Source organism: Mastigoproctus giganteus, chromosome 1 (genome assembly GCF_048544385.1).
Source record: "Mastigoproctus giganteus isolate SK-2022 chromosome 1, ASM4854438v1, whole genome shotgun sequence".
Taxonomy (NCBI): domain Eukaryota; kingdom Metazoa; phylum Arthropoda; class Arachnida; order Uropygi; family Thelyphonidae; genus Mastigoproctus; species Mastigoproctus giganteus.
Window position 1 is genome coordinate 192,984,033 of NC_143575.1, and position 483,734 is coordinate 193,467,766.

The following is a 483,734-nucleotide window of genomic DNA, read 5'->3' on the forward strand; positions in this document are numbered from 1 at the left end:
ATTATAGTAATAGTAATAGTATTGGCCGTAAAGTGCAAGGAAGCCACAGGCTTTTGCTGTACGGGCAAAAAAAAATCCCCAACCAAGTAGATAAGAAAACACATTATATGCTTCACTCTTCACACAGGAGTATCCAGTTGAGCTTTAAATTTATTCAAACTGTCAGCCTCAACTACCTGTGAGGGCAACTTGTTCCAGCTATCAACGACTCGCTGGCCAAAAGAAAACTTCCTACAATCTGATCTAAACCCTGTGATTTGAATTTATGACCCCCAATTCTGGAATTCTTTAGAACAGTGAGAATTCCACCTTCATTCATTTTACTAATTCCTCCCATTGCGTTATAAATCTCAAGCAGGTGCCTGATTGCTTGGTAATATTTGTTAATGTTATTCCTTTATGAGCTCACCTTTTATTACTATAATGTTGTGATTAATTTAGATGGAAAAATAAGTTAAAGGAGAATTGTTCAAATTGTTTATTAATTGATAATGTGTAGTATATTGATAAACATGGCCTTTGTAATATATCAGGAACTTGATATTGAAATTTATATATTTTTCATTAGGAGGAAGTTACTAGTCTGCATATCACACTCATAGTTAATGTCAAGTTTTCAAGCTGGAAAACAATATAAGAAAATAAACAGGACAAGGCCAAAAAAAAGGAAAAAAAATAGCAGAACATTACCTAGAAGGGCTAATGTTCTAGAAGATTTGGATCAATTTTGAAAGTTAGGGTAAGTCATTTGCTAAAAATTTTATGTTTGATGTGAACTTTAAGACGTTGACAGTTCAGTTATTTTTTATTTTTATATTTATTTATTTAGGCAGAAACTCAGTGGTGATGATTTTGGAATAGTAAATGTTTTAGGGTATCTCCTGTTACTTCTTTGCTTCTAACTGAACTTTTGTGTAATTCGTATATTGCGATTAAATCCTGAATAAAAATAAATTGTAGTTCACTCAACTGCAATGTAAAAATGTTATTCTATATGTTTTGGTGCATATTTTTCCCAATTCTTATTTTATACATTAAATAGACATTGCATGTTATCCAATATCTGTTTATTAGCATTAGCATTAGTAGAGGCATTTGATGCAAGAAAGCAAGCTTATGCAGCATCAGACAAAAAAAAAAAAAAAAACCCACTTCCACTTCACCCCTCTGTTCGTTCAAAATACCTGTCCAGCTGAGCCTTAAACTTATTTAGGCTGTCAACCTCCACCACAAGGGATGGAAGTCTGTTCCACCAACCAACCACCCGCTGGCTAAAGGCAAATTTCCGCATGTCTATCCTACATCTGTCTTTCCTCAATTTGAATTTATGCCCTCTCACGTGATTTTTCTGAGCTAGAGGAAAAATCCCATCAGCATTGAGCATGCTTAAACCATTCAAGGCTTTATACACCTCTATCAGATCACCTCGCTGGTGCCTAGTCTCCAGACACTGTAATTTGCAAAACTTAAGCCTTTCTTCGTAAGAGCACCCCTTTGTTCCATTCACTAATCTTGTTGCCCTTCTCTGTACTCGTTCCAGCAGCTCTACATCCTTCTTGAAATGAGGCCTCCAGACCTGTATACAGTACTCTAGGTGTGGCCTGACCATCGCCTTATACAATGGAATAATCACCTCCTTATTGTGTTACAATCTATATAAATCAAGTAGCAAATTACAGTTTGTAGAAAATTGTAATTTGCTACTTGATTTATACAGATTGTAACATAATAAATAGACAGTGGATAACATGCAATGTCTATTTAATACATAAAATAAAAATTGGGAAAATTATGCATTAAAATATATGAAAATATGCACCAAAACGTATGGAATAACATTTTTACATTGCAGTTGATGAGTGAATTGCAATTTCTTTTTTTTTTTTTTTTTTTTTTTGGGTTTAAGAGTAACAAAACTGTTAATGAGAAGTTTTAGAATAAGGATAATTTTATAATTTGGATGTGGAATAACCTTTGTTGTATCTTGAAATAGTGTGATGTGATGCATCAAAAAAATGAGTAAAAATGTGAGTGAACAATTGCGTGCTCATATTGCTAATTGTGTGTCCTTTTCTTTACAACTGGATGAATCTACAGACAAGTCAACACGGTTCAATTGCTCGTTTTTATTTGTATGGTTTTCGATGATTCTGCCACTAGAGATGAACTGCTAGGTATGGTCTCGTTAAAAGAAGGAACTAGAGGTGTTGATACAGTATATTTAACACATTCAAAAATTTTATTGAAAAAATGAAATTACCACTATTTAAGCTCGTATCAGTAACAACAGATGGAACTAAAGCAATAACGGGGCATCTTAACAAATTCATCACATTGTGCCAAAAGGATAACGAATTCCCAGATTTTTTGAGTTACCACTGTATCATCCACCAACAAGTGTTAGCAAGCAAAAGATTAAATACTAAAAGTGTTGTGGACATGCTTTCAAAATCGTGAATTCCATCAGAGGACAATCTCTTCAAAGGAGACTTATCAGAATGCAACTCGATGAAAGTGAACCAGATCTGATAATTACACACAGACGTGAGGTAGCCGAGTCAGAGTAAGTTTCACAGAGATTTCGAAATTTGCTGAATGAAATTTAAAAAATTGTTGATCAAAGGGAAGATAATTATCAGCAGCTACAAGGTACAGAGTGGTTGTGTGATCTGGCTTTTTTGGCACATTTTACCAATAAATTAAGTGATCTGAATTTGGAATTACAAGGAAAAAATAAAAATGTGGGTGACATGATTAGTAGTATTTCTGCATATAAATATCAATTTTTGGTAATGGCTAAGAATCTCAAAGAAAACAAATTTCGATCGTTTTGCAAATATGCAAGATCATTTGCAAAAATATTATTTATTATTATTATTATAATAATAATAAATAATGTATGGTGCAAGGAAGCCTGAAGCTTATGCTGCACCAGCCAAAAAAATTTTCCGAGTTACCCAGAGAGAGAGAGAGAAGTAGAAGGAAGGAAATCACCAAGAAAGAGAAGAATGATGATATTCAGCTCAGAACCCTGGGTGTGCCAATACTCGTCAGATGTGATATCCTGTTTTTGAATTTAATAGTGAGAAATATGTTTCTGAAATTTAGAAAGTTGTGGATGATTTTGAAACCAGATTCGGTGATTTTAAAACAATTGAAGACATTGTTCAGCATATTTCTTATCCATTTAATGTCAACTTAGATACGAAACAAATTGCAGAAAAAAATCGCTGAGATTTTTCACATGGAGAAAATGTTACTTGAAAATGGAATTATTACATTGCGAAACGGTATCTTCCTAAAAGCTAGTTCATCAGAAAAAAGACTTTTGGAAATATGTTTGCTGAGAAAAGTGCCCAAATGTAAAAAAATGCAGTGAACTTTTAAATTCCTGTTTTTGTTCCACACATATACAGTGAAACTTCTCCTAACGGACACCTCTCGTTAACGGACATCTCTCTACAACGGACGTTTTCAAATTCCCCAACTCACCTCCATTGGTTTTAACGTGTTTGCAGCTTCTGTCTAGCGGACATTCTCTGTAACGGACGCAGACAGGCAATCTACACTGTTTCGTTTAGATTAGCACTTAATTAGATCTCCCCATAACGGACAGCGGGCGAGCTCACGGCCCTTTTTCTAGGAACGTTTCTTCCACATATTGCCTCAATCGTGTGTATGATTCTCTGAATTTTATCGAGGCTTACGTCGCGGTTCTAAACCCTTTTTTCAAGAATTTTAAGGCACATGTAAAACTTCTGATGAATTCGGTGTGTGCAGGGGGGGGGGGAATTTGGTCGGCCTTTCGTCTTTTGGGTTTCAGTTTTCAGTTTTGTTCAGTGTCGTGTGAAGTGCACAATGTCTTCTCGTAAACATTTAACTTTAAAAGATAAAGTCGAACTCATTAATGTGTATGATCGGCAAAAATATAGTGTTTGCAATCTCGCTGCAAAATTCAAAATCGGGAAGACGCAGGTAAGTGACATTCTAAAGAAAAAAAATGAACTGCTCAAACAATTTTGGCAACATGGAAATGATCAGGTTCAAAAATCATTCCCGAAAACTGTTGGACTTCAAATTTGTCGCGCACGTGCTAAAAAAATTCTCATGAATGGACCTATTATTAGGGAAAAAGCTTTGAAGGTTGTGAAATCTATGGGAGTAAATGAGTTCAAAGCTTCTGTGGGATGGCTAGACAAGTTCAAAACTCGGCATAAAATTTCTTGGAAAACCGTAAGTGGTGAAGGTGGATCTGTTGATACTGGGGTTGTAACAGAGTGGACCATCAAATTGGAAGATTTATGTCGTGATTTTGAAGCTAAGGATATTTACAACTATGACGAAACAGGGTTGTTTTTTTAAAGCTCTTCCTGAAAAAACAATGAGTCTAAAAAACGAAAAGTGCCAGGGCGGAAAAATTTCTAAGGAACGCTTGACTGTACTATTGCGTACAAATATGCTGGGAGACTTTGAACAACCTCTTGTTATAGGAAACCCACAAAATCCTCGTTGTTTCAAGGGCATAAAGTTGAATCTTTTAGATGTTGACTGGAAGTCTAATAAAAAAGCGTGGATGACACAAGATATCATGAGCGAATGGATAAGTCAATTTAACCAAAACATGATTCGTCAAAACAGAAAAATTATTCTTTTCGTGGATAATGCTGCATCTCACCCGCACGTTGAATTGTCCAACATTTAAATCATTTTTCTGCCACCAAACACATCTGCAGAGTGTCAGCCCCTGGATCAAGGGATAATAAAAAATTTTAAATTTCACTACAGAAAACGTGTTTTAAGACATCTCATTGCAAACGTGAACGATGTAACATGTGCGAGTAACCTTGCAAAGAAAATCAGCATCCTAGATGCGATTCAGTGGATTTCCTCTTCAGTAAACGCAATTAGAAAACAAACTGTCGTGAACTGTTTTGTAAAGTCTGGCTTCTCAAACACAAAAATTGAAGTTGTGAACAGCAGTGTGGAGCACCAAGAAGATCAAGAACTTCAACATCTATTGATAATGTACGATACTTCCGCTACAAGTGACCCTGGCTACAAAGATATAGACTCAAACCTCACTACAGAACATGGTGCTCTAGATATCAACGACATTATCATCGATATTTTTCAAGAAGTTCCTCATGAGGATGAAGAAATGGAAGAAGGTTATTCTGTCGAAGAACATATTAACGACGAACCACCAATGAAAATAGAAGAAGCGCTCGTACAAATCAATCGTTTAAAAATGTTTTTCACCGCTGAAGAAGATACTGAAGGACTTTCGATGGTTTCTTCACTCCAAACAAATGTTGAAAACAAAATTATCAGCCTGAAGAAGGTGCAGAAGAAAATAAGTGATTACTGTATGTATTTTTCTTCAGATAAAGTTATAATATGCATAGCACAATTGTATGTATATTATTTACAAAAATATTGTGCAAAATCTGTGTATAATTTAATTTAATTTTACATTAAACGTTTAACGATTTTTCTTTATCTCTTGTGTATGTAATTGTATATTATTTACAAAAATATTGTTCAAAATCTATATATATTTTAATTTAATTTTCCGTTAAACGTTTAACGATTTTTCTTTCTTTCTTTTTTTTTTTTTTCTCCCTCGGACTTCTTGTTAGCGGACACTTCTCTCTAACAGATACATTTTCGTTCCCCGTGGCTGTCCGTTAAAGGGAAGTTTCGCTGTATATGAATCAGCTTTTCGTATTTGAAACAAACAAATAGATGAAGAATCGCTCTACCCTTACGGACTTGCATACAGAAGATTCTTTACGGTTGGCCTTATCACAGTATAGCCTCGATTTTTAAAGCTTGGCAGATGACATTAAGACACAAACTTTACATAAATTAAAAATTTAATATGTATGAATTTAAAATAAGAATTCTGAATTATATTTAATTTTAAAATTTATAAACAGCATTTTTCAATATGTGTTGATTACCATTTTTAACCGTGTGCTATGAAATTCTTGAAATGATAAATCGCGGCACATTTTGAAGAAAAAAAAGTAGATCGCAACACAAATTAAGTCACCCTTGCTATAAAGCATCAGCCAAAAAATTAAAATAGTGGAATAAAAAAAAACTTGCACATCACCTGTCCATCCCCTCCAATAATTTGCCTAGTTCTTCCTCGAATTTGTTCAAACTACCCACTTCCACAACAGATGGAGGTTTGTTCCAACAATCAACTAGGCTGCAGGCAAACCTCTGCACATCTATCCTGCAACCATCCTTCTTATATCTCCAGAGATAGTTGAAATTTCTTCTGACTTAGTTCTATACCTCTTCAATTGCACTGCTCAAAGAAAATCCCCATGGCTCAGTTACAGAATTAGTTAACCAAGAAAAAATGAGTCTCAAAGAATAGTAAATGCTTTCTAACTAAAAAATTGGAAGTAATTTCTTTAGCAGTACTAGTTGCTGCAGTATCCAAAGCATTGACATCATCTTTTATAGAATCAAAATTTTTATCATAAAACAGTGCTGCAATTGACTCTTTATCCCACATTGTGAAAAATAAGCTTTAGAAAAGAGAGGGCCATGTAACATACCTCTATAAATAGTTATGCTTGTATGACAGATCTTCTTACAAGAAATGACATTAGCAAAATTCTCCCATATTGTTTCTGAAAACGTATGTAAGCAGTGGGCCATGCAAGGAATGTGTATCATGTTTGAGTAAAAAACTTGTAATTCAGAAGCTGCTTTTATCATATATGGAGCATTATTATTAACAATGTATACTTTTATTTTCACCATGGGTAGATTCTCCATCTGGCTATAAGAACTACAGTGCATCGATCACAAATTGACAATTGCAGAGTAACTCACATTTTCAAAAACTGCGGACAAGAAGGTTCTAATTTGTCACATACCAAATAGACAGTATTGTTACTGCCAAGCATCTGGCATTTCATCAGACCATATCCAGATGCATTTTCTTCAATATCTTGACAAATGTTTTGAATTATATCATCATAGATAATAGCAGTAAGATAATTCTTCCTTGTGGTAAATTTGCTTGGAATGTTTTGATTTATATATACAAAGGGTACTAGGAAAGTTTTGCAATACAGCTTTGTTTATTTAATTTTTTCAAAGTAATTTCCTCTACATTCAATACACCTCTCCATCCTCCGAAACCAATCTTTAAACCAGTTCTGCCAAGTTTCACTAGGGAGTAAAGCACACTCGTTGTCCCAAGCCCGTAGAAGGTCCTCATCACTGGAAAACCGCCTCCCTTTTAGCTTCATTTTCACATGCGGGAACAGTGCAAAGTCGCAGGCAGCAAGGTCTGGACTGTAGGGAGGGTGCTCGAGAAGTTTCAGTCCTGTCGTGGTCAAATATTCAGTGCAGGCTTTGGCACGGTGAGCTGCAGCGTTATCGTGATGGAGGTACCAGGTGTCCATTCTTGACTTTGGCCGCAGGTTCTTCATAGATCCAATGACTTTAGGCAGGCATTGTTCAGTATACCACTTAGCTGTGACTGTCTTCTGCGTGTCCAAAACGACACGTTCCACAATTCCACTCGATTTGAAAAATACAGCTATCATTTTCTTCTTTACAGATCGGTATTTTCTGACAATTACGGGTGTGTTGTCAACATCAAAGACCCAAACTTTGTTTTGAGCCTTGGTCGGCAGATCGTAATAGTACAGCCAAGTCTCGTCACCTGTCACGATGTTGTTCACATACCGAGATTGTCCCTTATCAAACTTTTTTAACATCTCCCGGCACCAAGTCACACGTCGTGTCATCTGCTCTTCAGTCAGTTGATGCGGCACCCAGAGAGAACAAAGTTTCTTCACGTGCAAATGATCTTGCAGAATCGAACGAATTGCTGGTGCATTTAGGCCCAAAGTATCCTCTATCTGTTGATAGGTCACTCGCCTGTTTTCGTCAAGCATTTTCCTCACAGCAGTAACGTTTTCCTCCGTAACTGACGTTCGTGGCCTTCCCGGCCTCTCAGAATCCTCCAGAGTGAAATTTCCCCTTTGGAATTCTCTATACCACCTGAATATCGTTGTACGATGTGGACAATCATCATCTAGTGCAAGAGTCATTTCTTCTAAGCACTGGTCTATGGTTAAACCACGCACGAAATTATACCGCAAAACTGTCCTTATCTCATTTCGTGACCACGATGCCATCGCAAGCACTTTACACTCTCACTACTAATGAATAACTGAGCCCATCGACTTGGCGCGGCGGTTACTATGCACGTATGAACATGTCTCAACATGCAGCAACAAGCAGCTTCCTGTGATTCATTGTTGCGTCATATTGCAAAACTTTCCTAGTACCCTTTGTTTGTATATATATATTATTATTATTTATTCATTTAATTATTATTATTATTTTTTAATAATTTTAAAACCGAATTGCTTAACTTGTTGAAAGGGATATTGCTACTTACCAAGGCAAAGCATAGATCCTTTGAAAAGTGACTGATCTGGCAATTTTTCTGTGCTTCACCCCTCGGTCATAGTGTGTGGCATTGGTTGATCCTAAATTTGTTTTCTGCATGGAACATTCTCTTCACAAACAACACAAGGGACAATACAGAGACATCTATATTAAAATTTTTTATATTATAATAAACTTTTCTATAAGAAAATTTTATTTTTAGCATTTTTATTGAAAGCTCCAATAACCTATTCTGTAAAGTTTTTATAACAAAACTGAACTGTATACACATGCAAATAATGTACTTTCATTTAGCATCACTGACAGCACGAGAATTAAAGCAAACCAAATCGACTTGTTTTCCATGGTAGCTGAAATATTTTTCAATGCTCACATTATTGTAATATTTTGATGTTTTAACTAACTTGGAAATCACATTCCCAAATTTAAATCTGAAAAAACTGATCAAATTAATGAAATATGCATTTCTTTAACTTGATCAGTGTGTCAGACAGTCATTCAACAAGAATTCCCATGGTGATATGGTGCATATTGATAGTTTAATATGCAGTATTGCTAGTAATAATCATGTTATAAGCATCTGCATGCCACTAGATAAAATTTTAATTTCTATCTAATGATATATGAGATGTGAGGTGCCTCCGTAGCCAGGTGGGCAGGAGCAGCAGTGCATAGCACACTCTTCTTGATTAGACCGGGGTTCGAGCCCGTGACCACCAAATACGGAGAGTGTGGAAAGGTAAGGGAATGACCACTGCATATCCCCGGAGCAATATGACCTTAGTTACTAATGCTCCTAAAAACCAAATAACAACAAGACGTGAGCACACACATACACACATGCACACACACGATTTAAACATCTATTTTTAAGCCAAGTTAGATGTGATTCTTTTATTTAATTTTTTTACTCTGGATTTCTATTTTTATAGCATAATAGAATTAACAGTATTATGTACTTTTTATTCCACATTACAAACATAACAAATTGAAAAGAATCAATTTTGCAAAAAAAAAAAAAAAAAACATTTCCAGTACTACTCAGTGTTATGAAGATATATAAAAATAGATATTTTGTAGATTAATTCTGTCTGGAGGAGCAGTGGAAAATGATGCAAGGGAGCAATTTTTGTCTGAAGGTTATATAGCAGGGGTGGCCAACGAGTCAATCACGACGAATTTTAAATATATATAAAAAATAGATTAGTCAAAATCTAACTGTTATTATTATTATTATTATTATTTGTAAAATAATAAGAGGAGTTTACTTCGATATAGTATGTAGAACACTTCTGTATGATACTCTCCAGAAATTAAAAATAAAAAATCGAAAACTTACATTAGAGTAAAAAATAAATAATTAAAAACCAATTTAACACAATTCAAATCAATTTAACACAATTAAAAATTAAAAAGAATCTAATGAAAATATTCAAAACAATTTTCCTTCCTGAAGCTGACAACGCTTTTCGACCGTATGTCATGATCACAGGAATGAAAATTAACGAATAGGGTTGAACCTAAAACTTAAACAGTGATTATTTGTCTTGGCACATGCGTGTAAAGGTCCACGCATCGGAGATCAAATATGGCCGCCGAACATTAACAGAATTCTCGCGTAATTTAATTTCCACGGTTTCTGCAATTAATAGTCACGTATAATTACGTTGAACATTAAGCATTTTGGCCTCGTTAAATAAAGTATTTTTTTCGTTAATGGCATGAAAGGCTAATTCTGACACTGCTGAACAAGAATCACGAACTGAGGCTTCATGTTGGTTTACAGGAATATTCAGAGAAAATCTGAATATTCTTGGTAAAATGAGTCGCAATCACCGCAAGAAATGTCGTATACCAGATCATTAATTTGTGTTGTGAACACGGAAAGAACCGAGTGATTGTTCAGTATAGTGTGTAATTTCTGTATTGGCCTGGATACAATTTTAAATTTGGCATCTTTAAAGAATCTATTAAGCTGTTTGTGCCACTGTCCAACATATGGGACAGAAATAAAGTATTTTTTGATATTACTGTTGTTTTTTGGTGTAGTATTTTGTATCCTATCCTTAGCCTGTACCCTAATTCGGTTTATTGTGACAAGGGGATAACCGCTGTTTAAGAACCTGCTAGTTAATATTTGTATATCTGAGTCCAAAGCAGATCCCGTTGTTGAATATTTATAGGCATTTAGAAATTGATTAAAGATAATCGATCTTTTGTAGGTGAACGGCTGATAGCTATTATAATGTAGAAGCATACCGGTGTTTGTAGGTTTTCGATAGATGCTAAATTGGATTTTATTCGAGTCCCGAGTAAGCGTGAAATTTTGAAAGTTTAATGACTTTGTATCCGTATCCTCCCTTTCCAATGTAAATTTCAGTCTAGAATGAATATTATTAAACAAATGTAAAATGTCTTGGATAGTAATACTATCAGTAATAACTATTCCGTCTAAATACCTCCCATAGTATGTGATACAAGGTCAGAAAGGTGTCAAATGTATATGCTCAATCGTTGAGAGATAGATCTCTGACATTAAGCCGCTGAGGCTCAAACCCACTGGCAATCCAAAAATTTGTTTAAACACCTTGTCTCGAAAGGTGATATAGTTGACCTCAACTAACAGTTTAATTAAGTGAAAAATTTCCTTAATAGGTAGCTTTGTATAATTAATCGGTGTCGAGTTTTTATTTAACATATCCCAAATAATATCTAATGTGTATTCAACATTTACATTCGTATATAACGAGGTAACATCTAGTGGGTTTTATAATTATTATTATTATTAGCCATAAGGTGCAAGGAAGCCTGAGGCTTATACTGCACCAGCAAAAAAAAAAAAAATTTGATTTACCCTGTGACCCAGAGAGAGAGAGAGGTAAAAGGAAATCACCAAGACAGAGAAGAATGATGATATCCGGCTCAAGACCCTGGGTGTGCCAGGCCCATACTCACCAGATGTGAGCCCCTGGTGTTAAATGCTATATACACGTGTGGCTAAGGATGAAAATGCCGAGTTCCTAGGAAACAATAGGTCGAATAGGAAATCCAGTCTTGTGTAATTTTATTTACCTGACCGAAAAGTGCAGGAATATTGTATGTTCTGGCCTTCAATTCCTTTAACTGGGCCATAGTAATGTAGTCGTTTTTTTCGATACGTGGTTAACGTTTTATTGTATTGATTGACCAAATTAGTAAACGGTGCCGGGTCTACTTCAAGATAAGTGGAGGTATCTGAAACAACTGAATCTAACTTATTATTATAATCAGTTTTATCTAGTATTACCACTGTATCTCCTTTATCTGCCCTCTGTATAATAATGTCCTTATTTCCCCGAAGTTCTCGTAAAGCTGAACTGTCATGTGTATTCAATTTAGGAAGTCGCGTTTCTTTTATGTATATAAAAATGTGGGTGACATATAAATTCGCATATAAAAATGTGGTTGACATGATTACTAGTATTTCTGCATATAAATATTAATTTTTGCTAATGGCTAAGAATCTCAAAGAAAAAAAATTTCGATCATTTTACAAATATGCAAGATCATTTGCAAAAACCTGTTTTTGAATTTGATAGCAAGAAATATGTTTCAGAAACCACATTCAGTGGTTTTAAAACAATTGAAGACATGGTTCAATATATTTCTTATCCATTTAATGTTGACCTAGATACAAAACAAATTGCAGAAAAAATCGCAGAGATTTTTCACATGAGGAAAATATTACTTGAAAATGAAATTATTACATTGCAAAGCGATACCTTCCTAAAAGCCAGATCATCAGAAAAAGACTTTTGGGAATATGTTTGCCGAGAAAAAGTACCCAAATGTAAAAAAATGCATTAGCATTAGCATTAGATGCAAGAAAGCAAGCTTATGCAGCATAAGCCAAAAAAAAATAATAATAAATAAATAAATAAATAAAAAAAAATAAATAAAAAAAAAATAACCACTTTCACTTCACCCCTCTGTTCGTTCGAAATACCTGTCCAGCTGAGCCTTAAACTTATTTAGGCTATCAACTTCCACGAGAAGGGATGGAAGTCTATTCCACCAACCAACCACCCGCTGGCTAAAGGCAAATTTCCTCACATCTATCCTACATCTGTCTTTTCTCAATTTGAATTTATGCCCTCTGAGGTGATTATTCTGAGCAAGAGGAAGAATCCCATCAGCATTGAGCATGCTCAAACCATTCAAGGCTTTATACACCTCTATCAAATCACCTCGCCGGTGCCTAGTCTCCAGACACAGGACCAGGGTATGTCTGCCAGGGGCAAAGGTTGATGACATTGTAGAGCGAATATCATCTTTTAAGGGCACAAAAGGTGATATAGTTGTACACGTTGGCACTAATGATATTAAGAGTAGGAGACCGGCAGAATTACTTAACAAGTACAGGTCACTGTTGAACAAAAGCCGAGAATTAGGGTTGAATTTGAAAGTGTCTGCAATTCTGCCCAGACACGATAGGAGGGAGTATATGATGAGAGCCTTGTTGATCAATTCGGCCCTGGAAAGATTGTGCAAGGCTCAAGGGGTAGAATTTTTTTCAGCCTGGACTGTACTTGTTAACAGGAGAGATTGCTTCTACAGGGATGGGATACACTTAAATAGAAAGGGTGCAAGAATATTTGCTGATGCTATCGAGGCAGTGTTAGGTGGGTTGGAAAACTGCTAGCTTGGGGGGAGACAAAGACCAATAGATTGACAGTAGCCACTGGCAGAGGTGAAAGAGATTCTTGCACTGCTTCTATTAGAATGAGCAGAAGCCTGGAAAACAAGATGCATGATATTTCAGAGACTGCTGGGAGCCATTGCGGTACAAGTAAACACATGGGTTGTGTTAGGGTAGCTAAGAATAGAAACAGGTGCAGGTATACTTGCGTGTACACCAATGCTAGGAGTTTAGTAAACAAATTTGATGAATTTGAGGTATTGCTCAAAACATCAAAGGCAGATATTGTTGGGATATCAGAGACGTGGTGTCACACAGATATAAGGAATGCAGAACTGGAATTTGGGGAGTACAATGTTTAGTAGAATTTTTTTCAGCCTGGACTGTACTTGTTAACAGGAGAGATTGCTTCTACAGGGATGGGATACACTTAAATAGAAAGGGTGCAAGAATATTTGCTGATGCTATCGAGGCAGTGTTAGGTGGGTTGGAAAACTGCTAGCTTGGGGGGAGACAAAGACCAATAGATTGACAGTAGCCACTGGCAGAGGTGAAAGAGATTCTTGCACTGCTTCTATTAGAATGAGCAGAAGCCTGGAAAACAAGATGCATGATATTTCAGAGACTGCTGGGAGCCATTGCGGTACAAGTAAACACATGGGTTGTGTTAGGGTAGCTAAGAATAGAAACAGGTGCAGGTATACTTGCGTGTACACCAATGCTAGGAGTTTAGTAAACAAATTTGATGAATTTGAGGTATTGCTCAAAACATCAAAGGCAGATATTGTTGGGATATCAGAGACGTGGTGTCACACAGATATAAGGAATGCAGAACTGGAATTTGGGGAGTACAATGTTTACAGAAAGGATAGACAGGATAGGAAGGGAGGAGGGGTTATGCTATTAGTTAAGAAACACATAAAATCCAAGGAAGTGAAGCCAGTCGATATCGCTGGACAGTGCAGTGTCTAGTCAGTTTGGTGTGACATAAGCATTGGGAGATCAAAATTGAGAGTAGGATTGTGCTATAGGCCTAATGACTCTGATGAGTATAATAAGAAACTGTAGAGGGAAATAGAGTGGGCCAGTAAATCAGAGAGTCTTATAATGGGAGATTTTAATTTCCCAGATATTGACTGGAATTTGGGGGCTGGTCACTCACACACTAGCAGGGCTTTTGTGGATTTATCGGATGATTGTTTTCTACATCAGCATGTTCGGGAGGCAACTAGAGGGAGTAATACTCTTGATTTGATTATCAGCAGTGATTCTTCATGCATTAAGAATCTGCAGATAAATGAACCACTAGGTGGCAGTGATCACAGTGTGCCGAAGTGGGATTTACTCAAAGAGGTAACTACCATTAGGGGTAAAGGGAAGGGTTATTGCTTCCGTAAAGGGGACTACGATGGACTGAGACAGTATTTAAATTCTATACAGTGGGACCAACTGATGATGTTACCAACAGCAAATTCAAAATGGGAAGCATTCAAAGAACTTATCTTGGAAGCTACTAGGCTTTACATACCAACTAAGAAATATTGTTCAAGGTTTAGGCCAAAATGGATGTCAGATGAACTAATGAGGCATATGGCAGAGAAGAAAAATGCATGGGATACTTACAAATTAACACATGACACAGAAGCCTATGATAGATACAAGTTGATCTGTAACCAAGTTACAAAGGAGGTTAGGCAGGCGAAGGCAGATTATGAGAAATCTTTGGCAAGGGATGCAAAGAAAAACAGCAAAGAGTTCTTTACTTATGTAAACTCTAGAAGGAAGGGGATGAATCAGATTGGTCCACTTGATATCGATGGGTCAACTGTTGATGATTCTGCTCAGGTAGCTAACAAACTAAATGAATATTTTGCATCGACATTCACACATGAGGAGTTATTCAGTGAGGGGAATGCCAGAGGTGTATTCTACTCTAGCAGTAAGCTACAGAATCTTGAAATAACTGGGAGTAAAGTGGAGGAGAAATTGTTGAAGATAAACACAAGAAAGGCACCCGGGGTGGATGGGATCTATCCAGTTATATTAAAGGAGGCAGCAAAGGAAGTAAGCAAACCCTTAGCCATAATTATGAGAGCTTCCTTGGACTCAGGGGAGGTACCCATAGACTGGAAATGTGCAAATGTGATCCCAATTCACAAAGGAGGATCAAAGGCTGACACAAGTAATTATAGACCTGTTAGCTTAACTTCTGTTCCAGGAAAATTAATGGAGGCACTGGTTAAAGAAGCACTGAAGGATCATTTAGACAAGACTTCAGTTATAGCTCGGACACAGCATGGTTTTGTTAAGGGGAAGTCTTGCCTGACCAATTTGATTGGATACTATGATGCAGTCACAAAAGAACTGGATGCAGGGAATAGCTTTGATATTATATACAGTCGGTCCTCGTATAACACGTGTTTGCATTACACGAATTCGATCATACACGATTTATAAATAGGGGAACGTTATCTTATATAACACGAACCGAATTCGCTTATACACGATTCGCCTTTGTGTTTACAAGAAATGTCAGTCGAATGCGGAATCACCCCAACTGAACGCAACACGATAGGAACGAAGAAGATTCTGAAAATGTATTTATGTGTTTTATATCAGTGAAGGGGAAACACATTTCACCATAATAACGTAAAAAGCAACACAATTCCAGCTATCGATATAATCGCAAATGCAATTAGATGGAGTTTACTACCAGTTTATAACAGATTCCACTAGCAGAAACGCAACTGGAAATTGTTTTTATTGTTTTATGGTAGTAACCCCCAGAAATGTGCTTTAGTAAAATGTGAGGTGTTAATAGTGTATCTCGGCCTTTACGGTGTTGTTTATTCAGTTGCTATACGCGCGCAGCTTTGTTTATGTGTATCAAGCGTGCCTCCTCGTTGTGTAATTGCGCTTTATTCCCTAAAAATGAGTAAAATTAAAAGGTGTGAAAAGGAAGCGTCCTGGCTAAGACACTGCAGATTCAGAGAGAAAAAAAGAAGAAGCAATATCGATAAACAGAGGCGGACTGGATCAAAAATTCTTACCCGGGAAAATTTGTAGTGGCCTCATACTACGGTTTATGGCCAAAATTACACCGGCCTCCGGCCCACCGTGGTTTCCCCCGTAAGGCTTATGGCCAGTCCGCTTCTGTCGATAGAGAAAAAATATGAAATTGTGAAACGCTTTGAGCGAAATGAAAGACCATGTGATATTGCACGTGCTACAGACCTAAATGAGGCAACGCCGAGAATTACAAAGAATGCAGAGAAAATAAAAACAATTTTCATAGCGGGAACAACTCAAAGTGTAATTAAAATCCATTAGATTAAGACACAAAGAATTGGAAGAGATGGAACGGCTGTCATCTCTTTGGATAGAAAATCAAACAAAAAGCAAGTTTGCTTACGATAGAAGCAAAAGCATTAGCAATATTTTATTACGACTTACGTATTATAATTTATACTTACGTATTATAAAATACGTAAGTATTTTATTACGACTATTTTATTTAATATAATAAATTTTTTACGAATAAAATACGTATTTTATCCGTAAAAAATACTTTTTTAGTATTAAAAAATACTAAAAATACTTTATTATAATATAATATTATTTTTATTACGTATTTTAATCGTTATAAAATACTTACGATTAAAATTACCTGATTATTTATTGTGTTTGGTAATGTTTTGGTTCCAAATGTGTGTTCAATCTTGGGTGGTCGGCACCTAACCCTACTTTTCCCATAGGGGCTGTTGTTTATATTGCACGATTTTGCATTGCACGAGGGTTTCTAGGAACGCAACTATCGTGCTATACGAGGACAGACTGTACTTGGATCTTAGAAAGGCTTTTGATACTGTTGCACATGGAAGACTGCTACACAAATTGGAGCAGTGTGACATTGGAGGCAAATTGCTGCTATGAATAAAGGGGTGGTTGAGGGGGAGAAGACAGAGAGTGGTAATCAATGGACACTGCTCATCGTGGACTAATGTTATTAGTGGAGTCCCTCAGGGCTCAGTGTTGGGTCCATTATTGTTTTCTGTATTTATAAATGATATTGATGATGGTATATCAAGCTTAATGTCCAAGTTTGCAGACGATACAAAGGTTGGCAGGGTTGTCAAGGACACTACTGACACTGTGCTGCTGCAACAGGATCTGGAAAGGTTGAGCAGATGGGCTGAGAGGTGGCAAATGAAGTTTAACATTGACAAATGTAAAGTACTACACATGGGAAACAGCAACCCCAGAGCAACGTATCAACTCTGTGGTACTACACTGACAGTGGTAGAGAATGAAAGGGACTTGGGGGTGGTTGTGCAGGCAGATATGAAGTTCTCTGAGCAGTGCAGACGGGCTGCAGAGTACCTCATGGAGTATTGTCAATGATATACAGGAATTTTTCCAGCAGGGATAAGGAGCTGATTATTCCCTTGTATAAGGCAATGGTTAGGCCACACCTAGAGTACTGTATACAGGTCTGGAGGCCTCATTTCAATAAGGATGTAGAGCTGCTGGAACGAGTACAGAGAAGGGCAACAAGATTAGTGAATGGAACAAAGGGGTGCTCTTACGAAGAAAGGCTTAAGTTTTGCAAATTACAGTGTCTGGAGACTAGGCACCAGCGAGGTGATCTGATAGAGGTGTATAAAGCCTTGAATGGTTTGAGCATGCTCAATGCTGATGGGATTCTTCCTCTACCTCAGAAAAATCACCTGAGAGGGCGTAAATTCAAATTGAGGAAAGACAGATGTAGGATAGACGTGCGGAAATTTGCCTTTAGCCAGCGGGTGGTTGGTTGGTGGGACAGACTTCCATCCCTTGTGGTGGAGGTTGACAGCCTAAATAAGTTTAAGGCTCAGCTGGACAGGTATTTTGAACGAACAGAGGGGTGAAGTGGAAGTGTTTTTTTTTTTTTTTTTGGCTGATGCTGCATAAGCTTGCTTTCTTGCATCAAATGCCTCTGCTAATTCTAATGCTAATGACACCATAGCAGCAGTTTGCCTCCAGTGCCACACTGCTCCAATTTGTGCAGCAGTCTTCCATGTGCAACAGTATCAAAAGCCTTTCTAAGATCCAAGAATATAATATCAAAATTATTCCCTGCATCCAGTTCTTTTGTGACTGCATCATAGTATCCAATCAAATTGGTCAGGCAAGACTTCCCCTTAACAAAACCATGCGGTGTCTGAGCTATGACTGAAGTCTTGTCTAGATGATCCTGCAGTGCTCCTTTAACCAGTGCCTCCATTAATTTTCCAGGAACAGAAGTTAAACTAACAGGTCTATAATTATTTGTGTCGCCCTTTGATCCTCCTTTGTGAATTGGGATCACATTTGCACATCTCCAGTCCATGGGTATTTCCCCTGTGTCCAAGGAAGCTCTCATAATTATGGCTAAGGGTTTGCTTACTTCCTTTGCTGCCTCCTTTAATATAAATAGATATATCCCATCCACCCCAGGTGCCTTTCTTGTGTTTATCTTCAACAATTTCTCCTCCACTTTGCTCTCAGTTATTACAAGATTCTCTAGCTTACTACCAGAGTTGAATATACCTCTGGCGTATAACTCTGGCGTATATTCCCCTCGCTGAATAACTTCTCATGTGTGAATGTCGATGCAAAATATTCATTTAGGTTGTTAGCTACCTGAGCAGGATCATCAACAGTTGACCCATCGATATCAAGTGGACCAATCTGATTCATCCCCTTCCTTCTAGAGTTTACATAAGTAAAGAACTCTTTGCTGTTTTTCTTTGCATCCCTTGCCAAAGATTTCTCATAATCTGCCTTTGCCTGCCTAACCTCCTTTGTAACTTGGTTACAGATCAACTTGTATCTATCATAGGCTTCTGTGTCACGTGTTAATTTGTATGTATCCCATGCATTTTTCTTCTCTGCCATATGTCTCATTAGTTCATCTGACATCCACTTAGGCCTAAACCTTGAACAATATTTTTTAGTTGGTATGTAAAGCCTAGTAGCTTCCGAGATAAGTTCTTTGAATGCTTCCCATTTTGAATTTGCTTTTGGTAACATCATCAGTTGGTCCCACTGTATAGAATTTAAATACTGTCTCAGTCCATCGTAGTCGCGTTTACAAAAGCAATAACCCTTCCCTTTACCCCTAATGGTAGTTACCTCTTTGAGTAAATCCCACTTCAGCACACTGTGATCACTGCCACATAGTGGTTCATTTACCTGCAGATTCTTAATGCATGAAGAATCACTAGTGATAATCAAATCAAGAGTATTACTCCCTCTAGTTGCCTCCCGAACATGCTGATGTAGAAAACAATCATCCAATAAATCCACAAAAACCTTACTAGTGTGTGAGTGACCAGCCCCAAATTCCAGTCAATATCTGGGAAATTAAAATCCCCCATTATAAGACTCTCTGATTTACTGGCCCACTCTATTTCCCCGTACAGTTTCTTATTATACTCATCAGAGTCATTAGGCCTATAGCACACTCCTACTCTCAATTTTGATCTCCCAGTGCTTATGTCACACCAAACTGACTCGACACTGCACTGTCCAGCAATGTCGACTGGCTTCACTTCCTTGGATTTTATGTATTTCTTAACTAATAGCATAACCCCTCCTCCCTTCCTACCCTGTCTATCCTTTCTGTAGACATTGTACTCCCCAAATTCCAGTTCTGCATTCCTTATATCTGTGTGACACCACGTCTCTGAAATCCCCACAATATCTGCCTTCGATGTTTTGAGCAATACCTCAAATTCATCAAATTATCAAATGCAATGAACTTTTAAATTCCTGTATTGGTTCTGCATATCTATGTGAATCGGCCTTTTTGTATTTGAAACAAACAAAGACGAAGAGTCGCTCTACTCTTATGGACTTGCATACTGAAGATTCTTTATAGTTGGCCTTATCACAGTATATCCCCAATTTTGAAAGCTTGGCAGATGACACGAGGACACAAACTTCACATAAATTAAAAATTTAAATACATATGAATTTAAAATAAGAATTCTGATTTGTATTTAATTTTCAAATTTATAAACATTTTTCAGTATGTGTTGATTTAACTTTTGTAACCATGTGCAATGAAATTCTTGAGATTGGTAGATCGCAGCACATTTTGAAAAAAAAAAAAAAAGTAGATCGCATCACAAATTAAGTTGGCCATCCCTGTTATATAGCATCAGCCAAAAACCACAGACACACACATACATCCATACCTCCAAGACTTTGTCTAGTTCTCCCTTGAATTTATTCAACCCATCCACTTTCACTACAACAGATGGAAACCTGTTCCATTTGCTGCAGATGATAATCAACCAAGTGAACAGAAAAATTGGATTCAGGTCTTTTCCCTGACTCAGTTTTGGAAATGCTCTTGATAGCCAAGTCTGAACATTAGTACTATTGTTATAAACAAAACTTTGACTCAACATTTTGGAAGAGCTGCACAAAGTTTACTATAGTGTCTCTCTTTAAGCAGTCGTAATCAGTTGATGTCTAAAAGACAATCCAAATAGCAGTCCACACAGAAAAATGTTAGTTAAGCAAATGCTTAAAGCATACTACTGGTAAACAAGCCTAAGGTGTTTTTTTTAAAAAAAATGTGTAATTTTTCAGTGAAATTTCTAGTGCAGTGCAGACTTTATAGTAAAAAAACTTTATAGAAAAATTAAAAAAATAATAATTAAAAAAAATAACCCTCTTGTGTTCCTCTACCAACAAATACCTAACCATCACTTTTTTTAAGCTGTGGACATATAAATAAAATGCCACATGGATAACATCAATAACTGTTTTAAAAAATAAAAAAATATATGTATATATATTGTCATCATACTCAATGATTTTTGGCCTCAACTTGCTGAAGAAAATACTGCCGTCAGTAGATTTTCATTGTATACATATCAGAAATATTTTTATTATTATTATTATTTAACCTTCATAATATAAGACAGTGTATAGAGTAGTTATATCCATTGTGTAGCCACTAGGGCTTACAATACCAGGATCCCGGTCATTTTTTTCCGGTATTGAAATATCGGTATTGATACAAAAAATGCCGGTTTTTCAGTACAAATTTTAAAAAATAATTGTTTATAATTTAATCACATAAAAGTTATAAAATCACCTTTACGTGATTATGACGTCCTTATCTCTACTAGCAAATGTTCGATAAATCATCGATAGGACACCATGCAACACGAACAACTTCATGTCTGACCGTATCGTAACCCCTAAGTCCCGTTCTTCCCCTACTGGCTTTAGTTCAACTCCACCAAGTGTATAATTTATTTTGGGGTTGCTGTTCCCCAGGTGTAAGACTCTGCATTTTGCTGAATTAAAACATAGCTGCCACTTTTCTGGCAATCCCAGAAGTCTATCTAGATCACTCTGAAGAAGCTGTGCTTGGCGGCGGTCATTAACTACCCTACTGATCTTTACATCATCTGCAAATTTAGACCTCATCCCCTCCATTCCTTCATAGATGTCATTTAAGATAATCAAAAACAATAATAGTCGCAATACTGATCCTTGGGGAACTCGTACTACTTACATTAACCCAATTTGAGGAATAACCATTTATCACTACCCTGTGATTCCAACCTGTTCCAGCTTATAAAGTAACTGCTCATGTGGGACTGAGTCAAATGCTTTGCTGAAATCCAAATAAACAATGTTGAAATTATTCCCTAAAGCCAGTTCACGAGTGACCTGTCAAAATGCCTAACCAGATTTGTTAAACATGATTTTCCCTTTACAAAACCATGCTGTGTATCCTACAGAATTCCATTTCCATCTAAATGATCCTGAATTCCACCCTTGATCATTGCCTCCATGATTTTCCCTACTACTGAAGTTAGACTGGCAGGTTGGTAATTTCCCATTACACTCCTAGAACCACCTTTATGTTCCAATTTACACCAATCCAACGGAATCTCTCCTGTCCAGTGATGCTCTCATAACTAGCCTTAATGGTTCAATGCACTCACTTGCTGTATCCTTTAAGATTATAGGGTATATGCCATCAACCACAGGAGCCTTACTCGCCTGTAGGCATGAAAGTTCTCATTAAATAATCATTTGAAATTTCAACATCATTAATTACATTTTTTTTTCAAGTTCACTTCCATAATATCTCATTGACACAATGGATTTTTTAATATAAATATCGATACAAAGTAACTGTTGAGTTCATCTGCAACTTCAGCTATGTAATTCTTCTAATACTACCCCACATCCATTACATAAAGGTCCAATCTGATTTGTCCTTCTGTTCTTTACATTTATATATGTGAAGAATTCCTTAACCTGCACTCTTTGCTCTCTTCTTTATTCCTTATCCCCACTCTTTGCTCTCTGCCAGACTCAGTAAAGATACTATAGTGAAAATTATACTTTGCTAAATAAAACGTCTTTCTCCTTCAGAAAATGATGAACATAATTCAACCACAGAAGACCAACGTGGAACAGAACATCAGTGTTCCACAAATTCTTTCCAAAATAAGAAATTGCCTGACTCCAGTGAGATTTTAAAAGATGAACTTGAGTCAGAAATTAATGAAATACTTTTAACTGTTTTTGCTAAAAGAGTTCAAAGCCTAGAAAATATGGACTGAGATCATCTACGATTATCTCAGTACCAGAATAAAATCCGAAAGGGCATTTTCTGCCGTTAATCAAATATGTACCAATATTAGATCCATTTTAAACGATCATACTATTGATTGCTTATGTTTCTTAAGAGCTCACTTTATTTGGACAGGTAGTGTGGATGCTTAAACATAACTAAACTTTGCAGTAACAATATGTATTTTTTGTTTTTAGAATAACTGTATTTTAACGATTTTTTTCAGAATATTTATCATTGCAATAAAGGTTAATTTAAAACATGAATTCGAGTAATTACAGTACTTGTTTTTTCCTTACTTTATTGCACCTAATTGTCATCAGAATTAATTGAGAAAAACATTTGTTTTTGGAATACCGGTATCCCTGTTTCATAAATTAAAATTACCGAAATACCGGTATTAAGATTTTGACCAGTATTGTAAACCCTAGTAGCCACATATGAAAATTATTCAATTTTTTTCTTATTGGTTAGTAATACCAGAGCACAACAAATCACAAGCACCAGGTCACTATGGTGGCCCAAAATTTCTATCACAGGGGCCTGGCATTTTCTGAAGTGTTGCTCTCAAGTTTTTCCATCTTTACATAAGAAACCCAATTCAAATTCTCATTTGCATTCTTTTTTTTTTATTTATTTTTTTTTTTCTTTCTTTCTTTCTTTCTTCCTTCCTTTTCTGTTTCTTTTTTGTGTGCCAATTTTGGGTTTTACTGAGGTCCACAAATATATATGTATATATATATATCTCAAAACTTCATGATGTCAGTTAACTTCCTTTTTGTTTAAGAATGTGGTGTGGTGTTTCATGTGTCATCTGATATTCACTGAGGATATCTGTGACTGTTCTCAAAGGGGACTAGGTGACTGAGCACAGAAATTTTACATGCGTATTTTATTCATGAGTTATTTCTGTTAGATGTTTTTTTTTTTTTTAAGAAGTTGTGTAATTAGCTTTTTATTTTAAGATTTATTAAAAATTGTTTTAGGGATGCCTTGTTTATTAACAGCTCTTCGTTGTTTTTTTTTTTTTTTTTTTTTTGTTTCTTGGTTCATTAGGCTTAGCACGCTTTCAATATGAAGGTATCAGGTTCATTAAATTGCCAACAGATTTACCTTGAAGACTCTTTGTCTTGGTTGACTCTTCATTTTTCCTGGTAAGTGCATTAAGTATATCATTCATTAGCATTATATAAATAATTTTCCATTACTCCAATAATTATATGGAGTTGGATATTTTTTAGAAGCAGGTCTCTATTCTTAAAAAGAGTGCAATTTGAAGAGATAACAAATTAATTACTTTTTTAAATAATTAATATGAAATATTTTGAAATTCATGCTTTATACAATGTTTTGACAAGTGTCAGATGCCAATTAACTGGACAACCATTACGAACATTAAATTATCAGTAGTACCCTGTTACTATGTGACTTCTTGTTGATTGAAGCAACTGTTGTGTATGATGAAGAGTAATAGCTCTTCCAGAAAACAGGAGTCTGTTTTGTGATTGGCATATATATCATTTAGCAAGGCACTCAATTTGATTTATCTACTTACGTTGTAGCACTGACACTTAGTATTATCCCGAGAAAGCAGCATATTCCATTGAAAACATCTAGTGGTTTGTATTTTGCAATTTTCACGTTATATATACAAATTTTTATTTACATGTTCAGCTGTGTAACCTGACTCTCACTAATTATTATGTTTTGATGTAAAAAGGTGGATGCAGTTAATGATAATGTTTTTGCTGAGCTGGGGTGAAATTCTGTAATGATAAATTATGAGTAAATATATGATGTTGATATATTCCTTCTGCATTACAAATTCATGATGAACAGAAGGAATATATCAACATCATAAATTTACTCATAAGTTGTCACTATAAAATTTCACCAGAATACAAAAGGATAAATTTTCTATGTAATCAGCGTTTTGTGATGTGATGTGTTATCCTGCTAGATGTAACCTTTATCAAATAGAAAGAAAATTTGGTAAGATATAATAGGTACTACCTGTAACTTCAAGGAATGTGCCTACAAGAAAACTTCAATGTTAAACAGTGTTTGTCAGGCTCCAGCCACATTAAGATCTGTTGTCTCTCAGAGACCCCCAACTTCCAGATACAGTAATAAGCAGCAGTATTAGACAACTGAATGCCACAAACAGCACCATTTCACCTCTTTTCCAAATAGACAATATTACTGGTGTTGTCACTGAAATTGTAAATAAATTTGATCTGAGTGATGAGTGAAGCATCATCTCTTTGATGATACCACAGTAATGCCATGTTTCAGAAAAGAAATGAATTTAAAACTCTAACCCCAAGAATTTTACTTTATCACCTTTAATGATATTAACATTTTAAATACAAATAATAAAAGCCATCGTTTTGGTTTGATAAATCAAAATTGACCTTTTTTTGCATATGTTGGGAGAGAAAACACGGATGTTCACTCAAAAATGGTACAAGAATATCTAAACAGTGCTGTAGACAGAGCCCCCATCTTGAAGAATATCAGCTTTCTTGCTACATAAAAAAAAAAAAATAAATAAATTAGACTTTAAGAGGTCAAAAAAGGATACATTAATTAAGTAAAATTGCTTTCAGTGGAATGTATATTTTTTTAAAAAATGATGTTTGAATCATTTTTGTTTTGCTATGCTTGATGAATCTGAGCTGTAAACTGATTTGGAAAGTAACGGTTGATCTACAACAATAACAGGAGGTTTCAGTTTGGTTCCAAAAAACTGGATTAAACAGAATAAGTTTTTATAGTAATTATTATTTTTTAATACTATTTCGGATACCGTCGGACCTCTCTTTAACAAACTTCCATATAGTGAATTTTTCTATGTAGCGAACTTTTTTTGATTTCCCTTTGGTCATTAAATTGAAAATAGTTTCCATATAACGAAGAAAATTTCCATGTAATGACCTGATTTCAAGAGACCTGGGTATACATTATTTGCACCTCTGGCCTTTAGGCAATAGAGCTTACACTGTAGAAAGCACAAATTAAGAGCTAAAAGGATTAAGAATTAATCACTTTAGCTTTTAATAGCTGAAGGGTTTAATTCTTAAGAGCATTCCACAATTTAGTGTTGCCTGTAAAGCATTTACTGTACCGAGAAGTTGCACTGGTCAACTGATATCTATGTGTCCACAGTCATTGGCAAAGATTAAGGAATGTTCCCAACAAGGACATTGGCTCTGGTCATCCTGTTTTCTATTGTAAGCACCCTATTAGAGAATTATGAGAGAGTGATTTTCCTTTATCCCAGAAATTCATCTGTTGTTTCGCAGAAATGAGTCATATACACTTTCACTAAATTTCACCTGTCACTGTATGGTAGGTACAAGTTGTCCCTAAATCAGTTTTGTTTTAGCTGCTGTGCAAGTAACCTTACAATGTCTAAGAGGAAATCCTTGAGTGTAGTGGAAAAAGTGGAAGTGCTTAATAGTGTAGATTGCTTTAAAATTTGTTGGCTCTGCCAGTAGTGTGTCAACCATTCTGAAAAACTGTTTCAATTATGAAACTGTTTGAGGAAATAGGAAATTATGCCTGTATGAAGGTGTAGATGAAGCTGTTTTTAAGTGAGTGAAGTTGATTCGAGACCAAAACATGCCGATATCAGGGCCATTAATAAAAGGAAAGGCTAGGAGTGCGCATCTTTTCTCAGGCATAAAACTTTCCAAGCCAGCTCTGATTGGCTGGACAAATTTAAAAAGCGGCATGGCTTACTCGAAAATATATTTCTGGTGAAAGTGGGGTTGTAATTGAAGAAAACTGTACCCATTGGAAAGAAACAGTTTTGAAAAAAAATTATGGAGGACTGCTAGCCCAAAGACATATTCAATGTGGATGAAACAGGTCTATTTTTTAAATGTTAACGAACAAGACACCGACTTTTAAAGGTGATAAATGTGTAGGTGGTAAAAATAGTAAGGAGAGAATTACAGTCTTGGTTGTTGCAAATATGGCTGGTAATGAAAAACTGAAGCTTTTGGTAATAGGCAAAAGTAAACAACCGCAAAATTTCAAAGAGGTAAAGTCGTAGAGTTGGACTACAACAAAAAAAACTTGGATGACAAGTGAAATTTTTGAACAGTGGATTTTAAAATTCGATAGAAAGATGACGAAAGAAAACAGAAGAATCATTTTGATTGTCGGCAACTGCCCTGCCCACCTTCACTTGGTAATTTCAAAACTTAAAAGTGTTTACTTCCCTCCGAATACTTCGTCTAAACTGCAGCCGATGAACCAAGGCATTAACAAGAATTTGAAAATGCATTACCAAAGGTGCATACTGAAAAAAATTATGCTGAGAACAGAAACCAACCAACCTATAGATTCTGTTATAGATTTGCGGGATGTGCATATCTGAGTTGCATATCCGCAAATTTTGGAGTCAGGATGTGATGGAAATAACAATTCAGAATTGTTTCACAAAAGCAGGTTTTGCTAAAATGCCAATTAATAGCAATGAGAGGGACAAGACATTGAGCAATCTTGGGAAGAACTCCAAGCAAGAGGTTTGATCAGTGGAGAAATTATTCTTGTAGAATTTTTAGGAGTTGATAGCAATGTCATAGTAGCTGAATATCCGAGTGATTCAAAACATTTTGGCGAGTATTCAAAGAACTAGTGAGAATATCGACAATGAGTTATATAAAATTGATGGCAACGAAGGCAATGAGGGCAATATTAAACCTTCCAAACATGAAATGTTGGCAACATTTGAAACTTTATATCGAGACCTTCAGTGTGAAGAAAATGTGCCAAAAAATATATTTGAGTACTTAAACAAATGCAAATATTTTTATGAACGATGTACAGTAAAATCCAGTATACAACAAAAAATAACCAAATATTTTACAACATAATTCTTAATATATTGTGTGCATCATGTAAGTAGTCATTTCTTAATATGTTTGTATTAATAAATTAATTTTGTTTTAAAATGTTAGAAAATTTTTTCATTCCTACTCTTTTCTGATATTACCCATATTTTGCTGTATTTCTGAGTTGAATTACAGTATTTTTCATTGTCGAAAAGGTCATATTTCTTTATAACGAAATTTCTGTATAATGAATTTTTTCAAGTGAATGATTGATTTCATTATATGGAGGTCCGACTATATTTACATCTGATTGTTCAGTGCCCTTAGAAGCCTTGGGAATTAGTGCCATCCTATATGAAGGATGGCACCAATTCCCAAAGAGTGGTTCAAGTTGCATAACCATTCAACCTGAACTACTCCTTCCTTCAGAATTCTCTGAAATAAGCATACTATGACTTACCAACAACAACAAAAAAAAAATAAATAAAATACTGCTTTAAAACCAAAATTGGAATTTCAGAAAACAGTAATGCTGATTGATTAGGGAGACTTCTTAATTACCTCTTTCACAATAATTCATTGACTGTTACATGCGTTGTGAAATAAATGTGGCATGTAGGTAGTCTGGAAAAACAAATCATTATTCACATTATATACAACATAATTATCATACACATGGCCTGTGGGGAAAAAAAAACACTTTCCCAAAAATTCCTTATGTTTAATAAATTGTTCTAATACAATTTATTTAACTTCATTAAAGTTAAAATGAGTTGAAACATACAATATTATGTAGTTTTTGCTTCAACATTAATTATTTTATTTTGTCCACCTGAGTTTTTACTAACTTGAAATACAACATACCTTTAACATTGTCTTCAGAGCAATCAGCCTAAGCCACCGCTGCAAACAATACCAAGCATCTAAAAATGGGAGAGAAGTAAAAACATTCCAGGGGAAAACTTGCATAAAATATAAATCTCTCTCTCTCTCTTTTGATCAATAAACTATGGACAAAAATCCTCTTATACTTCCTAATGCATTGAACATTTGTTTCAACACCAAAAATATCATCAAGCACCAATTGTTTTTGATTGGAAATAAAACAGCACTCTGAATGATCTTACTTGTATCTGTAAAATTAGAAAACATGCAGTCAAACATGGCTTCGCCCTTGTGATAATATGCCCGATTATACTATGAATATTCAGTGTCTTTGCAATTCGTGTAATTCACATTATAGATGATCGAAAGTTGAAGAATTATCTTTAACACTTAAATTAAAATTACATGCAGTAATCCTAGGGAACACAATATATTATAATTATTGAAAATGAATATTGAAATAAATTTAACCTTGTCTGGATACCCTTGAATTTAACACTGGTGAAAAACTCAAGTTTTTCCTTTTTTGGTTTGGCCAGTTCCCCAAGTACGTGAATCTGCTAGAGGGTAAGTGTTGTTTCTCACATAACTGCTCTGTAATAGAAATCGTGTCAAGATTGAGGCAAAGGCATGCTTTTGTAAGTATTCTGGATTGCAGTATGTAAAGGTATTGTTAATGCCATATGACAAGGTCTATAGTTCAGTTATGTGGAAAAGATTTCTCAAGAACAGCATGTTACCCAATTCAAGAAGGCGATCCTGGCGCATGTGCATGAAGGACCATGAATCTGAGATGCGGTAGGGATGACATACATTGACTGAATTTTGATGTAATTTAATTTCAAGTGTCTTTAAAATTAATACAGTAAAATCTCGTTAATACAAACTCGGTTTATACAAAGTACTCTTATATGAAGCACATACCATCCCCCTGCGAAAGGATAGGCTTTTCTATGTAAATATATTTGTTTATTACAAAATTCGGTTAATATGTATTACAAAGTTCTTTTTCACCCTGTGAGAAATAAATATTGTCATTTTGTATGTTTAATGCAAATCTTGGCAGAGTGATCCAATTATTGCCCCCAGCCACCTGGCTCCCTACTTCCCAAAGGATAGCACTGACTTGTTAGAAATTAGTTTTGTGTAAACAAAAGCAGTTTATGGTAGCTACAACGTCAAGTGCACTCTGAAAAACATCTTTCTGAAGGATGAGTTGTTAAATTAACAAAAGAATAAAAAGTTTTTCTAATTGGTTTGCATCCACTCCCTCGCTCTCCACGGGAATAAGGTCAGTTGCAATTGTTACCCCAGTTCAAAGAGTCTTTTGCTATCGTATACAGCAATCTATTTTTTGTGCCATTTTATCTGATCTGATGTTTTTTTTGGAACTTGTGTCTTTAAATTAATTTAAAATTTGTTTATATTAAATATCTAGCAGTTTTGTGGTGACAAAATGTAGACGGACAGGATTAAGCCTGGAAATTAAACTAAAAATTATACAAGAGGCTGATAGGATGGAAAGATGCAAAACGGACATTGCAAAGGAATACAACATCCCTTTACCTGCTTTATCTATAATACTGAAAAACTGAAAAAGACTTGAAGAAAAACATGAAACAAATTCGTGGTGCAAAACACGAGGCGCTTGAAACAAAACTTTTCGAGTGGTACCAACAAATATGTGTATCTAATTTGCCAATATCAGGTCTGAATTTGCAAGAAAAGGCAAATTATCTAGCTCAGCAACATGGGATTAGCGACTTCAAATGCAGCAGTGGCTGGCTCCAAAGATATAAAGAAAGGAATAACTTGGTTTGCGGTGAGTCTGGATTAGTCGACAAAGAAAAAGCTACAGACTGGTTGTGTTCTGTACGGTCCATCCTTGAAAAATATGAGGCAAAGGATATTTTTAATCTTATTAAATGGAGCAAATTATAAAATAAACAGGTTTATTTTATAATTTGCTGCCAAACAAAACATTTGCTGTTCGAGGAGCGTCTTGTCAACCACTGGATCAAGGCATTAAGTAAACAAAGACTCACTGTTCTGTAATGCTGCAATTCAGATGGCAGTACAAAACTACGCCCGCTTGTGATTGGTAAGTTTTCCAAAACAAGATGTTTTAAAGCAGTTAACCAACTTCCCTGTGATTATGAGACCAATGGAAGTGCTTGGCTTACGGTCAAAATTTTTCAGTCTTGGTTATCAAAATTGGACAGAAGAATGGCTTCAGAAAAAAGGAACATTCTGATGATTCTAGACCGTTGTACAGCACATTCTTACCCCCCAATACTACCAGTTTAATGCAACCACTGGATCAAGGCATTATTTATAACTTCAAGAGAGCATATAGAGCCCGCCTGATAAGGTACTTGATCTGCAACATAAAAGGAGGGAACAATTTTCAGCCAAATTGGAATGTCTTGGATGCTATCCGTAATCTTGTTATTGCTTGGGAAAGTATTACATCAAGTGTAATAATCAACTGCTTTAGAAAGAGTGGCTTTGGAGAGAACATCATTGAAAAACATGGTCCAGCAGACGAATGTGATAGCCACAGTGAGGAATGGAGGAATTTGAAGGAGCATATGGATTTTGTTGGCAAATTTGAAGAGTTTGTGAAAGTGGATGATGAAGTTGCTACCACTGCAATGCCAACACCAGAAGAGCTGCTGGGTACCGAACAAAACGATGATGTTTTTGTTACCAGCAACAGCGAAAGTGAAGAAGCGCACACACTGCCATCTAAAAAAGATGCCCAAAATAGGGGCTCACATCTGGTGAGTATGGGCTTGGCACACCCAGGGTCCTGAGCTAGATATCATCATTCTTCTCTTTCTTGGTGATTCCCTTCTCTCTCTCTCTCTCTCTCTCTCTCTCTCACTCTCACTCACTCACTCACTCACTCACACACACACACACACACACACACACACACACACACACACACACACACACACACACACACACACACACACACACACAGGGTAAATCAGAAATTTGTTTTGCCTGGTGCAGCAAAAACCTCAGGCTTCCTTGCACCATATGGCTGATAATGAGAATGTGTTGGCCTGCAGTAACGTTGATAAAGAAACAACTATTGCATTTGATAACGTCTGTGCTGTAGTTAATAATGCATATAGGATAAACACTGTGCAAACAACATTGGATTCTTTCTTTAAATTAGATTAATTTATTAAAAAGTTAATGGTTTGTATGTCTCTTTTTATATTAAGATTGTAATTCTTGTTACTGTAATACTAAAATATTGTATATATCAAAATATGTACTGTACAATATTTTCATTTCTGTTAATATTGCTTTTCTCTTAGTTTATCTTACAAATAAAATAAAATCTTTAAAAATATGTTATTTCTATTACTGTATTGTTATACAAGGCTTTTGTTTTTATTTTATTTTATTTTAGTAATTTATTTTTGATATTATTATTATTATTCTTAGATATACAGTATGTACAAAAAAAAAAAAAAAAACGATAAAATTTTGACACTTTTGGGGGACCTCATTATTACAAAATGTGAAAATTTAGGTCCCTTGAACTTTGTATTAACGAGATTCCACTATAGTTTGATGTAATCGTGTTGGATGCTGAGAATTTTTGCTTTGTTGAATAGAAAGGTGTGGCCTTCGTTGATCGCATGGAATGCGAGTTCCAGATCCGAGGAGCAGGATGAGAGGACAGATGTTGAACCTTGTCTCATTCTTGTATTGAGTGTATAACGAGTGGATCCCTGGTATGAGGAGTTATAATCCTTGCAAGATACATTGTAGACTAGGTCATTTAATTGGAATGTGGAAGAGGATTGGACTTCGTGGTTTTTTAGGGCAGCATGTAGTTTCGGATTGCAACTCCTCGTACCAGGGATCCCCTCATTGTACACTCAATACGAGAATGAGACAACATTCAAAATCTGCCCTCTCATCCCGCTCCTTGGCTTTGGAACTTACATTCCATGCGATCAATGAAGGCCACACCTTTCTATTCAATGAAACAAAAATTCTCAGCATCCAACTTGATTACACTAAACTATTAATTTCGGAGACACTTGAAATTAAATTACATCAAAATTCAGTCAATGTATGTTGTCTCTACCCCATCTCAGATTTATGGTCCTTTGTGCGCGTGCACCGTGATTGCAACTAATCTCCATGCTATAAAATTCCCCCACAATACCTGCGGTTTCACTTTCCTGTTATCATTACCCTGGTCAAAAAAGTCCCATCCACTTCAGGGAAGTACAAAATTCTTCAGTCTCTTAATGTTCTATAGGATTCTTAATTTTTTTATGTTTTTAATATTAGTTTTTAAAGTATCAAGAGTATGGATTCACTATGTATTTATTTGGTCTGAAATCATTTAAATTGGTTTTAAAATACGGACATATTGTATTCTCTCGCTCAAAGATTGGGGTGGTGATTTGATGTATTTTGGGGTCCACGGGTCTCCGATTCCGGGGTGCATTGGATCGCTGATCTTGTCTACAAGGGAGCAGAATACATGTAATCTATTTGTATAATTATTCAACTATGGAGAGTATCAGCACTGAAGGGTTCTACGAGAGGTAAATATTCCATTTCTAAACTAATTTACTTATAACGTAGAATGTATCGAGCCATTGCTGCTCTGTTAACTATTAATTAACTAATGTGAAAAATAATGGAAGCTGCCTTGCCAAGTTTAAGAAACTAAGCCAGCTATTTTACTAACTGGGTTTAAGAATATACTGACTTTGTTCTGGATAAAGATGACTGGGTTATAGAAATAAATGCATCACAATAAATTAGTTTTATGAAAAAAGTTAATTATGAAGTTGCAGCCTAAAATTTATCTGCTGAAACTAGAATATTATTTAATTTGCCAAAAAAAAAAAAAAATAGCAAACAAAGGAAAATTGCTAGTGACGAAAAGCCCTAATAAAGTTAATTCACAGGTAGTTATGGAATGTTTAAAGAGTCATTCTGAAAAAAAAAAAGACAAGGTAAAATTTCTAATTTTATAACAGCAACCACTGTTAGAAATGAAAAATCATTATTGTCAATGTTAAAGAACTAAAGCAGCGTGTAGAACCTATGTGTTGTTAGTAATGAAAATTATCAAAAGTTTCTTTATCGAAATATTTTATTTTTTTTTATTAGTAACTGAAAAGTGGACCACAAGGCAAACAAGTCTAACAATAAAAACTTAAGGAACAGAGATTAAAAAAGAATGATTTGCAACTTGATAATTTTTTGAGAAAAATGAGATTTATTTTAGGAACTTGCTGGTATTAAAAAAAATCTGCCAAAGTTTTAGCAATAAGAAAAAATATAGTTAACTACAGTGGCCTAAAACTTAAGATTTTATGCTCTAGACAAGAGTTTTGCATCATCATCATCATCAGCCATTTTCAATTCACTGCAGGATGAAGGCCTCTCCAGCAACTTTCCAGTTTCTTCTGTTTTGTGCAATGGCCCATCCATTTAGCATAAAACATTAGGAGTTTTGCATACTATAGATTATCTGGTAAATGAGAAACTGTGACTTATATTATTTTGTTTGAAAGGCAAAATATAAACTTTTTTCTGTTTTTTTATTTAATTTTTTTTTTTTTTTTTTAGACAAGTCATTTCTTTCAGATTTTTAAAATGTTCACTAATGCAGTCAGCACAGAACAGAAGTATCAGCTGTCTGGACTATGTTTCCAAGTCAGGAAACCTAACACTACTTTCTCCCCCCCCCTCCTACTTTTAGAAACAGTGATTGAGTTTGTGTAATTTTATTTTTTCTATAAATACTTCCTTCTGAGGATTCTCATCAAGGGAAAGGAGGAGTGTATTGGCAGAACCTATGATTTGTTTAGTTGATTCCTGGCTTCTCTCTTAGCATTTGGTTCACACCTTGAATCTTTCGATTATTAAATTATCTTTGGAATATTTGGACAAAATCTTATATTTGTGAGTATTGCTTTCTCTTGTTGCCTCGCTAATGCCTGTTATAGCAGTTATTCAGTAAATTCAGAATGCTACTGAGTGATTGACTTACCCACAAATTCTGTCAATATCTGGAAAGTTAAAATCTCCCATTATAAGACATTTTGATTTACTGGCATGATCTATGTTGTCAGCATAATTGTTCATTATCCTCATCACTGTCATTTAGCCTACAACATACTTCTGCTCTCATTTTTATTTTCTCAGGACTGTCACATGAGCGGTAATCAACATTACATTGGGTGTACTGCTTTAGATTGCTTTTTAACAAAGAGCATAATTCCCTCCCTCTCATGGTTATTTGTTATTTTTGGTTTTTAGGAGCATTAGCAACTAAGGCCATATTGCCCCTCTCATGTCTGTCCTTTCTGTGCACATACGAGGAGGCATGAAAACGTTTGTACCCTTACCTAGAAATAATAGCCCTAGAAAGGTGAAACTTCACAGGAACTTTAATCCTTTTCATAGTAACACATTTCTCCTATCAATGGATCAGTAGTTTAATGCCTTGATCATAGAAGTCTGCACTTTTGACCTGGAACCAAGATTTCACTTCATTGATGACTTCCTGAGACAAAACAAAGTAGCATCCATGCAACGGTTTCTGCGTTTCTCAAAACAAGAAGTCTGATGGTGCTAGGTCAGGAGAATAGGGTGGGTGCTGCAGTAGTTCGAAGCCGCACTGGGCAACAAAGTTTGATGGTGGTAACAGCCGTGTGAGCCGGTGCATTATCTGACAGAAGACAGACACCTTTGGTTAACATTCCACACCTTTTCACCTTCAAAGCATTGCATAACTTTTTCAAAAGATTTCTGTAGTATTCTCCGGTAAGCGTGGAACCACAAGGTAGATAATCTGTCAGGATAACCCCTTTTTTGCAGATGGGGTGGTCTTTGCCTTTTTGGGAGGTGGGAAGGAGGTGTTCTTCCACTGCTTTGACATGTCTTTAGTCTCCAGATCATACTGGTACCCCCAGCATTTGTCATTTGTCACCAACAGATCAAAAACGTTCTCAACATACGCATTAAACAAATGCAACAGTTGGTGAGAACATTGAATTCGACATTGCTTCTGCAAAAGCATCAGCAATCTTGGAACCCATCGAACCCACCTTAGACATGTGCAGATGGTCGTGTAAAATGCTGTGGCCAGACCCATAACTAATTCCCACTGCATTTGTGATGAAATGAATTGTCACACGTCTATTACTCAGCACCAGCTGCTCAACCTTTGCAACCGTCTCACTGTCTGTGGATGTTGATGGCATTCCTTCTCTTGTCTCATCAAAGATACTTGTACAACCACACTGGAACTCCTGTTTCCACTTTTTTACAGTGTCATAGGATGGACAATTCTGCCCATAGACAGCTTTCATTTCTTCATCAATTTCCTGAGCTTTCTTGCCCTGCAAATGCAAGAACTTGATCACTGCTCAATACTCCACTTTGTCAACGATAGCATCTTTCCCCAGATTCCAGGCTCCACCTCCGGTGTACGATCACGAAAATGAAATTTTACATGTTAGTTATTGAATATGTAGACAACTTATATTAAAAACAGCATCTTCCTACTGATGTTTTATCTAGGTCAGGGTACAAACTTTCTGATACACTCTCATATTCAAATTCCCTGTGCCAGATGTACACCATTGGTGTACATCTGGCACAGGGAATTTGAAGAACTTGATCACACAAGACTCCCCCCCCCCCACCAAGTATGTCAAATATAAATGATCTTGAAAATTCTTATAATTCTGCATTTGATGACTTAACTAATACTTCAAGTTCAACTACTTTATTTACAATGCTTCTTGTATTAATATATAAGCAAGTATATGTATGCCTGTTGTGGGTTGGAAGGAGTAGGCATTGATACAGAAATAAGCAACAAATAATGGAATTTGATAGGACTTTTTTAAAAATGCATAAATCTTAAAATTAGATGCACACAGTCAGTTGTGAATTACAAAAATCAAAAAAGAAAAAATATGATTATGATAAAAAACAGAAATGTACAGGCTACACAAAAAGAAAAAAAAAAAAAAAAGCAGCAGTAGTGCTCTTTGCAAATCATTTTCAAGCACTGTCTCAGTTTCTTTCTCTACTTTTTATTTATTTGAAAAATATTGGAAACAATAATACACAATTGGAGTAAATTTTACCAGTGCAGGCACTAAACAAACACATTTACAGAGAAGTTTTCAGGGCAACTCCCCCCCCCCACCAAGTATGTCAAATATAAATGATCTTGAAAAGTATTGAAGAGAGAGGAAGGCTGTGTGTGCATATTTCAAATTTGTGCTGTTTTCAGGATTCATTGGGTAATTGTTTTTTACCCAAATGTGTGCTCTTGGGTTAATAAAAAATACTTTTTAAATTTCAATACTGTGTATGTATGAACATGTCATTTCAGTTACTGTATATCATAAATACAGTAATAAATAAGTTTCAAACTCTATTGAAAAAGGTGAAAAGATTGGGTTTCTGTCACTTGATATAGTCTTGGTCCTATTCACATCAGATATTTGAAGTTCTACTGTATTTATTAAATTTAGTCTGTCTGTTGCATTATACAGATATACCTTAAATTTACATGATTAGTGCATTTCTGGAAATCTTTGAATAAGATAAAAACATGTGTCCCTGAAACAATTTTCCAGTAGAAAATAATGTTAACAAGACTAAATTATATTCTTTGTAAGGCTGTCAGGTCCCCCTCCCCAAATATGCACTTCTTAATATCAGTATTTTTTTTTTTTTTTTTTGTGAGCATTTTTAATTAGAATACAATTAAAATATAAAATAAATGCATATAAAACACTGATAGGAAGAAGTGCATATGACATTTTCTAACCTTTGTGTTATAGTTAAATTTAGCATTAGTAGAGGCATACGATGCAAGAAAGCAAGCTTATGCAGCATCAGCCAAAAAAACCTTCCCATTTCACCTCTCCATTCGTTCCAAATGCCTGTCCAGCTCAGCCTTAAATTTATTTAGGCTATCAACTTCTACATCAGATGAAAGTCTGTTCCAGCAATCAACTACCAGCTGGCTAAATGCAAAGTTCCGCACATCTATTCTACAACTGTCTTTTCTCAATTTGAATCTGTGCCTCCTCAGGTTCTTAATCTGAGCAAGAGGAAGAATCCCATCAGGTGCCTACTCTCCGGGCACTGAAATTTTCAGAACTTAAGCCTTTCTTGGTAGGAGCACCCTCTTTGTTCCCCTCACCAATCTTGTTGCCCTTCTTTGTACTCGTTCTAGCAACTCTACATCCTTCCTAAAATGTAGCCTGCAGACCTGTATGCAGTACTCTAGGATTGGCCTGACCATTGCCTTGTACAATGGGATAATCACCTCCCTGTCCCTGTTAGTAAAATTCCTATATAAAATTGACAAGACTCCATGACCCTGTCCTGGTAGCCCATCTGCACTGCTCAACAAACTTCATATTTGACTGCACTGCACAATTACCCCCAGATCTTTTTCACTTCCCTGAGTGCAGTACCACACAGTTAGTATGTTTCTCTTGGGTTATTGCTACCCATGTGCAGTACTTTGCATTTGTCAGTGTTAAACTTCAGTTGCCACTTCTCAGTCTATTTGCCCAACTTGTCTAGATCCAGTTGGAGTAGCATACCATCGTTAACAACCCTACTAACTTTTGTATCATCCGCAAACTTGGATATGAATCCTGATATACTTTCATCAGTATCATTGATGAATACACAAAACAAGAATGGGCCCACACCCGAACCCTGGGGAATTCCACTAATAACATTTTTATTTCTAGGAATAAATAAACTCATAACGCCGACCATTAAATAATTTTTTTTTTTTTTTTTACTGTAACTGAAGTTTATACAAATAATATCAAAAAAAAAAAAAAAAAAAACAACCAAATTATTTACAATAAACGGATGGTTGTATATTACGGAATGCTAAAAGCTAAAATAAAATAAAATCATTTACTATAAAATATGCTAAAATATAAAAGTTAAAAGTGCTAAAAAACCTGAAGCTTTCGAGAGCGTCAGCTCCCTTCCTCAACAGTAATAAGACTTCTTGCAACATCTCTTTATATAGCAGGCTCACGGTACATCCACACGTAGTTCTATCGGCACATGGGCAGAACCAGAAGTGGAAATGGTTTGGGTACGTTGCAAACAAAATCGTTCATCCAACCTTAATACAATTGCTTCGAAAATAGGATGAATACGCACACCTCTGTCTCTATCCATAGTATTCTTACTGGATGAGCCAATCCGTAAACCCTCGAGCCATTTACGCTCCCAGTATCCATGTGCATCATCCATAATAATAGTGTCCTCCTGGGGACACTATTATGATGAGCTTGCTATATAAAGAGATGTTGCAAGAAGTCTTATTACTGTTGAGGAAGGGAGCTGATGCTCTCGAAAGCTTCAGGTTTTTTAGCGCTTTTAACTTTTATATTTTAGCATATTTTAGAATTAGAATTAGCATTAGTAGAGGCATTTGATGCAAGAAAGCAAGCTTATGCAGCATCAGCCAAAAAAAAAACCCCACTTCCTCTTCACCCCTCTGTTCGTTCAAAATACCTGTCCAGCTGTGAGCCTTAAACTTATTTAGGCTATCAACCTCCACTACAACGGATGGAAGTCTGTTCCACCAACCAACCACCCGCTGGCTAAAGGCAAATTTCCGCACGTCTATCCTACATCTGTCTTTCCTCAATTTGAATTTATGCCCTCTCAGGTGATTTTTCTGAGCTAGAGGAAGAATCCCATCAGCATTGAGCATGCTCAAACCATTCAAGGCTTTATACACCTCTATCAGATCACCTCGCTGGTGCCTAGTCTCCAGACACTGTAATTTGCAAAACTTAAGCCTTTCTTTGTAAGAGCACCCCTTTGTTCCATTCACTAATCTTGTTGCCCTTCTCTGTACTCGTTCCAGCAGCTCTACATCATTCTTGAAATGAGGCCTCCAGACCTGTATACAGTACTCTAGGTGTGGCCTGACCATTGCCTTATACAAGGGAATAATCACTTCCTTATCCCTGCTGGAAAAATTCCTGTATATCATTGACAATACTCCATGAGCTACTCTTGCAGCCCGTCTGCACTGCTCAGAGAACTTCATATCTGCCTGCACAACCACCCCCAAGTCCCTTTCATTCTCTACCACTGTCAGTGTAGTACCACAGAGTTGATACGTTGCTCTGGGGTTGCTGTTTCCCATGTGTAGCACTTTACATTTGTCAATGTTAAACTTCATTTGCCACCTCTCAGCCCATCTGCTTAACCTTTCCAGATCCTGTTGCAGTAGCATAGTGTCAGTAGTGTCCTTGACAACCCTGCCAACCTTTGTATCGTCTGCAAACTTGGACATTAAGCTTGATATACCATCATCAATATCATTTATAAATACAGAAAACAATAATGGACCCAACACTGAGCCCTGAGGGATTCCACTAATAACATTAGTCCACGATGAGCAGTGTCCATTGATTACCACTCTCTGTCTTCTCCCCCTCAACCACCCCTTTATCCATAGCAGCAATTTGCCTCCAATGTCACACTGCTCCAATTTGTGTAGCAGTCTTCATTGTGCAACAGTATCAAAAGCCTTTCTAAGACCCAAGTATATAATATCAAAGCTATTCGTTGCATCCAGTTCTTTTGTGACTGCATCATAGTATCCAATCAAATTGGTCAGGCAAGACTTCCCCTTAACAAAACCATGCTGTGTCCGAGCTATAACTGAAGTCTTGTCTAAATGATCCTGCAGTGCTTCTTTAACCAATGCCTTCATTAATTTTCCTGGAACAGAAGTTAAGCTCACAGGTCTATAATTACTTGTGTCAGCCTTTGATCCTCCTTTGTGAATTGGGGTCACATTTGCACATTTCCAGTCTATGGTTACCTCCCCTGAGTCCAAGGAAGCTCTCATAATTATGGCTAAGGGTTTGCTTACTTCCTTTGCTGCCTCCTTTAATATAACTGGATAGATCCCATCCACCCCGGGTGCCTTTCTTGTATTTATCTTCAACAGTTTCTCCTCCACTTTACTCCCAGTTATTTCAAGATTCTGTAGCTTACTGCTAGAGTTGAATACACCTCTGGCATTCCCCTCGCTGAATAACTCCTCATGTGTGAATGTCGATGCAGAATATTCATTTAGTTTGTTAGCTACCTGAGCAGGATCATCAACAGTTGACCCATCAATACCAAGTGGACCAATCTGATTCATCCCCTTCCTTCTAGAGTTTACATAAGTAAAGAACGCTTTGCTGTTTTTCTTTGCATCCCTTGCCAAGGATTTCTCGTAATCTGCCTTCGCCTGCCTAACCTCCTTTGTAACTTGGTTGCATATCAACTTGTATCTATCATAGGCTTCTGTGTCATGTGTTAATTTGTAAGTATCCCATGCATTTTTCTTCCCTGCCATATCCCTCATTAGTTCATCTGACATCCATTTTGGCCTAAACCTTGAACAATATTTTTTGTTGGTATGTAAAGCCTAGTAGCTTCCAAGATAAGTTCTTTGAATGCTTCCCATTTTGAATTTGCTGTTGGTAACATCATCAGTTGGTCCCACTGTATAGAATTTAAATACTGTCTCAGTCCATCGTAGTCGCCTTTACGGAAGCAATAACCCTTCCCTTTACCCCTAATGGTAGTTACCTCTTTGAGTAAATCCCACTTCAGCACACTGTGATCACTGCCACCTAGTGGTTCATTTATCTGCAGATTCTTAATGCATGAAGAATCACTGCTGATAATCAAATCAAGAGTATTACTCCCTCTAGTTGCCTCCCGAACATGCTGATGTAGAAAACAATCATCCAATAAATCCACAAAAGCCTTGCTAGTGTGTGAGTGACCAACCCACAAATTCCAGTCAATATCTGGGAAATTAAAATCCTCCATTATAAGACTCTCTGATTTACTGGCCCACTCTATTTCCCTGTACAGTTTCTTATTATACTCATCAGAGTCATTAGGCCTATAGCACACTCCTTCTCCCAATGCTTATGTCACAGGGTGCCTCCGTAGCCAGGTGGGAAGGAACAGCAGTGCGTAGCACACGCTTCTTGATTAGACCGGGGTTCGAGCCCGTCACCACCAAATACGGAGGATGCGGAAAGGTCATTCAGGGAATGACCACCGTATATCCCGGAGCAATATGGCCTTAGTTGCTAATGCTCCTAAAAACCAAATAACAAACAAATAACAAGCTTATGTCACACCAAACTGACTCAACACTGCACTGTCCAGCGATGCCGACTGGCTTCACTTCCTTGGTTTTTATGTGTTTCTTAACTAATAGCATAACCCCTCCCCCCTTCCTATCCTGTCTATCCATTCTGTAGACTTTGTACTCCCCAAATTGCAGTTCTGCGTGATCCCTTATATCTGTGTGACACCACATCTCTGATATCCCAACAATATCTGCCTTTGATGTTTTGAGCAATACCTCAAATTCATCAAATTTATTTACTAAACTCCTAGCATTGGTGTACACGCAAGTATACCTGCACCTGTTTCTATTCTTAGCTACCCTAACACAACCCATGTGTTTACTTGTACCGCAATGGCTCCCAGCAGTCTCTGAAATATCATGCATCTTGTTTTTCAGGCTTCTGCTCATTCTAATAGAAGCAGCGGAAGAATCTCTTTCACCTCTGCCAGTGGCTACTGTCAATCTATTGGTCTTTGTCTCCCCCCAAGCTAGAATTTTATAGTAATCATTTTATAGTAAATGATTTTATTTTATTTTAGCTTTTAGCATTCCGTAATATACAACCATCAGTTTATTGTAAATAATTTTTTTTTTTTTTTTTTTTATATTATTTGTATAAACTTCAGTTACAGTAAAAATTTTATTTAATGGTCAGCGTATGAGTTTATTTATTCCTAGACATGAATTTTCCTCACCTCAGAGGCCTCTTTCAGTACATTTTTATTATTATTGTTGTTGTTGTTATTGTTACAATTAGCCATATGGTGCAAGGAAGCCTGGGACTTTTGCTGCACCAGCCAAAAAAAAAAATTCTGAGTTACCTGGGGGGGGGGGAGAATCACCAAGAAAGAGAAGAATGATGATATCCAGCTCAGGACCCTGGGCTGGATATCATCATTCACCATCAACCTTCAATGGTAGATGGTGAAACCATCTACCATTGAAGTGGTGAAACCCATGTTTAGTCTCTAGAGCAAAGTTTCCGGCAAATACCCCACCCCATACTTCTCTTTCAACCCATGCACAGTACTAAGTACTATAGGTTTTGATACCTTTCATGTTTGGGGTTTTCATTTAAAAAAAAAAAAAAGAAAAATTGTACAGCAGTCTTCCATGTGCAACAGTATCAAAAGCTTTCCTGAAATCCAAGTATATGATATCAGAATTGTTTTTGACATTCAGTTCCTTTCTGACCACATCATAGTATCCAATCAAATTGGTCAGACAAGACCTCCCTTTAAAAAACCTATGCTGTTTCTTAACTATTACTGCAGTCTTGTCTAGATGATCCTGCAATGCTTCTTTAACCAGTGACTCCATTATTTTCCCTGGAACACAAGTTAAACTAACAGTTCTATAGTTACTTGTGTCACTTTTTGAACCCTCTTTGTGAATTGGGGACCTCCCCTGAGTCCAAGGAAGCTCTCATAATCATGGCTGAGGGTTTGCTTACTTCCTTTCTTTATGTTTAACTTCAACAATTTCTCCTCCACTTTGCTCTCAGTTATTACAAAATCGCTTAGCTCCCTGTTAGAGTTTGATAAACTTCTGGCATTCCCCTCATTGAATAACTCCTCGTATGTGAATTTACAAGAGTAATGGTTAGAAAATGTCATTTGACTTAAAACTCCATGATTAATATGAAAATGCAGTATAAATTTTAACAAGTTTAATAATGTATGCATTCTGTTACATTTTAGACATGTTTGTTATCAAATAATATACCTCTGGGTTAAGAATTTTGATGGGGAGAACTGAGAGGATGGCTGTGGGATCACAGTTGGTCCTAAAACGTGTTACAAGTTGCAGCTCTGCTGAAAGAGAAGTTTTTTAGCCATATTTAGCCACTTTATTGACCAATTGTTACATCAAATTATTTTCTATAAGTAGCTTATAGACCTAGTCAGGATCCTTGGTTTATTCTGAATTGAGACAGCGAGATTTGGAAGTTAATTAATACTTAAGTGTCCGTAGATTTACCATTCGTAACTTGCCGCCATTATTATACGACAACATTATATCCCGAACTAGATAGCTTAAGCTTACTGTAGTACAGTATATAATATAATATTGTAAATAAATCAGCAAAATCTATTAATTTTGTTAAACTTCGTTGTCAATTAAATTGTACTTTTAACTAAATACATATAACGACTTAGATTACAAACGTAACATAATTAATACATAACTTTATACGGAAGTTATATAAACGGAACTTGTAGATAATACTAGATACTGAAAAATATATATAGTTTTATAACTGTGTTTGGTTACAAGTTTAGGGTTATAATTTTGTACTGAAATTGAAATTTTATTGGAATTAAATCGAAATCATAACTCAGACCAGAGCAGCAAAGCAAAAGGCTCAAGCTAATGGGAGTGCTGTGGCTCAAGGAAGAACTGAGGGGGGCAGTTGCCCTCTGAATCACAGCCTTTTAAAATGCACTGCTTGCATGATGTTTGAGGAGCAATCAGGTACGGGCATTATATTGCCATGGGGGATGTCCTTGTGGGTGCGCGATGCAAGGAGTGTAATAAAATCAGGCGACAACTCAGTGTTGTTATAGGCCTATATGAGAGCTTGAAGGACAGGGTGGATGCCCTCGAAGGATCTAAATTGAGGGGCCCCATCAAGCTCTCAGCTGCCCACATCAATGCCAGAGCATGCACTTGGTCATCACGCAACACAGCAGCAACCCCCAAGGCAGAATGCACTGGTCCCACAGGAACTAGTAGTTGTTGGTGACTCTATTGTCAGGGAAACGGGGTACATGCTTTGTAAAAAGGATAGGTGGAACAGGACCAGGGTATGTCTGCCAGGGGCAAAGGTTGATGACATTGTAGAGCGGATATCATCTTTTAAGGGCACAAAAGGTGATACAATTGTACACATTGGCACAAATGATATTAAGAGTAGGAGGCCGGCAGAATTACTTAACAAGTACAGGTCACTGTTGAAAAAAAAGCAGTGAATTAGGGTTGAATTTGAAAGTGTCTGCAATTCTGCCCAGACACGATAGGAGGGAGTATATAATGAGCGCCTTGTCGATCAATTCGGCCCTGGAAAGATTGTGCAAGGCTCAAGGAGTAGAATTTTTTTCCGCCTGGTCTGTACTTGTTAACAGGAGAGACTGCTTCTACAGGGATGGGATACACTTAAATAGAAAGGGTGCAAGAATATTTGCTGATGCTATCGAGGCAGTGTTAGGTGGGTCGGAAAACTGCTAGCTTGGGGGGATACAAGGACTAATAGATTAACAGTAGCCACTGGCAGAGGTGAAAGTGATTCTTGCACTGCTTCTATTGGAATGAGCAGAAGCCTGGAAAACAAGATGCAGGATATTTCAGAGACTGCTGGGAATCATTGCGGTACAAGTAAACACATGGGTTGTGTTAGGGTAGCTAAGAATAGGAACAGGTGCATGTATACTTGCGTGTACACCAATGCTAGGAGTTTGGTAAATAAATTTGACGAATTTGAGGTATTGCTCAAAGCATCAAACACGGATATTGTTGGGATATCAGAGACGTGGTGTCACACAGATATAAGGAATGCAGAACTGGAATTTGGGGAGTACAATGTTTACAGAAAGGATAGACAGGATAGGAAGAGAGGAGGGGTTATGCTATTAGTTAAGAAACACATAAAATCCAAGGAAGTGAAGCCAGTCGATATCGCTGGACAGTGCAGTGTCTAGTCAGTTTGGTGTGACTTAAGCATTTGGAGATCAAAATTGAGAGTAGGAGTGTGCTATACTCCTAATGACTCTGATGAGTATAATAAGAAACTGTACAGGGAAATAATGTGCCAGTAAATCAGAGAGTCTTATAATGGGGGATTTTAATTTCCCAGATATTGACTGGAATTTGTGGGTTGGTCACTCACATACTAGCAAGGCTTTTGTGAATTGATTGTATAATTGTTTTCTGGGGCTTAGAGGGGAACAGGTATCCTGTGTGTTATCAGACACTCAGCCTAAAACACTGATGGATCCAATATCTCTCTATTACAGAAGATTTAGAAGAAGTCCGGTTGGCCTGCCTCCCTAAAATCCACTCATGCACACCTTCTCGATGGTAAGCCCTGTTACGTCACTTAGGTGGCAACGAACGTGTAGAGTGGTTCTCTTCAAGACGCCTGGTCAGCGTGAAGAGGAAAAGACCAAACCCTCCAGCAATGAGAGCACAACAATACAAATGGCCCTCAGTCCCCAGCAGCTTTCACTCTCCCTCTTACGGCAGCGAGAGAATCAGAGTGGAAGCAGAGGGTGCTAAGAATCTCTGGGTACGACCAGGCTGCTATGCACGGAAATTGAACTTGGCCTGTTATAACGTACGATCACTCATCAGTGAAGACAGGATATTAGAGCTGGAAAAGGAATTAGAAAATGTGAATTGGAATATCATCGGTTTGGCTGAAACAAGAAGAAGAAATGAATCACTTATAAGTTTATCAAGTGGAAATCTGCTGTACACCAATGGAAACAGTGAAAGGAGTGAAGGTGGAGTTGGGTTTCTGGTCCATAAAGATTTTAAAAACAACATTTTGGAATTCAAAAGTACATCACCAAGGGTGTCAAGACTAATACTCAAGATTTCTAAGAGGTACAAGCTAAAGATTATAATGATTTATGCACCAACATCGAGCCATGATGATGAAGAGGTTGAAGAAATGTACACTGAAATTGAGAGTCTTCTAGATGAGCAGAAAACCCACTACACTATTATTATGGGGGACTTCAATGCTAAGGTTGGAAAAAGGCAAAACAGCGCAGAAAGAGGAACTATAGGAAATTTTGGAATTGGTGAAAGAAATAAAAGAGGTGAAAGACTTGTGGAATTTGCAGAATCTCAAGGAATGTCAGTAATGAACACTTTTTTCAAGAAAAGGGTGAACAGAAAGTGGACATGGAAGAGTCCAAATGGATTAACAACTAATGAAATCGACTTCATCCTCACTAACAGAAGATATATTGTGACTGATGTTACCGTCCTGAATAAGGTAAATGTTGGAAGTGATCACAGAATGGTAAGATGTACACTTGATATAGATGTAGGAAAGGAAAGGAAAAAACTGACTCGAGTAAATAATACAAAGCTCTTTGAGATAACAGAAGAGGAGAAAAAGCAGTATGTACTGGAACTTAAGAACAAGTATGAGCTTCTGCAGACTGCTGAGGACCAAGATATCGACGAGGAATATTACAACTTTTTGAAAGTGATAAAGCCCAAGAAACGTATAGGGAAACAGAAATCCAAAGAAGAAAAAATTAGTCAAGAAACACTTTACATGATGAACCAAAGACGACAAATGAAGAGCAAGAAAAACACTGACAGGGAGAAAATTGAGTATACTGAGTTATGCAAAGCCATTAGAAAGAGACTCAGAGAGGACATAAGAAGATTTAACACAAGAAAAGTAGAACAAGCATTAAGGGAAAACAAAGGATTTAAATCAGCAGCCATGAGCAGTAATACAGAAAGACAAATGATACTGAAACTGAAGAATAGCGATGGTGTACTTATAAACAGCAGAGAAGGCATAATTCAAATAGCAGAAAACTACTATAGAGAATTATACAAGGAGCGAGGGAATGATACCAGCAGTGGGGAAGATGGATTGCAAAGTAGCAACACATACAACATACCCGATATTCTTCCTAATGAGGTAGAACATGCATTGAAGAAAATGAAGAATCGGAAAGCCCCGGGGGAAGATGAAGTTACTGTAGAGTTGTTAAAATTGGGAGGAAGAGACATAACACAAATACTGGCAAGGCTCTTCACAAAGTTCATTAGAAACGGTGCGATGCCTAAGCAGTGGAATAATGCAATCATAGTTTTGCTGCATAAGAAAGGAGATAAATCAGAAATTGGAAATTATAGACCAATTAGCTTGTTATCCCATATCTACAAGTTGTTCACAAGGGTCATTACTAACAGATTAGAAAGAATACTTGATGAGAATCAACCGAAAGAGCAAGCTGGCTTTAGGACAGGATTCTCAACTATGGATCACCTTCACGTAATATCACAGCTAATGGAGAAAGCAAATGAATATAAAACACCATTATGCCTGGCATTTGTGGATTATGAAAAGGCATTTGACTCCATACAGCATAAGGCAATGTTTCGGGCACTGGAAAGACAAGGCATAGATACTCCATATATTATGATTTTGAAGAAAATATATGAGAGTGCTACATCCTTTATTAGACTAGACAAAGACAGTAGCAAATTTAAAATCGAGAAAGGAGTTCGACAAGGAGACACAATATCTCCGAAGCTGTTTACTGCTGCCCTTGAGGAAGCTTTCAGAAGATTAGACTGGTCGCAGAAAGGAGTCAATGTGAACGAAGAGTACCTAAACCATTTACGATTTGCAGATGACATTGTGGTCATAAGCCATGATCCCAAAGAATTAGAGGAAAATCTTAATCAGTTATGCACAGTTAGTAAGGATTTTGGACTAAAGATGAATATGGCTAAAACAAAAGTAATGATGAACAAGTATGCCACGGAAAGGGAAATAATGATTGAAGGAGCAGTAATTGAAAAGGTGGAGTCATATACTTATCTGGGACAAGTTATTAGCTGTAATAATGATAAATGGCTGGAAGTCAAGAGAAGAATAAATTTTGGATGGATAGCATTCAGGAAATATAGTCACATACTGAAGAGCAATATCCCAGTTTGTCTGAAACGTAAAATAATGAATCAATGTATACTCCCCACCATGACTTATGGAAGTGAAACTTGGGCACTCACCAAAAGAATGGAAGAGAAGCTAAGAACTACACAGCGAAGAATGGAACGAATTATATTGGGAATCAGACTGTTAGATAAGAAGAGAAACACATGGATTAGGCAGCAAACTCAAGTAAAGGACATTCTTATCAAAACTAAAGAACTAAAATGGTCTTGGGCAGGACACATAGCTCGAAGACATGATGACAGATGGACAAAGAAAATAACAGAATGGTACCCAAGAGGAGCTAGAAGAAAACCTGGAAGACAAAGGCGGAGATGGATAGATGAAATTCATGAGTTTTTGAGTAGTAAATGGATGACCAGTGCTCAAAACAGAAGGAACTGGAAAGTTGCTGGAGAGGCCTTCATCCTGCAGTGGATTGAAAATGGCTGATGATGATGATGAATTGTTTTCTATATCAGCATGTTTGGGAGGCAACTAGAGGGAGTAATACTCTTGATTTGATTATCAGTAGTGATTCTTCATGCATTAAGAATCCGCAGATAAAGGAATCACTAGGTGGCAGTGATCACAGTGTGCTGAAGTGGGATTTACTCAAAGAGGTAACTACCATCAGGGGTAAAGGGAAGGGTTTTTGCTTTCATAAAGGTGACTACGATGGTCTTAGAGAGTATTTAAATTCTACACAGTGGGACCAACTGATGATGTTACCAACAGCAAATTCAAAATGGGAAGCATTCAAAGAACTTATCTTGGAAGCTACTAGGCTTTACATACCAACTAAGAAATATTGTTCAAGGTTTAGGCTTAAATGGATGTCAGATGAACTAATGAGACATATGGAAGAGTAGAAAAATGCATGGGATACATATAAACTAACATGTGACACAGAAACCTATGATAGATATAAGTTGATCTGTAACCAAGTTACAAAGGAGGTTAGGCAGGCGAAGGCAGATTACGAGAAATCTTTGGCAAAGGATGCAAAGAAAAACAGCAAAGAGTTCTTTACTTATGTAAGCTCTAGAAGGAAGGGGATGAATCAGATTGGTCCACTTGATATCGATGGTTCAACTGTTGATGATCCTGCTCAGGTAGCTAACAAACCAAATGAATATTTTGCATCGACATTCACAGATCAGGAGTTATTCAGCGAGGGGAATGCCAGATGTGTATTCAACTCTGGCAGTAAGCTAGATAATCTTGTAATAACTGAGAGTAAAGTGGAGGAGAAATTGTTGAAGATAAACACAAGAAAGGCACTTGGGGTGGATGGGATCTATCCAGTTATATTAAAGGAGGCAACAAAGGAAGTAAGCAAACCCTTAGTCATAATTATGAGAGCTTCATTGGACTCGGGGGACGTACCCATAGACTGGAGATGTGCAAATGTGACCCCAATTCACAAAGGAGGATCAAAGGCTGACACAAGTAATTATAGACCTGTAAATTTAACTTCTGTTCCAGGAAAATTAATGGAGGCACTGGTTAAAGAAGCACTGCAGGATAATCTAGACAAGACTTCAGTTATAGCTCAGACACAGCATGGTTTTGTTAAGGGAAAGTCTTGCGTGACCAATTTGATTGGATACTATGATGCAGTCACAAAAGAACTGGATGCAGAGAATAACTTTGATATTATATACTTGGATCTTAGAAAGGCTTTTGATACTTTTGCACATGGAAGACTGCTGCACAAATTGGAGCAGTGTGGCATTGGAGGCAAATTGCTGCTATGTATAAAGGGGTGGTTGAGGGGGAGAAGACAGAGAGTGGTAATCAATGGACACTGCTCATCGTGGACTAATGTTATTAGTGGAGTCCCTCAGGGTTCAGTGTTTGGTCCATTGTTGTTTTCTGTATTTATAAATGACACTGATGATGGTATATCAAGCTTAATGTCCAAATTTGTTGACGATACAAAGGTTGGCAGGGTTGTTAAGGACCCCACTGATGCTTTGCTGCTGCAACAGGATCTGGAAAGGTTTAACAGATGGGCTGAGAGATGGCAAATGAAGTTTAACATTAACAAATGTAAAGTACTGCATATGGGAAACAGCAACCCCAGAGCAACATATCAACTCTGTGGTACTACACTGATTGTGCAGGCAGATATGAAGTTCTCTGAGCAGTGTGGACGGGCTGCAAGAGTAGCTTATGGTGTCTTGTCAATGATATACAGGAATTTTTCTAGCAGGGATAAGGAGGTGATTTTTCCCTTGTATAAGGCAATGGTCAGACCACACCTTGAGTACTGTATACAGGTCTGAAGGCCTCATTTCAAGAATGATGTAGAGCTGCTGGAACGAGTACAGAGAAGGGCAACAAGAGTAGAGAATGGAACAAAGGGTTGCTCTTACGAAGAAATGTTTAAGTTTTGCAAATTGCAGTGTCTGGAGACTAAGCACCGGCGAAGTGATCTGATAGAGGTGTATAAAGCCTTGAATGGTTTGAACATGCTCAATGCCGATGGGATTCTTCCTCTTGCTCAGGATAATCACCTGAGAGGGCATAAATTCAAATTGAGTAAAGACAGATGTAGGATAGATGTGCGGAAATTTGCCTTTAGCCAGCTGGTAGTTGGTTGGTGGAACAGACTTCCACCCCTTGTTGTGGAAGTTGATAACCTAAATAAACCTAAGGCTCAGTTGGACAGGTATTTCAATCGAAAAGAGGGGTGAAGTGGAAGTGTTTTTTTTTTTTTTTTTTTTTTTGGCTGGTGCTGCATAAGCTTGCTTTCTTGCATCATATGCCTCTACCAATGCTAGTGCTAATGCTAAAAAGCTTTCCAGGGACCAACAAAACATAAGGCTATTTATTTATTTTGTTTCTTCATCCCTTCATGAGATTCAGAGAGAGAGATTACAGCATTGTAATGGAAAAGTAGCACAATAATTTGAGGTATATGTTCAGATAGTGTGATTTACCTATACCGTCTGAACTGTTCACCATATATTATTTAGTGTATAGTTTGAAAGTAAAAACCATGCAATAAAAAATTGCCAACCATGCCATTGCCAACTCTCTGATGATGAAGCGTCTTGGTTTCTCTTTTGGTTCATCTTGAGCCTCATCAGCATTTTTTTTTTTTCACTATCGCTGCCTGAAAATCAATGAGTTCTTTGTTAGATAATTCCATCTTTTCTTCCTCTACTATCTCCTCCACGTCTTTGGCAACAACCTCCAACTGAAGTAGCTCTGCAACCTTTACAATCTTATCTGTAACCTCTTCATATGATTTGTCTTTTTCAAACCCTTCGAAGCCTTTTACGTGCCGTGGCCTTATTAATGTTTAAGATGGCGTGGTAAATATTGTAAGATTTCCAAAAGTCTCTGAACGTAAAATTTTTCTTGCCATCTACTGCAGACAATGCCTGACCAAATGTTGTGCTTAAATAGTATGCTTTTAAATTCGAAATAACAACCTGATCCATAGGTTGGATGGGTGAAGTTGTGTTTGGCAATAAAAATATGACTGTCATGTTCAAATTGAAATCATCTAGATGCATAGGATGTCCAGGAGCATTATCTAATAGAAGCAAAATCTTGAAAGGAACATCATTGTCTTTGCAATATTTTTCAACCTCGGGAATGAAGCAGCATTTAAACCAATCTTTAAAGAGAGATATTGTTATCCAAGCTCTCTGGTTTGATCGGTTAAATGCACGGATGGCTTTATTGACGCCCTTAAATGCACGAGGATTTCCAGAATGGTACACAAGCAGTGGTTTTAATCTGTAATCACCCGCTGCATTAGCCCCAAGCAAGAGCATGGCCCTATCTTTTGAAGCCTTGAAACCTGGCATTATCTTTTCCTCTTTGGCAATGTATGTTTGATCCGACATTTTTCCCCAATACAGAGCAGTCTCGTCAACGTTAAAAATTTGCTGCGTTGAATAGCCGCCTTCGTCAATAATTTTTTTCAACACATCACAAAATTTCTTCTGCAGCTGCAGAATCGGCACTGGCAACTTCACCACAGACTTTAATGTTTTGGAAACCAACACGATGCTTGAACCTATTAAACCACCCGTTGCTTGTCACGAACTTGGCTTGGAGTTCGCCGTACTTATCCTTAATATCTTCATAAATACTTTTTGCTTGAATAACCATTGGACTCAGGGGCACTTGCTTCTGAATCTGATTTTCTATCCATATTATTAATAGCTGTTCCATCTTTGATATAGCACCTGAACACTGTTTTGTGATCACTGTTGATCTTAAGTGTGTTGATCCTTTGACATGTTCTTTTATATGCGCACTGTCCTTTAAAATAGTATTCACTGTTGAAGCAGCAAGACCTAATTCCCCCGGCGCCTCCGTAGCCAGTTGGGCAGGAGCAGGAGTGCGTAGCACACGCTTCTTGATTAGACCGGGGTTCGAGCCAGTGACCACCGCATATCCCCATAGCAATATGTCCTTAGTTGCTAATGCTCCTAAAAACCAAATAACAAACAAACAAACAAAACCTAATTCCCTTGCAATAGATGATAAACTTTTTCCTGCTTCATACTTAATCATTTTTTTTTTTTCATCTTCATTTCTAAATCGATTTTGTTTCATTTCCTGGCACTGCCAGCACTTGCACTTTCCATTGGTCCCTTTCCCTTCATCATTGTAATATGTAAATAGGAATGAAGAGAAGTTTCTGAAAATTTGTTTTTTTCTGTGATTGTGATTTCAGTGAAGGGGAACTCATTTCACCATAATATTGTAGCGTAAAATCCTACAGAATTCCAATTATTGGTATTATCGCAAATGCAATAAGATCGAGTTTACTACGCGTTTATAATAGATTGCACTAACAGAAAAACTCAGTAAACTGGAAAGTGCTAATTGTTTTTTGGTAGTGACCTACAGAAATGTGTTTTATAAAAATATCACAAAGGCGTTCAAAATTGAATCATATAATGGAACATATGATAACAATGAAAGTGTGGTGCAATTTCCATTATAAATATGACCTTTTAGAGAGATAAATAGCTTAGTAATATAGTGAAATTTTCTACTTCCAAGGACTTGGAACAAATTACAAAAAAAAAAAAAAAAAAAAAAAACATTATTGGGTTTACATTATGATATTATTCACAATACCTCCATTTATCCCTATAGATGCAAAATACGTTTCCATATTTTTTTCAATATTTACTGGCCTGCAAAAACGTAAGTTGAATTTTCTTAAGGCGAGTATTACGAAGTCGGGGAGTTCCTGTATATTATTTTCTTCAATTTTAGGCTTACTTTTTTAATATTAATATTAATAGTGCCAAATGGTGCAAGAAAGCAAGTTTATACAGCAACAGGATTTAAAGAAAAAAAAAAAAAAAAGCTATCTCCTATGTTGAAATCTTTAAGCATATTGACATTTAGGTAACTCAATTCATTCAAAGCCTTAGACTCCAATCAGATCTCCTTACAGATGCTTAGTTTCCAAGTGCTGCAGTTTGCAGAACTGAAATGTTTTGTGCTAAGAGTACCCTTTTGTGTCCTTGACTAATCTTGTTGCTCTTCTGCACCCATTCCAACAGATCCTTATCATTTCTAAGATAACTTTGAGACCTGTATGTAGTACTCAAGATGCAGCCTAACCAGTGCCTTATACCATGGGATAATCACCTCCTTATCCTTGCTTGCAAAATTTCTGTATATCATTGACAGAACCACATAAGTTGGCCTCGAATCCTATCTGCACTGCTTAGAGAACTTCATGTTGGACTGTACAGTTATCCCTAGATCTCTTTCATTCTCCACTACTTTGGATGTGGTACCACCCAATTGGTATGTTATTCTGGGATTACTGCTGCTCGTATACAATACAGGTTGACCGTCACTAATCCGGCAGCGTTGGGACCTGTGGGGTTCCGGATTAGTGAGCTTGCAGATCACCGGTGGTTATTTTAGCACATACAGTTTACCCAACAGTTAACCACCTCATCCTACCTTTGACGTGTTGACTGCCAAGTTAGTTTAAGAAAAAAATTCCCTAGGGGCCAAAAAAATATTTAGCAAATAATTTGATTAGTAATTCTAAAATAAATATTGTAATGTCAGTGTTGTCGTTTTTTCACTTAAAATGTCAGAAAAAGTTTTTTTTTTTTATGTTGCATATATGTGACCCGGTAGGTTACTTTATTTATTGAGAAGCCGTGTCGTGTCGGCCACATACTTGTGACGCTATTGCGGCATACATATGAGGGTCGTTTGTGATTGGTTTGTGCACGTGTGGCGAGCGCTGCAATAAAACTAATTGCGATAAAATAAACTCAAACGTCACAATAAGTTTGTCAGTATTGTTAGAGATTTTGTGAAAACAAGTTCGTTAGTGCACTGTATTATCCATCATATTGTGTTGTGTTTTTCCGCAAGTTTGTACAAGTGTGTTGTAAAAAAAAAAAAATCTGAAAAGGAATGGCTAAAAGAAAATTATTAAAATAAGAGGAACTGAGAGAAATTGCTGGAATTTACAACTAAGCAGAGATAAACTTCTCACAGGCACACCACTATCAAGTTTTTCCAGAAGTTTGTACAAGTGTGTTGTAAAAAAAAAAAAATCTAAAAAGGAATGGCTAAAAGAAAATTATTAAAATAAGAACATTAAAAACATTAAACATTAATTTCATTAAAATGAAAACAAGTTCGTTAGCGCACTGTATTATCCATCATATTGTGTTGTGTTTTTCCGCAAGTTTGTACAAGTGTGTTGTAAAAAAAAAAAAAATCTAAAAAGGGATGGCTAAAAGAAAATTATTAAAATAAGAGGAACTGAGAGAAATTGCTGGAATTTACAACTAAGCAGAGTTCAACTTCTCACAGACACACCGCTGTCAAGTTTTTTCAGAAGTTCGACTTTATCTGTTATGGACAATGTACGGTGTTTGCACTTCCTTTATGAATTGGGACCATGGCTGGGGCCAAATGTGAGCAAGTTATAATAATAAATGCAGAAAAACAAGTAGAAATGGCATGCCAGTGTTTACGAGTTCGCGCCAACAGCTGATGCTGTAACCAACCACCAACAGTAGTGGCAGGTCGGTGCGCCAACCCAGGAAATTTGAAATTATGGAACCGGATTAGTGATGGTCGACCTGTACCTTCATTTATCAATCTTAAACTTTAATTGCTACTTCTCAGCCCTTCTGTCCTAATTTTTCTAAGTCTTGTTGCATTTGTATGCCTTGATTCCTGTCACTAACTGCCCTTCCAACCTCTGTATTGCCTATAAACTTAAAAAATAAGTTTGATGTCTTCATAAATTTGTTAATAAATATTCAAAACAGTAAAGGGCCTAGCACTGAATCCTGAGGGATACCACTAATAACATTGATCTAAGAAGAACAGTGCCCATTAATAATTACTCTGTCTTCTGCTACTCAACTGTTCCTTTATTCATATCAGTAACTTGCTCCTAATGCCACAGTGCTCAAGTTTATGTAGTAGTCTTTCATATGGAACAATATCAAAATGCTTTGCTGAATTCTGAGTATATGTTACCAAAATTATTTTTTGCATCCAGTTCCTTTGTTACTGCATCATAGTAGCTGATCAGACAAGGTCTTTCCCTTAATGGATTCACTGATTCCATTTATTACCTTGGAACACTGAAAAAGCAATCAGATACAGCTTCTACTACTAAATTCAAGTAATGCCTTTTATTTTATGGTGAAATTGCAGAGGCTTTTGTGGCAACATTGACAATGTTCAAGACTTAATTAATTACACTGGTGTGCAAAATTTAAGTGCCAGTCAGGTTTTCACCTGTAGCTTCTCATAGGAGTTGCCCAGATATGGGAAAAGCGTACCAAAGGAACCTCGTGAGGTACAGAAATGATGAAGGAAACAAAACGGTACAGAGGGACTTTATTCAAAAATGGCAACATAGCACTGGCTGCCATGATACAGATGCATCACTGCCAAAGATGGAACAAAGGGAAGAGGTGGTCCTCAGGAGATATGGCCACCCCTAATGTCGATGCAGGCTGTCGATGCACTGTCTGTCATTACTTAGAACAATGTTGTTAAGTTCTTGAGGTAACATTGTCCATTCCTCTGTGAGCTCCATCTTCAGCTGGTGAACATTTTCTAGTGCGTGTGCACGTGCCGCTAGGCATCTTCCCAGAGCATCCCATATGTGTTCGATGGGATTAAGATCAGTGGAACGGGCAGGCCAGTCCATACGAACAATGTCCTCACTTTCCAAAAGCATATCTACAGCTGCAGTGCAATGGGTAAATATGAACTCGGGACCAATGGCACCTCGGAACAGAGGCATATGGGGAAAGATTACCTCAATACAGTAGCGTGCACCGGTTACAGTACCGCCTTCCTGTATCTTATCTAGAGTTGTGTACGTCTATCCAAGATAACGCCTCCCCAGACAAGAACACCTCAACCACCATATCGATCCCTTTCAGTGATGTTTGCGGGGTGATACCATATGTTAACTCTTGCCAGATTAGCTGTCATCCAGAATCACTGCTGAGACAATCTACTCTCATCGGTAAAGAGTACCTTAGGTAAAGATTTTGCGGTTGTAACCTTTAGAAATAGTGTTGGTCCTTAAGTTTTGCACGCCAGTGTACTATTCTCCAGTTGGTTTCTGTCTGCAGGAAACCTATTTAACTTCTCAAATTTCTGCTTCCATAAGCAACTATCGACAAAATCGCAATACATTGGATGCCATCGTGGTCAACTCACAGATCCCAAGCAAGCAAATCGCTCTTCGAACTCAAATTGAAGCTATTGCTGTGCTTCTGATTACTCATATTGGGTTAACACTAGCTTTAGTCTATCTCCCACCAAATCATACCTACTCTTACAAAGATCTTGAAGAGCTTTTAAAGTGGCTACTTCCCCTGTCTTGTCTGCTACTTGATTTCAGTGGCCATTACTCCTTATTGGGATACCCTAAATTAGACATGTCCGACTGATTGAAACCTTTCTGGATACTCATGTGCAATTGCCAACTAGACAAACTTCTGCAATTGATCTCTCGGTTTGTTCCCCAATACTATTTCCAGCCATAGAATGGTATGTTATGGATGATCCTATGGCCAATGACCATTTTCCAATTGTTTGTAATCTGTAAAAAATGGAAATTCTCTCAAGCCAATTGGGCCAAATTTCCGTCACCTATCACACTGGATGAAAAAATTGTCTACAGCCCATAGATAAAGTCACGGGTTATATCATGTTGCATCTCTTATCTACAGCAAGATGCTGAATTCCATTATCGAATCCCCATGCCTGATGCATTTTGATTATTGGTGGAATGAAGAATGCACAAAAGCGAAGGAAGAAAAAAATAAAGCGTGGAATTTATTTTTTCAAAACACAGCTGTTATTGTTATGTTGTTATTTAGGAGCATTAGTAACTAAGGCCATATTGCTCTGGGGATATGCGGTGGTCATTCCCTGACCTTTCCGCATCCTCCATATTTGGTGGTCACGGGCTCGAACCCCGTTTAATCAAGAAGCGTGTGCTACGCACTGCCGCTCCTGCCCACCTGGCTACGGAGGCGCCCTTCAAAACACAGCCACAGTTAACCTTATTAACTACAAGAAGCTTAGGGCAAAATGTGTCTCATTCGAAGATAAGCCAAGAAGAAATCCTGGACTCAGTTTGTATCTACTGTTAATAGAAACACTGTCTCCAAATTGATATGGAGGAAAATTAAGCAGCATTCTGACAAGTGTCCAACCATCACTTCCCCAGTTCTTTCCTGGAATGGGCAAGCATTCTCTGCTCCTCTGGATATAGCATATGCCTTGGGTAAGACCTTTGCCCAAGTCTCAGCAGTATCGACTTACTTTTCGGCATTCCAGAAAATTAAGACCACCACTGAACAGCAAACTGTCAATTTTCGAACCGTTCTCCTCTTTCCATGTATAACCAGTCTTCAATATTCTGAACTTCTACAAGCTCACAAAAGGGCACACGATAGTGCTGCTGGGCTAGATGGAATATATTATGTCATGTTACAGCACCTTGATGACCAAAATTTACAACTGCTGCTGGCTTTTGTAATCCATTTATCCTGCTTCTCCGTATCATGCCAAGTCCTGGCCTTTTTTAAAGCCTGGAAAAGATCCCACAGGCCAATCTCTCTCTCTCTCTCTCTCTCTCTCTCTCTCTCATTGCTTTGGTAAAATCCTTGAAAAAATTTGGATCATTGAAACAGTGTCTAATGAATAATAGTTAGCATGACTTTTGCCAAAATGGGTCCTTAGATCTTGATCATGAGATCTAAGGACCCATAGAATGAATACAAGCAGGGTGTGAAGCACCCTGCTTGTATTCATTAAAAATTTCCTGTTTAGTTATTCTTTTCAGGTTTGCTATCAAAACTCCCTTTCTATGACATTCTTGCAGGAAGGAGTACTGCAATGCTGATCATCTCTTACACTGAGTGCACCCTTTTTTGCCTTTAGAATTGATTTTATAACAAAATAACTCCCAAATACTGTTGAGGCTTACCTTTATGCTGATCATCTCTTACCTTTGTGCTGATCATCTCTTTATTTCTTGCTATTCTCGGATATAACAGCCGCTGCAGATATCCTTGAATAAATTGCAAAAGTGGGCAGTGCTCAATGGTTATCATCTTTCACAGCAGAAAACTGTTGCAACCCACTTTTGCAGGCAGCATAAATTTCATGCAGATCATGAACTTCAAATGTCAAACCTTACCATCCCAATTGCCAACAACATCAGATTTTTGAAATTAATCCTTGACAGTGACTTAAACTTTTTTGAGCACGTTAAATTTGAAAGTACCACCTGTCTCAAAAAGCTGAACATACTAAGAGTGTATCTGTGCTGTCTTGGGGAGCAGATCATACCACTTTGCTGCTGCTCTTATGTAGAGCACAGATTAGATCCCGTTTGGATTATAGTGCTCCAATCTATGATTCTGCCCGAAGGTGTGTATTATGTTGACTCGATCCTATGAGAAAAGGAGCATTCCAACTCTGTGTTATTTCAGGTCTACGTCTTCCTGGAATAATGCAGAGTTGGAATGTTCCTATTCTCAATAAACAACAGTTAATGAATTACTTGCTCACCTTGGACTCTCCCTCAAATGATCTGTGTTACTTATTTTTGTCATTGAAATCTTCTATTGACACTCAGCGTGAAAGCTGTGTGTACGCCTTTTTCAGAACTGTGTTGATTTCTTGCCAATATATACGGATGGCTTCAATTCACATCTGTTGGAGCAGTGGCAGTATCTCCTTCTGCTATCACTTGGGCTTCCCTTCCACCTGAGTATACAGGCACTTCCCACTTACATAATAATCGACTTTACTTAAGTTTTTTGCTGGCTGGTGCAAACTTAAAAAAATCGTGGAAACATATTTCTCATCTCGTAGGAATAAATGGAGTACTGTAAAAATATCATAATGTGAACCCAATAACACATTGGGGCTTTTTTTTTTTTTTTTTTTTTTTTTGTAATTCGTTCCAAGACCTCAGAAGTTGAAATTTTCCCTATACATGTATAACTAAGCTATTTATCTCTCCAAAAAGGTCATTTTTATAATGGAGCACTACCCTTTCATCATTATGATATGTTCCATTATAAGAATCAATTTTGAATGCCTTCATTTTTCTAAAGAACATTTTTGGAGTTCACGACCATAAAACAATAAAACCAATTTGCACTTTCCGGTTTATTGGGCTTTTGTGTTAGTGCAATCTATTATAAATGGGTAGTAAACTCGACCTTATTTCATTTGCGATAATCCCGTTAATTGGAATTGTGTGGATTTTTATGTTATTATGTTATCACTGAAATCTTCAATCATATTTTAAAAAAAAAATAAATTTTTGGAATCTTGTCTTCATTCCTATTTGCTTATTACAATGATGAAGGGAAAGGGACCAACGGAAAATGCAAGTGGTGGCATTGCTAGGAAACGAAACAAAATTGATTTAGAAATGAAGATGATTAAGAAGCACGAAGCTGGACAAAGTTTGTCATCTATTGCATGGGAATTAGGTTTCGCTGCTTCAACAGTGAATACTATTTTGAAGGACAGTACACATATAAAAGTAAAAGATCATGTTAAAGAATCAACGCATTTAAGATCACCAGTGATCACAAAGCAGCTTTCAGGTGCTATATCGAAGATGGACAAGCTATTAATAATATTAATGGAAAATCAGATTCAGAAGCAAGTCCCCCTGAGTCTAATGGCCATTCCAGCAAAAGCAAAAAGCATTTATGACGATATTAAGGGTAAGTAGGCGAACCCCAAGTCAAATTCGTGGCAAGCAATGGGTGATTTAATAGGTTCCAAGCATCACGCTGGTTTCCACAATGTTAAAGTATGGAGTGAAGTTGCCAGTGCTGATTCTGCAGCAGCAGAGAAATTTTGTGATGCGTTTGAAAAAAACCCTTTTCTAAATTTCCATAGCGCTCAACCTCTGCAGTGATGTACTTATCAGCTAGAGACGTTGATTCTGGCAATGATGCTCGAAAGGTAAAACTTGCTGACGTTATGCCTGTCCCCTCCCTTTTTTTGTAATTGCAAACTTTTGTAATTTTAACTACACATGAGATAAAAAAAATTGAATAAATAATTCTATTTACATGTTTGTCAAACATTTCTTTTTTGCTTCAATCAAATTCAGCAAGCATAGCTGTGAGTGCTGCATAAGCATTTAGGGAAATTCCGACTTACATAGAGTTCCGCGGAACGCAACCCATACGTAAGTCGGGAAGTGCCTGTAGTGCTTTTCAGCAGAACTACATGCAATAAAATTAGCTTTAGAAAATCAGACTCTTTACCTATCTTCAAAATTTATGGCTTACACTGACTCTCTCAGCTCAATTATGGCAATTCAAAATTCTTCCTATAAAGTTCACCCTGTTTTTAAATCAAATCAGGAGCATGGTATTGCAAATTAAAGAACATCATCAGTTAGTGAGCTTTTGTTGGATCTCAGCATATTCAGGGATAAAGGGGAATGAACTAGCCAATAAAGCTGCTAAAAATCCATTAGCTAAAAATCCAACTAGATTTAACTTCTATCTCTATTGCAGTCTCTGAACTATAATCTCATTATACATGCAACATGCCTTGCACAGTGGAAAGAGCTATGACACATCCAAAGCAATAATAAACTTTATCAGTTAAAACAGAAACCAAAACTTTGGCCCTCTAGCATTCGGACAGTATGACAAGAATTCTTGTATGGACAAGAATAGGATATACTGATCTGACTCAACTCCATCTACTCACAGGCAATGATCCTCCTCAGTGGCCACATTCTTCAGTACATCTGACAATTAAATATATTCTGATTGACTGTCCTCTGTCAACAAGACAGAACTTCAGTCCATTCTGTGACTAATCTCTAAGAACTGATAATATTACAGCATATTATTGGCAATGAGGCAAACATTAACGAAATTTTCCTTTTCTGAAACAAATTAGAGTACATCATCAGTTCTGAAATGAAAATGAAGTGGTTACACTTCTTAAATATTTCCTAGCACATTCCCATGAATAGGTGCACTATAGCCACTGCAGCTTATGCACCACTAAACACCCATAACATACATACTTCTTTAGATGTAATTGAATAAATTCTATAACCCCCAGGTGCTTTATTTACTTTTAGCTTCAACAATTTCTCTTACACCTTCTCAGCTATCACAAAATCATTTAACTTCCAGGTATAATTTAGTATGCTTCTGATATTCCCATTCCTGAAAACTTCATGTGGGAACGTAGATGCAAAATATTTATTCAGTTTTTCAGAAATCTGAACAGGATCATCAATAGTTATGCCATTCATATCAGTGGGCCATTGTGGTTTATCCATTTTTTTTTTCTGGCATTAACATAAGCAGATAATGATAATTCTTTGCTACTTTTCTTTGCATTCTTAGCCCTTCATAACCTGTTTTGGCTTATCCAATCTCCTTAGTGACTTGGTTTTGCAGACTAGTTTGTAGAGGCACCTTTGTAGCCAGGCGGGCAGGAGCAGCAGTGCGTAGCACACGCTTCTTGATTAGACCGGGTTCGAGCCCGTGACCACCAAATATGGAGGATGCAGGAAGGTCAGGGAATGACCACTGCATATCCCCGGAGCAATATGGCCTTAGTTGCTAATGCTCCTAAAAACCAAATAACTAATTTGTACTTACTGTAGATTTTTGTGTCTCTTGATAACTTCTAATTATACTGTCCATTTTTCTTGCCTGTCACTAGTCTTGTGAATTCATCTGACGTCCATTTAAGACTAAACCTTGAACAGTGTTCCTTATTTAGAATAAAAAACTTAATATCATCTATGATTGCTTCCCTAAATGACTCTCATTTAAAATTGGCATTTGATAACGTCATCAGTTGGTCCTACTGAAAAATAATTTAAAAACTGTCTAAGGCCATTGTAGTCACCTTTACAAAAGAAAAATACTTTCCCTTTACCCTTGACAGTAGTTATATCTTTAAGTAAGTCGCATATCAGTATATTATGATTACTGCTGCGTAGCGGTTCCTTTATCTGGAGATTCTTAATGCATGAAGAGCCACTAGTAATAATGAAATCAAGCATATTGCCTTCTCCCATTCGGATCAATATGGCCTTAGTTGCTAATGCTCCTAAAAACCAAATAACAAACAAACAAACCTTCTCCCATTGCCTTTCTTACATGCTGATGCAGAAAACAGTCCACTACATTCAGAAAGGTCTGGAAACTTTGGGAGGGATAGGAGAAAGAAAAGCTACTAGTATGTGAATTTGCCTTACAGATTGCATCATCATCATCATCATCATCATGTCTGTCCACTCCACCACCACCACCACTCCTTTTGTGACAAGATTCCAGCGTGCGTACTACTGCATATCTGTGGGAGGATTGGATTTGCAGGTACTCATTCAAATAAGTGTCTGAAACATATAGAGGGTGTGAAGACACTGGATTCTTTTGCACATCTTTTAAAAGACTTTTTTTCCCCTAAGCATATCCTCTCATAGTCATATTTACAATATGGGGTACATAGTGTCATTCATAATTTTCATATAAAGTTTTATTTTGTTGTAAAAATGTATTTTAGTTATAGATATTTTAGTTTGATGAAAATAATTTGTTATACCGAATTTTTCACCAAAATTTTCATCCAAACATGGCTAACAAAGCACTGTTAATAAGTAAAGTCATCCATGACCTGGAAATATATTTTCATTAGAGTGAAATTTTCATTTAGATGGTATTCATTGCAGTGTGATTTTACTGCATCTGTTTGTTATACACTTTGCATTGATTTGGAAAGCACTGATGAAAAGGGAGAGAATTCAGGTTGAAAAACTCCAGAATAGGATTGAAAGGTCCCGTTTGAAATGGTTTGGACATGTCAAGAGGATAAATGTGAGGCGTTTGCCAAGAAAAAATGTTTGATTTACAATTAAGGGACAAAAGACCAAGAATGAGATGGCAGGACATGATAAAGACCAATGTCATTAAGAGAGGAGGAAATCAATGATGGAGAGAGGTACATGGACAGGGCATGGTGGCGAGGCTTCATACGTCAACCCATGGAATAACGGAATGATGATGATGATGAGAAGACACATAATATAACCTTGATGAGACCTATTCTTGTCTTCTCCACTACTTGCATGGTTGAGGAGTACAAAACTTTATAAAATGAAATGAAAAGTCATTATTAAAGAATATTTCAACTTCTCAAGGCATTCACCATTACCTTTATCACTCACTTAGGAACCCTTGATTAGTGTGAAAGCCAAAATCAATGTGTAATTAAACAAATTTCCAACTAACCATAAATTATACAAAGGTGTTTTCATCTACTGAGGCCACATCTTTTCAGAAGCCATAATTCTTTGGTGAACAAAGAATTATGGAATAAAGGATGTAACATTTCAATAACTTCCAAACCCTGCCATGGGGCTAGGTTTTGAGAGACTGAAAATATTAAATTGAAATATTTTTATTGTAGTTTTATTACAATTTTGTATTCCTTCAACTTCAAATTCATGTCATAATACAGTAACGATAATAATTGATAATGGTGTTTACCATTTATTTAATCTAATTCCTACAGGAAATTATTTTTACATTAATATTAATCATGTACAGACTTTTTTTTTAAAAAATTGCCCATATTTGAAATTTGTGTATGATGGTAATTTATTTAGTTTTTGTTTGTCTTTTGCAGGTGAATTATCACTATCAGTGAAATTATTCTTTACAACTTTAAATGTGTCTTCATGGGGCCATTTCAGTTCAGATATGGAAGTATTAATCCTGTTCTCAACAGGTTACTGCTCTTGCTGAATTAACTGTTGGGAACAGTGAAAATCAAGCATGGAAAATGATAGTACAGGTATACCCATATGTACAGATATTAAGTTGTTAATGGAAGAAACATTAAGTATACTCTGTAATTCTGGTGATCATAAGAGAGATAGTACTATTAAAATAGAAGCCCCTCACAGAACATCTGATGAAAATTTAGAAGCCTTACATAACACTACAAAAGACAGTTATATTCTGTTAAACAGTGCATTGTGTACAGAAAAATGCATAGAAACCATAACTGCTAATAATCTAAAGGAGAACAGTGCTCTTAATTCTGTAGATAATTTACAAAATATGCAGGATCATTCTGATTTTAAAAGAAGAAATGAATGTAAAACTCTTGATTTGCCTAGAAAAGATTTTACTAAAAAAGAATTATTAGAACATGACAAGAAACAAGCTTGTAATTTGAGTAAAGAAGTTTTGAAAGTATATCAAGAGAAATCTGCTGACGTAGTAGATCAAGAAAATAATAAGTTCTTAACGTCAGTTTTATCAAAAGATTCTCCAATGCCTACTTTAGAAAGAGCAGATTCATCCAAGGTACGGTTATGTAGTGTTTATATAACAGAAAATTTAAATAAAATACTTACAGTGATTCCACCAAGTATAGATGCCAATGATATGCCTATACTTGAAAGAGAAATGCCTAATTTGGAACCTTCAGATACATGTAGGAACCTAGGGAAATTAAAGAATAGGAGAAAACGTAAGATTCTTTCTGGAGGAAGCCGTAGAAAGCATTTTAAACCAAATATTACAAAAAACAAAACTTGCAGTGGATTGACAGACTTAAATAAAGAAATCTTACATGACAATTCACATCATAAAAAGCAAAAATCAGAAACAAGGTCTGCCAACAGATATTCCATAAAATCACATATTGAAATATCATCATCATATTTTGATAAGTTCACTGATGGAAAAATTGGTAAGGAATTGGTTACAATAAAACGACTACCTTCAGAGGTAATAAAACGTTATTTGAATGCGACTAGAAGAACTTTAAAATATGCCCCAAGTCCAGTTTTGGAACAGAAAGGAAAATGTATTAAGAAAAAGACTAAAAAGGAAAGTGCACCGGTTGTACTTGAGAATAATACAGAGCACAATCATTGTCTGCTTCTGCCATCCGAAACTACTTTACAGTTGAAAAAAGGAGTAAAACGAGGAAAGAAGCAGCCATTTCCTCATTCAAAAAAAAGAAAAACTGAGCTAAATGTGGACCATAAAAAAAGGGCGTTACCAAAAACTGGTTCCAAACACATTGCCACATTTAATGCTGATCAAAATAAAGATGCATCTGGTGTTGCTGTAAAATGCATGAATCCATCCATTCCTGCATGCACTGCTGAACAAGATAAAACTGCAGTGTCAAGTGTAAACTCAAGACACAGAGTTATATCTATTTCTAAATGCAGTGCTGATCAGAATAAAACTTTAGTATCTGATATAAGTGCACGTCGTGCTACCAGTTCTCTTTCCAAAGGTTCTAAGCGAAATAAAGTGTGTGTATCTAATACAAGATCAAAACACGTCAGGTCTGTTTCCAAATCTACTTCTGATAGATCTTTGATGCATGTTGTAAACTCTGAAAGTACCCTTAAAACAACTTTTAAAGTAAATAAAGAAATTGCTGATATAGAATCTAATATAAATACAAAGTCACTTGCCAGATCTGCTTTAGAATCTACAACTGATAACAGTAGACTTATATCTCCTGCAAACCAGAAACAGTTTTCTGATACAAATATTACTGAACAACCTAATGCACCTGTTTCATCTAATGCAAATTCAAAACCGACTTCTAGGTCTGTTTATAAAAATTTGACTGAGCAAAGTAAAGTTCTGTCTTCTAGTATAGGTACAAAGCAAACTAGATCTGTTTCTAAAAGTAGCACTGAATGTCCCAACAGAGAACCATCTACTGTATTCCCAAAACAAAAAGCTAAGTCTGCTTCTAAACCCAGCATTGAATGCAAAAAGACGGAATTGTGCAATGCATACCAAAAGCCAAGTGTTGGAAGTGGCTCTAAATCTAATACTCAGCATAGTAAATCTGTGGTGTCTAAATCACATACCAAAAAAAATACTAAATCTGTTTCTAAAACTAACACCCAGCATGATAAACCAGAACTGCTAAGTGCAAATCTGAAACAGAATGCCAAATTCCTTTCTAAAAATTGTACAGAGCAAAGCAATACAGTATTGCAAAGCACAATTTCAAAACAAACTCGAAGATCTATTTCCAGAATTCATGGTCAATGTATTAAATCAGCACTGTCTTGTACCAGTTCGAAACAGATTGATAATTTGAAGTCCACTAAATCACAATCAAACAATGCCAGAAAAAAAGGCCGCCACAGATCTAAAGCAAGTGCTGAACAAAATAAAACATTATCTAATACAAATTCTACATTGAATTTGTCGCTTAAAATAAAAATTAAGCAACCAAGTAAGTGGGCAACTGGTTCAGTGAAGAAGATATCTAGGACTATACCAAAACTGCCACCACGAAAAAATAAAAAAGATAATTTAGCATTATCTCGTTCAAAACGTAAAAATGTGAATTACAGACCAGATGCTTTCAAGCACTTATTTAAATATGATGATCCTCCAATCAAAAATTTACTGAAGAGGAGAATGCGTGAAAAAAAGAGGAGACAAATTCAGAATAGGCGCATGATTCTTGAGGAACAAATAAAAAATTGCAAAACTTGTGAAATTAGGATTGAAAGGCTAAATGTGAATGATTTAAATTGTGATCCTGCTGAATTAACTATGCATTTAAAAGAGGAAGAAAAATTTAACCAAACACCTTCCAGCTTAAAGGATGAAATTGAAAAGTCTGCAGAGCAGAATTTGAAAGAAGAAAACGATGACTTTGATAATGCTTCTAAACCAAATGAAATTCCAATAGTAACAGGAGATACTGTTTCAGAATACAATGAACCAGATAAAGCTTTAGAGGAATTTTCTGCTTATGTGACACAGTACAAGTCTCCCCAGTCTGAAATTCAAAAAGAAAATAATGAAAATGCTGATTATAGTGTAGAATTCCAGGAAATAAGTGAATGCAGTTTAGAATTGCAAAATATAAATAAAATATCTGACCATTGTATAGAAATTCAAGAACCAAATGACTGTACTGAATGTAGCACAGATATTCAGGAAATAAATAAACTTTTCGAGTGTGATGCAGAAGTTGAAGAAATAGACAAAATTTCACGTTGCAAAATAGAACTCTCAGAAATAGACAAAAGATCTGAAAATGTTGTAGAAACCCAGGAGCTTCTTAACAGTTTCAAGTGCAGCATGGAAATTCAAGAAATTAGTAAAAGTATTAAGTGTAGCACAGTTGTTCAAGGGGTATGTACTAGTTTCAATTGCAGTGCAGAACAGACTTTAAAGAGGAATTCTAGATCCAGCACAGAACAAATTGCTGAGGAATACAGTGCAGAAAATGAACACTCTGATTCTCTTAAAGTTAATGGCAAAAATGGCTCTTCAGATGTTTCTTCTCTTCTAGTATCAGATTTGGATGGGGACACATTTCAGGATAGCCATGATGTGATGTGGAAGATGTCTTACTTATCTCCAGCTCCTCATAAATCTCACGATATTGACTCACCTCCTAGTTCCTCATCTCCAGTCCCGCATAGAATTGAAGAAGAATCCACTTTTGATAAACCTGAAATAAGTGCCTCTCAGTGTGCCTTTGAGAACCTAGACTTCACTAGCACTTTTGATAATGCCTTTCAGTCAAATTCCTCTATACTGGAACCACACCATCAACAACCAGGAATTTCAGAAACTTCAGATTGCAGTGAAAGTATGCAGCAGCAGCTATTTAATAATAAGATCTGCAGTAATATAAAAGATAAGCCTCTATGTAGTGCAATGAAATTTCCTGAGGACTTCAACAGTATTACAGAAACAGAAAATAGAGATTGTAGTGGTGAAACTACTAGAATTCTTGAAGATTTTCCTTCTGATATGTGGTCTTTTGTGGAAAGGAACACTGAAGAACTGGATACTAGAAATGAAGACATTAATCCCTTTTGCACTTTCTCTGCTGGACCTTCTGAACCACCATATCTTCCATTTTCTGAAAATGGAGCTATTCACAATCATGTAGAATCGGGAATAATGCCAAATGTAGACTTATTATTAACACCTACTGAAAGTGAGAACGATAATTTGTTTGATTCGCTTGAATCTTACAAGCAGCAGCCCAGTCAGAGTACCTTAGACTGTTTTAAAACTACTAGTTGTCATGAACAAAATGCTTATAATGGCATGGATGAGGGACATTGTGTCTTTGAAACTGGAAGTATTTTGGAACATGGTCCTTTAAAAACATTACCAGATCCTGATACATTTTACTAAACAATTTGTGAAAATATTAGGTAATAAAGAACTGGAAAGGGGAAGCTCTTGCTGGAATATACCAGGTAAAATGTTCAGTCTCTTTCAAATGTTTATAATGAAAAATTCATTGTGTTCTTGGGAAGAACTAGAATATTATAACAAATCATTTGTCATACGTTCTTGAAGCATATGTTGTCCGACTGCCACAAGAAAATCTTCAGGGGGCGATACTGTTATCTCTATAACTGCTGAAGTGCTCACTTTTGTTGGTGAGAAAGTTATTCACCACTTTTTGCAGTTAACTTTAAATGCTATGATAATATTTAAAATGCTAGTCATATAACCTAAAGAATGTTTTAAGCAACGCGAGAGCGAGAGCAACTTTCCACTAATCTCTGCCATACCGAATGACTGTTTATATATACATGCACACATGTATGTGTGTGTGTGTGTGTGTGTGTGTATATATATATATATATATATATATATATATATATATATTTTTTTTTTTTGTGGGCCACAAAATGAAAATGTTTTTATGGAACATTACTACAATAACTAGTAGAACTCTTCCTCCTTCCCATTCTGTAAATATGTGATCATGTGAGCTGTCATTAAAAAAACTTCATTGATAGTTTCATTATTAACTGATGCTCAACTTAACATTTCTAAGCTGGATAGCAGTTTAATTATACAGTTAGAAAATTAATATTTAAGTATAGAAAACTGTTTTCTGATCAGCTGACAGTTTATTATATAAATATATTAATTCTGTTTAATTCTTTTGATTCGCTGTAATGAAACTTATTCACTGTTATCAAGTAAATTTTTATTTTAAGGAAAAGTGTAAAACTGTAGATAACAATATAGATTCCTATATCCAGAAATAATACTGAAACTGTTGATATACATTAAATTTAAGATAAACTTCCAGTGGTAGACAAAAGCGTATACACTACTTACATTTATTTGCTTTGATCATTTTTCTTATGTAATGACACTTATGAATTGAAGATTCTTCTTTCCAATTGCAAGTATCCACAATAGTTTTCTTTCCCACCACCTTACTAAGCAGCTTTTTAAAAATATAATAGCTACTGTGGTAAGTTAACTCAGCTTCCTGCTTTCAGTACATTATAGCTGTATTTCCATGTGATTGTGCCAGAGATTATGCTGATTCATGCATATATAAATATTTAATCGGGAGAATTAACATTATTCATTTTAAAATTGTATGTCATTTCTAAAATCCCAAAAAATATCAATTTTCCATTGATCACTTTATTACAAACAGTATAACTCAACTGATTTTCCTAGATAAGCCTCTAGCTCTTATCAAGCAGATTATAAAGAAAAGGACATACTTACTCTGAAAGTTTGTGCATTTTAGTCTCTTTAATAAAGGAAATTTGAAAAAAATGGAATGCCCTAATCACTCAATTAATCAGTAAATTATTCTGAGTCATGTTTAAATTACAGCATGAATACATGCTGTAATTTAAATATAAGAAAAGATGGGGAATACAATACATCACTTTTGCTTAAGATTAATTTAGCATTAGGATATTTAATTTGGAAAAAAAGAAGGAAAAAACAGGAAATATCAAAGGAATTGTGTATTGTTTTTAATAGTACTGAAACTGATTTTTAATGGATATATATATATATATATATATTAGTCCAGGAATGGTGCTGCTTCCCCAATTCTGTTTTGTTGTTTGCAATGGTTATTTGCAGTATCTTTTTTTTTTTTTTTTTTTTTTTTGGCGGGGGGGGGGGGTGATGATAAAATGTGACATGAACAGAAAATTGTAAATCAGGATTGCAACTAAAGTAAATACCAACGTTGTGGAATATTTTGATTGAAAACAGGCTGCATTGGTATATTATCATGAGTAACTAGACATACTTAGAATAATGTGAATAGATATTTTTAACTGAAATGGCAAAATACAGTTGATAATACAGCAATTTACAGGTTCAACAAAGTGCATCTCAAACTGTCTACAATGCAAGAAACTGAAACTGCATAGAGTTGCTTGGGAGAATTTTGATTACTGGTCATCTAGACCAGGCACCAAGGTACTTTCACTCCACAGGCAGAAATATAGTTGAATCCGGTTATTTGGGACACATCAGGACTAGTGCATTTTGGCCCGATTAAGTGGCTGCCCCAATTATGGCAAGTTTCACATAAATGGTTAAAAATACAGCTTTACGCTTGATGTTCTATACGATAAAATCACTACATTGGACTCACCATAGTAAAGTACAGTTCACTGTACGATATGTAGTAAGCACCAGTCATTGTGATCACATTTGTGAATTAAAGTTTAATTCTATTAAACAGCGATTCTAATTAGCAAAAATAGGAGGAATATTATCCACAGGCTATAAAAGTAAAGATATACTGTATTAAGTACAAATTTACACTTTATTACCAATTAAAAAATTAAATGATACATGAAAATCGGGAGAATATTTTCCACAGGTTAGCAAAATAAAAATAAATTTACACTTACGTGCATAGCTTCATTAATACGTACTGTAATATGTACATACTAGCTAGTTGACATTTCTGTTCACTGCCATTTGTGGATGGGGGTTAAAATTTAAAACAGTAAAAAAGATAAGCAATCAATAACAAAGAACACGGCACACACAAATTGCAAGTAACACGATACGTGCAAGTGAGAATGGAGTAACAAGTTACAAAGCTTAAAAAATAGGAATGAAGAACAGATTCTGAAAATTAATTTTTTTTATATGATTGAAGCACTAACAGAAAAGCCCAGTAAACAGGGGACTGCTTATTGTTTTATGGTTGTGATCTCCAGAAATCTGACTGAACCACTTGGTATGGTTGGAGACAATTATAGGGTAATCTCGAGTGCTGCGGTCTCCTGCCCCGATTAAACGGCATGTTGTCCCAATTAACCGAAGTAAACCCTTGCTATTTTCTCAATTGGGTTCTGTTCTTTAAGATTTGTCCCAAATAAACGGCTGCCCCGATTAACCGGTGGCCAAATAAGCGTAATCCATGTATGTATATATATATTATGATTTGTAAAATTTGGCGCCCCATTAAAGGATTCTGCCCCCCCCCTGGCAAGAGCCCTGCTAGCCCATACCTTAATCCTGCACTCATCTAGACTTATTTTGTACTAATTTGATTAGTAGTTTTAATCATAGTGCAGGATACCTACTATTGCAGTTAGTACTCACATCACTTATGTTTTTATGTTCATTCATTATTCACCTTAGAACCACACAACATGTTATTTCTGGCACAATATTACATATTTACATTTCCAAAAAAAAAAAAAAAAAAATTTTTTTTTTTTTAAAAAACAGGACACCTTTCTTTGCTTCAGGTCATGTCAAGAGGTATGTTACTGATTGGAAGTGTTTTTTGCTATACCCTTTTTTGCAGCATTCCATGTGAAATATTTGCAAAATTACTCAAGGAATCTTCTAAAACGTTGAATCAGGCACATCCACTCAGTACCTAACAGCACTTTTATTTGTCCTGATAGCATCGGTGTAATAAAGTATAGCCAGTTTGTGTCTCTGAAAAGCAACATAACCAATGCTGGTAGCAACCACGATGAAGTTCCTGTTGACTAAAATTTACGCACAACAGTTGAGATGCCATGCTTCTTCCAACAACTTGTGCAATTTTAATTCTCTTTGCTTTTTATTCTCTTGACTTTATAAGATACAATACGATACACCTTCTTGAACCTGGAACTTTAATACTTAATAAATAAAACTAACATATCTGAAGGTTGGTTGTTATGCATTGTTATTAAGTTTATTTTCATTATATTAAAAAAAAAAAGTTAAGAGTTGAAGTAGAAAGTTGTTCTTAGATGATAAATTCAATTGAAAAATACATATATATGTGTCTTTCTTTTTTTTTTCAGTATTTATATCTTGAACTGTATTGAATTGTATATTTCTCTTATTTTCATACATAAGGTATTCAGTACACATACATGCACACACAGTTGAATCCCTCTATAATGAAATACCTAAATTACTACAATAATTTTGCTGTAGAAAAACTTGATTTTCTGAACATTTATAGGACAAGGAGTACTGTTTTTTGAAAAATTATATGCATATCATCAGTGTCGTATTATTTATTTATTTTTTTTTAAGTTACATAGATACATTGTATGCTTACATAGCAGAATAAGACATTTAAAAATTGTCTTATTTTGCTGGATGGTATATAATAGAAAACTACTCTTGTTTTAGTAAACTTTTCACATTTATTTAAGTACTCACTGCTTAAACACTTCAAATTTTTGACAGTAGCCCAGTGGATTCCCCTTGTCTAGTAATATTAATAAAACAGTTCTGTGAAGTCTTGTATATGATATTCCTTTGGGGATCTTAGTAGGTATGAGTAAATGCAATTTATAATTGAGGACATTGATGAAGTGCTTTCCATTGGGCAGTATGACTAAGCAACAAACAGAATATCTGCATGACCATCTGTAGCTTTATATAAAATAAAGAAAAGCTCTGGTGGCAGATTAAATTTAGTTACTTTCAATAATTTACACATCCATTCGTGGCAGTGATTCATTCTTTCATTGGTAGATTGCATTCAGTTCTGTAGTGTGTAATCTGTCATGTCATATATCACTCAGTAAGATTAAAACCCAGCTGAGTTGACTGATTGGCAGATGGGCATAAAAGACTATAAAATCACAAATTAAACTAATTCACTGACATATGTGTTGTGGAAAGTGAATTTCCACTAGTTTTTTATATTCTCTTTCATAGCCTTTGCTGAATTTATTTCTAGTTGCAGATTTGTGTGGACTCGTTGAACAAAGGGACAGTACTCCCTGGACTTGACTGTACTTGGTTTATCTACTTGCTACAGTAATGAATGTACTATTAAAAACATTGAACAACACTCCTAGCCAAAACTTCATTATAGAGAGCTGTTATTTTGTTATGTGTAGGTAAAATTACAAGTAATTTTTTTCTGGAATTGAGAATTGTTTTACCAGAAAATTTTGTTATAGCAGAGTTCAACTGTATATGTATATTGCATCATGGGAAGAATTTTTTTCTGGTGTTTAGCAGGCAGATGAAACTATTCAAACAAAAGAACTATTTTCCTGGATATAAAATTTGATGTTTTTTGGCATGTTGCCAATTTTTTTTTTTTTTTTTTTTTTTTTAGATTAAATTAATAGCATATGGTAGTAGTCCCACTATTATTATAATAGTTGGACTGAAGTCCATCTCAACAACCTTGCCTAAATTTTTTCTTATTATTTTGGTTGTCTTACTTTTCTGATGAATAAAAGTGAAAAATTTGTTTTAATCATGCAGTTATGATCAAGTCAAGTTGTGGTCTATGAACAAACAATATTTGAAAGTGAAATGCTTCTCTTTTAAGCTTGCATTTTTAAAAATTAGTAGACTGATACTTATAATATTACCCTTTTTTTTTTTTTTTTTTTTTTTTGAAACTGCCAGATTTTTGAATCTGATAATAATCAAGTCAAAAAAATTCCTTAGTAAAACAGTTGGAGTGTAGTAGGTTTTTGTTGCATTATCTCCTAAAATTAAAATGAACAGTTGTTATTTCCAGAATAATAACTGTGCATACAAAGTTTTCCATTCAAAATAAGCACTCTAAATATTTTCATATAACTTGTGGGATTTGTTGTTTTTAATAAAACCTTGAAAAAACAGTTACATTATTTCATTATTAATTTATTTAGAGAATTTTAGACTGTGTGTAAAGCTTCATCTTAATAAAGGCAATTTTCTTTCAGTCTCATATAAATAAGAATACTTTTAATAAATTATGAAAATTGACTTATATAATAAAATTTGTAATTTTGGCTTACTTCGGTTCCAAGGAGTTGGAAGGTGGAAGAGTTTTATGATGTTTCAAATAGTTATCTTTTATTATCTCTTTTCCCCCCCCCACATTGGGATCAATCATGCAAACTTGTATGTAGCTCACTGTGTGTCACCCCTTCCCCCCTAGCTCTTAATAAAACTGAAGCAAAATTATTACTGGCTGTACAGGTCACATTCATAAAGTAATTTTCCTTTTTACAATGGCATAAATATGATACAGAACATTTTAATGGGTGCATATAATACAATATTTAAATAGGAGTTATTTTCTAGTCCATCTTATGTTTTCCTTAGGAACTTTATTTCTTATGTGAAAGTAATTTTAATATGGGAAATACAGGAATAATCCAATGTTTCAATTCCAGTACTAAAATTTTTATGGATCACTCAGTATATAAAACATCATAAATTCAAATTATACTAATTTGAGTAGTATAATGTGAAGAATTTAAGGATTACCATATGTCCATCATTTAACTATTGAAATTTGATTATAAAATTATTTTTACAGTATATTTTGGTTTTAAATATATACTGCCTCATTGGCATTTTGTTGTTATTACTGACATTGCTTCCTTGTAATTGATAGCAGTTGGAATGAAATTAAGAACTTTATTTATTGATGCATGTTGTTGCCTCATTGTAAACAAATATGTTTTAAAATCTTGATAATTTCAAAAGAACAAAATTTGTTGATTTCACTTCTTTTAGTTTATGTGGTGAATGATGTATTGATAATCTTTTCTCAAGGGCTCATTTCTATGTTAGAGTCACATGATACTATATATATATTGAACATTTTGTAAATCGCCATTGACTTACCATTTTAATTTTATATGTGTAATGTCCTTTCAGTATATACTAATCCTGATTCAAATGAATGAAGTATTGACAATTAGTATTAAAAAATCACCTAAAATTAATTTTAAAAAGTTTGGTTAATTTGTAAAATTTTCGATAGCTGTGAATGCAAATTAATAGTAAACCTACTGAATTATTGTCATTTGTTTACCTTTGAAAGAATGCTTAACCCTTTCAGGAGTATGTTCATGGTCTGTGTTTTAAACAATGTGTCCATTAATGTACGAATTGTCTTTAAATTTTTACAGTGTGCACTGCCATTTCCTTTGCTTACAGCTAAGTGTAGACAGTTTATAATACATTGCTTTGATCAGTTTTAAGTTTCATAAAATTCCAAAAACACTCCATGGCATGCTGCTATTGGAAATTCACCATAAGGATCCAGTCCATGCACAGTAATTCACTCATGAAAGGGTTAAGTAAAGAGTTGCTTAATAAAACAGTTCACATAATTTCAGCTAACTTTTAAAGAACAGTTTGTAATTTAAACTTTTCCTAATAAAATATATAGTGTATCTTGCATAAAAAATACTGTTTTTAACAAACATCTGGCCATTATGAAAGGAAGTTTGCATAGTAGATTTCAGTAGGATTCTATTTAATTCATTATTGTTATAATTTATAATAAAATATGCAAATTTATCCAATTTAATAAGTGTTTCAAAAATTATATAAGATAGAAAGTTTAGTTTTGTTTTGGTCACTTAAGCTAATTTTAATTTTTTTGAATTCTGCTTTTTATATTTTTATAAACAATTGGACATTTTTATCTAATTAATATGCACATATTAAAAATTAGTCTCATATTTAAACAAAGCCAGTTATCTCATGATACACTAGCTTTGTTTTATGCCCAAGAGTTCAGACTGCTTTGATACTTTTGGTCTTTCTTTTAAGGTTACAAATAACTGTTAACCATAATTGTTTAGCTGATATCGCAATATTTATGAAATTAAGATATGTTGCATTCAAAATTTATACTCTATACTGTGAAACTATAGATTTAATGGAATATTTATAATATTGTTTTGCTATCTTTGACTACCTTAAGACTTTAATTTTTGATAGTCATTGGCATCTCAGGTATTCCATATAAAGGATCATTAGATGGTATAGCTTTTATATATACAAAAAATTTGAAGTAAGGAATAGCCTTTAAAGTATACAAATGAAATACTTTTATTTTTTGTGTTGCTTTCAATATTTTAGTTATTAAGGGTATTGCTTTCATTAAGTATATCCATCCTGGTGAAATTTTGGTTTAATTCAATCAGATTGATTTTCTTCTGAATGAGTTGCTTTCGATTGAGTTTCTTTTTCAACCAATTGGTTTTCTTCCGAGCTTGAAAATTTCATTAAATGAGTCATGCCTTAAAATTGAGAAAACTGGCTGTTAATGAATTTTTTCAAGTTTTCAGATTCTTTTAGTTTTTTTTTTTTTTTTTTTAAATGATACAGGGATTGTTGGTCTTTCTTATTGTAAACAGTACTAATTATATTAGAAAGCTATTCAACTTCCCAGCAGGTATGCCAAATTGAAATTAAAAGAGTAGGCAATGCTGGTGTATTTTCTTCATCGATCAGTTTTTTGAGCAAAAAGGAAAGAAATAATTTAAAATGGAATAGCTCAAAGTTTTATTATTAATTCTGAACACTATATTGATAATATGAACAAATAATATCTTTAGTAACATCAGTTTTGTTATCAAAAAAAAAAAAAAAAAAAGTTTCCTGCCTATCAGTGGCCAAATCTTGGAGTAGTGATGTAAGCAAAATTGAAGCTGAAACAAAGCTCTGTTGAAATTTAATATGAGAATGAGTGTATGATGTACGTTTTGTACAAACACATAGCCATAAAGAATTTGTTTACTGCTGTATTTTCCCAATTTAAAAATAAAACCTAAGATCAAAAGTAAATATGATACTTGAGAAAAACTAAAATTCGCACTGGTGTAATTCTAATTAGACATTTAAATTTTTAAATGTTTCTATTTTGATATAAATGCACCGGGGTGACTGCTAGATAGTTAAGATTTTTTTTAATATAAGTTTTTTTAAAAGTAGTGCTGTCTTGGATTAAATATTGTAGTTAACTATTAGAGCAGTAAAAATACAAAAATAAACCTGAGTTTATATTAACCAATTCCTGAAGATGCGGTTATTTTATATGTGCAATTGTGATAAAATATGTTCTTAACTGGTAGATAATAACCAGTACATTTGATTAATGCAGTCATTGCAAGCGTGTTTTTTTGGGAGGGGTGAAGAAAAAAGAAAAAAAAGACAAATTACTTGATGGAATTTTATTATATTTGATTACCTGAGGTGTAAAGATACAAAAGGTTCATTGAAGTTTTGCAATAAAATTATCTAGAAAGCATAGTTGGAGCACATTGGGCCTTTCTATTCCATTTTCATTATTTGATTTTAATATGGGAGGTATTTTTGACTGTAGAAAATGCATTCTAGATGAACTAATGGATTTTATTATTTCTCCCATTAGATACTATTAATTGTTCCCATTTACAAATAGAAAGAATAACTACATAGCTGATGGCAGAAAGTTGTTAATGCCAAAATAGGATGACAGAATAACCTAGATAATTAATACAGTAACTACTATGTAAAGGTAATGGCTTATAACTGGATTCAAGACAAGATATCTAATGAATTATACTAAATAGCTGTTGAATTAGCTAAAGAAAAAGAAAGCTTGGGAAATGCATTTCAAAACAAGTGATCACATTATTCAGTGTGAAGTTATGTTGTAGTTATATCTAGGCAGGTCATATTTCATAATAGTAAAGAATTTCTGTGGGATTTCTAAAGAAGTTTTGCTGATAGTTGCAATTTTGGTGTGTATTGATAGGCACCATAAAATTTGTGGTGTGTGATGGTGATATTAATCACCATGATAATGCATTTTCATCAAGTATTAGCTAAGTTTCATCAGGAACAAACATTATATATGGAATGATTGGGGGTGGGCAGACTTCAGGACATACCAGTTAATCTCAAAACAAAGCTTTTTATATCATCAGGTATTGGTTTCCTCAAGATTTATTTCAGAAAGTATATATGTCTGGCTATTATGCTAATGTTTAGAAATGGAGTACAATATATCAGATTTGAATGAATCAATTCAGTTGGAATACCATCAGAATGATTTGATTAAGTAAATTGCTCCATTTACAAGGCAGCTGATGATGAAAATCAAAAATAAATATCATTAGCCATGGCCAGCAGTGCTAAAGATTTTTGTAACTGGAACAAAAATTAACATATATATATATATAATTATTTTAAATAATTATTTCCATGACAGCTACAAAAATTGTGCTTCTGAAATGAAGTAACTTACATGCATTGTTATATATTAATTCATACTTATTTATAGTAAAATCATAGTTTATATTTTCTATTTTTGTAAAAAAAAAAAAAAAAAAAAACTTTGTTTTGATAGAGTACACCACAGTTATAATGCAGGTGGTTGCATTTTCTGCTATATTATGTGGTGCTATCTAAAGAAAGCTTATGAAAATTGGATGGGGTAATTCTTTGATTGATAAATACCCTTAAAAAATCATATGTAGTTCAGTTTAATTTTCAAATTTAAAAATGTTTAGCAAAACTGCTATATCCCTTTAGATATTTTTGAGCTGAAGAAACTATTTTTAAAAATAAAAAAAGTGATTAGTGTTAAAGCTTATATATTCCTGTACAATAAAATAGCTGTATAAATTTTCAGAAATATATTCCTTTCTCTTCTGGTGTGTTTTTTTTTTTTTTTTTTTTTTCTTTCTTTCAAAATGTAAACAACTTTTTTTCTCATTTTTGTGAACTTCAAGTATCATGCTGTTATATGGTAATGCCATATTTTGTCCTTTTTTTTTTTTTTTTTTTTTTCAAATAATTCTTATACTTTAAATTAAACATTGCCATTTCTAGATAACAGGCCTTAAATCCAGAAAAATGTATTTTCTTTTATCCCATGGTATAAATGCCAGCACAGTATTTTAAAAGATGTAAAATATACTAAAAATAGAAATTAAAGTTTGTTTTTTTTAGGCTAATGTTCTGTTTGATGTGTGCATATATGCATGCATGCAGTTGTGCATATTTGTAAGATTATGCCGTTTTCAGAATAGCAAAAAATATATATATTTCATACAGTGGCCAAACTAATAGCTTTGAACATAGTATAGTAATTAGTAATAAAGTATTATTTCATGAATTTAAGTCGTTATACTTAAGAGAAACAAAATTTCACTGAAAGGGCAAGGACAAGATGATTAGGGGTGTGTGTGTGTGTGTGTGTGTGTGTGTGTGTGTGTGTGTGTGTGTGTGTTACACTTTAATTCATATTAAATAGACATGCAGTTTGGTGTAGTCTTCAAAAGTTTCTTTTAGATATTAATTAGTCTATTAGTTTAATTTACTGCTGTTCATACACATGTATACTACACCCATTACAAGACATGCATTTATATATATGTAGATAAATAGTGAGAGAAAGGTGGAAATATTTTAAGCTTTTTTCTTGTTGCATTCTTGTTAAATGATATATTTTGTGTAATGTTACAGGAATGCATTGGAAATAAGCACTGGAAAAACAGCTTTCTTGTATCATTCAGATGAAATAAATCACAGGGTAAAATATGCCATTTCACATAATTTATCCTAATTTGTTGCAGTTAAACATAGATAATTTATGTAATTTTAAGGGACATTTTCATTTTATAATATGATAATGACAAGACAGTTTCTTTTTCATTGTAGCTTGCCATTATATTTGCTAAGACATGAAACTGCAAATTTATTTTGGTAATAGTTGTCTGCTCTGTAATATGCATTTCTTGTGGTCTGTTGAGCACTGAAAAAGACAGTGAATTGTTCTTGGTGATATTTTGGCAACTTAACCATTGCTGTAACTATTATGCCATATCCATTTGAGAGAACAGAATATTATGTTGTTTAAATGTGTAAATAGTTGTAAGAAAATAAATATGTATTTAATAAATATTAATTATAAAATAATAGCATTGTAATTTTGGGTACAGTATTGTAACTGTGAATAATTTAAGAGTATTCACAACTTGTGGCTACTCATAATACTTTTTCAAATGTTGTAAGATATTCGTATACATAATTAAATATGAGCACTTTGGCAATAGTTTTGTTTCTTGTAATAACTTTTAAAAGTTAGTGGGTTCATTAATACTCAGTCATGTTGCACCAGTGATTGGAACAATATCCATTTATTCCAAATAATTTTTAAATCGACAGAGAGGATAGTTCCAAGGGAAACATGCAATAAATTAGAACAATAGTTTAATATTTCCTCAAGAGTACAAGATGTTGTTACACCTTTATATAATCAAATATTATTAATTACACTACAAGTTATCACTGCTGTAGTAATTTTTAGGTTAGTTCATTTTATTCCCATGTCCACATTAAATTAAAATTGCAATTGCTTGCCCTTTGGTTAGTTCTCTGCTTTCATTATGAAAGTTGATATACCAGTAGTAGTGATAAGTGAATCTTTAATTGTGGTGCAAACTTTTAATGATAGATAGATCTTGCTAGGGAAAGATAGACTTTTTGTATTAAATGGAAAAATAGCATGCTTCTAAAACTACTTTAAATTTATATAATAGCTACTGTTATTGTACCAAATTATGTAATAGTATCAGCTCTTACTTCTTTCTTTTAGTCACAAGTCTATATTCCATCTGGAAGAATTCCATGTATTCTTTACCTAGTTAAGTAGATAGGGTAAAAAAATTTTTTCCCTTTTATAATTTTAAATAAATTAATATAAAAACTTCTTTATGTTGTTCAAAGCATATCTTATTAATGATAAATTATGCATTCATGATTGTGTGCTGCATCTATCTAGTGCCTTATCAGACTGGACTTCATATTTATTTTCTTAACATTTTTGGCACACGTGTAGGGTCATTTTGGTCTCTCTCTTCCCCCCTTCTTTTGTTTGGTATTTCAAAACCACTTTATTTTTCTTGAAAGGTACTGTAGCTTGCAATACATTTCAAGAAGATATTTTTTTCTTTGGTTTCACCATTGAATAGGGCCAGTGACCTGACCCTTGTGCACCCATGAGTTTTTTGCATGAATTGTGATGAGTTAAAAGAATTAATGCATAGTTAAAAATAATGTTATGCAGTTTAATGCTATTTTGAATTGCATTGCATTATAAATTCATTGATCAGTTTGATGTTTTTAAGCATATTCAAGGGCTGGTAGGTTTTAAAAGATTTGGAATTAATTTTATATAATAAGTAAAACATGTATAAGCAACTTGTAGAAATAAATGGTAAATTATGGATTCATATTCTGCTCCTGTCAGATAAGATAACATTTTTTAAACATTGGAAAAAATAACACACTGAGAAAATTCAGATGTAGGTGGATATACTAAAATAAAGAAAACTAATAATAATAATAATAAAACATTATGCATATCAAATTCTATAATGTACCTATTTTGACTTCATGCTATAGACTAAATAAATACTGACTTTGTCAGTAGTGTCAGATAAGCACGGTACTAAGTACTATAGGTTCTAATACCTCTCGTGTTTGGGGTTCACATAAAAAATAAAAAAAAAAAAAGTGTACTGGACAACTGTTTAAAATTGCTTAGCTGTTGAGATTGGTGTATTTGGAAAACTCATCATGTTAAACCAGCTGCAGATGAATTCTTTCTTTTAATTCAGATGAATTTAAAGGGAGAAGTCCCATTACAGAGTAAGAATAAGATTGCAACAGGCATTTGTAATTTTTCTCTTTACAGTGTACTGCTTAAGCATATTGTTTACCTTGCTTTCCAGGCAACCCTTGATTTATGTTGCAAATATTCAGAAAATGAGGATGAGAAACTATAAAAATATAGAAGTTTTAAATGTTTTTAAGTAAGGCACATGAAAAGACTGTCTAGAATGAGATTCACATTTTGAGGTTGTTTTAAAACAACTAAAACTTTGGATTTAAAAAAATATATTAACATTTTTAGAAAAAATGTGAAAAAGAAGCACAGTGTATTGTTTTTAAAATATTCACACAAAACACTAATTCATCCATTTTATTGATTATTTTCCCCCTCTTTTCGAGTTTTTTTTTTTTTTTTTGTAATTGCAGTTCAGGAATAAATTACAATAATAATAAAATTAAAGTCAATAATTGTTTCCCTCCCTCACTGGAATGCACCTATTGTTTTATTTCATAAGTTTTTTTTTTTTTTTTTTTTGTTTTTTTGTTTTATAATGCTGATTTTGTCATGAAATTAATTTTTCTGCAAGCAGAATTCTCTGTCATTTGTTTCATTCTGTAAAATGGCATCTGTTAAATCTTTTGGTATTAGTTTGCTTACTTAATTTTTTTGTGTGTAGAATTAGAATCCACCATGCAGATTAATTCACTATAACTTTAAAGATGATGTATTTATTTTCTTTGTATAATATTTAAGGATAAATGCTCCCAAATTCTGTTCGACTTGTTTTATATAAGCTGTGCCATCAGCAGAATTTTTAATTACCTAAAAAGTTAGTTTCATTCATCTTTTAAAAATCAAATGGAATTCTGCAGAAATATTTTATTGTCATTTTATTCAGTATACAAGTTTAATATAGCTTTGTAGTTTAACTAGGAAATAGTTTTAACAATTTACTGTAATATATGCAGAAATTAAGAAGAGGTACTTACTTCACGTACAATTTGTAGAGACATGTCAACTGCTGTGAAATTTTTTTTTCAGAAGCAATAAAGAAAATGTTTCTAATTGTCACAGCAGATATCAGAAATTTGTACTATGCTATTTGAATTACTAACCAGCAGTGATATTTTTCAAACAGTTAATTTGCCAACTGTTTGTAATTCAGGTGTTGTAGTGTCATTCAAATGTAAATTGTTGAACGTAATTATAAAAATAATGATGTTACTCAGCATTCCAGCAAAAAAAAAAAAAAAATGAAAAAATGAAAAAAAATTTGTTTAAAAACTGGTATTGTTGATGAAATATCAAGTGGACTTATCCTACAATGTATTTTATAAAAACAAACAAAAAGGATTTCACTTGTACTAGAGTTTCATAATATCGATTTCAAATGTGTATATCATCAGCATTCATTATATATTTTTAAGACTATATTGGTCCTGAAATAAACGTTTTATGTGTTCTTTTCTTCCCTGGAAATAAATTTTTTTTCACTCTTTCTCCCTCCTATTTTTTTTCTTCTTAATTCTGTGCAGTTTTTAGGTTTATTTCACTATAATTACTTTTTTTTTTTTTTTTTTTTTTTCCATGAGGGAGAAAATAACTACAACAATACATTTCATTTAAGCTAGTTCATCATTAATTGAGTGTTTTATGTGCAACCAGCTTTCACAGTTTCTCTTGTAGAGTAAGCTGTGTAATTATTAGTCACAACATCTCCATGCACAACACATAATATCTAGTTCATTTTCATGTTCATTGTAGAATTCATGCACTTAAGTGCAATAGTTATGCAATGTTGAATGTAAGCCATTGTCATTGGATTTTATCATTAGTTGCCTTGAAATAAAGATGTTGATTGATAAGAATGTGAAGTCTTCATATTTGTCTTCTGGGATTAGTGTTTTATAAAATCATATGTATATATGTAAATAATATGTATATTCTTCACAAAGATAAAGGCATCTATTCCAGATTATTAGTAGCATTTCATTTCTTTGAAATGAATATCAGTGAACTTACGATTTATTAAACACTATGTATAGGAACACTAATAATTTGATTTTATTTCAAACAAGTTACATATTTGTATGAACAGTAACATATAGCTGCATTTTTTATTATGATTTTGTGGTGTTTAATATAATTTTTCATACTTCTATATTCAGTCACATTTGTGTTTATCCCATTGGAAGCTGCCAGCACTTGGAACTTTTGAGGGGGCCCTCTTTTTAGCAATTAATATTTATAATTTTGTTTGTAAAAAGCTCTCTGCTGTGTTAATATGTATGCATTTTTTTTATTTTCAGTAAAATATTATTGTTATTATAATAATAACAATAATACTAATTTGGATACTATTATTATTAGTACTATCTAATAATAATAGACATTAACTCTTATACATAACTTCAGGGTGTCCATAAAACTGTAAACTGCACTTTTTTGAGCAAGTGCTGGGTAGGCCCATGTGGAAAGATGGCTCTACGTCAATCACAGTCTTTCTCTTACTAATGGCTGTTGTTCCATTGTCATACTTATAACTAATAATCTAATAATAATTATAACTAATAACTATAATAATCTGCTCTGGAAGTGTCTTGCTACCTGGCTGTTGCAGAAAAAGTCGCTTCCTTACATCATTTGGCCTTACTAATATCTCACTTTAGATATGGTGTATCTAAAGCGGTGGGTTATGTGATTTTGTCACTTCTGCTTCCACATCACAGGAATTGGTGGCAGAACAAGTGAAATCATGGTAAGAGTGACAAATTATAGCATACAACAATCTACACAGTTACTTTCAGATCTGGGCTATCGGACATGGTAAGTTGCACTGTTGCTTGACCTCTTTTAGCTATTTTCCTGAATTCTTTTGACCTCTAAATTTCCTTACAGTGTTACATTAAAATTAACTTCAAAGGTTAAATAAATGGTGTTATAAATTATTAATATGTTTTAATCCTTTAATTTAAATATAAGTGATTCAATGAATATGTTAATATTGTATAAAACATTGTTCCTTCAAGCTATTGCATGGTTAGCTCTTGGCATGGTTATGTTTCCTCTGTCTTAAATTATCTAATATAAAAATTAAAATTTTAGAGTGAAGAGTATTGCAAAGTTGACCATTATGTGACCTTAGATTGTAATCTAGTAATAGTCCTGAATTAACATAGAGGAGCATATGATAGTATAGCAGTTTTACTACTTGTTACTGATTTGGGTTTGAATCATGTCAGAGCCTGCAGAATCCTTAAACGTCAAATCCTTTGGTCAGGTCAGCAGTAAGTCAAGCTCAGGGAGGATTCCCCTATGAGTTATTTTGAGTTTTTTGGCCTTCACAGTTTGCAGACCAGCCCATGAACACACCTTATAGACATAATACACTGTTGCAGTATGGCTTAAGATGCTGATGCATCATTAAACCAACCACAACAACATACAAAAAGTTTATATATTCACAGTGATGTATTAACGTTGAAGGAATGGCAAATTTTCAGAGCCACAGCAAGTGCAGTGACTTGTATTGTTGTTGCAGGGTATAAACTAAGAGCCTTGGTCTCCTTAATGTATATATTGCGTGACTGATTCTGTGTGCTGCCACAAAAATTGCCTTCCCTTTATTGTGACACTGGTTTATCAGCTGCCACATGCAGTTATAATGAACAACTCCTCCAGCTCCTTTATCAGACTATTAAAGCTTTTTTAATCTCAAGTTTTGGCCCTGTGTCATCCTTAGTATTGATAAAATAATTTATATGCTGTAAGACCTTGTTTGATGTATGGGGGGATATTCTTAAATTTTAAAAGAACATACAGTAATCAAAGAGTCTATAATGTTATTGATGAAGTGCTACGCAATGAAAATATTAAATGTTATAATACTGTGTTTTATTGGATTTACATTGTGTTGAATAGAATAGCTTGAAATTTTGCCTTATTATAGTGGCAGTGGAAACTGACTAATATTTAAGAGTCTGAAGAGCTCTCGAGTACCTTGCTGGGTGTTCATATGACATCCTGCTGATGTCTGATCCACTTAGCATGCTGGAGGAGATGATGGTGAGGAAAATCATGGCTCCCTGGAATTTTTAACTAATGGTAAGTACCATCAGCCTGAGACTGCAGGTCTCATAAAGATAAAAGATTAACCCTGATTCAATGGATCTTATTTCAGAGGTCATTAAAGTGATGATTTACTGTAATTCATAATGATATAAATCAAACAAATGTATATCTTTTTTGTTGGTCATATTTATATATTATCAAACAAGGAACACCTCTGACCTGCACACAAACCTTCCTGTGTAATAGCAGTCACAAAAATTGCACACCCCCCAAACTTGATTATTTTTCATTAGTAACTTTTATATGTGAATTTGTTAACCAGAAGCATTGTTTTACCATCCTCTAACGTTAGCAAGTTTTTCCATCACCTTGGGTATGAACACCTGCTAGCACATGTTCTCAGTTTCTATTTAGCAGCAATATGACATATGAACGGTGACGTACCCATGTGTTTTATCATCAATCACGAAATGTGCATCCAGTTGATATAGATGAACAGTGCACTGTCGATTCAGCTTGGTGCGACATAAGCACTGCTGCTGACCGGGCTAGCCAGGTGGGTAAAGTGCCTGCCTGGCAATCCAAAGGTCGCAGGTTCCAATCCCGCCCCGGGCTTGGATCAGAGTAGTGCAAAAACCTTGGGAGGTGCATTATGGCCACAGAAACCGATGCGTCAACAACTAAAAAAAATAAATAATAAGCACTGCGAAAGCAAAAATAAGAATAGAAGTGTGTTATAGGCCTAATGACTCGAATGATTACAATGAACAATTGTACAGAGAAATAGAGTAGGCTAGTAAATCAGAATGTCTTATAAAGGGGATTTTAACTTCCCAGATATTGACTGGAACTTGTTGAGTTAGTCACTCACACACTAGTAAGACTTTTGTGGATTTATTGGATGATTGTTTTCTGCAGCATGTTCGAGAGGCAACCAGAGAGGGTAATACTCTTGATCTGGTTATCAGCAGTGATCATTCGTGTATTAAGAATTTTCAGATAAAGGAACCACTAGGTGGCAGTGATCACAGTGTACTGATGTGGGATTTACTTAAAGATATAATTACCATCAGGAGTAAAGGAAAATGCTTTTGCTTCCGTTAAGGTTGTTAAGGTTAATTTAAAAACTGTCTGAGACAGTGGTCTCAGACAGTTTTTAAATTCTGTATAGTGGGATCAACTGATGATGTTACCAACAGCAAATTCTAAGTGGGAAGCATTCAAGGAATTAATCATGGAAGCTACTAAAAGTTTCATACCTATTAAGAAATATTGTTCAAGGCTTAGGCCTAAATGGTTATCAAATGAACTAATGAGACTCGTACCAGAGAAGAAAAATGCATGGGATGCATATAAATTATCAGGCGACACAGAAGCCTGTGGCAGATATAACCTAGTCTGTAATCAAGTCACAAAGGAGGTTAGGCAGGCGAAGGCAGATTATGAGAAATCTGTGGCAAAGGATGCTAAGAAAAACAGCAAGGATTTCTTTACTTATATAAACTCTAAAAAGAAGGGGAGGAATCTGATTGGTCCACTTGATATCGATGGTTTGACTGTTTATGAACCTGCTCAGATAGCAAACAAACTGAATGAGCATTTCATTTTTCATCTACATTCACACGAGTTATTGAGGTTTGAAAATGGGAGAAGGTTATCAAATTTTAGCAGGGCGCTTAATGATTTTTTAATAACCGAGAGCAAAGTAGAGGAGAATATGTTGAAATTAAACATAAGAAAGGGTGGATGGGATCTATCCAGTTATATTAAAGGAGGCGGCAAAGGAAGTAAGCAAACCCTTAGCCATAATTATGAGAGCATCCTTGGACTCAGGGGAGGTCCCCACGGACTGGAGATGTGCAAATGTATCACCAATTCACAAAGGGGAATTCAAAGGTGACATGAGTAATTAAAGACCAGTTAGTTTAAACATCTGTTTCGGGTAAAATAATGGTGTCACTGGTTAAAGATGCATTGCAGGCTCATCTAGACAAGACTGCAGCAATAATTCAGACACAGCATGGGTTTGTTAAGGGAAAGTCTTGTCTGACAAATTTGATTGGATATTATAATGTTGTTACAAAGGAACTGAGTGTAAAAAATAATTTTGATATCATATACTTGGATTTCAGAAAGCTTTTGACACTGTTGCGCATGGAAGACTACTGTACAAATTGGAGCAGAATGGTATTAAGGGTAAGTTTCTACAATGGATATGAGTGGAAGAAGACAGAGGGTGGTAATCAATGGGTGCTGCTCTTCGTGGACTAATGTTATTAGTGGAGTCCCACAGGGTTCGGTGTTGGGTCCACTTGTTTTGTAAAATCATTTTTGCTTTTCATTAATTTTATTTATCAATGATATTGATGAAGGTATATCAGGTTTAGTGTCGAAGTTTGCAGATGATACAAAGTTGGCAGGATTGTTAATGACAGTAATGACAGTGTGCTACTGCAACAGGATCTAGAAAATTTGGGCAAATGGGCTGAGAAGTGGCAACTGAAATTTAACATTGACAAATGCAAAGTACTACATATGGGTAGAAGTAACCCCAGCGAAACCAACTGTGTGGTACTACACTTAAGCTGGTAGAAAATGAAAAAGACCTGGAGGTAATTGTGCAATCAGATATGAAATTGTCTGAGCAATGCAGACATTCTGCCAGGGCAGGTCATGGGGTTTTGTCAACGATATACAGGAATTTTGCTAGCAGGAAAAAGGAGGTGATTGTCCCTCTGTATAAGGCAATGGTCAGGCCACACCTTGAGTAAATAAATAAATAAATTTTCTGTTTATACTCCAGGACGACCAAACGGTCAGAGAAGTTCCAAGATAGCCAGAATACAAGAAACAGCACCGTATTCAGCAGTCGTGGGCTAGAATCCCTGTCACTCAAGGCACGTGTACTTATGCACCCGCGCGCCTGACCACTAGGCTACGGCAGCCTCAAGAACTGCGTACAGGTCTGGAGGCCTAATTTTTGGAAGGATGTAGATTTACTTGAGCATGTACAGAGAAGGGTAACAAGTTGCTGAGGGGAATGAAGGGACCTCTTACCAAGAGAGGCTTGAGTTCTACAGGTTGCAGCAGCTAGAGACTAGGTACCTGCAAGGTGATCTGATTGAGGTGTATAAGGCCTTGAATGGATTGAGCACGCTGAATTCTGATGGGATTCTTCCACTTGTTCAGATTACAAACCTAACGGGGCATAAATTCAACTTCAGAAAAGACAGATGTAGAATAGATGTGCGGAAATTTGCCCTTAGCCAGCGGGTGGTTAATTGCTGGAACTAACTTCCATCTGTCATTGTGGAAGTTGATAGGTTAAATAAATTTAAGGAGGAACTGGACAAACATTTAGAGGGAATTGTTTTGTAATTTTTTTTTTTTTTTTGGCTGATGCATAAGCTCATACACTTGCTTTCTTGCATCACATGCCACTACTACTACTGTTAGAATGGTGCCTTTGCTTTTCATTAATTTTATTTAATTTTATTTTTATTTTATTTATTTTTTTTTGTCTAGATTCAGTAGTGATATGATTTAATTAAAATTAATATAATTAATATTCTTTCAATAAATTATTAGCATTAATGTTGGACGTTCCAGGAAAAGCAAGATTTTGTTGCTCCATCCAAGTAAAAGCATGATTCTTCTCTCCCTCCCCCTCCTCCCTTCATGCCAGATAATGACTGACTGGCCTTTGAATTTTCAAAGTTGTCTGCCTCAACTACAATACAATCTTTCTCCTTGGTACGAATATGTCTACTGGTTCTAGCATTATTTGCCGTGAAAATTTCACCATTTTACTATCTTCTCTCAGAGCTTTATACACTTAAATCACCCCAAGCAAATTGCCCGTCTTTGGACTTTTTTCAAGAAGTTCATCTTTTTTTTTGGTGTGTGGGTTTTATACCTGGACACAGTATTCCAAGTGCCTCATGTAGTTGAAAAAATCATCGGTAGGACGTAGTGATCTGTCCTTATTGCCTGTCTGTACTGCATAGAAATTCATGTCTTCCTGCAATGTAATTCCCAAATTCTTTTCTACTTCTTGTTTTTAATTCAGCTCCTCAGTTTATATATATTTATCTTGGAACTGTTATTTACCCAAGAGTAAAACCTTGCATTTTGCAGTACTGAAACATAGCTGCCACTTATCAACCCTAAAGCCTGTCAAGGAGTGCTGTCTGTCACTGATCACTATCCTCTCTCACAGTCTTCACATTGTCTAAGTTTAACATGCCCTGTGTTCCTTCACCAATGTTATTTAAGAAAATCAAACTCAGGAGCAGTTCACCACCAATCCCTGTGGAAGGAGCATTTCTATTACAATCCTTTTTCTTGTGTCATGTAGCTATCCTGTAATATTACTCATGATCCAAGTGTACCAGCTTATATAGTGATCCTTGTGTGAGACTGGATCAAAAGATTTGCTGAAGTCAAAATGATGCAGAGGACCAAACATCTGCATCTGCCATAAGAAAATAACTAATTTTGTCTTGAACTTTGTTAGACTACTTTATCTGGGGGCGCCTTCATGGCCAGGTGGGCAGGAGCAGCAGTATGTAGCATACGCTTGTTGATTAGACCGGGGTTCGAGCCCGTGAGCCACCAAATACGGAGGATGTGGAAAGGTCAGGGAATGACCACTGCATATCCCCGGAGCAATATGGCCTTAGTTGCTAATGCTCCTAAAAACCAAATAACAAACAAACTTTATCTGGGGGGGGGGGGTTGAGACTTACCAAACTGATATAAAACCGCCTTGTGTCTTTTTGGGAGATGAAGACTTTACCCTACAAACTTTTCTCATACCACCATTTCCTAGAAAGTAACTTAATGAAATGTCAGTTTTTAATTATTGCTTATCTATGGCTTGAATGTTTGTTTGGAATTGCTACTGCCAAATTCCACATTTTAAGCAAGGCAATTGAAACAAAAGTTGAAAATGCTGTGTATTTTGTTGCGATATCTTCTTTCATCTTTTCAACCTCCAACCCAAGCACGGTACTAAGTACTATAGGTTCTAATACCTCTCATGTTTTGGGTTTCATAAAAAAAAAATATATCGACCCTTCACAACACAAATGTGATTACTACGAAACTTACAGCCTTCTAGAAATAACTTCTTTCAATACAGCAGTAAACACTTGCAACAACTTTTATCGGTATTTTAATACAAAAAATTAAGCATTGTAAGCAAAATTAATGGGGAACAGTTTAATCCCGGTGTACTTGAAGAAGAATAAGAGAAATTTACCTCAAGATTAGCTCTGGTTTATACTATCAAATTCATATTTTAAACTCTTGTATACTATCAAATCCTGATGTACATACCTCAAGTGAACAGTACATATCGCTCACTGGCTGAAATAGTGGCATAACTCAAAAATCGTAATTCTTAGATAATCGAGAGAAAAATTGACTTTAAAAATTAGTTCCTTTAGAATTGAAGAAATTATATGATTGTTGAAATACATTGTGATTCATCTCATCATACCCAGTGGTACCCAAAATTAGGCTGGCTTGATCAACATTCCCTTATGGGTAACCAGAATTTCGAAAATTTAACTCCCCCTTTTGAGTTGTGCCACTATTGCACAACACTCAAAATTTGTGACTTGATTCTCCTAAAGATCGAAGGTAATTAGGATGAAGAACAAAAAAAAAAAAAAAAAACATTAAACATTACATTCACAAACTCAGGAACATATATGAACTACATTTTAATCTTTGAGAACATGTGGTAAAGCATAAATAAGAACAAGAAGTTAGTACGAAATTATTGATGTACAAACAAGCAAAAATTTGGAACCATTGTCATCCTTAGAAAAATTTAATCATTCCACAAATTATCTTTTAGACTTATAAAAACGGGCATGGCATTTGGGAATTGTATTATTGTTCAACAAACATTGGAGGTCACTGTGCTTCTTTTTCAAAATCGGAATGAACTCCTGTAGGCTTTTTTCAATTCGAAATCTGCAAATGACTCGAAAGGTTTTCTTGTATATTAACCGATTTATAATCGCCCCTGTTTGTATGATGTTTTATAAAAGAAAGAGTCTAAATACTGCTTTTCTACTTTAAAGATGTCAATGTCATTAAAGTTGAACTTCACTTCATCAGTATTTTCATTAAATTTCATAGAAGTTCATTGAGCTAACTCTTTCAGGTCGTAAAAATTGTAATGTCTCATCACTGTCACCTCAAAAGGGTTTCTTGTCCGTTAGGCAATTTTAGCTAATGTAATGTATTGTGACTGGGCGAATACAGGACCAGACTTTAGTGATCTTTTAATATTTTTCTTTCTTAATGAGTGTGCACAGTCACCCTCGTTTTGCGTATGATCTACAACAAGAAATTTGTGTGTAATGGTTTTATTATTATTATTATTATTAGCCATATTTATTATTAGCAAGGGAGCGTGAGGCTTATGCTGCACCAGCCAAAAAAAAAATTTGAGTTACCCAGAGAGAGAGAGAAAGAAAGGCAGAAGGGAATCGCCAAGAAAGGGAAGAATGATGATATCCAGCTCAGGATCCTCTTGATTCGCAAATTCGCCACGGCATACAAATCGGTTATTATAATAAATTTTGAGTACAATAGCGGCTCAACTAAAATAATGCCAACTGATATAAACAGAAAGGTTGCATTACACTTCAATACTGGCACAACTCAAAAAGGGTCACTGTTGCACAAAGACCCCTCTCCATACAGTCCCAAGGTTGGGGGGCACAATGAAGAAGTGCCACTGTTGATGCTTCTCGATGCAATAAAAACTCAAATGGCATAACGACACTTGTGCTAGCTAGGGAAAAAATATTGAACTAACTTTTTACTGTTATTGTGTAAATGTAGATTCCACTATCCCAATCTCATTAGTTGTATTAACTCAAAAAAATATTTATTCTGAAACCACATCAATTATATTCATGGTATCAACATAATAAATATTTTAAAGTAATAATATTTTCCTGAAACTTATTATGTTAACTCATATTTATTAAATTTAACTACACTCTTAAGTCATTTACAATATATTCTATACATTTTATATTATGCAGAAAATTAATATAATTCTAATTCACAATTGTACACATTTTTGTTGTTTTAAATTAATGATAACCTAGTATTTTCTGCTACAAGCATCCCAGTTTTTATCCAATTGATTCCTATATTATTTTATTACTTTTGTTCCAAAGAACTGGCCTATTTGTAATTCAGAACTGAGCTGTTCTATTGCACAAGATGCTGGGCCTATCTTAGGCCTAGGCAAACTAGGCATGCGTCAAGTGCCCGTACTTTGAGGGGATTAGTAAAATGGCAGTGGACACAGCCAAAATCTGCGATATCCAGTAGCATAACGACGACCATGAGTGCTTGTGTTCCTCATAAAATTTGCAAATAAAATATACTTTCAAATTGTAATGCAACTTCTAGTCAAAATGCATGTGTCACCGATATGTTCAGATTTATATATATTTCCTTAGAAATATATGCAGATTTACATTTTTATATTGATTGGTAGTTGTAGTAGCTGTACATCCCATTGGTCTGCATAAAAATTAATTAAAAATTACTATTAAAGTAGGGCTTAAAGTCCCGGAAAATATTTTGCCTAGGGACAAAATACTACAAAGATAGACTTGTTCATAATGAAATATTTACAGGGACCCCAAAAAAACTAGCCTAGATCCTGCATATCCTCAAATTAGGCCCTGATAAGATGCGGGCAATGGTCCTGTGCTCGCTACGCCCTCTCATTCCCGCTGGCATCTCGCAAAAAATCAAACTGATTTCATTTTCAAGCCAGTAAGGGTGGGTGAGCAACGGTCTCTTGCTTGCAACGCCTCACTCCCGCCACCTAGGCCACTGCCATATATATACATTGGTTTGTTAGTTCAACTTTCTCACCCATGTTTTCCGTCCACACAGGACGCACCTTTATATAGGCTCTTTGCTATCGTGTCAATAGTGAACACTTTGATCGGAGTGATCTTGTTCCATGCCCTCGTGAGTAGCACAGTTGGTAGAATCACCATCCTCCCCACGCCACGCAGAAAAGACCTGAATTTGAGTCCCGTCGGTGACGTGAGGAATTTTTATTGAACTTTTTCACAATGTGACTGAGTTAGTCAGTATCAGGCGAGGGTAGCATGGTTTTCTCTCCACGAAACTCGGATTTCTCATTCAACAAACAGAAAATCAACTTTGCAACATAATTTAAAGACAATGAACACAAAGCAACTTGTTCTTACTTGCCGATGCTCCTAAAAATTAATTAAAAAATTAGAATTTTGGCAGAGAAAATGAATGGGATGTATATAAATTATCAGGTGATGCAGTAGCCTATGGTAGATGTAGGAAGGCTAAGGAAAGTTCCTGGGACTGCAAAGGAAAGCAGCAAAGATTTATTTACTTAGCTTACCAGTAGAAGAAAGTGATCGAATCTCATTGGTCTGTGTCAATGGCATAATGTCAATGGTTTCACTGGACTATTCTGCTCAGGTTGCTGACAAACTGAATTTTGCATCTCAATTTACATGAGGATTTCTTTAGGGAAGGGGGATGAGTTTATCAAACTGTAACAGGGAGCTAAATGAATTTGTGATAACTGAGATGATAGTGGAAGAGAAATTTGGTATTAGTTGATGCAAGAAAGCAAGCTTTCTTGCATCAAAATTGGAGGGGCGTTCCCTCCAATAGTTTGTAGTTTTTTCTTCAATTTCTTTAAATTGTCCACTTCCACAACACAACACAAGATGGACATTTTCTCCAGGGTTCAACCCTAGCTAAAGGCAAATTGCTGCAACCGTCCTTCCTCAATTGGAATTTATGCCCACTCATGTGCATAGTCTGATCAAGAGGAAGAATCCCATCAGTATTGAGCTTGCTCAATCCATTCAAAGCCTTAAACGCCAATAAAATCACCTAGCAGGTATACAGTCTCCAGTTGCTGCAATTTGCAGAACTGAAGCCTTTCTTGTTAAGAGCAGCTTTGCCCCCCCCCCCCCAATCCCATTACTGTTCTCTGTACCCATTCCAGTACCTGTACATCCTTCCTGAAATGAGGACTTCAGATCTGTATGCAGTAGTCAAGGTGTGGCCTGCCCATTCCCTTTTACAATGGAAAAATCACCTCAGCCTGCTAGCAAAATACCTGAACATCATTCACAAAACACCATGAGCTGTCCTGGCAGCCGGTCAGCACTGCTCAGAGATCTTCATATCTGACTGAATAATTATTCCCCCCTTCCCCCAGTGGCTGGTGTTGTGGGTTTTTTTTTTTTTTGCAAGAAAGCAAGCTTTAAAAAAAACAATTCAGCTTGATGTACAATATCATCAATAAATATAGAAAACAACAGTGGGCCTAGGAGGAGTCTAGTTAAACTAATTGGTCTGTAATTGCTGTTGTCAACCTTTGATCCAGCTTTGTGAATTCGGGATACATATGCATATCTCCAATCTGCAGGAATTTCTCCTGAATCCAGAGAAGCTCTCATAATTATGGCTGATGGTGTTTATTTACCTCATTAGCTGTACCTCCCTTAATATAAGTGGCTAGATTCTATACACAACAGGTGCTTTTTTTTTTTTTTTTTTTTTCAGTTCTAACAATTTCTCTTCCACTTTCCTCTCAGTTATTACAGTCATTTAGCTTCCTGTTAGAGTTCAATAAACTTCTGGCACCACTTCCCTGAACAATTCCTCATGTGCAAATATAAATGCAGAATACTTATTCAGTCTGTCAGCAACCCGTGCAGGATCATTGACAGTTGAACCATCCACATCAACTGAAAGAACGTAATTCATCACTTCCCTTCTAGTCTTTCCACAAGTAAAGAATTCTTGCTGTTTTTCTTTGCTTCATTTGCCAATTCATAATCTGCCTTAGTGATTAACCTTCTTTGTGGCTTGATGTCACACTAGTTTACATCTACCAAAGGTTTCCATATCCCCTGATAATATTTATGCATCCTATGCATTTTTATTCTCTGTCAAATGCTTTTTAGTTCACCTGACATCCATTTAGGTCTAGGCCTTGAACAATGTTTCTTAGTCGGTATGAAAAGCCTAGTAGTTTCTGTGATTATTTCCTTGAATGCTTCCCATTTAGAATTTTCTGATGGTAACATCATCATCAGTTGGTCCCAGTGCATAGATTTTATAAACTGAGACCACTGTAGTCATATTTACAAAAGCAAAATTCCTTCCCTTTAGCCCCTGATGGTAGATACATCTTTGAGTAAATCCTATATCAATACACTGTGATCACTGCCAACTAGTGGTTCTTTATCTGCAGATTCTTAATGCTGTTGTTATTTGGTTTTAGGAGCATTAGCAACTAAGGCCATATTGCTCCGGGAATATGCGGTGGTCATTCCCTGACCTTTCCGCATCCTCCGTATTTGGTGGCGACGGGCTCGAACCCCGGTCTAATCAAGAAACGTGTGCTACGCACTGCTGCTCCTTCCCACCTGGCTCCGGAGGCGCCTATATTCTTAATGCATGAATAATCACTGCTCGTAATCAATCAAAAATATTCTTGTCTTGTTGCCTCTAACATGGTACTGTAGAACACAGTAATCTAAACAAAAGTTTGTCAGTTTGTGACTAACCCACAAATTCTAGTCGATACCTGGAAAGTTAACCCCCCTCCCCCCCGTTATAAGACATTCTGATTTACTGGCTCACTATTCTCTCTAGCTGTTCATTATAGTCATCAGGCATATGACACACTCTATTCTCGTTTTTGATTTCCCAGTGCTTATGTCACCAAATTGACTTAGCATTACATTGGTCTGCCTATGTCAATTGGATGCACTGCCTTAGCTTTTATGTGCTTCTTAACTAAGAGCATAACCCCTCCCTCTTCCTTCTGTCCTCTCTTTGCCTTGATACTTCATATTTAGGTGACATCTATGCCCTGTCTAGATGCATGATAAATGGAAGAGGGCAAATGTGTGACAGAGTGTAGCTCTATGTGTTGTAAATCTGTGTTCCCTAAACTTGTCGTAAAAAGGTGCATTTGTTTAAGCATGGCAGCTGTGCAGTGCTGAGTACATGTGTGTTATTGTGACAAGCTACCAATTAGATGTAGTGGGGAACATACCAGGAAACCCCCTATTGCCTTGCTGACATTACCACTGTTCTGAGTCATGCTATCTGGGCAATTTTAATGCATGGGCACACCTGCAAACACCAGGGGCCTCCGCCTACAGGAGCCTCACTTGTTGATCTTTAATAATTTTTTAAAGGATCCTCTGTCCCATATGTTATGTTGCAGTCTAAAGCACCACAAACACGGAACGTGATACACAAATAATGTTTTTCGCTTTCTTTAAATAGTTTGTGCCGAAAATATTAATATTTAAGAAAAATAATTAGCAAATTTAATTCTCACTTATGATTATAAATTAATAATATACAATGAGTGATCACTGAATTATGACCACCTACCTAATACTTCGTAGGTCCTCCTTTTGCCCTCAGTACAGCAGCTATCCGACATGGCATTGATTCAACGAGATGTCGGAAGTATTTGGGAGCTATGGCCAACCAAGCTGTGTGTAATGTGGGAATGGAGGTGATTGGTGTGTCCAGATGCCTTTTCCATATTGTCCCACAAGTGCCACAATTGTCCCACTATGGGATTGATATCGGGAGAGTTTGGAGGCCAATTGATATGCTGGAAGTCAGAACTGTGTTTCTCAAACCATCCCTGCACAACAAGTGCCTGATGGCTGGCGCATTGTCATCTTGGAAGACATCATTGCCATTCGGGAAAGAGTGTAACATAGCGGGGTGTACACAGTCAGCAAGCAGTTGACAATAGCAGAGACCACTGATACGTTCCACATGCACCAGGAGTCCAAATTCCTGCCAGTGAAACATGCCCCACACCATTCAGCCACCTCCACCGGTCTGCAAGTTTCTTACCATGCATGGTGGATGAAGAACCTCATGTTGTTGATGCCAAATCACAGATTTGGCAGGTTCTGGCACCTTAACCACTCGGCCACCCTGGTAGTAAATCCGTACACGACCACCCGTCGTGTGGAGTAAATAACGTCTTTATCTGACCAGCACACCTTACACTCTTCTCCCGTCCAACTTTCATGCACTGTGCACCAGGCGAGTCTTTTATGCCAATGAACCTTGGTGTTAGGAGAGGATGCTGTATGGGGTAGTCTGCTGGTGTTGCCCATGATGATAAATCTGGTCATGCCAGATATTGTTCTGGGTTGGCCCATGTTATATTGGGCAGTCAACTCTTCAACAGTGCTGCGCCTGTATGATCGTCAGACATGGCACTCACCTCTAACATCAATCTTGCACTGACTTTTGCCATTGGGTTCTTGTTTGGCCATTTTGATGCTAGTCCTGCTACACTTTAACTATGGCAGCTCTCGACCAGTTTGGCGGTTTAGGAAATTGAGGCACCAGCTCATCGAGCACTCACAAACTGTCCTTTATTAAAGTCCGATGGATCCTTTTACCCATCACGCTCGGAATTTTACTACATACTGAACCACTGACACCTTATCTATGCTACATAGATTGACTGACTCCTCACATCAACGGGTCACATCCAGTTTACATAGGGGTGGCATTAATTCAGTTATCACTCAGTGTATTAATTATATATATTATGTAATTATAATTTTGAAGTTTCCGCTACGCTCCATATGGAGCATAGTTTCCAGTAGCTCTTTTAATACATAGGGTTAGGAATGCGACTAAGAGAGACCCAGAAAAAAATTAAAACAAAATTTAAACTGAATAGGGGCCACATTTGGAAATTGGCCATGGGATCAGAGAGTTCTTAAAACGGCCCTGCATAGGATCTGCAGACACTAGCTTTAGCTGGCCTAGTGAGTGCAGGAACTGAAACAAGTATTGTATGCTGAGTGATCACTGAATTATGACCGCCTACCTAATACTTCATAGGTCCTTTTGCCTTCAGTACGACAGCTATCCGACCTGGCATTGATTCAACAAGATGTCGGAAGTGTTCAGGGGGTATGGTCAACCAAGCTGTGTAATGCGGCTAGCAATGCAGGTATAGAGGTGATTGGGGTATCCAGATGCCTGATATGCCTTTCCATATCAGGCAAGTCCGGAGGCCAATCAATATGCCAGAAGTCAGAACTGTGTTCCTCAAACCATTCTTGCACATCAAGTGTCTGATGGCTCGGTACATTGTCATCTTGGAACATTGACACCATTGCCATTCGGAAAAAGTAACAGTGGGGTGTACACAGCAAACAGTTGACAATAACGGAGACCACTGATACATTATTCTACGTGTAACAGGGACCCAAATTCCTGCCAGTAAAACACTACAACCGCCTGCACTTTTGATACCATGCATGATGGATCAAGAGCCTCATGTTGTTGACACTAAATTCAGCATTAGATCTGGGCAGTTCCCCTGCTGGATTGGCATGACCATCCACAGTGTGGAATAAATAACGTGACATCTGACCAGCACACCTTCCAGTCTTCTAACATCCAACTTGCATGCTCTTTGCAGCAGGCAAGTCTTTTATACCGATGAACCTTGTTTAGGAGAGGATGTCGTAGGGGTTGTCTGCTGGTATAGCCCATACGTGCAAGTGTACAATAGATGGTCATGCCAGATATTGTTCCGGGTTGGCCGATGTATTGGCTAGTCAACTCTTCAATAGCCCTCTGCCTGTTTGCTTACATAAGTTGTCAGACCCGGCACTAACCTCTAACATCAACATTTCACTGACCTTTGGAGATGTGCCCTCAGGTCGTTTGACCATTTTGATGCCAGTCCTGGTACACCAACAACGGTGGCTTTCGAACACCCCACCAGTTCGGCTATTTGTGAAATTGAGGCACCATCTCATCAAGTTCCCGCAATCTGTCCTTTATCAAATTCCAATACATCCTTATACCCATCACGCTTGGAACTTTACTACCTACTGAACCACTAACACCTTATCTATGCTATGTAGGTCAACTAACTCCGCACTCTTGTACCTCACATGGTCAACGGATCGCATTCAGTTTTCAGAGGGGTGGTCATAATTCAGTGAACACTCAGTGTATGTCTGCAGTGCATTTCCCTCTACATAGGGTGCCCTGGCCCTATAAATTTACCCTCTTTAATACCAGTTTCCTTATCCCACCCCCTTCATGGGTAGCACAGCCGAGAGTATGACATTCCTTCCCAAACCAAGTGGAAAAGACGAGTTCGGACCAAGTCGATAATGGGAGGGATTTTTAGGGCTTTTTCACAACGTGGCTGAGTTAGTTGATCTCGGTTGAAGGTAGCATGGTCTTTTTCTCCCGGAAACAGTCTTCGCCCAGCAAACGGAAATTCGACCTCAGAACACATACAATTTACGACAATATACACGAAGCTACACGGCCTTAGTCGCCATTGCTCCTAAGACCCAACAATCCCACCGCCCATCCAAACCTCTTTTTGCCTTGTGAACTCTGCCACTAGAAAACTTTCCTTCTCTTAACAGTGTTCCCACTGGAGATGGCGATGCCCCTCAGGTGTCCCTTTAACTTCCGTTTTCCAAGTGTGCTTGCCTCATTTGCTATTATGAATGCTAATACAGTAACTTGCTGTTGCTTGTCATGAATAGGATATCACTGAGCCCAGTTCCATTGCTGTCAGCAAAAAACAGCTTCATGTTACAGTTAGAACCATGTTTTTTTGTTAGATAAAGAGTATTCACACTGGATAGTAGAAGATTAGGCAGTTACCTTGTTTGACGAATCCAAGAACCAGCTGCTTCAGACTGATGGAGAATTAGAATATTCCGATAATAGTATCAGTCTGTGGGTTCTTCCTGCAGGTGGCAACAAAGCAGAGTGCTTTTATGGTACATATTGCTCCCACCAGAGGGTGTTCCTAGGCTATGTGGTGCCTGGGTGCCAATTGAAATTTGGTGACCTTTAAAATTTTCTTCGTATGTTTATGTGAGTTTTAGGTTTTCAGGCGCCCCTTGAACGTTGGCACCCGGATACAGTACACTTCCTGCACCTTCGGCACAGTGTGTCCCTTAATGCCAATGAAAACATTTTAACACCATAAAAAAAAAAACTAGTTATCTGAATATGCTTTACAACCAAGTGCATCCATTCTTTACAGTGTATTCCTCTACAAATGGATTCTGTCAACAGGACAATGCCCCATGTCAAGAACTGAATTGTACAGAAATGGTTTTTGGTACGTGAGTGAATTCGTCCTACTGTGATGACTTGAGCTCACCAGATCTCAATCTAATCTGGAAGTAGATGGAACTTACACTTCAGAACAGAGATCCACGACGATTAAGTTTATGATAGTCACTCACAAGCAGATGCGAATTTTATTCTTACACTGCTTGTCTTAGAAAGTGCAAGAGCCTCTAAAGCTAGGTCTGGGGGGATTACAAAGCCTTCTGGGGACCCTCATGGCACAAGCAAATATGTGTGTGCTGTGTTGGAGCAACTAAGCTAAATCAAGCATACACATACTTGAAAAATAATGTTAGGAGCATAGTTAATAAATTTTATGAATTCAAAGTATTGATTGTCATCAAATACAGACATGGGCTCCTCATAAATAGATGCAGTGTTTAAATATGGGGTGCATAGGCAGAAAGAAAATATTGGAGAGGAGTTATGCTCTTGTTTAAGATGCATATAGAATCTTAAGGATTGCAGCCAGTTTTCCTGGGTTTCCAGCATGATGAGTCAAATGAGTTTGGAGTGATATAAGCAGTATTGCTTATAACGAACAAGTATACAGAAAAATAGGGTTGGTTAGTAAATCAGATGTCTTATTTGGGTGGAATTTTCCCCTTCCAAATGTTGATTGGAACTTGTGGTTTAGTCACTCAGATAGCAGCTGAGCATTTTTGGATTTATTGGATAACTGTTCCATACTACTATGTTAGAGATGCAATAAGTGAATATAATAATTTTGATATGGTTATCATTGCTGACGCTTTATGAATTAAGAATTCTCATGTAATGGAACAACTTGGCGGCAGTGATCATAGTGTATTGATTTAATTAAAGATTTAGCTACTGTCAGAGGTAAAGGATTTTTTTATGTTTGTTTATATCCAAAACGGTGACTACAATTTTCTTAGACTCTATAGGATGGTATGCCACCAATATAAAAAACAACAGTACCAGAATTGCTCCCAAGTATGCTATCACTGCTAACTTCACAGTTAAAGGAGTTGGGCTAGATTAATTATATATGTGATATTTCTTTTTAAAAGAATCCTATTTTGAAACTTTTTGGTGAGACCTTTATTTAAAAAATGGCACATTTTTAGTGAAACTGAACCCTGGTTCCTGGGTCACTGCTGGTAACCATAATGATGACCGAGAAAAGATGCAAATAACGAAGTGTTTTTATTGTTCTTTTTTTTTTTTTTTTTTTTTTTTTTGTTTTGCTTCTACATATTTACTGTTCTCGGCATGAAACTCAATTGGCTATGTGTATGCATGCATGCATGTAGTCAGTACTGAGCAATATCACTTCCATAATCTAGGCTGATTTATTTATATAACCATATTTATGGGAGGAATAAGTAACTGATAACAGGGCAACAACAACTTGCATATATGTTAATGGTTAAATTTTTATTTGTGGCCTAGAATTTTAAAGTAACCAGTCTAAAGAAAAACATTAAGGTCATGTACACTGATGAGCCAAAACGTTATGACCAACGAATCGTTATGCAAATCGAAGCAACTGCAGGTGAACTACAAACTAAACTATTATTTTTAGGCCACCCGAATAATGAAATACATCTGCCATATTGTGTACTTATGTCTGTTAATTGCATGTGTTCTATGGTCGATTTGTCTGTTTTGCTGGACGAAAAACCCCAGTTTCTGGGGGGAAACCTTGCTATCTACGCCTGAGACCGACTAACTCAGCCACGGAGCGAAAAAAAAACCATTAAAGTTCCTCGCATCATCAACGGGATTCGAACCCGGGCCTTTTCCACCCGGTGTGAGGAGGATGGTGACGATACCACTGTGTTACCTGCGCAGACCGCAGGTGAACTACGGCTCGGGTTGGGACACGGTATAAAAAAAACTCCTGATACTGAGCTCTGTTAATCAATGTTACTCTTGTTCAGATGGGAAAGGCAGTGGACTTAAGCGAGTTTGACAAAGGCCAAATTGTAAAGACCAGACAACTAGGTCAGAGCATATCCGAAATGGCACAGATGGGATGATCACAGTCAGTCGTGGTTAGTACCTACCAAAAGTGGTCCGAGGAGGGGGAACCAACGAACTGCAGGCGATATGTGGACAACCATGGCTCATCGATGCTCGAGGTGAAGCTCTCCCATATGGTACATGGCAACAGAAGGGCGACTGTGGCGCAACTCGCCGGTAATTGGAATGCTGGTGACGGGAGTAATATGTCAACACACAGTACATTGAACCCTGCTGAAAATGCTGCGTAACTGCAGGCTGCTCCGAGTGCCCAAGCTAACCATGGTTCACTGGTGACAGCGCCTACAGTGAGCACGCGAACATGGAAATTGGACCTTGAATGGTTGGAAGAAGGTCATCTGGTCTGATGAATCACATTTCCTGTTGCACCATGTGGACAGCCGGGTACGTGTGCATCGTTTATCTGGAGAAGTGATGGCACCTGGATGCACCATGGGATGAAAATAAGCCGGTGGCAGTGGTGTCATGCTTTGGGCGATGTTCTGCTGGGATACCCTGGGTCCATTCATCCATGTGCCAGGCACTCTGATGTCTACCACCTACCTAAACAAGTGTATTTTGTGACAGGACATGGATCTTTTAATTATAAGCTGCATTATTTTGGGTTAAAACCTGACCTGTTTTGCTACTGTACGTGTGTTGGAACCTGGGATCATGTACTGTATGATTGCATTATTTATGAGTAGTACACACAAAATTTAAGAAATACTATTGTCGAGTTATGTCCTGGAAATGAAAAATTATACCTCGCAAATAGGAGGTATTTTAATGCCTTACAAGATTTTGCAAGATTGATCTTTAATAAGCAGAGACAGATGTTTTTCCTTGTAACATCAACTGGTCTTGCTGAGCAGTAAAAAAGTATATATTTATTTATTTATTTTTTTTTTTTTTTTTTGCTGGCCTGTAGTTTCAGGGTAACTGCAGGTGGGATATTATGTATCTCCAGTTTTGGATCTATATTCCAGGGGATGTGACTTTTTTTATTTTTTTACTATTTTTATTTTTATATATTTTTTTATTTTATTTTTTCTTTTGCTGGCTCTCAATTGCAATCTGCATGTTGGCTAATATGTGCACATTGCAATTGATGAACGGGATTGCTGTCATCTGATTTTTTTTTTTTTTTTTTATTTTAATTTTCCCCTCAGATGCAGAAATTTTTTTTTTTTTTTTTTTTTTTTTGTGCTGGCCCTCGGATGTGGGCGACCTGGGAGGGGGATTTTGCGGGCACCTGCCGGTTTCTCACGGCCACTGGTTGGTGCGGGATTTCTGGTGCTATGTTAGTACTGACAGGAGTAGACAGGTTAGCGCCTTGTGCTAGGGCGAGCAACGAGTGGTATTTGCCCATTGGTGGCTGCCACTTAGTGGCAGAAGCCTGGTAAATACACATTTACACTTCAGGCCGATGTGATTAAGGTTCTTTTGTTTTTTTCTCTACATGTTAATTGCTGGAGATGGACGAATAGTCCTGGTGCCACTGTGAGACAGATATACATATACCTAAACAACAAAAAATCGAATGACCCAAGAGGGTATAGACCAATTTCGTTATTGGCCAATCTTGGCAAAATTTTTGAAAGATTGTTATTTTTTAAGACTGAACCAAGTCATGGATAAAAATGGTTGGACCCTGCCTTATCAGTATGGTTTCAAGAGTGGGCATTCTACAGAGGATGCCATTAATGATCTCATGAATTTCACCAACCAGGCAGAGAATGTGTTAGCCGTCTTTATAGATTTTACTGGAGCTTTTGACATGGTGTGGCATGAGAGTATTCTGTCTGCATTAAGGAGTATGCAACGTCCAGAATTATTGTATAGAACGATACACAGTTATTTGTATGGTAGGAAAATTATACTTAAAGCATCTACAGTTTAATAGGAATCTTTCTAGAGGTTTTCTGTAATTCATCTGTTATCTAGTTTTTTCTAAAATATTTAAAACTTATCTAGTTTTTTCTAAAATATTTTAATTCTCCTAATTATTTTCTCTTGGAAAAAAAATTCTCCGATTTATACTGGTAAATCCAGGTCTGTGATGAGAGTGGAATAAGGTTGAAATAAGAGTGGCCCAGGTAATAGAAAGTCTAGTGTTATGGGCTGATCTGCATAAGTTATTGATATCTACTACTAAAACTGTTATGATGCTGCTTAAGCGGAAACTAAATTATGCGCGACCGCCAAAACCTTTAATTAAGGGGAGGCAGATTCCCCTAGAATCTGAGGTGAAATATCTAGGTATAAGAATTGACCATAGATTATCGTTTTATCCTCATTTAAATTACTTAAACGAAAAAGTTAAAAAATTTAGTGCAACAATAATTCGATTAACCGCCATCCTCCCCCTCCCCCATACTTCTCCTTCAACCCATGCACGGTACTATGGGTTTTGATACCTTTCGTGTTTGGGGTTTTCATAAAAAAAAAAAAAAAAAAAAACTAGGTCAGATTGGGGTTTGAAAAGGAGGGTTTTAAATTTATACTACAAGGCAGTCTTCTTACCCATAGCTGCGTACGGAGAGCATCAGCATGATAGTTCAGAGTTACTAACGTTAAATTTAGACAGAAATTTTTATCGATTCAGCGCTCAATGTTTTATGTTATTTCTAGTTTGTGCAGAACAGTCTCAACGAATGCTATGCAGGTTTTGGCCGGACATTTGCCTCTGGACTTGTATATTGTGATCGGGCCTTTTGTTATTAAATAAAAAGGGCATAGTTGTTTCTTTCATGAATATTACATCTGGTGTCACTATAGAGATATCTAAAGCTAAGAAAAATGTTCTAACACAGTTGATTGGTATGTGGCAACAGAGATAGGATCTTGGTTTAACTGGGGAGGTGACTAGATTGTTCATTCCAACGGTTAAATTTACTTATGATAGTAACAAAAATGGTGTTTTCCTTCTATGGTAACGTCGTTTATTTTAACTGGCCATGAGTAATTGAATTTTAAACTACAGTACATTACTTTGGTCTGGTCAGCTCTCCTTTATGTACTTGCTGTCAACCTGAGACTTGGAGTCATTTATTATATGAAATGTTTCTTATTGCTACTCAGGCTAAATTTCAAGTACTGCAAGAGTTTTATGTAACTGTTTTTCAACGGAGAAGAGATTGGAATAATTTAATGCTTACTAATTAAGATTTTGTTATATACATTTTGATTATCTATGTTTTTTTTTTATTATATATATATTTTTTTAATATTTATTATTTTTCTTTTATTATATACTGTATATATATACAGTATATTTTTATATATATGTTTTTTGCTAGCTCTCAAGTGTGGGCAGCCTGGGAGCGGGATCGCTGGCACCCACCTGCATAGCACTACTTCTGGTGGGTGCGGGATTTTGGTGCAGGAGGCACTGTTAAAATAGTAGACCAGGCCCAGTACTACATGACTAGGGTTAGCCATTAGGGAGCAGCTGTCCAGGTGCCAGCTGCTCCCTGGTGGCGAAGAGGCCTGCCATACAGGCCCTTTTCACAGAGGTTCTGCACAAATTCAGTTTATCAGGTGGAGATAGACGGGAGTCTCAGTGTCACCTTAGACATAATAATACCTAAACATCATTGCTGACCAGGTACACCCTTTCATGGCAACGGTCTATCCCTCTGGCTGTGCTGTCTTTCAGGAGGATAATGTGCCACGTCACACCTCCTGGATTGTTCGAGACTGGTTCACGAAACATGAGGAAGACTTCCAGTTATTGCCCTGGCCTTCAAATTTCCCAGACATCAATCCCATCGATCATCTGTGGTTTGTGTTGGAACAGCAACTCCGATCTGCAGCGTCTCATCCACGGACCTTAGAGGAGTTATAGAATCTGCTGATTACGTGTTGGTACCAGATACCTCAAGACGAATTTAGAAATCTTGTAGCGTCCATGCCTCGCTGGGTACGAGCTGTTTTGGCTGCACGCGGAGGACCAACATCATATGAGGTAGATGGTCATAATGTTTAGGCTCATCGGTGTATTTGACACACCAGGCCTTCACATCAAATTTTGACAAAACAATGGCGTGTAGCACAGTGGTATTGCCACTGTCCTCCCCACACCGGGTGGAAAAGGCCCGGGTTCGAATCGCGTCGACAGCGCGAGGAACTTTAGTGGGCCTTTTTCACTCTCTGGCTGAGTTAGTCGATCTCAGGTGTAGATCGCAAGGTTTTTTACCCAAGAAGCTGGGATTTTTTCGTCCAGCAAAAGAACCAGAGAACACTGCAATATAATAATTTGAATTTGAAAACAATATAATGGACAAAAAGCCATTCGAGAACACGTGAAACTGTATATGGTTATCCTGCACCTGAGCACCAGGCGAAATTTTGGTCTAAGCAGTTTGGGGTCGAGAATCAATAGAAAATTATCCCCACTCGGGATGACCAACAGAAGTGATAACCCCTAGAAATGTGTCAAAAAAAAAAAAAAAAACTGGCACGATTGACTTATCAAAATGTTTATGATTACTGTAGGTTGTAATGTTTTTAAGGGTCACTCGGTACTGACCATTCTCCATAAACACTTGAAAAAATGTTCGTGGAGAACTGTCAAAGGTCAAATGTCCATTTTTCCATTTTCGCTGGATGCCAACGTGGGTGCTCTCATCACTAGAAACAGCGCAGGGCTCAATTTTGTGTGGGAAATTTATTTACACATGCATGATGCAGGTCCACAAGGGATCTTTCAAGAAATGTAACTGGTATTGAAACTTTTATTCATCACCAAGATCTGAAAATAAAACAGGAGTTCATGCAATGTTTCCATTGCATTAGAACTCATGGTTTCTCATTCAATGTTTTCTCCATCATGGTTCTCACAACCCAAAACATTCAGAACTCCGGGGAGGAAATATCAGACGCTATTTTTGGAATATGGAAGGAAGACTTTTGATAGACCACTTGCTGAATAATAACGCAATCCTGGGGACGCCTATGCTGCTGTTATTAAAAAATTAAGAACAGCAGCATACTGCAACAGGATCTAGAAAAGTTGAGCAGATGGGCCGAAGTGGAAACTGAAATTCAATATTGACAAATGCAAAGAATTGCATATGGGTAGAAGTAATCCCAGAGAAACGTACCAACTGTGTGGTACGACTCTCAGGGTGGTAGAGAATGAAAAATATCTGAGGATAATTGGGCAGTCCGATGTGAAGTTTTCTGATCAGTGCAGACAGGCTGCCAGAGCAGGTCATGGGGTCCTGTCAATGATATACAGGAATTTTGCTAGTAGGGAGATTACCCTTTTGTATAAGGCAATGATCAGGCCGCACCTTGAGTACTGCGTACACGTCTGGAAGCCTCATTTTAGGAAGGATGTTGAGTTGCTGGAGCGAGTACAGAGAAGGGCAACAAGATTGGTTAGTGGAACGAAGGGATTCTCTTACCAAAAAAGGCTGGTAAATTCTCTTACCAATTTCGTTAAGTTTGAAAATTGCAGCACCTGAAGACTAGGCACCTGCAAGGTGATCAGACTGAGGTGTATAAGGCCTTGAATGGGTTGAGCAGGCTCAGTGCTGATGGGATTCTTCCTCTTGCTCAGATAACTAACCTGAGGGGGCAAAAATTCAAATTGAAGAAAGACAGTTGTAGAATAGATGTGCGGAAATTTGCCTTTAACCAGCGGGTAGTTGATTGCTTGAACAAACTTCCATCTGTCGTGGAAGTTGATAGCTTAAATAAATTCAGGGAAGAACAGGACAAACGTTTGGAGTGAATAGATGGGGTTGTTTTTTTTGTTGGCTAAGGCCAAAAAAAATCATGCTACGGCATCATGCCTTTCTTGCATTAGTCTCTGCTAAGTATTCATTGATACAATGAAACAATAAACGAATTACTATTTTTTAACGTATTTTCCTTTTAATTTTTCTTCACCTCAAAATGGAGGGCATTTATTGATATTTTAAGGGATATATCTATAATAGCTGACTTTTTTTCTTTATCATCAAAGTAGATAAATTTTTAAGTAAGCCTTGTATTTGCTAAAAAAAAAAAAAGAAAAGAAAATGGAAGTCTAGTTCTACAATTTATTCTAATAATAAGTTAAGATTATTGATATTGTTTTAATAAAAATGAAAGTATAAAAGATATTTTTGATCGCCATAAGATTTTTTTCAATTGAAAAGTTGCCTTATCAGCGCAAAAGTTAAGAATTACTGCTTCACAGTTGCATATACAGTAAAGCATCAGTTATCCGGAATAATTGATGTCAGATCTCTTCCGGATAATTTTTCTGGTAAGATTAAATAAATTTAAGGTAAGGTTTATTTAATCTATTTATTTAATCATAATTAATTTAATCGTAAAGTAAGATTAAATAAATTTAATCTTACCTTACGGTTAAATTAAATATAAAAAAATTATAAACCAATCTAGGAAAACAGAAATATTCATGCAGGCATTTGTGATTTTTATACAAAACAGGACAATTAGAAAGAAAGATTTTTAAATCTTCTCAGTTTTTTCGACTTACCGATAACGAGCCCGGCAATGTGTGTGTGTCCCAGTGGTATTTGCATACATAGCAATTGTAACTCGCTCTTTTCTCATCTTAAAACTTAGTGCAGGCATTTTTCTTTTAATGGCTAGGGCTTTTCTCGGTAATGATTTCCATAACAATCCCGTCTCATCTACATTATAAACGTTTTCTTTCTCGTAATTTGCTTAACTGACTGAAGCAAACTTACTTTTAAAGGACACCGCTGCCGATTCGTCTTCAGAAAGTTTCTCGCCTTAAATATCTAGTTCACGTGTCTAAATTCTTGAATATCTAGTATACCGTGTCTCAGTTTAAAGTTTTTCAGCCAACCTGTGCTTGCATTAAAATCTTCATTACCTATTAATTTTCGATTAAAATCCAACGCTTTTTCACACAACATTGGACCAGACACTGGTTCATCTTAATTTCGCTCTGAAGAAAACAAAAAATAAATAAAGTTAGGCCGTTTTCAGGTTTCGACATCGTCTTTTTCCTGCTACATCCTCCTCCACTGTCCATAATCTACAAAAATTCTGTTTTAGCATCGGAATTTTTCTTGATGTCGTAAATTGTTGAAGTCCCCACATTAAACTTTTCGGTGAGATTTCCTAAATTTTCGCCATTTCTAATTCTATTAATAATTTCCGTTTTTTTTTTTTTTATTTGCAATGTTAAAACTACACTTTCTCTTTTCGTACACATTTTACCTTAAAAATTTTTAGAAAATTAATAAATGACACAGATTCGGGCTGATATTATTCTTACCGAATCTGGAGTTAAACTAATCTGAAATTCACTCATGGATTCCGAGAAAACCGAGCCTCTGTGATATTTTTCTAAAGCACATTTCTGAAGGTCACGTAGAATTCTAAGGGGTTACAACCAGGTTAAGCATAGTGCTTTGTTTATAAAAGTTTATGACCACTCGTGTACAGAACCAGTAAAAATATTCAAATATATTGGCACATATCCGCTCCTGCTCTATAATATATTAAAATAAAACATTTTTAAAATTTTTTTGCAGTAGCCCTTAAAAGGATGAAAAGGCAACAGAGTTTGACAGATTTTTTTCAATAAGAAACCAAAATCAGAATTTGTTGTATTAGAATTGGCCTTGGATTCAGTTACATCACCAACAATTTTCGTTGAACTAGTTGAATTAGAAAAACAAGATGCAGAGACAATACGTTCTTCAGTTATGGAAAGTTTAAATAATGTTGGGCTTACTAAGAACTACCTAGAAAAAAATTTAATAGGATTTTGGTCCGATGGTGCCAGCGTTATGCTTGGAAGAAAATCTTGAGTGAGTACTAGGATTGCAAAAGAGTTTCCAAACATAATAATATGGCACTGTTTAAATCATCTCCTCCATCTTGTTTTAGATGATTCGATAAAGGAAACAAAGCAAGTAAATCATTTTAAAATATTTATTGTTAAGATATATACTATTTTTCATCAATCCAATAAGAACCAAACTGAACTTTCCAAAATATCCGAACAACTTGGAATTGAAATTATAAAGATTGGAAGAGTTTTGGGACCAAGATGGGCTGCCTGTGGTTTGTCAACCCTAGCTGTGTGGCCCGCTTATCCAGCGCTACATCACTATTTTTATTCAAATAAAAAGTACTTAGGTATGGCTACCCGTCTTGAAAATATATATTTTATAACTAATTTGGCATTGATGATTGATATTTTAAACGAAATTTCTCTTCTTTCAAATGCACTGCAAGCAAGAAATATAGACATAGTAAAGGCTGAAAAACTCGTGATAAGATCTACTAAAGCATTTCAAATGCTTGGAAAGGAAAAGGGTCCATACCAAAAAAAAAAAAAAGACTAATGGATTGTAAACATTTAAAAGCAAGTTGTAGCTAATTTCAAGATAGGAATAAATTACAATTTCTCAATTTTTTGGAGCCAGATTACTGGAATATTGAAGAAGTACTAGTTCCATGGAAAGCAGCTGAAGAACAATTGCTCGTATTTAATGACATTTTTAATTACCAAATTGATATTAATGATTATCGAGATTTCTTGGAAAACGTTTTAAAAAATTCCCAGAATTATGCAATTTCAGAATTATCCTGAAAGTGTTCAAAGAGCTAAAAATATTGTCAGAACAATTGCTGTAAGTTCAGCAGAAGCGGAAAGGGGTTTTTCAAAGATGAACATAATATGTTCAGAGAAGAGAAGTCGCCTAACTGTTTCTAATATATCAAACACAATGACTATTAGTCTAATCGATCTACCTCTAAAGGAATGGGACCCTACTCCTACAGTGGTTAAGGATAAATCACTCAGCCGATGATGCTCGGATAAAAGCGAAGAAAATTGCAAGCGAAGACGCCAATCAAGAAACAATATGGAAATATCTTAAATAACAGTTTTATTGTTTTTTGTCAGGTATTATTTAATATTTTTTCATTAATATTTTAAAACTCTTTCTTATAACATAAGAAACATAACATAATCTAGTTTTGTGGACCTCTTTTATTGTTCTTATTTAAGTATCAACTGCATGAAATAATAAACTACCTTTCGGTATATAGTTTTTTTATACTTAGAACGGTCATTAGGGCAGCGAACCGGTTGTTAAATTATTTGAATCCCACCACTGATTACAACCATAAAACAATGAAAACAATTTGCAGTTTTCGGCTTTTTGTTTGTACAATCTGTTACAAACAGGTAGTAAATTCGATCTTTTCTCTTATTATAATCAAAATTCAATTTTCAAATGTCACTACTCTAACCACAGCTTACTGTACTACCGTTAATAAAAAAAGAAGAAAGACCAAACTTTCAAATTATTCCAAATAACCGACGTTCTACTGTATTTTTATGCAGTCCTCGAATCTATTGAGTCTTATACTATATTAATTATTTATTGTGAAATGGCATGTTACTTACAGCTCCCTCTTGTAACAATCAAAGAATTATCTGAGTTAGTTGTTTGAGTAGTATGTTACTGCTCTGTGGTTTGAGTTGTATATTTATGACAAGTACCGAATATTAATTGGTATGTCGTGCGACAGGAAACCAAATTGTAAACGTACAAAGCATAATCATTATAGGCATAATTTAAACAGCCATTGCCATGAGAGAAATGTTTATCGCAAATGCCGTCGTGTGCGAGCTAATTCAGCTCAAACAAGTAATACCGACGATTCTTGTGACATTCCTGGATTTTATTATGATCCTGAAAAGAAACGGTATTATCGACTCCTTCCTGGCCATAATAATTATAATCCACTTACCAAAGAAACTCTTGAGTTGAAAGCAAAACTGGAAAAATGGAAATCACTGAATAAAGGTGACGTACTTTACATCCGCGGTACTACCAGAAAACGTTTGGGTTCAGAGTTCATGCCTAGTTATCTTTCATCACGCCAGTTAGGTAATGTGCCTTTGCTTCAGTTTTCAACATACACCCTAAAACAAAAAATGTCGCAATTGAAATGTGTTTTTAAAAAGTCTATTAGTAGTTCTTGTCTGAGTCATCATTATCAAGACTGCAAGTATTTAATTTCATCTACAGAATTACCTCATTTATTGGGTTCGTGGCAGTTGACAGAGCAGTTGGGTGCAGTAGTTCAGGCATTGTCATGTGAAAAAATTAGCAGCCTGTCACAAGATGCCGATTCCGTAGATCTAAATATCGCAGGTAGTAGTATTGTAAATATCCATCCACAACATACAGTGTCCGACATGTGTTGGGCCGAGGTATATCCTCAATTAAATTTTGCTTTGTATTCATGTAACAGTTCTGCGTTTACTAATACTGTGAGCAGCATAGTGCATCTTGCGCCCTGTAGAAGATTGTGTGACACAACTGCAGAAAACCAAGAACGGCTTGACAGGTTGACTCAAACCTATGAGTTTGCCAATACAACTGTTTGGAGTTGTGCATTTAACCAACAGGAAAAAAGTATAGCAATTGGTATGGAAGGCTGTGTCTACACACGAAGCATTGAGCACAATAATTTGTTAAATTTACAATTTGGCAAAGAAAATCCTTTTTCTCTTCTGTTTAATAAAGATGGATACATTATTTATTGTGGAACTAATACTGGTAATCTTAGGTGTCATGATTTAAGAACCAGTTCAAGGAATACATGTAAATATTTTGGGAGAGGTATTTCATCTTTACAACTTCTTACTGATGAAAACAGCATTCTCGTAAGTGCCTTTGATGATAATTTGCAAATGGTAAGTATTAATTAAGGATATATAGAAAGTTGCTGTTTGGCTACACATGTATTTCTATAGCTTTTTTTACATAAAACTGTAAGGTAGTATTTTTAAAAGTATTTAAAGTCATTATTACTAGTGTCTTATAGAATTTTTATGGTAATATTTGCAATTACAGTTTAATTTTATCTAGCAGTAAATATGGTTTCCAATAGAAAAGGTAAACATAAAAGTAGAAAAAGTAAATTTGAGGAAATTGCAACAGTACATTTTTTTTATTATTATTAAACAAAACAATATTAGTGATTATACTGCAGTCCCCTCCCCCAAAAAAACTAGCCATAAGTAGCTTAATTCGTTGTGTTTTTAATTTTATTATGGTACATTGTGATCTTCCAAGATATGTTTTGAGACTTCATCCTGGGGGGGGGGGTGGCACATCCTGATTGGGGATAAGGTGAAGCATTTCTGTGTGCTAGGTGTAGGGAATGTGGTTATCTTAAGTTGAAACTTGATGTACAGTTGAAGTACCTTGGGAAGGTAATAAGTCTGTTGGCTTACGAGTTCAGATGTTTAGTACTTTGCCAAGTGATGCCCTCCTGTAAGATTTAGCTTCCTGGGTGGATCATCAGGACTGATTGTTTTGGGTTGAAATGTTGTAACTTTTGTGCTAACAATTTTTGATGTAACAATTGCTGTGGAAACGAGGATTGTTTTTTTTTTTTTTTTTTTTTTGTAATAAAGACAGATGGAACAGAACCAGTTTAATCTGTCTGGTGCACAAATTGGCCTTTTTTTCTTTTTTTTTTTTTTTGTTGTTGTTGTTAATGTTATTGGAACCCATAGTACTCTAGCACTGTGAGTTGAACATCAAAAAGACAGAGGCACTTGTTGGCACTGGACTCCAATTTTTCTAGACTAATTTTCAGGAAATGCATGCTAAGGAAAGTCTCTCTGAAGAATAGAAGTAGAAAGGATAAATAAGCGAGAGGGAAACAAAGTTTCATGATTTTGAAGTTGAACTGTGAATGGATATTGGCTAATTGAGCCATTGTGATTTAAACTGGGTTGAAAGAAAGGTTAAATTGCAGGAAACACTGCCCACGGAATATTCACTGAAAAAGCTTACAGCAGAAACTGAGCATCTGATAGGAAGTAGAATGCTCATATTTGCTCATATCCAGCCAGTTCCTAAAAAGGGTGACAAATCCCTCCCATTGCAATTACTTCTATTTTTTCTAAAGTAATGGAGAAATAAATTAACCGCCAACTCTTAAACTACCTAGAAACCTTCTGTCTGATCAATGATCGCCAGTATGGATTCCGTCAGTGTCGATCCACTAGTGATGTTCTGGCTTATGTTATCCATTTATGGACTAATTCAATGGAGAGGTTTGGTGAAACACAAGTAGTTGCTCTTGACATCTCAAAGGCTTTCGATTGTGTTTGGCATAAAGGTCTTCTAAACAAGCTTCCATCTTGTGGTTTGCCAACTGTTTTTTGTAATTGGTTATCCAGTTTTCTCTCTAATCGTTCACTGAGGGTGATGGTAGATGGCTCTCTGTCTTCTAACTACTCCACTAATGCCAGTGTACCCCAAGGTTCAGTTCTTTCTCCCACTCTTTTTTTCTTGTATATTAATGACCTTCTTCCATTGACTGGAAATCCTATCCATAGTTTTGCCGATGATAGCGCATTGCATTCCACTTTACATTTTGAGAAACCTTGCCCTGTTCAATCAGCTTCAAATTCTCGAAAATATGCTACCAATTCCTTAAATGCCAATCTTCAGGTAATTCTCCAGTGGGACAAAGCCAACTTAGTTGATTTCAACCCTTCTAAAACTCAGTCTTGTCTTATATCTCGCAAAAAGGATTCTTCTGCTCCTATGCTTATCTTTAGTGACACTCCGATTTCTAGGCAAAATGATATATCTCTTTTGGGGATTACCCTGACTTCTAATCTCTCTTGGCACAAGCACATTACAAATATTGCTTCCTCTGCATCTAAAAAACTTGGTTTTCTCTTTCGCTCTTGGTGTTACTTTTCTTCCAAACAGCTGCTCACTCTGTATAAATCGCAAATCCGCCCTGCCATGGAATATTGTTCAAACATCTGGGGTGGTGCCCCCAAAACTTCTCTCAGGCTTCTTGATTCCATTCAGAAGAGGGCAGTTAGGTTAATTAATGATTCATCTCTAAAAGAGTCTCTACACTCGCTGTCTCATAGACGTACTGTTTCTGCTGCATGCCTCTTCTACAGATACTTCCATGGACATTGTTTTTCTGAATTGGCTTCTATAATTCCCACTCTCTCTCTCTCAAAACAGTCCGAATACGTGCCGCCACCAGTCCACATCCATTTATTGTCCAACTTCAAACTCACAGAACCAACTTTTCATCTTCCTCGTTTATTCATTCAACTGCCGTTTTCTGGAACAATCTTCCTTCATACGTATTTCCTGAAAATTACAGTCTACAGAAGTTCAAGTCCAATGTCAACAAATATCTTCTTTCGTCTTCTCAACCTCCAACCCAAGCACGGTACTAAGTACTATAGGTTCTAATACCTCTCGTGTTTGGGGTTTACATAAAAAAAAAAAAAAAATAATAATTGCACTGGAACAATAGTTGGATTGGAGGGATTTGTCACCCTTTTTAGGAACTGGCTGGATATGAGCAAATATCCAAAAAACATCTTTGGAACAAGAAAGGGAAAAAAAAGGCGGCAAAGAACAGGTGTAAGTTCAGGAGCACAGGTTTTGAGAACAAGTGGAGAAATGCCATCAGGACCTGGAGCTTTCTTAGCATCAATCGTCAAAATCCTTCTGACATCCTTTTGACGAAAGACCACAGGAGGCATTGAATGGAGCGTGTTGGGAATGGTGGGAGGTGTTTTACCAAGATTATTAATACATGAGTTGGAAGAAAAATGGGATGCTAGCAGGTAAGCTTTATCCTTGGCCAAAGTGACAACAGAACCATCTGATTTTGACAGAGGTGAGAGCAGAGATGGGGAAAAGTTGTGGCCAATAGCTTTGCCAAGAGACCAGAATGCTCGGCTACCATTAGGGCAAGAAGCAAGTTTTCTACTCTTAGCCTGTTCAAAATCTAGTTTGGACTGATTAATAACTGCTTTACAATTGTTGCGAGTTTTGGTGTAGGCAGAAAATGAAACTGAAGAATTGGAAATGAACCAATTACGATATGCAACATTCTTCTCCTGAATGGCCTTAGCACATTTATTGGAAAACCAAGGGTTAGATAAAGGATGAGATTTTAAAGTGGAATGTGAGATAAAGGATTCCATTCCTACAAGAATAATTTCACTGACACGATCTGAGCAAACATTGACATCAGAAATTTTGAAACAGTAGTCCAACAAAGGAAAAGAAGAAAAGAAATCTTGCAAGTCATTGCCTTTTGCATTCTTGTAATGCCAAACAACACAAGGTTGGGAATAGTCATGAGATAAAGGCTCCGTTGGAGAAAAGGCAATCACCAAGTTGTGATGAGATGCCTAAAGGACCACTCACTTTGACCATGTACTTAGAAGGGTTGTTTGTGAGAAAAAGATCAAGCGTGTTGGCTGTATGGTTAGGATTGTCCAGTATTCTTGTATGTAAATGAACAATCTGTGCAAGGTGATTAGAAATTGCAAAAGCCTCAGCATCTCAACCAGCTGGGTCGATGTGACTAGAAAACGGAAGCCACCTGGAATTGTGAACATTAAAATCACCAAGGAAAATTCTCACTGTTAGGAAAGTTGCAAAGAGAGGAAGTCGAAGAGCTCCAAGTGATTAGTGGAGTTGGGAGAACGGTAGAGACAAGAGATGAATTTGACAGAATGAGGTAAGAGATTTTAAGCCAGAGAAGATCGAAAAGAAGAGATTCCAAATTACCAGGTCTCTGACAGGAATATCAGAACAGACATATGCACATGTACCACCATTGAGGCAAAAGGAATCATACAGCGAATAATTTGGGCAACTGAGATGAGCAGTAGTTGAATCAACTGATAACTGAGATTCTGTCAGAAAAAGTACATGGAGTTTGGCAGACTGCAAGTGGAAATGGACATCATTAAGATTAGAATTGAGACCACATATATTTGTGAAATGAACTAGGAAGTGTTTGGGAGGTTAAGATCTTTTCACAAATAAGCTTACTCTATTAATTTGACAATTCATGGTGTATTCAATAGTAAGAAAAAGTGGGGGAGACATGCTGTATGAAGTAATGAAATTTTTGGATATGGTGTACACATGGTAAGAATATACCGAGATCCCTGACATAACGTGGCCTCGACAATGCCACCCACATACACGCTACTCGGACTCCCTCCAGTCACTATCTGGCAGAGTAGGGGTAGCAAGATTGTACACTAGCTGATCCTGAAGCCTTCTAAAGAGTTACCAATAGGTTTGATCCAGTGTACTAACTAGTGGCTGGCCTATGAACACCGTTTTAGAGCAGTACCCTCGAAATGTAAGGAAGATTGGATCTCGCCATGATGTCCACATAACCTCAAAAGTCATCAGTCATACTGCACGATGAAAGAGATGGGAAAGGGTTGACTGGAACTTAGCTCTGGAGACTAAACATGGGTTCCATCACTTCAAGCCTCCAATAAGCAAAGTGGTGGTATTACACCGGTTGATGAGAGTCGTCTACCACCTAGGAAATATGGTATATTCTATATTCTTATACTGCTATGCTATACAATACAATATGCTATATTCTTATCCTGACCAGTCTTAGCATAGTTTTTGCAAAACCACGGCAAATGAGAGTAGAGAGTGGAACAAGCAACAAAGCATTCAGTCCCTACAAGAGTAATTTCAGTAATATGCACAATCTGAAAAAGTATGGTACAAAACAGATAAGTATGGTACAAAACAGATTTAAAATATATAAAATTAAAGCTGAAAAAAAAATATATATATAAAATAAATAAAATTAAAACATAAAATATATGCGACAAGAAGCTTTCAAGGCAACGAGCCTCTTTCTCAACTTAGATGAGATTGATGACAGTGAACATAATGTACAATAGAGAGAAAAGCCAGACATATGTAAATAGCCAACTGTGAATTGGTTATGGCCAGTGGGTGGGGGGGGGGAATGATAATATAAGACATTCGTTCATGAAACCCTGGGAGTGTGTTGCGGTGCCTATATACCAAAAGGAGAGTTACTTAGTACAAAGAAGCGCTATCGAAGTGCAATAAAAAATTGTTTTTTTAATTTTAGCACAGAAAGTAAATGATAGATTTCAATTGGAATAGTTTTTGCTTGATAAGCATCGAATAATGCATAGCTAATGTGATTTTTTAATTTTTAGCTCCATTAGCAATGGAAATAGAGGGGGGGGGACACAAATTACATTTTCCTGTCTGGTGCCGCCAGTTTTAATTTAAAAAATATCTTAAAATTATATTTTAAACCTACTCCTTGAGCTCATTCCAACAGTGTATAATAACCTATAGGTTGTCAACAACATTTTTTTTTCCCCTCCCCCATTTCTCAGACAAATTTTTGTCAACAACGATCAATATGGCATTATGTTGGCTTACATCATGTACAAACCCATGCAAAATTTCAAGTCAATAGGAGGTTGAGTGGTTCCAGATATACAATGCTGTGACAGAGGGACAGATAGACAGACAACTGAGTAACATTATAAGGGTCCTTTGTTAGACTATGGACCCTAAAAACACACATGCTGGGGACAGTTCACAAATTATAAATCTTCACATGCCCCAGGGCACCTAGACAGTACGGCTGGAGCATTGTTCAACTGTGCACGCTTGCATTCTGACTATGCTATTGCCTGGGAAGTTGAGTTTTTCTGGACCAGGTCAGATTTGTCTAAATGTGGTTATCCTCCTCATGTTCTGGATAAATTTCGGCTACAGGATGACAGTTTTATTTCCCATCAAGATGAATCCCCACTACTGTATTCAGTCATTTCTGCACCTATTGCCAGGGTGTTGTCACTACCATATTGGTTGTTTGCAGCTTCCTGGCAAGAAGTTATAGTTGATGTTGCCTAGGTTGAAATTGATTGTTCCTAAATTACACTGTGTGAAAGTGGTATATTGTATTACTTGCCCATATTGTGGGGTTTGCTATATTGGTAAGTCTAAACAAGGAGAATATTTACTGTGCTGATTTTGATGACTCAGCTGTCGCCGAACATTATTATTGGGGTGACAGAATTTTAATTGTAACCCCCAATCTAATATTGAGATATTATATTATGTTCCAGACTCGAGCCATCTCATGTGGTGGGAGGCCTTCCATATAGCGGTAGCAGGTCCCATCATGATCGTAATGCTGGGGCCCACGTGCACCCTATTATGGAGGCCATTGTCTTACACCACAATGAAAGATGGTGAATCGATAATACAAGTAACAGGCACTGCAATATACTCCCACATCTGATGAATAAATGCTTCGTTGTCATTTCCTCCTCCTCCCTCCATTTTCCGTAACCGATTCACAGTTGGCTATTTATGCATTTGTGGGTTTTCTCTCTAGAGTACATTACGTTCACTGTCGTTCATCTCATCTAAGTTCAGAAAGAGGCTCGTTGCCTTGAAAGCTTCTTTTCGCATAATTTATTTTATGTTATCTTACATTTATCGCTTTTAATTGTGTATATTTTCAGTTTTTAAGGTATATTTTATTGTATTCTACTATTTTATGTTCTTAATTGTACATATTTTCAGTTTTAATTTTAGATATTTTACCATTTTAACATCCATGTAACTAGTCTGTTGTTTTAATAAACTGTCAAGTCAGTGGAAGCAGTATAATATTAATATAATACATGAGGAATTTCTTGATAGTTTCTTTAAGGATTGAGTCAAGGTCAGTTGCTTTAGATTTACTAAAGCAGTTTAGAGGCTGGTAGTTGAATGGATGGTTACGTATACATACAAAGGACGTTAAGTAAACACACCACATAGATAACATGAAAATTCCCTTAAAGAGCAGTTGTTACATGTTACAGGCTGTGTACATATGTATAAAGTAGCAATGGTTCAAGGATTAAATAGCAGTGTGACAGTGTGCAAAAAGTCAGAATCTATGAATATACTAGTAACGTGGTCCACTTTACTATAATAATAACAAAGCTATAATAATGCTTTGTCTAGTACTTTTTATACCAAGGAAGCTTGCTTTCATCTTAATGGAACCAATTGTCATTATAGCTACTGGAACCAAAGAAACTGCATTAGGTGGAAGATGCATTATGAGGATCAAGATTGAAGTGTACCAATACTATGAGCATTCAAAGATTGGAATGCATACTTGTGATCCATCAGTTGTTTATCAGATATGATGTCCTTACAAGTAGCTAGTGCAACTTTTATATAGTTCAACAAAATGAAAAATTTCATTGCCCCACTCCACTCCATTTTAATTATTTAACTGCAGTATGAAAAAGTTTATTAAATAAAAATAATTGTCGAGTTCAATTAAAAGCTGGCAATAGCTGCACACTAGAATACGTGTTTATGTAACATCCTTTGATGTTTCATTAAAAAAACTAACAATGTGGATAGAGTGTGAAATGATATAATAACACCATTCACACTTGAACATTCATTGTATATTTTGTGTAAATGTTATGTCAGAATGCTTAAGTGTGGACACAGCTTTATACTTTGTACTGAAGGAGTGCTGTCAAATTACATTTTCTTAGATGCTAGACAGAAGCCGTGGTTTCATTAAGATGGTGCATCTTCTCATTTTACAGATTCATTCTGAATATAGTTAAAGTGAGAACATTGTTCATAGATGGAAATAAGGTTCTGTATATTAGCATGAAACTGTGGTTTACTTACATTTTAGGTTTTTTTTTGGATGGGGGGGTAGAGATTAGAAGACCAAATATGACCTTAAATGATGAAGAAATGAGATTAGACATAGAAAAACAGATGAGAAAATAATATGCAAACAAGTTTATATGGAAACAGCTTAGTGGAATTATTTGTAGAATTTACTTTTTTAACTGTATTTTACAAAAAAAAAAAAAAAAAAAAAAAGTTTAATTGAAAGAGTCAACAGTGGTTATTAATTGAAAGTCACCAAGCAGTTGTGAATGATAATGTTTTTACTTTGATTGTCGTGAATAGCAACATGGATGAATTAATCATGTTTAATGCTTATATTGACTTTGAAGACTGAAAATGCATTACATTGTGTATTTCTTCCCCCATCCCTGAATGCATGGTGTATCTTCATGTCTTGCAAATTTAGTATGCAGTGAATGTTAAAACAGATTTTGGATCTCTGCTGCAGGTAAATAGCTGTTTTACCAATGTCTAGAAATAAGAACATTATAAAGCATTAATTGATTTGCAAATGTTAAATTGTGATACATGTGGTCTGTCTTTATTAATATTTTTATAAAATAATATTTATCTAAAGCCATTAAGAATAGTGTGTGCCAAATGATTTTGACCAGGGCTGTATTGTGGGTTTTATTTCTGTTACATATTTTTACAAAAAATGTTGTTGCAAAATTAATTATTCTTTTTTTTAGATTGATTTGAGAATGTGGAAGCCAGTTTTACATTATCCTGAACATTGTAATAAGCATATGAAGATTCCTTTTAGTTTTGATGAAAAGGCAAATGTCATCTGTTCGTGTGGTCAAGATCAAGTAACAAGGTTGTGGACACTTTCTGATGGAAAACTTATTGCATCAGTTCCCCCTCCTGTACAGTATTTTCAAAGTGCTTCAACTGATGTACCTCAGCCATGGGTATGGTATTGTGACTCTTGGTATTCAAAATCAAAAATTGGTCCTGGCTTGTACATGGCTCTTGGAAATGAGATTTTATATTATACCATAGATTTAGATTCCAAATCAGTATTTAAAATATGATTAGAAATAGAAAATTTTTCAATATTCTTTAAATAGCCACTACTGCTATTTTGTGTGTATGTGTGCACCTGCCTACATGCATATGTAGTTTTCAGAATGAAAGGGTTTAAGTTTTTATGAAACATAATTCTGGAGTTCAATAAATACTTCTTAAGAGAATTAAAATATTTGTTGCAGCCATAGGCATCATTTGCAAAACTTAAAATACTGGGAAGACTCTTCATAACAAACAGTGCTGGAAGTCATTAAAATAATTTCCATGTACCACGGCAATGTATGCTGCCAAAACCAACCAGGAGTAATAAGGCAGCTTGATTTTAAAGCAATTGTAAATTATGTAAAAATCCTGAAAACTTTCTATAACATCCCAAAGCAGCATTTCCTGATGTCAGTCAGAGACCAAGTGTTGTTTCACATTGTCCGACTCTGTATTATGTTTGTTGATTACAAATAGTGGCTTTTGTATGGTTTTAAACAGCTTCAAAGAATATGCAAGTGCAAATTTTAAAAAAATCTGTGTGTAGAGCCATGTATGACACTTATACACATAAAATGAATTTTAATAAAATCCAAGCAGAAGTAAATGTAAAACATGCCAGTAGCCTGTTTTGTCAAACAAACACCAAGTCTGCATATGCATTTCTTCATTGTGACAATCAGATTTTGGCATTTTTGTGATACCAAAAGCCTGTTCATTTTTGAAATTTCCCTAACCTAACATACTGAAACTTGTATTTGATTAGGATTGGAAAATTGGCTAAAGTAATGAATAAGATAAAACAGGGGCACAACATGACTTTACAGAGCATACTACTAATATGTTTGTCTTTGCTTTGGTTTTCCTCTGGAGAGAACAGTTGGGCTGATCTTTTGAGTTAGAAAGCTAATATTATATCTTGAGATAAATAGCTCCAAGAAATACACTTTGAATAAACAAATTGTCACTGGTTTGGTTCAAAGTGCTACATAGTGTTACATCTATTCAGTATGTTATCTGCTGTCAAAGCATGCTCCCAACAGCTCTGCTAGCAACAAGAAAGTCGGGCACCATATTTACAGCAGTTCCTCACAAGAACTCCAGTGATAAATAACATTACTTTTGGTGACAGCGTCTTCCAGGTTGATTGCCTCACTAAGTAAATTGTGCCAGTCAGGCATTTTTATATGGCTAGATAAATCCATTGGGACACATGCTACTTTGCCAAGTTTCCAGTGGTCATATTTAATGCATAATTGCTGGTTTTTTTTTTTTTTTTTTTTCTCTCCAATGTAATTTCAATTTTCAGATGTAATCAGACGGTCTTTTTGACCATGTACAAATTTCAGCATTTTATGCTCTTCAGCTGCTCCATTCATTTTGGATGGAGCAGTTGAAGTACTGGAAATTCCAGTACTTTTCAACAAAAGCGTTTTCTTTGATTGAAAATCTGTTATCACTTAAAATAGGAAAAATGTAGGATTGAGTATGAAGTGTTACTGGGCCTTTTAAGTTTATTATTACCTATGTATAAATTTAAGAGATTGGTATTAATGCCTTCCCTCCCAAGTATGTACTCATAACCATAAGTGACACTTCATGCATTGAGAATCTCTAAATAAAAGAACCAGTAGGTGGCAGTGATCATAATATATTTATGTGGGATTTACTTAAGAATGAAACTGCCGTCAAGAGTAAAGGAAAGGGATTTTCTCCCATAAGGTGACTACAATGGCCTTAGACAGTTTTCAGTGGGACAAAGCAGTGAAGTTATCAATTGCAAATTCTAAATGGAAAATGTTTGGTGAAGTAATCAAGAAGCTACTAAGCTTTTTATACCAACTAAAAGATATTGTTCAAGGTTTAGACCTAAATGTGGCAAACAAAAAAAAAAAATGGATGGGATAATTATAAATTATCAGGGGTAGAAACATACAGTAGGTACAAACTAGTCAGCAACAAAGTTACTAAGCAGGTTACACAAGCTAAGGCTGAATATGAGGTCTTTGGCTAAGAATATGAAAAAAGTAGCAAAGAATTCTTTTCTTATGTTAACACTAAAGGAAAGGGATGAACCACATTGACCCACTAGAATGGCACAACTATTGATTATCCTGTTCAGACTCTGACAAACTGAATAAATATTTTGCATTTACATTCAAGCACAAAGAATATTTTAGGGATGAGACTACCAGAAGTATGCTGAGTTATAACTGGGAACTAAATGATTTTGTTGTAAACAAGAAGAAAGTGAAAGAGAAATTTTTGAAGGTAAAAGAAAACAAGGCACTAGGGTTGACAGAATCTATCAATTGTATTAAAAGCAGTAGAAAAAGAGATGAGTAAACCTTTGGCCATAATTATGAGAGCATCCTTGGATTTAGAGGAAGTACATGTAAACTGGAGATGTGCAAATGTCTCTCCTATTCACAAGGAGTGAAGTGGGTCAACCTGATGTCTGTTTCAGGAAAAATAATGGAGTCATTGGGTAAAGAAGTATTGCAAGATCATCTTGACAGGATTCTTCAAATAGGCCTCTGAGGTTGGGTATATTCATACTGTGGATTTTAGTGTTTTGCACCAACCTTGCATAGAAATAAAAACAAAGGAAACTGGACTTTTAATAACTGTGTTTATAATAAATTATAATAACCTGTATTTACAATTAATTTAACTTTACGATAAACTATACATATAAAATATTAAAATCTGCTACATTATGAACAATAAAATGCATTAAAATATACTAAGTTAAAAGCGATAAAAAACCATAGCTTTCAAAGGCTCCAGCCTTCTTCTTCACCGCTGAAGAAGAAGGCTGGAACCTTTGAAAGCTATGGTTTTTTATCACTTTTAACTTAGTATATTTTAATGCATTTTATTGTTCATAATGTAGCAGATTTTAATATTTTATATGTATAGTTTATCGTAAAGTTAAATTAATTGTAAATACAGGTTATTATAATTTATTATAAACACAGTTATTAAAAGTCCAGTTTCCTTTGTTTTTATTTCTACGCAAGGTTGGTGCAAAACACTAAAATCCACAGTATCTTGACAGGAATTCAGTTATTGAAAATCGAGGTATGGATTTGGTAAGGGGAGATCTTGACTGATGAGCTACTATGACAGCAATAAAGGAACTAGAAACAACAAATAATATTGATATCATATACTTAGATTTCAGTAAAGCTTTTGACATTTTACCACCTGAAAGACTGCTGTGCAAATTGGAGCACACATTAGGGAGATGTTATTGCTTTGGATGAAGGGATGGCTGATTGGCAGAAGACAAAGGTGGTTATTAATGGATACTGCTCTTCTTGGACTAATGCTATCAGTGGTGGGCACTTTAATGTTTTCAATATTAATGACATTGATAAAGACAAAGTTTATTTTCAAGTTTTCAGATGAAACAAAGGTTGGAAAGGTGGTTCAAGGCATATAACTGCAAAAAGACTTAGAAAAATTGGACAGATGGACTGAGCTAGCATTTGAGGTGTAACATTGATAAATGCAAGTTACTGCATATGGACAGCAATAATCCCAGAATAACCTGCCACTTGGGTTGTACCACATTCGAGGTGTGGTAAAACCGTTGATGGCTTAAGGTGCTAAATGGCTTCTATCATCTGGGGAGATAGCTTACAGAGTGTGAATACAATAGAATTATGGTGTACCTTTAAATTATAATCACAGAAGCTTTGAATGTGTGTATCCTATTAAGGAAATGCAGCATGAGATGGATTCTAAGATGGACGAATAACGAACTAGCCAGTAAAGACAGTATGGTACCGCAACTGGATCTAGATAAGTTGGGCAAATGGGCTGAGAAGTGGCAACTGAAGTTTAACATTGACAAATGCGCAAAGTACTGCATATGGGTAGCAGTAACCCAAGAGAAACGTACCAACTGTGTGGTACTACACTCAGGGAAGTAGAGAGTGAAAAGGACCTGGAGGTAATTGTGCAGTCAGATATGAAGTTTGCTGAACAGTGCAAACGGGCTGCCATGGTATGTAGGAATATTGCTAGCAGGGACAAGGAGGTGATTATTCCATTGTACAAGGCAATGGTCAGGCTACACCTGGAGTATTGTGTACAGGTCTGGAGGCCTCATTTTAGGAAGGATGTAGAGTTGCTAGAATGAGTACAAAGAAGGGCAACAAGATTGGTGAGGGGAACAAAGGAGTGCTCTTACCAAGATAGGCTTAAGTTCTGCAAATTGCAGCACCTGGAGACTAGGCACATGCGAGGTGATCTGATTGAGGTGTATAAGGCCTTGAACGGGTTGAGCAAGCTCAGTGTTGATGGGATTCTTCCTCTTGCTTGGATTAAGAACCTGGGGAGGCATAGATTCAACCTGAGGAGACAGTTGTAGAATAAACGTGCAGAAATTGGCCTTTAGCCAGTGGGTAGTTGATTGCTGGAACCGACTTCCATTCTTCTTGTGGAAGTTGATAGCTTAAATAAATTTAAGGCTGGGCTGGACAAGCATTTGGAGTGAGTAGATAAGTGAAATGGGAGAGTTTTTTTTTTTTTTTTTTTGGCTGATGCTGCATAAGCTTGCTTTCTTGCATCATATGCCTCTGCTAATGCTAATAGAGCAGAAAAGATGGCACTTAAAAGTTAAGAGTGATAAAAAGTACTGAAGCACATAACAGCTACAAACTGGTCTGCAATAGTACCAAAAAAAGGAAGGTTCTCTGGTAGAGGCAAATTATGAGAATGCATTGACTAAGAGAGAAGACAAGGAATGAAAACAAAGAGAAGAATGAATCAAATTGCACCCTTATATAATGGGTGCAGGGAAAGTCTTAGATAACCCAGTTGATGTTTCAGATGAATTGAACAACAGGTACTTTGAACAATATTTACAAAAGAAAGACTTCATGGTGAGGAGAAATGTGTGAGTGTTGCTGGAAAGTGCGAAATTAGTGATATTGAAATTTCAGATTATTTATTAGAAAAACTTTTGAGCCTAAAGGCAAGTGAGGCTGCTGAAACTGAAGTCATATACCCTGTAAGTTTGACAGAGGCAGCAAGAGAGTGCATTGAACCATTAAAGTTAACTGCAATGGTGTCGGTGGTTTCAGAAGAAGTTCCCTTTGTTGGAGAAGTACCAGTGTTTTGCCAATATGTAATGGCACTTCTAAGAGAGAAGCTGCCAACCAGTCAGAGTCAGTCAGTCTGACTTCAGTGGTAGGGAAAATAATGGGGACAGCGATCACAAATACATTACAGGTTCTAGATAGAAATGGAATTTTGGAGAAAACAAACATGGTTTTGTATAGGAAAAATCATGTTTAACCAACTTGATTAGTTATTTTGATAGTCACTCATGAGCTGGATGTAGAAAATAATTTCTTGGAAAATAATTAAGTACTTTATAAGCTGGAATGTGTTGGAATCAGAGGGAAAATCCTTAGATGGACTGCAGGATGGCTGTTGAGCAGGAGACAGAGTTGTGATTAATGGTTATTCAGATTGGGGTAATTCAATGTAAGAAGTGGGGAAGTTCCCCAAGGATCATACTAGGACCACTGTTTTTGATTTTATGAAATGACATTGATGAAGGGATAGAGGGCATGATGTCAAAATTTGCAGATGATTTCTAGATCAGTAGAGTAGTTACTGATTGGCATCAAGCAGGATGACTTCGAACGATTTCAGGGATGATAAGAAAAGTTGCAGCTATGAGGTATGGCAATAAAGTTCCTGGACTGGTGCTGTTGTCACGTTTGATGAGTTTGAAAATAAACAGAAGTGGTATGTTGTTCACATTTCCTCCAACAGATGGTGGTACAAATTGCCCAAATTGCCCATTAGGCTAACAGGTTGAAAGTAACAATCAGTTTCGTTAGTAGCATTAATGTTCCATGTCACGATTTTGCAACAGAGCAGTGAATGAATATGAAATTTTGCTTTAAACTGGGTAGTAGTAGTAGGGTTTTAGGAGCATAAGCTGCTAAGTCCATGTTGCTCCGTATATATGGTCTGTAAATTGTGTGTTCTGTGGTCAATTTTCTGTTTTGCTGGACGAAAAACCTAAGTTTCCAGGAGAAAAAAACCACACTACACTTGCCTGAGACTAACTAACTCGGCCACATTGTGAAAAAGACCCATAAAAATTCCTCACATCGTTGACAGGACTCAAACTCAGGCCTTTTCTACCCGGTGTAATTCTACCAATTGTGCTACCCACAAGGGCACTTTAAACAGGGAAAATCTGCAACAGAAACATGAAATGTTAAAAACTGTTTATGGTGATGAAACATTAAGTCAGACCAGGACGTTTGTGATGACTCAAGAAGTGGGCATCCATAAACCTCTTGAAACATGGACAGGGTTGTAAAAGCTCAGGGAATTGTGACAAGAGATCGTTGTTTGACCTTCAGAATGATGGGATGGATATGAATAAGGAGGCAATCTTAAAATTCTGCATGATAATTTAGGGAATAGGAAGGTCTGTGCAAAATTTGTGCAGCTCAGTCTTATGGATGATCAGAACCAACCAAGTATTATCATGCAAAGACTTCATCCAGACTTGAAGACATTCCTAATTTCTTCAAGTGTATTGTCACTGGAAATGAGTGTTGGGTGTTTCAGTACGATCTAGAGACAAAGCATCAGAGCATTCAGTCGACTTCAAAATTATCGCTAGGCCCAAAAAGTTATGTTTGCAGAAGTCCAGGATCAAGACTATGCTGATAATATTTTTTGACAAACAGTGTGACTCACAAGGAATTTTTACCTGAAGGGAAGGGTGTCAATGCTGCATTTTATGTACAGTTACTTCAAAGACTATTGAAGTATCCCAGAATTTTTGAAAGAAAAGCGGCTGGTTCTTGTTGCAGACAGTGCTCCCACACATTCTGCACTTATGAAGACATTTCTGACAAACATACCATTATACAGATAAACCATCCATTCTACTCTCCCGATCTTTTACCAATAGACTTCTTCCCAGGGTGAAAATTTTCCTCAAAGGAAAGAGATTTCAGGATGTTGAGGATGAAGAAAAACGTAACTACCGAACTGAACATCATCTCTTTGGATGCCCTCACTGACTCTCCAGAAATTTTCAGAACAGTGTAATCAGTGCATTCAATCAGATGGTAATTACTTTGAATAAAAATAAAACCATTTTTGAGCTCCTTCACTTTGTTTTTTTATTGCACCAGTCCAGGAACTTTATTGCCACATCTTTTATGCAGCAAAGTGCTAGGTCTTGCTGCTGGGAAATAATAACTCCACACAACATACAGACTTGGCTAGGTCAAACTAAAAACAGTAGAGGGAGGAAAGAAGGAATTTTGGTGTTACGATACAATTGGACATGAAGTTTAACAAACATTTGCTTGTAAAGATAGGGTGACCATAATTTCACTGTATAAGGCAATTGTAAGACCATATTTGGAATAGTGTTTTGAAGTATGGAGACCGGCACCTAAAAAAAGACATTGAGCTTTTTGAAAATGTCCAAAAATGAGGAATGCACCTGGTGATATAGGCAAAAGGATGGCCATAAAATATGTCAATTACAGTGCATGGAAACCAAAGACCTTAGAAGAGACTTGATTGAGGCTAATGTGTATAAGGCTCTGAGAATTGAAAGTAAAATGAATGAGGGTGAAATTTTCACTGTTATAAATGATCCCAGAATTATTGTATCCAGGTATCGCGTAAGCGGGGACACATGACGACCAAGTTTTTGAGGTTTTTTTTAGATGGACCTAGGAACACATACATTTATACACATGGTATACATTAAGGGGAGACATATGCCTCTGATCCCAGAAAGAGAGGCTATAAATTCAAACTGAAGAGAAAGAGGTTGCAGATCGGATCTCAGAAAGTTTTGTTTTATCCAGTGAATTGTTAATTATTGGGATAGGTTAAGGGTGGTTGAGGCAGACAGCTTGGGGAAATTCAGAGGTCAGCTTGATAGATACCTACACAAGGAGGGAGTCAATTAGGTAGTTTATTTTATTTTTTAATGAATTAATTTTATTTTTTTCAGCTGGTGTAGCAAAAGTCTGACTTCCTAGCACCATATGACTAATAATAAATGTACAGTCCACACACACTGAGCATTGTAGATAGACTGCTAGTATACAGCTTATGGGGCATCATTGATAGGAATCTTTTCAGCAAGGAAAAATAAAGTATTGATTAGGCTGTTTCTTTAGCACTTATATATATGTCTGGAAGCCTCATTTTAAGAAGCATCTGGAACTGTTGGAATGGGTATAGAAAAGGGCTACAAGATAAGTCAAGGGCACAAAAAGGTACTCTTACCGACTTCAGTCTGCAACTTGTAGTGCGTACCTGTGAGGAGGTCTGATCGTAGTGTTTATGGCTTTGAATGGATTGAGTAAAATAAATGCTGATGGCATCATTCTTTCTCAGACAACACATATAAGGAAGATTTAAATTGAAAAGATGGTTGCAGATTAGATTTGTGAAAAAAAAAAAAAAATTTCAGCCAGAGATTAATTGATTGTTAGAACAACCTTCCATCTGCTCTTGTGAAAGTGAGCAGTGTGAATAAAATTTATTTATTATTATTTTTTTTTATTTCTAAAAATACAAGCTTGCTTCCTTGTATCATTTGTCATGACTAATATTGAGACATCAGGAAAGGTGCAGATTTAAAAATGATTCATTATGTAAAAACAAAAAAACTAGAACACTGCAGAAAATATATAGGTGACCTGGCTTTTGATATATATAGTGTCCTGCTTCATTATAACTTTATTTTTAGAAGTTCACTTTTAATCTAAACTGAGCAAATAGTTTTATTATCCATCAAAAGCAGATATCAGTTTATAACCAGACTTGAAGATCCCAGGTTGCTGTGGTGCCTGATATTACCATATGAATCTTGCAACAGAAGTTGAATGCTGAATTTGTTTCTGATTGCATCTTGCAAATGATGATACAACTTTCCACAAAGGTGCTATAAAATGGACTATTACAGATGTTAAACTATTGGCATCATTCTTTTACAACGTAAATACTTGTATTAGTTTGAGCTAAGTAAAGAATCCTGTGTGGTCAGGAAGAGGATATATATAAATTCTTTCAGCCACCAACTGATTTGTAATGAAATTTATTGTCATAAAATTAAAATAATGACAACTACATTGTAATTTTATTATTATTTTATGTAAATTTTATAAACTAAATTTCATTACAAATTTAGTTGGTTGTTTCTTTGGGTTTAAACAATGCAAGGGCAGATAGGCCTAATGCACCTAATCTCAAGTGAGAAATGGCATACAGTTTACTGTATGCCATTTCCACTTACAGTCTGCCAATAGCTAATACATTTGACATAGGTAAAAATGCTGGCTATGTCCAGTGTATCTGCTAACAGTCGGGCAAAGTAAGAGTTGTACTAATGGTAGTAAATGGGCCAAAGACATCCTGTCTGTCTCTGTTATATGAGGGACAATCTCTAAGTAATGTTGAACTGTTGGCTATGCATTACAGTTTGGAGATTCTGGAGGATCGGTGGCATTAAGCAAATGTTAGGTGGGTATGTCCTATTTATAGTTTAGTGAGTATAACTTCTTGTCTGTTATTTCTGATACTGAATTTCCATGCTTTCAGGTCCTTCTTTTGTATCGAATAACTTTTTAGGGTTTTTTTTTTTTTTTTTTGTTTGTTTGTTTTTTCCTAGATTTCTTGCACATTGCTGCTTAATGCTAGACTTGTAATCTGAGAATGGTATATTAAAGGAAGGATCGATAGTGTTAATTGCCATTTTGGCAGTTAAACCTGCACACTCATTTCCCAGGAAACCACTGTGACCAGGGATCCAGGATGCTCTGGGTGTTTCTGTTTAATTTGGTTAGAATATCCCAGATCTGTATGAGTAATGGATTGTCATGCTTTTTCTTCCACTGTATAGCTTGAATTGCACTGATTGAATCAGTGTATATGGTAGTGAGTGGTATGGTTGTTGCCCATGTGAAATTTAAAGCTATAATAATTACATAGAGTTCTGCAGTGAAGCTGCTACATTCAATTGGAAGTTTCTTAGCCTATGGTGATATTGGGAAAAACTGCAGATGCACCAACATGACTGTCACTTTTCGATCCATCCATGTACACTGGAGTGTGGTCCAGTGGTGTAATATATTCTGTCAGGAGTGGAAATTTTTTCCCATGTTAAGATTAATAAATTGCATGGTTGGGGCGTGGTACATCCAGGGGGATACTGTAGAAAGGACAGTAGGTTTTATATCATTTAAGTCAAGTTGCCACTCATAAGTGTAGACTGAAGACATATCTCTGTAAAGGTTTTCCCATTTTGGAGAGAAAAGTTTCCATGTTGGGTGATTTGGTTGTCTTTTGAGTTTTGCCACATAGCTTACTTGGAGCGTTTTTCTGCATAAATGTAAGGAAAGTTCATTGGCTTCAGCACAAAGGCTCTGGATTGGAGATGTATGGTACACACCAAGTGCAAGGCGAAGACCACTGTGATGTATAGGATCAAGCCATTGTAGTGTGCTTTCTCTGGCAGAGCTGTATGCTACAGGGCCAAAACCTAGTCGTGGTACGGATGCAGCAGCATAAACTTGTCGGCGCCCTGTGTTGTTGCAGATAGCACTCTTAAGATGTTTAGTTTTTTTTAGGCTTACTATCTGGAGGTTTTTAATATGGTCGAAGAAAGTTGCGTTTTTTTTTTTTTTGTTTGTTTTTTTTTAATCAAAAATTATACCTAGGAGGTGGACGCTAGAAATTCTAATCTCAGGTCTCAGTTGTAATCTCAACAATGTCCATTTCCACTTACAGTCTGCCAAACCCCATGTACTTTTTCTGACAAAATCTCAGTTATCGGTCGATTCAACCCTCTTCTCATTTTGGTTGCCCAAATTATTTGCTGTATGATTCCTTTCGCCTCAAAGGTAGTGCTTGTGCATATGTCCATTCTGATATTCCTTATCAGAGACTTGGTAATTTGGAATCTCCTCTTTTCTATCTTCTCTGGCTTAAAATCTCTCTACTTCATTCTGTCAAATTCATCTCTTGTCTCTACCATTCTCCCAATTCCACTAATCACTTGGGACTCTCTGACTTCCTCTCTTTGCAACTTGACTTTCTCCAGTCCAACTTTCCTAACAGTGAAGTAATTTTCCTTGGTGATTTTAATGTTCACAACTCCACGTGGTTTCCGTTTTCTGGGTCAAGATGCTTCCTCAGCATCTTGACCCAGCTGTTCAAGATGCTGAGGCTTTTCCAATTACTAATGACCTCACACAGATTGTTCATTTACCTACCAGCAGTGCTTTTTTTGGGACGGTATGCAATGGTACGGCATACTGGCACCTTTATTAACAGTGGCATGTGACATTTCGATGCAGTGCACTTCGAAATTTGTAATATTCCGTAATTTTTTTTCACATCTTTACCTACTATTCAAATAAGCTTAAAATTATTTAACTATATTTGCATTTTTCACTGTCTATTGTTAAGATATTTTCTGTATAAAACTGTATAACCATTTTTATAATTCTAAATTACTCAGTCAGACCTCTGTTTAACGAAGTCCTTTTATAGTGAATTATTTTGAATTTCCCTTGGAAATTACATTTAAAATAGTTTCCATTGAGTGAAGAAAATTTTCATATAGCGAATGGATTAGGAGCGAATTAACTCGGTACACACTGTTTGCAATTCTGGCCTTTAGGCAATTAGTGCCGCTGCACCAATTAAGAGAGCTGAAGCATTCTACAACTTAGTGGTACCTGGTAAAACCTATCTGACTACCTGTCCCACATGCGGAGTCGTCATGCTAGTTAAGAGTGAGCAGATCGAGGTGTGGGCCCTGGTCCACCTTCTACTGCAGTGGTGTCCAACCTTTTCCCTTACAGGGGCGATATTCAAAGTTAGATTTCTTTAGTGTGTTATATTTTCCATATCTTGTTGCATGTAAAAGTAAAATTGAAAATATTCGAAAATTTTAAGTACAATACACAATTACATCTACTGAACAAAACATTTAATTAGAAAATTTTTTAATAATTAACAAAATTTAAAATGCTGTTTTAAATTTTGGTTGGACACCTTTGTGAATCAACTGTAAGGGCCCCGTTCGAGAAATAGAAAAGCGATTTTCTTTTACCCCGACAAATAATCATCTGTTTCGTGGAAGTGCGTTATCCACATTTTTCTGTAAATTTTCCCTACCTCTGTTTACATGGTCACAGTACCTGAATATCCGAATGACACCGACATTTTGGACAGTTTCAAAAAAAAAGAAAAGAAAAAATTCAAATTTAAGAACCAGTGACAATACCGATGACGAGAGACGGAAAATGAGGACAACGAAGGTATTAATCCTTCTAAACATAAACTGTTGGCATTTGGTGAAAATTAAGTTAGAAAATTCTCAGTTAGGTTAAGTTAAATGAAAGAGATGCAATTCGTGGATACCTAATTGATAAGAAGGTTCGGAAGAATTGAGGAACGCTCTGAGTACAATACCAATTTCATCAAGTGAATGTGACGAGAATTTTTACAAATGAATCTGATCGCCAGCCCAACTAGCACTTTGTTGATGAGAAAAACAATTTCTAAAAATTGTAGGCCCACCACTGACCCGCTTCGATCCAGCAAAATATGTCAATTCATGGCTGCTTCGGAAACATCATTCAGCAACCGACACAAAGAGGAAGAAAAGAAGTTGGCATAGGACGGGGGGGGTGCCTCCATAGCCAGGAGCAGCAGTGCATAGCACACGCTTCTTGATTATAACGGGGTTCGAGCCCGTGCCCACCAAATACAGAGGATGCGGAAAGGTCAGGGAATGACCACAGCATATCCCCGGAGCAATATGGCCTTAGTTGCTAATGCTCCTAAAAATCAAATAAGAAACAAACAGGGGTCAGCAACCTGTGGCTCACGAGCCACATGCAGCTCTTTTAACATGTAACTGCGGTTCTTTAACTTTACAGCTCACGTGAAGCGCAATTTGAAATGGAGTTAGGGGACTTAAAAATCAAGGATGTGGAGTGCAAGACTAAAATGTCTTAAAACTGAAACTGAAGATTTGGGGAGGCAAAAGGCTGTCCTTGCAATTCTACACAAATGGATGGCGATAGATGAGTTTAAAATGCAGATCAAATTGTGTTCGATGCGATGCGTGGAGTAGCTTACTGGATCCATATATAAATTTGAAAATATTTACGTTTGGACTTCTCTCAGTTTCTGGTTCGACATATTTCTGCAAGCAAATATTTTTGAACATGAACTATATTAAAAATAAATCAAGAAACCATCATCTGAACAATGTGAGAATGTTTAAAGCTCAGCATGTTTAATTACGACATACTGGCATGATGTTTGAGAGAAGTTCATCACCAAAAGTCACATTAATTTGTACCTAACTAATGTTTGTTATGTTTTTTCAGTATTAATAAATAATATTTCAAAAAATATATATATATTTTTAATAAACACCTTCCCACTATTCCATTTCTTAAAAAAACTCTCACCTTCCCCTACTAGGGCTGCCAGATTTCAAATTAGGTCTCGCGGGACAAAAATGAAAAAAATTGCAGCATTTTTCTCAAGAAAATTTTTTCACAATTAATGATTTTGACATATCATTTTTAATTTCTAAACTTCATTTTGGCCATTTAAAAATGTATCTAATAAAAAAAAAATAATAATAGAGTGAAATTTTTATTTATACTATAATCCTAAAAATTATTCAATGTTTATCACTTGATTTTACTTCATTAAGAATGACTAAACCTTGATTTTTTTTAAAAAAAATTGGAATTCCGAACAATTCATTCCAAATTCTGTTTTATCATCAACTCGGCCTCCAAATTTTTTAGAATCAACCTATTTCTATCTTTACGCCAAGCACTCATCATTAGACTAAAAATCCTTTCAGATGTTGCATTTGCATGCAGAATAGAGAAAATGTATTCGATAATTTTTAAAAATTGTGGAGAATTTTTTTTAAAAAAACAAACCCATCTTTGATCACACAGTAATTGCCTTTCAGTATCTGTTATATTTTCCATAAATCTTTTTAAGAAGATATATTCTACAAACAGCAAATCTTGATCTACTTCTATTTTAAATGCGTTAGTGATTTCTACAATTTCATGAAATGCTGGTATGCTATGCAAAGATAAGTTAGAGAGAATTTTATATTTGTAGTCATTGAAATTAAACCATTTCTCTATATACAGTAAACCCCCGCTATTCGCGGTCGCTGATTTAACATAAAATGAAACCTAAAAAAATGTGAATTTTAAAGCGCCGTGAACATTTTCCGCCATAAAAAATATGGGCGTGGCTAAAATTATCTTTCCCGGTCAAAACAGCGCTGTGGGTGGGGAGAGAGGGGTGACAAAATTGCAAGCGTGGATGTTTCTGGCTAATCCTTGTTCAGTATGTGTTATGCGCTTGTCATGGAAGGTTTTGTTGTTTGCTTTTAATTTAATTGATATGCTTACAAAAGTGATAAATCTACTGTTTTGCAGTGTAAAACAGACTTTTTCGAGTGTGTTAACAGAAGAAAGTGACTTTATTACGGACAGGTTCTTTCTAACCCGTACAAAAATATGGCTACGAATAACAAGGGAAATGTGAAAAGATCAAAGAAGGTGATGACATTAGCGAATTAAAGTTGAGTTATTAGATAAAATTTCTAATGGTGAAAGTGTCTCCTCAGTGGCAAAACATAAAATCAATGAGTCAACGGTACGATCAATCAAGAAATCGGAAGAAAAAATCCACCGTAATGTCCGTGAAAATGTGCTAATTGCTTCAAAAATTTGCTCTGTAACTCGTGATGTTAAATTAGAAAAAATGGAAAAGGCTTTAAATCTGTGGATAGAAGACCGAACTCAAAATAAAATTCCATTAAGTTCACTCATCATTCGTGAAAAGGCAAAACTCCTTTATCAACACTTTAGCGAAACTGGTGATAGCACTGCGGGATAAGTGTTTTAGCTAGCAAAGGCGCTGGTTTGAAAGATTTATTTGAAATTTCTAATAAATATTATGTTTAATATTAAAGTGTTTCTTATTTTCATTTCAATGCCTTATGCTCACATTTCACTATGTACTGTCTATGTACATAGTCATATTATGAAGGTACATATAATACATACATAGACAAAATTTTAGACTAGTTTTTCTTATATATTTCATACTTTGGAACGGAACCCCTTTATTACTATGGGAGCCATAACAGTATTCGCATTTTCGGTATCCGCGGCATTTCTCAGGAACGTAACCCCCACTATTCGCGGGGGTTTACTGTATTTTATAGCCGTGTCAAATAAATTATTTGCTTCCATTTTAAACCGTTTTGAAGCATCTAGGTTATCACAATTTTGGATAATTTCATGAACATTTGCTCCATAATAACATTCATTCTTATGCTCAATCAAGGACTGCTTTACATTATTAGAGCTGGTTGAAATATTGAACATACATTCTTTACAAATTTTACATATGCCTCATGAAGCTCATGTTCAAAAAAATGTCTCAATATAGGTGCTATGTTATTCTTGCTCAAAAAATACAATTTAATAGGTGCAAAATTGGTCAATAGTCGCTCAATAGCCAGTAAGAGTCAGCCACCTTGTTGGTATATGCCGTAACATTTCATTCCATTCTGTTTCTGTCCATTCGAAAAAGTCTTTTAGTTCGGTCATCTTTTTTGTTGAAGAGCTAAATTCATTAAATTTTTTAATAACAATAGATTCTATATCAATACTCAAACAATTGCAAGCTCTCTTAGCAATGTTATGCAGAATGTGTGAATTGCAACCAGCAGGTAATATATTTTCATTAAATTTTTTTAATGCTACGAAAACACTATTTTTCTTGCCAAAATGAATATTGGCATTATCTGCTCCATATGTAGTAATGTTTTTCGGAGATAATTCATTAAATGTAAGCTGTTGGATGAGAGCATTTGAAATAGTTTCAGTATCTTCTGCTTCTAACCAAATGAATGATATCAAACCAGTTTTTACACCATGGTTTTGGTCAAAATATCTCACAACCAAAGGAAACGTTTTTACGTTTTCTTTATTAAAAGCGTCCGTGCTTATAGAAAAGGGCTTATTATTCTCCAGTTGTTTCAATATGTAATTTTTTGAGTGCTTTCCAAGAATTTTTGTAATAATGGTAGAAACTTGTTTTCCCACAAGAATATTTTGCTGCAATTCCAGAGTCGGGAAACATTTTTTTTTAAAATTGCGCTAGCACAACCAGCTGAGACATAACTATGAGAATGCATAACAGAATGGTAACAAAACGATACTCCTGCAAATGCGACATCTTCATGAGCCTTGCTTTGCTTTGGTATAAAAAACTTAGAAATTTTTGATGTAGTTGCTACTGCTTGAACATTTGCAATGTGGTTTTTAGATTGCAAATGTCTACTTATGTCGTTTTCACCACCGTGACTAACTGTGAAAATGAAATTGTTGCATGTAGAGCATTTTGCACTATGATCATCTCTTCCGTGACTAATCCAATTATACTTTTTTTTTCCAATCTGCATTACAGTGAACCAACCGTCTTCTTTTCTTTTCCGGAATTTTCAAACTACTTTCACCATCTGACATTTTGAAGGCTAGATAAATTGATATTTTAAATACAACCCGTTCGTTTTAACTTTTAATTTAATAAGACAAATTCAAACAAAAATTAAATGAAATTTACCTTAATTGTAGGTAACAATTCCTACAGCAGCTGAACTGATTAGACAGATGTCAAAATAATTTTTATTCTTTTTATAATGAAAGATAAACACACACTCGAGATACACCAGCTTAGACCACCAGACAGCACTGGTATCGTTGATCGCACTATTTATGCAGACTTTTACGCCTAAAAATCCCCGAAGGGCTTGAGGGGATTCCCGGACATCTAACGCGTCCCGTGAGCATTAGCGTGCAACTCACCCGCCAATGTCCAAAATTCATACATATTAGGAAAGGAATACATTTAATAACAGCATCCATCACTTTTTATGGCATTATTTTATTATTTTACAGTCAAAATCTGTTAATTTTTTACCTGCGGGGCACGGGACAAATCACTTTTGTAGGAGGCTGTCCCGTGCATTGCGGGACATCTGGCATCCCTGGTCCCTACCTCCCAGCTTGAGATGAGGTGCGGCTCTTCAGATTCTCTTTTTTAAAAAAATTAGATAAATAAATGGCTCTTCACTCAAAAAAGGTTGCCAACCCCTGGCATAGGGTGTCCGATGAGAACTTAATAAAAATTTGGAATATTCTACAAAACTTTATTATGAAGTTATTTTTAAATTTTCTGTTTATACTCAGGCACAACAACCAAGTCATTAGAGTTTACGATAAATCGTCAATGCAAATATTTATCATATTTAGTAGTCACGGGCTTGAAGGCCAGTCCACTCAAGGAACGTGTGCTATGCACTCTCGCTCCTGACCACTCGGCTACGTTACTTATTTTATTATTTTTTACTTATTTTACTCATTTTTTTATATACTTTAATAATAAATTTATGCTTAATAAACTGTGTTAATATACTTAATTTACTTGTTCTTATTCTAAAAACATTACTACTAAAGTAACAGTATCAGGGGGAAAAAAAATTTAAGAGTACTTTTCATATCCTTTTAATTTTCAATTTTTCCTGATAGCAAAGAATGAGCACTGGTGCCTATTTTTTTTTACAAAAAAAAAGCACTGCCTACTAGAATACTGGACAATCCTAACCATACAGTCAACACGTTTGATCTTTCTCTCACAAATAACCCTTCTAAGTACACGGTCGAAGTGAGTGGTCCTTTAGGCACCTCAGATCACAACTTGGTGATTGATTGTCTCTTCTTCAATGAGCCTTTATCTAATGGCTATTCCCAATCTCATGTTGTTTGGCATTACAAAAATGCAAAGTGGGATGACCTGCGAGATTTATTTTCCTTAGTCGGATTACTGTTTCAAAACTTCTGATGTCAACATTTGCTCAGATCATGTCAGTGAAATTATTCTTGTAGGAATGGAATCCTTTATTCCACATTCCACTTTAAAATCTCGTCCTTTATCTAAACCTTGGTTTTCCAATAAATGTGCTAAGGCTGTTCACGAGAAGAATGTTGCATATTGTAATTGGCTTGTTTCCAATTCTTCAGTTTCAATCTCTGCCTACACCAAAGCTTGCAACAATTGTAAAGCAGTTATTAATCAGTCCAAACTAGATTTTGAACTGGCTAAGAGTAGAAAACTTGCTTCCTGCCCTAATGGTAGCTGAGCATTCTGGTCTCTTGCCAAAGCTATTGGCCGCAACTTTTGCCCATCTCTGCTCCCGCCTCTGTCAAAACCAAATGGTTCTATTGTCACTTCACCAAGGGTAAAGCTGACCTGCTAACATCTCATTTTCCTTCCAACTCATATATTAATGATCTTCGTAAAACACCTCCCACCATTCCCAATACACTGCATTCAATGCCTCCTGTGGTCTTCCACCAAAAGAATGTCAGAAAGATTTAGACGAATCTTGATGCTAAGAAAGCTCCAGGTCCTGATGGTATTTCTCCACTTGTTCTCAAAACCTCTGCTCCTAAACTTACTCCTCTTCTTTGCCACCTTTTTTCACTTTCTTATTCCAAAGGTGTTTTTTGTAAATTTGCTCATATCCAGCCAGTTCCTAAAAAGGGTGACACATCCCTCCCATCCAATTATTGTCGCATTTCAATTACTTTTACTCTTTCTAAAGTAATGGAGAAATGAATTAACTGCCAACTCTTAAACTACCTAGAAACCTTCCGTCTGATCAACAATTTCCAGTATGGTTTCTGTCAGTGTTGATCCACTGGTGATAATTACCAGTGGATAAATCCCATCTATGGACAAATTCAATGGAAAAGTTCGGTGAAACACAAGCAGTTGCTCTTGACATCTCAAGGGCTTTCGATTGTGTTTACCATAAAGGTCTTCTAAACAAGCTTCCCTCTTATGGTTTGCCAACTGTTTTTTGTAATTGGTTATCCAGTTTTCTCTCTGACCGCTCACTGAGGGTGATGCTAGATGGCTCTGTCTTCTAACTTCTCCACTAATGCTGGTGTTCCCCAAGGTAATGACCTTCCATTGACTGGAAATCCTATCCATAGTTTTGCTGATGATAGCACATTGCATTTCACTTTCCAGTTTGAGAAACCTTGTCCTGCTCAATCAGCTACAACGTCTCGAATATCCACTACCAATTCCTTAAATGCCGATCTCCAGTGGCGCAAAGACACCCTAGTTGATTTCAATCCTTCTAAAACTCAGTCCTGTCTTATATCTCGCAAAAAGGATCCTTCTGCTGCTATGCTTATCTTTGGTGACACTCTGATTTCTAGGCAAAATGATATATCTGTTTTGGGGACCCTGACTTCTGATCTCTCTTGGCACAAGCACAATTACAAATATTGCTTCCTCTGCATCTAAAAACTTGGTTTTCTCTTTCACTCTCGGCGTTACTTTTCTTCCAAACACTGTTCACTCTGTACAAATCGCAAATCTGCCCTACCATGGAATATTGTTCCTACATCCAATTCTTCTGAATTGGCTTCTATAATTCTCGCTCTCTCTCTTAAAACAGTCCGAACACATGACGGTCACCAGCCAACGTCCATTTACTGTCCAACTTCAAACTCACAGAACCAACTTTTCATCTTCCTTGTTTATTCATTCAACTGCTGTTTTCTGGAACAACCTTCCTTCATACATATTTCCTGAAAATTACAGTCTACAGAAGTTCAAGTCCAATGTCAACAAATATCTTCTTTCATCTTCTCAACCTCCAACCCAAGCACGGTACTAAGTACTATAGGTTCTAATACCTCTTGTGTTTGGGGTTTTCATAAAAAAAAGTGTGGGAATGTACTTTCTTGTTTTCTCATGATTTGCCTTATTTTTATCACTCCCTGGCCTTGAAATTCTTGCTCAGTTCTCGTCTGATAGAGTGATCAGGTCCCACTCAGTAATGATGCCTTTTGATATATTAAGGGAGCAATGTGAGGAAACAGTGATAGATGTTCCATTGAAAATTGTGAGTTTTGTAATTTCTTAGATTGTCAAGAAGTGGTAACTTCGACTAGTAAGTCCCCTGATCTCATGCAACAAACTGTCTTTGGAGTTCCTATTGCATCTTTTAGCCATTTCTTCACTAGAAAAGAGGAAAGTTTTCCAATACATTTTGCTGAGACAGCCAGGCTCCTCATGTTTACAACCTGTTACATTTTGGCCTCTGAACCCAATGACTTTCTGGGGATTGGAATTTTTGCTCCGTTTTGCCCTGGGAGGGAGAACTTTTCCCCTCCATATTACTGGCCCTGCCGCATGGAGGCAGGAGCAGTGCCACTTTTGTGGCCGAGTGGTAATGAGTTAGTAATTATAATAGGAAAAGGTTACTTTCCTTCCTGATATAGTAAAGTACTTTCTTTACTATTGGCTATATAATTGAGTTTAGTGTAATGCTATAAATAAAGAAACAATTTAGCTTTTCAAGAAAGAGTGCAAATTCACAGGCAAAGACACTTGATCACAAAATCGCTTGGCAGCTGGGGCCATATTTCGTTGGAGCTACTAAACCTTTCACCATGGTATTGTTACTGTTGGTGCAACCATTTTGGGGCATTATAGAAATAATTTAAAAAATGTTTATACTGTAGGATAGCCTTATGAAAAGCAGGATATTTAAAACACTGGAAATCAGTTACTCAGAAATTTTATCAAGTTACATAAGTTTGTTTGGGGACACTGACTACTTTGGGCAGTATGATGGCTCATGTGATATATTATATTCATACAAATATATGTCTAGAACTGATTTGTACTTTGTTCTGACTGGAAAAAAAAAAAACCGAGAATAACCCATGTGAGAGGCCTTTAAACAGCAGCTGGCATGCCCCCAGGAGTGACAAAAAAGGGTGCAAGAAACATGACAAGTTCCCAAATTTGTTCTTTATTTAAGGAAAAACTTTATTTTTCCCATAAAATCTGTTTATATACCAATGCTGGACTTTGTGAATGGATTACATTATTATTAATTTATTTTTATTTTTTAATTAAAACCTTTTACATTTAAAAATCTTGGGATTTTTTTTTTCTTTTTTTTTGTACACATCATTATCAATGAAACAAAACTTTTATTAGTTCTGCTAAAAATAAATGAAAATCGTCATGAACAAAATATAAGCATGAAAGTGTTAATTACTTCCTTTTTCCAGTTTATAAAATTGTTAAGGGCATGAAATTTAACTTTTCAATTTTGCACCCTTATTTCTGCTTATATATTACATGTAGAAGTAGAAATATCCAGAAACTTTTATTAGTTTGCTCAAAATAAAAAAAATAACAGTATAAATATAAAACATAAATGTAAAACTATTATGCCCTTCCATTTTTAGAATTGACAACTTCATTAAATGCATGAAATTTCAAAATTACTCCCATGCACTCATTTCTACTTATATATGTATATAAGGAGAACAGTGAACAGTACATAATAAATGATTATGGAGATTGTCAAAAAACTACCACTGAAAGCCGTAGTCAGCCCTGACCGATTTTCTGTTTCTAATAAAAATCTGTAGTACATATATTATAGACCCCCTGGTACATATTTTCAATAAAATCATTGAAAGTGGAAAGATCCCAAAAGATCTGGAACACGTATTTTGTCCGTCCAGTCCCTAAATGCAGAGACCCCAAGCAGCCACGAGATTTCGGGCCTATAGCCACCAGCTGTGGATTCCTTAAGATATTTGAAAAAGCAATTCAGCCCTCCATTGCAGACCACTGTTTCAATCACCGGCCTCCATACTGTGATTAAGGGGAGATCTACAAATAGCAACCCCTTATCAGAATCCAGAAATCCCTCAATGACAGGACACAGCTTGATGTTATTTATTATTGTTATTTTTTTTTTTTTGATATATTAAAGTGGCCTATGATAAAGTAGATATAACAGCTCTAATCACCATTCTCCAGCATTACTTCAACATTACAGGAAATGCTCTCAAGCATAATTAAATCAATCCTGAAGCAGAGACATGTCATCATCCCACATCGTAGCTTCCAGACAACATGCACGACTAATAGGGGTATCCCACAAGAGGGGGGGGAGTCCTATCATCAACCCTGTTTGCTGCAGCCCTTCCTGGCATCCCAAACTAATTTCCAGTCATACACTGGTGACCTGAAATTTTACCTTATGTTTTCTAACAAAAAAGCAGATTCTTACAACTACTCTGCAGGCAAATAAAAAAATCCATCAACTTGAACAATTTCTGGCCTCGATTAGCTTCCAGATTAACCAAGCAAAGACAGCCCAAATGTCATTCACCTGGAAGAAGTCACACAATAATATCAACATTACCATCAATGGATCACCCATTAAAAAAGTTAAAATGCACAAGGATCGGTGGTTAGTATCGGATGAAGGTCTGACTTTCTAGACACACCTCCTGAAAACGAAAATGTATTCTGTTATGTTGGCCATCTGCCAGGAACTAACGGAGATACACTATGCTGAATTGGTCAAGAAATACATCTTTCAATGTCTCTACCCCATTCCTCTTTATGCAGCAACTATTTAGTCATTGGCCCCTACAACACACTTCAAGTTCCTCAGCCTGGAATACTGGCTCCTAAAATGGCTCAACTGGTGGACTGGCAACTAGTACACTATTTCTAGGGCCCAACTCTACATCAATCTTGAAGTCACACCATGGAAGAAACGAATTGTGGCAGCTAACCTTCTTGTACTGGCAAGACTAATCACAGGACGACTTGATGTCCCTGATATCAGTGACCTAATAAAAACTCCCCGTATTGCCGGAAGAAGTCAAGTGGACAGAAGGCTCCCGCTGAGTATCAGTTTCAGCAACCTCGAAGGCCTGAGACGCATGTTCCCAGGAAACATGGTTGATTTGATAAACAGTCTAACCATCAACCTGGATAAATTCTGCAGCACACCTACAGATGCCAGAAGCTAATAGACACATATATAAACCTACCATTATGACTCACAGGAATACCACCAGAAAGAAAATAAGGACTGCCTCAACCAAGGAAATACCTTTTTGTACATATTTCACATTTTTTGTCCAGCACTTTTGATCAAATATTGTCTTGCTTAGTTTTGGATACTATGGTATTCTACAATTTTCACTGTTCAAGTATGTACAGTGAAACTTCTCCTAACGGACATCTCTCTACAACGGACATTTTCAAATTCCCCAACTCACCTCCATTGGTTTTAACGTGTTTGCCACTTCTGTCTAGCGGACATTCTCTGTAATGGACGCGGACAGGCAATCTGCACTGTTTCGTTTAGATTAGCACTTAATTTGATCTCCCAATAACGGACAGCGGGCGAGCTCACGGCCATTTTTCTAGGAACGTTTCTTCCACGTATTGCCTCAATCGTGTGTTTATTTTCTATTTCCGATTCTCTGAATTTTATCAAGGTTTACGTCGCAGTTCTAAACCCTTTTTCAAGAATTTTAAGGCACGTGTAAAACTTCTGATGAATTCGGTGTGTGCAGGGGGGGGGGGGATTTGGTCGGCCTTTCATCTTTTGGGTTTCAGTTTTCAGTTTTGTTCAGTGTCGTGTGAAGTGCACAATGTCTTCTCGTAAACATTTAACTTTAAAAGATAAAGTCGAACTCATTAATGCGTATGATCGGCAAAAAAATAGCGTTCCCAATCTCGCTGCAAAATTCAAAATCAGGAAGACGCAGGTAAGTGACATTCTAAAGAAAAAAAATTAACTGCTCAAACAATTTTGGCAACACAGAAATGATCAGGTTCAAAAATCATTCCCGAAAACTGTGGGACTTCAAATTGACAATGTTACATATGAGTGGTTTTTGTCACGCTAAAAAAAATTCCCATTAATGGGCCTATTATTAGGGGAAAGGCTTTGGAAGTTGCGAAATCTATGGGAGTAAATGAGTTCAAAGCTTCTGTGGAATGGCTAGACAAGTGTTCAAAACTCGGCATAAAATTTCTTGGAAAACTGTAAGTGGCGAAGGTGGATCTGTTGAAACTGGGGTTGTAACAGAGTGGACCGTCAAATTGGAAGAGTTATGTTGTGATTTTGAAGCTAAGGATATTTACAACTGTGACGAAACAGGGTTGTTTTTTAAAGCTCTTCCTGAAAAAACAATGAGTCTAAAAAACGAAAAGTGCCAGGGCAGAAAAATTTCTAAGGAATGCTTGACTGTACTATTGTGTACAAATATGCTGGGAGACTTTGAACAACCTCTTGTTATAGGAGAACCACAAAATCCTCATTGTTTCAAGGGCATAAAGTTCAATCTTTTGAATGTTGACTGGAAGTCTAATAAAAAAGCGTGGATGACACAAGATATCATGAGCGAATGGATAAGTCACTTTAACCAAAACATGATTCGTCAAAACAGAAAAATTATTCTTTTCGTGGATAATGCTGCATCTCACCCGCACATTGAATTGTATCATTAAAATCGTTTTTCTGCCACCAAACACATCTGCAGTGTCAGCCCTTGGATCAAGGGATAATAAAAAATTTTAAACTTCACTACAGAAAACTTGTTTTAAGACATCTCATTGCAAACATGAACGATGTAACATGTGCAAGTGACCTTGCAAAGAAACTCAGCATCCTAGATGCAATTCAATGGGTTTCCTCTTCAGTACCTCTTCAGTAAACGCAATTAGAAAAACTGTCGTGAACTGTTTTGTAAAGTCTGGCTTCTCAAACGCAAAAATTGAAGTTGTGAACAGCAATGTGGTGCACCAAGAAGAACAAGAACTTCAACATCTATTGATAATATACGATACTTCCGCTACAAGTGACCCTGGCTACAAAGATATAGACTCGAACCTCACTACAGAAGATGGTGCTCTAGATATCAACGACATTATCATCGATATTTTTCAAGAAGTTCCTCATGAGGATGAAGAAATGGAAGGAGGTCATTCTGTCGAAGAACATATTAACAACGAACCACCAATGAAAATAGAAGAAGTGCTCATACAAATCAATCATTTAAAAATGTTTTTCGCCGCTGAAGAAGATACTGAAGGACTTTCGATGGTTTCTTCACTCCAAACAAATGTTGAAAACAAAATTATCAGCCGAAAGAAGGTGCAGAAGAAAATAAGTGATTACTGTATGTATTTTTCTTTAGATAAAGTCATAATATGCATAGCACAATTGTATGCATATTATTTACAAAAATATTGTTCAAAATCTGTATATATTTTAATTTAATTTTACATTAAATGTTTAACGATTTTTCTTTCTCTCTCCCTCAGACTTCTTGTTAGCGGACACTTCTCTCTAATGGACACATTCTCGTTCCCCATGGCTGTCCGTTAAAGGGAAGTTTCACTGTAATTAAAGAGTTCTGTAAATGCTGTTCCTTTCAGGTTAAGCACACGTGGCTCTATGTAACAACCCCAGACATATGTCCCTGCCTTAACCTTTGAATGTAATAATCACCCCCTTAGCTTAGTGCTGTCCAGAGGATGGCTCTAAAGCAGAGCAATAAACAGATATTAATAATAAATACCCTCATGTAGGGGCAGTCCTGGATTTTATGAAAGGAGAGACTAAAGCAGTTAAGGTAATATTTCAAGGAATAATTAAGGTTTAATTATTATGTAGCAATAAAAAAATCCACCTTATTTTGATCATATGGGGAGGGGACTGTAGCCTCTATTATTATCTTGGGATCACCCCTGTTCACATGCATTGTAAGAATCACCTGACTTTCAAAAGGACAGACAACATGTCACAGAAGAGGTATTAAAAAATCAATAAAACCAAAATTTAAGTAATAGCAAATATTCTCCCAAGGGATGTTAGGAGCATTCTATATATTTACAGCAGAACTGCATTTAAAAATATCACTATTTTATGGTCTCCCATTGTGGGAAGGGGGATCAGCCTTTATCAACTCTATCATTATTTTATTCAGCTTATAATGTGTATTTAACAATTAAGCAGATAACAAATTACAGGCAATTTTAAACAAATATTTAAACAACATTATACTAATAGGAAACAGCTTTGAACACCCATTCTCATTTAATATCATTTTTGAATATTTACAAACCAAAGCTTTGAGTTGCTGCTACATCTAATCTCACTTCACCTATTTGCAAAGGATATTACATAATTTACTTTCTACATCTCTATATGATAATTATTTTGTTGATGGCTTAGGATCCTTTATCCAAATTACCATGCTCCTTACTTGAAAGTAATTGTTCTCTTGTACCTAGAGTAGGAAAATATTTTTTTAATGCATGATATTTCTCTTTTCCTTCTTTCTCTTTTGGAAGGCGCAATTCAAAAGCACTAAAATGTTTTATTATTTGTTCAACAAGAACTATGTCCATTTTATAGTGGTCAGCAATTTTCTTTGTACCCCACGTTTCAGGAGAAATTTGGTGGTTAGTTATGAATTCCAAAGCTTGTCGCAGACTACATTTGCCTTCAGGTATTGAAGTTGGCTCAACATAACCATATTCTGGTTCGTCAGTAGACCTTGTTGATGTTGGTAAAGACCTCGAAGTAGTTACAGTATCTTCCTAAAAATGGTTAAAATTATTTAAATATATATATATATATTCAACAACTTAAAAAGAAATGAAGTACAAAATTTTTAAAATTTGTAATAATTTTTAATTCTTCATACTCATATATTATTATATTTCTCATTTTTTTACAATAGGGAATGTAATAAATGAAGTAATTACACCAAGTAATAATACTAAAACCAACAATACTTTGGAGATAAGGATGGTTAAAAAAAAAATTCAGGTTACCTCCTCTTGGGCTGATTTCCCCCCCCCCCAAAAAAAAACTTTAATGAACACCAGATATAGACCGCCACCCGTATAGTTTCCAACTATACAGGAACTGTTGACCACTTGTCATCAACTTCACAGACTGCACACTACATTTGGTCATGTTGCTGTTAAATCAGTTCTTTTTGTGTACCTATTGAGAATTTCTCAATATTTCTTATAAATTTCATCTTACCAATCTTTATTTATTATCCAATACAGTATGTACAGTACTCTACATATGTAACTACAATATAAACATATTATAAACACACTGACCTATTTAAAAAACTTCTCCAATGAGAACTTTTTTAAATAGGTCAGTGTGTTTATAATAATAAGAAAACTCTTCTTTAATTTTTTTAAATAAAAAAAATTCAATATTGGCTTATTTATATTACAGTAAATTTATTTTATAATCATATGTAAAAGAAAATAATTTTTGCCTATTTTTTTTAATTAAACCTAATTTTAATGCAACAAAATCCCATACTAATGCAGATTCACATTTAAAACTGTTCGCTTTCATCAAAATGCTATCCGATTGATGCTTATCACCGATGGTTTTCATCAACTGAGCATCGTTTCTGGACCTTAAAAAATGTCAAAAAGCTTGAAAGGACTTGGTTGATATGTACAGAAAAAAAGAACACCATTCCTTAGGATTTTTGCTGAAAATTATTTTGTCATGCAAATATTTGCTTTGAAACTACTGGGTTCTGTTCTTGGCATCATTCACAAGATGGTTTAAGCTTGCATGAGAACTCTCAAAGTCATAAAATATGCATTGTTGCAACAGTGGAAGGAATTAGAGCTCTGGCTAAAATTCAATAAAATTATGGATGTTGTAAATCAAATTTGATAGACAAATCAAAAAAAAAAATACTGGAGAATGATTTTGGAACAAGTAATTGAGATGATTAAATTTTTAGCTTCACGAAATTTGGCACAGAGGAAACAATGAAAAATTATTTGAACCAAACATTGGAAATTTTTTTGAGACGGTACAAGCAAGAATTTTACAAGAAAATAGAAGAGCTTTTTATGTTCCATGTGTCATGCATAATTTAAATTTAGTTGTATCTGATACACCACATTCTTCAACAACTTCAGAATTATTTTTTAGAACATTACAAAGGTTATACGTGATTTGCATTTCTTCACCAAGTAGGTAGGATATTTTAAAAAGGCATATAAAAATTACTGTGAAATCTCTACCAGAAACAAGATGGGTGGGAAAGATAAAAGCTGTTAAAGCAGTACGATATCAGTTACGGGATATTACAACTGCATTAAATGAAATCAAGGAACAGACCAATGGAAAAGATGCAAAATTACAGTCTGAAATACAAAGTTTGTTAACAGCAATTCTATTAAATTTATTAAAAGTATTTGTTTGGTATGAAATATTGAGTATTATAAATAAAGTAATAAAGCCATGCAAAGTAGTAAAATTGATATGAACACTGCAATTAAATTGTTAGAAGGTGTTCTTAGTCAACTAAATGAATTTAGAACATCAGGATTTAAATTGTGTATGGATAAAGCTATAGACATTGCAACTAAGTTGGAAATACTGTTCATCTTATTCCAAAATAAGAAAACTTCAGCTTTTCACCTTATTCCAAAATCAGAAAACTTCATGAATTTATTTGAAAATGTGATAGAAACGAAATGTCAACACCTTGAAGGAATTTTAATGGTGAAGATGGGAGCAGCGACACCAGTGCCAAAGAGTTGCGTTAAAAAATCCAATCTTTGTAGCATGTTTTAAAATGAAAAAATTTTGGTTGCTTAGAATTATTGACATTTATTTAAGAAAAAACTAAGTTGAATTATATGCCAACATCACCATTTCTCTTCGGATATTATTAAAATTGCCAATTACGGTTGCATCTGGAGAGGTGAGTTTTTTAAGAATCAAAATGATAAAAACATATTCACGAGCAACAATTGGCCAAAGAAGAATTAATGGATTGGCCATTATGAATTAGAAACTGAATGATACATCACTGAAAACTTTTAAATTAATAGAAATAATGTACTAGTCATTAGTTAAAATTTAAATAAATAATTATGATTTGAATAATTTTTGAATATTTCTTTTATTTTAAGAATTCCACCTTAAATTTTTGTGAGGGGGGTGTCCTAGATTAATATTCCGCCCAGGGCTAACATAAGTCTTTACCTGGCTGAATAGATGTGGCTTTACAAAAACAGGTTTTTATTTTTTGGAAATTAAATCCTAAGCAGCAGCCATCATATGCACTGCATCTAATAAGTTAATTCTTTTTGCTGTGTCCTTAGTTTGGGCATCACACTTTCTTCAATTATTTTTTGTTGCATTGCACTCCTGCACAATGTTTTTAAAATCTTTACGATTCCTTGATCCAAAGGAATCGTATAGGTTTTAATGGTCCCTTACCCAAAAATTTCGTGTAGACACAAAAAGATTCCCAAAAACAGTCAGTATCACTTTGCATCCAACATCACTTTGTTGGTGGTTTTTTAAAGACGAAATTTCTTGGATTGTCTCATTTTCCAAACCATTGTAGTGAATAGAGGATTCATCTCCAGTCACAATAATATTTAATAATGTTATTTTGACAATAATGGCATTCAATAATTAGAAACTGAATGACTGTACATCATTAAACTAACTGTTCAAAGATGCGGGTTCCATTTAAGAAAATATAACTTGTAACACAGAAACACTGCTGCCATATGTTAACTAGAAAATATAAGATTACATTTAGTCGCATGACTAAATGTAGAGTGTCTTGGCAATTATTTCACTCATCCCTTTTAACAGCTTGAATACCTCAACCAGTGAAATGGGAATACTCTTGTGTACCCTTAAAAAGTCTTGTAGTTCTCTGTATCTTCTCCAACAGGTCAACAGCTACCCCAAGACTGTTTGCAATATTCAAGATATGGTCGAACCAAACCATTGCTTCATATAATAAAATAATTTTGTCTCTACTACAGAAATTCCCACATAATTAGTATATCTTATATCCAGCATATTGCCCCTAAGTATGGTGGTAATGAATCAACCATTTGTTATATCAAAAAGGCTGGGATACAAGAGCTGTTCAATAAAGAATAATCATATATTTTTTTTTTTTTCACAACATACTTTATTAATCATCCATATTTTAATGATCCTTTTCAAAAAGTAGTCCCTATTTAATGAAATAGCACTTACTCAAACATTTCTGCCATTCTTCCAAAACATGATGGAAGCCATTTTTTGACAAGTGTTTGAGAATCGCCTCCGATGTCTTTATAACTTCTTCTGATGACAACTCTGTGAATGTTTTCCCCACAGCTCCTTCTTTAACTTTGGAAATAAGGAAGGAAAAAAATAAAAAATCACCGAGTGCAAGGTCAGGGCTATAGGGCACATGAGGAACACATTTCAGGTTAATGCTGACTAAGTACTCAATGACAATGAGCAATGTGAGTCTCGCATTGTCCATGATGCAACATCTACCCACCTGCGTGCAATTGCAGTCATTTGCAATAAATGTGATTTTGCATATTGTGCAGTACAGTTTTGTAGTAAGGTCTTGCACCAGTCATATGATGTGACACAACAAGCTAGCAAATCATTCCTTGAATGTCAAAAAAAGAGATGACCATAACCTTTCCTGCAGAAGCCACAACTTTTGCTTTTTTTTTGGTGTTGACAATGGCGTAGACTTCCAATCAGAATTTTGTTGCTTACTCTCTGGGTCGAAATGATGAAGCCGAGTGTCATCTGCATTTACCACCTTGTGCAGAACCTCACCATCTTCATAACCATTCATTGCAGCTCCTAACAAATCTCCATGCAAACTTGCTATTGCTCAGGTGTGAGCAGTCTCGGAACCTAGTGTGCATATGGTCATGGAGAATACCATGCATGCTTTTCCTACTGATATCCTCAACATCTCTGCCAGTTATAGTTGCTGTGGTGACAGCAGTGGTTGGAGCTCTAGGACCACCAATTTTTGTAACTGAATTGTATCCATCTTTAAGCATTCTAAACCACCTTTGAGCTTTGCTATATAGAAGTGTAGATACACTATAAGCCTCTTTTAACATTTCACACACTTCAGCTGATGTTTTCTTGAGATGGAAACAAAATCTGAGTGCAGCATACTGTTCCTTGAGCATCACTGCCATTGCTATGTAAGCAAAACTTGAATAAGCATAAACTTGACTGACTGCCAAGGTCACACTGTGCACATGAGCCAACTGAACAGTTACTACATGATGCAGCTTGCTTTAGTCTTAAATTCCTACTAAGCTAGAAATGAGCAAGCAGTACACTTCTTAATGAAAAATTATGATCATTCTTTATTGAACAGACCTCGTAAAACTTAAGTGAGCATTCCTTTCTCTTGCAGTTGCATGTGCAAGTAGGAGTGATGTCTTATTTGTATTACTGGCAAGTTAAACACTTGCAGTATTTTTATAAATATCACTAATAATAATTCTTAATAGAGTAAGGGAAACAGTTCACTGTGGTTACTAACAAATGTTCATTAAATTTTAAATTAAAAATATTCAATTCTCTTTCATGATCTTCAACTATGGTAAGGAAAGTAAACTAACAAACTACCACAAACTCTCATATCTTTATGTTATAAAAATTACTGTAAAACTGGCTTTAAATACAAAATGCATATACACTGGTGTGCAAAATTTAAGGACCAGTCAGGTTTTCACCTGTAACTTCTCATAGGAGTGGCCTGGATATGGGAAAAGCATACCAAAGGAACCTCGTGAGGTCCAGAAACGATGAAGGAAACAACACCAACATGACAACTGGTACAGAGGGACTTTATTCAAAAATGGCAACACAGCACTGGCTGCCATGATACAGATGCATCACTGCCAAAGATGGAACAAAGGGAAGAGGTGGTCCTCAGAGGAGATATGGCCACCCCTAATGTCGATGCAGGCTTTGCACCGCCTGTCCATACTTAGAACAATGTTGTTGATAAGTTCTTGCGGTAACAGGTAACATCGTCCATTCTTCTGTCAGCACCATCTTCAGTTGGTGAACATTTTCTGGTGGGTGTGGATGTGCCACTAGGAGTGTCCCCAGAGCGTCCCATATGTGTTCGATGGGATTTAGATTGGCAGAACGGGCAGGCCAATCCATATGAACAATGTCCTCACTTTCCAAAAGCATATCAACAGCTGCAGTGCAATGGGGTGTGGCATTATCATCCATAAACATGAAATTGGGGCCAATGGCACCTCGGAACAGATGCACATGCGGAAGGATTACCTCAGTACAGTAGCATGCACTGGTTACAGTACCGCCTTCCAGTATCTGGAGTTGTGTACATCCATCCAAGATAACGCTTCCCCAGACGAGAACACCTCGACCACCATATCAATCCCTTTCAGTGATGTTTGCGGGGTGATACCGTGTGCCAATCTCTTGCCAGATTAGCTGACGTCCAGAATCACTGCTGAGACTGAATCTACTCTCATCGGTAAAGAGTACCTTAAGTAAAGATTGTGTGGTTGTAACCTTTAGAAATAGCATTGTTCCTTAAGTTTTGCACACCAGTATACTAACAATGATGTGAACACCGTTGTTTCTACTATGTGAATCACACCAGTTACTCATTTGCGAGTAACCAGTGTGGAATACATATTAGCAGTGTCAACATGTCTGTTACTTGAGTTTCGAATTCCATGACAACTGCCTTACTGTTTACAGTAAGGCATTTGCTAAACTGATGCCATGGGAGACAGAAAATCTGTGTACTTTTGCCAAGTTAACTGATATAATTTTAATTTATGATGAGGTTCATAAGAATTCTATAGCCACTTTTCACAAACTTGCCAAAATATTTCCTACTTCACAAGTACCAAATTATGAAACATCTGCTGTTGTGGAAAGAGGATTTAGAGAAAAAGGGTATTAATAATTTTGATCTGCAGCCCATGATGATTTTCCACATGCACGAGTAGGGTACATTATACAAATCTGAAACCACTTCCACATGATAGAGAATATCTTCAAGTTTCTATACACCAACCAGAAAGTGTGCCCTACAGTAGATGGCAGAAGATACTGAATTTAAAACTGACCAGAAGATTCTTTAAAGATACTGAATTTAAAACTGTGACCAGAAGATTCTTTAAAGATGCCGAATTTAAAATTGTGGCCAGGCCAATACGGAAACTACACACCATACTGAAAAATCGCTCAGTTCTTTCCTCGTTCGCAACATAAATGACCTGGTATACATTTCTTGCAGTGATTGCAACTTGTCATACCAAGGTTCTACGCGTTTTCCTCTGAATTTTCATGTTAATCAACACGCGGCCTCAGTTTGTGCTTCTCGTTCAGCAGCTTCAGAATTAGCCTTTCATGCCGTTAAGAAAAATATACTTTTTTATTTAACGAGGCCAAAATACTTTGTGTCCAACGTAATTATACCAGACTATTAATTGCAGAAACTGTTGAAATTAAATTACACAACAATTCTGTTAATGTTCGCTGGCCATTTCTAATCTCTGATTCGTGGGCTTTTAAAAAGCGCATGCGCAAAGACAAATAATCCCTATTTAAGTTTCATGCTCGCCCCTATTCAGTAATTTTCGTTCCTGTGATCACAACATATGGTCAAAGTGTTGTCAGCTTCAGGAAGGAAAATTTTTTTACAATTTTCTCATTAAATTTCTTTTAATTAATTTATTTAATTTTGTGTTCATTTGATTTTTGTGTTCAATTGATTTTTAATTATTCTTTACTGTAATGTAAGATTTTCGTTTTAACTGCTGGAGAGTATCATACGGAAGTGTTCTACGTATTATATTGAGGTAAACTTGTATTATTTTACAAATATTGATATCAACATAGAACATATTGAACATTACAGCTCTGGTTCATACTATCTAGTAGATGGCAGCATAATCATATAACTGTCATCACAGCAGAATTTACCTACCCTAAGAAGGTGCAGTGCACACTCTGGTTTGGCCACCACGACCTCTGCCATCATCCTGGCAGAGGTGGTGGCTGAACAAAAGTCAGTGAAAGCAAAGTGGAGCAGTTCAAGGAAGTTTTACACAAAGTCCAAGGAAATCCATATGTCATGCAAGTTGTGAGGATGCGGAAAGGTCAGGAAATGACCACCACATATCCCCGGAGCAATATGGCCTTAGTTGCTAATGCTCCTAAAAACCAAATAACAACAGCAAGTTGTGAGCTTAAGCTTAACAATATTAAAGTTACCAATGTGTAAATGTATTACTTGCTGTCTGAGGATGATCCACACAAGCTGCAGCTTGTACACAAGTCATAGATTGATAACAAAACCAAAAAGGGAAGAATTTTGTTGGTAAATTTCTCTGTGACTACAGTTTTGCAATTATGATGCCATCCACTGCAGCATGCACATTTTCCAATTGGTGAATAAAAACTTGAAGATATCCTCTATCACTTGGAAATGGTTTATAATTTGTAATATGTACCCTATTCATGCAATAACATTAGTTTTGTAAAACAGGTGGATACCCTGTACGCAGTTGATATTCCTCTACATTTGATAAAAATGATATGCGATGCTTGATTACTTGAAATTTAATTAATTTTTTGCTGTTTGCAGTAGGACTGTATGCAAAAATTTAGAAGGGAGGGGAGTATCCGATTACATTAAAAAAAAATTCTATGTGAGCTAAAAATGATGAATATGAACTAATAAGTGTTCTAATTATTCATAATGAAATGCTCTAAACAAGGCCATTTATATTCATTTTTACTAAAAGTTAATTATGTTTACTAAAAGTTCTGTTGTTTTTACAAGTTAATTAGTTAAAATGCATATGTGTAATGATAATAAATTAAAAATAAAAAATCTGAGTAAGAAACCAGTTGCAGCAAATTTCATTTTGCCAAATATTGATACTGGCTACATTGGCCTCTGCAAAGCACACGCTTTCTTTTGACCAAATGGTGTCTTCTTTAGAGTGGTTTCACTGTAAAACATTTTCCTTTAATGTCTGGGGGCAGACAATCTTATTGGTCTTATTTCCCACCTCCAGCAGTTTCAGTTTAATTTATAGGTTTTACATTTTATGCAGAAAAAAATGTGGGAGATTACTGTAACACGTATTCCCTGATTATCAGCAGATAATGTAGTTTATGCCTAACAATGCACCAGCCCACCTTTCCCATGAGGTTTCTGACTTTTTAAATGCTGAGTACAAATAGCTAACGGATTTGTCAGAAAGGCCTTGTATAATGGCCACAGTGATCACCTGATCTCACATCCTTGGATTACTTTGTGTGGGTTCGCACAAAAGCCATGGTGTTTATTCTACGTGTATTACCACACAAGACAAACTGCATTTTGAAGGCAGCTGAAACAATAAGACATGCCAGGAAATCATGGATTTGTTGTGGATTTTATACTTTAAAAACAAAAAAAAGTATAAAAGAGAATTTACACATACTATGTTTAATTAAAATATTTAAATAAATAAACACCACACACACACACACAGAGAGAGAATTAAACATGCATAAAAATAAAAAGAACGCATTACTGAAGGGTTTTCAGATGTTATTTTAAAAAATTTCATCTTATCCAACAAATGTTCTGGTTTTTCCTCTTTAAGAACCGTCTTCAATTCTGGATGTGCTATAATTAAATCAAATGATAAAACCATCATTATTTCTCAGAGTCAACTCTAAAAAAATTACAAATGACAAGATTAACACAAAATAATGTTATATAATAACTGATGGAAAAGCAAAACTGCTATATTCCCCAAATAGTATTAGTATTACAGTAGCCAAAAGATGCAAACTTATTACGCATCAACCATAGATAAAAAGTAGGGTGGGGGGATGAATCCCTAACTGCTTATATTATTTCTGATGCCAGAAAGTGCCCATCCAATTTCACCTTGAATGTTGCAAAACTTGTCCAGGAACCAGCCAGTTTGCCTTCCAGCCGCCCTGGAAGGTAAACAATTCAGTTATCTGCAGTATTCTGTGCAAAGGTAAACTTCACAAGAACTAGTCTGTTACTGTGTAAAATTAATATGTGAATGCCGTAACAATTTACTTAATAAGACATCATATATGGGCTACTCATTAGGGACATTTGCATATATACATATTACACCTATTGCCTTTACCATGTCCATTCTACTCCCAGTGGACAGATTTTCATGACAAATTTCATTAAAACTGGACAAATGGAAATCCAGAAATTATTACTATTTTGATTTATCCGTATCACATAGGCTATCCATTAAAAAAATAATAAAAAATAAAAATTAAAGTTGTGTGGCATTTCATATTTAAGGTGCTGTGTTTGTACTCCACTTGAAATGAGTGAAATGAATGAGTGAAAGAGGGCAAATGGAGGGTGAATGCTAAGCATTGTCAACAGTCCTATTGTTGTGTGTGCATCCTGAATATATGTTATAAAAAAAATCCTAAAACATCTTGTGTGCATGTAGGTATGATAGGAGTACAACTGACTGATATTATATATTTGTATCTTATAAAGGCTTTTGATACTGTTGCGCATGGAAGACTGCTGCACAAATTGGAGAAGTGTGGCATTGGAGGCAAATTGCTGCTATGGATAAAGGGATGGTTGAGTGGCAGAAGACAGAGAGTGGTAATCAATGGACACTGCTCAACGTGGACTAATGTTATTAGTGGAGTTCCTCAGGGTTCAGTGTTGGGTCCATTGTTGTTTTCTGTATTTATAAATGATATTGATGATGGTGTATCAGGCTTAATGTCCAAGTTTGCAGACGATACCAAGGTTGGCAGGGTTGCTAAGGACACTACTGATACTATGCTGCTGCAACAGGATCTGGAAGGGCTGAGAGGTGGCAAATGAAGTTTAACATTGACAAATGTAAAGTACTACATATGGGAAACAGTAACCCCAGATCAATGTATCAACTCTGTGGTACTACGCTGACAGTGGTAGAGAATGAAAAGGACCTGGGGGTAATTGTGCAGGCAGATATGAAGTTCTCTGAGCAGTGCAGACGAGCTGCAAGAGTAGCTCATGGTGTCTTGTCAATGATATACAGGAATTTTTCTAGCAGGGATAAGGATGTGATTATTCCCTTGTATAAGGCATTGGTCAGGCCACACCTTGAGTACTGTATACAGGTCTGGAGGCCTCATTTCAAGAAGGATGTAGAGCTGCTCGAACGAGTACAGAGAAGGGCAACAAGATTAGTGAATGGAACAAAGGGTTGCTCTTACGAAGAAAGGCTTAAGTTTTGCAAATTACAGAGCCTGGAGACTAGGCATCGGCGAGGTGATCTGATAGAGGTGTATAAGGCTTTGAATGGCTTGAGCATGCTCAATGCCGATGGGATTCTTCCTCTTGCTCAGAATAATCACCTGAGAGGGCATAAATTCAAATTGAGGAAGGACGGATGTCGGATAGATGTGCGGAAATTTGCCTTTAGCCAGCGGGCAGTTGGTTTGTGGAATAGACTCCCATCGCTTGTTGTTGAAGTTGATAGCCTAAATAAATTTAAGGCTCAGCTGGACAGGTATTTCGAACGAACGGAGGGGTGAAATGGGAGTAGTGGTTTTTTTTTTTTTTTTTTTTTTTTGGCTGATGCTATCATATGCCTCTACTAATGCTAATGCTAATGACTGCAGTGAATGTGTTCCCTGTGAATGACAGGAGACTCCCCCACCCCAAATAATCATGACTGTAGTTGGGAGACCAACCAATTTTAAAAGCCACCACATTCGCCTTGCTGACACATGCTGATTGCTCTTCTTAGGTGGAATGCTGACACTGGTTTTAGTTGGTCTGACTAGTGTGGGATTGTCACTCTTTTCAGACACAACTAGCCAGGATGACAACCAGGATCCCACATAGTGCACCCTGGCTCTAAGACTTAAGTCCCCCACTTCATTCCCAGGGCACTGCCCATCTCCCTACCCAAACTTTCACCTGATGGGGCCCTACCACCTTAAATATTTTTCGCTGTTCTTAACAGGCCCTCCTTCAACCCCCTCTGTGAAGGGTGGGTTGCCACTGCAGGTGTGACCCCTTCTGTCCCCCATTCTTCCATTTCCTGGTAGAAGCCTCTCTATCATCCACGTTTTTCATCTTCACCTATCAATCCATGACACAACACGACACATCAAAATCTTAATCCCCAAAAAAAGAATAGTTCATGGCAATGTTAATATGAATATGCTATAAGTCACAATAGAATCAATTATTATTGTTCCTACAATCCAAATTGGTACCTGCATATATCAACATTTTATGAACCCTAAATCACTGCACAAATTTTTATTATTATTATAATAATAATAAAAATTCTATTAGTATTAAGCCAAATAACTGCGCATACCTTCAATGTGATATTTGTGCAGCTTTGCTGAACACAGACAGCTGATGCGTGGTGGAATTGTTGACAATGCAAGCCTGATTTCTTCATCAATGGATCTGAGTCTCTCCCTCTTTGATGTTTTAATTTCATTCAAGGTCGAGAAGCCCAGTTCACACAAATATGTAGTTGAAATGGTAATAACAGATTAATTGCCATCTCAGAGCTAGCCGGGTATTCTTTCCTTATTGACAACCAAAATGTGTTCAGTTGCACTTCATGATGTTTTAATAGCAATGTTCTGTCCGCCTTCAGATCTGTTAGTTCCTCTTGTACATTCATTGGAAGAGATTTTGTATCTGCAACAAATGGATCGTGAATCCAGCTGAAATCTTCAACGCTCTCTTCAGAATAATCCTTGAACTTCTGCTGCAAGTTATCTACACGTTGTTTAATGAAGTCATCACCACTTTATTACCAGCAGCAAGTGGCCATACAGTTGGGAACATCTCAAACAACCCATTTGTAATGCGTTGTATCCACAAATCCAGCTTATTCTGAAAGCCTTGAATCTTATCCATACTCATAAAAAGATTTTCATTCATGGCTTGCATTTTTTGGTTCAGATCATTCAAGTGAATGAAAATATTGGAAAAATATGCCAACTTAGTCACCCATTTATCATCTGCAAATAACTCTGCATACTCGTGCCCCTCAACTGTTAAAAATCTCTGTGCCTCCTCAAGTTCAAAAAGGCATGTTAGCACTTTACCACACTACAACCACTGTATTTCCGTATGTAGCAGGAGTGTGGTGTGTTCAGATCCCATTTCCTGACACAAAATGGAAAAAAGCTGCGAATTGATGAAGTTAATGACTTTTACTACTTCGTCCAGCACAACTTTCAGAGCAGATGGCAAAGACTTGGCAACAATGGCTTCATGGTGAATAAAACAATGGTCACATTGTATGTCAGGATTCACTACGCACACTTCAGCTACAAAGCCTTTAACTTGACCTGTCACGGAAACAGCTCCATCTGTGCAAACACTAACACAATCCATCCAATTTAATTCATTTTGGAGCATATATTCATTAGTAACATGAAATATTTCTTCACCGGTGGATCGCTTGGATAGTACTTTGCAAAAAAAGAAATTTGTTGCAATTACATCTCCATCGATGAACTGAATGTTGGCAAAAAGTTGAGCGTGACCGCTAACATCTGTGGACTCGTTGATCTGAAGTGAGAACTTCTGACTGCTGTTGATTTTCTCCTTCATGTCTTCAATGTCACTGGACATATCACTGACTCGGCAACTGATTGTGTCAGCTGAGAATAGAATTTTTGAAATTTCATTAACAGCTTCTGGTCCCAGGACTATTTTCACCATCTCTTTACAAGCCGGCATTAACAAAGTTTTGGCTATTGTGTATGGCTCCTTGGCCTTTACAATAAGTTTGGATACTTTATAGCTAGCTTCCTGTTCTTTTTCTGAAATATGTACTGACGAAGTCATGGATGTTGCCTGTTTTTTGTTTTGTTGCAACAACTGCCAGTGCCTCCGTAGCCAGGTGGGCTGAAGCAGCTTTTTTTTTTTTTTTTTGATTTGGTAGTTATTGGCGCATCGGCTTCTGTGGCCATATTGCACCTCCCAAGGTTTTTGCAGTACTTTGATCCAAGCCCGAGGCGGGAATCGAACCCGCGACCTTTGGGTTGCCGGGCAGGTACTTTACCCACTCGGCTAGCCCGGTCGGCAGGCTGAAGCAGCAGTGCGTAGCACACGCTTCTTGATTAGACCGGGGTTCAAGCTCGTGATCACCAAATACGGAGGATGTGGAAAGGTCAGGGAATGACCACTGCATATCCCCAGAGCAATATGGCCTTAGTTGCTAATGCTCCTAAAAAAAAAAAAACCCAAATAGCTGTTGTTATTTGGGTTTTAGGTGCATTAGCAACTAAGGCCATATGCGGTGATCATTCCCTGACCTTTCCGCATCCTCCGTATTTGGTGGTCACGGGCTCGAACCCCGGTCTAATCAAGAAGCGTGTGCTATGCACTGCTGCTCCTGCCCACCTGGCTATGGAGGCACCAACCAAATAGCAACAACTGCTGAAAATAATTGATATCTTTGCATGCCAGAGAAGAATGTTTTGTTGAAAAATGCCGTTTCAGTTTACTGGGAACCGTAGCAGCATTGCTTGGTTTTGCCCATAACACAAGACACTTGGGCTTGTTTTATCACCAAACCAGAAAAATCCAAAAGATAAATATCACTATATTGTCTGCACACTAATTTTTGTTTCTTTTTTTCAGGTTTGGCACTTTCAATACTTGTACTCTTGGACGGAATACTCCTTACCTGGAACTTGTTCATTGTTAAAAAAAGAAAATCAACAATGTTGTAGGTTGCGATCACAGTTTCCTGACTATTTCAGAGCGCAGCTGTGAGGAAACTGAAAGGAATAGATGCAGGACCAATACTCTTCGAACAGAGAGAGGGCACATCTATCGCTTTAAAACATAGTCTTATAACAAAGGGTGGGTGCATCTGCACAGGAACAAAATAATAAAGTTGAAATAGCACGGACAAACAGAGACAAATATCAAAACAAGTCAATAAAATAATAAAAGACGGGAGATGTTTTGCTAATCACTTTTAAGGAACAGCATGTAAGTATCTAACTTTAACAAGCAGCATCTTATTTCAGTCAGCACAGCGACAAAACAAGAAATATTGGATGGGCAAACACACAAACTTTAGAAAGCAAGTGTTGGGGCCCCGAGTGCCATGCGAGTGATCTAGCGATTTCCAAAGCGTATTTACCATAAAGAAGTGGTTGAAGATTTCTAGAGTCTTTTTACTTTCAAAGTTATTTATTTTCTGGCTCTTTTTAAATAAAGAAGGAAGGACTCTAATGCATTAAGGGCTTATACCTCAAGCTGCGAAAGAGTTAGACTATGTATATCTTAGTGCACTTGCATCATTTATACACAGCCAATTATGGATTAGCAAATTTGCAATAGCAGCATCGTTTAAGTTACATCTCATATTGCGAATACCTTCACGATGAGTTGGCATGACATTGCACTACTTCGAATAAGTAACGCTTCACCCAAAGGAGAAGACTGTTGTCCTTCTTCTCCTTCACCTGAAGAAGGAGAAGACTTCTCCTCCTTCAGGTGAAGCGTTAACTCACCAATGTTAATTTTTGAAGTAGTGCAATGTCATGGCAACTCGTCGTGAAGGTATTCACAATATGAGATGTAACTTAAACGATGCCGTTATTGCAAATTTGCTAATCTATAATTGGCTGTGTATAAATGATGCAAGTGCACTAAGATATAATAAAGAAGGAAGTCGCCTATAAGAAAGAAAAGACACCTTTCTTTTGTATATATAACTAACTCCTGTAACACACTAATCACTAACTTCTTATCGCTTGGTCACTGGTGGCACCACTCCTGCCTATACGTGGCGGGGCTGGAAACCTGGGAGAAGAAAGCCACCCTCACAGGACAAAAAGGAGCAAAGATGGACAAAATTAAACAGTCCGCTTATGGATCTTTTGATCCCGACCTAGATAAACATGATCCACATCATGATGACACATCCCGTGCTAAGAGGCAAAACAAAGAATGGATAATACCGTACCTCTCTTTTTAATACTACACTCCTCCACAGACCAATCATTGAGTAAGCTTTCTCCGTTTTTGATACAAAAATGTCTTGAAAATGTGGCTGACCCTCCAAAAATGGTTAAGCAATTAAGATCTGGAGATTTATTAGTTGAAATGACTGAATGTAGACACGCTGAGAGACTATTAAAAGTATCTACCTTTGGTGGAATTCCCATGAAGGTTACCCCCACATGCCACCTTAAACTCCTCTAAAGGGAGTAATATCAGAGTGAGATCTGTTAAACATATCGGAGGATGAACTGGTCCACAAACTACGAGATCAAAATGTGGTACACGCAAAAAGAATCATCATCAAAAAAGATGGAGAGCCTTTCCCTACTCGGACAGTGATACTCACATTTAAAATACCAAACCTACCTACCACCATAAAAGCTTGTTACCTTAGGTGTCAGGTAAGACCTTATATTCCGAACCCAGTCTGGTGCTTTAAGTGCCAAAAATTTGGCCATTTGCAAACTATGCAGAGGAGTTCCTGTCTGCCGCAATTGCGGGTCCTCAGATCACAATCAGAGTGACTGTTCGGCTACAAAAATGACGTGCCCGAACTGCAAAGGTAACTTGAACTGCAAAAAATGGAAAACTCAGAAAAAAATAGTTAAATACAAGGTCAAGAATAAAGTCAGCTACCAAGAAGCAAGAAAACTAGTTTCACCTACCATAAACACAGAAATATTACCTATGCTAATGTAATAAAAAAATACCAAACTGTCTCCACTCAAACAGATGTCACAGTTCCCATTAACAAGTCAATTTCTTATTGGGTAAGAACTGTCCTCTCTGAGCAACAACCAAGTGTGCATAAACAACCCAAACACTCTGACCAGGCAAATAACACTCCTCTGACAATACCAGCGGCATCTCATCCTCAAATGTGTGCTAATACATCCGATATTACAAACTCAAATGCAAAGAAAAACACCCAGGACATAACTATGGACACAGATGACACATCTATACATGAAGATCCAATTTTAGAAATTATGCTGAAGAAGAAATGGACATTGGTCGACCAGTTTTCAAAAAAGACAAATGATACAGCTCCATCAATTAAACACAAATAATGGCCTGTATTTTACAATGGAACTGCAGAGGCTTTTGTTGCAACACAGATGATATCCATGATCTAATTAACCAGTATTCTCCAGTTGCTCTTTGTCTTCAGGAAACTTACCTAACCTTGCAAATTTCTCCTTCGATAAAAAATTATTGCCTTTATCGAAGAGATCGTAATAGAGCAAATGCTGTCCATGGTGGTGTAGCAATCCTAATAAATTCAAATATCCCAACTAAGCATATTCCACTTCAAACTGAAATAGAGACTGTTGCTGTTCATATAACTCTCTGCATTTCAATGACAATTGTCTCAATTTACCTACCACCAAACCATACTTACTCTTTAAAAGATCTTGAAAATCTTTTCATACAGATGCCTCCACCTCTCTGTATATTAGGGGATTTTAATGAGCACCACCCCTTATGGGGCGATCCTAAACTAGACAGACGTGATCGACTCATTGAAAGCTTTCTAGAGTCCCAAAACCTTACCATACTCAATACTGGTGCACACACACACTCACATACAACTCCCAACTGGACACACCTCAGCAATAGATCTCTCAATTTGTTCTCCAGTGCTGGTCCTGAGCATAGAGTGGTATGTTTCAAATGATCCTGTGGGAAGTGACTGATCACTTTCCAATCATATGCAATTTTTTAATATCAAAGACTCTTTCAAACAAACCCCGCAGGAAATGGAAATTTGTTCAGGCAGACTGGGCAAAATTTCGATCACCAATCTTTCTTGATGAGGAAAAAATCCAGCTCCAGAATATTGATAATATAAAAGATTACATCACGTCACATCTTCTAAAGGTGGCCAAGGACACAATACCATTATCAAATCCCCCTGGTTGCAAGCATTATAATTACTGGTGGAATAAGGAATGCACAAAAGCAAAGAAAACAAAAATTAAAGCCTGGAATTTATTTTGGCAATGTCTAACCACAACCAACCTCATTAATTATAAGAAGCTAAGGGCAAAAGCACGATTTATACAAAGGCAAGCCAAGAAAGAATCCTGGCCCTGTTTTGCATTGACCTTTAACAGAAACACTGAGCCAAAAACTATATGGAAGTTTCCTACTATACCTTTTCCAATCCTCTCCTGGAAAGGACAAGACCTATCCAGTTCCTTAGATATTGCTACTGCTTTGGGCAATACTTCTGCTGAAATCTCAGCAGCATCAGCCTATTCTACATTATTCCAACGAATTAAAAACACTAGAGAAAAGCATGCCATTAACTTTCAAACTGCCTGTCCTTCTTTCATATAACAAACCTCTGCAATACCCTGAACTTTTGCATGCCATTATAACAGCCCACAATGGTGCTGCCAGGCCAGATGGGATTTATTATGTCATGCTACAACATCTTGATGACAAAGCTTTGTGCCTGCTCCTGGTTTTTTACAATTGTATATTTTTAGAAAATGTTTTTCCAGCTTCTTGACATCACTCTACTGTTTTGGCATTCTGAAAGCCTGGGAAAGATCCAACCAACCCCCATAGCTATAGACTGATATCTCTCTCAAGCTGCCTCAGCAAAATCCTAGAAAAAAATTGTCCACAGAAGGCTTGTCTGGATCATTGAGTCAGAACATCTAATGAGCCATAGTCAATATGGCTTTCGTAAAAATAGGTCGTGCTTAGCTCTTATGGTCAAGGTTGAATTCACCATTTGAAATGCCTTTGTTAAACGTAAACATCTTGTAATGGTTTCGATAGATATAAAGAAGGCTTTTGACACCACCTGGCGGCATGGCATACTTAGTGATCTGTACTCTCTTGGTCTATGTGGCAACCTTCCTATATTTATTCAGAGCTTCCTACATACTAGATCGTTTCAAGTTCAGTACCAACATGTCCTCTCTGCAATGTTCATGCAGGAAGAAGATGTTCCACAGGGATCAGTACTGAGTGTCACTCTGTTTGCTCTTAGAATAGATTCTATTACCAGACAGCTTCCAAATACAGTCGAGACTTATCTTTATGCAGATAACCTTTCCATTTCCTGCCATTCCCAAAATATGAGATCTATTGAACGGCAGCTTCAGATATCACTTGTTAAAATAAGACAGTGGGCCAGCCTCGATGGCTATCGGCTCTCGCAACAGAAAACAGTTGCTATCCATTTTTGTAGGCAATGCAAACTTCATCCGGATCCTGAACTTCAAATCTCTAATGTCTCCATCCCGGTCACCAATAACACCAGATTTCTAAGATTAACCCTTGATAACAAGTTAAATTTTATAGAAGCTAAATTTTATAGACCATATTAAAAATGTACGTACTTCCCTCTAAAAAAGTTAAACATACTCAGAGCTTTATCCGCCAAAACATGGGATGCAGATCGTACCTTTCTGCTTTGGCTATACAGGGCATTAATCAGATCCCGCCTTGATTATGGAGCTCCCATCTATGATTCTGCCAGAATGAATGCATTACACTGGCTTGATCCCATTCAATACAGTGCTTTGAGGATTGCACTTGGTGCTTTCAGAACATCGCCCACACATAGTCTCTACTTGATGCTCACAAGCCCCCACTAACGTTTTCCTACGTAACGTTAGTTACGTAGGAAAACACAATTACTAAAGTATGCTGTTAAGATACAAAGTTGTGCCTCGCATCCCATTCAGTCATACTTGTTCAATCCACCATTAGAAAACCTCTTCAGAAATAAACCTAGCATAGTAAAGCCAGCTGGTCTTCGCCTCCTTGAACTGATGGAAGTTTGGAATGTTTCGGTAAAAATGGCATATTGTGAAAAATTACAATGAGTAGCATTACAAACATATATAAAAACTATAATTGGGCGTAAATAATGTACAGTTAATTTCTTAAAATAGGTAAAATTCTCAGTTATCAATTTCTAATCATAATACATATAGTATTATTTATAGATATCAGTAAAGTAATTACAGCTTCAGCAAAGTTTGCGGCACACCTGTCATCTTGTGGCGGCACACTGATTGGGGGCAGAACTGCATTAGACAATATAATCCCTACTACCTGGTCCAGCTCCCTGCACCCAGAACAGTAACTAGGGATTGGTGGTTCTGTACCAGACCCTAGACTAAAAGGTCAGTTGAACAACAATCCTACATACACCATATATAACTTAAGCTATCTGGCCTTTACAGGGTACTGTATTGAACAAAAGAGAACTAAACGTGGGGTTGTATGGAACTACCGGTTGCATTATCAGCCATTAAAAGAAATATCCTGACCGAATCCTCCTACAAAACAGCAAACATAAGGATTAAGGATCTCATCTTGATACTTTAGAGTTGTTACAGCTGCTCCCAGACACACAGAACTGTAGAGCTAGTGACAGTGATTCCAGCCCACACCATTAAGCAATCACCTCCAAATACTGTCATTAACAGAAATATTACTATGAGCCATGGTCTTTTGCTGCACCAGCCATACTGACAGGTGTTAAGGCCTTTAATTGTTTTAGCAAGCTCAATGCTGATGGAATTCTTCCTCTTCAGATTACGCACCCGAGGGGATGTGAATTCAAATTGAGAAAAGATAGTTGTAGAATAGATGTCTGGAAATTTGCCTTTAGCCAACGAGAGGTTGATTGCTGTAACAAACTTCCATCTGTTATTGTGGAAGTTTACAACTTAAATAAATTCAAGGCAGAACTAGACATACATTTGGAGTGAATGGATGGGTGAAATGGAAAGGTTTTTTTTTTTTTTTTTTTTCGGCTGATGCTGTATAAGCTTGCTTTCTTGTATCATATGCTAATACTGGCATGACGTAGCTAAGTGGTCAGGAGAAAGAGTGCAGTAACACACACTCTTTGAGGGAACTGTGGTTCGAGCCTACAGGTCTGCTAAACATGATTAATGATCATATTTAAGATTTATTGTAAACTGGTGGTCATGCCAGAGTATAAACAAGAACATTTTTAAATAAAATAAAAAAATTAAATATATAAAACTAAAAATTAAATTTGTGATTCCCTTTTCACATAGGAAATTATCCAGCTGACTTTTGAATTTACACAAGATGTCAACCTCAACCACCAATGGAAGTAATTTATTCCAGTAATTAACAACTTGCTGACTAAAAGAAACCTTCCTACAACTCAGACTAACCATCTTTCTCCAAAATATGAATTTATGGCCTCTAGTTCTGGAATTATTTATAACAGTGAAACTTTTTGCATCCAAAGGTTTTATGATTTTCCAGATCTCCCCAAGTGATACCTGCATTTGGACCCATTCAAGAAGTTTGATGGGGTTTTTTTCATGCAGTCTTATGCTTGCCTTATACAGTGGGATTATGACTTCCGTATCTCTACACAGAATAAAACATCAACAGAACAGAACACCATTTGCCTTCCTTGCCACCTGTTTCATAGCTCCCAAATCCCTTTCTTCCTCTACTGCTTTTAATTCACTCCCACCAAGTGGATACATTATTTCAAGGTTGCTAATCTCAAGTTGTTGTTAGGCTTTAAGTGCATCAGCAACTTAAAATGACATCAAATTGCTTCAAGTGTTCATGGGCTGGTTTGCAGATTGAGAGCTGAAAACCTTTAAATAACTCTTGTGAAAAAAAAAAATCATATTCCCTCCACCAGAGAATCAGCTAAATAGAGCCCCAAATGAAAAAGCCTTAAAACATTTCTCCAGTCGACAGTGTTATTTGAATCCAGATCTTTCAAAAAAGAGTGACAAATGACAAAATTACTATACTGTCACAGACAACTATTCTCCATTGTATGACCTGCATTTTTCTGAATTAAAACATGCTGCCACTTTTCTGACCATCCTTGAAACCTCTGTCATCTTGAAAGAGCACTGCTTGGCTGTGATCATTAAGCACTCACCCAATCTTCACATCACACCCTTTATCATTTTATCAATGACATTTATGAAAATCAGACACAGCAGTGGGGCCCACAACTGATCCTTGGGGAGGGTGCCCCACTTCTTACTTTAGATAAATATGTAGAATAGCCATTAAACACAACCTTCTGCCTGCTGCCACTCTGCGATCCATCTTAGAATCTCACCCATAATTGCAACGTTCCAGGTTATACAGTAACCTCTAATGAGGGGATCACATACTTTGCTAAAATCCAAATAAACTTAATGTAAAAATTATTTCCGGCTAAAGAATAACTGGGTGAAAATAGCTAAACATGATATTCCCTTAATAAACAAGTATTGTGTATCGTTCAGAATTTATTTTTATCTAAATGTCCCTGTATTGCACTCTAATTGCCTCCATCAGACTGACTGGTCTATTGTTACCCACTTCTTTCTTCAACTGCCTTTACATAATAGCAATACACTAATATGTAGTGTTAGTAAATGATGCAAGGAAGCAAAGCATCAGCAAAAAAAACTGTCCATCCCTACTCATAATTTGTCTAACTCTTCCTTAAATTTATTCCTTAAAACTACCCACTTCCACAACACCAGATGATAGTAGTCCCACAATCACTCCCTGGCGGAAAGCAAACTTTTGGTATCTATCCTGCAGCCACCCCTTTCAATCTAAGTTTATATCCCCTTATGTGTATATTGTATGAGGAAGAGTTGGAAAAACTTCATCATTAAGTTTACTCAATCCATCCAAAGACTTAAATACTTCAACCAAGTCTCCTTGCAAGTGACTAGGTTCAAAGTACAGGTAGTTCTCGACTTTACGAGTTAATTCATTCCTAGCACGCTCTCGTAAAGCAAAAACTTGTAAAGCAGGAATTAAATCCCATAGACATAATGTTAAAAATAGGGGTTATGTTTTCAACAATGAAATTAGTTAACTAATTAAGTTTGTTTAAACTATGATTGATTTATCCAAATAAAAAATTAAAACGCAGCCTGTAACATCAAGCAAATTATAATAATACAGAAATTATTTATGACTTACAGATTTTAAAGGCTGTTTATTCTTCATTATTGACTAAATGCACACTCGTTGATCACTCATTATTGGCTCGGCACTCAATTGGTTTGTTGCACAAGGAGTCGTCTTCTTCAGAAATGCTTCAAGAGGCTTTTGTTTCCAAGATAATCTTGTCTTATCTTTATAAATTTCAATAGATGCATAAGCATTTTTTAATAGAACGCACAAACTGCAACTAACACGATTTGTGTGGAGTAACAAGTTTACGAAGCTTAAAAAAAAAAAAAAAGGAATGAAGAGAAGATTCTGAAAATTTATTTGTTATTTATACAATTGAAGATTTCAGTAAAGGGTAAATACATTTCACCATAGTAACGCAAAAAACCACACAATTCCAGCTATCGGTATTTTCACAAATGCAATAACATCGAATTTACTACCCGTTTATAATTGCTTGCATTAACAGAAAAGCCCAATAAACTGGAAAGTGCAAATTGTTTTTACTGTTTTATGGTAATGACCTCTAGAAATGTGTTTTAGAAAACAAAGGCGTTCAAAATTGATTCTTATAACAGAACATATGATACCAATGAAAGTGTAGTGCATTTTAATGATTTGAGTTGGTAACTACTGTAATACAATTTACCCTATAAAAACGACATTTGAGAGTTATATAGCAAAAATTTCAACTTCCGAGGTCGTGGAACAAATTACCAAAAAACAATGTGTTATTGGGTTCACATTACGATGGTGTCTCTGGAACGGATTAATATCGTAAAGCTGGGTACACTGTATTGTGTAGCTACACGCGTGGTTTGAAATGCAGTATTTATAAACGTTTAACATTCATTTTTTGCAATTAATGTTCATATTTTCGATTTTGCTGATACTTGATACTTTGAAAAAAAAAAAAAAAAACTCATAAACCTGGAAACTCGTAAAGCGAGAACTGCCTGTACAGTAGAGTGTTGAAAATCTGAACGAGGCAGCATTTATTATTTTTCTTATGCTGGTGCCATATCAAGTCTCAGTAAGTGCCAGTTATTGTGATTGCGTTTGGGAATTGAATTTTGATTCTATTAAACAACAATTGCAACAAGTTGCAATTGCAACAGGCTATAAAAATGAAGATACTCCTTGCACTTCGACCTTCCCAATTATTCGACCCCGGGTAAAGTCATCCAGATGTTGTCTACTGGCCATTTTGTTGTCTGTAGCACTATGAAACCAATGGAACGTCTGTAACAGTCGTGCTCGCCATTCGGTAATTTGCACATAACTACTGAACTGCTGCTTTTATCTGTTTATGTGAGCCCTCTCATCACGATTTAAATTTTTGCATGTTCACCAGCTTTCTACTGAATGGCCACGGGCTGTTTCGTTTGATTTTGTGGTTGTAACTGTTAGAAATAGTGTTGGTCCTTAAGTTTTGCGCATCAGTGTAGGAATGAAGAGATTCTGAACAGTTACAGTTTTATTTTGCCATACTATAGTTATGGCCTTCTTCGTCTTTTCAAAGAAAGCAGAAATTTTTAACGATTAAATCGAAGTTTGAGATTTTACATAGACTTTCAAAGGGAGATAGCGGGTCTTCGTTAGCAAGATTTTACGAGGTTGGTAGTCACCATAACAGAAATAAAAAAAACAACGAAAAAATTTTAAAGTTCGCATCGAAACTTTATTCAGATAATGGTGCAAAAAAAGAGAAAAACTAATGACCCATTCCTTGAATATACTGTTTGTTGTGGTAATTGAGCTCTGGGAGCATCAGTGACTAAGGCCATATTGCTCCATAATATACACTGTCTGTAAATTGCATGTTCTGTGGTTGATTTTCTGTTTGCTGGATGAAAAACCCAAGCTTCCGGGAGAAGGGCTGGCTAACTCAGCCACGTTGTGAAAAAAGGCCCGTAACAATTCATCTCGTCATCGAAGGGGCATGAACTCGGGTCTTTTCACCTGGGGCGAGAGGAGGATGGTGATTGACCAAACTGTGCTACCCATGAGGGCTACGTACGAGTAACAAACTAAATGCTGTCCAACTCATCTACTCAGCGCCTCCATAGCCGGGTGGGCTGGAGCAGTAGTGCATAGCACACGCTTCTTGATTAGACCAGGGTTCGAGCTCGTGACCACCAAATGCGGAAAGGTCAAATGATGACTACTGCATATCCCCGGAGCAATATGGCCTCAGTTGCTAATGCTCCTAAAAACCAAATAACAACAACAACTCATCTACTCATGCTGAAAAAGAGTGATATGGAAACAAAGTTCGAAAATGGTGCAGCAAAAAATAAAATTATTTTAGTTAAAGGCCTATACATATGTTATTGTTGCTGAAAGTTCCATTTGTTTTGTTACTTATGAATAAATATACATAAGTACAACTTACGTATATGAATAAATATACGTAAGTGCAACTTACGTATATTTATTCATAGGCAACAAAACAAATGTGTTTATATTTCTAAACTTACTAAACCTTGTTTTGTAGTATACAGAACAGTATTTTGATAAGTTCAAAAATCTAAACAAATCAGAAGTCTGAACTATTCCCGGTCCCAATTAGTTCAGATTATCAACGCTCTACTGTACTCAGAGACAGCCCCAAAATTTGCAGGTCCTGTTCAAGAATTATTTGCAGGGGCCCTAGGGTCCTGTGCAAAACTTGTGGGGTGTTTTTGTAATAGTGATTTTTTTTTAATTTTTCAAATTTTACAATAACTAAGACAATTAAATAATTTTGTATTATACTGAACAAAAATTTTAAATACGAATAATATTTAATACATTAATCAACAATATTGTTTTGAGCATGGAGCCCTGTTCAACAGAACCGGCTGGACATGCTTGTGGCCAGTACTGACTGTACTATAATTTGCAGAACTCGAGTCTTTTATGGTAAGACTATCTTTTGTATCCTTGAATAATCTGGCCGCTCTCCTCTATATCCATTTCAAGTTCCAAGAGATCTACTTCCTTCTTAAAATAAGACTTCCAGACCCATATGCAGTATTGAAAATGTGAACTAATTGTCGCTTTATACAATATCTCGATCATTTCCTTGTCCCTGTTAGCAAAATTTGTGTTTTTCATTGACAGACCCCACAAGCTGCTCTAGCGGCCTATCTGTACTCCTCAGAGAGCTTCGTATCAATTCTCCATAAGTCTCCACCACCTTGAGGTGCCACCTAACTGGTATGTTATACTGGGATTACAGCTGCCCATATGTAGCACCCTGCATTTATCAATGTTAAACCTCAATTGCCATTTCTCGGCCCTTTTCTAGGTCTTGCTGCAGTAGTATACCTAGATTCATGTATACTGAACACAGTAGAACTTCATAAATTGTGCACCCTCGGGAACATAACGTGTTCTGGATTTTATGCATATAGCTAAGTATTTAGGGGGGTTTTTTGGTTTTTTTTATTTGTTAGATAATGCAGTAGATCTGATCTCTATAATCTTCACAGAAAAACTGTTGCCAGCATTAAGCCAAAATGTTATCCTGTATTTGCTGGATTGGTCCAGTGGGTAACATACTTACCTAAGGAATAAAGGTCAGGTTCAAATGCTGCCTCCAGTTACGAGCATTGTGATTGTTCAGAGTTTTTTAATAAGAGGTATAAATATGTGATATGATTTCAACAATCAAATTGCCTTAAAAACTAAATACATACTACTGTACTGTTTAGTACTATACTATGAACTAGTACTAGATGTCTCACAAAATGAATAATTTCATATGTTGTAAGTACATAGTAACAATGACACTGTCTAGGAAATATGTAAAACAGAAGGAAATTGTTGATTCAAAATTAACAGAACATAGTGCATAAATCTGGCAGCTGTGCTTTTTTTAACATCTAGTCAGTTTATTTTTTTAGATGCATTATTATGTAATTTATAATTAACATAATAATGCACTGCCCATTAATAATAATTGATTGCCCATTAATACAAAGTGAGATCTGATTACTATCTTTTATTAGCACTTTTGCCAAGAAAAGAATCATTTCAAATTTCAGTACAGCAACAATCAGACTAGCTCAGTGTTTGGCTGAATCATCATTTGAAAAACAGCCAGCTAGTACATGGAGATGAACAATAGATACTATAACATAAAGCAGAAATACTACCATAAATGGAGAAAGAAATAGGCATTCCAGAACTGGAGAGAGAAAAAAAAAAAAAAAAAAAAGCAGTGATCAGATAAAGGTAAGGCACACAGAGGCTCTTCCACAATCATTCTAGATATACCAGCCACAGATTTATATGTAATAGTAAAAGCCTAAGTAGTTCCCACACCTTCATGGTTCAAAAATGAATTCTAAATGAAAATTAAGTTGCTCCTCATGCAACATTAAAAAAAAAACATCACTACCAAATTTGCTACTTTCGTTTATCAGGCATTTAATAGCCATAAAATTGCACAAGAATATGCTGCTAAAGTTGATTGCTATACAGTAACTACATGCATATGGTGCAGCAAGTAAGATAAGCTTTCTTTATTGTGCAATGTTAAATTTCTCTGGCCTGTCTGTATTTTAACATATACCAATAAGAATGGATGGATAGGTGATATGGGAGAGTGTTGGCTTTTTTTTTTTTTTTTTTTTGGTTGATGTATAAGCTTTCTTGCATTATTTGCCACTACTAATACTAATAGAGCTACACCCATTTCTTTAGAGAAAAAGCAAAATTTGAATGAAAAGACGAGTCTTTTCAAAGGCATCAACCACCATCATTTGCCTAAATGTTATAGTATGAATAATGTAGCACCACCCTCTTACAAAAGGGAAAGCACTTATTCATAATGCGATTCCACCCTAAGACAGCCATTTCAGTGCTTATTGCATCAGTTTTGTAACTGACAATTTAAGCTCCAAAATGAGATGCCAAAAGGTTTAAAAATAAGATCTTCATATTTTATCTATTGATTCTATCATCATATGTACTTCTTTTTTTTAACATAATATAACAATTAGCCAACGCATGGCTGCAGCCTCACAATCTGAGAAATCAGTGTCTTTGAAAACACTTGCCCTTTCTTTCAAATTTTGCCGTCTCTATAAAAATGAGCAAAAATCCTATCATATAATATATATAGTTATTTGCTTACTCAAAATATTGTAAAGATAAATTCAAGTTTAAAATAAAAGCAAATGATAAAAATTGATAAATCTAATTTAAAAGTACCAAGATAGAATTTTGGGGCAATTTGAATCTGAACTTATTATTAGCCATATGGTGAAAGGAAGCCTAAGGCTTATGCTGCACCAGCCAAAAAAAAAAAAAAAAAAATTCCTGAGTTACCTGAGAGAGTGAGAGAGAGAGAAGTAGAAAAGAATCACCAAGAAAGAGAAGCATGATGATATCCGGCTCAACGGTTTACAAAAAATAGAATATTTGCATACAGAGCTGAGGATTGCCCATTAATATTTGCAGGCACCTCCGTAGCCAGGTGGGCAGGAGCAGCAGTGAGTAGCACATGCTTCTTGATTAGACCGGGGTTCGAGTCCGTGACCACCAAATACGGAAGATGCGGAAAGGTCAGGGAATGACCGCCGCATATCCCCGGAGCAATATGGCCTTAGTTGCTAATGCTCCTGAAAACCAAATAACAACAACAAATATAATATTAATATTTGCCTTCTTCAGCCTGAGAAACTATATGGAACAAGATTTCTCAAATTGGAAAGTGAAGCATAGTATAGTTTCTACAGATATTTTAGGGGTCACAAAGGTCTTTGAAAATGGGTTAAAAAGGTATATAAAAAAAAAAAATACCACAGGATTATTTTAAACAAGGAGACACTATTCCAGAGTTGGTACAAATTTTAATTTTATTGCACCTTCTTGAGGCCAAATGGACAGAGGTGTGGGGAATGAAGTTTTGGATCAGAGGATTCCATAAAGGATCTAAAACTAGCCTATAAAGTTTCAGCAAATTTAAAGTAACTAGGTCAAGGGTTTTGTACCTTCTAGTATGTTTTAATAAAATTATTAAAGACACTTATATACAAGACACTTAACTTGGATGACATCCAAGTTGTCTTGTCATTTAAAATACAGTACTTCGAAAATACTTCCCAATTTTTCATTATACCTTGAACTTAACTTGATATACTGGAGGAGGGGGGTCAAAAAAAGATATGTATTCACCCAGAAGTAGTTTTGATAGAAAGATATATATATTTTTTTTTTTGTATCTTGAAATCTATATAGCAAACCAAACCAATTTTGATTTAGACCTAACGGTTCATTTTTTTTTTTTTTTGCAGCACTAAACGAAGTGAAGTATCCCAATAGACAAAGTGGAACGCAGAGCAGCAATTCGGTTGCTCTTTCTGCAAGCAGAAACAATCCATGAAGAAATGGGCACTGTTTATAGAGAAAACTGTCCAGGTTAGTGTTGTTGCACATTGGTGTAAACAGTTCAAATGTGGAAGAACCTCAGTGCATGATTAAAAAATCACAGGATGCCCAAAAACTGCTGTAACAGAAGAGAGTTGCAAAAATTGAGGCATTAATCCTGTAAGATTGCCATATCAAAGAACTAGCTTCAGAGCTCCAAATTAGTGTAGGGTCCGTGGAAAACATCATCCATCAACAGTTGCATGTGGGTAACGTCTCTGCTAGGTGGGTTCTCACACTTCTTGACCCCTTACTTAAGGAAAGGGCACAATGTGGACATGAAATGTCAACATGTCAGGAAAAGCAGTTTTTTTCACAGCTAGTCACCATGCAATGAAAGCATACAGAATCATTGCTCCCAAAAAAGGCTGGCTGAACTCATGCTGACCTAAAACCCACAATGTGTATGCGGTGCTTCAGCAGACTGGGTGCACATCCTCTATGACTGCCATCTCTGCCATCCTCCCAGAAGTGTTATGTTGACACACTTCACCCTTCCTCGAGGTGAAGAACACCTATTTCTCACAGACGACTTGCATTAAAAAGAATTTCACACAAGCAGATTTGCCATCGGAAAAGCCAATCTGCCACAACAGATAAGCAACAACTAACGATCAAACCCACGATCGCTCACTCCTTTATGAGACTCTCAACCACTACCAGATACTGAAACTTTCACCAATACTCAAGGACATGACTGTTTGCATCCAACATTGGATGCCGGATCGCTCTCAACTGTCGGTGGCATATCACTAACATCCCGTCTGGATGGCACCCTCCTAGGATGTGGGATTCACTCAAACCCTTACAATGCTTGTCTTGACCTGTATACTTTGCTGTGGATCAGGTGAAAGTGACATCCTCAGATGTCCCTAGCCAAAATGGCACCACAGAATACCTGATGAGCACATGATACCTGGTGGTATCATGTGCTGTTGCCATAGTTACCTCAGTACACACTGTTGACAGATCAATGGATAAGCCTGTAGTTTAATATAATTAGTGAAAACAAACATGTAGAGTGTTTTTGTTTAACTTTAGAATATATCACAAATATGGGAATTTTTGAATAACTTTTAAGGGGTACAAGGGTATTTGAATATGCACTATGGGATATATGAACTTCTAATGCCTTTATGCAAAACTCAATCGAATGTCTTGGAAATATCTATTGCAAACATATTTCACACAATAACATTTTTTTCAGGGTTATTTAATCTTTCTGTTGGGAAATCAATAGTGACACTGAGCTGAAGTGTATTGGCTATGGTGCATAATTTACCAAGATCGGTGCAAGAGTTTAGAGGAAAGCAAATCGTAAATGTATCAGCTTTAGGTTAAGAGATAAAAGAACAGCAGCCTATTATACCACCAGTCACAGCATGGTGGCTCGATGGTTGGTTCATCATTGTAGAGTAGTCATAAACGGGGAGGGGGGGTGAAGTGTCTCCTCTGCAAAAGAACCAGCAGAATGTCAAAGTGGAATAATATACTCCTGCAGTCAGTGGCTTAAAAAGGAACCAGAAAGGTTGTGAAACAGCCGTTTCCAAAATGTTTTCTGCAATTTTAAAGTTTTACATATATTGGTAGTTCGATGATCTCCGAATGATGCAGAGAGGACTTCATGGGTTAATGTTTACTGCAAATGTATCATTACTACATAGTTGAATTTTACTAAAAACCAAAGTTTGTACAATAGGCATCATATCTCATAAAACATTGCATACTCTGAAAACAAAACTTTCTCTTTAAAAGTCTTGAACTTTATATATCTTCTTAATTTATATAATCTGCAAATACATTTACAATACTTCATTCAGGTTTGCTAAATCCTAGTTTTAATGAAAAAAAATTAAAAAAAAAAAATAATAATAATATAACCCCAGGGGCTCACATCTGGTGAGTATGGGCTTGGCACACCCAGGGTCCTGAGCTGAATATCATCATTCTTCTCTTTCTTGGTGATTTCCTTCTCTCTCTCTCAGGGTAACTCAGAATTTTTTTTTTTTTTTTTTTTTTTTTTGGCTGGTGTGCAGCATAAGCCTCAGGCTTCCTTGCACCATATGGCTAATAATAATAATAAATGTTGGCACACCCAGTGTCCTGAGCTGGATATAATCATTATTCTCTTCTTGGTGATTCCCTTCTACTTTTGACTCTCTCTCTGGGCAACTCGGGAATTTTTTTTTTTTTTTTTTTTTTTTGACTAGTGCAGCATAGGTCTCAGGCTTCCTTGCACCATGTAGCTAATACTAATAATGATAATATGTATTTTACACTACGCTGCTTTCATTCCAATTCAATGCTGAGTAATTCCTGCACGTATATTGCTACTCTTCTCATAAATGTAATAAATATTTAAAGTAAACATAGTAATCAACTTGAAGCTTACTTTGAATTAACTCTTCATATTTCTTAATAGTGGTTTGATGTCGAGGTGCTACTTTCGCTTTATCAGCAGAAATAATTTTCTGCGCTCTATTTCCGACATTATACGTCCGAACAGGACGTATAAGTAGAGAAAACACTCTCCCCATTACTATAAACCGACAGAACATCACAATATAAGTACACAATACTTGATTGCATTTAGCGCCACCTACTACAAATCACCCAAAAATCAATTTATACGAAACTATTTTGTAACATTAGATTGAATTAATTTTTATAATACAGTAAATGAAATAAGAATATGAAATTTCCATCCGGGAGATTTTGGTTGCCGAAACAAAAAAAAAAAAAAAAAAGAGAACCTGTTCAACACTAATAAGAATAATAATAATAATAGCACAACGAAACTTGTTTATTGATGACAAAGCAAAAAAAAAAAACAATTTTAATGCCTAAATATGTGGTGATAGAGTGGCCGAGCGGTCTAAGGCGCTGGTTTAAGACACCAGTCTCTTCGGAAGCGTGGGTTCGGATCCCACCCCTGCCAGCGGAAGTTTTACCCCCAGGGGCTCACATCTGGTAAGTATGGGCTTGGCACACCCAGGGTCCTGAGCTGGATACCATCATTCTTCTCTTTCTTGATGATGCCTTTCTACTTATCTCTCTCTCTGGGTAACTCTGAAATTTTTTTTTGGCTGGTCCAACATAAGCCTCAGGCTTCCTTGCACCATATGGCTAATAATAATAAAATAATAATAATAATAAGTGAACCCTTGGCAACCTGCCGTGATGGGAATAGAGATTATTTATTTAATGTCTTATTCTGAGCAGTTGGTGGAGGAGTCGTGTATGTGTGAGAGCACAGCAGAATGCTCAGCAATTGTAGTTATTGCAACTATAATTGTAGTTAAATAAAATAATAACAATTTCATTTAACGGTAAAAATATACATTTTAACTTCAAAGGGCATCCCTGATAGAATTGCCACCTCTTTGGGTTTAATCATGCCATGTTCTAGTGACCAGTTTGTTTATCATTTCTATGGGGAATAGAAAATAAAATTTCCATTCTATATTCGACTTATCTAAAAATCAATTTCCGGAAGGGAGGGAATGACCATGCAATCTTCGCTAGACTTAGTAAGGTCAGAAAAACCAAGGAAAACACATACTAAAAATGAAATACATGCGTAGGAATAATGTATAAGTAGTGGCGCGTTATCCTAAAGGCAAAAAAGACGTCTGGCTAGGGCCCCGATCAGAGGGGAGCCCAAACTTTGTTTCAAAAACTCATTGCTGTTTTTTTACTAATATTTTTAAGTGATTTTTTTTTTTATCGGGAACCGAACCTTCTACCTGCAAAGGTCAGCGAAATTTACTTGGAGATTAATTTGAAAATTTCGTTTTTTCATAAACGGTTTTACTGATTTTGATGAAATTTTATATTTAGTTTTTATGTTATATAATTTGTTTTGTTGTCAAAATAAAATGTCATTGAAAATGTTCTGTATTAGTTTTTTCTTTAGATTGAGGCCCCATGAAGGTATAACGCACCACTGTGTATCAGCATAAATGGCATTGCGCTCATTTTTTATTAATTCATTTACAGTATCTAATGGTGCAGAAAATTTAATCCAGTTTACGAAATATTTACTAAGGATTAAGCAAATGATATTGGGCATGATTTTGCAAAGAACTCCTTATATTTATGGCCAAGCACAAAAGAATTCTTTGCGTACAGCCCTGTGCTTGGGGTGTAGTCGAAAGAGATCTACGAGTGACTGCCCCTAAGTAGCAGGATGCCATTGAAAAAAAAAAAAAAAAAAAAAAAACCATCGCATTAACAATCACAGCATTCTCAAATCTCAACGGGAGAACCTACGTGTTAAAAGCTTTTCTATGAAGATTTTTATTTTTAAGCTGTATAACGAGTTTTTAGCATTAGCATTAGCATTAGTAGAGGCATTTGATGCAAGAAAGCAAGCTTATGCAGCATCAGCCAAAAAAAAAAAAAAAAAAACCCACTCCCACTTCACCCCTCTGTTCGTTCAAAATACCTGTCCAGCTGAGCCTTAAACTTATTTAGGCTATCAACCTCCACCACAAGGGATGGCAGTCTGTTCCACCACAAACCACCCGCTGGCTAAAGGCAAATTTCCGCACGTCTATCCTACATCTGTCTTTCCTCAATTTGAATTTATGCCCTCTCAGGTGATTTTTCTGAGCTAGAGGAAGAATCCCATCAGCATTGAGCATGCTTAAACCATTCAAGGCTTTATACACCTCTATCAGATCACCTCGCTGGTGCCTAGTCTCCAGACACTGTAATTTGCAAAACTTAAGCCTTTCTTCGTAAGAGCACCCCTTTGTTCCATTCACTAATCTTGTTGCCCTTCTCTGTACTCGTTCCAGCAGCTCTACATCCTTCTTGAAATGAGGCCTCCAGACCTGTATACAGTACTCTAGGTGTGGCCTGACCATTGCCTTATACAATGGAATAATCACCTCCTTATCCCTGCTGGAAAAATTCCTGTATATCATTGACAATACTCCATGAGCTACTCTTGCAGCCCGTCTGCACTGCTCAGAGAACTTCATATCTGCCTGCACAATCACCCCCAAGTCCCTTTCATTCTCTACCACTGTCAGTGTAGTACCACAGAGTTGATACGTTGCTCTGGGGTTGCTTTTTCCCATGTGTAGTACTTTACATTTGTCAATGTTAAACTTAATTTGCCACCTCTCAGCCCATCTGCTCAACCTTTCCAGATCCTGTTGCAGCAGCATAGTGTCAGTAGTGTCCTTGACAACCCTGCCAACCTTTGTATCATCTGCAAACTTGGACATTAAGCTTGATATACCATCATCAATATCATTTATAAATACAGAAAACAATAATGGACCCAACACTGAGCCCTGAGGGACTCCACTAATAACATTAGTCCACGATGAGCAGTGTCCATTGATTACCACTCTCTGTCTTCTCCCCCTCAACCACCCCTTTATCCATAGCAGCAATTTGCCTCCAATGTCACACTGCTCCAATTTGTGTAGCAGTCTTCCATGTGCAACAGTATCAAAAGCCTTTCTAAGATCCAAGTATATAATATCAAAGTTATTCCCTGCATCCAGTTCTTTTGTGACTGCATCATAGTATCCAATCAAGTTGGTCAGGCAAGACTTCCCCTTAACAAAACCATGCTGTGTCTGAGCTATAACTGAAGTCTTGTCTAAATGATCCTGCAGTGCTTCTTTAACCAGTGCCTTCATTAATTTTCCTGGAACAGAAGTTAAGCTCACAGGTCTATAATTACTTGTGTCAGCCTTTGATCCTCCTTTGTGAATTGGGGTCACATTTGCACATTTCCAGTCTATGGGTACCTCCCCTGAGTCCAAGGAAGCTCTCATAATTATGGCTAAGGGTTTGCTTACTTCCTTTGCTGCCTCCTTTAATATAACTGGATAGATCCCATCCACCCCGGGTGCCTTTCTTGTGTTTATCTTCAACAGTTTCTCCTCCACTTTATTCCCAGTTATTTCAAGATTCTGTAGCTTACTGCTAGAGTTGAATACACCTCTGGCATTCCCCTTGCTGAATAACTCCTCATGTGTGAATGTCGATGCAAAATATTCATTTAGGTTGTTAGCTACCTGAGCAGGATCATCAACAGTTGACCGATCAATATCAAGTGGACCAATCTGATTCATCCCCTTCCTTCTAGAGTTTACATAAGTAAAGAACTCTTTGCTGTTTTTCTTTGCATCCCTTGCCAAGGATTTCTCGTAATCTGCCTTCGCCTGCCTAACCTCCTTTGTAACTTGGTTGCATATCAACTTGTATCTATCATAGGCTTCTGTGTCATGTGTTAATTTGTAAGTATCCCATGCATTTTTCTTCTCTGCCATATGCCTCATTAGTTCATCTGACATCCATTTTGGCCTAAACCTTGAACAATATTTCTTAGTTGGTATGGAAAGCCTAGTAGCTTCCAAGATAAGTTCTTTGAATGCTTCCCATTTTGAATTTGCTGTTGGTAACATCATCAGTTGGTCCCACTGTATAGAATTTAAATACTGTCTCAGTCCATCGTAGTCGCCTTTACGGAAGCAATAACCCTTCCCTTTACCCCTAATGGTAGTTACCTCTTTCAGTAAATCCCACATCAGCACACTGTGATCACTGCCACCTAGTGGTTCATTTATCTGCAGATTCTTAATGCATGAAGAATCACTGCTGATAATCAAATCAAGAGTATTACTCCCTCTAGTTGCCGCCCGAACATGCTGATGTAGAAAACAATCATCCAATAAATCCACAAAAGCCCTGCTAGTGTGTGAGTAACCAGCCCCCAAATTCCAGTCAATATCTGGGAAATTAAAATCTCCCATTATAAGACTCTCTGATTTACTGGCCCACTCTATTTCCCTGTACAGTTCCTTATTATACTCATCAGAGTCATTAGGCCTATAGCACACTCCTACTCTCAATTTTGATCTCCCAATGCTTATGTCACACCAACCTGACTCAACACTGCACTGTCCAGCGATGTCGACTGGCTTCACTTCCTTGGATTTTATGTGTTTCTTAACTAATAGCATAACCCCTCCCCCCTTCCTATCCTGTCTATCCTTTCTGTAGACGTTGTACTCCCCAAATTGCATTTCTGCATCCCTTATATCTGTGTGACACCACGTCTCTGATATCCCAACAATATCTGCCTTTGATGTTTTGAGCAAAACCTCAAATTCATCAAATTTATTTACTAAACTCCTAGCATTGGTGTACACGCAAGTATACCTGCACCTGTTTCTATTCTTAGCTACCCTAACACAACCCATGTGTTTACTTGTACCGCAATGGCTCCCAGCAGTCTCTGAAATACCATGCATCTTGTTTTTCAGGCTTCTGCTCATTCTAATAGAAGCAGTGCAAGAATCTCTTTCACCTCTGCCAGTGGCTACTGTCAATCTATTGGTCTTTGTCTCCCCCCAAGCTAGCAGTTTTCGACCCACCTAACACTGCCTCGATAGCATCAGCAAATATTCTTGCACCCTTTCTACTTAAGTGTATCCCATCCCTGTAGAAGCAATCTCTCCTGTTAACAAGTACAGTCCAGGCTGAAAAAAATTCTACCCCTTGAGCCTTGCACAATCTTTCCAGGGCCGAATTGATCGACAAGCCTCTCATCATATACTCCCTCCTATCGTGTCTGGGCAGAATTGCAGACACTTTCAAATTCAACCCTAATTCTCGGCTTTTGTTCAACAGTGACCTGTACTTGTTAAGTAATTCTGCCGGTCTCCTACTCTTAATATTATTAGTGCCAACGTGTACAACTATATCACCTTTTGTGCCCTTAAAAGATGATATTCGCTCTACAACGTCATCAACCTTTGCCCCTGGCAGAGTTATACACAATGGATATGAATAAGTGGTATCGTTCTTGAATAGAATTTTAATCGATTCAAGAAAGAAGTGGTTCCTTTTATCTGCAGATTCTTAATGCATGAAGAATCACTACTAATAATCAAATCAAGAGTATTACTCCCTCTAGTTGCCTCCCGAACATGCTGATGTAGAAAACAATCATGCAATAAATCCACAAAAGCCTTGCTAGTGTGTAAGTGACCAACCCACAAATTCTAGTCAATATCTGGGAAATTAAAATCCCCATTATAAGACTCTCTGATTTATTGGCCCATTCTATTTCCCTGTACAGTTTCGTATTATACTCATCAGAGTCATTAGGCCTATAGCACAATCCTACTCGGAGTCCGGGTGCGAGGTTAGCCTGTGCAGACGTTCTCCTTAAAGCTCTTCAAACAGAGAAGTTTTTCCTGATTTATTTTCTGCTTTATTAGTTTAAATTGTCATATTAACTTTTTTCTAGAGTAGCTTTATATTCCTAGTTACCATACTTAGTTTAAAGTTTAACTTAGACAGAGATTCTGTAGATATTACTTAGTATCGGTAACGGTATCAAATCCACGTGTCACAATTTGAACGAGAGGTCTTTTTTTTTTTTTTAACCAAATTTAGTCGATTTATTAACCAATTGTTATATCAATTATCTTCTATAAGTAGATTATAGACCTAGTCAGGATCCTTAGTTTATTTTAAATTGAGATAGCGAGATTTCGAAGCTAATCAATACTTACGAGTAGAAATACCGTTCGTGATTTCCCGCCATTTTTACACGATAGCATAAGCTTAGTGTAGTAAAGTTCATAATATAATATTGTCAATTAATCAGTAAATCTATTAATCTTGATAAACTTTATTGTCAATTAAATTGTATTTTTAACTCTATAAATATATATAACGACTTAATCGTAACAAATAATTAATACATAACTATAGTGGTACACGTGACACGGAAGTTGTATAAAGGGAACACTAGATACCGAAAAAAAAAAAAATATATATATATATATATATATATATACATGTATATATATATATAAAACATAACTGTTTGGGATATAACTTAAGGATTTAATTTTTGTTTTAAATTTTATTGAATTAAATTGGAATCATGACTCTGACCAGAGCAGCAAAGCAAAAGGCTCAAGCTAATGGGAGTGCTGTGGTTCAGGGGAGAACTGAGGGGGGCAGTTGCCCTCTGAATCACAGTCTATTAAAATGCACTGTTTGCTTGATGTTTGCGGAGCAGTCGGGTACGGGACATGATACTGCCAAGGGGGATGTCTTTGTGTGTGCACGATGTAAGGAGTGCAAGCAAATCAGGCGACAACTCAGCGTTGTTATGGGCCTTTATGAGACCTTGAAGGACAGGGTGGATGCCCTCGAAGGAAATAAATTGAGGGGCCCATCAAGCTCTCAGCTGCTCACATCAACGCCAGAGCTTGCACTTGGTCATCAGGCAACACAGAAGCAGCCCCCTAGGCAGAATGCGCTGGTCCCACAGGAACTAGTAGTTGTTGGTGACTCTATTGTCAGGGAAACGGGGAACATGCTTTGTAAAAAGGATAGGTGGAATAGGACCAGGGTATGTCTGCCAGGGGCAAAGGTTGATGACGTTGTAGAGCGGATATCATCTTTTAAGGGCGCAAAAGGTGATATAGTTGTACACGTTGGCACTAATGATATTAAGAGTAGGAGACCGGCGGAATTACTTAGCAAGTACAGGTCACTGTTGAAAAAAAGCCGTGAATTAGGGTTGAACTTGAAAGTGTCTGCAATTCTGCCCAGACACGATAGGAGGGAGTATATGATGAGAGCCTTGTCGATCAATTCAGCCCTGGAGGGATTGTGCAAGGCTCAAGGGGGAGAATTTTTTCAGCCTGGACTGTACTTCTTAACAGGAGAGATTGCTTCTACAGGGATGGGATACACTTAAATAGAAAGGGTGCAAGAATTTTTGCTGATGCTGTCGAGGCAGTGTTAGGTGGGTCGGAAAACTGCTAGTTGGGGGGATACAAGGACTAATAGATTAACAGTAGCCACTGGCAGAGGTGGAAGTGATTCTTGCACTGCTTCTATTCAAATCAGCAGAAGTCTGAAAAACAAGATGCAGGATATTTCAGAGACTGCTGGTAGTCATTGCGTTACAAGTAAACACATGGGTTGTGTTAGGGTAGCTAAGAATAGAAACAGGTGCATGTATACCTGCGTGTACACCAATGCTAGGAGTTTGGTAAATAAATTTGATGAATTTGAGGTATTGCTCAAAACATCAAAGGCAGATATTGTTGGGATATCAGAGACGTGGTGTCACACAGATATAAGTAATGCGGAACTGGAATTTGGGGAATACAATGTGTATAGAAAGGATAGACAGGACAGGAGGGGAGGAGGGGTTATGCTATTAATTAAGAAACACATAAAGTCCAAGGAAGTGAAGCCAGTCGACATCGATGGACAGGGCAGTGTCGAGTCAGTTTGGTGTGACATAAGCATAGGGAAATCAAAATTGAGAGTAGGAGTGTGCTATAGGCCTAATGACTCTGATGAGTATAATAATATATTGTACAGGGAAATAGAGTGGGCCAGTAAATCAGAGAGTCTTATAATGGGGGATTTTAATTTCCCAGATATTGACTGGAATTTGTGGGTTGGTCACTCGCACACTAGCAAGGCTTTTGTGGATTTATTGGATGATTGTTTTCTACATCAGCATGTTCGTGAGGCAACAAGAGGGAGCAATACTCTTGATCTGATTATCAGTAGTGATTCTTCATGCATTAAGAACCTGCAGATAAATGAACCACTAGGTGGCAGTGATCACTGTGTTGAAGTGGGATTTACTCAAGGAGGTAACTACCATCAGAGGTAAAGGGAAGGGTTTTTGTTTTCGTAAAGGCGACTACGATGGTCTGAGACAGTATTTAAATTCTATACAGTGGGACCAACTGATGATGTTACCAACAGCAAACTCAAAATGGGAAGCATTCAAGGAACTAATCTTGGAGGCTACCAGGCTTTACATACCAACTAAGAAATATTGTTCAAGGTTTAGGCCTAAATGGTTGTCAGATGAACTAATGAGACATGTGGCAGAGAAGAAAAATGCATGGGATACATACAAATTAATGGGTGACATGGAAGCCTATGATAGATATAAGTTGGTCTGTAACCAAGTCACAAAGGAGATTAGGCAGGCAAAGGCAGACTACGAAAAATCCTTGGCAAAGGATGCAAAGAAAAACAGAAAAGAGTTCTTTACATACTTGAACTCGAGAAGGAAAGGGATGAATCAGATTGGTCCACTGGATATTGATGGTTCAACAATTGAGGATCCTGCTCAGGTGGCTAACAATCTAAACGAGTATTTTGCATCTACATTCACGCATGAGGAGTTATTCAGGAAGGAGAATGATGTAGGTAAAGTAAACATTGGCAGTGAACTGGATGATTTTGTAATAACTGAGAGGAAAGTGGAGGAGAGATTGTTGAGGATAAACATAAAAAAGGCACCTGGGGTGGATGGGATCTATCCAGTTATATTAAAGGAGGCAGCAAAGGAAGTATGCAAACCCCTAGCCATAATTATGAGAGCTTCTTTGGACTCAGGGGAGGTACCCATAGACTGGAGATGTGCAAATGTAACTCCAATTCACAAAGGAGGATCAAAGGCTGACACAAGTAATTATAGACCTGTTAGTTTAACTTCTGTTCCAGGTAAATTAATGGAGGCACTGGTTAAAGAAGCACTGCAGGATCATCTAGACAAGAATTCAGTTATAGCTCAGACGCAGCATGGTTTTGTTAAGGGCAGGTCTTGCCTGACCAATTTGATTGGATACTATGATGTAGTCACAAAAGAACTGGATGCAGGGAATAACTTTGATATTATATATTTGGATCTTAGAAAGGCTTTTGATACTGTTGCACATGGAAGACTGCTGCACAAATTGGAGCAGTGTGGCATTGGAGGCAAATTGCTGCTATGGATAAGGGGATGGTTGAGTGGCAGAAGACAGAGAGTGGTAATCAATGGACACTGCTCAACGTGGACTAATGTTATTAGTGGAGTTCCTCAAGGTTCAGTGTTGGGTCCATTGTTGTTTTCGGTGTTTATGAATGATATTGATGATGGGATATCAAGTTCAATGTCTAAGTTTGCAGATGATACAAAGGTTGGCAGGGTCGTTAAGGACACTACTGATGCTATGCTGCTGCAACAGGATCTGGAAAGGTTGAACAGATGGGCTGAGAGGTGGCAAATGAAGTTTAACATTGACAAATGTAAAGTACTACATATGGGAAACAGTAACCCCAGAGCAATGTATCAACTCTGCGGTACTGCACTGACAGTGGTGGAGAATGAAAAGGACCTGGGGGTAATTGTGCAGGCAGATATGAAGTTCTCTGAGCAGTGCAGACGAGCTGCAAGAGTAGCTCATGGTGTCTTGTCAATGATATACAGGAATTTTTCTAGCAGGGATAAGGAGGTGATTATTCCCTTGTATAAGGCAATGGTTAGGCCACATCTTGAGTACTGTATACAGGTCTGGAGGCCACATTTCAAGAAGGATGTAGAGCTGCTGGAACGGGTACAGAGAAGGGCAACAAGATTAGTAAATGGAACAAAGGGTTGCTCTTACGAAGAAAGGCTTAAATTTTGCAAATTACAGAGTCTGGAGACTAGGCACCGGCGAGGTGATCTGATAGAGGTGTATAAGGCTTTGAATGGTTTGAGCATGCTCAATGCCAATGGGATTCTTCATCTTTCTCAGAATAATCACCTCAGAGGGCATAAATTCAAATTGAGGAAGGACGGATGTCGGATAGATGTGCGGAAATTTGCCTTTGGCCAGCGGGTGGTTGGTTGGTGGAACCGACTTCCATCACTTGTTGTTGAAGTTGATAGCCTAAACAAATTTAAAGCTCAACTGGACAGGTATTTCGAACGAACGGAGGGGTGAAATGGGAGAGGGGTGTTTTTTTTTTTTTTTTTTGGTTGATGCTGAATAAGCTTGCTTTCTTGCATCATATGCCTCTACTAATGCTAATGCTACTCACAATTTTGATCTCCCAATGCTTATGTCACACCAAACTCACTCGACACTGCACTGTCCAGCGATGTCGACTGGCTTCACTTCCTTGGATTTTATGTGTTTTTAACTAACAGCATAACCCCCTCCTCCCTTCCTATCCTTTCTGCAGACGTTGTACTCCCGAAATTCCAGTTCTGCATTCCTTATATCTGTGTGACACCACATCTCTGATATCCCAACAATATCCGCCTTTGATGCTTTGAGCAATACCTCAAATTCATCAAGTTTATTTAATAAACTCCTAGCATTGGTATACACCCAAGTATACATGCACCTGTTCCTATTCTTTGCTACCCTAACACAACCCATGTGTTTACTTGTACCCAAATGACTCCCAGAAGTCTCTGAAATATCCTGCATCTTGTTTTCCAGGCTTCTGCTCATTCCAATAGAAGCAGTGCAAGAATCACTTTCACCTCTGCCAGTAGCTACTGTTAATCTACTAGTCCTTGTATTCCCCCAAGCTAGTTGTTTTCCGACCCACCTAACACTGCCTCGATAGCCTCAGCAAATATTCTTGCACCCTTTCTATTTAAGGGTATCCTATCCCTGTATAAGCAGTCTCTCCTGTTAACAAGCACGGACCTGGATCCCGTACCCGATTGCTCCACGTGATATTGTCGCAATCTGTGCTTTAACAGGCATGAATAATTTGCATAATATGTGGCTCTGTAAGAGGGTAGATCTATTTCTATTGGATACTCGGAATTTGCATGCCTAGATGCTTATTACGTCAAATATTAGAAGAGGTGGTTCAAAGCGTGACCTCTCTTTATTGCTTCTTACAAAAGTTGCACTCATGCATTAGTGCGTGTTTTTTCTTTTTTTTTTTTCTTTTTTGTCAACTACTTAGGGAGAAAGTCGTGTTTGGAATGTTGTGATTGGGCATTATTTTGCCATTTGATTTGTTTTTAATTGTGATTTAATTAATATAGCTAATTAAATAATTAATAATTTAATTTAAATTTAGTATTTCATTATTAATCATTAAAACATTAATGATTTGACCAATAATAAATAAGATATGTTAAACTATAATTATTATATAACCTTAATGTAAAATTATTTATTTGAATGATTATATCTTTTCATTAAAACGCATCATTTATAAAGAAACCCCTCCCTCCTCACGTCCCCTGAATAAAAGTTAGGCGTCGTCGTCTCAAATTATCGCATAAAATATAATTTTATTTTTATAATAAATATAAAAGTATATATTATATAATTTTATATTTATAATAAATATAAAAGTATCCTTGAATAATTCATGTGTGAATGTAGATGCAAAATACTCATTCAGTTTGTCACCTACCTCAGCAGGATCATCAACAATCAACCGATCGATATGAAGGGGACCAATCTGATTCTTCCCCTTCCTTATAGAGTTTACATCAGTAAAGAAGTCCTTACTGGTTTTTTGCATCCTTTTCCAAATATTTCTAGTAATCTGCCTTTGCTTGCCTAACTTCCTTTGTGACTTGATTACAGACTATCTTATATCTACAATAGGCATCTGTGTCTCCTGCAAATTTTTATGCATCCCAAGCATTTTTCTTCTCTACCACGAGTGTCAATAGTTCATCTGATATCCATATAGGCCTAAACATTGAACAGTATTTCTTAGTTGGCATGAAAAGCCTAGTAGCTTCCAAGATTAATTCCATGAATGCATCCCATTTAGAATTTGCTGTTGGCAACATCATCAGTTGGTCCCACTGTACAGAATTTAAAAATTGTCTGAAACCACTGTAGTCACCTTTACGAAAGCAAAAACCTTTCCCTTTACCCCTGATGGAAGTTACATCTTTGAGTAAATTCCACATCAGTACACTGTGATCACTCCCACCAAGTGGTTCTTATCTGCATAAGTAATCACTGCTGAGAATCAGATCAAGAGTATTGCTCCCTCTGGTTGTCTCTCTAACACCCTGCTGTAGAAAACAATCATCCAATAAATCCACAAAAGTCTTACTAGTATGCGAGTGACCAACCCAGAAGTTCCAGTCTATATCTGGGAGTGAATGCATGGGTGAAACGGAAATGTTTTTTTTTTTTTTTTTTTTTTTTCGCTGATGCTATATAAGCTTGCTTTCTTGCATCATATGCCTCTACTAATGCTCTATACAGATATTTTTAATGACGCATGAGAGGATACTACTTCTAGAGATCATTGCTAAATTGTAAAATTTGTGTACACATGGACTGGAAAAAAAACTTTATCCACCTACATGCTTCTTAGACGTCTTGAATAGTTTTGACGTCTTGAACTTTAATCCTTAAGTAAATTTAAAGCAAGTACTGAATTCAACAACACTGTAATGTGTGTTCCATTAGTCAAAATTTCTTGGGAAGAAAGATAATTTTTCCTCATCTGCTCTGCAACCATCATTATTCTGTATGAATTTATGTCGACCGTAATTGTGTTCTTCGAGAAAGAGCACACTAAACTAAATGTTGGGATCAACATTTAGTTTAGTGTACTCAATCCATTTTAAGCCTGCAACAATTCAATCAAATCACCTGGCAGACACCTAGTTTCTATACGCTCCGATTTGCAGAAGCGAAGTGTGTCTTGCTATGTGTACCCTCTTCTTCCCATTACAAATTTGATTGTTCTTCTCTGCAACCGTTTGAGGAGATCCACATCGTTCCTAAAGCAAGGTTGTATATCCCCTCGATTAGTTCGCAAAATAATCTGCTGTGCATAATTTTACCAAGGTGTTCGCAATTGTTTTAGTATCAGGTGTGTGCAGGTCTTAGCCAAACATCAAACAGTAATTAAGGCAGTGACTAAAGAGTATCCCCAATGCTTCACCATGGAGTCCTCATTTGGAATCTTGTACTGTATTGAACAATTGGTTTATCAGAAACTTTAACAACACTTATACTATTGCTTATGACCTTGACCCGACCATTATTATCTCTGGAAGGTCGATTGCTGACCTAGATTATACTCAAATTTCTTTATTTCTGATCCACCTTTTAGCTGTTTCTAAAAAATTGAAAAAACTTTCCCATTCAAAAGAATAAAATTATGATTTTCAAAGGTAAACAAGTACAGCAGGCCTCCTATCATAAAGATAAACAGCTCTTCCATTCTTTATTATCAGAGATAAAAATACAGGTCACGAATGACAACCATTTAAATTTTGTGTCCCAAGTTAACAAATTTCTAAACAAAAGAGATTTACAGGATCACTAATTAGGTTCTCCAGAGCTGAATAGGGGTCTCAACCGAAGAATTCTACTAGTCTATTAAATGGTATTTTTCCGTATAGCCACATACTGTGTCGATTCATGGTTTCATAGGGTCACAAATACCAACTTTCGAGCTAAACTTATAACTCTGCAGCATGCCATGCTACTTAAAGCTTTGCAAAACACTTTCTTCTGCTGCTCTGCAAGCAATTACAAGCCTTCTACTCTCGGCCTGCAGCTCATTTTCAAGGACCTGTTTTGCAAAATTGAGAAACAAACCCCTACTGAATTTACAAGGATTACATTAAATTTGAATGACAGCACAAAGAGAGAGAAAAATTGTTGGAATTAACTGCTGAACATCTTGCAGACATGATGGGACATCATGTCTGCAAGATGTTCAGCAGACATGGGATATCAATTTAACCGATCAAGTAACCAGGAACTTTACACCGAATGTGGCTTTCCATACAAAAAATACCAAAAACGGCCCTGACTGCAGCAAATGAAGTGTATTCAATATTATTAAAACTATTTTTCTCTCTAACGTTTCCAAAGATTCTGTTCATGTTTCCTCCTAGATTTCCCCTTAGTTCACTCTCAACTTAGAGCTCCAATGGTTTTACTATCTTGAAGAAATTTCTTATCCCGATCATAGAATTATATGGAACTTAGATCACTGACACTTCTCTTTTCGACCACAAAATTTAAAAGAAGGACGTTAAAAAAAAAAAAAAAAAATTATGATGATAAGAATTATCATTCTTATGATAATTATATTCTTATGATAATTATGATAAGAATTATCATTCTTATCATCATTCTTCTCTCTTGGTGATTCCCTTCTATACTGGTGTGCAAAACTTAAGGACCAGTCAGGTTTTCATCTGTAGCTGCTCATAGGAGTGGCCTAGATATGGGAAAAGAATACCAAAGGAATCTCGTGAGATACAGAAATGATGAAGGAAAAAACACCGACACAACAAAGGAAACGAAACGGTACATATGGACTTTATTCCAAAATGGCAACACAGCACTGGCTGCCATGATACAGATGCATCGCTGCCAAAAAAAAAAGAAGAGGTGGCCCTCAGTAGGAGATATGGCCACCTCTAATGTCGATGCAGGCTTTGCACCACCTGTCCATACTTAGAACAATGTTGTTGATAAGTTCTTGCAGTAACATCGTCCATTCCTCTGTCAGCACCATCTTCAGCTGGTGAACATTTTCTGGTGGGTGTGGACGTGCCACTAGGCTTCTCCCCAGAGCGTCCCATATGTGTTCGATGGGATTTAGATTGGCGGAACGGGCAGGCCAATCTATACGAGCAATGTCCTCACTTTCCAAAATCATATCAACAGCTGCAGTGCGATGGAAGTGTGGCGTTATCATCCATAAACACGAACTCGGGGTCAATGGCACCTCGGAACAGACGCACATGGGGAAGGATTACCTCAGTACAGTAGCGTGCACATGTTACAGTACCGCCTTACAGTATCTGGAGTTGTGTACGTCCATCCAATATAACGCTTTCACAGACGAAAACACCTCGACTGCCATATCGATCCCTTTCAGTGATGTTTGCGGGCTAATACCGTGTGCCAACCTCTCGCCAGAATCGCTGCTAAGACTGAATCTACTCTCATCAGTAAAGAGTACCTTACCCCGTTGCGCTGCTGTCCAGTCCTTGTGTTCGGTTTTTAAATGGTGTCTCCAATGGGCAGATGTTAAAGGGACACAGGGTACTGGCCGTGGGACAAACAGTCCACCTTTGTGGAGTCACCTGGCCACAGTAAACCGCGATATCCTGCATCCTGTGCTCCTTTGCAGCTGGTTTGCAATGGATCCCGCTGACTGGTGTCGGTCCCTCTTGACCTGTAGGAGTATATAGCGGTCATCATTGGGCGTTGTTTTTCGTGGACGAGCACCACTGATCCTTTGAATCCTTTGAACAGCTGTATCTGTCATTCTTAAGGCCGACGACACACGTGAGACGATGCTATGGGCGATACAGAACTTTGCAGCCACACTCTTCGCACTTCGACCTTCCTAATTATTCGACCCCGGCTAAAGTCATCCAGATGTTGTCTACTGGCCATTTCGTTGTCTGTAGCACTGAATGAAACCAATGGAACTTCTGTAACAATCGTGCTCACCATTCGGTAATTTGCACATAACTGCTGAACTGCTGGTTTTATCTGTCTATGTGAGTCCTCTCATCACGACTGAAATTTTTGCATGTTCACCAGCTTTCTACTGAACGACCATAGTTATTCAAACCGCCACAGGCTGTTTCGTTTGATTTTGTGGTTGTGACCTTTAGAAATAGTGTTGGTCGTTAAGTTTTGCACACCATTGTACCTCTCTCTCTCTCTCTCTCTCTCTCTCTCTCTCTCTCTCTCTCTCTCTCTCTCTCTCTCTCTCTCTCTCTCTCTCTCTCTCTCTCTCTCTCTCTCTCTCTCTCTCAGGGTAACTCGGAAAAAAATCAGCAGTGATTATTCATGCATTGAGAATCTGCAGATAAAGGATTCACCACTTGGTGGGAGTGATCATAGTGTACTGACATGGGATTTGCTTAAAGATCTAACTACCATCAGGGGTAAAGAGAAGGGTTTTTGCTTTCGTAAAGGGGACTACAATGATCTCGGACAGTTTTTAAAATCTATAGAGTGGGACAAACTGATGATGTTACCAACAGCAAATTCTAAATAGGAAGCATTCAAGGAATTAATCTTGGAAGCTACTAGACTTTTCATACCGATTAAGAAATACTGTTGAAGTTGACGCCTAAATGGATGTCAGATGAAATAATGACACTCGTTATTTGTTATTTGGTTTTTTTAGGAGCATTAGCAACTAAGGCCATATTGCTCTGTGAATATGCAGTGGTCATTCCCTGACCTTTCCGCATCCTCCATATTTGGTGGTGACGGGCTCGAACCCCGGTCTAATCAAGAAGCGTGTGATACACACTGCTGCTCCTTCCCACCTGGCTACGGAGACGCCATGTCACTCGTGGCAGAGAAGAAAAATTCATGGGATGCATATAAATTATCAAGGGACACAGAAACCTATGGTAGGTATTAGTTAGTCTGTAATCAAGTCACAAAGGAGGTTAGGCAAGCGTAGGCAGATTCCAAGAAATCTTTGGAAAACGATGAGAAAAACAGCAAGGACTTCTTTACAATTCTAGAAGGAAGGGGATGAATCGGATTGGTCCGCTTGATATCGATAGTTCAAATGTCGATGATCCTGCTCAGGTAGCTGAGCAGGATCTCCACTTCCCCACAGGATTCATCATGAATTCTGTGGGGAAGTGGAGATTATAGGTTTATCAAACTCTAACAGGGAGCTAAATCATTTTGTAATAACTGAGAGAAAATAGGAGAAATTGTTGAAGTTAAACATAAGAAAAGCACCTGTGGTGGATGGGATCTATTCAGTTATAATAAAGCAGGCAGCAAAGGAAGTAAGCAAATCCTTAGCCATAATTATAAGAGCAACCTTGGATTCATCTCCACAGACTGGAGATGTGCAAAAGTATCCCCAATTTACAAAGGGGGGGGGGGGGGAATCAAAGGATGATACCAGTAATTACAGCCCTGTTAGTTTAACTTCAGTTCCGTGGAAAATAATGGAGTCACTGGTTCAAGAAGCATTTCAGGATCATCTAGACAAGGCTGCAGCTATAGTTTAGACACAGCATGGATTTGTTAAGGGGAAGTCTTGTCTGGCTTTTGCTACTGTTGAACTTGGAAGACCACTGCACAAATTGGAGAATTATGGCATTAAGGGCAAGTTGCTGCTATAGATAAAGAGTGACTGAATGGGATAAGACAGAGAAATTATTCAAGTAAAATTATTCAATTTTTCTTCTATCAGCTTTTTTATTTGTTTGGTTTCGCATCCATAAGTTGTTATGAGGAATATGATGGCATCGACAAGTCTGTACTTTGTTGTAAAGATGATATCTTTGCTTGTCCAAATTTTGCTTATATTTGTCATTTCACTACAACCAAATGATATTTTACTTTTTGAGTTCAGCACATAATTTTCCATTTCGATGGATCGACAAAGTCTCGAACTAGTTCAATTTCTTTGCTTTTGTTCGAATCTGACTTTTTCCCTCCCCACTGTTATTACTTTTGTTTTCTTTGGTGTCAGATTGACCACATTGATTTCAGATTGATTTCGACCACAGAAATAACTGTCCCTTTCCACTTTCGACGGTATTTCTACTTCTTCGTCTCCTACTATCACTTTCCTACACCTTTTTTGCTTTCTTAAGTCTAATAGGGACAATATGTGGAAAATACAGCGTTTTATCCCATACCATTTTTCAAACGGTACCATTTGGGTGGTGGTATCCACCGAGAATAAGTAACAATAGTCTTCTCCACCGGTGAAGTGTTACTTATTCGAAGTAGTACAATACCATGGAAACTCGTTGTGAAGGTATTCACAATATGAGATATGCCAACTTAACTATTTTGACAGATAGCTACGAATTAAACTGATGCTATTGAACTAACCTATACCTTGAGAATAACGATAAATGTTCCTAATTAAAAAAAACAAAAATAAATATTTGCTATTACATTATTAACGATATGGTGTGGGGATGGCAATTATAGCTAACAATTTGAAGTTATTAAAACTTTAACATTACAATTTTTTTTATAACTAGTAGAAATTTCATTCTTTAAGTTGGTAAAAGAATTTTATATTTTAATAATGTTAACATTTTTTTTAATACACCCAACATTCTTATTAATAAGTTATCTAGACAAGTTCAGATTTATTAGCATTGGCCAAAAATTTCGACTGCATAATTAAGCACTGATATTTTTTGTTTTATCGTTCATACATTCAGTGATCACTGAATTGTGACAACGCCAACCTTAATGGACTATGCCACGTAGCTCCCAGTATAAAAAGCAGAACAACTTCATACGCTAGAGCAGTGGCAATTTGCATCTGGTCGTGCAAGTCAAAGTGATAAAGTAGCAGTTATGGGACGTAACAGTAAAGATGTCACAGAGTTTCTGAAGCGCATCACTATGGAATTCATGCGTCGGGTGCGTCCACATCGTAAACGGCACGTCTTGTCGGATGCTCACAGCCCACTGTGGTTAGGGTGTACAAAGAATGGTACCAAACAGGTCAAACCATCTGCCGCCTACAGAACTGCAAAGGATTACGCAGGGTGGATATTTGTGGTGAGCAAGGGTGCAGCGTGTTATACAGACTCAATGTGCAACAGCGGACATCACAATACAATATGGGGAATGCAAGAACAATATCCCGAATGTCCGATGTGCCGCACTTTTAGATATAGGGAGTTCCACAGCAGAGTATTCAAGAGACATCCTATCCTCACCACTGATCATCCACGGCGAATGCTCTGGTATCAACAACACGCTGGAGGACTGGAAACAATGTGCTGGTCGGATGAGTCCAAATACCTAGTGCAACACGCCGACGGACAACGCTTTCGTGTGTGCTAGTGGTTACTTAATATAGGCAATGTTTTTTTTGCAAGAGTTAGGACTCCTGGTACGTATGGAATAATGTTTCACTGGTTAGGTCTACCGGCATTAAGAGACCATGTACACCCTGCCATATTGTTTTTTTTTTTACTTCGGATAGAAACAGGATATTCCAAGACAATGGGTCTTCTCATCGGTACCGCACTGTGCACGAGTGGTTCGAGGAAGACATCACCCATCTTGATTGGCTTCCAAATTTTGCCTGACTTCAAGCTAACTGAACCCTGTGGGTATTTTGGAACGGGAAGTGAGGCGTACGGACAAACAACCGTAATCTACTATTCCGACATCGTGGAAAGCCTTGCAAGCAGCATGACTGCAGATCCCTACCGACTTCAGATACTAGTGGATTCAATGCCCAGCGTCTAGGCGAGCATTGCTGTTATCCGTGGGAACGTTGGCCGAACACGATATTAGGTAGGTGATCATAAGTCAGTGACCACTGAGTGCATAAATTAATCGTTAAAGTGTACTTTAGCTATACTAGTTGAAGTTTGTCATAAAGTAATGATTTATCAGCACAACAGACTGCAGTTTATCACGGAATTGACTCCATATAAACTTTATGCATAGCTTCAATTTTTTCTATTTTTTAACAGTATACACTAATACATATTATTTAAACTTCAGGAATAATACTATGAAGAGAAACTTTTACCAAGTTTCTCAAAAAATAAATAATAATTAATTCTAAAATGAAAACATCAGAGTCAGTTCCTATCAGTGACAGAAGTACTTTTTTGGCACAGGCTTCTAAACTGTTAACGGATTTTTTTTTTTTTTTTTTTTTTTTTATTTAAAAATAAAAGTCTACAAATAATAAACCTGCATTCCAAATCACCAATATCGTGAATGTTTCACAATCTTCAAGTTTAGAATTGCCTTTAATATACAGTACTGGATTTATTTAATATCATCATTAGTGGAATCAGCAGCACCCGCAGCAACCTAAGTTTCTGAATTAGTAATGGACTGCCAGAATTCAAAGCAGCATGCAACGCATAAAGAAAAGCATGATGGATTTACTGTTAAAATTTAAAAATAAAGAAAAGAAAAGAAAAAAAAATCATACCTGTCAGATTGTTAAAAATATGATACATGAAATATTATTAAAAGAGATCATGTTGTTGATATGGGGGTTTGATGGCACATAAGCTTTGGCTGTAATGCAGAAGATCATGGTTTACAACCATCACGGATGGTTCCAGAAATCAAAACAGTAGAGCAATAATCATTAAAAAAGATTATTATGCCCTTTTCTTCCAGGAAACATTTATCCAATACATTCAAGGTTGGAAACCTGATTCAGATTCCCAACAAGGTCGCTAATTACCAACTACTGTTTCTTAACTTATCTTCTCTAGAACATTTTGCATTAGTATGCTCTGGCTCATATTGTCAACAACCCTGCCAGCCTTTATCTCATCTGCAAAGTCATATTAAGCCTGATAGTCCCTCATCAATATCGTTAATAAGCACTGAAAAGGGTAACAGCTCAACACTGATCCTCGAGGGATGCCACTAATAACATCGTTCAAGAATTTCAATGCCCATTTAAAACCTTCCCTTTATCCATAGTAGTAACTTGCTCTTTAGAAAGCGTTACTGAAATCTAACTACTGCATATGATGTTAGAATTATTTTTCGTATCCAGTTCATCTGAAGAAAAATCTTTATTGTACAGTAAAGATACAGATACAATAATGTGCCCGCCACAGCCAGGAGGCCAAGGGCTTGACAATGATATGGGGTAATATAAAAATATGTACAGTATAAAAGATAACATAACAATTAAAAACGTAGCATTAGCCATTCAATAGGTATGAGTATGTACATAGTTGTGAGGCAGACAGTACACCAAGGTATGTACACGTTCATATGTAAAAAGCACATGCCGGTATTTCAGGATATTCACACAAGTCAGAATATTTCACAGTGCCAAATTGATGTTCGGTATTGCATTTTCTTGTGAAAACAGTTCGTCGATTTGCCTGCGACGTGCCGTTCTGCGCCTCATGGCAGATAGCAGGTGGAGATATCGGTATGAGTTGACATCAGGGGCCAAACAAAAGGGGAACAAGTTCGGCCAACGAGCGCCTGTAATTGCGATCAGAAGCGAATTTCTGCAGGTCAACTCCGATCATTAGCAGGGCTTGTACTGTAGGAAGTACTTGTCCAGGTAGGAATCTGTCACTGATCTTCAGCCTGTTCCGTTGTAGCTGAAGAAGAGGGGTGGCTCGTAAGGAAGAAGTGGAACATGCCACTGGCATATATCCCAGAAGTCAGGAGAGTTGATTTTGCCAGCCAGCATTTTGACTGTGGTTGCAGTTCTCCTCATGCGGATTATTTGAGGCAGCCGCGGGATTTGGAGTTGGTCGGCCATGCTGGTGGTCCTCTGCTGAGGGGGGGAGTCGATGTTTGTGGGTTGCCCACTTCAATATCCAGTATTCACTGGCGAAGATGGGCTTCATGAGAGAAGGTACTGCGGATGCCCATATTTCAGAGGCATACAGAAAGGTAGGATACACAACGGTTTCCAGGTATCTGATTGTGGTTCTTGTATCTGTGTTATGAAGAAGATGTTGACGGGCAATCCAGCGCATTCGGCTGATTTTGCGTAGAACACATTCGATGTGACAGTTGAACCTAAGGTTTGGGTCGAAGGTTACACCGAGATCTTTGTGTTTAGTTACACTTGGAATAGCTGCACCCTGCAGTGAGAGTTGTATGGATGTGGGACACTTCTTCAGAGAAAAAACCATAATAACGGATTTTTGGGGGTTCAGTTTAAGACCGAAATGGTTGAGATGGCTAGAGAAAGCTGTGATCTTATTACAGATTTCCGATGTGATCACTCCCCTGTCGGCTGATGGTGGTATTTCCGTTAGGAACTTTATATCGTCGGCGTAGGTAATAACATCATCTCTGTTACAAACAAACGGAATAAGGAGGGCGGTAAAAAGTAACCCCGATAAAACGCCACCTTGCGGCACACCAGCATTGATGGATCGGGTATAGCAGAGGTTGCGATGAGTGAGGTACACTGTTCTATTCCAGAGGAGAGAGTGCAGGAAAGCGAAAACGTCACCTTTGATCAGAAAGAAGTTAGTTAGGAGATTCAGAAGGGCTGAGATGTTGAGGCTATCAAAAGCAGCTTCGATATCGGCATAAACAACCGCCATTTATGATCTGGCCTCAAATGCATTTAAAATTTCCGTTTGGACTGCCAGAAGGTTGGAGACAGTTGATCTATTAGGGAGAACATAATGGAGTTGTTTTGATGATTGTGGAAGAAGATGGCGTGTTATATGCGGAAGAAGGACTTTTTCCAGTAGCTTGAAGAGCGTGGATGCAGTGGATATCGGTCTATAGTGCTTCGGCTGGCTTGGTAGTTGAACTTTAGGTAGTGGGGCGAGAGCGTATTTGCTCCAGGATGCAGGAAACACTCTATGAGAGAGGATGGAGTTGAACAAGTAGAGCAGAGGATCAAGGATATATGACTGAGGCACTTTACGATGAAATGCGGGACTTTATCGACGCCAGCGGTGCATGACGGACGCAGCGAGTTGATGGCTTGACGGAGCTGCTGTCGATCGATTTGAATGGAAAACAGCTCATCATCTGGACTAGAAATGGGGTCTGGTTGGTAATCATATGGTTGTGTGATGTTGTGTTGGAATCTGGCTACATAGTTGATCCATTCAACTGGATTGAAATTGGAATCTGGTTCAGAGTTACGGGTATATGGCACTTTGCCTTTGGATAAGGTCTTGTCAGTATATTCTTTAATGGCTTGCGATTTCAGTCTGTTAAACTGTGCTCTAGCTTTGGAGTACTAAATCTGTTATTGCGTTGTCACTTATTGGCCAAAAAATTAAGAACGTTTGTTCACTGTCTATTAGGGTCGCCTCTTTGTCCGTCGTGGCATGGATTCCACTAGGTATGTGAGGAGTCCAACTCCAGGTTTTTACCATTCTTCCATCAGTATATTTGTCAGTTGCTCTATTTTGTTTTGTAGCTAAATACCGAGTGGTTATAAAATAAGTTTCAGTATCCAGGAGACCCTAGTGTAAAAACGGTTAGAGATAGCGCTGTGAAAATCGGTAGGCATGTCATTTAGGGTATGGGGAAAGCGATTTGTAGAAGAAGGGAAATTAGTTCAAATTTCCGCCACGAGGGTAGAAATTGGCACTGTAAACATGGGATGGAATTCTTAACGTAAAATTACATTTTAATATCAGAACTTAGAAATCTACAGATATTGTTCTATGTGCTTTCCTTCACTTGAGATGACATTCTGAAAACGGAGGAGTGCGCGCGTCACAGTTTCGCGTAGCATCTCATTGTGAATGTTGGCTACATGCTATTTAAAGCTTGCTTTCAAATCGACAAGCGTCTGTATGCCGCCAAGCTAAACTGTCTTTCAGGTATCCCCATAGGCAGAAATCACAGGGATTGAGATCTGCTGATCGGGCTCTCTAGAAATGATGCAATCATTTCCGAATGTTAAACGGAGCAGTTCCTTCACTTGTCGACCAACGTAGGGAGGGGCACCACTTGCATGAACACTACGGTCTCCAAGCATTGTCTTCTCGCAGAGCAGGAATAATGTGATCTCTTAGAAGACCGCAGTACCGTGTACTAGTTACCGTACACCTTACGGGGATATGAGGGTGTAGACTCTTCAAAGACGAGTGGTCCGATTATAAACTCGGCTGTGAATCCACACCATACTGTAACGTATGAACTTTGTAGGTCTTTCATGCACAGCAGATGGACAAGAAGTTCCCCATATTCGGCAGTTTTGTGCATTTACAGACCCATGAAGGGTGAAATGTGCCACATCAGACCACAAGATCATTCGAGCCCATGTATCGTCAAGTTCCATACGAGCCAGAAACCGTAGAGCAAAGTCTATTCATTGTTGCTGATCACAAGACACTAGTTCTTGCACTACGTGAATCTTGTACGGGAACCAGCATAAAATTATTCGAAGCACTTTACATACAGTAGAACCAAGGAAGGTTCAAGTCTCTTGACACACTGCTGGCAGGCACTATTGACTGGTAGTGTTTCGCATTCTGATCATCGCAACCGCCACTTCATCCTCTACTTCCGTTCCGATATGTGGTCGTCCCCTGTCTGGAATTACACCTAACTCCCCAGTCACTTCAAATTTCTTAGTTTTCGAAGCCCCACTGACGCCAAAGGTCCTTTACGCAAACCTTTAAGTTTCCAAAATTCACGTAGTGCTGCATTAGCATTACTATTATTCTGGTAGGACAGTTTTACTAAAAGAGCACGTTCCTTCTTTTTTTTCCCTTCTACAAATCGCTTCCCCATAACCTAAATGACATACCCACCGATTTTCACAGAGCCTACTCTAACCGCTTTGACACTAGGGTCTCCTGAATAGGGAAACTTAATTTATAACCACCAGGTACGAGGGAAACTTAATTTATAACCACCAGATAAAATTGAACCATTCAGATTCAATTTTTAACGGCGGATAGTTGCATTGCACTCTTGAAAGTCTCCATTGCACTCTAGATAAAAAAATGCTGGGTGAGTTGGTCGGGTAGGGTAGAAAGATATTCATTAGGGCTAGCATGACATAACGATAGAAACAGATCCAGTCCACACCACCAGAACGTACCAAATACTATAATACCACCTGACTGGTGAATATGAGACAGTCCGGATGCATGACTTCATATGATTCACGCTTCACTTTCCTCCTGCTATTAGCAATAAAATATATAAATCGAGAAATTGTCAGTTGTTGTTTGTTTGTTTGTTATTTGATTTTTAGGAGCATTAGCAACTAAGGCCATATTGCTCCGGGGATATGTGGTGGTCATTCCCTGACCTTCCCGCATCCTCCGTATTGGTGGTTATGGGCTCGAACCCCGGTCTAATCAAGAAGCGTGTGCTACGCACTGCTGCTCCTGCCCACGGAGGCGCCAGAAATTGTCAGACCAAGTGATCTTTTTCACAGTCCTGTTGCCGGAATATCACTCCAATTTAACGTTTCGATTTTCTTTACAAAAAAAAAAAATAATAAATAAATAAATATATATATACACAGGGTGTTTCAAAAATATTGGTACAAACGTTTAGGGGAGGTAGGTAACATCTAAAGTAATGTGAATCGCATAGGAACCCATAACCGGAAACGTCACAGGAAAGTAGTAGCAGAGGCACAAGAAGCAGAAATGACAAGACAGTAATTAGTAGCAAACATTTATTTCGCATAATATTAATAATGGAGTACGAGATGGATGCATTTCATGATGTTACAACTGATGCTCGAAGGTTCCACCATGAGACGCGATGCATGCGTGACACCGACGCAGCATGGATTGGCGGATACGGTCAAACACACCTGGAGTTTCTTTGACAGTAGCAGCAGTGCAGACGAGTCTCGCCACGAGATACATTTCCGTCTTCACAGGCGATTCATACCCGATAGATTTGAGGGCCCCCACAGAAAGAAATCAAGGCTCGATAAATCAGGTGAGCTTGGGGGGAGGGACAGGAAACGGGTACACCACGACCAATCCATCGACGCCCAAAACACCTGTTCAGATGGTCACGAACACACCTTCCATAATAGGCAGGCGTCCAGTCATGTTGAAAACAAATGTTGCGTCTCACATTTGCTGGAACATCGTCAAGTAACCCTGGTAGAACTTGTTCACGAAAGATCCGATATTTAGCAGAGTTCATGCGGGATGATAACAGGTATGGGCCGACTAAGCAGTCACCGACCATACCTGCCCACACATTTATTGCGAAGCGATGTTGTGCCGCATGGGGGCGCACACCATGTGGCACAACCTAATCCATACACTAGGTGCATGTCTGCCAGCTCACAGTTCGTATATCGATGCATGCTCTTCGTGCGCCGACTACTGCTTGAATGAGTAAACCAGAAATTTTCCCTCTCGCGAACTGATGAACAGCGCCGTGTACCGACTTATGGTAACGTTTCCCGTTATGGGTTCTTATGCGATTCACATTCCTTTAGATGTTACCTACCTCCCCTAAACGTTTCTACCAATATTTTTGAGACATCCTAATATATTATAGCTGCAAATTGCGGGTGTTCTATGGTCGATTTATCACTTTGCTGGTCAAAAACCCGAGTTTCTATGAGAAAAAGCATGCTACATTCGCCTTAGAACAACAATCTCAGCCACAATGTGAAAAAGGCTCATAAAAATTCCTTACATCATCGACGGGATTCGAACTCGGATCTTATCCATTGGGTGTGAGGACGGAGATTCTTTTGGCTGATGCTGTATAAGCTTGCTTTCTTGCATTATTTGCCCTAGTACTAGTGAAAATATGGTCTAAGCAGCTGATGTGACTAAAATCCTATGGTCAATTTTTCTGTTTGCTGGACGAAAAATCCGAATTAATGGGAGAAAAAAAAAAAAAAAACATGCAACCCTAACCTGAGACAAGACTAATCCAGCCAAGTGTTGAAGAAAACCGATTAAAAAAATTCTCATGCCATTGATTGGCTTAGAATTCGTGTCTTATTCAACAGGGTGTTGGAGGAGGGTGCTTACATGAATAAAAAAATAATAATAATTCTTTCTTTTTCTAATTTTTAAATGGACAAACAAGAATATGCTATTTTCTCAAAGCTTAACACTTAATCCTTAATAACTTGAGTTCTTAGGTATTTTACAATTCAACCTTCCTCGTATCATTTGTTCTCTGATATGTGTACATTGCTTTTCTTAAAAATAAAGACATATTGGCAGACCTGAAGTTGTCTATATTAATGATATACTGAAATCTTTAGCCTTTGTAACACCCTCTAGTTTCCACGGAATAATCTCCACCAACAATTTTTGTAAGTGTACTCCAACATTTTCGGCCATTTAGTCTTCAAAGCGACGAACAGTTCAGCTGTTCTGTTGGTGATCTATCCTTACATAGGGAAGATCCAGTTCATTCCAGAAGTTTTCTACAGGATTGAAGTAAGGGCTCTGAGCTGACCAGTCCAACTTTGATGCTCATATCCTCAAAACAGTCCATCACAATGCATGCATTATGGCGCAGAACGTTTTCCTGTTAGGTATGGACCTTCCCGACATTCTGCCCTAACATAGGTAAAGCATTATTGTCCAGGACATCTAGGTGTCTTCAGTCTTCATGGTTTTGTCCAAAAGAACCAATAGTCCCAGACTAAATCACGAAAAACACCAAACCATAATGCTACTCCTCCGACTTCATTGTCGGGACGATACGGTATAGCAAGTAACATCCTCCGGGCATCCGCCACACTTATGCATGCCATCAGACCATGTATCATGACTCGTCACTCCAAAGCACAGCATTTCATTGGTCTAAGGTCTAACGGAGGACCTTACACCAAACCAGTTGGTATCTGGCATTAGTCTGGGTGATCGTTGGCTTGTGAAAGGCTGCATGATTGTGGTAACTCATGTCATGCAGTGTATTGTACTGTTGTTGACATGTGTCCCAATCGTTTCACTGTGGACCTGTGTGTACTGCGGTGTTAGCCTGCATTCCGAGCGAACCTTCTTTGTAGAGCTCTTTTCATGTTCGGTTAGTATCGGAGATTTTTCGGGTCGTTTTGCGACAGTTTCAAAAGTAGTCCACTTCCATTTGTAGGTAACATCACTAATTATTATTATTATCACGCCATATGGCGCAAGGAAGCCTGAGGCTTATACTGCACCAGCAAAAAAAAAAAAAAAAAAAAACAACAATTCTGAATTATCCTGTGAGAGAGAACAAGAGTCAGAAGTAGAAGGGAATTACCAAGAAAGAGAAGAATTATGACATCCAGCTCAGGACCCTGGGTGTGCCAAGCCCATACTCGCCAGATGTAAGCCCCTGGGGTTCGAACCTAATGATATTCTGTGCGGTTGGTCCTCCCGACAGCGCAGTGCATATAAGCAGCGTCCATCTCACACTGGGTGGAAAAGGGCCGGGTTCAAATCCCTTTAATGACGCCAGGAATTTTTATGGGCTAAACTTTCTTCAGTGTGGCTGTCAGTCGATCTTAGGCGGGGGTTGCATGGTTTTAGGACCTAATATGGCACAAACAGCAGGAGTGCATGGGCCCATCGTGCAAGGTGTCAGCCACACAGTCTAGTGGAGTTTGTTTTCATGCTGCACATCACGTTCCTTTACACAAGTGGAACTTTTGGATTATTACAAGTTACACCAATGAGCCAAAATATGACCACGTACCTAATATGATGTTGGTCCTCCACGTGCAGCCAAAACAGCTTGTACCCAGCGAGGAATGGATCCTACATTTATAAATGTTGTCCTGTGGTATCTGGTACCAACACGTAACCGGCAGATCCTTTAACTCCTATAAGGTCCATGGTTGAGACGCCACAGATCGGAGTTGCTATTCCAACAAAAACCACAGATGCTCGATGGGATTGATGTCTGGGGAATTTGGAGGCCAGGGCAATAAATACCCGGAAGTCTTCCTCATGTTCCGCGAACCAGTCTGGAACAATCCGGGCAGTGTGGCATGGTGTATTATCTTGCTGAAAGGCAGCACCGCCAGAGGGGAAGACCGTTGCCATGAAAGGGTGTACGTGGTCAGCAATGATGTTTAGGTATGTATGTGTGTGTGTGTGTGTGTTTTATGTAAGGGTAGCTCCTAGAACAAAGTTCATCTCCACCTCATTGCACTATTCATTTTTACAGACTTTAAGGTTAGGCCAAATGTGTGTGTTGTGGAAAAAAAAGAAAATAAATAAAAAAATAAAGGAGGTGAAAGGGGAAAAAAAAAAAGTTTTCGATCCCACACAATGAATTTTCATCCCCACTCAGGAGAAAGTGATAGGATAGAAAAAAAATTTTGTTAGTTAGCAAGCATATGCATGTGTTCTGTAGTGTAATGTTGTGTTTTGGCTACCTGGAAGCACAATCACCAGGACAGCCGCTTCCAGGTACTCATCCCTAGCCGTGGGAAGGCAAGGCCTTCCCTACAACTAGTTTGCTCTCCCCCCCCCCCCCGAGGGAAGAATTCCCTTAGGTAGGTGGTAGTTCAGAGTGCCCGGCAGATGGATTATTGGACCCAGGGTATCCCAGCAGAACAGCGCCCAAAACATGACACCACTGCCACTAGCTTGCTTTCATCCTACGGTGCATCCAGGCGCCATCACTACCCCAGATAACACACACACACACACACACACACACACACACGTACCAGGCCGTCCACATGGTGCAACAGGAAACGTGATTCATCGGACCAGACTACCTTCCTCCAATCATTCAAGGTCCAGTTACGATGCTCGCGTGCCTATTGTAGACGCTGTTGCCAGTGAACCGTGGTTAGCATGGGCACTTGGAGCGACCTGTGGCTATGCAGCCCTATTTTCAGCAGGGTTCGATGTACTATGTGTTGTGGCAGATTTCTCCTGTCACCAGCATTCCAATTACCGGAAAGTTGCGCCACAGTGGCCCTTCTGTTGCCACGTACCATCTGGGAGAGCCTTCGCACATCTCGAGCATCGATGAGCCATGGTCGTCCAACACCTCGCCTGCGGTTCATGGGTATTTCCTCCTCGGACCACTTTCGGTAGGTACCAACCACGGCCGACCATGAGCATCTCACCAGCGCCGTGCAGTTTCGAATATGCTCTGACCCAGTCGTCTGGCCATTATAATTTGGCCTTTGTCAAACTCGCTTAAGTCCGCTGCCTTTTCTACCTGAAGAACAAGAGTAACACTGATTAACAGAGATCAGTATCAGGTGTTTTTTATACCGTGTCCCGACCGATGCACGCGGCGTAGTTCACCTGCAGTTGCTTCGATTTGCATAACGATTCGCTGGTCATGTTTTGGCTAATCGGTGTATATGGCTGCAATGTAACCATCTACACATGGTTGCTTCCAACAGGGTAATGCACCATGTCACATTTGTACAAAACTGGTTCCAGGAACACTAGAGCAACTTCAGCCTATTGTGGTAGATTTCCCAGTCATCAGATCCCAATTCAATCGAACACCTCTATAGAATAAGCTCTTCCCAGTACTAGCATCCCTGCGGCTCGCTTTCGACACTTCGAGTGCATATCTCAATGAATTCATTGTTCTGATGAGTAAATAGCTATTAATTGAACATCTCGATTGTTCACCTCGATATGTTGTTCACATATCGAGGTGAACATGCACCGTATGTGATTCAAGTTTTCGGAATGAAGTCTTTCTTCTCCCCTCGCGCACCGACTGCCAAAAACTTTTAGCAGTCGCTTATGATCCAAAAAGCCTGTAGCTGTCATAACTGAATTGCATAAAAACGAAATTAGTTTTAATTTAAAGTATAAATTCAGGCTTTCCAGTCTTTTCTTTAATTCCATCTGATGACTACAGCTGGAACGACACTAATTCTAGTTATGTCACTGTTGAAGTGATGTTGTGGGAATGCTTTTCACTTATAGTCTTATTATTTATTTTTTTGTATAGTGTAATGGGTTATCTCCCATCAGGAGCGGATTTATGCACAGGCTCAAACTATAGGTCAGTGGTGAAACTACTATACCGGCAGGTCTTCCACGGTGGGAGAAATTCAAGCGTCCAGATGCCCAGACTCGTTCCGTTTGGTTGTTAAAGCTCCCATGGGGGAGCGTTTGCAATCTGTGGCAAATGGTGTTCTCAGAATTTAGTTTCATCCCCACCACTTGGACTTTTTCAAAAGGCGTCCACTAAGGAATTAGTTCTGACAGGGTTTTCCTTGGCAAGGTGAGTGTAGGGATACACTAATTGACTGTGCCTCCACTGCCTATATCCGTTCAAGCCTACCGCGATATTCAAATGATGCATTCCTGCATTGCTCAAATTTTATGGCGAGGCGAATAATGGTATCTGAAAAAGATCGTTAAGTCGGTTAGTTCAATTTTTTTACTGTAAGCAGAAATGTTATGGCAAAAAAGTGGAGTTCCTGACAGACCTAAAAAAAAATAAAATAAATATTATTATTATATAAAATGGATTTGAACAGTAAATTAGAATTAAAAAAAAAAACAAACACACACACACACACACACACACTTTAGAGAACACAATATAAAGTATAAATAAGATTTAACAACAATGTGATTACATAGAGGGGTTTAAATATTATCCACAAATATATGCGTTTTTCCACCTGCTGCTCCTTTGGGCAGGTTTCGGTTCGAATCTTGTCGGAGACTGAAGGAATCTCAAAGGCCTTTTCAATCAGGGCAGTAGTTGATGGTCGACAACCTTATTAGCAACAATGGAGGTTTGTTACACCAAGGTTACTTTATTAGGTACACCTACCTAATCGCGAGAAGATTACCCTCTACGGCCTGGATTTTTCGTGGTGGACTAAACGAACTGTCGAAATCGGGCCACGAGGAAGCCGGTCCATATTAACTCAATTGCGTCCTATAGTTCCTACAACTACCATACTATGTCAAAAATGTTTCTGCCTTTCTTCTTACCTATTCTCGCACTCGTACGCATACTACTCCTTACACATTGAATGGTTCTGTAGCAGCCCAAATGTTGTTTTATTGGTGTCAAGCCCAAAGAGAACCACGAAAACACTCCACCCCAACATTCTAACGTTGTTCACACTTTGCAGGATGGGCACTTGATGTTTTAGACATATCGCGGTCCTCCCCAAAGCTGGTAACAGCAGGAACTAGGATTCATCAGACCAAGCAATCCTTCACTATCCAGTGTTTGTATTCCACAGTAACTGTACTGGTTTTTTTTTTTCTGCTGACGGGAGTGGAACCAGGAAATTCGGTGGCCGCTATATTCCATCCGTGACAAGGTACGATGAAATATCTCTTTGGTTGCCACTCTTGTATTGGGTTTTATTTCACTGTAGCCTTTCTTTTACTCTGCACAAGTCTAGTCGACCTCCGTCGGCTTCTCGCGGGCTGCTTTCGACCACAGAATCGTCCCTGCTTGATGTTATTTCGTTACTGAATAAATCTCGATATCCCTGAGAAAAATGTACAGGAAAACCCCTGGAAGGTTTTCCTGTACAAAAGGGTAGGGGTAGATAATAAAATGATTACTCGATGTATAAAGAATACTTTGCCGAAATGTATATGTAAGAAGTTACCTGACATGAGATGCGTTCAGGAAAGCTTTTTAAAGCCGGTGCTGACGTGTCCAAATCAGTTCACTGGCAGTGGGGAACGGACAGGATCTCAAAATCAAAAAATATGATTGTCGTGTGCATTTAGCAGTCGCTACAGCACAGAGGATAGCTGCATTTTGACTGTTGAACGGTTAGTGTTATTCGAGTCTTTAACGAATGGAAAATCCTCGGAAAACATCCATGAAGAGACGCAACTGCGGCAGGAAATGTAAGGTGATGGAGCGAAGTACTCGATATCTGCAGTATCAAACAGAATTATCATGTATAATATAGTCTTCCACTAATCTGGCACAAAAGACGGAATAATTAACTTTTGCATTTAATAAAGACATCAAGTACCCACACCATGCGAAGAAACTTTTGTATAATCCAGAACTGACGGGCAAAAAGGACGCACTGTGGGAGTAGGGTTAGTCTTTACAGAAGCTACTGATCCCGAAAAATATGGCTGCATTATTGGCAAGAATACAAAGACACAGGAGGACTGGAGGCAAGTCATATGGGCTGACGATTTACGCTGTTCGGCGCAGATATGGTGGAAATTACACAATGCATTGGAACCGTCATGTTGTGCACCCACAGGACAGGCGTCTGAAGGAGGTGTGGATGACAACGTGGGCACCAAAACATATCTAAATGTGGCGATCAAATACGTGCGGCCATCTTGGATATTTATCTATACGAGCATGGATACCTTCAAGAAAAGAAGGATGCAACCATTGTGTGGAAGTGATTTGAGGAACGTGTAGATCTTCTACCATGTAGTTCAATTCCTAGATCTGAATTCCATTGGGCATCTCTCGAATGAGGTGGAAAATAATTTTAGTTAGCATAAACTCTGCCCACGTTACTTCAGGTATTAAGGGCAGTTTTAGTAACAAATGGCCCGATGCTCTTTGGTTTCACTTTTTAAGTTTTGTTGACTTCGTCAGTGGCGGATTTAGCACTTGAGAGGCCCCGGGCGCAATTCAATTTTGAGGCAACCCCTATAAATATTTTCGGTACCACTACAGTGTGCATTCTACGCGCACGTTTTTACTATAGCACGCGCTCTAGATTTGGTGTTGCGGTTTTAATCATTTTGGTTGCGCAATTCTTTCATACATATTTTATTAATTGGGAATTAAAAAATTAATTCCCAATTATCACTTGCTATAAATGTCACGCCTCGTCAAACAATTCAGTTTTGATAAATACATAAACAATACATAAGATATTACAGATACTTACTTGAAAACAAAACAAGTAATATAAAAAAAAAAAAAAAAAAAATTAAAGTCAATTCCTACTTAGGTCAACAAAGAAAAATTTTATTTTAGTTACTTTTTATTAAATAATTACAATTAATATAAATATGTATATACATATGACAGAATCACAATATTAAGTGGAAAATAGAAAGCGAAGACTATATTATATGGTGTTGGACTATTATTTTTATTCACATGTTTCATTTTTCATTTTGTTCCCTCCTTGACTCAGACTAGAACCCAGAATGAAAAAAGAATCTGAAAAAGAAATTTTTTTCCAGCGATCTACACGCTTCGCCACTGACGGTATTTATTCCTAAAATTTATATCCTGCTAAATATCTTACATAAGAGAATTTTTTTTTCTCCCATATAAAAGTAAAATTAATTAAATTTAATTAATGAATTAATATTTGAAAAAAAAAAAACTGTATTAACATCAAGTGTCATCCACTACAAGTTTAAAAAAATTTATTTGAACTTGAGTGGATGAATAAAAAGTATTTTATTAACGATTGAAAATTTGAACAAGATATATAAATATATATAGGGAGAGTCTGAACTAATAGTAGGAATTGAACATAAATACTCCTACACCAAACTCTACTAATTTGTAACAGATTCGTGAACGAAATGTTAGTTCCTAAAGCTATTAAAAAAAGAAAAGATGCTCCGTTACATGTGAGCCAGCGCAGTAGTGATTTCAGAGGCTTTAAAAGACTACTGCGCTTGCTTATTGGTTCCCAATTAGTTGCGAATAGTTTAGAACTTCCTCCACGAACAAATCTAATATCGTTTCTTGAGCAATATCATCACAGGGTTGTTCACTCGCGGAATTACCTCCACTAGGAAAAAACTGAAAGTGTTTAATTTAAGCATTAATGATAATATGTATTCTACTTCAGATTCACTTAGTTCGCATAGATATTTCATATAATATGTAGGGATATTCGCATAAGAGTTTACTAACTTCTCATCTTAAATTATAGTTTTATTCAGTAACGGTAATAAAGATGAGTGTAAAAATTTTAAATGAAACCACTTTTTTTGAGACCTGAAATTTGAGGCCCCTCGATTTAAGGGGCCCCAGACCCGCGCCTCGTGCGTTTGTGCGGAAATCCGCCACTGGACTTCGTGCCACCTCATGTCACATCAATGATTTGGCCCAGAAGACAAATCAGTTCAGGGTCCTAAAAAAAAGTGGCCATACAGTATTCTTTTATTGGTCTCCCAGGCGAAATCTCCATTCCCTCCATCCAGAGACCGATAAAAGTTCTCTGGAGGGAGGGAATGGAGATTTCGCCTCAGAATAATAATAGTTACCGACTTGCTGAATCCACTTAGACTGGATGCACGATACAATCGTTTTAGTAAGGCAGCTTTGCATTTTAATTAATTTATGGTATGGGTAGGTTTGTCAGATGTGGAAAAAACAAAATAAAAAAGGAACCCACCTGCTATTATTGATGAGCAAGCTTAGCAACTCACTGATAATAAAATAAAAAATTGTTAGCTTATATTAATTTTTTTGGCAACATGTAGGAAATAAATTAATTTCTTCTTAAAACTTGTGATAATCATGCCAATGACAAGCACAAAAAGTTGTAGCCATATAATTTTGCACCAGTTATATTTTCATGCGCGACACGTGCGCGCACATATGTTTGAAATAGAATAAAGTTTATTTATTAATAACGTATTCTTACATTATGTATAAATACTAACGTAAAATATACAAAAGTGGCTAAAAATCCAGCAAAGTAAAATTTTTTCCTAAGGTAAAATGTACAATGTAGTTTCACTTTCTCTTCGCAAAAATCAAAAGCAGTCGCTCATCATTGCTGAATCCTACCGTCCCTACCATGATAATGTTGTTATATTATTCTTATATTCTGATGGTGGAACCTTTCACCTTGTTCTTCACTAACAGTACTCAGGAGAGAGAGAGAGAGCCAAAATTTCTAGTTGCACAACGGTTCTTCCTCCAATTGTTTAGTTTTCTATTTTTATTACCTCAAAGGATTTAAAATAAAAGAATTAAAGACTGTCATGCAGCTAACTGAAGGGGTATATCGGAAAACACACCAGTCATTTGAATCTATTCAATAAATTATCAACATGCATAATGTTGATAAAATTGTAGTTTTCTAGTTTGTAGTCCAACAAACTCGGAGTTTTGCGCCATTTAATTTCTTCTTTTCTCTTTTTAACCATCACATTTTGACAAAAGCCTCATTTTTTTTTAAGCCCAGCCACAGAGGAAGAAGTGCCAACTGAGGATCCACTTATGGCGCATATTTTACATTACTTTTCCAAGGAACGTATTTGTCCCCCGCCGTTCAATCCTGTTATCCAAGTAAAGTGCCATGACCTTATCATCACACAACTGTCAGCGATGTAAGTGTGTATTCAATATTTGGTCTATTCTTGCAGATTTCCTTAATTTCCATTAGAATGGGATACAGGTATTAGAAGATTTGTGTTTCCATAATGTAATAAAACTCCAACTTATATCCAGAGGCGGACTGGGTCAAAAATTCTTACCGGGAAAAACTTGTAGCAGCCTCATACTAGTGAGGCTGGCCAAAATCACACCGACCTCCGGGGTTCCCCAGTAAGTCTTATGGCCAGTCCGCCTCTGCTTATGTCAGATGAATCAGCAAAGAGCTCCTTTCTTCAGCTTAGTGTTCAACTCTAATTAGTCCACAAGGCACATTAAAAGCGAATCCTGCACACATATAATGTCAGCAATTTCTTTTCATTCCTCTTTCGAAATAGGAAATTCGTGTTCGATCAGATAGCAAAAATTTCATCCTTGATCAAAAGTCCGATAGCTCTCGTAAACTACTTTCTTCCTTTGCCCACTGGAGTGCCTTGCAGCTTTCCCTTAAAGAGATGGGACATCGGCATCCGAATTCCACTTTCCCCCAAGTATTTTAATTTATTGGTCATTATGCAGCCGTCTATTTATTCTCTGTAAATTTTCATTTCTGTTTGTGACGGTTCAACTAATCAGGGAAATATATTGTATCACTAGCCGAGTAATAAATTATCAATACAATACATATTTGTATTGACGATTTATTGTAAACTCTACTGACTTGGTTGTCGTGCCGGAGTATAAACAGAAAATTTAATTCTAGAGTTTTCACTTTTGAAAATTTCTTTCATTCGTGAAACCTTAATCTGCAAAGAGACACCGACTAACTAAAATTTTGGAGCTATCTTTTTTTTTTTTTTTTTTTTTTGCAATCATTCTTTCTTAAATAGGTGAACTTTATTCTATCACTTTATAAAGAATAAAAAGTAATAAATAAAATAATAATAAGAAGCTACAACTCCTATTTGTTCGGCGTTGATAAGTTTTCTGTTCATACCCCGGAACGACCACTCTGTCAGAGGTATGAAAAATACAAGCAACAGCACCGTATTTAGCATGTATTTACACAACCTTTTAAACTACCACTTGAGCTACAACAGCCTCCAACACTTGCGTTATTTCTCACATTATAGTACTATAAATGTGCAGTCGAAAGTTATCAAAAAGATAATGCAGTAATTTAAATTATTTGTAGTAGATTTATAATTTATTTAGCATATTTTTCTTACAGAAAACACCAAGATTCTCTTATAGATTTTTCTGTAAGAAAAATCTCAAGCCTTTCAAGCCGCCAGTCAATTCCTCGCCATCTGCAACTGCACTCTTTCAAAGGCCCTGTTTACACTTCAGTGACGTGCCCGAAAATGTGTCTAGGGGCGTACTTTCCACTATGGTAGTTTTAACAAATCAACACTTGAGTACAGTTATGTAGGTTCTTGGAGGGGGGGTTATCCTCCCATCTCCGCGCACCTATTCTACACATTAACTATTTTTTTGCGGTGGGGTAAGCGGTGGCAATTCGCTCGGATGACAGAAATGTCGTGCGCATCCTTTTCGTCTTCTCTCTCTCTCTCTTCACCCAAAGACCACGTATAAAGAAAGCTATCACCAAACATTTATTTAGTAATTTCTGTATCTTTACATGCAGTACACTAGAAGTAATTACCGTTTCATTACTTATGTTTTGAAAATCCGTATTAATATAACCGAGATTACTGAAAAGTCTCGATTTCTTTCTCTCTGTCATCCAGATATCCTAATGAAGTTTCTATTCTTTTTGCGACTACCTGATAAAGGAGAGGGCGAAAATAAATGGAATAGCATAACCTTTTTAAATTACAGTGGAAACTCTTTATAGCGACCCTCTTTTTAACGTCCCAACACGTTATAACGTCCGATGTGGCTGGTTCCGGTCAATTTCTCATTAAAAAAAACTAATGCTATTTTATGAGCAATCTATATAACGCCCCATCCGATATAACGACCGTTTTCTCACTTCCTTGGGGGTCGTTATAAAGAGCTTAGAGTAGTAAGATATCTTATTACTCTGATATAGAGCTTCGACTGTGTATAATTAAAACTATACTTACCTTATAAAACTACACTACCGTTATTTCACCAAAAGATGTGTGTTATATATTCGAGAATTTTAAGTATACTTAAAAAAGTGACCAAAGAAGAAAAAAAAAGCGCTTTATTTGCTTTGTTTTATAATTAATCACGAATGGTACATCCATTAGTTTATTATTATTAAGTATACACGCTAGTGTATAAATAGCACAGGCACACAACTTACGGTATCCAAAGGTGTGGCGTTTGCAATTTTCCTTTTAAAGTAATGCATATCGTATGAATTTATTTAAAGAATAAAAAGATAAAGTTCAGTAACACAAACTTACCCAGAAGTACTGCAACTCTCACACACCATTAAGATATTTGCATGTTATCTGTTATTTATATTATTCTAGACAAGCTTGTCTTTTATGAGGGCTTAGTCGACCTTTTGTAGCAATCTCCAGCTTGCAACGAATCACGTGACTTAAGTGGAATGTAAAAAATTTAGCAGGGAGGTGGAACCTCCTTGTCAATCTAGTGATCACATGACCACTAAGGAATGTCAACAATGTGGTAGGTAGGCGGAGAGCCTGCCAATCAAACTCAATTGCTGTATGTGTGATGGCTAAACTCTTTGTCATGTAACATGTTTAACTCGGAAAGTGCCTAATTTTTATGAATGAGTTTAGTTAATAGAATAACCTAATCAGCATTACTGTGTGAAAAAGTCACTTGTGTTCCTGATATTGGTTTTTGGCATTAAGTATCTGAAAGGAGGTCAAAAACTGGGGTACGGTGCCAACTGAACACCCAAATTCTCCAAACACTCCGATTAATGATCCGGTGCTAGTTGCTAACGAAAACCGTTCAAATGTGCTGCAATACCAAGGAACGATCACTTTGCAATGATTAGAAGCGTGCAACTAATATACACCTTAGTGAATTGTTTCGTATTGTCCCATGTGAAAATTGCCTAGTAACATTTGGTCTGCTGTGTCAGTGTGCATCGGAGCAGTTTCAACATGGCGGCTGCATCTGAAGCTTGATTACTTGTTCGGCGTTTTTGTATTTGGCATCTTAACAAGCTTGCAATAAATACAAATTTACATGGTGTGTGCTTCGAGATATGTTCGTAATAATTTGGATATAGTGATCATCTTTAAGTCATGAACCAACCTTTGGGAATACATAGTAAGGTTATAAGGATATGATCGGGTAAGTTTCAAGGTGCTATAGTAAATAAACAGATCGTATAGCATTCATATGGTACTAAAATGTGACCACGAAGCATGGATAGTGCAGTGCTTTAAAATTAAGTTGGATTAGCCCATTTGAAATATCTGATGTTTTGGAAAGTGAAATTGCTAATTTTATATCTGCTATTTCTTTGTAAACATAGTGTCAATTTATATTACGTTGCATTAATAAATTTGCAAACGTGGCACAGGGTGTATTTTGATTAAATAATGTAAAAGTAGTTAGTCAGCTGAATCCTTGAAATCAAAACAGAAAAAAAATCATAAAAGTGAACTATTTGGCTTAACATAATTTGAAGACGAACATTTACACTGGCCTTTAATAATCAGAAAAATATAATTTAGTTATGTATTAAAAACTTCGCGGATATCAGTTAGATTCTGGATTTCTGAAAGTTAGAGTGAGCTGTTGCCTCATATATTATTAGCTTTCTTGTATATTTGAAGTATCGGAAGGACCCACAGATGCTTTTTGAAGAATTCCTACCTTTACGCTAATCCAATGCTTTCGCGTCTCCAAAACACTGCCGAATACAGATGTTAGTGATTGTGCCGGAGAGGGAGAAGCTTCCTTGTATAGTTACCTTATTCGGGTATAATTTTGAGCCGTGTAATACATTCAGAGTTGTATGCTAACCATTTTTAACAACTGTTTGTGAAGAATTCGGTTTGTGTGTCCAAGTCATTTATGGGCATTATTTCTAATTTCTTATTATATTTCGTTGAAGTGCTTTCGGCCATGACCTTTTCTTTCTGCAGTCAGCTTCTGAGGTTTTGTCACAAGAAATAATTATTCATATACTTTTTCAAGGAATAATTTTTGCGGCCAGCAGAACAGAATATCGTGCTCTTACAATAAATTAGAAATTCTCGTGATTGAAGCCTAAAAACGACTGCATCAAGGCGCCAGTCTGCAGGGACGTCAAAACAGAATGAATAGGATCTTTTAATATATATTTCTCATATATAGTGTGCCAAAATGAACATAGTATTACTATGACATTTTCGTCTAGTAGGAGGAAGGCGTTTTCTTGTTTTGTATTTTGGTGCCTAAAAGTATTTACGTCACTTATAATTTGGTATTAATAAAGGCAGACTGATTCAAGGAAGCCATATTTAGCAATAGCCTTAAAAAAGACACTTAGTTATATTAGCATTAGTAGAGGCATATGATTGCAATAAAGCATGCTTGTACAGCATCAACCAAAAAAAAAAAAACCTTACCAATTCATTTATCCATTTGCTCCAAAAGATTGTCCAGTTCTTCCTTGAATTTATTTAAGCTATCAACTTCCACAATGATACATGGAAGTTTGTTCCAGCAATCAACTACTCGCTGGTTAAAGGCAAATTTCCGCACATCTATTCTGCAACTGTCTTTCCTCAGTTTGAATTTATGCCCCCTCAAGTGTGTAATCTGAGCAAGAGGAAGAATCCCATCTGCATTGAGCTTGCTCAAACCATTCAAGCCTTATACACCTCAATTAGATCACCTCATAGGTGCCTAGTCTCAAGGCACTGCAATTTGCAGACCTTAGCCATGCTTGGTAAAAGAAAGTTCCCCTCACCAATCTCATTGCCCTTCTCTGTACCCGTTCCAGCAGCTCTACATCCTTCCTAAAATGAGGCCTCCAGACCTGTATGCAGTACTCAAGATGTGGTCTGACCACTGCCTTATACAAAGGGATAATCACCTCCTTATCCCTGCTAGCAAAAGTTGTGTATATCATTGACAGACCCCCATGAACTGCTCTGGCAGCCTATCTGCACTGCTCAGAAACTTCATATCTGACTGCACAATTACTGCCAGGTTGTGTGACCATTTGATTGTATACTATGATGTGGTCATATAAGAACTGGATCCAACAAATAATTTTGATATCATAAACTTGGATTTCAGGAAAGCTTTTGATACTGTTGCACATGGAAGACTGCTGTACAAATTGGATCAGTATGGTATTAAAGGCAAGCTGATGCTATGGATAAAGGGATGGTTGAGTGGCAGAAGACAGAGAGTAGTACTACTGTCATTAACAACCCTGCCAACCTTCGTATTGTCTGCATACTTTGACATTGAAACCTGATATACCTTCATGAATATCATTGATAAATATAGAAAACAACAATGGGCTGAATACTGGGGGACTCCACTAATAACATTAGTCTACAAAGAGCAGTGTCCATTGATTACCACTCTCCGTCTTCTGCCACTCGACCAAGGAATGGTTGAGTGGCAGAAGACAAGATTTCCCCTTAACAAATCCATGCTGTGTTTGAACTCTTAACTTCATTCTTATCTAGTTGATCCTGCAATGCTTTTTTTTTTTTAATTAAGCTAAGCTATACCTATGATCTAGTGACTCCATTATTTTCCCTGGAAAAGAAGTTAAACTAACAGGACTGTAATTACTCGTGTCAGTTGGAGATACATTTACACATCTCCATCCCTTATGAAGACCTCCCCTGAATCCAAGGATGCCCTCATAATTATGGATAAGGGTTTGCTGCCTATAATATAATTGGATAGATCCCACTCACCCCAGGTGCCTTTCTTATGTTTAACTTCAGCAATTTCTCCTCCACTTTGCCCTCAGTTATTACAAAATCATTTATCTCCCTGTTAGAGTTTGATTAACTTCTGGCCTACTCTTCCCTAGAGAATTCCTCGTGTTTGAATGTAGATGAAAAATACTCATTCAGTTTGTCAACTACATGGCAGGATCATCAAAAATTGAACCATCGATATCAAGTGGACCAATCCGATTCATCCTCTTCCTTCCAGAATTTACATAGGTAAAGAAGTTTTTGATGTTTTTCTTTGCATCCTTTGCCAAAGATTTCTTGTAATCTGCCTTCGCTTGCCTAACCTCCTTTGTGACTTGATTATAGACTAGCTTATATCTACCATAGGCTTCTGTGTTGCTTGATAATTTATATGCATCCCATGCATTTTTCTTCTCTGCCATGAGTGTCATTATTTCATCTGAGATCCATTTAGGCATAAACTTGAACAGTATTTTATTATTATTATTATTATTATTATTATTAGCCGTATAGTGCAAGGAAGCCCGAGGCTTATGCTGCACCAGCTGAAAAAAAACAAAACAAAAAAAAAAAAAAAACAGAATTACCCTGGAGAGAGAGAGAGAAGTAGAAGGGAATCACCAAGAAGGAGAAGAATGATGATATCCAGCTGGACCCTGGGTGTGCCAAGCCCATACTCACCAGATGTGAGCCCCTGGGGTTGTTTCTTAGTTGGTATGAAAAGCCTAGTAGCTTCCAAGATTAATTCATTGAATGCTTCCTATTTAGAATTTTCTGTTGGTAACATCATCAGTTGGTCCCACTGTATAGAATTTAAAAACGTGCTGAGACCACTGTAGTCACCTTTATAATAGCAAAAACCCTTCCCATTACCCCAGATGGTAGCTACATCTTTAAGTAAATACCATATCAGTACACTGTGATTACTGCCACCTAGTGGTTCCTTTATCAGCATTTTCTTAATGCATGAATAATCACTGTTAATAATCAGCTCATGTTGTAGAAAACGGCGCCTCTGTAGCCAGGTGGGAAGGGGCAGTAGTGCGTAGCACATGCTTCTTGATTAGACCGGAGTTTGAGCCCGTCACCACCAAATATGGAGGATGTGGAAAGGTCAGGGAATGACCACCGCATATTCCCGGAGCAATATGGCCTTAGTTGCTAATGCTCCTAAAAAAACCAAATTACAAACAGCTGTAGAAAACTGTCATCCAATAAATCCACAAAAGTCTTGCTAGTGTGCAAGTGACCAATCGACAAGTTCCAGTCAATATCTCAGAAGTTAAAATATCCCGTTATAAGACATTCTGATTTATGTGCCCACTCTATTTCTCTGTACAGATATCCAATGTACTCATCAGAGTGATTAGGCCTATAACACACTCCCACTCTCATTTTTGCTTTTCCAGTGCTTAGGCCACACCTAACTGACTCAACATTGCACTGTCCAGCCAAGTCAACTGGATGCACTGTCTTAGATTTTGTGCTTCTTAACTAACAGCGTAACCCCTCCTTCCTTCTTATCCCATCTAGCCTCTCTGTACACATTGTACTCCTCAAATTCCAATTCTGCATTCCTTATATTTGTGTGATACCATATCACTGATATCCCAACAATATCCACCTTTGATGTCTTGACTGGCACTTTAATTCATCAAATTTATTTACTCTGCTCCTAGCATTGGTGTACCTGTAAGTACACATGCACCTGTTCTTACTCTTAGTTACCCTAACACAGCCCATGCAGTTACTTGTTCCATGATGACTCCCAGCAGTTCTTGAAATTCCCAGTACTTTGCTTTCCAGACTGCTGCTTATTACAATAGAAGCAATGCAAGAATCACTTTCACCTCTGCCTACTGTTAATCTAGTAGTCTGTGAAGCCCCCAAGCTAACAGTTTCCGACCCACCTAACTTCGCCTCGATAGCATCAGCAATTATCCCGGCACCCTTTTTGTGTAAGTGTGTCCCATCCCCTCTAGAAGCAGTATTTCCTGTTAACAAGCACAGACCACACTGAGAAAAATTCTACTTCATGAGCTTTGCACAATCTCTCTAGGGCTAAATTGGTTGACAAGGCTCTCATCATGTACTCCCTCCTATTGCTGGCAAACACTTTCAAATTTAACCCTAACTTGCGACTTTTTTCAATGTTGGCCTCTACTTGTTAAGTAAGTCCACAGATCTCCTACTCTTAATGTCATTAGTGCCAATGTGTACAACAATATCATCTTTTGTGCTCTTAAAAGATATCTGCTCTACAAAGTCTACAACATCATCAAGTTTTGCCCCTGACAGACATAGCCTGATCTTATTCTACCTATCCGTTTTGCACAATATATTTCCCGTTTCCCTGATAGAGCCACCGACAACAACTAGCTCCTATAGGACCAGCGCATTCTTTCTCGAGAATTGCTGCTGTGTTGCTTGATGATCAAGTGCAAGCTCTAGCATTGATGTGAGCAGGTGAGAGCTTGATGGCCCCACCATGGGCCCCACCATACAAACTAACTAGTCTGTACTTACCGACTTCATTAACCTTATTGTTTCAATACACTCTCTGGCGACCTCTGTCACCATTACTGAGTATACATTATCAACTCTGGATACCTTACTTGACTTTATGCATAAAAGTTTTTCTAATAAACAGTCATCAATAATTTTGAAATCACTAGCTTCATATAGCTCAAACTCACTTGCACAGTCTCTCTTTAGAATGAAGGGTCTTTCATCAGTAAAGACCAATGCAAAGTACCTATTCAGTTCATCAGCTGGGTTGTGTAAGACTCTCATACCCAGTACACATGTGTCCTATCTATTAATTTTTTTTTTCTTTGTATTCACATACTTGAAAAATTCTTTGTCCCCATTCTTTACTCTGTTAGCCAGTTCTTTCTCATACACAGCCTTTGCCTCCCTAATCTTATCTGTGGTACCGTTACAGATCAACTTGTAGGTGTTGTAGGTTCAGTACTTTTCGTCACTGTAACTTTCCCATGTCATCTTTTTCTGAGCCGACCGGGCTGGCCAGTTGGGTAAAGTGCCTGCCTGGCAACCCAAAGGTCACAGGTTCGAATCCCGCCTCGGGCTTCGATCAAAGTACTGCAAAAACCTTGGGAGGTGCATTATGGCAGAAGCCGATTCGCCAACAACTAAAAAAAAAAAAAAATCTTTTTCTGCTCTATTAGACCAGCCAGCTTTGTATTCATTCCTTTCAGTATCTTTCTTGTGCAATATTTTCTTAATGTTATATATTCATTCATGGCTTTTGTAGTTTTTGCTTTAAAGGTATTCCATAATTCTAATGTAGTTGCCCTCCCTCTACAATTCCAATTAATAGGTGTCATGTATCATCTTAAATTGTCATAGTCCCCTTTTCTGAAATGAAACCCTGTGCTTTTACCTTTAACTACTGCAGTGTCTTTCTTTGTCTTCCAACTAACGATTGCATGATCAATACCTGCCAATGATTCCTTTACTTTAAGCCCTGTGATATCATCTGATTTGTTAGTCAAGAATATTCCCACCTCTAGTATTTTTGCTAACATGCTACAAATAAACATCTATCTGGTTTAAAAATTTTGTTCTCCATCGTGAGTTTCCCTCTGACTTATTCCATTCAGTTAAGAGCAGATTGAAGTCTCCCATAATGAGACATCCATGCTTGCTTGCCCATTTCATTGCATGTAGAGACTCTTGTTGTATTCCTCATAATCTTCTGGTCTGTAGATTACTACCACTCTCATACCTTTGCTTCCAACTAACTCACACCACACAGATTCTATGCTAGTGGACATAATGTTTTCTGAAAACTTTCCAAATTTTAGAAAATTTGTACAGCAATATATCTACTATTTTGCAAGTATTTATCTTTATAAACAAGCCTTTTTGCTAGTGAAGCTAATCAAGGCCAAATAGCAGTTTCAACTAATTGATTGTAATTTTAAAAACCTGGTGATTCTTGAAATGGCAGTCTGATGTTGAGAAGTTGGATGGGGTAAAGCAACAACAGAAAGCCACCCAAATATTACTGTCATAAGCTGTTTTTTTTTTTTTTTATAATTTTTTTTTTCTTTTCGTAAATGTATAAATTACAAATTTCTTGATGTTGTAAATATTTATCTACCTGTTTTACCTGACTTAGCCCGTCATATTTTTGGGCACAAGAAAGTGGCACATGGTAAGGTTGAGGTTCAATATCATTGGTGTACAACTTCAAGGTTTATCACAAGCCAGTCACCTTCACATTTTTTGCAGCCACTAATTGTTCCACTAATGTTGAAAGAGGTACTAACATCATATTTTACAGCAAGCTGTTTCACTTTTCCTCTCTGTTACAAATATTAGAAACTGTTTGTTTTTTCATCCTACATGAAAGCCACTAAAACACCAGACTACAACTTCTTAACTAATTACAATATCAGAAATAAATATCAAGAGTTAAAGGGAAGGGATTTTGCTTTTGTAACGGTGGATATAATGGTCTTAGACAGTTTTTAAAGTCTTTTCACTGGGACCAGCTGATAATGTTACCAGTTATAAATTTTAAGTGGAAGCATCCAGGGAAGTAATCATAAAAGCTGTTAAGCATTTTAATGGATGTTAGATGAGCTGATGAGACTAGTGGCAGTCAAGAAAAATGTATGGGATGATTATAAATTATCAAGGGACATAGAAATATACAGTAAATACAAACTAGTCTGCAACTAAGTCCATATGGGGTTTAGGCAAGCTGAGGCAGATTACAAGAAGTCTCTGGTAAAGAATGCAAAGAAAAGTAGCAAAAACTTTATTTATTTAATTGGAATAATGCATACATTACAGTGCTTAAACACTAATTAAACTTGTATGCAAAAATACAAAATAAGAATTAACATGAATGTACAATAATCAATAATATTTAACTATTTACAGCTATGAACAACATATAATTAAAAAATAAAGTTACTTTAGCACACCAATTGTCAACTTCTCGAATAAATTTTTGGGAACAAAAATATCAATCTCGTGAGAATTAATTAGTTTCACACTTGAATATTGGACTCATAGATGAATAATTCATTCTAAGAAGAGGCAAGGAGGCATGTATTGTTGATGGGAATTTGCTTGAGGAATGGACCAAGGAATAAGAGAAGAAAAGGAGAATTAATAAAATTGTAGGCCATATAAATAAAAGAGTAAGAGGAATTAAATGAAACCTGTTGCATAGGGCATTTTAATCTCTGCTGTGGAACTCAATGTGTTTCTTGAAACAAAGGAAACAAATAAATTTGATTTGAATATGTTTGAGTAGGTCTGAAAGATATTTCTGGGCTGGAGACCAAATAATGACACATTAGTCAAGGACAAGTAAAACTAATTGCTTGAAAAGGCTCACAATAGCGGTCTCTATTAAAATCTCATGTAGTGTATTTAATGAGAGCAAGATGAAAAGCTTTGGGAACAGTGTTATTTATAAGAGCCAATGAATGAAGATTATGATGTATGGTGATACATAGATCTTGGTGATGCCAAGATCTCCGAAACGATAAAGAACTCTGACCTCTTCCCGATCAGCATGATAATTCAATAGCATTAAAGGTTTAAGCGATGTGAAAAAAAACTGACATAGCTTTCAATTACAGTATTTGTATTTAAAGATATATTGTTTTCACTGAGCATGGAGGATGAAGACAATTCAGAGGTTAGAATAGTAGAGTGAAGCCTGTTTCTGTGATTAAGATAAAAGCAAAAGACTGATATTCCAAAAATGACTAAAGAGAACACATATCCTTAATTATAGTTCTACAATTATTAGCAAAGGAAATAAATAACAAAGGTGATTTAGGAATATAACTAGAAACTTTCATAGCTAAGCTGCATTAACAGCTTCTTCTTTGAAACGAAGCAACAGAGTAAGCAAATGGGTTGGTAAGAGTTCCCACTGGCCAAACAGCAGTGTTCAAAACTGAGCTCTGTTCCTAGATGCTACTGACAACTAGAAATGAAGCATAAGCCTATATTGTTATTCAAGTGCTTTTGAATATTCTCAGCAGTGGTTGATGGCTGGAGTCTACTAATGAATGTTTTGGCTTGAGCAGAAATAGCTTGGAATTTTGAATTACTGCCGGTGACCAAAACGTAATCATGAGGCAAGTGGAAGCCCCTTATTTACTATTGATCATAACTGTAGAAACAGTATGAGGTTGAAGAGTATATGAATGCTGACATAGGCTTTCAGTAGCATTAGCAAGGGCACATGATGCAAGAAAGCAAGCTTATATAGCATCAGCCAAAAAAAAAACCCTTATTTCACCCATCCCCTTGCTCCAAATGTTTGTCAAGTTCTGCCTTGAATCTATTTAAGCTATCAACTTCTACAACGACAGATGGAAGTTTGTTCCAGCAATCAACCACCCGCTGGCTAAAGGCAAAATTCTGCACATCTATCCTACAACCGTCTTTCCTCAATTTGAATTTATGTCCTCTCAGGCAATTATTCTGAGAAAGAGGAAGAAACCCCATTAGCACTGAGCATGCTCAAACCATTCAAGGCTTTATGCACCTCAATCAGATCACCTCGCAGGTGCCTAGTCTCCAGACACTGTAATTTGCAAAACTTAAGCCTTTCTTTGTAAGAGCAACCCTTTGTTCTGTTCACTAATCTTGTTGCTCTTCTCTGTACTCGTTCCAACAGCTCTACATCCTTCTGAAAATGAGACCTCCAGACCTATATACAGTACTCAAAGTGTGGCCTGACCATTGCCTTATACAAGGGGATAATTACCTCCTTATCCCTGCCTAGAAAAATTCCTCTATATCATTGACAAGACACCATGAGCTACTCTTGCAGACTGTCTGCACTGGTTAGAAAACTTCATATCTGCCTGCACAATTACCCCCAGTTCCTTTTCATTCTCTATCACTGTCAGTGTGGTACCACAGAGTTGATACGTTACTCTAGGATTACTGCTTGCCATATGTAGTACTTTACATTTGTCAATGTTAAACTTCATTTGCCACCTCTCAGCCCATCTGCTCAACTTTTCTAGATTCTATTGCAGCAGTGTACTGTCGTTAAGAACCCTGCCAACCTTCGTATTGTCTGCAAACTTGGACATTATACCATCATCAATATCATTTATAAATACAGAAAACAGCAATGGACCCAACACTGAACCCTGAGGGACTCCACTAATAACATTACTCCACGAAGAGTAGTGATGTCTAATTAGTTCATCTGACATCCATTTAGGCCTAAATCTTGAACAATATTTCTTTGTGGGTATGAAAAGCCTAGTAGCTTCCAAGATTAATTCTTTGAATGCTTCCCATTTTGAATTTGCTGTTGGTAACATCATCAGTTGGTCCCAACGTATAGAATTTAAATACTGTCCCAGACAACCGTAGTCACCTTTATGAAAGCAAAAACCCTTACCTTTACCCTTGATGGTAGTTACCTCTGAGTAAATCCCACTTCAGCACACTGTGATCACTGCCACCTAGTGGTTCCTTTATCTGCAGATTCTTGATGCATGAAGAATCACTACTGATAAGCAGATCAAGAGTATTACTCCCTCTAGTTGCCTCCCGAACATGCTGCTGTAGAAAACAATCATCCAATAAATCCACAAAAGCCTTGCTAGTGTGTGAGTGACCAACCCACAAATTCCAATCAATATCTGGGAAATTAAAATCCCCCATTATAAGACATTCTGATTTACTTGCCCACTCTATTTCTCTGCACAATTGCTCATTATACTCATCAGATTCATTTGGCCTGTAACACACACCTACTCTCATTTTTCCTTTCCCAGTGCTTATGTCACACTAAACAGACTCAACATTGCATTGTACACCAACATCAATTGGATGCACTTCCTTAGATTTTACATGTTTCTTAACTAACAGCATAACCCCTCCTTCCTGTCTATCCTTTCTGTACACATTGTACTCCCAAATTCCAGTTCTGCACTGCTTATGTCTGTGTGACACCACGTCTCTGATAATCCAACAATATCTGCCTTTGATGTCGTGACTAGCAATTCAAGCTCATCGAATTTATTTACTATACTCCTAGCATTGGTGTACATGCAAGTATGCATGCACCTGTTTCTGTTCTTAGTTACCCTAACACAGCCCATGTATTTACTATTTCCACTATGACTCCCAGCAGTCCTGGAAATAACCATTGCCTTGTTTCCAGGCTGCTGCTCAATTGCATTTCAATAGAAGTAGTGCAAGAATCACTTTTACCTCTGCCAGCGGCTTCTGTTAATCTATTAGTCCGTGTATCCCCCCAAGCTAGCAGTTTTCCAACCCACCTAACTCTGCCTCGATAGCATCAGCAAATATTCTTGCACCCTTACTGTTTAAGTGTATCCCATCCCTGTAGAAGCAGTCTCTCCTGTTAACAAGCACAGACCAGTCTGAGAAAAATTCTACCCCTTGAGCCTTGCACAATCTCTCCAGGGCCGAATTGATCGACAAGGCTCTCATCATATACTCCCTCCTATCGTGTCCGGGCAGAATTGCAGACACTTTCAAATTCAAAGTAGAGTGGCAGAGGGACTCAGTTGTCTCCGAGGAAGATTATAGTCTCAGAAGCATTCCCCATGGTGAGCAGCATAGAAGGATATTGAGATATTTCATTTTGATGGCTTGGTTTCATGGGAATGTTCTCTGTGGAAGGATAATCAATGTGATGTGTAAGACTGTACTAATTTTGTAACTTCTTTCTTATGTAAACACTAGAAGGAAAAGGATCAATCACAGTGGTCTGCTAGATATGAATGGTATAACAGTTGATGATCCTGCTCAGGTTGCTGACAAACTGAATAAATATTTTACAATACATTCAAGTCTGAAGAAGTTTTAAAGGATGGGAATACCCAAAGTATAGAAAGTTATAACTGGGAATTAAAGGATTTTGTGGTAACTGAGAAGAAAGTGGAAGAGAAATTGTTGAAGCTAAAAGTAAATAAGGGGCACCCGGAGCTGATGGAATATATCAAATCACATTAAAAGAAGTAGCAAAAGAGGTAGGCATAAAAGATATAATTATGAGTGCACTGGGGGTGGTACCTATTGAGCGAAGGTGTGCAAATATTTCTACTATTCATAAAGCGGATCATAAGGTGAAATGAGTAATTACAGACCTGTCAGCTTGACCTCTGTTCCAGGGAAAATAATGGATTCAGTGGGTAAAGAAGTATTGCAGGATTGTCTTGATAGGAATGCAGTTGTATGGAAATCATAGCATGGATTTATCAAAAGAAGATCTTATCTGACCAATCTGATTAGCTACAATGTTGCCATAACAAAGGAATTGGATGTAAAAAATAATTTTGATGTCTGAAAATAATCATTTGATTTGATACTAAAGGAACACTAATGTTTATATTTACATCACTATAATATATTTTTAAAATTTTGTTTTGTCATAACAATTGGACAGTCAATTATCAAAAAAAAAAAAAAAAATATATATATATATGTATATGCGTACTCTTATTAATCCCTGAATTATGACCCCCCCCATCCATAATGGACTGCCGCATAGCTCACAGTATAAAAAGTTGAATAGCTTTGTACACACTAGAGCAGTGGTAATTTGCATCTGGTTGTGCAAGTCAAAGCGATAAAGTAGCAGTTATGGGATGTAGTAAAGATGTCACAGTTACAAAAGGGCATGATTGTGGAAGTTTGTGTTTTGGGTGCTTCCATATCAGAAACAGCACGTCATGTTGGTTACTCATGGCTCACTGTGGTTAAGGTGTGCAAAGAATGGTGTTGGATGGGTTTGTTTGTTTGTTTGGGAATTTTTCAGGCGCATCGGCATCTATGGCCATAGTGCACCAGTTGAATGGGTCAAACCACCTTCCTCCGTCAGAACTGTAAAGGATTAGGCAAGGTGGATGTTTGTGGTGAGTGAAGGATGCAGCGTATTGTACAGGTTCAATGGCAGGTTACTGTGCAACAGCTGACATTACAATACAATGTGGGGAATGCAAGGACAATATCCAAAATGGTGATGTGCTGCACGCTCAGATGTATGGTTTTCCACAGGAAACGACCCAAGAGACACCTTCTCCTCACCACTAATCATTGTTGACAGTAAATGCTGTGATGTTAAGAACATGCTTGTTGGACACTGGAGGACTTGAAACAAGTGTGCTGGTCGGATGAGTCCAAATACGTAGCGCAACATGCCGATAGATACCTTCATGTGTGGCACAAGCAATACAAGTCCATGGACCCATTATGCCCACTATACAGACAGGTGGTGGTGGTTGCTTAATGTGGAACATGTTTTGCTGGCAAGAACTAGGACACCTGGTAAGATCTATTGGCAGTCCTTAGAAGACCACATGCACCCTGCCATGTTGCATTTTTTTCCTGGACAGAAATGGGATCTTCCAAGACAATGTGCCATGTCAATTGGCCCACACTGTGCACAAGTGGCTCGAGGAACACAGTGAAAATATCACCCATCCTGATTGGCTTCCAAATTCATCTGACCTCAGTCCAATCGAACACCTGTGGGATATTTTGGAATGGAAAGTGAGGTGTGTGGATGCTCAACTGTCATCTATTCTGACACTGTGGAAAGCTTTTTAGGCAGCATGGCTGCAGATCAGTAGAGATGTCGTCACACATCTAGTGGAGTCAGTGCCTAAGCAAGCCGTGGCCCAACACACGGTATTAAAAATAAAAAATAAATTTTCTGTTTATACTCTGGGATGACTACATGGTCAGAGGGGTTCAGAAGATAAAGAGAACGCAAGAAATAGCTATAACATACTATTAGGTACGTGGTCACAAGTCAGTGATCGCTGAGTATATATGTAATTCACATATTGTTAAGATTAATAGGAGTAGGAGTACGTAAAAGGAAATTGATTAGAGATAAAGGCAGCTGATGAACAGAAAGAACCTAATGCCTATAATAATATAATATGTAAGTAATTGAAAGATGTAGAGATAAGAGAAGGAAGTATATAAAAAATAAAAAATAAAAATTTATACATATACATATAAATAAGCTTATTTCTCTTTATATGTATTAATTTAAAATATATATATATATATATATATACTTCCTTCTCTTATCTCTCACCTTTCATTTACTTACATATTGCCGACCGGGCTAGCCGAGTGGGTCAAGTACCTGCCCGGCAACCCAAAGGTCGCGGGTTCGATTCCCGCCTCGGGCTTGGATCAAAGTACTGCAAAAACCTTGGGAGGTGCAATATGGCCACAGAAGCCGATGCGCCAACAACTACCAAATCAAAAAAAAAAAAAAAAAAAATACTTACATATTATAACACACACATACTGCAATTGTGGTAATCTGAATGCAAGGTAATGTTCCAATTGCCAAAATGTTTGATTAGCAGGATTATAACATGAAAACATATTATGCACATAAATTTACAATATGCATTATGTATTTATTATTCAGATATGGTTAATATTCACTTTTTAACAAATAAATTACAGATTTTAGCTGTTTTAGTTTGCTTTGTCTCTTCGCTTCTCTTCTCTAAGGCACATTTGCAGAATTGACGTAAAAGCACTGTAAAAGTATCTATTTTGCTTGTATGTCATTTTTTGCAGCCAATTCAGTACATGTATTAAACAGTATATTTTTGTTTCACCAAATTTGTATGAATGGCACCTTCTTGATTCTGTTCATTTTCCTTTTCTTCATCTTGTACGATGCTATTTATAATTTTGACCCTGGTCTGAAATTTGAAATTATTTTTTGATTTAATCTAATCTATAGCCTCCTACAAGTCATTTCACCTTCTTGGCATTTGGTATATTGTGTCTAGCTTTTCTCACTTTCTTGTCCCCACTTTCTAAATCTTATAGAGAATCATTCAATTTAGATAATGAAGAATGTAGGCTTCATCAAGCAAAAATACCATATCTTTTAAAGTTATGGTATTTTTAAATTTTTAATAACGGCACCCCTAAGTAATTTATTTTATTTTGTGGCACCCCTACTCAATTTTCTGCCTCTTAGATCTGATTCTTTCTCTGTATATATATATATATATATACACGATATTAACACATATTTTGAATTTTTTAAAACACTGATAAAAGTACAAGTCAGGACAAATTAATGCCATCATAAATGATTGAACATTACATAAGCCTACGAAAATACAAAATGTTATATATTTCAATTGAAATAGCATAAGTTGTAGCTGAATAACCATAACTTACAAAGGACCCTAACAGTCTCTATATATCGCTGTATATAGAGACTGTATATATATATTGCGGCACCCCGGTTAAAAACCACTACACTACATGAACAAAATGTTTATGGTACTGTAATTTGATCACTTGAATCACATTTTGGCCAAATGGTTGCATTAGAGGTGTGCAGTTAGGAGGAAGAAACATTGTTAGAGTTGGCATCATTTTGCAATTCATTAACTGGATGGTGTGGTGCAGTGTTTGAATTAGTACAGCTTTTTTTTCTTCTGGTATCTTGATTCTTTTTACAGATGGAACAAATTCAGGATGAAATTTAGCAAACAGTTCTCTTTGTAGAGTTGTTGATATGGGGGTTTGATGGCGCATAAGCTACTTTGGCTATAATGCTTCTCTTTGTAGAGAACAGAGAGTGAGAAATTTTTAAAAAATACCTGTAATTTTCTAACACTAGTAAATTTAATTTGTAGCTTTAGATGAAATTTTCACAAGACAAAATTTATCCAGTCTTTTTGGAGAATAGGAAGTCAGCAGTTTTTAAAAGCCATTCATTTCTGTAATTTTCTTATCACCAGTAAATGTAGTAGTAGTAGTAATGGCAAATGATGCAAGAAGAAAGAGGGGCGCCTCCGTAGCCAGGTGGGAAGGAGCAGCAGTGCGTAGCACACGCTGCTCCTTCCCACCTGGCTACGGAGCAGCAGTGCGTAGCACACGCTTCTTGATTAGACCAGGGTTCGAGCCCGTCACCACCAAATACGGAGGATGTGGAAAGGTCAGGGAATGACCACCGCATATCCCGGAGCAATATGGCCTTAGTTGCTAATGCTCCTAAAAAAAACCAAATAACAAACAAACAAACAACAAGCAAGAAGAAAGCAAGCTTATGTAGCACCAGCCAAAAAAAAAAAAAAACTTACACAGTTCACCCATCTGTACCCTCCAACAATTTGTCTAGTTTTTCCTTGAATTTATTCAACTCCTCCACTTCCACAACAACAGATGGAAGCCTGTTCCAACAATCAACCACCCGCTGGCTGAAGGAAAACTTTGGCATATCTATCCTGCAACAATCCTTCCTCAGCTTGAATTTAGGCCCCCTCGTGTGTAGTCTCAGCAAGTGGAAGAATGTCATTAACTAAGTTGCTCAATCCTTCAAGGCTTTAAACACCTCAATCAGATCTCCTCGCAAGTCTACAGATGCTGCAGTTTTCAGAACTGAAGTCTTTCCTGTAAGAACACCCATTTTTCCCCCTGTTGTTCTTCTCTGCACCCATTCTAACAGATCCACATCCTTTCTCAAACAAAGCCTCTAGACCTGTATGCATCATTCAAGATGTGGCTGACTGTTGGGATAATCCCATTATACAATGGGATAATTACCTCCTTATCCCTACTGAAAAGAGTCATGTATATCATTGACAAAACCCCAGGAGCTGAACTAGTAGTGCATCTGCAATTCTCAGCAAATTTCATATCTGAATGCATAGTTACCTCCAAGTCCTTTTCATTCTGTAATGAAATTTATCTGAGATTGTGTTACCCATACGCAATATACCTTATATTTGTTAATGTTAAACTTTAATTGGCATTTTTCAGGCCATCAACTTAAATTTTGTAGATCTTGTTGCAGTAGCTCACTCTGATGACTGTTGTTAACCACCCTGCCAGACTTTGTATCATCTGCAAACTTAGACATTAGCCTGATATACCTACATCGGTATCATCGATAAATATTGAACACAACGATGGGTCCAGCACTGAACCATGGGGAACTCCACTAATAACATTATTCCACGAAGAGCAGTGTCCATTGATAACCACACTATGCCTTCTTCCACTTAACCATTCCTTTATCCATGGCATTAACTTGCCCTTAATGCTACATTACTCCAGTTTGTACAGGAGTCTTTTATGTGCAATGTATCAAAAGTCTTCTTGAAACCCAAGTATATGATGTCAAAATTATTTTTTGCATCCAGTTTTTTGGTTACTGCATCATAGTAACCTATCAGATTACAAGACCACTCTTTAACAAATCCATGCTGTGATTGCAGTATAATTGCATGTCTGTCCAGATAGTTCTGCATTACTTCTTTAACCCATGATTCCATTAATTTCCCTGGAACAGATGTTAAGCTAATGGTCTGTAATTACTTCGCCTTTTGATCCCCCTTTATGAATTCGGGATACATTTGCACATCTCCAGTCCATGGGGACCTCCTCAGAATCCAAGGATGCTCTCATAATTATGGCTGAGGGTTTGTTTACCTCCTTTCCTGCCTCCTTAATATAATTGGATAGATTCCATCCACCCCCATGCAGGGCTGTGCAAAGTTACTTGGGGCTCCAGATGCAGAAGGAGTTAAGGGGCCTTGTTTATTTATGTTGAGACTTTGATGGCTCCCTCTATTGGGGCCCCCTAGACCTGGGGCCCCTTGTGCAGTGCATCCAATGCATCCCCCATTTGAATAGCCTTTATCCCATGTGCCTTTTTTATGTCCATCCAACAATTTTTGACCTCAGGTAGAATTTTCACATGGTGAGTGTTACTCTCTCTTTGCTGATTTTTGCAAAAAATTTTCTTTTATAAAAACACTTAAATAAGTTACTCACATCAGAGATGTAAACTTTTCTAGACTCAATTATTTTGAATAAATTTATGCTGAAAAGGTTTTATGGCAGCAGTAGTACTAGAACATCTTTAACTGCTTACAAAGAAACACCAGATTCTGTGTTGTTTTACTTTTTTTTTAAATTTATCATTTCCGTCATCACTAACTTCGAAATTATAATATTTTTGAATAAAAAATTTTTCATTTTTCCTTGTGCAAACTTTCTCTAGATATCAGTGTCACCTTGTTGCCCTTTAAGAAACCAGGTATATAAGGCAGTTTCCACTGAAGAATATTCACACAGTTTAAGTGTGTTGTGCTTACTCAGTCTTGGTTAAAAAATGAAATGACTGAAGATATATATTTTTTTGTAATTAATAGCAGACTTACAACACTATATACAAAGGGATAATCGCCTTTTTATCTCTGCTAGCAACATTGCTGTATAGCATTAAAAAGACCCCATTAGCTGCTCTGGCAGCCTGCTGCACTTCTCTGAAAACTTCATATCTGATTGCACAATTACCCGCAGATCTCTTTCATTCTATATCATAGGTGATATAGTTGTACACGTTGGCACTAATGACATTAAGAGTAGGAGACCGGCGGAATTACTAAGCAAGTATAGGTCAATGCTGAAAAAAAAGTCACAAGTTAGGGTTAAATTTGAAAGTGTCTGCAATCCTGCCCAGACACGATAGGAGGAAGTATATGATGAGAGCCTTGTCAATGAATTCAGCCCTGGAGAGATTGTGCAGGGCTCATGGGATAGAATTTTTCTTAGCATGGTCTGTGCTTCTTAACAGGAGAGATTGCTTCTGCAGGGATGGGATACACTTAAATAGAAGGGGTGCAAGGATGTTTGCTTATGCTGTCGATGCAATGTTAGGTGGATCGGAAAACTGCTAGCTTGGAGGGATTCACAGACTAATAGATTAACAGTAGCCACAGGCATAGGTGGAAATGATTCTTACACTGCTTCTGTTGGAATAAGCAGCAGCCCAGAAAGCCAGTTGCTGAATGTTTCAAGGACTGCTGGGGTCATGAAACAAGTAAATACATGGGCTGTGTTAGAGTAACTAAGAGTAAGAACAGGTGCATATATACTTGCATGTACACCAATGCTAGGAGTATAGTAAATAAATTTAATGAATTTGAAGTGCTGGTTAAGACATCCAAGGCAGATATTGTTGGGATATCAGAGACATGGTGCCACTCAGATATAAGGGATGCAGAATTGGAATTTGGGAAGTACAATGTGTACCGACAGGATAGGAAGGAATGATGGGTTATGCTGTTAGTTAAGAAACAAATAAAATCTAAGGAAGTGCATCCAGTTTACATAGATGGACAGTGCAATGTTGAGTCAGTTTGGTGTGACATAAGCACTGGGAAAGCAAAAATGAGGGTAGGCAATTGTTATAGGCCTAATAACGCTGATGAATACAGTGAACAATTATACAGAGAAGTAGAGTGGGCCAGTAAATCAGAATGTGTTATAATGGGGGATTTTAACTTCCCAGATATAGACTGGAACTTGTGGATTGGTCACACACACACACACACACACACACACACACACACACACACACACACACACACTAGCAAGGCTTTTGTGGATTTATTGGATGATTGTTTTCTACAGCAGCATGTTAGAAAGGCAACAAGAGGGAGTAACACTCTTGATCTGATTATCAGCAGTGATTATTCATGCATTAAGAATTTACAGATAAAGGAACCACTAGGTGGCAGTGATCACACTGTACTGATGTGGGATTTACTTAAAGATGTAACTACCATCAGGGGTAGTAAAGGGAAGGGCTTTTGCTTTTGTAAAGGCGACTACAGTGGTCTCAGAGATTTTTTAGGTTCTATACAGTGGGACCAACTGATGATGTTACCAGACAGCAAATTCTAAATGGGAAGCATTCAAGGAAGTAATTTTGGAAGCTACTAGGTTTTTTGTTTCAACTAAAAAATACTGCTCTAGGTTTAGTTCCAAATAGATATCAGATGAACTAATGAGACTTGTGGCAGAAAAGAAAAATGAATGGGATGCACAAATTGTTAGGTGACAAAGAAGAATATATGGTAAATACAAGCTAGTGTGTAATCAAGTCACAAAGGAGGTTAGGCAAATGAAGGCAGATTATGAAAAGTCTTTGGAAAAGGATGCAAAGAAAAACAGCAGACTTCTTTACTTATATAAACTCTAAAAGGAAGGAGATGAATCAGATTGTGCCACTTGATATCAATAGTTTGACTGTAGATGATCATTCTCAGATAGCTACAGAACTAAATAAGTATTTTGTTTATACATTCACATATGAGGAGTTATTCAAGGAGGAGAGGGCCAGATGTTTATCAAACTCTAACAGGGAGTTAAATGATTTTGTAATAACTGAGAGCAAAGTGGAGGAGAAATTGTTGAAATTAAACATAAGAAAGGCACCTGGGGTAGATGGGATCTATCCAGTTATATTAAAGGAGGTGGCAAAGGCAGTAAGTAAACCTTAGCCATAATTATGAGAGCATCCTTGGACTCGAGGGGGGGGGTAGTTCCATGGACTGGAGATGTGCAAATGTTATCTCCAATTTGCAAAGGGGGATCAAAGTAATTACACACAAGTAATTACAGACCTGTTAGTATGACTTCTGTTCCAGGGAAAATAATGGAGTCACTGGTTAAAGAAGCATTGTAGGATCATCTAGAGAAGACAGCAGTAATAATTCAGACACAGCATGGGTTTTTCAAGGGGAAGTCTTGTCTGACCAATTTGATTGGATACTATGATGTCACAAAGGAACTGGATGCAAAAAATAATTTTGATATCATATACTTGGATTTCATGAAAGCTTTTGATACTGTTGCACATGGAAGACTACTGTACAAATTGGAGCAGTATGGCATTAAGGGCAAGTTGATGCAATGGATAAAAGGATGGTTGAGTGGAAGAAGACAGAGAGTGGTAATCAAAGAGTACTGTTCTACTTGTTTTAATGTTATTAGTGATGTCCCTCCGGGTTCGGTGTTGGGCCCATTGTTTTGTATATTTATCAATGATATTGATGAAGGTATATCAAGCTTAATGTCAAAGTTTGCAGATGATACAAAGGTTGGCAGGTTTGTTAATAACAGTAATGACAGTATGCTGCTGCAAACAGGATCTGGAAAAGTTGGGTAGATGGGCTGAGAAGTGGCACCTGAATTTTAACTTTGACAAATGCAAAATATTACATATGGGTAGCAGTAATCCCAGAGAAATGTACCAACTATGTGGTGTTATACTCAGAGTAGTAGAGAATGAAAGAGACCTGGGGGTAATTGTGCAGTCAGATATGAAGTTTTCTGAGTAGTGCTGGCAGGCTGCCAGAGTAGGTTATGGAGTCTTGTCAGTGGTATACAGGAATTTTGCAAGTAGGGATAAGGAGGTGATATGTGGTGAGTATGTCCTTGCACATCCAGGGTCCTGAGCTGGATATCATCATTCTTCTCTTTCTTTCTTGGTGATTCCCTTCTACTTCTGACACACACACACACACACACACACACACACACACACACACACACACACACACACACACACACTCTCTCTCTCTCTCTCTCTCTTTCTCAGGGTAACTCAGAAATTTTTTTTGGCTGGTGCAGCATAAACTTCAGACTTCCTTGCACTATGTGGCTAGTAGGTAATATAAGGCAATGGTCAGGCCACACCTTGAGTACTGCATACAGGTCTGGAAACCTCATTTTAGGAAAGATATAGAGTTGTTAGGATGAGTACAGAGAAGGGCAACAAGGCTGGTGAAGGAAACAAAGGGGTGCTCTTATGAAGAACGGCTTAAGTTCTGAAAACTAGCTACCTGCGAGGCAATCTGATTGAGGCGTATAAATAAAGCCTTGAATGGATTGAGCAGGCTCAATGCTGATGGGATTCTTTCTCTTGATGAGATTATAAACTTGAGGGTGCATAGATTCAAACTGAGGAAAGACAGTTGTAGAATAGATGTGCGGAAGTTTGCCTTTAGCCAGCAGGTAGTTGATTGCTGGAACAAACTTCCATCTGTTGTTGTGGACGTTGATAGCTTAAATAGATTCAAGGCAGAACTAGACAAACATTTGGAATGAATTGGATCAGTGAAATGGGAAGGGTTTTTTTTTTTTTTTGGCTGATGATGTATAGGTTTGCTTTCCTGCATCATGTGTCTCTATTAATGCTAATGCTAATTTATTCCAATAATTTACGATATGCTTTCTGAAGGTAAATTTCATGAGACAGTCTTCTGTTACTTCTGAAGATTTTTTATCGGTTTCCTTGTCACATATATATTTTGTGTGATTAAAAAATTTCGAGGACTGACTTCTTTGTATCTAAAAACGTATTATTATTATTATTATTATTGGTCATATGGTGCAAGGAAGCCTCAGGCTTGTGCTGCAACAGCCAAAAAAAAATTCCTGAGTTATCCTGAGAGAGAGAGAGAGAGAGAGAGAGAGAGAGAGAGAGTGCAGGAAGAAATCACCAAGAAAGAGAAGAATGACGATATCCAGCTCAGGGCCCTGGATGTGCCAAGCCCATACTCACCAGATGTGAGCCCCTGGGGTTAAATATATTTGGTAACTCTTCTAGACATAGTAACAGAAATCACCCTTTACCTGTAGAGATTCCGAATAAGGGCATGGTGAATTAGAGTTGTTTTATGTGTTTCGTTGCTTTTTGATTTTACTGAGAAGTGCATTTGCATCCGATTTTGTTTTAGTTAAGGAAAAGCGCAACAGAGACCTACGAAATGTTCAAAACAGCTTTTGGAGAAGATGCTTTTCAGTGATTTGCAACCTTTGTTCAACAAAAGCTCCTTATTTGTTCAAGATGATCCTTGCTGTGGCAATTTTTCAACTTCAACAAGTTAGTTAATATATGCAGTGCATAACATTACATAACATTTCAGCACATTACAAATAATAATTCATGATATTATATAACAAAGAAATGAGTATAAAGCAATGACTTTTATACAACAAACTGAGAACATTTTGTTTTTGCACATCTGCCATATTGCACATTCATTCCTCCAATCAGCGCATAGCAACAAAAATAATATTCAGTACTTTTGCTATATGGATAACTTATTTGATATATATGAAAAGAGAAATAAATAATTGGCAGATTTCTATTGGTCTGATTTTTATGAAATTGGGGAAGTCTCCACAAATCATTCTAAAAAGAGCCAAAATATAAAATTGCATGAAAAACAATTCATTGGGGTTGATATAATACATGTGGATGGATAGACAAAGAAACAGTAATTGCCAGATTTCTATCAGACCAATTTTAATGAAATTTAGCTCACCAAATATTTCTGAAAGAGAGTCAAATATAAAATTTTGTGAAAATCCATCCACTAGAAGTCAACTTACTACATGCAGATGAATTTAGGGAGAGATGGATTGCCATGATGAAGACAATAGGTGCTTCATGCATATATACTAATGTGCATAAAAACCATGATTCAATTGCCCATGTTTGTGATTTGATCAGGAGTAACTGACATTTAACTATCCATGAAGTTATCTCTTATGATATGTCAATCAATTTTAACAAAATATCTGGGAAGTCCACATGTTTCAGCCAAGTTTCTTTCTTCTTATTTTTTATTATTATTTTTTTTTTATGAAAACCTCAAGCACTAGAGTTTTATTAGAACCTGTAGTATCTAGTACCATGCGTGGGCTGAAGGTTGAGAAGATGCAAGATATATGTTAACATTAGACTTGAATTTCTGTAGACTATAATTTTCTGGAAACATGTATGAAGGGAGGTTGTTCCAGAAAATAGAATTTGAAGGAATAAATGAAGAAGAAGAAAAGTTGGTTCTGTGAGTTTGAAGTTGGACAGTAGTAGTAGTAGTAGTATAAAGTATATTCCACCACCATGATGATTTGCAGTAGGGATCATTAATTCCAGTTGCAAAGGGTCCACCAGTAAAATATTTTTCCAGGGCAGCATGAAAACCCAGAACTAACATGTATGGAGGTGTTAACCTCCATAAACGATGAATATAAAAGATAATCCAGTTTATATTTCCTTTGGTCTTATCAGCTTCCTTTAAAAACAGATAAGTCAACAAAAAGCCACTCAAAAAGAAAAAAGAATCAACAGAATAAAATGCACGAACTAGATCTTGATAGGGAAATGTCTCGATCAATGGAAGGAGTGCCCCAATATTGCCTAATGTTTGTGTGGTCATAGGAAAACCAAAAGTATGTCCCATTATTACCCAACTCATGCTGAGAAATCGAATGCCATGTATACAGGTCATGTGACCTTCCAAATTTTCAGTATTCAGAAGTTTGGCTCCATTTGTAAAAACAGAGAAACACTTCAGAAATTTAAAATAGTTCCCATGTGTACTGGTTGTCTATGTGGTTAGTGGTGCATTGTCTGATGTATTACCCAAGGTTGCTGATGATCCCATAATTTCATTTATTTTATTCTCGTTGACTGCCACTGCTCCTTCAGCATCTTTGTCATCATTATGCAAGTCTGCTGTTTGTACTTCATGTACTGAGATAATTTTTCTTCCTTTGTTCTCGTAATGTTCCACTATGGTACATATACTTCCAAGTAATGTGATTAGGAGCAGCAGACTCAAGAGCACAATGTAGCCAATTGCAGGAGAATCCAATTTTAAACTCCTTGGTTTCAAAGGATGCTGACTGGTTACAACACATGTTCAGAGTGGTTTGGAAGAGAGAGCAGGAATTATAGAAGCCAATTCAGAAGAACAGTATTCATGGAAGTACAGTATCTGTAGAAAAGGCATGCAGCAGAAACATTACATCTATGAGAGAGAGAGAGAGAGAGTGGAGAGTCTTTGTTTGAGATGGGTTGTTAATTTATCCAAAAAAAAATTACTGTCCTTTTTTTGAATGAAGTCCAGAATCTTGAGAGAGGTTTTGGGGGGGGCACCCCCTCAGATGTGGGAACAATATTCCATGGTGGAGCAGATTTGAGATTTATACAGAGTGAGTAGCTGTTTGGAAGAAAAGTAATGCTGAGCTTGAAAGAGAAAACCGGTTTTTTAGATGCAGAGGAAGCAATATTGCCTTTCTGTAATTCCAGATCACAGAGAGCAGCCAAGTCTCACATATCAGGATCTTTGTCAACTGCTTCTGCTGACCAATACATTTTTTTCTTCAATTAGTACTGATGATGAATCATGGATTTATGGCTATGATCTGAAAACAAAGGGCCAGTCAGTTTGGGTCATGGAGAAGATGAGGGAGACCTCATCTTCTCCATGGGCCAAAAATGCAAGATAGTTTTGATTAAATGTGAAGATCATGTATTGTTGATTTTTATTTGTAGGGTATTGTTCATTATGAATTTGTTCTGCATGGTCAAAGAATGAACCAATAATATTATAGAACAGCTGTTTGGAGAAATCTGCCAGAAAAGTGGTTCATAGAATTTGGTGCTTACATCATAAGTGTCTCTGCACATTCAGCACTTTTCATATGAGAATTTCTTGTGAAGCACTCCATGACTGTGGTCCCCACCCACCATACTCATCAGATTTAGTTCCCTGTGATTTTATTTTTTTTTAACTATTTACAACTATTTGAAATTGTTTCCACTTTTCATACCAAAGGAAAGCCTATCAGGAATGTTTCCAGAAGTTGCAAAAAAAGTGTAGAATTGGTATGTACAGTTCTAGGAGACCACTTTGAAAGGGGATCCATTCAAATAGTCAGTAAGCTTCATCATTTTACAAATATTAGTTCAGTCCCTACACTAATTTATCATAACTCTTATATCCATAATTAATTTTACTTAACCCATTCTGCATCTAATATGTTTCTCTCAAAGGCAACATGTTTCAATGCTATCCCCCCCCCCCCCCGCCACCATTCTGGTCTTTCCTCTTTGAACTCTCTCAAGAAATTTGTCTTTCTGTGAATGTCTGATAAGTCATTGCAAGGGCACGACATGTCTTTCTTGTTACCTGTTTACACTACATGGAAAACTTTGTCTCTTTGTATCATAACTCCTAAGTCTTTTGTTTGTGAAATAACTTTAATCCCCCATCCCCTGTCATTGGTTGTACATTACTTTTGGCTTTCTATCCCGAGGTGCAAGGTCTTAGTAGCATTAAACCTTGTAGTTTCCACTTTTCAGACCATATTCGTAATTGGTCCAAGACATTTTGAATCAGCGTAGTCTGATTCTTCTCATTAGCCACCATCCCAGGCTTCCGATCATCGGCAAACTTTGAGAGCTTCCCTTTTATATCCTCATTAGTGTTATTAGAAACAGCCTTAGCACCAGTCCCTCAGAGGGACCTTACTTTCTCCCTGGCTCATCTGTGTGTGCTGATTTATGACTTTGCTATCTTGCCCTTCTACCAGATCATGATCCACCTAAGAACATTCTTTCCTAGTGATCATAAGTTGTTCCAGTTTATAGAGTAACTTTGTGTAATGCTCTTGTTTTATTGATTTTTTTATCAAAATTATTTCTTGCTTCAGTCTTCTTTTTATCACTTCATATTAGTTATTAACCAAATTTGTCAGTCAAGAATTTCCCCTTTACAAATCCATTCTGTGATCGCATTCTTCTTTCAGTCATGTAGCTTCCTGTGGAGCTGTTGTCGCCACCAACAATTTCCTCCAACTGCATCAATCTTGTGTTCTATGAGCAGCATTGCAAACTGTCATGCCCAGAAGGTCACTGATCCTATCCTTCTATCTAGTTGCAGGTCTTCCTCTGCTCCTCTTCCCCTCAATTTTTCCTTCCATTCTTCAACAGAGTTATCCCTCCTTGCTGTGTCCAAAAAATTTGAGTTTTCTTCTGTTGATGCTATGAAGAAGAATTTTAGTCCTGCCAATTTTATTTAATACCCACTCGTTTGTTCTTCGATGAAGGTAAGAAATATGCAGTATTCTCCTGTAACACCACATTTCAAATTACTCAATTTTCTTCCTGTCAACTCTTCTCAGATTCCATCCTTCACGTCCATATGCAGCAACTGGAAAAATTATCGAATTAATAGTTCTCGGTGTTATCTTTAGGGGCAGATCTTGGTCTCTCCATAATTTCATCAGATCAGTGACCAACATTTTAGCAGTCACCTGTCTTTAGATCATTTGAGCAGTCATCAGTTTTATTTATTCTTGATCCTAAGTAATCAAATTCATCAACTTCTTCGATATCTTGCCCATTAACCTTCACTTTGCTGGAACTGAGATTATCACCAATCACCATAGTTTTAGTTTTACTCACATTCAGAAACAGTCCTTTTTTCTTACTTGCTTCACATACTTTCTTCAGAGTTTCTTTCAGATGATCCTTGGAATTGCAAATTAGCATAGTATCATCTGTATAATGAAGGTTGTTTACCTTCATTCCTCCAATTTTGCCAATGTCTAAATCTTCCAAAGCTTCATGCATGATATCTTTGGCATAAAGGTGAGGTGACAAAATGCAGCCCTGCTTGATACCTTTACCGATTTTGAAAAGTCTGTTTTACCTGTGTTTTTTACAATTCCTTCCTGGTATAGTAGCTTAATCAGTTGAATTATGTGGATTGGGAGACCATATTAGTCATTTCTCGTAGTTTCTCATGTTGAACACAATAAAATGCTTTTGAATAATCTATAAAACAAAACAACTGGAATTTCGAATTCTTTGCATTTTTCGACAATCAGATGTAGACTTCAGATCTGATCTCTGGTTCCTCTGCCCTTTCTTGCTCTCCTGGCATTTCTTCAAGTTTTCTTGAAATTCTGTTTAATATGATTATAAGAAGAATTTTGCTAGCATGAGACATTAGGCTAATAATTTGAACAGTCCTGTAATTTGAACAAACTTTCAGATCTTTTTTAGTAAGGGAATGAAAATTGATTTCTTCCAATCTGATGGCCACTGTCCCATTTCCCAAGTCTTCACAATCATTTTATGAAAAAACTCAGTGCTCTTTACACCTGTAGTTTTATTATTATTATTATTAACTATATGGTGCAAGAAAGCCTGAGGCTTATGCTGCACCAGCCAAAAAAAAATTCCCGAGTTACCCTAAATCAATTCTGCTGGGATTTCATCAAGTCCAGGTGACTTATCAGTTCTCTGATGGTTTTTTCAACTTCTTCCTTCAGTGATCACACTCTTGAAAACAGGGTGGTAGATCATTAGTGTCAGCAGGTGCTACGAAGAGCTGCTCACAGTATTCTTTCCACTCTCCTTTAATTGTGCTCTCCTCTGTTAAAATTTTGCCCTTGGAGTTCCTTAATTACGATAAGTTTTGGATGGAACTTTTGTTTTAAGGACCCCAAGGGCGAATGTTGTTTCGTTTGTTGTGGTATTCAATTTCTTTGCACTTTCAATTGATATAATCCTGATTGCCCTGGCTTAAACAGCACTTGATGACTTCACTCAGTTTCTGATACTCTTCGTCTCCTTGTACACCCTGGGCTTTTGTAATCCTTCTCTGTTCAATAAGTTTAAAAGTGGTTTCTGTAATTCATGGCTTCCTATTCTTTTTCTTTTCTTTAATGTTTCCATTTGCTGAATCCTTAATAATGCTTTTTGTATTTTCCCACATTTCCTCAGGCAGAATTTCTTCATCCAGTTCCAACAGAGCTTGAAAACAATTGCTTGTTTCAATTATATAATTGTTGGGAATGTTTTCTACATCCAGTCGTATACGGAAAATGGTATTCATGATCTTTTTCAGCTTTAGCTTGAGATTGATGTGAAGTAGCTGATGATCACTGCCACAAGCTGCACCAGGAAGTGTATTTGCTGTGGTAACACTGGAATGCTGTGTTTGCTGAATAAGGATGTAATCAGTTTGATTCCTTGTTTTAAGATTAGGAGATTTCCATGTGTAGAGTCTTCTCGGGTGTTGCTGAAAGCAGTTGTTATATAGGACAAGACTGTTCAGATGACAAAATTCAATTAATCTTTCTCCCGTTCATTTCTAGTGCCAAGACCAAACTTTCCACATTCTGGACTAGAAGAAACTGCCTTGCCTACTTTTGCATTGAAATCACCCATGATTATCAAAACATCCTTTTTTGTGACCAGGTCAACAGTTGCTTGGATGTTTTCATAATAAACATCCATGGCTTCATCTGTTGCTGTTGATGTTGGTGCATATGCAACTAAAACTGAGATTTACTGGTTGGTTCTGAAGTCTAACTGTCATCATTCTACTATTAATAGAATTGTATCCAAGAAGAGACCTTGAACATTCCTTGTTCAATGTAACAGCGACACCATGTTCTTTTACTTGGTCACTTCCAGAAAAAAGCAACCAAAGACCCATTTCTAGTGTTGAAATGACCTTATCCTGTCCACATGACTTTGGTTGTGCCTAAAATGTCAATTTTGTGCCTGACCATTTCATTGATGACCATTTCCATCTTGCCTTCTTTTAAACTTTTTACATTCCATGTGGTCATTTTTACCATCTTCTTTCCTAAATTTAATTTTGCAGGGCACACAGTGATATCTGAGATCAGGTCAAGAGTCTGATTTACAGCAGCCTTTGGAGTTGTTTTTGTTGTTGTCTCTGTGGCATCAGATAATGTGGTGGTATGCCATTGGCTTCCACATGGCTGATTTTGAAAGGGGCCAGCTTGAATCATAGAAGGAAGGGTGGTATGGAGAGTTTTAAGTTTGAATGTCATGGATCCTATGAGATGCTAAGGAAGAGAAAGTTGATTGCAGCAGAGCCCCGCTTACTGCAGGAAGGCTGGTTACAACTGGGTTTTGCCTGGTTCCCAGAGGTCATTTGGAGCTGCATTGTCCGCAGCCATTCATCCTCTAGGCATGACAGCCACCATAGGATTGGGGTTTTTTTTCAAGGCCTACTCCTCTAGATCCCCTGTGTTTTATGTTAACAGGGTCACCTTGGGAAGGATATGGTTCTTCACCACTCATGGAGGCAATGCATGATGCACCCTTATCCCTGGGACAAAGTGAGGACTAGAACTAAAAGTGATGGTGAGATGAAACTCTGGCGCCTCCGTAGCCAGGTGGGCAGGAGCAGCAGTGCGTAGCGCACGCTTCTGGATTAGACCAGGTTCGAGCCCGTCACCACCAAATACGGAGGATGTGGAAAGGTCAGGGAAAGACCACCGCATATCCCGGAGCAATATGGCCTTAGTTGCTAATGCTCTTAAAAACCAAATAACAAACAAAAAAAAAAACAACAACAAAAAATGAAACTCTGTCCTCAAGATCCTTGGCCTCGTGATTGTATTAAGAATCCATTTTTAGCCGTGTGGGCCTGAATTCTGTCCTTAATTACAGATTTCATGATATTGCTCACCACTGTCTGTTATTATTCAATCATCTCTTTAGCCGTAAGAGAAAAGCTAATTTTTAATTTTCTAAGGGGCCTGGAATCAAATGATTATCTCTTAGTTGCTAATGCTCTTAAAAACCAAATAACAAACAAAAAAAAAAACAACAACTAAAAATGAAACTCTGTCCTCAAGATCCTTGGCCTCGTGATTGCATTAAGAATCCATTTTTAGCCGTGTGGGCCTGTATTCTGTCCTTAATTACAGATTTCATGATATTGCTCACCACTGTCTGTTATTATTCATCATCTCTTTAGCCGTAAGAGAAAAGCTAATTTTTAATTTTCTAAGGCGCCTGGAATCAAATGATTATCTCTTAGTTGCTAATGCTCTTAAAAACCAAATAACAAACAAAAAAAAAACAACTAAAAATGAAACTCTGTCCTCAAGATCCTTGGCCTCGTGATTGCATTAAGAATCCATTTTTAGCCGTGTGGGCCTGTATTCTGTCCTTAATTACAGATTTCATGATATTGCTCACCACTGTCTGTTATTATTATTAAAAAGCTAATTTTTAATTTTCTAAGGGGCCTGGAATCAAATGATTATCTCTGGTTTGATGTACTCATGTGACAGCTATTTTAGTATACCATCTGGATGTACACCATCCTTGTGGATCTTCCCTCAACCTTGCCAGTTTTTCTGATAGTTATTTTTCTAAGAGATTATTATATCATTTAGTTTACTGCAATATGACTCATTATCAATGGTCCAACTCAAACACCTTTGAGTTGGACCATTGCAGGATTTCAGAATAGAACATTATAGATAATTGCTTAACATAATACTGTACATGTCTATCACTGCATAACATAATACTGTAGTGTATGCTATGTTATGCTCTTCCCATGATCTTTTTTAGTTCTGTGGATAAAAGAATCCTATTGATTTCTGAAGCAAACATGTCTAATGTCTTAGAATGCTGTTATAGTAACATTTGCTTTGAAAGTGATACTGTTTTTTTCATAGGTGATACCTGTTTATGAAAACTTAAACTCTAGATTGATTATAGTGCAGACAAACAGCTATTTCACATGTAGAAAGTTTTTATTTACTCAAAACAGTAGTCCCACTTTTTGCATGGTGGTAATTGTATATACTTTCCCATTGCAGCCCTCCACAGGCTGGCCACCTGGACTTAACTTTTTATGTAAGTTGTACTGAATTATTACAAAAGTATATTGCTTTATTAAAAACTACTGTATGAGTAAAGTCCTTTTCCCAAAATAAAACTACAAAAATATGTATCCTAGCTTTTCTACTTATGTCTTAGCTGTGTCTTGTTTATTTCCCCTCTAGAGCGTATTTTATTCCAGTTTTCATCACAAAGTTTAATTATCATATGTTAGGCACATATTTAGATGAAAATAAATAGAAGCAATTAAAGGGGAGATATACGTGCCTTATAATTATGTCAGTTATGCACAATGAGAATTTTAAAGACTGAGAATTGTAAAGATTTTATTCGCACAAATCTGAAAGAGTAAAATCTGGTTGTCAGGTTGTTATTAACTTTATGAAGAAATTTTGTGAAATATTTTTGTGTAAACTTAAGTGGTTGTTTGGTGACACTTTCATTCCATGAATTAAATGATCAGCCTGTGTTTAATGTATAGAAGAGATAAAGTAAAAGATTACTTTGTTTATTGTTTCTGGTGCAGCATGGTCGAGGATGACAAAGTTGTAATATATAGATGTGTTTTGATTTGTTTATTATTATTACTTGAAGATTAAACGTTACTTTTTAAAACAGATTTGTATGATATTTAGATCATTGTTTTTTGCTCTTGAGTTTTTTGTAATTATGGTAATTCTAATTTCTCCACTGAACAAATATGTCTAAATCCAACATTAGATCAACTGGTTTGCCAAACGTATGATTTCTTATCAACAGATTCTGCTGAACCCCTGCAGCTGTGATGTTAATAATATTAACAATTTGTTATTTTACAGATTTTCATAAAGAATTCTTGTTTTTATATATATATAGATATTTTTGCACATGATGATGAAATATTTATTTTCAGAATTTTAACAGTTTTCATACCTTTATAAGTAGCTGTATAGTTAATACCTTCACAAAAGTAATTGTTAACACTGTGATGTAAATTATTCAACTTCATTGGATACCTTTTGTATTATTTGTTTTTTAACATTTTAGTATGTGGAGTAACTGTAATTGACCCAGATATCAGATCAGATTAATTAGGAATGTGTTATTATATAATAACTGAGATAACATTTAAACCTTTGTCCTGTTCGAGAAAACTAAAACATTTCATTGTGTATCTATCAGTGATTAACTGTGCATGAAAAATGTGTGGGCATTATGGAATAGGTATTTTGCCAGAATTTCAGAATATTTTCATCTTTATTACTAAGCTATCACTATTTATGAGATAAATATAGATATTAAACTTTATAGCAGTGTTCAAGTATTTGAGATATTGCAGGATGAGTCATAAGCTATTTAACACTTTTCTTTCAATATTTCAAGAGGAAGAAAGAAAACTGGTTCACATTATCATTGATTGAACAACAAAAACAAGATCAATATTGTAAACAATTTTTTACATTATTTTTCAGATCGGTTGTTATTTGATTTTTTAGGAGCATTAGAAACTAAGGCCATATTGCTCGAGGGATATGTCGTGGTCATTCCCTGACCATTCCGCATCTGGTGGTCATGGGCTCGAACCCTGGTCTAATCAAGAAGCGTGTGCTACGCACTGCTGCTCCTGCCCACCTGGCTATGGAGGCGCCTCCAGATTGGTGTCCTTTAATACATAAAGGCATTCTTTTTATGCACATTTTGACATACTTTTGTCAACATATATATAAAAAGAATTGATTACTTTTAGAAAATCCCTCAACAGAGAATATTTTCAGTCTAATCTAAGTTTTTAGATTAGACTGAAAATATATAACAATCTAAGTTTTTAGGTGTACATCTTTTTTCTCAAATGACCTCACAGAATTAAAAATCTGCAAGGATTGAACTAGAAGACCTTGAAATCACTCAGTAGATCCATTGAAGCCCATCTGTTTGTTGGAAAATTTTTCATTAAAAAAAAAATGCTTTTATGGTGAGAGAATAATGTGCTGAGTCACCATCCTGCGTAAAATATAGGGCCTAACCTTGTAAGAAATCTCTGTGAAGTGATAGTGCCCTCAGAAAAGAATGATCCAACCAATCCTGCTAACCAGTCCCCCCTCATACAACCACCCCAAACAAATGAAGGTTCATGTACCCAGTAAACACAGTTATGGTGATTAACACTGTTCTTATTTTCTTATTTATACTCCAGTATGACAACAGGTCAGAGTAGTTTACATTAATTATTTTGAAAATGAATGCAATCATCAACAACTGTATTTAGGAGTCCCGCAGGCTTGAAATACGGTTCACTCAAAGTGCGTGTGCTTCTGCACCCACGTGCCCGATCACTTGGGTACATATTCTGTTTGGTTTGAAAAGTGGCTTATCAGTGTGGGTGATTTCAGTGTAAAATTTTCATTCTTGGCGGACTTTTGGTTAAAAGTCTCAGCAAATTCCATTCTTCCCTCAGGATCATCAGCTTGATATAATTTATGAACATAAATATTATATTTTAAGTATTGATGGTGGAGTAGAGTTAAAACTTCTTTGGTCATTCTCTGTGGGTGAGAATCATGCTACCAAGATTGTAGAAAGGTCTCACCATTACAGTTCTTTCTTTTGATATTGCTGCTACATCTTTCTAGATCTGAAAAAAAAAGTTGAGTTTCTAGTGAATTATTTAGCAAAATGCAGTTTGAAAAATATAAAGATGTTAGTTAAAACCTGGAGCTTTATGACACACCCTGTATTTAGAAACCAGGTCATTATTTTGATACTTTGTTAGATTTTAAATATTTTAGCTTTATTAAGAATTTTGTATTTTAGGAAGCAGTTCTCTCAAAAGCATTATTTAATAAAAAAAAAAAAAAACAAACAAACATTGCAGTGTTGTTAGAAAAGTACTTTTTTTTTTTTTTTTTTTTTCTGTTAGAATAAGAGCATTTCAGGAAAAATTTTTGGCGAAGGTAAAGAAAGCCCACACGAGGAGCACGCAAAAGTTCGATAAATTTACCGGTAAAAGTACTTTGCCGTAACGGCATTTGTATTATTGCTCGCTGAGTAAACATACAGTGGGTGTTATCGGTCAGGAATAGAAATTGAATCCCATGGGAGATTGAAACCCTCCCGAAGTGGAGGGGATAACATGATCTTTTTTCTTTAGAATTACTGGTGGACTAGTGGATAAATTATTTATTAAGAAAAAAGAGGCAAAAGTAAAGGAAGCCAACACGAGAAGCACGGCAAACTTCGAAAAAGTTTACCGGTGAAACTACGTTACGAACATTTTTTACGAACAATCTAAACTTCCAGTATGACTCTTCGTGATTCAATTAGTGATTCTAAAGAAAAAAGGTCAGGTTACGCCCCTCCACTTTCGGGAGGGTTTCAAGCTTCTGTGGGATTCAACTTCTACTCCAGACCGATAACACCCACCGTCTGTTTACCGAGCGAGCAACAATACAAATGCCGGTACGGCAAAGTACTTTTACCGGTAAATTTCATCGAACTTTTGCATGCTTCTCGTGTGGGCTTTCTTTACCTTAGCCAAAATTTTCACTTAAAGCATTTTGTTGTTTCTCAGTCACATTTCTTTTGTCTCTAAATTAAATTTAGTTTTCATGAAAATTATTATTATTATTATTATTTTTTTAAATTCAACTTTTGAAAATTCATTTACTCTTTGATGTTTGTAAAATTAGCCTTTCTCAAGCACTTTTGATGCACTTTTATAAATAGATACCCCCCCCCCTTTTTTTGCTGTTATTAAATAAGTTATTTTTATAATTTATTGCTGCCTGTCTGATTGTAATTTAGAAATTGTATAAATTGTATAATATAATATAGGCAGTCCTCAACTTATCTAAGTTTGACTTAATCTTACTAGCCAATTATATTTAGTTGCTAAAGTATGTAGCAGCATCACATTTTTGGATTTTGCCAGCCCTTTTACCTCAAGGGCCCATTTTCCCAATATTGTTTCACTCAGTTATTAGTCCCCCTAAATTTAGAATTTGTGATTTTAATAAATTCCACTTTCATATTAAAATTTGAATTTTTTAGTATTTAAAAAATATATGAAGGCATACATGGTATTATCAATGTATTAAAGATTAGCAATTCAATCTAACACTTTTTTCTTGTTGCAGTTTAGAGTAAAATTTCTCATGTAGTATAAAAGTATTAAATTCAATTGCTAATCTTTAGTTGAATTTTCAGTTATTCTGATAATTTGGCTCCACTCTGTAAATTGGAGACATGGGCAAAGTATCACATAGATCTGATGGGGAAAAGGTCAAAGATAAAGGTGAAAGAGAGGCAAATACTGCTTGCTAGTAAGGAGTTTATATACATTATATGACCAAAAGATATTAGGACACATACACATGGGTAGTTGCAAAAAAGGGTTTTTAATTCAAAAACCTAGTCATTGGCCTTATATATATTAGGCCCGTACCCTTGGCATATTTTCTGACAATGTACAGTATGTTTGAGCCACAATTCACCACTATTCTTCTTGCAGAGCAGTGTTAGAGCCAGTTTAGAAGAGGGCTGCTTTGGTTGCAGCTTAATCTAGTGCTCCATTTAATCCCACAGGCATTCATTGGAATTAGGGTTCAGGCTTTGAGCTAGCCAGTCAAAACTTTCATGTTATTGTCCACATGTTGACAGGATCTGTTTCTGTACTACTTCACCGCTTAGGTAGCACATAAATGTCCAGGCACTACTACCAGTGGCACAGACAGGTTTTGGAGTGAGGGGGAGCAAAGGGATAAAATAGGCACCAATTGTTTGTTTGAATGTCATTTTATGCACACAGCAATGCCAAAAACAGTGCAGAAAGTGCAACTTCTTTAACCCTTTTCTGTCATATGTCATTATTGAAATATCTTCAGATGTTAAGGATAAAAATAGATTCATTGGGAACTTTGGAAGAAGGCGTCAAGTAGAACAAAATTTATGATGGGGGAGCATTCATGCATCCCCCCCTCCCCCAGCTACATCTCTGACTACCACTAACAGACCAAGTCCAAACCAGCTGAAACAGCCCATTAAACTGCTTCCAGAAAACTTAATGGTCAGACATTATACTCCGACAACCAGTATTCTACTGGTAATCTCCACACCTAACACATCCACTAGAATTGAACATTATGTAGTGAGATTTATCACTCTGTAACACAAGGGTGGCCAACCTTTTCCTGAAGCATGCGGTATATTATATTAAAAATATATTGCGGGCCATCTGGATCAGTCCAGAAGCTACTGGAACCAATATCCCCCATTACTGATTAGTGTCCGGTGCCATCAAACGTTTTCACATTATGTGAATGAATTTTATTCTAATCATTTGTAATAAAAAAATAAATAAAATATATTTAATGTAAGTAAAATTTTTGTTTCACACAATTGATGTGAGAAACTCTCACTAGCACGTCTACTCATCTGCACTAAATTAAAACTGAAAGGCAGTAGAAATGTGAGCCAGTAAATAAGGCTCAGTCACTTTGAAACTGCATCATAATTTCTGGTAAAAAGCACTTATCAAACTTTTCTGACATCTATGCACGTGCCTAAAATAATTTGGCATCTCACCCATTTTGTTCCTTAGCTTTAAGCTGATGGTAAATGCAGTGATATGCATTTTCCTTTGTTTCAGGTCAAACACATGAAAACAAGAGTGAGAGTGAGAGAGAGAGAGAGAGAGAGAGAGAGAAGGTGTGCGTTACCAGCTTAACCAAGGCTATCTGAAATCGACTGTGTCAGTTATTGCCTTTCGAAGAGAAAGAATGTGTTGAGATTCCAATTGCCAAGTATGAAGCATGTGAAGAAATACATGTTGTAAATTTGTTAATGTATTAATCACCTGTATTTTAATCAATCAATTACATTGATATATGCAATGAAAGAGAATGCAGATTGAAAACAGTGCTGATATCATGCCAAAATTTGGTGATGCAACTTTGGAAAATTCTGCTGTATGGCTTCACTTCTGATTTTTCAAATTGGCTATATTTTTTACATTATTTTTTTTTCACATTGGGAAATGGGCCACTACAAGAGCTACATGGGTCACAAGTGGCACGTGTGCTGCAGTTAGCTGCCCCTGCTGTAACACTTTTTGCTACTGTTCTGGAGTCCATAATAGAAACGCCATCACCCCTCCAAACACCATTTTGACATTGGTAACTTATATTGGACTTGGTGCAAATGCCTTTCCATTGAATCCAAGGCTATGCAGCCCTGTCCCATCCATACAGAGATGTAGCTGCTACAGTGTAAGAATTAGCAAAGCATAAGTGCTCACGCAGATGGGGGCATGGGACTACTCCAATAAATTTTTTATAAATATTATAGGAAGAAAACTATATGAAATGATAATATTATTATATAGAGAGCCATCGTACATTACTTCTTATATTTCTGGTAATGATAGCTAGCATTGAAAGGTCATTTAGTAAATTAAAAAAAACAAAAATAAAAAATTACAAAATAAATTATGTAGGACAAACCAGAATAAAGGATCTTGCTATACTAGCTATTGAACACACACAAAAAAAAGCCACCAAATGGACCTTAATTAAAGAACTAATGAGTGATTTGGCAAACAAAAATGTGAAGGAGATCAATTTTTAAATAAGATTATAAATTACATATAAATTTCAAATTAATTATAATGTTATTTATAATTAATTTCTTATTTTGAATGTCCTAACTTTTTAACAGTTTTTTAATAGTTTAAAATCATACATTATAAATAATATTTGTGGGGTGCTCTGGTGATCTTTGCATAGGTAAAATTGTTACACCACTTTTCCTGTAGCATCTTTATAATGAATTCTGCAGTCAGCATACTTGTGTGAGAAAGACTGGCCCCAAACACATTCTTTGAGTTTAGGGAAGGCTTTGCAGGCTTTTTTTTTTTTTTTTTTTCTTTGCAGCATCACTTACAGTCTTCCATCATTGCATAATATCCACCACTCGATTTTGGGAAGTTCAGACAAGTCTCAGTCGTGTGCATTGGAACTTCAACATGAAATGGTACTTGGGTGACACCATCTCATGTTGAATTTCTGATGCACAACCCATAATGGATTTTAATGTTCTGCTGCTGAGAAGACCAACAAACAAGATTTATATTGGTATATACGAAGGGTTTCCGAAAAGTAAGGTAACACATTTTTTCCTTAATAATGGTGAAAGGGAATGAGATGAAATACAATGGACAGATAATAATGTTCAAAAAGACTGCCAGTGCAGTGTTATGGTACTGTCGCCTCACAGCAGATTCCAGTTGCAAAATGGCGGCTACCATGCGAGTGTGGTGCAAAACAAGTGTTCGTGAAGTTATTCACTTTTTGCAAGCAAAAGGGTCTTCACCAAATGACATTCACCGTGAACTGCTTGCTGTGTATGGCAAAAAGGTGATGACAAAAAAGCAGGTGTGTTTTTGGTGCAATAAATTTAAAGCGGGCCGTGTTGACATTGAAGATTGACATCAGGCAGGCAGGCCTTCATCGAGCAAGGCAGAAGACAACATTTCGCGCATTAAGGGCATCGTTCTTGAAAATAGGCGAGTGAAATTGCACAAATAGTGAATGTCAGTAAGTTGCCTGTTCGCGAAATTGTTCACGATGCCCTTGGCTTTCAAAAGGTGTGCTGCCGCTGGGTGCCCTGATAGTTGTCAGAAGAGGACAAAGCAAAACGCATGGGGATGTGTCTGGAGAACCTGTTGCGATACAGCGACGAAGGAGAGGATTTTCTCGCTAGAATAGTCACAGCAGACGAAATGTGGATTCATGGCTGCTGCTGGGTGCCCCGACAATTGTCAGAGGAGAACAAAGCAATTTAATAATTGTAAAATAAAAGGGTGTGATGCCGTTTGGTCTTATTTAAATTATATATATAGTTTGGAGGATTATTTTGTTCTGTCTGTCTTATTTTTTATTTATTTATTTTTTGCTGCCAATAGGATTTAATCTGCCAATTGCACTATTTTTTAAAAACAGTATACTGTATTAGGAATACTGCTGTCGCATCCCTATAACATAGCATGCCTGCGTGATTGTGAATACTACTTGGCTTGCGCCTTCACAGATCTGTCGCCCATCGAACATATTTGGTTATGACGGGACGTTCACTGATTCTGCTTCTGAGCGCGCTTATCACCGTTGCTCACCACGCGTGACACATTGCCCGCCGGAAGAAACATGGCTTAATATTTACCAAGATGACATTCGCAGCCTTCTTTACTCCCTTCCCGACGTTTGGCAGCTTCTATCTGCTGAATTGATACAAAGACATTTTCTTATGTACATTGATATCTGTTACCCCACTTATTTTGAGATCAAAGCTTGCACTCTTTTTAGTTGGGATATTCTCAGTGACGAACAGTGTTTGTGTGTGTGTAAACGAGAAAGATCAAGAGAGGTAGGAGCCTCTGAGAAACAGCTGGCTCGCGGTCTAACGTCGGCGTTATGTTTGGTCATAGCCTACTAGAGTACTAGGCTATGGTTTGGCTATACAGTATATTGTGTTTGGCTATACAGTATATTGTGTTTGGCTATACAGTATATTGTGTTTGGCTATGAAATGAATCGCTGCCTTACATTAATTTCTTTGATCAGGTTTTCGTTGCTGTCATCCTATGGTGCAAGTAATTCAGCAGCAGATGGGATCCTGATTTGAGGAGGGACCCAAAAGGAAAAGAGAGAAAATAACTGAAGGTTAATGAAGAAATTGCACGAGAACGCAGGCTCGTGAAGCTCTTTCAGATACTTCGCTGCTCGCTCTGTTTTTTGTGCGTGTTGACTTCAGTTTGATGAATGATTTAGTTGTCAAAGTGACGAACAGTGTGTGTTTATTGTTAATCTTGTTAATCTGTATATTATTTTTGTTAGTTCATTAATTATATCTGAATAAGAACTTTAATTATTTTTTGTTAGTCATTCTTTTATAAGACTTTTTTGCCTTCGTTGTCACGGAGTGCAGTACTATCTAGTATTTATAAATAAAGAAATATATACCGTATAAATCCATAAACATATTGTGAATATATTGCCGAAACTGGAGCAATTATATTTTCCAGTTCATGCCATAGTGGAGTGGGAAGTTATTGATTTCCCTAATATTTGTATATCCAGGTGTAAATTAAAATATGCAAGTTTAAAAGAAAGTGAAATGCTAAGTGACTCCCCGTCTAGCTGCAGCTTATTTGTATAACATGTTGGAATTGGAATACTTGTGTGTGTGTCTTCTTTACTTTTCTTATTTTTCTCATTTCCAAATTATCATTGTCATTTCTTAAATGAAATATAAGTTATATGTGGGAATGGCAAATATGTTTTTACATTATGTTGTTTATTTCTTTAGGATGGAAAAGCTTACTGTTTCCCTTGGCCAATAACGGTATGCAGAGTTTCTTCCTATTTGAAAATGGGTTGAATGTGAAGTGTAATCATACATGGATAAAACTAAAGCCATACAACCGTTGCCTTTTCGAAACTTTTTTCTTGAAAGTAAATATGTTCACGCCATCTGGTGGATTCAATCAGTACATTTTTCGTTTCCCAAAATATCAAGGTGGTTATATTTAGATAAGCTTTTTGGTATGATGCGCTTCACGAATACCGGTATTGTATACGCTTAAAAGTGAGCAGTCTCTTTGACCAGTGCCCCTATGTATACCATGCCTGTGATATTTCTAGTAAAGTGCCAGTATTCAACATGTGAGCAATTGTTTGATCACGAAATGCTTTTGACATACATGCGTGCTGCGGTTCCCTGCCGCCTACCACTGCTTACGAGCAAAGAGGACGGCTAAAAATACTCGGAACCTATGATTCGCCGAGACTGCGATCGTCCGAAGAAACTTCATCCCCAGTCCTCTCCAGCGGGTGTCGGAGCGGGAAGTCAGAGGCAGATGCTTAGAGACATCAAAGAGAGTCTGAGTCATTTGCGAAGGGATCCCGTGTGCGCTGTTCCCGTATCGTCACCTACGTCTCTCTCTAGTGTCTTTCCCACTCCGTCTGGTTTGCCGAAGACGGATACCATGCATATAAAGGATGACCTTATGAATTCCGGCGCACTCCAGCAAGTCTCAACCGCTGGTGGGACTGGGGGCGGAGTGATTATATCTGGTAATCCCGAGTGTCGTACGACAAGTGCTGTCAAATCCACGAGATATGGATATCGTCAAAAAGCACTTGCCGAAATTCGCAATAGTCTTCTTCCATTCGCTAACAGTGATCGGCCTACTTGTGGCCAAAACGAGCTTAGCAGTGCTAGCAGTACCACCAGTGAATCAAGTTCTTTCAGTTTGAACACCATGGGGTCTAATGGATTAGATAAAGATATAAGTGCTCAACAGCAAGTTCTTCAGCAGTTAATAGCGATGGGACACAGTGAGGTGAGTTTTGCTTTTCTTATTTTTAAAACCCGATCGTGCATCCATCTTTTCATTTTTTTAAATTGTTATCGCTTTTTATTTTGCTATGTATTTAAAGTGTTAATTAACTGTTTAATACAACAGCACAAGTTACCGTTAGAACCAACATCCATACCATTTAGAATTTAGCTTTTATTCATACAAATACTTATTAAAAAAGCACGTAAAAAGTTAATTATGATAAGGAAGTTAAAAAGTTTTGTGTGGGGTTTTGTTCTTAATATACTCTTGCCACGTGAACTTTTCTAATCATTCCTACATTGAATCATTTTCGAAATATTTATTCTTATAAGGTATTTTATTTTTGTTTCCTTTACTCTCCTAACTAATTTTTAGTTTTATTCATTTGGTTAACCTGTGATCAAAGCATGGTCGCAAATTAGCTAAAACATTTTTAATACCTTTTTTTTATTGTACCTAAAACAAACTATTCTCCGCGTTCATTCGTGTTTCTATTCGAAGAGATTTAGATAGATTTGATTCTAAAGAATGCGGATAGCATACTTCGTTGTGAATTATCATCTTTCTTAAAGACAAAGGTTGTCTGTATCCACTTGTGTGAATTGAGATGAAATCTGGTACAGACCCTTTAAGTGAAAAGAATACTTCTGATTGATTATTCAGATGTTTTAATACGAATGCCGCAGACCATATCCATGGGGGATGATTCTTCTCTCCTCCCATGTATACCACTTCTCGTCATCTATTATTTTATTTCATTAAAAAAAAAAAATTGTTTAGCACCTTTGTTTATTTGGAAAATTTAAAAAATTTTCTTGTTTATACTCCGGCACGACCACCAGGTTCGTGGAGTTTACAATAAATCATCAATACAAATGTTAATCGTATTTAGCAATCACGTGCTTGAACCCCTGTCCATGCACTCACGCTCCTGACCATTCGGTACGTCATGCCACTAAGTTGCAGTATGCTATTGGAATGTCCCCTTATAAGATGCTCACAAGGATAATTTTTTTTGCATTACGTTAGGAAAATACAGTTTAAATAAATGGCAGAGTAATCTTTCAAGATAAATGACCGCGAAAAGAATGCCATTTATTTTTAAAGTTGTGCAATACCTTTGCAACTTGTTGTGAATGCAAAGTTTGTTTTCTTGTGAGATATTCTGCACTGACGTACCTGAGCAGCCAAACAAAAGTACAGTAACACTCGTGTTTGAGTGGACTGTGATTCCAGCTTGGGTGATTGCTCATGCGTTTAGCCTTTATATCCATTGTCAAAATGGATATAATGGATATATCAAAATTGTAAACCTAGTGGTTATGCCAGAGTGTAAACATAACATTAAGACCATCGTATTAAATAGGTAATTTAAACCTTGCTGGCTTTTGGAGGAATGATAACATGTCATTGTTATTACTATCACAGTATTGCAAAAGTAATAAATAAATGGAGAAATTGAGTAATAGTAACGGAGAAATCCATTAACCGCCAACATTTAAACTATCTAGAAACCTTCCATCCGATCAATGATCGCTAATATGGATTTCGTTCGTGTCGATCCACTGGTGTTATACTGGTTTATGTTACCTATCTATGGAAAAATTGAATGAAAAAATTATTTGCTCTTGACATTTCAAAGGTTGTTATTGTTATTGGGTTTTAGGAGTATCGGCAACTAAGGCCATGGTGCTCCGTGTATATTGTCCGTAAATTGCGTGTGTTCTAAGGTCGATTTTCTGTTTGCTGGACGAAAAACCTGAGTTTCCGAGAGAAAAATTCATCCATGATACCCTTGCCTGAGACCGACTAACTCAGCCACGTTGTAAAAAATGCCTATAAAAATTCCTCCCGTGATCGATGGGATTCGAACAACTGTCCTACCCACGAGGGCGCATTTTTTCAAAGCTTTTGATCGTCTGGCATCACGGCCTTCTAAATAGTCTTCCATTTTATTGATTGCCGACTGTTTTCTGTCGGCATATCCAGTTTTCTCTCTGACCGCCCCCTGCGGATAATGGTAGATGGCTCTTTGTCTTCTAACTTTCCACTAATGCTGGTGTTCCCCACTCTTTTCCTCTTGTATTTAAATTACCTTTCATTGATTGGAAATCCTACCCATAGTTTTGCTGACGATAGCACATTGCATTTCCCTTTCTAGAACCCTTGTCCTGCACAAAAAGCTTTAACTTCTCGAATATCCACTACCAATTCCTTAAATGCTGACCTCCATTACTGACTGTCCATTACTATTGGGACAAATAAAACTTAGTTAATTTCAATCCTTCTAAAATTCAATCCTGTCTTATATCTCTCCCAAAGGATTCTTCTGCTTCTGTGTTTATCTTCAGTAACACTCATATTTATAGACAGGACCACACATCTATATTAGGGATTACCCGAACTTCTAATCTGTCTTGGCATAAGCACATCAGAAATATTGTTTTCTCAGCATCTAAAAAAACTGGGTTTTCTCTTTCGCTCTAGGCGTTACCTTTCTTTTAAACAGCTACTCACTGTATACAGATCTCAAATCCGCTCTACCATGGAACATCGTTCCCACATCTGGGGTGGTGGGAACGATATTCCATAATCTCTCTCAGGCTTCTAGACTTTATTCAATAGAAGGCAGTTTGGTTTATTAATGACCCATTTCTTGCAAAGTATCTCTGCACTCTGCATTTTTCTGCTGCATGCCTTTTCTGTAGATACTTCCATGGGCACTGTTCTTCCGAGTTGGCTTCTGTAACGTCCCCCCCTCTCTCTTTCAAACCAGTCTGAATAAGGTGCTACGACCAGTCAAAACATCCACTTACTGTTCATCTTCAATCTCACAGTACCAACTTTTCTTCTTCCTTATTTATCCCTTCGACTTCCTTTTTTCTTGGACAACTTTCCATCATTCTGTATTTCCTGAAAATTGCAATCTACAGAAATTCACGTCTGATGTCAACAAGTATCTTCTCAACCCTCGATCCACGCACGGTACTAGGTACTATAGGTTTTAATACCTTTCATGTTTGGGGTTTCATAAAAGTAATAAATAAAAACTTTCATTGTTCAGATAACGTAGGTTTTTTTTTTTTTTTTTAAATCTTCCGGAATTAACGACTCATCAGATGGCAATCCCTGGTTATGCCTTTCATAGTTCTTAAAACGAAGCTGTTATTTATTATTATTATTTTTTTTTTTGTTTTTATATTAGAATTAGAGGTTGCTCACTTAAATAATCAGAACTTTTATATTGTAATGTAATAAGTTGCTTTATATATTTAAAAGTCCTCTTTAAAAGTAAAGTGTTTAACTTTTAAAGAAGAAAAGTAATTCTTCGTTGAAAAGTAAAGAATTTGTATGCACTTAACAGTTTTATAAACAGGCAGAGTAAAATTGTCATAGCATATAGATTTTTAATGGTAAAAAAGATGTCCTGAAAAACATTTTGGGACAAATCAATGACTTGGTTTTTCATCAGAGTAAAAGAAAAAATGGGGTTGGGATAATGCGCGATTAAGCTTTATATTAAAATAATTAATTTAAATGTAATTTTAACGAGATTACAGGAAGATAGTAGGAGCAATTTAAATATCGATATAATGGGATGAATAATATTTATGTGCTTGTTCCTAGTTCAAGTGTGTTAATGCTATTCGTTCTGTTTCTTTTATTATTAATACTAATCATTTTTATGTTGTTATTTGAAAAGATTTATTTAATAAATTTAATTTTTTTATTCATTTGTCTTGCGAACCCATAGAAGCTTTTTAACAACAGTTCATTGTTCAACTCAAATAATGCAGAGTAGAAATAAGCAAATTACTGGTTGGTATATGTAGCAATGAGGAAACAAGGGAGAGTGTTATATTGAAGTTCTACTTAGGCGCATAATTCTCATGCAGTTGCTGATTAGAAAAAGCAAGGCTTGTGTTTAAAATGCACAGGAAATAGGAACTGTGTAGTGGTGTGTAATAGCCGAGTGGCTAAGTACCAGTTGTATCCTCGTATGAGGATACAGATGTACATGCGCTTCATGACTACTAAATATGGTACTATTTTTATATCTCTCTATCTTTTGAACTCCGACATTTTGGGACTTTCCGGGAGTATAAACAGAAAATTTATTTATTTGTTTCGCATAAATGGAAGGGTCAGAACAGTAAAAGCAATAAACATAAGCTGTTCTCTAGTAACTGTGTTCTCTGCCCGTTTCTCTTGTCCTCAGTTTTATTTTATCGCTCTGAAATCACAGGATTAAAAAAAAAAAAATAAATAAATAAATAAAAAAACGCCCCTTTATTATATTCTATACAGAGTGGCTACAGCTTATTGGTCTCGCGCTAACTAGCCGGGACTAGTAGCGCTGGCGCCTCCGTATCCAAGTGGGCAGGAGCAGCAGTGCGTAGCGCACGCTTCTTGATTAGACCGGGGTTCGAGCCCGTCACCACCAAATACGGAGGATGTGGAAAGGTCAGGGAATGACCACCGCATATCCCGGAGCAATATGGCCTTAGTTGCTAATGCTCCTAAAACAAAAACAAACCAAACTAAACCCAAACTAGTAGCGCTGACGTTTTTGTAGAACGAAAAGTATTAGTGCAGCCTTCGTGTGTAGTACAGTTGGTAGAATCGCTTTCCTCCCTACACCGGGCGGAAAAGACCTGGGTTCGAGTCCCGTCGATGACGAGAGGAATTTTATGAGCCTTTTTCACAACGTGGCTGAGTTAGTCGGTCTCAGACGAGGATAGCATGGTTTTTCGTCCAGCAAACAGAAAATCGACTCAGAACACACCCAATTTACAGACAATATTAGTAATGGCCGCATGGTGCAAGAAAGCCTATGGCTTATGCTGCACCCAGCCAAAAACAAAAAAAAAAAAAACCGAATAAAACAATGATAAAAAAAAATAAATAAAATAAATAATAATAATCAATAAAAGAAAAGGAAATTAAACCTATCATTCTATGCGATTCCCTGACCCGAAGATACTATCCAGATAACCTTTGAATTTCCCCAAACTGTCAGCCTCTACCACCCATGTAGGCAACTTATTCCAGTAATTTATAACTCGCTGGCTAATATAAAACTTCCTGCAGTCCAATCTAAACATTTCCCCCCCCGTAACTTGAATTTATGTCCCCTAGTTCTAGCATCATTTATAATCTTGAAAATTTCGACCTCATTCATTTTACTGATGCCTCTCAGAGCCTTAAACACCCCAATGAAATCTCCTCTAAGGTGTCTAGTTTCCAAACTCTGCAACCCACATATTCGAAGTCTTTCTTCATAAGGACGCCCTTTTGCCGATCTCACCAGGCGAGTGACCCGTCTTTGCACCCTTTCAAGAAGCTCGATGTCTTTCTTTAGGTGCGGTCTCCATACTTGAACACAGTATTCCAAGTGTAGTCTAACGAAAGCCATATAAAATGGCATTATCACGTCCCTATCTCTACTTGCAAAAGTTCGATAGGTCATCGATAGGACACCATGGGCCTTCCTTGCAACCTGTTTACAATGCTCAGAGAATTTCATGTCTGACCGTATCGTAACACCCAAGTCCCTTTCCTCCAGTACTGGGTTTAGTTGAACTCCACCAAGTGAATAAGTTATTTTGGGATTACTGTTTCCCAGGTGTAATTAACCTTACACTTTGTTGTATTAAATAAAGCATAGCTGCCATTTTTCTGACCATTCCTGAAGTCTATCTAGGTCTCTCTGAAGAAGCTCAGCTTGACAGTGATCATTAACTACTCTACCAATTTTAACATCATCTGCAAATTTAGACATCACGCCCTCTATCCCTTCATCGATGTCGTTTATGAAAATTACAAACAACAGTGGTCCTAATACTGATCCTTGGGGGAACCCCACTTCTTACATCAACCCAATCTGAGGAATAGCCATTTATCACAACCCTCTGCCTCCTGCCCTGAAGCCATCCTTCTATCCATCTAAGGATTTTCCCAGTGATTCCAACCTGGAATCACTGGGAAAATCCTTAGATGGATAGAAGGATGGCTTATAAAGCAACTGCTCATGTGGGACTGAGTCAAAAGCTTTGCTGAAATCTAAATAAACAATGTCGAAATTATTCCCTAAATCCAGCTCGTGAGTTACCCTTTCAAAATAGCGAACCAGATTTGTTAAACATGATTTTCCCTTTACAAAACCATGCTGAGTATCCTTGAGAATTTCACTTCGATCCAAATGATCCTGAATTCCACCCTTGATCATTGCCGCCATGATTTTCCCTACCACTGAAGTCAGATTGACAGGTCGATAATTTCCCACTTCACTCTTAGCGCCACCCTTATGTATGGGAGATACATTGGCACTTTTCCAATCCAAGAGAATCTTCCCCAGAGTCTAGTGATGCTCGCATAATTAGCCTCAATGGTTCAGTGCACTCACTTGCCACTTCCCTTAAGATTATAGAGTATATTCCATCAACTCCAGGAGCCTTACTGGCCTGTAGGCTTGAAAATTTTTTCATTAAATAATCTTGCGAAATTTCAATATCATTAATTACATATTTTTCAACTTTGCTCCCACAATTTCCCATTGCCACAAAAGGTTTTTCATTTGTAAATATCGATGCAAAATAACTGTTGAGTTCATCTGCAACGGCAGCTGGTGTATTTAATACTATCCCCTTTCCCCTACTTAAAAGTCCGATCTGGTTTGTCTTGCTCTTCTTGGCATTTATAGGCGCCTCCGTAAGCAGGTGGGAAGGAGCAGCAGTGCGTAGCACACGCTTCTTGATTAGATCGAGGTTCGAGCCCGTCACCACCAAATACGGAGGATGCGGAAAGGTCAGGGAATGACCACCGCATATCCCGGAGCAATATGGCCTTAGTTGCTAATGCTCCTAAAAACCAAATAACAAACAACAAACAATCTTGGCATTTATATATGTGAAGAATTCCTTATCCCCCCCTCTTTGCTCTGTTTGCTAGTGATTTCTCATAAACTGCCTTTGCCTGTCGAGCCTTTTCTGTGGCTCTATTACAGATCATCTTGTAGCAGTTATAGGCTTCAGTACTTTTTATTGCTCTGTAACCTTTCCATGTCACCTTTTCTGCTCAAGTAATGTGGCAACTTCACTATTCATCCAACTCGGAACCCTCCTCGTGGAGTATTTTTTTTAATGGTAAATACACATTCAAGGCATCTGTGATTAATGTTTTAAAAGCATACCACAGTTCAAATGTATTCATTCTCTGCGCGATATCTATCCAGTTAATAGAGGCCATGTAGTACCTTAAGGCATCGTAATTTCATATTCTGAAAATAAAACCCATTCCTTTGCCTTTTACTGCTGCTACCTCTCTCATCATCCACCGTAGAACTCCGTGATCACTTCCTGCTATTGGTTCGTCTACTGTCAGCCCTGTTATGTCATCTGATTCATGGGTGATGATGAGGTCTAGTATATTCTTTTCTCTAGTACTGTACTTTCCCTGACATGTTGATACAAATAACAGTCATCTAGTTGATTTAAAAATTTTGCTCCCCATGTCGAGTTTCCTTCCCATTTACTCCAATCAATTAGAGGAAAATTGAAATCATCCATAATAAGGCATTGACGCTTACTTGCCCATTCCATTTGCATGTAGAGGCTTTTGTCATAATCTTCACAATCACCTGGTCTGTAGATTACTCCTACTCGCATTATACCTTTGTTTCCAACTATTCACACCATACAGACTCTATACTAGCACCTGAAACGTCCGAATCGGGGAAAGATATCGCCATACTCAGGCTGCTTCTGATAAGAAGCATTACCCCATCACCCCTTCTATCTACCCTATCCTTCCTAAATACATTATACAAGCCGTACTGAAACTCATCGTCCCCAATTTCCGGGTGGCACCACGTCTCCTTAAGCCCTATTATGTCCGCTTTACTTGTACAGCAGTTCGAATTCGCTCATTTTATTGACGACACTTCTAACATTACTATATAAACAATTAAGACTTACTGTTCTTATATATTTAACTACCCTAACACAACCCTTGAAGTTTTTTAGGCTCTCTTCCCTGGCATTAGCTAACCGCTCACTTGAAACGTTTCTGCCCCCAGAACATCTAGATAATATGTCCAGTTGGGGAAATAGATAAGAACTCTTGAGGTATGTGCAAGAGTTACTTTGACCAATATTATCAGATAAACGCGTGTTAGTATTACCCACATCCCCCCTAACTAGCAGTTTCCCTGAACCTTTAAGGTATCTTCAATAATACTGGCAAAAACTTTTGCACCACCTTTGTTTAAGTGTATCCCGTCTCTACAAAACAAATTTCTTCTACCTACAAGTGTGGGCCATGCTGATAGAAATTTCCCCCTTAAAGCCTTGCAGAGTCCTTCAAGTCTTGAGTTAGTCCACAAGGCTTTTAACATATAATCCCTCCTATCGTGTCTGGGCAGAATTGCAGACACATTGACATTGTGGCCTAGCTCGCGGCATTTCCTCAGCATGGTCCTGTATTTTTCCAACAAATCGTCAGATCGTGTACGTTTAATGTCATTAGTCCCCGCATGAATAATAATATTCTCTTTACCCCCCTTAAAATCTGACAATCTGTTGGTGACATCATTAATAGTTGCTCCCGGCAGACATACCCTGGTTCTACTCTACCTGTCCTTATTACAAAAAATATTCCCCGTTTCCCTGACAATGGAGTCTCCTAATAAAACAATGTCCTTTTTAACCAGAATAGTTTGCACTTGGTTTTTCTGTTTTGAGGCCCGAATCGGGTGTGCATTACTTGGTAATATACACAGAGCAATATGGCCTTAGTTGCTATTTTTTATTTTTTTGTTAGTGCATCTGCTTCTGTGGGCATAATGCACCTCCCAAAGTTTTTGCACTACTCTGATCAAGCCCGAGTCGGGATTCGAACCCGCGATCTTTGGGTTGTCAGGCAGGTACTTTACCCACTCGGCTAGCCCGGTCGGCTAGTTGCTAATGCCTCTAAAAAAAAACCAATGGCAATAACAGTATTAGTGCATTGGTCAGTGGCGCATTATAGTATTATAGTGCTAATACGCCAATAAAATCCAAAATTCATTGGTGAGATCTTTGAATGACAGAATTTGTATTTCTGTCATTCTTCCAAAACCATACATAATTTTTGGTAGCTGGTGAACAGCTCTTAAAATACTTATTCTGGAGATACCAAAAATTTCTAACTATATTCTCTCATTTTGATCTCAATCGGATAAAATTGCAGTGTCCTCAACCTTTTTAAGATCCGCATTCTCTTCCCTACTCTTTCACCAAATATTGTTTTCTAAATCCCCCATCATGGGAATAAAAATTATTTTTTCCCTATAAAAAACTAGTTAAAAAATATTTACCAGGTGTACAAATTTACTAGTATTTTGAGAGTGTACCCTTGAATTACTAAGGTTTTTCGAAATAAACGGCCGCCATCTGTTAGGAATCGCTTGGATAAGTAAACTCAGTATAGATTTGGAATTCATGGAAATCTGTATTTCTATGGAAATTTAAAAATATATGTTTTTATAAATTTTTTATTTTTTTCACAGTTGAAGGAGATTACAATCGGAATTTTTTTTTTTAAACTTGCTCTAAATTGTTTGCCTCTCTGAAATTACTTTTTTTTGGCTTAATGTTATTACTTTATTATAACGATGCTCTATTTTCTGTCATTTATCGATAATCCAGGGTTACCAACTTCTGAAAATTATTTCTGAAAAAAATTTGGGCAACAAAAGGTATTATACAGGTTTGTTTGTTTTGGTTTTAATGGCGCATCAGCTACTGGGGCTATAATGCGCCTTTTTTTTTTTTACAGGTACATGAGTACATAATATCAAAGTGGCTCAAAGGACAAAGTTTGTAAAGTTTGCTAGTAATGGGAAAAGTACCAAATTAAAAAAAAAAAAAAAAAAACGATAAAAAAGCCATACAGAAGATTTCATTCAATGTGCTACTCTAAAAAGAGACATGTAATATTACTGCAGGAAGCTGCTAGAAGTAGTTATTCTTTAAGTAGGCATGATGTAGGTAAATCGGATTATAAAATAAATGAAGAGAGAGTTGATCACATTGACACATTCAGACGTTTCCTGTTATGTTCATATATGACATTATCACTGACTTGGCTGTCTTTGCTTATAATTAGCATTAGTAGAGGCATACCATGCAAGAAAGCAAGCTTATACAGCATCAGCCAAAGAAAAAAAAAAAAACCTTCCCATTTCACTCATCCATTCGCTCCAAATGTTTGTCTAGTTCTGCCTTGAATTGATTTAAGCTGTCAACTTCTATAACGACAGATGGAAGTTTGTTCCAGCAATCAACCACCCTCTGGCTAAAGGCAAATTTCCGCACATCTGTTCTACAACTGCCTTTCCTCAGTTTGAATTTATGTCCCCTCAGGCAGATTATCTGGGCAAGAGGGAGAATCCCATGAGCATTGGCTTGCTCAAACAATTCAAGGCCTTATACACCTCAAACAGATCACCTCGCAGGTTCTCCAGACACTGTAATTTGCAAAACTTAAGCCTTTCTTCGTAAGAGCACCCCTTTGTTCCATTCACTAATCTTGCTGCCCTTCTCTGTACTCTACATCCTTCCTAAAATGGGGCCTCCAGACACCTTGAGTACTATTTACAGTACTCAAGGTGTGGTCTGACCATTTTCTTATACAAAGGGATTGTCACCTCCTTATCCCTGCTACAAAAATTCCTGTATATCATTGACAAGACACCTTGAGCTACTCTTGCAGACCGTCTGCACTGCTCAGAAAACTTCACATCTGACTGCATATTTACCCCCAGGTCTCTTTTATTCTGCCGGCAAAAAACAACGTTTTGACGAAATCCGATTTTTGATAAAAGTAAGGCAGGTTATTTCTCTCACGAAACACTTTTTGCTTATGAAAACTTCGTCTGTTTAAAATATCTACAAGAAGCGGTGATTACAGTCGTAGATTTAAGAAACATTGTACATGTACCAGGAATCCAAAAAGACTGGTTGTGGTTCTGGAGTAACGTACGTGGATGCGAGTGCGCATATTGCGAGACAGAGCCGTATTCGTCCACGAAAAACTCACGGTATATTGTTTTCTAGGTCAGCGTTCCTAAGGATATGCGTACCACCAGGGCGTATTTATGGGTGGGCAGAAAGAGCATATGCCTCCTTCACCAAAATTTTGAAATTAAAGAAAAAGAATGCAGGAGGCGTTCTAAAAAAAAATGTCCCCATGTCCTCCCTTACGATGATACACGAACCTGGTCGCTGTGCCTCCCCCCCTTACGATGATACCTGGATACGCCACTGCGTACCACCGGTACGCATATCCTTAGGGTATACGAGAGGTTGGGGTATCCTGGCAAAGCTGAAATTGAGAAATCTGAATTGTATCAAAGTTATAGGTACTGGTAATACTTATATGCATTTTTTCCCTTCCCTTTTTGAAAAGGGAGTACTATGCACAAAAAGGTTGAGAAGCGCTGACCTAGAGAATTTGAAAACGTGCTGTAAATAATCGCATATTTGTTCAGGAATCACCAATACAGTATCTAGAGATGGCATTTCGACTAGCTCGGGGTGTTCAACTCAGGACTCATTTTAAATACTGAGGTTTACCTTCCTCAGTAGTTAAAATATTATTACAACAATGTAATAAAAATGTTATTTGTGCCATGTAATAATAGCGTTTGGACTTTTGTATGTAATTATCACATGTAAAAAAATTGAACTGTAAATATAAAGGTTGGTCAACAGAAATTAAATTGTGTGTTGAAAAATACATACGTATTGATAAGAAACCGTTCTTGCGCCCTCGAACTTCAGCATTTTATTGGTTTTTGCCTCTAGCCATAAAAAGGTTGGACACCCCGGAATTAGCTGTAACCTTAAGATTTAAAACGACACGATTTTAACTATTAACGTTTAACAATTTTAACTCCACACGATTTTAAAATCAAAAGGTTGTATATATCGTTGAAAAACGCAAACCTAATTTCATATGCATGCTAAGCGAAACGTACTCCGCCACTCTGTCCCCATAATAGTTTATGAGTACAGTATACGTAAAATCTTACCTCCCGCTTTCCCTCGTACTTTGCAGCAAGGTTGGATTTGGAACCTGTCTGTAGTTTGCTCAGGTCAAGACAGTATTGCCACTCCACTTCTAGTTTTTTTTACTCTTATCCAATCAGTTCCTAAAAAGGGTGACAAATCCCTCCCATCCAATTATCGTCCCATTGAAATTACTTTTACTCTGTCTAAAGTAATGGAGAAATCAATTAACCGCCAACTTTTAAACTACCCAGAAACCTTCCGTCTGATCAACGATTGCCAGTAGGGTTCCGTCAGTGTCGATCCACTGGTGATATTCTAGCTTATGTTACCCATTTATGGACAAATTCAATGGAAAAGTTCGGTGAAACACAAGCAGCTACTCTTGACATCTCAAAGGCTTTCGATCGTGGCATAAAGGCCTTCTAAACAAGCTTCTATCTTATGGTTTGCGAACTGTTTTTTTGTAATCGGTTATCCAGTTTTCTCTCTGGTTGCTCACTGAGGGTGATGGTAGATGGCTCTCTATCTTCTGATTTCTCCACTAATGCCGGTGTCTCCCAAGGTTCAGTTCTTTCCACCACTCTTTTTCTCTTGTATATTAATGCCCTTCTTCCATTGACTGGAAATCCTATCCATGGTTTTGCCGATGATAGCACATTGCATTCCACTTTCCAGTTTGAGAAACCTTACCTGCTCAATCAGCTTCAACTTCTCGAATATCCGTTACCAATTCCTTAAATGCCGATCTCCAGGTAATTCTCCAGTGGGGCAAAGGCAAACTTAGTTGATTTAAATCCTTCTAAAACTCAGTCTTGTCTTATATCTCGCAAAAAGGATTCTTCTGCTCCTCTGCTTATCTTTGGTGACACTCCGATTTCTAGGCAAGATGACATATCTCTTTTGGGGATTACCCTGACTTCTAAGGCCTGACGTAGCCTAGTGTTCAGGAGCGAGAGTGCATAGCACGCGTTCCTTGAGTGGACTTGGGTTCAAGCCTGTGACTACTAAATACGATAAATGTTTGTATTGACGATTTATTGTAAACTCTACTGATTTGGTTGTCGTGCCGGAGTATAAACAGAATTTTTTTTTTTTTTTACTTTTTATAATCTCTCTTGGCACAAGCACTTTACAAAATATTGCTTCCTCTGCATCTGAAAAACTTGGTTTTCTCTCTCGCTCTCGGCGTTACTTTTCTTCCAAACAGCTGTTCACTGTGTACAAATCGCAAATCCGCCCTACCATGGAGTATTATTCCCACATCTGGGGCTGTGGCCCCCAAAACCTCTCTAATGCAGAAGAGTGCACTTAGGTTAATTAATGACTCATCTTTCCACTCGCTGTCTCATAGACGTACTGTTTCTGCTGCATGCCTTTTATACAGATACTTCCATGAGCACTGTTCTTCTGAATTGGCTTCTATAATTCCCGCTCTCGCTTTCAAAACAGTCCGAATACGTGCCGCCACCAGCCAACATCCATTTACTGTCCAACTTCAAACTCACAGAACCAACTTTTCATCTTCCTCGTTTATTCATTCAACTGCCGTTTTCTGAAACAACTTTCCTTCATATGCATTTCCTGAAAATTACAATCTACAGAAGTTCAAGTCTAATGTCAACAAATATCTTCTTTCATCTTCTCAACCTTCAACCCAAGCACGGTACTAAGTACTATAGGTTCTAATACCTCTCGTGTTTGGGGTTTTCATTAAAAAAAAAAAAAGTCTTGCCGCCCTTGTTCTAATCTTTTAATAGCACGTGGGTTAGGAAAGTTCAAACTGATTGACTTATTATGCAACGACAAATAACCAATATGGCATATAATAGTTGAGTCTCTTTGGAATCCCTTAAATGCGACACTGCTATTCATATTCGTATTGTGCCCCGTGGCCTTTCATAGTTTCTTCCTTTGTATACAGCTATTTGAACCAGCTTTATTAGTGTGAGAGGTACATCCAAATACCTTTGAGAGTATAATGTGTAGCTACACTGTGCTGCTACTTTATTAGGTACACCCCTGCTGTGTGCACACAAATGTTTTGGCCCACAACATTGCAAGTCACATGACCACAGTTGCGGATATAAATGCAGCAGAACAACCTTTCTAGTATCAGTTAAACGTAAAAACCGTAGCAAGAATGGCGAAAAGGAGTGATCTAACGGACTTCGAACGTGGCATGGCGTGACGTGCAAGACGTGCTGGACAAAGCATCTCTGAAACGGCAGTTCTCCTGAACTTTTCACGCATCACAGTTTGAAGGGTGTATCGAGAATGGTGCAACGAACAGAAAACATCCTCTGAAGCACTCCTGTGGAAGAAAATGGCTTGTTGATGAGAGAGAGGTCAGAGGAGGATGGCTAGAATTGTGCACGCAAACAGACGGGCCACAATGTCGCACATCAAGTCAGAAAACAACCTTGGTGCTCAGAACAAAATATCGCAACGGAGCACTAGTCGCACTTCGTTGCGAATGGGCTACAACAGCCGACGGCCACATCGCATACCTTTGTTATTAATGAAAAACAAGAGAGCACGCCTCCTGTGGGCACAGCAACACCAGCACTGGACTATCGCGGATTGGAAATCAGTTGCTTGGTCTGACGAGTCGAAGTTTCTGGTGCATCATGTTGATGGAAGGCTCAGAATTTGGCGAAAACAACATGAATCTGTGGACCCGTTATGTCTGACGACTGCTGTGCAAGATGGTGCGGGCAGTGTTATGGTGTGGGAAACGTTTTTTTTTTTTTTTTTGGCACACGTTGGGTCCATTGATACCCATAAATTCACGTCTGAATGCCACATCGTACGTAAATATCATTGCTGACCAAGTGCATCCGTTCATATTGACAGTTTATCCTCAGTAAAAAGATGGTTACTTCCAGCAGGATAATGCGCCGGTGCACAAAGCCCGAATCACTCTTGAATGGTTCCAGGAACATGACAATAGCTTTTCTTTTTTTGCAGTGGCCCGCTCAGTCCTTGGATCTCAATCCTATTGAACATCTTTGGGATGAGCTGGAAAGGGCTGTTCGCTGCAAGCCTACACCGTCGAATCTCGAGGAACTGCGTGACACACTCATGTCTGCATGGTACTCCATTTGTGCACAATGTTATCAGCATCTTGTTCAATCCATGCCTAGACGAATTCAGGCTGTTTTGAAGGCTAAAGGAGGCTCAAAACGCTACTAGGTAGGTGTACCTAATGAAGTGGCAGCACAGTGTAGGTCAGTCCTAGACCAAATAGCGCTCCAAGTGGGACGCATCCTCCGACATCTCTCTCATTCACTATTTTTACCTTTTCAGTACTAAGTATCTCGAGCGAGTTGCACGGTCCCCCTCAATATTTGAAATATGGAAACTCAGATTTTTCATCCAGCAAAAGAAGCAGAACGTCTATAAAATACACGCACTTTGCCGACATTATACATTGATACCTTAGTTGCTTTAGTACCAAGAAAACAATAAATAAATAAAATAAGTTTGAATCGTAATACTGACTTGCGACAAGCAGGAGCATATCAAACGTTTTAAGCGTCTCGGTACAAACAGGGGAATGCCAGATGAATTGGTATTTGTCGAGCAACTTGAAAGACATGTTGTGTGGTACAACTTTTCCAGTTGTACCACACAACATATCCGGCCGCCGTAGAGATTCTTCTGTGATATATTGTTCAGAATTATTGTTATTGAACGGCATTTCATCGGCTTTTCTTTCCTAGGTAGTATATACACCTACCGAAAGATTAAGATCTAGATTAAATTTCGAAGTTACACATTCAAGGTCTCCCAGCGAGTCCTGAAAGAAGTTATTACGAATTGCGGAATATCGGTTTCAAAATGGATTTATACTTTGCTGCACTCATTGTGTATGTGTAAGATTAAATCACCAACACTCGTTATGACTCAGTTCAGTGGAATTTGCGTGGTTATCAGAGTTGCATCGCTTTATTAAGACGTACTCTAGTTAATCTGGGATGCAGCGAAAGCACGTGATCGCAGATATTAAAAAAAAAAAAAAGACATGGTTGAAAAGGAAGAGGTTATTTATGACATTTTGATTTTAGATGTTAACGGTACACGTCTTCTGTGGAGTTTTCACTTTTCAGTCGTTAAATTTTGTGGGTGAGTTTTTTGTCCATTTAATTTCCTTTTTTAGCAGTTGATTTGCATTAACATTTTTTAATAAAATGAAAAATTAGAAGATTGAACGTCATTTTTGTAGATTAACTTACACCGTATACCATTTCGTAAGTGTTTTTTTATTTATTTATTAATACTTGTATGAAAAGATTTCATTGCAGTTGACATTATTTAATATGCATATTTTTAGAAGTTTACATTTTATTATCCTGATCCATTTTATTGTAACCTTCTGTGTAGATATGAAAGTGTTCCTTAGAATCTACGTTTATTGCCCATTGACATTCAATAACCTTAACGTTATTATGTTATACATAACGATGTTATATATATATATATATATATATATATATATATATATATATTATTTGCTGTATGAATTGGAATGCTGAATTGTAATTGAAATGAACATCTCCATATTTTTTTATCTAATAAAGATAACAGTATAAGCAGCAGACTGTTTAATATGCTATATTTTGTGAAATATAGTGAAGTAATTCGGTATTTAAACGGTTACCAATTATAATTTATATAAGAATTCTGATATTCAGTTATCTGCCTTCTTATAAATTGTGTTAAATTATATTTCGAAAAACTTAAACATATATTTTCTAATTTCTAAACATGGGCTGTGTAGCCACATGACCATACTAACCTAGAAAATTCCAGTAGATGTAATTCGGGACCCGGTCTTGGATTTTATGAAAGCCACTCTTGAAAAAACTTGTTCACATCTGCATGTGCTTCGAAATAACGACAGAAGTTTCTTGCATTATTTATCACCCGTGGAAATGCTTCTCGGTTCAAATTTTTATAAAATTCGTATTGAGATAATTACAAAAATTTCATTTTCAATTCTGTTTTTCCTTGCATTTTTAATATTTCCATTTCATATTTATCCAGAATTTTGTTACTATCAGGAATATTGAATGGTGATGAAAATTTTATTATCTTTCTGTATATTAAAATAATTTCCCTCCTAGTGATAAATATTCAGCCAATGGGAGAAGAGAGATGCGGGTTATGTGGTAATACGTAACGGAAGCTTGTTTTACTGTGGTAAAAACAAGCTTCTGTTTAAGCGTGGTCACGAGCTATGTTTATCTAACATGACTACGCGGTACTATGCTTGATTTCCATATGTAGCGTATTTATGTATTCATAGCAGAGGAAGAGACACAAAGTGTCGAAAGCTTCTGTAAGTATTTTATTTTACTTTATCAAAAGAAGCGAGCGCAGCCCCCTACTTATTATTGTAGCACTTGTTTGCTTTCCCTTTCTAGCCGACCGGCTAGAAGGGTGTACAAAAATTCAAGAATAACAATTGTTTACAATAGTATTTACAAAAGTGAAAATTACTGTACAGTGTATTTACAATATTATTTACAGAATGCAATTATCGACAATAGGAAATTATAGGACAAGAGGAAATTATTTACAGTATTATATAAAAGTAGATGTTCGACAGTGGTTTTATGTTGGTCATTCCACCTTCTTTATTCGAGTAATTTCATCAGGTTCTGCAGTTGTTCTCCTGTTCTGCAGTTGAAGTAAGCTGTGTGCTTCAGAGAGGCTCTTCACTCTATACTGCTTGCTTTAAAGTATTTCACAGTAATGAATTAAAAAGATTGACTGCGTTGCGTTGTTTAGGAAGAAATTCTTTAGACAGGACAGGTTGTACAGTACAGAATGTAACGGTAGGTAGGGGTTGTTATTACTGCTTTCAGCACGTGGAGTAGAGATAAATCCTTGAAGGCTATGGACGTCAATCACACCGGTAAGCATCTGAGAAAGAGGAAGAATATTCCTGGATGCTATGTGAACTCTTCAGGGAATGATATTTAGGTTGGTATATAAAACAGCCTTGGAGATGGCGAATGCGTTGCTCGTGACCCTATTCATCCGTGGCATTATCTAGTAGTCGACTGCCAGGAATCTGTTTACGTACGATGTCGAAGCAGAAGACCAGATTGGTGATGCATAGTGCAATCGGTTGCAGGCACCACTGGATGTATCTTCCGACTACATCGATGTTTAGTAACCCTGTCAGTCCTTGTCCAATTGCCCACATCGCTGAGTAATTCTTTATTTTCATGGTCGAAAAATGGTTCCGAAAAGTGAGGCCCTCATCCCAGATCAAGCCGAGGTCGGTGTGAGACTTCACTTTCCTTATCTGCAATCGTTGTGATAGAATCTGATGTCATTTTTGATTCTCTTTTTCGCAAAGGTAATGTGAACTGATTTAGATATGTTTAGCTCCAGACCTATTTGCAGTAGATACTCTATAAGGCTGTTGATCAGGACGGAGACTCGCTGATTTATGAGGCGAGTCTGCTCAGCGTTTTTTGATGTTATATATAATTTGAGGTCGTGTGCATATGATGAAAAATCAGTGTACCTTGCAAGGAAATGTTCACTGCAATCACATTCTACAAGCCGAGAGTCCGCGGACCACTACTGACTGCGTGCAAGTCTATGCCTGCTAATCAGTGTTGCCAGGAACTATGCCTGCATACTCGAGTCGTGACATATGGCACAAATTCAAATGATTCATGGACGTCGCGCAAAAATGTTAAAAACAATTTAATAACAGTAAATATAATAAAATTTACAATAAACATAATTTCATGATATATATTCTTCGGCGGGCCATTTATTATATATATTTTGAAAACGACCGCGGGCCGATTTACGCACGTTCGTGGACCGGAGGTTGCCCACCCCTGCGTTAGAATATACGGAAACACGGGGTATCATATTCTAAAGATGCGAGAATGTCAAAGCTCCATGTGATTGAGTGAATGCAGTCTTGGCGCTGGTTTAAATTCGAGAAAAGCGTTCTCTCCCCCCCCCCCTTGGCGCGGTGTTAAAAATCGGGAAACGATTTTAAAATGGGGAAAACTGTTTACCTTATTTTAAACCAGCGCTAGGGGAGAACTTGTTTTCTGGTTTTAAATCAACGCCGGGGGATCGTTTATTGATTTTAAACCAGGGTCAGGGGGAAAATTCGTTTTTCGATTTAAAATCAGCACCAATGGGAGGCAGAAATTAGTGCAAAAAAGCTGTCAATTACGCGCTCCTTGGTACTGGATTGAAATCGGGAAACGAGTTTCCACCTCCTTGGCGCTGGTTTAATTAAAATCGGGAAACGAGTTCCTCCCCCTTCCATTGGCGCTGGCTTAAAATCGTTCCCAGGTTTAAAAACAGCGAAGGCGGAATTCACTCTGACGCAAACCACAGTATTCTTCGCATCCTTAGAATATGGTATCCCGTGTTTCTATATACCAGGAGTGGCCAACTTAATTTGTGATGCGATCTACTTTTTTCTTTCAAAATGTGCCGCGATCTACCATCTCAAAAATTTAATTGCACAAAGTGCACAAATCGAGGGATGACTGTATATTTAAAATTCGTCGTGATCGACCGAAATTAAATCCGCGATCGACTCGTTGGCCACCCCTGCTATATACAGTACTCTAACGCAGTGATTCCCAATCTTTTCTCCCCCAAATCACACTTTAAGGTAAAAGACAAATATTAACAGCACTGAAATAGTGATGCCATCGAACTCAATGGAATTTTTCCAACTCTCGCGGTATACTTAACATTAGCAGAGGCTTATGATGCAAGAAAGCAAACATATATAGCATCAACCAAAAAAAAAAAAAAAAAAAAAAACCACCCTTCCCATTTCATCCATCCATTCAATCCAAATGCTTGTCTAGTTCTTTCTTGAACTTATTTAAATTTTCGACCTCCACTGCAATAGATTGAAGTCTGTTCGAACTATCAGCCAACCGCTGGCTAAAGGCAAACTTCCTCACATCTATTCTGCAACTATCTTTCCTCAATTTGAATCTATGCCCCCTCAGGTGAGTAATCTGAGCAAGAAGAAGAATCCCACCAGCATTGAGCTTGCTCAAACTATTCAAGGCCTTATACACCTCAATTAGATCACCTCGCAGGTGCCTAGTGTCCAGATGCTGCAATTTGCAGAACTTAAAAGACTTTCTTGAAAACAACAACCCTTTGTTCCACTCAACAATCTCGTTGCCCTTCTCTATACTCGTTCCAGCAGCTCTACATCCTTCTCAAAATGAGGCCTCCAGACCTGTATGCATACTCGATATGTAGACTGACCATTGTCTTATACAAGGGGACATTCACCTCCTTATCCCTGCTAGCAAAAATTCTGTATATCATTGACAAGACACCATGAGCTACTCTTGCAGCCTGTCTACGCTGCTCAAAAAACTTCATATCTGACTGCACAATTACCTCCAGGTCCTTTTCATTCTCTACTACCCTGAGTGTAGTACCACACAGTCCCATTCACATTTGTTTGTCATTTGTCAATGTTAAACTTCAGTTGCCACCTCTCAGGCCATCTGCTCAACTTTTCTAGATCCTGTTGCAGTAGTATATTATCATTACTGTCATTAACAACCCTGCTAACCTTCCTATCTTCTGCAAACTTAGACATTAACCCTGATCTACCTTCATCAGTATCACTGATAAATACAGAAAACAACACTGAACCCTGGGGGACTTCGCTAATAACAGTAGTCCACGAAGAACAGTGTCCATTGACACTGTTCTTCGTGGACTACTGTTCTTCATTGATTACCACTCTCTGTCTTCTCCCATTCAACCATCTCTTAATTCCATACTGCTCCAATTTGTACAGCAGTCTTCCATGTGCAACAGTATCAATAGTTTTCCTAAAATCCAAGTACAGTATATGATATCAAAATTATTTTTTGCATCCAATTCCTTTGTGACCACATCATCGTATTCAATCAAATTTGTCAGACAAGACTTTCCCTTAACAAATCCATGCTGTGTCTGAACTGTGACTGCAGACTTGTCCAGATGATCCTGCAGTGCTTCTTTAACCAGTGACTCCATTATTTTCCCTGAAACAGAAGTTAAACCAACAGGTCTGTAATTACTTGTGTCACCCTTTGATCTCTCTTTGTGAATTGGGGACACATTTGCACTTTTCCGTCCGTGGGGAGCTCCCCTGAGTTCAAGGAAGCTTTCATAATTATGGTTAAGGGTTTCCTTACTTCATTTTTCTGCCTCCTTTAATATAACTGGATAGATCCCATCCACCCCAGGTGCCTTTTTTTTTGTTCAATTTCAACAATTTCTCCTCCACTTTGCTCTCAGTTATTACAAAATCATTTATCTCCCTGCTAGAGTTTGATAAGCTTCTGTCCGTCACTTCTTTACAGACTTCGTCATGTTTGAATGTAAATGCAAAATGCTCATTGAGTTTGTCAGCTACCTCAGCAGGTTCATCAACAACCGAACCGTCGATACCACGTGGACGAATCTGATTCATCCCTTTCCTTCTAGAGTTTACGTAAGTAAAAAAGTCTTTGTTGTTTTTCTTTGTATCCTTTGCCAAAGATTTCTCATAATCTGCCTTCCTCCTTTGTGACTTGATTACAGACTAGCTTATACCTACCATAGTCTGCTGTGTCATCTGATAATTTATATGTATCCCATGCATTTTTCTTCTCTGCCACGAGTGTCATTAGTTCATCTGCCATCCATATAGGCCTAAACCTTGAACAGTATTTCTTAGTTGGGACAAAAAACCTAGTAACTTCCAAGGTTACTTCCTTGAATGCTTCCTATTTAGAATTTGCTGTTAACATCATCAGTTGGTCCCATTGTGTAGAATTTTAAAACTGTCTGAAACCACCGTCGTCATCTTTACGAAAGCAAAAACCCTTCCCTTTACCCTTGATGGTAGCTACATATTTAAGTAAATCCCACATCAGCACACTGGTCACTGCCATCATCATCATCAGCCATTTTCAATCCACTGCAGGATGAAGGCCTCTCCAGCAACTTTCCAGTTCCTTCTGTTTTGAGCACTGGCTATCCATTTACTACCCACAAACTCACGAATTTCATCTATCCATCTCCGCCTTTGTCTTCCAGGTTTTTTTCTAGCTCCTCTTGGCTACTATTCTGTTATTTTCTTAGTCCATCTGTCATCATATCTTCGAGCTGTGTCCTTCCCAAGACCATTTTAGTTCTTTAGTTTTGATAAGAATGTCCTTTACTTGAGTTTGCTGCCTAATCCATGTGTTTCTCTTCTTATCTGACAGTCTGATTCCCAATATAAATCGTTCCATTCTTCGCTGTATAGTTCTCAGCTTCTCTTCCATTCTTTTGGTGAGTGCCCAAGTTTCACTTCCATAAGTCATGGTGGGGAGTATACATTGGTTCATTATTTTACGTTTCAGACAAACTGGGATATTGCTCTTCAGTATGTGACCATATTTCCTGAATGCTATACATCCAAAATTTATTCTTCTTTTGACTTCCAGCCATTTATCATTATTACAGCTAATAACTTGTCCCAGATAAGTATATGACTCCACCTTTTCAATTACTGCTCCTTCAATCAATTTTTCCATTTCTGTGGCATACTTGTTCATCATTACTTTTGTTTTAGCCATATTCATCTTTAGTCCAAAATCCTTACTAACTGTGCATAACTGATTAAGATTTTCCTCTTAATTCTTTGGGAGCATGGCTTATGACCACAATGTCATCTGCAAATCGTAAATGGTTTAGGTACTCTCCGTTCACATTGACTCCTTTCTGCGACCAGTCTAATCTTCTGAAAGCTTCCTCAAGGGCAGCAGTAAACAGCTTCGGAGATATTGTGTCTCCTTGTTGAACATCTTTCTCGATTTTAAATTTCCTACTGTCTTTGTCTAGTCTAATAAAGGAGGTAGCACTCTCATATATTTTCTTCAAAATCATAATATGCAAGGTATCTATGCCTTGTCTTTCCAGTGCCCGAAACATTGCCTTATGCTGTATGGAGTCAAATGCCTTTTCATAATCCACAAATGCCAGGCATAATGGTGTTTTATATTCATTTTCTTTCTCCATTAGCTGTGATATTACGTGAAGGTGATCCATAGTTGAGAATCCTGTCCTAAAGCCAGCTTGCTCTTTCGGTTGATTCTCATCGAGTAATCTTTCTAATCTGTTAGCAATGACCCTTGTGAACAACTTGTAGATGTGGGATAACAAGCTAATTGGTCTATAATTTCCAATTTCTGATTTATCTCCTTTCTTATGCAGCAAAACTATGATTGCATTATTCCACTGCTTATGCGTCACATCTTTTCTAATGCACTTTGTGAAGAGCCTTGCCAGTTTTTGTGTTATGTCTCTTCCTCCCAATTTTAACAACTCTACAGTAATTTCATCTTCCCCCGTGGCTTTCTGATTCTTCATTTTCTTCAATGCATGTTCTACCTCATAAGGAAGAATATCGGGTATGTCGTATGTGTTGCTAATTTGCAATCCATCTTCCCCACTGCTGGCATCATTCCCTCGCTCCTTGTATAATTCTCTATAGTAGTCTTCTGCTATTTGAATTATGCCTTCTCTGCTGTTTATAAGTACACCATCGCTATTCTTCAGTTTCAGTATCATTTGTCTTTCTGTATTACTGCTCGTGGCTGCTGATTTAAATCCTTTGTTTTCCCTTAATGCTTGTTCTACTTTTCTTGTGTTAAATCTTCTTATGTCTCCTTTGAGTCTCTTTCTAATGGCTTTGCATAACTCTGTATACTCAAATTTTTCCTTCTTAGTGTTTATCTTGCTCTTCATTTTTCGCTTTCGGTTCACCATAACAAGTGTTTCTTGACTAATTTTTTCTTCTTTGGATTTCTTTTTTCTTATAGGTTTCTTGGGCTTTATCACTTTCAGAAAGTTGTAATGTTCCTCTTCGATATCTTGGTCCTGAGCAGTCTGCAGAAGCTCAAACTTGTTCTTAAGTTCCAGTACATACTGCTTTTTCTCCTCTTCTGTTATCTCAAAGACCTTTGTATTATTTACTCGAGACAGTTTTTTCCTTTCCTACATCTATATCAAGTGTACATCTTACCATTCTGTGATCACTTCCAACATTTACCTTATTCAGGACGGTAACATCATTCACAATATATCTTCTGTTAGTGAGGATGGAGTCGATTTCATTAGTTGTTAATCCATTTGGACTCTTCCATGTCCACTTTCTGTTCACCCTTTTCTTGAAAAAAGTGTTCATTACTGACAATCCTTGAGATTCTGCAAATTCCAAAAGTCTTTCGCCTCTTTCATTTCTTTCACCAATTCCCAAATTTCCTCTAGTTCCCCTTTCTGCACTGTTTTGTCTTTTCACCGTTATAGTCGGAAGACTCAATTTCGGTGTGCATTTCTTCAACCTCTTCATCATCGTGGCTCGATGTTGGTGCATAAATCATTATAATCTTTAGCTTGTACCTCTTAGAAATCTTGAGTATTAGACGCCCTTGGTGATGTACTTTTGAATTCCAAAATGTTGGTTTTTAAATCTTTATGGACCAGAAACCCAACTCCACCTTCACTCCTTTCACTGTTTCCATTGGTGTACATCAGATTTCCACTTGACAAACTTATAAGTGATTCATTTCTTCTTCTTGTTTCAGCCAAACCGATGATGTTCCAATTCACATTTTCTAATTCCTTTTCCAGCTCTAATATCCTGTCTTCACCTTTGAGTGATCTTACGTTATAACAGGCCAAGTTCAGTTTCCGTGCATGGCAGCCTGGTCGTACCCAGAGATTCTTAGCACCCTCTGCTTACACTCTGATCCTCTCGCTGCCGTAAGAGTGGGAGTGAAAGCTGCTGGGGACTGAGGACCATTTGTTTTGTCGTGCTGTCATATGCTGGAGAGTTTGGTCTTTTCCTCTTTACGCTGACCAAGCATCTTGAAGAGAACCACTCTACACGTTCGTTGCCACCTAAGTGACGTAACAGGGCTTACCATCGAGAAGGTGTGCATGAGTGGATTTTAGGGAGGCAGGCCAACCGGACTTCTCCTAAATCTTCTGTAATAGAGAGATATTGGATCCATCAGTGTTTTAGGCTGAGTGTCTGATAATACACAGGATACCTGTTCCCCTCTAAGACTGCCAACTAGTGGTTCCTTTATCTGCAGATTCTTAATGCATGATGAATCATTGCTGATGATCAGATAAAGAGTATTACCCTCGAACATGCTGCTGTACTTGAAAAGGGTTGCTGCAGTACACCGGTTGGGAACCACTGCTGTAACGCAAACCTGCCGGCTTTAGCCGGTAGAAAGATGGCATTCACTCGAAGCAAACTACAGGTAATTAGCAACTTGTCCGAGCAATAAGTGGGAGGAGCTACACTTGTCTATCATTGCTTGTCGCAAAGATCTATGGGATGGGGTACCATGTTATAATGATTAATCGCTAAAAATTCAAATGGACATTTTGACTGTGTATTTAGCATGGCCTGGAATTAAGTTCACACTAGGGAAAACCTATTTTTGATATACTGTATTTATTTTAGGATCAGGTAAATGTATAAATTTTGCCCCCCCCCTACTCCCACCTCAAGATTACGGAATGGCCCACGCAGTTTTAGCAACCATAGGACCTAGCCATCGGGCCTTCTGACTCATTCCTCTGCCGAGGCTGGCCTGACAGTATGGTGGTTTCTCCACTGCTTTAAATCGACAGGTATAGACGTGGTTGGCATTTTCACTTAGCACAACGCCTGGAGCTGACCTTCCAGTTGGATCTATTACTGTAATCAAGGCAGTCGAAACTCTCCGTAATTCAAGAATTCATTCCCCAAAATGACCAATTATCTCACACTCTCGCCCAGACATCCTACAGCTCTCTTGAAATTTTTCTGAATCGGATACCTTCCGACCGCATTCAGACAGCTTTTGTTAGGAGCAGGCCACTCCCCAGGACGGAACAAAAGTTTATTCATTAATCCAGTTTAGCTGCTCCAGTACCTAAACCATCTATCCAGCCCACTCAATTTTGTAACGACAACGTTATAGTCAGAATCAGTTTATTTTTTTTCTCCCTCTTTTGTGATTTAATTTTTAAGTGTTACTGAAATTTATGAAAAGTTTTCAAATTTAAAAGTTGAAATCGAATCGAATGACGATCACTGTATCAGATAATCAGTTTTTTCTTCTTTTATTTATTATTTTTGAAAGTTCATTTTTGTAAGTTCAAGATGTGAGGTTTCTCTCCCTCTAAAATCTGAAATATTTCAGCGAGATTGGCTGTTAACATTTTAAAGCTATATATTCCTTGTGTACTTGACCTTGCCCAGTTCAGCATGATTTATGTTGTCTGGCACTTTGCCAGAGACTAGTCGGTAGGAGTGGTTTATCTGCTTAGTCCATCAGCGGTACTGACGTTGAGAGATTGTTTAACTTTCCAGAGTGCTATCGGCCATTCCCTTCCTCGTGTCACTTGCTTTCGTGGTCGTAGTCACAGCACATAATTTGAGTCAACTGTGAGAATATGTAATACAGGTCGATTGAAAACAAACCTCGACTGCAATAGTTGCTACACGTGACCGCTATCACAATCGAGACGTGCAGGAACACGTTTTATTTAGACTTTTCGAGCTTTTCCGAAAGAAATGTAATGTAAAAACTACTGTAATATTAATTACTTCAGTGCCAAAATTAGAAATTGTGCTACCTTCCCACATTACTCTTTGACAACTATGACAATAGTCATTCCCCACCGCTGTGGAAGAGTAGCTATTGCCTCATTACCTTCAGTTGTTTCTGTTTCAGGGCCCATTGCCATAGTTCTGGTAAGGTTCAAAGCCGGGTATACCACAGCGCAATCATCGCGATACCTGGTGGATTGAGAAGGACATCGTGGAAGTGCGTGACCATGGGAGTAAGAGGTTTATATGGGCAGGGACTCACATACATACATATATCTCATCATCATCACGGCTGTTATATAAGAAATGATATGCAGTACTTTTTACATGATGCGCAGTTCTATTTAAACACGTTAAGTAAACATTTTTCAGTTTATATTCTGGGACGGTTACATTAAAGGAGTTTACTAGAACGTGACCTTATTTTGTGATACGTGGATTCGAGCACGCCTAATACGGCTTATACAACTTTGTACTGTTAGTTTGACCACTTGGCTACGGTCGCACCATCCTTTAATCTAGCGTTTCCCAAACTGGGGTCCGCGTACTCCTGGGACTCCGTAGACCAGTTCCAGGGGGTCAGCGAAATGGACTCTCTGGAACTGGTGAACATGGCCGCGCCAGGCTATATAGCCATCTTGGCGCAAACTTCTTATTGCTGTCCCTACTCCCCCACGGTAATTTTTCTTATATCCGTTTTTTTTTTTTTTTTTGGGGGGGGGGGGAATTAAAAAATATATATATTTCCAAAATAATATATAATTTTATTTTTTAAACACAAAATAACATATATTATGATACATGAAGCAAATATGTTAAAAATAAAATAAAAAACGAAAATACATTTATTTTTCTTTGGCTGCAGACAATAAAATAAAACTATATATAAACTTAAAATAAAAATGTAAATAATAATAATAAACAACAACAAAACATTATATAAATTTAACTTGTCTTGCTTTGGCTGCAGCAAAATCAGTCGTAATATTTTCTATATCTAAAGAATCACAATATCACTTTCCATAGATATTATTTAATTATTTAATCTTTGTTGATGCATTGATCAACGGACGTAATTCTCTCTATACATTAAAAAAGTTTTCCTCTTAGTGATATGGATTGGAGCCAGTGGGAGTAGAGGGCGAGGAAATTACGTCACTACAAATTCAATTAATTATTGACAACTGCCTCCATAACGTTCACTAACCTCGTGCACGTGCTTCAGTGTCTAACATTTGATGTTCCATTGTAACGTTTTTTTGTATATTAATGAATATTGTATATTTATTTGTAAATAGCTTAGTATTTTGTAAATATTTTAAATATTTGTATAGTTTGTAAATATTTTAGACCTGCTCTTTCGGATGCAACAATATTCCTCATGCATTATGGAACCCGAAGCAAAAGGCCTTTTCCTAAGTGATCTATGTAAACGCAGGTAAATAATTACATAGTGGGCTAAAATCTGTTATTTGGGTACCACTTGTCTCTGCGCAGTGAGCGTGGTCGTAGAACGGAGTGATTGTACGGTCGAGTTCTGTGAGTGGGTGATTGTGAATGCGTTTTGTTTCTGATTGTTTTGTGTCGTCGAGGAGGGGGGGATGCTTAGCTTAGGTAGGACGTTTATCCCCCCATCCCGCTGTTTTAAAAACGGAAAACGAGTTCCCGATTTTAAAACAGAGGCAAGTGGAGGGATAAACGCCCTAGGCATGTCAACCTAGAAGGAAAGGGGGCGGAGCTAAACAGTGAGCGACACCTGCCGATCACTGCCTTCTTGACTTTTAGTCGAAGTGTTGATCTGAACCCAAGATCTGAATTGCTACCAGGCCTTTTCGTAAGTGACCTATATAAACGCAGGTAAATAATTACATACTGATATTTATTCGACCGTGAGAATGCCGCGCACTACAAATGCACAGATAAATAATTACATAGGTCATTTCCTGATTAGATATCGATCAGTACGTTTTGACAAGTGTATCTTCTATGTAGAAAAGATCTGACTTACTCCGTCATACCTGTATAGATTATGTAGAAAAGCGTGCGCAGGGGTTGGCGAGCAGAGCGAACAGGGGGAGAGCCTCCTAGTTTTTTTTTTATTAATTTTAATTTTGAAAAAGAGCGCGCACAACTAGCTACTGATATGGGCATTATTAACATTATTCTTAATGAAATAAATGTATTAGGCTGTAGAGTGGTTGAATTATTTTTGAATATAAAACTTAAAATTTATTGTGGAGTCTGATTCATGGACATAAAATTTTGAAAAATTCGTATTTCATTTGCAAGATCAACAGTAACAATATCTTTTGGACATTCCTCATTGGTGGCATCTGATCTGAATACTAAATCTGAACGATGTTTTAAAATTTCATCTTTTGATATTTTACTTAACTCGCTAAAACATTGTAAAAAATTAAAATTATTTGGTCACTTTTCATTTTTTTTTATTTTTCTGTATTCATAACCAGAAATTGGTTTCCTTTCTTTACACATCTGAGAAATATTGAAAAAAAAAAAAAAAAGTTTTAAATTTAAAATTCATTATTTGTTAATATAAAATACGACAAAACACGTTCTTCGATACATTGAACTTTTAGTCTCCTTAGTCTTTGCCGTATCTTTTAGTGTTTACAGAACATTGATCTATATCGCCTCTTTGTCTCTGCTGGCAAATTATTCGTTCTATGTATAGAAAATTGATGATAAATAAAGTTATTGTTATATATTTACGTAAAAATAAAAATAAAGGTGAGTTGTTTTAAACATAAATCTTTGAAATCTGAATTTATATATATATATATATATATATACAGTAAACCCCCGCTATTCGCGGTATCTGTATTCGCGGTTTCGCGTATTCGCGATCGCCAATTTAATATAAAATGAAACCTAAAAAAAATGTGAATTTTAAAGCGCCGTGAATATTTTCCGCCATAAAAAACATGGGCGTGGCTAAAATTATCTTTCCCGGTCAAAACAGCGCTCAGTGGGTGGGGGGGAGAGGGGTGACAAAATCGCGAGCGTGGATGTTTCTCGCTAATCCTTGTGCAGTATGTATTATGCGTTTGTCATGGAAGGTTTCGTCGTTTGCTTTTAATTTATATGTTTATAAATTGAATAAATTTATCAATTTATAAATTGATATGCTTACAAAAATGATAAATCTACCGTTTTGCAGTGTAAAACAGACTTTTTCGAGTGTGTTAACGGAAGAAAGTGACTTTATTGTGGACAAGTTCTTTCTAACCCGTACAAAAATATGGCTACGAATAAAAAGAGAAATGTGAAAATATCAAAGAAGGTGATGACATTGGCGAATAAAATTGAGTTATTAGACAAACTTTCTAATGGTGAAAGTGTCTCCTCAGTGGCAAAACATTATAAAATCAATGAGTTAACGGTACGATCAATCAAGAAATCGGAAGAAAAAAATCTGCCGTAGTGTCCGTGAAAACGCGCTAATTGCTTCAAAAATTTGCTCTGTAACTCGTGATGTTAAATTAGAAAAAAATGGAAAAAGCTTTAAATCTGTGGATAGAAGACCGAACTCAAAATAAAATTCCGTTAAGTTCACTCATCATTCGCGAAAAGGCAAAACTCCTTTATCAACACTTTAGCGAAACTGGTGATAGCACTGGCGGGATAAGTTTTTTAGCTAGCAAAGGCGTTGGTTTGAAAGATTTGTTTGAAATTTCTAATAAATATTACATTTAATATTAAATTGTTTCTTATTTTCATTTCGATGCCATATGTTTGCATTTCACTATGTACTGTCTATGTACATAGTCATATTATGAAGGTACATATAATACATACGTAGACAAAATTTTAGACTAGTTTTTCTTATATATTTCATACTTTGGAACGGATCCCCTTTATTACTATGGGAGCCATAACTCAGTATTCGCGTTTTCGGGATTCGCGACATTTCTCAGGAACGTAACCCCCGCGAATAGCGGGGGTTTACTGTATATATATATATATATATATATATATATATATATATATATATATATGGATCCGCAAACTTTTTTTTGATTTTTGAAGGGGTCCGTAGATCTCAATAGTTTGGGAACCACTGCTTTAATCAATTGACAAATCGTTTATGCAGGGCTTTTTCAACTTCAAATCACTGAGTAGCTGCATTGGACTTCTGGTCTCTACTCGCAGGCCGCATTACAAAAAAAAAAGAAAAAAAAAATATATATATATTTATTTATTTAAATAATATATCGAAATGGTTTACAGTGATAAGATCCATGAATCACAAGCACATAAAATAAGAATAATACTAATAAAGTTCAAAATCATTATTTAAATTTAATATTAGATACTAATATTAATCTTCAGAAACAGTAAATATACTGGATGGTGTTCCATGGATTACAGATGCAAAATTAAGAGTTAATTAAGAAACAATTTTAAAATGTTTTAACCAAAGCTTTCCCGTAGTTTAAAATTGATCTGTATTAGACAAAAAGAAAAAGGTTTGAAGATATTTATTTTGTGTTAACATTGATTGCTTTTTGACTCAGTGGAATGTATCATCATGCAGCATCCCTTCAGGCGAAGTGATTAGCATTGATAATTTGGTATTTGAAACAGTAAGAAAACTACAAATTGTACTCCGTCGTGCTCTTAACAGCCATTCCAAACGAAAACCTTACCTTCAGTTTTTGCGTCAGGTGCCACAAACGCTAGCGCTGTTCCTGCTAACGCGCCTGAATTAGCAGTGGAAAATGATAGAAGAAAGCAAGCTTATATAGCATCTGCCAAAAAAAAAAAAAAAAAAAAAAATGACACCTCCCGTTTCATCTATTCGTTCCCTCCAATAGTTTGTGTAGTTCTTTCTTGAATTTATTTAAGTGCCAACTTCCACAATAATAGATGGAAGTTTGTTTCAGGAATGAACCACTCGGTGGATAAAGGCAAACTTCCCCACACCCAGGGCTGTAGTGGAGGGTATACGCCTTATATCCTCTGGATTTTTTTTAGGTGAATAGTGTATACTTACTGGTTTTTTAAGGACTTAAAAAAACAAATATAAGAAAAATTTAATTCCATAGACTATCAGAAGTTTTTCATATGCTGATGACCAAAATACAGAATATTATGTTGAAAAATCACTTGTTTTGTTCTGTGCGACCGAAGCGAATTCGATTAATAAGCCTGATATGCACAGTATACTCTCTGCTTTTCGTAACGTTTATAGAGTATAATCTTATGCAAATTTTATGACTACAGCACTGCGCACATCTATTCTGCAATTGTTCTTCCTCAATTTGAATTCGTGCCTCCTTGCGTGTGTGTGTGGTCTGAGCAAGAGGAAGAATTCCATCAACTTGCTCAATTCATTCAAAGCCTTAAATACCCCAATCAGATCACCTCACATGTGCCTAGTCTCCAGACGCTGCAATTTGCAGAATTGAACAAAATTTGTCAAATAAGAAAAATAAATGCCCGGAGATGGACCTCATTGAGGGAGAAGTCATTGAAAGGGCGGTACCGGAGATCTTTCTTGAGGTTTTCAATAGCTGTCTGTGTGACTGGGTTTTTCCATCACTATGGAAGGATGCCTTACTAAAGCTTCTAAAGTTGAAAGGACCATCTAAGCCAAAAAATTATTCTAGATCACATCGGCCTATTGCCCTCCTTGGATTACTGGTTTGGATGCTCGGGAGCTTGAATTCCTTGTACTGATTCATGGTTCTAGGAGAACCCAATCTCCTTGTGCAGTTCGTGATTCCACAGAGCTCAGGCTCCTTGTGCTGGCAGTTCTATCGTCGGCAGGCTTTGGACTGGACCTTGAATTATCTCCTATATGTATGCGTATTCTTCTTTTCTACTTATTGTTATTACTTTTTTTTTTTTTGTCTTTTTTAAGGTTCTACCACCCTACAATTGGACAAGCCGGGAGGGGGGAGGGTTGTAATTATCCAAATTGACTAGCGGTGTTGTTAAAATTTTGGTAGGTACCGGTTCATACAATAAATAAATAAATAAATAAGAACAGACCTACCGACCATAGAATACACGCAATTTGAATACAAGATGTCTTGGCGGATTCATAGCTTTGCTAGACGAAAAGTCAAAACAGCAATAATTCTCTTTCTTACTACCATGCATCGTCCATTTTATCCATTTATTTTGACATGCAGAAGTTAGAGAAAGTTTCTAATGAATAAACATAAGCAACGCTTAAACTTGCATCAGCGATTTTCTGGGAAGCAGCTGTAACTTTGGCAGAAACCCAGTTTTGTTACTATACAGTACTCTGTGGACACCATATCCCCAGATGTCGTTCATGCTGCTTATAAAATTACAAAACTCGTTCAGAAGCAGAACACACACTACTGTGGCACTAGTTAAACTGTTAAATGTTTTAACTAGTTTGAGGGAATACAGACAAGTCCTTTAAAACACCAGTTGTATTCTATCTCTTGTGGAAAACAGAGTATTTAAACGGATGCATGTGCAGCAGTTCATAAAGTCCCCCCCCCCTTTTTTTTTGAACGAGTTTTGTAATTTTATAAGCAACATCAACGAAGTACGGTGGCCAGAACCTTGGGAATACCGGAATTAGTTAAGAAGTTAGAAGACAGATAGTCTTCTGTTATCGCCCACTGTGTGCAATCGAAATCAAAACTGGTCCCCCAGTTGTAGAAACCCGATGGAAAATCACTTGACGCCAATTGGGAAAGGTATTACAGAAAAGGGGGGGGGAAAGAAAAGAAAAAAAAAAGATACAAGGTTCAGTTGTTGTATAGTTATACAATATCCGGTCTGTCCCAGAATTTTCAGAAACTTTAAATATACTGCTTGCTGTTCATGCACTGCAGATGCGTGAGATAAAATTAATCAAGAATTTAAAATTCTTTTTACCGAAGCAGGTTTCATAAAAAAAAAAAAAAAATGGTCTGTATTAGACAAAAAGAAAAATGATAAAGATATTTATATGGAGACATTGATCTCATCTCTGATCTGCGTGAAACATTTGCCCCTTGAGGCTTATCACAGACATTCATCTTGGTATAGCATCTGGCAGTATGGAACTGATATTCAGCGAATCAAGTGGATCTAATTTCGATAGTCTAGCCGTTTCGTGATACCCATATCCTCTGCTTGCACCCCGTTATATCCCCAAGTGCGAGATCAAAAAAAAAAAAAAATAATAAATAAATAAAAAGCTGTCATGTTAGGGTTACCCAAGAACAGTCATCCAGCCATGTGTATTATTATCCATTTATCCATTAAGTGCGTGTTCTCTGGTCAGTTTGTCTGTTTTGTTGGTTGAAAATTCCTAGTTCCTAGGGGGAACCTTGAAATCCTCGCCCGATACCGATTAATTCAGCCATGAAGTGGGGACAAAAAAAAAAAAAAAAAAAAAAAAACACCATAAAAGTTCCTCGCGTCATTGATAGGATTCCAACTGGAGTTTTCAAGATGTCACCCGTGGACTTTTCCTCTCGGTGTGGGAGGAAGGTGATTATAACACTGTACTACCATGAGGACCGCGTGTAAAGTCAGAAGTACAAGACTTAGTGTACCAAAGGTGGTCACCGAGGTGTGACGTCAACATCACACAGAATGGCCAATCCTCTGTATTACTAGGTGGTAGATGGCTCTCATCACCCGGTGCAATATTTGTTGCACCGGGTGATGAGAGCCATTTGTGCAATAGTTGTTGTTGTAGTAGGGTTTTAGATGCATCAGCGACTAAGGCCGTATATTGCTCCGTGTATATGGTCTGTAAATTGTGTGTGTTTTCTGTTTGCTGGACAGAAAACCCGAGTTTCCGGTAGAAAAAACCTTGCTACTCTCACCTGAGACCGACTAACTCAACCACGTTGTGTAAAAGGCAATAAAAATTCCTCACGTCATCGACGGGACTCGAATTCAGGTCTTTTCCACCCAGTGTGGGGAGGAGAGCGATCCTACCAACTGCGTTACCCACGAGGGCCTGTATTTAGTGTCGAGCAAAACTCTAGCAATAACTCCCTTCTCATCTTCATATAGTATGTGTTATATCTTTTGAGGATATAATGGGCATCATGGCGGGATCCAGCGTGTCTTATATGTTGAAGAAACAGCTTTAAAGTGGTTTTTGCAGGTCGGCCGCTAGATTGTCCACCGGACCGAACCTGAGAGCTTCCTAGAGAATTCTCTAGGAGGCATCTGAATCAGGTGTTGTGTAATTAATTTCTCTGCCTCTACTCTGCTAGCTAGTGACTGGAGGGAGTCCGAGTAGTGTGTATGCGGAAGGCGCTGTGGCGGAAGGAGCTCAAGGAACCGGGTGCACTCTTGCTACGTGTAAGACATCCAAAAGTTTCATTAATTCACATAACAGGCCCTCCATGCTTTTGTCTTATTTACCCAATGCTTCATGAATAGTGAAAGAAATGGGAACAAACTTATCTTCTAAAAGATCTAAACCTCCTGCCAAGAACTGCATTCATTTTACAATTATACGTGGTCTCAGTAACAATCTGAATAATGTACATTTTCACCTACACAATCTGCAAAGTCCCACCTTACTTTTTCTGAAAGAATCTCAAGCTGAGTTAGATAAATAGTCAGAAGGTCAACAAATATCTTCTTTCTTCCCAAACTGTAACCAGTGCACAATACTAAGTAGTGTGGGTTTGAATATCTTTCGTGTTTTGAGTATTCATTAAAAAATGATAAAAATAGACCTTTATGCAAAACACGCCTGAGAAATATAGAGTAGCAACTTGGATTTTCGTTGAACTTTTGCATCGAATTTGTCGAAATGAGTAACATAAGCCACGAAATCACCAGTCGATCGACACTGATGAAATCCATATTATTATTATTATTAGCCGTATGGTGCAAGGAAGCCTGAGGCTTATGCTGCACCAGCAAAAATAAAAATTCTGAATTATCCTGAGAGAGAGAGAGGTAGAAGGGAATCACCAAGAAAGAGAAGAATGACGATGTCCAGCTCAGGACCCTGGGTGTGCCAAGCTCATACTCACCAGATATGAGCCTCTGGGGTTGACGATCTTTGATCATATTGAAGGTTTTGTGGTAGTGTATGAGTGGCAGTTGGCGGATTTCTCCATTACTTTGGAAATAGTTGAGGTAAGGACAGTGAGACGATAATTGGAAGAAGAGATTGGTCATCCTTTTCGAGAATTGGCTGGATGAATATGAGCAAATTTCTATGCAGAAGCAAAACCACCAGCGGTATGAAAGCTGTATAAAAAACCAGCTACACAAAACAAGTAAGCTCTGGAACACAGATTTTGAAACAAACAAGTGGACAAATGCCATCTGGACCGGGAGACTTCTTGGCATCAAGATTGTTCAGGATTTTTTAAATGTCCATATATCGAAGGACAAAGTGAGGTTTTTGAATGGAATGCGTTCAGCACTCTAGAGAGAGATTTCCAAGATCATCGATGCAAGCGTTAGATGTTGCAGTTTAAGTAGGATGCTGATAAGTCCACTTTATTTTTAGCCCAACTATCATTTGGATAAGGATCAAGTTTCCTATTTTTAGCCCGACTATCATTTGGATAAGGATCAAGTTTCCTATTCTTAGCCTTTCGAAATCGACTTTGAATATACTGTACTTGTATACGTTATAGTAATACCTTCTCTAGAGACTCAAATTTTCTTTTTAAGTTGTATTAAATATTCGCGAAAGAACTATGTCAGTATTTATAACCGATATTGGTCCTCTAAGCTTTAAGATAAATCACAGTTATTAGTAACAAGGGCTGCATTTATAAAACTTTTGTTGTCGTATGGTACTGTTCATGACAGATGAACTTGTTTGTTTGTTGTTATTTGGTTTTTAGGAGCATTAGCAACTAAGGCCATATTGCTCCGTGGATATGCAGTGGTCATTCCCTGACCTTTCCGCATCCTCTGTATTTGGTGGGCATGGGCTCGAACCCCGGTCTAATTAAGAAGCGTGTGCGTAGCACACGCTTCTTAATTAGACCGGGGTTCGAGATATGCTGCTCCTGTCCACCTGGCTACGGAGGCGCCAAATGAACTTGTCTGCAGGTGTACACGTGCAGTAGTGCAGGTGTACATTTTGTAATTGGGTTATTGGGCATCATCACTGAGACTCGCAAATTTTTTTTTTAAGCTGTATTATATCATCGTGAAAGAACTGTGTCAGCAGTATTTATAAGAATACTGGCATTGCATTGTAAGCATTAAGATAATCATAGTTATTAAAAAGCAAAAGTTGCATGCATAAAACCTTTTTCGGTATTTCGATGCTGTTCACGACAAATGAACTTCTCTGTGTAGATGCAGTAGTTCCAGGTGCACATTTTACATTTGGATTATTGGATCATGGTAAATGATCCAATGGTAAATGCCTAGAGAATGAAAGTTCTCTGTTCAAGAACTGTGCTTCTTCTAGAATACTGATTGTGTCATATTTACTTTAGTGTAAATAAAAGGGAATTCATAACTTATTTTAACTGCGTTATTGTAGCCGACAACAGTTAATAATGGTCCACGCATTTTTCGTGGCAGCATGCGGGAGCGATCTTGCGGTGTGCGTACTGTATCCACGTATTCTATGGCCACAGCCAACAGATATTTTGAACGGAGTGTTTCATAAACAAGAGTGTTTCGAGAGAGCAGTAACAACCCATTCAAGGCACCTTCAAGACTGCTTTCTTCGAAAGCACTGGATAATTAAATGTAATGTAGTTTACTTTTGCATGAAATTCAGCTTATAATTAAAAATGGAATTACTTATTTATTATTATTATTTTTAAATTATGCCTTATCTGTGCAAATGCAGGCATGTTTATGATTTATTCAGTGTTTATTTTCAAACATTAATTAATTATGTAATCGATCCTATGCCTAGCCGTTCTATTAGGACCATGGAGGTTTGAGCTATATGCAATATTCTTTGCAAAATATGTAAATCAAAGAGGTCACATGTTGTGTGGCGTGTGCAGGAAAGCTGTATAAAATTGTAAAAAGATGAGAATGCAGTAGAACAAGCATGTTATAACAGAGGTCTGAGTATGGATAGATGGTGACATAGTATTTAGGGTCGGGTGCCACCGGTGGTTTCCCACATCTGTGCTGTACTGTATGGATAGATATGTATATGTATAATTGTGGTTGGGTGGCTCCTAGACTAACGTCCATCTCCACCTGTGATACTGTCTTATTTACAAACTATGTAAAGGGCCTGAGTGTACGTTGTGTATGGATAGATAGGAGCTGCAGCCTTGAGTAATTATCCAAATCAGTTCACTGGCAACGGCGAACGGACAGAAACTTACGGGCTTGTGTTGTTAAGCGCCAAAGTAACTAAGGCTATGAGGCGTCAGTATATTGTGCCTGTATTCTATGGTCTATTTACCTGTCTGGACGAAAAACCCAAGTTTCCGTAAGGAAAAATCATGCAACCCCCGCCTGAGACTGATTAACTCAGCCACGTTGTAAAAAAGTCCATAAAAATTCTTCACTTCCCTGGCGTGATTTGAACTCAGGCCTTTTCTTCCACCCGGGGAGCGGGTCGGCAATTATATTCACTGTGCTACACGTGAGTGTCTTACGGGATTCCATAGCGGTGTGTTAGGCCTCTTTTAGCAGGTGCTACAGAAGAGATGATGCTATACTTGTAGAATTTTCAAAGACTGGCGTCATTCGAGCCTTGCGGCTGAAAATATAAGGTGATGGACGGAGCGAAGTGCTTGACGTCTGGAGCATATCAAATGTATTCGTTGCCAAATGATGGAAACAATTAAATCTCTGCATTTAATGTCGGAATATCACAAGGCAGCGGTACCTACACCGTGTAAAGAACACTAAAGTAGTAGGAGACTTTTCTAGGAGGCCACTTATCTCAGATACTAACCGGAAAATAAGTGTGCTAATACCCGGAAAACGCAAAGGATGGACGTAGGAAGACTGGGAGGTAAGTACGTAGGACGTTTATGATATAGAGTTCCGATTTATCCTTTTCAGCGCTGATGGAGGGATTGCACATAAGGGACAACCACATGAGGCACTCGAGTCATCCTTGCGTATTGACAGTGTAGACCAGGGGTGGGCAACAGCCGGCCCGCGAGCCACATCCGGCCCGCGACGATGTTGAATCCGGGCCCCTCGGTAAATGCATAAATATAGAAAATCCATACCTGACTACACTCGCCGTAAACGTTCGGCTTAATTCGGTTCAATCGGGAATCGCGGCCAGTACAACAGTAACCAAGTGATTCTACGCAGCGTCAAAGAGTTATTTCCTAATTATTATTGTAGCATCGATCGAACGAAGTTCCTTTGGGTTTGACTTCTTATTGAAAAAAATAATATTGGTGCGAGATATTTTATGTTTTATGCCTTTTCTAATTATTACAATTTTTAATTTAATATAATTTATAGCCCATAAAATGAGCCAATTAAAAAAAAAAGAAAAATTGATGCCGAATGCCGAATTTTCAATGATAATTGGACATTCAGATATTTTTTTTAAAAATACATTAATAATTTGGTAATTCAAGTAATATAACATTTTTTAGGTTCTGATTTTTTTTATTAAATCGTTCAATCTATTCCGGCCCGCATCATGATGCGAAAATTTCATTCGGCCCGCATCATGATACGAAAATTTCATTCGGCCCGCTGACGAAAAAAGTTGCCCACCTCTGGTGTAGACTGTTGGAGGAGGTAATGGTGTGATCTTGTTTTGTGGCACATCCTTAGTTCCCTCCTCTGATCGTATTGTAGGGTCCCGCGAATGCCAGAGAGGCATATCTGAAACATTATTGTTGATGTTTTCCTCTATTGACAGGGCTACTTTCAAGCTAACAGTGCAAAATCCACTCTGCCAAATGCGTGAGAGTGGTTTGAGGAACCTCATCCAGGATGTCCGGGCCAGGCATCTGCCCAAGTCAGTCCAATTCTTGGATTTCATTCCCATTAAGCGTCTGTGGGATAAACAGGAAAGGCGTGTTCATTAGTGTAAGTCCTCTGCCCACGTCACTTTAGGAATTGAAGAAATTTTTGTTGTATGAGTGGGCACAGCATTCTTCGTGTCATTTTTCAACATTTTTTTCCTTAATGCCGCTTCGTGTCAAACAAACGACGTAATTCGTCTTTTCTGTTCACTAGTAGCATGTCATGGCGTCGTTTGCCTTTAATTTTGGCCAAAAAAGGCCCAATTCCGGTCATCACAATTTATCTGCTCTGCTCTAATGGCGTTTAAAAATATATTTTCGTGTATCCAGGGCTGTAGTGGAGGGCATACGCCGTATACCCTCTGGATTTTTTAAGGTGAATAGTGTATACCTTCTGGTTTTTGAAAGCCTGAAATAACCAGAAGGTATTAATCTCTGGAATTCGATTAATATGCACAGTATACTCTCTGCTTTTCGTAAGATTCATTGGTATACCTTCTGCTAATTTTACAACTACAGCACTGCTTGTATCTACACTTGTATAATTGCAGGTACTAACAGCAGTTCATTAGTTCGTTTAGTTAGTCAGGACTCAAGTACTTATGGTAGGTATTTTCGAGTTCTTATGGTAGGTGATGGTCTTCACCAATTTGATCAAGCTACAGACAGCCAAACAATTCAAAGTGATAAAAACTTTACTTGAATTAACCCAATATAAATTAATTTTCTGTTTATACTCCGGGACGACCAAACGGTCAGAGGAGTTCACAAGATAGACAGAATACAAGAACCAGCACCGCATTCAGTAGTCACGGGCTTGAACCCTGGTCACTCAATGTATTTATGCACCCACGCGCCTGACCACTAGGCTACGGCGGCCTAATATATATATATATATATATATATATATATATATACATATCAGTAAATTAATAAGAGGAGTTTACCTCAATATAGTACGTAGAACACTTCCGTAAGATACCCTCCAGAAATTAAAACGAAAAAATCGACAACTTACCGGTACATTAAAGTAAAATATAAATAATTAAATAATCAATTTAACACAATTCAAAATCAATTTAAAACAATTAAAATTCAAATTAACGCAATTAAAAGAATCTAACGAAAATATTCAAAACGATTTTTTCTTTATTTTCGAATTATTTCGTTATTAAACGAAATATTTTCGTTAGATTCTTTTAATTGCGTTAATTTGAATTTTAATTGTTTTAAATTGATTTTGAATTGTGTTAAATTGATTATTTAATTATTTATATTTTACTTTAATGTACCGGTAAGTTGTCGATTTTTTCGTTTTTTCCGTTTTAATTTCTGGAGGGTACCTTACGGAAGTGTTCTACGTACTATATTGAGGTAAACTCCTCTTATTAATTTACTAATATTATTATCAACGTGGAACATATTGAGTATTACAGCTCTGATTCATTCTATATATATACATATATAATTTCTTCAGTCTATTTACTACCACGACCGTGGTAATTTATTTATTTATTTTTATTTTATTTTTTTGAAAATACACAAGTTTCTCAGTGTTATCAGGCAATCGACTATACACGTCAGAATAAATGTTTTTATGAAATTATCATGTTTCACTTTCTTGTGTTTTGAATTCATTGGTTTTCCATTCTGAATTTATTGCACTCTAAAACACAGTTCTTACTATTAATTAATATCATAACCGAAGTCCTCTTCTTATCGGGGTAAATAGACGCTTAACAAGGAGTAATATAATAATAAAAAGAAGAGCGTCTGATGGCGATGTACAAAGGGTACTAGGAAAGTTTTGCAATATGACGCAACAATGAATCACAGGAAGCTGCTTGTTGAGACATGTTCATACGTGCATAGTAGCCGCCGCGCCAAGTCGATGGGCTCAGTTATTCATTAGTAGTGAGAGTGTAAAGTGTTTGCGATGGCATCGTGGTCACGAAATGAGATAAGGACAGATTTGCGGTATAATTTCGTGCGTGGTTTAACCATAGACCAGTGCTTAGAAGAAATGACTCTTGCACTAGATGATGATTGTCCACATCGTACAACGATATTCAGGTGGTATAGAGAATTCCAAAGGGGAAATTTCACTCTGGAGGATTCTGAGAGGCCGGGAAGGCCACGAACGTCAGTTACGGAGGAAAACGTTACTGCTGTGAGGAAAATGCTTGACGAAAACAGGCGAGTGACCTACCAACAGATAGAGGATACTTTGGGCCTAAATGCACCAACAATTCGTTCGATTCTGCAAGATCATTTGCACGTGAAGAAATTTTGTTCTCTCTGGGTGCCGCATCAACTGACTGAAGAGCAGATGACACGACGTGTGACTTGGTGCCGGGAGATGTTAAAAAAGTTTGATAAGGGACAATCTCGGTATGTGAACAACATCGTGACAGGTGACGAGACTTGGATGTACTATTACGATCTGCCGACCAAGGCTCAAAACAAAGTTTGGGTCTTTGATGATGACGACACACCCGTAATTGTCAGAAAATCCCGATCTGTAAAGAAGAAAATGATAGCTGTATTTTTCAAATCGAGTGGAATTGTGGAACGTGTCGTTTTGGACACGCAGAAGACAGTCACAGCTAAGTGGTATACTGAACAATGCCTGCCTAAAGTCATTGGATCTATGAAGAACCTGCGGCCAAAGTCAAGAATGGACACCTGGTACCTCCATCACGATAATGCTCCAGCTTACCGCGCCAAAGCCTGCACCGAATATTTGACCACGACAGGACTGAAACTTCTCGAGCACCCTCCCTACAGTCCAGACCTTGCTGCCTGCGACTTTGCACTGTTCCCGCATGTGAAAATGAAGCTAAAAGGGAGGCGGTTTTCCAGTGATGAGGACCTTCTACGGGCTTGGGACAACGAGTGTGCTTTACTCCCTAGTGAAACTTGGCAGAACTGGTTTAAAGATTGGTTTCGGAGGATGGAGAGGTGTATTGAATGTAGAGGAAATTACTTTGAAAAAATTAAATAAACAAAGCTGTATTGCAAAACTTTCCTAGTACCTTTTGTACATGATTACCAATCTAGAAGTTGAAGAATATTTGCAGAATGTTTTGGTTTTTTTGTAAGTGGCTTGTCGCTTTATTTCCCTTTATTTATTTATTGCATTTTTTCATTGTGATGGTCTGAATTTCAGAAATTAAGTTTAGTATGTTAGCTATTAACACAAATAAGTAATCTCAGATATTCCTAAGAACTATATAGAAGATTATGGTTTTAATATGATTTATTCGTGATGAGTGAATGATTCATTCATGATTTGTGATAATGGAAAAGTAACCGAAGAACCTATTTTTGAGGTGATTTGCATTGTTATTTTCTGATACTGTACTTGTATTTTTATCCGCAAAATTTAATTATCCAGTTTTCATTCATCTGACTGAACTTTGAATATTTATCCTTGCTCGTTATGCCTTGATTAATTGTAGTAGCCAGCCGTTTATTTTGTTTCTCTGCCATAAAAGAGAGAATTTTCCGCATATGCTGAACAATAATTGAAGTTTTTGCTGTCCTGTTCTTTGTGTAAGATAAATATTATAATAGAGAACGTGACATAGTTTTTGTTAGAATTTAGATAGAATCGCCCTGTATGAACTTGGTCAACAAAAGCATTTTCATGCTTGGACAGTGTAAAGGTGACTGCTCTAAAACGACCAGTAGCGCTAGCAACTAGGTGAGTGTTACGCTTTAATGATATCGCGTGCAGTGTTTATTTGTGCATGGGACAGTTGCTAATGAGGTGGTTCCCCTTCAAAGAGGGAAATGACACCATCCTTCACATTTAAGATGGGGGTGTTGTCAACGTGCCAGCTGTTGCTGACATTGGTTGTTTGGAAGTTATATGCGTGATTCTTTAATATATTTTTTTATACATTTAAATAGATGTGCTTATATTTGCACGATATCGTTTGCATGTTATTTGTACCGCATTCTCCGCATTATAATGGATGGCGGGGTTGCCAGAAGGTTGACAGAAACCGCTTAGTACAATAAATAAATAAATAAATAAATAATAATAAATTGCTCCAAGAATAAGTGTTTCAATACCAAATAATTTTGGTAAAGAACTTGTTTTATGGACACTGGGATAAGTCTTTCATGGGTCAAATTGCTGATCCTGATAGGGATGGACTTCGTGGGATAGATTTCTATCACTGATGAAGATCTTCACTGGCTCCCTGTTGGGCTGGGATTCTTCCAGGATACCTTCTTCCAAGGAACTTGCTTGAAGAGGATTCCTCCACTTCCTTCTATATCTTTATTCATTTTACTTCTTCTGTCTTCTGCTTCCCTGGTGGATCCCTCTGTCTGGTCCTCCTTTTTTCTATTCTTTCCTTTCATTTACCATCCGACTACTCCTACTATTTCCATTTTTCCCTTTTCTTACTATTCCAATCAATACTGGGACTTTGTCCTAGTATGGATCAGCGTGATGATAGTTCCTGGCTGCCTCCACGTGGCGGGAATCAAGGGGCGGGACGTGTGACCAGATGTTGCCGCTTCCCATCCGCTAAGAGCCAGATACGGGCCGATAACACTACAACAGAACACATCATAATACACATCCAATACACTACATACAAATGGCCGGTCTTGGCGCAAGCTTCATCATAAGAAGTACAATAGTGGCCAATGGGGGAAACCCTAGGGTCGGCCACAACAACACATTAATATCCCTGTTTGAATACCTCTTAGGAATAATTATAGTAATTTAATCACAGAAGAATTTTTTAGGAAATTTAAATAAATGAGAAGTCTACTTCCCCACCATAATATGATTCATATCCTGTATGGTGCTTGTAAATAAATATATGTAAGAAATTCTTTATACAAATACGGCCGGGACCGAATTTGACATTAGGAAACCGGGACGATCCCTAGGACCCTGTATCATATCTGATGATTGCTGCTACAACGGTGTATGTAATTTATTTAAAATGTGTGTTTATTCACTAATAGATATTAGTACATATTGGTCATAGATATTTCAGCTGTCAGAATAGACAAATTATATATTTTTAAATTACATATATGCGTTTATGGTGTATTGCAGGTTGTGTATTGGTAATGTCCAAGTATTTGAAAATAAGGTAATTATTACCTAAGCAGTTCATCAATTAATATACTGTTAACACATTTACTACCGGCAAATATTTTTGAAAAGTTTATCAAGCCGTGTATATAAAGGGCTTCGCAATTATTTTTACCAAGGGATCAGCGTAACTTTCTCTTGGTATGCGACTAACTTGTGTGATCGTATATCGATCGAAAATAAAGAGAGAGAGAGAGAGAGATTGTTAGTAGTAGTAGTGGTGGCATGTGATGCAAGAAAGCCTGACCATTGCCTTATACAGAGGGACAATCACCTCCTTTTCCCTGCTAGCAAAATTCCTATATATCATTGACAGAACCCCATGACCTGCCCTGGCAGCCTGTCTGCATTGCTCAGAAAACTTCATATCTGACTGCACAATTAACTCCCAGGTCTTTTTCATTTTCTACCACCTTAAGTGTAGTACCACACAGTTGGGACGTTTCTCTGGGGTTACTTCTACCCATATGCAGTACTTTGCATTTGTCAAGGTTAAATTTCAGTTGCCACTTCTTAGCCCATCTGCCCAAATTATCTAGATCCTGTTGCAGTAGCACACTGCCATTGCTGACATTAAGCCTGATATACCTTCATCAATATCATTGATAAATATACAAAACAACAGTGGACTCAACACCGAACCCTGTGGGACTCCACTAATAACATTAGTCCACGAAGAGCAGCACCCATTGATTACCACCCTCTGTCTTCTCCCACTTAACCATCCTTTTATCCATTGTAGCAACTTACCCTTAATACCATTCTGCTCCAATTTGTACAAGTCTTCCATGCGCAACAGTGTCAAAAGCTTTCCTGAAATCCAAATATATGATATCAAAATTATTTTTTGCATCCAGTTCCTTTGTAACCACATCATAATATCCTATCAAATTTGTCAGACAAGACTTTCCCTTAACAAACCCATGCTGTGTCTGAATTATTGCTGCAGTCTTGTGTAGATGATCCTGCAATGCATCTTTAACCAGTGACTCCATTATTTTACCCGGAACAGAAGTTAAACTAACTGGTCTGTAATTACTCGTGTCACCCTTCGATCCCCCTTTGTGAATTGGGGATACATTTGCACATCTCCAGTTCGTGGGAACCTCCCCTGAGTCTAAGGATGCTCTCATAATTATGGCTAAGGGTTTGCTTAGTTGCTTTGCCGCCTCCTTTAATATAACTGGATAGATCCCATCCACCCCAGGTGCTTTTCTTAGGTTTAACTTCAACAATTTCTCCTCCACTTTGCTCTCAGTTATTACAAAATCGTTAAGTATCCTGCTACAATATGATAACCTTCTACCATTTTCAAACCTTAATAATTCCTCATGTGTGAATGTAGATGCAAAATACTCATTCAGTTTGTTTGCTATCTGAGCAGGATCATCAACAGTCGAACCATCGATGTCAAGTAGACCAATAAGATTCATCACCTTCCTTTTAGAGTTTATATAAGTAAAGAAATCCTTGTTGTTTTTCTTAGCATCTTTTGCCAAGGATTTCTCGTAATCTTCCTTCGCCTTATTGTTCTTTCACAGATAAAAAAGGGAATTTCTCATATAAAAGTATTGTTGATAAAAATTGCATAAATCTCATGGGTCTGTTCACAATTCGGTGCTTTTCTCTCTCTCTCAACGTCCGAGCTTACCGCACCTTTTATGTAAAGTGTGATCATAACATTCCGTGACTGAACTAATATTTGGGGGATGATGAAATTTATCGGCTATTCGGATCGATCTTCAAAGTAACCTCCTTGTTAATTTTTATGCTGGTTGAAAATTCTGGGAACATTATTGATAAGCTTCCTTTGGAATTGCTAATAGTTCTTCTGTCGCGTAATGAATAATTTCTTCAGTCGTAAATCTCTGACCTTGCGTAGCGACTTTAAGCTTGGAAAACAACAACAAAAAAAAAAAAAAAAAAAAAAAAGTCAGAGGGAGCTAAATCCAGTGAGTATGGGGGACCGTAGTAATGGAGAGCTTAGAAAGAAATTCTTGAATGGAAAGTGCCGAGTGGGCGTGGGCCTTGTCATGATGCAAGCCCCAATTCTTTGAAACTCGTTTTGCCAGTCGTTTTCTCCTAACAGAATCGTGCGATCCCCATAGAACTGCTTTGTATCATTCCTGGTTCACTGTTTGCCCATGCTAGACAAATTCATATTGAATAATGCCCTATAAATAAAAATATACGATAAACATGAGCTTCACATTGATCGATATGTCATGCGTTTTTGAGTCATGGAGAAGACGGATTGCATTGAGAGGACTGGACCTTTGTTTCCGGGTTATAGTTAACACCCACGATTCGACAACAGTTATGATGGAAGACACATAGGCTAGCAGAAGAAGCAGCACCTTGACGAATATATGCGAGAATTCTCCTTTCTCTGTGATCACAGTGAGGATGCGAAGCACAAAATTGGCCGAAACGTGTCGCATTTCGAAATGTTGTGTTAAAGTCGAATGGCTTGTCCCCCACATAAGAAATACTAATTTCACTAGTAATTTCGCAGATAGTTAAAAAAAAAAAAAAAAAAAAAAACGTCGATCATTCCAGATAACATTACGAACAGTAGCGATTGAATTATTGTCTTTAAAGTTTGAAGGGCGGCCAGAGCGAAGGTAATATTGGATGAACAAACGGTTCCCTTTAAACTTTGCGAACCACTGAAAAGTCTTCGAATGACACATAGCATCTTCTCCAAAAGCTGTTTTTAATATTTCGTGGGTTTCTGTTGCACTTTTCCCTAAAGGAAGACAGTCGGTTTACTTAAAAACCCATTCCTTTATAAAGTCTCTCTCTACTGTTCGTCTTACAGGCGTTCTGTTTCTGCTGCGTTCCTCTTCTGTAACTACTTCCAGGGGCAACCTGTAATTCTCCAAATATGTTGCAGATTTGCTGTTCAGTAAAATTACACATTTTAAAATGTGAGGAATTACATAAAATATCTATTCAACGCGCGCTAATTCAGTGCGCGATAAATAAGTGTTTTATGTATTTCGGCTACACATAAACAAGTGATCTTGCGTTACCATGCTTAGGTTAGTCACCGAACTCGCTCCCACGCTGCAATTTTAAGATACAAAGTCAAATCAGTTCTCGAACTTCGTGATAAGACCTCATATTTCTGAAAACTACAAATATATGTACAGAAAGTGGTCTGATATCAAAAAGTTTCATTAACCTTTCATTTAGTATTAGTATTAGTATTAGCAGAGACATATGATGCAAGAAAGCAATCTTATGCAGCATCAGCTAAAAAAAAAAAAAAAAAAAAAAAAAGGCTCCAATTTCACTCATCTATAAATGCTTATCCAGCTCAGTCTTAATTTTATTTAAGCTATCAACTTCTACAACAAGAGATGGAAGTCTGCTCCAGCAATCAACCACCCACTGGCTAAAGGAAAACTTCCACACATCTATCCTACAACTCATTCCTCAATTTGAATTTATGCCCTCTCAGGCAATTATTCTGAGCAAAAGAAAAAATCCCAACTTATCTAGATCTATTTGCAGTAGCATACTGTCTTTATTGTCATTAACAACCCTGCCAACCTTTGTATCATCTGCAAATTTGGACATTAAGCCTGATATACCTTCATCAATATCATTGATGAATACACCAAACAACAATGGGCCCAGCATCGAAACCTGGGGAACTGACCAATAGCATTAGCGTTAGTAAAGGCACATAATGCAACAGGATCTAGAAAAGTTGAGCAGGTGGGCAGAGAGAGAGGTGGCAACTGAGGTTTAACATCGACAAATGTAAAGTACTGCATATGGGAAGCAGTAACCCCAGAGTAATGTATCAACTGTTTGTACTACACTGACAGTGGTAGAGAATGAAAAGGACCAAGGGGCAATTATTCTGAGAAAGAATCTCATCAGCACTGAGTATGCTCGACCATTCTAGGCTTTATATACACCTCAATCAGATCACCTCGCAGGTGCCTAGTCTCCAGACACTATAATTTGTAAAACTTGAGCCTTTCTTCGTAAGAACAACAATTTGTTCCATTTACTAATTTTGTTGACCTTCTTTGTAATTGTTCCAGCAGCTGTACATCCTTCTTTCTCAAACAGAGGCCTCCAGAACTGTATACAGTACTCAGGGTATGGCCTGACCATTGCCTTATACAAGGGAATAATCACCTCCTTATCACTGCTAGAAAAATTCCTGTATATCATTAACAAGACACTCTTGCAGACTGCCTGCACTGCACGGAAAACTACATATCTGCCAGCACAATTATCCCCAGGTCCTTTTTATTCTCTACCAATGTTAGTTAGTTGGTGCCTCTGTATTAGACCGGATTAGACGCTTCTTGATTAGACAGGAGTTCGAGCCCGTGACCACCAAATACGGAGGATGCGGAAAGGTCAGAGGAATGACCACCGCATATCCTCAGAGCAATATGGCCTTAGTTGCTAATGCTCCTAAAAACCAAATAACAACAACCACTGTTAGTGTAGTACAACACAGTTGATACATTACTCTGGGATTACTGCTTCCCATATGCTGTTTGTTTCTGGTTTTATTAGGAACGTCGGCAACTATGGCCATAATGCACAAATTCTATGTGGAGTACTTTACATTTGTCAATGTTAAACTTCAGTTGCCACCACAAACCCATCTGCTCAACTTTTCCAGTAATGCACTGTCATTAACAACCTTTGTATCTTCTGTATCTTTGTATCTTTGTATCTTGTTACATCATTACGCCTGATATACTATCATCAATAAAGTAAACAACATTGCGCCCAAAACCGAACCTATGGGGAACTTCAGTCCTCTACTGCATGACAAAGGCATTTCGGACCCTGCAATGCTATGTGATTCCGATTCGTCTTTGTGCCCCCTACACCTCCTGCAAGTTTGTCGCACTGGTAGTGAATCACCCTGTGTGTGTGTGTGTGTGTGTGTGTGTGTGTAGTGAAATTTCCCTTTAACGGACAGCCATGGGGAAAGAGAATGTGTCTGTTAGAAGAAATGTCCGCTAACAAGAAGTCTGAGGGAGAAAAAAAAAAAAAGAAAGAAAAAAAATCATTAAACGTTTAATGTAAAATTAAATTAAAATATATACAGATTTTGCACAATATTTTTGTAAATAATATACATACAATTGTGATATGCATATTATGACTTTATCTTAAGAAAAATACATACAGTAATCACTGATTTTCTTCTGCACCTTCTCCCGGCTGATAATTTTGTTTTCAACATTTGTTTGGAGTGAAGAAACCATCGAAAGTCCTTCAGTATCTTCTTCAGCGGCGAAAAACATTTTTAAACGATTGATTTGTATGAGCGCTTCTTCTATTTTCATTGGTGGTTCGTCGTTAATATGTTCTTCGACAGAATGACCTCCTTCCATTTCTTCATCCTTATGAGGAACTTCTTGAAAAATATCGATGATAATGTCGTTGATATCTAGAGCACCCTCTTCTGTAGTGAGGTTCGAGTCTATATCTTTGTAGGTCACTTGTAGCGGAAGTATCGTACATAATCAATAGATGTTGAAGTTCTTGTTCTTCTTGGTGCTCCACATTGCTGTTCACAACTTCAATTTTTGCATTTGAGAAGCCAGACTTCACAAAACAGTTCACGACAGTTTTTTTTCTAATTGCGTTTACTGAAGAGGAAATCCATTGAATCGCATCTAGGATGCCGAGTTTCTTTGCAAGTCACTCGCACATGTTACATCATTCATGTTTGCAATGAGATGTCTTAAAACACATTTTCTGTAGTGAAGTTTAAAATTTTTTATTATCCCTTGATCCAAGGGCTGACACTCTGCAGATGTGTTTGGTGGCAGAAACGATTTTAATGTTGAACAATTCAATGTGCGGGTGAGATGCAGCATTATCCATGAAAAGAATAATTTTTCTGTTTTGACGAATCATGTTTTGATTAAAGTGACTTATCCATTCGCTCATGATATCTCGTGTCATCCACACTTTTTTATTAGACTTCCAGTCAACATTCAAAAGGTTCAACTTTATGCCCTTGAAACAACGAGGATTTTGTGGTTTTCCTATAACAAGAGGTTGTTCAAAGTCTCCAAGCATATTTGTACACAATGATACAGTCAAGCGTTCCTTAGAAATTTTTCCGCCATGGCACTTTTCGTTTTTTAGACTCGTTTTTTCAGGAAGAGCTTTAAAAAACAACCCTGTTTCGTCACAGTTGTAAATATCCTTAGCTTCAAAATCACGACATAAATCTTCCAATTTGACGGTCCACTCTGTTACAACCCCGATATCAACAGATCCACCTTCACCACTTACGGTTTTCCAAGAAATTTTTCGGCGAGTTTTGAACTTGTCTAGCCATCCCACAGAAGCTTTGAACTCATTTACTCCCATAGATTTCGCAACCTCCAAAGCCTTTTCCCTAATAGTAGGCCCATTAATAGGAATTTTTTTTAGCACGTGCACAACAAAACCACTCATATGTAACATTGTCAATTTGAAGTACAACAGTTTTCGGGAATGATTTTTGAACCTGATCATTTACGTGTTGCCAAAATTGTTTGAGCAGTTCATTTTTTTTTCTTTAGGATGTCGCTTACCTGCGTCTTCCCGATTTTGAATTTTGCAGCGAGATTGCAAACACTCTTTTTTTGCCGATCATACGATTAATGGGTTCGACTTTATCTTTTTAAAGTTAAATGTTTCTGAGAAGACATTGTGCACTTCACACGACACTGAACAAAACTGAAAACTGAAACTCAAAAGACGAAAGGCCGACAAAATTCCCCCCTCCCTGCACATTTTATGTATTATTGATAATCGTAGCTCACCCTAGCGGTAATACAATTTCTTAAACTGGGTTTGCGAATTTCTCCTCAAATTTTACAGAGTAAACCCCACACAACTAAATTTAAGAAAAAGTTTAGGCAATTAAAAATGTGAAGTTAAAAATTTCATTCCCCTCCAAAGAGACTAAATCAAAACGAAAAAAAGAAATTTTTAATTTTTCCTAGGACAAAGCAGCAACTCTGATCCTCATCTCCAAAACAGAAGTACAAAAAAAAAAAAAAAAAAAAAAGAAATACTCTTCCCAAAGAGGAGTGTATTCGGTGCGATAATACCGTCCTCTTATGTGCATAACTTTTCGCTTGTGAGTTGCTGGTGTGACTGCGTTACTCTAAATCAGTGGTTTTCAACCTTTTTTTTTTTTTAATAACGGCACCCCTACTCAATTTTCTGCCTGTTGGAGCCCATTCTCTGTGTGTGCGTGCATATGTACAGTGAAACTTCCCTTTAACGGACAGCCATGGGGAACGAGAATGTGTCCGTTAGAGAGAGGTGTCCGCTAACAAGAAGTGTGAGGGAGAAAAAAAAAAAAAAAAGAAAGAAAGAAAAATCGTTAAACGTTTAATGTAAAATTAAATTAAAATATATACAGATTTTGAACAATATTTTTGTAAATAATATACAATTACATACACAAGAGATAAAGAAAAATCGTTAAACGTTTAATGTAAAATTAAATTAAATTATATACAGATTTTGCACAATATTTTTGTAAATAATATACATACAATTGTGCTATGCATATTATGACTTTATCTTAAGAAAAATACATACAGTAATCACTTATTTTCTTCTGCACCTTCTTCCGGCTGATAATTTTGTTTTCAACATTTGTTTGGAGTGAAAAAACCATCGAAAGTCCTTCAGTATCTTCTTCAGGGGCGAAAAACATTTTTAAACGATTGATTTGTATGAGCGCTTCTTCTGTTTTCATCGGTGGTTCGTCGTTAATATGTTCTTCGACAGAATGACTTCCTTCCATTTCTTCATCCTCATGAGGAACTTTTTGAAAAATATCGATGATAATGTCGTTGATATCTAGAGCACCATGTTCTGTAGTGAGGTTCGAGCCTATATCTTTATAGCCAGGGTCACTTGTAGCGGAAGTACCGTACATTATCAATAGATGTTGAAGTTCTTGTTCTTCTTGGTGCTCCACATTGCTGTTCACAACTTCAATTTTTGCGTTTGAGAAGCCAGTCTTTACAAAACAGTCACAACAGTTTGTTATCTAATTGCGTTTACTGAAGAGGAAATCCATTGAATCGCATCCAGGATGCTGAGTTTCTTTGCAAGGTCACTCGCACATGTTACATCGTTCATGTTCGCAGTGAGATGTCTTAAAACACGTTTTCTGTAGTGAAGTTTAAAATTTTTTATTATCCCTTGATCCAAGGGCTGACACTCTGTAGTTGTGTTTGGTGGCAGAAAAACGATTTGAATGATACAATTCAATGTGCGGGTGAGATGCAGCATTATCCACGAAAAGAATAATTTTTCTGTTTTGACGAATCATGTTTTGGTTAAAGTGACTTATCCATTCGCTCATATCTCGTGTCATCCACGCTTTTTTATTAGACTTCCAGTCAACATTCAAAATATTCAACTTTATGCCCTTGAAACTACGAGGATTTTGTGGTTTTCCTATAACAAGAGGTTGTTCAAAGTCTCTCAGCATATTTGTACACAATACTACAGTCAAGCTTTCCTTAGAAATTTTTCGCCCTGGCACTTTTCGTTTTTTAGACTCATTGTTTTTTCAGGAAGAGCTTTAAAAAACAACCCTGTTTTGTCACAGTTGTAAATATCCTTAGCTTCAAAATCACGACATAACTCTTCCAATTTGACGGTCCACTCTGTTACAACCCCAGTATCAACAGATCCACCTTCACCACTTACGGTTTTCCAAGAAATTTTATGCCGAGTTTTGAACTTGTCTAGCCATCCCACAGAAGCTTTGAACTCATTTACTCCCATAGATTTCGCAACCTCCAAAGCCTTTTCCCTAATAATAGGTCCATTAATGGGAATTTTTTTAGCACGTGCGCGACAAAACCACTCATACGTAACATTGTCAATTTGAAGTCCAACAGTTTTCGGGAATGATTTTTGAACCTGATCATTTCCGTGTTGCCAAAATTGTTTGAGCAGTTCATTTTTTTCCTTTAGGATGTAGCTTACCTGCGTCTTCCCGATTTTGAATTTTGCAGCGAGATTGCGAACACTATTTTTTTGCCGATCATACGCATTAATGAGTTCGACTTTATCTTTTAAAGTTAAATGTTTACGAGAAGACATTGTGCACTTCACACGACACTGAACAAAACTGAAAACTGAAACTCAAAAGACGAAAGGCCGACAAAATCCCCTCCCCCCTGCACACACCGAATTCATCAGAAGTTTTACATGTGCCTTAAAATTCTTGAAAAAGGGTTTAGAACCGCGACGTAAACCTTGATAAAATTCAGAGAATCGGAAATAGAAAATAAAAACACGATTGAGGCAATACGTGGAAGAAACGTTCCTAGAAAAAGGGCCGTGAGCTCGCCCGCTGTTCGTTATGGGGAGATCAAATTAAGTGCTAATCTAAACGAAACAGTACAGATTGCCTGTCCGCGTCCGTTACAGAGAATGTCCGCTAGACAGAAGCTGAAAACACGTTAAAACCAATAGAGGAGAGTTGGGGAATTTGAAAATGTCCGTTAAAGAGAGGTGTCCGTTAGGAGAAGTTTCACTGTATACCATTCCTTCAACTGTTTATCATTCATGCATGGGTTGTAGTTAGGCGTTCTTGAGCGGAGGGAATAGGGTTCTCCCTTGAGTTATTCTGGGTTTTTCAGTCTGCAAATCTCCCCACGAGCACAAAGTTGAACAGACACAATACGCTGGTGTAATGTGGCGCCAGATGCTGATGCGCCGTAAAAGCCATCAACAGCATTAGCGGGTTCTTCAGTTGTTTTGGAGAATTCTGGTTTTAGGACCTGTACGAGAACGGAGAAATTCTTAAAAGCCTCTTCAAGTTGGCTGTGGCTTTTTATGTATCTCTGGCGGAGGGAGTAGGGGTGTTTCCCTTGAGTTATTCCATGTTTTTTTTTTTCAGTGTACACAATGAGAAAATCGGCCAGTAAACACGCGCACACTTCTACAGCCGACCAACTGCAGCCTTGCTGCCTATGCGCTATTTGGCGATCAGTACCCTGCTCCCTTGCTGGGTCCCTTTATTCCCCTATTCTGGCAGGTGGGAGGAGCCAGACTCCTGCCCCTTGCCGCCCTCTTTTCTTTCTGGTGGAGCATGGGCCTGCCCCACTGTCACTAACTGGTTGCATCTTTTCTATCGCACCCATTCTTCTGACTTTCCTCCCCCAGCCTTCAGTCATCTCCCCCCCCACTCTGCCTATACGCCATACACGTTAAATTTTAACCGTGCAAATTGAACCTCGCCCATTGACTTTCGGCCTCCAACCTAGCGGACTTTTTTTTTTTCTTTTTTTTTTTTAAAGGTCCTAGCCACTGAAATCTCAGGAAATTAGGTGGCAGGACCTGCCAGAGTATATATATAAGCTACTGGGTTCGTGGTCTGCCACCACCGAGCGTAAGTGGAGCAATGTTGGGCCCCAACAGAGGTTTAGCGGCTAAACGACCAGAATAACAACGGTACACGGCACTAAACGATCCAAGACTGACACACTTTTAAATCTCTGGCATTTACAGCGTACTGTAACACATCACAATGTAAACAACACGGAGATGGGGAAACCCCTGGTGCCGCTTGACCCTAAATACGCTTATACTTCTACAGGTGGTGCTGTCATGTTTCTATGTGCTCTGGTTGAAAAGTGATTATAGTGCTGATTAATCATGGATTTACGGTTTGCCAACGATTTAAACTTGAAGAACTAAAGATACTGGATCACTAGTGGTGACTTTATATACTGGTGACTTTATGTGCAGATTTAATGAATTTAGTTTTTTAATTCATATATATGATAGTGTTCTGCTTGTATGTAGCGTGTATACTCAACGCCAACACCTTCACGTTTTTTCTCGCTGCCGAATTTCTGCCAAATATATTCGGTTTAAGTGCTTTAAAGTTTAAATTGTATTATCTCAAGAAGAACTACCTTGAAGATTTCACTTTGTAAGAAACTTTCAGTGATTTAGAGGGATTATAACCAGAGACCCATCAGATGAGCTAAGAAATCAAAAACTTGGTCATTTTCTAATCTGAGCGAGGAATTCAAAATGACCAAAATTAAATCAATACGGAAATCACGCAACGTTGCGTGATAATAGAAACGGAGACACAAGAGAAGGCAGACAAAATTGTCAAAAATTCCAAAATTCCAACTCTTGGACTCCATGCAAAGCCACCAAGGAGGAAAGGGCCATGTATAGTCATTTATGACACGGACAAGGGCCTCTCTGCAGAGAACCTACAGGAAGAACTCTTGGAGAAACCAAGAGTTCTTCCTGTAGGTTCCAGAACCAGCAGAAACACCAGACCAGCATGGCACTGGAATAGGAACCAGATAAACACATCACTCCAAAATACCAAACAAGGAGCAGGACTGGAACTGCCATAAACTGAGTGGTCAAACTTTCCCCAGTGGCCTGGAAAATTCTTAGCCATGAACAAAGCGTCTACATAAACTGGGGCAGCCACCAATTAAATGAACATGTGGCTGTTCCCAAATGTTTCAGGTGTTGTCGCTACGGCCACACAACACACACACAAGTGCATAGAAGCAGCCAACCTGTGGGAACTGTGCAGAAAGTGGACATCACTACAACACCTGTCCGAACAAGTCAGTGTCCATACTGCCGTCAGTGCTCCGTACTGCCAAGTGTCGCGACCAGTCTTCAGGGGTTACCTGCAGGGGTATGTCCTGGGAACCCTTCTGTGGAACATGGTCCTTCGGGAGTTCTTAAACTTTGACCTTGAACACGGTAAAAATGCAAGCCTATGCCGGTGACTTGACAATGATGCTTGAGGCAAACAGCAGAGCCCAAATGGGAGCAATGGCAAATCGAGCCATCTCAACACTGCTGCACTGTACCCAAGAGAACCAGCTCAGAATTTCGTTGGAAGAAATGAGTTCAATCCTCTTGAGGGGCTCTCTGGATATTAGGAGGCCCCCACAGATAAAAATCCACGGAACAACCATAAAGCTAAAAATGGAACTAAAATATCTTGGGACAATCCTGGATAAGAACATGCCATTTGCCCCACATCTCAATTACCTACACACCAAAATCAGGAATTCCTCCACTATGATTTCCAGAGTTACCAGAAGGGACTGGGGCTTGAAGAAGAGGACACTCTCCCTTTCCTGTAAGGCTATTTTCATCCCAGCTCTGACATATGCTGCAGGTGTGTGGTACAACAAAGCAATCACTGCAATAAACAGGAGAAAACTAGACACCATACAGCGCTCTATCCTCCTATCTCCAGAGCTGTTGTATGGTTGGCACCCACACGCTCCAGATCCTCGTTGGATCCCCTCCCCTGGACTTGGAAGTCGCACGCTGTGGGTTGCTTTACCGACTGTCCAAAGGGAGAGTGGCCACCTGCATTGGCTTCACCACTGATCCAACAAACAAGACAAGTGCTGAAAAGAGGCATCTAACGACACACACCTGTTGCAGACCTGCAGGCCCGATGGTCCAAGTCCCCCAAAGGAGCCATAACACAGAAATTCTTCATGGATGTACATCAGATATACCCAAGCCAACCTGCTCCAGGCCTCCATACCACCTTTTTCCTCACGGGACATGGGTCCTTCAGGAGGAAACCCTTTGACTTTGGCCTCTCAGATTCACCACAGTGTCACTGCAGAGAGGAAGAAACCCGGGACCACCTCATACATGGATGTCCTACCCACGAGGACCTGCGCCGCATCCTCATGACAAAGACCCAGTTCACACTTAGGAACCAAGAACATCTCGTGTTGCAAAATGAGGTACGCTACTGGCCTTCACACGCTTCGTGCAGGAGCTCTTTTCAAGACAAAAAACTCTTCCACGACCATAGAGCCACAGACTGACACCTCGTAAAGCTACTGGTATGGCTTCTCAGCAAGTCTACAAGCCCACAACAATCAATCCAAACCCAGCAACTCTTAAGAGACAATATATTACAAGAACCAGAGGAGAGAATAAGAAAAGAAAGGAAAAGGGAAAGAATAAAGTAGAAGGAAAGAAGTAAGAGAAATGCTTTGAAAAGAAAGAAAAACATATTGACTGTGACAACCAAACCTGGATGGGAAAGAATCGAAGCACTCACATCACAGAAATACCCCCCTGCACTAGCTCTGTCCACGATCCCACAGCACCTTGCTGCCAACACGCCACCTGGCAGTCTGGACCAGGCACCTTGCCTGTCCACTTTCCCTGGTGGGTTGGGGAGGGAATGGAGGTTTTTGTCCCCCTCTCCTCCTCGCCATCCCCTTTTTCTCTCCTGGTGGGGTATGGGCCTGCCCCACTGACTTCCTTGGGGGTTCCTTCTCTATTGCTCCCATATTTCTATCTTTTCCCTCCAGTCTTCAGTCTTCTCCCCCTCTATCTTAATGCAATGGAACACCCCACACAACTAAATTTAAATACAGTACTTTCAAATTAACTTTCGCCCATATTCTATACCTTTCCTATTCAAGCGACATCACCATTTGCAATTGAAATTAAATTAATTAAATGAATTTTTTTTTTTTTTTTTTTTTTTTTAGGTCCTAGCCACTGAAATCTCAGGAAATTAGGTTTCAGGACCTGCTAGAGTAAATAATTATAATACTGGTGTACCCGGAATGCCTGCACGGGGCGAAAGTGGGGCAAGGTTGGGCCTCAGCAGGGGTCCAGCGGCTAAATGACCAGATGAATAACGGTACACAACACTACACATACACTTTTAAATCTCTGGCATTTACATCAAACTGGCACACCCATCACAATGCAAACAACTTGGAGATGGGGGGGGGGACCCCTGGTGTCGCTTGACACCAAACACACTTTACACTTTACTTCTACAGCTATAATACACGACAAAATAGACAGCTAATGTAATATGATCGGAATAGTCTGTGCAGCAAGAAAATCTCCCAAAATATCAGTATAACCATATGACTTACCAATTAACATCGACTAACTTGGGGAACTTTTCGAAATTGCTTAAAACATCACAGTTACGTAACAATGAACTTCGAACAGGCAAACTGCTTTGAAAAAGTCAGTGCCTGTGAATATTTCAACAGCTAGGATCACCAAGCGACTTCAAAGTATTTTATTATTTTCTGCGGGCTCCAGGGTTTCTCCTATCCGCCGCTGAAGAGTAACTGTACAATATTTACAATTTGTGGTTTTACAAAACAACTTGATCAACTAACTTCACAGGAATTATTACAGGCAATAAGTCTTTTGCCTGAGACCAATGTAGTATAGCCGCACATTTGACCATACTGTATATCCATAACACTTGCAACTCAGTTATTACAATTTGTTGAAGGCACCAATTTTTACATTAACCTTCACAACTTATACAACTATACAGATAGTTAGAACCTTCCAGTTCGGTTACAATGAGGTCCGGTATATATCATACAATTTAAGATTTACAATTTATGCACCTTATTAGAGGCCGAGGTCCCAGGACACCGCCCACCCAACAGTGAACCTGGCACATCGACTAATTTATACTAAACGCTAATATTGCCGTCCGGCAATAAATACAAATAAATTTCCTCATCAGAGGTCTTGTAACAATACGATTAATACCAAGGAGGCAACTATATACAGTGGTAGTACACTAATAACATAATTATTCTCAGTCGGCAAGTCCTTTCCTTCTGCGGAAAGCCTTGTCAGCAAAGTTAGCCAGTGCCTGAAAATTTTCCTTACATTCTAAAAACTTGGTGAAGTTATTTACATCATAAACTTCAGTTAATGCCTGAAGTTCAAATCGAATGTCTACATAATATCGACATTCTAAGATTATATGTTGGACTGTCTCCTCTGAGCCACATTTACAAAGAGGAGACGCAGCCAAACCCAGAGTAAATAACTTTGAGTTTAGGCTGCCATGCCCGGATAGAAGGAAAGTTAGGTGAAGACCTGGCTTAAACCAGGACCAATGTTTTTTGTCAAATTCGGCAACTTGATGTATAAAAAGGGTAGTAATTCTTCCAGTGTTGGCATTAGTCCATTCGTTTTGCCATTCCTGGAGGAACTGGTTTCTTAATCTAGTGTTGTCTTCTTTCACTGGCACGTCCAGGTTAACAGAAAACTGGTTGAACTGTGCTGCAATACCCTTCCTTCTACAATACTGAAAGTAATTGTACAGCACTTCGTATTTAATTGGTAGTTTACCGTTGATTACCTGTATTGCCGACGTTGAAATTGTGCGACAAGTTCTTGAAGTTGCAATTAGGAAGAAGCGCTGGGCTTGAGTCAAGATTTTTTCCACCATGACTCTGCGTATACTGGGATCCCAAGCGCCCGCAGCATAACAGACAATAGAAATAAATATACATTTGTAGTACAGCTTGAGAGTGGAGGGTTTCAGACCCCAAGAACCATTGGTAATTCTGATTATTTTGCCTATCAGAATCTTGATTTTGCTTAGTACATATTTAGCATGGGTAATGAATTGAAGTTTGTTATCTAACATAATTCATAGGTATTTGTACGAGTTAACTAATTTTATTGATTGTTCTTTAATCTTAATACTTGGAGGTCTATTTGGGTCTAATTTTCCTTGCCAAGCGACTACAAGAATGATATCGAAATCAGGCTGTACCTGCGGATATGTGTTGCTTTGGCATTTATTTCAACTTAGGACGTTGATGGCTATTGGCTGTGCATTCATGAAAACTCTTTCATCAAATTCCCCGAAAGCTTTACAACCACTTTGTGGAACAGTAGTTGAAACAGATACCATTTCAGTGACTATGTGGAGCTGCCACAATAAACAGCATCGATTTGGAACCATAACCCATGAATTCATCAAACGGTTACAAAAAAAAAAAAAAAAAAAATACAACATGATACAGCTGAAATCTTAGCTTGAAGGAAAGGAAAGCTTTATATCGAATTAGACGATTGGAGTGCATTAGATTATGAAACGACTGGTGACATTAGGAAATGTTTGAAGTCTATTATTAAATTTGATTAAAAATCCAAAAAGAAAAACCACTGGCAAATTTAGTGTAAAATAAATAAAAAGTTTTAAAATTTGAAATTAATTACTAAACAAAACAAAAAATAAATAAATAAATAAATTACATTGCTTTAAGCCTGGGTGAAGTCTGAAGGAAAGTTTTTTTTTTTTTCTCTTCATTTTTCTTATCCCATGAAAATGCCAGGACTGGTTTAACGAAACTGATGCATCCATCCATATAAAATAATGGAAGTGATGTACGCTGTAGCCCAGTGGACAGGCGCGCGGGTGATAAGTACACGTACCTTGAGTGACCGGGGTTCAAGCTCATGACTGCTAAATACGGTGCTGTTTCTTGTATTCTGTCTATCTTGTGAACTCCTCTCACCATTTGGTCGTCCCGGAGTATAAACAAAATTTATTTATTTATGTACACAAGTGGCAGTATTTTGAAAATGATTAATCTACCTAGAACGTGTAACCCAGTTATATACGCAACTGGGACGTATGCAACAGGCACTAAACCGAGATATCGACTCATTAAACTTATTGGTTGTCTCTTTAGCCTCGATCGTCATTGAATTCTAGATTGTATTGTAGATAGTGATTAAGATGTCTGATTACACTTCTTAATAACACAATGTCGGATAGCTTTAAGTAAGTAAATTTCATCCAGGAGTAATTATCAGGAAAAAAATGTGCATGAAGTTTTAGAGTAGTTGCTGCTTTGATTAACTCAAAACCTAAGTTCATGTTAATGAGAACCATGGGTTACTGAACAGCAGCTATATTCTTCAGTGCGCCATAAAACGACTTTTAAGTTTTAAAGCTTTCATATGATAGATCAAATATGGTCATAACCTACTAGATTCAGAAGTTATTTAGGCTAACAAGTAATAGTAGGCCGAGCATGCGCATTAAAAATGTGGGCTGTAGACGTACCGTGCCACGAGGTTTCTTGCCTGCTGATTCATAGACTAGCTATGCCACTTTTTTGTTGTTGTTTTTGTTGCTTGATAACGCTTCAAGGCACAAAAGATTAATATCGGCTTCACCGCGACGTTGATGTTACCTGCACTCTGTGAGATACATGCGGCATTCTGGACTTTGGTAGTGAAGTCACGAATTCCTGTTGAATTCATTAAAAAATCATTCATTTTGAAAATCTGTTTCCATCGCACAGCTTCTCTCTTGTAAACAAGAACAAAAGATCTCTACATTCTGATATATTGGTAAAAGTTTCGTTCACCCTTACCAAAACCATTTTAATTACATAACAGCAGCTGTCCTAAACTTACATCTGTATCCATAGTTTGAAGTGTCATATTGTATTCATTTAAGTAGAGTGATAAATAAAGCTACTCTTATGGAGCAAGGTCTGCTGTTTTATTTTAATTATTTATTATTAGTATTGGATTATAAATTTTCCATTAAAGTTAGCAATTAGTTATTTCAGAATAATTCTTAAGTAAAATCAGTATTCCCTCGACATCACTTAGATGTTATTTCTTTATGTAAATTGCAAATACTCACTTCCATTGAAGAAAATGGGATGGGAAAATCAGAAATTAGTTTCGAACATTGTTAAAATGGTGTAGAAGAACTTATTCCAAATATTGAACCGTGGTCAAGATTTTGTGGTAAATGTTCCCTAGTTTTTTCCAATATCATTCGTACTGTACCGAAATGGTAATAACAGCGGTAATATACAAGATGAATATTTCGAAGTTTGGGCAAAACGTTCTCGGTTGTATTCTGTTTGTTTGTTTGTTATTTGGATTTTAGGAGCATTAGCAACTAAGGCCATATTGCCCCGGCGGTTGTATTCTAGGGTCAAAAAAAGAAAAAAAAAAAAAGTCATGTACTGTAATTGAAAATATATATGTATGTGTTCGATTCTGAACACTTTTGTTTACTGTTGCTTTTTTTTTTTTTTTGGATTTACAGTTACGGATTTTTGAATGGCAAAAAAAAAAAAAAAAATAATAATAAAATAAAATAATAATATAAAAATTTATTATACTTGGTACGTATCTGCTTATTCCTATTTATTATTCCTTACCATTGAAACTACTCCATAACCATTTTTGGACAACAAGTGTGTTTTCTTAAATAAGGTACTTTTGTAAATTTTTTCTCAGATGTATTAAATGACCTTTGTAACAATTGTAATAACCTCCCCCCCCCCCGAAAATTTATAATCCAATACTAATAATAAATAATTAAAATAAAACAGCAGACCTTGCTCCATAAGAGTAGCTTTATTTATCATGATTTCTCCCGTGTTGTGACGCCATCACATGGTGTTCATAAAGAACTGGTGCGAAGTTAACACTGTGTATGCTAAATTTCTTATACAGTACAACAAAGATATGGCGACGTTTCTTTATTCTATGTTAAATCGCGTTGTCAGGTCCAGTCACAAAGGAATGAAAGTCAAAATAATGTGTACAGTTCGCATTATTTTCCCAGTACAGTACACATTGTTGATTTTTCCTTTCTTGACTGGGCCTGATTTTTTTTTTTTTTTTTTTTTTTTTTATGAAAACCCCAAACACGAGAGGTATTGAAACCTGTAGTACTTAGTACTGTGCACGGGTTGGAGGGTGAGAAGATGAAAGAAGATACTTGTTGACATTAGACTTGAACTTCTGTAAATTATAATTTTCAGGAAATACGCATGAAGGAAGGTTGTTCCAGAAAATGGAAGTTGAAGGAATAAATGAAGAAGAAGAAAAGTTGGTTCTGTGAGTTTCAAGTTTAACAGCAAAAGGATGTTAACTGGTTGCGGCACATGTTCGGACTGCTTTAGAAGAGAGAGTGGGAATTATAGAAGCCAATTCAGAAGAACAGTGCCCATGGAAGTATCTATAGAAAAGGCATGCAGCAGAACAGAACGTCTATGAGACAGAGAATGGAGAGACTCTGTTAGAGATGGGTCATTAATTAATCTAATTGCCCTCTTTTGAATGGAATCTAGAAGACTAAGTGAGGTTTTGGGGGAACAGCCCCAGATTGGAACAGTATTCCATGGTAGGGCAGGTTTGAGATTTGTACAGAGTGAATAGCAGTTTGGAAGAAAAGTAACGCCGAGAACGAAAGAGGAAGCAATATTTGTAATGTGCTTATGCGAAGAGAGATTAGAAGTCAGGGTAATCCCCAATAGAGATACATGATCTCGCCTAGAAATCGTAGTGTCATCAAAGATAAGCATAGCAGCAGAAGGATCCTTTTTGCGAGATATAAGACAGGTCTGAGTTTTAGAAGGATTGAAATCAACTAAGTTGTCTTTGCCCCACTGGAGAATTACCTGGAGATCAGCATTTAAAGAATTGGTAGTGGATATTAGAGAAGTTGAAGCAGGGAAAGGTTTCTCAAACTGGAAGGTGGAATTCAATGTGCTATCATCAGAAAACTGTGGATAGGATTTCTGGTCAATGGAAAGAAGGTCATTAATATACAAGAGGAAAAGAGTGGGAGAAAGAACTGAACCTTGGGGAACACCAGCGTTAGTGGAGAAGTTAGAAGACAGAGAGCCATATACCATTACCTCAGTGAGCGGTTGGAGAGAAAACTGGATACCCGATTACAAAAAACAGTTGACAAACCATAAGATGGAAGCTAATTTAGAAGGCCTTTATGCCAAACACGATGAAAAGCCTTTGAAATGACAAGAGCAACTGCTTGAGTTTCACCTAACTTTTCCATTGAATGTGTCCAAAGATGAGTAACATAAGCCAGAATATCACTAGTGGATCGACATTGGCGGAATCTCTACTGGCGATCTTTGATCAGATGGAAGGTTTCTAGATAGTTTGAGTAGGTAGTTAATTGTTTTCTCCATTACTTTGGAAAGAGTACAGGTGATTGCAATGGGACGATAATTGGTTGGGAGGAATTTATTGCCCTTTAGACATTTTAGGCATTTTAGAGCAGCTGTTCTTAACTTTTAGTCCACGAGGGTTTCTTAGGACTCTGCGAATTATTATTACAAAATTTTTACAAAAGTTGGTTGGTTACATACATTTTCCATTTTATGTACTATCCACTTTTGGTGTCAAAAGGTGGAAATGAATAGTGGGATCCCAGCAATATTTTTGTGTCCTTCCCATTTTACCATCAACTCGTTCTTTTAACTTGGGGGGGGGGGGGGGTTTGCTCAAATTGTCACAATCCGATTAAAGGATTTTACTCATTAACCTTTATACTAACTATAAGTTATGTGCTATCCATAAAACAATTCATTTAAGGTAGTAGTATTCTTTCTCTTGAGTTTTAAAGAAGAAAGCTTGCTCTTGTAAAGAATAGCAGACTGAGAGACTAGTTCCCCCCCCCCATTTCTTATAATGTATTGGTTACTAATAAAGACTATCTTGAGGTCAAATTTCTAATTATTATTAAAGGCATCCAAACTTGTTGCTTATATCCATGTTTATTCAGGTTTCCTGAAATAAGAGCAGTAACTTGATGGGAGTGTTCTAAAAATATGTTGTATAAACATGGTTCCGGAAATGCTTTGTTAACAAATTTTTCCTAGATTGGTGTTTGTTAAGTGTTAAATCAGCTAACCCTATGAGATCAGTATATTGTGTATTCTCGCTCGGTTTGCTGTGTGCTTAACGAAGAAACTCAGTTTCCGTTAAAAAAAAAAAAAAAAATCATGCGCTCCTCACCAGAGTGACTAACTCAACCATATTTGTGAAAGAACAATAAAAATGCCTCGCGTCATTGACTGAAGTCGAACGTGGAACTTTTCCATCCGGTGGTTATAACTACGGTGCTACATGCGATGGCTACAAACTAGAGCCATTTAAAATTATTCTTCATAACAGTAGGTTGGTAGAACTTTATTTCCGAAATCTATTATACGTTTTAAGGATATTAGAGTTAAGAGTAAAAATGCGAATGACTCCCTTTTTATCATTACCATCTTCCTCCCTTCAACAACAAAGCACTAAAATCGTGTTTACAGTGATAGTGCTTTTATTATATGCTCTAGCACGATACCAGTCACTGTAAGTAGATATTTGTAGATCGGTTCTTAAATGGGCAACTACATATTCTGAGAGTTTGTAGATAAGCATTTAATTCTTGGTGAAGCTCATGGTAATGGTACAGCAGCTGTAAAGCTGTACACACGGAAAGGCATTCTGACCGAATCCTTGTATGTTTCACGTGTTGATCGTCGCATCAGGGAGATGCGTTTTCTACAGCAGACCATGGACGAAGGAGAAGTGTACATGAAGTTGATGTGGAAGTGAACATATTGAAAATTTCAAATGACTAATTTGTTAACGAAGCATTTTCGGACCCATATTTATATGAAATTTTTTCATCGTTTTGGTTTTCACCCTCAAATTTACTGAACTTACTTCCTGGACATCTTGTATATTATGTTTGTAGTAGTATACGTTCCTGGTTGAATCTGCATGTTGAAAAACCTGGAATAACTCGAGGGGGAACCTGCTTCCTGCACCTCACTGCTCCTGAGATCAGCAAACTGTAGCCTCAATTCATGAGGACTTGAGAAGTTCTCCAGTAATCGACGGGAATCAAACCCAGATCTCTTCAAACGAGTGTCATACGGTGATATATCCTGTCGAGCAAGCTGTCACTGAAAGCAGTCTTGAGGTCAAATTCAAATTATTATATTGGGGCCACCGTAATTTCTTACATATACCTGTGTATGTATTATGTCTGTAAATTGCGTGTGTTCTCTGGTCGATTTGCCTGGACGAAAAAACCAGTTTCTGGGGTGGGGGTAACCTTGCTATCTATGCTTGAGACCGAATAACTCAGCCACGGAGTGAAAAAAGCTCATTAAAGTTCCTCGCGTCATCGACGGGATTCGAACCTGGGCCTTTCCCACCTTATGTGGGGAAGGACGGTGACGATACCATTGTGCTACCGTGCAGACAGTCTTGAGGTCAACCGAAATTCACGATTTCATCCATTCCATGGTACGGATATTTTGGAAGTGTTTCGTGAAGTGCTGTAACCTTGAGATATAGCAAGGCCATTTATAGCGTCATCAAGCGGGAGGGAAGAAAGGTATTCTCGGTTTATTGATGTGAGTGAACTCATGATGACAACTTGCTCTAGGAATTTAACAGGAAACGCAGTTTTCGTTAGTTTCCGTGTGGTCAGTTTGTATGGAATCGAGCACGCATTGAAACGCTAACGGCTTGTGGTAGGATGCAAATTTTGTTCGAATTAATTTGGCACAATCTAACTTATTTTGCCAAGTTTTTGGCGATCAGTGAACCGTTACATTTATTCTTCTAATTTTTTCTGTCATGTGATATTTTTAATGATGATGCATCAGACGAGGCTTCTTTCTCTTTACAATTGACAGTATTCCAACTTTATCACACATTTCCAACAGCCATGCAAAGAGAAAACCGCACTAACTTACAATCTAAAGAGGAGTGTTAGAAAAGCTTAAAAGAATTATTACTTAACCTAAATGTTCCAGATGAGCAAACACTCTTCAAATTAGTAGGATCGTTATAATCCGAATGACCTCCTTCCTCCTCCTCTTCCAGATAAGAAGCAAAACAGGTAAGGTAAGGAAATATACTAAAGGTAATGTACTAAATGTATTACCTTCAAACGCTGGAAGCAACTGACAATCATGAAGAGATGCGCTGAGATGGGTTAAAATTATCTAAAATCCAATTTTTATGGGAAATTTCGATGTGATGGACAAGATTGAGTTCCATCTATTGTGGGACTGTTTAACATTTGAAAATTAAAATGGAATAGATCACAAACGTAGATGCTTTTGCACTGATAAGGTACGAATGGCCCTTTATTAGATACATTTACCTAATAGTGAACGCCCCCCCCCTTAATGATATCTAGATAACCTGTGGAAATCCAAATGTTATTTCAAGGTACCCAATGTGTATCACGACAACTCTGTCCACACCATTACTCCGCCGCCACCAGCCTAAACGTGGCTGAGTTAGTCGGTCTCAGGCGAGGGTAGCATGGTTTTTGATAATTTATTTATCCCTATTTTGTGTTACAATTTAGGGATAAATAAATTATCAATTATATATATAAATTTTTAATATAAATAAATAAATTTTTCTCCCGGAAATTCGGGTTTTTCGTCCGGCAAACAGAAAATCGACCACAGAACATGCAATTTACAGACAGTATTTATGAGCAGTATGGCCTTAGTCGCTGATGCTCCTAAAAACAATCCTACTAATACAACTACTACCTTGCATTGTCGACATCTTGTAGGAAGTCAACAATGCAAGGTCCATGAACTTATGCTGCATTCGCTATATTCTGGTTCTGCCATCAGTGTGAAACAGCCGGAATCTGGATTCTTCAGACCAGACATTGCTCCAATACTTGGCTGTTCAATGTTGGTGTTCCTGATCCCCCTGTAACCTTACTTGCTTTTTTTTTTTTTTTTTGCCTCTGAAAGGAGTTGAATCCGGTTAGCAGTTCGCCCCCATCCCTGACAAAGTACGACGAGTTGTGCGTTCTGAAATGCCACTTTGGTTACCAGTGTTTTACTGGCTTGTTATTTAATTGGTCGTAGCTATGGCTTACAATACCGGTCAAAATCTTAATACCGGTATTTCGGTATTTTTAATTTATGAAACCGGGATACCGGTATTCCAAAAAGAAACGTTTTTTTCAATAAATTTTGATGACAATTAAGTGCAATAAAGTAAGGAAAAAACAAGTACTGTAATTACTTGAATTCATGTTTTAAATAAACTTTTATTGCAATAATAAATATTCTGAAAAAAAATCATTAAAATACAGTTATTCTAAAAACAAAGAAATACATATTGTTACTGCAAAGTTTAGTTATGTTTAAGCATCCACACTACCTGTCCAAATAAAGTGAGCTCTAAAGAAACATAAGCAATCAATAGTATGATCGTTTAAAATGGATCTAATTTTGGGTACATACAGTATTTGATTAGCGGCAGAAAACGCCCTTTCGGATTCTATTCTGGTACTATTGTACTGAGATAATATTTTCTAGGCTTTGAACTTTTATAGCAAAAATAGTTAAAAAGTATTTGATTAATTTCCGACTCAAATTCATCTTTTAAAATCTCATTGGAGTCGGGCAATTTCTTATTTTGGAAAGAATTTGTGGAACACTGATGTTCTGTTCCACGTTGGTCTTCCATGGTTGAATTATGTTCATCATTTTCTGAAGGAGAAACTCGTTTTATTAAGCGAAGCACAATTTTCACTATAGTATCTTTACTGAGTCTGGGAGAGAGCAAAGAGTGGAGATAAAGAATAAAGAAGAGAGCAAAGAGTGAAAATAAAGAAGAGAGCAAAGAGTGGAAATAAAGAAGAGAGCAAAGAGTGCAGTTAAAGAATTCTTCACATATATAAATGCAAAGAACAGAAGGACAAATCAGATTGGACCTTTGTGTAATGGATGTGGGATAGTATTAGATACCATAGCTGAAGTTTCAGGTGAACTCCATAGTTACTTTGCATCGATATTTACATAAAAAAAAACCCTTTGTGTCAATGAGATATTATGGAAGTGAAGTTGAAAAAATGTAATTAATGATGTTGAAATTTCAAATGTTTATTTAATGAGAAAACTTTCGCGCCTACAGGCTCCTGTGGTTACCATATAATCTTATAGGAGGCAGCAAGTGAGTGCATTGAACCATTAAGGCTAGTTATGAGAGCATCACTGGACTCAGGAGAGGTTCCGTTGGAACATAAAAGGGGTTCTAGGAGTGTCACGGGAAATTACCGACCGGCCAGTTTAACTTCAGTAGTAGGGAAAATCATGGAGGCAATGATCAAGGGTGGAATTCAGATTCATTAAATGGAAATGGAATTCTGTAGGATACACAGCATGGTTTTGTAAAGGGAAAATCATGTTAACAAATCTGGTTAGACATTTTGACGGGTCACTCGTCAGCTGGATTTAGGGAATAATTTCGACATTGTTTATTTGCATTTCAGAAAAGCATTTGACTCAGTTCCACATGAGTGGTTACTTTATAAGTTGGAGCAGGCTGGAATCATAGGGAAAATCCTTAGATGGATAGCACGATGGCTTGAGGGCACCAGGCAGAGGGTTGCGATAAATGGTTATTCCTCAGATTGGGTTAATGTAAGAAGTGGGGTTCCCAAGGATAAGTATTGGGACCACTGTTGTTTTTGATTTTTTTTATTTTATTTTATTTACATACATTTTTATTACATATATACATAGATACAATCATCGCATTCTGCGTAAGAAACAATTTTAATTATACAGCTTCACTTGCAAGCAATAAAATACAATAAAAGATATACTATGTATGTATGCGGATGTACTTGTTTTGGGTGGCACCTAGACGTTTAGTCGAACTCCACCTTGGAAAATCTGTGTTGAGAGAAAGAGAGAGTAACTCTACACTCTACAGCGATCAACACCCTGTCAATCACTGCCCATTTCTAAGCATGAGTAGTTGTGCCTGGTTCTATTATCTAGTGCTGCTGCACCAATTTGTCGTCCAGTGGAAGGAGTGCAATACCAGAGGACAGGAGCCCTCAGGCTGCCCAACCCGAGGGAAAAAAAAAAAAAAAAAAAGAAAGAAAAAAAAAATTTGTATAGTTAATACCATTTTATACATTCTATATTATTACCAATTTAAGAATACAATATTTAGTTTCTAAGTTAACAGTTGTAAGGTGGAAATGTAATTTCATAAATACATCCGTCAATACTACTGTCCACTTCTAGAATTAGTAAACAAGGTGCGTCTTTTTTTGATTATCTTAAATGACATCTATGAGGTCTAAACTTGCAGATGATGTAAAGATCAGTAGAGTAGTTAATGCTCGCCGCCAAGCAGAGCTTCTTCAGAGTGACCTAGATAGACTTCCGGGATGGTCAGAAAAGTGGCAGCTATGCTTTAATTCAGCAAAATGCAAGGCCTTACACCTGGGGAACAGCAACCCAAAATAACTTATACACTTGGTGGAGTTCAACTAAAGCCAGTAGTGGAGGAACAGGACTTGGGAGTTACGATATGGTCAGACATGAAGTTGTCCGAGAATTGTGGACAGGTTGCAATATTGCATGGTGTCCTATCGATGATTTATCGAACTTTTGCTAGTAGTAGTAGTAGTGGCATGTGATGCAAGAAAGCAAGTGTATGAGCTTATGCAGCATCAGCCAAAAAAAAAAAAAAAATCACACCATTCCCTCCAAATGCCTGTCCAGTTCCTCCTTAAATTTATTCAACCTATCAACTTCCACAACGACAGATGGAAGTTTGTTCCAGCAATTAACCACCCGCTGGCTAAAGGCAAATTTCCGCACATCTATTCTACATCTGTCTTTTCTTAATTTGAATTTATGACCCCTTAGGTTCGTAATCTAAAAAAGTGGAAGGATCCCATCAGAATTCAGCGTGCTCAACCCATTCAAGGCCTAGTAGAGATAACGACGTCATAACCATATCAAGGTGATTTTATAACCTTTATGTGATTAAATTATAAACAATTATTATTTTTAAAATTAACACCGGGATCTCGGTATTGTAAGCCCTAGTCGTAGCCTTTCTGTTAGCCCGAAAAAGTCCTGTCAGCCTCTATTAGCCTCTCTATCACAAGCCAAATGAGAAAATGTATACTAAAAACAAATTTGGCATACGTTTTCTTGCTGCTTTTTTTAGTATACTTTGATGTATACTATACTGTATACACTGGGGCTTTGTACTCTGTATGTGTCAATAGCTTTTCAGATAGGTACTTGCTGTTATTATGTCACTTATTTTACATTGGTTCAATCTTGTTTCACTCTTAATGTGGTTTCAATAGTAAAGATAGTTTCAATCCTCTTGTTATTGATTTTTTGTGTTTTTTTTTTTTTTTTTTTTTTTTGCTGTACTTCTGGACTGGAACAAATGTGTTGATGGCCTCCGGGATAGACACTCCCCTTCAGTGGATCCATAAAAATATGACAGGAGGGGCACGATTTTGTGCACTAGAATGGCAATCACATTAGCATCAGTGTTGCCAACTGTAGTCAGTTAAAAATAGCTGAGACACAAAGCAAAAATATATAAAATCCTTTGATAACAATTAAAAAAAAATTTTTTTTTTTTTTTTTTTTTTTGTGTAGTTAAAGGGAATTTAAACGATTGGTGTATACAGGCAGTTCTCGTTTTACGAGTTCACGGGTTTATGAGTTTTTTTCTCCGAAGTATCAACAAAATCGAAAATATGAACATTAATTGCAAAAAATGAATGTTGAACATTCATAAATGTCGCATTTCAAACCACGTGCGTAGCTATAGTTCCAGAGACAACATCGTAACGCTAAAATATCGTAATGTAAACCCAATAACACATTGTTTTTTGGTAATTCGTTTCAAGATCTCGGAATTTGAAATATCCCTGTATAATTAAGCTATTTATCTCTCTAAAATGTCGTTTTTAAGGCCATATAAAAGGTAGGGAGCGTGGTTTGTAAATTGTATTAGTTACCAATTCAAATCATTAAAATGCACTACGCTTTCATCGTTATCATATGTTCCATTATAAGAACAATTTCGAACGCCTTTGTGACATTTTTCTAAAGCACATTTTTGGAGGTCACAACCATAAAACAATTTGCACTTTCCTGTTTATTGGGCTTTTCTGTTACTGAAAGAAATTATAAACGGGTAGTAAACTCAGTCTTCTTGCATTTGCGAAAATACCGATAGCTGGAATTGTGTGAAATGCATTTCCCCTTCACCCCAATCTTCAATCATATGAAAAAAACATAAATAAATTTTCAGAATCTTCTCTTCATTCCTTTTTTTGGACTTCGTAAACTTGTTACTCCACGCGAATCATATTAGTTGCAATTTGTGTGTGCTGTTAAAAAATGCTTATGCATGCAATCGTGAAATTTATAATTAAAAGAGATTATCTTGGAAACAAAGGCCTCTTGAAGCAGTTCTGAAGAAGACGACTCCTTGGGCAACAAACCGTGTGCCGAGCCAATAATGAGTGATCAACGAGTGTGCATTTAGTCGATGATGATGAAGAATAAACATTCTTTAACATTTGGAAGTCGTAAATAATTTCTCTATTATTATAATTTGCTTGATTTTACAGGCTACGTTTTCATTTCTTTCGATAAATCAATAATTGTTTAAACATAAACTAATTTCATTGTTGAGAACGTAACCCCTATTTTTAACCTTATGCCTAGGGGAAATAAATTCCCGCTTTATGAGTTTTCGCTTTACGAGCGCGTGCTAGGAACGAATTAACTCCTAAAGTCGAGAACTACCTGTATTATCCGAAAAACGACAGGGGGGCACTTGTCTCGGTGCCTCTACCCTGAATCCACCACTGCTCCTCTTAATGCATTAGTATCAAATAGCATGTAGTAATAACTCCAGTTAATAGAACTCAAGAAATATGGCAGTCCGCCGTAGTCCCTCTTTCTGTAGCACCTTTGACCTTTCCCTTTGATCACTGAAATTTCCTTGGATGCTACCCATTTTATGACATGATCAGTCCTCGCTATTGGTTCTTAAAATGTCATAATTTTGATACTTTTGGATCTTTTGTGAGAACTAGGTGAAGGATATTTGACTGCTTCTGCTTTTTCTAACGTGTAGAAATAAATAGCATTTATCTAGTTTGATTCAAGAAACTACTCCCACTATATGTACTGCAGGTTCACGATTTCCACTGTATAAGAGGGAAGTTAAAGTTGCCCATGATAATTCATTCGCTCTAGCTCACCTTTTCAAGTTGCCCAAAGATATTTTTATCGTATTCTTTGAAATTGATTGTCTTGTAATGTAACCTTTATAGAACTGTGCGAGGAAAAAAATCCACTTTATTTGATATGCAAATATGCAAGGTTTGATCAAAAATTTTGGCGAATGATTTTATAATCAGGGGTCGAAATGGAAAATTTACGAAACGGACTAATTTGTGGCGTGTACTGAAAATGCCGATTTTGAATAAAGCTTAAATTTGTGTAAATTTGTTCTAAACGTGTTGTCAGTCTCGAAAACCTAAAATGCTTTACAGTGATCGCCAATATGGCTGCCTTTCAGTTTGCATGTGCTAATAAACGCTCCGTTAATTTCAGTATTAATTAGCGATTTTAACTTGTGCTACAGCTTGGATTTTCTGCATAACAAGGATCCTAAGGACGAAGAACAACGTGGCGAGGTTTATTTCTTAATTATTCAACGCTGCGATAATGTGTCAACTCACTACGGCGTGCACTGCCGGTCAATATGCCTGCTTACTTGACCAGCTATGTTATTTATTTCTTTTGAATTTCGCCTTATATCATGTGTACAAAGTACTTCCTACAACCTGAAAAGTGTTCTCACAGGAAGATCTTCTTAAGAGTAACCTGTGGGTGAGATTGCTTTTTATTTTTACTGGGATTTACAGTGAGAATTTTCTCGTTATTACCTATCACTTGTGACAATGGGTCGGGTCACCATGTCGCTATTGTATGAGCGTTAGGGAAAATAGTCCCTGAGCATTTCGGACTGTAGTAGTGGCATGTGATGCAAGAAAGCAAGTGTATGAGCTTATGCAGCACCAGCAACAAAAAAAAAAAAAAAAAAAATTACAAAACAAATCTCACTAAATGTTTGTCCAGTTCCTCCTTAAATTTATTTAACCTATCAACTTCCACGACAGATGGAAGTTTGTTCCAGCAATTAACCACCCGCTGGCTAAAGGCAAATTTCCGCACTTCTATTAGCATTAGCATTAGTAGAGGCATTTGATGCAAGAAAGCAAGCTTATGCAGCATCAGCCAAAAAAAAAAAAAACCACTTCCACTTCACCCCTCTGTTCGTTCAAAATACCTGTCCAGCTGAGCCTTAAACTTATTTAGGCTATCAACTTCCACGACAAGGGATGGAAGTCTGTTCCACCAACCAACCACCCGCTGGCTAAAGGCAAATTTCCGCATGTCTATCCTACATCTGTCTTTTCAAAATTTGAATTTATGCCCTCTCAGGTGATTATTCTGAGCAAGAGGAAGAATCCCATCAGCATTGAGCATGCTCAAACCATTCAAGGCATACTCAAACCATTCAACCATTTATACACCTCTATCAGATCACCTCGCTGGTGCCTAGTCTCCAGGCACTGCAATTTGCAAAACTTAAGCCTTTCTTCGTAAGAGCACCCCTTTGTTCCATTCACTAATCTTGTTGCCCTTCTCTGTACTCGTTCCAGCAGCTCTACATCCTTCTTGAAATGTGGCCTCCAGACCTGTATACAGTACTCTAGGTGTGGCCTGACCATTGCCTTATACAAGGGGATAATTACCTCCTTATCCCTGCTAGAAAAATTCCTATATATCATTGACAATACACCATGAGCTACTCTTGCAGCCCGTCTGCACTGCTCAGAGAACTTCATATCTGCCTGCACAACCACCCCCAGGTCCCTTTCATTCTCTACCACTGTCAGTGTAGTACCACAGAGTTGATACGTTGATCTGGGGTTGCTGTTTCCCATGTGTAGTACTTTACATTTGTCAATGTTAAACCTCATTTGCCACCTCTCAGCCCATCTGCTCAACCTTTCCAGATCCTGTTGCAGCAGCATAGTGTCAGTAGTGTCCTTGACAACCCTGCCTACCTTTGTATCGTCTGCAAACTTCGACATTAAGCTTGATATACCCTCATCAATATCATTTATGAATACAGAAAACAATAATGGACCCAACACTGAGCCCTGAGGGACTCCACTGATAACATTAGTCCACGACGAGCAGTGTCCATTGATTACCACTCTCTGTCTTCTCCCCCTCAGCCACCCCTTTATCCACAGCAGCAATTTGCCTCCAATGCCACACTGCTCCAATTTGTGCAGCAGTCTTCCATGTGCAACAGTATCAAAAGCCTTTCTAAGATCCAAGTATATAATATCAAAGTTATTCCCTGCATCCAGTTCCTTTGTGACTGCATCATAGTATCCAATCAAATTGGTCAGGCAAGACCCCCTTAACAAAACCATGCTGTGTCCGAGCTATAGCTGAAGTCTTGTCTAAATGATCCTGCAGTGCTTCTTTAACTAGTGCCTCCATCAATTTTCCTGGAACAGAAGTTAAACTCACAGGTCTATAATTACTTGTGTCAGCCTTTGATCCTCCTTTGTGAATTGGGGTGACATTTGCACATCTCCAGTCTATGGGTACCTCCCCTGAGTCCAAGGAAGCTCTCATAATTATGGCTAAGGGTTTGCTTACTTCCTTTGCTGCCTCCTTTAATATAACTGGATAGATCCCATCCACCCCGGGTGCCTTTCTTGTGTTTATCTTCAACAATTTCTCCTCCACTTTACTCTCAGTTATTACAAGATTCTCTAGCTTACTGCTAGAGTTGAATACACCTCTGGCTTTCCCCTCGCTAAATAACTCCTCATGTGTGAATCTCGATGCAAAATATTCATTTAGTTTGTTAGCTACCTGAGCAGGATCATCAACAGTTGACCCATTGATATCAAGTGGACCAATCTGATTCATCCCCTTCCTTCTAGAGTTTACACAAGTAAAGAACTCTTTGCTGTTTTTCTTTGCATCCCTTGCCAAAGATTTCTTGTAATCTGCCTTCGCCTGCCTAACCTCCTTTGTAACTTGGTTACAGATCAACTTATATGTATCATAGGCTTCTGTGTCATGTGTTAATTTGTATGTATCCCATGCATGTTTCTTCTCTGTCATATGCCTCATCAGTTCATCTGACATCCATTTAGGACTAAATCAGTTCATCTCACATCCATTTAGGACTAAATCAGTTCATCTGACATCCATTTAGGACTAAATCAGTTCATCTGACATCCATTTAGGACCTTGAACAATATTTCTTAGTTGGTATGTAAAGCCTAGTAGCTTCCAAGATAAGTTCTTTGAATGCTTCCCATTTTGCATTTGCCGTTGGTAACATCATCAGTTGGTCCCACTGTATAGAATTTAAATACTGTCTCAGTCCATCGTAGTCGCCTTTATGAAAGCAATAACCCTTCCCTTTACCCCTCATGGTAGTTACCTCTTTGAGTAAATCCCACTTCAGCACACTGTGATCACTGCCACCTAGTGGTTCATTTATCTGCAGATTCTTAATGCATGAAGAATCACTGCTGATAATCAAATCAAGAGTATTCTTCCCTCTAGTTGCCCCCTGAACATGCTGATGTAGAAAACAATCATCCAATAAATCCACAAAAGCCTTGCTAGTGTGTGAGTGACCAGCCCCCAAATTCCAGTCAATATCTGGGAAATTAAAATCTCCCATTATAAGACTCTCTGATTTACTGGCCCACTCTATTTCCCTGTATTATTATTATTATTATTATTATTATTATTATTCCCTGTATCTTATTATACTGATCAGAGTCATTAGGCCTATAGCACACTCCTACTCTCAATTTTGATCTCCCATTTCTACATCTGTCTTTCTATTCTACATCTGTCTTTCCTTAATTTGAATTTATGCCCCCTTAAGAATTGGCTGTTTATGGCCAATTATTACTATTGACTGGAGAGGGTGTTCTCCGGGCTGAAAGACAGCCCAACAAACTGTTATCAATTATTAAAGAAATTAACGGTTTTAACATGGTTCTAGTGTTCTTTCCCCCATAAACTTTCCATGGTAGGGTACCAAATTTCTTATTGCACATCTAGTTGCAAAATGTATTCCACCACAGTTTTTGGCACCCCTGAAAACAGAATGAGAAATTATTAGTCCCACTCTTCTAAGTGCATTTTTCACTGTGGTTTTTCCCTCTCCCACGTGATATACAGGGGATAGCTAAAACTTTGTCCGGACATTACGTGTTGCCAAATAACCGCACAAACTTGTGACGACTCATTTTGTGTCATTTCTCATCCTCTGTGTGACTATACATACATAAATTCGTTAATCCGGAAACCCCGATTTTCCGACTTTTCACAATTATGTCAGAACAGACCCAGGAAAGTGAGGCTGGACAAGCTGATCCTCCTCATATGCCTCCATATGGGACCCTCCTTGATAGTGCCCTGTCTGAGGACTCCAATGAAGTAAAAACGACAACTGCAAAGAAAAAGAATAGGAAACTTACAATACCAAAAAGTGATAGAGAAACAAGAAGCCAAAGTGAACTGATGGAGGCACAGGACGGCTGTGCACTACAACGTGACTCTAATGAAACACCTAAACAGGATGCCCCTCTGTGCCCAGTCTCCATGAGGGGGACAGTACTGAATAAGTCGCTGATCCTAAAAACAACTGGAGGATCTCCTAAAGGACCAAAGCAGTAGAGTGTCGGCAGCCTTTAGAGGACAAATTATAACACTGTTTTCCAAATTAGAAATAATCTTAATGAAGACCCACATGGACTGCCAAAGGGCTACCGCAAAGCTCGAAGCATTCCTGGAAGTTGGAGCTAACCAAATGCAACAGTGTGCTCCAACCTATGCCCAAGCGCTGAGGAACACGCAAAGCAAAGAAATGTCGAGGACTACAACTGGGGTGCCATCAGGTGGAATCCACCCAATAAGGCAACCAGTGCTAAAAACCCCAAACCTCTCAGTCCTGAGACCGACTGAGGAAAAATGCATCACATACAAGTGAAGAATTAAAAACAAAAATTATGACTAGCTTAAAGGATGACCTAAAAACGACCAAAATAAAATCAGTACACAAGACAGGGAACATAGGAATTATCATTGAAACAGAGACTGAAGAGGACATAAAAATATTATATCCAACCCCAATATTTCGACATTATGGTTACGTACAAGGTGACATATAAGGTCATCCACATGGAAGACGACACACCCTGGGCAGCTGTCCTGGTGTGCAATCCAAATATAACAGCAACAAAGATCACACAGTTGTGTATGCCCTGGGCAGTCTGCGTCCACCTACTTACAGCCTTGGGGCCTCTCTACGTGGTCTCCCCTATACTGCAGGTCGGGAGAAGAAATATTCTTTGCAACTCGGTATCTACAGACACTTCTTGACACATTGCCCAACCAGAGGATTCTCATTGGTGCCAATGTAAATTGCTGGTCCCTGACCTGACACAGCACCACACCGGGCCGCCGGGGGATAAGAAACGGACAGCTTCTTGAGGACTTCTTGGCAACCTGCCCTCTAGTATCAATCAACAGACCAAACCAGCTACCAACCTTTTGTAACACTCTGTGGGAGGCAACTATAGATGTCACCCTAGCAACCAACCTATATTTCTGACTGGGAGGTGCAGGACTTCTAGACAACTTCCAACCACAGAATGATTACATACCAGATCCTCTGAACCATAACCAAATCACCACTAATCAAACAGGACACTAATAGATTTACAGCTAAAAAGGCTGATTGGGAACTCTTCAAGGAACACTTGACTGCCGCTACAAACGAACACCTTCGACAGCAATCCAAACTGAGGGAACCCAATGATCTACAAAGGGAAGTCACAAGGATAATCACAGCAGCTTTCTGAAGTGGCAATAAATAGAAAGAACCCGAAACCTGGTGCTGTCCCTTGGTGGACATCTGAAACCCAACAGCTGAGAAGAGAAGTAATCACAAGATGGAAGCAGTTTCAAAGATCCCGACGATGCTGACTCGCAGCCGAGATCGCTGCCCTGAGGGAACACTATAGGAATGCAAGGAACTGCTACACCAGCCTCATTCAAAAATCCAAGCAGAAGGCTTGGGAACAACTGGTCTCCACCACCAGAAACAACGATCCCTGGGGAGTGGTGTACAAAATCACCACTAACAAACTCCCCAGAGGTGAAGTTATCACATCAACACTAATGCCTCAGGATGCACTGGCCACAACATGGGATGAGTCAATAGGAAATATATTGAACACAATCTTTCACGAACTAGTCCAGCCTTACACACTGAAGCAGCATTAGATCTGTCAAGTCAATGAAGAATACCACATGGAGCAACTAGAGGTGCCTGTTACTGTTGAGGAACTCCAAACAGCAGCCGCATAGATCAGAAACAATGTGTCCAGGACTCGATCTCCTGGAACCAGAAATCATGAAGAAAACAGTCGAAACTGCACCACAATTACTGCTACAACTGTTCAATACATGTCTTTCTACAGGAAGGTACCTTCCCAGAAGACTGGAAGACAGCAAACGTAATGTTGATCATCAAAAACCCAACGAAACCACCAGAGTCGTACCGGCCAATTGCCCTTCTTACCGTCGACAACAAGCTTCTAGAGAGGTTTATACATAAAAGAATTCAACACCACTACAATACAGCCAGACTCTGAAGCCTGGAACCTCAACCATTTGATGTGCTAAAGACCCTTCTGGATGCTGCTGCTGCGGTGTGTGACAGGAAATACTTCCTAGTGATTTTGAATGATTTTGCGGGGGCGTTTGACACCATATGGTGGCCAAGCATCCTTGCCAGACTCAGAAAAGCATCCATACCAATGAATCTGTACAGCATAATTAAAACTTACCTGTCCAGAAGAAGAATACGAGTAAATGCACCATACAGGAGTCTGGCTAGACCTGTCTGCAGGGGTTGCCCCACGGATCTGTCCTGGTGCCGCTCCTGTGGAACCTGGTTTTAGATGAGTTCCTGGCCATGGACTTGGGAGAAGCTTGCATCCAAGCCTTCGTGGATGACCTGATTGTGACAATAACTACAGACTCCAGGGCCCAACTAGAAGCCATTGCAAATCCAGCTTTGACAATACTACAGGAATTGGCCTTAACCCACTGCCTGCAGATCTCTCAGCCAGCACAATGCTCATGAAAGGAAAACTACAAACCCGAAAGCACCACAGATCAAGATTGGCAACACAACTCTCAAACTTAACACTCAGCTCAAATATCTGGGAGTCATCCTGGACTCCAACCTCTCCTTTCGACCCCACTCGAAACACATAAGAAGCAAAATAAGGAATTACTCAGCCCTCATCGCCAGAGTTACCAGGAGAGACTGGGGACTCAACAAATGCACTCTAACCCTATACTATGAAACCACCTTTCTTCCCATAATCATGTATGCCTTACCAATCTGGTACCAGAAAGCCACAACTGTAGTCAACAGAAGAACGCTTGATACAATCCACAGATCTGGCCTTCTTTTGCTTACCCGTGCGTGCCTCACAGTGAGTATGGATGCCCTCCAGGTGCTGGTGGGTGCTCTCCCACTGGATCTTGAAGCTGCTAGAACAGCGATGCTATATTACCTTGCCAAAGGAGTACAAATTACCCATGTGGGACACACCATCAACCCCACAAACTACCATAAGATGGAGAAAACCAAGCTGATTAAACACCTGCGACAGGTATGGCAGAATAGATGGGCCCACTCCACCAAGGGAGAAGTCACAAGAATATTCATCCCAGACATTGATAGGGTGTACACCCAGCCCCCTCCCAGGACTGAACACAACTTATCTGATAACAGGACATGGCCCTTTCAATGCCAAATTGACAGCCTTTGGTCTGGTCGATAGCCCTCTCTGCTTCTGTGGAGAGGCAGAGACCTGGCATCATTTGATGCATAGTTGCGAATACTACGAGGATCTACGATGCCTCCTAATTACCAGGATTAGACATACAGTGCAGGACCAGGAGCTATATCTCTTAGACACGGAGGAGGAATATAGGGCACTTCCGCGATTTGCCCAGGACTTGTTCTCCAGAAGAAGAGCATTACTAGTGATTCACTGACCAGACTAATTAAAACAAGATGATGAACACCTCATAACATGGATGCTAGGGTGACTTTATCCTTAGACCTCCCACGACTTGACTAAGACCGCAGCTCTGCTGCCACCACCAAAGAACCAAGAACATCATCTCCTGGACACAGATGTGCATACACCCTTCAGCCGATATGCACAAAATGCCTGCAGCTGAAGAAGAACTGAACTTGCCTTCAACAGCGACCGACAAACCAGGACATTGACTCGAACTGACCAAAACTGAAAGGAACAGGAGAAAACTCAAATTGATCAGGAAAACATACCCACTTAAATGGACCAAGAACGAGTGAGAGTGAAAACCCACTAGGACAACAGTGAATGGAGGATATCCCCAAATGATGATGGATGGAGTGCAAACTCCAATCCTCTGATTGCACCCTGGGACACAGGGTTCGATTCGGGCTCACATGCCAGACTCATATTTAGAACTGAAATAACCAGACGATCCTGAAACTGACTGAAATCACCCTTGAGAAGGTGAAACATAAGCCAACCAAGTGGGCTGGAAATCCAAACATCACAACTGAACTGAACAGCAGCAATTGCTGCCACATGCCCTTTTTGGCGACCTGTGCTGGGCTCTAGCCCAACACTTTTTCATTCCCTTCCATGGTGGGGAAGGCGACAGTGCTCCTGTCCCCTCCTCTCCCTGCCATCCCTAAAAGTTATAATCCAGTTTAATACAAATATATACTGTACTAACAAACGGAGAGACACGCGTCTCGAAAGCTACTGATTTTTGTTAGTATATATTTGTATTAAACTGGATTATAACTTACGTGTATGTTATTATAAACTATGGACCCCAGTACTCCAGGCCCATTCGTTACTAGCACCAAGTTTGTTCCATGTATTCTCACTCGAGATTAAAGACAGCATCGATGCCCTTTGCACCTGAGTTATTCGAGCATAAAGCTGTGACGGATCAAGATTTATCACCTGTTATAACCCCAGGGGCTCACATCTGGTGAATATGGGCTTGGGACACTCAGGGTCCTGAGCTTGGATATCATAATTTTTCTCTTTCTTGGTGATTCCCTTCTACTTCTGACTCTCTCTGTCTCACTCACAGGGTAATTCAGAAAATTTTTTTCGGCTGGTGCAGCATAAGCCACAGGCGTCCTTGCGCTATATGGCTAATAATAATAACAATTTTTAACGAAATCATGTCGGGTGTATGGGTGTTGGGTTATGACCTAGAGACCAGGGTTCAAAGCTCCCAGTGGAAAACAACATTACCTAGGCTAAGAAGGTCGCTGCAGTCCAAATCACATGTGAGGATAGTGTTGATTGAATATTTTGACCACAGGATGGTGTTATTAGAATTCGTTCTGCATCATGCCACCGTTAATGCAGCCTACTACTAAGATGTTCTAAAACGGTTGAGAAATGCAGTCCGCTGTAAAACACCAGAAAAAGAAAAATGTTGAAACGGTTGGCTCCTTCACCACTCTAGTGCGCCATGTCACATGCTACTCGCCTTCCGGCAATTTTGACTGACAGCAACATTCCCATCTTATTTGTGTGATTGAGCACCGTTCGACTTTTTGCTATTCCCCCCCCCCCCCCCCCCAAAAAAAAAAACAGTAAACGAGGCAAACGATTTCAGTCAATTCAAGAAATCTAATCAAACACAAAGAACTGCGTAAAAGCATTCACGAAAGAATTCCAAAAACGTTTGGAGAAAATAAAATAAAAATGTATATATCTTTTTATATATACACTGGTGTTCAAAGAAAGTGCATCACCCCTTAAACTTGTAATTGTCGTCCAAATAACGTAAGTATAGGACAGTATTTCTGACAGATTGCATCAGATAAGATTGACATCCGTAGGTGATGATGTAATACTGCATCAGCTGTTACTTTGAGCTATATAAGCACGCTCTGCAAGAGTTGCAGTCATTCCTTGCTTGTGTCAGGATGGTGAGTTACGTGCAGTTGACGCCACAAAGAAAGAGTGCTATTGTTGCTTTACGTGAGGAAGGATGTTCTTCCCGTCATATTGCTTATAGAGTGCCTTGTAATCAGTCGACAGTGAGTAGATTTCTATCCAAACTCAAGAATACTGGTTCTGCTGATAGGAGAAAAAGGAACTGGATGCAAACGAGTCTCTATGCCAAAACAGGACTGCGTTTTGAAGTACTTATGCCTTAAAAAACCATAAAGCTTCTTTGTCTGATCTGAAAAGAGAATGGGAAGAATGTACAGGAGTGGTAGGAAGTGCAGTAACAGACAGAAGACGCCTCTTCAAAAATGGACTTTTAACCCGTCGTCCTAAGAAGAAGCCCCCTCCTCACACAAAAAATGAAAAAGGCCCGATTAATTTGGTATAAGGAGCATGTCAAATTTTTTTCATTTTTCATTCATTTATTAATTATATAATATACAGTCTCAAGATTATGTACATCAAAGTATATACATGATTTATATACCGGGTGTCTCAAAAATATTGGTACAAACGTTTAGGGAAGGTAGGTAACATCTAAAGGAATGTGAATCGCATAGGAACCCATAACCGGAAACGTCACGGGAAAGTAGTAGCAGGGGCACAAGAAGCAGAAATGACACAAGACAGTAATTAGTGGCAAACATTTATTTGACATAATATTAACAATGGAGTACGAGATGGATGCATTTCATGATGTTACAACAGAGAAGCAATGCATGCGTGACACTGACGCAGCATGGATTGGCGGGCACGGTCGAACACACCTGGAGTTTCTTTGACAGTAGCAGTAGCTCAGACAAGTCTCGCCATGAGATCCAATTCCGTCTCCACAGGCGATTCATACCCGATAGATTTGAGGGCCCCCACATAAAGAAATCAAGGCTCGATAAATCAGGTGAGCTTGGGGGCCAGGCAACGGGTCCACCACGACCAATCCATCGACGCCCAAAACACCTGTTCAAATGGTCACGAACATACCTTCCATAATAGGCAGGCACCCAGTCATGTTGAAACCAAATGTTGCGTCTCACATTTGCTGGAACATCATCAAGTAACGCTGGTAGAACTTGTTCAAGAAAGATCCGATATTTAGCAGAGTTCATGCTGGATGATAACAGGTATGGGCCGATTAAGCAGTCACCGACCATACCTGCCCACACATTTATTGCGAAGCGATGTTGTGCCGCATGGGGGCGCACACCATGTGGGCCCTCTGCTAATCCATACACTAGGTGCATGTCTGCCAGCTCACAGTTCGTATATAATGATGCATGCTCTTCGTGCGGTGACTACTGCTTGAATGAGTAAACCACAAATTTTCCCTCTCGCGAACTGATGAACAGCGCCGTGTACCAACTTACGGTGACGTTTCCCGTTATGGGTTCCTATGCGATTCACATTCCTTTAGATGTTACCTACCTCCCCTAAACGTTTGTACCAATATTTTTGAGACACCCTGTATATAGCGGCCTGACGTAGCCCAGTGGTCAGGAGCGAGAGTGCATAGCACGCATTCCTTGAGTAGGGTTAAGCCCGTGACTACTAAATACGATAAATATTTGTATTGATGATTTATTGTAAACTCTACTGACTTGGTTGTCGTGCCGGAGTATAAACAGAAAAAATAAAATAGAAATAAATATATTTACACATAATTAAATGTTCTGTACATATCATTAAACAATTGTGTGTGTAAGTGTGTTCTTTAATCAGGGTAGCTCCCAGGCATAAGCCCAACTCCTTGAGAACTTGTGAATATCTAGTTTTTTCAATGCAGGCCTGGAAAAGTATATTGAATTACCTGGGTCTGATTTTACTGTGGTGTAATTCGCGCATGAAATCCCGCATTCTGCATGAAATCCTGCTGGCTCCCTGGTTGCCCATATGAGAGAGCCAGCAGGGGAAAAAAAAAAAAAAAAATCCACTAATAAACAATAGTCTGGATGGCACAACTATAAACTTCAAAAATCACAGTTCGACTGAATATTTCCTCATTTGCTGTTCCACATGCACTGGAACCTCCAAACCCAATAAAGGTACTGTCCAGCAAATGCCCAACTATACGCCATGGATAATGGACTCCCAAGCACTGGAAGCCAGTTATTTTCTAGGACGAGAAGAAATTCAACCTGCATGACTCTAATGAGAGACAAACGATTCGCTGTAGACGTGGTGAAGAATACCATCCACACTGTATGGTGTCTACAGTGAAATTCCCTACCAGCCAAATGATATGAGGGTGCATTTCGTATCGCGGAACAGGTCACATGCAGTTTATAAAAGGTTCTGTAAATACCGATGGATACCTGTCTATATTGGAAGGCAAATTGCTGCTAACCATTAGAGACCATTTCTACCTGCTAAGTAACTGCATCTTGCTGGACGACTGCTCCTTGTCATCGGGCGAAAAGTGTAAGCAGGTATTTCTGTAGTTACTTTACGTTCATTGCACCTGGTGAACTTTTAATTTTATTTTCAATTTAAAATGATAAACTGAAGCAAATTTAGGGCTTTGATAACATTTCAGCCATAATTGTTGTGTTTACCAAAGCTGTTGTATAAAGGTCGCAAATGCTCATTTTGAAATATTTTGAGAGCACCTCTCAAATATTACTTAGCTTTGCTTTAACTATTAATAAATATCTTTTTTGTTTATATTTCTATTTGTGATGCTAGTCATTAATGTAACATACCATCGCGAAAAAGGGTTAGAAATGTGAAATTCCTATGTGATGCACTTTTGTAAGAACAAAATTCTTACACTTATCCTAGCGAATGTTATGTTATAAATATTATAACATAACAAGAAAAAAAAGATGTAAATAGTAAATAATATTATTTACATAGGATGATCTTCAACCAGATTTCGATCGCTCTGTACCTTACAGTCAAGTAGGGGAGGATTAACGTAACAACGGGAGGTAGCAGGACGGTACACAAGACAATGGGAGCACTGGAACACTAGTACAAAGGGGGCACCGCAAGGCCAGTTCATGGTCGCATAAACAGAAAGTGAGCAGCTCTTTGGAAGGAAAGAACAAGGGAACCGACTCCCCCTTGTGGAGAGGAAGATTTTAAGAACTAGGAGGGTGAAGAAAACCCTGGATGCGATATACACTATGTAGAAATGGCTGCCGCTATTTGAAACAGACCGACTCCTTGAGCACTTACTAATTTCAAGGAGCGGTAGAGAAGAAACAGAGTGGACTAATGGCGGTAAGTGAATCGGGAATGATCACAAGGAAATATCTAGAAATTTCTAGACGCCCTGTAGTTCATCGAAGTTGATGAAAATTTCGTAAACAGGAAGTTACCCCAGTAGAGGGAGGGCCAAGAAAAAACGGAAGAAGTGGGAGAGAGCGAATGAGAATAATGAGATGATGGAGAACGAACGACGATTGGATTAAAATAGAATGAGCGGCTGAAACAAAAGGCAGATGCAAGAGGGAAGTGAGGAGTTTTATTGGGAGAGTTAGGAGTTTGTGGGAGAGTTGTGAGTTTTGGCAGTGTGGAAGTTTGGAGAGTTCCCGTGGAGATGCCTGAGTGATGTGCGGCTGGAAAGAAATCCCGAGAAGTGCCGGGAGAATCGCCAGAGTAATGAGTTGTGGGAGATGCTGTTTAAGAGTTGTTGAAATAGGAAGGAGATAATCCTTGAAAGATGGAAACACCTATGCTGGAGCTGAGTAAAAAAGGATCGAAAAGCCTCACCATAGAACGATAAGGAAGAGCTACATAGCCAGGCTTCTTAATAAAGCAGTAAGAAGAGTCCTGATAATCCTATTATGCTTCCCAGTTTCGTCGAACTGATCAGACGCCCAAAAAGCAGGCCGGAGCAACTTATTTAATAGCCGTATGGAAAGAAGAGCGAGTTCCTGAACGTAGGAGAATCCCTGTAGAAGAGCAGCAGTTCCTTTGCCGATGAATACTTCCAGTTGGAGCCTGATGATGGCCTATGCTGTCGATGATGAGTCGCCCCTGAACTGAGAAAAGGTAGTGTAAGGAGTGATTCCCTAAGTTAATATGTAAGTACGAGATAATAATTTTAAACTAGATTTGAAGAGAAGGACTTTAGAAAAATGTTTATTTAGTTGATAGTAGATTTGAAGAGAAGGACTTTAGAAAAATGTTTATTTAGTTGATAGTAGATTTGGTATTGATTAGTATAAAAGGAAGAAAAGGGTTCATAGATGTATGTACTTCATCTCAAGGATAAGTTAAAGCAAGGAAGAATTAGATACATGTACTTGAGACTGGTATGTTCTAAGTTAAGATGTAAAGGTGTTCTATGTACTAGAAACGTTACAAGATATTAAGATTGAATTATTTTGGAAGGGATAAATTAATGAAAGATTATAGCGGGGATTTATAAATCTAGGACAATATCCATAGAGGTGTTAAGCCCACTGAGGTAATTCCAGTTGGGAAGTTTAACTGTTAGAAAGTAAAAATAATGTTATGAGATGTAACCTAAACCAGAAGGAGAAAAAGCAGAAAGACACGAAGAGACATATTATATCATTTGCTATTAATTTTACATCTTAACACACATATAATGCCAGTTATTAACATTATACCAATTGATGTTGTATGATACAATTCTTTAATGTATATACTGTGAAATAAACAAATTTGTATATGGTTATCATGTGTAGTATTGAGTCATTCTGAATACTCAGCCAGTCCAGAGGAGACATACACGAATTATTATCCCCCCAGAATCTAACTTCCACAAACCATCCCCCACAATTGGCGAGCAAAGCCAGGATATATCCTCACGACGGAAGGCTGGTGTTCAGAACGACAGATTAAAAAGTAATTCAGTTGCTGAAACTGAGGAAAAAATTCAGCTGGCGAGCCAGAAAAAAGAATAGTAAGTATAATAGGTTGATTAATTTGAGGTAATGTGCATATAGTTGTGAATTGATTAAGATATATATAATTTTGGAATTAAAGAGGAATTAGATTGTTAGTTAAGTTAAACCCCCAAAGATAAGTCATGGCTACCAGGAGAGCGAACAGCAGTAGGGATAGAGAAATGGAAAATAATAATGGACGGGAGACATCAGTAGAAACTATTATTTCCAGTGTAGGGAACGATAGTAGGGGGACACTCAAACTAAGTAAGTTTTTAAAAACATTTAGGGGCGAGCCATCAGAAAGCATAGACTATTTTCTACGGAGACTAAAACTGATTAAAGAAAAGGAAGGCCTGTCTGAACTGGAAATAGTCATGATGGCGGAATTCAAGCTAGAGGGCAGGGCCCAGACTAAATATTTAGAGGAGACCCAAGCGATGGAGGTGGAAACCCTAGATGAATTTGAAAAGATATTAAGAAAGCTATTTTCCCCGAAAAACTCTTTTCTAGAAGGAATAGGTATATTAAATAACTACTCTCAAACAAGTCGGGAAACAGTAGAAGAGTATCATAAAAGATTTATAAATGTAAAATTAAATACAGAAGTATCGGAAAAAGAAAGTAGCGCTTTTGACAAAATCCTGATGGGGCAGTTTTTGATGGGGATCAGGGATGAATACAAAAAAGAAATTTTGAGGAGAAAACCAAATTCATTAGCAGAGGCCCTGGAACTAGCCGTAGAAGAGCAAAAATTAGATTTACAAAGTCAGGGGGCAATTAGAAGGGACATAAATATAGTATCAACGGGAGAAGAGACAAAACCAAGCAGTACTAAAGAAAAAGGGGGCGAAAATAAGCTAGAGGGGCTAGAGAGACAGATAGCTGGGATGGAAGTTAAATTAAATAGATTATTAGGAGAATTGAACACAAAAAAGAACGCTCAAGATCAAAATAATAGACAGTGGGGCGAAAACACTCAAACGGGGCAGATCACAAGAGGTGGATACAGCAGGGGGTGTAAAGGAGAAGTCAAAGAAGTTAGGCGAGAAAGATATGGAAAGAAATGCTATATATGCGGGCGAAGCAATCACTGGACTAAGAACTGCTGGTACAGGGATAGATATCACGGGGACAGAAATAAACACTGCCAAGACAGGGGCACAAATCAAGGGCAGCATATAAGCATGAATGCTCTGCATCTTAGACGCTGGAAAAATAATTCCTGTGGAAAAGGGGGGAATAAATCAGGCAGCACAAGGACGATGCCACACACACTTAGAAGTAAGTTTATGAATAAAGAACCAATAGTTTTGGCCACCCTAGAACATAAATGGAATCATCCAAGGCAAGTGAAGTGTTATAGGTGTAGCAGATATGGGCATATAGCCAGATTCTGCTGGACTCAGATGGTGGATCAGGGAGTCAAGTATGGGAATACTGATCCCAGAAAGTCATGGAAGATCAAGACAGGTCGATTTTATCCTTGGCGCTCAAGAAACTTCATATTTGGTCCAATAGAGTGCAAGGATAGGCCAGAAATGAGAGAGATGAATTATGGAAGTCCGGTAGGTGAGAGAAACGATAAGAGATCAAGCTCGGAAATTGAAAAGAAAGAAAAGAAGTGGAAAGAGACTGAAAAAATTGATGTGAAAGGGCGAAAGAAGGGACCCAGACGGCGGAATAGAACCAAAACACTACACGTAGGAACATTAGAAGTAAAGGAGAAAGATAAAGAGAAACATGAAGATAGCGAAATGTTAAATAAAGTGGAAGAAAGTGGAGGTGAAAAGAATGACAACTTGGTAAATGAATCAACAGAGCAGAAAAGAATCGAATGGCCATGGAACCACATAACTGAAACTTCCTATGGGAAAAGGGCCCTCAAGTTGAAAGAGACAAACAGGCTACAACAAATGTGTCTAGGAGCAGCATTTAATGAGAACATGGGATGGGAATAGTTTTAGTGAAGCCCAAAATATACACTTAAGTAGTGTACATGTATATTATAGTATTTAGGATAATCTAGAAGGGCAATTAAAGGTGTTGGCATGTACTTGCTTAAAGACAGATCAAAAGGGAATATAGAGTTGTTGTTAATAAGTAGGCCATGGAAGTAGACGCACAAGCAGGGAACCTGTAAAAAATTTATAATGGGGATATAAATTTTAGAGGGAGGCGGAAGGAATGTAAGAACAAAATTCTTACACTTATCCTAGCGAATGTTATGTTATAAATATTATAACATAACAAGAAAAAAAAGATGTAAATAGTAAATAATATTATTTACATAGGATGATCTTCAACCAGATTTCGATCGCTCTGTACCTTACAGTCAAGTAGGGGAGGATTAACGTAACAACGGGAGGTAGCAGGACGGTACACAAGACAATGGGAGCACTGGAACACTAGTACAAAGGGGGCACCGCAAGGCCAGTTCATGGTCGCATAAACAGAAAGTGAGCAGCTCTTTGGAAGGAAAGAACAAGGGAACCGACTCCCCCTTGTGGAGAGGAAGATTTTAAGAACTAGGAGGGTGAAGAAAACCCTGGATGCGATATACACTATGTAGAAATGGCTGCCGCTATTTGAAACAGACCGACTCCTTGAGCACTTACTAATTTCAAGGAGCGGTAGAGAAGAAACAGAGTGGACTAATGGCGGTAAGTGAATCGGGAATGATCACAAGGAAATATCTAGAAATTTCTAGACGCCCTGTAGTTCATCGAAGTTGATGAAAATTTCGTAAACAGGAAGTTACCCCAGTAGAGGGAGGGCCAAGAAAAAACGGAAGAAGTGGGAGAGAGCGAATGAGAATAATGAGATGATGGAGAACGAACGACGATTGGATTAAAATAGAATGAGCGGCTGAAACAAAAGGCAGATGCAAGAGGGAAGTGAGGAGTTTTATTGGGAGAGTTAGGAGTTTGTGGGAGAGTTGTGAGTTTTGGCAGTGTGGAAGTTTGGAGAGTTCCCGTGGAGATGCCTGAGTGATGTGCGGCTGGAAAGAAATCCCGAGAAGTGCCGGGAGAATCGCCAGAGTAATGAGTTGTGGGAGATGCTGTTTAAGAGTTGTTGAAATAGGAAGGAGATAATCCTTGAAAGATGGAAACACCTATGCTGGAGCTGAGTAAAAAAGGATCGAAAAGCCTCACCATAGAACGATAAGGAAGAGCTACATAGCCAGGCTTCTTAATAAAGCAGTAAGAAGAGTCCTGATAATCCTATTATGCTTCCCAGTTTCGTCGAACTGATCAGACGCCCAAAAAGCAGGCCGGAGCAACTTATTTAATAGCCGTATGGAAAGAAGAGCGAGTTCCTGAACGTAGGAGAATCCCTGTAGAAGAGCAGCAGTTCCTTTGCCGATGAATACTTCCAGTTGGAGCCTGATGATGGCCTATGCTGTCGATGATGAGTCGCCCCTGAACTGAGAAAAGGTAGTGTAAGGAGTGATTCCCTAAGTTAATATGTAAGTACGAGATAATAATTTTAAACTAGATTTGAAGAGAAGGACTTTAGAAAAATGTTTATTTAGTTGATAGTAGATTTGAAGAGAAGGACTTTAGAAAAATGTTTATTTAGTTGATAGTAGATTTGGTATTGATTAGTATAAAAGGAAGAAAAGGGTTCATAGATGTATGTACTTCATCTCAAGGATAAGTTAAAGCAAGGAAGAATTAGATACATGTACTTGAGACTGGTATGTTCTAAGTTAAGATGTAAAGGTGTTCTATGTACTAGAAACGTTACAAGATATTAAGATTGAATTATTTTGGAAGGGATAAATTAATGAAAGATTATAGCGGGGATTTATAAATCTAGGACAATATCCATAGAGGTGTTAAGCCCACTGAGGTAATTCCAGTTGGGAAGTTTAACTGTTAGAAAGTAAAAATAATGTTATGAGATGTAACCTAAACCAGAAGGAGAAAAAGCAGAAAGACACGAAGAGACATATTATATCATTTGCTATTAATTTTACATCTTAACACACATATAATGCCAGTTATTAACATTATACCAATTGATGTTGTATGATACAATTCTTTAATGTATATACTGTGAAATAAACAAATTTGTATATGGTTATCATGTGTAGTATTGAGTCATTCTGAATACTCAGCCAGTCCAGAGGAGACATACACGAACTATTATTCCCCCAGAATCTGTGATCTTCTGTGCAGTATACAAGTCAGGTGTTAACGTGGAGGGGAGGTAAATTAAGGGGGAAATTTAATTGAGAAATACAAAGTTAAAAGAGGTGGGTCTGGAAGGATAACGTGAGATAACGAGATTTATGATTACAGAAATAAATAAATAATAAATAATAAAAGAAAAAATATTATCCCCCCAGAATCTAGAATCTACACTAATTACACCCCCCACACTTTCTTTGAACACCAGTATATATCACAGTAAAAACAAAGTTCAGCACAAAAGTATATTATGTAAAGATAAAGTGATAAATTTATCCGTCGATAAGATTTCAATCTGAAATTCGAATTTAGAGTTTGTAGTATACAGGCAGTTCTCGCTTTACAAGTTCCCGGGTTTACGAGTTTTTTTTTTTTTTCAAAGTATCAAGTATCAACAAAATCGAAAATGTGAACATTAATTGCAAAAAATGATTGTTAAACATTCATAAATACCGCATTTCAAAACACTCGCGTAGCTATACAATACAGTGTATTCAACTTGACGATATTAATCCGTTCCAGAGACACCGTATCGTGAAAATATCCTAGTGAGAACCCAATAACACATTTTTTTTTGGTAATTCGTTCCACAACCTCGGAAGTTGACATTTTCGCTATATAACTCTCTAAAAGATCGTTTTTATAGAGAAAATTGTATTAGTTACCAATTCAAATCACTGAACGCCTTTGTGACATTTTTATAAAGCACATTTCTTGAGGTCACGACCATAAAACAATAAAAACAATTTGAACTTTCCGGTATATTGGGCTTTTTTGTTACTGCAAGCAATTATAGACGGGTAGTAAACTCGATGTTATTGCATTTGCGAAAGTACTGATAGCTGGAATTGTGTGGTTTTTTGCGTTAATATGGTGAAATGTGTTTCCCCTTTACTGAAATCGTATAAAAAACATAAATACATTTTCAGAATCTTTGCTTCATACATTTTTTTAAGCTTCGTAAACTTGTAACTCCGTGCAAATCGTGTTAGTTGCAACTTGTGCGTTCCATTAAGAAATGCTTATGCATCTATTTGAAATTTATAAAGAAAACAGAAGATTATCTTGAAAACAAACGCCTCTCGAAGCATTTTTGAAGACGACTCCTTGTGCAACAAACCAACGAGTGCCGAGCCAATAATGAGGGATCAACGAGTGTGCATTTAGTCGATGATGATGAATAAACATTGTTTAAAATTTGTAAGTCAAAATAATTTCTTTATTATTGTATTTTGCTTGGTTTTACAGGCTACGTTTTAATTTCTTTGGATAAATCAATCATTGTTTAAATATAAACTAATTAGCTAACTAATTTAATTGTTGAGAACGTAACCCCTATTTTTAGCATTATGTCTATGGGATTTAATTCCCGCTTTGCGAGCACGCGCTAGGAACGAATTAACTCGTAAAGTTGAGAACTACATGTATTTATGTATTTTAAATTATTTCTTTTCTGAAATTTGGTTCTAATGACTTTCATGTTTGAGATAACCATTAAAAAAATGTATGTGATCTAGTTTTGTTTCTAAAGGCTGTATATATATATACATATATATATCCAAGTATAACAAAGCAAATATTAAATGTTATAATAAATATAAATATAATAATAAATATTAAGTAGTAACATAACCAATTAATGCCATCTAGGACGATTAAACATTACATCGGTCTGTATGAATATGAGTTAAGTTAATAATGGTAAGAGTTTTTTTTTTTTTTTTTTAAAGTAAAATATGATATACTAGCTTATCAGGTAAACCATAAACCATGGCGGGTACCCAACGTGACCTGGAAAAAATCAATATATGCCATGACATAAGCAATAAATATATATAAAAATACCATTAAAATGTTAGTTATGGCAATAAGATACATTGCAAGGGACTTTTTCGAGGGCTAACCCTTACAATGTATCAACCATAATTAACGAGCTATCCGTTTCTGTAGTCATCGTCCAGCATAACTATGTCCTAATATACGTAAAATAGTATTAAGTTAGAGCCAAATGTATAAATTTTGTAGTAGTTAGAGCCAAAAGTATAAAATTTGTAGTAAGTTAGAGCCAAATAGTAGTAATAAAATTTGTTAATTAATCCCAAATTTAGCAGTTAACTGGCAAGATGACTGTTAGCCCGACGGATAGCCAAAATATTAAATTAAATTAAAATTATAGAAAGAGCTATAATTATTGTTAGGCATATGTGCGTAGTTGATAGTAAATGCTGCCACGGTAGTCTCATCAAATTAATAAAAATAATAACAGTGTGAGCTATAGCTAACTAAGGCGAACGGAACAAAGGTATAAGAATAGATATAGTACCTCAATCCCCCTCGAATACTCTAATAGTTCATGAGGTATGAAAAAATAGGGATAAGAAAGTGAAAGTTAAACAGCAAAGAAAAAGCCAAAATAATTAACATAGGATGAATATCCTATGTTAATTATTTTTGTTAATTAACATAGGATGAATATCCTATGTTAATTATTTTGCTTTTTCTTTGCTGTTTAACTTTCACTTTCTTATCCCTATTTTTTCATACCTCATGAACTATTAGAGTATTCGAGGGGGATTGAGGTACTATATCTATTCTTATACCTTTGTTCCGTTCGCCTTAGTTAGCTATAGCTCACACTGTTATTATTTTTATTAATTTGATGAGACTACCGTGGCAGCATTTACTATCAACTACGCACATATGCCTAACAATAATTATAGCTCTTTCTATAATTTTAATTTAATTTAATATTTTGGCTTATCCGTCGGGCTAACAGTCATCTTGCCAGTTAACTGCTAAATTTGGGATTAATTAACAAATTTTATTACTACTATTTGGCTCTAACTTACTACAAATTTTATACTTTTGGCTCTAACTACTACAAAATTTATACATTTGGCTCTAACTTAATACTATTTTACGTATATTAGGACATAGTTATGCTGGACGATGACTACAGAAACGGATAGCTCGTTAATTATGGTTGATACATTGTAAGGGTTAGCCCTCGAAAAAGTCCCTTGCAATGTATCTTATTGCCATAACTAACATTTTAATGGTATTTTTATATATATTTATTGCTTATGTCATGGCATATATTGATTTTTTCCAGGTCACGTTGGGTACCCGCCATGGTTTATGGTTTACCTGATAAGCTAGTATATCATATTTTACTTTAAAAAAAAAAAAAAAAAACTCTTACCATTATTAACTTAACTCATATATATATATATATATATATATATATATATATATATATATATATATATATATATTAATGGGTAGCCCACATATGGCCATGTCTTAAAGATCTGCAGATTCGGTGAAAATTATTTCAAAATACATCAGAAAATTTATACATCTATAGATAAAGCTGTAGAAATGGGAACACTGATCACTTGCAGTTAAGTTCTGTTGAAATTTTTCCTGCCCACCTAAAATTATTACAGTATGGAACTCCCGGAATTACGTAAGGGTTCAATTCCACAGGACGCTACGTAAGTCGCAATATCCCCCATGCTTGTGCAGCACTTGCAACTGTGCTTGCTGAGTTGATTGAATCAAAAAAGAAATGTTCGACGAACATGTAAATAGAATTACTTATTGTATTCAATTTTTTTTCTCATGTGCAAGAAAAATTACAAAAGCATGCAAAAAAATTTTTAAAATTTTAAAATGATAAAATTTCAAAAAAAGACAGGAGACAGGCATAACGTCAGTAAGTTTTACCTTTTGAGCATCGTTGCCAGAATCCAAGTCTTCAGCTGATGAGTACGCACGCCGCTGCAGAGGTTGAGCGGATTTAGAAGGGGTCGGCCGTTCAACCTTACAAAAGAACATATTAATGGATGACTGGACTGTGGCTTTTTTCTTTTCATCGTATATATTTCTTTGTAGCAAGCAAGCATATCATTCACCCCTCTGTTAATTTTGAAGAATGGTTCCCTGTCAGGTCCATCTTCTCAAACCTCGCCATTGCTGATGCAATTTCACGAAATGCCATTCCCATCTCTCTGGTGATAAAGCGTCTTGGCTCCTCATTTGGTTCATCTTGAGCTTTGTCAACATTTTATTCTTTCACTATTGCTGCCTGCAGGTCAATAAGTCCTTTGTTAGATAATTCCTTCTCTTCTTCCTCTATTAACTCTTCCAAGTCTTTGCATCAACCTCCAACTGAAGTAGCTCTGCAACCTTTACAATTTTATCTGTAACCTCTTCATACGATTCGTCTTTTTCAAATTCTTCGAAGCCTTTTACGTGCGTTGGGCATATTTTCTTCCATGCGCCATTTAAACAACTTTTAGTAATTTCCGCCCAGGCCTTATTAATGTTTAAGATGGCGTGGTAATATTGTAAGATTTCCAAAAGTCTCTGAACGTAAAATTTTTCTCACCGCCATTTACTGCAGACATTGCCTGAGCAAATATTGTGCGTAAATAGTATGCTTTTAAATTCGAAATAACACCCTGATCCCTAGGTTGGATGAGTGAAGTCGTGTTTGGGAGTAGAAATATGACTCTCACATCCGAATTAATATAATCTAGATGCGTAGGATGTCCAGGAGCATTATCTAATAGAAGCAAAATCTTGAAAGGAACGTCGTTGTCTTTACAATATTTTTCAACCTCGGGAATGAAGCAGCATTTAAACTAATCTTCAAAGAGAGATATTGTTATCCATACTGTCTGGTTCGATTGAAATGCACGGGTAGGGTGGCTTTATTGATGCCCTTAAATGCACGAGGATTTCCAGAATGGTACAAAAGCAGTGGTTTTAATCTGTAATATCCCACTGCATTAGCCCCAAGCAAGAGCTTGGCCCTAGCTTTTGACACCTTGAAACCTGGCATTGTATTTTCCTCTTTGGCAGTGTATGTTCGATCCGGCATTTTTTTCCAATACAGAGCAGGTTCGTCAACGTTAAAAATTTGCTGCGTTGAGTAGCCGCCTTCGTCAATAATTTTTTTCCAACACATCACAAAATTTCTCTGCAGCTGCAGAAACGGCACTGGCGACTTCACTGCATTCTTTAACGTGGTGGAAACCAGCGCAATGCTTGAAAACCACCCGTTGCTTGCCACGAACTTGGGTTGGCGTTCGCCGTACTTCCTCCTTAATATCTTTATAAATACTTGTTGCTTTTGCTTGAATGGTCATTAGACTCTAGGGCACTCGCTTCTGAATCTGATTTTCCATCCATATTATTAACAGCTCTTCTATCTTCGATATAGCACCTGAACGCTGTTTTGTGATCACTCTTGATCTTAAGTGCGTTGATCCTTTGACTGTCCTTTTTAAAATAGTATTCACTGTTGAAGCAGCGAGACTTAATAATCTTGCGATAGATGACAAACTTTCTCCTGCTTCATACTTCTTAATCATTTTCATCTTCATTTCCAAATCAATTTTGTTTCATTTCCTGGCACTACTACCACTTGCACTTTTCGTTGGTCGCTTTCCCTTCATCATTGTAATATGTAAATAGGAATGAAGGGAAGTTTCTGAAAATTTGTTTTTTAAGTGATTAAGATTTCATTGAAGGGGAACACATTTCTCCATAATAGCTTAAAAACCCACACAATTGCAGTTATCGGTATTATCAGAAATGCAATAAGATCGAGTTTACTACTCATTTATAATTGGATGCACTAACAGAAAAGCCCAATAAACCGGGAAGTGCAAATTGTTTTTGTTGTTTTATGGTCGTGACCACCTGAAACGTGCATTAGGAAAATATCACAAAGGCGTTCAAAATTGATTCTTATAACGGGAACATATGATAACGATGAAAGTGTGCAATTTCCATTATAAATATGACCTTTTAGAGAGATAAATAGCTTAGCAATATAGCGAAATTTTCAACCTCCAAGGACTTGGAACGAATTACAAAAAAAAAAACCAAAAAAAAAAAATGTGTTATTGGGTCACATTACGATATTTTCACGATACCTCTATTTTTTCCTACGTGATGCTAAATACGTTTCCACGATTTTTTTACGTTTGCACCGGCCGGCAAAAACTTACGTCAAGTCGAATTTGCGTAAGTCTAGTTTTACGTCAGTGTGGAGTTCCTGTATTTTATTATTATTATATTTATTTTTCTATATCGCGTTCTTTCAAATATCTTTATTGTTTCAACATAATGTTATGGCAGTCGAGCTGGTACTAACCTAAACTTACTGCGCGTTAATATATATATATATATGATGCACACAGTGTTGAAATTAATATTTGAGTAATAAAAAAGAAGCTATTTCCCTTTGAGGAGCTTTTGTTTCCTTTGGGAACTTGCTTCGTAATAAAATACCTCATAGAAGTGTGTACATGTAAGCATCTCCGACTTCATGTCGCCACTTTTATCTTTCTAACCTGTCTGCCTCATTTAGTCAAGGTAAGAAGGTGCCTCCGGGCAAGGGAGGAGCACTAAGTCCCCTAGCCAGTCGACAGTACTCTTCTTAAGATACCCCCTTCCTTTACTAGAATAAATGACTTATCACTCAGGCACTGTTTATGTATTTTTTAAAACTCTTGTCACCGCCGAAGGGGGCTAGCCCATGGGCAGAGTTCATTGGCACTCTTAGCCCACAGTGCCAGTGACTCTACCTTCTCATACGTTCGCGCTAGCTTCTGAGCATTTGTAACGTTATGCGTGAAGATAAGGTGGAGTGTATTGAATTGTAGCAACGATTGTTTGGTTGGTGGAGAGAGGGTGGGTTAAGGAATTCAGATTAGTTTTGTGTTTTGGCATGAATAAGAGTACAGTACTAACAACTCAGGATTCTTAGAATATTTGATTTTTATGTAATCAAAATAAACAGTATAGTTTTTTTTTTTTAAATTTTTATTATCATTATTTTTTTTTATAGTTTTGAGTGGTAGTGGTGGTAGGAAAAGTTTTATTTTTGAAGTTATAGCGAAAATCCTAATGGCTTGTTAGTTTAGTTTATGGATTTATGATGTACAATAGTTTAAGCTTTATAATGATCTAGTGAAAATTATTCTTGGGTTTATCATATAAAATTTATTCAAACTTATTTGCATAATTGTGGATAAACGAAATTACAATAAAATTATAGATTTCCGCTCAAGAGAGGAGGCTCTTTGTATACCAAGTTTTCGTTATTTAAAATTATTGTTAGATTTTTTTTTTTTTTAAAGTACTCGAGAAGAATTGAAGCATTTGAGATGTTTTACTGGAGAACATTGATGGAAATCAACTGAAGAGACAAAAAGACGAGTGAAAAAGTTCTCAGAGTAGCCGAGGAACAAAGAACAACAAGAAAACCATATCAAAGAGGAATAGGAAATAGGAAGAGGAAAACCATATCAAAGAGGTTCCTAGGACATCTCTGGAGACACAATGATTGGATAGTAAACATACTAGACGGACAGCTTGAAGGGAAAAGAAGCAGAGGACGACCAAGACTCACACCACTTGATGATGTGCTCCGACTCTTAAGAATGAACTACAAGGAAGCAAAACAAAAACCCCAAATTCGGGTTGAGTGGAGAAAAAAGATCTCTATGGCGACAGGGCTTGGCCCTTAGAATGATGATGAAAAGTACTGGAAGCAGAGGTTGCAGCTAGAAGAGCTAACATTGAACACTCGATCGGTTGTTGGTTTCCTAGAAGTTTTTTTTAACATAAAAATTGAACTAAACTGTGGATTAATAAGATAGCGAATGTAAGTATATTATGCGAATAAAATTTAAAAATAGTTAAAAAATGTTGCTTTGTAAGTTTGACAATTAACCCCTTGTAACGCAGTTATAAATAAAACTATATAAAGTAATATCCATTACGAAAAGCATTTTTATCTTTTTGGCCTCCTTCACCCCATCCTTCTCTTGTTTTTGTATCGAAATTAGTGTTGCTCAGTACCTTTTAGTTGTCATTTATGACTGGCTAGGAATTTTTTTGGCGAATCGTTTACCTTGATCGTAGCGCGCCGGTTCTTTTGGTACTAGCTGTGATATTTTTATCGTGTATTTTATGTCTGTACAAGTGTATGGCCGACCGGGCTCGCTGGGTGGGTAAAGTGCCTGCCTAGCAACCCAAAGGTCGGGGGTTCGAATCTCGCCTCGGGCTTGGATCAAAGTACTGCAAAAACCTTGGAAGGTGCATTATGGCCATAGAAGCCGATGCGCCAACAACTACCAAAAAAAAAAAAAAGTGTGTGTTGACAGCAGGGGCAGAACAGGAATAGACGGACTCTGGGTCAAGAAAGGTTGTCCGTCTGTGCCACGGGTAGTTTAATTTATTAATATTAATTTAATATTTAAAATTATATTAATAAATTAAAATAATCAAATTTCATGTATTTAATTCATGTACGACCTGCAAAAAATCCGTTTATTCCACTCTCTCTCTCAAAAAATCCACTCTCTCTAAAAGTGGCCTTTTAGAGAGAGGGTTTATAATCTTGCTTAGAATAGCAACAGAATTATCCGTGACTTAACAAACTCGCTCATGTTTTGAGCTTATGTTTTAATTATTGTTGCTTCAAAGTGTTTAGAGCAGCCCGGCCGGAATGCTTATGGCTCTGAAAATTCATTACCAGTTTATTCTTCAGCTAAACTAAATAACTAATTAACTTTTGCCAGTTAATCACTAATTAACTGTTAATATATAAGAGCAATTATTTTTACTTCACTGCACATACCTCAACATAATAATTACTCAATTTCTTGTAATGTAACGAGGGCTGTTTGATAAGATTCTGGCCTCTCCATAGATATTTTTGGTGCTTATATAATATTCACCAAAAATCTCTTGGTTGGTTCAAAAACCTCACAGTATTACAATATCGTTTAATGCTATAAAAATTTACAGAATAGGCAGTTGGAGTATTTGTTCAGAATGTTAAACATCAAGCCTACGAAATCTTATGGAATCGTGAATCGCCAGTTATGGAAAAAATTTCTTTTCTTACAATGGAAATATTGTCTTATGTGTTGTGAAAAGTATGTCCCATACTGAAAAAATATCGAGATCAACAAACACGGGAAAACAGCATCGCACATTGTGATTAAAAATGAAAAGAAAAAAATTGCCAGATCACTCACTTTTCACCAGCAATCTCAAGAGAAGGAAAAAAGTGACTTTTCAAAGGATCTGTGTCTTGCTTTCATAAGCAGCAATATCCCTTTCAGTAAACTAAGCTTAAGAGTTAAGCTATAATTATAATTTTGAAGAAAAAAAAAAAAAAAAAGATATAAATCAAAACATTCCGGACTAATCTATGTCGAGGATGAATTATCGTAACTCTGTGCGATAATTTATGCGGAATTTGTAAAATATTGGAAAAAAGTCAAGGAATTGCCCTTTTGAGGCAGGGAATTAATCTTCTATACGAGGCGCCTTCGTAGTCAGGTGGGTAGGAGCAGCAGTGCGTAGCACACGTTTCTTGATTAGACCGGGGTTCGAGCTCGTGACCACCAAATACGGAGGATGCGGAAAGGTCAGGGAATAACCACCGCATATCCCCGGAGCAATATGGTCTTAGTTGCTAATGCTCCTAAAAACAAAACAAAAAAAAAACAAATCTTCTTTACGAGGGGGTATCAAAAAGTTCGTACCCTTACCTAGAAATAACAGCCCTAGAAAGGTGAAACTTCACAGGAACTTTAATCCTTTTCTATGTACTCTCCATGTTACACATTTCTCCCATCTATGGATCAGTTTAATGCCTTGATCATAGAAGTCCGCACTTTTTGCCTGAAACCACCCACCATTCCACTTCATTGATGACTTCCTGAGACGAATCAGAGCTGTGTCCACGCAATGGTTTCTTCGTTTCTCGAAACAAGAAGTTTGACGGTGCTAGATCAGGTGAATAGGGTGGGTGCTGCAGTAGCACAAATCCAGCAGTTGGCGAGAACATTGCATTCGACATTGTTTCTGCAAAGGCGTTAGCAGTCGTAGAACCCATCGTGCGGAGACCTTAGACATGTGCAGATGATCATGTAAAATGCTGTGGGCAGACCCATAACTAATTGCCACTGCATTTGCGATGAAATGAATTGTCACACGTCTGGCACTCAGCACCAGCTGCTCAACCTTTTGCAACCGTCTCACTGTCTGTGGATGTTGATGGCCTTCCTTTTCTTGGCTCGTCAAAGGCACTTGTACGACTGCGCTGGAACTCCCGTTTCCACTCTTTTACAGTGTCATTGGATGGACAATTCTGCCCATACACAGCTTTCATTTCTTCATCAATTTCCTGAGTTTTCTTGCCCTGCAAATACTGGAACTTGATCACTGCTCGATACTCCGCTTTGTTAACCAAGCGTCCTTCCTTAAATTCCGGACTCCACCTCTGGTGTGCAATCACCTACGGGAATGAAATTTCACATGTTAGTTATTGAATATGTAGACAACTTTAAAAACAGCATCTTCCTACTGATGTTTTACATAGGTCAGGGTACGAACTTTTTGATACCCCCTCGTATGTCATTATTTAATGAAAAGTTTTAGAATAAGGATCATTTTACAACTCGCTGGTGGAATAACCTTTGTCACTGAAAACAAGAGGTTCCAAAATTTTTCACTGAGTCACATTTTGATTTAAAAGGTGTTATATTATCAGCACACCAAAGTGCCAGGGGACATTGGTTGTGATCCGATGCAGTAAACAATACGGAAGTGACTGGGCTACACTTAACGATTTTAAATTTTACTTAATTTTGATACTATGGTAATAAATGCAAAATATATTATTGTATATAATGTTTTGATATCTTTTATTGCATGTTTGCATGCGCATTATGTGATGCCTAGTAATTACCATTGTAATAACAGTTCTTCTTCATGAAACAAATTATTTAGTTGTATCTCTAATCATACTTATTCATATACAGTATAATAGCATAACTCCTAACTTGCTTGTTCAAGTTTATAACAAATGTAAATAGGTGTTATTCTTTCACTATACCACAGTACCTTTATGCAACAAACACTCTGTGACCATCCAGGAGCCCATTAAAAATTTGGTCACATTAAAACTAATAATAATAATTGATCAGGAGGTTCTCCTTCGCAATACTGTGTGATGATTTCCTTTGGAAAAAACATTATGTATACTTTCTGACTTTTAAGTGGCGCTTACTGTATTTTATATTTCAGTAAAAGTGCATGATATTTTATTTCTTGTGACATTTATGAAGTTGTTGCCCTCCCTGTCTACATAGATATAGGTCCCCCATACGCGAGCTAGCAGAGCCTCTACTACGCCACTGGTTTATATACAGTATACTGAAACACTGTCAAAAATAATATCAGAAGTGCTCTGTGCGCACAGATATGCTGATTTAGTAGTGGAAAATGATACAAGAAAGCAAGCTTATACAGCATCAGCTAAAAAAAAAAAAAAAAATAATAATAAGTTATTCCGTAATACAAAATGGACGTTTTCTCCAAAAGTCAATTACTCGCTCGGTGAAAGCTAAAGTCTTCACATCTGTTCTACAGCCATTCTTCAATTTAAATTTACACCATTTCGTGTGTGAGCAAGAAGAAGGATGTATCAGCATTTAGCTTACTCATTCATTTAAAACCGTAGACACCTCATTCATATCTCTTCGCAGATGTGTACTTTCCAGATGTTGCGATTCGCAGAACTGAAGCCTTTCTTGAGATTACGCTTTTGTTCTCCTTCACAAATCTCGTTACCCTTCTCTGCACCCATTCCAACGGATCCACATCATTTTCTAAAATGAGGCTTTATATCTGTACTCATTACTCAAGTGTGGCCTAAACACTCTGGACACAGGCCCTTTAGGGGCCCGGCGTCTTTGGCTGTCTCCTGTTTTTGCAATTTTCATTAATTAAGTAGGGGCCCGAACATGTTCTTTGCCTCCATGCCCGAAAAAGGATAGCTACGCTAGTGGGCCTAAACATTGCCTTACACAACAGAATAAGCACCTCCTTGTTTCTGCTGGCAGTATCCTGTATATCATTGACAAAATGCCACGAGCTGTCTTAGCAGCCTGTCCACTTTAATTATCCCAGGTCCTTTATCATTCTACACTACCTTGAGTGTGGTACCACATGGTAGATATTCAGGGGTTGCTTCTACCCATATGCAGTACCTTGCATTTGTCTGTGTTAAACTTCATTTGCCACTTCTCAGCCCATCCACCTAATTTCTTGTAACCCTTGTTGCAGTAGCATACCTTGATTACTGTCATTAACCACTTTACTAATCATCCGAAAACTTAGACATTAAGTCTGAATATGCCTTTCATCAGTATCATTTAATAAATATAGCAAACAACAATGGATTCTCAAATGGCACCTCTTCCCTAGTGCTGACCGCTGTACCTGTTTGCTCTCTATATTACTCGTTTCCATTTAGCTGCAATTTAACATATACGTCTATAACTTTCCCCTCCCCAAATCCAGTGTTTCTTCAAACTTTAGCATTAGTAGAGGCATACGATGCAAGAAAGCAAGCTTTGCAGCATCAGCCAAAAAAAAAACAAAAAAAAAAACCCTCCCATTTGTTCCAAATGCTTGTACAGCTCAGCCTTAAATTTATTTAGGCTATCAACTTCCACAACAAAAGATGGAAGTCTGTTCCACCAATCAGAAACCTTCTGGCTAAAGGCAAATTTCCGCACATCTATTCTACAACTGTCTTTCCTCAATTTGAATATGTGTCCCCCTCAGATTCTTAATCTGAGCAAGAGAAAGAATCCCGTCAGCATTCAGCTTGCTCAAGCCATTCAAGGCCTTATACACCTCAATCAGATCACCTTGCAGGTGCCTACTCTCTAGGCGCTGCAATTTGCAGAACTTAAGCCTTTCTTGGTAAGGGCATCTCTTTGTTCCCCTCACCAATCTTGTTGCCCTTCTTTGTACTCATTTTAGCAACTCTACATCCTTCCTAAAATGAGTCCTTCAGACCTGTACACGGTACTCTAGGTGTGGCCTGACCACTGCCTTGTATAACGGGATAATCACCTCCCTGTCCCTACTAGCAAAATTCCTATATATCATTGACAAGATTCCATGATCTGCCCTGGCAGCCCGTCTGCACTGCTCAGCGAACTTCATATTCGACTGCATAATTACCCCCAGGTCTTTTCCACTTTCCTGTGTGTAGTACCACACACATTTCTCTTCGGTTATTGCTACCCATATGCAACTGTCTCTCGAACTAAAAGATTAGTAATAACTTTAGGATAAGCATAATTGTGTTATTATTTAAGTAATTGAAATTGTTATTTTAGTTTGAAAAGTCACATAACATTTTAATATTTTGTGATTTTCAACCTAAAATAATATTATTATATTATTTTATTATTATTAATAATTATTATATAACTTTTATTAATAATATATTATTTTTTAAGGCTTAAATTTTCTGGTTATCTTTATTTTATTTTATTTTTTATTGGAAAAGGTGTAAAGTATGATTGTACTGTGTAGTAAATTCAGAGTGAGAAATAGAGAATGTTCATGCCTCCATGACATATTTCCCAGGTCGATCCTGTTTAAAAAAATGTTATATCAGCATGGTCCGATTCTGAACTAGTTATGGAGCTAAGGTTGCTTGAATGTTAAAAATGTGTATGGGTTTTTCGATAGTAAAAAAGTAATAAAACTTATAAATTAAAATAAGAAGACACTTTCCTAGTAAAATGTCCCCCCCCCCCTTCTGTACTAGTTACACGTTTCATTTCGAATATAACTATTCACAACAACTTTGGACCGACACTGTATAGTAATTCATCAAACGCTGAGACTGGCATGCGAAAGTATTCCAGTAAACGTAGAATTATCGTTTTGTATATCTTGAAAATTCAGATGGAAAACGTTTTCCGATAGCTGTGAGAACCCTATAGGGCGAACCCACGTATCCCACCAATCCCCTGTTGTCTTCCATTCTCGAGCGATTTTGTAAAAGTGTGAAAAGTATTTAGGTTTATTAGTTATTGCAGCAATAAACGAATCCGTCCCGCTTTTCTGCCGCGTGTGAGAACAACCTTTTCGTAGTTTACTACCGAGACACACCTCTTGAAGTTGCTCAAGCTTGTTTCCCTAGTATTAGCTTCCCTTTCGTTTGAAACGTCGTTACCCTCAGAACACCTTGCCAGTACTATATCAGCTGTTATGGCAACGAACAAGAACTTTTGAGATATAGTGACAGTCGAAATTTCGGATAAATTGGAATTAAATTATTCTACAGACCTTTTTCCTTGTATTTTGAAAAAACAGTATTCTAACGAGAAAGTTATTATTATTATTTATTTTATTTTTTTGTTTTGGAACTACCAGTCGAAACCACCAGTGATCGCTACTGTATAGGAACCACATTACTTATTTTTGTCTTTTACTAGCTGATTTCCTCACCTGCAATGTTTATGACGTATACCGAACAATTCAGCGCATTTTAGTAGATTGCTCACCTCTTAATACCAGTTGCAAAATGTGTATACCAGCCTTTAAAAATTCGTTGGACCTTTTAGTCTCTCCCCCCCCCCCACGAATATTTGCAGTTAGTCTTGGCAACTGAAATTTTGCATAGATGTATTGTACTTTTGGATATGATATGTAAAATGAAGCTTTCACATGGCAAGATTGATGGTTCCTTCCCGTGTAAGTTCATAGCAGTAGGAACCTATGGAAAATCTTTATTGCTTTATTGAGCAAAAGCAATAAAGAGCAAAACGCAATTACACGCTGCATTTGGAATGGTTACGGGCTTGACAGATTTATCATATTAATAGGAACCTATAACTTAATACGAACCATACTAATAACTTTCAGATAACGAGGTACAGAGTTACCCAACCATTTGTAAGTGGCAAAGGTGGTAAACGATTATATATTTTGAAGGAGCTCATTGAACTAATTTTTCTACGATGATTATTTCCCTCACATCGTACATATAAGGTCAGGAGCGGGAGTGCAGTAGCACACTCTCTTTGAGTAGACCAGGGGTTCAAGTCCCTGACTGCTAAATATGGTCGATCTGCCAACCCGTATTTGCCCAGCGTGGCAGATTATGGTTTATATCCCTCAACACGAATCGTTGAGGAAGCTTCCATCCTGCAGTGGATTGATAATGGCTGCAGTTTACTTTTTTTTTTTTTTTTTTTACCTTATCGTACAATTGCGAAGTTATAGTATTGTTTTTTTAAGTGAACCATTCCTGAAACGAATTCTGATGTTGACCTCCTCCTCCTCCTTAAAACATTTAGTAGCATCACATGATATCTCAAATGGAGGAGACTGTTGAAAAATGTTTTCGTACAGTTATTGCGGTTGTATCCATCTATTTTTCTGTACCTGTATTTTTCTTTTGAGGAGTGGGATGGATACTGCGTATGGAATGTTTATGAATCTCTTTTAAGAAGTTCCTTCAACGTATTTTCTTGTTGCTTTGTTTAGAAACAGCTGCATTAATTTTAGATTTGTTCCGTTTCCCTCTGTATGTACTATGTTATATATCTTTCGAAACAAAGCATTCTCTACTGTGTAAGCTCTCTCTCTCTCTCTCTCTCATTACCACCATCTTAACCGAATATTCCATCTAAACACCTTTTTTCATTGCTATAATCTTAATTGTATGTATGTTTGCATGTTGTTCTGATTTGTAAGAAAGAAGTACTTCGAGTAAATGATATCGGGCGTGCTTCCCCTACCCCTTAAAAGAATTTTTCTCCTGCCGTGTTCATAGTTGAGAGAAGAAACTTACATTTTTGTTAAGGAACTAGGTGACAACGAACCACTTCAATCGACTGTTTGCGACTGACCTGAATTCTTGAGATGCTTACCTTTCGCTTTTGTGGGACGGACACATGTAATTGGCTGAATTTTCCTGCTTATTTCAGAAATGCTCATTTAAAAAAAAAATAAAATGCGCATTTTATTGCAATGAATAAGATTCAAATACCTAAGTTCTTAAGCGATGATATTTACTGAAAACAAATTCCTTCTTCAACTTATATTTTCTATCCATAAAGAAAAAAAATTTTTTTTTCTAAAATACACAGTTTTTAAAGCATAAATTCCACATACATGCTCAGCCCAGGATATTTGTCAATGTTACTATTCTCTGTCATAATAGATCCCACATATTTCTCATATTGCACCGTAGTTAGTTATAATGATGATATTTAATCATTAAAAAATCACAGTTTCCCAAATTATTTTGGGTTATTTACAGATATGAAACGTTTTGATAATTACAATTTATAAAATGTTTATGAGGCGTATATTCTGTCGCCACGTGGATAGGATTGATCATAGGGGTTTCACGTTCTTTGATGATTACGTCTTTGTTTGAAGATTACGTTTATTTGAAGTCTACGGTGATGAAGACATTATTGCATTAAAAACCACACTTATAGAATTGTGGTAAAAGCAAATCACGTGATTTGCATTTACCGCTTTGTTCGGAGATCAGTTATTCCTGTCCATCGTTTTTTTTTTTTTTTTTTTTTTTGTATTTTACCTGAATACAACTGCGTCGTTCTCCCATGTTTTTCCACTGCATTGGCTAAGGTTGATTTTGTGAGGTTCAAAACTTATGATTGTCATTGCAGTGGGAAAGTGTTGATATGTCATTTGAAACACTGTGAGCGCCTTGATTCAGCGGACATTCCTTCACTACTTAGGAAGGTCTCCTAATACTTTTGTTAGGGTAGCGCATACGTGTAATATAATTTCCTAATCGTCGAATCAACTTTCGCCATCGAATGCAAAACCTATACATTATATCGAGTGGCCACTTTATTAGTTTCACTGACCTAATACTGAGTAGCGCAACCTTTTGGGCGTCGTCAAGTCGAGGTATGGACGCCGCGAGGTGTCGAAAACTTTTCGCAGGGATGATTGAAAAGTCGATCGCGTTCCGCAGTTGCCTGAGGTTGAATGGCGACGTATACCTGCAGCGAATAGCTCGTTCCGCTTCAGACTACAGATTCTCAGCTGGATATTGTCGGGAAGCATAAAATTCAGGTAGCACGGATTTAATTATCGCCCTCCCACACTGCGGAAAAGGCCTGATATTGAATCCAGTCAGTGACGCGAGGAATTTTTTTTTTTATAACAAAATGCATATAAAAAAGTGGTCAAGTTAGTCGGTCTCAGGCGAATTTTGCATGATTTTGTCCTTTTTTTTTTTTTTTTTTTTATGTGAACCCCAAACACGAGAGGTATTAGAACCTATAGTACTTTGTACCGTGCTTGGATTGGAGGTTGAGGAGATGAAAGAAGATATTTGTTGACATTTCACTTGAACTTCTGTAGATTATAATTTTCAGGAAATACGTATGAAGGAAGGTTGTTCCAGAAAACGGCAGTTAAATGAGGAAGATGAAAAGTTGGTTCTGTGGGTTTGAAGTTGGACAGTAAATGGATGTTGGCTTGTGGCGGCACGTGTTCGGACTGTTTTGAAAAAGAGAGCGGGAATTATAGAAGCCAATTCAGAAGAACAGTGCCCATGGAAGTATCTGTAGGAGAGGCATGCAGCAGAAACAGTGCGTCTATGAGAAAGCGAGTGGAGAGACTCTGTTAGAGATGAATCATTAATTAACCTAACTGCCTTCTTCTGAACGGAATCAAGAAGCCTGAGAGAGGTTTTGGGGGCACCACCCCAGATGTGGGAACAATATTCCATGGTAGGGCGGATTTGCGATTTGTACAGAGTGAACAGCTGTTTGGAAGAATAGTAACGCCGAGAGCGAAAGAGAAAACCAAGTTTTTAAATGCAGAGGAAGCAATATTTGTAATGTGCTTGTGCCAAGAGAGATTAGAAGTCAGGGTAATCCCCAAAAGAGATATATCATTTTGCCTAGAAATCGAAGTGTCACCAAAGATAAACATAGGAGCAGAAGAATCCTTTTTGCGAGATATAAGACAAGACTGAGTTTTAGAAGGATTGAAATCAACTAAGTTGTCTTTGCCTCACTGGAGAATTACCTGAAGATCGGCATTTAAGGAATTGGTAGCAGATTTTCGAGAAGTTGAAGCTGATTAAGCAGGGCAAGGTTTCTCAAAATGGAAAGTGGAATGCAATGGGCTATCATCGGCAAAACTATGGATAGGATTTCCAGTCAATAGAAGAAGGTCATTAATATACAAGAGGAAAAAGAGTGGGGGAAATTACTGAACCTTGGGTGACACCGGCATTAGTGGAGAAGTTAGAAGACCATCTACCATCACCCTTAGTGAGCGATCAAAGAGAAAACTGGATAACCAATTACAAAAAACAGTTGGCAAATCATAGGATGGATGTTTGTTTCACGATCAAAAGCCTTTGAGATGTCAAGAGCAACTACTTGTGTTTCACCGAACCTTTCCATTGAATTAGTCCATAAATGGGTAACATAAGCCAGAACATCACCAGGGATTCGACACTGACGGAATCCATACTGGCGATCGTTGATCAGACGGAAGGTTTCTAGGTAGTTTAAGATTTGGCGGTTAATTGATTCTGCATTTCTACTTTTTCTAAAGTAATCTCCATTACTTTAGAAAGAGTAGAAGTAATTTCAATGGGCCTATAATTGGATGGGAGGGATTTGTTACCCTTTTTAGGAACTGGCTGGATATGAGTAAATTTCCAAGCAGAAGGAAAAACACCTTTGGAATAAGAAAGTGAAAAAAGGCGACAAAGAACAGGAGTAAGTTCAGGAGCACAGGTTTTGAGAACAAGTGGAGAAATACCATCGGGACCTGGAGCTTTCTTAGCATCAACATTCGTCAAAATCCTTCTGACATCCTTTTGACGGAAGACCACAGGAGGTATTGAATGGAGCGTGTTGGGAATGGTGGGAGGTGTTTTACCAAGATCATTAATACAAGAGTTGGAGGAAAAATGGGATGCTAGCAGGTCACCTTTATCGTTGGCTGAAGTGACAACAGAACCACCTGGTTTTGACAGGGGTGGGAGCAGAGATGGGCAAAAGTTGCGGCCAATAGCTTTGGCAAGAGACCAGAATGCTCGGCTACCATCAGGGCAAAGAGCAAGTTTTCTACTCTTAGCCTGTTCAAACTCTAGTTTGGACTGATTAATAACTGCTTTTCAATTGTTGCGAGCTTTGATGCAGGCAGAAAATGAAACTGAAGAATTAGAAACAAGCCAATTACGATATGGTTACAACCTCAAGAACTTATCAACAACATTGTTCTAAGTATGGACAGGCGGTGCAAAGCCTGCATCGACATTAGAGGTGGCCATATCTCCTACTGAGGACCACTTCTTCCCTTTGTTCCATCTTTGGCAGTGTTGCATCTGTATCATGGCAGCCAGTGCTATGTTGCCATTTTTGAATAAAGTCCCTCTGTACCGTTTTGTTTCCGTTGTTGTGTCGGTGTTGTTTTCTTAATCATTTCTGTACCTCACGAGGTTCCGTCGGTATGCTTTTTCCATATCCAGGCCACTCCTATGAGAAGCTACAGGTGAAAACCGGACTGGTCCTTAAGTTTTGCACACCAGTATATCTTCAGTTACACTAGCGGGAACAACGCTTAATTCGATTGACGTGTAGATCTTAATGTTTCCAGGCACTTCCAACATCTCTTCATGCGTTTTAAGAAATGTTGGGTGTGTCTGCTGTTCTGTGCTGAGTACTGTCAAATCCACCGCCATGTCTCGGGGCATCTTGTTTGTGTCCTTACATTGTTCAGCAGAGTGTGGATTGTTCACAAATGCTAGTTCTATAAGATATCGCCACAGAAAGAAATCAGGTGAGGTGTTATCTGGTTAGTTTGGTAGCCAGAGTACCGTTAACAGAATACCAGAGTACAGATAAGTTAGACAAGCAGATGAAATATCTGGGACTGATATTGGACTGAAACTTCTCCTTCAAGTCCCACCTGCAATATATAAAGGAAAAACTAAGAAAGTACACCGCCCTAGTGGCTAGAGTAACGCGTAGAGACTGGGGGCTAAACAGAAAAATGCTCTCGCTCTATTACAAGACGGTTTTCATCCCGGCGATCACCTATTGGTCGCCGGTCTGGTATTCTAAGGCCAAAATAGCCGTTAATAGAAGAATCTTAGACACAATTCAGAGAAACACATTCTTGACCATCACGCGCGCCTGCAGCATGGGTCCTCCCCCTAGACCTCGTGGTGCTCCGTTGCTGACTCAACCATCTCCACGCCAAAGGAACACCAGCGAACATTGAAGGCTTCAACCTGGACTTGGCAAACAGCAGCAGAGCTGAAAAACAGCGGCTTGAGACTCACCTGGTGCGTGTGTAGCAGAACAGGTGGACTGTCTCATGCAAAGATGAGGTGAACCGAAGATTTATACCTCTTGTCAATAAAACATATCCAAGAGCCCCCTAGTGGTTCAACCCAGGGCGGAACATGACATTCCTACTAACGGGCCATGGCCTAATAAAAGTAAAACTAAGTGCACTGGGTATTATAAACGACCCCAGCTGCCACTCCGGGGGCCAGAAGACCTGGAAGCGTATGATGCATGGTTGTGAAAAATATGAGGACCTCAGATGCCATCTCATTACAAGAATAAAATATAATCCAATAAACCATGAACACTACCTATTGGACACGGAAGAGGGGTACAAAGCCTTCAGCCGTTTTGCCCAGGACCTCTTCACAAGAAGAAGGCTTGAGACAGCCATCCTAAACAATTAAAAGAAATAAAACGAGGGTGTGCGACAGCCCGGACCTATTTCAAGTTGCCCGGGCAGGTTATAAATACTGGAGCAGACAAACTTTGAACAGAACAAGATAAAAGACAAATATTATCAGGAGACAAACCTCGATAGGACAAATTAAGAATATGACCAGTTACACAAGGACCTCAACAGGAAAATAACCCAACGGTCGAGCAAATGGATAATCCTTGATCCTAAATTGAAAATTGCAGACATTCCCTGCCAAGCCTGACAACAAACACCGGAAAGGACACTTCAACCACGAAGATGACTGCAGTCTCGCTGCCACTTTGTCAATTGGCGATCTGATCGGGCGTCTTGCCGTCTCCTCCCCCTTTCTTCCTCTTCGATGTCCCCCTTCTTCCTCTCCTGTTGAGGCATGGGCTTGCCTCGCTGATACTTGGGGTAGCCTTACCTATCGTCCCCATACTTCTACCTTCCCCCCAGTCTTCAGTCTTCCACCCCTACTCTACCTGTATCGCCAGCGAAACGCGAATACCACTCACAATAAAAATTTTAAATGCCTAAACTAACACACTTGGGACCGCTTTCGGCCTAACTAGATTCTAGCTTATGTCGCCCCTATTTTTTTTTTCTTCTTTTTTTTTCCAATTAGGTGGCAGGGTCTGCCAGAGTAAAATTTCAAACTACTGGGTACCTGGTCTGCTTCCACGAGGCCAAGTGTGGGCAGCGTTGTGCTCCAGCAGGTTGGCTAAATAGCCAGATGAACAACGATACACAACATTGCACATATACACTATCCGTAAACTTTAAAATCTCTGGCCTTAACGTGAACTGTTACATCCACAGAAAAAGCAACGCGGAGATGGGGAAAACCCCTGGTGCCGTTAGATACGAATACACTTTACACTTAGCCAGAGTACCTTAGAGGTCACGCGATGTTCGACTGTAGACACGTAATTTTTTTTTAAAATCAACTCCCATCTGATAGACTGCCTTATTGACTTGAAATATTGTCTGTATTCCTGCCCAATGTCTGCTAAGGACTGAGTTTGAAATATCGCTCCACAATAAAGCTGTTGTAGGATTAATGTCTTACTCAGTAAGTGAATGGCGTTACTATGCGAATGACTTTGCATGCGCACGGTGTATGCTGGAATCTCTCGAAGTTTCTGATCTACATGACAGACAATTATGTTGTTCTCGCAAGTATAATCACAGATATATGCAATTGTATGGGTTCTTTAAAAACACCCTGTACGACAATTGTGCACGTAGGGACGGTATCAAAAGCTTTACTGAAATCTAAGCAAGTGATCGTCAGAATTAATCTTATGCTGTGGTTGCCTTATAACCCCATATCTATACAGATGATTTCGTATTGCTTCTTTAACGATGTATGCTGTAATTTTCTCTGGCACAGAAATCAGATATGGAGGTCTGTAATTACTCACATTCTTTCCAGCCACTTTTGTGTACAGGAGACATTTGCTAATTTGCAATCTGTAGGAACTTCTCCTGAATCCAAGGATATTTTCCTTATTATAATTAAATGCCCAATTACTTATTTTTTGCTCTTTTTTTAATAGGATAGATTCCGTTTTTTCCCCTCTTTTTTTACTCCTTAAATTCCTCTTTTTACTCTTTAAATTTATTGTTTTTTTTGTTTTTTTTTTTAACTAGGATAGATTCCATCCTCATCACCAGCTGCCTTATTTTTTTTTAGATGTAGCATAATTTCTCTTTATATTTCTTTTTAGTTATACAGTAGTTGGTTTTTAGGCAACAGCAGCTGAAGCTATTTTGCACTATTGCTGCACATGGGCTGTTTTGCGCGTGGTGCAGGCTGAAAACCATAACTCAGGGGGGAACTCTACTCCTTCTGCCTATAATCAGCTTACTACAACCCGGATTGAAGAGGTTTTTAGAAATTTCTCCAGTCTATGTATAAAGGGACTCGAAACCAGATCTCTTCAAACGAGTGAGAAGTAGCGAAACCACTATACTGTCACGGAGAACCCTTTCAGTTATGACAAAATAATTTCATCACCAATCAGTGTTAGATAAAACTTCTGGTAGCGTAATTTCTAAAAGCTTCTTCACACATAAATATAGATTCAAAATACTTATTTACTGTATCAGCAACTTTTACGGCATCATTGTCAGGAGCGCATAAAAGCAGTTGCTCTGATGCTCTGCCACCTCCCCCCCCCAAAAAAAATCCAGGATATGCTAATGAGCATCGTTGCTTTTTTGCCATTCATATCAAATGGCCAATATGGTACATCCTTTTTTTAAATTCTGGTGTTAACAGAAGCAAAGAATTCTTTGTTACTTTTCTTTGGGCTTGTAGCCAGACTTCTCATAATCTGCTTTAGCATGCCAAACTCCTGAGTAACTGTGATGCGAATGTAATAGATAAGGCAATACAAGTGTTTATAAGGTTTCATTCCGAAATTTGGCAATTGCCTGGCCTCAGAGTTACTGGATTTGAAAGATTATACTGTATTTATTTTAAATTATTTAAAAAGTATCTTACTTCTGAAATTTTATAATAATGATGTTCTGTACTGGACAATAAATATAAAACTATTTTCTGTGGTGGAACGACGTAACAAAAATGGCTCCCTTGCTCTTGGGATTGCGCATTATTGTGGCCTCGCACAGATAATGCGCAAGGAGGACAAGCATTTTGCTTTTCAGGCCCCTAAACCATAATGAAACTAGTTAATGACTGCGGTGCGTTTCATTTCGAACGCGTTATAAAATAACAATAATCCATGATTTATAACAAAAAAAAAAAAAAAAAAAAAGGAGCAACAACTTTTATGCGCGAACCGGTTTTTTTATTTTCTCATCCGTCACGTTGTCCATTCATTCCTCCAACTATCGTATGACAATAAACGTAATATCCAGTGCTTCATCTACAATATACGGTATATTACCAGATTTGTAATGGTCCGATTTTAATGAAATTTGGGAATCTCGACAAATCGTCCAAAAAAAGTGAAATCTAAAATTTCATGAAAATCCGCTGGGAGCCGAGTGGTTGGATTTTCGGACTGACACGTTGAAGACAATAGGCACATACATATTAACGTGCCTAAAAACTAAATAGAGTCGACAAAAAAAAAGAAGTGAGATAATTTGAATGTATATTTTATTTACCAAATTGTGTTCATAATCTTCCTCTGTACAATTGTGCTAATTATTGAGAATACTTCAAAAACTATTTGAGATCCCTTTTGAGTTCGAGGCCCAGGCGAGATAGCCCCTGGCCCTCCTCCCTCTAATTGATTGGTTTGGTTGATAAATAATACTACTGAATAAATATTTAAATTATTAGTATTATTTGTGGCTTCGTGAATTTTCATGTTCTCGCAAAAGTTAACGCTCTGAAGAAAATACCTTACTAACAATACTAATTTTACAAAACAAAAGTGTACTGTATTGTATAATATAGGCTAAATACAGGATGGCCAGTTTACCGAGAAGGTATGCACTCTATTTAACTGTCATAAATAATATATGTATATGTTATAATATTAACATTAATAAAGTAAATTGGATATGAAATTGAATGCAAGAATAAATTGTATAAATTATTATATCGGTTGTGTAGTCCACCCTGTACATAAATGCTGAAAGCGTTTCATTCTCATTAATTTTACATTCAGAAACATGCTGGGCGTTGCTAAGTTAAGCTTTGAGTTTGTAAATCGAATTTGTGGTGTCAAAAATTTTTGTCGGTACCACTGAATTTTCCTACATCAGCTGTTCGGAAGGTTACAGTACAGCTTCACTCATTAAATGAAGCGAAGACTATATGGAAGTCCGGGGAACGGCAGATAACATGGAAAATTTAAGAACCAGCACCTTCTCGTTTGTGCATGTTCAAAATTTCGTCTATCTAGGTTCACAGATAAACGAGTCCAACTCTATTACTAATGAAATTAAGTCACGTATCCTGAGTGGAAACAGATGCTTCTGTGCACATGAAAAACTAAATAAGTCCAGAGTGTTGAACAGACATTAAAAATTAAGAATATACAAAATTCTCGTTAGACCAGTTGTAACATACCGTTGTGAAGCCTGGGCATTAACGAATAGAGAAGAGCAGTTTTGTTGAGCGTGTTTGAGCGTAGAATTTTGCAAAACGTCTTTGGGCCTGTACAAGACGTTGATGGATCCTGGAGGATCAGAATGAACCATCAACTTGACCATCTTATTCAGGGTGCGGACATCGTCAGATTTGTGAAGAGCCAGAGATTTGCCTGGTTGGGACATGTTATGAGAATGGATGACAGCAGAACAACTAAGAGGATAATGAAATGGAAACCTACCGGTAGGAGGGCAAGAGGAAGACCGCGGAGAAGATGGATGGATGACGTAGAAGAGGACTTAAATATCATGAAAATAAGAAGTTGAAGTTTGACTTCTGGGAGGGCTTACTGGTGGAACATCGTTGAGAAGGCTAAGACCCACCCTGGGTTATAACGCCAGAAGAAGAAGAGAAAGTGGGGAAGGATCGTCCGATAATAGAATATATAATTAAATGTAAATATTTTCAATTCGTTCATAAAAACAAACAAATTTATTTACAATCCGGAACATATATTTTTATTTATGACGAAAATAAAAAAGAAAGTTTTAGTTATAACTCCCATTATAACTCCTGCTTATATCGCTGTTCTTCTTTTAAAGCTCTTTTTATCTGGTCCCATGCAATGCTATGCATTTTTAACGGCTGTAGTGCTTCCTTTTAAATGTTTTTCCTCGCATATCACTGTTTTAAGGTCCTAAAAAGGAATAAACTTTTATATAACCTCCTTCCTCCTGACGGAAAAGGAATGATAGAGACAAAATTTTAGGAACAATTAATCGTCCAGTTTGTTTACTTCATAGAAATTTTCTCGGGTTGGGTGACATTTATTTCATGCGCAGTTTGAATAGTTTCATTGAGTAAAGTTCCTGTGTTGTGTTACCGTTCATAACGTTGTTCTCCATCTCTTAGACCAGTGGTTCCAAAACTACTGAGATCTACGGATCCCTTCAAAAATGAAAAATAGTTTATATATATATATATATATATATATATATATGTGTGTGTGTGTTTCTGTGTATGTGTATATATGTATGAACACTGGGTTAGTGTTATGTTTAAAACAACTGAACTTTATTCTTATTTTTACATAAATATATAATAATAACTTTATTTATCATCAATTTGCCAGTTTGCTATACATAGAACGAATAATTTTACCAGTTCCAGAAGATCTTTTCGCGGATCCCCTGGAACTAGTCTACGGACCCCAGTTTGGGAACCGCTGTTTTAGATCATTTAAATATTTTTCAAAGTCCTCTTCAGTTTTAAATTCATGATACCAACTCACCGAAGCAGCTGATATCAAACGGTTGCTGTAATCTTGGAAATTAAAAACTAAACTCTGTGAAAATTAAAAGTTGAAAGACGAATAAAGTTAAAGAAACGACTTTATGTAAGTTCAGACCAAATCAAATAACAAGTAACTTAATTTATAATTCATTTTAAAATATGATTAAAATTGTTATTATTTAACTCAACTATTATAAAAGCAAGTTATGAAGTGCCAAAAATCCATCAAAGCCATTAATTTAAAATGCATTTTTTGTTGTTCGTTGTATTAAATAGGCTTTGAAAACTTCGTGTCTGTCCTGAGTATGAAAGGGTAGTGGTAGAGTGTTAAAAATTTTCTGAACTTAAATGTATAACACTTCAAATATAATAGTAACCCACCAAGTTTCATGCAGTTTCAATGCGTCTTTTTTAAATTACGGGTCCTGAAGTCAAGAAAGTTGCGTGAATGAGGAAAGATGGACAAAATCAGTCATCGTGCAGTCATCCAGTATTTGGAAAAACAGACTAACTCCAAAGTAAATTCATGAGTATATGGTAACAACACTGGGGTAGATGCCATTCCTACTCCAGTTAAGAAGTGGGCAGCAGAATTCAAACGAGGGAGGGAGAGCCTGTAAGATGATCCATTGTGCAAAACCTGCAGCGTCAATCACTCCAGAAGTTGTTGACAATGTGCATAGTCTGATGATGAGTGAACGACGAGTGATAGTTGACGTTGCCAGTGTCATAGGCATCTCATCTGAAGTGTGTACCACATAATAACACAGGTTGGGTCCCTGACTGGACCCAAAGTTGTTGACAGCAGATGAAAAACCCACAAGAGTTGTCAAGTGAACATTTGCATCGTTTTCAAGCAGATCCTGCAAATTTCCCTGCAAGGTTTGTGGCCATGGATGAGTCGTAGGTTCAACGATTTCAACCAGAGATAAAAGAGCAGCCCAAACAGTGGAACTACACTCGTTTCCCCCCCCCCCTCCAAAGAAAGCCAAGTCGATTCCTTCTGCTGACAGTCACAGGGACACATTACGCAAACATTGTGAGGCGTTTGCGTGAAAGCAACAAAAACAAACGACGAGTTTCTATTTCCTTCATTCGCCGAGGAAAATTCAGCAAAGAAGTCTTGTTCCACCAGGACAATGCGCCTGCCCACAAGTCCGTCATTGCCATGGCTGCATTGCATGAGTGCAGCTTGAAATCTTGAATCATCCCCTATATTCACCATCGCACTTTCAGTTATTTCCTAATTTAAAAAAAAATACCTGGCTGGCATCCATTTTCCCACCAGCGGTGACGTCATTTCTGCAGTAGATACATTACTGGAGGCCCAAGAGAGAACTCTCTTCGCAGCCTGAATCAACGCATTGCAGCATCGGTGGCACAAGTGTGTGGACTCCAAAGAGCCTACGTTGAAAAGTAACATGTTACCAGACTTCAGGCCGCGAACTTTTCAAACGCCCCTCATACTGCTAGAGATGTAAAGCAGAAATTTGTGTTTGCTATGTGCACACTAGTTAATGTTGTTCACGTACTTTACAATTTAAAGGTTTAGATTTTTTGTTTGTTTGTTTAGTTTTAAAATTGTTATAAGTGGCGCAATTTATAAAAATTAGCAGTTTTTGTTTTTTTTAATCGCCTCACATCTGTAGGTTATAAAAAACAGATAAAAAATTCATAAATATGTAAATCAATTTTACATCGAAAACCAAGTTTTCATTTGTTTTTGCGTCAAAGCAAGTAAGGCTATGGAGGCTTCAACGTATTTGTCTGTAAATTGCGCACCCTTGCTCGAAATAAAATCCCCCAGTCAAGACGGTATTTGAACCTAGACCCTTTTCCATACGGTGTGGAAAAACAGCGATTGTAGTCAGCACAACTACCACGGTCCAGTATGGCATTATGCTATTATTACTGTTACTTTTTTTACATAGTATACTTTCATTCAATTCTAATAATGCACCTACTGTTACGCTACTGGAGAGGTTAAAATAAGTAGAAGGCAAATACACAATTTTTTTTTTTCGCCACATAAAATGAAATTATTATTAATGAAAAACCTTTTCATTTTAATAATACGCAATTTATGGTCATATAAACGTCATGAAACTTGATAATCTATTACTGTCATTGAATATCTACTTAATTCATTTTGTATGCAGAAGTAAATTAAGTTGAAGACAAGAGGTTCCTGTATATATGAAGTGCTATTCGTAGAGTGAAAAAATATGTTCCCATTCTCAAATAACATTTATAAAACAGAGGTACTTGAGAAAGTAATATTTCTACACGTTAAGAAGTCTTTCAAAAAGTCCTTTCAATGGGGAATTATATTTGGTCTGTACTTGCATAATTTTTTTGTATAAGGTATTTGTATAAACCCATAGTTTCCGGTTTTTATACAACATATGGGAGAAATACTATATCTCTCCTCTCCCATAAATTTTTCATTTTAACAAAGAGAGAGAGAGAGATATGGGAGGGGTACTATTCTCCCTTTTTGCTTTTGTATAAAAGTAGAACTGTGATATAAGTGAAGTAAAAAATATAAATATCAAGAGATTTGGAGGATGTAAGAATATGGCTGTAAAAAGATGAAATAGTAACAGTATTTCAAGGAGGAAACTCTGTAGGTGAAATGAAGAAGAATAACATAAAGAAAAAGTTAAATTACATGAAAACAGATTTTGCCTCGATTTAACGCTGTATTTCGCTTCGTCGCTTGACACGAGGAAGCAGGTTTCCTGCATAATGGCCATTTCATAAGACTCTTTTTAAGTATACTTCTGGTTTGTGTGTATTAAACACCAGAGCAACTAAGGCTATGTATTATCATATCAGTAAATTGCTTGTATTATGTGGTCGCGTTGTCTGATTGCTGTACGAAAAAGGCGACCTTCCGGGAGAGGGAGAAAAAAAAAAAAAAAAAAAAACCAACAACCGCCGCCATGCAACCCTCGCCTAAGACCCACTAACTCTGCTATGTTTTGGAGAATGGCCATAAAAATTCCTCGTGTTCATGAAGGGATTCGAACTCGGGACTTTTCCTCCTGGTATGGGGAGGGCGGAAATTATATCCATTGTGTTTCTTGCGAGGGTCTACTGCTTCCAACCAACAGTGCTGCTGCTCCTTACAGGGTGTACTGCATCGTGCTTTCTGTGATACTGTACAGTATCTCTAAGGATAAAATCGCCATCTCGCTTCGAGACTAAAGTAGAAACACTTGGTTAAGAAGAACGTTAAACTGTCTCACGATCGAAAAAAAAATAATAATTTATTTATCCCTATTTTATGTTACACTTTTTTGGGAGATAACAGCAAAAACAAAGGGAGAACACATAAGTCAATGGCTTTTTAGGGGGTGTTCCCTTAAAAAAAACGATAAATATACAAATATACCATTGAAAAATATACAGTTTTGAAATTGTACAGGTAAAGTTCAACAGAAAAGACAAATAAATTGGAGTTTTTTTGTACATTTCTTTACAGAAGACTTCGAAAAGCATCACTACTTATATCATTGTGAACATTTTTACAATTAAATGAGGAGAGAAAAGAAAAACGATGAGATGTCTGCACAGAAATTTACAAACTATTTGCCAACTGCTTCCTTTAACATTTGTACATATTTCCATGTCGTTGTTTTTAAAATCCAGGCGTTGAGTGGAAGGTAATTCGAATCAGACATCCCTGGTGATGTGTTCAGTTAGTAGTTCCTTGAATTGATTTAGTGAAGTGACATTTTTGATTTTTGCAGGAAGTTTGTTCCAGGTTTTAGCATCTCTGTATTTTATACTTTTCTGACCTATGGCTTTTCTGAAAAGCGGAACCTTCAGGTCGGCTTCATTTCTTAGATTGTACAACATTTCTTCTTCTTCTATGGTTATGAAAAAGGATCTGAAGAGAGGGGGAAAGTCTGGTGTCTTCAAAGCTTAAACAAGGATTGCCTCGGCTTTCTGAAATAGCTGGTAGATGCTTAGGAGTCTCACTTCCTTGTATAACGAACTAACCGATGTGTTCCAGGAAGGCCCAAAAATTGAACGAACGCATCGATTGGGAATGGAGTTGATTCTCGCAAGGTTTTCTTGGCTGGTTGTACCCCATGAGATGATTCCATAGGTGAGGTGCGGCTGAATTAAAGAAAGGAATACTAGTCTGAGAAGGGAAGGAGACACCCAGGCAGAGGCCCTGGCGAGTATTCCCGCTAGTGACGAAGTTTTATTTCGTAGGGTTATCATTTGTTTTGCCCAACTTAACTTATCATCTAGCCAGATTCCGAGAAACTTGGTTTCATTCACCCTTTCAAGTTGTTTTTCTTTGTATGTTACGTCTAAATCAATATTTAGTGGTTTGTTTTTCGTTCTAAACACCATGTATTTTGATTTTTCTGGATTCTGTATAAGCTAATTCTTTTGAAGCCAACTATGCATCACAGTGAGCAAGGCAGAGATTTTGAGTTGAAGCTGATTAAGGTCTTTATCTGTGGAAGTATCATCGGCATACGCTACTAGGTGAGAAGATGGAACAAGAGAGAGAAATCCATCGATGTAAGGGACAAATAGGATAGGTCCAAGAAGTGAGCCTTGAGGTACTCCCCTGGAGAAATAACAGATGTCGGAGTATGATTGATTTGTTCTTACGACAAACGGCCGATCGGTAAGGTAAGAAACCAAGATTTGGCAACATTGTTTACAGTAAAAGGTCTGTTCTTCTATTGCCATGATATCAAATCTAGTTTTGAGGAAATTCAAAAGTACACATCTGAATGGATCCTCTTCAACTACTCCTCACAATGGAGTATGAAAGTTACTCTTTTGCATAACAGGAACTTAAGGCCAACTATCCTCGTTGCCGTCATCGCAGAACATTGAATATAACACCCTCCTTCCCTCACCGAGTGGAAATGTCCTTCAAAATCACTTCCATGATGCGAGGATTTTTTACAAGCTTCTTTTCACAATGTGGCTAAGTTAGTCTGTCTCAGGCGAGGATTGCGTGGTTTTTAATCCCTTAAACTACGGTTTTTCGTCCAGCAAATTGGCCACATAATACATGCAAATTACGGACACAATACATATTGTACTTGTGTATTGTTGTTGTTGTTGTTTTTGGTTTTTAGGAGCATTAGCAACTAAGGCCATATTGCTCCGGGATATGCGGTTGTCATTCCCTGACCTTTCCGCATCTTCCGTATTTGGTGGTGACGAGCTCGAACCCCGGTCTAATCAAGAAGCATGTGATACGCACTACTGCTCCTTCCCACCTGGCTACGGAGGCGCCTACTTGTGTATTGTGACTCTAAATTGCATGTATAGATATGTTTAGTAGCTTTGGCGCTTTATCCCACTCATGCACGCACTCACGCACACAATTGCCTATTTTGTTCATCTGAAGGAGACATTGCTTGAACCAGTTCAGTACAGAACTCAATAGATTATATGTATAAGGTATAAGGTATGTTAGTGTCTAACGGCTCCTGGGATTTCTCCCATCTCCGCGGGTGTACAGTTCTGTATCGGGGCCAGAGATTTGAAGTGTGTGGGGGTCATGTGCTGTATATTGTGTTGTGCCCTTTGTTCCTCCGGTCTATTAGCCGCCGAGCCCCTAGTGGGACCCGACGTTACCACACCATGCCACGGGGAGGCTGACCGGGTGTACCACTGTAGCTAGAGTACTCTGGCGGGTCCTGCCACCTACTTTCCTGGGATTTCAGTGGCTAGGACCAGATTTGAGAATGAGATGATCGCTGTTTCTTGAGCAACGGTTGTAATTTTAACAGAGCGTAGGGTTGTTCGCTGATAACTTGTTCTAGGGCCAAATAGGTCGGGCAGTAATTTTGATGTTTTAAATTTAGACCTGCGGGGAATGCGTGTGTGTGTATATATAAATATATGTATATACATACACACCCACACACACATATATATATATATATATATATATATTATTCTTTAGTAATATGATAATTTATGTTGTATTTTACTTTTAATATACTTTTATAGTGGTTTTCCTTAAATTATTTCTAGATTTTTCTGTTGTCCCGGTAGCTGTTTTAGCAATGCCCGGGTACGAACAGAGTACATATTATTATTTTATCTTTCTATTGTGGTTTATTGTGTTTATTTTCTTAATTACGGGTGTTTTCTACTCATAGGTATTATACCATAATACCTATGAGTAGAAAACACCCGTAATTAAGAAAATAAACACAATAAACCACAATAGAAAGATAAAATAATATATATATATATATATATATATATATATATAAACTAAATAAAAAAAAAAAAAAAACGTTGTGCAAGAGAAAAGTAAGAGAGGAATGCAGAAGACTGGAGGGTAGGAAACAGAAGAAAGGGGCCAATAGGGAAGATGGCCCCTGATGACAAAAAAAAAAAAAAATCATTCTGTAAGAGAAAAATAGGGGAGGGGGGAGTAAAAGAACGGATGGCAGGAAACAGAAGAAAGAAGCCGAAAAAAAAAAAAAAAAAAAAAATGAGAGAGAGATATACTCCGCAAGTTCAGGGTAGGTACAGCTAGCACGGCCAGTCAGTTGGAGCCGACAACTTGCTGGAAATCCAGCAGTGTGAGTGCTGCTAAGGTGGATGGGTCATGTTCAGTAAGGTCTAGTTCAGGTGCCGTCATTGGGACTCCATTTGGTGAGTCTGTGTCGCATCCAGACTGAAGGCTGGTCCAGTAGTCCATCAGAACGAACAGTGGGGGTGGTCAAAGCCGGGAGTCCAAGATTGATGGTCAAGTCCAGGGATCGATGCTAGGCCTCTTCTTGATGAGATGTGTCACATCTGGTCGAGAGAAGTTTGTCCAGAAATCAATGATGAGGAATTTGTCAAGGTATGTGCGGACCCTGTCTTTTATTGCACTGCTGGTCAAGTCTTGTGCAAGTTGGTCCAAGGCGTTAGCATCCATGGCTCAATGATGCATAGCAACAATTGGCAGTCATGGTTGTTATGACCTATTGATTCGGATACTAAGGTGGTGGTAGCGCTTTCTGCCTGGTAAATAAGTCCATTGCAAATTGAGTCAGAGCTCGGTAAGTTTCTTCATTCTGTAGGGTGAGGTGTTCTTGATTTTGGTAGTTGAAGCGTAGTTTTGTTATTAGGATCCTCCTGAAGTCCTCGTAGATTTCACAGCTGTGGGCAAGGTGCTCCCACGTCTGATCCTCTCCACAGTGGCAGCGGGGTGAGTCTGAAATTCTGAAGTCATGTAGTTTTTTCTGGAAGGAGCCATGTCCAGTGAGGAGGTAGGTAGCATAGAGTCCTGGTGAAAACCAGATAGGTGTGAGGGGATAGGAGGCCCTGACATCAGGGAGGAATCTTTTGGTGACAGTGCCTTTAGTTGATGCCTGCCATCTTTCTTGCCAGGTGTCTGTTAGATGTTCATTAAGTCTCTTCTTTTCAGCGTTTCTATTATTTGCTGGGTCAGTGGTGAAACCTGCACAAGTAACTGCTCTTCCTTTGGCTATTTGGTAGAGCAACCCATGACGAACAATCTCCAGGTCCAGTGGAAGAGATCCAGTGAGGACCTGGAGCGCATGGGTGCTGACAGTGCGACAGGCACGCGAGGACAGAAGGAGAAGAGAGCGCTGGATAGTTCCTAGGCGCGATCTGTTTACTACGGTATTGGCCTTCTTGTACCAGACTCCAGAAGCATAGGTGATAACCGGGATGAAAACTGCCTTATAGAAGAGTGACAGCGTTCTCTTCTTTAAGCCCCAGTCCTTCCGGGCAACTCTTGAGACTTGGGCAGCATACTTCCTGATCTTAATCCTGAGTTGGTCTAGATGAGGAGTGAAGGAAAGGTTTTTGTCTAAGATCAAACCTAGATATTTAAGCTCTGTTTTTAGTTTTACTGTGATACCATTGACCTTGATTTGGGGTGGTCTTCTCAAATCAAGGGTGCCTTTTAGTAGGATCGAATAGATTATATGTAGTGACAAGAAAGTCATTGGTATTTTAATGGGCATGCAAGAAGGGTTCAAAAAATGTTTGATATGCCTATGGGACAACCGTTACCGCAGACCATTATATCAAATATGACTGATGTCAAAGAAGCACATATGAGCCAGCAACGAGTAGTGTGTAGTATATTCCATTAGTCGAGTCAAAAGATTTTTCTTCCACCCCCCCTCCACACTACATGGCTTAATGAAGGGTTTGCGAAAGCCATGTAAGATGAGTTCCAGAGGATTTCATTACTTAAGTGAGAAATTTCCAAAGATCAGTGTCGCGAAAGTTGGAATCTTTGTGGGGCCTCAAATGAGAGGAGTACTGCAGGATGACAGATTCAAGAAACGCATCAATTTATTAGAACTAAAAGCATGGCATCCTTTCAAATAACTTTGTAGAAAGTTTTTGGTTATCCAAAAATACTAAGGTTCCTGGAACGAACCTATGTTGGCAGACGACTACTACTTCTGGATGTTGTACATCAACATTTCGAGGACAGTGTACGAAACGAAATTATCGACACATCATTTTTAAATTGTATATATATATAAACAACACACTACAGAGTATTTTAAGATTTTTTTTATTAAGTAGCAAAAAATATCGAAATAATTAATATTAACTATACTTTGATATTTTGAGGAAAAAATATCCTCCACGAGATTTTATGACCTTACACAGACTTGCCATTCTGGCAATTAATTTTATAATAGAGTCTTGATTAACATTATTCCAAACGATCTGCAAGATTTCTCATAAATTTTGCGAAGATGGGTAGATTTCATGGTCTAGATGAACCCCATAAAATCTCTGTTGTGTTGAAGTCGGGCGATTGGGGTGGCCACTAGGGCTTGCATAAAACCGAGAAATTTCAAAACCGAGTTTAACCGAAGTTTACTCTTAAAACCGGTTTTAAAACCGATTTTTTCAGACTTAGGGAAAATAATTAAAAGCTTATAACACAGGTATTTATTTTATCTTGGGTAGATTGTACAAATCGTAATCAAATCTTTTAAACAAAATCTATCACCTCTTATAGTAAAAAAAATAAAAAAATTAAAATTCTCCAAAAAAGTAACCAGCTTGAGATTATACAAAATTACAAATTGTATTCAAATCCTTTGAATAAAAACTATCTTCTCGTATAGTAAACAAAAAAATAATAAGCCCTATAATAATAATAAATAAATAAATAAAAACAGCTTGGGGAAATTACTTTACTATTTGTTGCTCAGCTTCTGAAAATGATCCTTTAAAAAACACAGTATATTAAGCATTTTTCCTGATAGACTTGACCTTATTTTTGTGTTAAAGAGACCAGTGATCGAAAACACTCTCTCAGATTGGACACTTGTTGGTTTAATGGTCAGCAGTGCTCTATAAACTTTCTCCAGCTTTTCATTTCTACAGCTAGTTGCCTCCAAAATTTTAAATTCTTTGCTGATTTCCAATTCACTTGGATATTTTGAAGGCTCTTCAGTTAATCTCTTTATTACACTATTACATACTCTCGCATGAGTGTATCTCCAACATCGGAACTAGACGAGTCTTTGTTTTCTTCTAAAAGAACAGTTCGTTTATTTTCAGTTTCTTCATTCAACGCTAAGACTCCTTCGGAATGTTTTGCAAATAATCTCTGATAAATCTCTACAGCATGTTTTTTTCAAAACTTGCTTACTTGGAAAATCAAAAAGTTCTTGAACCTGAATTTTTTTTCCTAAACTTTTTGGGGTTGTGTACATAGCTCAGCAAAGCCCAAGTTTGGCAATTTCGTCTTGCATTGTAACGCTGCAAAAGGCTTTGGTGAAATTTTAAAGCAAATGGGTTTTCTGCTGTATCAAGCTTAGCAAGCAGAAATTCTATTGAGGACTCTGCTTTAAGTAAGTCTGTATCTTCTGAGGTTATAGCCTTCAGAATCATTTCATCTGGTCGCAAAGTTTCACTTAGCAATTCAAGTGTTTTCCAGTCATCGTCAGACACAGCTTCAGTTGACAGTACTGCACATAGAGCATTTGGAATGCAATTTTTCAATTTCAAAACTCTCTCAGTCATATAGAATGTGCTATCTCATCTAGTCTTGCAATCTAATATAAGTTTATATTCTTTCCCATTAAATTTTGCTTTAACAAAATTTTGTAATACGTCATTTTTGGTAGGCGATTTTCGAAAAAGCTTGCAAATTTTTCTGACTTTGCTAATAGTTTGTGCAATATTGGCCATTGGATTGAAGAAATAAATGAACTCATCGGTAAAGTCGGTTTGATAAAGCATGCCTTGCTGTCTTTCTTCAACTGCTTCATCATCACTACTTTCTTCATTATTTTCATTTTCTTCATTGTCTTTGGGAGACTCAGAGACTGTGGCACTATAATTGATTGCTTTTTCATAAAGTACATATATAACTGATGTATACCATTTGCTATATATTGTTGATGATTAGGCGTAATTTTCTTGCCAAACTTAATCATCATTGCTGCTCCATCGGTGGTGCAGGCAACAATATCCTCATCCAAGTTCAAACCAAATTTCTTCAAGTGAACCATTAATCTCAATAAGACCTAACGACCAATGATTACCTTTTGAATGCACATTTATATTCATATACCTTTTATTTTGTATAGACGTATATTCGTCTAGAGTCAATGAATACCGTGCACCCAAAACCAATGAATTTTTGAAATGCTGAATGAGTTCTTCTTTCTTAGTTTTATAATAATTCAGAACCATATTTTTAATTCCATTCACTGAGGCTGGTGGTAATTTATCGTATTTATTTCTCTGAAGGTGAAGGCTTGATTGTATAAACTCACTCTTGGCAATTGAATTAAAAATCTCTTCTTCCATAGATTTTTTAACGATAAAGTTTGCTAATGTTCTTACCATTTTTACCGGAGGTTCACTGTTATCTTGTTTAATGTCAGTCTGATGCATTTTCTTTAAATGCAACATCAAAGATGATGTAGATCCTCCAGACGACTTCATTATCTTCTGACATTTCGAACATTGTGTTTCATCTTTGCTTTTTCAAGCAAAATAATTCCATACATTTGATTTCATCTTAGACATATTAAGAGTAATAAATATTAATTAGTAGGAATTTATATCACCGACAATTTTAAATAAAAATATTGAAGATAGTGCCTGACGTAGCCGAGTGGTCAGAGCGAGAGTGCATAGCACGCGTTCCTTGAGTGACCGGGGTTCAAGCCCGTGACTACTAAATACGATAAATATTTGTATTGACGATTTATTGTAAACTCTACTGACTTGGTTGTCGTGCCGGAGTATAAACAGAAAATTAATAACAAAGGCACAATACTATGCGTCACTCCCGCAAGCACTGAATGAAGAGTCTAAACGAGGCAAGTTTCAAAATTTTCACGAAAGAAATTTTTTATTTATTTACTCGCAATTTTTTTTTCCCCAATTAAATCTATTGTATTTTCAAAATTACATAAAAGCTAAATTTGGTGAAGCTGCTTTTTGGAGAACATTTGATCGCAAATTTAATAGGAATAAAGAAGCAAAAAACTTTCTACGATTGAAAGTTGATGCAATATTCAGCGAATCTGTTTCTAGTGGGTAACCATCAATAAGGCGCGTACCATAACTTGCCTGGCGAACAAGATAGATGGAACGGAGAAATGTTGAGCATTTTCTTTTACGCTATCGCTCCGACTCACTCAGTCGTAAATGAGTACATCTGCATCGTGCCATGATACAGGTGGGAAGATAAAAGGTATTCCATCCTAGATTTGGGCCACTTGCCCATGAGATTCGTTCCCAAACATAAAATAAAATAAAAAAACATGTTTAAAACATAAAGCAGTTGAAGGATCCAGACAAACGAACAAACAAAAGAAAATGTGAGTAACAAAAAACTATATTCGAGAGCTAACTAAGAAAATATTCGAATCCGGTTTTAGAAGCTCGGTTTCGGTTTTAACAACTCAATATGAAAACCGATTTAACCGGTTTGCAAGCCCTAGTGGCCACATCATAATTTGCCCCCCCCCCTCCGTTGTTTAGTTGCTAGAAAAACTCTGCACAGCTTAGAGCTATGCTCCAGGTCATTTTCTTGTTATGATATTAAATTTCTTCCACAAAGTTGAAGTCCAGAGGATATTGCATTATGTTCAAGAATGCTTTTATAGCCTTCTTTTCTTAAAATTCCTTCAATTCTGACGTTGTCACTCACTCACTCCAGAAAAACAGAAGCAACCTCAGATCACGATGGACCTACCACCGTGGCTTGACTGTAGGCACTAAATAATGTGGCACCATATTTTTTTTTCTTCAGTTGATGGTCTCACATAAACTCTATGCTTTAATGCAAAAATTTCAAATTTGGATTCATCCGTGTACAGTACGTTTTTCCACTCTTTAGTTGTCCAGTGTTCATGGCTCTTAGCTCAAGCCAAACGTTTCTTTCGACTTTCCGGTTTTAATTAGGGGTTTTCGTGCGGCTTCATGATCATAAATTCTTGCTTGTTTAAGACAAAGTTTTGCAGTGGACGTAGACACGGAAGTTTCTCTCTTTCTATTGAACTCAGCTTCGATATCAGGTGCAGTAAGTCATCGATTGCGTTTAGAAATCAGAGTTATGATCTTATCTTGTGCTTCCGGGTGTTACGCACAGTCGCCCTGATCGTGGTCTGTTCTATAAACTGCCAGTCTCCTTGAATCGTCGAATGGTAGTTTTTACTCCTTTTAATGAAGCACCTAGTTTTTTTTGCCAGTACTTCTCACGGAATAACTTTCTGTATAGAGAGTTATAACAGCGCTTCTTTTTTCACGATTCCGTTCTTTATTTCTTGCCATGTTTATCACGAAAATTACACCAAACACTTTTTCTGGATGACAGGTGTTCGATTTTATAAGTTACAGCTCTTACTCCTCAATTTATATTATTGCAAAACACTTTAGAATCATCTTCAACGTTCTACCACGTTCTAATCGGATATTCGAGGAATTTCTTAAATATTTTTTAAGTACTATTTCAGTTTTTTGATTTTTTTAAAACACAAATAGAAAATATTTCAATAAAAATTGGCAAACAAGTTGGGCCTTTTTTAAATAAAATCTTTGAAAATTAAGAAAAATAAATTTTCTGTTTATATTCCGGAACGGGTATGAACCCTCCTGGTCACGTGTACTTATGCACTCTTGTGTCTCAGCACTTGAGGACTGATTCCAAACGTTTTTTTTTTTTAATTGTACAAAAAAAAAAAAAATAATAAATAAAATAATAATTAAAAATATATATATATATTGCAATAATGAACTGCATTATTTAATTACGTGTGTAAAGCTTTTATGGGTTTAAACTGTAAAATTGATAAAATGTAATTGTAACCAATCGTGTTTTTTATAATGAAATCATCGTAGTTGTACTGGTATTATCAGCAGTACAACTGCTGGTATTATCAGCAGTACATCGTAGTTGTACTGGTATTATCAGCAGTATTATCCTTGTTACGAAAACCACACGTGCTAGACAAAAACCAAGAACATATTTGAAATCAGCGCGTAAAACTGGTTTAGAAAAGTGCGTGTGTTTACATTTTCGATGAAAGATGAAAAATAAAATTGACCAGTTGACCACCGATCGATTTACCCAAAGAGCTTCTGGGTCTGGCGATTACACTGTATTACACAGTGAAGCTTTATACGGTCTCTCATCCAGTGAATACTAAATATTCTATTGTATTTGTAAAAAACATGGAAGTTGCAACTTTCATTCGTTTGTATTTGTCGTTAAATATTCCGTCTAAAAGAAAAGCAAGTGCCCCAGAGGATTGCTGTTATTCTAAACATATGGGCATGTATTGCGGAAAAACACGACAGTGGAACTTATGGGAAGCAACTGTGGCGCATATGAATTGGTGGTACAGTGTACGCAGTGGTGAATCCATGATGGGGTGGTCGCACCTCCAGAACTACTTCCTCAAGAGCCCGAGTAAATTGGGATAAATAACGCATGTTTTTATTTTTTAAATATAATGTAATGGTTACTATTCGTGCTGTATGTATATTGTACAAGGACTAGTTTAAAAACCCTTGATACATTCGAGCTTTATTTTTTACTAACACACACACACACACACACACATATATATATATATATATATATATATATATATATATATATCATTATCGTTATATGGACCGCTTGCCCAGAAATATATCACGATCATTACATCGTAGGGAAACAGTCTGGAAAAACAGAAAATCACTCTACTACTGTGGTACCCAATTATTTCGGCCTTCTCCTGCCCCCTCCCCTCCGCTTATGCTCGTGAGCGTAGAATTTATTTTACTCGTAGAACAGAATAATAGTTATATGTACATCATTTGCTTCGTAAGGTTGTGTTGCTATTTGTCTATAATTAATGAGATAAAGAAACCAATCGGTAAAATATTAATAAGCAGCCAAGAAGTATTGCGATCTGTGTACTAGCTTACAATTAATGCAGGGTAAACAAACGACATGTCAATGTAAATAGGGTACCCTGAGCGGATGCTAAAACAGAATGCAAGTTCTACCTCATGTACGCTGTTTACGAGTTAAAACCCAATGGCATTCGCGACATGCGAATCGTGCTCGCGTTGTCTGCTATTTACTGCGAATGAATTTTTCGGCTGCTTCCTGGAAAGAGTCCTTGAACAGCTTGATTCTAGTTTCTGGCTTGCTGCTCAAAGAGAAAGATGAGCCTGTCGGCGACTTTGAGCTGTTTTTGGCGCCTCCTCGAAGGAATGCTTTGACTTGGTGCTGTCTGTGTAAGTATGCGCCAGCACTGAGAGCTAGTTATTGGACAATATCCATCGTGTCTGACAGTGATGGCAAGGAGAGGAAAGAGTTGCCATTCGATGTTTGGTAGAAAAGATATGAAAATGCTAACATCACGTGTTTATGTAATTTATCATACAAGTTTCTATTGTAGGCGTGTATTACGTGACATCGATGTTGGATATACTGAACGGTTTACATGTATATGCATCTATTTTTACCGTTATTATATATATAAGTATATATTAATATTCTTTCCCCTCCTTTTGACAGTTGTGGTGCATTGGCATCCATAATTTCCAAATGATGGGTTAATTATGCATTTATCATTAATTTACCCAGTTTAATCATGTCCTTGAGCAGCAATAATTAGTGGGGTAGTGGGTTGTAGATGGACCATGTGTGTGTGTGTATATATATGTGTGTATATATAAATTTTATATTAATTCAAAGATGTACATAAAGGAAGTACAGGATGCTAAATACTAGTGTTGTACAATTTTATAGATCCTGTTCATATAGAATATATACAAGTCAGTACAGGAGCAATAAATAATATACAATTAGGCCTATATATATATATATATATATATACACACACACTGTATTACATGCTGTACGTAACATCACTTTATTATTAATCTGTGGTGTTCAGAATATCGCAGGGTGCAAACATAATAAATGCAAGTGTACGCAGAACTATTTTCAGAAATTTTATCAAGTACGTAGTTAATATACAAATGTCAATATGAGTGTTTGTTTATTTGTGTGTGTGTCTGTGAGAGAGAGAGAGATATGAAAGTTTAGAATATAATTGTAATGGTCATTTTGCTATGTTAGTTTTGTCCACAATGATAATTATATGGCATTGATCTGTGACGCAAAACATTTGCACAAGTTATCTGAAAAAAAAGTGTTAGGGTTAAAATTAAAGGTGTCTGCAATTCTGCTCAGATACGATAGAATGGAGTATATGATGAGAGCCTTGTCAATCAATTCAGCACTGGAGAAATAGTGCAAGGCTCATGGGGTAGAGTTTTTCTCAGCATGGTTTGTGGTTGTTAACAGGAGAGACTGCTTCTACAGGGATGGAATACACTTAAATAGAAAGGGTGCAAGAATATTTGCTGAATCTATCGAGGCAGTGTTGGGTGGGTTGGAAAACTGCTAGCTTGGGGGGATTCACAGACAGATTAACAGAAGGCAGAAGTGAAAGTGATTCTTGCACTGCTTCTATTGGAATGAGCAGCAGCCTGGAAAGCAGTGTGCTGGGGATTTCAAGAACTGCTAGGTGTCATCATGGAACAACTAAATACATGGGCTGTGTTAGGGCAACTAAGAGTAAGAACAGGTGCATGTATACCAATGTCAAGAGTATAGTAAATAAATTTGATGAATTTGAAGTGATTGTACAATAAAAGCAATAAGATAAAATAAAATATAAAGAATAGCAATTAACATTTTATTTTATTTTATTTTTATTTTATCTTATTGCTTTTATTTTACAATCAGTGTATTTTATTTTATCATTTTAATTTGATCCGGTCTTATACTATATTATTCCTGTTTTAATAAAGTTTCAGTGATACGGTTGGTGTATTATTGCAGTTATTATGAAACAGAACATTCTCAACCCCAGAGGTCTATTTGAAGTACAGAAAGGACAGATGGGATAGGAAGGGAGGAGTGGTTATGCTGTTAAGATTTCTTAACAGCATAACCACTCCTCCCTTCCTAAAGTGTTTAATCCTAACCCTAAAAGTGTTAGGGTTAAACACTTTTAGGGTTAGGGTTATAAATCCATGTCAACTGGATTCACTGCCTTAAAATCTAAGGCAGTGAATCCAGTTGACATGGATTGATAGTGCAATGTTGAGCCAATTTGGTGTGACATAAGAAATGGGAAAGCAAAAATGAGGGTATGAGTGTGTTATATGTATGACTCTGATGAGTATAATGAACAACTGTACAGAGAAATACAGTGGGCCAGTAAATTAGAATGCCTTATAATGTGGAATTTTAACGTCCCAGATATTGACTGAAAGTTGTGTGACATAAGAAGTGGGAAAGCAAAAATGAGGGTATGAGTGTGTTATAGGTATGACTCTGATGAGTATAATGAACAACTGTACAGAGAAATACAGTGGGCCAGTAAATCAGAATGCCTTATAATGTGGAATTTTAACGTCCCAAATATTAACTGAAACTTGCGGTGGTCACTCGCATACTGGCAAGACTTTTGTGGATTAATTGGATGATTGTTTTCTACAACATGTTCAATGGGCAACCAGAGAGAGTAATACTCTTGATCTTGTTATCAGCAGTGATTATTCATGCATTAAGAATTTGCAGATAAAGGAACCACTAGGTGGCAGTGATCATAGTGTACTGATGTGGGATGTACTTAAAGATAAAACTACCATCATGGGTAAAGAGAAGGGTTTTGCTTTTATGAAGGTGACTACGGTGGTCTCAGACAGTTTTTAAATTCTATACAGTGGGATCAACTGATGATGTTAATCACTGAAAATTCTAAATGGGAAGCATTCAAGAAATTAATCTTGGAAACTACTAGGCTTTTCATACCAACTAAGAAATACTGTTCTTAGATGAACAGTATTTCAGATGTCAGATGAACTAATGAGACTCATGGCAGAGAAGAAAAATGCATGGAATGCATATAAAGTATCAGGTAATTTAGAAGCTTTTGGCAGAAATAAGCTAGTCTGTAATAAAGTCACAAAGGAAGTTAGCAAGCAAAAGCAGACTATGAGAAATCTTTGGCAAATCAAGTCACAAAGGAGGTTAGCAACCAAAAGCAGACTACAAGAAATCTTTGGCAAAGGATGCAAAAAAAACAGCAAAGACTTCTTTACTTATGTAAACTCTAAAAGGAAGGGGATTATCAATGGTTCGACTGTTGATGATGTTCTTGCTCAGGTAGCTGACAAACTGAATCAGTATTTTGTATCTACATTCACACATGATGAATTATTTAGGGAGTAGAATGCCAAAAGTTTATCAAATTCTAACAAGGATCAAAGTGGAGGAGAAATTGCTGAAGTTAAACATAAGAAAGGCACCTGGGGTGGATGGGATCTATCCAGTTATATTAAAGGAGGCGGTATGAATCAGAGTTGTACTACTCAATATGTTCTACGTTGATAATAATATTAGTAAAATAATAAGAGGAGTTTACCTCAATATAGTGCGTAGAACACTTCCGTATGATACCTTCCAGAAATTAAAACGGAAAAAACGAAAAAATCGACAACTTACCGGTACATCAGAGTAAAATATAAATAATTAAATAATCAATTTAACACAATACAAATCAATTTAAAACAGTTAAAAATCAAATTAACGCAATTAAAAGAATCTAATGAAAATATTCAAAACGATTTTCAAAAAGGGAAAAAAATTGCGTTAATTTGATTTTTAACTGTTTGAAATTGATTTGTATTGTGTTAAATTGATTATTTAATTATTTATATTTTACTCTGATGTACCGGTAAGTTGTCTGTCGATTTTTTCGTTTTTTCCGTTTTAATTTCTGGAGGGTATCATACGGAAGTGTTCTACGCACTATATTGAGGTAAACTCCTCTTATTATTTTACTAATATTAAAGGAGGCAGCAAAAGAAGTAAGCCATAATTGTGAGAGCATCCTTAGATTCAAGGGAGGTTCCCACAGAATGAAGATGTGCAAATGTATCCCCTATTCACAAAGGGGTTCGAAGGGTGACACAAGTAATTACAGACCTGTGAGTTTAATTTCTGTTGTGTTAGTTTAGTTTAATATGGAAAAATAATGGTGTCAATGGTTAAAGAAGCTTTGTAGGATTATCTAGACTACACCGCAGTTATAGTTCAGACAGCATGGGTTTGTTAAGGGACAGTCTTGTCTGACAAATTTCATTGGATACTACGATGTGGTTAAAAAAAGGAACTGGATGCAAAATATAATTTTTATATCATATACTTGGATTTCAGAAAAACTTTTGATACTGTTGCACATGGAAGACTGCTGTACAATTTGGAGCAGTATGGCATTAAGGGCAAGTTGCTGCTGTGGATAAAGGGATGGTTGAGTGGGAGAAGACACTGCTCTTTCTGGACTAATTTTATTAGTGGAGTACCCCAGGGTTTGGTGTTGGGACCATTGTTTTTTCTAATTTGTATCAACGATATTGATGAAGGTTTATTAGGCTTAATGTCCACGTTTTCAGACGATACATTAACGATCATTAACGACCCTGCCAAAGGTTGATAGGGTCATTAATGACAATATGCTGCTGCAACAGAATCTAGAAAAGTTGGGCAGATGGGCTGAGAAGTAGCAACTGAAGTTTAACATTGACAAATGCAAAGTATTGCACTCAGGGTAGTGGAGAATGAAAAAGACCTAGGGTAATTGTGCACTGAAATATGAAGTTTTCTGAGCAATGCAGATAGGCTGCCAGAGCAAGTCATGGGGTATTGTCAATGATAAAGAGGAATTTTGCTAGGCACTGGTCAGGCTTCGCCTTGAGTACTGCGTACAGGTTTGGAGGCCTCATTTTAGGAAGGATATATAGCTACTGGAACGAGTACAGAGAAGGGCAACAAGATTGGTGAGGGGAACAAAGGGTTGCTCTTACCAAGAACAACTTAAGTTCTGCAAGTTGCAACATCTGGAGATTAGGCACCTTCAAGGTGATCTGATTGAGGTGTATAAGCCCTTGAATGGTTTGAGCAAGCTTAATGCTGATGTCATTCTTCCTCTTGCTTAGATTGCACACCAGACAGGTGTAGCTACCGTATAGCAAAAGTAGGCAAAGCCTAGGGCCCTACTTCACCAGGGTCCATAAACAGATGCAAGTAGGGGCTGCCGCTACTAAGCTAGGGTCTATAGACAGATGCAACATGTAATGAAAATATTTTTCTAGAAATAAGGAAGGAATTCTTATATCTTATCACCAAAACATAACAAACCCAAGCAGCGGAAGTCTTTATTTTGCTTTTACAAATGCAACTTTGTATAGTGATCAGACATCCTTTTGGTTACTGTATATGTATGCGTCATATTGTATGGTGTTCGAGATTTCCCAAGTTGATAAGAGGACAGGGGGGATAGGCCCCACGTACATGTACAAACATTTAGCCATATACAGTGGTCAAAAGTTGTTAGTTGATTAATTTCAATTCAAGTTTGTTTAAGTTCAAGTCATTATCAAAACACCAATCGACATACAAAAATGTATTTGTTTATTATTATATTTTAAATACAAATAGCAAATTTTAAAATTAAATTAATAAAATTTTTAGTTAAAAATGTATGAAAAGAAAAAGGAAAAGAATGGAGCCCAAAAAAGAACAATGAAGAAAAAAAAAGAACAAGCAGTCAATAAATTACCTAAATTAGATCATTTCTTTACAAAACACAGTAATGAATTAGGCCCAGGAGGAGGTAAAGAAAAAACCAGTATTGAATCGGAAAATGTGGAAAAGAATGCTGCTGGTGTAAATATATCTGCAGATCATTTAAATCAAGCAAGTTCATCAAACAAAAACAATTCATCAACAATCACAGATATGCCTTCGTCGGAAATTAGTGTTGAATGCACTGCACCGTTTACTCCCTTAAGCGATCTTGGAGAATATGTGGACATCAACATTTCTGATGAAACAAAAAGAAATGTTATGAGTTTGTAACCCCAGAAACCTAAAGGACCATTTCCAAGGGATCCTGAACAACAAAATAGAAGTTTTAGTGACCCGTACTACTATTCTACTTCAATGTATGGTCCAGTTCCTCGTTTGTGGCTGGGCTACTCACGAATTTTAGATGCTGCATATTGCCAACCATGCTGGCTGTTTTCAAATATTAAAAATCAGTGACATTCCAGACTACTAGGTTGGAAAAATCTATCTTTTCGGGTAAAAACTCACAGTGTTTCTCAACATCATATCGGGGCATGTGCTATACATGAAATGTGGCAAAGAATGCACGATTGATAAGCATATTGAGGAACAAGTAAGGTACAGATCCTCGTTTTGGAAAATGGCACTAGAACGGTTATTTCGGACAACTATGGTTAAAAATTCTTTAGCATTTCGCGGTCATCAGGAAGGATTTTCCAAAGATTACAACGGCAATTTTTTTTTTTTTTTGGAAGTCCATTTACTTTTCTACTATGATGACATAATGAAACAAATTATTAATAAGCCATCGTACAGATGGCTTATTAATAATTTGTTTGATGGTTTATTAATGGCTTATTAATTATTAATAAGCCATCTGTAAGACAGTACGATGAGTTAGCTTCAGATTTTTTGTTTGATAATAGAGATCAGTGTTTTTTACTATGTTTTAGACAAAATTATAATACAAATTAAAAATTGTTTCAAAAGTATGAAGTTAGTAAAAATTTATTTTGCAATACTAGAACTGAAAAAATTATATGCCAAATGCTGAAATTTAAGTGAGTGTGAAAATCTCATAAAAAAAGTATTCATCTGTGCTCTCTCCCCAACTGCTGATTCAATATTGTAATTTAATCACACTTATTAAACAAGATTTATCAGCAGACAATTTTTTATTTGTTAATTTGAAAATATAATACCCTAGAAAGTGACTTTTCAGAAATTTTTACTGTATTTATGTTATTTTTTACCCTGCTGTGTCAGCTGCCTCTGCTAAAAGATCATTTAGTAAATTATGAATAATAAAAGATTATAAAAGAAATGCTATTGGTCAAAGTAAGAGTGTGCAGTCTTGCAATGTTGATTATTGAGCATAAATATGCCAGTAAAATGGATTTAAAAGATATTAATGATTTGGCAAATGTAAAAGTGCAAAAAGTAACATTTTAACTTTTTTGTAAATTTATTAGTTATAGTATAATTTTTTATGTTTGTCAAATTGTATTTAATGAGTAGTATCATATTGTAATATTAATTTTAATGTTTTTGATGTTTGTAAAATTATAAAGAAATCGTAAAAAAAACACATATTTATGTTATTAAAATGATTCAACATTTTTTTTATATTATACCTAATTAAAATTTATCTTAATAAAAATAAGGGGCCCAAAATGATTTCTTGCCTAAGGGCCCAAAAAACTTAGCTATATCACTGGCACCAGAGGGGGCATAAATTCAAGTTGAGGGAAGACAGTTGTAGAATAGATGTGTGGAAATTTGCCTTTACCTAGCTGGTGGTTGGGCGCTGGAACAAACTTCCATCGGCATTCGTGAAAGTTGATAACTTAAATGAATTCAAGTGGACAAACTTTTGGAGTGAATGGATGGGTGAAATGGGAAGAGTTTTTTTTTTTTTTGGCTGATGCTATATAAGCTTGCTTTCTTGCATGACATGCCTCTACTAATGCTATTGCACTATTCCACGTAGGACTTTCCTTTTGAGAAAAGGTTATCACTATTTGTTTAAGACGTGGCATACTTTTTTATTAAGGATGACAGCCATCATTTTTTTGGGATTGTCCCTATTTTGGGGGGGGGGGGTTGAATGAGTGAGTGATTTGAGCTTTTTGGCAGATGAGCAATGCTCGAAACTGGTATACCAAGTCTACCCGTTTTGGGCGTCATTTCCTGGTGTCCCCAGAAAGTATTGGGGATTTTGTTTTGTCCAGTTTTTCAGGTAAAGCTGTTTTTCTGAACTAGCTATATAGACAAGGTACAAACATATGTACAGAGGTAGTTGGCCTTAGCATTATATAAAAATTTTGTTCAGACAACGAACAACCATTTCACATCTTTGGGTATTTGTATTAAATTTATACCTGTCAGACAAAAATTATTTAATATCTTCAGTTTCCTGTCAGGATGGTAAAACCTGTCATCCAAGAATCAAATTAGCAAGGGATCCTATTCCAGTACTTCTTGGTGTTGAAGATATAGAAATTGATGGAACAATAGCTGTTTTTCTACATGTTTTGTCAGAAATTATTATGGGATAATAAATCCCATTTATTATGGGATAATAAATAATCCCAAATCATGCTTTGCATTTTAACAGTTCCTCATAGCAGTGCTGAGTGAGAGAGAATATTCAGCCAGTTGGGAAAAAAAAAAAAAATTGAGTTCCGATCTTCTCTTTCTGACGAAGTCTTGGAAATTCTCTTGACAACCAAGTCTAAACAGCAGTGCCATTGTTATAAACAAAACTTTGACTCAGTGTTTATGAAGAGGGCAAAGTCTGCAATAGTATCTTTTCTTGAATCAAGCATAATCAGTTGATATCTGACAGACCATGCAAACAGAAATCTTTTGAGAGAAAAATCCTAGTTATGGTAATTTTTGAAAGCATACTGTACTGGTAAACAATTCTGTAGCTGTATTTCAATATAAAGTGTGATGTTGTCAGTGAAACTTAATTTCTAGTACAGTATGGATTATGAAAGACTTGCTTATCCTGAAAAATCTACTTCAGATTTTTGTGAAATATCTTGTGTTTTTCCTCCTGATTTTGCAGAAAAGCTTCTGTTTTTTGCCTGTTTTGGCCAAAAAAAATCAATTTTCTTTTGGCTTTCTGTTACTTGATCTCTGGTATTTTTAAAGTCAAAAGTTTGCAGTTATGCAAGAACAACCATAATAAATGTATATCTTTTGACCAGCATTTTTTTCATAATTTAAGATTAACATAAGATATGAAGTTAAATATTTGTGCAAGAATATATTTAGTAATTCTTACTGTTGGGACCCATGGGATGGGAGGGAAACCAGAATTCTGTTATCTCAGTTGCCCAATCTGCTTTTTGTTAAAGCTTAGAAATGGAATTATAAGGCAGGAAAAAAAAATACTAATAAATAATAATACACATAATAATTTATTAACATAATAAATAATTTGTGTACTTACAATATATGAATGTGGTTAAAGGTTAATCTGGACTTTTGTTTTCACAAAAAATATATATACTGAATTACCAAACTTATTACTCTTTATGAAGAACTCTTTCTTTTTCAGGAACTCTTTTCCCTCTATTCTGTCATTTAATGTCACCGTGGCAAGAACTAATGCTAGCAGCATACAAAGAAGTAGGTTCACTGTGTAGACAATTCAGGTTACCATGCTAAAACTTATCATCTGTTTTGAATTTCTACCTTCCCAAGTACCCTTTCATTGGTCCAAACAAGGATAATCTCTGGAGTCTAAATGCAAACCAAATGATTTCATCATTTCCCAACCCAAGGTTGCAAATGTCATTGTCAAATCTCCATATATTAATGTGCATTTTTCTACAGCAGAGTGATTCTCTTTGATAGTTTCCTAATATATGAGGGGATATCAAAAAGTTCGTATCCTTACCTAGAAATAATAGCCCTAGAAAGGTGAAACTTCACAGGAACTTTAATCCTTTTCTATGTACTCTCCATGTATGGTAACACATTTCTCCCATCTATGGATCACTTTAATGCCTTGATCATAGAAGTCCGCACTTTTTGCCTGAAACCACCCACCATTCCAATTCATTGATGACTTCCTGAGACGAATCAAAGCTGTGTCCACGCAATGGTTTCTTCGTTTCTCGAAACAAGAAGTTTGACGGTGCTAGGTCAGGTGAATAGGGTGGGTGCTGCAGTAGCACAAATCCAACAGTTGGTGAGAACATTGCATTCGACATTGTTTCTGCAAAGGCATCAGCAATCGTGGAGCCCATCGTGCGGAAGATCATCTGCACATCTGCATAGACATGTGCAGATGATCGTGTAAAATGCTGTGGGCAGACCCATAACTAATTCCCACTGCATTTGCAATGAAATGAATTGTCACACGTCTGGCACTCATCACCACCTGCTCAACCTTTGCAACTGTCTCAGAATGTTGATGGCCTTCCTTCTCTAGGCTCATCAAAGACACTTGTATGACTGTGCTGGAACTGCTGATTCCACTTTTTTTACAGTGTTAGAGGATGGCAATTCTGCCCAGACACAGCTTTCATTTCTTTGTCAATTTCCTGAGCTTTCTTGCCCTGCAAATGGAGGAACTTGATCACTGCTCAATACTCCACTTTGTCAACCATAGTGTCCTTCCTCAGATTCTGGGCTCCACCTCGGGTGTACGATCATCTACGGGAATGAAATTTCATGTTAGTTATTGAATATGTAGACAACTTATATTAAAAATGCCATCTTTCTACTGATGTTTTATCTAGTCCAAAGTACAAACTTTTTGATACCCTCTCGTATAGAGAAAAGATTGTCACAGACATTCTCTCAGATATGCCAGATAAGCTGTATTTGCTACCTGGGGGTCTAAAACGCTGATGGCACTGATATTCGGGTGACACTCAAGTCAAATTGGACCCAATTTCAGCGAAGTCTGGATGGCCTGTGACAGTCAAATCCTCTGCTTGCACCTTCATGATGGTGGGCCTGTTAGTAATCCTGGGTATAAACTCCTGCACAAGTACATGGTGGGTGACCATGTACTTGTGAACCAACGTAAGCAGGGGTTGAGGTGGGGCGCCCACACTACATGGAGGAATGCTGCCCCTCTATGTTACCAGGCAGTATTAGGTGGTAGATGACTCTCCTCAACCGGTACAATACCACCACTTTGCTTATTGGAAGCTTGAAGTGGTGGAATCCATGTTTAGTCTCTAGAGCTAAGTTCTGGTCAACCCTTCCCTATCTCTTCCAACATGCAGTATGATTGATGACTTTTGAGGTTATGATGAACATCGTGGCGAGATCCAATATTCCTTACATTTCGAGGGTACAGCTCTAAAACGGTGTTCGCAGGCTGGCCGCTAGTTAGTACACCAGACCGAACCTTTTGGTAACTCTCTAGGAGGCTTCCAGATCAGCTAGTGTATAATCTTGCTACCTTTACTCTGCCAGATAGTGACTGGAGGTAGTCCGAGTTATGTCAGGGATCTGGATATATTCTTACCATGTGTACGCCATATCCAAAAATTTCATTACTTCATACAGCAGTGTCTCCAGACCAGTCTTCAGGGGATGCCCTCAGGGATCTGTCCTGGGGCCTCTCCTCTGGAATCTGGTGCTGGATGATTTCCTGAACACCAAACTCAACAATGTACAAACCCAGGCCTATGCAGATGACCTGGTCATGCTCTTTTCTGCCAATAACAGAACCCAACTAGAAGCAACTGCCAACCAGGCCATCTCCACCCTTCAAGCTTGGGCAGAGCATAACAACCTAAAGATCTCCCCAGAGAAAACCAATTCGATCCTACTAAAAGGCACCCTTGATTTGAGAAGACCTCCCCAAATCAAGGTCAATGGTGTTACAGTAAAACTAAAAACAGAGCTTAAATATCTAGGTTTGATCTTAGACAAAAACCTTTCCTTCACTCCTCATCTAGACCAACTCAGGATTAAGATCAGGAAGTATGCTGCCCAAGTCTCAAGAGTTGCCCGGAAGGACTGGGGCTTAAAGAAGAGAACGCTGTCACTCTTCTATAAGGCAGTTTTCATCCCGGTTATCACCTATGCTTCTGGAGTCTGGTACAAGAAGGCCAATACCGTAGTAAACAGATCGCGCCTAGGAACTATCCAGCGCTCTCTTCTCCTTCTGTCCTCGCGTGCCTGTCGCACTGTCAGCACCCATGCGCTCCAGGTCCTCACTGGATCTCTTCCACTGGACCTGGAGATTGTTCGTCATGGGTTGCTCTACCAAATAGCCAAAGGAAGAGCAGTTACTTGTGCAGGTTTCACCACTGACCCAGCAAATAATAGAAACGCTGAAAAGAAGAGACTTAATGAACATCTAACAGACACCTGGCAAGAAAGATGGCAGGCATCAACTAAAGGCGCTGTCACCAAAAGATTCCTCCCTGATGTCAGGGCCTCCTACCCCCTCACACCTGTCTGGTTTTCACCAGGACTCTATGCTACCTACCTCCTCACTGGACATGGCTCCTTCCAGAAAAAACTACATGACTTCAGAATTTCAGACTCACCCCGCTGCCACTGTGGAGAGGATCAGACGTGGGAGCACCTTGCCCACAGCTGTGAAATCTACGAGGACTTCAGGAGGATCCTAATAACAAAACTACGCTTCAACTACCAAAATCAAGAACACCTCACCCTACAGAATGAAGAAACTTACCGAGCTCTGACTCAATTTGCAATGGACTTATTTACCAGGCAGAAAGCGCTACCACCACCTTAGTATCCGAATCAATAGGTCATAACAACCATGACTGCCAATTGTTGCTACGCATCATTGAGCCATGGATGCTAACGCCTTGGACCAACTTGCACAAGACTTGACTAGCAGTGCAATAAAAGACAGGGTCCGCACATACCTTGACAAATTCCTCATCATTGATTTCTGGACAAACTTCTCTCGCCCAGATGTGACACATTTCATCAAGAAGAGGCCTAGCATCGATCCCTGGACTTGACCATCAATCTTGGACTCCCGGTTTTGACCCCCCCCCACTGTTTGTTCTGATGGACTACTGGACCAGCCTTCAGTCTGGATGCGACATAGACTCACCAAATGGAGCCCCAATGACGGCACCTGAACTAGACCTTACTGAACATGACCCATCCACCATAGCAGCACTCACACTGCTGGATTTCCAGCAAGTTGTCGGCTCCAACTGACTGGCCGTGCTAGCTGTACCTACCCTGAACTTGCGGAGTATATCTCTCTCTCCTTTTTTTTTTTTTTTTTTTTTCGGCTTCTTTCTTCTTCTGTTTCCTGCCATCCGTTCTTTTATCCCCCCCCCCCCTATTTTTCTCTTACAGAATGATTTTTTTTTTTTTTTTTTTTATATTTATTTATTTATTTATTTTATTTTATTTTATTTTTTTTTTTTGTGGGGTGGTGGTTTTCGTCCACCCGCCACCCCACTCCTCTCTCTGGTGAGGCACTGGGCATGCCACACTGTCATCAGGGGCCATCTTCCCTATTGGCCCCTTTCTTCTGTTTCCTACCCTCCAGTCTTCTGCCTTCCTCCCTTACTTTTCTCTTGCACAACGTTTTTTTTTTTTTTTTTTTTTTTTATTTAGTTTATATATATATATATATATATATATATATATATGTGTGCGTGTGTGTGTGTATATACATATATTTATATATACACATACACGCATTCCCCACAGGTCTAAATCTAAAAACATCAAAATTACTGCCCGACCTATTTGGCCCTAGAACAAGTTATCAGCGAACAACCCTACGCTCTGTTAAAATTACAACCGTTGCTCAAGAAACAGCGATCAGCTCATTCTCAAATCTGGTCCTAGCCACTGAAATCCCAGGAAAGTAGGTGGCAGGACCCGCCAGAGTACTCTAGCTACAGTGGTACACCCGGTCAGCCTCCCCGTGGCATGGTGTGGTAACGTCGGGTCCCACTAGGGGCTCGGCGGCTAATAGACCGGAGGAACAAAGGGCACAACACAATATACAGCACATGACCCCCACACACTTCAAATCTCTGGCCCCGATACAATGTACACCCGCGGAGATGGGAGAAATCCCAGGAGCCGTTAGACACTAACATACCTTATACCTTATACCTTATACTTCATACAGCATGTTCCACTCACTTTTTCTTACTATTGAATACACCATGAATTGTCAAACTAATAGAGCAAGCTTATCTGCGAAAAGATCTAAACCTCCCAAGCACTTCCTAATTTATTTCACAAATATACGTGGTCTCAATTCTAATCTCAACGATGTCCATTTCCACTTGCACTCTGCCAAACCCCATGTACTTTTTCTGACGGAATCTCAGTTATCGGTTGATTCAACTACTGCTCATCTCAGATGCCCAAATTATTCGCTGTATGCTTCCTTTCACCAAAAAGGTGGTACTTGTGCATATGTCCGTTCTGATATTACCTGTCAGAGACTTGGCAATTTGGAATCTCCTCTCTTTGATCTTCTCTGGCTTAAATTCTCTCTACCTCATTGTGTCAAATTCATCTGTTGTCTCTACCGTTCTCCCAACTCCACTAATCACTTGGAGCTCTTTGACTTCCTCTCTTTGCAACTTGACTTTCTCCAGTCCAACTTTCCTAACAGTGAGGTAATTTTCCTTGGTGATTTTAATGTTCACAACTCCAGCTGGCTTCCATTTTCTAGTCACACCGACCCAGCTGGTCGAGATGCTGAGGCTTTTGCAATTACTAACGACTTTGCGCAGATTGTTCATTTACCTACAAGAATACCAGGCAATCCTAATCATACAGCCAATACGCTTGATCTTTTTCTCACAAACAACCCTTCTAAGTACACAGTCGAAGTGAGAGGTCCTTTAGGCACTTAAGATCACAACTCGGTGATTGTCTCTTCTCCAATGGAACCTTTATCTCATGGCTATTCCCAACCTCGTGTTGTTTGGCATTACAAGAATGCAAAATGGGATGACCTGCGAGACTTCTTTTCCTTGGTCGGATTACTGTTTCAAAACTTCTGATGTCAACGTTTGCTCAGATCATGTCAGTGAAATTATTCTTGCAGGAATGGAATCCTTTATCCCACACTCCACTTTAAAATCTCGTCCTTTATCTAAACCTTAGTTTTCCAATAAATGTGCTAAGGCTGTTCAAGAGAAGAATGTTGCATATCGTAATTGGCTTGTTTCTAATTCTCCAGTTTCATTTTCTGCCTACACCAAAGCTCGCAACAATTGTAAAGCAGTTATTAATCAGTCCAAACTAGATTTTGAACAGGCTAAGAGTAGAAAACTTGCTTCTTGCCCTAATGGTAGCTGAGTATTCTGGTCTCTTTCCAAAGCTATTGGCCGAAACTTTTGCCCATCTCTGCTCCCACCTCTGTCCAAACCGGATGGTTCTGTTGTCACTTCAGCGAAGGATAAAGCTGACCTGCTACCATCCCATTTTTCTTCCAACTCATATATTAATGATCTTGGTAAAACACCTCCCACCATTCCCAACACGCTCCATTCAAATCCATTCCAATCATTTGGTCTTCTGTCAAAAGGATGTCAGAAGGATTTTGACAAATCTTGATGCTAAAAAAGCTCCAGGTCCCGATGGTATTTCTCCACTTGTTCTCAAAACCTGTGCTCCTGAACCCACTCCTATACTTTGCTGCCTTTTGTCACTTTCTTATTCCAAAGGTGTTTTTCTTTCTGCTTGGAAATTTGCTATATCCAGCCAGTTCCTAAAAAGGGTGACAAATCCCTCCCATCCAAATATCGTCCCATTGCAATTACTTCTACTCTTTCTAAATTAATGGAGAAATCAATTAACTGTCAACTCTTAAACTACCTAGAAACCTTTTTCTGATCAACGATCTCCAGTATGGATTCCATCAGTGTCGATCCACTGGTGATATTCTGGCTTATGTTACCCATTTATGGACTAATTCAATGGAAAGGTTCGGTGAAACATAAGTAGTTGCTCTTGACATCTCAAAGGCTTTCGATCGTGTTTGGCATAAAGGTCTTCTAAACAAGCTTCCATCTTATGGTTTGCCAACTGTTTTTTGTAATTGGTTATCTAGTTTTCTCTTTGATCGCTCACTAAGGGTGATGGTAGATGGTAGATGGCTCTGTCTTCTAACTTCTCCACTAATGCCGGTGTCCCCTAAGGTTCAGTTCTTTCCCCCACTCTTTTCCTCTTGTATATTAATGACCTTCTTCCATTAACTGGAAATCCTATCCATAGTTTTGGCGATGATAGCACATTGCATTCCACTTTCCATTTTGAGAAATCTTGTCCTGCTCAATCAGCTTCAACTTCTCGAAAATCTGCTACCAATTCCTTAAATGCCGATCTTCAGGTAATTCTCCAGTGGGGCAAAGACAACTTAGTTGATTTCAACCCTTCTAAAACTCAGTCTTGTCTTAGATCTCGCAAAAAGGATTCTTCTGCTCTTATGCTTATCTTTTTAGTGATACTCCAATTTCTAGGCAAAATGATATATCTCTTTTGGGGATTACCTTGACTTCTAATCTCTCTTGGCACAAGCACATTACAAATATTGCTTCCTCTGCATCTAAAAAACTTGGTTTTCTCTTTCACTCTCGGCGTTACTTTTCTTCCAAACAGCTGCGGATAAACAGGGCGGATAAATCGCATATCCGCCCTGCCATGGAATATTGTTCCCACATCTGGTGGGGTGGTGCCCCCAAAACCTCTCTCAGGCTTCTTAATTCCATTCAGAAGAGGGCAGTTAGGTTAATTAATGATTCATCTCTAACAGTCTCTCCACTCGCTGTCTCATAGACATACTGTTTCTGCTGCATGCCTCTTCTGCAGATACTTCCATGGGCACTGTTCTTCTGAAGTGGCTTCTATAATTCCCGCTCTCTCTTTCAAAACAGTCCGAACACGTGCTGCCACCAGCCAACATCCATTTACTGTCCAACTTGAAACTCACAGAACCAACTTTTCATCTTCCTCATTTATTCATTCAACTGCCGTTTTCTGGAACAACCTTCCTTCATACGTATTTCCTGAAAATTACAGTCTACAGAAGTTCAAGTCCAATGTCACCAAATATCTTCTTTCGTCTTCTCAACCTCCGACCAAAACATGGTACTAAGTACTATAGGTTCTAATACCTGTCGTGTTTGGGGTTTACATTAAAAAAAAAAAAAAAAAGGTATTTTATTACACCATTTCATACTGGACATCTTAAATTCTGGGGTACTAGGTTCTGTGTCACTATTCACTGCAAAAATGTTACCCCAGTCTAGGTGTTTAATGGAAACAGTAACACATGCCTTTCTAGTTGAACATCTGTGGCTTTGGAACTCGCCATCCACACTTTCTCAAATTATACGTGTCCTTGAATAATTGCCTTTACACTTCCAAAATATATGCACACTTTTGATGCAATATCATACATTGTAATTTTTTTATATATATTTCCAAAATTATCTCCTTGACAGGATAAATGTTCACAATTATGTTAGCTGCCTGCTGCATATGATCATGTAGTGCATTAGCAACATTTTCGTGGCCTTTGGGAAAACTTATTTCACCACTCATACACTCTTGCACATGATAGGGCCCCTCCCTTGCATTATGCAGACTTTCAGCTGGTTTTACTCTCTTCTTTAGGAGACTGAAATCAACAGCACTGTTCTACAACTGGAGTGATAGTCTAATGCCATCTCATACTGCTTTTAATGCACATGTGTGGAGGGCATGGATATGTGTCAGGGACTGAGAGCAGTGTTCTACCACCTGTTATGATGAGTGTTTTGTCAATCTTATACACACACTTGTGTGCACAAGAATAAAAAAAAAAAAAAATGTCCAGATTAACCTTGACTAAAACATGTATGTATGCAGCACTTTAGTATTGTTTATTGGTTTCAAATCTGAAACTAGTTTGTCTATTAAGCGATTAAAGATTGAATTTAGTTTGCATTTTTATTGCAGGAATCTGCCCTTCGCTTATTAAAGCTGACAGGAAAAACACTAGAGTCATCTAGTGACGGTAAGCAAGACTGGAGTCAGCCAATCAATGGTCTGAGTAGGCCAGCTGGTACATGTAAGTGGTTTTATACAAAATTGTTATTAATTTTTTAATTCATTATAATTATATAATTACAGATATGTCTATGTAGTCAAACATTTAGTAACAGAAGCAACACATCAGTTTTTTTTTTTTTTACTTGAAAGTGTGATGCAAGCCAGAGAGAACTTTGCATTTATAAAAATATGCATAGGCGTCTGTATTTTTGATTATACAGAAGGTAAAAATATATGAAATGCAAGCCAAAATTGTATTCATTTTTAGCAAAGAAAAGAAGTATTCTTGTCTGTGATAGTGAAACTTTTTCATGCTGTTTAATGTTAAGTATTACAGAATTTTTTTCTATACGTATTTGCAAAAGTCCCTTTAACATGTCTTAGGTTATTTATTACTGTTATTTGATGTACAATAAGCATTGTCTGTATTCACATATTCTGTTGTTGTTGATATTGGGTTTGAAGACACAAGGGCGAACGAGGCCAAATTCTTCTGTCCATTCATAGGTTTATTTGCAGGCAGAAGGTTGTAGATGTTGAATTAAAATTTTCTGTACAGGCCAATATGCTTCAAATTGAATAGAAATTCTTTTATAATTGCATCATTTACTAGGAATGGGATACTTACTAGGAAATGGGATAAATCTGGTGCAGCATAAGCCTTTGGTTTCCTTGCACCATATAACTAATAATAATAATAATCTTGTGCGACAGACAACCTGGAGAATGACTGGAAAGTGCTTGAGCGAATGATTAATTATAGGGGACAAACAACAAGTAAATTATGTGCCATAAATTGATTATGATAGGATGAGCACCAGGGAGGGTTTCTCCTGATAAAAGGAAGAGATGTGTAAGGTAGGTGTGCCCAATTCTGAGTCTTGCCAATACCACTTCCTCTCGTCTGTTTCATTGGAAGCTAGAGGGCCACAGCTTTGGATCTTGCTTTATCTGGTAATGTTTATTGTTGGTATTATTACTTTTACAGATCTGTGACCAGTATTGTAATGGGCTTTGTGATAGGCTCATTGAATGACAGGCTTATAGTCAGTGTAAGGAACCTGAGGATGTAATGTGAGAGTGGGTTGAGAGTGTTTAGCAGAAAGGTTAACACTTTCATTTCCCAGAATGGGCCAGGATTTAGCAAAATGTTATTGACTGATTGGGCTCGCTGTGGGAGAGTAACTGAGAGTGAATGTATTTCAAGGCAGGATTAGAAGATAGAAATTTTTCCTCATGGTAGAGACTGCACTAAGAGAGAGTGTAAATTATGGCTGACGAGATGGAAAAAGCAATAACTTTACTAAGGGCTAACCTGATAGCAAATAGTTCAGCAGTGAACACACTGCATGCTACTAGTAATGAGACTGTAAATGAAGGAAGAAACTGTCACAGCACCTATCATACAAGTGTTTTTTTGATTCATCAGTATATATTTTACAGGCATGGAGTCCAGAGTAGCATGAGCTGAGTGCAGCTGTGATATTGCAGGTAGATATAACATTCTTCCCCCGCCACACACAACTGGTGAAAGTGTGTATTGTAAGAGGCAGAAATGTACATCCAAGGTTGAACAGATACACTTGCATCCTGATAAACATTACTTAAGTTGGCATTCCAACTCTGAACAAGCTCTCTTACTCTCAATTGGTATGTGATGGAAGACTCCGGATCTTAGCAGTGTAGTGAAGCAGTAATGTTTTCTACAAAAGTGTAACGGGGGATCATATGCTTTAGATCACTTTGGATTCGGGAAGTCCTGGAAGTCCATTGTGCTGGATGACATTTAGCTATTGTAAAATACTGCTCCTGACAGAGTTATATACTGGCTGCAACCATAATCTATGTGTGAATGGATTAAAGTTTTCTAAAGATGCAATAAAGTATACTAATCAGCTCCCCGTGACACTGAAAAGACTAAATGAAGTGTATTCAAATTCTTTAGACAAGTAGTTTGTAAATAAGTGATGTGAGCTTGAAAATTTAGTTTGCTGTCTAATATCAGTCCAAGAAATCTTATGTTATTAACAAGTGGGATTAGAGTATTGTTTATGTATAGTTTTAAGGATCAGGGTGGAGAGTCTGTCACTTCAAAAGCGAGTGGCAGTGGATTTATTTTCTGCTAGTTGATACTTACTGCATTAGGTTCAAGGTTCTATTTTGGTTGTGGAGAGTTGGAGCTGCCATTAGATAGTGTTCATACTTTGAGATTGATAGGAATTGGTAAGATCATCTGCGCATGTATGTTTCATCAGTTTTTGGCATATCTCGTGTCATGATACTAACTTGAATTGTGAATAAAGTTGCACTAAGTATCGATCCCCATGGGATGTCCTCCTCCACCTGAATGTGAGACATAGACGGTATGTTTTGATATCAGACCTGAAAAGAACGCAGGTGCAGGAAATTATTTCGGGCAAATGGTCCCTTAGCCTTAGATGGTAAAGATCCATAATAATACCTTGTCATCAGGTAGTGTCAAATGCCTTTTTAATATCTAACTTGACCACGACTAGTTGTTTCATGATAAACATATTGTGGATATGAAATTCAGCTTTGATGAGTGCATTCAAGGTTGATATGCTCTTCTGAAACCCATACTAATGATCTGTCAGGAGATTCTGCGATTCCAGGATCCATGCGAGCCTCACATAAACCATCCTTTCAAAAATTTTACTGCACAGCTCATAAGAGATACTGCCCTATAATTTTGAACCAAGGAAGTGTCTTTGTTTGGTTTTGGTAAGGCATTAACAAAGGAATGATGCCAGGAAGGAGGATAGGCATTTTCAGAGAAGATCTGATTATAGAAAATCGATAGGGTACACAAGTCCTCTCCAAGCAAATGTTTCAGCATAATGTAATGAATCATCTGGGCCTGTGGTACTATTGGGAATCTGTGTATGATTCTTTAGGATCTATTAATGCAAAGGGTTGGTTGTATGGGAGTGAGAGGTGCATGAAGAAGTTGACTTTATACTGTTCTGGATCTGCTTTGATGTGCTGAAAGGAGAGATGTGCATAGAAGCAGAGGTTGTAGACAATGATTCTGTTAGTGCATTAGTAACTTCTTCCAGAGCACAGACACGTCTTTCTTTTTCCAGTGAAATATTGGAGTGGATGGTTAAAGGAATTTTCCATTTAGCACCTGCATTCTTCTTCAGATGAATTGTGTCAGTGTCTTTAGTTATAGCAGAAACAAATGCAATCCACGAATCATGTTTTGCTTTAACTTTAAGTCTTTTATAAGTAATTAGATTACTAGTAATAACAGGATACTTGTGGAAATTATTCCAATTGTGGTTCTCCTGTTTGGCCTTAAAACAATCTGTTCCACTGGTGATTTTGGTGAATGTAATATGTCTTGGATTTTGGAATGGAAGCATTAGCTGCAGCCAGAATCAGATTGGTTATGTAAGTAGTTACATTATCAATAGGTTGTTGCTAAACATAATCTGCCTTAAAGGATTTGGGCAGAATAGTCATCCCAGTTTGCTTTATTAAGCTTCCAGGTGGATCGTTGTTCAGGATATGGAATTGCTCCGTTTGTAGTGAGCAAATAATTGGGAAGTGATTGCTGTTTAGGGATCGTTCAATGCCAACCATGTCATAATTGAAAAGCTGGATGGTGAACAGATTGACAAATCAGTCAATCTGCTGTAATTGTTGAGAAGTAGATCCTGTAGATAAGTGAATATAAGTGGGAGATTCCAGAGTTTAGTAAATTGAGATCATCATTATTCAGAAATTCTTCAATCAATTTGCCTCTTGTGTCCACTGTAGTGAACCCCACAATGGATAGTGGCCATTAAAGTTACGAAAATGACAAATTGAAGTTTGGAGTTCTGAATGGCAAAATGGTAGAGATGGTGAAATATAAATGAAAACAAGGGTAATTGAAGTACCAACTGTAATATATTGGATGGTATATTAGATGGTATACTAAAATTAAGAAGAATAGCTACACCTCCATGGGTAGGAGACTGAGCTCCTGTCTCATCTGTGCATGATATAATTTGTAAATTTTGACAAAACTTGCAGTGACAAAAAAGTTTCCCACAGGCGACCCCCCTGTGGGATAGAATTATGCAAGTAAATTCTGCTTAGTCCTCTGCAGTTCCATTGTATGATGTTGTACATTATTTAGGTTTAGCTGTGTAAGATTTGTCTGACTGTTCTTTTGTACGTGGAACATTTCTTCTATTTATTTATTTATTTTTTTTTTTTTACGGAAGATGCCCAGTATCCATAGTGTTATTTGCATAAAGTTCTAGTATGGATTCGTCATTTTCCGAATAAATTAAAATTTTCTGTTTATACTTCGGGACAACCACACAGTCAGAGGAGTTTACAAGAAACAGCACCATATTTAGCAGTTACAGGCTTGAATCCCAATCACTCAAGGCATGTGTACTTATTGTACCTTCGTGCTTGACCACTTGGCTTCCATGGCCTATGTTCATCCATCCACTTCCATACTGTTGGTGGGTGATTCAATTTTAATACAGTCTTTAGTAGTTTTCAATTTTTCATTAGAGACTGTTGGAGTATTAACTGGGATGCTAATTATTAGTTGCTTTGCTGGTTTTAGTTTGAGGAGGAGTGTCTTTTCCAGAGGTCGATAGCATAGCTTTAATTCAGTTAGTTAGAAAGGTGTTGGGCAGTATTGATACATATGTGTGAACTGCAGTTGAAAGGTAGCTTTGAGTGTAAGGTACATAGGATCAACTGGGCATGCTCATCTTAACTTGTCTGCATGCCTCAGGATATGTGACTTTCTGTTCTATTTTGTATTTTTGAATTTTCTTTTTAGTTTTCCACATTTCACATGATTTAGAGAAGGTGGGGAGGCTTTCTTTGCAGTTGGGGCAAATGGATGTTGAGGCTGAACAAACTGTTTGTGTATGCTTCTTGGAATAAATAGGACAAATGGCATCACTTCTATGTGTGCCTGCTGGGAATGGCCATATTTCTGTAATTTTAAACAATGAAAAGGATTTGGAATGTAAGGCTGAATTTGGCACTTTAAATAGCCAGCTTTTACTGTTGATGGAAAAATCGGGAGTGCTGTAAGTTAAAATGATAGATCTAATTGGAGTGAGATTTCCATATTTTCTAGTCAGGATTTGTTTGGCAATGATTACCTTTTGATTTCTAAGTTGCTCAGCTAATTCCTCTTCAGAGACTGTCAGTAGGTCCCACTCTGTGATGACAACACCTTTAGATCAATTTAAGGTATTGTGGAGAGTAATGGATGCTAGTAGCTCACCAAAAGTCATTATTTTTAACAGTATGTTTTGAGGTGGCTGTTTCAATCAAGATATCCAGATTGGAGACATTTCACAATTTTTGGTGATCCACAACAGATTCCAGGTATTTCTGGATCAAGAAGGGTGATGATTTGCTCATAGGTTGGGCAGGTAGCAAATGTAATACCAGAAAGGTTGGTGAACATCATTGCTCTGTGTATATATTTAAAGTCTTTTAGAATAACTAGAGTTTTAGGATGACTTGATTCTTGAGCACAAAGGCTCTAATGGTGACAAGGCAGTGTACATTAGTGTACATAGCTCATTTTGGCCCTGTTTACTGCTCAGGTTACTGGCCTTGTTACTGGGAGGCAGGAGTAGTGCTGCTGGGTGGCTGTGGTGGAAAGATTAGTTGGGTTAGTAATGTTAGTTATAAGCAGTGCTTTTTTTGGGACGGTATGCAACACTCTGGCATACCGGCACCTTTATTAACCTTTAACATTTGGATGCTGTGCACTTAGTGTACATGGCTCACTTTGGCCCTGTTTACTGCTCAGGTTACTGGCCTTGTCACTGGGAGGCAGGAGTAGTGCTGCTGGGTGGCTGCGGTGGAAAGATTAGTTGGGTTAGTAATGTTAGTTATAAGCAGTGCTTTTTTTGGGACAGTACGCAATGCTCCGGCATACCGGCACCTTTATTAACCTTTGACATTTGGATGCTGTGCACTTCGAAATTTGCAATATTCCATAAATTTTTCACACATTTACCTACTTTTCAAATAAGCTTAGTTATTTAACTAAATTTGCATTTTTCACTGTCTATTGTTAAGATATTTTCTATATAAAACTTTATAACCATTTTAAGTTCTAAATTACACAGTTGGACTTCTGTTTAACAAACTCCTTTTATAACAAATTTTTTTTGAATCCCCCTTGGAAATGACATTTAAAATAGTTTCCGTTGAGTGAAGAAAATTTTCATATAACGAACGGCTTAGGGGAGACTTAACTGGGTACACACTGTTCGCACTTCTAGCCTTCAAGCAACTTAGGAAATTAGTGCTGCTGCTAAGCAAGAATTGAGAGAGCTCAAGGGATTACCATTCTACAACTTAGGGGTACCTGTTAAAACCTATCTGACCATCTCTCCCACATATAGAGAAGTCGCGCTGATCAACGGTCAGTAGATCAAGGGGTATTCCCAATGGGCTCTGGTTCACCTTCTACTACAGTGGCATCCAACCTTTTCCTGTACAGGTGCCATATTCAAAGTTAGATTTTTTCGGGGCCACACTGAGTGATTCGAGAAAAATTAGTGCGTTATATTTTCCATATCTTGTTACATGTAAAAGGAAGTTTCTGTTTTCAGTTACCGTTTTTTATTTTCACGCTATATATAAAAAATGCAAATTCCCAATACTTTTATGCGTAACAAATCTATGTCACTATTTTATATTTTAGATTTTATTAAAATCATAAAAATGTCTTTCTTTGTTTTTCAAAAAAAAATACCTTACTTTTGCCTTTAAATGCTCACTTTAGAAAATTTACAACCCGAAAGGATCACTGCTTAAGATGAATATAAAGTGAATAAATAAAAATAACGATGAACCTAAAATTGAAATATTCGAAAATTTTATTAAGTACAATACACAATTACATTTACTAAACAAAACATATAATGAGAATTTTTTTTTTGTTCATTAGCAAAATTTAAAATGCTGTATTCATTTTCCGCGGGGCCATAGGTTGAACACCGCTGTGAATCAACTGTAAGTACCCCGTTTGAGAATTAGGAGAGAGAGTGATTTAATTTTACTTTGACAAATCATCTGTTGTTTCGTGGAAGTGCGTTATTCACATTTTTCTGTAAATTTTCCCTATCTCTGTTTACACCGTCACAGTAGCTGAAATCCAAATGACAATTACATTTTGGACAATTAAAAGAATAAAAAATAAAAAAAAATAAAAAAATTCAAATTTAAGAACTAGTGACAATATCAATGACGAGAGAAGGAAAATGAGGACAACAAAGTTATTAAACCTTCTAAACGTGAAATGTTGACATTTGGTGAAAATGAAGTTAGAAAATTGTCAATTGGGCTTCAATTAAATGAAAGAGATAAAAAAATTCGTGGATTTTGAGAATACCTAATGGAAAAGACCGTTTTGGAAAAATTGAAGAGCATTTGATGAACACTCTGAGTATGATACCAATTTCATCGAGTGAACGAGGATTTTCACAAATGAATCTGATCGTCAGCCCAACCAGAGCTTCGTTGATGACAAAAACAATTTCTTCACTACTGTTTCTTAAAATTGTAGGCCCACCGGTGACACACTTCGATCCAGCAAATATGTCGATTCGTGGCTGCTTCAGAAATGTCATTCATCAATAGACACAAAAAGCAAGAAAATGAGTTGGCATAGTGTGTTGGATGAGAACTCAATAAAAATTTGGAATATTCTATAAAAACTTTATTATGAAATTATTTTTACTAATTTTTACTTATTATTTTTTGCTTATTACTTATTTTTTACACATTTTACTTATTTTTTATATACTTGAATAATAAATTTATGCTTAATAAACTGTGTGTTAATATACTTAATCTGTTCTTATTCCAAAAACATTACTACTAAAGTAACGATATCAGGAAATACGTTTTTTAGAGTACTGTACTTTTCATATCCTTTTAATTTTAAATTCAATTTTTCCTGATAGCAAAGAATGAGTACTGGCACCTATTTTTTTTTTTACCAAAAAAGCACTGGGTATAAGTATAATAAGAAAAAGGTTACTTTCCTTCCTGAGTTCTTTCCATGTCTTTTCAATTAAAGAGCTACTTTAAACTTGTCAGACTGCATGGCTCTTCCTTGTCTCAAGTACTCTTGCATCTTCCTTTGTATTCCTGGCACTGGCACAGCCATATTTTCCACAGTCTCTTTCTCCTGTAGTGTTCATTCTTTAAAAGGTTCTTCTTGTGGAGCAAGTTCTGATGCCTTGTGATGTTTGCTCATTAAATGCAAAGGTTCATTTTTTCCCTGTAATTTGGTGATGATTATGCTTGATAATATGCTCTAGATGTTGAGCACCTTTTTCCATTTCAGAGAAATTTTTCCATTCATTCAAATTTTAGTGTCCTTACACTTGAAAGACACTAGTCTTTGAACACTTAACAAATTCAGCCATCCCCCTGTTGCTAAATATGTACTGGCAATTTGTGTGAATATCTATGAGATTTCCCCATTGCTGGTGAACTCATCTTGTCACCGTTTGGGTTGTGTGGCTTTATAGTACTGTTCTGAACATCACACACAGTGTGACTTCTTTGATTTATATATTTGTGCATATAGTCCTAATAAAGTGGCCAGGAATCGTATTTGACATACTTTGGAATGGCAAGGGAAAATGTAAGAAAAGGGAGGCAGAGAATAATGTGGGATCTTAACTGAGCATACAAGGATAGTCTAAGGTTTTAGAGACAAACTGTAATGTTGAAAGGCATACTATTGACTTTGGAGCAGGATTAAGTGGAACAATATTTCATAGGGTTTCATATAAAATTCACAAATTTAAGAAAGTAGATTTTATGATGAATTATAAAACACAATTATAATAATAAAATAACCATTTTCATGGATGTGTTGTATAATCAAACATATATATGCTGCTACTAAAAAGTGCCCACCCCATTGCTAACTGGATACTAGGTATATTGGCTGTCATAACAACAATTACCCTGGCTGGAGTGTAAAATGCAACCGTAATCATAATTGTAAGAAACAAAAAATACTCATACCATATTTAAAGTAGAGTAGGTCTCAACCAACCATTAGATATGGATTTTCCAAGCATGTTATATACACTATAAGATGCACAGAAACAGCAGCACCCAGTCTTTTGTTAGATAAAATAACTAGTACATGCACTTTGCAAACTAAATTTTAATGTTTGTTTTTCCTAGATTCTAAGTGATGTACAGGTAACTCTCGTATAACACGGTAGTTAGGTTCCTATAAAATGTCATGTTGTGTTAAACCATGTTACAGGACTAAGAAAAGGTACAAAAAAGGGGAGGTTATGTTCCAAAAGCTAACAAAAATACACTACTTCATTAACAAAATGTTAACAAGACTAACAAAAATACACCATTCTAGATTTCGTGTATCTTCTACTCTCTTTAAAAAATCAGTAATCTGGGTTTGTTTGCTTTTGCTTGCTAAGTCTTTGTGAATTTCATCGTATGGAACTAAGCATTTTTAAAGCTCTTTTGAACTTTGGGCTCCTTTCAGTTGAAGAATCTTCATTCAAAAAATTAGATTTTAATTGGTCGGCTAACTTTATGCCTTCACGTATGCTTTTTAGTGTGTAAAATTTGGAAGTTTAGAATTTTCATCTGTGCTATCATCCTCTGAATTGATTTGGTTTTACCACCAATGCCATTTCCACCAAATCCGCTTTGCAAGCCAGTAATTTTCTACCAGTAATTTTAGTCTTCAGTAATCATATCTTTTTTATTTTTTAAGGAGCATCGGTGACTAAGGCCATATTACTCTGTGTATATTGTCTATAAAATGTGTGTCCTGAGGTTGTTTTTCTGTTTTGTTTGACGAAAAACCCAAGGTTCCGGGAGAAAAAAACCACGCTACCCTTCCTTGAGCCCGACTAACTCAGCCATGTTGTGAAAAAGACCCATAAGAATTCCTCTCTTCAACGACAGGATTCAAACTCAGGTATTTTCCACCTTATGTGGGGAGGAGGGGGGCGATATCAACTGTGCTACCCACAAGGGCGTGAGTAGTCATATCATCAAAACCTTCCCCTCCTACTGACGTAGCAAGTTCTACTATCGCACTGATTCCGTTTTCTGTGGGTCGACCATATTTCCTGAATGAACTGACTCTGTCCATACATTTTTCCACATGCATTTAATGTTGATGGTTTTACTTCTTTTGGCGATAAAGCTATGGTTCGGATATAGTCCACAATTGAGAAATGTTTCCATGCCTCCATTACTTCAATAGATTCGAAATCAATGTTTTCCAAAATCCATTGTAACGATTTTCTGATGGAATGAATTTTAAAGATGGGTATAATGCCTTAATCTAATGGCTGAATGAAAGAAGTTGTATTGACCTAATAGAACTGTGGTGGTAGGAACAAAATATCAATGTTTGGATGACAAATATTTTGGATGGCCTGGTGTGCTATCCAATAGTAATAAAACTTTGAAATCTAGATTTTTCCATGCTCAGTAGCACAGAACGTAACACAGGAATTTCTCAATATTCTTTTTTTTTGACTAGCGAGTTCACAGCGGGGATTCAAAAGAGTGGAAACGTTGAAAAATTACATCCAACATAATAGCAGGGTTTTACCCGCACAAAAGCTCAAAAATACCCTGTTATGCAAGGGTTGGCAAAATTTTCTAACCGTGTTAGGGCAAAACCATGTTATATAAGTACTGTATTGTGCGAGGAGTGCTGCAATTTATCAATCGTGTTAGAGTGAAACTGTGTTGTAGAAGTACCGTGTTATATGGGGGTTGCCTGTATAGGACATGAAGCAAATAAGGTAAAGAACATCAAAGCCAGCTTCATGTTTAGGTTTCAGCATTTTCCTCTTATATATTAACTATGATAAACATTTGAATGTTTGTGGTGCCTAGATTCTGCTATCACTGAAACCGACCAAAGAAAAATGCTGACAACTGACCTGCTGCTCGTTAACCAAGGTATAGTTGTTTCACAATCCTCAAAAAATCTTCCTGTGGAACTTTTGTCTCCTATAGTCATTATTCTGTTAAATACACCTTTGATTTTCATTATCAAACAAAAACCACATGTCAAAAAATATGAAATAATAACTTATTAAATTATTATTTAATATATGTTCATTTATTTAATAATTTTAATAATTTAGAAATATGATAAATTAATGTAATTAAATTATAATATAAATTCATTTTTATGAAATACTGATTTATTACTTTGAGATAAGAATAATAATACAGCACATCAAGTAGAGACAATAACTAGATTTTTAATGTAGTTATTGTCTTGTTAAAGTGATTTATTACTTTATTAACAATTGATTATTGTTTTAATTGATTAATTGTAATATTATTAAAATTATAATTAGCATTAATATTGGCCATATGATACACGAAATCCAGGCTAGAAACATTATAGCATGTATAGAAAAGACAGAATATCCAATAATACTCATTAACTCCAGATTCCCTTCCAAATATGTCCAACTTCATTGGAAGATTTTGTAACCCATCTGTAGCTAATGATAGTTTGCTGTCACATCTTCCAGCAAATCATACCTGTGAATTCTCTGAACTTCATACCAGAGTCCATACCTTTCCACATGGAAAATCAATCAATAGACCTGTGAATCTGCTCTCTGCATTTATATGCCCCGTCTCATAGATGGACAGTTTTGACAGATCCACTGAACAGTGATCAGTACCTAGTGGTCTGAACAGAATTAATAGATATAGCCTTCAAAAATTAAAACAAGAATCACATGGAGATTTAAAGATACTAACTTGACTCAATATCAAAGAAGCACTCATTTCGTGATAAAAATGCTGTATTTTCTCTTCTGATAAATATTGCAGCGACTTATGTCACATCTCAAATAATGAATATGGCTCAAATCATTGTACCAAAGCCGACGCCTACGTAGCCAGGTGGGAAGGAGCAGCAGTGCGTAGCACACGCTTCTTGATTAAACCGGGGTTCGAGCCCGTCACCACCAAATACGGAGGATGTGGAAAGGTCAGGGAATGACCACTGCATATCCCGGAGCAATATGGCAGTATGGCCTTAGTTGATAATGCTCCTAAAAACCAAATAACAAACAAACATTGTACCAAAATCACCTTCTAGAATATGTAGCTATCTGAAAATGTGGTGGAATGCAGAAGTGCAATAATGCCAAAAGAGATAAAAAAAAAAAACAGAGCCTGGAATTTATTTTGCAAATGCCCAACCTCTGACAATATAATACAGTATAAGAAAGCAAGAGAAAAGCTTTCTTATACTGTACTATTTCCACTATTTAAAGAGGAAAAGCAAAATTGCAATGATCCACAATGGATAAATTGATCTGAAATAAAATCTGGCCAATAAGTGGTAAAATCCCTTAACCACCACAATTATACACTGGAATGGAAACGATATTGCTGATCCACATGAAATTGCCAATGCCTTTGTAAAATCCTTATGATCAACTTTATTAGTAGAATCTTCTTATGACAGAGTACAGGTTAAAAAAGATCAGTTTTAATACTACATACCAGTTGTTATTAACCAACCTCACACTATGAATGAACTACACAATAGCCCTGCCCAGTCAAAATATACCGCCTGAGGTCCTGATAGAATTCGATATATAATGACTGAACATCTAAGTGAGCAACATCCTTCTTGTAGCAATTATGCAACAGAATATATTTAGAAAACTGTCATTGGATATATTCTGTTATTAAACAGAATATATTAGAAAACTGTTATTAACCACGGACGGCCTCTGTAGCCGAGTGGTCAGGAGTGGGTTGTTGTTATGTTGTTGTTGTTATTTGGTTTTTAGGAGTATTAGCAACTAAGGCCATATTGCTCCGGGGATATGCGGTGGACATTCCCTGAGCTTTCCGCATCCTCCGTATTTGGTGGTCACGGGTTTGAACCCCGGTCTAATCAAGAAGCGTGTGCTACGCACTGCTGCTCCTGCCCACCTGGCTATGGAGGCAAGTGCAGTAGCACACGCCTTTAGAGTAGACCAGGGTTCAAAGCCCCTAACTGCTAAATACAGCCAATTTGTCAACCTGCACTGGACCAGCATGCCAGATTATGTTCCATTTCCCTCAACTTGAATTGTTGGGGATGCTTCCATCCTGCAGTGGATTGATAATGGCTGCAGTTTTTTTTTTTTTATCCTAACCACTAGAAGCTTTGCACTGTTCTTGCTTTCCCAAAACCTGGAAAAGGTGACTAGTATACTGGAATATAGATCTATTGGTCTTGTCGGCTGTTCATGCAAAACATTGAAGAGTGTTTTAAGTGAGAGTTAGTCTTATTAATGTAAGACTAACATTCTGACATTCCTGATGGAAGCCTGTAAAATCTTGAGTTCACATCAGTATGGATTTTGAAAAACAAGATAATCACTAGACTTAATAATTAAAGCCAAAATAAATATTTGCAGTGCAGTGCCTTTCTTAGGAATGAGCATTTAGTTATAGCTTTACTCTTGATATAGAGAAATTATTTGACACAACTTTTGGAGAGATTACATAATGCATATCCACACGAATTCAGGTTATGAGGTTATTTTCCAAAATTTTTTCAATGCTTTCTCAGGAATAAAACTTTTCAAGTTCACATGTGCAATATCTTTTCCCAAACATACATTCGATAAGAGAGAATTCCTGAAGGCTTAGTCCTTAGTGCCACACTCTTTTCAGTCTAAATTTAATGAGAAATAATTAATTTATATGCAACTACAGAAAAGTAATTAGAAAGAAAGGCAGTTACAAAGTACATCAAATAAAATAGATAAAAATAGACATGGATCGAAAATAATGGTTATCACATTCCTACTCAAAAGTTATTACATCCATGATTTCCCTGCCAGAGTTACACTGATCGGTCTGTAGTTATCCACTTAATCCTTAGAACCATATTATGGGTTGGTGATACATTGGCAATTCTCCAATTCAGAATAATCACTCTTGAGTGCAATGAAGCCTTCATAATTATCCTTAATAGTCTGATACCCATGCTACTTCCTTCAAGACAGTTGGGTATATGCCATCTACTCCAGGGATTTACTTACTTGCCCTCAGGCTTAAGAGTTTTTTAGGCAACAATCCTCTAATTTTCATTTCACTGAATTTTTTTAATTCATCAGATACATCAGTGACTTTCCTGCATCCATTTATATAAGAGTAAATCTGATTTGCTCTTTTCTTCTTTTTATTTATGTATGTGTAAAACTTTTTGCCTCCTTTATTTTCTCCAATATCTTGTGATTTTTCATTAAGTTCTTCTGCCTTTAATACATTGGTACTGGTGTGTGAGTTTAAAATAGTTTTTTGTGGCCATTACTGCTATAGATTGTTGTATATTTACCCCTCTCTCTCTCTCTCTCTTTCACACACACACACACACACACACACACACACACACACACACACACACACACACACACACACACACACACACACACACACACACACACACACACAGGGTAATTCAGAAGTTTTATTTTTGGCTGGTGCAGCATAAGCCTCAGGCTTTCTTGCACCACATGGCTAATAATAATAATGTTTGACTGTGATGGGTTAAGCTCTTTAAAGATCTGATGTTAATGAGTTACTGATAAATTTTATACCAAATGAAATAGTTTACCCTATTAAATAGAGTGGACTGTTTTTATTTTGTTTATTTAAATTTAATTAAATTTTTTTTATTTTTAATTATTAAATGCAATTTTCATTTTTTATTTATTTAGGCATGCTTAAAATTTGCTTAGACCTAGTAAAAAATATATGAATCCTTTAATATATTATTTGAGTTGATTAATTTTATTGTTTTGAGTGTATGTCAAATTGAACCGTTTTGTGGATGTGCCAAAAAAAAAAAAAAAAAAAATCACACACCATTTAGGTGTATAAAATAAACCATGAAAATGGAAATAAATAGTTGAAACTGATGCATTTTATTAATTTATTCTCTATTCTGACCACTCACCTTGTTGGATTATAAAATAAATAATACCTTTAGTAGTAACAGGCTTTTTATATTAAAAAAAACCTGCATGTGTATCCTATACACATGAAAGATGTTTTATATGAAAAAAATCTTTGACGAAAATCAGAACCATTTTAAAATTGAACAGCTAGAACAGCATGAACGTTATAATTTTTTATGCTCATGCCCGCTACTTACTCTACCAAAAAACGTTAGTGACATTAGCATCATACTTTAGTCCAAAATATTTAGTATGAATGAAGTAATGTTTTATGCACATGCCCGCTACTTACTGAACGTCTGGAAGAGGTTAGCGAAATCCAAGTCAATGGCCTAATTACCCTTTTTTTTTTTTTGTTGTCGGTGCATCGGTTTCTGTGGCCATAACGCACCTCCCAAAGTTTTTGCAATACTCTGATCCAAACCCGAGGCGGGATTCGAACCCGCGACCTGTGGGTTGCCAGGCAGGTACTTTACCCCGGTCTGCGATTACCCATTTAATAGTATCCCTTTGTTGAATAGTATGATTGCAACAATACAAGTATTTGTATTGTTGCAATGCACATTTTCTTTACATTCCATTGTTAGGTGCTGCTATAGATGTTTACACATCAATAATTTTCTGAGCAACGAAAGGGACTGAATGTCACACTGCTATAGCCTTTGTGTTCAGCGATGCTGAAGTCAAATGCAGAGCGCTGTTAAGAGTATCAAGCAGACCAACCTAACAAAATAAAGATAGGAATGAGTATGTGAGAATGACAGAATATCGAGATTGTGTAAAAAATAAACAGAAAATCAAGCGTTGGATTTAGCAGTGCCTTCAACCAGCAGTGCTGCTCCATCTAACAATAATATACCTGAAGTGAGTATTAATTATATACAATAGAACATTTCTCCAATTGCGGAGCAGATGAGTTTAAATGATCAAAATCCTTTTCTTTACACCAACTACTATTTACATAAGAACGCACATCAAGAGTTTAAAAGGATATTTATGAAAAATTATTTCTATTCTGTATGCTACATTTGTGATCAGCTATGATTCGAAAACGACACAAACCAACTACTAAAGATGCACCATTGATACGCACTGCATTTCCCGATGTTTATGAGATCCTTGTGTGTAATAGCTGCAGAGGATCACTTAAGGACAACACCATTCCAGTGCTATCTAAGTCTAACGGCTTTGTCAACCCAGAAATTCAATTGCATTTACCAAGGTTGGATTTAGTGACAGAGGCTTATTTCTCCTCATATGGACAATATGGCATTCTGGGCCAAGTGATCAACGTGCCGGTTTCAGTCAACACGATGGTCCATCACTTGCCAACAGAGATTGACTGAAAGAGGCACATTGATCACTTGTGCCAGAATGCCGTATTTTCCATATGCATGTCTCAAGCACCATATTTGTGCACATAAAAAGCAAGAAAATACACGTCCAGCTATTTGATTGGGTTAGTAAGAAAGCAAGTGGTTAAAGTGTGGCTTCAATATTTGGTTGACACTTCTCTATTGATTGTGTCAAATCACTATAGATCAGTCATTCTTTGATTACACTCACATGGAAATTAATTTGGCTAAAGATGACATAAGCAAAGCAGTTCCGATCAGGGGAAGTCTCATCGTTCAATAGAAAACATTATGGAGCAATGATAAATGTCTTAAAATTGCCCCAGGAGAAAGTAATGTACCATAGAGCTTACTGTTTGATGAGCATGCAGAGGAACTGTCCTTTCCCAGCATTTATTTTGAACAATTCAGAATGTTCAGAGAGAATTTATGTGTGACTCCATTCATGATGGTAACGCGCAAGCTCAGACAATCTCACCCATGTTGTGTTACTCCATATCATCTCCTTTACGTAGCAAAGAAGATAATAAGATTGAGAATAAGAGACTCTTTGACGGTGGCTTTCAAAACATAAGTAAAGATACAAAACTGACCCATGAGCAATCCAAAGTTCAATCCAAAGAATACATTAACAGCAGTATTGAAAACAATTTGGCCTTCCTAAGGACAATTCCAAAATCGACCTACAGTAGTAGGTAGAGTTTGGGCTCAACGTAAGTGCGGTCTATTCACTATGATTAGACAGCTTGGTAAACCTACAATATTCTTGACTTCAATGAAATTGGTTGGTCATGCTTGCTTCAGCTATTGTACAAGTTACAGAATAAGGGGCACAATATTAGTGAAGACGATGCAAGAACATTGGCTTCATGCAGAAGGTGATGCTAGTGAACGAAAATGCTGTACATATTATGAACATATTGCAGTGAAAACATTATAGCCCGTTTGGTCAATTTTACATTGTCAACTTTTTCAAGTGCATAGAATTTCAACATTGCAGTAGTCCACACGTGCACATTTTGCTGTGGCTAAATAATGCTTCCAAAGATCTTTTGGGAGAGAACAAAGAAAGCACCATTGCAATGATTGACAAGTTAGTGTCTGTCTCCACTAGCGAGGCTTCGGGGAGCATCAAACTTCAAACTCACAAACGTACATTCATGTGTTACAACAAAATAACACCGGATAAATGATAGACATGTCAATTTGAAGCACCATTCATGTCTTGTCACATGAATGGTGCTTCAAATCGAAAAAAATCATGTCAACATGTGATTTTGCTACACGCCATTTCGTTTGTCAATTTGATCAACAAACTGGAAATGATGTCATTTCCGTGTCACAAAATCGTGACAAATTGGTGTTACTTCAGTCCGAAATTTAGTAGGTGCCGCCAAAGATGTTTTCACATCTTTGGCGGCACCTTGAAAATATGCTTCGTTAACTACTTTATATTCACATCTTGGGGTAGTGAAGGATTGAAGTGAATGGAAAACTATGGAAAATGAACAGGTCCACGCCACACTTATGCACAAACATGGAGCCATAAAGAATTTTTTTTACTTTTATGCTTGTTCTGTTACTTTTACAATTAAAAAACTAATTAATGATACAAATTAAAAGTTACTTGAAAAATAATTTTTGTAATGCTGAAGGATATTTAACTTTTTAAGTGTTTTTTTTATGTATACAAAATGCATAGTATAGTGCACATCTGCAAAAGGGTAAATAAGGTACATATTAATTAAATTTTATCTGTTACTCTAAAAATATTTTATTTATTTATTTTTTTAGCTGTTGGACTCTTAAATTTGAAGCCTCTGCGCAAGTCCAGTTTGCAGGATGCCACTGGCTGGGATAGAGGTGCTACTGATAGTAGTACTGGAAGTACTCGTTCAGATAGTCCAGGTGTTAGCATAATGGGTTTGCAGCCGTGTATTTTACCTGATCCCCCCAGGCTCATTAGTGGAATTGCCAATCCTGTTACCGATGGAAGTGGATTATTAACTCATACACATGTACAGCTGAGTAGGCAACAGTCTCCAAATTTTCCACCGTCTGAACCACCTCCACCACTGCCACCTCCAAGAGGTGTCTCTGGACCACCTCCAACACCACCAAGAGGTACAACTCCCCCACCCCCTCCTCCACCACAGTCACCATTTGGTGCTACTACAGGACTTGTAACAGGACAGGTACAGCATTTTTTAAAACGGATGTCACCGGTACCTCAGATATCTGGTCGACCTCAACCAGTAAGTTATTGTTCTTCTTCTAGCTCTACACCACAGAGAGGAACAAGTCCTGTTTCATTTGGAAGAATGCCATTAGCTATTTCAAATATAGCTCAGGCACAAGCTCAACAACAGTTAGTTCAACAGTTTCAAGCATTGAGTCCCTTTCCCAGTAGTAGTACATCTTCATCTCCACATGCTGATCCTCCTCCTCCTTATCCATCTGGATCTACAAATAGTCCTGGAAGTCTCTCTTCTCTCTATTCTTCTCCACCCCCTTCATATGCTTCTTCTAGTTCTGGTCGGCAGAGTCCAACACCAACAATTAGCAGTAGTGAATATTCCGTGCCTCCAATGTTAAATTTACACAAACGTACTCCTCCTCCCAGTTTTCCAGCATCTCCTCCATCTAGTTCTCCTCAGCCTCATATGTTTCAACCGACTTCTCAGTCTCCAAGTAGCACGTCTTCTGTTGCATCATCCACAGTTGTAACTACCAGTGTTTCTCGCCCAGCTGCATTACAGGCATGGAGTTCCAGACAGGCTAAATCCCAGAGTCCAGTTATCATGCAATCCGTTAAAAGTACACAAGTGCAGAAACCAATTCTTCAGACTGCCATTGCACCAACATCACCACCTGTGAGCGTGCCACCACCTTTTTCATCAACCGTAGCATCATCATCATCAAATTCACCTGTCACCTATGCATCTTCTCCTCAAGGGCAAAGCAGCAACCTTTCACCAAGTTCTAATGTACCCTGTACTTTAGTTCATTCCTCATCTGTACCATCCTCATCTATAATTCAAGCACATTCTGCTCATACAGCAAATTCACAAGGCTATTCCCAATCAGTGCAGAATAAAGCAAATAATATTACAGGTTATTCTTCTGGCCAGAATCATTCATCTACACCAACATTTTTTGCAAAAACTCAAGTAAGTCAGACCACAACTGCCTCACAGTATTCCACTACTGGACACACCCAGGCACCTAATTCTCTGCCATATTCGTCTTCAATGGGAGTTTCTGCATCTCACCCTCCACCACCACCACCTCCATACAATTCAAATGCACAGCATCAAGAACCACCATCCACAACTCCTGTAAATTATGCAACTCCACCTCCTCCTCCTCCATATGCTTCACCTGCTCAGCCTGCATTGCGTTCAGATATAAAAAATAATGTTAATTCTTCAATGTTTACAACTAATGTTCCAAGTTCGTCTTCAAGGCAAGATTTACCTCCTAGTACACCTTACCCATCACAAAGTGTGGCTCAGGTATCCACTATACCAACTACCGATCCTCCCAGTTATGCTACTAGTGTTGCTGCTCTTGCTGCACAAAGAGCAGCAGCTGCAGCATCAGTGCTCAACAATAATGTGCCAACAGTTAGCACTTCTCAAGCTCAGAACAGATTAGGTGGTATTTCCACAACTTGCACAACATCTGAACTCGTCAGTACTGTAGAAAGTATATGCACTTCACAAGTTACAGCTCTGTCAGGTACAAATCCAAACTTTATTCGAGATACTACTACCCCAGGTCAGGGGGATGCATATTCTGCTTTCACATCACATCATTCACCATTACAAAGAAAGCTATCTCCTGTTGCTATGGATACTGCAAGTTCAGCTTCTAGATCCGATTCCCCAGTATCTCATGCACTCAGTCAATCCCCGGTGTCATTCATGTCAACAGCATCCACGTCTTCACCTTCAACACAGTCAGATTCAACACAGGAATCAAGACGGGCTCCACCACCCCCTCCTCCACCTTACAAAATGGCACATCATTCACCAATCCCTGCAAGAAAGGTGTTATCAAAAGAAAAAGAAGAAGAGAGAAGGGAGTCAAAAGTGAAGAATTATTCTCCCGAAGCTTATAAATTTTATATGGAACAACATGTTGAAAACATATTTAAATTTCATCAGCAGCGAGAGCATCGACGTCAGCAACTCGAAACAGAAATGTCAAAAGTAGGTCTTTCTGAAGAGGCTCAGTGCCAGATGAGAAAAATGCTCCATCAAAAGGAATCAAATTATATTCGTTTAAAAAGAGCCAAAATGGATAAATCCATGTTTCGAAAAATTAAAACAATTGGAGTAGGTGCATTTGGTGAAGTGGCTCTTGTTTGCAAACTCAATACCGATCACCTTTATGCCATGAAAACTCTCAGGAAGTCTGATGTCTTAAAGCGAAATCAGATTGCTCATGTAAAAGCAGAAAGGGACATTTTGGCCGAAGCAGATAATGAATGGGTTGTTAAACTTTATTACTCATTTCAAGATAAAGATAATCTGTATTTTGTTATGGACTACATACCAGGAGGAGATCTCATGTCATTACTTATAAAATTTGGCATTTTTCAAGAGCCATTGGCAAGGTTTTATATAGCAGAACTAGTACTTGCTGTGGAGAGTGTACATAAAATGGGCTTTATTCATCGTGATATTAAGCCTGACAATATACTGATTGATAGTGATGGCCACATTAAGTTAACAGACTTTGGGTTGTGTACAGGATTCAGATGGACCCATAATTCCAAATACTATCAGAGAAATGGTAAGCAATTTCAGTTATATTGTTGATATTTATTCAGACAGAAATATTTTAATTTATTTTATCAATAATATTTCAAATCACAATTGCAAGGCTGAAAGATTGTGGCTTTCTATCTGTGTAATTGCAGACAGAAAGCCATGAAATTTAGATTAAAAAATATGTTATGTCAAAACTACTATGGGTCTGATGTGGTTAGGAGATGAAACCATAGTTCGATTTATGACAATGTTCTGTGTTAAAAGAATTCAGGAAATTCATTAATTAAAGAAAAAAACTGAAAAATCATGCAGGAATAATTTAAAACCAGATAATCTGCACATGGATTTTTGTGAGTTTATTGCAATATGATTTTTCTCATAAATTTCATTGTCATCATTAATTCTGATACACAGGGCACGAGTACTAAAAGCCTTTTAGAATATTGAGCTTTGACTCTTTGATTAAAAATATAGCTACTAATGTATTGAATCTTTTCAAAATGCAGTTAATTAGCAGAACATTGCCTCTATAAGAGCTGACTTTAGCCATTTTCCTCTAATTGAAGCTTAAAAAGCAAAATTTGGGATGACAACATAGAGAAAAAAAAAAAAAAAAAAAAAACGTACAGAGCACTTTTCCAGAAAGTGCTCGTCTTCGTCTGTACAATTGAGAATGTGGAAAAAGCTGAGTACAGGTAACCCTCGTATAACACAATTATTAGGTTCCTGTGAAATGTCATGTTGCACGAAACCGTGTTATACAGGACTAAGAAAAAGTATAAAAAGAAAAGTTATGTTCCAAAATCTAACAAAAATACACTATCTCGTTAACAAAAATACATCATTGTAGATTTCATGTATCTTCTGCTCTCTTCAAAAAATCAGTAATCTGGGTTTGTTTGCCTTTGCTCGATAAATCTTTGTTAATTTTATCGTATGGAACTAAGCATTTTTGAAGCTTCCTTTTGAAATTTTGGCTCCTTTCATTCAAGAATCTGCATTCAAAAAATAAGATTCTAAATGCTCAGCTAACTTTTTGCCTTCCTCTATCCTTTTTAGTGTAAAATTTGGAAGTTTAGAATTCTCATATATGATATCATCATCTGAATTGATTTGATTTTACCTCTGATGCCATTTGCACCAAATCCACTATGCTGGCTTCTTTTGCTACCAGGAATTCTTGAACGTCTTAAGTAATCATATCTTTTTTTTTTTTTTAATTTTTTTAGGAACATCGGTGACTGAGGCCATGTTACTCTGTGTGTATTGTCTATAAATTGCATGTGTCCTGAGGTTGATTTTCTGTTTTGCTGGATGAAAAACCAGAGTTTCCAGGAGAAAGAACCATGCTATCCATGCCTGAGCCTGACTAACTCAGCCATGTTGTGAAAAAGATCCATAAAAATTCCTCACTTCATCGACGGGATTCGAACTCAGGTCTTTTCCAGCTGGTGTGGGGAGGAGGGCGATTCTATGAACTGTGCTACCCACTAGGGCTTCAGTGGTCATCACCAAAACCTTCCCCTCCTACCGACGTAGCAAGTTCTACTATCGCACCGATTCTGTTTTCTGTGGGTCAACCATATTTCCTGAATGAACTGACTCTGTCCATACATTTTTCCACATGCATTTAACGTTGATGGCTTTACTTCTTTCAATGATAAAGCTATGGTTCAGATACAGGCCACACTTGAGAAATGTCTACATGCCTCCATTACTTCAATAGATTCAGAGTCAATTTTTTCCAAAATCCATTGTAATGATTTTCTGATGGAATGAATTTTAAAGGTGGATATAATGCTTTGATCTAACGGCTGAATGAAGGAAGTTGTATTATTATTTTTTATTATTATTATCATTAGGCATATAGTGCAAGGAAGCCCGAGGCTTTTGCTGCACCAGCCAAAAAATGGGCAAATGCTTCCTGAATTTCCAAAACTTTATCTGCAGACACACTAAGCTACCTGTTCTTTTCTGATGCAGTGCACTGCCAGTTTCTTGAAACTGTTTCAACCATCACCTCATTGATTGTTCTGTAAGTTGATTTTTCTGGAATTCCCATTGAACAATGTCTCTTTGAGTCACTGGAGATTTGGTATCCCACAACCACAGCAAGCACATTGTTTTTGCATTGTCACTGTTTTTAATGCTGTACTGTTGCAATGCTTGCTGGGATCACCACTACCAACCACATGGTAAAAAACTCATTGAGTTGATTTGATAACTGCAGCAAACCATTTTAACATACCTATTGCAATAAAATTTTAACTGAGCTTCATAATTAGGCAAATAATTTATAAACATCTTGTATTTTCAGTTTTATTTCTTTTATTATTATAAACATAATTAGAAGGTACAATGTTTTATTTAAATTCTTATTATAACAAAGGTTACAAAAATATTAAAAATTTATGTTAAAAATTAAAAATTCATATTTCATGAGACTTAATATTGTTACTGTTTAAACAGAGCTTTGAAATTTCTGATTCAGTATCAGATTTTAATTCTTATAATGTGTGAAGAATGTTAGTGTATACAGATCCTTTTAAATAGCCCCAAGTATAAAAATCTGGGGGAGCACGGTGGCCTTAAATTTTTGAAAATAAGGTGCCTGGAAAAACATATTGCATGTATTGTAAACAAACCACTACTGGTAAGTAACTGAAGGCCTAACATAAAATAGCAGCTGTCAGACATCTGGGAATGACTAGTGATGCTGCTCTTGCAGCCAGAATCAAATTCCATCAACTTTTCAATGATAAATTAAACACTTACAGTTTGGGTTTCAGGAATTTTGAATCACCGTATAGAATACAAATGAAATCAAACCCATACATTTCCACAGAAAATGCATAGCTCATTGTTAATTTGTATTGGTTTATCTGCTGCAGCAAAACAGTTGCACAACTAAACAACTGTAATGTAAACAAAGCATAAATCGAAATTTTTATATTTATAATGAAAGCACAATATTTAACATAAAGTGAAAATGTAATCAATAGATGTTGATAGTAGGGTAGAAGCCAAAACGAGGAGGGGGGGGACAACAACATCGATAAGAACTAGAAGTTATGTGCTAGGGCCAATGCATTGTGCACTTGCTTTTTGAACTCCACTTTACCTTTCATTAACTTTTTTTTTTTTTTGAAATCACCACTTCACCTTCCGTTTTACTGACGGAATGATGACAGTTCAACTAGTCAGCCTTTTAGTTGTGTGAACTGCACAATTTATTTTTTTATCTCAGTTATAATGTCACATGGTTATTTTGCACAGTTCAATCAATTGATTGTGTATGGTCTACAGAAATATTTCAAAATTTCTACCCATTAAGAATGTGTGCTGTGAGATGAAAAATGTTGGTTAACACCAATCTACCATTTCCTTTTGTTCTATCAGCTTCAGCTATTTGTGGAGGCAACTTATTGTGAGGATTAAGAACTCCAGGATTAAAAAGGATTTAAAAAAAAAAACACAAAAAAAATCTGTTATAGTGGAGGACAACAATTTAAGTTCAAGGCAGAATCAGACAAACATTTGGAGTGAATGGCAAGGGTTTTTTTTTTTTGCCTGATGCTATATAGGCTTGCTTTCTTGCATCATATGCCTCTACTAATGCTAACTTTCCGGCTAAGGGAAAACTTATAACCTATAACTCTTTCACTCCCCCCCCCCCCCCCCATAACTATAGTTTTTGAAACTGTGCCCTACTGGTTCTGTCTTCACCAGGTGCATTGTTTGCAGACTGAAGGATATCCTACAGAAGAACCTTTTTGAGATACATTAAAAGGGAATTCAAAAATGCACTGAAAAAAAAAAAAAAAAACACTAAAGGTTTCTCCTTTTTTGCAATTATTCAATCAGTTGATCTAAAGCGAGATATTAGTATTGGCTGTTGTTGTTATTGGAGGTTTTATGGCACAACAGTAGCTGAAGGCGTCTAAGCAACATGATGCAAAGCTTTATACAGCACCAGCTTTAAAAAATAACACACACACACACACACACCATATATCTGTTCTGTAACCATCCTTTTTTCATTTTAAATTTGTCACCTTGTGTGTATCATCAGAAAAGAGTACAGATGCTATCAGCATTTACTTTACTTAACCCTTTTAAAGCCTTGTACAGTTCAGTTAGGTCACCATGTAGATGCCTAGTTTCCAGATTGCAATTTACAGAAACCCATTCTCTCTTTCTCTTGATAAGAATATCCCTCAACTAGCCTTATTGCTCTTCTCTGCACTCTTTTGTTTATAAGATAATAGTGTGGATTTTATAACATTTTTAGAGACAGTCTGTAATGAAGAAAAAAAATTTTTTTATCTGAAACTTGCTGGTCTGCAAAATGTAAAGTACAACAACATTTTTGTAAAACTTTATTGAACAGCAAGATTGATGACATTTGTTTTTTTTGAAATTAAACACTCCAATGAATAGAAACAAGGAAGTATAATTTGGTAGATTTAAGAGAGAGACTACATTGTGGATTTGCACAACCCATTTTTCAGTTAATAATAAGGATAAATCAGGCATTTTATTTAGTTTTAAATTATTCCTGATCTTTTTTAATACTGAAAATGACCATTCACTTGCATTCGTTACAGGCATTGTTAAAAATATTTTGAGAACAGTTTCAACATTAGGGAAGGTAGATCTCAGTCATTTATAATATTATTCATATCTTTCATATTTAAAATAATTTCCTCCTTAGAAAAATTTAAAAACTATATAACTTCATCTTTAAATTTATTTGCATCGTCTTTTTTTTTGTAAGTGTTTATTAATTCTTCAGTATTCACATTAAATTCATTTTCATTCAAGGATATTAGTATCTTACAGTATATTTCTGTTGGATGATTAATTTCAGCAAATAAGTTTATTACAAATAACATTTACAGTGTTAACAATAAACATTTCTTTTTGACATAACGTGACTTCGTTATATGTTGCATCATCGTACATAATTTTTTGTTTTTTTATTCTTGTTTTTTCTTCTTTGTATTTTGTCTTCTCCATTAAAAATTTTGTTAATTTTCTTATTTTATATCTAAAATAAATCCATTCAATAATTTTAAAAGATTATCCTTATATTCTGTCCCATGTTATTATCAATAATGCAGTTTCATATTCATCGGGTTTTTTGGCCAGTTTCAAACTTTCTAATTTGGAAATAGATTTTTCACTTTTACACATAGTTAAATGAATTAAAACTTGCTGAATTTGTTTATACCCTTTTTTTTAATGTCAATACAGCATCTGCACTAGCTAATCATCTTGTTTTGCTTAATTTTTTTAATGTAACTGAATTTTCTCTGTAATATTGGTGTAGTATATTCCATTGTCTTGTGGAAGGAAAAAAAATTTTAAATATTTTATATAAAATAAAAATAATGCACTGCATCAGGACAAGATTCTGCTGCATTATTGCCAATTACAAATTTAAAGAATGAGTGAAATATGATACACGTTCTGTAGAACTCTGTTGTTTCAGTTTATTGTAATCCTGAATACTTTCCTGCCATCTTGGAAGCATTGTTATAGCTTTGCTCTCTACAGTTCTGTTATGTTTGTTAATTATTTGGTTTTTAGGAGCATTAGCAATGAAGGCCATATTGCTCCGGGATATGCGGTGGTCATTCCCTGACCTTTTCGCATCCTCCGTATTTGGTTGTGACGGGCTCGAACCCCGGTCTAATCAAGAAGCTTGTGCTACGCACTGCTGCTCCTTCCCACCTGGCTACGGAGGCGCCTGCTCTCTACAGTTAAATTATTTAATTTGCGTAAGATTATTCTAAGTATTCTGCATTGTGATGTTGTATTGATAGGAAACCAAAAAATCTTTCTTTAAATGTCGGCATTAGTTGCAAACATACCTACTTATAAAAATTAATTGATCTGCATGACTGATGCGGGCACTGAGTCAAATATTAGTGAAAAATAAATTTCTTCCTTTACTTCCAGTATTATTAAATTTATAACTTCATCACAAGTTTTGTGGGAAAGATAATTTGTTCTCTCAGGTCCACAATAAACATACATTTCTAAATGATGCTTTAAAAATTTGTCAAATCAACTAAGGTATTCTAAGCAAGTTAAGTAACTATGTTCATAATGTATATTATCATTGCTACCTCTAAATGCTAAACCAAGCTTACTTAACAGTAGCAATAATTCTTTTTAAAAGATCTTGCAAGTAATTTTCTTCAGATTGAATTTGTTTCATTAATTCAAAATCAACACGTCCTTCAATTGAAAGCCTTTTCCTATACAGGCAACTCTTGGTTTATGAACGTTCAATTTACAAACATTCGTTATAATGAACGTCACAGTTCATTCAAAATTTCTTAAAGTCGCCAATAGTTCGAGTTCCTTATAAAACGAAATGCCAACCGTATAGTGAACATAATTGTAAGATTTAAATAAATAAACTTTTAAAAAATGTATTTATTATATGATAATTATACTGAACTGTTCTTGGTTAATAAAACTAATCTAACCAGTAAAAAAATGTTGGTTTACATATAACGCCACTTAGAATGTTTTCTCGTGGGAGAAAAATGGCTGCAGCTTTTAAATCAATTTCTGAGGGGTTGGCAACCTTTGAAGAAGACACAAATATGGAAAGAATTGTAAAAGTGAAAAGAGGCGTTTATGACTGTCTAGCATGCTACAGTAAGATTTTTGAAAAAAAAAAAAAAAGAAACTAACTGTGTAATCTTCTATAAAAACATATTTTAATAAAGTGGGAACCCAGCTGTTTCTTCATTATCAGACATCCTTTCATCTAACTGATTTGCACCTAGTGTCACTTATGTGAAAAATATTGAACTCTGATGATGATATTGGCGAGTAAAAGTTGAATACAGTACATATATTATGTTAGTACTGTACTCATTTTCTTTATCTATATTTTTTTAATTCTATGTTTTTAGTTAAAATTAAGAAGCAAGATATCTTGTTTTTTCATTCTTTTATTTCATTTTATGTTACGTATCGTATACAATAAACTATAACGCATACATACATTATAATAAAACTTATTGTATAGACCATTCGATGTTTAGTACATGATTTTAATGCTTTAAAATGGCTGCTAAAGTACACAATACGTATCATAAAAGCTCAGGAATGCAAGATACACAGTGAACAAAACGTATAACGAACAACATCTTGGAACGGAACTTGTTTGTAAATTGAGAGTTGCCCGTATATATATATATATATATACACACAGACAGTTTGAATTATGATCCTTGGAATGTTCACAGTTATTCAAAGTCTTAGAGATATTTTTCCATTCACTGGAGCCATTCGTTAAATTATTCATAAATTTGAAAATAATTTACAAATAAAACAACGCACAGCCAATGGGGTATCAGAAAAAATTAACCATTCATGTTTTTCTTTGGTAATTAATGCAAAGAAAAACCATTCATGTTTTTCTTTGCATTAATTTTCGTACAGTAAAAGATTCACGAATATCTCTGTAATATGTTCGATTGCCTCCTCTATTTGCTATTTTTAAATTTTCTAAATGTTTAGGCTTATTTATTAAATAATTTTCTATAAACTTTTCATTTATATATATAAGCCACTTTATAATGTCACTGTGATACTTTTCAGTTGGTTCTTCATTTATATATACTAATGATATTAAGAGTAGGAGACCGGCGGAATTACTTAGCAAGTACAGGTCACTGTTGAAAAAAAGCCGTGAATTAGGGTTGAACTTGAAAGTGTCTGCAATTCTGCCCAGACACGATAGGAGGGAGTATATGATGAGAGCCTTGTCGATCAATTCGGCCCTGGAGGGATTGTGCAAGGCTCAAGGGGTAGAATTTTTTTCAGCCTGGACTGTACTTGTTAACAGGAGAGATTGCTTCTACAGGGATGGGATACACTTAAATAGAAAGGGTGCAAGAATTTTTGCTGATGCTGTCGAGGCAGTGTTAGGTGGGTCGGAAAACTGCTAGTTGGGGGGGATACAAGGACTAATAGATTAACAGTAGCCACTGGCAGAGGTGGAAGTGATTCTTGCACTGCTTCTATTCAAATGAGCAGAAGTCTGAAAAACAAGATGCAGGATATTTCAGAGACTGCTGGTAGTCATTGCGTAACAAGTAAACACATGGGTTGTGTTAGGGTAGCTAAGAATAGAAACAGGTGCATGTATACCTGCGTGTACACCAATGCTAGGAGTTTGGTAAATAAATTTGATGAATTTGAGGTATTGCTCAAAACATCAAAGGCAGATATTGTTGGGATATCAGAGACGTGGTGTCACACAGATATAAGTAATGCTGAACTGGAATTTGGGGAATACAATGTATATAGAAAGGATAGACAGGACAGGAGGGGAGGAGGGGTTATGCTATTAATTAAGAAACACATAAAGTCAAAGGAAGTGAAGCCAGTTGACATCGATGGACAGGGCAGTGTCGAGTCAGTTTGGTGTGACATAAGCATAGGGAAATCAAAATTGAGAGTAGGAGTGTGCTATAGGCCTAATGACTCTGATGAGTATAATAATATATTGTACAGGGAAATAGAGTGGGCCAGTAAATCAGAGAGTCTTATAATGGGGGATTTTAATTTCCCAGATATTGACTGGAATTTGTGGGTTGGTCACTCGCACACTAGCAAGGCTTTTGTGGATTTATTGGATGATTGTTTCTACATCAGCATGTTCGTGAGGCAACAAGAGGGAGCAATACTCTTGATCTGATTATCAGTAGTGATTCTTCATGCATTAAGAACCTGCAGATAAATGAACCACTAGGTGGCAGTGATCACAGTGTGTTGAAGTGGGATTTACTCAAGGAGGTAACTACCATCAGAGGTAAAGGGAAGGGTTTTTGTTTTCGTAAAGGCGACTATGATGGTCTGAGACAGTATTTAAATTCTATACAGTGGGACCAACTGATGATGTTACCAACAGCAAACTCAAAATGGGAAGCATTCAAGGAACTAATCTTGGTGGCTACCAGGCTTTACATACCAACTAAGAAATATTGTTCAAGGTTTAGGCCTAAATGGATGTCAGATGGACTAATGAGACATGTGGCAGAGAAGAAAAATGCATGGGATACATACAAATTAATGGGTGACATGGAAGCCTATGATAGATATAAGTTGGTCTGTAACCAAGTCACAAAGGAGATTAGGCAGGCAAAGGCAGACTACGAAAAATCCTTGGCAAAGGATGCAAAGAAAAACAGAAAGGAGTTCTTTACATACTTGAACTCGAGAAGGAAAGGGATGAATCAGATTGGTCCACTGGATATTGATGGTTCAACAGTTGAGGATCCTGCTCAGGTGGCTAACAATCTAAACGAGTATTTTGCATCTACATTCACGCATGAGGAGTTATTCAGGAAGGAGAATGATGTAGGTAAAGTAAACATTGGCAGTGAGCTGGATGATTTTGTAATAACTGAGAGGAAAGTGGAGGAGAGATTGTTGAGGATAAACATAAAAAAGGCACCTGGGGTGGATGGGATCTATCCAGTTATATTAAAGGAGGCAGCAAAGGAAGTATGCAAACCCCTAGCCATAATTATGAGAGCTTCTTTGGACTCAGGGGAGGTACCCATAGACTGGAGATGTGCAAATGTAACCCCAATTCACAAAGGAGGATCAAAGGCTGACACAAGTAATTATAGACCTGTTAGTTTAACTTCTGTTCCAGGTAAATTAATGGAGGCACTGGTTAAAGAAGCACTGCAGGATCATCTAGACAAGAATTCAGTTATAGCTCAGACACAGCATGGTTTTGTTAAGGGCAGGTCTTGCCTGACCAATTTGATTGGATACTATGATGTAGTCACAAAAGAACTGGATGCAGGGAATAACTTTGATATTATATATTTGGATCTTAGAAAGGCTTTTGATACTGTTGCACATGGAAGACTGCTGCACAAATTGGAGCAGTGTGGCATTGGAGGCAAATTGCTGCTATGGATAAGGGGATGGTTGAGTGGCAGAAGACAGAGAGTGGTAATCAATGGACACTGCTCAACGTGGACTAATGTTATTAGTGGAGTTCCTCAAGGTTCTGTGTTGGGTCCATTGTTGTTTTCGGTGTTTATGAATGATATTGATGATGGGATATCAAGTTTGATGTCTAAGTTTGCAGATGATACAAAGGTTGGCAGGGTCGTTAAGGACACTACTGACGCTATGCTGCTGCAACAGGATCTGGAAAGGTTGAACAGATGGGCTGAGAGGTGGCAAATGAAGTTTAACATTGACAAATGTAAAGTATTACATATGGGAAACAGTAACCCCAGAGCAAAGTATCAACTCTGCGGTACTACACTGACAGTGGTGGAGAATGAAAAGGACCTGGGGGTAATTGTGCAGGCAGATATGAAGTTCTCTGAGCAGTGCAGACGAGCTGCAAGAGTAGCTCATGGTGTCTTGTCAATGATATACAGGAATTTTTCTAGCAGGGATAAGGAGGTGATTATTCCCTTGTATAAGGCAATGGTTAGGCCACATCTTGAGTACTGTATACAGGTCTGGAGGCCTCATTTCAAGAAGGATGTAGAGCTGCTGGAACGGGTACAGAGAAGGGCAACAAGATTAGTAAATGGAACAAAGGGTTGCTCTTACGAAGAAAGGCTTAAGTTTTGCAAATTACAGAGTCTGGAGACTAGGCACCGGCGAGGTGATCTGATAGAGGTGTATAAGGCTTTGAATGGTTTGAGCATGCTCAATGCCAATGGGATTCTTCATCTTTCTCAGAATAATCACCTCAGAGGGCATAAATTCAAATTGAGGAAGGACGGATGTCGGATAGATGTGCGGAAATTTGCCTTTGGCCAGCGGGTGGTTGGTTGGTGGAACCGACTTCCATCACTTGTTGTTGAAGTTGATAGCCTAAACAAATTTAAAGCTCAACTGGACAGGTATTTTGAACGAACGGAGGGGTGAAATGGGAGAGGGTTTTTTTTTTTTTTTTTTTGGCTGATGCTGAATAAGCTTGCTTTCTTGCATCATATGCCTCTACTAATGCTAATGCTAATGCTAATATATGACAGTGATGGGTTATATTGTATTTCTAGAAATTGGTTTACTTCTCCATTTTGACTCAAAAAAAATTTTTTTTTTTTTTTTTTTTATTGTTCTGATTGTTGTACTTCACAGCTTCCATTTCTTCATCTTTAATTTCAGATGGCTATAAAAAAGATAAAATGGTGTTCCGCACACCATTTTATCTTTTTAAAAAATTTTTCATTACGAAATGGAAAATTAAAAATTTTAACCATAACTTAAATATATAATTCTATAATGACAACAATTTGTTTTTTATGTTTCAGTTTAGAAAATATTCTTTCTCCTATAGCAATTTGACACTATAAGGCTAAAGTAAATGCCAAAAAGCTTCAGTGTTTGGAAATGTACTTTCAAGGTGTCTTCAAACAGAAATTTCTATAAATCCTGCACTGATTGGGTGCTTGCATTGTTCTTTTTCTTCATAGTACATAAATTATGTAAGAAAATTTGCAAGTGCTGTAGTTATGTAGAAGACACCAGGTCAGTTTCTTATCATTGTTGTATTGCAATTAACTGGTTGCTCAACTTTATTAAAGGCATTTTCCAGAGCTCTGTATTTCTAGTATGCTATATCCTATGCAATATCCTAGTTATGCCTCTGCATAGAAATATTATATGTATTTCTATGCAGAGGCATAACTAGGATATTGCAAGTGCAGCCCTAGCCACAGTGTCAAATGTAGTTAAAGATAGCATAATTGAATTTATATTTTTTTATTTTTATTTATGACAATTATTATTATCTAAATAAATTATTACGAAAGCCTCATTTTGTATAAGACTGCCATTTTGATGGTAATTTTTATAAGTATAAATTAATTAACATTAAAATCAATTCAAAATATTAATTAATCTTAATAAAGTAAAAGTAAAAAAAGGAAATTGCAGCCATTATCAACCCACTGCAGGATGGAAGCCTCCTCAACAATTCATGCTGAGGGAAATGGACCATAATCTGCCACGCTGGTCCAGTGCGGGTTGGCAGATTGACTGTATTTAGCAGTCAGGGGCTTGAACGCCGGTCTACTCAAAGAGCGTGTGCCGCTGCACTCCCACTCCTGACCACTTAATATATAATTATTTCATTATTTTTATGAAAACAAGGTGCATTTCTGATTTTGGCCATAGGTGTCAAGATTCTTGGTTGGCTTTTGTTTCCATGGCCTTCCAACTTGGAAACTAGTTTATCAATTACAAGCAGAAATGTTTCCACAGTGAAGTTCTGACAACAGTTTAGCATCTGTGTTTTTATACATTGATCAGTATTTTTCTCTTTGGCATTTGAATCCTTGTTTCAACTTTCATAAAGTTTTATGAAAAATTGCACAAGGCTTTGGTAGTCCATAACAAGTAAAGTATTAATTTTGCACAAAAATGTCAAGCCAAAAGGAGGCCCCCCCCCCCATTGAAAACTGAGGCCCAAGGTCATGTCTTACCTTAGCCCAGTAATTAAACCTGCCCCAAAGAGAACTATAAATCTGATTTGTTAGGGATGAAACAATATAGGTGGTATGTATTGATAAATTTCCACAGGACAAGAATAAAAAATTGCCTTTGGTAATTCTTAATTTAAGGATTATCAAGGGAAATTTAAGAATTATCAAGTTAATTGTTAAAGAATTAACCCGATAATTCTTAATTAATTTCTATGGCAGCAGTTCTTAAACTTCATTTTTCATTTAAATTTTTTCTTCGCAGTTACATATTAAATATTACATGCCTGTAATATTTCTTATTGGGGGTGGGGACAGGTATGTCCACGAAGAGGTATATTTATTAATGTAGATTAATTATTTAGACTATAAAGCGTTTAGGGTGTAAGCCTCAAGCTATGGAAAAGTCTAGATTATGTATAAATATAGCATCAATAATACGTAGCCAAGTCTGAATGAACAGAATATTAGCAAAGCGGCATCGTTTTAAGTTATATCTCATATTGTGAATACCTTCACAACGAGTTGCCATGATATTGCACTACTTCGAATAAGTAATGCTTCACCTGAGGAGAAGACTAATGTTACTTATTCTCAGATGGATACCACCGCCCAGATGGCACCGTTTCAGGGCTATTTTGTATTTGTGTGGGATAATAACTCGACTATCCAGTTGTCCCTATTAGACTTAGAAAAGCAAAGTAATAGTAGGAGTGGAAGAGGAAAAGAAACGTTGTAGAAGAATGAAAGGGACAGTAACTCCTTCAACTCACACCACTCAAAAACTAATAAACTCCTCGAATGGGCAACGCTTCCCCAGTGGAGAAGGCTGTTGTTACCTATTCTTGGAAACTCCAGACATCATCAGGCTCCCCCGGTGCCGTTTCAGGGCTATTTGGCCCTTCTTTAGTGGGTGGGTAGGTACCCGAGTGATCAGTTATGAAGTATAACTCCACAACATGAGAGATGCCTGATGGTGTATGATGTATTTAGACTATAAAGCATTTAGGGCGTAAGCCTGAAGCTATGGAAAAGTCTAGACTATGTATAAATATATTACGATGATCAATAATACATAACCAAGTCTGAATGAATAGAATATTAGCAAAGCGGCATCGTTTTAAGTTATATCTCATATTGTGAATACCTTCACAACGAGTTGCCATGATATTGCACTACTTCGAATAAATAATGCTTCACCTGAGGAGAAGACTAATGTTACTTATTCTCAGATGGATACCACCGCCCAGACGGCACTGTTACAGGGCTATTTGGCCCTGAAACGGTGGCCCTACCCACCCACTACCACCACCACCACCCGAAGAAGGGCCAAATAGCCCTGAAACAGTGTCGTCTGGGCAGTGGTATCCATCTGAGAATAAGTAACATTAGTCTTCTCCTCAGTTGAAGCATTACTTATTCGAAGTAGTGCAATATCATGGCAACTCGTGAAGGTATTCACAATATGAGATATAACTTAAAACGATGCCGCTTTGCTAATATTCTGTTCATTCAGACTTGGCTATGTATTTATTGATGCTTTCGCACTATATTTATACATAGTTTTATTATTTATTAAATTATGATATATATATATATATATTTTTTTTTTTTTTTTTTTCTATATTTAATTGTTATTCTTAATGCTTCTTTGAAAAACAGTAATTCTGTTACCATATATTACTTTTACTACACTGTTGTGTAGCTAAAACAACTATTTTAATGTTTACATAAATTTTTGCATAGTTTTTTTTTAAATCTAGATGTTTTAATTTAAATTGACATGAAATTAATTTTAAAAGTATTCAGTGAGTTATTTTTTTAAATAAAGAACTCCTGCATCTCTATCAACAGCTCTGCGAGCCCCAGTCCAAGGATCTCACTTTAAGAAATGCTGTTCTTCAGAATAAAGAAAAAAACACTCCTCCCCAATCCCTTGTTATTTCCACAAAATGTCTGTCTTCCACAATAGTTTTTGTTAGCTTTGTAGCAGTGAGTGGGGCTCAATATTTTTTGCGCGCACATATGGAGAGAAAGATTTATTTGAATCAATAAATATCTGTGTAAATATAGACAAATAATTTATTTGGCAGAGATATGGTAATTGAAATAAATATTTCTTTAAATTAAATAATTTATTTGCAGTTGCTAGAACACCCTTTTCTTCTGGTAATACAAATTTGAAGGCCTGTTATAAGTGTAGAGCCCCCAGCTAACACCTCTCGCACCTAGTTATAAGTAAGATCCTGTTTTTTCCCCTAAATCATTAGTGTGTTATTTTTTGTGTTTATCTGATAAGGTAGGTGAAATTGTTTCTTATTTGGCTTTGGAAATGGTTCCAAAATGAGAGTCAAAGCAGGAGAGAATTCTTCACCATTGTTCACTGTTCCTTGCATCAGTATAAGAATGACATAAATGCTATTTAGCATTATTTTATGCAATTCCATATGAGTATATATAATTAATATTAGAAGTGATTATATAACATAACTGTATAACATAATTTTATAGCATAGTATGTATTAATGGCATAACCTGGGAATAAGTTAGAATTATTATTGTGCTTAACTGTTTTAATTGTGATATTTTTAATTTAAATTGAAACTAAAATCATATCTGTAACTAGAGAAGTAAAGCAAACTGAAAGTAGTGGGACTGCTCTGATTTGGGAGAGAACTGAGATCTGTCCTCAGAGAACTATTGAGGACAGATTTTATAGTGTGCATTATTTGCTGCATGTTTGTGGGAGCCATCTTGTCTTTAATGGGATATGATACAGTCCTGGGGAGAGGGGTGTATTTTCCATGCAAAGAGTGTGAGATTAAGTGCAAATATGGTGTTCCAGTTAGCTAATATGAAAGGTTAAAGAATAATAGTTTTATGCCCCTGAATGAGGGAACTGTCAAGCACTCATTTGCCAAGCTGAATGCTAGAGCTCCACACTTATGTATCAGACAACATGGCAGTGTTGTGGTATTTTGCACATTAAAAACAACAGGGCTTATGGGAAAAATAGGGATAGGGGCAGAGCAATGAAAAAAAAAAAAAAAAATTTCAGTCTGGTAAGTAAAACACTAAAAAACCCAATATAATTGCTAACAGGTTTAAACATCTTAAATTTATAACAAATAAATAAATAAATATTACAGTAAATATAGCGCTTTATCTTGACAAGATACCTTGTATTAGTCGGAGACTATGTATGCTTATGTATATAGATTTATTAATATTGTAATATACGCATACTAATTGATATTTCTGTTCACTGATTTTTTTTTTTTTATTGTAAAATTTAAAATAGTAAAAACGATAAGCGATCAATAATGATGAACATGGCACGCACAAATTGCACAAGTGAGATACAGAGTAACAAGTTTATGAGGCTTAAAAAATAGGAATGAAGAGAAGATTCTGAAAATTTATTTATATTTTTTATATGACTGAAGATTTCATGGAAGGAGAAACACATTTCACCTTAATAATCGGTATTATCGCAAATGCAATAAGATTGAGTTTACTATCTGTTTATAATTATGTTGCACTAACAGGAAAGCCCAATAAACTGGGAACTGCAAATTGTTTTTATTGTTTTATGGTAGTGACCTCCAGAAATGTACTCCTCTGCTCATGCTATCAGGCCTTACGAAATTTCTGTTTGAACAGAAAAATGTGAGCTCCTGAAAACAAGTCAGCCTACAATATCGCCTGTTATCTTATGAATGACAACAGTGTGTCTCCAACTGATACAACTACAGTAAATGGGACATACAGCTGTCACACATTTGACATTTTTTTAAGCTTCATAAACTTCGAAAATTGTAGATCTCTTAAAGTACCACTTATAACTGACACAATATAATAGCGTAGCTTCATAAACTTGTATGTATTGCTGCATAGGTCGCTACGTTCAGCTTGGTGCTGGGTTTTGTGTTCACCTGGTGTTTCAGATGAAATCGCACATAAGCCAGTGCAAAAATTGCATTATACTTGCATTGTTCCCTAATATATCAATTGCATTGGAGCAAATTTGCGTTGCTAAAATGCAAGTTATAGCCGAACTGACTGTACTGTATTTGTATAGCAGTAATCCTAGAATAACATACCAATTGGTTGGTACTCTGTTATTTTGGTTTTTAGGAGCATTAGCAACTAAGGCCATATTGCTCCGGGATATGCGGTGGTCATTCCCTGACCTTTCCGCATCCTCCGTATTTGGTGGTGATGGGCTCGAACCCCGGTCTAATCAAGAAGCGTGTGCTATGCACTGCTGCTCCTTCCCGCCTGGCTACGGAGGCGCCGGTTGGTACCATATGCAAGGTAGTGGAGAACAAAACAGACTTAGGAATAATTGTAGAAATTGATATAAATTTTTTGGAGCAGTGCAAACAGACTTCTAGAACAGCTCATGGAAATCTTACAATGATATATATAGGAATTTTACCAGCAAGGACAAGGAGATGATTATCCCATTGTATAAGGGAATGGTTAGGCTGCAATTCAGGTACTGAATACAGGTTTGGAAGTCTCTAGAGCTGTTGGAACAGGTGTAATCAGTGGTACAAAAAGCTGTTTTTACCAAAAGACTTCAGTTCTGTAAATTATTCCAGAAATTATGCATTTGTATGATTGAAATGTTTAAGGAGCAGTTTGAGTAAATTAAATTCCTTTGGCATCTTTACTCTTTGTCAGATGATATATATGTTTAAATTGAAAAGGATGGGTGCAGCATAGATGTGCAAAATTTTTATTTCATCAAGAGCGTAACTGATTGTCAGAAACTTCCATCTGGTGTCAGGGCAGTTTAAATAAATTAAAAGGAATAGACAAGTTATTAGAGGGGATGGACAAATGATGTGGATATCTTTTTTTTTGGCTGATGCTATATAAGCTTGCTTCCTTGAATCATTTGTCTTTAGTAACAGTAATCATTTACTTCAGAAAGCAATGAAGTGTGCTAGCATCACAGGGGAGAGGGGGGACAAAGTAAAAACAGTCAAAGCAGAAAAGTGCAGAAACTTTTTTTAAGTATATAGAAAACTACAAAGGCTAGAATAATTAAGTATCAAATGAGAAAAACACCAGATTCTGCATCAAAGTACATCGCAGATAAACTAATTCAGTTAGTAGAACAAATAATATTAAAAAAATCTACATTATTCATGATACATCCCAATTAATAGGAAGTGGGGTCTGTTGTTAAGCTAAATGATAGAGAAACAGAAGTTGGAATATTTTTTTCCCTATATATAGTAGCACAAATCACTTCATACATTGGTGCCTCCGTAGCCAGGTGGGCAGGAGCAGCAGTGTGTAGCACACGCTTCTTGATTAGACTGGGGTTCGAGCTCGTGACCACCAAATATGGAGGATGCGGAAAGGTCAGGGAATGACCACCGCATATTCCTGGGGCAATATGGCCTTAGTTGCTAATGCCTCTAAAAACCAAATAACAAACAACTTCATACAGTTTAAGAACAAAAAAGCAAGCGAAATCTAGGTGTATCAAATGCAGTAGTGGTCCTAGATAGGGGGTTCAAGCCCCCCCCCACAGAAAATGCTTGGCTCACCTCTGAACAAATGAACTAGGAAAAAAGCACCTTTGATCAAATTCACCTCAACAATAAATAGATCCACAGCAACCCAAACAGTCTTAAAAAAAAAAAAAAAAAAAATTAGAAAGATGAGTGGCAGATACCAGAATAATCCATCATCAGTACTTAAATTGGAAAGAACAAATTATTAGATTCCAAGGAAACAGCAATGCCTTAAGGGAACCTTTGCTAAAATATTTGCATTTGAATCCTACATACCTAGTTTCATACAGCTTTTTAAAAGTCACAATACTTCAATGCTAAAATGTTTTATCTTGTAAACAGATTGTAGTAGATCAAGTTATTTGGCTTTTAGGAGCATTAGCAACTAAGGCCATATTGCTCCGGGAATATGCGGTGGTCGTTCCCTGACCTTTCCGCATCCTCCATATTTGGTAGTGACGGGCTCGAACCCCAGTCTAAGTAGATCAAGATAGAATTCCTTATGTGATAATAAAACATCTTGATGATCATTCTTAAAATTCTTTACTCTTGAAAAATTCTTAGAAAATAAATTTCTTGACAAATGGCACCAAGAAATAGCCTGAACTTTCTCTAAACCAAGTGAAGATCTTGATGATCCCATTTGCTATTTCCACATAGCATTAACATAGGAAAAGTTATGGAGAAAATTATTGATATAAAGTGGATGAGGTACCTAGAAAGTAATATTACACTGTGTTTTCCAGTGTAGCCTTAGGAAAAATCAGTTGACACTGGATGAGTTGTAAAAACAGATCATATATGAAATGTGTTCATTAGTAAAGAATGCCTATAATACTGAAGGGTTATGAAATTCTCCACATAATGTAGTGACAGACTGCAAGGATATCTTCCACTGTTTATTTGAATATTTTACAACACCAAAACTTATATTTATAGTAAGATTTATAGGCATATTTTTAGAAAAGTATTTGTGTTGTAGATCACTTAATCGATTAAATTCACAAGATTAGTTTTTGGTGTGCTGATCAATTACATTTTTTGCTTATGCCATGATATTTAAATTATTAGGGGAACATAGCCAGCAAGATTCCATAGATGCTGATGAAAAGTGGAGTAATGAATGTCACTGTAACAGTAGTGCCAATCTCAAACCTCTCGAGAGGCGGCGACGTAGGGAACATCAGAGGTGTCTAGCTCACTCTTTGGTTGGTACTCCCAACTATATTGCACCTGAAGTTCTTGCAAGAATAGGTAAAGCTAATTTCACTTTGTTTTATGATTTTATATATATGAAAAAGATATAAACATTTAAATAAAAAAAAATTTTTTTTTGTATCTATCTATAACAGCATGATAAAGAAGTCTAATAAGCTGATGATAACAAAGGTTATATAAATCTATAGGACATCACATATAATTGTGCAAGGTGAATGGGAATAGAACTAACTGCCACTCTTTTCCCTTTATATCTCTTCTGTTAATTACATTAAATACTTTATAATCATAGCAAAAAAAAAAAAAAAAATTGGACAGGCTCTTGTGAGGATATATTTGGGTTGACATTCATGATTCTTACTACTTTTGTCTTAATTTAAGAGGACTTTAAGAATTTGCCCAGTCTGTGAGAAATCTGAACCTCGATCTCTCCCAAATGACAAATGTTTAATTCACTATACTGTGAGAAATCTGAACCTCGATCTCTCCCAAATGACAAATGTTTAATTCACTATACTGTGAAAAAAGACTGTATCTGAGCTCAGTTACTTGATCTGTGTGCACAAAATTCTAAGTATGGTGATACCATCATCTTACAGAAGAATAATGACCTCCTTCTACTTGAAAAATTCATAAATCATAGATAGAACACCATGTGCTGTTATTGCTGCCTGCTTATTCTTTATGTTTTGCTGTATCATAATCCTCAAGTCTTTTGCATCCAGTGCATCATGTAATTCTCCCCTAATTTATAAAACTATTCCTGAATTTCTGTCTCCCCCAAGTGCCATACTTTGCATTTGGCAGCATTAAACTTTAGCTGCCATCTGGCAGACTATACTTGCAGTTGATTGAAATCCTTTTAAAGCATAGCTTGGTTCTGATCATTAACCACCCTCCCAACCTTTGTCATCAACAAACTGTGACAGCTTCCCCTATATTCCCTCAATATCATTTAGGAAGATAAGAAACAAGAGGTCTGAACATTGATCCCTGAGGGATCCCACTTCCTACTCCAGTCACTCTGAAGAATACCCATTTATGACTGCTTTATCTCCCATCCTTCAGTGAATCCCTAAACCATTGATGGAGCTTCCCTGTTATCTTGACATGCTCTAATTTATATATTATCTTCTCATGAAGAGCTGTAGCTCCTCATGAGAAGCTGTGATCCAGATATGAGTTGTTTCTTACATCCAACTGCTTTTAACCTTGTCATAGTAATTTATCAGATTAGTAAGGAAAGATCTCCTCTTCACAAAACCATGCTGAGACATTTAGGATATCATTCTTGTCCAGATGGTTTTGTATTGCACCTTTAATTCTAGATTTCATAATCTTACCAACCACAGAAGCCAAACTCACTGGTCTATAATTGGCAGTCTCTTCTTTAGCTCCTGCCTTATGGACTTGGGGAGAGATTGACACTTTCAGTCTGCAAGGGAATAAAACCTAAATTTAATGATGACTCATTAATATTACTAATGATTAGATGCACTCACTTGCTCCCTTTTTTAGCAGGTATATACCATCTGCCTTGCTCTCTCTCAATATTCAACAGCTTTTCAAATAGGCACTTTGATATTATATTATGTCACTTATAATGGTTCCAACTCAATTCACTCTTCCCCCTTGGCACTAATGTGGTTTCAATATAACATAAAATATGCAAATATTTTGCAACTATCTTTACCCTTTTCAAAATATCTGTTCAGCTGGATTATTAATTACATCACCACTTTGATCTTGCAAGAGGGGCCTATAAAATTCAATTTCTGCTTTGCATTCATATATGAGTATAACTCCTTTTCCACATTTTTATCTCTCTATTTGCTAATGATTATTCCTAATTAGTTTTTGCAAGTCTTACCCCATCTCACTGGTTTTGTTACACATCTGCTTATAATTATCATATGAATGAGTGTCATGTGGTAGATGTAACTTTTGCCCAATTAAATCTTTTGGCTCGCTTGTCATTATTATTATTTTTTTTTTTTTGTTTTGCAGTACTTCAAGAATGTGTTTGTGGCATCTAGGAAAAATCTCTTAAACACTTTCTGTAATCATAATGTGTTAGTACCAAATGGCATATTATAATAACTCTGGTTAATAGGGCTCAATAAATATCTGAATCAACCATAAGTCCCCTTTTCTGTAATTAAAGCTCTGACCTTTCCCTTTGATCACCAAGATTTTCTTGAATACTACCTATTTTATGGCATTATAATCACTTGCTGCTATCAGTTCCTGAATTGTCATATTTTCAATACTGCTTGGATCCTTAGTTGAGAACTAGATCAAAGATATTTGATGATCCCCACCTGCCTTTTCTCTAACATATCTAAATAAATAGCAGTCAATCCAACTGATTCAAGAAACTACTCCAACTGTGTGTACTGTATATCGACCATTTATGATCTATAAGAGGAAAATTTATGTCACCCATAATAATGCTCTTGCTTGCATACTTAAATTGCCCAAAGAGATTTTTATTGTATTGTTAAAAATCATTTTAGTGTATTACCCTCACTATCATCTTTCCTTTCCTTTACCACCAGTCATTATTTTTATTATTATTCAAAAGCTGCTTAAAAGCAATAAGAAGGTTCCCAGAACCTCACCAAGTCCAGGCAAATGTTGAGTAGATAACAAAGATGCCTACTCAACAAAAATCCCAATCTATTTGAAAACCGAGTCTAATACCAGCAGAGGAAGTTTGGCTTCCTAGTAATAATAAAAAATTACCTGTTTCACTAATGCATAATTTGTAAATTGTGAAAAAATTTGGAAAATTTTTTACCTATGTTAAAACTGATAAAACTTTTAGCATAGGGATATTTGGACAAATTTAAAATATAAAAGAAAAAACAGAAATTGAATAAAATATTTTCAATCACTGTTTAGCATAATCAAGCTTAGCATAGATTAAATTTTTTTTTTTTTTTTTTTTGTTAGTTGTTGGCACATCAGCTTCTGTGGCCATAATGCATCTCCCAAAGTTTTTGCATTTTACTCTGATCCAAGCCCGAGGTGGAATTCGAACCCTCGACCTTTGGGTTGCCAGGCAGGCACTTTACCCACCTGGCTAGCCCAGTCTGCATAGATTAAATAATGTCTATACAAAGTGTAGGGAATATACAGTCAAACTCACTTATATAATAAGCATGGTTATAATGAGTTCGACTGCGAGCAAATAGAGAAGAGTTGATTGGAAATGGTGTATTTCGCGAGAAACATTTTACAAGCAATCATGGGTATAACGAGCAAATCTTTAAGCCATTATAACGAGCAGTGGCTTGATTTGATTTTGATTTTATTGGCGCAAAAATGACTAAAGTTATACTGCACCAAGAAAATATTAAAATATCAACAAAGATAAATTCTGGTAACCTTTAAAAAGGTTACCTCGTCAAATTGTTATTTATATATATATATATATATAAGGCAGTATAAGTTTAAAAGTAAGTGATCCAATTTATATATGTGTATATATTTTAAACTTAAAAACTGCTGACACGTGGTCGTTGTCTGATAAAATTTGACGGCTCAGTCGGATGAGTAAAAGCGGTAAAATATATATTGCGAAAATGGGTAAAATTAACGCAATCTATTAAAATATGCTTTATTGATAAAATGGTGTCGCAAGACTCGCACATAGGAGGGTCATCTGCCCTCAGCAGAAAAGAATGTGTCAAATGACTGTGTCCTATGCGGAGTCGAGCAAGAACAACTTCCTCGCTCCGATTCCTCCGCAGACTGGACCGCCAAGTTTCTATTACAGGCTTCATTTGATATAATTTATTTGTTCTCTCTCTATGCCATAGTTCTTGCCATTGGGAATCTATCTTGTTGCGTATTATTTGCCTGTAGTCTGTATAGGGGACTATTATTAGTCCCTTATACAGACTGACAGGCAACGATTATTAGTGGATGTTGCTGATTTGGCTGCAGTGTCAGCCAAATCATTTCCCTTTATCCCAATGTGGATAGGAATCCAGCAGAAGCGGATATCAACCTTGTATTCATGAAGAGAATGTATCTTCTGCTGAACCCGACAGAGAACTGGATGAGAGTTGTCTCAAAGATAATAAAGCCTGTAATACACTCAAAGAATCAGAATATATTATTGACCTTTGGCATTGACAAGTTCGAATGTGATCCAAGGCTAACTCTATAGCATACAGCTCTGCAGCGTATATGCTGGATTCAGGAAGATTCTCCTGAGATATTATAGTGTCCGGAAAGACAACAGCAGATCCTACGCATGATTCAGATTTCGAGCCGTCTGTGTAAACCGGCAGGAAGTCAGAGTGCTCAGCTCGGTGTGCAGAATACAGCTGCTGGTAGACAGATGATGGAGTCTCAGGCTTTACCCATTTCTTAAGGGAAAAGTATGAGCATGCCAGGGTATGAGCATGCCAGGGTGGAAGAGTTTCTTTTGTTGTTTGTGCAACCTTGTCTACCATGATGTTAAACTCTCTGAGTAGCTCTTGGACACGAATACCAAAAGGTCGGTTGGCAGTCTGACAGATATTGTACAGGTTTTCCCAACGTGGCTCAAAAACGGATGTCCACATAGGATGGTCTGGCAGGGATTTCAACTTTAAAGTATAGTCTAAAGACAACTGCTTACGTCGAAGGGATAACGTGGTTCGTTTGCTTCGACGTATAAGCTCTGGACAGGAGATGTTCGAAATGCTCCAGTAGCAATGCGGATAGCCTGATGGTGGACAGGGTCCAGCCATCGAAGGACACTGTCTCTGGCTGAGGAGTATACCTGGGCCCCATAGTCTAATTTGGAACATACAAGTGCACAATAAATACGTAATAGGGTACACCTGTCTGCTCCCCAACGCGTAGATGAGAGAGAGCGAAGAATATTTAGTCCCCTCGTGCACTTTGTACGAAGTTGACGAATATGTTCTAAAAAGGTCAACTTTTTATCAAACACAAGTCCCAAGAATTTTGTGTCTGACACTACTGGAATAGCATTTTGTCCTAGCCTTAATTCAGGTTCAGGATGAAGATTATGCTTATGACAAAAGTGTACGCAAACAGTCTTCTCCGGCGAGAACCTGAAGCCATTTGCAAGTGCCCAGGAATTAAGGCGATTGATGGCTTGTTGCAGTTGTCTTTCAATAACCCTCATGTTGCATGACTGACAGAATATGCTAAAGGCATCAACATAGAGGGTGCTGTTTACAGTTGGAGGAAGCTGTTCTGTGATAGAATTTACTTTGATGGCGAAAAGCGTGACACTTAATACTGATCCTTGTGGTACTCCCTCCTCTTGGCAGAAGGGACGAGAGAGTGAGGAACCCACACGAACTTGGAAAAATCAATTGGCTAAAAAGTTTTTTTATAAAAATGGGGAGTTGCCCTCTAAGACCAAGGCTATGCAAATCTTTTAAAATGCCAAATCTCCAAATTGTGTCATATGCCTTCTCCATGTCAAAGAACACTGACACCAAGTGTTCGCGTTTTAGGAAAGCATCCCGGATGGATGTTTCCAGTCTAATTAAATGATCAAGAGGTGATCTGTTTTTTCGGAAGCCACACTGGATGCTGGAGAGATCATTCAATTCTAAATACCACATTAATTGAAAATTAACCATTCTCTCCAGGATTTTGCACAGACAGCTAGTCAGAGCTATAGGACGGTAATTAGTAGGGAGTTTTGGATCCTTTCCTGGCTTCGCAAATGCAAGCACAAATGCCATGAATCCGGAAATTGCTGTTTTATATAGATTCTGTTATACAGAACAAGCAGGCGATCCATAGATGCAGGTGACAGATGTTTAAGCATTTCATAATGGATGCCATCTGGTCCAACATCACTTGCCTTGGAATGATAGAGAGCTCTTTTTAGTTCCTGCAGAGTGAAAGGCAGGTTGTAGGGAAAATAGCCTTTCTGTGTGAAATTTAGTGCCTCTTTTTCTCTTTTATGTTTCAGGACCAGAAACTCTGGGGAATAGGATGATATCCCAGAGATGTTTGAAAATGTTTCCCCAAGGGCATTGGCTATTGCAGTGGGCTCTACAATAGTGCATCCATTATAGTCTAGGATCGATGAAGGGTGGGATGTATATTTTCCCTTCATTTTTTGGATTTTATCCCAGACTACCTTAGAGTTGGTAGACTGGTTAATAGATGATGTAAAACGGATCCATGATTCCCTTTGACTCTGACGGCGAATGTAGCGTGCTTTGGCTCATGCATGTGAAGGCTATTAGATTAACAGTGGTAGGATATCGGTGGAATATCCCCCACGCTTTGTTTTGAGCCTTTTTTGCTGCTGTGCATTGTGAATTCCACCATGGCTTGGGAAAAGGTGGAAACCGGGCAGATGTTTTCGGTATGGTATTGGCAGCTGCTTGGACGATATTTTCTGTAATGTACGTTATTGCATCATTGATAGGCTCCTGACTGACGGTACTGAGGTCAAAATTTGCCTGATGTTGGAAGGCAGTCCAGTCAGCCTGATCAGTCTTCCACCGTGGTAACCTGAAAGGAAGACATGGTCTCCCACTGTGTAACGAGGTTATCACAGGGAAGTGATCACTTCTGTATGGGTTCTCCTCCACTTCCCAAGTGAGTGAAGGGAGTAGAGAAGGGGAGCAGATAGAGAGATCAATGGCAGAAAACGTACGGGTAGGCATGTGGAAGAAAGTGTTTGTTCCAATATTTAGAAGGGAAATGTCATTGTCATTTAGCATACGCTCTATGACTCGTCCCCTTCTATTGATTTTAGCACTACCCCACAGGGTGTTATGTCCATTAAAATTCCCGAGAAGTAAGAAAGGGGGAGGCAACTGCGTTATAAGATCATCAAGTCTTCCTGGGAGATGTCAGTCCCAGGTGGCAAATAAATTGAACAGACAGTTAACAGAAATTCCACTGAAAGGCAAATTGCAACAGCCTCTATGCTGGTTGTAACTAGCAAGGGCTGAACTAGGGTCTGGTTGCCCACAAGGATAGCCACTCCTCCATGAGCAGGACCATCTGCAATTCTATCCTTTCGAAAAATTGTAATGTTATGCATGGTGGGATCATCATTTGCTTTTAGATAAGTCTCCTGCAAGCAAAAGCAAACTGGCTCGTGCTTTTGCAGGAGGGCCTTGATGTCATCAGTATTTCGCCGGAATCCACGACAATTCCATTGTAGGAATTTAGCCATTATTTTGGCTTGGTGGGTCCATCAGGCGGCTTCCGAGGTGCTGAGGGCTTTATTTTGTCAGTCTTGGATTTATCTTTTTTGGGGAAGAATGGATGCTGTCCGGTGTCCATTTCTTCCTCCGCAAAGAGTTCCAAGACTGATTCATCCGGTACCTCCTTGTTCCCTACATCCATTGAAGTTTTTGGCTTTTCTTTACCACTTGGTTTTGGTAGTGGTGAAGCACTAGGAGGTACAGATATAGGAGTGGCAGCTGATTGTGTTTTTTTGGTGGGCTTTTGTGAACTCAATAAATAGCGTGCAATCGGGGTGAATGACTCTCGTGGTGGTATAGTCATCTCAGTTTGTGTACCGATAGTGCACTTAGCAGAAACCTTCTGGGCATATGAAGGTTTCCCGCTATTTATTGGTTGGATACGTTTTCTGGCCTCTGGGTAGGAAATATTCAGCTCTGTTTTCAGTTTTTGGATCTCTTTTTCATCCTTCAACCGCTGGCATGCTCTGGAGTAGGCAGGATGATCTTGTTGGCAGTTTACACAGATCGGTTTAGAAGCTGAACATTCCTTGCTCTCATGGTCTTTCGTACCACATCGAGCACAGGCAGGGTTACCATGACAAGCCGTTTGTGAGTGGCCGTATTTTTGGCATTTAAAACACCTCAGTGGGTTTGGAATATAGATCCTCACTGGGCAGTTTAAATACCCTGCCTTGATGGAACTAGGAGGCCGTGGGGTGTTAAATGTTAGGATGAGAACTCGGGTAGGGACGAGATTCCCTTCCTTCCGCATTGATATTCTCTTGACAGCTGTCACTCCTTGGTCTTTTAGTTCAGAGCAGATTTCTTCTTCAGAGACATGAAGAAGATCCCACTCTGAAATGACACCGCGTGAAGAGTTCAAAGTTTTGTGGGGTGTTACATTGATTGGTATTCCCCCTATGGATGTCGCGTTTAATATTCTTTCTGCTTGCTTTGTATTTGAAGCTTCGAGTAAAAGATTGCCAGAACGCAGCCGTTTTACGGATTTTGGTAATCCTGCCAACTTTTCTGGATAAAGAAGGGTGACATCTTCCCAATTGACTGCTCTCTGGTAGAATGGAGAATGAGGAAAAGCGGTGTTATAGATGGTGTTTTATCCTCAGTTCTGGCTCTTTTTGCAGAATTGCTCTCACTCTCATCTGATCGATTAGGTAGGGGGCCTTGTTGGGGGGCCCCCAGAAGAAATTGGATTTAAATTACTCATAAGAGTAAAGAGAAAGTGTCTGATGCCTAAGTACCTCACCCATACCATACCCACGTTACCAATAAGTCTTTATCCCATCCCAGGACCATAGGGAGGGAGACTTATTGGAACGCAGTTGACCCTAGCAGTAAAAAAAACCACCCGCCGATTGATCCCAGTCGGGCCGGTCTGGGACCTCCCGTCTTGTCGAAGCAGGGGCCAAAGTGGTGTATTAAGGCTGGGCCCCTCAACCACCAGGATTCCCCTTTCCGAAATCCATGGGTCGCGGCGCACGGCTGCACATGCCGGATTTCAATGATGTAACACTGGAACCAAGGTATGGGCATTAGATCCCAGTGATGCTAATCTGGAAAACCAACAGCATCACTGGGAGGTCCCCTCACCACGTACAGGTGCCCACGTCGAGGGGCGAGTAGTGGCAGATCTATTATTGCTTTGCCCTTTATGACATTTCCCTTTTATTGCTTTCTGCACCCCTGCCAATAGTAATTTAATTATAATCCTTTTAATGATTCTCAGAATCTTTTTAGTGCAGAATGCTACTACAAAGAGCATAGTCCTCATTCTAGTGCCACAGCAGAAATCCCAGAACACCTCATGATAGGCTTGCTGAAGGCCTCTGAGAATTCTAATGATTATATGTATTGGGGGAACAGAATAATTCCATTACACGCTACCTTGTTTGAATAGAGTATGTTCCACGCTGAAGGTGTACATTCACATTTAGCTTTTTGTTTTCTTCCCCCAATCTCTTAATCCTCTTTTGTACTGTATCTCTTCTCTGTTATGGATTCCCAGAAGAACTATGGAGAGAAATCATCCAGCAAATTAACCAATGAAATTTTTTATTGAATTTTTTTAGACAAAATGAAGAATTCAATGCAACTTCAAATCTTTGTGTGTGAATGCATCTTTTTAAAACTTGAGAGAAACATTTAGAATATTTAAAAACAATTTTGCTTCTGTAGTTTAGGTTTTGTTGTGCTACATTAGCATTAGTAGAGGCATACGATGCAAGAAAGCAAGCTTATGCAGCATCAGCCAAAAAAAAACACTTCCACTTCACCCCTCCGTTCGTTCGAAATACCTGTCCAGCTGAGCCTTAAACTTATTTAGGCTATCAACTTCCACGACAAGGGATGGAAGTCTGTTCCACCAACCAGCTACCCACTGGCTAAAGGCAAATTTCTGCACATCCATCCTACATCTGTCTTTCCTCAATCTGAATTTATGTCCTCTCAGGTGATTATTCTGAGCAAGAGGAAGAATCCCATCAGCATTGAGCATGCTCAAACCATTCAAGGCTTTATACACCTCTACCAGATCACCTCGCCAGTGCGTAGTCTCCAGACACTGTAATTTGCAAAACTTAAGCCTTTCTTCGTAAGAGCAACCCTTTGTTCCATTCACTAATCTTGTTGGGCTTCTCTGAACTCGTTCCAGCAGCTCTACATCCTTCTTGAAATGAGGCTTCCAGACCTGTATACAGTACTCAAGGTGTGGCCTGACCATTGCCTTATACAAGGGAATAATCACCTCCGTCTCCCTGCTAGAAAAATTCCTGTATATCATTGACAAGACATCATGAGCTACTCTTGCACACTGTCTGCACTGCTCAGAGAACTTCATATCTGCCTGCACAATTATCCTCAGGTCCTTTTCATTGTCTACCACTGTCAGTGTAGTTCCACAAAGTTGATACGACGCTTTGGGGTTGCTGTTTCCCATATGTAGTACTTTACATTTGTCAATGTTAAACTTCATTTGCCACCTCTCAGCCCATTTGCTCAACCTTTCCAAATCCTGTTGCAGCAGCATAGCGTCAGTAGTGTCCTTAACAACCCTGCCAACCTTTGTATCGTCTGCAAACTTGGACATTAAGCTTGATATACCATCATCAATATCATTTATAAATACAGAAAACAATAATGGACCCAACACTAAACCCTGAGGGACTCCACTAATAACATTAGTCCACGATGAGCAGTATCCATTGATTACCACTCTCTGTCTTCTCCCCCTCAACCACCCCTTTATCCATAGCAGCAATTTGCCTCCAATGTCACACTGCTCCAATTTGTGCAGCAGTTTTCCATGTGCAGCAGCATCAAAAGCCTTTCTAAGATCCAATATATAATAATCAAAGTTATTCTCTGCATCCAGTTCTTTTGTGACTGCATCATAGTATCCAATTAAATCGGTCACACAAGACTTTCCCTTAGCAAAACCATGCTGTGTCTGAGCTATAACTGAAGTTTTGTCTAGATCATCCTGCAGTGCTTCTTTAACCAGTGCTTCCATTAATTTTCCTGGAACAGAAGTTAAACTCAACAGGTCTATAATTACTTGTGTCAGCCTTTGATCCTCCTTTGTGAATTGGAGTCACATTTGCACATCTCCAGTCTATGGGTACCTCCCCTGAGTCAAGGAAGCTCTCATAATTTTGCTGTCTCCTTTAATATAACTGGATAGATCCCATCCACCCCAGGTACCTTTCTTGTGTTTATCTTCAACAATTTCTCCTCCACTTTACTCTCAGTTATTACAAGATTATCTAGCTTACTCCAAGATTTGAATACACCACTGGCATTCCCCTCGCTGAATAACTCCTCATGTGTGAATGTTGATGCAAAATATTCATTAGTTTGTTAGCTACCTGAGCAAGATCAACAGTTGAACCATCGATATCAAGTGGACCAATCTGATTCATCCTGTTCCTTCTAGAGTTTACATAAGTAAAGAACTCTTTGCTGTTTTTCTTTGCATCCTTTGCCAAAGATTTCTCGTAATCTGCCTTCGCCTGCCTAAACTCCTTTGTAACTTGGTTACAAATCAACTTATATCTATCATAGGCTTCTGTGTCACATGTTAATTTATATGTATCCCATGCATTTTTCTTCTCTGCCATATGTCTCATTAGTTCATCTGACATCCATTTAGGCCTAAACCTTGAACAGTATTTCTTAGTTGGAATGTAAAGTCTAGTAGCTTCCAAGATAAGTTCTTTGAATGCTTCCCATTTTGAATTTGCTGTTGGTAACATCATCAGTTGGTCCCACTGTATAGAATTTAAATACTATCTCAGACCATCGTAGTTGCCTTTACGAAAGCAAAACCCTTCCCTTTACCCCTGATGGTAGTTACCTCTTTGAGTAAATCCCACTTCAGCACACTGTGATCACTGCCATCTAGTGGTTCCTTTATCTGCAGATTCTTAATGCATGAAGAATCACTACTGATAATCAAATCAAGAGTATTACTCCCTCTAGTTGCGTCCCAAACATGCTGATGTAGAAAACAATCATCCAATAAATCCATAAAAGCCTTGCTAGTGTGTGAGTGATCAACCCACAAATTCCAGTCAATATATGGGAAATTAAAATCCCCCATTATAAGACTCTCTGATTTACTGGCCCATTCTATTTCTCTGTACAGGTTCTTATTATACTCATCAGAGTCATTAGGCCTATAGCACACTCCTACTCTGAATTTTGATCTCCCAATACTTATGTCACACCAAACTGACTCTACACTGCACTGTCAAGCAATGTCGACTGGCTTCACTGCCTTGGATTTTGTGTTTCTTAACTAATAGCATAACCCCTCCTCCCTTCCTATCCTGTCTATCCTTTCTGTACACATTGTACTCCCCAAATTCCAATTCTGCATTCCTTATATCTGTGTGACACCACGTCTCTGATATTCCAACAATATCTGCCTTTGATGTTTTGAGCAATACCTCAAATTCATCAAATTTATTTACCAAACTCCTAGCATTGGTGTACACGCAAGTATACATGCACCTGTTCCTATTCTTAGCTACCCTAACACAACCCATCTGTTTACTTGTACCACAATGACTCCCAGCAGTCTCTGAAATATGCTGCATCTTGTTTTCCTGGCTTCTACTCATTCCAATAGAAGCAGTGCAAGAATCACTTTCACCTCTGCCAGTGGCTACTGTTAATCTATTAGTCCTTGTATCCCCCCAAGCTAGCAGTTTTCCGACCCACCTAACACTGCCTCGATAGCATCAGCAAATATTCTTGCACCCTTTCTATTTAAGTGTATCGCATCCCTGTAGAAGCAGTCTCTCCTGTTTTTTTTTTACCTTGAAATGTGAGGGAAGAAAAGAAAAATTTGACAATCAGCAAGAAAGTGAAAATTATTTGTGACTTAGAGAATGCAACAAGCAATGTGTCCATTTGCAAAAAGTTAAGACTGCACTCATCAACTCACCTTGCTCAGATTAGATTACAAACCTGAGGGGACATAAATCCAAATTGAGGAAAGATGGTTGTAGAATAGATGTGTGGAAATTGGTCTGTAGCCAGCTGGTAGTTGATTGCTGGAACAAACTTACATCTGTCGTTGTGGAAGTTGATAGCTTACATAAATTCAAGGAAGAACTGGACAAACTTTTAGAGCGAATGGATATGTGAAATTGGATTTTTTTTTTCAGCTGATACTGTATAAGCTTGCCTTCTTGCATCATATGCCTCTACAAATGCTAATGCTAACTATGTTAACTACAAATGCTAACTATGTCAACCATTTAGAAAAATTTGGAAAGAATTACTAGCGCTTTCAAAAAAAACCTAATTGCTAAAAAGTTGTGTAAGTGTGACATAATTGGTCTGGATAGGGCTCTTTTGAGTTGGTTTGCATTGAAAATAAATTGCATTCCTATTAGTGGCTGACCCTCTACTGAAACTACAAACTGAAAAATTGGGTCATCAACTTGGATATCCAGATTCAGAAAAAAGAAATAATATTGTTTATGGTAAATTAAGTGACAAACCTGGTGGTGTGAACGAAGGAGTGAGTAACAACTGGATTGACAATGTGTGGCCAGATATAAAAGGTTTCTGTGAAAGTGACATTTTTAATGCAGGTGAAACTGGTGTGTTTTATATACTGCCTCCCTACATGACCCACAAGTTTAAAGGTGAAAAGTGCACAGGTGGAAAATTACCCAAAGAGCAACTGACTTTTCTGATTTGTTCAAATATGAGTGAACTGAAAAAAGAAAACTCTTAGTAACAGGGAAATCCAGGAATCCAAGATGTTTTAAAACATTAAAAATCTTCCAGTAATATACCGGGCTATCAAAAAAGCCTGGATGACATCATCCATTTTTGAAGTGTGTAACTGGGACAAAGCTTAAAAAAAAATATAGGAAAATTTTGCTGATTTTAGACAATTGCCCATCACGTCTCATTCTTAAAATATTTAAAATATAAAATATTTTTATCACCGAATTCAACTTCTGTGCTCCAATCTATGGTCAGAGCATTATTAAAAGCTTTTTTTTTTATTTATTTACATAAATACAAAAATACATAATACTGTCATCAAAGTTTCTTGCGGCAACTGACTAACTGGTTAAAATAAATTTATTAAAATAAAAATGATATATACATAAAATAAAACAGAAATAAAATAAGATAAAAGCATTAATAAAGGGGAGTAAAATAAAATAATAAATAAATTTTCTGTTTATACTCCGGGACGACCAAATGATCAGAAGAGTTCACAAGATAGACAGAATACAAGAAACAGCACCATATTCAGCAGTCACGGGCTTGAACCCCGGTCACTCAAGGCACGTGTACTTATGCACCCGCGCGCCTGACCACTAGGCTATGGCAGCACTACTACACTTACACCCTATTATAGAATGTACTATATTGCAGTGTGATGAGTGCTGGCGATCATCACGTGTACATAATTCTGCTTTACTGACACCGGACTCATGATACATGATCATACCCAGCTGACTTCTGCTATTGTAACCATCAATATATACTGAAGTACACCATTCACAGACTAGCTGACGAAGAGGCACTTTGCTTCGAAAGCTACTATGTATTTTAACGCTTTTATTATATGTATTTTAACTATTTTATCTTATTTTATTTCTTTTTTATTTTAATAAATTTATTTTAATCAGTTAGTCAGTCATCACAAGAAACTGTGATGATATAATGCAACCCGGCGCTCAAGGCCTGTTTTCTAATAACACTCTCTATTTACAATCATTTAAACCTGTGCAAGAAACTCCAGCAGAAAATGGAGCTTCTCTTACAAAATTGTAAAATACAACAAAACTCTCAAGACTCAAGTAAAAGAAATGCATGTATGCACACTCAATGACATTTATGTATTTGTGTATGTATGTGGCCTGTTTGTAGTGGGTCCATCTCCCCGAATTGTCTCTATCTGGACTGCAGAATCTGTGTAATCAGGGCCTGAAATGTGAGCAGCCAACACCTGAGCAACTGCTGCCTGATGTCCATTCCAAGGCATGTGGAGCCGGACATAATCTACTATCCTGCACTTCGGTAGTGTGCTAAAATCCCGCATCCACTGGAGGTAGTGCAATACTGTACTCTCAGAATGCCTAGTCCTGAGTACCAGCAGGGGAAAAAAATAAAAATAAAATAATAATAAAAATAAAATTTATTAATAATAAATATATATAAAAAAAAAAAAAAAAACACCAGTGGTTGACATCTCTGAACAACCTCAGAGATCAAAAGAATTCAAGTCCAGGATGACTGGTAGGTGACACGGAATAGCTCAGCAAGGGCTTGTCGAATTATCCAGTGTGGTGAAGCATCTGCTGAAGGTTGGTGAAGATTTGAAGGGCTTGAAAGTTAGGCTCATTTTCAGTTAAGTCTTTAAGATTGACTTCTGAGATGTTCTGAACCTTATTTTTAAGTGTTGTCCGTTGTTCTTTGTAGTTGGGGCAAGACAACAGGATGTGGTTTCAGGATTCCTCTTCTCCACAGGAGCAATGAGGATTTGTTGCCACTCCGAATTGGAACAGTTTTGCTTTAAGAGCACCCACCATGTCCTGTTAGGATGTGCTCATGGATGGGTAGAACCAATCACAATGTGGCTTATTCATGGCAAAGGTGACATCCGGGATAAAAGGGCTGGTGACCTCTACAGTGGGACTTTCATCCCATCTAACCTGCGAAAGGGAGAGGAGTTTATTCCATAGGTTTATTTTTTCCTGTTTGATATTTGTAACAGGATTGCAGTATATTCCAAGGAGTGAGGTTGGTAGGCCTTTTTTGTGTTTGTAGATGAAACCTCTATAAGCTATATACAGGTCCAGGGGAAGGGCCTCAGATAGAACCTGCGGGGCATTAGTTGATGTTCTTGTTACTCGGTGTGTCACAAGCAGCATAGTTCTTTGCATGGAAAGGAGTTTGGCCCGGATTTTACTGTTAGTGACCCTATGGAACCAGACCCCAGCAGCATAGGAGGCACTGTTCACGTGTGGTTGGAAACTGAGCCTTTCGTCCAATATTATGGCAAGGTATTTAGTTTGTGCAACATATGGAATTTGCTTCCTGTGAATAAGCACTTTAGGGGGTCTGCAGTAATCCAACCTGTTTTTGTGTTTGATATTTTTAATTTTTTTGTGAGGGTCCAGTTTACCAGGTCATCCAGGACAATCTTTACTCGGTCCTCAAGGGTTCTCCTGGCTCTTCCTGCAATGCAAATAACCAAGTCATCTGCATAGGCAAAATTGACGCAGTTGTCAAAGCTTCTGGTGAGCCGCTGGTCAAGTACGGAGTTCCAAAGGAGTGGTCCTAGCACTGACCCCTGTGGGCAGTGACCTGAATTGATCTGTTACTGAAGTAGGATCTTATGACTTTGTAAAGATATTGATTGCAGTTTGCCAGTCTAAGGGACCTGAGGGAACTCTCCCACCAAAGGCACCCTCAAAATCCACAAAGATGGCCATTTCATAGACTGCTGTGGAATGTGTACAGTGTTTTACGAGGGCTCCAATGGCATCTTCCGCGGAGGATCCTTTCTTGAAGCCATACTGCAAGTGAGTTTATTAGAACCTTTAAATGCTATTTTAGAAAACTTTTTATATTGGAAACTAGAGAATCTATTGAAAGAAAGGAAAAATTTCACTTCTTGATGTCATCCAATTCAAGAGCGACACGTGGGATAAGGTCACATCAACCATCAAAAACTCTTAATAGGGTAGGACTAAAACCCATGGAAGTCTATGAAGACTGAAGAAAATGACGACAATATTCCATTAACAATGTGGGTGAAGAAACAACTTAGATACCAGGTTGGCATGTGTGGATGATTATGAGACCATGGACAACCTTGTGACTGCCAAAATGTCAACAGATGAGGATATTCTCAAAGCTGTTAGAGAAAAAGAGGCTTTTGAAGATAACAGTGAGGAAGAAGAAGACAGTGGTGAGTGTCCAATAAATGTAGTCTCAAGCACAGGCACAAACTGCTTTAAAAAGTCTTTCACTGTTATACGAAACCAGTGACACTGATCCCGAATTTCAATTTTACTTCAGACATTGCACATAAATTTCACCTTAAAGAAATTTGAAAAAAAAACATTGGAAAACTTTTTTAAAAAATAAAAATGTATTAGATCAAGACTTTTTAATAAAGAAATTATTTTTCTTGTGAATTATTTATTTAGTGTATAAATATATGGAATAAATTGTTAATCATATAATCATGAGCTGTAGTTATTCATTGTTGTTTTTTTTTTTTTTATAAGTACTGTGTGCATGATAAACGTAGCGAGTAACAGCAAAAGTAACATAGCTACAATAACGGATATGACAAGTAATGAGCAACATTCTTAAGTCCCTTGGATCTTGTTATAACCAAGTTCGACTGTATATGGAAAGATAATTTGCAATTCTTGTGGCACTTTTGTTCCAACTTGATAAATCTTTCTTAGATGTCACCCACTTGAATTTCTAGTGCTCCTGGATACTGAGAACAAAGTGATTAGGATAATTGTTGTCTGTATGTTCATCAAAGTAAAGCACCACCATTAACTTTAGTTAGTCACTTGGGTGGTTATCTCACACGGGAAAGATGCCCAAGTGACTAACCATAGATATCAGAAGTTATTCTATTCACTTTGTTTCCAGGAGCACCAGAGATTCATTTATATAGTTTTTGAGAAAGGCAAATGCCAAGCTGCAAAAGTGTCAACCTTGAACTGTAATTGTAAGTTGCTGTTTGTTTAGTTTCACAGAGTTTGAGAAGATAATTTGAATGAATACTGATGAGAGGAGTGGTAAAGCCTTTTATTCCCCCCTAACCTTAATTTCCAAGTTAGTTTTAACAGTTCTCTGTAAGAGGAATTTACTTTGCAGAATTGTATATTTTATTGATGTATTAACGTAATAATATATAAATATACATTAATGGGATTATTATATTTCATGTAATTTACTGATTACTGCTGGGAAGTTTTTTTTTTTTTTTTTGTGCAATCACAAATATTTTGTATTTCTTGCTTATTGTGAATATCACATTTCTTTTTTTATGGTTGTGAATAATAGTATTAAACATTGCTTATTTTGATGAAATATAGGCTATACACAGCTTTGCGACTGGTGGAGTGTAGGGGTAATATTATATGAGATGTTAGTAGGTCAGCCTCCTTTCCTTGCTAGCTCTCCAGCAGAAACACAATATAAGGTAAGCTGTGCATAAAAACTTAGCACTAAATTTTATTACATTCAAAAATGTGATGCATTTAGTGATTACCTTTTCTTATTAATGAGAAATTATATTTAATTACTAATACCTCATAAATTAGCACTTTTTGAAAATTCTGCAAAAAATAGAGGAGGAGGACATAACTCCAGTAATCTAAAAATTACCGTGCAGGTCCCACACTTCATCATTTTGTCATTGCTTCAGCTATTGTAAATTATAAATGACAATGGGAAATATGCTATTTAGGGAAGCAGCATATTTCCCAACAAGTGCCATAATATCTGTACAGCTGTTTCTAAGTGTATGCCTTTGGGGGGGGGGGGGTTGTTATTTGGTTTTTAGGAGCATTAGCAACTAAGGCCATATTGCTCCGGGAATATGCGGTGGTCATTCCCTGACCTTTCCGCATCCTCCGTATTTGGTGATGACGGGCTCGAATCCCGGTCTAATCAAGAAGTGTGTGCTACGCACTGCTGCTCCTTCCCACCTGGCTATGGAGGCGCCCTTTTTTGGGGGGGATTGCTGTAAATCATTTTGTGAATTTTGTTGAGCATATGATTCTTGATCATAACGTTGTTAATTATAGAATATTACACACCCCAGAAAAGTTTCCTGACCATCAGAATTTTGAATATATTTAAAAAAATAATAAAAAAAAAAATAAATAACATTCACTGTCACGCATGATTAGGGGTAACTTTGGAGTGATGCATCATGGAGTTTCATTTTGAACGAGCCATACGGTCACGTAATGCGAGTTCAATTGATGTTGGGAAGCTATAGTTCCCCACTGTTACATTTATTTTACGATAGTTTATTCTTGATTTTTAAAATAAAACTTTTCTTTATTCTTGATTTTTAAACTTATAGCTTATTATGTGATGCTCAAGAGAGTTTTCCAAGTAAACAATACACTATAGATGAGATAAAAGCAATGTTGCTTCATCACTCCATCAGAACATTACATAATCTTATTGCAGTAAGCCAAAGATCTATATACTTTACTATCAGCAAAGCATGGTTTTGTTTCAAAATTCCAGAATTTTCACACATTAGTGTTGCAAGGAGAAAGAAGTGATTATCTTGTTGTATAATACAATGGTTTAGGCCCTGTATCTTGAGTATTGTATATGGGTTTCAAAATTGAATTTAAGGAAAGATGTAGAAAAGAGTAACAAGATTATTCAGGAGCCAAAAGGTTGTCTTACAAAGAAAGAAAGAAGAGTTGTGTAAATTGCAATGTCTGGAATGTAGGAAACTATGAGGAGAGATGATTGAAGAGTTTAAGGCCTCAAATAGATTGAGTAAACTAAATGCTGATGGCATCTTGACAACACGTGCAAGGGTATATACTTTTAAATTGGAAAAGAATGGTTGCAATATAGGTGTGCAGATACACAGTTAATAAATTGGCCAGCATACATAGCATCTGAAAATAGAAATATATTAAGGTGCAAGCCAATGCAATGCACCATCATATTCAATAAAGGAAGAGCATTATTTGCCTCCATTTCTCACAATAAATCGGATATGGGGGAGAAAGAGAACTGAGATACAGCAGGCCCCCGTTATAACGCGGTTCGCTATACGCTGATTCGCTATAACGCTGTTCTTATATTATAACCCGTATCTGACTATAACGCTGTCACAGATCACTATAACGCTCTTTTACAGATTACATTTTTGACATATTAACGAAATCGTTTCATTTGATGGAGTCGATAGCTTGAAAATGAATAGCAAAACAGCATTAAAAAGTTTCCCACGCCGACTTGAGAAGTTTTCCCACGCTCAGTGAAATTTTCTCGCACGCTAATTTAGTTTCAGTACAGTGACTTGTTACGTAGTTCCGAGATCAACATTTTAAAAAAGATCAAGTATATTGCTTGTAATATTTGCGTTATATGCATTTATCCGAAGTGTAGTCATCACTCAGTACAGTATTAGACATCGTGCGTAACGGAAAGTTTACTTGAACATTGTATCGTAATTAATTCAACCAACGCAGTTACATTTTCGAAGAGCTAATAATGACTGATAGGAATGAAAAAGCAACAACGTCTGGGCGCAGTACGAAGACTATAAATGTAAGAAAAAGACTGAATTTGAAAATTAAATTAGACGTTTTGAAGCGAATCGATTCCGGTCAACAACAAACGGATGTGTGCCATAATTTAGGGCTTGCAACTTTAACTGTAAGAACAATTATAAAAAAATAAAGAGTTAATTTTTGCAGCGGGAAAGATAGCTGTTCCACTGCAAGCAACTTTCTCATGTATTTTTTGTAAATATGTTTTGTAAACCCCTGGCACCACCATGCCGTGACGGGACTAATTGTATGTCTATCATTGCTGCAATTAAAGATTCTATTCTATTCTATAGGACTAGGCCCGCTATTAGGATTGAAATGGAAGACTAATTTTATTGAAGATAATATTCCAATGCAGAATTGAATTAAGTTAAATATTAAAAAAAGAGAGAGAGAGAGAGAGAGAAAGAGATTAGCCAATATGATGATCTGAAGAAAAGTCGCCTAAAAAAAAAAAATGTGGAACCATTTAAAACTGGTAAGGGCTGGTTGAATAGATTTAAAATCCAGGGAGAAGCCGCAAGTGCAGATCAAGGAGCCGAAACTTTCAAAAAAGAACTTGTTAAAATTATTGAAGAGGGGTATTATGTGTTATACTTCTCAACAAGTTTTTAACATAGCTGAAGCAGGACTTTGGTGGAAACGAATGCCTAAAAGGAGTTTCATATTGAAAGAAGAAAAAAACATGCCAGGTTTCAAAGCGGCGAAGGATCGGTTGACTTTATTGTTGGTTGTAACGCTGCGGGGGATTTAAAATTAATACCCCTTTTAGTTTATTTGGAAGAGGGCCAAAGTCCAACTCAAAATCCACACATTTTTCATGATTAAATACATCAATTAAATTAAATTCATTAATTGGAATTTTAAATTTACTTTTGATACGCAAGTAGTTACCACATAATTATACGTATGCAATGCAGAATATTTTATATGTACAAATATTTGAATATTAAATATTTTGACCTACATTTGTGCATCTTTTCATTACTGTTTATTATTCATTAGGAAATATCCTATGGCACTGACCGCAGCTCATAAATACATATGTTACCTTATGGGAAAGCGGCGCTCGCTTAGCGCGGATTCACTTAGCGCTCTGTTTTTCCGGAACGAATGATCAGCGTTAAGCGGGGGTCACCTGTAATGTGTTCAGCCGTGAACACATTATCAATATAACACCATTGGAGTCAGATTGGGATCAACAGATTCAAAAAAATATTCACTTCCAGTTCTCCATACCAATTATGACAGAACTGATAGAAGAACCCAAGGCTCTGAATTTGGCAATATAAAGAATGATTGACCATCATTGTGACCCTGGTCAGGCACAAATCAAATGCACTAGAAATATCCTCTACAGAAAGCAAGGTCCTGTCTTTCAATGTAGATTCACTGTTCAAAAGCTGTCTTGAGTGCTCACCAGCTTGATGAAAGGAAACAGAAGTAAACTGGGAGACTACGTTGAACAAGATCATGACTTCACCTTTGAAATATTAAAATCTCTGATAACCACTTTCAGACAAGATCAACAAGTTCACAAGCCCTTAAGATCTCACCATTAAAGTATTGAAGGGTTTAGACCTAAAGTTGCATCGACTTGTTTATTCCTGGTATTTGTAGAATAAGATCAATACAGCACTATGAAGAGATTGTGTGACAGGGGCTAACTCCTTCAATTTTATGGATTACTTAAGATACATAAACCAAATGTCCCTTTATATCCTATGGTTGCAAGCTGCAGCACCACAACACATGAATTCTCTTAAATTTATTGCCAATCTCTTGTATGCAAAGCTTGTTACACCATTAATAGTAATGCTGACTTTCTCTGGGCTATTAGAGAATTTAATATTTCTGAAGGTGAGGACATGGTCTTCTGTTCCCCTTCATCAAGGGACTCTACATTGAAAAACAGGACATACTTTAGATCTGCTAGAATGGGTGAGGAAAAGGGTGGTCTTACCTAGACTGCCCTTCATTTCTGGAAACGGAATAAGACCATCCCCTCTTTTCTTTCTCTTGTCTGTTGCTGAGACTATGTCCCGTCATCATCATAAGCGTGTTGTTGAAATGAAGTAGCTTCAAGTGAGGTGTCCTATATGGACAAAGCTGCCAAGGGTGACAGAGAAACAGCAGGGAAAACACTTTTATATTATTCCACATACATAAATGATTCCAAGAAAGTTTTTCTGACAGATGAAATTAAAATTATTTATATCTGTGAACTTACATCTTATCTTCTCTGAAACTATTTAATTATCATACTAAACAACTTGTGAAGGTTCAGGTAGAACACATCCAATGATTTTAGTTACCTTCACCATGCATGAAGCAGCATCAGTTACCATAATGAGCACAATTTCATTATTTCCATGCTCAGACCATAAAGGTTTATCAGACTTATCTTATTCACAAATTGAGTGACTGTTTAAATGTCTCATTCTTTTAATCATTTTTCACTGTAGAAGTCAAGGCCTACCTGTTTTTTTTTTTTTTAAGCATACAGCTTTTCCAGTTATGATTGCTGTAAACCTTCCTGTAAACCAAACCTACATAATTTTTCTGCAGGATTACTTAAAGAAGACAGAATTTTTAGGAATTAGAGTATTTTTCCAGGAATAAGTTGAAAAATGGAGTTAGTTTTTTTCCAGTAGTATGTTCCTATTGATCTTGAGTTCTCAGTGACAGTATACTTGTTTTGTCTTTTTTTTTTTTTTTTTGAGAGGTCTGGGTTTGACACATCATAGACTGAAGGAATTTCTAAAAGCCTCTTCAACTGGGGATGCAGGTAGCTGATCTCGGGTGGATGGAATGGGTTTCCCCATGAATTATTCTAGGTTAGGTTTTTCAGCCTGTGAACTCATACATACACTTGGACAAACAATACACATGGTGCAGGTCTAAGTCACTGATGCACCTAAAACCTAAGGACAACAATACAGATCTTGAGAAAACATAAGGTTAGATGAGGTATACTTAATTTGAATCAACAGAGACTGAAATGTTTTATTTTATTCAAAGCAGTAAATTTTCAAAAAAGTGCTAGATTTTTGAATATTGGATTTACGAGGTTTTATTCTATAACATCAGTTCTCTCTCTCTCTCTATGGCTACTATTTCAAGAACTCTTGTAATATTACTTATAATAGTATAGGCATCTCTCCAGTTTATGTCAGATGCATTGGTTGCCATGCAAGCCAAAATCACATAGAAACAATAATATATTATAAGAGGGAATTGCATTCACAACCAAAACCCATTATGCAACTCTTTAAGTATTTCTACAAACAGTAAATTTAACCCTGTTGTGAGTGAGTCTCCCAAAGGTACAGTTGCTCTTCAAGCTTATGAAAGCTTATGAAATTTTGTAAAAATGAAAACTTCTACATACATGCTTTGAAATATCAATTTCTTCTTATTTTGACCATCATTAAAGCAAATTTATTGTCAAAAATTAAACCAGAATTTAAAAAAATTCAAAAATAAAATTCATACAAAAATGGTAAAAAAAAAAAAAAAACTTTATAGTTTTATTATTTATTATTAATTTTTTTTTTGACTCAGTAATATCCAGCAATCTGTTTATATCACCTAAGTTTTATCAACTTCTGGATTTTAATTACAGGCATTGTTAAAGCCAAAATCAGACAATGTCTGACAAGCACAATGTATTTGTTCTGTTTTCATGTTGCCATCTAAGCATGTTTACTGTTAGTTGGAAACAGATAAGAGATGGCAGCATGTGCTGAAAGAATTAAGCAATTTGTATATAAAGGAAACATTTTAAATGTACTTGAAATGACCTTCAAAGATGTAGATCTGTGTACATACTCAGAGTCCACACATGCATGTGCAAACGTTTAGCCTTTTACAACAGCCTCTAGTCTTCATGTGGAGCACACCCCACCAAATTTTTGTGCATATCCTTTTGCTATATTCTGCCTTCAAAGCGGTGACTAGTTTTCACCTTCCTTTAGGTGCTGCCACAAAGTAGTAATGAATTATTATCTATGGCATCTAGATATACCTCAGCATTCATGGTTTTGTTTAAAACAATCAATGGTCCCAGGCCAAAACATGAAAAACAGCCTACACCAAACGTTGTTGTTGGGACAGTAGTCCTGCAGGTAGCTTTCTCCAGACATCTGCCATACCCAAACATGACCATTAGACTGGTGGACCATGTACCTTACCCATCACTCCAAATTGCAGCTTTCCATTGGTCCAAAACTGGCAGGCCTTACACCAAGCTAGTGGTACCTGGAATTAGTTAGGGTGATTAGTGGCTTGTGGAGAGCTGCGCAACCATTGTAACCCATATCATGTAGCATCCTGGACACTAATGGAATGACACATGTACACTGTATATGTGTCTCAATTGTCTCATTGATGGCCTGTATGTGCTGGAACAGTGTCAACCTGTATTCCAAGCAGATGATTCTTTGTAGGGCTATCCTATCTCATTCCGCTAGCCCCGGAAGTTTTTCAGGTTGTTTTGTGATGGTTTCAGCACCAGTCCACTTCCACTTGTCAACCTAAGAATCTGCAGCACCATTGAAATGTCACTTACAGACCAATTGCTTGTGTAGCAAACTATTGTCATTCCATGCTGGAAGTCTGTTACCTCTGTCAGTTGCAAATACACTGCCCTGACAGTTCCGTATCAGGTGGGACTGTATATCAGGAAAAATACTAATATGCCGGTCCATGATTTTTTTCTTCCTTAATGAATTTAGAAGGCATCATTTTGCAAGTGACTATGCAAAGAAGGCTATTGATAATAAAAATAACTGAGATAAAAGATGGGCACACAAAAAACTGTTTCTGTATTTCAGCCATGCTGAAATATAGAAACATCTCTGCCAAATATTGGCAGAGATGTTTAATGTTAGCAATTTTCCTGAAAATTTAAGTATAGCCAATAAACATTTATTTCATTAAAACTAATGAGTATCTTTAGAAGCAAAAGATCACATTTGCAAAATTTTCACTTATAAAACAAAAATGAAATGAATTAATAAGCATTGAAATCTACTGGTAAAATGTGAAACAGAGTACACTAAAAGCACAATAAAAAAAAACATTTTTTAAAAAATATTAAAGTTAAAATGTGGGGCCTCTTGGGGGACATATCACTTGTGTTACAAAAGAGGGTTATACTACTGCCAGGTTAGGTACATTTCTATATATTTAATGACATTGTGCTGCGATTTATTTTTTTTAATGATTTTCACATATGCCAGTCTTACTTGTGCCTGGACTGGTGCTGTATTGCACTTTTGGTGAAATATAATAAAAAAAAAAGTGCAAGTTGGGCTGCTGCAACTAATCAAATGAGTGGCAATCCCCTAGTAACAAGTGCATATTAATGAAAGGTATTAATGAAATCAGTACTATGTATTTTGTTTATTGATGTTGTGTAAAGAGCATATTTTTCATGCTATGGCAAACAAGGAAACCGATTGCATATAATAATATTTAATGATCTATATGTTACTGATGAAGTACTTCTCAGCTGTATATTAATTGTTGTATAACACATTATCACATGATTTAGATATGGGAACCCGTGATAATTGAGGTATTTCTTGTATAACTGAAATGTACTGTAAAACCAGGTGCACACAGTAAAAAATGTAGCTTACCTATATATTTTTCTGGTAATCTAGCCCTTAATTTTGATTAACTGCAAAGTACAAGTTGTTTCAGATTCTTATCTGTGCAGTAACTATAAATTATTGTTTTTCGTGTTTTTTTTTTAAAAAAAAAAACGATCATTTCATGTGTATATTATTTTTGCAGGTAATTAATTGGACAACAACTCTGCATATTCCTAAAGCTGCTAATTTGTCAACAGAGGCAACGGACCTTATTCTTAAGTTATGTTGTGGACCAGATAAGAGATTAGGCAAAAGTGGAGTGGAAGACATCAAATCCCATTCATTTTTTTCTGGAATAGATTTCAAAGGAAGTGTACGAAAGCAGCCAGCACCATACATGCCTTGTGTCCGTTATGCAACTGATACTTCCAATTTTGATCCAATAGATCCTGATAAACTAAAAAATAGTGATTCCAGTTCTAGTGATGGAGGTAAAATAGAGGACAATGTGGAAAATGGCAAACATCCAGAACATGCGTTTTTTGAATTTACTTTCCGGCGGTTTTTTGACGATGGTGGGCAGGCATATCCCACAAGGGTTAATGTAGATGATAATGACAACCAAGGCTCTCCTGTATATGTGTAATATTAAGGAGCGATGATTGTATATATATGTGTGTGTGTCTGTATGTGCGTGCATACAGACACATATATGTATTCACCGCATGGTAACAACTTAAAAGCTGGTTTACTTTAAAGGGGGGGGGAACAATTTGATTGTTTTGAGTAAAACAGACAGTGTATTTTTCAAAGTTTCTTTTGTGAATATTTATACAAAACTCCAGTCATGTAGTACTTGCCTTAAGTTTCACATAAAATGTGCCTTACACTTGCTGGTATATAATGTATAAAAGGATAAACAGAAACAATGGTTTAACTGTTGTATGCTGTGAAGTGCTATTTTTATACCAGACTCCAAAAAGCAGCTTATGTTTTCATTGCTGCTTGAGGAAACCCAGACAAGCTTTACTCATAGTAATTAGTGCTAACAAGCTGCCTTTGCTTGAGAGTAAACTCTTGGTTGTTAGTTTTGAAAAAAAAAAACAAAAAAACAACAAAAAAAAAAACATAAATATTGTAAATACTGTACAATTGTGCCTCTCTGTAAAGGTCCATGAAGGTACTGTAAATACTGGTTGGATGTGGGACAAAGTGGGAGTCATTAGTGAGGGGCATGGCTTCTCCAAGGGCATTTGTTAAGTCAGTTTCTGTACAGGTTTGCAAAAGCATTTGTAAAATGAGGTTAATTCTAACCACATATGTTGTCAGTATGCTTGTGTGTCTAAACCAGTGATGAGCAATATACCTTAATAAAAAAATGTTTCAAACATTTCAAGTCTTACTTCTTTATATTTATATATATATTTATAATCACATTTTCTTACGTGGCTTCTCCATTCTATGACAGGAATCTGACTTGAGCTCAGACCTCTCCAAATGAATGACGAATATTGAATTTATGTGGCAAAACTACTATAAACTACATAGGTTAAAAACTACTGTACTATAATTAATTTCTCATCATATTGTTCAAAGGTTACAATAGTGCAGTTCATTACAATTATAAACAAATTAAGAAGTTGAATTGCTTCTTAAAAAGATTAAGTATGCTATTAGAATCTCTATAAGGTCTAATCATAAAAATTCCAAGGCTAAATTTACCATAAGGAATCTGAAGTACAATTAGGATTATTACAAGGGACGTGCTCTGCAACACTTACTATGTCAAGAGTCCCTTGGAAGGAAACCACTACCTTGGTTGATACTATTTTCTATATATGGATTTATTTTTAGATTGCATTGTAAAATAATAAATAAATAAATATTCATTTATTGCATATTACAGAAAGCCGTTCACGGCAAAGGGCAGATAATTAATACAAAAGAAATAAACAGTAAATAATCTATATACATAAAACATGAATTTTATTATATTAGGCATTAAGTTGCTAATTACTTGTTTGAAGGCAGGTTGTTGTTTATCTTTCTTTTCATCTGATTCGAAATCTTACTCCTGTAGACGTAAGAGTTGAGAAATCTTTGCAATCAATGTTGCGAAGATTTATGAGATGAAGGCAAATGGACATTTTGTCCATTTGCTTTTCAATTGTGATGGAGCAAGGCATGTATATTGAATTTCTGTTAAGTGCAGAAATAATGAAATTTTTCCTATATGTTTTCGAAAATGTGTGCTTTAATTTTAACCATTATTGGATGTTACTTGACATGCACTATCATGTTTTTATCCTTCAAAGTTGTGGAAACAAGTTTATGCGATTAGAGTATGAGAAAACTAAGAGTTCTAACTTGATTTTTTTTTTTCAGTTTCTATTTTTGCATGTAACATTAGTAGCCAACATTAGTTGCAATCATGGACACATCCATTGCAAATAAGCTGCACATTTGAAAAAAGCAGAACATATTTCAGATAATCTTTCAAGATCTTTTATTCTATATCGCTAAATTATATATCAATTTGTCATTTTGTTAAGAGACACTCTTGACATTTGTCAACAGAATAGTGTTGCAGCTAGTCTTTGAGAAATATAAAAACAAAATGTTAAGAGTATTTGTTAATTCTGATGTTAATTACAGCCTAACTGCTAGTTACTGTGTCTTACTACTCTAATATTAAAAATATCAAGAGCTCCTTTTTAAATAACTCACCTCAATTTATTGAAATGTGAAGCAAGTTACTTAAAAGAAGCTCTTGCTATTTTTAATATCGGAGTATGAAATTGTTCGCTTATAGGAATACTAATATCTCTTTTCAGCAATAAATTGCTAGCCAAACTATACATATTTTAAAATTATGAAAAATACCACAGTTAATCTATTAGTCAATTAAATGATGATTATATACTTACAGAAGTCATAAGAGGTGTAATTTCTGTTGCAGATCCATGAAATTTAATAGTTAATTGGTATACTCAGGATTAAATTTGATTAGGTCCTTGTCAGAAATAGCTAGACTATTTGTGTTTTCAGAGAACATTAATTAAAATTCAAAACATTCAAAGAACAGAAAATCAAATTAATTGCAATTGAAAAAATGATCATTCCCCATTAAAGTATTAATTTATGAATAGAAAGCCATTATATAAGGTAAATAAAAAGAAACTAGTGTTGTTCTCTGCTGTACAAAAGTTTTTAAAGATCATAACTGCTACAACAAGTATATTCTGATGATAACTGCTAATCTAGATGGGATTAGATTCACTCATTCTTTAGTTTCCATAGTCCTAGATCAGTTGGATTCTCTAAGGCAGTGATTCTCAACTTAAATTTGTGTTGTGGATTGGTAGACACTGTTGTTGTTATGGAGGCTTAATGGCACATAAGCTGCTAAGGCTATAATGTGTACTTATTATATTAAGAGATAAGAGATTTCTGTAAAGTCAAAAGAAATTCTGAAATCAGAAATTATTAAAAAGCCCAGTTTTCCTGAGGAAGTTAAAAAATTCAGAAATATTTGCCGTATCACCAATGAGATTTTCAAGAGTTATTGGTTTACGAACATTAACCAGTGAAATCAAGTACGAAGTTCTGCCTTGTTTATAGTAGGGGCAGTCAATGAGAATGTTTTAACAGTCAAATTGTTAGAACAATATGTACACTGTGGTGGATTATCTCCTGCGAGTAAATGAAGGTGGGTCAGATGGGTATAACCTATTCTTGTCCTTGAAAGGAATACTTCTCATCTTGATGTACGGACACTGGAGTGCCAAATTTTTGGATCTTGTTTAAACTGAAAGAGTTTATTATTAGTCTGAGAGTGCCAGAGTGCTGTCCATTCTGATAGGCAAGCAGCATGAACGGTTAGTGCATAATCTAATGCTGGAACAGGGATATTAGTTAAATCTAAGGTAGTTGGATTTTTTGCAGCTTTATCGGCCAGTTCATTGCCTAAAATAACGGAATGTGCTGGAATCCAACAAAATGTGACCAGTTGGTGGCGTTCTTTAATTTACAGTAATAAGTTTCTGATTTCATCTAGAACAGGGTAAACTTTATCTGAGGAATTACATAACGCCATGATTGAGCTGCGGGAATCTGTAAATAACAGATTTTAAGGAAGTCAGAATAGAGATTTTAGTTTGATTGCATATAATTCAGCTGAAAAGATACTAAATTCTGATGGAAGGGATACTGATACAATTGCATTCGGAAACACTGCAGCTGTTCCAACATTTGAATTAGATTTAGAGCCATCTGTATAAATGGGATAAAATCAATATATCTTTTGAGTGTGAACTGCATGAAGTTGTTTGACATTTGATGCTTGCAAAATATTCTTTTTCCTTTGACAGAGGTCCCATGGTGGTTGAGTATAAGTTGCTACCTGTTGTACAGAATGGATGGAAACATTCCAAACCTGCGTCAGTTCAAGAAGGCAAAGACCAGCTGGTTTTACTATGCTAGGTTTGTTTCTGTATAGGTTTTCTAATGGTGGATTGAAAAGGTATGACACAACTTTGTATCTTGACAGCATACTTCAGTAATAGTGTTTTCCTGCGTAAAGTTAGTGGGGGGCTCGTGAGCATCAATGTAGAGACTGTGTGGGCGATGTTCTGAAAGCACCAAGTGTAATCCTCAAAGCACTGTGTTGAATGGGATCAAGCCAGCGTAATGCGCTCATTCTGGCAGAATCATAGATGGGAGCACCATAATCGAGACGGGATCTGATTAATGCCCTGTATGACCAAAGCAGTATGATCTGCACCCCACATTTGGGCAGATAAAGCTCTGAGTATGTTTAACTTTTTTTAGACAGGAATTCCGTACATTTTTAATATGATCTAGGAAATTTAACTTATTGTCAAGAGTTAATCCTAGAAATCTGATGTGACTGGGACAAAGACGTTAGAAATTTGAAGTTCAGGATCTGGATGAAGTTTGCGTTGTCTACAAAAATGGATAGCAACTGTTTTCTGCTGCGAGTTGATAGCCGTTGAGGTGCGCCCATTGTTGCATTTTATTAAGTGATATCTGAAGCTGTCTTTCAATAGATCTCATGTTTTGAGAATGTCAGGAGATGGAAAGGTCATCTGCATAAAGGTAAGTCTCAACTGTATTTGGAAGCTGCTTAGTGATAGAATCTATTCTAGGAGGAAACAGAGTGGCACTCAGTACTGATCCCTGTGGAACCTTCTTCCTGCATGAAGGTTGCGGAGAGGACATGTTGGTACTGAACTTGAAACGATCTAGTATGTAGGAAGTTCTGAACAAATATAGGAAGGTTGCCACGTAGGCCAAGAGAG

General features: G+C 37.2%; 3 protein-coding genes across 3 annotated transcripts; 2 read left to right on the forward strand and 1 right to left on the reverse strand.

Moving 5' to 3' along the window:
- The first annotated feature begins 113,376 nt into the window (after positions 1-113,376).
- Positions 113,377-123,690, forward strand: LOC150091397 (DDB1- and CUL4-associated factor 4-like). The gene is made up of 2 exons (XM_090383665.1): positions 113,377-114,631; positions 123,170-123,690. Exons 1-2 carry the CDS (start codon positions 113,444-113,446, stop codon positions 123,512-123,514), a joined length of 1,533 nt encoding a protein of 510 aa, XP_090239791.1. The 5' UTR covers positions 113,377-113,443; the 3' UTR covers positions 123,515-123,690.
- Positions 123,691-149,355: 25,665 nt separating this feature from the next.
- On the reverse strand, positions 149,356-181,323 carry LOC150091398 (NADH dehydrogenase [ubiquinone] 1 alpha subcomplex assembly factor 4). The gene is made up of 3 exons (XM_090383677.1): positions 181,155-181,323; positions 158,922-159,016; positions 149,356-150,101 (listed from the first exon to the last, which is right to left on the reverse strand). The coding sequence occupies exons 1-3, from the start codon at positions 181,318-181,320 to the stop codon at positions 149,730-149,732; spliced, it is 633 nt and encodes a 210-aa protein (XP_090239803.1). The 5' UTR covers positions 181,321-181,323; the 3' UTR covers positions 149,356-149,729.
- A 38,591-nt stretch (positions 181,324-219,914) lies between these two features.
- Positions 219,915-479,511, forward strand: LOC150091399 (uncharacterized). Its single transcript, XM_090375352.1, has 7 exons — positions 219,915-220,473; positions 260,719-261,754; positions 412,299-412,410; positions 430,558-433,563; positions 452,641-452,823; positions 470,597-470,703; positions 478,616-479,511. The coding sequence occupies exons 2-7, from the start codon at positions 261,185-261,187 to the stop codon at positions 479,057-479,059; spliced, it is 4,422 nt and encodes a 1,473-aa protein (XP_090231478.1). The 5' UTR covers positions 219,915-220,473; positions 260,719-261,184; the 3' UTR covers positions 479,060-479,511.
- Positions 479,512-483,734: the final 4,223 nt, after the last annotated feature.

Coding starts and splice junctions, on each gene's coding strand:
- LOC150091397 (XM_090383665.1), top strand. CDS start 113,444: ATGTCGTGCGACAGGAAACCAAATTGTAAACGTACAAAGCATAATCAT. Junction 114,632..123,169: donor TTGATGATAATTTGCAAATG/GTAAGTATTAAT, acceptor TCTTTTTTTTAG/ATTGATTTGAGAATGTGGAA.
- LOC150091398 (XM_090383677.1), bottom strand. CDS start 181,320: ATGTTCTGTCGGTTTATAGTAATGGGGAGAGTGTTTTCTCTACTTATA. Junction 159,017..181,154: donor ATATGAAGAGTTAATTCAAA/GTAAGCTTCAAG, acceptor ATTTAATTATAG/CACATCCAGAATTGAAGACG. Junction 150,102..158,921: donor TAACATCTGAAAACCCTTCA/GTAATGCGTTCT, acceptor AACCATTTTTAG/GAAGATACTGTAACTACTTC.
- LOC150091399 (XM_090375352.1), top strand. CDS start 261,185: ATGATTCGCCGAGACTGCGATCGTCCGAAGAAACTTCATCCCCAGTCC. Junction 433,564..452,640: donor CAAATACTATCAGAGAAATG/GTAAGCAATTTC, acceptor TTAAATTATTAG/GGGAACATAGCCAGCAAGAT. Junction 470,704..478,615: donor CAGCAGAAACACAATATAAG/GTAAGCTGTGCA, acceptor TTATTTTTGCAG/GTAATTAATTGGACAACAAC.